Here is a 523,788-nt window from a genome sequence, read left to right on the forward strand (position 1 = left end):
GGGGGGGGAGCCAGTCTCCCGAGAGAACTATTTGTCTTGGGACTGGGAAAGGAAAAATAGAAAATGAACCTGAATCCTGGTTGGGGTAGATCAAACAGCTACAGGCATCGGCCTAGAGGAGTTTTAATAAGCCAAAATTAGGGCAAGTTAATCAACAAAATAAAACATGATAATATTGGATTGTCACCAACAACATATAACAGATGTCCACAAGTCCAAAGAACTAAATACATAAATAATAGGAGATAGGCAGTACATCTACAACTATTGATAACCTACTTAAAGAAAGCCTCAGCTGAGCCGTGGTGGCGCACACCTTTAATCCCAGCACTGGGAAGGCAGAGCCAGGCGGATCTCTGTGAGTTCGAGGCCAGCCTGGGCTACCAAGTGAGCTCCAGGAAAGGTGCAAAGCTACGCAGAGAAACCCTGTCTCGAAAAACCAAAAAAAAAAAAAAAAAAAAAAAAAAAAAAAAAAAAAGAAAGCCTCAAGTGCCCCGTGGATGTTGGCTGTTGGCTGCCTTGTCCTAATTTAAAACAGCAACAGAACCATAGAGGACTTTTTAATCTCTGATCTAAAACATTAACTTTTTAAAGGTAATACAGAATTGTCATCAAACAAATACCATAGTGATCACTTTTGCTGTCAAGGTGTGCTGATAGACACTAAAATCAGATTGTTGACGGACAACTCTTTAATCAAGTAATCGCCCATCACAAGACATAGCCACACCACGTGCCTCCCTGGTGGTGCACTGACATCATAGAACATCCATCACTTCTACAGAGTCACGCCCAAGCTGAGGGACCAACAACAAAACAGCTGGCCAGCACCCCCATCATACGTGCCAAGGTCCTGGAAACACGAAGAACACGCAGCTCGATGCAAAGTGCAATCTTGAGTAGAAAAGCATCAGTGGGAAAATGGATGAGATATGGATAAACTCTATGGTTTAGCCAGTAATAGTGTAGCAATGTTAATTTCCTGGTTTTGATTCTTTTTCTACAGTTTTACAAGCTTTTTGTTGTTGTTGTTGTTGTTGTTGTTGTTTTTCGAGACAGGGTTTCTCTGTGTAGCTTTGCACCTTTCCTGGAACTCACTTGGCAGCCCAGGCTGGCCTCGAACTCAGAGATCCTCCTGGCTCTGCCTCCCGAGTGCTGGGATTAAAGGCGTGCACCACCACCACCCAGCTGGTTTTACAAGTTTTAATATTAAGGAAAACTGGGTAAAAGGTATACATGAGCCCTCTGTTAGTTTTACAACTTTTCTGTAAGTTTAAAATTATTAATTATAAGTTTAGAGAAAACCTCAAGTGTTCTGTCAACAATCCTTATGTTGGCTACTTTTTTCTTAACTTAAAATAGCAACAGAACCTGCGAGAGTGTTTAAAAGGCTAGTCTAAATCTTCATTTACCTTTAAGTCAGAATAATGCTTCATTGTCTCAGTCTGTGAATGGGGAATCCAATGCCGTCCCTCCCTGAGGACAAAGCAAGAAGAGGTAACCGCCCAAGACATCTGAAGGCAGGGAGGAGTTCCCCACTTTCTCTGAGGAGGGAGTTTCATCTTGACCTCTAGCTCCTATTCATCTATTTAAAACAGTGCCCTTAGTCACTCTGGTTGGCAAGGGGAACCCTAAAACATCCTAAATCCTGTCCCTTAAGAAGGTTTGACCTCATGGTACCAACAGTGTGTGCCTCCATGTCCCCTTCCAGGAGATGATGGACATAGTCAAAGCCATCTATGACATGATGGGGAAATACACCTATCCTGTGCTCAAAGAAGACACTCCCAGGCAGCATGTGGATGTCTTCTTCCAGGTACGTATGCACCTGCACAAAAAGCTTATACTGATGGACCAGGAGATGCTCCTGTGAGACAGACTAGTGTATGTTACAGAAGACAGCAGACCGCATGTTATCATGGACTATAAATGGTAGATTCCATAAAAATTCTCACAGGACCTGAGTAGAGAAGACGTCATTCATCACCTCTGTGTATTTACTGAGCACATTTGTCTGGGCTGCAGAGGGGAATAAGACACTAGGGTAAGCCAGGCTGCAGGATCCTTAAGTGGAGGAGTTCAGCCTTGCTCTAGTAAGGATGGGTGCACACTGCTGATAACTGGGTGGAGAAGTGGCATCCTTAATTTAAAAAAAAGTCTTGCAATATAGAGTACTAAAAAAAATATCATATTGGGGCTGGAGAGATGGCTCAGTGGTTAAGAACACTGGCTGCTCTTCCAGAGGTCCTAAGTTCGATTCCCAGCAACCATGTGGTGGCTCACAACCATCTATAGTGGGATCTGATGCCCTCTGGTATACAGTCATACATGCAGAGCACTCATAAATAAAATAAATAAATCTTAAATTAAAAAAAGCTCACTCTAACCCAAGCCTCCCACTTTGCAGCTAGGAAAAGAGATATCTCTGATATCTTGAAAGTTTGCCCAGAAAAATCTGCAGAGAGGGACCAGAACCTTCTGTGCCCAGTGTTCTTTCTGCCAGATAGAGAGACCAATGAAAAGTGTGTGGGACACATGTGTTACGGCTTGGGTGTATGACCAAGGTTCATGGAAGCCTAGTCCTCAGCATGGCAGTGTTTAAGGTCATGGAATTCTTTTTTTTTTTTTTTTTTTTTTTTTTGGTTTTTCGAGACAGGGTTTCTCTGTGTAGCTTTGTGCCTTTCCTGGAACTCACTTGGTAGCCCAGGCTGGCCTCGAACTCACAGAGATCCGCCTGGCTCTGCCTCCCGAGTGCTGGGATTAAAGGTGTGCGCCACCACCGCCCGGCAAGGTCATGGAATTCTTAATGGGTGGGGCCTGATGGGAGGGGACTGGGTCCTTGGGAGCATTGCCTCAGAGATTGCTGTAGTTGCCACAAGCCTGAGTTGAATGAGCAAGTCAGGCCCCTCCTCATTCTCTGGCTTCGTGTTTTGTTGTGTGACCTCTTCCACATGTGCCCAATAAAATGATGGCATCCTTCATAGGGCTCTCACCAGACAGAAACTGGTGTCATGCTCTTAAACCTCTAGAACAGTAAGAAAAAGAATCCTCTTTACTTAATACAGCACCCAGCCTCAGTTATTTGGTTGTAATAACAGAAACAGACTACTACATATTGAGATGTCAGAATAATAACAATGTAGCAATGAGGTAAGTGTTGGGACCAATCTTTTGATGTAAGGAAGCTCATGAGGACCATAATACTATAATCAAGAACCAACTAGTTAGCAAAAGACCATCCTAATTCTGGAGTTAACAGAGAGAAAAGTCTGAAATGTGAAATTCCAGGTTCTTTAGAGACCTCTCTCTTGTGTCTTTCAGAAAATGGATAAAAATAAAGATGGCATCGTAACTTTAGATGAATTTCTTGAATCCTGTCAGGAGGTAAGAACAGATCTTGGAACACAATTGCTCTGGGATAGGGAATCTGGGATGTGGAGACTGTAGAGGAAGGATCTGAAATCTTCACACACCTGCAGTCCCTGGACTCAGAAGCCCAGCATCTCCACACCCCCAGCCTGGCCTGCTCAGCACAGGCCTGAGCAGATGGACGAAGCATAGGTCTGGGAGGTGAAGGCCCAGAAGGTCTTCATGGAATGAGATGTGCCAAATAGGTAGCCCCCTCCTTTCCACTGCCTCTGTGCCTATTCCTCAGACAGAGAGGACAGTTTGGAAGACCTTCAGCAAGATTCTCAATCCAGCAGACAGAATTGCCTGAAGTTCTTCCAAAAGTGTACTTGCAAACTACAATCCCAGATGCTCTGGAAGGGTCTAGAAACTGCCATCATAATTCAAATACTCAGTTCCAGGGCTGCTAGAGTGAATGTAAAGAACAGACTCCTTGAAACTTTTGTTAAAATATGGGTGGGGCCTGCACAGGTCTGAGGCTAGGCTGACCTTGTGCACACTCTTTAGGAAACACTACGGCACTGTTCCTTGGGCTGTGCTTTGGTTAAGTCTCAGGAATAACTTGACACCAATGTCGCTGCTGGGCACTGAACCAGTAACAGCTGCTTCATCTACTTAAAAAGTTTATAGTCTACCTCATTTCACAAAAGCACAGCCTAAGCTTGCCCTAACACAAAGAGCGCTAACCAAGCTTCAGCCACATGAAAACCCTCCAGGCAGATGTCCCACATGACGGTGTTCCAGATAGTTAGCAATTAGGACTGGTTCAACACTGACCTTTTCTTTTGCTTGTTTTTTGAGACGGGGTTTCTTTGTGTAACAGTGCTGGCTGTCCTGGAACTCACTCTGTAGATCAGGCTGGTCTCAAACTCACAGAGTGCTGGGATTAAAGACAAGCACCACCACCTCCCAGCTCAACACTGACCTCTTTTAACTGACCTTGACCATCGTCCTAGAATGTCCCCATTGAGCTTGGTATTTACCAGTTAGTTGTCTGGGGATCCCAAGGAACTAGGTAGCCAGAAGGAAGGATGCTGAGGTGGAGAATAGAATCGGGTCAGCCGCTTCACCTATAGAGTTAGAAATATTTTAATATTCAATCATTATGAACTGGCTAAGCATCTATGTCTGTCATACCCATTTCAAGTAGAGAAAACTGGGGCACTACAAGGTGAAGAGGTGTGGCTAATGCTACAGTGAGTGACAGAGATGGGTTTTAAACTCCGTCCTGCCGATGGCAAACACCATGCCTGAGAAGTGCTCTTTCTTTACTTTGCTTTCCAGGTGAGAGAAGTGTTCGAACCTTGTTCCTCACACAAGCACCTTCCACAGTCATTCTTTATATAATTCATGTTTTTCACCACCTCACAATAGGTGGATATTATACTCAAGCCCGATTTACACCCAGGGGAACTAAGACACAGGCAGGTTAAGTAAGTACCACAGGCAGGAAGTAAGAGCTGCCGGGCTTGAACACAAGCTGCCTGACTCCAGAACCCACAGCAACTTACAAAGACTCGGATCCTCACAACCAACGTTGTCACTCTTGATTTTTCTCTATCACAAGTCTGCTTTCTCAGCCTTAAACTCCGTGACACACGCACACACTCACACACATACACAGTCAATTTCCTTGAATACTACGTTAGCTAAGTATTGCTTTACATCTCACAAAGTTTAATATTTTGTATTTTCACTATATTTTAACTCAAAATATAGAAGTGTAGTACTTAGTATGCAAAGATTTAAAAACTTCATACCTTCAATATTTATACCTTAGAAAGCTGGGCATGGTAGTGCACGCCTTTAATCCCAGCACTCGGGAGGCAGGGCGGGCAGATCTCTGTGAGTTCAAGGACAGCCTGGTCTACGGAGTGAGTTCCAGGACAGCCATGCTACACAGAGAAACCTTGTTTCAAAAACAAAACAAACTGAAAATTGCTTACCAAGACTGAGTAAAAAGAGAAATATTTTTAAATCCTCAAATTGCTGATATTAGAAGTAAAAAGTAATAACATCTACTACCAGTTTTACTGATTTCAAAAGATAATTATTTATTCTTCAATAAATTCAACAATTTGCATAAGATGTATGAATTCCTTACAAAGCACAGCTTATCAAAACTTAACAAAAAGAAAACAAAAATGTAAATAACCCTGTCTCAAAGACATTGAATCTGTAATTTAAAACTTTACCCCAGGGAAAATAACAGCTTAAATAGCTTGTATGGTGCATTCCTGCAAACATTTAAGGAAGAAAGGATACTAATCTCAAGGAATAGGGAATAAAAGAGGACCGCCTCAGCGTGATTGATGAGGCTATCATAACCCTAAGATGAGAAGTTGCAAGGTTGGTTTAACATTCAAGAATTAGTCAATATAATTAATCACGATAATGGAATAAACAGGAAAAGCTGTGATCACCTCCACAGATGTGGAAAATCATTTCATACACCACATTGACAGAGCATCTTTAAAAAAAAAAACAACAACACATTGATCCACTGGATCATTTTTCTCTCCTGAATGCCGAAGTGTGAGCTAAATCTTCGCCTCTTGTGCCTTGTTTGTGAGGCTGCCGCGGATTTCCCTTAACACAGGAGCCCACTCGTGAGATTTGCTCGAGTCCTGAGCTCCCAGGCAGGAGCCTCCGACAGCTCTAACCATCTCTTCTCTCCCACCGCTCTCTTCCCAGGATGACAACATCATGAGATCTCTACAGCTGTTCCAAAACGTCATGTGATTAAGGACTCTCGCCATCCTGCCCTCAGAGACACTGAACAAACACCTCGATGCCCTGATCTGCCCTCGTTCTGACTTTACACACCAACTCTTGGGACAGATATACCTTTTACACTTTGGAAGACTTCTCTGCTGAAGACTTTCTACAAAACCTGGAATCGTGTGGCTCAGTCTCTGATTGCCAACTCTTTTCTCCTCACTCCTCTTGAGAGAGACGAGATGAAACCTGAGTTTGTTTCGGAAGCATGCCCATCTCTTCATGCTGCTGCCCTGTGGAAGGCCCCTCTGCTTGAGCTTAAACAGTAGTGCACAATTTTATGCTTACATGTCCCCAACTCACTGCCTCCAAGGCAGGCAGACCCCAATGAATCTGGAAGCCAGAGGACCTGAGCCAAATGTCCACCATCCTCTGATGGCCTCCCAAGCCAATGTGCCTGTTTCTCTTCCTCTGGGGGAAGAAAGATTGTTCTACAGAACAATTAGAGTTTATCGAAGTAAGATTGGGAGAGGCAGCACCTAACACATGTAGAATAGGACCGAATTAATAAGCATGGTGTCGTCAGATGACCCAAACTGTCCATGTCTTTTGTTTCCAGAGGTAGGAACTAATAATTCTCCCACACTAGCATCTGTGCTCATAGAGCAAGTCTCTTCACATATCCAGGAGGAGGACCGCTGCCCAGTGGTCTCTCCCTCCTCTCCATCCCCTGCTCAAGCCCGGCACTGCATGTCCCTCCCAGAAAGTCCAGAATGCCTGCGAAATGCTGTACTTTTATACCCTGTTCTAATCAATAAACAGAACTATTTCGTACACTCTCAATCTTTTCTTCCATGACTCCATTGCTCAGGAGAGGTAAGTTATGACAAGGGATGGATGATTAGTCCATCCATTTGGCCTTGGGGTGCTAATAGTCTCTTGGGGCCACAGTACCAGCACCCTAAGACCATCCTCAGTAGCATTCCATTCAAATGCAGATACTGTGATCATACACAACTGCAACTTGAAGACAAAGCCTTTCAGAACACCTCCTGTTCTAACAAGATTGCCCCTCCCAAGACTCCAGGATGGAGAGCCCAGAGCCCTGTGTGGTGCAGATGAGGATACAGAGCTGAAAAGAAGGACCAGGTCTCTCTGCTGATGGTGTGGAGTCCAAAGACTGATCAGGGGTTTCATCTTATACCATAAAATGATTACTTGGGTTCAGCATCATGTATCTTAGTTTTCCCAGTGATATCACACTAAAAATTTTCTAACAAGAACATCCTTGAAAAGATTTAATGAAGCATTTTTATCTGTCAAGGGCTGCATTGCAAGTGTTATAGGCATTCTCTTATTTCATGCTCATGGTAGAACATTCCAGAAGTAAATTCTTGGTTTTATTTTTGAGGACCCCGAAGCTCAGAGAGGTAAGGGGACCTTCCTCATATGGCACTCCCAGTCTGTGAGAGGATTCCTCTTGATCCAAGAAACTGGGAGCATTTCCCAGAAATCTCAGTCATTTGTAATCAGCTAAGGGAGATATAGTGTCAAAGTTTATTCTCTGTTACAGTGAGGAACACCATGACCAAAAGCAACCTGGGAAGAAAAGGGGTTCTTTCATCTTACACTTCACAGTCTATCATCGGGAGATGCCCAAGCAGACGCCATGAAGGAGTGTTGCTTACTGGTTCGTTTGCTAGCTCACCGAGGAGCTCAGGCTCAGCTGCCTCTCTTCAACAGTCCAGGCCCGCTTGTCTAAGGATGGTATCGTCCGCAATGGGCTAGCCCCTCCCACATCAGTCAGAGATCAAGGAAATGTCCCAGGGGCATGCCATAGGCCAATCAAGTGGAGGCAGTTCTTCAACAGAGATTGCCTTTGCCCAAGTATGTCTAGGTTTGTGTCAAATTGACAAAACCATGACACATAGATACTCTTCAGAGTCACTTATCAAACGAGGAAGCTGTCAGACAGGGTACATTGAGCAGCTGTGGACCTACCGCAGGGACAGGCCACCACAGCACCTGTGCGCGTGAGTTACTCCCAGTGTGGTGGGCTGCTGTGGGATGTTCTGTATGTCCTGTGGGAGCCGTTCTCGGGTTCCTCGTGGCTTTACCCAGCAGGTCCACATAGAGGATGATTAGGACCATGGGCCTGAGTGCAGGTGTCTGAGATGGTCTGCACTTGGCTGTGCTGGAGGATGGTCTGTATGGCAAATGTGTTGCTCTGATTGGTTAGTAAATAAAACACTGATTGGCCCGTGACTAGGCGGGAAGTATAGGCGGGACTAACAGAGAGGAGAAAAGAAAGAATAGGAAGGCAGAAGGAGTCACTGCCAGCCGCCACCCTGACAAGCAGCATGAAAAGATTCTGGTAAGCCACGAGCCACGTGGCAAGGTATAGATTTGTGGAAATGGATTAATTTAAGCTATAAGAACAGTTAGCAAGAAGCCTGCCACAGCCATACAGTTTGTAAGCAATATAAGTCTCTGTGTTTACTTGGTTGGGTCTGAGCAGCTGTGGAACTGGCGGGTGACAAAGATTTGTCCTGACTGTGGGCAAGGCAGGAAAACTCTAGCTACAGTGGCCACTGGCTATCTCCTTTACAGTTGGGCACTGTTTGGTCCACAGCTTTGTTCCTCTATTTGAGTGTCTTAAGTGTAGTCACACGACCCTATAAGACTGCTAGACATGTGACTTGTCGCCCATCAGGCATCCTCCTGGACCCAAGCTAAGCATCTACACTCATGACCCTTCTTATGTGGTCCACGCTGCGTCACTGAGCTGTGTGAAGTCTGGGCCAGTGGTTCTGTGCCCTAGCTGCACCTCAGAGCCACCTGGGGAGCTTATAAAAACTACCAATGCCTGTGCCCCACCCAATGTCAAAGAATAATCTCTGAAGATGAGACCTGGACGTCAGCATATCTAGACACTACCCAGAAAGTAGTGTGCATACTCTACTAAGGTGAGAAACTGACCATATCTATTGCTAGAGTGGAACTTATGACCTGAGTCACTCATGGCCATAATAACTGAGTCATGGTGGAATGAGACCTAGGTTAGCTCAAACAGTATGAATCTCAAAACTTGTGCTGGGAATAACAGGACAAGGATATTCTCTCTTCTGGGTATGAAAAGGAAAGAACATGACCTAGGATGTGCTGGTAACTATTTGAGAATTTCAAATATTTTTCTGCCAACCAAAGGGCTAATGAAGCTAATACCAATCATACAAGGCAAGGTAGAAGTATAGTAATAAAATAAATTGAGCCCCTAATGACATCATAAACCACCAAATCAAGCTGGGCATGAAGCTAGATAATTTGACCTTCAAAGATGCTTGCATTAGATGCTGGTGTAGTGAGCATTTCATACTATATCATACTCTCCTAGGGAGCAGAGAAGGGGGCGCTTTTTGAAATGCTAAATGCGGAATCATTATCCCAGATGAACTGGGCCGGGATCTCTAATGGTGCCCCGAGCATCAGGCTACTTTACAACTCTCCAGGCTACACCACTGTGCACCTGAGGTTGAAGCTCCACTCCAGGCTAAAGGAAGGGTTGGTACCTTTATCCCTGTGTTAACCAGGCCACACATCAGAAGCTAGAGTGAGTCCTGAGCATCCTCAGGATGTTCAGATAAAAACTACAGTGGAGAGATTCAAAACATTCTTCGGATTACTAATCAGACAGAAGGAAAAGGCTGTCCTGGGCTGGCAGCATATCGTGACACTGAGAGCGCAAGGTCTGTCTCAAGCGTGTCTTCCTGAGCCACCCCAAAATGGTCACCATTTGCCAGTCAGCTGTGTAATAGATATGATGATTGCCTCATCCATATTCCCATTCCCTCAGCACTCACCATCACTGTGCAGGTGGGCTCAACTGCTACCAACTGCAAGTGCCAAGACTTAGTGCTGTCACAGACACACTCTGGCCATGAGAGTCCCACTCTGCCTGTGGGCAGGGCAGGGCAGAATAAATAGGTCATCGGTGTCTGTAATGAGAGGTCCTAACCCCATGACCATTGGGAGTTGGTGGATTAATACCTCACATCCTTCCCCCCTCAGTAGGGGATCTTGGAGGTCTCTTCTCTCTCCTAGCATCCTCAGTAACACTGCCCTCAATTTCCCACAGTAGTAACCTACAATCAATCAGATAGATATGTGTCTTGCTTTCATGAGCCTTATATTCTAGTGGGAGGAAATGTAACAAAATGATTTTCAATGAAGAGAGTAAGACTGTATCATGATAGAGGTAAGAGTGGATACTTTATACAGGGTAGGAAATGATATGCCTCTGAAGAGCAGATAGCTCGGCTTGACATTACCTCCAGCTAAGAAATCCTCTTTTGCACATATTTTGAGTCTTGCTATGGCTTGGATATGTCTTGAATGTGCCCCAACACACACCCAAATTGTATGTTGGGACTGTGGTCTTACTACGGAAATATCAGGTGGCGTTAGAGCATTTAAGATGGGGAAGGGTGGTTCACGATAACTAGGTCACCAGCTAGCTGTGCTGCTCTTGGAAAGAGTTTGTGTACTTCTCACGGGACTTTACTTAGTTCTTGAGACAGATTTGTTAGAGAAGAGCAAGCCTGACTGCTCTCCACACTCTGCCTTCTGGTCTTATTATGTGATCTTTCCCACCATGATGCCATCTGCCACTGGAGCTCGCTATAGAAAGTGAACCAAAGAGGCTCCCCAACTTGGGACTTTCAGCCTTCAAAACTATAATCTAAACAAATCTCTTTTCTCTAGGAAGGACTCAGCCTACAAAATTTTGTTACAGGACCAGAAAGTGAACCAGCACAAGCTCCATAGCAGCCCTGTGAGCCAGGTATCCCAGGAATCTGTTTTGCAGATGAAAAGATGATTCCTGGAAACACTCACATAGCTGGAAGTGGATTTAGCCAACCTCTAAAATCCACACCAGTTTTATTTCCGAGAGAGGCTGGAGCTCAGTCCTGGCTTTAATGGCACACAAACACCAGAAGGTGTTGGAAAGCAACTGCCGTGAAAGCTACAAGTACAAATAGCCACAAAAAAAGTCCAGAAATCCAAACCAAATCACTTCTCCTCTACAGGAAAAGAAGCCAAGAAGCCAAGAACACATGCAAAGACGGTCATGTGTTTCTCAGAGAAGCTAAAACTAAGCGTCCTTCCACGTCAAAACTAGGATCAGCTCAACTGCCAGATTGCAACAAGCTTTGTGCTCTCTAAGCCTAAAACTTGGAGCTGGGGACACCCTGAAGTCAGCCAACTCCAGTGGGTGGGACTTTGAGGACCCAAGAAATGCTGGGGCGATAGCTATGCTCCTGTTCTAAGAAGCTACATGCATGTTCTTTCATGAAGCACATGCAAGTAGACTAAACCAACTGTTGCCTCCCATACCCATGGCAGCAAGGATTGGTTTGGGAATAGACTGAAAAGAGAAACCAATTTCATTGTCAACTTTTGAGCAGAACAGTGCAATAACGTTGTTCATTTTTCAGCTGAACAATGTAAAATACACAATCTACAACTGACCATTTTGTAATCTGAAGGGAAGCCAACACATAGGTCAACATGTGTCACAGAAATAAAGGCAGAGGGGGCTGGAGAGATGGCTCAGAGATTAAGAGCACTGACTGCTCTTCCAGAGGTCCTGAGTTCAATTCCCAGCAACCACATGATGGCTCACAACCATCTACAATGAGATCTGGTGCCCTCTTCTGGTGTGTAGACATACATACAAACAGAACACTGTATACTTAATACATAAACATACAAATAAATAAATAAATCTTTAAAAAAAAAAAGAAATAAAGGCAGAGAGATGAGGAGAAGTGGACTCTTTCTTGTTTGTTTATTTTTTGAGACAGGGTCTCACTGTGTTCTCTGGCTAACCTGGAGTTTGCTATGTAGTCCAAGATGGCCTCAAACTTACAGAGATCCACTTGTCTCTGCCTCTGAGTGCAGGGATTAAAGGTGTGTGTAACCATGCCCTGTGAGGAATGGACTCTTGATCATGTCACTAAATTACTAGCACAAGCTTCATGTTACCTACATGCACCCCTAGTGCTTTGGGGAATATGCATCAACAAATACCAACAAATTTCTTTTTCACTGCTTTAGAAATTTTACTTGGGCTGGCTTTTTGGAACACATTCCCTATGGAATTTGAATTGATGCAGGGGGTGGAGCTTGGACCTGCCTGGACTGAATGTACCAGATTTTGCTGACTCTCCATGGGAGGCCTTACCTTTTTGGAGGAGAGGATGGAGGGTGGGTTAGGGGAAGGCTGGAGTGGGGAGGGGGAGGAGGGATGAGAGGGTGATCTGTGGTTGGTATGTAAAATGAATAAAGAATTTCTTAATAAAGAAATAAAGAAGAAAGTTTACTTGGATCTTCTGTAACCTACATCTTGGCATATGCTGTCTGTAATGGTTAGTTTTAATTGTCAATGAGAGAAAACCTAGAATCACCTGAGAAAGAATCTCCATGAGTCATTGTGTAGATCAGGTTGGCCTATGGGCATGTCTATGGGGGGATTATCTTGGTGACATTAATTGAGGTGGAAACACCCACTTACTATGAGTGGCATCATTCCCGAAGCAGGCAATCTTGAACCACATAAAAGCAGAGTCAGAAAGCTGAGCACAAGCCTACCCGCATTCTTTGCTCTCTGATTATGAATGTGAGGTGACCAGCTTGCTCCAGCTTCCACTGCCCCTGCCATGATGGACTATGACCTGGACCTGCAGGCTAAAATAAACTCTTTTCTTCCTACATTTCTTTGTTCATGGCATCTTGTCATAGCAGCTGGAATGAAGAAGCTAGGATACCGCTCTGCTGTGTCCTACGACACCTGAGACGACACAAACTCACAGCGACACAGTGAGGTGGGAGTAGAGCTGGACAGGAGAGCTCAGCTTCACATCTACCACACCGCTCTGCTGTCTGTTTCGAGCTCAGAATATAAAAGGACAACTTACTCGCTGCACACTTACTACATGCTAAATAGTTCACCTCCTAAGTTCACACCACTCCATCCTCATCCCCCTGAGCACAGTTGTATCATTATCCCTGTTTACTAATAAGGAAACCATGGCACAGAGGTTATATAGCCTGTGTGATCTAATAACTGTAAGTGGGAAAGGGGGGATTTTAATTCAGAACTTTCTCTCATTCTTAATAACTAGCCCAGGAAGTATCAAGTGCAGTGTGTACCTGAAGTCAGGTAGATTAACCGAGTGCCAAAGCACAGGACACAAGGCTCAGGTAAAGGAAGCAACTAAGACACACACCTAGGGGTTGCTACCACCTTGGATTGTGGATACAGTGCTATTGGACCTGACCAGTTTCAAAAGAAAACTGGAATTCTGGACTTGTAAATAAAATCTCCCCATTGGATGCCAAGCAGGTATAAAGATACTATGCAGAGCAAACGAAACCAGTGTAAAAGTTGAACTTGGCCTACAGGCTCCCAAACTCTGCTCTTCTCCACTAGCAAAGGACCGTAATGTGTCATGATGCTATGCTATTATTGTCAGCAACTAAAAAATAGTAACTCACGCTGGTAATTTTATAACTTATTGACGTGTTGTGGTGGGTAATCTTTGTTGTCAACTCAACTGTATTATCTAAGAGATAAACCCCTGGGAGTGTCTCTGAGGGCATTTCCAGAAAGGTTTAACTGGAGAGTGAGTGAATGCTGTGTGTGTTTATTTGGGTCTGAGTGGCTGTGGGACTGGGCAGGACACAGGAAAACTTCTAGTGAAGTCCTACCCTAAATGTGGGTACACCTTCCCACGGGATGGGCTCCTAGACTTATTCATCACTTTTTATTTCCTGAATGCAAATGCGGCAGCGGCATGGCTGACATTCTCGTCCTGTGCTGCCTCACTGTCCCAGCCGTAGTGGACTGCGATCCCTTTTAACCTCTCTGTCCCCTTTTAACCCCTTGTGTCCCCTTTTAACCTCTGCATCCCCTTTTATCCTCTGCATCCCCTTTTAACCCCTGCATCCCCTTTTAACCTGTGAGGTAAAATAAATGATTCCTCGAGCTGCTTTTGTCAGATCCCAGCAACAAGAAGAATAACTAATGTAAAAAGTTGGTGCCCATGAGTGAGGCTGTTGCTATGACGACCTGACCATGTGGTTCTTAGGCCACTGAAACTGGTTTCTGGAAGGAATGGGGAAAGATTTGGAGATGAGAGCTAGAGATGCCAAGAATCCTCCATGTAAGCAGAGCTCATGGGACAATCTTGTGAGGATGTGGAAAACCAGAATGCTGATGGAAATGCAGAGAGTGGAGGCCCAGCTCCTGAGGTTTCAAAGGGAACAGCGACTCTGTCGAGAGCTCTGCCAGGGGCCTTTCATCTTCTAATCTGGCTGAGTGCTGCTTGTGTTCTGAGAACTTCAGTGAGGCTGAATTCAAAAGTAATGCACAGAATTCTTTTGGCAGAAATTTCAAGACAACTAGCACTCAGGATGTATCATGAGATAATGTACTTTTCATTGATAAATTGTCACATGCTATTTAAGTTCACTAAGGAGTGGACTCTTAGACTAAGGAGGTCCTCCACCCTGTTTCTGGGGACAGGGGAGGGAGGGGACTGGCCCTGGTCATGCTGGTCCTCTGGTTGTCTAACAGGGAGAAGGGAAAAGAGACAGTAACTAAGTGCATTAAAAAACATTGTACCCTTCGGAACTGTTTGTCATCAAAGAAAGTAAAACCAATCCCAAAGACGTTTACTATTGTTTATTCCATGGTAAAAAGATGCATTCAATAGGAACTGGAAGCTGGAACCTCAATCATGGAGAGGAAACTCAAGTGGGAACTCCAGCTAACTCCATCAGTTCCCCCTGTTGAATTCTGCCGGATGTTTGTAAGCCCTCAAATTGATGATGTCACCTTTATTTGCTCTCCCAGTTAGGCTACTACTCTCCCTTCTGTTGGCTGTTGTAAATGCCGGATTTGATGATTTCCTGACTGTGGGCTGCTTCTGTCTACCTACTGTTCCCTGTTTGTCCTTTTGTGTTTATTAGCTACGAGAAGTACAGTGATCACAGACTGAATTCCAGACTGCGCAGAGTGTGCATGTTAATGCTCACCACTTATCCTCAGGTCCATGCTGAGAGACGAGCAAGCAGAGAGGAACACGCAACTTCACGGTTTGCTGAGGGAAGGGTATAGATGAGCGCCCTCGTTGGTTTTAATTGTCAACTTGACACAGCCTAAAGTCATCTGAGAGGAGAAAACTCAGATGAGGAATCGCCTCAATCAAGTGATCTATGAGCACGTCTGTGAGGGTTTGCCGTGACTATTAATTGATATAAGAAGGTCCAACTATGTATACATATATGTGCATATATATGTATATACACAGGTATACACACACACACACACACATACACACACACACACACACACACACACACACACGCATGAGTCATAACACTAGCTAGCTAGCAATGTTGCTCCATGGTTTCTGCCTCCATTTCCTTCCTTGAGTTCCATTCCTAACTTGCCTCAGAGATGAACTGGGATCTAGGAGTATAAGAAACCCTTTTCTCTCTGAATTGCTTTTTGCGGGTGTTTTCTCACAGCAACAGAAATAAAATGGGAGCAGCGAGCTTTAAAATGCAGATGAGCTAAGTATGAAAGTAGTGACAAGTGGAGAAAGTAGTGACAAGTGGAGCTTACCTCTGGGCCTGAGAAGGGACAGGTGCTGAGGGCAAGACCCTAGCTGGGAAAGCTTTTGAAGATGCAAATTCATTTTAAAGGAGAGCACCAAAGCTGAGAATGCTACAGAAGGGCTTTTCATGATGTCAGCGGCTACCCAGGCAAGTGTTTTCTCAGACTGGGCTCCGGAAGCCCACGGAGGTCTCTGAAACAGCGGTGCAGGGGGGCGGGCCACACGTCACTCTGACCACACGTCACGCTGACGGCAGACTGTAACAACAGTCCACGTTCTGCACTAGCTTTGCAGACCTCAAGAAACAAAAGTGAGATGGTCTCAAAGACTTATACCAAAGGGCTAGAAAACTGCCTTGAAAGGAGCGGAGCCCTGACACGCAACGGAGAGTACAAAATGCTGAGGATGGCAGACCATGAGACATCCATGGAGGAAAGAGGCGGCGTAAAGGGGAACTCGCCCACGAGAGAGGCTACGTTTGCTGCAAGGGCAGGGCTACCCAAAGCTCTTGGAACCCAGGTGATTCCATCTTGAGCTGACTGCCCTGCTGGATTTGGACCTGGCTTTAATCTCAATTCTCCTCTTATTCCCCCATTCCTTCCTTTTGGAATGGAAATGTCAAATGGGAATATTTATTCTGTCCCAGTCTAACCTGAAAGAATGTAACTTACCTTTTGATTCTTACAGAGGCTTATAGCTGAGAGTTTTGTCTCAAAAGAGACTTTGGACACTTGAACAATGTTAATAATGTTAAATAATAATGTTAAAGAGCATAGAGACTTTGGATTGAATGGATTTTTCATTGTTAGATGAAAATGAAACTTCAAGCTTCAGGGGCAAAATGTTAGCATTTAAAGTAATGTGTTTAGAGTAGAGATGTGATGGCCAGTCTTCACCATCAACTTGACTGAACTTAGATTTACCTGGGAAACAAACAAATGTACAGACTATGTGGGCACTTCTAGAAATATTGAACTGTGTAGAGAAGCCCCCACCCTGAATGTGAGTGGTGTCTCATGGATTGAGGTCCCAGTCTGAATAGAAGGAAAAGTTAACAGAAAAAGTCCCAGAACTCATGGTGATTCTGAAAAAGTCCCGGCATTGCTTGTGTTTGCCTCCTGACTGCAGACACAATGTAGCCAGCCTCTTCATACCCCTGCAGACACAATGTAGGCAGCCTCTTCGCACCCCTGCAGACACAATGTAGCCAGCCTCTTCACACCCCTGCCACCATGCCTTTTCCATCATAACCAAATGTTTCCTTTCTTAAAACATGAATGAAATAAACCCTCCCTTGGGTTGTTTTTGTCAAGTTTTAAGTCACAGCAACAAAAGACAAGTATAAACATAACTAGAGTAGTTGCCTGGAATCAGAAGATACAAATAAATTGTAGTTAGGGATAATGATGGCGGCGGTCAAAATACAATGCAGATGGGTAGGTAATACAGGCCCTTTGGCCCATAAAGCTGTGCTCACTGAGAAGTCTAGGGCTTCTCTGTTCACATCTTCAAACCTTTCCAGGTTGCTCCTGTGCTGTGATTTGATCCTTCTGTACGCTGTGACTATGTATTATTCTCATTGGTTAATAATAAAGCTGTTTGGCCTATAGCAAGGCAGGATAAAGTTAGGCGGGGCAATCAAACTGAGGACTGGAGTAAAGAAGGGCAGATTCAGGGAGACACGAGCTAGCCACCCCAAAAAGGAAGATGCCAGAGGACTGGTAAAGCCACGTGTCACCTGGCAATACATAGATGAATAGAAATGGGTTAGTTTAAATGTGAAAGCTAGTGAGTAATAAGCCTGGGCTGTTGGCTGAGCATTTATAATTAATATAAGCCTCTGTGTGTTTATTTGGGACCAGGTAGTTGTGACAGGAAACATCTGTTTAGACTCCTGGAATCCAGTTCCAGTTCCAAGGCATAAGACCCTCATGTTAGGATAACTGCAGGAGCAACCCCATTTACCAATGTTACTCTTCTGTAGTAGTTAATTTTCTCGTGGCTGTGACCAGACACCTGACAAAAATCAATGTAAAGAAGAGAGAACTATTGGGAGTTTATTAATAATTACTAATTAAAAGATCATTGCTGGGATACAGTCCATCATAGTGAGGGAGGTTATGACAATGGGCAGATCGCTAGCACCTTGGTGGATCAAGAAGAGAGGAAGGAGAATGCGGGAGCCTGGCACATCCTCCTTTTTTTCCCATTTTATTCAGGCCAGGATCCCAAGCCATGGAATGGTGTTTTCCATATTCAGGGTGTCTCTTCCCCCCTCAGTGAAGCCTCTCTGGCAACACCCTCATAGAAACAACTGGAAGTATGCCTTCAGGGTAATTCAAAATCCAACCAAGCTGAAAATAAAGGCTAATTATCATGACATAAGTGGATCATGCTGGTTTCTTTTGGTGCCTTGCTTATTTGTTAATGTTCTTCATATTCATCTAGTAGTATATTTTCATAAATGACAAGACTTCTCTCTTTTTGAGACTTTGTATCATTGCTCTGTGTGTGTGCATATGTGTATGTGTCTGTGCATATATGCATGTGTGTATATATTGTGCATAATGCATTATCTTCAGCCATTCATCACTGACAGATACGTAGAGTGATTCTGTGTCAACTATTGTGAATACCACTTCAGTGAGCATGGTAGTACAAGGGTCTCCTCAAATATTAATCCCATTTCCTATGTAAATACACTGTCTTAGTTAGGATTTCTATTGCTGTGAAGAGACACCATGACCACAGCAACTCTTATAAAGGACAACATTTAAATGTGGCATCTTGTTTACAGTTCAGAGGTTCAGTCCATTATCATCATGGTGGGACATGGCAGGGTGCAGGCAGACATGGATGGAGAGGTAGCTGAGCATTCTACATCTGTGCAGGCAACAGGAAGTGTTCTCAGACCCTGGGTGGTATCTTGAGCATATATGAGACTTCAAAGCCCACCCTCATAGTAACACACTTCCTCTAAACAAGACCACACCTACACCAACAAGGCCTTACCTCCTAATAGTACCACTCCCTTTGGGGGCCATTTTCTTTCAAACCACCATATAGACCAATAAGTAAAATTGTTGAATCTTATGATGGCTTCATTTTTACATCTTTGAGAAAACTCTACACTGTTTGCTACAGTGATTGTAGTACATAAGGGCTCCCCTTTCTCTACATTTCCCCAATATTTTTTGTTATGGCCATTCTAACAGGTTTAACATAATGTCTCATTGTGATTTTGATTTGAATTTCCCTTATGAATGATGATGAATACTTTTAAGATGCCTATTAATCATTTGTATATTTTTAAAAAATAATATCTACTCATGTTCTCTGTCCATTTGTAAGTTTGGGGTTGTTTATTTTCTTCCTTTGGGGTTGCTTGGATTTCTTATATATTTTATACATCCACTTCTTATCAGATATATAGTTTTCAATTTTTCCCCAATTCTGTAGGCTGTCTTTTCGCTCTGTTGATCATTTCCTTTGTTATATAAATGAATGGAGCTTGATGAGATCCTTTTACATAGTTCTGATTTTGCTCACTGGGCTTTGGGTTATATCCAAACAATAATTTCCAACCAAAAAACTTCTCTCTTCTAATAGCTTAAATTTTAGGTTTTACATTTTACATTTAAATTTTGATCAATTATAAATTGATTTTGTATGTTGGAAATAAGGATTGGATTTGATTATTTTGCATGACTACATTTTCCCAATGTCTTTTCCTGGACATATGAGAAACCACTTATGATTTCTTGGAACCTTTGTTGAAGACCAACTAGCCATAAACTCAGTCAATACAGGAAGAAGAAATTAGCCTTGTTTTATAATGCATAGAGAGTTTCAGTCTTCAAGGTGCAGAGAATTCTGGAAGATGGTGGCATGCCAATGTGAATATACTTAACACTATTGAACTATGCCCTTGAAAATAGTTAAGAGAATAAGAGCCCAGGGTAGTAGCACATACCTGTGTTGGGGACTTCGTAGGAAGGTGAGGCAGGAGGATAACTTAAACCTAAGAATACAAAGCCAGTCAGCATAACAAGACTCTATGTCAAGCAAGATAAATGGGTAACATGATGAATGTGTATTTCATCACACTCAAAAATGTTAAAACAATAGAACAAATTGACCAAAGTGGGAAAAAAATCCCTCCCAGGTCCATATGACTTCACTGATGAATTCCATCCAATATTTAAAGAAAAATAAGATGAATGCATCATAAATTGTTTCCTGAAATAGAAGATGAAAGAATATAGTCCAAACTATTTCAGAAGGCCAGTATTTACCTGCTGCAAACATACAACAATAAGGCTATTTTAATTGAAGACTAATATCTCTCATACGCATAGACAAAATTACTACAGATCAAATACAGTGATGTTAAAAATATAATGACATGTCATATAACTAAGTGGAGTTTGTCTCAAGAACATAAAACTAGTTTAACATCTTTTTAAAACTATGTGTTTTAGCACATTAACAGAATAAAGGAAAAATAATATAATCACTCCAATAGATACAGAAGATACACTTGAAATTATTCTTCAGTGATCAGAGCTGACCACAATTGAGATATGTAAGAGATTCCCCATAATATAATAAAATGAACCTATCAAAACAATCTAGAGTCAATATCATGCTTACAAGTTAAAGGCTGGATTCTTTCTGGGAACAGTAGTTCTCAACTTGTGGGTCATGACCCCTTTGGAGTCAAAGGATCCTTTCACAGGAGTCACATATCAGATACTTACATTGTGATTCATAACAGCAGCAAAATCACAGTTATGAAGTAGCAACAAATTAATTTTTTTTTTTTTTTTTTTTTTTTTTTTTTGGTTTTTCGAGACAGGGTTTCTCTGTGTAGCTTTGCGCCTTTCCTGGAACTCACTTGGTAGCCCGGGCTGGCCTCGAACTCACAAAGATCCGCCTGCCTCTGCCTCCCAAGTGCTGGGATTAAAGGCATGCGCCACCACCGCCCGGCCATCAAATTAATTTTATGATTGGGGATCACCACAACCTGAGGGACTGCATTAAAGGGTCGCAGTATTAGGGGTTGAGAAGCACTGTCCTAGACTGAGGAGTTCTACGAGAACTGCTCTCAACACTTCTACTTACCATTGCCCTGGAGACCCTGGCTTGAGCACCAAGGCAAGAAAACAAAGGCTTTGAAGTACAAGTTCATTCTCTCAGGCGACATGAAGATCCTTTCAGAAAACCCAATGGAATCTCCAAAAAAGAAACAAACAAATCGTGCAGCTAAGAATTGTGTTTGGTAAGATAGTGGAATTCAAGATCTGTATGCAAAACTTAATTGTTGCATCTTTATGCTAGAAACAAACAATCAGAAATTAAAATTAGAAAAGCAATACCAATCCTAATACCATCACAAACAGGAAATTCTGAGAAACGTAGAAAAATCTGGAGAGAATAGTGTTCAAGGGCTGAAGGACTCAGTATTGGGGGTGTCTCCCAAAATCTATCTATAGAATCAATTCCAGCCAGAATCTCAGAGGGTTTTTTACTCTCAGAATTGATAAAAAAATTGTTCCATACCTTCAATGGAAGCTAAAGGAGTTACCTACGCTAGCCCAGACTATTTCTGAACAAAATCAAAATGAAATGACTAGCATTCCTTAATTCCAAACGTTGTTATTAAGCTGTAGTAATGGAGACACGGAGAAGAACAGCTGGGACAGAAACAGCACTGAGGAAACTGGAAGTCTATATATAAAGAAAAGATTCCGTATCTATGAGCTACTTCTCTGTTACCGGGATAAAACACCACAGCCAAGGCCACTGATGGAAGATAACGTTTAGTTTGTCTGACGGTTCCAGAGGGAGAGTCCATAATGGCAAGCCATACATGGCCATGGCGGCCTGTAGCCAAAGCAGGGAGCTGAGAGTTCACACCTTCAACTGTCAGCAGGAAGCAGAGAGTATGATCTGGAAGTGGAGCAAGACTATGAACTCTCAAAACCTGTCCCCAGTGAAGCATTTCCTCCAGCAAGGCTGCACCTCCCATAACCCCTCCAAATGGTACCAACACCAAGTGTTCAGGTCCCTGAGCCTACAGGGGACGTTCTCATTCAAACGACAGCACGGGATAGCTTACCATATACAGAAATTGGCTCAAATGAATGACAAACTTAAGCTTAAAACTCCAAGTGTGTGCATGTGTGTGTATAACATAAGTGTGTGTGTATGTACAAATGTATACATACACTTGAAAATATAGGAGAAATTCTCTATGATCTTTCATTACACAAACATTTCCTGTGCAGCACAATCCACAAAAGGGTGAGATGATGACGTGAACTTTATCAGAATGAAAATGCTTGCTCTTTGGTTTTTTGTTTTTTATTTTAATTTTTCTTTTTAATTGACATGTCACACTTGCATATATTTATGGAGTACAGGGTAATATTTCAATGCATGCATACAATGTATCCTGATTAAATTGGGGTAATTAGCATCTCTATCTCCCCTAATTTCTTCACTTTGGGAACTTTTTAGTTCCTCAGAACATCTGCTGTTTGAATGACTCTGAGAAGAGAATGAAAGGACAGGCTAAATATTGAGAAAAATATCTGCACAGCATGTATTTTATGTAGAGCTCATAGCCAGAATTTAGAAAGAAGTCTCACAGCTCAGGAAGAGAAAAACTCCTTTTAAAAGAGCGGAAGGGTTGAAAGGACACTTCATCGAAACAGGACAGTGGTTGAGTGTGGAGACTGTTCCGTATTACTCGGCATTAGAAGAAACAAGTTAGAGTGACCACCACCAGACACTAGCCAAACTGGCCGTGGTTAAGACTGAGCATCCGCAGCCGGGTGGTGGTGGCACACGCCTTTAATCCCAGCACTAGGGAGGCAGAGGCAGGCGGATCTCTGTGAGTTCAAGGCCAGCCTGAACTACCAAGTGAGTTCCAGGAAAAGGCGCAAAGCTACAAGGAGAAACCCTGTCTCAAAAAAAAAAAAAAAGACTGAGCATCCGCAGTGATGCCGAGGGCATGGATGAGCTCCAGCTTACCCTCTGCTGCTGGGGATGTGTAGTTCAACCTTTTAGGAAAATGGTGCCTCTTGCATTCAAGGTGGGCTTTCTCTCTTCAAATAATCTTTTTGCAAACACCCTCGTAGGCATATCCAGAGATGTGTTTCCATGGTGATTATTAAAACTCTCTAGATTACCATGTTTGTTTCTTTAAAAGCTTAATGTGTACCTACCCAATTATCAGCCATTTCACTCCTACATTTTAACTTGAGAAAAATGGAATATGTATTCACAAACATTCATAATAGCTTTTTTTTAACAGCAAGATAGCTAAAAATATCTCAAATGTCTAACACCAGGCGATACATAAACAAACCTGTGGCATATTCAATGTGATGGAATACTACTCAGTGGTGAAAATGGATTATTAATAAACAAAATAGATGACTCTCAAAATCAATAATGCTTCTGAAAAAATATTTTTGTTACCACCTGATAAAAAGGTCTTCATTCCCCGTCTCATGTGGAGACAGAAACTGGAGAAAACACAGGTTCTTGGAACTGGGGAATGGGCCATGGGTAAAGTGCTTACTGCACAAGAGTGGGACCCACGTTTGGATCCATGAAACAAAACAGGGGTGGCAGCATGTGCCAGTAACCTCAGAGCTGGGGAGGCAAAGACAGACTAGACAATCAGTGAGCCCTAGATTCAGTGAGAGACCCTGTCTTGATAATGACGATGATGACGATGACGACGACAATGACAACGATGACGATGATGATGATGTGCTGTGGAATAAGCCTTTTGTTCACTGTGAATATGCATTACTATAATTGGTCAATAAAGAACTGACTTGCCAGGGGTTGGGGATTTAGCTCAGTGGCAGAGTGCTTGCCTAGCAAGCGCAAGGCCCTGGGTTCGGTCCTCAGCTCTGGAAAAAAAAAAAAGAACTGACTTGCCGATGGCTAGGCAGGATTTTTGGGGCAGAGAGAACTCTGGATAGAAGGAGGGCAGAGTCGGAAGAGTAGCGAGCCAGGAGCCAGACAGACGAAGCAACATGGGATGTTCAAGGATGAGGTAAACGAGCCTTGGAGTAGCACATAGACTAATAGAAATGGGTTAATTTAAGTTATAAGAGCTAGCTAAGAACGAACTTAAGCTATTGGCCAAGCATTTATTATTAATATTATATATATTAATATAATAATTAATATTAAGTCTCTGCCTGGTTATTTGGGAGCGACTGCTGGGACACAGAAAAACTCCACCTACAATAATGATAATGATAAGTAAATCAGAGGAAGACAATTGACATTGACCTTCAGCCTTCACACACACACACACACACACACACACACACACACGACATAATATACAAAAAAATACTTTTATAATTACTGGTTCTTAAGAGCCTTCCAAGACATGCCTTCCTCTGGATCCTCGAAAATCAACCTTTCAGTGTAGTTAAGTGTAGAGGCTATGAATGCTACATGGTTTATTATTTATTTAAGATGTGAGACTGTCTGTGAAGGGTCATTTGCATCCAGACATTCATTCAATCATGTAGCAAATATTGTACAAGACAATAAAATGCAGCTTCCAAAATACTCGACTGGGCAGAACATGGACCGCAGCATACACTATGTGTCTGGGCTACAAGGAGACCACAGCAGGCTCTTTCAAAGGACAGAGAGTGGCATTGCCAGTTGGGCCTTCCCACATGCAGCACTACCTTGACAGAAACGAAAAGCACTTCCACCCCAGCATCACAGCAAGGGAACACTAAATGGCAAGGGTTTCCCAAGGGATCCAGCTTGACTTGGAGCTGCAGAGAGCAAATGACAGGCCACATCTACCTAAGATTTTCAAAATGGCAGGAAATGGGAGGAAGGGCCATCTGCTCTGTTGGGGTATCTCTAGACCCAGTGAGGGTCAGATTGTGGCCTTGCTCCTGAAATCATGGCGCTACGGAAGAGTGCCCCGTAGAACCCCCAGAAAAAACGCTTGGAATCTGTGGAATAATATGCCACTCCTCTGCCTAAGCAGCAAAAGCCAGAGGTGCAGAACAGCAGTCCCTACGCGACCCACCCAGAGAGGGTGAAGGTCACTCTGTCCACTGTGCAGGGAGGACCATGCTGACCAGGTGCTATCTGGTCACCTGAGAAAGTTGTTGGACTGCCAGAGTAGATTGGTCTACTACCCAAGGTGGAAGTGCCCCTCGGTGACATCAAAGATGTTGGCAAAGCTGCCAATGCAGGCAAAGAGGAAAAAGAAACCCAGAAAGAAACCCAGTATCTCCTTAAAACGCCCTGTGCAGAGTGGAGCCGCTCCCAACCTCAGCAGAACTCAAGCATCCTGGGTCATGCGTGGGAGACATTAGCGTAAATGAGAGAAGAAAACTTAAACTGATTTAATGATTAAGTTCCTCCATGAAGGAGATAAAAACAGGACAGTGCTGGGGCCTCCATGGGGCACTCTTCCATGGTGTCATGATTTCAGTGTCCAAGGTCACAATCTGATCCTCACCATGTCTAGTGACACCAACCTCGTACAGCAGGTGGCCCTGCCCTCCAATTCTTCCTATGTTTTTCCTAAGGAGATCCCATGAGCCATGTGAGGACTTTTGACCGGAGTGGCCTGTCCTCAGACCCATGGAAGTCAGTGCAGCCCACACAAGGGTCACTCTTCTTCCATGAAAGCATCCTCTGCACTCAGCAGAAGGGATTGCTACAGGCAGAAAGATACAAGTGATTTACAAGCACAGGATCTTTATTTTGAATAATTTTGTCTTCTGAGCATACAGGATTTTATGAAAGTCAAGGGATTGTCTGAAATATTTGTTTTAGTACTATAACTAGATAGGAATATCGCCATAACCTGTTTATCTTCAAACCTGGTAAAACATTACAAAGAAAAAAAATTACCTTCTAAAGAAGCCTGGGCATGGTATTGGGTCCAGCACTTCTCAACCTGTGGGTCACAACTCCTTTGGGGGCCACATATCAGATATCCTGCATATCAGATATTTACATTACAATTCATAACAGAAGCAAAAATTACAGTTAAGAAGTAGCAATGAAAACAATTTTATGGTTGGGGGTCAGCACAACATGAGGAACTGTATTAAAGGGTCACAGTGTTAGGAAGGTTGAGAACCACTGGGTTATACTGAGATAAAAACATCACCTTTTAGTGAAAGTTGCCTAGCTGTGTCTGCAAGAAAAAATGCTCCCAAGTGAAATTGTGCTTCTTGAAAAACAACCCTGCCTCCGTGTGTTACCACCACAGATGTTCCTCTCTCCCTTTTTAATTTTCCTGCACATCAATAGTACCCCCCCTTACAGAGGGGAGGGGGCCTCCATCAGCAGCTGACGGCCACAGATCACAGTGTGTGCTCTCTGCGCATGTGTTTAGGGGGTACACTTCATAACAATGGAGAGAATACACTTGTGAATTCATAATGTATTTTGAAAGATTGCATGATTTTTGTATTTGTAAAAATGGGTGCTTTGTTTAAGCAATCGTTCACATCTTGGCACACAAGTTTATAAAAGTCTGAATTCCTTCATTTGTTATTGCAACTTCAAAACCCAAGAAATTCTGAAAGCAAGGTTTTCATAAGCTTGATGGAAAAATTAATTTGCTTCCAAATTTCCTATGAGCATAAACGTAATTTGTTTATCCCATGTAGTGTGAATATTCATTTATTTTGTGGCATTTATTTGTTTGATTATGATGCTACCACAGACTTGCTGGTTAATGTTGTAGCATCTGCAGACTGAACTACGTTTCTAAAAATCTGGACAAAAAAAAGGTCAAAAATCTGAAATACTTGGTCGGAAGGTTTTTCAGGTAAAGGAACGTTGATCTCTATTGAAGATATGTGTTATTCGTTTAAAAATGTGAAATGTTTTTATATTCTAATTTTTCACTTGTGTATTGAATTATTTTTAATTAAAAATCAGGAAGAGACTGGGCCAAATAGGTGATGATGGGGAGGGACCTGGAGAGACCCTAGAGGACATTACAAAGGGTGTGGCGACTTCCGGGGGGTGAGAAGGGGAGGTAGGGGTGACTCTCAGCCCCAGCTTGATCACCTAGCGGTCCACCGAGAGGCGGGTGCTGTTCCCCCTGGCGCCGCTAGATGGAGCAAGCGCCCCGCCGAAAGCTCTTCAACCACCCCTGGCTCCCGTTGTCTGGCCAGGCTGCCAAAAGTAGGTTCAGAGCCACACCCAGCTCCTAGCCCGGTGCCAGCGCGGACTTTGCGTCCACAGAGTCCAGTGCGGACTGACACAGGCCCGAAGTTTGAGTTAAAGCTTATTCACGACCCGTTGACACTTAGAGAAACTTGTGAACAAAGGAACTATACTATTGTTGCACTTGGCCTGCAAATTCCAAAATCGGTCCTGTCCAGGACTTCCGGTTACCAGCACTTGCACGTGTTGGTGATTCACTTGTCCCTTCAACACCGCGGTGAGGTGAAGATGTGATCTTATCTTAGAGACCAAGAAGGGGAGACTCCAGCGGGTGGAAAAAAAAAAAAAAAAAACAACTATCCAGGACCAAATGCTGGTCCGGGTGGTGCTGGGCCCAAAGCCATACCTGCCCAGGAGGCTGCCCTGCACAGATGGCACCCAGAGTGCAGACCGAGGCCTCCTCCTCCTCCCAACCCCCCAGTCCTGAGCCTCCCCCAGGTCCTCCTGTGCTTGAGGTAGCTCAAGGTCGGGGAACTTGAATTTGTGCATGTGGGCTCCTGTCCCCTCGAGGATGGCCGGAAGCTGAGGCAGGTGGGCAGCTTCCTTCTGAGAATTGAAAAGTCCTGGAAAGCTTGGAGATAGAAAGCAACTCCAGGCCCACAGTCCCTGTCTGGAAAGACTCCCGGCCACAAATGGAGACCACAGACAGAGACCATCAGAAGGTGTCTGCAGGGCGGGGTTGGAGAATGGCCGTTTTCCCGGCACACCTTGCTGCCCAGCTGCGTGCCCTCCGACAGGCACCTGCCTGGGCCTGGCTTCCATCAAAAGTAAACAGAGGATCAAATTCTCGGGGTTGCTGCAAAGATTAAACACATACATTCCAGGACTTGCTTTTGGGTTTTATCACAGAAGTCAGCTCTGGAATGTCCCCTCAGGAGAGGAGACTTTGGGTGGGTGAAGAAGTCAGAGGTCTCCAGAGAGGGAGGGCTGGCTGCTGAGCTAGGGACCTGAGAGAAATGTGGTCCAGCAGGCCAGGCTAGCCATGGAGGTGCTGACCGCTGGTCTGGACGGGACTGGAGAAGAGCCACAGAGAAGAGACCGGCAGATAGATAGATAGATAGATAGATAGATAGATAGATAGATAGATAGATAGATAGATAGATGGATGAGAGATGAGAGAGAGAGAGAGAGAGAGAGAGAGAGAGAGAGAGAGAGAGAGAGAGAGAGAGAGAGAGAGACTACTTTTATCACCCCCACGGGTGGAGTAAGACAGTTCTGGGCTGGTCACACTGCCTCCTCTCCTAAGCATTCCCAGAGACTAGCAGAGCACACCATCCCACTTTATAAATAAGGAATTTTCTCAAGGTCAAGAGGATCACGCAAGAACTTAACCCAGCCTCCTATGTTTGTTTTGGCACCCACCCTGGCACTGTAGAGTGGGTTTTTATGCCCAGGGCATGGAAGATGGGGACAAGAAAAGCAGAACACACGCTCCTCATTTCTCCCTCTCCCTGACTCACAAGCTTCAAGGGGCGCTGGAAATCACAGGGCTGGATGACCACAGGTTTCCCTCACCTAGGGCCCTGCCCTCCTCAGAGGTGAACCAGGATGGAAGGTTGTCCCTGAGCCTTTGGAGGGAGAGAGGCCTGGATGCCAAGCCCAGTCCCTACGTGTATTTGCTGTGTGTCCCCAGGGAAGGGACTGTACTCACCTGAGCCTGTCATCTATAAAACAGGAATAATGGTAGAGAATTCAGCTCACAGAGGGAGGCTGGTGTGAAGAAAAGCCTGGCTTCTACAGTTACTCAGATGGGGCTCATATCTCTAATCTGCACACTTCGCTCTTTTTTTTATTCATTTTACCATGCTTTGCTCTTTATCTCTTTAGGCCTCAGTTTCCCCATCTGAAAAGGAGAGATATAAAGTTCTGTCTAAGGTAGCAATTCCATAAGATTCTTCCCTGGAGAGGAGGCTGGGGGTGGCTGCGTCTGTCTGTTGTTACAGAGGCCATCCTAGAACCAAGGCTGGCTTCTACCTGGACCCCAGAATCTCGAGCTCCACCCTAAACTGTAGGTGGATCTGGTCCACCCAGCCCCCAGTGGAGCACCCTGCTGCCTTCGGGAAGGAAAGGTGATGCTTGGAATGGAGAGTGGCATTAACCAGGTACATTCAAGGTGGGAAGACTCATTAACTTGAAATGTGGGTCTTCATGACAGAAACCTTGCATGGTGAGCTCAGAGCCTCCAAAGGGCTCATTTAACCCACACATACACACACACACACATACACACACACACATACACACACACACATACACACACACACACACATACACACACACACATACACACACATACACACACACATACACACACACACACATACACACACATACACATACACACACACATACACACATACACACACACATACACACACACACACACACACACACACACACACACACATACACACACACCCTGGCACCCTGCACAACAACCCACCCTAGGCAACCTCAGAGGCAACTTATTAGAGAACGGCTGAGATGAGGGACCCACCTGCCACCTCCCTGGGCTCCATGCCTTTGCTGCTCCCCATCAGGTGAAAGAGAGGCCTAAAAGCATGCCGCAGGACAACAGACCTTTGAGCAGGCAGCCCAGGTCCAAACCCAGCCACTTACTATCTTCCTGGGTCTCAGTTTCCCCATCTGTAAGGCCGAGCTAACAAGGGCACTAGTGGCATTGTGCCAGGAAAGAGAAGTCCCTGACCCACAGCCAGCACTCAGGGACAGAGCGACAGAGAAATATTATAATGCAGGTGCCAGCGCTGACAGTGAAGATACTGCCTGAGAAACGCGGCTGAAGGCCACTTAGAAGTCACATGAGGCTCATAGGTTGTCCTCTCATGACCCTGGATGATATCAGTTGACCACTATGTGTGGCGTCCTGAGGCAGTGGCTGCCCCCGGTCACCCTCGGGGCACTGTTTTACAATGATTTTTATGTAAGGTAAGGGAGCACACTTTAAAATGGTGATTAAATGTGTGAGGTAGCAAATGTGCATGGCAGTGGCAGACTGCATGGTCTTTATCAAGTGCTGTGTAGTGCACAGAGTGTATAAGAACCTGTTGACACCAGCTCCACAAAACACACAAGTACAGCACTGCACTAAGACATGACTAAGCGCTGGGCTCTTTCAGCACGGTGTACAGGGGAAGATCCCTATGCTCTGTGGAAGACTCTGAGGTCTTCACAATGGAACCTGTTCCTCCTTCCCGCCCATCTGCATCCACCACACACTTCTTTCCTTAGATTCTACACACAGCTGAACCAAACCAGAGGCAGCTCCCCTGGCCAGCATTCATGCCTGGCACCATTATGTCTCTTTAGAACAGACCTCAGCCTTTGTTGTGGATAAACCTCAGATCGGTCTTCAGGACCCTCACAATTGTCGCCGATCATGAGAAATGCTCACAACCTAACTTCTCCTACCATGGCATCCTTGTGTGCTGAACTTTCTCTCTCTGAGCACCTGTTCCACTGCTCTCCATGGCAAGAGCCCCTGGAGAGCTAGGCCCATCTTAGTCATCTCCCAGCACAAACACATCGATGTTCACAGCCTCTTCACACAGCAGGCACTTGGGAGTGTTTTGTTGAATGACCACCTCTTACCTAGTGTCTCCAGGCTCCCGGCTACATTGAAGAGCATGCTGACTTCAGCAATACTGTGGAGTGGACCTGTTGACACTTATTTATAACTTGGCACTTATTCCCCGAGGGTGATAACTAGAATTTGCTTAAAGCCAGGTTTCTCCCTGACCTTAGGTGCGTGCACACAGGGAACAGGACACAGGTCTTGCAAACTACCAAGAAGACCTTCAATTTCCCATGAGCTAGAGCCCCAAGTCATGTAAGAGGTTCTACAATGGGGTCCCTGGGTGACAGCTAGAAGTTGCTGGATGCTACTTGACGTTACTGTCCTCTCCCTAGAGATAGACCCCAAAGGTGGGCTTCCATTATTCAGCCAGGATCAAGAAGAAAGGCAAGGCCTCCATTATAACCAACCCATTTCCTGACTGATTCATGCTGGCTGAGAACTGGACAGATTAAGTTCCTCCCCCAACGTGTTTCCTCCAACGTGACGTGGAAGCAGCTGCCTGGCTCACACTTCTCCGCAGGATAAAGAATAAACACGGGGCAAGCACCTAGGAGGGAGGCCAGCACCCAGTGGCATCAAGAAATGTTCATTCTCTTCTTGTCTCTTCCCATCATCCATCTCCTATATCTACAAGGTGAGCGTGCTATCTTCCCCTCGGCCCACACCTCACTTGAGTCCAAATGGCCTCTAGACAAACCCAGAAGAGAAAGCTGAGGTCTTTGTGAGGACTCAGAGCGACGGAGCCCTTGCCCTCCCTCGGGAGCATTTCTCATGTGTGCTCTTCCTGAGTCCTCCTCATGGGCGTCCATTCACCAGCTTCCCCTGTGGCCCTGCGGGGCTGGGTAAGATGGCGGTATCCTTCATTCAGACGCGGAGAAACAAAGGCAGGAGTGGAAGAGATACCTACCCTGGATTACAATACCATGGGGTGGCAGGTGGTGAAGCCAGCACTGGAACCCAGGGCAGGTGGGGCATCTAAGGAGCTCCCGGCGAGGGTCGGGCTGGCTTTCCCAGCTGCAGGAGCAAAATGCAGCTTGCAGCCTTTAGTAAGACAACCCTACAGACTGAGGAGCCTGCTTCTCGGGGAGACAACTGAGGGTCCCAAGCATGAAGCTTGGGGTACCCTATGAGTCAGACACAAGAACCAGGGAGATACTGCAGAAGGCTGTCCCAGGAACGGGCTCCAGGACACTGAGCTCTGCATAAAGCTGTCCGTTCTGCTTGGTGGCTTGATTGTCTGGGATAGGGTTTTTGCCATATAGCCCTAGCTGGCCTCAAACATGGAATCCAGCCCCACTGGGTGCTGGGGTTATGGGTGTCTACACCACACCTGGCTCCACATCTGTCCATCCTTTCAGAAAATGGTGATGATATCAGAAGCGTCAAAGATTAAGGTAAGTATTACATTGGTTGTGTTTTATCTGGGCTCCTTTGTGAGCGTCTCTACAGTTAAGCCTCAACACAAGTGGCCAATACAGCTGGTAAAATTCCCCTATCCGAACAAGATGGAGATGCCTCCAAGCAAAAGGATTTGTTTGCCTAAGTTCACATGGCCCTTTGTGGCAAGATGGATTGCTCCCACCCTGCTCTCCAAGACCCTTCTTTGTCAGCAGTCAGACATCTCCCATACCCACCCTCCCCGCTTCATTCCCATTCACCCCAACCAGGAACTGGAAGGTCGCAGTCCTGACCCCAAGAAGGGGCAGGCTCACCCGTGAGGTCAGGTTACTGCTGGAAATTCCTTCTAGAGAGATGAAGTGTGGGGAAGGTAGACAGACATCTGCAGGGTCACATTCACAGACAGACATTGCCAGGAGGTAGCCACATGCCTTACCTCCCAGCTCATCCATCTGGTGGAAACAGACACAGACAGATGCTGTCATGTTTGAGTTCCAGAGGCCCTCGGGGGCTAGCAGAACCCTGTCAACAGCTGCTTCAGCACAGCCCATCTGGGGCACTTGCTGCAACCATAGCCCTTCTGAGGGCCCTCAGGGCCGAGGGGGGGCCATACCCTGAGTGAGAGCAATGCCCAAGAGAGGAGGGTCCCCTCCACAGAGGCTAAGCTGAGTCGCTCTGAACCCCACTTTCCCGACCCCTCCTTCTTCCCTGGGAAACAGGCTGGGTGGCAATCCTGGGAAATGAGAGGCCAACATTCTGAGAAAGAAACCGCAAGCCTCTAAGTTTTAGAAACAATAAAGAACACACCCAAACACCCACCACAAACCTACAAGAAAGACGAGAGGTGCTGCAAGTCTCTGTGGCCTAGGTGAAGGCCCAAAAAGCATCCCTTCATAGCTTACAGAAGGCTCTAAGAGGAGGCAAAACCCAAAGGCCCTGAGCCACAGTGGGCGCGCAGCACTCAGCCTGGCTTCTCAGCCATTCCCAGGAAGTGAACAAAAGGTTCTTACAGCTCTGTGGGGCCAGATACCTCTGACCCCAGGCCATTTGTGATTTCTCCCTCAGTCACTCAGCCCCCAGGCAACCTGAAGGAGTCAGCCACTGATTTGTAGATAGAGACAAGTCTGTTTCTCCAAGAGAAGTGGTCTGGGCAGCCTGCTTGTGGGGCCCCCTCAGAAAGCAAAGCTGTTGGGACTGGAATGAGGGGGTAGGTCGAGGCTGCTGCTCTAGAGGCCTCCCTGGGCTGGACTGCTGAGGCTTCCTGGTCTTCGACTAACCCAGACACCACTACAGCAAAGATAGCCTCCCATTGCTGGGGCCTGCCCCATTGCCAAGATGGCCTCCCCTTCTCTTTGGTTCAAAATGGGGGACCAGGATTATTACTCCCCCTCCTCAGTCCTGCCCTATCCTTTGAACATATCAACAGGGCTCCTGAGGCTCCTGAGGGCCCTGTGAATGAGAAACCTTCCTCCTTCTCCTCTTGCTCAGTACAGAAGTCATTACACTCACCACCTTCTGCCTCTGAGACCTTGAGCACATGGAGTTCTCTGAGCTGCAGCTTCCTTGTCTGTAAAATGGGAAGATGAAGAGTACTTATATCAAAGGATTATGATTTGTATCTATAACGCACACATCCACAGAGGCAGGAAGCAGATTTCAGTGGTTGTCAAGGGCAGGACAAAGGGAGCTGGAGAACAATTGCTAATAGGTGCAGGTTTGGGGTGATGAGAAAGTTCTAAAAGTAGATAGTAGTGATGGTGGCACAAGCCAGTACAGGAACATAGTGTCACTTTCAAATGTAAGGTGGTTTCCATAGTACATTTTATATCCTGCAGGTTTTAATACAATGAAAAGGGAAAGAGTTAGTCTATTAAATGAAGTAAGGATTATAGAACTACTGATCAGAGGCTTGTTCAAAAAGATCCTCCACGGATTCCCATTTCCTCCCTTCCCCCAGACGATCACACTGAATTGCAGGCAGCAGGTCTCCCACCCTGTTCCTGCCACTTGGGCATCCCAGGGTGACTTTCCTGCTAACGCGCCTGCTCTGAGACACAGTGTTCATCCTACTGGATGAAGCCAGGCTGTCATCTTTCCTCTTCTGCTCTTCTCTCCCCCTACCTACCCTCTGCCGTGTGTCACCAGCCTGGCTCAGGGTAACTGGCTCCCTAGATTGTATCCTTCATAACGCAGACAAAAGAATGCCTTGAAACAGGCTCAGTGGCACACGTCTGGGATCCTCAGCATTCAGGAGCCTGAGGCAGGAGGATCCCCAGTGCCAAGGCTATGTAGAGAGCCCGTGTATTGATGATGATGATGATGATGATGATGATGATGATGATGATGATGATAATGATGATGCCAGAGGGCTTCTCCTAGTATCTTTTCACTGTTTCCAAAAACATTGTCATCTCAAAAGATAAGCTGCTAACTGTTAGGGAGCATTTTTTCTATGCATTGGGGAGCAAAGGCACTTCTATTACTATTATTATTATTATTATTATTATTACTTATAAATGATCTTTTCAAGAATGTCTGTGGAGCAGATAACCTCAGGATAGGACCCACATGCGCGCGCGCGCACACACACACACACAATTGCCTCCCTCCAGAGGAAGAGGTAGGCAGCCTCACTGTTCACTATGAAATGGTTTCTCCAACTCAAGGCTTCTCTCCTGCAATGGAATCCACAAGATGTATAAATGACATCTGACCCTGTATAGATATAGAGGCTTGTTGGAGGTCACAAACAAAGAATTAGACAGCAAGACTCAATATCTGTAGCCATTACTATTTACTTGTCTTTTTCCCTTACCTGGCTCTATGCTCCATGAGGCTAGGAAGTCTTCCTTATTTACTTTTGTATTAAAAAAAAAAAGGAACTATTGCCAGTGCTACTGGTCACCCTACACAACCCGACGGTGAGATCCTCCGCTGAAGACACCACATACTTATGACATCAAACACGAGGAAATCAGTCTGGTGCTCAGTTAGAAGCTTTACCCCATTGACTAACATTCATGATGTTAGAAGGTACCACATACGAGAACAGAGGAAGAAAGACATCATCAATCTCACCCAGCTACAAACCCTGAGAGCTACAATAGCAACCTGCCTGAAAAATATACCCACTGATGCAATAGCAGCATAATCATTATGGAAATAACCAACTTTTTTTATTTGATTTAAGGTCCATGAGATGGAACCTATATCTGACACCATTAATGAAGTCAAGAACCTGAGGCTAGATAGATCATGGGCTGGAGTGGAAAACCTAGTATTGTTTTCTGCTAAATGAACATAGCAGTATAATGACACATGACTATACCCTGAGATCAGTATATCATCCAACTCTCATCTCGTCTTGCAGTAGACGGTAACTAACACAGAGATCCACGTTGGACAATGCACAGAGAGTGAAAGATTTGGGAGCACTCATTCCTAAATGGGATGTCTTCATCACAGCATCCTCTCAAGGCTCCAGGATATATGTGCAGGAGGAGGCAGGAAGAAAGTAAGAGTGAGAGGTGATGGAAGACTCCAAAGAAACAGCATTTTCCCAACACAACAGAGTGGATGCACATACGAACTCACAGAGACTATGACAGCATGTCTGAGATCTAAAAACATCCAAGCCAAACAGAGTCCCCGTACTAAGAGGGAGAAGAGGGCACAATGTCCCATCCCTAACCAAGAAACTAATTGATAGTTGTAATTGATAGTTGCTGGGAGAGAGGAAATCCATTTTCTTCTGTGGAGAAACACTGGATATATCAAGAACACTCCAGGGCAGGCCTCATGAGCATGAGTAATTAGCCAACACAAAATAGATTCTGTGTGTGTGTGTGTGTGTGTGTGTGTGTGTGTGTGTGTATGTGTGCCTGCATGTGTGCTCACCTGTGTGTGTGTGTTCTTTTCATTGTTGTTGTTTTGTTTTGTTTTTTAAGAGAGAAAAGGAACAAAGTTGAGCCATTAAGGAATAGAGGATGGAGGGGAAGAACTAAGGAAGAGTTGGGAGAAAGACTATGATCAAAATGCATTGCACAAATTTTTTTAAAACAAAGAAAGTATTAAAAAACGAGTACTAAAAATATTTGCTAGATGAATGAATCAGCAATGGATGAATGGAAAGAGAGACTTGGACATTTTTTATTGTTGTTGGACCAGGCATTGAACCCAGGGCTTTGCACATGTTAGGCCAGCAATATCCCCAGTCCTCTTTAACTTCTTATATTGAGATGACACTCACCGAGTTACCCAGGCTGGCACTGAACTGTGATTTTCCTGCCTAAGCCAATTGAGAACCTGGAATTACATCCTGGCTGTCTTATCCATCCCTACCCCTCCCATTCTTATGGCTTTGGTAGCTCCTGAAAATATTTTAATCACTTATTTTTACTGGCTCAGAGTAGTGAGTAATGTGACTCAAACACTCTGCTGCTGAGCCTGTGTTTACATGGGGGGGGCGGGGGGAGGGGAGACCCTGCATCCTCGTCTGGGTCTGGGCATCTCTTCCTCCTGTCCTCACAACTTTGCCTCACACCAGCTCCATCACCTTCTTCAAGACGTAGTGGTGGATTGCCACTGAACCATATCCAACAAGGTATTTGTTCTGGGTATCAAACCATACATTTCTAGTCAATGCTAAACTAGCCAAGCTAGGCATTCATTCCTGTTGGGCTAAATCAGGTATCAGGCATTTAGCAGGTTCTCAATTAGTATGTCCTTAATGAATGGATGAATGCTCAAATTAATAGCTCCCTTCTTTAAATCAGCAGTCCTGAGCAATTTAGTTAGGAAAAAATAATAAAAAAAAAAAAAAACTGAACTAATAGCCTAGACATTCCTTTTGTCTCAGCATCCCCATGGCAAACTCAATCTTCAGATTGGAGCAGTGACAGTATTTGGAGTGACAGGCAGCCCTTGCCTGTCTGCATGATCATACCCTATGTAGGATGGTTACAAAAGGGGCCCTGCTCCATAGCGCTGCTGGCTACAGACAGCCTCGGCTCTCCTCCCGGAGTGCAGAAGGTTAGTCAGTTGGCATTTTGCTGTGGGAAGCCAGCAAGGAACAACTGCAGAGTGCAAAAGCTTTAAGGTGCATTTTTCACACTGAAAAAAAAAGGGGGGAGCATGCAGCAGGCAACTGAAGAGGCAAATCCTTAGGGAAGAGGTCCTCATCTTTCAGCTACAGGACCAGTGCACTCAGTATTGCATTCATTTTTCCTCACCTTATTTCTCCTGAAGAGACAAGCCTTTTCTCAATGAAGAGTATGTATCTGGATGCTATCTGCTGTTGGTTGCCTAGTTAGCAAGAATGCTTTGTTTGTCTGTACACACTTCGTTTCAAGAGCTTCCTGGCAGTCTGTAAGAACTCACACACTACGGGCTAGACAAACAGCTCAGTGGTAACAATGTTTGCTGTGCAAGCCTGAATTCTGAGTGTAAATCCCCAACACTCACATAGAAAATAAAACCCTGATTGTGGCCATGTACACCTGTAACCCAGTGCTGTGGGGGTCGGGGACAGTGGTGTCACTGGGGCTAGCTGACTTTCTCAGAGGAATCATGTAGAGATGGAGAATGATGGAGCAGGACACCTGTTGTCCTGCTCTGGTCTCTATACACACACACACACACACACACACACACACACACACACACACACACACGGCTCTGAAAAATACAGACAGTGTTCACAGAAGTGTGCCCATATTTGGCCCAAGACACAGTGGTCACATTCTCGGGCTTAGCTCTCAGCATTCCAAGTCAGCAGCCTGGTTTGGCCAGTTCTCTGAGAGCTTTGAGAGAACTGACTCACACCACCAAGCCAAACTCACCGGAGGCTTTTGTGGGAACAAGGCTTAACTCTCCTTGACCGATTTATTCTGAGAAACAGAATAAAGTTACAACAAGAATAAGAACAAGGAAAAAGAGAAGGGGGGAGGGAGGGAAGGAGGGAGGGAAGGAGGGGGGAGGGAGGGGAGGAGGGGAAGAAGGGAAGCTCCAGCAGTTGGAGGAGGAACACAGGAAGGAAAGCTGTGTTACATGCGGTCTCTGCTCGTAGCTCTGTATTGCTCCCCGGGCCGAAGCCAAAGTCAAGGGGGATGTGTGTCTAGAGGAGAGGGCTGCCTCCTTGCTCCTCAGGGCTCTTAGAACCCTTCAGAGACCTACCCTTCTCCCACCTGAGAACACATCTGACCAATCCCAGCCTTGTCTCCCCTAGAAGGCCCTTATAAACACTCGCAAGTTCTCTTAAGTTTTTGTTTTTCTTTTCAGGGCTTCAGAGTGACTGTTCCCTCTGGAAAATGGCTGGCCCTCAGAGCCCACAGGATTCTAGAGCCTTCTTTAACTTTTCATTACAGGCCTCCCCACCCAACTCCTGGGTTGTCTCTATCCAGTCTGGGGCTTTCCAAAGACAGTCAGCCTCTTAGATTGTGTTGATAGGTGATTTCTTCTCCTTGCCTTGTTTAAATACTATTCTGCAACTCTTTAGGGGTTACTTTTTTCTAAATTATAGGGGTGAGTAGTGGCCCCTCTCTCTGGCAGGAATGGTTCATTTACTGGCTCAGTCAGCAAATTGCTGTTTATAGAGCAGAGCTGGCCCTGGCCTCCAGCAGGTATTTTCCAGTTTAATTACACATTAACCATAATGGTTACAAACACCAAAAGAGCATGCTGGAAAGTGGAGGTGTTGATGGTAAAGGCCGGGCACAGGCAAGTAGCCGGCCTGTGTTCTCCGGAACCTGACACATCTGTTCAAAAGGAGAGTGCGCACGCACCAAGGCAAACATCGCTCATGGTTAATCATCAAGAAATACCGATATTTGGATCCAATTTCTCACGTTCTTCGAGAAAGGCAGACATCAGAACTCCCCAGACACACGTATATTTTGATCCATTGTTTTAACCAACTCAAGCCGAGAGAGCAGCACAAACAAGTGTAAGTAATTGCTCTCTGGTCAGAGAAAACAGATGTGGGGCCATTTTCCCTCCGGCTTGTGCTAGGAGCCGAATGGTCATGGAAAACACAGGAAATGCAATTGAATTTAAATTTTGGACAAATGTCAAAGGATGTAATGTTTGGAATATGGCTCAAAATGCTGATCATTAATCTGAAGCTCAGGCTTACCTGGATGTTCTATGTTTGTATTTGCTAAGTCTAGCAGCCTCCATAGGAGTGAGAGAAAAACAGAAACTCATCCCTCGAGGTGAGTTACATATAATCTTACTGCAGCTCCATGAACCTCTGAATAAGAGCTTGTCAAGCTAAGGCCTCTGCTGGCTCCTGTTGCTCTACTGGATAAAGTGCATGCTACTGGGCCTTCCAGAAGCACACCCTGCCCATGTCCTTATCTTGTCCCCTTCACGCTCACATCAGTGTCTTCCTGGGACACACTCTTAGCCTCAGCCTCCGGCCTCCTGTATAGGCCATTCCCTCAGTCAATATGGCTGTCACTCACCCTTCAAGAACAAGTTTAGTTTTGGCTTACCTGAGCCTTCCCAGAGTCTTCAGGGAATACACACACACACACACACACACACACACACACACACACACGCCCCTCTCTCCTTGCCCCTTAACAACTCCTCCTTCTTCTATAGTGGCATGCTCTGTTTTAGATGTGGTTTTAGTGTGTCCCCATGGGATCATGTGCTGGGAGCTCATTTCCTATTGTGACATTGTCCAGGGGTGATGTGACCTTTTAAGAGCAGGGCCCAGAGGAACATCAGAAGATGGGCCTCTCCTCCAGTCTGGTCTCCTGTCCTGCCTGGTGTTCTCCCCTTCTGCCACTGTTCCTGCCAGTGGGCTGTCACCACTGTGAGGTGATCCAGATGGGCAGCTCTACAGATCCAGCATCGTGCTTCTTGTACTGCAGCCCCCCAACTTGGGAACTGAACTGATAAACCTCCTGAGTACCAAGCCTCTGGTGTTTTATTACAGTCACCAAAAAAAAAAAAAAAAAAAAAAAACTGAATTAGTAAGTGGCGCTCCGTCCCCTCAATCACAAGTTGCTCGTCTATAGCCTTTTCTCTTATTTGAGAACCCTTCAAGAGAGTTTCTTCATCACCATGATGTGTACATCTTTGGGTTCCCAGCACTGAGAGCATTAGGAGCAGGGGCCCAGAGTAGATGCCAGTACACATCTGCCTAATGAAGAAACTGCGTTTCACTCAAAGAGCACTTGGTGATTAAGAGAATTCACAGCCTGGGAAGAGTCCCCCACACACTGTCAGATGGGACAAGGCAGCCACTGTGGAGGGGTAAGTATGAAACAATGGTAACCTTCTCTCCACGGGAGCAAGTCTCAGGTAGACACCTGCTTCAGGGGGCATCCCAGACTTTCACCCTAAGACCTGGCTGCAGGCTGTCTGTGAGGTCCACAATGCCCAAGTCTTCCTAGTAGTGAAGGCTGGGAAGGGAATGAGGTCAGCCTGGGCCTCAGGTTGGAATTTCCCTGGCTCTAGAGCACAGTCAGGAGGTAGGAAGGAGGCAGCTGCCACTCTCTGCTCAGGGGACCAGCCCAGCTTCCTGGCCTCACGCCATCTCCCAGATGACTCACTTTCCCTAAAACCAGAGCTGAAACCCAAGCAGCCAAATAGAAGCCCCCGTGGGGTGGGGGATGTGGCCCAGATGATTGTACATACAGCACACGAGCCAGCAGAGGTGGGAGAAGGCTTACTCTGAATGACGGGTTGGGGACACTAGACCCAACAGCCTAGAGCAACACATTGAAGAGGGCTCCATTTACGCTCCTGAGAGTCACACAACACCCAGCCCCTACACACACACACACACACACACACACACACACACACACACACACACACACACCAATAGAGAGACTTCCTCTCTCTGACCTGGGGCTCTGGTTTCAGGGACCCTATAGATGGATTGTGCCAGATTCCCATCTGCCGTCACCATCCTAAGTGATGCCTTTAAGATGATTGATTCTCACCACCACCCCTGCCCACGACCCCGGGTGGAGTAACTGTCTGTCTACAGACATAAAGCAGAGAGAACTTTACCTACCATTGCCCGGGGTCGACACACCTTCCCCTGACCCTTCCCATCTCCTGGCCCATCTGTTTCCTGACCTCCTGACACAGACTCTTTGCTTGTCTAACTTTAGTCAGGCTCCTGAACCTTCCCTGAGGTCCTTCTGTGAAACTCCTTGTAAAACCCAGTTTCAACCCGAAACTCCCGCCCTTGAAGTCAGATCATCCTAGATAACTACAGATTCCTCTCCATCCCCCATGCCACAGGTGAGGTCTGCTCACCCTGGCTTGTCTTCAGCTAAAATCCTGTCCGGTCAGTTTTTCCAGAATCTTTCTTGCTCCTGATGTCATCTCTTAGTCATTTCACATTCACGACCCTTCATTCCGCCCCTTGGCTGTAGACAGCCCATTCGCCCGTGCAGTGTGGGGAGTTGAGCCCAATCTAGCTCCTTCATTACAAAAATCTCATTGCCTCGGCCTCTGAATAAAGTTCCCTTAATGTTCCTCTAGTGAGCAGCATCAAATAATTACGTCTTTAACATTAGCACCTTCTGCATGGAACTGGACTGAGTCTGGAGTCACTTGCGGCATCCCCAAATGTCTTTACACTCTCAGAGACCGCATTTCACACACAAGGCCACCCGCGTTCACCTCTGGATGCTACCCTCTCAGCCACAGATTGGACCTCAATGAGGGCTACTCACCTTAGTCACCTGTGTGAACCCAGATACATGAGCTGAACTTGGTGACGGCTGCCCCACCTTACCTGGGGATATTATCCCCTCACAGTAAGTCAGCCGGGCACTGGGAATATCATCAGCATGGATTCCTTTTCATTTCCTCTAAGCAAGTCACCTGGCTGCTTTTTGTTTTTCTCATTTCCTGACCCGGGGTCTGTGGGGGAATGGGAATAGGCAGAGTCGGGGAGAGGTAGCATAGGCACAGGTTTTTATAGCTATTGAATACCTATCAGCTAGAAGCCTCCAGTATTAAAGCAACACACCCTGAGCAGCAGAGGGGTGCCAGGCCTGGCGTTCAGCTTCCACCTTTAATAAGTCTCTCCATCCACACTTCCTCTACTAGGCCCCTTCCTGACTCAAGTACACCCAGAGGGTGGAAGAGGCCCACAATACTCAGCGAGGGTGACGGCCAATTAAAAATGCTTCCATTCATTCAATATCTATTGAGCCCAAGCTAGACATCAGACTAGACGCTGGGGACTCGGGGACGATATGAAGAACTCCTGACCCCTTGGTTGTCTCGCCTGGTGGCTTCCTCTACAGGAGAGGATTACATGAGGGAGGTGAGAGTGTGGGTACAGACATGAAGCATTGTGATATAATGTGGTCAGAGAACTACATGACCCAGAAAACAGATACAAGGAATGGTGGCAGGGTTCCCTGGGAGTACCAGGTTTGCAGTGTGAGTGGATGCTCACCAGGCTGGAGCACATAAACCCAAGCAGCACACCTGGGCTCAGTGAGCTGCTTCCACAGAAATGGTCACCCAACTTGGACCACAGTGCTGAGAATCAGGGGAAGTAACCGGGCAGACTCCAGAGAGGTGTGTGCTATGGTACAGGGCACACTGACCCAACACAGAGCAGGCCTTGAGCCTTGATTCACAGCCACCACTTATAGCAGTGACACCTAAGGCTTCTGAGCTTCAGTGACCAGAAATGCTTATAACATAAACGAGCAGATGGGCAAAGAGGCATTCACATTTATAACATGGAGGGAGAGTATTTACCCAAGCTCTCCTCTGGGATTGTGGGAAGGGTGAATTAAGGCCACAGAAATGGAAAGGCTCCACCAACTGTAGTGTAGTATGTTAAGATGTGGACTACTGTGCCAGCTAATACAGTTTGTGGCCAAGACGAAGGCCATCTGAGGAGGCAGCTGGTAATTGGACCATGGCGAAAATTCCGCATTAGAGAAGTCACATCAGCCCATGGTCACATTACTAGTGATGGTGGGGAAAGTCTGATATTATGGGGGCAACAAATGAACCAATATTTTTAGGTGATAAGAAACCACAACAGGGCTAGATAGACATAGTGTCAGCAAACTAAGAATTGTACAGTGGCATCCTTCCCTGTGAGTACCACTCTATTTTAGTGAGGGTCTGGTGTCAAGATGCTCACCTGAAAAAAGTAGTATCCCAGCAGCTGACATTACAGAGTGAGCCTCCATCTGATCCCCACAACCAGCCTATGAGACAGGTACCTCCATCATATCCACTTTACAGATTAGAAAAAGAGACACTCAAATAAGCCAAGCAGCTTGCCTGGGTTATGATTGACATTTCACTGTTGTCAAGGTAACCAGAAGTACTCAGCCTATCTTTGTAGGAAGACATAGGTTGTTTTGTTTATTTGAAGATAGGAAGGTGACTGAAATGAAGATGACCACTGATGTTGGACATGAAATATGAGAAACCAATAATGATGTCCCTCACCTAGAAGTGGAAGAATATTCAAGGACTCTCTCCGCTCAAGTCAGGCCCTGGAGAAAGGCATTCAGTTAGGTTGCCATGACTCCTGAGTACTCCCCTTCCTCTCCCATTAGTTGACACCATCAATTCAAGGTTAATGCATGCCAGGACCAGGAGCTAATTATTCTACCATTCAGACATAAATTTCCCCTGGAGAATGGCTGGAGATGAGAGCTGGAGAAAAGAGGGAGGGGTGAGGAGGGACAGAGGCCCCCTGGCTCTTACAAATGGGATAAAAATATGACAGCCTCTGGGGTGGGCTTCCCAGCATGCTCTCCAGGAAATTCATTGTCTTTCTAGAGAAGTCTCCAAGCTGACCAGCCCACCACACAGCGATTTGCCTGGATCTCAGCTATCAGACTTCCATCCCCATCTGTCAGTCATGGAAGTTTCTAGAAGAGTTTGCAGGAAAACTCTCCATTTCCACAATGTATTTACTCCCTAGTCTCTGCCAAGCACTTGCAGGCAAAGAAAGGGGAAACGTGAGTGAATAACTCACAGCCCCTGACTTCAAGGAGCTTTCCAGACTGGAGAAGACAAGCATGCATGCAATTGATTGGAGCACTCAGCTACGCAATGCAGAAGAAAGAATCATTTGAACTAGTAGGTTCTGGAATAAAAGGGGCATTTGAGGCTTCTCAGAGAATGAAGAGTCCAGACAGCTCTTCCTGTGCTCTGCCTTGGTGATGGGACAGCCTGCTTCAGAAGCAGCTTGAAAGGAAAATTCCAAGTTCCCAAGGAGAATCAGTAATTCCTGACTCAACCTGTCTATGAGCAAAGAACACACGATGAGAGCCTACATGGGGTATCACCCATCTCCTTCCTGTGGCTTTTGTGGAGTTCTCACTTTGGTTATTGTGGTAGTTTAAATGTAATTGGCCCCCATAAGCCTATAGTGAGTGGCACTCTTAGGAGGTGTGGCTTTGTTGGACTAGGTGTGGCCTTGTTGGAGGAAGTATGTCACTGTGGGGTGGGCTTTGAGGTCTCTTTTGCTCAAGCTTCCCTCAGTGTGACACTGAGTTTACTTCCTCTTGCCTGCAAGATGTAGGACTCTAAACTCCTGCTCAAGCACCATGTCGGCCTGCATGCCACCATGATGATAATGAACTGAACCTCTAAACTGTAAGTCACTCATTTAAATGTTTTCTTTATTAAGAGTTGCTGTGGTCATGGTGTCTCTTCACACAATAGAAACCCTCACTAAGGTAGTCATCTTCCATGCGCCCCTTCCATCACGTTGCTCCACAACCTGCTTTCTAAAATACAGATCGGCTCATGCCATTCTCTTCTTCAGAGGCCATCAACGGCTTCTCACAGCCTCTAACAGGACATCCACAGTTCTGTTTCATGCCATGGGGCTTCCATGGTCTCCCCTAACTTGCCTTCCCATGCTTTTATTCTCATGCAAGCTCCTTTCCAGCACGCTGCCCCGGATATCGCCCCTACGACCAGCAGGCTCTGCTGCCCCTGCCTCACTCTGCAGCTTAGTCTTGCTGCTTTCATCCCTCGGCTGCCCTCACCTTTCCATTTATTCCAGGTGCCCCAAGAGACCAGGGAGCAGAACACTATGGCAAGGACTGGGGTGTCAGCACCGGCGGCACTGGCATGCCCCGCAGCTGTAAAGGAATGTCGCCCCTGCAAGGTCTATGCGCACAGGCCTGGCTGCAGTCAGTGCTCAGCCAGGAGAAAGAAGGCAATGACTTCCTCTGCGCCTCTCCTCTGGACCTGTGCTTTGCAGCTGTCTGGTCCTTGCGGGTGTCCCAAGATGAGCAGAATAGTCCCTTTCTAGAGTTTCTTGACACTTTCCTGTTCAAACAGGGATGAAAGCTTCCCCCTGAGAGTTGTGACCAAAAGATGTGATCCTGAGGAGCATAAAGAAACTTTGGGTTATTTTCAGATCAGTACAGTGGGGCATGAAGACTGTGATCAGAAGCATCAAAATGAGGTAAGAAGCACACGCAGGAGGTGGGTGCAGACATGTTGAGAGATAGAGATGGGGCTCCAAAGGAGACAAACCAGTTCCATCTTCTTACTTTTAAACGAATCAGAGACGAGAACACAGGTGTGCTTGAATGCACACACACACACACACACACACACACACACACACACACACATATACATATGTATGTTTACACACATATATTCATGCATACCATGTCCTATATCCACTCTGAGCTTTGTGTCTATTCAAAATGCCAGGATGCAGTGTGGTTCATAGAGAGAAGCCCAGCAGAACGGGGACAGTTCTAAAGCCAGGGGGTCCAGGCAATCCTAAGTGGAAGGCTGGGAAGGTGGCTGTGGAGGAGGCAAGCATGTCTCTCTGGGGTCAATGGCTGGGGAAGGAGACCATTTTTTGAGCATCTTCCTTGACCCTGCTAACAGGTGTTTTGCATAGCACTTGCCTCACAATGTCCTTGTGATGTACGTTTAATCAATCCCCTTCTGAAAACTAGAAAACTGATGTCCAGAGGCAGGGTCACATGACTGGGAAGTAACAGAATTGCTATTCACATACCTCCCAGAGCCCAGCTCCCCTTTTCTGCATCGCGGGTCTCTAACAGTGGTGATGTCAGCATTCCTATGGATTATAGGGTGTGGCAACAACCCTGGGCTCTACCCGATAGCATCCACCCCTGACCATGGGACAATCAAGTATCTCCAGGTATTAATTGTAACATAGCTACTGGGAAAGGGAGGCTCCCCCATTAAGAACCACAGCTCCCCACCCTGCCATTTGAGATTCTACAGCCTGGAAGACTGACCCGATCTGCCCTCTTCTTGTCTGTTTAACTATGCTCCCATGAGTCTGCATGGTGCAGGAGCTCTGAGACTCAGGCTCAGTTAACACAGGGCTCAAGGGCTGACCCTGCTGTTTGCGTCCCTCTGGGTGGAGGCCCTGGCCAGCAGTGCCTGACCAAGAGTGTAAGTAGAATCACCTAGGGAATTGCTTAATTCCTTTGTTTCTTTCCCATTTGTTCCTTTGTGGTGTTCAAAGTAAAGCTACCTTTGCCCTCCCCCACTCCTGCTGAGGCCCAAGGAAGCACAGTCCCGGGTTAAAAGAAAAAAATCCATAGCCCAACATTACCAGGGCTCATTAGAACCCCTCCTTAAATTCATGAAGCCACATGCAATTACTCTTCAGGCCTGTCTGGGTACCAGACACCGTTCTAGGGACTGGGGTCCAGAAAGGAACTCTAGTGACTGGATGAATATCAGGAAGTAAATAGAGCATGACACAGAACAGGACCTACTTAAGGAGAGCTTTGTTCGTGTTCTTTGGAGCATGGAGAAAGGGTGACCAACTGCTGTGTGAGCAGAGAGGGCATGAAGAGGGCTGTGGAGGAGGAAATAGGTGTGGCCATAGAGGGCCGTGGTTTCCGTGTATGTGAGATGTGAGAGTTGAGAGGTCATGCAGGTATGTGTGCATGTATGGGCAAGACAGCCTAGTATATATATATTCACATACCTGTTACATGCAAACAGTATATGGGGTATACATGTTCAGCATACCTTCAAGCATACATCTGTGTGAAGAACCTTGTGGATGTAAGTGTGTCCAGACTACATATATCTCTGTGTGTAAGTGCATAGGCCAAATAGGGGGATAGAATATCTGTGTGTTTGTGTGTGTGTGCTTCTCCAAAAGAGGCCAGCTGAGTCATGATCTTAATTTAGAAGTCTTGGAGAAAGAAGGATGAGTCTTCCCAGAATAAGGAAGAGGTAGACTGTGCAAAGGCAGAGGTGTGGCTGGGCAGGGCATGGCCTGGGTGTGATAGCCTCAGAGCAGAAAGGAAAAGATGGAAATGAGGAGTCCATGAAGGGCTATGCTAGCACATCTTGGTTGGGAAGTGACCTCTTGTAGGATCTGAGGCAGGCATACCAACTATTCAGAGGTAAGATGGGTAGCCCCTAAGGCATGACATTGATCATATGTGAAGCAGCTGTTTATAGATGTTTATGAATGAACGCCGCTGGAGACGTCAGAACCTTATGCTCCCATACTGTGCATGGAATTGCATCTCTATGGCATGTAGGCAGGATCCTCTGGCAAAACCAGGCCCCATTCATTTCTCTAACCTCCTGGGACTAGCTGATCTGAGGCACCTCCTAAGTAACTCCATGGCTCAGGACAAGCCTCCATGCCTGAAAAACTCTGGTGTCTTTCACCCAGCCCTGACCCCACTACCTTCCCCACCCACTCGAAGCCAGGTACTTCTAACCCATTTATATCAGAACATAAGAAGTTTCTACACGACCCCAAATCAGCCACCAAGTCAGACTGCTTCTTCCTCTTAGCCCTCGGAGTCCACAAAACCCCAAGAAGAACCCCAGGCTGAAAGAGCTCAGTGTGGCAGCCCGAAGCTGGGCAGAGACACAGGCTTGGATGTCAGCCTCACTGGATCTGTGTCCTCAGGCAAGGATTTGTTCCTCCTAGTCCTCTGTTTCCTAAGACAGGAATTGCAAAAATCCCAACAGCACAGAGCTGTGGTGATTTGTTCAACAAAATATACATACAGGTTGAGTATTCTTAATTTGAAATGCTTGGGGCCAGAAGTGTTTTGAATTTCAGGTGTTTGTTTGTTTGTCTCCTTTTCAGATTTTGAAGCATCATGTATCTTAATGATGAGTCCCAACTCTAAACATTATAGTCATTTATATTTTAGACATAGCTTATACAGAAAAATTGTATTTTTTGCATGCCTATGTTTTTGCACACCTATGTTTTGGCAGTGACCCATCTCATGAAGCAAGGTGTAGAATCTTCTACATGTGACATCATGCCAGCACTCCAATGTGATTTTGGAGCAATTCAGATTGAGATGATTAGGAATGCCCTCCCCTCCCTGTACCTATTCTGCATCAGGCACTGAACACACCAGGGAGCAAAACAGATGCAGATCTTGCCTCCAAGTACTGTGATAAACAATAAACTTCATAAACAACTCAATCATGGAGGGTGATGAGATTGTAAGAAACAGGCATCAGGGCAAGGGGGACAAAATGACCAGGGTAGAGGATACTGGAATATATGATGTGACCTTTGGAGTAGGACTAAAGAGAAACGGACACAGATCTGTTGTATGCCACTTTTCCTGCTCACCCCAGACAGGAAATCAATGACAGAACAACAGTTTGGTGAACCAATGAGTTTTATTGGGGTCACTTATAGGAACATGGGTCAGGGGTCACTTTCAGGAGCAGAAATGACTCAAAGACAGCTGTATCACCCCGGCATGAGTGACAGCTCCTGAAAACTGGACACCTGGAGCACACCGCACAGCCTGCAGGTGACTCCACAAATGGGGGAGTGTCTTTCACACAGCTCAGGTGCCTCTTCTAGACAGCTCCTCTTCAGTTCGTACCGCTTCCATAACCCTGAGGAGGGTGAGGCCTAGTGAACCTGGTCAGTGACAGAGACTTCCTGCAGCTTCCGCGTGCTTCTTCACTGCATTTAACCACTTTCCCTGCCTTTAGGACATCCTGGGTCTTAATGAGCTTCCCTCTAAGATGGAATATTCTGTCTCAGAGAAAACTGCCACACAACAAGAGCAGGCAGAGACAGTTGTAGCTCGACCAGGAGGGGTGTCTGTTCACTCATGGGCAACTTTGTCTGGCACTCCAAGATTCAGTTGTATAGAACAGTCATCATCATTTGGCTCAGGCTGACAGCCTGGCTCAGTGTCTTAGGGACACATCCCAGATCCCTTGGGGTTCACTTCTCCCACTAGAGCCTGACCAAAATCTTCAGGCACCCTGCAGCCTTCCTGGTGACTACTGTCCCAGTCATTTCCTGGCACTACCCACTGAGGGCATAGCGGGTCAGAAACAGGTGCCTAGCATGAGGCAGCACTCTGTCCAGATCAGCAAGTCCAGGTACCACTTCCAGTTAGAACAGCAAAGAAATCATGCCCACCAGTGTCCTGGGCACCCAACACACCAGTAGTGTTTCAAAACTGCTGGGGATAGCAGTTAGCTTTGGGGGCTGTCCAGAATCTGAACTTTAGCCTGATACTAGCCACGGACTGTATGACCCCCTTCTTCCTGCAAACTGCACATGTTGAAGCCTAGCCCTAAGACAATGGTATTAGGAGATAAGGTCTTTAGAAAGCTTTTGATATAGATGAGGTCATGAAAGTGAGTCATGTGATGGTGTTTCTGCTATTACAAGAAAATGAAGAGAGACAAGTGTGTTCACCCTCCACCCTAAGGTGAGGACACAGAAGGAGGGCATGTATCTGCAAACAGGAAGGTCCTTCGTCAGGTACCACACCAACCAGCATCCTGATCATGGAATTCCCAGACTCAAGAAGTATGTCTATCAGTTAACCCACCCAGTCTGTAATATATTTTGTATTTTGTAGTAGCAGCCAAAGCTGACCCTACAGTGCTACCACATAAGACGATGGCTTGATATCACAAAGGCTTCACAAACAGAAAATATAAAGGACGGAGGAGACTGAGAAGCAACAGAACGAACATTGTGTGGGACTATGCAAAGCTAATAAAGAATAGGACCTTGGACATGTAAGCCGCCTTCTTAAAAGAACACTGCCATGGTCAGTGGTTTTTGAAGTCCTAAGGATACATGAGGTCGTCTGAGGGAGATATATGGGTCTCCCTACATCCCATTTCAGCCGAAGCCGGCTCTGTGCTTATCTTACTTACATGCTGGATTCCTTGACAAGATTTATTTTTGGAAATTAAAAAAATAAAGGAGAATGAAATGGTTTCATTCTGATATCTACCCAATAGAATTGGAACCAAAATGGAGTAGAACATGCTATTTAGCTTAAACCAATCAAGACTCATCCCTAAAAACCAATGAAGGAGCCAAACCCATTCACACTGGGCTGGAAAGAAGAGGGTCACACTCAACAAAGTCCAACTACAGATGTTCCAAGGATGAATGAGGCCTTCAGAATGCACAAATAGCCACAGTCGAGTGCACTCAAGACTGTAGATGCCCAAGACTGACTAGCAGTTAGATGTGCACAATGCACCCTGTGAAACCAACAAACTGTACATTAGGCTGCCCCTTCCCAGAGAGGGAAAACAAAAGACCAGAGAGCTAGGCTTGTGCCGGGAGCCTGGCTCTCTGACTCCTAGACCAGTACTCACCCTAATGAGTATCTAGACACCCAGTGATATTGCTTCCCATCTATGGGAAGCTTAAAGAAGACATATGGGCTGGTCTCAAAAGTTAATGAGCTTCTAGTATCTACATCATGGAATGTGAAGCAGAAGTTACAAAGATAACCATGTACTGGTGTTCAGAGAGTCATTATTCACAATAGCCAAAAGATAGAAGCAACCCAGGGGCCATCTGTATACAAATAGATAAACAGAATGTAGAGTACTGTACACACAAGGGAATATCATCAAGCCATAAAGAGGAAGGCCATTGGTGCAAGCTATAATGTAGAAAGAAATAAACCAGACACAAAGGGACAAATATGTGACCTTACTAATAGGATGCACTCACAATGATCAGATTCCTAGAGACAGGAAGTAGAATGGTAGTTGCCAAGAGTTGGACAGAGGGAGGAACAGGGAGCTGCTGTTTAAAAGGCGGAGTTTCAGATGAGAAGGCTCTGGGGGGAGGGGGGGTGCTGACTGTTACACAACGGAGTGTCCTTGATGATGCTGCATTTACACTTAAAATGGTTGGAGGCGGTAAATTTTATGTTGTGTATGTTTCCCCCTGTGCTAGCTAGTGTATCAACTGGGGGACACAAGCTAGAGTATCGAAGAGGAGGAAACTTCACTTAAGAAAATGCCTCCAGAAGACCAGGCTGTAAGCAGAAAAGCATAAGGGCATTTTCCCAATTAGTGATTGATAAGGGAGGGCCCAGCCCATTGTGGGCAGTGTCATCCCTAGGCTAGTGGTCCTAGATTCTATAAAAAAAGCAGGCTGAGCAAGCCATGGAGAGCAAGCCAGTAAGCAACACTTACTCCATGGCCTCTGCATTATCTCCCATCTCCGGGTTCCTGCCTTGCCTGAGTTCCTGCCCTGACTTCCCTCAGTGATGGACTGTGATGTAGAAGTGTAAGCAGAATAAATTCTTTCCTCCTCAAGTTTCTTTTGATCATGGTATTTTATCAAAACAATAGTAACCTACCTAAGATACTCCACCTCTCTGTGTCTCTGTCTCTGTCTCTGCCTCTCTCTCTCTCTCTCTCTCTCTCTCTCTCTCTCTCTCTCTCTCTCATACACACACACACACACACACACACACACACACACACACACACACACAATGATATATCATTGGCGAACATGAGCCTAGCTCAGCCAGACCAAGTGCCTGTTCAGTATGTGTGGATCCCAACAAGAGGGACCCTGAGAACAATGTGGTCTTAGCACATCAAACAAATCAATGAACAAAATGGTGGCCTTCATAATGGCATCTTGACTCAGTGTATCACATGCTTTGACCCTACTTTTCCATCATTGCCCTCTCCTTTCCTCCTCCACTCTCACTTGTCTCCTTCTCTTCCCAAGTATCCCCCTTTCCTTCACGTCATATACATATGGATACTCTGTCTATGTGTAACCTCACTTCTACTCATGATAGAAAACGTTTGATATTGTCTGAATCTGGTTTATCTCAACATAACAACCACCAGTTCTATTTATTTTCCCACAAATGGCAGAATTCCATGCTTCTTTATGACTAAATAAAACGCTATTGTATCTATATACCACACTTCCTGCATCCATTCACCTGCTGAAGGGCATCAAGGTTGATTCGACAACCCAGCTGTTGTGAATCACATGGATGTGCAGGAACTTCCTGTGGTGTGCTGACTCACAGTGCTTTGTGTATATTGCCAGCCGTGGTACAGCTGGGTCAGATGGTGGTTCCAACTTCAGATTTTTGAGGAATTTCCATCCTGATTTCCACAGTAGTTGTACAAGTTTGCATTCCCACCGACAGCGTATAAAAGCGTTCCCTCATACCATCCTTGCCAGCATGTGTGTTTAGTGTTGATTTGCATTTCTCTGGTGGCTAAGGATGTTGGACTGTTGTTGTTTTCCGTATATTTATTTGTCATTTCAACTTGCTGGGCGGTGGTGGTGCACACCTTTAATCCCAGCACTCGGGAGGCAGAAACAGGCAGATCTTTGTGAATTCAAGGCTAGCCTCATCTACAGAGTGAGTTCCAGGACAGCCAGGGCTACACAGAGAAACCCTGTCTCAGAAGAAAGAGGGAGAGAGAGAGAGAGAGAGAGAGAGAGAGAGAGAAGCACTTCCTCTACTTCATTCTTGAGAAGTGTCAGTTCATTTCATTTGCCCATTTCTTCATTGGATGGGGGTAGTTGATGTGTGGTTTTTTTAGTTGTTTAATATATTTTAGATACTAACCCCATCAGATATATAACTGTCTAAGATTTTTCTCCCATTCTATAAGCAATCTCTTCACTCTGATTTTCTTTGATGGTAAAGATTTGATGGATGTTAGAATTAGTCTCATGTGTTCAGAACTGAGCTGTAGGATCAGGATATATATATATATGGCAATATCAGAGCTGGTATCAAATTTGCTATGGTAGACAGAAGAGAAAGAGAGAACTTTTTTCTCTAGTGTGTGTTACATGCCAAACAAGAAAACACACCCAGCCGTGGAAACCAACACCCTAAAATTATCTGGCTGAGGTTTATGTACAATACCTTGATGAATAAGCACTGGTGGGAACTTGTGGGGCTCCTCTACCTTGACCGCTTCATGCTGTCCTCCCCAGAGTCTTTGACCTGAAGGGAAGGGGAACTCCACCTAGGACCCTGGGAAAGGCAAACAAGCTTTAGAGCCTTTCTAATTTTGTCCATAGAAGGGACACGTGGAGGAAGTGACTGGCTCAAGGCCACATCTCTTAGTTCAGGCCACATCAGAACTTGTCTGAACCAAGGTCCTAATTACCCAGCTGAACTTTCTTCTTTCCATTTCTCCAATTCAAATTGTTCTCTCAAGGATTCTGTCCCATCTAGAGAATTAAGTGACCCTTCCTTCTGTGTGTCCCAATGGTTTCAGTTCTATCACTCAAATTTCTAGATTTCTCTATTGTTAACCTAAGGGTGCAGAGGCCTCATTTTCTCACATCCTCCTTTCTCATGCGTTCATGTCCACAGAAGTGCAGTTTTTAAGCCCCAGAAGCATGAAGTGGTTGTGGATTTATAACCATCGCAGCTGACAAACTGTAGCCAATGGACCATGCCTGTCCACTGCCTGCTTTTGTAAATAAAGTGTGATTGGCATGTAGAGTTGCCCATGTGTGCCACCTATGACTGCTTTTACAGTTCAGTGGCAGAGTTGAGAAACTGTAAGGCTGTGTGACCCACAAAGTTAAAAATACCACCTAGCCCTTCACAGACAATGTTTGCTGATCTCGAGGCTCATAGGGATGAGGACCATATCTGCTCTATACTTGGACCTTAAGAGGTAACCATTAAGTATTTATGAATGAAGGAGAAGGGAGAGAGAGGAGGAAATGGGGATGGATAAATATTTCTCTTCAGAAAAGAGATTTAAAAACCAGGGCAAAAATGATGTGGAAGCAGAGCAGAGCTCTGGATGTGGGTTTCCAGGGATTGGAAGCACACACTGTCAGGATGGAGACCATCATCAGCCCCACAATACAGTTCAGTCTCTGATGCTTGCCTGGTGTGATAATTAATCTTCACTGTTAATGTGACTAAATTTGGAATCACCCAGGAGACACATGCCTGGGTATCTTTGAGGATGCTTCCGGGGAGGTTTAACTGAGGAAGGAAGACACACCCTGAACAGAGCAGCACCTTCTCAGGTGCTGGAGTCCTGAACTGAAAAGGTAGACAGGCTGCTGTGTGCCAGCATTCAGATGTGAACAAGCTCTTGTGACCACAGCCGCTACCCACTGCTGCCAACAAGCATATACACCATGATGGACTGTGCCCTCCAAAACCAACATCCCAAACACACCCTTCCTGTAAGTTCCTCTTTGTCAGATATCTGGCCAAAGGACAGTAGCTAACACATCTGGCCTCAAAAAGGAACTGTGTCTCCATCTAGTTAAGAAGGGAGTAACGCCTCCTGTTTCTGTAAAGCAGATTTGGGGAGACAATCTATTTGGGGTGGGAAAAGGAATAGAAGGTAACTTGTAGGGCCTAGAAACTCTTAGTTTTTCTCTTGTCCTGGCCAAGAAACAGAGCACCTGGACTCATCTGTAACCCAGCCAGGCACATGTTTATTTCCATAGGTTTGAACCCAAGCCAAGCCTTAAATATTCCCAGGCACTAAGAAAGCTGTTTAGGTTGCACCTTGAAAACACTGAAAGGTTAACCACATTGCTACACACATCACATCGAAACTAGCCCCCGCCCTGAGCCAAATTCCTGCCTCTCTCAGAATGGCATGTCCCGCCCCCTTGTTGCAGACATAGCAAAGTAGAAAAATCTCCTTTGTCTGTCTGTCCATCACAAGGACCACTGTAGGGCTCTAACTGTATGGTCCCCTTACAAGCACTTTGGGTTCATCTCCCTGGCCTTGGTGCACCTTTCTTTGGAATCCCAACTGATCCCTTTCAGAATTCCTCTGCCACCATTTTGGGGACAATAAACAGAACAAGTCAGTAGGAACTTATCTATCCATCAATCTCTATCACATGTAGTACAGCATATATATACATATGTATATGTATGCACTTTGTATTGTATATTATATGTGCTATGGAAATAAAATGAATAAATGGGTGTTTATTTGATGTGGAAAATTATAGAAACTCATCATATTCAAAACACTGAACTTGAAAATGCCAGAAGGCCACAATGGCTCTAGGCACATGCTCAGGTCTGTGAGTCATTAACAGTCTCCAGCAGAGGTCAGAAAACTACGGGTATGAGCCAAAGCTTGCTGAAGGCCTGGCTTTACAAATGAGATTTAATGAAACAATCTCACCTATTCAGTAGCATATTGTCTGTGCCTGTTTGCATGCTACCACAGAGGGACCATAAGGCCCCAAACCCTGAACCCTTCTGGCCCTTACTAGCAAGCATTACTGGAACTTGATTTAGAGCCACACAAGCAAAATCTGACCTAAGCTACATGATGAAAAGTACCTGAGTACATGGTCATTGGGTTCAGAGCATGACCAGAGACCAGACAGCCTGGCCTCCTCCAAGTTTCGGGCAATGTGGTAAATCAAACAAATACCAGTCAGAAAATTCAAGTTCAATAGATCCAAGTCATGTATTTAAGGCAACATCTAGGAAATCCCAAAGCCATGTCTGGACTCGAGGCAGTATGGTCAGGCGAAATGGCCCTCTAGGACCTGGGGTCACGTAAAGTGGCCTAACAAATCAGCCCTGCTGGCTTACTGGATATCTCTTAAGGTGTGGCCAACTGGAAGCTGCAGCCAGTTTCAAGTTGGGGACCTCAGAGAGAAGTCTAGGTTACTAGGAGAGAGATCTGAGTCAGCTGGGAGAGGTCTGAACAGGGCGGCAGCTGTGTGACCTCTGCTCTGAAGGAACGTTAGGAAGGATGACAGTAAGCACGTGCCAGAAAAAAAGAGAAACGACATCAAAAGAAACTCGAGAGCCGGGCGTTGGTGGCGCACGCCTTTAATCCCAGCACTCGGGAGGCAGAGCCAGGCGGATCTCTGTGAGTTAGAGGCCAGCCTGGGCTACCAAGTGAGCTCCAGGACAGGCGCAAAGCTACACAGAGAAACCCTGTCTCGAAAAACCAAAAAAAGAAAAAAGAAAGAAAGAAACTCGAAAAGGCAGTAAGGAGACGGAGCATTGAAAGAAGGGAGACAAATCTTCTATTCTCACTTGTAAGCTAAGCCATGCTGCACAGGGCTCAGCCAGGTGACAGAGAACAAACAGAATCCAGTTTTCCCTTTGTCCGTCAGCTCACTCAGCACTATGTATGTAGGTCTGTGCTGTGTGCTAAGGAGGGGTGAAATTTCCCAAAGAGGCTCTCAGTCTTGTATGGGGACTGGCAAGAATACAAGCAGTGCATGGTACCTACGACAGATGCTAAAAGATGTCAACACAGTGTGTGTGACTTGGACAACAGAGTAGAAGGGATCCTGGGAGTCCTGTTGGAGTTGGCCTGGCAGATGAGAGGAAGAAGACTAGAGTATTCCTGGCAGGAGAACAGTGGGTTAAAGGAGGCAGGCGGTAACAAAGAAGCAGAGGGGAGAGATGGGGGGCTTGGGAGAGCCATGCATTCAGCAAGTGTCTGTAGCTACACACACACACACACACACACACACACACACACACACACACACACACACACACACGACAAGGGAGACGAAAATGGCCCATTGAAGGATTTGTTAAGCAGGAAGGTTGTCTGCTACAAGAGTTTCGGAAAGCCGGCTGGCCAGAGGAGAAAGAGCCTGGAGGAAGCAGACAGAAGCAGGACCCTGCCCCTTCCCTGGGGACCTCTCGATAATGTCACATCTTCAAAGAGACTTTCTGGTTTCCACTCCTCTAACATAACCACCCCCCATCTCCTACCTTTCATTAGCTTAACACTTCTCCACAGCACGTATTTCTTCCCAACATTGCACCTATGGATTTACCATGTTTATATCTTGTTTGTCCGCACTCGTCAGAAAGCCTGCTTTGTTTCACCTGTGACCTCCACACCATGTGACCTTACCACCCAGAAGAACATCCGACACACAGGAGAATTTCAATTTTTGTTGAAAAGACAAAAAGATTAACGAAGCTCCTATCTTTTTAAGAAGTGGGAGCCTGGGGATGGAGAGAAGACTCAATGGTTTAGAGCACTGGTTACTCTTGCAGAGGACGGAGGTTCGATTCCCAGCACTCACATGGTGGATCATAATCATCTGTAACTCCAGTTCCAGGGGATCCAACACCCTCTTCTGGCCTCCGAAGACACCAGGCACACACATGGCACACAGACAGACATGCAGGCAAAGTTCTCATCTATAGAAAATAAAATATATTTAACCGAAAGACTGAAAGTAAATAAGAGGCTTGGTGCCGGACTGTCATCCTGAAGCAGGGGGCAGAATGGAACTGAGCTTCTGGTGGCAGGCACTCAGGAGACAGGCTTTCAAAGCCGGTTTAGCCTAGTATAGCAGCTGGACAGGGCAAAACTTCTCTGGGTTCACCCTCACAGGCTACCCAGTGTGCTCCCAGGTCAGCACCGTCCACCTTCCTTCCCCTGCCCTGCGGCTCACAGACTACGTTTGTGATTTCTGGATGATCTGTGAGGTCTGTCACTCAGAAGGAAATAAACATTTAACTGAGGAAAATGGGCACCTCTGGGCAGATCCCAGGGGAACCTGCGTGGTTTGCCCGCAGTGTGGTGACATTAGCATGAAAAGAGTTTTTACCCCTGCTGTTCCTTTTTCTCCAGTCCTTTAAGCATATAGATTTAAGATATAGATTCAGAATGTTTGTGCTTGGTACTGGAGGTATTTACAGAAAGGTATGTATATATGTATTACTATCATCATCATTATTATTAATTAGAATTAGTTGTAGCTATATAGCTTGGTGGTACCATCTTGAGATCTGAGTTCAATTAATTATCAAAAGGGAGAAGAAAAATAAGAAGGAGGAAGAGGGGGAGATGGAGGAGAGAGAGGGGGAAAGCAAAGAATAAAGAAATACACAAACAAATTAGAAAAATATAAACATCAAATAATACTCTACTATTGCCCAGGTTCACTTGTATGGCTTGACTGCATTCATTCATTGATTCACTGGCTCTGTAGGCTGGTTGGTTGGTTGGTTGGTTGGTTGGTTGGTTGGTTGGTTGGCTGGTCAGTGCTACTGGGGATTGAACCCAGTGCCTTGCCAGGCAAGTGTTCTACCCCCGAGATACATCCCCAGACTTAGCTTAATAACTCATATATGGCCAAGGGGTTGACCTCAGTATTAGAGATACCAGTTACTAGGATCTAACCTCAAACAGCACTCAGCCTGGTGATGGAGATGGGAAAGTGATAGAGATGGTCAAACCAGTGGCTGTTGAGTTCAACAAGTGTTGGCAGGAGCAACTGGTCTATTAATAATGCAGTTGACTCAACCCCTAAGACCAAGGTCCAGACTGTGCTGGCTGGCTCTACCAATCCTTAGCTGGGCAGCTGTGATCCACAAAATGAGAATAAAGAAATAAGCTGGGGCTGGTGAGAGGCTAAGTAGGTAAAGGCATTTGCCACCAAGTGTGATGGCCTGAGTTTAATCCCAGGAACCCACAGGGTGGAGAGAGGTTGCCCTCTAACTTTCACGAGCACACTGTAACACTCATGTCACCTCCCCGCCCCAGGTTGGGGGGGGAGCAAAACAGATTAAAATGTAATTTGAAAGAAGGAAACAAGACCCACTTGCCTCATAAAACTATTACATCACTCAAAAAGATGGTGTATGCACAGTAAAAGCCTTGAGAACAGCAGCATCCATCCAAATGCACAGTATTAGGGTGAGTTATCAGTGGCCTGAATGCATGTGAGGTACCAAGTTCACAAGATACAGGCTGATTCACTCTGTCCTTTGTTTTTCTGGGACACATTCTAGGAGGGTGTGTGGCCTCAAGGAATGGGAGGTAGGTACTGAGAGCTGGAACCTGTGAGCAGTCAGTCTGCATAGCTGGCCATCCTAAAATACCACTGACCTCAGGTATCCTGAGACTGGAAGTCACAGTTGGAACTAGGTGGCTGCCAGGAGTTCTAGAGAAGCAGGAACAAGGCTGCCTGGGACCACTGGAAATCAATGTACTTGTTCTGCAAGCTCTACCCATTTCTTCAGTCAATCTAAAGGAAATCCAAGGTGAAGCCAGCACTACACAGAAGTGTTTTTGAAACTGAAGATTAGATTTTATTTTATCATACCCACTTTATTAACTTCCAACCTGATTTTCCTTGACTCCCAGGTAGAATTAGTTCATTAATATACTTGCTGATTATTTGCATAAACACTACAAAAATTAAGCAATGACAGCATCAACAATCTGATTGGAAGATTGATCATTAGATAGATGATAAGCAGATAGTAAATGATTAGATAATAGATAGCAGGAGGATGCTAAAGATATTTATACAGATACATACATACATACACACACACAGCAACACACATGACACATGGGTAGATGTAAGCTTGAATAGGTAAGCACTAAGTAGGTTGGAGTTTATTGTCAATTTGATATAACATAAAGTCACCTGGAAAGAGAGAACATCAATTGAGGAATTGTCTAGATTGTGAGAAACTGTCATTATTATTAAGTGATGTGAGAGGACCCAGCCCACTGTGGGTGAATCTATTCCTTAGGCAGGTGGTCCTGGGCTATATATATGGAAGATAGATAGATAGATAGATAGATAGATAGATAGATAGATAGATAGATAGATAGATAGATAGATATAAAGCTAGGTAGGCTAGAGAGCAAGCTGGAAAACATTGTTCCTCCATAGCCTGTGCTCCAGGTTCCTGCTTTGGCTTCCCTCAATGATGGACTGTAATCTGTAAGCTGAAATAAACCTTCACCTCCCTGAGTTCATTATGGTCAGGGTGTTTATCACAGCAACAGAAAAACAAAATAGAACAAGCACAAACTGAGAAGACCATTAGAGAAGACCAGTTTATTGAGCACCTCATGTGGGGCGGGTGGCGGGGTGGGGAGGCTCCGGTGCTGGAGACTTTCAGATGTGGCACACCTGTCACTGCAGAGTTCTTCAGCATCCCTGAGGATGGACCCAACTTACCATGTTAGAGGCAGCTCCAGAGAGATTAAGCAACTTGCCCAAAGCTGTGCACTAACCCAACAGGTTATTTCATCAAAACCCTTGTTCCCAGTTACCAACCCCCTCCCACAGTGCCTCCCAGCTCTGAGCTGTCTTTGTGATTCTCAGGCCTCTGTTTGTGTGAGAACTTCTTAGAAATTCTGAGAATTAGCCCCAAACCATGGTCATTCAGGGAGAACTTGAAATCCCTGTTCGGCCATTCCTGTTCTGGCCTCCTTAAGGTTGCCAGGTGAAAGTGGGGTCACTGGGGAGATGTGAAAGGGCTTTCTCTACAGCATCCACTCCCTTCCCGCCAGCACAGAGATGGTTTGGGGGCTGGCCAGACTCCAGAGGAGCACTAAGCAAGTTGGTCTAGAGCCAGAGGCATCTGTGGTACATTGTACCCTAAGATCCTCCCCTCCTGCCCACTTCCTTCTGCTTCCTGCAGCTAGCTCCCATTCCCTGTGAATACTCCTCCCTCTCTCTGTTTATCTTACCTCTCAGCTCCAGGCTGGGCAGGGTCTGCAGAAGAACTTGGCCCAGGGTGGCCTTGACGTTGCCAAGAAGGAAGAAGGTGCCTCTGAACCTCCTGCTACAACCCTGGCCTCCCTCTGCCCCTCCCTCTGGCTCCCAGCCCTCTCAGGGTAGAGACCAACCTCCAGAGGCTTCTCCCTTGAGAACAGATCCAAAAGCGATGTCCCTGATCATTGGCTACAATATGGAGAGAGACTGGGGGAACCGTGTGAAAGCATGCATGTCAGCAAGCTCAGCCGGCCTTGGAAGAGGAAAGCCTCACTTGGCCCCTGGAAGTTCCCTAAAGGAATGCTGGAGACTTACAGGATACTCCATAAGGATTTGGGAGGCAAGAAACCACCAGAATCCCTCCTACCTCTTATGAGCTCCACTTTCCCAATCTTCTGTAGTTTTTGTGTCTTTGCAACTGGACAGTTTGGATAGAGCCAGGCTAAGGCTTTCAGAATTGAACTGAGTTGTTTTGCGGATGTGATCTGATGATCAGAATCAAGTGAAATGCCCAAGTCATAACTTTAACTCCCATCTCTTTGCAGCATGTTAGAGGGCTGTCCTCTAAAAGCAGAGCTTGTCATGGGGGTTGGGGCCACCCACTAATCTCTCCAGGTGTCTTTGCTCTCAGAAATCTTTCTTGGCTGAGGTTTGGGAGCATGGCTGAAACTCGAAATCAGAATCAAACCTCTGGTATCCAGTAGCCATAGCAAGAGCTGGCTGATTCTCACAAACAACACAGTCAGCCTTCCACCAAGGGAGGAGCTGGAGAAGTCCCCGCCCACCTATACCTGGTTCAGCAGCTCTACCTTCTCCAGAGAGAGAGAGCCACTCCATCAGAGAGTGGATGCATTCCTACATCCAAGGGGTCAGGGTTGAGATGGAAAGGAACCTGGGGACCCAAAAGAGTATGCCTTGCCTGAGAGTGCTGCCTGGGGGCCTGAAGCACCTGCCGTAACAGAGCCTCAACAGCTGTCCGGTAAGGGAACTGCTGCCACCCTGGTACTTGGAGAGAGGGCAGGAAGGAGCTCCAGATGTGAGCCCTGCTGGGATGGATGAGGGTGGGAGTGGGGGTGGAGAGGGAGGCAGGCTTGGAATTTTCTGGGCCCTAATTCTGCCTCAGGTCTTACAGTATAGCATGATACTCCCTGTTGGAACACAGAAAGTTAGCATTAGGGAGGAATAAAACCACCCAAGAACAGATGAAGGGCCCAGATTAGAGCTCCCCATGTCTAGTACTGGAGCTGACATTGTTTGTCTCTCTGCTGCCAGGAGACACCAACAGGCACGAGGATTGTCTTGGGGAGGACCCAGGGCACCGTGACCTCATGCCTGCCTCCCCACACATGACTCTGAACATGCTGAAGTGACTGGGGGCGAGGGAACAGTGATGAGTATGAAGGGGGCTGAGGTGTGACACACTCGGGCTTCACCGTGTTTATGGGATGGAATGGAGGCGGGAATCCCCATGGGACTCACCTCTGCTTCTCAGAGCCAGTCCAGAAAAAAATGCCATTGGCCTCCTAAGTGACACTCCTGTCCTGAGTGAGTGGTGCCAACCAGGTCACAGTCAGGTATGGGAGCAAGAGCTTCAGTGCGGCCTTGTTTTCATCCGAGTGAGGTTACTGAATCCCCAGTGGGAGACATAGAACACAGAGGGGAATGGAAAGCCGTGTTTATTGTTTGTGTCTATGCCCCTTTGTCAGGTGGGAAAACTGAGGCTGAGAGCTTAAATATGACTAATTTTCCTCTAACTCCAAAGCCCAGACTCTCCTCTGCAAATAAAGATGAGGTTTCAGCCAGAGAGGCCCAGCTAGTGCAAGAGTGCACAGGCTGCCCCAGCTCAAGAAATTCCCACCCACTTCTTGGGTGCAACTGCTGAAGGCTGGGGGGTGAGGGGGTGGGACTGCTCAGAATCTCCAGCTGCCCTCTAGTGGTCCATGACCACCTCTCAGTGCAGACTTCAGTGTCCATATCCAAGAGAGGGGCCTGAGCCTCCACCAAGGCAAGTAGACACAGAGTGATTTGGAGAGAGGCTCGCCAGCTGCGTGGGCTAGGGGCTCCCACTGGGCTTTCAGCACCCCATCCCCACAGCGAGTTTGACACAAGGAGCAGAGTCACATGTGATCCCATTGAGTCTGGGGAACTGGGGACTTTCTTCATCACAAAGTGTGCCCAAGCATGTCACACCCTAGCCTCTTTCCAACTCACTGCTATTTTCTTGTGCTCAGTTCTTTCAGTGTGTTCTGAGTTCTCTGTGTCAGGCTGAAGCCAAGGAAGGTGTTAGTGGTGTGGGTTCCCCTCATGAAGACTGTGATAGTAAAGTGATGCCAGGTTTGACCTTGATAAAGATCAAGGACTCGAGAAATGCTGGTTCAAAGAGTGGCTGCTTAATTGCAGTGTGATCCAAGGCAAATTCCACCACAAATCTAAGATGCCTCTCCTAAATCAGATATCTAAGATGGTTAAATGGCTGAATGACACATGTGGCGTCCCATTGCTCTTCCATTTACAAGGAGGTGTGCTCATCCCCCTGCAGAGCCAGCAGAGAGAATGCAGCCACACTCAAGAGTCTGGGATTCCTTGGAGGAGATTCTGAGGCCTATGTTGCAAATACTATCTTCCTAATGCAGGACTGGTCACCAGGAGATCCCTATTTCAAAGCAAGCTTGAAGATAAAGACCGAATGGTTCCCAGATGTACTTGATCAAAGGCAGTTTCTTAGAGAAGGTGAAAGGAATGAAGCATCTCCCTAAACGAGAACGGGGCCAGTTCAAGTCACACTAGGAAGAAGCTGCAGATACCAAAGGCTTGGGGAAAAGGCTGAGTCTGAGTGGTTTCCAGTGGCCAGGGGCAAGCTTCCATTTCTTTATCAGTTTCTAGAGGCCCCAGCCTCCCAAGTTCACGCTCTGCCAGAATCAAATGAACGCCTGCAATCCCCACCCTGGCCCTGTAGCATCCTCCTGAGGGGAGTTGGTGACTCGCTTTCTTGTTACACCAACCATCCTGCTGCCTGGGCTTCTGATGTAGGGAAGGAACAGGACGTGTGACTTACGGCTTGCACCCTTCTGATGGAGCATACACTTTTTCTGCTTGCACACCTCTGTTCCCATCAGACAGGACCTCTGCTGGTCATGTGTTTGGCTTCTAAGAGGAGCTCATTCAACCTTTAAAATGTTAAATAAAGAGATGGAGGGTGTGCAAGCCATTCCCATGGATCATCTTAAATTTGATGCTGGGGGCACAGAGAGGAATAGGGACCAGGGATAAACACTAAAGAAATTATGAATATAGTCACAGAAATTTAATAACATTGGTTTTATAGCTGGTAATTTTGATGAGCGAGTGGGTTCCAATGGCCATGAGCAAGCCTCCATTTCTTTATCAGCCTTTAGAGCCCCTGCCCCAGCCTCCTTTATTCCACTGTGAACAGGAACAGGATAGAGTATATAAGAACTTATATGCCAAGAGAGTGCTGACTTTATAACAGTAAAAACTTCAGAAATAACTTGGTATTCACAGGTAGGACACATGGCACGCAAATGTTTATGCATTCATGGTATGAGCTATGTCGTGTCTTAAGAACTGGGGAGGCAGAGCTACAGAAGCTGACATGGAAGGGTGTGGCCGACATAGGGAAGAGCGCATTTCATGTTGCTGGGGTTAAGGGAAGGACTGGGGTCATCTACTGACATTCAAGTTGACCCTTATTTGCTGTGTCACCCTGGGACTTGTCTCTGCCTCTCAAAGCTGCAGATCTCTCCTTCATAAGTGAGAATAGTCTTAATTACTTCAAAGACCTGTGAAGACTGCAGAGGTTTAGTTATCTCAGGCAAATGAGTATGAAGTAGTCAAGAGATAGCAGCCATTTACACTTACTAGCAAAAGGAAGAAAGCACCCCAATTTTCCTTCTTAATTTTTTATGCAAAGATGCATGTAATTGTACATATAGGTGTATGTGGGGATAAGAACAAAGGTTAGCAATGGAAACATCTGAGGTATGAGGCCAACAAGAAGAAACAACAAAGGGACTAAACACGTCCCTATTTTTTTTATGGCTCTTTTCAGTTTATTGCATGAAGGAGTTACACTAGTCCAAGTTAAAAGCAGACCCCAAATGATTACATTATACAAGCTGTGAGGTTTTTAAACTCGTGACAAGGGACAGAAGGGAAATTCTACTCATTGCAAGGAAATCCTCACTTAAGCTTCAGAGAGTCACAAGCACTTAAAACCCATGGACCTTCAGCTGGTCGTCCTTAGCCAGTCCAGTCTCTATCAGGAACTGGCATATGTTCTTGCGCTGGTCACCCTGTAGCTGAATTACTTCTCCATATTCTGGATGCTCAATTACAGTACCATTGCAGGCAATTTCTTCTTAAACGCCTTCACTAGTTTCTTTTTATGGTAATCATCAGCGATCCCTTGGACAGCAGTAAGGGTCTTCCTGCCGTTTCTCTGTTGAATTCTTATATGGATACAATCCTCAGTGCCAGCAGGAAGCAGGTCATCACCCTTACTTGCATCAACAAAGGGGTCGAAAAAGTGGAGGTTCTGGATAGCAGACATATGATACGATTCCTTTTCCTCGGTGGAAACGGCCTGCGGAAGGCGGCTGCGGGGGGGGGGGGGGGGGCATCGGAAAGCAAGGGGGCTCGATGGGGAGGCAGCTGAGTCCTCAGCGGCGGCTCAGTGACTGGCACGTCCTTATTTTTGAGATAGATCTTTTTAAATCAACTTCATTTTTTTAAAGCAGTTCTAGGATTATAGTATGATTGAGCCCTCTACACATGTACAACTGCCCTGACTCTCAACACCCCACACCAGAGGGACGTGTCTGTTCCCATCTGTAAATCTACACTAAGGCAGGAGCGATGGATGGCTCAGTGGCTAAGAGCACTGACTGCTCTTCCAGAGAACCTGGGTTCCATTCCCAGCACCCACATGCAAGTAACAGCCATCTGTAACTCCAGTTCCAAAATGATTCTATGTCTTCTTCTGGCCTCCATGGGCACTGTGTGTACATGGTGCACATGCAGGCAAAACACCCGTACACATAAAATAAATAAAATTATAAAACTAGCATAGGCTATAATATACACTTCTGACTTAATGAACTTCTGAACATTTTCATTTCTCTAATAAGCAGATACTGGCTTTGTGAACAGCATATTATTTAATAAATAGATGGCTGAATCTGACCCATAGCTCTAGATGGCTTAGATTCTGCAAAGTGGGAAGACTCACCAGGGTTAGCATGAAGAAGTAGATGCCCAGAGTGGGCTACCTGGGAAGGGTCCTGAACTTGAGGTCACCACCCTGCCATGCCACCAGCCTAGCAGGCCCAAGGCTGTTTTGCTAGCTGTCCCTGCTCTCTGAGAGATGTGTGACTGCAGCTGAGGAAGCCAGGCCTGAGGAGCATGCTGTTCAATAGTCCTCTTGTACACACTGGCACACAGAAGCTGAATGGCTTCAGAGTTCTGTCGATCGGGTGTGGGAGGTTATGAGGGTGGGGAGCATCTTCAGGCCAAAGAAAGCATAAGCTGTTGCTGGTCCCGGAGGCAAGGGACAAGGCAGCCAGCTCCAGATGAAAGCTCACCTCTGGCATTCACAGGTATTGTGTGCATTCCCACACACCTGTTTCCTCATTATAATGAGACAGGGATAAGCCCACCCGTTATACACAGGAAAGATTAGGTAAGAACACAATCTGCCTGGAAAGCCTGGACCCTGAACTAAATAAGACAGTGTCTGGTTTGGTCAACATGAATGTAGAGCTGGAGGTGTGGGGACAAGGACATAGTAAGGACAGTCTGGGGCTCCTCAGATATAGACAAATGTGAGCCCCAGACTGGCTACGGGTGCTAGTTCTGATGGACCATTGTATAGACAAGGACTCCACCTATATCTGGGGTGGGTTAAAAATATCAGCTCCCAAATGACGGTGTACCTGGATGATGGGCAAGGAGCAGGTGCTATATGAAAAGATGTACAAAGAGGCTGCTCCCCATGCATGTTGGGAAAATACCGTGCCTGAATACTCATAAAGACAGCGGGACTGGAGGTAGGTGAACCTTTGGACTGTCCCTTTCACCTTGCTCCATCTGTCTCCCCAGGTGATTTCTCCTTCAATCTGTGTGTGTGTGTGTGGATAGCTCCGTCAACATGAGCTACAACCTCTACCTGGCCTTTGTGTGTCTGAGTCTCCTCTCTCAAAGGTGAGTGGTGCTACCCCAGAATGGCCCAGTGAGAACCACTCTGGTACGGCCATGATGGAAGGACTTATAGCATTTTCCATATAACTTATGGCAAGCCAAAACCCAGTCCCTTCATTTCCCTGAAACACCAGAACAATATAATTTCTGTGGTTCATTCTATTTTAGAGAACAAAAGTTTCTAAAGTGGCCACAGACAGATTGACTTGTGTTTTTCTATAAGACACTTGGTGTAAGGAGGCTGGGGAGATGTCTCAGTGGTTAAGAATGCTTACTGTGTAATCATGAGGACCAGAGTCCAGATCCACACAAATGCCAGTTAATTTTGGAGCTGCCAAGTAGGGAGGAGATAAGAGGATCTCAGGGGATTTCTGTCTTCCAGCCTAGCCAAGAAAACTTGAGCCCCAGGTTAAGGGAGAGACCCTACCTCAAAGGAATAGGCAGAGAGAAATAGAGGAAGACATCTGATGTGAGTGTGCAGGAACACATGCCTGTGCATGTACTCACACAACAACACAATAAATAAATAAATAAATAAATAAATAAATAAATAAATAAATAAATAATATACTTGGAGGCTTGCCAAATTATCATGAGAGTTTCATCTATAGTAAGTGGGTAAGAAAACAGAAATGCTAACTCACTAGCTAGAAAGTAAGAGATTTCTCCTTAGGAAAGGCACTGTGTGTGTGTGTGTGTGTGTGTGTGTGTGTGTGTGTGTGTGTGTGTGTGTGTACATGCACACACACACATTCAGGGGAGGGTGTCTGTCAAGTTCATGTCTATCTATGTTTATCAATATTTGAACAACATAGCAACAAAAGCAATTCTGCTTTCCAGGACGTGCATCGAGGGGAACCAGTTCAGTGTGGAGGTCAGCAGAAGTGACAAGCTTTCCTTGCCTGGCTTTGAGAACCTCACTGCAGGATATAACAAATTTCTCAGGCCCAATTTTGGTGGTAGGTTATCCTTTGTGACCAGATCATCAGTTCAAAAGGACAGGCACAGAGACAAAATGCAGCAGAGGGCTTCAGGAGGCCTTGCTGACACCACCCCCTGATCGGCAGTTGTTTTAGGGAGTGGGAAGGATGGACAGGAACACACACCGGTGATTTTTCATGCTACCTTAAAGAAAGCACTCTACCTCTCCACTTGCAAGATACAGGTGTTCCCTCCACCACTGTGGTGGGTGCAGGGGCCTCTGGCAACCTCTGCCACACACGTTTCCTTCTCCCTATCTCGATGGTCACTGTTCCAGGAATTCACTATGTGCTATCAGCATTACTCCATCTGGCCTTCCTGCCTGTAGCCTGCCACCTACAGTGCTCGCCCCTCATTTCCACCTGGATTGCCTCCTGGATCATTTGCCAGCTCAGAACATAGGTCTATGACCAGCAACCTACCAGGCATTCCAGGCCCTTCTCAGTCCAGCCTCTGTCTGCCTGTCATCCTCCCTCTTCCACAGTGTTCCACATTATGGCCCCCAAACGCCCGGCAGCATCCTTAGCCTCTGGCTTTTGTGCCAATGCAGAGGCTGCTCATCCTTCTTGAATTACTCCTCCAACTTGCCTCTCTAGAAACATAATTTTCCATCGTGTCTCAGAGAAAGGCTGTCCCCCTCTGAAAGGCTCTCCCTGATTCCTCCACAGCCCACCCACTTCTTTTGAACACACACCCCCTCCCCGAATCACTGCATTTCCTGTTATACCGTACCTAGCTTTACGTCCCTGTCCCTCCTGCTTCTCTCTTCCGATGGTGGCAGTCTCTAGTCAGATCAAGGACAATGTGCAAGTCCAGGTCCACTGGTGGTCAGATGCCAGGGGGCATTGCCTCTCCGAGGTATCTGTTGGACTGTAAAGAGTGAGAGTGGGAGAGAGGCTGGAAGAGCCCTCAGGCCACAAGGTGAGGAGAGAAAGGCAAGGAAGCCTAGACAGAGGTGTCTTGGACAGAAGTACTGATGGAAATGCACTAGGGAAGGCCACTGAGGAGTTCCAGAGAAAAGCTGCCCCGCAGAGGAGGCCTCTGCCTCTGGGCATCTTGGATCACCCCCGCCTCCGTGTGCTCTTATGCTTGGGTTTCTGGGTGGCTGACGTCCACACTACCACTTATCTCTACAGTGTTAGATAGAACAAGGTTGCTGACAGGTCCTGAGTGCAGTCACCAGGATCCTTGGGCAATCTCACCAGCTCCGCTAGAGATCTGGGCAATGTCTGGTCCCACAGTTTGGACCTAGAGAGCCACCACAAGCTCTGGGTTCCCGGGCCTGACTACACACTAACAATAAGCTCATGAGTCTAAGGAGCTTGCTTAGATCAAATTCTCTTGCCTCCCAAACCCCAAACAACTAAGTCAGTACATCACTCTTCAGGTATGCACAATGACAGGCCACCCAGAAGCAGGGATGTTGGGTAGGGAGGCTGTTCTGAAAACAGGGCACCTAGGGTGGGCCTGAGGGAATGCGAGGCCCAGTTCCATCTGAGGTGAATGGGCAGAGGCACCTCACTTAAAAGGAGAGGAAGCACACCACCACGCAAGGTGACTTTGTGCACGCCATCTCCTAAAGGAGCCTGTCCTGCTGGTCAGCCTATGGGTCAATGGCTGTGCCCTTGCTTCCTGTCATGTTTGTGTACCCAACTTCTTGGCCGTCGAGGTCCCTGAAAGACAAAAACCTCCAGTATTTTCCTCCATAGTATTTACTAAGCTGGGTAAAGCAAAAGCTTTCTCAAGTGGGCACCACACGCACTGCCCAGGACTTTTACCTTTTCCTAGGAGAAAGGTGCCCTCTGGTGGCACAGCTTACTTGTATGGTTCCCAGGGATGAAAACAAACTCTGGTCCATAAAACAGCCGAGTGTAACTGGACTATACGATGTATGGGGAAACTAAGCAAAAAACACAGTGGGACTAGAGCTCCTGTGTGCTTTCAACTCTGCACTCCCCAGAGAGGTCAACCAATGGGACCCACCATTTTTCACACTCTCCCACGCAGTCCTCTATGCTAGGCGTTCGTCTCAGCCTGCTTTGTGCAGCTATGACATAATGCCTGGATCTGGGCAATGTGTAACAAACCCAAATCCGTGGGCTTGTAGTTCAGCACTAAAATGCTGGCCTTTTGCCATGTCATCACACGGACGAAGGGGAGAGGCTGAAGACAAGGGAGGGCTGGACTGGCCCCTTCCCAATAGCACCAACCCCACTCATGAGGCTGGAACCCTCATGGCCTAATCATTCTGAAAGCTCCCACATCTTAACACTGTTAGGTCAATTCAGTTTCCACATGAGTTTGGAAGGGGATAAACATTGGGAATTTGTAGCAGCGGGTTACATTTAACACTGGGGAAAGCAGCACAGAGAGGTTTAGCAATGTGCGTGAGGTCACACTGTGGCATGACATGGAACCATCTCTCTCTGACTCCAGACTCATCGCGATGCCGTGCTTTGCTCCTCTGAGTGGCAGGAAGCCACCTAGCACCACACTCTTCCACTCTGTCCTCAAAGGTTTCCCACTAACCATTAACTCCTTCCTTTCAATTGCATTGTATCTAAAACTCCATTTCCAAATTCCTGCCTGCGTTCTGTAGCTTGGTTTTCCTGGATTACTAATCCTTTGATTATTGGGTTCCTTTAACTAATTCTGACCAATGAGATGATTAGATGTGTCTCTGGTGTCTTTAGAATCCCACCCCCTCTCTTCCTGGTTCATTGCCACAGTTCCCTGAGGCTAGCTCAGCTATCTAATGCCCGTGAGACCTGCTTTATCCATTAACTGGGTGAGACAAGTTGTCCCTTCCCCCAACATCAGCTGGGGTTACAGAGACAGTGAGAAGGAGTGGGGACACCACTGATGGGGCATGTGTCAAAGCGTGGCAGGAACGATACCGGAAGCTGTGCGCAGGGAACCACTCTGAGATTCCTGGAAGGACTAGGCGGACACTTCGCATGCATTCCCTCTTGCTCTCACTGGCTAAATCACTGCCATGCCTCGTATGTCATTGGCCCTCCATCACCCTTTGGCAGGTGAAAAAGAAAATGCTCTAGAAGACTCAGTAACTTACCCCTGATGGCAGAGCTAGGAGAGTTCAGAGCTGAGATCTGCTTCTTCCACATCTCCAGTCTAAAGAGATGGACTGGCCTGGCCTGACCGGCTTCTGAAACTAATGGCCCCTGCACTCCAGTCTTCAGAACAAAACATGATTCTCAGTGGAGTCTTTCAGAGTCCCTAAACGCCAGGACTGAGGCTTTCCAAAGTCTGTGCAGAAGATCGACCATGGTGACGTGGTTCTGGCATTCTCAAACACTAGGATGCCAAAGAGTAAAGGAAGAAAGTGTCCATGGTCAGCAGGAGCTTAGCTGACACTAGTCTTCGATGCCATCTTTTGGTAAATTTCCTTAAGCAGAGGAAAGGAAAGTCGTTTGTGTGCAATCACATGAGCAAATCTCGGCCCCACTCTACACAATTAGCCAGCCCCCTGCAGGCACCACAGGAAACATCTTCCACATAAGAAGGAATGGATGCTTTACCACCAGCCTCTTTCAAATACCCATGAATGGGCCAGGGAGACGGCCCAGCAGGTGAAAGTGCTTGCCGCGCACACGCGCACGCACGCACGCACGCAGCCTGACTACCTGAGTTCTGCTCCCTGACTCCATGTAAAAGCTGGGTACAGTGACATGCTTCTGTAATCCTGGCATTACTACAGCAAGATGGGAGGTGGAGATAGACGAAGTGTTCGGTAGCTCTCAGACCAGATAGCCTTGGGTTTCCTGTGCATTGCCAAAATAAGGAGAGACCCTGCCTTAAAAGCAGAGTAGAGGTGAGAACCAACTCCCACAGAGGGGATGGCACACATTTCTCTCTCTCTCTCTCTCTCTCTCTCTCTCTCTCTCTCTCTCTCTCTCTCCTCTCTCTCCTCTCTCTCTCTCTCTCACCAAAATAAGTAAATTAATCTTAAAATATTTTAAATACCCATTAATTAATGATCGTGTGGCCTCTCCTATGAATCATGATGTCCCTGTGTATTTGTGTATATTTTTCATACTGAATGGTTGCTCCTGGGAAGAGAAAATTAATTTTCTTATTCTTATAGTTCATATTATTTAAATAATTCTAATACATGAATATTGCTTTTATAATTTTTAATAGTTTTGTTTCCGACCCCCGAAGTAGGGTAGGAGATGGAAACGGGTGGTTGGAAGGAGGACTTGTGTTTGTGCTTCTATGTACGTTTCTCTGGTTTTTCTTCGTTCTCAGGTGACCCAGTTCGGATAGCACTGACTCTGGACATCGCAAGCATCTCTAGCATTTCAGAGAGTAACATGGTAATTGTTACCCAGTGGCATTCTACCACGGGCCCTCCCCTTGCTTTCGATGGTGATGTCCTTTCAAATTACTCAGAAACAGGATGGCAGATGCCAGAGTTCTGTCTCCTAGGTGAAGACAGTTACACAATAGGCTTCCCAGGTATCACTCAAAGGCCTAGAAGAGGGAAAACAGAAAAAGAAGTGAGGAATATAATGTACTGAGAAATAAAAAATGAGGAAAAGAAGAAAAAAACACAGTCCAGAGGTCTGGACTTCACATGGTCTTTCAGAGAAAGGGACCCATATGAAAACTAACAAACTAATGACCAACTTGAGAGGCCACACAAAAGACGAAGCCGGGAGGAAGGCAGTTTGCCAAGAGGGCCCTTGAGGCATGATGGGTAAATCCTGGGGAACCAGGCATTTTGCCCACCAAAACCTCCATCAGTTTAATGGAAACTGTGTTCTCAGGCAGTGTGAGCTTTTATGTCAAGTAAGCCAAGGAAGGTCTTGAAAGTGGGCCTTGGCAGTAGGAGTTATTATCTAAAACACATAATGCACTTGGTTCTTGCATTGCTGCAGATAAGTGCCACACCAATAACTTAATTATATATATATATATATATATATATATATATATATATATATATATATAATAAGTACATATAAAGCGAGGGAGGGGAGTGAAACTTAACTCCCTTTCTTCTGTTTTTGGCGTCTTCCTACTCCTGCGTACCATTTCCATTTCTGACTTTCCTCTTAGGACTACACAGCCACTATATACCTCCGGCAGCGCTGGACAGACCCACGGCTGGTGTTCGAAGGCAACAAGAGCTTCACTCTAGACGCCCGTCTCGTGGAGTTCCTCTGGGTACCAGACACTTACATTGTGGAGTCCAAGAAGTCCTTCCTCCATGAAGTCACGGTAGGAAACAGGCTCATCCGCCTCTTCTCCAACGGCACAGTCCTGTACGCACTCAGGTGAGCAGGCGTCTGGGACTCTGGGATTGGAGGAAAAAACACATATAAGAGGAAAGACACAAATATCCTGGGTACTCTGACCAGTACCAAAGGGCCAGTCTGAACCCCCATTCCTCACAAGTTCTTCTGTTTTACACCCCAGCACCACTCATAAGGACTTCTCTCAGTACAGCCTGGCTACAGTCGCATCTTCTGAGCAACTGCTCTGTGTCAGGCCCCATGCAGTATACGAAGGAAAAGCTGAGTAAGACATGCCTGCTCCTGAGAGTACAGGATGTAAACAAGAGAAGTATTGGGTGCCAGGACCCAAGCTGGGGCATAGGTTAATGGTTAGGGATGGTGTTAGAATATGCTTTCATAGGACTAAGAACTGGACCTTTTTTTTTTTTTTTTTTTTTTTTTTTTTTTTTTTTTTTTTTTTTGGTTTTTCGAGACAGGGTTTCTCTATGTAGCTTTGCGCCTTTCCTGGAACTCGCTCGGTAGTCCAGGCTGGCCTCGAACTCACAGAGATCCGCCTGCCTCTGCCTCCCGAGTGCTGGGATTAAAGGCGTGCGCCACCACCGCCCGGCTAAGAACTGGACCTTTAAGGGTGAAGAAAGTTAGCAGAAAAAGAAGAAACGGTGCAAGAGAGATAGCATGGGGACCTGAGGGCAGAGTCCCAACGTCAGTGTAACAGTCTAGCGGCCTGCATCTAAAATCCCAGTGCTGAGGGATAGAGACAGGCAGATCTTGGGACTTACTAACCATCCTGTCTAGCCCTAGCTGCAAGCTCCCAGGTTCTATGAGAGACCAAATCTCAAAAGAACAGGATAATAAGGTGAGGACCACTGGCTTCGTGAGTAAAATGCTTGCTGCCCAAGCATGAGGATTAGAGTTCTAAGCCCTACCACTCACTAAAATGCAGGGCAGACATGCAGTCCACCTGTGGGTTCGGCCTCTGAGAGACAGAGATCTCTAGGAAAGATGTCTGGCTAAACTACCCAAATCTGTGAGATCCAGGTTCACTAAGAGCCCCTGCCTCAGTGTATAAGGTGGAGAGTGACTAGGGAAGACACTCAACCTCTGGCCTCCATGTATACACACACCCTCTCTCTCTCACATGTGCACCCACAGATGTGAAAATATACACAAACAAATATACAGATACATATACACAAATAAATAAGGTGGAAAAGTCTTTGAGGAAGATATCCCAACACCAGCCCTTGGTCTCCACACTAACCCACATGGACAAGTACTCCCAACATGCACACACATACACACACACACACACACACACACACACACACACACACACACACACAGGAAGGGAGAGAAAGAGGGAGATGGAGAGGAGAAAAAGATGACAAGGGTAAATACCTGAGCAAACAGAGAAGTCTATGTAAGGAATTTGTCTTTCATGAGGCTCTGTGGAGCAGGGTATCTCTACATCTCTGCTTGTCTGAGACATGTTTATACAAAGAAGCAAGGCACGTGTCCCAAAGCCTACCTACTTGCAGCTACAGGCCACCTCCACGAATTGCCAAGGCCTAAAGTTCCTTCCATTGCATAGACTCCCATCAATGGCTGGCTAGAAAGAGGCTCCCTGAGTGCTGCCTAAGGCAGCCTACACAGATGATTTATCCTATGCACGAGCTGTCCACACTTGGGCTCCCTGAGTCCTTGGGGAGCAGATCAAGTAGTAAATACGAACAGACTAACCTTTAATAACAAGGAAGACCTAAAATTACAAAGAAAAGACTGAGCTAACCAATAAATAGCATTTCTGGGCATGCCTCAGCAACACTGAGTTTTACAGAGGCCAGTACAAACCCCAACTCCTCTTTCAAGAGACCTAACTCTCCTTTGATTCCCAATCTACATATTTCAATGCTTCCGTGGGAACCTGTTCACACAGGTGTGTTCATATACACTTGTGTACCTTGGGGGAGGGGGGGTGTGCATCTATTCTGTGTTACAGCCTGGGTAAGAATGTAAAAATTGCCAGGCTGCAGTGGCGCACGCCTTTAATCCCAGCACTCAAAAGGCCCAGCCAGGTGGATCTCTGTGAGTTTGAGGCCAGCCTGGTCTACAGAGTGAGTTCCAGGACAGGCACCAAAACTACATGGAGGAACCCTCTCTCAAAAAACAAACAAACAAACAAAACCAAATAAACAAACAAACAAGAATGTAAGAATTACCAATGAATCATAGTTGACAAACAACTTACCACTAGACTCCTTCTTGCTGTTGTTTTGGTTTTTGAGACAGGGTTTCTCTGTGTAGCCCTGGCTGTCCTGGAATGTAGTCTGTAGACCAGGCTAGCCTCAAACTCACAGAGATCCACCTGCCTCTGCCTCCCGAGTGCTGGGATTAGTGCTGCCACTAAACACCTCTGTGAACTTGAACAAATTACTAGGCCCTCTGAGCCTCAGTTTCCTCAAAAACAAAATAAAAATAATAGCAGTTCTTATATCATAGAGCTATTCAAAGGGTTAATGCAAGTGACATCCTCAGCACAGACACTGGCTTGCAGTAAGCAACCAGTAGCCAGTGGTTGCTTTTCTCTGTCTCCCTTAAGTGGATGCAGAGCTCATCAAGTTGGATACCATGCCATGAACAAACACATCTGCCTCCTAGATGTACCCAGCACTGTACTTAATAAATCAGGAACCTAGTAAAAAAATGTATGAATGTAAGAAAGGAAGATTAAGGCCTGGCTTTTAAAATCTCCACTGTGCGGACTTCACTGATGACTTATTGCACATCCTTGGGTGAATCCAAGAGCTGTGAGCTGTAGTACCTGGTGCCCTCTGGGTTCTCCACATCCTGATCCCATCAAGGAGCAAAGAGATCAGGACTCTTGTCCCAGCTGTGCTGCTCAGAGCCTTGTGAGCCTAAACAATTCCAGTGATCACTGTTCCAGACCTACAAGGGGTTGTCATTGAAAGCCTAAACGCAAAAACATCTCCAGAAAGAGGAAGTGGGCACGAAGTCCCACCCTTGACCATCTGTAAATGACAGCTGCTGGGAAGGGGAAAATCATTTTTCTCTAATGGAGTGACATTATACCAACCATACTTCAGAGTAGGCTTCACGTTCAGGAGTTGTTGGCCCATAAAAAAACAGGTGACATGGGTTTTTGTTTTGTTTTGTTCTGTGTACTTTGTGGTTGTCATTTTGGTTTGGGGTTAGGTGTTTGTTTGTTGGGGAGGTTTGAGAAAGAGAATGGGAAGTTGGGTGAGTAGGAAGTGAGGATCATCTGGGAATGGTTGGGGTAAAGGAAAGAATATGATCAAAATAGATTTTATGAAAAATATGAATTAGAATTTTTAAAAAAGCCTCTCCAGAGGCTGGAGAGATGACTCAGCCCACATTTGCTGCTCTTGCAGAGGACCTGGTTCGGTTCCCGGCTCCCATATGGTGTGGCTCACAACCATTCCTAACTCCAGTTCCAAAGGACCCAATGCCCTTAAACACTTAAACTGAATAAAGTTAAAACAATGTTTTGAAGACATCTTCAACACACTGGAGAATGAGCCTGTTCTGTAATATTGTGGGTGTTTGCCTCTGAGTTGCCAGCATTCCAGCTTCTTCCAGTCTGGATCCAGCTTGAACTGGATCTGACGAGTGTTGTTGAGCACAGAAAACCTCAGGAATGCTTGGACGCAGGCTCCAAGCCACATGTCCCCGTAAGAGTCTGAGAAAAAGTCCTCTTGGAGCAGCCCTCGGGAAGAAACAGGAACTTACAATCTCTTCCTCACAGCACTCTTTCTGAGTCTATTTCTTTTCTTTCTTTTTTTAGAATCACAACAACTGTTACATGTAACATGGATCTGTCTAAATATCCTATGGACACGCAGACCTGCAAGTTGCAGCTAGAGAGCTGTGAGTATACATGCTGAAGGCCCCAGGTGACTTTTCTGGGTGGCTTCCATCTCTGTTTTTGCAGAGTACCCCATACCCTGTGACCCTCCTTTCTTTGTGTTGATCCACAATGGATTGATCCATTCCGCCTCTACTTCCGGATAGATTCCGATTCTCCTCAAAGGCAAACTGTGTAGCATTGCATCTTTTGGGGAGGACCACTCTGTACTAGTACCAAGTATCTTGAGCCATGAGTGAGAGAGATGACTGAAGAAAATGCTTTAATATAGCTGATGTGTAGATCATGGCCAGCCAACCGCATTCCTCTGACAAATCTGGCCCATCATGTATTTCTGGAAGTAGTTGTATTATAGCAAAGTGACGGCCACTCATTTGCAGATCGTCTATGGTTGCTGTCTGTAATAACAGAACTGAATATTTGTGATAAAGACTGTATTGCCCACAAAGCCTAAAATAAAAGCATTCTTCATCACTACAGAACTTCTAGGAGCCTCCAAGATCTAATTTCATGTGAAATTCCAAGGAGTGTATCCTTTCCCAGACTTACATAACCATAGAATCTTGTTTCATGTGTATTTCTATTTCATAAAAAACATCTTGATGAAAGTAGGTCTAAGCTAGCTCCTAATACTTAGAACTTAGAGTACTTTATTTATGCCATCTCTCAGGCTACTCATCCTCAGAGGGCCTGGGATTCCAAGTGAGTCCTTCGTAATCGTTCTATGGCTATGACCTTTATCCACACATCCACTATTGCTCTACCAAAACCAAGTCAACTCCAGATGCAGACGTCCTGGGCCTCATCAAACCCATTTCCATTTGTTACTAAATGTGCCTCAGCCTATTCTTTGAAGCCCAGAAGGCCTCAGAAGTTTTCTTTTCCTTATGCAGAGGCAGTAGGGAAGCTAGTTGGAAAATGACTGTAGGAGGGACAGCTAATGTTATGACCTCAATCTGCCTTTGCCCTGGTCACCTTGACCAAACCATTTTTCCATTGGCAACCATGAAAATAGTAATTAATAATAGGACTCTTTTCCTGATAAATAGTGCTGCATCCATGTGCCAAGCACTCTCATAGATACCTTCCAAACAAATCTTACCTTATGATTATAGAAATTGAGGCTCACCACAATTTAGCATTTTTCTAAATGAACCTGGGAAGCAGGAACCGTGGGTGGGGCTGGAGCCCAGGAAGAGAGTCTGACAGTTCCAAGAGCTTTTCTACTGGCCAGAAGGCCCAAGGGGATATCGCTCCAGTAGCTTGCTTGGATGTGATCTGGGCTATATATTTCTCTCAAGTACACCCTAATGTAGTTTGAAGCAATTGTATGGGATTTCTAGGTTCTCTAGCACCGACTGATAATCACCGTTTTCCCCGACCAAGAGAGCATGTAATGCTTGTTTGGGCTTCCCCAATCCTGCCAAATGTGAAGCTGAAATACAGTATGACTATCAGATGGCAGTCTGAAGCTTCTTCCATGCCAGTTCCTTTCGGTTACTTAGGACCAAGGCCAGTGTTTCTCCTTTCCCCCATGTCTTAAGGAAAATATTTTGACTCAGTCTAATACTTCAGTTCTACATATTTTCCCACTACAGTTTCCAGCTAGTCTGGATGGCTGGTTGAGTTCCATCTGCCTACCTACAGTTAATTCACCCATTCAACAACTACATGCCTGTTCTGTGCTAAATGCTGTGGTGAATGTTTTTGATACAAAGATAAAAGATTCACCAGTCTTCAAGAAGTGCACCACCTTACAGAGAAAACGGGACTTAAAATAATTATGAAAGAATAATGGTAATAATAAAAAGTAATGGCAACATGAAAACCTGGTAGGGGGTCAGAGATGCCCAGAGGGAATTGCCACCTGAAATCAGAGGAGGGATCAGTTCTAGCTGGCTAAGTGGACAAAAAAAGTGAGGCACAGTACCAAACAAGGAGCACAGCAAAGGTTAAAGGTTAGGAAGGAGCAAACAGGAGTTGGAGCATGTGGTGGGTGGGAGGCGCAGAGGGCTTGCCGAGCATGTGAAAGGCCCTGGGGGAGAAAAACCGAATACTGATGTGTATCGTGCAGTTGCCTCCAACACGTAAAGGACCTTACTTGGTATATGTAAAGCTTTGTGTAGTGCTGTAAGTAATGAGCATCTAAATTATAACCTGGGAATTTCCTAGAGTGGAAAATGAAGGATGTAGTTCAAATCAATCCCTTTGGATTGTTAAACAATCGCCATTGTTCCTTAGTATGCATCTCTGAATATTCCCCAAACTTGGGCACCTGTGATAGGGAAATAATTCCACAGATATGACTCATTAGGGCATCAAAGTGGAAAATAACTATAGACAGGCCCTGAGGACCACTGGATACTCTATATGTAAGGGCACAAGTGGGCAATGCCAGGAGAGAAGAACCATTATGAGAAGAAGTCATTTTTTCGGAAGTACACATTTAATTAAAGACTTAGGCAGATTAATTATCCTATTGATTGATTCAGTGCATGCAAACCCTTCTTGAAGCAATGTGGCCGTTTGGTGGCAGAATGCAACTTGGGGTTATTAAGAAGGGAAGTCATTCGAGTGTAGCACAATAGAAATAATTGCCCTCCATGTGTCATGGCTGGGCTTACCCCAAATCCCAGGAGCAAGATTCTCCAAGAAACTTCAGCACTCTGTGTGCACAGACAGCATCCCCAAGGAGCAGAGGAGGCTTCCACAGAATGCTTATTAGGAGGCATTTAGGTATTAAAAACCTCACTAAGGTTTGCTCTTTTTTTCTTATATACTACCAGTAAAAAAGAATTGATATCATCTTAATTTCCTAAATTCACCCAGGAACAGAGGACAGTAGCAAATAATAACTGTGAGCCTCTCCTAGGGGTGAAACCAAGTACCCAGGTAGAAACTTGCTCTCCTCCTTTTCATAGAGATGTCTTCATTACTTTGGGATTCCGATCTAATTTCTGTGGCTAGCTTCCGTTCATTTTCGGATGATTCCAAAGAAAACCCCACAACTTTATCTGGAGCTCAAGGAGCTCAGGCATCATAACATAAAGCCTACTAAATATTGACTTCTATAATGATGCTTTGTAGCACAATATTGGTCCCAGTAACCTTTGAAGAAATGGCAAAAGGTGTCTATGTTTACGATCACAGGTCTGGAATCATGTGGCAACATCACTACCTGTATGACTTTGGCTAACAAGCCTCTCCGAGTCTCAGTTTCCTACACCTTGAAATGGAAAAAGTAACAGTACCTGGCTCAATGAGCTGCCTTCTGTATAAGTCAGATTTATTGAGCTATAATGTATGCACCATAAAATTCACCCATTTTTAAGTATGTGATTCAACGTTTTTGTTAAGCTTACCAGGGTGTGTAGCCATTGGCAGGTTGCATTGTTGGAACATTCCCGTCACCCCCAAAGAGATCCCTTGTGCCTATTGTGATCACCCCAGTTTCCTGCCACCAACTCCCAAGTATCACTAACTTGCATTCTGCTGCTATAAATTTGTCTCTGATGAACGTTTGATATAAGTAAGATCAATATGATCTGTTCCCTTTGCATCTGGCTTTTCCCACAGAATGCTGTGGCATGTTATCGGTACTTCATTCCTTTTGATTGTTCAGTACTATTTCTTTCCAGTTTTTCAGCTGGTGGGCTTTTGGTTTATTCTCATCTGGTCACTGCACATCATGCTGCTGTGAGCATTTCTATACAAGTCTTCTGTAACTAGCGCTTCATTCCTCTTAAGTAAATACCTTGGAATAGAATTCTGATTCAAAGGATACATTTATTATTTAGGTTTTTAATTAATCATTTTGTTTCCAAAAGTGGTTGTATATCTTACATTCCCACCAGTGAAGTTCAGCTTGTCAATATCATTATCATTTTTCTCATCTCTTCCTTCTTATTGCTGTTTTAACAAGTATGAAGTAGTGTGTGGTTTTGCTTTGCATTTTCCTAGTGATGGATGAAATTGGGTCTGTTTTTTTTTGTGCTTATTAACTATGAACACATCTTCTCAACAAGGATTAGAGGAGATGAAAATGTTGCAAGGAAGGCACTTAGAAATCGCTTACTAAGTAATAGATGCTACATTATATCACCACCATCCACTGGCTTTGAGATTAAGCTTTCCAGAGTGAGGCACAGTGCTGGCTTTTGTCTCTTACTTGCCTTTACCCTGAGAAAGTTAAGAAATCCCTTAAAATCTGAGAGTTTTCACATATAATGAGCAAATGATTCCTCAAGTCTAAGGTACGACAGGAGAAAGTGCTACTTCACACACATAAATTGATGGTGAGATCCATCACAGTTTCAGAAATGTAAAAACAAAAGTTCGTCTTAAAATTAAAGAAACACAGAAATTTCTACTTTACGGGACTGTGAGAACATTAGAGATGTGTTGTGTGTTGTGTGTTGTGTAAGGGACAACATAAATGGTTCATAAAAGGTAACTGTTATTACTACCACTAACCGATATTAGTAAAACTAACATTTACCAAAAGCACATATTGACAGATATTCACAAAGTGGCCGGTTACAGGATTTTTTATATTTGCATTTATACCAATGAGAAATATGAACAGACCCCTTCCAAAGTCCCAGACAACATTATCTAAGCTTAGACTGCTCTGAAAGACAGACTCTAATGTGGGTCTCTTTGTGATAACATGCTTAATAAGGGTCATTCGGTAGTGAAGGAAGCCATTTCTATCATCTCCCAGGCTTGGACAATGCTTAGTACAGAACTACTTCTCAACCAGTCAAAAATGGCCCTAGCAAAAGATCTCATCCTGCTGTGCTTGAGAACCCTAGCCAACGTCTGCATGGCATGCTCTTTTAGACCTAGTACCATCAGAACAGAGAGCTCTTGCTGTGTCTGCTCTTTAGCATTTCCCAAACTGGCTAAGTCTGCAGCATCCTTGTACTGACCTTGTACTGACTCACTTTCGTTTGCCAGGGGGATACGATGGCAATGATGTGGAGTTCACCTGGCTAAGAGGGAACGATTCTGTGCGTGGGCTTGAAAGCCTACGCCTTGCTCAGTACACCATCCAACAGTATTTCACCTTGGTCACCGTATCTCAGCAGGAGACAGGTAACTCTTGTGACCCATCACATGGAATAAAAATACTTAAAGAAAAGGTTGCAACCTGAATCATAAGTATCATGACCTCCACCTCTACTGCTGTGGAGCGCAAGCATTCTGTAGTGGTGTGGAATAGGGAAGGGAGACGGGCATGGAACCTGGGCTTCTGTGGACTCTACACTCTGGGTGGACATGGTCTGCTAGAGACCATGGGCCAACACTGAATCTTAGCTGGTACCTTCTGGGATTTTCCAATGACTGTTCAAATGCAGCACTCCCCTGTGCACAAAAAGCCACTCATGTTTCTAATGAGTACACTGGTCACTGAAGATTGAAGTTAAGAAAGTATTCACAGGTAAAGAAGACAGTGGCAATACCACATGATCACCTCATTCATGAAATTATCAATTCATCATGTAGAGAGCTGGATCTTTGGGAGTTGGTGGTTTTAAATAGATTTTGGGTTTTGTTGTTGTTTTGGTTTTGGTTTTGGTGTTTCAAGACAGGGTTTCTCTGTTCAGTCCTGGCTGTCCTGGAACTTGCTCTATAGATGAGGCTGGCCTCGAACTCATGTAGATCTGTCTGCTTCTGCCTCCCTAGTGCTGGGACTAAAGGCATGTGCCACCATACCTGGCTTAAACAGGTATTTTCTGAATGGCATGATTTTGTATATAAACAATGGCATTTTCTTCTCAGTTTCTCATCCAAGTCAGGAATGCTTCAGCTTCTCAATATTTATACTCTTTAGAACATTATCATGCACTTTAGTTGAATCTAGATGACTTCAAAAGCTAAATGTATGCCAAAACTGTGCCTAGAAGAAAGGCAGGAAGGAGAGGTGACGGCTCCCTGGTGTCTATATTCCCCCACAGGCAGCATGTGTGCATAGGTCATTTCCTAAGCACTATCCTCTGAAATCAACAAAAAATAAATTATTGGGGATGGATGGCTAGCTCAGTCAATAGAGTGCTTACCTTGTGAAAAGAAGGACTTGACTTCAATCCCCAGAGCCCACTGTGGGAAAAAAAAAGTTGGGCACACCACTTATAATTCCAGTACCAGAGAGGCAAAGCCAGTAGAAGTCTGAGGCTCACTGGCCAGCACCTAGTCTACTCAACCAGCTCCAGGCCAGTAAGAAATCCTGTCTCAAACAAAAAGGTAGATGATGCCTGGCAACAACATCCAAGATTGCACTCTGGTCTCCACAAACACACACGAAGCACGCATGCACACACATATACACAAAAATTAAATTACATTTAATAGGCCTATTCTACAGTAATCTTGAAGGCAATAGACTGTCTTAAGTAATCTTCATCAAACAGGTATTTATTAACAACTTACCATGTGAATGCAAGACTGAAAGACACAGGGTTTGCCCCCTTGGGGTTCGCAGTCTAGTGAGCTGGAAGTTGAGAAAATTGGTGCTCACAATACTGAAGGAATGCTTTGATAAAGGAAGGCATAAGAAGAAAAACACAGGTGTGAGGGTTAGGTGACAGCACCCTGTAAATCCCATGCCAGGCAACACTGACGTCCTTTTTGGTACCCAGAGTTCAGAGTTGGTGGCAGTTCATAGCTGACTAGATTTTGGTAACAGAAGACTTAATGTGACTGTGTTTTGGGTAACTCCTCTCCTGTGTGAACAGACACAATTTCTTACCTCTTGTTTGAACTCTCAGGAAACTATACACGATTGGTTTTACAATTCGAGCTTCGGAGGAACGTCCTGTATTTCATTCTGGAAACCTATGTCCCTTCCACTTTCCTGGTGGTGTTATCCTGGGTTTCGTTTTGGATCTCTCTTGATTCGGTTCCTGCTAGAACCTGCATTGGTAAGAAGCTCCCATGAACAAGTTCCTAGAACTAGGTGAATCAGGTGCTTTTTAAAATTCTATCATTATTTTCACTGATGGTTGCAGGGCCATTGTAAGGGCTGATATCCTGAGAAAGTCCTTCACACAGAGAGAAAAATAGATGCAGAGATAGAAAGATAACATCAGGAGGACTGTATTTTTTTATTTGTTTTATAGTGACAGATGAGGTGAGCTTGTGTAAACAGTCCACTGTCAGTTACTTTATTACTGACTGTCCATCTCTGAAAGAAGACAGAAGATGACATATTTAGAAAACTATGTTGCCCGGCAGTGGTGGCACACGCCTTTAATCCCAGCATTCGGGAGGCAGAAGCAGGCGGATCTCTGTGAGTTCGAGGCCAGCCTGGTCTACAAAGTGAGTTCCAGGAAAGGCGCAAAGCTACACAGAGAAACCCTATCTCAAAATAAATAAATAGATAGATAGATAGATAGATAGATAGATAGATAGATAGATGATAGATAGATAGATAAATTGAAATGAAATGAAATAAAGAAAACTATGTCACTTACATGCATTCGAGATGAATAAAACAACTCTATTCCAGAGGGTCACAGACTCTTTGAAATGAGATCTGTACTGTTCGTGAGTCCTGTCCCCATCTTTCCAGCTCCTGAGTGGAGCCACCCAGCCAGATGACAGAGGATGATGGGGGTGGGGTGAGGGGTCAATGGGACACCAGCATGGAACAGCTTCTGCTTTTTCCCCCAGGAGTGACAACTGTGTTATCCATGACCACACTGATGATCGGCTCCCGTACATCCCTACCCAACACCAACTGCTTCATAAAGGCCATTGATGTGTACCTGGGAATCTGCTTCAGCTTTGTGTTCGGGGCCTTACTGGAGTACGCAGTTGCTCACTACAGCTCCTTACAGCAGATGGCAGTCAAAGATAGGGTAAGGATTTAGAGGGTGTTGTCTACGCTCCATCACCTGGACCATGCACTGCTCTGAAGAGGTGATCAGGGCTTGGTTCCCATCCCCAGATTCACTTTGTTCTAATGAATCTTATCCCTACTAAGATGGGCATATTTGGAAGTCATGGTGTCCCTTAACCAAGGTTGCTCTTTTCACCAGATAAAATAGGAGTCAAAATTAAATTTTCTAGCAAAAAATTATCATTCATATGCAACATGAAAGTATAATCATAAGAACACATATCAAAGAAAAAGCCCAGTGTCAAGCTAGACATGCTTAGCTTTCACACATTTCAGATTAATATGTGATTACTACTTAATTCTTTTGATGCAGTTTTATATTCTTAAACTATACAAGTAGCAGTTTATCAAAAGAAAATGTATGGAAGAAATTAACGTGTAACAAAATCCTTGGGATTCTAACCCAAAACTTCATTGCCCCAGTGTGGTGCACTGTTTTCTCTTTACAACCCCCTTGAACCTCAAGGTTATTTGAAAACTAAATTTGATAGACATTAGCACAATGAAGCTCAAACTAACATAAAACAAACAAATGATAGGGATCTGATTCAGAAGAGTGCCACCCTAAGCAGTGTGCTCTTAGACCTCAGGGGCCTAATAGTGAGCATATGGGCAACCAGAAGAGCTGGGGGCTTTGTCATTGTATTTGGTTGTTGTGATCAATCCAAGTACCAAAGACAAAAGAGCATGTGCAGCGACCAGAGGAGAATATGGATTTCATGTGTTTTCTTCCATGTAGGCTTCCCTAATAACACACATGAATTCAGATTTGTTAGAATGATAAATGAGGGTTGGAGAATTCCCAAGATCTTCTACTGGAGATACCAGTATGTGCCCCCATGCTGGTGCACTATGGAGTATATGCTGTATCCTTTACATCTCTCTGGGTATCCTAAAACTCAGTGAAATTGAACCATCATTCTCCTTATTTTATTACTGAGAAATTTGTCCTCCAAGTGGTGAGGCAACTCAGCCAAGACCCCACATTCTGTGTCATGGGCACCTTGTTGGACAGTGGAAATTCCCTAGACTTGCAGGGAACATAGCGCCCTGTTTCTATGTGTGTAGCAAAGATCACATGACACAATGGTTTTATATTATCTCTCATAATCTCTTCTCCCTGGAACAGACTAGACCTTTACCAAATACCTACTAGGTGCTTTACACAATTTATGTCACCTAATCCTCCCCTTAGTCTCATGAAGGAGCAATTAATATCATTATCATGCTCCAGACAAGGAAACCATGTCTTAAAGGGATTTAAGTAACTGAAGTTTCCAGGAGTAACAGACCGATTGAGATTTAAGCCCAGATCCACTACCTTTACAGCACCCTGCTCTTCACAGTATCATCCATGTACATTACTGTGTCCTGTCTTCTAAGCTAACTATTTTCTATGAACCAGGGGACAGTGAAAGAATCAGAAGATGTCAATATTACCAACATCATCAACAGCTCCATCTCCAGCTTTAAACGAAAGATCAGCTTTGCCAGCATTGAAATTTCTGGTGACAATGTCAACTATAGTGACTTGACAATGAAAGCCAGTGACAAGTTCAAGTTTGTCTTCCGAGAAAAGATCAGCAGAATTGTTGATTATTTCACAATTCAAAATCCCAGCAATGTGGATCGGTATTCTAAACTACTATTTCCTTTGATTTTTATGTTAGCCAATGTATTTTACTGGGCATACTATATGTATTTTTGAGATGTCATCAAACTTTTGCATGCCATGTCTTTAAAAGAATAACATAATAATGTTAAAGATAATCTAGGACATGTGTACACCCTCTAGCCCAGAAAGCTACAAATGGGCTAAAATAATGATTATTTTAAGTTGGGTAGAAGTCCTAGAATAACAGGGTTCTATAATGGAATCATTACAAAGCAACCTTTTTCTTCTTCAGTTTTGGACAGACATCCCCACAGAACTCAAGATCACAAACCTACTCAGGGCTCTTTGCTCTCTGGGTCCCTGGTCTGCATTCACTGCATAAAAATATATATTAAAGGGTTTATTTTCTACAGAATTCACAATGGCATTTACTAAATCTCTGAAATGCTTATAAGATGAATACTTGCCAATTTAGGGAACAACATTTTCTAATTTTTGTTTTTCCTTGAAATGAAATGTGGGTTCATGTCAATTCACTAGTGGTCACCATACTGCATCAACTCAATAACAGGTGAGTTCTCAGTATTACTTAATAACACAGAAGAATTGTCCCCAAATTCCAGTAAGTCCTACCATTAAGAAATCAAATGTTGATGAATAAAATTACTGGACCAATAAGCTAAAACATAAATCCTTTAATATGGTTCCCCAGACTTGAGGGACTCCTAGAATTTACACCCCTGTTACACATATTGCATTATTTTATTGTTATACACCTGTAGTCCTAAACTGTGTAAAACACTCTTTTGCCACACCAGGGAAACAGGAGGAGGTTTTGGAACTTCCTTTAGGATTCTTAATACAGAATACTTCCATGAAGACTTGCTGGGTCAAGTCTATTTTCTAATCACTTTTACTCACATACTGGCTAAGTATCCAGTAGACTAGAGTGCTCTGTCAACCTGTCATTTGTGTTGACCACACTGGGGAACACTTTGCCAGTAGTAGATCCCCTGCATCCTTCCAAGAGGAGCTTTCATCCCCATGTTCCAGTGACCAGGCAGGAGTGATACCTATTAGATAAGGACTCCTATTTCCCAGATACAAGTAGCTTGTCTTGTACAGATTCTTTTCCCCAATCCTTCTAACTGGACAACTTTTTTTTCATATATCTTTACTTGCAAGTATTCATTGCAAAGAATCATTAGTCTGGTTCCAGGCCTCCAGTTTCTGCTACATTATCAATGCTGGGCCCTCTCTTGGACTCCCCTTGGATATCCTGTTGTTGCTCAGTGTCGTGGAGATCCTGCAGCTTTGGGTCTGCAGGACCGGTCCCTTCACGTGCTCCAGCAGATCGCAGATGGGGTGGATGCTGGGGTGCGTCAACCCATAACCCTGGTTCTGGGCCTGGCTAGTTGCAGGGTTGGTTATCCTGCCAGCTCCTCATCCCTGATCCCTATCCTTAACACCAGGATGAGCTATCCAGTAGCTGGACTACTTTAAATGGCTTATCCTACATGCTCAGGAGACCACTGGCCCTCAGTCTTGAATGCTCTGAGCAATTGTAAGACATGCTGCACAATCCACTTGAGTTGTCTTTTCTGAGTTCAGCCAATGTTACCTTGACCTAGGAACTTGTGAGTGCCTCTCCCTCTGCTCCTTGGGACTCAGCTATACCTGGTTCCAACTCAGTCTCAATTATTTCAAAGACTCACCATCTTCAGCCCTTTAGCCTCCTTTGCTAATGAATGTGCAGCTTCAACTGCCCTTTCTCAAACAAACCAGACCTACAGATGGTCTTTCTTTTCACTTGCTGCATCCATGGGCTCTCCTTTTTATCATCATGATACTTCTCATGATTCAGTTTCTATGACTTGATTGCCTGGCGCTTAACCACTGTTTCTACTTCAGAACTCTCTGTGTTCACTGGAATATACTCTGAAGCTAGCTGTAGTTGCACCATTAGAGTTCTTAGTAAAACCTCTTCATACTTTATGTCTGTCATACACATCTTTAAGGGGAGGGGTTAGGAGACGGGAAATGCGGTTGAAGGATTCAATCATATTTGTGATATTTTTATAAAAAATGTTTAAAATATATATAACTTCACTGAGGACTCATGTAAGCTATTGAATAACAACAATTTTAAATATGTGAAACTATAAAATAAATACATCATATGAGCTACAGAGTGGTCATTGTAGTGTTGACACGTCCCACGTACAAAGGATGTACATTATAGTGCTAACTTCGGAGCCTCACACTCCTCCATGCTCGTGTTCCTCTCCCACCTCAAACAGCACATATACACATTCACACAAGAGGAGAAGAAATGTAGTTTTATAGTGTGAGGGTATACTTTGAGAGAAAAACAACCTTTCAATTTTAGAACCACAGTGCCCTTTGGGTGGTAGGCAACAGCATTGAAATTCCTAATAAAAACTTCTAATTCTTTATATCTGTCCCAAACATTCTGCCTATCCTGGGAATTACCTATACAGACTTTATCAAAATACTTAGTTTTAGATGAAAACATTAAGAAGAACTTCATCACATATTCAGATGAATATAACTAGATGGGATAAGAGATATTCTAAGTTATGGAAGTACAATCCTTGGCTCTCTTGTTATTGAGAATACCAAAAGTCTCCAAGAAGGGAGTTGTGTAAATACAGGAAGGCATTCAATAGCAAGTAAATGTCATAAGGTTTATTTCAAATGGGGGTGGGGGGACAAAGATGAGCACAGCAGAAAAGAGCTGGAGAGTGCTGCAGACCACAAGCTGAAAAGGAGTAGCCATGCAGGGCCGTCCCACAGGAGGAAAACAGTAGTGTGGACCTTCAGTACCGGGCGAGGACAGTGACCCAGCATCAGGACAGTTGGATGTCTAGGGTTGAGATATAGCCTTTCTTCAATGCTGGGCATTACTCTTTCAGGTGGAGGGCTGTTCTCAGCTGCTGGTCCGTAGTGAATTTTCATTAGTCCATGGTACATTTTGCTGCAAAAGAGCCTTAATTCTTAAAACATATTTTTTTAAATTGACTTTTAATGTATAGGTAACATGATTGTCTTAGTTAGGGTTTCTACTGCTGTGACCTAATACCATGATCAAAAAGCAAGTTGGGAGGAAAGGTTTTATTTGGCTTACAGGTCCATATTGCTATTCATCACTGAAGGAAGTCAGGACAGGAACTCAAGCAGGGCAGGAACCTGGAGGCAGAGGCTGATGCAGAGGCCGTGGAGGGGAGCTGCTTATTGTTTTGCTCCCCGTGGCTTGCTCAGCCTGCTTTCGTATAGAACCCAGAACCAGTAGCCCAGGGATGGTACCACCCACCATGGCCTGGGCCCTCCCTCATGGATCAATAAATGAGAAAATGCCTTACAGCTGGATCTCATGGAGGCATTTCCTAAGCTGAGACTCCTTCCTCTGATGACACTAGCTTGTGTCAAGTTGACACAGAAAACCAGCCAGTACAGTGATCTACATATTGTTGATATGATTTCTGTACCAGACCAAGGATGTAAAAAGAAAATTTTAAAATGACTAATTTTCATCAATCTTTAATTTAAAAATCTAAATAATAAGGGGGTGGAGAGATGGCTTCTCAGATAATAGCACTTGCTGTTCTTGCAGAGGATTCAATTTCCACCATCCACACCGTGGCTCACAACTGGCTGTAAATCCCAGTCTCAGGGCAGCTGATGCCTTTTCCTGGCCTCCACAAGCACTACAGAAATGTGATGCACACTTACATGCAGGCAAACACCCATATCATCAAATAAAAATAATTTTAAAGCCAGAAGTAGTGACACATGCCTTTAATCCCAGCACTCACGAGGCTGAGGCAAGCAGATCTTTGAGTTTGAAGCTAGCCTGATCTACAGAGCAAACCGCAGGACAGCCAGGGATACACAGAGAAACCCTGTCTCAATAATAATAATAATTTTTTTGAGACAAGGGTTCTCTATGTTGCCTTGGCTGTCCTGGAACTTGTCTGTAGACCAGGCTGGCCTCAAATTCACAGAGATCTGCCTGCCTCTGCCTCCTGAGTGCTGGGATTAAAGGTGTGCACTACCACCACCACCTGGAAATAATAATAATTTTTTAAGAATATCTATATTAGGGGCTGGAGAAATGGCTCAATAGTTTAGAGCACTTGCTACTCTTGCAGAGGACCCAGGGTTGGTTCCCAGCACCAACATGGTGCCTTATAACTGTCTGTAACTCCAATTTCAGAGGATCTGATGCTCTCTTATGCCCCTGGAAGCACCAGGCACCACATTCTACACATGAACACATGCAGGCAAAAAATCTCATTCACGTTAAATAAAAATAAATCTTAATAAAAACATGTATATTAAGCCAAGCATGGTGGTGCATGCTGGAACTTAGTAAGTTGGAAGCCAACCTGGTCTGCATAGCAAGTTCCAGGTCAGCCAGGGCTACATAATGAGACCCTGTCTCAAAAAATGTGTAACAATCTATTTGTAAAGAATAAATATAAACATGTAAAGATAATATATATCAGGTGTGTGTGTGTGTGTGTGTGTGTGTGTGTGTGTGTGTGTGTGTCAGTGTATTTGGTTTAAAAATCATTGAGTCTAATTCTGGTCTATATTTTTAAAAACAATGTATAGAAGTAGTAAAAGAGAAAAATGTCAAAAGAGATTAAAATTATAAAAAACAAGTTCAGGAGCTTTGCACCTTGAAATGCAAGGCTGAGTGGCTGTGACTGTCATTATTAGGTTTTCTAGAGTGGTTTTGTAGGGGACAGGCTTCTCTACTGTTCACCTGAGTCAGTGAAAATAGGCATAAGTGAACATACAAAGAAGTCTAATTGTTTAGAAGGAAGAAAACTTGCTAGTTGAATAACAAAATACTCAGATTTGCCATCTGGAAACTTCCTTTGGGAATAAATAATAATAGACAACCATCTCTTCCCTTTGATTTTACCATCAGCCTGCCATAAGCAGATGGCTTATTCTACCAGGTAATCTTGGGAGGTTTGTAGATGCAGAGAGATGCTTCTCAGTGATGAAAATTAAAGTCTCATACAAAGCACTGCTAACACAGAAGCAAATGCTTATGAATATTCCTGGCAGCCCAAGAGGTTGAACGTCACAATTGTGATTTATTTGGGCAGACTTAGAGTGGGGTGGTGTGGCTCACAGCTTTCAATCTAGTCTATTTATAATAGCACCTTTCCAGAAACTAGAGAAAGGACTATTCTGTTTGGAATTGAACAGAAATTTAAAAATATCTGCATAGCTGCATGTTCGTCTGCATCCGTATGACCATTGAGGGCATATGAGTTTATAAGCATCCTTTCTATTCTTCTACAGGTGAAGACAAGCCAATAGCCAAGAGGCCTTGGAGGTTGGGTGGTTCATATCATTGTTCCATGGCCTGCTTCCTTTTCAAATACAGGCAGTTGGATGTTGTTACTAAGATCCTCAAGAATGTCTAGGGATATGTCTTACCATGCAAGCATAAAGATATGTATTTAATCCTCAGAACCTACACAAAAAGTCTGACATGGCCACATGCTCTTATAACCCCACATCTGTGAAGAGTGATGCAGAAATAGAAGGATTTCTAGGACTTCCTGGCTACCACCCAGCTCCTGGTTAAGTGAAAGACCGTGTTTTAAGGGACTAAGACAGAATGACAGAGCAGGACAACACACACACACACACACACACACACACACACACACACACACACACACAAGCCAAGTGTGATGGCTGTAATCCTAGCACTGGGCAAGGGGAGACAGAGCCAGTCTAGCTGAATTAGCAAACTCTGGGTTCAGTGAGAGACCCTGTCTCAAAAAAGAAAGGTCTTGGCACACAATTGAGAAAGATACCCAATACTGAACCTCTCTGGTCTGCACATGCACACGCACAAATGTACATATACTCCCACACAAATGCATGCATATACACACATGAACATGTACACACACATACACATACGAACCAAAAAAATTCCCAAAGAAATAAGAGTTCATATTTCATTGCTAGACTCTCCTTCTTTACCCATCAGTCTCCCTACTTTTTAAGGTCTGAATCTGAAATGTTCCCCCAAAGGCTCATGTTTTAAATGGTTTTTTCCCTAGTTGGTGACACTACTTTGAAAGGCTGGAAAACCTTTAGAAAGTAGGACTTATCTGAAAGAAGTAGGTCCCTAGGAGTAGCCTTTTAAAGGTTATACTTGCCACCAGTTACAACCTGGTATCTACTTTTTGTTTGTTTGTTTTTTAATGTGTTTGGATGTTTTTCTTGAGAGAGAGAGAGAGAGAGAGAGAGAGAGAGAGAGAGAGAGAGAGAGAGAGAGAGAGAGAGAGAACACTATGGAGGCCAAAAGAGGCCACCATATCTCCCAGAACTGGAGTTAGAGCAGTTGTGAGCTACCACAAGGATGCTGAGAATTGAACCCAGGTCCTCTTGAAGAGCAGCCAGTGTTCTCTCCTGCTAAGCCATCCCCCATCCCTCTGCTCTCTTCTGCTTGGTACACTGTCGAGTATGAAACCGGCACATGCACTGACCACCACCAACTCTGTCTTGCCTTCTCCACCATGAAACCCTCTAAAACCATGAAGAAAAAGAAATCCTTTCCCTCCTCCATGGTTTCTGTTAGGTATTGTGATCACAGCCACACGAAAGTAATTAATATACTACATTAGTTAACATACTTTGGAACTTCCTTTTATCTCTTTTCTATACAATTGTGTATTAAAAAGAGAGAGCAGTACGTCTGGAGCTGCTATCCTTAGCATGCTGTTTGTAGGGTGAGCCCTTGGCTGACATTGGGGAATCTGGGTTTAGGGAAGGTTCCGTCATCCTCTAGCTGATGAAAGCAGCTTAGCTTAAGGTACCTAAATCATCTGCCAAAGCCATGAGTTCCTCTCAGGAGTCTAGAATGTTGGTGCAAGGTAGGCAGAGGTACTATGTGACTGACAGCTGGCATAAGTCAGGGGCACGGAGTCTAACGAGCATCATAGGGCACACCATCTCCTAGCTGCCAGAATTCTACACCAGAGTAATTAAGCAGGCACTGGCTGATTCTACTGGGGGGAGGGGAGCTCTTGTTTCCTCTGAATTGTGCTCCACAGTCCTATTCCCTTTGTTGACTTTCCTGTGAATCCTCTTGCTTAAAAAAAAATTATACCCATGCATGCACCCATATGCTGAGTCTTGCGAGTTCTCCTAGAAAATTATCCCCCCCCAGGTGGTGTTGAGGACTTGGACACACATGCTTTGAAGCCATGCTTCCCGAACCTGGCTAATCATAAGACCCACCAGTGCAGCTTTGTATGCAACAGATCCCAGAGTCTTAGCTTAAGACCTATATGATTCACAGCTTTTAGTGCGTGTGCGTGTGGGTGTGCGTGTGCGTGTGCGTGTGCGTGTGCGTGTGTGTGTGTGTGTGTGTGTGTGTGTGTGTGTGTAGATGCCAAATGCCTCTGTATGAAAGGAAAACAGTTGGAAGAGAACTATTTCCAGAGAACTTTTCAGGGAAGGATCATACAATGTGTCGCCACATAGAAGAGTCTAGCTGAATATATGAATAATGTATGGAGCAGGTGGAAAGCAGAGTTTTTTTTTCCCCCTTTGTCTCACTGAATCTTTTATGTCAGTGTCAAGAAGGAACAGGTAAATGTCTATTTCTGAAAAGGCTATAATATGACAAAATGGCATCCATTGATAAGACTGTGATTGAAGAGTGAGGCAGGTATACAGGGTGGAGTTGCTCTTCATTACAATCCCCAGTGTTTGAGATACCGAGTTGTAAATCAAGTGAAGGAACAGCCAGCCAGCCCAGGTGAGCCATGCAGCCAGAGTTTGGCTTTTACAGTGGATAGGAACAGCAGTTAGCTAGAATGGCTTGTAGATACCTCGTGAGGAGGGCAAGTGTGCAACTCCAAAGCTTCTTTTAGAAAATGACAGGGAGGCTATTAAATGTGAATGAGGAGTATAACTGAGAAACACGTGTCCTTCAGATCTGTGACCAAAGAGGCAATCTCCAAACACTGATTCCTTTCTCGTTCTTATGGCTTCTGGTCGTCTGACCTCAGTTCATTCTGTACTTCACCAAAGGCAAAGGCCTCACAATCTGGATTGTATTGTGCAGGTCACCTCATGAATTCAACATTTGTTTAATTCTTCAAATATTACAGGATGCTTTGAAGCTCATCTTTTGGGTTGAACACTTTCACAGACATCTTTAACAAACAAAAAATATGGATATGTCCTCATAAAATCCATGGCTGAGGCACTGATGATGAATAAAGAATTTCTAAGAGGGAGTTCTTAGAGAAGTAGGCAGATCTATCCCTGATGGATTTTGCTTTTCAATAACAAGTTATTGAACCAATTCACCAAAATGTATCTTGAAGAATCAAAAAAGCTCTCATTCATAAATCAAATCGTGTCTATGGAGCCGAACAAAGGAAACAGAGAGGATGACAGTGGAAACTGATAACCACAGGTGTCACCAATAAAAGTTAGACTCAGATGCCGTGGCATTTAAAGCCACAATTTAGAATGCAATAATAAAGTGAATTTTCAGAATGTAAAGAAGTCCCAGGAGAAATTATCCATTTAGAAGGATATGAGATGTGTACCTTTTCTGGATTTGTACATTGCTTACATCCTAACAAAATGTTCTAATCCATTTCACAGTGGGATTCAAAGGCAAATTCTCCACAAGGGAAATAGAAGTTTGTTTTTTATCTACTGTAGTAATTTAATATAATTTATCAAGTTATTTTTTTTCCACAAAGAATTCAGCTGCATACCCTTTCACACTTATCCCAAAAGACTAATCCAAGCTTAATTTAGTGTAGAAGCCCAGAAATGAGAGTCAGGAGACCAGGTCTCTGTCATTAACTTAATCTCTATTTGCCTAAGTTCCCTAATATGTCAAATGAAAGAAAAGCATTCCCCTGTACTATTTCACAGGTTTGTGGTAGGGTTAAAAGTGAGATAAAAAATATGAATGTGTTTTGGAAACATGACATATAATATAAACAATCATATAAATTGTTCCTAATTAATTGGTCATGTGATCTCACACACACATTATACATCTCTAGAAAGTTAGACTTCAGAGATAGGTTGGACACCATTAAGTTCAATCAGTTTATTGGCCATACAAATAAATGAGCGTCAGAGATCACAAGTTACATCCCAGATCAAACACTGCACAACCAGGTCTAGAAGCCATGTCACCTAAACCCAGTATTCTTTCCATTAACTCCCATCACCTCCCCCAAAAGATTCCATGCATGCAACTCATGCTGTCTACAAAGAACCAATGCTGTAAGACTGCAATATATCAGTGTGAGGAAAAGCCACAACCCCATGGAGACACAGTGCAATTATGCTTTCCCTGTGGCTCCCCAGTCCCTCTCAATCTGCCAGAGCTATTCTACCTCAGAAGCCAGAGGTATCTCTGGACTCTTTGCCATCAAACACACCATTCTTCTCCCCAAAGAAATTTTTAAAGACTTTTTTTTTAGCATAGAGGAGCCAGCTTTTCACCCCTTGCCTCTAAAACAACCTGCACAGAGATCACAAAAATATCTTCAGCCTGGCGTAGCAGCTCCAAAAATACAGTTTGCAAGAACATCCTATTTCATTACTACAGAGGGAAAAGCCTAAGAATGTTCAGTGCCATGCAGGTGATTGTTTTAAAAATGTGTTTGTTGTCTACACAACACCAGCAATGAATCGTCTGCATTCTTAAAGGTAAGCTGCACGTTCTGACACTGCAAATGGTGGTTAGAGGTATTTCAAATTATCTCCCATTTGCTTAGTGTATTAAACAAGAGAGTACATAAAGGGCAATAAAGTTACATCTTTATCAGAAAAAGCATATGGTGCTTTGGCAAGCACTGTACCAACGTGCCATTGTCTGCTCAAAGTTTTATAATGTTTTCCGGATAGAACACAGGCATAAAACAACCCAGATGCAGTTTGCTGAGGGACTATATTAAGAACGATCACCATAATACAGTCCATCAGCGGTTTCTCATTTTGCTTCTTCTCCAGTCTTTTAGATAGACTTGATGTTATGAGTTACATAAAACAACAGTCCAGGGTGCAGGGGCTCTAGTCAACAACAATTTATTAAAAACCAACCACATACCGGGTACCTCCTCTGCCCTATCTCTTGTTCTGACTCTAACCCTCTAAGACAGACACTATTAACGCATTTTACAAACAGGGAAGCAGTACCCAAAGGTTATAGAAATGGAAAATGGCAGAGCTGGGATTTGAACCTCGTCTGTTGGGACTAGGATTCTATCCAGCATGTTTATTTACCTAATTCTTACAAGTTGTTAGAAGCCTCCCAAATATGCATCTGAGTTAGACAATAATAAGAATGAAAAGAAGGCAAACAATAGGAGCACATCTCCTTCTCTTCCTTCTCCTTCCTTAGACATGCTCGCTGAACTTACCATCCCAAAGCAGTAGCTCATCAGGTTGATATGGAAAAACAAAGCGACTCTGTGGGGAACTCAACTGTGGACCGAAGCCATTGACCTGAGTCCACATGGGTTTAAGTCCGGGTCCTGCCCTCCATCACAAAGTTGCGTAGCCTGATTTAACCTCTTTCAGCTTTATTTCCTTCTCTGTAAAGAAGGGGGTACACTCTCAAGGGCTTCAGTGATACAACATGTCTGATGCACACAAAGATGAGCAGTGTGCTGAACGCTCGCCGCCGCCACCGCCGCTCCCAGATGCTGCTGGGTGGGCAGTAAATGATGGCTCTTTTATTGTGACTTTTGCTGTATAAAAATAAAAGACACATTATCGGCAAAACAAAACAAAGCTCACAGGTTCCGGTTTAACTGGTTTTTGTTGGCATCTAACGGCTCCACTCCTTTTGATTTAAGAGCATCTTAAAAACAAAAAGTGGGTATCAAGCACCAGGTTTCTATTTTCAAAAACAGATGCTCTCTTTTTTTGAGGCTCAGCAAACACTAAAGTCAATCTGACAGCTTAAAATAAAACCCATTTGCTCTTTCTTGACAGCTGAAGTAGAAAATGAGTGCCACCAGCAGTGAGAAGAGTTCCTAGAATTTCTAATTAGTACGTCAGTCTCTGAACTGCACATCCCACACTTTCGTATTTTCATATACTAATCTTTCAACCCTCATTTACAGCATTCCCAAACTCTTCTAAAATAAACAGATGACGACAACAACAAATACGTACAAGGTCTCCTGAAAATAAAACAGCAGCCTGGCCACATGCAAAGTTGAAATGGGGACCAATTTGCATGACTTTTCTGCCCAAGGAAAATCTAGAAGACTTGTAACCCTTTTTTTTTGTTTGTTTGATTTTTGGTTTTTGAGACAGGGTCTCTCTATATAGTCCTGACTGTCCTGGAACTTGCTAGTAGGCCAGTCTGGGCTTGAACTCATAGAAATAAATCCTCCTGCCTCTGCCACCCAAGCGATGGGATTAAAGGCATGCACCACCATCCCTGTCCAATCTTTTTGCTTATGCCTTGCTGTAGGAGAAAATGTACATGTCCTGAGAAAGAAATACTTAAAGCAGGCTAACATTCTGAAGAAATGAGGTTTATAATCAAGGGTGCCGGAAGTCCAAACAGCAAGGTAGGGCTCTGGCACAGTCCCCACCTTGGATGGCATCATCTTATGGTAGATGACTATGGTGGGAGCATCTTAAAGAAATCGATCACACCAGAAAGCAGGAAATACCAGACATGATGGCGGCGCACACCTTTAATCCCAGCACTCAGGAGGCAGAGGCAGGTGGATCTCTGTGAGTTTGAGGCCAGCCTGGTATACGGAGTGAGTTCCAGGACAGCCAAGGCTACACAAATCCTTGTCTCAAAAAACAGAAAACAAACAAAAAAGAAGGAAACAAGAGGGTGACCTTGCTTGGTCTTACTCTTATTAAAACTCGCTCTCACTTGAGCATAAGATTCCTTAATACTTTTGAAGAGCAGTTTCCCCAGTTCATCCAAGGACTTCCTATCAGGCTCTGCTGCTCAAAGATCCCACCTCCCAACACAGCCACACTGACAACTTGCTTCCAATGCATGGTCTTTAGTGGCCACACTTAACCCATATACAAACCCTAACACTTTAAAATACCTTGGGGTAAGTGAAGAAGGGATAACATTTGGACGGGAAAGTAGGAAAAGGAAATGAGGCTACTGACTGACAAGAGCCAGTGTAAAGTTTTGCACTGAAAGTTAAAACCCATAGTTTAGAGTAAGTCAAACAGAAGTCATTTTGAAAGGTTTTGTTAAATATCACCCACTAATCTGGGTCCTGAGAGGGTTAGTTTTTGTTTAATTTTCAGTTCCCAGGGAGGCCTTTTTATCTGTCCTTTGCAGTTCAAGTCTGTTTCATAAACTACAGTGATATTGATGCAAGAGATAGTTCTATTAGAACCACATTGATACTGTATGAAACATGCTTTGGAAAATACTGAGATACAGTCTTTGCTAAAAACGTGCTGAGAGCTGCTGGTAGCAATGGCTTTACCAGAGGCGATAAGAAAATACAGTAGATGGTGAGTGATAGTTCAGGTGTCAACCCACCAGATGAATAGTTCTCTGATAATCCTGTCAAGCAAGGCTTATGGGACCACAGACTCTGAAAACTGGTTGCTTCTGTCTGTAATTTTTCTCATGTGCCACTACATTTCTTTCCTAAAAACAACTATGGATATTTTTTCCACTGCTTGTGTTTTTATCTCATGAAAATATTCTATCTTTGGGCACACATGTAGCTGTGGATGGTCAGGAAGATGATTTTTGCTTAAGCTGTATAATTCTGAATGAATAGAAATAATACAAGGATATTTTTCATAATTGACATAAGAAAGTATCAGTATCCTCAGTCACAAAGACAACTAATTTTAGACTTCAGAACAAATTCAAAACAGACTAGCTACCCCTGCAGAGAATACACAAGAGCAAGTTCTCAAGTATCTGTTAAAGCAAGGTCAGGCATGAAGTAACTCTTATAACCTCCTGCAGCAATTGACTTTCTGCAGGTACTTCCTAACACTCAAGATTTAGCCAACTGTTTATTGTTTAAGTCCTGAATTTCAATGTCACTTTCTTAATAGCCAGTCAGTGTGACCTCCCTAGCCTGAGAGAAACTGTGTGACTTATCATGTGTTATGAGAATGGGTCAGACCCTGTATATGTAACTTATAATTGTCCAGAGTTTGACTGTTGAAGTGTGTGTGTGTGTGTGTGTGTGTGTGTGTGTGTGTGTGTGTGTGTGTGCGCGCGCGCGCATGCGCGCGCGCGCTGAAAGGGAGATGCTGCTGAGTATGTAGAGAGAGAATGTGTGGAGATTGTGTGGAGATACATGCTGTGTAGAGGTAGATGGAAGAGAGCTATGTAAATGACATGTATAGCTATGTAAAAGAAATATATGGCTATGTGGTGTTGTTGGTTGTTTTTGCTCTTTTGGGGGGCCCACCACTCAGCTCCTAAATAAATCACACAGAGGCTTATTCTTAATTATAAATGCCCAGCCCTAGCCAGCTTTTCTTAAATTATCCTGTCTGTCTTTATCTCAGAGCTTGTATCTTTTTCTCTATTACTGTATACCTTTTCTTTCCTTCTTACTCTGTATCTGGCTGTGTAGCTGGGTGCATGGTCCGTGAAGTCCTCCTCCTTCCTCTCTTGTTCCTTGAACTCCCTCTCCAAGATTTCTCCTTGCATATATTCTCTCTACCTGCCAGCCCTTCCTATCCTTTCTCCTGCCTTGTTATTGGCCATTCAGTTCTTTATTAGATGATCAGGTGTTTTAGACAGGCGCAGTAACACAGCTTCACAGAGTTAAACAAATGTAACATAAACAAAAGTAACACACCTTAAAATAATATTCTACCCAGTGTGGAGAATGTAACTGTGTGGAATGTAACTGTGCAAAGACCAAGAGACTTTCAGAGAGGATTTTTCAAGATGAAATAAAAAAGAAAGTAACCATTAGAAAGTGTGTTTCCTTATTTATCCCTCACATAGAAAAGTCTAGCCCTCACTGCATTCATGGCTTTTTTTTCTTGCTTTATTTATTTATTTATTTATTTATTTATTTATTTATTTATTTATTTATTTATTTATTTATTTGCATACCCTGGTGCTGCCTGGAGGCTGGCTCCTCACAGGCATTGGTAAAAACATATTTGGGACCAGATGTTTTTTTTAAATGTTTAGATACTAAAGAAATACTCACATGTAACTCTTTCTTAAAATGTAACAAGACAAAAGATACATGAAAGTCACAGCTTTCTGGCTTTAAATCTTTGAACCCTAACCTCTACCTGGGGTGAGGTACTGGAGCTTGTAGGTGACCCTGATACAGCCTGTGGAAGAATCTAAGCACAAGACATGGTGGTGCTGAACACTTGGTACTTCATGTTTTGAAAAGTGGTACCAGAGAATGGAGAGATGCTCAGCAGGTCAGAGCATGCACTGTTTTTCCAGAGGACCTACTCTGAGTTCCCAGCACCAACACTGGACTGCTCAGAAGCCACCTATAACTCCAGTTCTGAGGAGGTCTAACACTTCTGGCCTCCATAGGCACCCATACTCAAATGCACATGGTGCCTCTGTTGGCACACACATACACATTATTTAAAATAAATCTTCCTTTAAGTGGGACCACCTGTATTTGGTGGTTTGCACAGTTGTAAATTAGACTTCTCTTCTCCCCTTCTTCCTTCAAATGATTTAGGAGTTTGCTAGCACTGCCATAACAAAGTTCCAAAGATGGGGTGGCTTGAAGAATGGAAATTTGTTGTCCCACAATTCAGTTCATTAGTTATGATGGTTAATGATTGTCAACTTGATAGGATCCAGGATTGCCTAGGAGACAAGCCTCTGGGTATCTAGGTACCTAGTTATCTAGGCTAGGCTAGTCTCTGGGTCTGTGTGAGTGAGGGATTATCTAGATGAGGTTAATTGACGTGAGAACACTTGTCCTGAATGTGGGCACCGCAGCATCTTGTGGTCTAGGGTCCTAGACTAAATAAAAAGGAGAAACTCGGGAGTCTCCTCACCACAGATGCGCTACAACCAGCCACCTCAAACTCCAGTTGCCTCAGGTGTGAGGCAAAACAAACCCTTCCTTCCTTAACTTGGCTTTGTCAGACATTTTGCTACATCAACAAAACAACTGTCTGATACTGTAAGGATGAATGAAGTCCATGATCCAAGGTGTTGGCAGGGTAGGTTTCTTCTGAAACCTCTGTCCTTGGCCTGTAGGTGACGGCCTGTGGTAGTTTGAATGTAATTGGTCCCCATAAGCTCATAGGGAGTGGCACTATTGGGAGGTGTGGCCTTGTTGAAGAAAGTGTGTCACTGTGGGGGTGGTCTTTCAAGTCTCTTTTGCTTAAGCTTTACTCAGTGACACAGTCCACTTCCTGTTGCCTTGTGATCAAGATGTAGCCAGCACCATGTCTGCCTGCATGCTACCATGGTCCATGCCATGATGATAATGGACTGAACCTCTGAACTGTAAGCTGTCCCACTGAAATGTTATCCTTTATAAGAGTTGCCATGGTCATGGTGTTTCTTTACAGCAATAGAAACCCTAAGACACCCGTCCTTCTCCTGTGTCTTCACCCAACTCTTGGGGAATATTATTTTAAGGTGTGTTACTTTTGTTTATGTTGTATTTGTTTAACTCTGTGAAGCTGTGTTACTTTGCCTGTCTAAAATACCTGACGGTCTAATAAATAATTGAACAGGCAATAGCAAGGCAGGAGAAAGGATAGGCAGAGTTAGCAGGCGGAGAGAATAAATAGAAGAAATCTAGGAGTAGGAAGAAGAAAAAAGATGGAGGAGTGAAAAAAAAAGTAGACAGAGAAGGAGCAGGACCCTGGGGCCAGATAGCCAGCTACACAGCAAGCCATGGAGAAAGAAACAAAGAAAGCTATACAGGAGTAGAGAAAGATAAAAGCCCAGAGTCAAAAAATAGAATAATTTAAGTGAAGGATAGCGAGCAAGAAACAAGCCAAGCAAAGGCCAGACATTTATAAATAAGAATAAGCCTCTGGCCAGGTGGTGGTGGTGGTGGTGGCGGCGGCGGCGGCGGCGGCGGCGGCGGCGGCGGCGGCGGCGGCGGCGGCGGCGGCGGCGGCGGCGGCGGCAGCGGCAGCGGCAGCGGCAGCGGCAGCGGCAGCGGCAGCAGCAGCAGCAGCAGCAGCAGCAGCAGCAGCAGCAGCGGCGCACGCCTTTAATCCCAGCACTTGGGAGGCAGAGCCAGGTGGATCTCTGTGAGTTCGGGGCCAGCCTGGACTACCAAGTGAGTTCCAGGAGAGGCGCAAAGCTACACAGAGAAACCCTGTCTCGAAAAAACAAAACAAAACAAAACAAAACAAAACAAAAAAAAAAAAAAAGAATAAGCCTCTGTGTGATTTATTTGGGAGCTGGATGGCAGGCTCCCCCCAAAAGAGAAAAAAAAACAAACCACACCCAAGATCTTCCTTATAAATTTATTCTATGTCTAAATTGTTTTTTCTTACAAGAACACTGGGCATTGTGGATTTGGACCCACTTGAATGTCCTTGTTTCCATTTAAACATCCTTCTACAGGCCTGATCTCTGAACATGGTCAGAATCTTAGGTAGGAATGGTTAGGACTTCAGCACCAACTCTGAATATAGCTTCTCTCATTAATCTCTCAAAAAGCTGAGCAGTTGCCTCTGGGTCCTGTTTAATTTTCTGTGTTATAAAAACAAGAAGGAAAAAACTTAGGCACTCTGCTAAGTTATCCGCTCCCCTCCTTCAAGCCCAGTTTGGGTTTGTTTTTGTTGTTTTTAGTCTAACCATTTAGCTCTTGCTGTTTCCCCAACTCAGAATACCTCTGTTCCTTGGCCTTTCACACCACCCCCTTCCTTTCCAGAGAGCTGCAGAGCAACATGGTACTTCTCTGCAGACTCCCAGGATCCATTTTGAAGGATCTTTATAATGCCTACTGAGGAACATGCCTGACTCCATTTTGAAGGCAGTAGCCATTATGCTATATTGTTAAAAATAAGTTTCTGTGTCTGTTTCTAGGAACCTGACCTACCCAACTCATGACTTTGATTTGTTTTAGGGAACACTCAGCCCTGTAACTCTCTGTAATCATATGGCAACCACATAGTGTTGTGCTGGCTGTTTTGTTGTTGGTTTTTTCATTGTTTGGTTTTTGATTTTTTTGAAACAGAGTTTATCTATCTATCCCTGGATGTCCTGGAATTTGCTTTGTAGACCAGGCTGGCCTCGAACTCATAGAAATCCACCTACCTTTGCCTCCCAAATTCTGGGGTTAAAGGTACAGGCCACCACATTCAGCTGGCTGTTTTTATTTGGTTGGTTGGTTTGGTTTGGGGGGCATGTTTTTTGTCTTGTTTTTATTTTTTTTCTTACTTCCTCATTGCTCCATTGTCTTCTATAAACCTGTGTGCAATTACTCGTGATTTTACTCCTTTAAAGGGCCCTAAGAAATGGGTTCATAGCTGCTCTCTTTAACCCAATTTAGGAGGCAGTCACTAGCCAGCTCTCGGGTACACCCCAATAAAAGTCAAGGTTGCTTCAAACTTGGCTCAAAATTGTGGTAGTGGTTGTATTCTCCCCAGTGGGATTAACACCACCTAATCTTTCTTTCCCAGACCCAGCAATTCCTTCTCCCATCATATTGCAGAGATTTAAGACCTACAGAACCCCAAGGATCGCCCCAATACTGTTGAATAGGATAAGCTCTCAGAGCTGGAATGAAGAAGGCCATCCAAAGTGAGATGGTTGTTGTGATAATTTGTATGTAACTGGCCACCATAATCTCATAGGGAGTGGCACTATTAGGAGGTGTGGCCTTGTTGGAGTGAGTATGGAGGAAGTGTGTCACTATGGGGGCAGGCTATGACGTTTTCCTCTTCTCAGGACACCACTCAATTTTTCAATCAGCTTCCTGTTGCCAGTGTATGACTTTCAACTACTCCAGCACCACATCTGCCTGCACACCACCATGCTCCCCACCAGGATGATAGTGGACTGAACCTCTGAAACTGTAAGAGAGCCACCCCAATTAAATGTTTTCTTTATAAGAGTTGCTGTGGTCCTGGAGTCTTTTTTCACAGCAATAAAAACCCTAACTAAGACAGCTGTCTTCAGAGGTGGGGCAGTATTTGTCAGCAGAGGCCTCATACCTAACACAGCCAGGGCTATTGTCCTTCAACTATGAATAATGGACTTTGGCAGCAGCTTTCCTCAGAACTGGAACCTAGCTGGAGGACATGGCAAGGTACTGGATTTCTATAAGGGAAAGCAAGAGACTTTCCCCACCTTTTAAATTACCTGATGATGGGATAGGAATCATAAGGTAAAAGGAAGCATGGGAAATTGCTCTTTTATGGATCTGACCTTCTTGGAACTATGTTTTAGGGACAGATAACTTCCCAATGAGACCTTTTATAATAAAGCTTTCATTGCTTTCAAAAATATTAACTTTTGCAGTTCTTCCAGGTAGATCAAAAGGACCCTGCAGTTACAGTTACAATATCCTAAAGATTTAGCTTCTCCATAATAATAGGTAAGAGCCTTAGCATTGCCACGGGCCAAAACTATATTATTTGAAATGAAAGCTCTCATAAATATCCAACTATGAAGTCACTATCTATCAACTGCTGTTATATAAACAGGATGGAGCTAAGTCTCCCACATGTCAATACTGGAGCTGCCACAAAGAATGATTTTGTGTCCAAAACTCACAAGTGAAACAAGCCCTTGCTCTGTCAGCCAATTTGGGGAAGTCAACTTTGGTTTGGATAGTCAGAGAGTAGGAAGATCCAAGTAAGGAGGTCTGGTAGGATTTCCCTTTTGCCAAAATGGTGGTCCTTCAACTTGGCCTGGATAGCTTCCCCAGGGCCGTAGACTAAACCCTTTGTAAGAGCACTGCAGGATCCAGCTGCCCACTGCTTCCTTCTACTTTCCGAGTTTTTTTCTATACGCCTGGGCAGAGAAAAGTCTGGGATTTCCAGAGCCAAATACCCTTGCCTCTCCCAAACAGCTTTTTTGGAGCGGCCCTCACGGAACAGACTGACTTACTTCTCTGCAGACTCTAGCACCTGGTTTAACAGTTATGTTCAGGGCAGAAATGCCAACTGGAGATAGGTGGATTGTTCTTCAGGGAATAATGATACAAGCAGTGTGAAAACATCAACAGATACACTTGTAAGAACAACAGTTACTTATTAATAATAATAGCTTCTCACATTTCCTGTTCCAAGTCCCGAAACACGACAGCCATGTGTGTTTGATAATCTGTGCTTCGAAACGGAATTCCTTTTTTCGAGTCTGAGATTTTTAAGTAGAGAGGGACCAAGATTTTGACTTTAAAAAGTGAATGCAGCAGTCACTTTCTCTGTGAATGAAAAAAAAAAAGTGAAAAGGAAGAACATGACTGCTCCTAGGCTGCTAGGTATGCTGGAGGAAAAGGTTTACTGTTGATAAAAAGGGAGATCATAACTAGAGGCAAGGACATCTGGGAGAGTCCAGAGTCAGTATGACCCTTGGTAGGGCCATGTGAGGAGACGGGAGGGGGGGGGGAGAGCCAGGGGAATAAAGGGTAAACAAAAAGGGCCGGGTAACCAAAATGGCTAGTATGTAATAGTGAAGGGCAACTCTAGCAAGAGCAGTCCAGCCCCAGGACTGGAGAAGTTTATGGTAGGGAGTAGGCTATGCCAGCTATATCCTGTAACTGTTACAGTGTAACAGGTAGAGACTGAGGAATGCTGGGAGAACCTAGCCCCAGGTCCACTTTGATATGTTAAATCGATACTTCAGCTGTTTGCCCTGGGTTTGAGACCTAACACTCTGTTAGGCTCACAGAGGCTTCCTAGTGAGAGAGACCTTACTCAGGGTCAGAGAATCTGAGCTTGCTTTACCCAGCAGGGCCACATAAGGGGATGATTTGGCCACGGGCATATTTACCAAGTGTTTGGAAGTGTCTACACTTGGCTTTGATCTTGCAAGGGGGAGGTCTTTTGCCTCTCGCCTTGGCATATTATAAAATCCCTTATGAATAAACCTCTGGGTGGCCGGATATTGATCCAGGGCCCTCCTGAAGCTATCCTGTGTCTCTTTCTTGTTTCTTTTTAGCTACTATTTTCTTATTCCTCTCTTCTCCACCCAAGAACCCTTCGAAAGGAGGGAGCAGGTTAGAGCTGGTCTCCCACAGACTCACACACACATGTTACAAGACTTGCAGAAGAAGCCTGGAATCATGGTTAATACTAAACCTACATAAACTATTTTCTTCCAATACATACCTGTGATAAAATTGATTTTACAAATTAAGCTTAAGAATAACAATAATACAATGGAACAATTATTGTAAGCATTGCAGCTCGGATGGAAAGGTATCCTGGCAGTCGGGAGCCAAGGCTAACCACAAAGTCACTATAAGTGCTCTGGCAGAAGTGTTAAGGTTCTGCTGGAGGAACTGGGGGTGGGTTTCCTCAATTTCCTCAATGCAAGTGTAACAACTCTGCTCTGGCCTGTTCCTGAGAAGGGTGGGTTTCCCCAGTGAAAGTGAAGAGACAGACAACTCATATAAAGGCAAAGGTGTGATTTGTCTTGAAAGTGGCTGGGCTGAGTGTACAAGGGGTGGGGGAAGGGATGGACACATGGTGGAGTCTGGAAGGGGTGGGTCATTGTTCTTTTGCTATAGTCATCTTTATTTCCTTCAATGGATGTATTAGAATCTGCCATTATTCATCTACATGTTTATTTTTCTATAGTCTGCCTTCTCCTTGACGGCAAAGCCTGCTCAGAGAGTCTCCAAACAAAGAAAAGGTGCCAAAAAGCCCAGTCCTGCATTCTTGGTGAATACTGCAACTTCCTCCCCTGATGCCGCCAGTCGCCCAAGTCCCCTGCCTAAGCGCTCAACTCTTGACATTACTTGAGCACGAACCCAGCTTGTAGCAGACACATCATCACCACTCACCTACAGTCTGTAAAACCTTCCTGCCCTGCCTCACACAACTTCTCTGGCCTCATTCTCTGAGACTGGTGAACCTGCCTGCGAGTTGCTTTGCTCAATAAACCGGCTGTTATACTTTTTCAATTCGGCTTGATCCGGCTTACAGCATGGGCAGAAAAACTTACTGGGTTGGGGGGAGGTGCAGAAAAACCTGTAACACATGTGAAGAGAAGATCTAGACACAGACCCACACAGTGGAAAGACCAAAAGAAGACACAAAGGAAGGTAGCCATCCGAAAGCTAGGAGGAAGCCTCAGGAGAGCCTTGGCCTTGGACTCTTAGCCTCCAGAGTTGTGAAAAGGATTTCCTGTCAAGTCACCCCACCTGTACTACATTGTTACAGCAAGCCTGGCAGACTAATATACTTATCATCCAACATAAGCCTTGGTGATGGACTTATCCCTCAGCCCAAGTCAAATAACACCATTCTCCTTTGCATCTCCGTACCTCTAATGTTGAGCTCAAGGCTGAGCATCTGGTATAGTCCGCTGTGTTTGCTGAATGACTGGAGGGATGGATGAGCATTTACTCTCCTCATGCAGAGGGCATCTTCTGTGGACATCACTTCTAGAAACTGGAAAGCAGGCTGGGACAGAGTAACCATGCCAGGGGGGGTTTAGCTCTATCCAAAGGGAAAGAAGGGGAACCCACAGTACAGTTCCCTCTGCAGCAGTCAGGATTTAGAAAAACTGAAGCAATTCCCCTTAGCACAGATCTGTGGTATTTCCTGGTTCTTTCAAATACATTTAATTCTGCACATGGAAAATAATGGCATCATTATTTAATCCAGAATACAATAACAACAATAGATTGCTCATGTGGGTGCACAAGTTCCCTGCAGAGAATTTAATGTGCGTGTTGCCTTTACCCACATGTACAGCCGAGGCAGTGTGAATGGGGACCAGTCCGTTTGTGTGGCCTGCAAAGAGAATGTGGATGCCTATGGTTGCTATAACAGCAAAAGGAGGGAAACAAAGGAAGCCCAAGGGTATGGCTGTGACTCCACTGAAAACTAATGCATACCTTTATTTCAGTCCTCTGCAATAGTCCAAAGAAATATCTGATGCTGCTGAAAGACTGCTGTCATCCCTGGTAGATACTCATCAATTATTATTAAGTATTGCATGGTTCAGGTCAAGATATAATATGTCTGAGAAAAACCATGGCACCTCCTTTTAATCTTGCGTAGAAAACAATTAAAGTATATAAAGCACATTATTAAAATATGTAAAATTTATAATTTAATTATAAGATTGCATGGCTTTATGATCTAATAGTTCTGCTGTATTTTGCATATTAGTGAACAATTGCTTTCTTAAAGCACACAGTAGAATCATTTACTTGATGCTGGAGAATAAGTTAATTATGGATTCCCAGTATATGACTAATGGATTTAATAATCACTTTACTGTAGAATTAACTTATACTTCCCTGTGCTTATAGCACTAATGATGATATTCATAAAAGTTATATTTTTTTAAAATGTAAGATTGGCACAAAAAGGGAACCCAGTGTATAACTTGGCTTTAGATCGAGCAGTTCTAAATAGGTAGTTCTGAGGCATCAAGGCCCCCTCCTAGCCCTGACATAAATCATTCCTGTCCTCTTTACCCCTCACCCCCGCCACCAACTCTGCCTCCATTGGCTTTATTAAGGGAATTTATTTTATTTAAGGGAAGACGAAATGCTTGCCAGATGCATTCAGTGAAACTCCTGTGTGTTTTTGTAACCTCGGCTGTGGGTTGCAATGAGGATTCTTTGCTTCTATTCTCCTTATGGCACATTGAGAAGACCCAAAGAGGCCAAGAGCACATTGGGATGACCCGGGTCCTCTCTTTGTCATAGTTTTACTGGTTGAAGCCACTCAGTCTTCTCTTTCCTCCAGAACAAATGATACTAGTAAAAAAGATGGCACGCAGTGTGTGTGTGTGTGTGTGTGTGTGTGTGTGTGTGTGTGTGTCTTTGTTTAAGGAAGAAAATCCCTACTTTGTCTTCCCATCTTTTATCCTTCATTACCATAACTACCAGCACCTCCAGTGCCACCATCACCCTCAGGACCACCCTTATCGCCACCGCCATCATAGTACCATCACCACTACCTGTGTTATTCTCCCTCATGGAACTTAGCTGATTTAATGTCTAGCTCTGCCAGCTTACTAGCTGGGTTACTTGGGTGTGTCACCAAACCTCTCCAACCCATTCCCATACTTCTAAAATAAGAAAATGATTCTCCTCCCACCCCCAGCTCTGAATAGAAGTGTCCCTGTCAGGTTCTCATCGCAGGCAGTGAATTACCATGATGCTTTCTCCTATCCCAGCTATGGAGAAGCCTCACAGCTCCTCCATAGAAAAATCCTACTGTTCCTGGCATTCAGATTCCCCGCAGATTTTAAAAACCCTGAAAGCAATGTGATGAAGGCTTATATTTTGCTATATTGCACAGAACTATTTACAAGGCGCATACTTACTAAACACATGCTGATAGGTTGATTGAAAAGTGTAGATTCTTAATTTTACAGCAGAAGTATATGTTCTTGCTGTGGGATGACTCGGGATCAGACAGGCTTTACTGAGCAAGGAGCTTGCAGGAAATGCACAATGGAGGCTCACCTGAGCCAGGATGGGCTTTGACGGTGGCTCTATGGGTGATGTGCATATATGCTCTGTCTCACCTGGCTGTAGGCTGTTAATAAAAAAGCTAAAGGTTGCAGATAAAGAGAAAAGGGCACAGAGTTGTGTTGTCATGGTAAAAGCTAAGGCCATATCCAAGACACTTAGTTTGAAACTAAGAAAAAAAAAATCACACTATACTCATACAATTTTGTAATGCAGAAAACAAATGCTTAAACCCAGCGATTTCTAGTACCAAGAAATACTATTACTAGTATGCTTTTCTCTTGAAATACTAAAACTGGCCACCTTCCATTTGTCTCCACTTCTCTCCATTTCAGCCCCATATTCACTTTGTCTTTCCAACCTGTCCCACCAGCAAAAAGCAAAATAAATGCATTTAGTGTTGCTTGACTTTCACAGCTCCTCTGACTTTTAGGTGTCTTTTGGTTTTCAAATGTGAAATAATACCTAAAATGCCTTAGATTTATACACTCCATTATGCCTTACAAAAGATTGCATGCACTTATTTCATAAAGATGAATCATGTCCTGGAAAAGAGAGAGAGAAAGAATAGGAAAAGGAGATGGGCTTAGAAGTGAGATGCACCTGGGCACAAATCTTGGCTCTGCTAAGATTTCAACCCTGGGCAAATTATTATTTAGCCTCTCTTCTTGTATTTCCTCATTTGTCAAATGAGGTGTTTATATAGCTACGTCACAGCTAGCTTAGGGTAGGGTAGGAGTTGGGAGGTATTAAAGGAAGCTGACTAGCCCAGCTCAGATGCCAGTGTGTGTCCCCAGCTGCTCACATCTAGCCTCCCTCACCTCCTAATTCATTCCACACCCTGTTATGTCAGAGCTGTTCTTCTCCGGGCTGGCATCTGGTGGCAAGCACAACCTCTCCCTTTCCTCCCCATTGCCAAAACTTCCACATCCCTCTGTAAAACCTGTACTTTTATGAAGCATGCAGTGGTATTTGATTTAACAAGACATGATGCCACATCTGAGAAAAATGACACAAACCCTCTGAAGAAAACCAAAGTCAATTGCCCTCCCTCCCTCTTTCTTGGGCATCCCTCTTTTCTCTCTATTATCTTACCTCATCTATCACACTTAGGCAGAAATCCATATGTCTAGCTGAAATCACTGTTTCTCCGGCAACAGCTAGGCCACTTAACAAGAGTCTAAAGCAAGCCAATATAATATTCTCAGAGTAATATTCGACCAAAGGTTACTGGGCCAGAGTAACTTCATTATTCCAAGAGGACTCACTTTTACTATAATTATCAATTGCCATGAACTAACGAGAGAAAAAAAGATGCTATTTATTAAGTGTCTCTAGCTCCCTTAGAAGCTTTTACATAGGGATTTCATTTCATCTTCATCACAATTCTACAATGAGTTTTCTAATTTAAAGGAAATTTCAAGATCAGGTTGGTGAGATTACCTGAGGTCACCTGCTGGTGACGTCAGAGTCAAGCTTCAAACAAAGCCACCAATGAATCTTGCTGTCATCTGTAATGTAAAATTTATGTTGAGCTAAGTGATGTATGTGTTATCTGAAGGTTGTAGGTTCCAGATAGGTCAGTGTTCCCACAGAAGGACCCCACACACACACTTTGTCACTCAGGAGATGAAACTTGACCACCTGCCTCCTGGCATTCTAGGAAGAAAACAAGGCTGAGGCGGTCCTGTTCCAGACTCCCAGACTTTTGACATATTCTGCTGAAATGGCGTATTATCCCAGAACACCTCCAACTTTTTTGTTTTTCCTCCTTTTCATCTTGTGATGAGCTACCTGCAAAGGGCTCTTACTTTTCTGTATTGTCATTTTCAAAACATCTCATTCTCATATCATAATCCTGGCTCTAGATGGTCACATCATTTTCAAGTCTTTTTATTCAAGTAAAATAATTAATCCAAATGTCTGGTGTATTTATTTCTCTGTCCCTTTAACAAATTGTGTGTGTGTGTGTGTGTGTGTGTGTGTGTGTGTGTGTGTGTAGTCATCTACATTGCAGCTTTTAGATTTCTACGGTACAGTGTGGCTGGCCTCACTACATACCGGTACCTCCCGAGATCTCTGCATCCTTGTGCCCACATCCTTCCTTCACAGTTGCCGTTCGGTTTGTTGGTGCTTCCCTGTTCCCGAACTGTGTGAGTTCTCCCATTGCAGTGGAATGGAGCTGTCACCTCTTTTCTTTGTCCCCGTTAGTTCTTATAATTCCTTCAGTGTCATTTTAGTGGGGTTGGAGGAGAGAATAGGAATACATGTGAGGATGCTTTTTACCCAAATCCTTATGTTTTATTGTGGTTTAGCGGTTCTCTCAGAACCATACATGTTCAATAATGACCCAGGCCCTCACTTGCTCCTCAGATGAACAGAGGCCAATTGGGCAGGACCATAGATATACCCTGGTATTTCATAAAACATATTTTATACGTTAGTCTTTTAGCTAAGACAGAGGGAAGGAGGGAGGGAGGGAGGAAAAATGGAAATTCATTCCCTAAAATAATTTTTTTAATCACATATGATAATAAACTTTATACTTTAAGTAATTTTTCTTCATTAATACGTCCCAGGCTTCACTATTAGGTGGTAAAGCAATTCTATTCTCATATAATAATTGTCTTGGGATTTGGCTTCCAAAGCCACCCAGGAGGCAAAATTCACAATTGCACTGTCAAGAGCATAGTCTGTTTTAAACCCAAAAGCTGTCCCTATAAAACGCGCATCCCAGAAGAGCATTTGCAAATTTTTAAGTCTCCTATTTATCTTCTCTAGACTTGGAATCTGATGCCGACGCTGGCTTCGACGTGTCTGCGTCAGATTTGTAAACGTGTTAGAGGGGAAGGGCTGGGCGAAGAGCAGACAGGAGCATTTTTCTGAAAAGCAGATGTTCCGGGCTGTCCTCCATTGCCTTGGAAAGGAAGGCTGTGAGAAGTCAACAATGCTCAAAGCCCGGACATGTGCTTCGTGAAGTCTCCCCACTCTGTGTTGTGATCACTGGCTGAAATTATTTGTGTGTGTGTGTGTGTGTGTGTGTGTGTGTGTGTGTGTGTGTGTGTGTCGGGGGGTATGGGGGGTGTGATGGCTTGTAAAGTATGATTTAGAAATCTTTTCCAGCCTCCAAACTCTCTGTCTGGAGCTGTGTTGATTGTGTGATCATAAAACATCTGTGTCTATCCTACCCCCAACAAAACAGCAACGTAAAAATCTGTGACAACATCTGTTCGATCAAGGAGCCAAACTTGCAGGTGAGCACTAGTAGCAAAATGGAACACAAAGACTCTGGGACTCAACTATACACAGCACTCTCATCATTAAATGCAAGTTTGAAAGACAAATACAGAGATCTTTCATATGCTTCTCTGCTCCTAACATAAATCATGAGTGTTGGAGAGGTAAAAGCTTACTATCAGCTGGGCATTGGTGAGGCTCACCTTTAATCCCAGCACTCAGAAGACAGAGGCAGGAGGATCTCTGTGAGTTCGACACCAGCCTAGTCTACAGAGTGAGTTCCAGGACAGCCAGGACTACACAGAGAAACCCTGTCTCAAAAACCAAAACCAACCACACCCCCTCCTCCACTCCCCCTGCAGACATGGTACATAATTAATTGGGTGAAAGTTGGCTTTGGTGTTGATAGTTGGAAATGTATATCCTTTGAAATAAGCACATGTGTGTAGGTTGTAAATACTCATTGCTTGATAAGTGAGTAGAAGAGAGTTCATTCGTCAATGAGAAATCATTTGCCTTAATTTGGGCACACTAAAAAACCATAAGAAGACAAAATAACATTCTCCATATGACTGGATTTTCCCTAAAAGGATAAAGAAGCCAAAGCAATTATAAACTTCGAAACTCATCAGCAAGGATGAAGAAAAACAAAGCAATTACAGCAGCAAATTTCACAGAGTGGGTTTTACAGCCCTGTTTTAGAATAATTCATTCTTCAGGATCAAGGCACTCCAATCTCCTACAGGTTTTCCTGTATCCTAGCCTATACCCTGTGCCGTTCTAGAGTGCTCACCACACACTACAACATGGAGTTCCGGAGACAACTGAGCAAATGGGTAAGCTCAACCCGGGAACCCTTGGGTTCTCTCTCTCTCTCTTTCTATCTCTCTCTTTCTCTGTCTCTCTCTCTCTTCCTCCCTCTCTTTCCCCTCACTCCCCAGCCCCAAGCTCTGGTTGGTATCTCTTTTTCATTGTTATTCTGTCTCTCTCACAAACACACATATGCTGTTATTGTGGCATTCAAATCCACTGAAGGAAACCAAAGACTTGGGCTCAATTTGAATTTAGAGGAAATGAATTTATTCTTACTGTTACCAGTTTAGCAGTCTTAGAGCCAACGAGCATGGCCTGCAGTAGGAGGTTTAAGGTTAGGTGTTTTTGCTCTTGGTTTTTGTTTTTGTTTTGTTTTGAGAAAGGGTTTCTCTGGGTAGCCTTGGCTGTCCTGGAACTCACTCTGTACATCAGGCTGGCCTCGAAAACTCACAGAGATCTGTGGTGATATTTTGTTTGTGCTGAAATGTGGTGATATTTTATTTGTGCTTTGATAAATAAAGCTTGCCTGTGTTGTACTCATTTCATGAAACCCCCAGAGACCACCAAGGAGCCAGTTTCCAGTGCAAGCACATAAGGGTCCTTTTATTCAGGTTCAACCTGGGCCACTGCAGGGCAGGTGGAAGGAAATGTGGTGGCGGTCATGAGCCCAGGTGTAGAGGGCTTTTATAGGGAAAAACCACAAGCCAGGAACTGGCAACTTGGGATTGGGTAGAAAGGATGTGGCTTAAGGTGATTTTTTTTTTTTAAACTATTGGTCTAGACTTTGGGTGCAAAACCACATTTGAAACCATTGGGTTAGACTTTTGGTGGGAAACCACAACCCGCTGAACAGGATTATCTGGACTGCTCAGCACCATTATCTAGGTATCTTCAAAGTCCATAAAATGCAGACAGGATGTCTACAGGAGGATACTGCTCTGTATCAGTTCGAGTTGTCATGGCACATTCCTGAGGTCCTTCCTGAAACTGAGTACAGCAGGTGATCTGAGATGGTGGCCTTTTCCTAAGATGGAGCCTGTAAAGTCAAGTCTAGGCCTTCACAGCTGGAGATCAGGGGGAAATGGTCAGCCATTTTAAGTAAGCAAAGTCAGGTAGCACATGCCCTTAGCAGGCAGGGTCTCTGTGTTCAAGGCCATACTAGGGAACAGAACCAAGCATGGTGACACACGTCTTTAATCCCAGTACCAACCGTAGAGACCTGGAGGTCAGTATAGACAGATAGTGACAAGAAGTGAGCTAGCTGGGCTAAGAGCCAATGAGAGGGCAGAAAAGCAAGGCATATAAAGGCGTGGGTAGACAGGAAGTAGCTCACATTTGGAAGCTGCAGAGTTGATGAGGTAAGGTTGGCTGGTGGCTTTCCCTTTTCCCCTGATCTCTCTAAGGCTTTCACCCTATATTTAGCTCTGTGTATTTTATTTAATAAGGCCATTTAGAAATTCGTCTACAGAGATCCTCCAGCCTCTGCCTCCCCATTGCTGGGGTTAAAGGCATGCGCCACCACAGCCCAGCTCAAGAAGTAGGTTTTACAGAAGCAAAGGCAACTGTTGATAGTTCACAGTCCATTATCCTATTCTTATCTCACCGGCAGGCCTCCCGGGAATTCCAGAGCAAAAGGTCAACAGTCCTTAAGGGATGGCTGGCTCAGTATTAAGTCTCTCTAGTCATCGTAGGAGACCTTCATAAATTATTACTCAGGTAGGAGCACTCTAACGACTGGGATGGGATTTCTGAGAGGGCAAAAACACAGTGGCATGAGGTTAGGGCTGGCTGTCACATCCTCACACTATAACATACACATATCTTATGACATGGTCATTTCACTTAGTTTTCAAAAGTTAACTTCACACGCCATTTCCCCTCCTACATTTATTTCTGACAAGGGAATATTCAAAGATACACAAAGTGGATTCTCATGCAGTGCGAATTCTTATTGGTCTTAATAATAAAAATCTGTAGTTAAATATCGGGGAAAATGCTGAAAGGTCAGAGAAGTCAAGGAGTCAGCAACTAGAGAGACTTCTTAGCTCTACTGAATCCTCAGACTGAAAGTCTGAGCTCCTGTCTCTACCCTGCCTTATCACTTCCTCTCTCTGCCCATCCATGTCACTGCCTGTTTCCTCCTCCCAAGTGCTGGGATTAAAGGTGTATGCCTCCCAAATACTGGGATCATCAGGGCAGTGGTGGCGCATACCTTTAATCCCAGCAATGGGGAGGCAGAGCCAGGTGGATCTCTGTGAGTCAAACCAGTCTGGAGTACAAAGCAAGATCCAGAACAGGCACCAAAACAACACAGAGGAAATTCTGTCTTGAAAAATCCAAAAAAGAAAAACAAAACAAAACAAACAAACAAACAAACAAAAAGGACTGGGATCAAAGGCATGAGATCCCAAGTGCTGGAATTAAAGTATGTGCCACCACTGCCTGGCCTCTAGTGGCTAGCTCTGCACTCTGATCGCCAGTCAAGCTTTATTTGTTAGAGTACAAACAAAATATCACCACATTCTCAGAATGAAATAAGGCTTCATCAGCAACCCTTCCATCCTAATACAACCTCAGGACTGTATACACAGTTGAGCAGGGCTTGCAGCTCATCACAGAGAAGAATGTGCTAAAATCAAAGCCTCCAGAGAGTTAAATGATTTGCATAGTTTGGGTGGGGAGAATTATAGGCAGAGTTTTCCTGTCCCGACCACCTGGTCCCAAATGAACAAACACAGAGGCTTATGCTGTGGGATGGTCTGTATGTCAAATTATTCTGATTGGTCAATAAATAAAACACTGATTGGCCAGTGGCTAGGCAGAAAGTATAGGCGGGACTAACAGAGAAGAGAATTAAGGGAACAGGAAGGGAAAGGGAGTCACTGCCAGCCAACGCCATGACAAAGAGCATGTGAAGATGCCGGTAAGCCATGAGCCACGTGGCAAGGTATAGATTTATAGAAATGGATTAATTTAAGCTATAAGAACAGTTAGCAAGAAGCCTGCCACGGCCATACAGTCCATCATGGCAGGAGTAGGGGCTTGAGGAAGCTGCACACTTCATGGGAGAGGAAGGATAGAGAAATGGGGAAGAGAGAGGAAGGGTCAGAGTCCCAGTGTCTCCTTCAAGAGGATGCTCTCATAGGACTGAAAGACTTTCAATTGGCTTCATTTAATAGTTCCACCCCTACCTCCAATCATGCTGAAGGTCAAATATTTAACACACAGACCTTTGGGTGTGTTTATCGAAATAGCACTCCAGTGTATAACCAATTTACCAATTCCACGGTCAAGTCGTTCCATATATAGATATCTTACCCTCCTTGTACCCTGAAACCCATTGCTAGAGCTTCCTCCACACAAACACCTCCCTCCATGCTTCAGTCTCTGAAGCCCTAGGACCAGTAGCTCCTTTGCACTTTGGCATAGATGCTCTTCTCACACCTATTGGGCTTCAGAATTCAATTCTACACTTTTATCCAAGTTCCTGGGCTCTGCAGACACACTGGGTTTATACCTTGACAAGAATACCAACGCTATAGGCCAAAACACTCATAGGCACTCTCCTCCCTCACTTAGCCTCTGACACCCCAACAAGGACTACTCTCGTGTGTAGGTGAATTCCTTGCTCTGTTAAAACTTTTTTTTGGTGACCCAGCCCTCATATAGACATTTCTTCCATGATTGGGCCACAGCTAAGCTTTTGCTAAAACTGGTGTGGACCTTGCTTCCTCGTATCTTGGAGCTATAAGCAGGCCAAGTTAGGTGTTCACAACCCAACAACTTTGCCATCAAAAGCGTTCTTGGTTAACAAGAAACTGTGTGCTCAACCCATGTATAAGCCAAACTTGGCGAGCCTTTTAGAAATAGTTTTCAGCCAGGCAGTCCATCTTGTGAGGGGAAAGCTGGGGAACAGAAGAAGAAAAGAGAAAGAAATGCTGAGAATTTGGCTTTCTTGGGCTCTATCTTAATTAGGGTTTCCATTGCTGTGAAGGGACACCATGACCACAGCAACTCTTTTTTTTTTCTTTTATTTATTTTATTTTACAATACTATTCAGTTCTACATAACAGCCACAGATTCCCTTGTTCTCCCCCTTCCTCCCCCCCTCCCCTTCCCCCCAGCCCACCCCCCATTTCCACCACCTCCAAACCAAGGCCACCCCCGAGGACTGAGATCGACCTGATAGACTCAGTCCAGGCAGGTCCAGTCCCCTCCTCCCAGACTGAGCCAAGCATCCCTGTATAAGTCCCAGGTTTCAAACAGCTATCTCATGCAGCGAGCCCAGGACCTGGTACCACTGCCTAGATGCCTCCCAAACAGATCAAGCCAATCAACTGTCTCACCTATTCAGAGGACCTGATCCAGTTGGGGGCCCCTCAGCCTTTGGTTCATAGTTCATGTGTTTCCATTCGTTTGGCTATTTGTCCCTGTGCTTTATCCAACCTTGGTTTCAACAATTCTCGCTCATATAAACCCTCCTCTTTCTCACAAATTAGACTCCCAGTGCTCCACCCGGGGCCTAGCCATGAATGTCTGCATCCAGATTCCTCAGTCCTTGGATGGGGTTTCTGGCACAACTATTAGGGTGTTTGGCCATCCCATCACCAGAGTAGGTCAGTCCTGGCTGTCTCTCGGCCATTGCCAGCCGTCTTTTGTGGGGGTATCTTTGTGGATTTCTGTGGGCCTCTTTAGCACTTTGTTTCTTCCTTTCCTCATGTGGTCTTCATTTACCATGGTCTCCTATTCCTTGTTCTCCCTCTCTGTTCTTGATCCAGGTGGGATCTCCCACTCTCTTTCCCTCGACTCTCGCCGTTCATTGCTCCCACTCATGTCCAGGCTGTTCATGTAGATCTCATCCATTTCTCCGTTATTGGGTGATCCCCGTGTCTTTCTTGGGGTCCTGTTTTCCAGGTAGCCTCACTGGTGATGTGAGTAGCAGTCCAGTCATCCTTGTTCCACATCTAGTATCCTCCTATGAGTGAGTACATACCATATTTGCCTTTCTGAGTCTGGGTTACCTCACTCAGGATGATTTTTTCTAGATCCATCCATTTGCTTGCAAACCTCATGATGTCATTGTTTTTCTCTGCTGAGTAGTATTCCATTGTGTATATGTGCCACAATTTATTTATCCATTCTTCAGTTGAAGGGCATCTAGATTGTTTCCAGGTTTTGGCTATTACAAACAATGCTGATATAAACATAGCTGAGCAAGTGCTCTTGTGGTATGATTGAGCATTTTTTGGGTATATGCCCAAGAGGACCACAGCAACTCTTATAAAGGAAAACATTTAATTGGGGTGGCTTATCGTTCAGAAGTTTAGTCATTATCACCATGGTGGGACACAGTGGTGTGCAGGCAGACATGGTACTGAAGAAAGGAGCTGAAAGTTCTACATCTTGAACTGCAAGCAACAGGAAGTGGTCTGAACTAGACATTGCTTGAGCATAGGAGACCTCAAAGCCCACCCCATAATGACACACTTCCTCCAACAAGGCCACTCCTTCTTCAATAAGGCCACAACTGCTAATAGTGCCACTCTTTATGAGTTTATGGGGGCAATTACATTCAAACTACCACAGGCTCCTTTGTTTTCCTTATCATAAGAGACTTTCCTGGTTAGTTGGGTATTCTCACAGAAGATTTGAGACATCACTGCAGCGGCAGAAAGTGTCAGCCTTAGTTTCTAAGAAATGATATGTTTTTGCCTATTCAAGGATTATTATGCAGAGTAATATATTTTATATAATACATAATATAAAAATATACCCATTATGCCGGGCGGTGGTAGCACACGCCTTTAAACCCAGCACTTGAAAGGCAGAGCCAGGAGGATCTCTGTGAGTTTGAGCCCAGCCTGGTCTACAGAGCAAGATCCAGGACAGGCACCAAAGCTACACAGAGAAACCCTGTCTGGAAAAACAAACAAACAAACAAACAAACAAACAAATATATATATATGTATATATATATGTATATATACATATACACATATATACCTATTACTACATTTACATATTACTACATTATTACATACATTTAGGTATGTTTTACTACATACCTAAATTTATGTTTTACTCCAAATTAATTTTACTTTGAAAACAATTATTGTCATTATGTAGTGATATAATCTAAATTAATCTCATAACAACCTTTTAAAATAAGGCTCTTGAAAAACTAGTATGTCTATTCCTGGGAGTAAACATTTGTGCATAATATAGATTTTTGCAATAATAACTCTTTTTCTAACCTGTTCTCTCCTAGAATTTATACATTTTACGTACTCCATTTCACTTTAAAGACACATTATTTTTTTAAAGGTGTGTGTGCATGTGTACTATGGCTTAGTCAAAATCACTGTGCAGTAACAATAAGGAGTTTTGTTCATCTTTTCTGTTCAGCCTTTCATTCAGAGTCACATAGTTCCTGTCTTTAATAAGATCATGAATGAGACATAATCACATCACATGGGAATTTTTCATTACAATATGCATTTTTCTCATTATAAAAATGAATGACACTGTGCAGCCTTCATCACTTAGCTGGTTAAATTGCCTGTCTTGTAAAAATGAATGACACACATTTACGGATTTTTGTTTTATGCCGTACTTAGGAATTGCACCTAGGGCCTTGTGTGTGACAGGCGAATGTTATGTATTAAGTCCCTCTCCCCTCTTTTTGATTTTGACACAGTGTATCACTAGGTTATCAGGTATTTAGCTACAGTTATAAGTAATTAATACATTCAGTCAGCATTCGGATCTATCCATATTAGTTGACTCTACAGTTTGTTTTCCTAAACACTGTCCTCTATTGCTTCAACTCATGTCCTCACCTACAGCAATATGATATTGCTTATAAAATTCTTTGTGTTATAGACTTGTCAGTTTGATCTCAGAAATAACAAATCAGAACTTAGAGACACCGGGTGACTTTCCTAAAGGGCCAGAAGTATGCTACTCTGACAAAGTATGTTCCCTGACAGAGCACAAAGATGAAATCCCACCTGGAAGACTAGTTTGCATAATAGAAGAGAATCCTGTAATTACCAAGGGCTTTAATGTTTTTCCTTTCATTGGATTCTGTGGTAGAAGTAGATTATCTGACATCCTGGAGCATCTTCTGTACTAATTCTAATAGCTATAGTGACACAATTCTACCTTCAATTTTATTGGCTGATGAAAGACATGGAGCTAATTGCATAGTTTGCTGACTGACAATCACAGAAGGGAGGGTTTGTTGGAACAGTAATCTTAAGCAGCCTCTCATATTTAAAGGTAAAAAGTAATCTGGTTTCTGTTTCTAGACTTTCTGGTGAACTCACAAGATAACCAGCGTTCTCTGCTGTTTGTTTTACACGTCTATATTTATGCCATCTCTCCTCTGGAGATGAGAAAAAAACAGGAAATACCCAAAGTTCACATAATCATTTCTCCTTCCAGAGCCTAAAACTGAAGCTAAAATTTCTAAAACATTAAATAAATAGTTTTGGGTGGGTGGTGGTGGCACATGCCTTTAATCCCAGCACTTGGAAGGCAGAGGCAGGCGGATCTCTGTGAGTTCGAGGCCAGCCTGGTCTACAGAGTGAGATCCAGGACAGGCACCAAAGCTACACAGAGAAACCCTGTCTCGAAAAACAAACAAACAAACAAACAAACAAAAAATAGTTTTAAAAGGTGTTTAGGATCAAGAAGTTAGGCAAAGGCAGTAGGCAATTATAATGGGATATTATATAGCATACGTGATAGAGACGTAAGATTGTGTCTGGGATATGAAGCTAAGTGTTAGAAATGTGGGAATCATAGTTGAGATTGAACATCAAAAAACCTCAGACATGGAAATGGAACTTAGGAAATAGCAGTAAGAGACTTGGAGAAACAAGGATGAAAACTAGAAAAAGAAAGGATAATCCCTAGGAAGATCACATGCTGAGTCCAGCAACAGAAACTATAAGAGAGGGCCTGCTTCAAAAGAAAAATAAGGTAAGATGTGACTCCTGAAAAGATGACCTCTGACCTCCACATGTGAATGCTCTCCCCACCACCAATAAATAAGTCTTAAAAAAAAAAAAAAAAGGAAAAAAAAAAAACCAGAAGGATGAGCACACTAAAAAACATCAAGGTTTAGAAGTTGAGTGGCAGGTATAAGGATTCATGGACTATAGGAAAAATATGAAGACCCAGAGTCAAGAGTGGAAATTGCAACAATCTAGTAATAATGATGCACCTTGGATTAGATCTGTCACTGAAAACAACTATAGAAATGTGACAATTATAAATTGGGACAAATTGTGTACATATTTTGTTTTATATGCTAAAAAGACAATATACATTTAACAACAACTATAACACCTTTACACGTACACATGCTATGCCAGACAAGTAAAAAGATTATATTTAACTACTTAAGAACAGAGCTTTATTGGCCACAGTCATTGAGAGAATAAACACACTGTTCCTGCCTCCTCGTGAGCATTTTCTAAGTGGTAGCAAGAAACAACAGAGACAAATAGCAAGTAGTCATGTCAATACGCTAAGAGTTGATAGATGTTGGAGGTGGGGAACAAAGGCTTCTGGGATTTGAGGCACAAAATTCTAGAGAGGAAAAAAAGTACAGAGATGTGAGCTTCAAAATCTATTTACAAAGTCCCTGCCAATCATCAGTTAACTCCTAAGACACATGTGCAAAGGAAGAGATTTCAGGAAAGCCACTGTTGCTGTAGCACCTGAAAAGTGGAAGCTTTTAGCAGCCTCACAGTGCTGTTTCCTGAAGAATGGAAGGAAGCTTTTAGCAGCTGCACAGTCCTGTTTCCTGAAGAGTGGAAGGAAGCTTTTAGCAGATGTACAATTCTGGGAGATTGCCTCTAGGCTCTACAAGGTAAACACCGCAGAACATAAATTATAAGACCTGGCAAAGATCATAGCCTAAGAGTAAGGACAAGTTGAAGTAAACCTGCATCAGACTGCCTTAAAAACAAGCAGTACTAGGATGAAGGTGAGATCTGCTCTTATTTGCCTAGTAAAATAAAGATGGAGAATGTTGCTATAGCTCCAAGCCTCTATAATTTTTCTTTCATACTCTCTGATTTAGACAAGACATTAGGCTAGGGGAATAGCTAACACATAGAACAGAGCCAGACACCAAAAATGGGATGACTCAGATGGTTGAGATTGGAGTTACTGTATAAGAACTTTAATATGATCAAAACATTAAGAAATAGAGGGTGGTGGTATGCACCCTTTAATCCCAGCACTGGGGAGGCAGAGGCAGGAGGATCTCTTGTGTGTTCAAGGCCATCCCAGTCTACAGAGCAAGTTCCAGGACAACCAGGGCTACACAGAGAAACCCTGTCTCAAAACACCAAAAATCAGCTGAGTGGTGGTGGCACATGCCTTTAATCCCAGCACATAGAAGGCAGAGGCAGGCAGATCTCTGAGTTTGAGGCCAGCCTGGTCTACAGTGATTTCCAGGACAGACAAGACTACACAGAGAAACCCTGTCTTGAAAAACCAAAATCAAAATTAAAATAAAATAGTGAAAAGAAAAAGAATTTGATCAGAGACTTGGAACTTTAAAAAGTACAAGGAGCCAAATAAAAAATTTGGAATTGAAACTGTTATAAGTGATTAATTTAAAAGGGGCTATACAGCAGTTTAGACATAGCAGAATTGAATTTCTACCAAGAAGGCAACAGGCCAGTAGAAAATATTCAGTTTTAAGCTTGTGTGTATAAGTACACACAAGAAATACAGACAAGAGTGCAGGAGGCATGAAGAATACATCAGAAAGTTTTAACATACATGGACTTGGAGTTACAGAATGAAAGGAGGGAGGACAGAAGAGTATTTAAGAGAAATACTGGTCAATATTTTTCAAAGGCTGATGAAAAAATGTCACATAAGAGAAACTGTGAATTTCGAGCAGAATGAATATAACCCATGGACAAACGCAAAGTGGTCGAGCAAAGAGAAAGAAAAAAACTTCAAGTGTTAGAGCATATTATCTTCAAAGATGCAATAATCAGATTGGTGGCTGGCTCCTGAACTGGAATAATGACAACCAGAAGACATTGGAAGGTCTTCTTTAAAATGTCAAAAGCTTTAAAAAAAAATAAATAAAAGACTAATATGGAATTTTATACCCAGCAGACTACCTTTAAAATTGATGAGATAAAAATGCTTTCAAATTAGCAAAAGCTGAGCAAACTTGTCAATATAAACAAACTGTAAGAAATATTTAAGAAAAATTTCCCTTTAAATACAAAAGACAATGTCCCACAATGCAAGTGTTGAACTCTGGAGAAATAGTGACCAGGAATGAGTGACTCTGATCCCATCTCTGTTCTAATAACTTATCCCAGTGGAATAATTTGGTGTAAAATACAAGTTCATATAAAACTGTAGACAAGGAGTTACAGGCAAGCCAGAATTTAACAATTTAATGCCATATACACTGTCAGTTTAATTTTAACTCAGTAAAGTTTACAAATTTTAAAGAAACAATGGGAGCTGGGCACTGGGGGACAGGAGTTGAATATGAGGGTCAAAGGCTGTCAGTGTACTAGAGGACAAGAACATCTGTGGAGATGTGGGACTTGGGACCCGTGGGTGATGCATGTTTCAGAGTCCTGTCAGGAATCAAGACAGTCTGTGGCAGATTTAAGATTTACTTATTTTATGTATACAAGTGATGCAGAAATCCGCTAAGGCAGCTGGAGCTCCACAAGCCGGAGCTGCAGGCAGCTGTGAGCTTGTGGGTACTCTCCACTGCTGAGAGGTCGCTTTGGCCCGTCTATGGTAGATTTCAGAGTTAGCCAGGGCAAGCCTGCAAGTTCGAGGCCAGCCTGGACCACATAGTTACAGGCCGGGCTGGTGAGACCGGGTCTTAAAAAAAAAAAAGTCGGCGGCCATGGTGGGCAGTTGGGTCGCGGTGGTGGGTTAAAGGGCAGAGGTCAGAGGCTCAGACCTGAGGAGGCAGCGGTTGCAACAGGAGCGCACCGGCAGTTGGGCGTGGGCGCCCTTGAGGGCACGCCCCTCCGCCCCGCCAGCCCCGCCCACTCCCGCTCCCGGCTCCAGGCGGAGCGCGCCGAGCACAGGGAGCGAGCTGCGTGGGGATCCCGCGGCGGTCGGGCTCGCGCGGCGCCCTCGCTCCCCCTCCCCTCGGCCCTAGGGCCGCGCGGCCCGCGCCGCTCCGGGAAGATGGCGCTGCACTTTCAGGTCAGTGTGCCGGGCCGCGGGCCTGGAGCGCCGGCGGCGGGCTGTGGTGGTGGTGGTGGTGGGATCCCAGGCCGCGACCCCGAGCACAGCCCCTGGCCCGGGGACGGTGGGGCGGCGGGCTCAGAAGAGCGGGCTGCGCTCGGGCCGCCGAGTCCGCCCTCGTCGGCACGGCTGCAGCAGCGTCCGGGCAGGAGGGAGCCGGGACCGAGGGGCAGCCATCCGGCCCTCACCCTCAGCCCGCGGTCCGCGCCCTCCCGGGGAGCCTGAACTCGGAGGCCGGGGCGGCGGGAGCGCGGGAGCGCGGCTAGAGGGCTGTCATTGGCCGGAGGCGGGCGGGCGGGTCGGGGCGCGGCGCGGCCGGGAGCGCGCAGCCTCATTGGAGGAGCCTCGGGGCAGGGCGCGGGCTGCGCCGGAGGGATGCGGCGGCTTCTGCCCAGTGGCTCCCGCACTCTGCGGGTCTTGGTCCCACTGACGTCTGCTGAGCCTCCCCCACTGTGTCTGTTCTGAGGCGGAACGTTCTGGGGGTGCAGGGCGACATCCACTACCACCCTTGTCCTTTTGGAGCGCGCGGTAATTACCGCACACGTGAAAACTGTTATGGTAGAATTAGTCACGGGATATCGCGGGAGCACAGACAGGCAGTCCAGCGCGTGTGCCGAGGGGAACCTCCACTTGTTACTTGGTTCCTACTGCTGGTGGTACATACGCCTCTGAGCGAACAACTGCCTTTTAGTCTCTGGAACGTGGGACTTGTAGGAACTGTAGCTGCCCAGGTAAAGAGGAAAGGAAGGCTGCAGAGGCGTAAAGACGGTGTGGGCAAAGCAAAGAATTGTGGAAGACCTTGATACACTGCGAAAGCCCTTTCCTGGATCCTAAGACTGATTTGAAAAGAAAGTGCTCCGGGGAGGTTGTGGATGACAGATGACCTTAGTAGCAGAGTCTTAACTTGATGACAGTGTGTCTAAGTGTCACATTCCCCTTGTAGACTTATAAGAATCCTCTGGTCACATGAACTTACTGCTTTATTACTTCTTCTAGGGTATTTCCATCTAGGAAATAGACCCACACTTGGTGTTTTGACTTAACCCCCTTTTTGTTGTTGTGTGTTTGTTTAAGGGTTCCTAGGTCAGAATTATTATCACTTTAGTAAATATGACCTGTGGGGAATTTTTACAGCGAGAACTTACTGTGAATCATAAATAGATAATCATATACATAGTGCAGGTATGTCTTGGGTAAATTAGAAGGTATGGAAGAACTTTGGAACTTTTTTGGACTTGGAAAGATGGTGCCTGATAAATTGCCAAGTCCTGGAAGCCCTCTTCATAACCAAGTTCAGTATTAAAAAAAATTAGATGTTGATGTCCAAACTGGTCAAATCATTCTCAGAAATGTACATTAAAGTGCTATTTTTAGGGCATTGCTTCAGTGTCTTTTTCACACTTGGTAGTTAATTATGTGGCTCATTGACATAAATGTCCACAGTGTGGACTGGCCATCTGTGCTTTTATCCTTGAATCCATGCCCTGGCTTCCTGGAAGGCAGAGGAAGGCATCATTCCCGCGGTCGGTTCAATCACAAGCACGCTAGTTAGGAGCCAGTGAGTTAGGGTGTGCTCTGTCTCCAAAGAAGAAATGGACCCTGGTCATCTCTAGGATGTGGAGGAGCACAACGAGGAAAGGCAGAATGGGATAGGGAGCCTGACGATGATACTGGAAAAAGCTTAGTGGACTCTGAGTGATTTGCTCTCTGAATGGTTCTGGAGTCAAAGACTGTCAGCTATTCTTTCTAATCTCCATTTAGGCTGGATGTTCTAGTTGTGACTGAGAAATAAACAACGTTAGTGTGATGAAAAGTGATTCGGGAAAGTTAGTTGTTAGGCTGAAGTGTGGCAGTCACTGGAATACTTTCCCTTTCTCTCTTAATCATCATAGTTGCTTCATGTTTTCTGTCTGTAGTTCTACTAGTGAGACTTAGGAAAGCTTTGGTCACTCAGTAAATGCGTGCCAGATTCTAAAGCTTGTGCCCACTCCACGGGACCAGTGACTTATCCTGTACTACTTACTTTCCACTCATTCCTAAGCAGCCTCTGGAGAAATCCAGGGCATTGGAGGCCACATTAGAGGATTTTTACTTAATTGCACTATGTTTGAGTATTAGTGGAATCTTTACAGAGAAACAGTTGGTAGAACTTGATGAGTGTAAGTAAATTGGTATGCACCTGGAGTTGTCCAGACTGTGGTTTAAGACACAGTCCATAAAACTCCTTTTGGCACCAACGGCAAATTCAGGGATTTCCCATGGTGGGGGGTGCCCCTCCCCAAGGTATGACGGTTCATCAGTAGGGCTCACTGAGTTCATCAAAAGCTATCAAATTCATAATTGTGATTCATTTTAGGGAAAGAATACTGATTAAAATTGGCTAAAGGGAGGATATAGAGGATATTCTATGAAGGTTCTAAAATACATCTTTTGTTCTCAGGATAGGATGTTCTCCTGGCATTCATATTGTGTGTACCACTGCAAGGTGGGAAGGCTCACCTACTCTTTAGTTTCCACAGTATTTAATCAAGCTTCATTAATTAGACTTGACAGATAATTTCTAGTTCCATTGGTAACCTGTGACCCAAAAATCATCACCCTAAACCAAAACCCTGAAATTGTGACTACCAAGTATGGTCAGTGCTTGTCCTAAAAAAATAACTCCTGTTAACTATGACATAGATTATCTACTAGAAACTGAGGGCAAAGGTCAGGCCTCTTTTTGGGCAAGACTTCTGTCCTAGTTAGGGTTTTTATTGCTGTGAAGAGACACCATGGCCATGGCAACTCTTATAAAGGAAAAACATTTAATTGGGGTGGCTTACATTTTTAGAGGGTTAATCCATTATCATCATGGTGTGATGTGGTGGGGTGCAGGCATGGTGCTGGAGAAGGAGCTGAGGGTCCTACTTGTTGGCTTGCAGGCAACAGGAAGTGGTCTGTGACACTAGGCGGTATCTTGAGCATATATGAGACCTCAAACCCTACCTCCACAGTGACACACTTCCTCCAACAGGACCACACATACTCCGAAAAGGCCTTACTTACCTCCTAATAGTGCCACTCCCTTTGGGGTGCATTTTCTTTCAAACCACCACCATATCTTACTCCCTGGCCCCTCTCAAAGACTTATAACCATATCATAATGCAAAAATGCATTTAGTCCAGCTTCAAAAGTCCCCATAGTCTATTATATAGTCTCAACAATGTTAAAAAGTCCAAAGTATAAAGTTGCTTCTGAGATATATGCAATCTCTTAACTGTAATCTCCCATAAAATCAAAATAAAAAAACCAAATCATATACTTCCAACATATAATGGCACAGAATATACATTACCATTCCAAAATGTAGGGAAGGGAGTATAGTGAGGAAATACTGGACCAAAGCAAGACAGAAAACCAGGTGGGCAAACTCCAAATTCTGCATCTCCATGTCTGATGTCAAAATACTCTTCAGATCTCCAGCTCATTTCAGCTTTGTTGACTACAATACACTTCTTTCTTGGACTGGTTTCACCCCTTGTTAGCAGCTTTCCTCAGCAGGTATCCCATGCCTCTCGCTTCTCTAACATCTTGGGGTCTCCAGGGCAGTCCAGGATTCAACTTCATAGCTTCACTCAATAGTCTCTCTAGGCCTTCAGGGATACCCCTACATGTTCCTGACCTTGGTGGCTTTCCTTAGTCGCAGTCGGAGATTCCATAATGCCTTTCTTCTGTCCTTGACTCTAAAGCCAGAACCAAGTGGCTGAAGCTGCCAAATTCTGCTGCTTGCTGGGGCTGGAATATGGATGCCCCCTCATTCAATTACATCTTCCCCAGCTTTCTGTTTTCAGTAATTTCCTTCACTACCTAAGCTTGGCTGTTCTGAATTTCCTCTGTAGACCAGGCTGGCCTCAAACTCAGATAGCCACCATCCTCTACCTTCTGAGTGCTGGGATTGAAGGCCTGCACTACCACACCTGGCTCTAAACTTCTCTTTAATTTGTTCACACATTTGGAAATTTAGCTGGTGGGATCTTGCCCTGAGGTCACCACTCCCTTTATTCCATTTCTTAAGCTGTTTATCTCCTTGAACACAGGACTTAGCTCCATTTCATTTTTTGGGTGCTCATTTTCTCCTTAAATTTTACATTTTATAATTTACCTTGCTCAGCTTGCTCCTTTGAGTTATAAATCTTCACTAGAGTTACCACTAATAACCACACGACAGAGTCTATATTAGGCTGTTTTGAGATTTCTTCTGCCAATGGAATTAATCCAAGACTTTTCAGTTTAACCTCAGGCAGACTCTTTGGACAAGGGCAAAAAGCAGCCACTTTCCTCATCAAAGTACCACAAGAGTGATCTGTAGACAGCATAATAAAATTCTTCTCTGAAATCTCCTGAGCCAGTACCCTACAGTTCAATTCACTCTTAGCACCCTGTTTTCCATGTTCCTACTAGTATGGCCCATTAAGCAGCACTTAAAATGTTCAACTGCTTTTCTAATCCATACTCCCATGGTCCATATTCCTTCAAACAAAAGCATGGTCAGGCCTATCACAGCAATACTCTAGTCAAAGTTAGGGTTTCTATTGCTGTGAAGAGACACCATGACCACGGCAACTCTTACAAAGGAAAAACATTTAATTGGGGTGGCTTACAGTCAGAGGTTTAGTCCATTATCATCATGGTATGACGTGGTGTGCAGGTGTTATACCAGAGTCATGAGCCCCGCCCAGAGATCACCAGGAGTCCAAGTTCATATGCAAAAGCAAAGAGCCTTTATTGCAAGCTCAAGCTTGGGCTCTCTGTCTGTTCGAATAGCAGTTGGATCAGGGAAGCATTGAGCTCAGTTGAGGCAGGGTTTTTAAGGAGTAAAGGATGGAGGGATCAGGGAATTGCAGATTCAGATGGGTGTTGAACTCCTGATTGGGCAGGAGTGAGGTAACAGAAGTTTTGTCAAACAGGGATTGGTACTGGTGTTGCTGCAAGGAAATTGGCAACCTATATACAAGTGATGTAAGCTATCCTTTATGTTCCATATCATTTAGTAGTATTTGTTTGTCTCAATTCTGGTTGGTCTCCCACAGGGTTCAGTTTGTTGCTTTTCCTGGTTGTTGTAATAGTGAGGCCTAGTCCCGGTATTGTTAGTTTGCAGCCTGTCATGGCAGCACTAATGTTACATTTGGCCTCTTCACAGACAGACATGGTGCTGGAGAAGTAGCTGAGGGTTCTACATCTTGGCTTGCAGGCAACAGGAAGTGGTCTGTGATACTGGGTGGTATCTTGAGCATATATGAGCCCTCAAAGCCTACCTCCACAGTGACACACTTCTTCCAACAAGAACTCACCTAGTCCAATGAGGCCATACCTCCTAATAGTACCACTCCCTTTGGGTGATATTTTCTTTCAAACCACCGCAACCACTTTTTTTTTTTTTTTATTCTCTCATATATTACATCCCAACTGCAGTTTCCCCTTCATTCTCTCCTCCCAGTCCCCTCCCACCCATCCACTCCTCATCCATTTCCCCAGAAAAGGGCAGGCCTCCCAGGGATATCATCAAAACATGGCATATCAAGTTGTAATAAGACTAGGCATGTCTCCTCATCTTAAGGCTGGATGAGGCAAGCCAGGAGGAGGAAAAGGGTCCTCAAAGCAATCAAAATAGTCAGAAACAGCCCCTGCTCCCACTGTTAGGAATTCCACAAGAACTCCAAGCTCCACAACCATAACATATATGGGAGGGTCTAGGTCAGTCCCATGTAGACTTTCTGGTTGTTGGAGTCTCTGTGAGCCCTGATGAGCCTTAGTTAGTTGATTTTGTGTTTTTTTTTTTTTTTTTTGTGTGTGTGTGTGTGTGTGTGTGTGTGTAGTCCTTGGCCCCCTATAATCCTTCTTACCCCTCTTCTGCAGGAATCCCTGAGCTCCACATAATGTTTGGCTGTGGGTGTCTGTATCTGCTCTCATCAGTTGCTGGATGAAGCTTCTTCGATGATGAATATGCTAGGCTCTGGTCTACAAGTATAGCAGAATATCATTAGGAATCATTTCATTGACTTTTTTTTTTTTTTTTTGGCCAGTTGTGTTTGGTTCTTTCCTAGGTCTCTGGGCTGTCCAGCCTCTGGGTCCTGGCCCTCCAGACAGTGTCAGGCATGGGCTCCCTCTTGTGGCATGGATTTTAAGCTGCACCAGTCATTGGTTGCTTGGCCACTTGCCCAAGGACTGTGCCACCTTCACCCCAGCACATCTTGCAGGCAGAACAAATTGTAGGTTTTGTATCTAGGTTGGTGTCCCAGACCCTCCACTTGAGGCCTTACCTGGTTACAGAAGATGGCCAGGCTCTGAGTCACCCATTACTAAGAGTCTTAGCTAGGGTCACCCTCATAGATTCCTGGAAGCTCCCATTGCTCTACTGAAATGCTCCCCAATTGCAAGAGGAACTAAGGATAGGGGAAGCAGAAGATAGCATGAAGCTTGTGAGTGTAGGTCCTGGTCTGGAACTCTAGCACCACTGGAAAGGGACACTTGGACTGGAAATCTGCTGGAGTGATGTCTAATTCGGTTTCTGCTGGTTGGGTGTTATTTTTAGTACCTTTCTGGAAAGCTTTTGTAGACATACGTCAGGGTAGGTTAAAAGTAGGAATTAGACACTGTTGAAGGTAGACGGTAGCTGAGGAATAGAGTGGCAGGATGGCAGAGGGTGAGGGAGGTGCCTGCTGCATATATAGACTTGTCATTGGCTCAGCTTTGTCTGTTTACTCTATGACTCTTGTGCAACTTACATATATGTGCCCTGTCAATTTCAGTTTTTCTACCTGTGAAATGGGCACACTAAAATTATGTAGTTTGCAGGATTCTGGTTTTCAGAATTAGCTTAAGATGAGACTACTATAAACTGTGAGGCACCTAAAGAACTATTTGGTTGTTGCAAAAGTACTGTAGTTTTGCATTGTGGAAATTTGTCATTTGATATGCTTAACACATGGTTATGTTGTGAATCATTTTAATATGCATTTCTCACTGTATGCTTTTTGCTAGTGACATTAGTGTTTATTTTAGATTTCTATTACGGAAATGTTGAAAACAAAAAGCAAATTGGAGTGATTTTTAAAATTTTAGTTGTTTATGTCTGTCTTAGGATTACTATTGCTGTGAAGAGACACCATGACCACAGCAACTCTTACAAAGGAAAACATTTAACTGGAGCTGGCTTACAGTTCAGAGGTTTAGTCCATTATTATCATGGTGGGAAACATGGCAGCATGCAGGTAGACATGGTGCTGGAACGGTAGCTGAGAGTTGTACATCTTGATCAACAGGCAACAAGAAGTGAACTGAGACACTGGTGTGACTTGAGCATACATGAGACCTCAAAGCCTGCCTCCAGTGGCACACTTCCTCCAAAACGGCCACACCTACTCCAACAAAGCCACACCTTCTAATATCGCCACTCCCTGTGAGCTTATGGAGGCAATTACATTCAGACTACCACAGTTACTGTGTATGTGCTGTGGTGCATGTGTGGAGGTTAAACTACAGCTTTGTGTAGTAGGTTCTCTTTTTACATGGGTTCCAGCTACCTGTTAAGCCATCTGTAGACATTTTTTTTTGTTCAAGTATAAAATGGGTCAATGGCAGCAGAGACAATTTCAACAGAGCATTTGGCCCATGAACTGCTAATGAATATATAGTGCAGTGGTGGTTCAGTAAAGTTTGCAAAGGGATTGAGAGCCCTGAAATTGAGGAGCAGTGTGCCTGGCCATCAGAAGTTGACAATGATTCATGGAAAGCAATCATTGAAACTGATCCTCTTACAACTGTGGAGAAGTTGCCAGAGAACTCAGTGTGGACCATTCATGGTCATTTGACATTCGAAGCAAATTGGAAAGGCAGAGAAGCTTGGTAAATAGATTCCTCATGAGCCGATCAAACATTTTTTAGAAAAAATGTTTTGAATTGGTGTCTCTCTTATTCTTTACAACAATGATGAACCATTTCTTGATCAGATTGTGACATCTGACAGAAAAATGGATTATATATGACAATTGCTGATGACTAGCTCAGTGGTTGGACTAAGGAGAATCCAAAGTACTTCCCAGAGCCAAACTTGTACCATAAGAAGGTCGTGGTCACAGTTGGGTGGTCTGCTGCTAGTCTGATCCACTACCAACTGAATTCTGGTCAAACCACTACATCTGAGAAGCATGCTCAGCAATCCATGACATGTGCACCAGAAGCTGTAGCACCCATAGTTGGCATTGGTCAGTGTTCAGAAAAGGCCTTCTCCAGGACAAACCTAGACTGCAAGCTGCACGATGGATGCATGCTTCAGTCGTTGACTTTTGCCTCATCCACTATGTTTACTTGACCTCTTGCCAACTGACTACCACTTCAAGTACCTTGACAGTGTTTTACAATGAAAAATCACTTTTTAACCCGTAGGATGAGGAAATTGCTTTCTAAGAATTTGTCTTAATTTCAAAGCATGGGTCTAAAGGAGTAAATAAAATTATTTCTTATTGGCAAAAATATATTAGTTTGTAATGGTTCATATTTTGATTAATAATGTTGTTTTAAACCTAGTTATAATTATTTGAAATTCACAGTCCAAACCTGCAATTCCTTTTGCACCAATGTAATATCCAGTTCATTGTTGAAGGAAGAGTTAGTTCCAAGAGGCCCAGGAATAATCCTTCAGGGATGCTCAACTAACAGAAGAAGAACAGTATGTAGGAGACAAGTAACCTCAAACTGAAGGCAGTGTATATGAGTGGCAGTCAACGAAGCTTGATTCCAGAAGGCAGGAAAGATACAGGGAAGTAATTGAAAAGAACTTTAGAGTCTATTGTAGTGGGATATTTGAGGTTTATGTTTTTATTTTTTTATTTTATTTTATTTTATTATTATTATTTTTTTTTGGTTTTTCGAGACAGGGTTTCTCTGTGTAGCTTTGCGCCTTTCCTGGAACTCACTTGGTAGCCCAGGCTGGCCTCGAACTCACAGAGATCTGCCTGGCTCTGCCTCCCGAGTGCTGAGATTAAAGGCATGCACCACCACTGCCCGGCGAGGTTTATGTTTTTAAAGATTATTAGCAATTTTTGTTGTGTTTTCTGGAACAGAAGCTTTTTTATTGAAATATAATGGTACATAATAAAATACACATGTTTAAACTGCAATAGCATGAGTTTTGGCATATGTGTACATCTATGAAATTGTCACTAAAATATGAAAATAGCCATTGCTCACATATGTTTCCCTGTGCTCTTAGACTTCTTTGCTGCCCTCCTGACTGCCTTCTCCTCCCCTCCTCCCTCCCTTCTTTGCTGTCCTCCTGACTGCCTTCTCCTCCCGTCCTCCCTCCCTTCTTTGCTGTCCTCCTGACTGCCTTCTCCTCCCTCCCCTCCTCCCTTCTTTGCTGTCCTCCTGACTGCCTTCTCCTCCCTCCCCTCCTCCCTTCTTTGCTGTCCTCCTGACTGCCTTCTCCTCCCGTCCTCCCTCCCTTCTTTGCTGTCCTCCTGACTGCCTTCTCCTCCCTCCCCTCCTCCCTTCTTTGCTGTCCTCCTGACTGCCTTCTCCTCCCTTCCTCCCTTCTTTGCTGTCCCTTCCACCTAGTCAAGGAGCCAGTAACCTGCTTCCTAGTAACAAAGCACCATGTGAGCATATTTTTGTTGCATGGTTTTGCCTTAGTATTCATCTGTTGATGGAGATTAATGCAAGACTTTTTGTATAGAAAGAAATCATATTTGGGGGCCAATAATTGTATGTCAGATATAAAGAAATACATCCATAAAATTGGGAAGATCTTGGGTTTTTTCTTTGCGTTTGGCTTTTTTTGAGACAAGGCCTCACTGTTTAGCCCTGTCTGACCTGGAATTCACGGTGTAGACCAGTAGGCTTCAAGTTCAGTGCCTTTTGAGTGCTGGGATTAAAGAATGGTGCCACCATGCCTGGCTAAGAAGATCTGTATTTAATCTGAAGGCAAGATCGTATCATTGTCTACTAGGGTATTACAGTGGGTGCTTTCTGTTCATATTTGATAGTTACTCTTGGAGGTTTTCCAGGGCCAGTTCTTCTCATTGTACTTATCATTTATGTATGCTTCTAATGTTGGCACTAGACCCGAATGTTGATACCGTATAGCGGTTTTAACAATCCAGACATGTCAGCAGATTGGGCAGGATGCATTTCTGAGACATTCTCACCACATTCTCAGACATCGGCTTATAAAACTAAGTTGAAAAATTACCAGTCTACCGAGAAAGATAAAATGACTATCGATAGGTTCTCTGGAAAAACCAAGTGCTAATCAGAAGATTGCTTGGTTAGCAATGTCTGGATAATACTTTTCTACAAGGGCAAGAATCTATCTGTTTGGAAAGGTTTAACGTTTAACATACCAGATTTTTTTTTTTTTAAACCATTACAAAACTTGGTGCCCCTTCAAATCTTTTATAAAAGTTTGAACTTTCCCCTTTCAATTTTGTACCACTTTGCATTTGTTAATTTTAGATATTGGGCCTGAAGAGATGACTCAGTGGTTAAGAACACTGGATGCTCTTCCAGAGGATCTGGGCTTGATTCCCAGCACCCAGAATATGGCTAACAGTTCCAGGGGATCCAAAGCCCCCTTCTGAAGGCAGTACATGCATGTAGTGCACAGACGTACATGCAAATAAAACACCCATATACATACAAATAAATGCTAAAACACTCATATATATGCACACACACACACACACACACACAAAACAAAACAATTTTAAAGTAATTTGAAACATCTTTGGAGAAAAAGGGTGATTGGTAATGTCGACTGAACACTAACTATATACCTGTCTTTCTGTCTTAAAGTTTATTAAATCAATATAGCAAAGCAAATAACATCCAGACCTTTCCACAGTATTTCTTAATAGGATTACATAGGTAATTAGATATCATTGACTTGATTAATATTAACATTTATATATTTTTAAATGCTAGTTTCCTAGGTCTTTTGTAACAAATGCTACAAATGGGGTGACTTACAACTCAACTTTATTCTCAGTTCTGAACACCAGAGGACTGACAAAGGGCAAATGGGGTTGGTTTCTTCTGGAGGCTTCTGCCCTAGTGTCTCACCGCTTTGGCAGCTTTGGTGCTTCTTGGTTTTACATGTGACTCTCCAGTCTCTGCCTGTCTTGCTGTGGCCTTTTCCTCTATATCTCTGCATCTGAAATGTCTCCCTTCCTCTCCTTTCCTCTCTCCAGAAAATGACTCTCTCTCTTTTTTTTTTTTTTCAGAGAGAGTGGTGATAATGACCATTAAAAGTATGACCAACTTCCATGTTCATGAAAGTTACCTTTGCAAGGAGTTTTATGAGGGTGCAAATGATACTTTAGGGAAGTGAACATTAGGAAGTGAACTTTAGGAAGTACCTACAAGAACATTCTGTGTTTGGGGCTCTGTGTCTCACTGTCAAATTTCATAATGCTTTAAGAGTCCCAGCCAGGCACTCACATGTCCCAGCTGTATTGGTGCACTGAGAGAAGGCATGTCCCAGCTTTCTGATCAGTCTTTGTCATATTTGCATCCAGTTCTGGGGAAAGTTCCACTGGACAGGGAAGGGAGCCAGTGCCTACTCCCCCCTTCAGAAAAGACTTCTTTACTTTGTTTAGAAATTTCCTATGAAGCCCAGGATAGCCTTGAATTCTCAGTCTTCTTGACTCAGCCTCCTGAATGCTGGGATTATAGAAATATGCAATGATGCCCTTCCTTATAAGGATGCCAGTAATTGGGTTTAGAGTTAGATTTAGTGCCCACTGCAGATCTAGGATGATTTCTTCTAAATTCCTTAACTAAGGGTTTATAAAGACCCAATTTCTAATGAAGATTTTATTCATAGACTCTGAGGGTTAGGAATTAGACCTGTCTTTTAGGGGTATAGTTCTTTACAGTATTATAAAATATGCTCTGTGCATACCACTCAGCCTCACTAACTCTTAGTGAATTGATGAACATAGGACAGTACTCCTGCATCTTCGCAGATGGTGGGGTTACAGGTATGTGCCACTATGCCTGGTGAGATCCTTTAATGAATCAATTTGAAACTGTAGTTTTGGACTCTTATCTGAAAATGGTCTAGTCTTCACTACTGGGTTGTGTCACAGATAGGGAAGTGGGAAATGTGAAGGAGATAAAAAGAGAGAAGTGGAAACAAGGATGGGAGTCATGGTGTCTCCTGTTTTAATGGTTGCTTGGGTATCTGAGGGGTGTGAAGCCTACTGCAGCTATAAGCTGTGCCTAAAAATTCAGGCCAGAACGGAACAAAATTGGCATTTCTTTTGCAATAACCCATTATGTTCATTTGGCTACCTGTTTTTAAAATCTCTGCCAAGTAAAATAATTTGTTTCAGTGAATGGCTTTAACAAGATTCTTTTAAGCTGATCTCACTTGGTAGTTCATTGTTTCCATGTATTCTATATCATCAGATGGCATTGTATGTGTAGACAGAATGAGTTAGTCTTTGTGCTTATAAAAAGTTGTGCAATAATTAGTTAGAATGTTGTTAGAAATATTGCAGGATCAAAAATCATTACCTGAAGCACTCTGAGTTCAGAAGACCCAGATCAGTGTACATATAATTATCATTAGTTCTTTTGTTACGGGTGCTAGGATTGGAAACAACAGAAGAGTATAAGCTGAGCTATTGACAGCTTGTTTGTGGTCATTCTCCCTACCCCACTCTAGCTTTGTTGGGCATCTCCTGGCTGTGTACTGGCCAATGTTTAATGCCTTGAAATGAATACATTGGTTTTATTTCAAGCCCTTGTAAATGCTATTCCTTTGCCTACACTACCCTCTAGTCTTTTCTTCATCTGGTTTACCCCTAGGTTTGAGGTACTCTTGGCTTTGAACATTTTAGCATATATGTCAATTTTTTTTCAGGCATAACTTTGCTAATTCCTTAAGGAGAGAGTCGTCCCCGTTTAATTAAGTTACATTGCATAAGTCAGATAAGTAATTGGGGAACTAGGAGATGTTCTTGTTTTGTTACTGTAGCTAAGTGAGTCATTGCTGCTTAATAACTATGTATTGAATGAATGTATAAGCATCCTTTCTGCATCTCGTTTTCTGTGTTTAATATATTTATTTCTTCATTTAAGTCAAATGTCTTTTTTTCTCCCTCTGAAGAGTTTGGCTGAATTGGAAACATTGTGCACTCATCTTTACGTAGGGACTGATCTCACAGAAAGAATAGAGGCTGAGAAAGCACTCTTGGAACTGATTGACAGCCCAGAATGTCTCAGCAAGTGTCAACTTTTATTAGAACAAGGAACAGTAAGTATGTGATGAATACCATGAAAGGCCAGTGTTAATGATGATAGCAGTGGTTAGCAGTGATACTTATAGCTTTTGCCATGTCTATTTATTATAATTTCCTGTCAAGGGGGTTAAGCGGGAAAGAACTAGAAAGCCAAGGAAACAAACATAGCAAACAGCCACACAGTAGAAATAGGAATGTGTTGAATAGTTTCTTGGTTCTTCTTGGCCTACTTTTATGTCACATTTTATATGTTTATTTTAGCAGTGCTAGGGAATGAACCAGTGCCTTGCTAGGCAAGCTTTCTATTGCCAAGTTACATCCCCAGCCCTAACAATTATATTTCAGAAATAACTTAAAAAAAAAAATCCAAATGTTGTAGGTAGGTAATGATTAACTCTAGAAAATCAAAAGATTGTTCAGAAGAGTGCTCACTGCCTCTTCATACCTCCATTCTAGACATTCATAGCTATATCTGTATGTATGTATGTATGTATGTATGGAGAGAGAGAGAGAGAGAGAGAGAGAGAGAGAGAAAATAGAGTGCTGACTCAGCAGTCAGCACATATTAAAACATAACCAAATACTGTACTGCTTATTTGGCCTATGTACATGAATTAAAGTAGTTCACTGTGTAGTTAGACACAGATGTATAAATAAAAAGGTGTGAAATGATATGGAGAATACTACAGAAAGAGACATGTTTTACAGAAAAGTGACAAGCTTTCCATAAAGGGCCAAGTATTTTATTTAGGCTTTGTGAGCCAAAATTGATATTTCATAAGTATACATATAATATTAGAGAAAACAAATACTGAAAGTTTTGTTGGTAAAATTCAAATTTTAATTATTGAATGTAGTTTTTTAAGTCATACAGGTTGGCTGATAAAAAGTTAGGGATTAATTGGAGTTTAAAGTTGGTGTTTCCTGTTATTAAACTTGATTGCAGATGTTCATAGTTCATATATTCATGCAGTTTTGTAATGAAATGATACATTTTTTTTTCTTTCATGAGACGAGATCTCACTATGTGAGAACCTTGGCTGACCTGTGACTCCCTGTGTAGACCAGGCCGGCCTTGAATTTACAGTAGTCTACCTGCCTTTGCCTTTAAAGTGCTGGTATTCAAGGTATACACTGTCATCCTGGCTAAAATTTTATATCTTTGAAAATATCTTCACAAACCTAGATGCTGCCAAACATTATACCAGTGGCGTCTGCTCTGCATTGTGCATGCTTTCACTTAGAAGGCATTTCTGTGCTTTTTAAAAATCCTCTTGATAGTTGCCATTTTGCCTGTCATTGTGTTGCAAATTAATAATTTTCAATTAAGAATTAGGTAGAAGGGCCTCAGTTGCACAGCAAAATGGATTTTCAAATATGGAAATTTCATGGCTCTTGTATCAGTATCTACACATGCTGCCGGGACTGTAGCTGGAGCCCAGCAAACGTGTTTGGGGCGGAGCTTTACTACTTGTTTTAGCTTTTCTCAGTGCAGGAACGTGTGGAATGGCCTGCAGTCCTGTGACGCAGCCAGTGTGACCCGAGTGACTGGGCTGTCACTCACCCTGCCCTCCCCTGTTTAGGTGTTCCCTGTACAAGTGCTATCCCTTCACATGAGGCACTAGGCTGGACTCGTTGAGAGAACAAGTTTGTTGTAGAAAGTAATTTCTAAACCCATTTAATAGTGAAAAATAGTGACTTTGTTTTGTCTATGAAATTTTACTCTCAGACCTGAGCTTAAAAAAAAAAAAGAGCCGGGCGGTGGTGGCGCACGCCTTTAATCCCAGCACTAGGGAGGCAGAGCCAGGCGGATCTCTGTGAGTTCGAGGCCAGCCTGGGCTACCAAGTGAGTTCCAGGAAAGGCGCAAAGCTATACAGAGAAACCCTGTCTCGAAAAACCAAAAAAAAAAAAAAGAAATCCAATTTGTCTCTGACAAGCTATTAGTTTACTTCGTTAGGGGCAAGTCAGTGGAAGATGAGCTCACAAAAGTAAAGGAACACTCCTGGTTCATTCAGTTAGGAGAGATTCAGATACAACTCCAGAATAAATGCTAATATAAAGTGAATAGTACAGGCTTCAAAAATTACTATTATTATTATTACTTACAAGCTTTGTGGATTTGACCAGCTAAGCCCTTTTCTGTTCATATACTGTTGTCACAGGTGTGTAGCAGAGTCTACCTAAGGTTTATATTTAATTAATGCTTCCTCAGCTCCTTTGAGAATATTCTGGCCTGTAGTTCCACAGATGCTTCATGAAAGATAGCTGCTCTTTACTTGCTTCCCATTCTTCCTTGACTTCTGGAGTAAGTAGATGCAAGTGTCAGGAGCATTAATAGCATGAACAGTTAGTAGTAACCTCAACCCATTCATTGAAAGCCAATGATAACCTTTGCAGTTCCCTTGCCTTGCCTTTAAGTTATTCTCATGTTGCTGTAGTGCCTTCTCACTGAAAGGTAGTGAAGTCTATTTTCTCTACACCTAACTTCTCTATTTTCTCTACACCTAGCTGCTGCAGTAAAACATGGTGATTTAAGTCATCATTAGTAAGTTGCTTCCTTTACTTGACTGAAGCAATAGCCCCTTGTAAACCTTTTTTTTTGAGAAACTGCTGTTCTGACATAGTCTGTTTTAAATTTCAGAAAGACTATTGACTTTAATTTGGAAATATCGTAATGACTGCTTAATTTGAAAAGGTCAATGTATATTCTTTTAGGACAAGGTAACTGTAGCACCATTGGAGAAAAGCTCACTGATCTACCACTAATTTATTACTGTGCTATGAAATTTAGACATTTAAAGTCCACTTTTCCTTCTTTGACATGGTGGATATACATTGATATAATGAAAGGTATGTCTCATGTTGGCTCAGTTCCTGTGACACTCTAGAAACTGGAGTTGTATCACTGCTGTTTGTGGCACATGAGCAGCAGCTGGATTTGAGCATACACAGGGTCAGTTTTAGCTGCTAAGGTCTGCCATTACACATGCAGGCAGCCATGGACAACAGGTAAACACTGGGCAAGGCTTTGTGTGTCATAAATTTCATCACACTAAAGTTGAGATTGTACCTACTTTTTATATGTTACAAAATACTATTTTTAAATTGTTTTCATTGGTTTAAAACTGAAAACCATTTTTAGCTCACAGGCTATGCAAAAATAGAATCTGGTTTGTGGATTTTTTTTCCAACTTGAAGTCTAGAGAAAAAATACAATTTTGGTAAGAAATTTGTGGGAGGAGAATGAGTTTATGAAGTGAATTTTGAAGGATGAACATGAATTTATTAGAGTTTGAACACACTGTGGAGTATTTAAAAATTGGTGGTGAGGCTAGAAAGATGATCAGAGGTTACAAGCACTTGCTTTTCTTTGTGAGACCCAGGGTCAGTTCACAGCACTCACATCAGGTGCTTCACAACTAACTGCCTGTAACTCCATTCCAGGAATTTGACAACCTCTGACCTCTGAGAACACCTGCACACATGTGGTGCACATAAACTCATGTGAGCACACATACATAAACACAAATTAAAAATACAAATCTTTAAACAAAAATGAAAAATGATGGCCAGACATAAATCTGAAGGAACACAGAAATCATGGTGGGGGAGGCACTGGAAAGCTGTTGTGGCCACAGCCTTCTGAAGTGTGGCTCCAGGGGCATTTGGTGGTAGCATGAGCGCAGAGTGTGCAGAACTACAGGCCATATTAAGAGTGTTTTATTTGAACTTACTTAGACATTGATTTTTCCCATTTACCTGGTGCTGTTGAGATGGCTCTGTACACTTCATTCAGCTGATGGTCTTTTATGAGAGATTGTGCATGTTCATAGGTCTACAGAGTGTATTTCAAGTACATGTATTTTATTCATTATAAATCTGTTACTTTAAAGAACTCAAAAAAATTATTCTTTTTGCTTAGAAAAATTTCTTATATTTTGACTATTCTATTTTTGTGATAACAAAAATTACTGTTTTTTACAGACATCCTATGCTCAGCTCCTTGCAGCAACATGTCTTTCAAAACTTGTTACCCGAATGAATCCTTTACCTGTAGAACAGAGGATAGACATCAGTAAGTGATTCATTAATTTTTTAACAAATTATATTTTAAAAATAAAAATTTTCTTTTAAATTTGCTGAGTTTTTATTAGGCTTGTAATTTAGTTTTATTATTATTTTAAGATGGATAATTAAACCATCTTCATGCAGTGATGGTGACATGATAGATAAGGCAATATGTAATTATAAAATTTTGTTAATTTAATAATTGTATCTTGTGTATGTGGTATTTGTTAAGATTTTCACCATCATATTTTATCCTCTAAAAAAAATTGATGCGTTATCCTCATTTTACAAATGGGTAAATTGGAGATGATGGGTTCTGACCAGCTCAGGATCACATAACTGGGAAGAGAGCTGTCATTCACATTCCTTAAATCTCCATAGAGTCCATGCTCTTCATTGATAGGCAACTGAATGCCCAGAAAGAAACCAGCTCTGCAATATTGCTCAGGTTGCTATACCAGCGCCAGTTTGGATACATTTAAAACCAATAGTTGATTCCTACCTATAGTCAGAACAGGATTGATACTATAGAGTAGCTCTTTATGTGTTTTGGGAGCAATACACTTCACATTTTTATATATGTGTAAGTTTGTATTTCATATGGACAAACCTAATAATTGGGGTACGAGATTACTTTTTCTTTGTAATAGAAACAAATTATTGTCTCATTTCTGTTCTTCAGACTCAGTTAATATTATTTATATTTCTATATTAGAAAAATGAAGATATCTGATGTGTTATGAATCTTTAAGATCAAAATTCACTAGTCAGAACCATGCAGTGATATAGTTTGTCTCGTTTCCTAACAGTCTTCAGAAAGTTCTTCAGTCTGCAGAAAGTGCTACACTTAAGAGAGCAAGAGATACATTTGCATCTAAAAAAACAGTGGTTCAAACAATGTCAGCCTGAGTCATGAAACTTAGGACATATTTTAATTAGACTGATTTTTTTTGTTTTTGTTTTTCGAGACAGGGTTTCTCTGTGTAGCTTTGCACCTTTCCTGGAACTCACTTGGTAGCCCAGGCTGGCCTAGAACTCACTGAGATCTGCTTGGCTCTGCCTCCCGAGTGCTGGGATTAAAGGCGTGCGCCATCACCGCCCGGCTAGACTGAATTTTTTAGAGAACTTCTGGGTTCTTAGCAAAACTGAACAGAAACTAGAGTGCCCTTATACTCCCTGCTTCCCCTCGTGGGCAGCCTCCCCTGTTACCAACATCAGTGTAGTGTGTTCATACAGTGGCATGTGTCTGCTGTTGGAATAGTGTACAGCAGCTGTGCCACCCTAAATCCTGTGCTCTGCCAGATCTTCCCTCCTGACCTCAACCCCCAGGTCTGACTAGCCTCCACTGACTCCCTTTTCCAGATTAGCATGTTGTGAGAAGCATGTAGTATGTAGTTTTCTCAGATTTCCTTCTTTCATTTATGATAGTAATGTGTGCTTAAGGTTCTTCATGTCTTCTCATGACAACTCAATGATCTCATTTCTTTTTAGTTATGAATAATAATTCCTCATTGTCTGAATATATCTAAGTAATGGTCATTTCTAAGTTTTGAGAAATTGTGAGTAAAGTTGCTCTAGACACCCATAAGCAAGTATACATGGTGGCTTATAATCCTAAGACATGGGAGACTGAGGTAGGCGGTTCCCACATTTGAGGCCAGCCTTGGCTAAATTGTGAGTTTAAGGTTACCCTGTGCTACACAGGAAGGCCCTGTTTGGGGCTGGGGTGGGGTGGGAGAGGAGCACACAGAATAAATGAAACCTGGAGTGATGGAGAGGAGTTTTGTTTCTGATCTTGGTGGGAAGCTTTTTTAAATTTCTCATCAAACATGATGTCATTGTAGTTTTTATTTTCCAGGAATATTCTAGATCAAGTTGAGAAAGTTTCTCTTTATTCTTGGTTGAGGTTTTTTGTTTTTTTTTTTTCTTCTGAGAGAGGGTTTCTCTGTGTAGCATGGCCATCCATGAACTTGCTCTGTAGACCAGGCTGTCCTTGAACTCAGAGATCCTCCTGCTCTGCCTTGTGAGTGTTGGGATTAAAGCCGGGCAATGGTGGCGCACACCTTTAAACCCAGCACTCGGGAGGCAGAGGCAGATGGATCTCTGTGAGTTCAAGGTCAGCCTGGTCTACTAGTGAGTTCCAGGACAGGCTCAAAGCTACACAGAGAAACCCTGTCTCAAAAAAAAACAACAACAGAAAAAGAAGGGCAACACCACTGCCTGCCTCTTGGCTGAGTTTTGTTTTTTTTAAAAAAATCATAAGTGGATATTATGTTTGTTAAATACTTTTCTTATATTTATTGATATTATCATATGTTTTTCATTCTGTAGGCTGTTGATGATTTTATATGTTGAGCCAGCCTTGCATACCTAAGATAAATCCTACTTTATCCTGCTTTTTAATTCTTTATACATTGTTGGATTCCATTTGCTGAAATGTTGAGAATTTTCACAACTTTTTCAAGAGAGTTAATTGATTTCTAGTTTTGTGTTCTTGTAATGTTTTCATTAAGATAATTTAGGGGGCAGGGGTTATAGTCAAAGGTGGAATGCTTGCCTAGCATGCATGAGGGCCTGGGATTCATTCCTGGATGTGCAATAAAGTAAAATAAAGAAAAGAAGATAACTTTGGATTAAAATAAGTTAGGTAGATTTCTCTCTATCTCCCCCCCCCCCCCCCCCCGAGACAGAGTTTCTGTGTAGATTTGTTTGGAGCCTGTCCTGGAACTCACTCTATAAACCAAGGTGGCTTCCAACTCAGAGATCCCTCTGCCTCTGCCTGCTGGAATAAAGGTGTGCACTACCACCCCACCCTCACCCTGGCTGTTTGCTGTGCTCTCTACTTTCATTTGTTGGCAGTTATTTCCTAAATGCTCGAGGTATTCACTGGTAGACTTGTCTGGGTCTGGTGCTTTTGCTTTGGAAGATCATTGTATTGATAACTATTGTGTTCCTATGACCAGAACCATGAAAGGATGACTTAAAAGAGGGTGGCTTCGTTTGGCTCATGGTTGCAGGGTCTGCATTTTATGGTTATTTCGCCCCATGTGCCTCAGCATAGTTGGCAGTGGGGCTGGGGCAAAGTTGGTGGTCTGTCTGTCTTTGTTTGTGGATGGGGAGAGGGCAGAAGAATAAAGCCAGCACTCACCTGGCTTTCTTCTCCCAACCCTTTTATTCTAAGGTCTCAAGTCCATAGGATGGTGTTGCCCATATTCACAGTAGTTCTTCCTGCCTTGGCTAATCCCCTGGAAACCGTTACAAATACATCCAGAGGTGTGTTTCACCAGTGTGAGGTGATTCCAAATCAGTCTAGTTGACAATCAAAATTGTCAATTGTACTTAGTAATTACTGAACAGATTTTTTAAATAGTTACAAGCATTCTGATTGTCTATTTGACTTATATTTTAAAAATAGAAACTTTTTTAGAGTAAGGAATGCAGATATTAATTTACAGTGATTTTTCTGATTTTTTAAGTAATACTTTGATTCTGTGTAAATGATACTTGTGTTGGTGACTCGAGGTCCCACACTCTGGTGATACTGGGCAGTGACAGTAAGCTGTAGCTTTTGTCATCTGCAGGGTCAACAATTGGTGCTCTGCACGGTGTTACTACACTGTGATGTTTGTAGTTAGATGTAGTAAGTACACTTTCAGCTTCCAGTGGTTTATAGGGATTTGACTTTGTTAAAAGTTGAGCAAGGCTGGGATGTAGTTCAGTTGGTAGAGTTCCTGTCTAGCGTACACAGACTCTATGTTCAGTCACCACCACCGTGCAAACTGGGCATGGTGATGTAAGGCTGTAATCCCAGGACTTGGACAGTAGAAAGGCAGGAGAATCAGGAATTCAGGGTCATCTTTGACTGCATAGGAAGTACAAGACCAGCCTGGGATACTTGAGACCCTGTCTCTCTCACATACATACAAAAAGTGGTGAATGAAGTTTGGAGAGAAAAGAAAGTAGAAATGTATAAGAAAATTTCACATAAGAAATGGTGAGTTTTCTTTTAGTTTCTTTCGTTTGACTGAAGAACTCTTGTTTCTGTTAGATTAGAATTTTTGTTATGTCTAATGGGCATGTATAATAACAGACATGTGAGTTAAAATGAAAAAAATGTGTAGCATGGCCTCACCAGTCACGTTGTTTTTTCAGATCAATGTAAATCTTCAGTCTTGGAAGATCCACTTCTGGTAACCTCGTTATTTTCTCATAAACACCATTGCCAGGTTCTGTGCCCGCCACACTGTTTTCTACCGTTACTAGTGTAATTAACAACGGCTTTCTGTTGATTATCAGTCATATATCATTCGCCTAGCTTAGTACTGAAGTACCTTCATGAGCTTGTCACTGAAGAGCCATCCTTGTTAGGTGACCTTGTAGTTCTGTCAGTACCATCCAGTGTCGTGTGTCAGAAGGGTTTCCTCTTATACGAACTTTCTGCCTCAGTGCCTGTTCTTATATGGTTTCCCTGGACTGGAATGCTATCCTTTTCTTCTTCAGACAATTATGTAGTTTAGGTTTGCTTGCTCTTAGAAATCAGTCTCCTTTTCTTCCTTCCCTTCTTTCTTCTTTTCAACTTTCCAAAGCATATGCACATTACATCATAAAACACAGTTCAGTGCTGGCAAAAAGTCACTCAGTTACAAGCCTTTAGTAAGAAGCTTAATTTTAGTAAATTTATGGTTGTATGAACATTCTCTAACATTTGGTGTTAGAACATTTTCATCACCCTAGAAAGCTCATTTGGAGGCTGTCTCTGCCCTCAACCCCTAATATACTTTCTGCTTCCCATAGATTGACTTCTTTGTAGATGTTTCCTAGAAATCAGATCATAGCATATGTAGTTCTTTTGCACATATGTTGTGGTACCTCTCACTAAGCAAGATGGGAGTCTCATCATGTTGTCACATCATATGTCATTCCTCTTTGTTATGTCCCCTTGTGTATAGATGGCTTCTAAAACATGTTTACTACTAGTTGATGAGCTTGTTGGCCATTGGAGTTTCACTTCTTTGTTACCACAAGCAGTTATACTTGGAACATTCACTGAGGAACCTTTGAATGGTTCAGTTTTCCCCATTTTTCCGTTTAAAACCTAGGAATGAAGTTGCTCAGTTATAAGGTCAATTTGTGCAAACTTCTAAGAAATTCTCCAACTGTTTTTCCACATTCTGTTTGTCCTCACCTCCGCCTTCTAATTATTTTTCCCTTTTGCATGTGCGTGTATGCAAGTGCTTTACTCCAGAACCACCCTCTGGCCTCTATAATTCCTGGTCTTTTTGTTCTTGTATTTTCACCCACAGTAGATCCCAAACTCCTCCAGGCAGAGATGATCACTGATTTCTTTTTCTTTTTCCCCTCCACCCCCAGCTGAGACAGGATTTCTCTGTGTAACAGTCCTGGCTGTGCTGGAACTCACTCTGTAGCCTAGGCTGGCCTCGAACTCACAGAGATCCGCCTGCCTCTGCTCCCGAGTGCTGGGATTAAAGGCGTGCGCCACCGCTGCTCGACAGTCGCTCACTTCTGAAGGTGTTGGGTTGGGAGTTGTTTCCACTGAAGCATTTTTAGTTGGGTAGCTTATAGTTGACTTTGCTATGTTAACTCTTTTGTAAGCATTACTTTATTTTCATGCTTTAAAGAAATACTTTGTGTACCAACTATCAATATCGTAAGGTACTATGTTTTTAAGTCATTTAACTAAGATCAAGTTTTTAAAAAATGTGTTTAGACTTTTAGCCTCACAATAAGCATTTGTTTATTTATTTAATTGTTTCATGCTGCTAAGGATTAAGCACCCTGCCTCCTGCATCTGAGGCAAACACTCTACCACTGAGCCATGTCCCCATCCTGGCCTACTCAGTTCCTGTGTAACATGATTTATGTGTTTCTAAAAGTGACTTGCTACACAATGCTACATGGGACTTATGAGACAAGGGAGATTATGAGAACAATTTTGTCAGACAAGTGTTTTATCTTTTTTGATAGAATTCTAAGAAATGTTTGGTAGAGTTGTGCAGATGAAGTGATTTAGAAACACTTGTGGGATATAGCAAATGTGCTTGAAAAGGTGTTTGTAGGACTCATTAAAGTTGTATTTGTGAGGTCCCATAAAGTGATGATAGGATGGAAAATTATAGTGCCCTGATAAGGATGGGTGCGGTGGATAACACAGATAATGAAATCCAGTGGTTAGTAGACATCTGAGGCATATGCATTCTTGTGTTTTATTATACTGTTCTACTTAGGTATTTTTGTGCCACTTGAACAGCTTGCTTTATTTGGCTTGCAGTTGTCTGCATTTACCTTTCAAGTTTTTGCGTGTGACAGCTACAAATAGAAAAAACAACAATTATAGCATACTTAAATTACCCCAAGATTTATCAGAATATAGAGGATCAAGTTGATGTTTTTCCAGTAAATTTTATAGGATCTACTGTATAGTAAGTACACAGTTTGAAGACAGGGTCAGCTCATTTATCAGAGAGCATGTCATTACCTCCCTTGCCTTTTCTTGACAAGAGTCTCAAGTCCAAGTGGTCACTGCTATTGTCTTTGTAGGAAACTACATTCTGAATTATGTGGCGTCACAACCTAAGCTGGCTCCCTTTGCCATTCAAGCTCTTATTCAAGTCATTGCTAAGCTCACTAAGCTGGGGTGGTTTGAAGTTCAGAAAGACGAGTTTGTTTTCAGAGACATTATTGCTGACGTGAAGAAATTCCTTCAGGTAAGAAGGCACTGGTTATCACTGTGTTACAGTGTCACCACTTGCTTGGTTGTTTAAAATACTGCTTCGAGCCACTTGGTTCTCTTTGTAGTACCATTGTTGTCATTTTATTATTTGTCGTTTGGAACCTTTATTATTTATTGTCAGTTAAAAACTACGCTATACCAGAATAATAAAAATAATCATTGTTTCTAAATCTAAAATGTACTACTTATGACATGTTTGTATATACATATACAAGCAACTTAATATATATATGTATGTATGTATATAATGCTTTTTTGGTTTTTTTGTGACAGGGTTTCTCTGTGTAGCCCTGGCTGTCCTGGAACTCACTCAGTAGACCAGGCTGGCCCTGAATTCAGAGATCCACCTGCCTCTGCCTCTTGAGTGCTGGTATTAAAGGCGTGTGCTACCACCACCCGGCTTATGATGCTTATAATGATAATTACCTAGTTCTCATAAGAGTCCTAAGAAATGGGTTTCATAGTACAAATGAAAAAAAACCCTGTGATTTAGTAAAGCATAACTGGTACTCTGACAAGTCTTTTGACAGCTTTTTTTTTAATCCCATACCACATCAACTATAATATTTTCCTGAGGAATGTTTTCAAGTGAATCACTAAATCATAGCACATGATGTAAATATAAATAATAGGTAAAGCATACATTTCATACCTGATTTACACCAGTTCAGATATTTAGAGTACAAGAAAGAAAGAACAGAAACTACCAGGAGATTGTTCACTTCCTATTCCACATGGTAATTACAGATTTTGAGATAATAAAGGAATCAGGACTCTATCCTTTTGCCTCGTTCCTATTTTCCTCATTCTTTTTTTTAAATTTTATTTTATTTTACAATACTATTCAGTTCTACATAACAGCCACAGATTCCCTTGTTCTCCCCCTTCCTGCCCCCCTCCCCTTCCCCCCAGCCCACCCCCCATTCCCACCTCCTCCAGATCAAGGTCTCCCCCGAGGAATGGGATCGACCTGGTAGACTCAGTCCAGGCAGGTCCAGTCCCCTCCTCCCAGACTGAGCCAAGCGTCCCTGCATAAGCTCCAGGTTTCAAACAGCCAACTCATGCAATGAGCACAGGACTTGGTTCCACTGCCTAGATGCCTCCCAAACAGATCAAGCCAATCAACTGTCTCACCTATTCAGAGGGCCTGATCCAGCTGGGGGCCCCTCAGCCTTTAGTACATAGTTCTATTTTCCTCATTCTTAAAATAATTAAGTATTTAGTGATAAATGTTTTTTATACTTGTGTCATTTCTAATCATGGCAATTACTTTTGTTGGTGTCAAGTTTAAGAGTTCTTGGGCTGAAGAGATGGTTCAGTGGGTAAAACTGCTTTCTGTAGCCCAAGCCTCTGTGATCTTAGGTGTTTAAAATAAAAAAAGAAAGAACAGTTTTCAGAGTGTCAGTTAGAGAGCCATGCTCTGCAACTTTATTGAGCTAATATACACAGAGTAGCCATAATTCAGTGAATAGGAAATTAGGAGGTCCACGAAGAATTAAAATGCATTGTTTGATGCTCCCAGAGTTGGTCTTTGGTGGTTCTGAGATAATATGAACTTAATTATACCTAGAATTCAGTGTTGCTGAGTTTCTGTGCAAGTCAGAGGGATGACCAACTGTGCAATGAAGATGTAGAAAGCGCATCTGTGCATACTTTTGTATTACTGCACTGTAATTTGATGCTACATTATTTCCATGTGTGCCAGTATGATTTTGTAATAGGGTAATTTGTTAGTAATGTGCACATGAAGTCTGAATTGAAGGAAGTTTTGGAATTAAATTGGAAGCTAATTAGAAACATCATGGCAACTATACCATATTGATAGTCATATTTACTTTGCTACATTGGATACTCTAGATGTCTTCATTAAGGCACCTAACGACTCCATACACGTGCACTGTTCAGTAATATTAAAAGAGCCTAAGTGATCTTTTCTGATATTAGATCAAGAGATTTAAATTAGTTTCTAAGCTACTTATTAATTATTGAGTGCAGCTATCACAGTAGGCTTCAAGCAAATTTCTAGAACAAAAACCATTTCCCCCCATTCTTAAGATTGTAGAAAAGGTACAAAATTAAATGTTATTTTGAAGCTTCATTATTATGAATTGTAAATGTTGGGAAACATTGTATAGAGTGGTATGCATTTCTAAGGTAGGTGTTCATTTTCTCTAACTCTATGTACCAAAATTTGTCCTTCAAAAATGAATTCAAAATTCTTTTAGTTGTAGAAATAACAATACTTTTTAAAAAAGCATACTTTTAAGGACTATTATTAGGCCAATGTGATGCTTTGTTATTTAATTTTTAAAAGTTAAGAACTAATTATGTTTTCACTTGGTTATTTTTCCAAAGGGTACTGTGGAACACTGCATAATAGGAGTGATAATCCTTTCTGAATTGACTCAGGAGATGAACCTGGTAAGCTTTTCCATGGAATATGTGGGATTTGCTTGGGTAATATTCTTTGGTACTTTTATTTGTTGCAAAATGTATAGTTGTTCTGTGGCATGAAACTCCTCACTAATCATCTCTTTGTGTATTTGTTTTAATAATTCAAAAATTAAATTAAAATGCTTTCACTGAAAATTACAGCCATAGTAAAAAAACACAGAATAAAAATAGTGGGAAATAGGACATAGTACCGGAGAATTGTCTTGTTATTCTCATAGATATAATGTATTAACCATAAAAAATGAATTGTATGGAAAAGAAAAGTAAACTTTTATGTGTTTACAAATAAAGGACAAATGATTTAGAAGATTGATTCATGGGTTAATGGCAGGACTCCTCCAGGCACAGACCTTGGCACTCAGTCGCTGTCTGACTTGAATTCTCACCAGCGTAAGGAGCATTTTCAGAAGGTACACCTCCCTCACCAGGGCTTTTCCAGCCCAGCACCTGAGGAGGCTCTGGTCACCTGTTCCTGTTCTCCTTTGCTGTCAGCACGGCTTCCAACAGGACAGAAACAGAAGCTGTGTTCTACATGGGATCACTTTACAGAGGGGATTGTAGAGTTTGAGTTGAGAAACTGGCATCCTCCAGAGTGGTGGTGTGTGTATGAAATGTGAACGTGCTCCTAAGGAGAGCTAGCGTCTCCACTTCCAACTCCCTTTGTAGTCACAGTAAGTCACAGGATTTTAGAATTGCTGCTCAGTGATGAATCAGCACATTTTATAGGACTTCCACGTTTTAAAGTAACCCTCGTTTCCATGTGTGCCCATCCATGTTGGCTTCTCTCAGACTATGTGGAGACTATCTCCTGTGCCATGGCTGCTCTCCATTTCAAGAACAGCTGTTTTGTTGGCAGGGATATGATGACTTGATTAATCATAATGGGACTCTGAATGAGTTTAAAGAACTGAAGCTCTCTTTAATAATTTAATAAATAATTTTATATGTTTTGTAAATTTTCTTTAAGAAAGTGAGAGACTGGTATAGTATCCACAGCACCCAGCTTTTGTACTTACTGAACTTAGAACTGATTGGTTCATTGCCCACTTGACAACAAGTAGCAATATAGGCTTCCCTGGAAGGGAGGGTTCTGAGAGCCTTAGTTCCTGTTAGTTTCTAATTTCTTACTTAGTTACTTCTCAGTAACTGGTAATGTGGATTTTTTTTTTTTCCTGGTGTACTTTTTTTTTTTTTTTGGTTTTTTGAGATAGGGTTTCTCTGTGTAGCTCTGGTGCTGGGATTTAAAGGTATGTGCCACCACCGCCCGAATTGGTATACTTTTGAGGCAGGATTTCTTTGTGTAACAGCCCTGGCTGTCCTGGAACTCTGTAAACCAGGCCAACCTCAAACTCACAGAGATCTATCTATCCGCCAGCCTCTGTGTCCTGCGCCACTGTGCCCTACTGGTAATGTGGATTCTAATAAAAGTGTATCTTGGAGAGCAACTAAGTATCTTTTAAAATACACAAACAAACTTTGAGTAATGTTTGGCCGGCAGGAGAAAGTTCTTTCTTGACCACTTGATGATAAGTTGACAACATGATGCCCTACCCCCACATTCCTGCAGCCTAGGGAATACTTTACCTTTCTTTCTAAAAGGACATTCTTTCTTCTACATGGTCATGATAGCCCATTGGATTTTTTTTTCCTTTTATTTTATTTTACAATACCATTCTGTTCTACATATCAGCCATGGGTTCCCCTGTTCTGCCCCCTCCCACCTGGATTTTTTAAGAGTGAACTAAAAGCTGTTAGTTCTGTTTCGTTAGTTAGTCCCAGCATGTCCTCAGATCAGATGCCTGCTCAGAGTATGCCACATGTTTGCTTCTCACATTGTATTAGTATTCTTCAGTCTGGGAGAATTAGCTAATCTTCTCTCTACTTCACAACCTGTTTTAGTTAGGGTTGTGTTGCTGTGATGAAACAGCATGACCAAAAGCAACTTGGGGAAAAAAGGGTTTATTTTACTCACAGTTCCATAGAACAGTTTATTATCAAATGCAGCACCAGCAGGAACTCAAGCAGAGGAGGAACCTGGAGGCAGGAGCTGATACAGAGGCCCTGGATGGGTGCTACTTACTGGCTAACTCCTCGTGGCCTGCTCAACTTGCTTTTTCTTATGGAACCCAGGACCACTAGCCCAGGAACAGTACTTATCACAATGGGCTGGGCTGGTGGTCCCTCATCAATCACTAATTAGAAAATGCCTTACAGTCAGATCTTATGGAGGCATTTTCTCAATTTAAGGTTCCCTCATTTTAGATAACTCTAGTTTGTGTCAAGTTGACATAAAACTATCCAGCATACAATCTGAAACGTGAAGAGTACAAACTAGTTGTTTTGTAAAACATAGTTTAAGATTGTCCAGTGTTTCCTCATTATTAAATTCAGATTGCATTTATTTATTAGGAGTATCATGAATGATGCTATGGCCTTATTGTCTCTTGCCAGGAAGCATATGGTTTGAGTTGTCTAATAATGGATGATGGCTCACTTTAATTTCTTAATTAAACATGTTCACTACCCAACTTCCTTATACTTTTTGTAATTTATAAATATTTTGTGGAGAGGTACTTTACACCTCTGAAAATACCCTATTCCTCACCAAGCTTAAGTTGTTAATATAGGTTCCTAATTCTTTTTAATAGATTATAATTCACCAGTAAGAAATCTTTCAAGTTGGCTTTAGCATCCATTTAACATTTCTCACCGTTCTTTGAATTTTTTTTTTTTGTTTTTTTTTTTTGTTTTTTTTTTTAAGACAGGGTTTCTCTGTGTAGCCCTGGCTGTTCTGGAACTCGCTCTGTAGACAACGTTGGCCTCAAACTCACGAGATCCACTTGCCTCTGAGTACTGGGATTAAAGGTGTTCACCCAGCTTTTTTTTTTTCTTTTTTGAGATAGTTTCCAGTAGCTCAGGCTGACCTCACATTTGCTTTGTAGCAGGGAATGACCTTGAACTTTTGATCTTTCTGTCTCCCCTTGGAAGTACTGGTATTTTTGGAGTATTCCACTATACTTGCCCTTTTTTGTTCTTCTGGTACAAGCTGTTCTAGGTTATCCACATACAATAAAGCCAAGCTCCTTTTTAGCAGAGTTCCACTCCAGACATATAGCACATGCTGTGATCCTAAAGCTGGGAGGCTGAGGCAGTATCCCCAGAACAACACTACCTCCCTCCAAGCTTTAAAGTTGGAATTTTGGCTTTATAAGTTGAAAAAATACATTTTCTATGGAGAAAAACTTGACTGAGCTTAATTTTGGGGTGGGGGAGTCATTTTCCATTTCAACCAGCATTTCTGGGGGTGATTAGATTCACGTGAGGAAAGTCCAGTGTTACAAAATGGTCAGAAGTGTCCTGAATAAATCAGTGTGGTGGTTGGTTGGATCTTTTTTCTTCCTTGTTTTTGGGTGTAGGGGAGACAGGGGTTTCACAGTGTAGTAGCCCCGGCTGGCCTGGAACTCACTGTATAGATAGACCAGACTGGCCTTGAACTTAAAGAGCTCTGCCTGCCTGTGCCTCCTGAGTGCTGGGATTAAAGGAATGCACCACCGCACCCTGTCTAAGTATAGTTGTATTTTTTAAGAAAAACATGTAAACTAGATTTTCCTAAAAGTTAAAAGAGGATTGTAAACATTGTCCCACATTTTTAGGAGCCAAATCTGCTGTTCCTTGATTGTATTTGTTATATAGTCATCAAAGTGAAATACATAAGTCTTTATAATAGGGGCATACATGTACAATATGAAATACCTGCGCCTATATAGTAAGGGTATGTATGTGCAATATCAGATACATATGCCTCTATATTGGGGGCATACATATGCAGTGTGAAATGGTTATACAGTCTCTCTCAAAACATGGTATCTATGCGAGTACCCAGATTGGAGTAAGCATGCAAGCCTGGAGGAAAGCACAGGTGAAGGCAGATTTGTCTTTAGATCTGTGACCAATTGCTTTGTACAAATTTTTTTTTCAGAGTTGAGAGTTTCTTACAATATGTTTTGATCATGTTCATTCTTCTTCCTTCAGCTCTTCCCAGATCTACTCCTCTTTTTTACCTACCCATAAATTTATTTATTTTTAATCCTGCATATTTTTCTTTGAAGAGAGATAATGACACCCCTACATAGATCTTACTTACTAAGAGCAGATAAACTAGCTGGGAGGTCGTGGCTTACACCTTTAATCCTATCCCTTGAGAGGCAGAGGCAGGTAGATCTCTGAGTTCGAGGCCAGCCTGGTCTACAGAGCAAGTTTCTAGGGCTACTTAGAAAATCCCTGTCTCAAAAAACAAAACAACAAAACAACAACAACAAAAGAGCAGATAAACTGTTGGCATAGCGCTGGTGTGTGGAAGGCACTCCATAAACCTAAGTTTCTTCTGTTGGTGTTCTGAATGTGGTAAAGGACACTGTGCATTTTAAAGTGGAATAATATGTTAAGAATCCTTTCTAAACAGGACTTGAGATGCTGTCTGCTCTTACTGATTTTTATGGAAAGAAAGATTTTGGTGTTATTGTTTTCAGCATGTGAGAAGAACTTTGAAGTCTGATGTAGTAAAAGAGGGTTGGGGAGATGACTGAGCAGGTCAAGCGCTTGGCATGAAAACGTGAACACCAGTTTGCATCCCCAGAACTCGTGTCAGAGCTTCCTGGGTGTGGCAGTCTGCCTGTAATTTCAGTGCATGGATGCAGAAACAAGAACCCCCCTGAGCTAGCTGTCTAGCTAGATGAACCAAAATGGTGTACTCCAGATTCATCAGGAGACCACACCTTACATTCATGCACACCATACAGACATACACACAAAGAGAGTTTGATTTAGAGCAGAATGCTGCAAATGCTAATTAATTCCAACCACACATTGGCTCTATCTTTCAGTAACTACTTTCTGTAGTACCTCGGGACATTTATGTTTACTATTTTATAAGTAAATATAGCACTTAGGGATAGTCTAAATTGTACTCTGGAGTTTAGGAAGTATCAGATAATCAGTTCTTAGCTCATTTTTTAAAAAGTTCTTTAAATAGTAGCAGGACAAATTATTTCTTTTTGTCTTCCAATAGCAAAAGAGATAAATAGTAAATCTATAATAATTTTAGGCCACAGTGTTAATGATCATTGAGCTGTCAGAACTCATATTGTTAATTTCCTGTTGATAATGGAAATATATAGTATATATGTTATATATATATATATATATATATATATATATATATATATATGTGTGTGTGTGTGTGTGTGTGTGTGTGTGTGTGTGTGTATATTTGTTGGGGGAGAGGAGCCAGTGTTGGAGATGTGCTAAGCATTTCCAGCACTAATACCACTGTGTAAAACCATTTTTACATTTTAGGTTAGGGACCCAAGAGCTAGTCTTAGTAATTTATTTTTAAAAAATTAATTTCTATTAGCTAATAAGATATTCAGAGATGACATGTTGTGTACATAATCAAATTCTTGAGTATCATTTCTACTTTTGTTTTCAGAATTCCAGTGGCATAAATCAATGACATATGAAAATACTTTCATATAAAATTTTTCTGTAACTGATTCATTTAGCTGGTTTACATATTAGAATTTGAAGAGTGTTTTAGAGAGTTCTCCTTTTGTAGGTAGCATTTGAGAGTTAAGGAAATTATTTACATTATATACACTATAGGGCAGAGTTCAAAAGCCCATGATCTCAAGTGTCCTTTACTTTTATTATCTATTATTATTTCGGCACTGAAAGTATGATTGACGGCTTGATAGTTTTGGGGTGGGTTCTAACCCTGTCTCTGTTAGTGAGTAATCTCAAGATTCCTTCAAAATCTTTTACAAGCTCTGTATTTATGATTCTTTGATTACTAGTACCATTATGTTACATAGTAAATGTTTGCCTTATTTTTCTATAGGTTGGTTAAGCTAATTCATCTTGACCTTTTTAGGTTGATTATTCCAGACCTTCAGCAAAACACAGGAAAGTAGCTACCTCATTTCGTGATACTTCTCTGAAAGACATTCTAGTGTTAGCATGTTCACTCCTGAAGCAGGTAAGTCAGTTGGTAACTCAGCTTCCTAGATAGAGTACTATGGGAATCTTAATTTTGAATTAAATGCTTTGTGTAACTGGAGTTTTCTTATGTCCACTCGGCTCCTGCAGCTGCTCAGACCCAAGTAAACACAAAGACTTACATTACTTATAAACTGTATGACCGTGGCAGGCTTCTTGCTAGTTCTTACATCTTAAATTAACCCATTTCTATAAATCTGTACCTTGCCACATGGCTCGTGGCTTACTGGTATCCTTACATCTTGCTTCTTAGCTGCGGCTGGCAGTGTCTCCTGACTCAGCCTTCCACTTCCCAGCATTCTCCTCTCTGCTTATCCCGCCTATAATATACTTCCTGCCTGGCTACTGGCCAATCAGTATTTTATTTATCAATCAATCAGAGCAACACATTTATAGCACACAGAAAGACATCCCCAGAAGCTTTGAATGAATTTTAAGAGGACTGTTTCCTTCTGATTTTGCCTTTAAAAGACTTGTTGTGGTCAGTCTTAAATATAGTAAATCTATATCAATTTTACTCCCTGGGCATGGAAGGAGAAATCCATAGAGAATTCAGTTTTTCTGTTTAAGCAATAGTATTTTTTAAACCTTCCTACTATAGATTTTTTAATTGGACAGGCTCGTTGAGTTTTAATAATTTCTTTTTTTTTGTTGTTGTTGTTGTCTTTTGAGAAAGGGTTTCTCTGTGTAGTTTTGGTGCCTGTCCTGGATCTTGCTCTGTAGACCAGGCTGGCCTTGAACTCACAGAAGTCCTCCTGGCTCTGCTTCCCAAGTGCTGTGATTAAAGGCGTGTGCCACCACCACCTGGCAGTTTTAATTTCTTTATCTGCCTGTCCATGTTTTGATGGAGATAGAATTTTCCATTTTTTCATAATTTTCCCAGAATTAATTTAATAGTTCCTTTGGGAAATAGGAATTTCCTACTTGTTTCTTAGTGCACAGTGGAGCATGCATAACTTTTATAATTATATTAGGCTCTGTTGTATAATGAAGGATTCCATCATACTACTCAAGCTTGTTTATTTATGTTGTAAAGCATTTTCCAGAACATCTCATTAAGTTCTGCTTCCTGTTCAGTTCTCTATTATAGGCTGAGTGTTCTTTATAAATATTGAGGACCAGAAGTGTTTCAGATTTTGGAGTGTTTTGAATTTTAGGATATTTGTATAGACTTTACCAGTTAAAAATTTTCACAATCTGAAATTTGAAATTTACCAAAATTCAAACCTTGAGTGCTTTAGATTTGCAGGTTATTTCAGATTCTAATTTTTGGATTAGAATTGTTAACTTGTATGTTAGCATTGATAATCACTGTAGTGGGTCTGATTTAATGGCTATTATTTTAAAAATATTCTTGTGGTGTGGAAAAATATCATTTACAAAGGTAAATAAAATAGTATAATTAATGGTCTTGAACTCATCAACTGACTTAGTAACGACTCATGGTTAATCTTGTTTCATGTATATTCTATTCTCCCTATCTGATTTCTCTTTGTATTATTCTTGGAGAAGTCTAGACTGCTCTACAAATACTTTATAAGGACCAGGATATACTTTTCAAAAGGCTGTATGAGAATGGACCTTACAAAAGACATCAGGATTGGACTCCAGAAGCTGGTGTCCTATACCCAACTAGGATACACCCTATCCCTAACACTCACATGGCCTTTGTTAGTTGAGTGCCTCTCTTTTATATAAGAAGTTGTCCTAGATTTTCTTGAAGAAAATTAAGTCTCAGCACTGTTTAAGCTAGTGAATTCTATGCTTTCTTCATATAGTTGTGCTATATAAAGTATTTGTTTTAAAACCTCATTAAATTTTTTTTTCTTTTGAGACAGGGAATTACTATGTAGCCCTGGCTCTCACCTGAACTCACCATGTACACCAGGCTAGCCTTGAACTCACAGAATCCTGCCTGCCTCTGCTTGTACATACTAGGATTAACCATGTGTGCCACTATACCTGGCCTAGGTTTCCTCTTAGAACTTTAGAAGGTGATCTGTAATATGTAGTTAAGTATATTTCTTTTCTCATTTTACAAGGTGAAATTTGAATGTAGTTTACTATTATAGAAATTTGTGGACAAAGATTTTTCCTATTTTTTAAAACTAATTTTCATTTCACATTGTAAATTTATGAAGTTGAAATTCACTTAGTCATATGTTTTATTTCTAATTTTGAAGGTGTTGGCCAAACCTTTAAATCTTCAGGATCAAGATCAACAAAATCTGGTGATGCAAGTCTTAAAACTGGTCCTCAGCTGCCTGAGTTTTGACTTCATTGGAAGTTCAGCCGATGAATCTGCAGATGATCTTTGCTCAGTGCAGATTCCAACAACCTGGAGAACAAGTAAGAAAAGAGAAGTGTGCAACATGAGAGATGCTCAGAATAGATGGTGCAGAATTAAGCAGTACAGTTGACCTGATCGTATGTTGTTAGCTCTGTGCTTGTGAAGTTGCCTAATAGCTACATGGGAGGATTGTAATACAGAATAGCTGCTAAAACTCAATATTGAAATGCTTTGTCTGGTTCATAACTGCTGTATTTTTATTTAAACAGTAGAAAATAGACTTGTGGGGAAATGTTAAGATTTTTGTTTGGAGACTTCCACATAAGTAGTGAGGAAGGATCTAACAGTTATCCAGAGGTATTTTTCAGAATTAAAGGTGAATAAATCAGAGTAGGTGGCTGAGCAGAGCAGAGTTGTGGCAGGTGCGATGCCCAGAACAAATCAAGGTCTCCCTCACGTTGCAGACAGTATCACTAGGGTGCCTCGGCAGAGGCTGGGAGGCTGGAGAGCCTTTGTGAAGGAAGCCTTATTTCTCGTGGACCCTTCCCACCTGTGCAGCGGGGAGACTGAGTGCTTTTGCCTCTGGAGTTGAACCTCCCTCCCTTAGCTGTTTGCTTGAAGAGTTAAACTAGAAAAGCTTCAGATTTGGGGATATCAGATAGAGGATCAACATATAAAGTTGTTTTTTTTTTTTTTAATGACTTCCAATTTAGGAATCAAAGATTAATAAACAAGAGATTTAACATTCCACATCTTGGTTGCAGTGACAAATTCATCAACTAGCACATGTAATAAAAATGCACCGACTAAAAATATGTATGCACACCTGAGTGCACATAAAACTGGACTCAATATAATTGGAGGTTGTGTTGGGCTCCTTGGCTGTGGTGTTGTAGAGTCAGTTTTTATAAGAGTTCACCGGTATGGGAGAGTGGGGAAAATAAGGCCTAGGTCTGTATTACATATGTGAATCTATAAATTAGTATCTTAGAAAGTTTAATTGTTTAAAAAGTTGGAGAATTAATATACAAGGTGAAGAATAGAAATAAACTTTAAGAGGGTATGATTAATATCCCTAGAGATATAAAAAAGGTAAAGCATTCCTGAGACAAGAATGAACATTTGCCACATAATTTAAAAATTTAATAAACAGCCGGGCGTTGGTGGCGCACGCCTTTAATCCCAGCACTCGGGAGGCAGAGCCAGGCGGATCTCTGTGAGTTCGAGGCCAGCCTGGGCTACCAAGTGAGCTCCAGGAAAGGCGCAAAGCTACACAGAGAAACCCTGTCTCGAAAAACCAAAAAAAAAAAAAAAAAAATTTAATAAACAACTAAAGAGAAAGTTAATGAAATTTACTAAGTCAAATAAAACAAGATGTTTTGATAGGAGAAAAAAAAAGTCTGTAAGGAAATGAGAAGGTGAAACCAGGAGCTTGGGATTTGACTATTGGAAGTTCTAGAAAGAGAGAATAGGGAAAAACAGAAGGAAGTTTGAAAACCTAGAAATGTTTTCAGCATTAAAGGACAAGTTTATGAATTGAAAGTTATACCAAGTATCCAGAATGATGAGAGAAAAGATAGGTACTAGGCTTCGTATTCATGATGTCCCAGAAAAAAGGCTTGTTGTACACGAGAAAGAAAATTAAGTCACCGCTGGCTGGTGGTGGTGCACACCTTTTTTTTTTTTTTTTAAATCCATAGAATTTATTTATTTTTATTTTATTTTACAATACAATTCAGTTCTACATATCAGCCACGGATTCCCTTGTTCTCCACCCCCCCACCCGTCCCCCCTTCCCCCCAGCCCATCCCCCATTCCCACCTCCTCCAGGGCAAAGCCTCCCCCAAGGACTGAGATCAACCTGGTAGACTCAGGTCCAGTTCCCTCCTCCCAGGCCGAGCCTAGTGACCCTGCATAAGTCCCAGGTTTCAAACAGCCAACTTATGCAATGAGCACAGGACCTGGTCCCACTGCCTGGATGCCTCCCAAACAGATCAAGCCAATCACCTGTCTCACCCATTCAGAGGGCCTGATCCAGTTGGGGGACCCTCAGCCATTGGTTCATAGTTCATGTGTTTCCATTCGTTTGGCTATTTGTCCCTGTGCTTTATCCAACCTTGGTTTCAACAATTCTCTCTCATATAAACCCTCCTCTTTCTCGCTAATTAGACTCCAGGAGCTCCACCCGGGGCCTAGCCGTGGATCTCTGCATCCAGATCCTTCAGTAGTTGGATGGGGTTTCTAGCACGACAGTTAGGGTGTTTGGGTGGTGCACACCTTTAATCCTGACACTCAGTAGGCAGAGGCAGGCAGATCTCTGAGGCCAGCTTAGTTTATAAAACAAGTTCCAGGACAGCCAGGGCCACACAGAGAAACCTTGTCTTGAAAAGTCAAGAATAAATTAAAGGGAAAAAAAGCCCAGCTACAGCGAGTGGCCATACCGTATATAGAAGTCTTGACATTCTTACTTGTATGGTGTTTTAATCCAAGTATTGGTGTTAGAAAAATCATTTTTTTCCCCCAGTTTTCCTGGAACCAGAAACATTGGAACTTTTCTTCAATTTGTATCACTCGCTTCCACCACTACTGTCTCAGTTAGTAAGTACAAGTTATTCCTTATTTCTTAAAGATAAAATGCTCATGATAGTTTGTTGTTGTTTTGTACTACTGGGGAATTGAACCTACAACACCACATGTAACCAGGCTGCATGTCTAGATTCTGTTTTGTTTTTTGAACAGGGTCATCCCGTGTAGCCCATGATGCCTTCAAACTTGACTTCTATCCTCAGCCTCCTCAATGCCAAGCCCAGCCTTGTACCTGTGATTCTTTTCTGATCTGAAGTGTAAGGGTAATGTATATTCACTTCAACAATTCTTATGCACTTAATTGAGTTATATTTCTCCAGTAGTTCTTTCATTTTTGAATGTATGTTATATTCATTGGAATTTGTTAACAGTCCATTCTGCTTTGTGATTAAGCTCAGAACCAGTAACTCATCTTGTTCCTGCCACAATGAAGACAGTCTTCCAACTTCTTCCTGTATCTCACTCCCTAATCTGTACTCACCTCACTCAAGTCCCACACCACTAGGACCTTACTTTTAACCTTCTCCAACTCTTCTTCAGCCTGGTTGGCTACATGTCTTAGGTCTGATGGGCAGTCTCCATCAGAAGTCTCTGACAGAGAAACAAAGGTGATCCACTCACTTGATTTTGTGCTCATCACTCTTGCATGCTCAACTTTATTTTGAAATTCTCTTCCTTACATAGAATTTCGAGACTATGAGCACCATCTTTGTTGAATCTTAAGATCTAACAATGTTGGAAAAAAATGTAAGTTTAATAAAAATAAGTTACTAGAAATTGGAGAATTGTGTCTGTGGAGAAGTGTTCAAGATTTAAAGTGTATTTATTTGAATATCACGAAAAAGGAAGAATGTATTGCCAAGTGCTCTACTATTGAGCTCCATCTCTAACCTAACAAATCTATTCTTGAATCTCCAATTTAAGGTATTAATCTGAGTTTCATAGGGTGCTTATCTGTGGCTGTGCTTCATCCTTTCGTTTTTCAACCAGGAAAATTGCTTGTAGTTGTTAAAAAAGCATGAAGTTATATGATTGTTTTAGTATAAAGCAGAAAGGTACTCGTGATTAAAAAATATAGACGAAAACATCTGCTTTGAGATAAGTAGCATGATGCCCTGTTACATTATCTTGCTTCATCTTCACAATGACCCTGCAAGATGAATAACACTGGCCTTGCTAGGTTAACCTGAAAAACAGAAAACAGACCCAGAGTGGCTAATTGACTTTCCCCAGGGCAGCAGAATAGATACTGGCATTGAGATTAAAGCTCAGGTTTTTTTCTCAAACTATGCACTGGTGTTTGCTCTTACGACACTGATGGTTCCCAGCGATGTGCATCAGGGTTGCCTAAGGAGGGAAGGTTTGTTTGATAACAATAGAGCAGTGAGAAACTAGACCATGGCCCAAACAGAAAGATTCCATGTTTGTGCTTATTCTCACCCCTATCACGAGAGCCAGGCATTTGGTATGAAATCTTCTATTAGAAATACAAGTAAATATGTGAACCTAGATAAAACATGCAGAGACCAGTTTGTCCTTTAAGTTAATATGAGGACAGACTGCAGTAAGTGCTGTTGGATTTAGGAACCTAAGTAATGAAATGGCCTGGAAACTTAGGAAGATAACTAGGTGACAGATAACTCCTTCAGAACTTTGAGAAGTTACTAACTCTTCTAGCAGCATTTTTCAACCCTGTAAGATACTCATGAATGGTGAAGGATATAATTCATAACCAAATAATTTTGCTATATGCCTGTTAAGGGTTTTTTCTCCTTTGCAGGATCCATAATATATAATTTATAATACTCTAACTTTTACTTCAAGATCATTTGTTGCTGATAGAACACCTAGTTTATTGGTTTACAGACAGAATGGGTATCTTAAGCAGTTGGGAACCTTCTGAATGTATCCAAGTGTAGTGCCTGTTTTGGCAGATTTGGCATATAAAAAAATACAAGAGAGGATATAGATTATATATCTCACAAAATCAGAATGAGGAATCCAGGTGTCCAGCAAGAGGAAGAAGGGGGATATACATAAGAACACTGGTATATTGACATCTTCCCCCAGGAGAATGACAGAATGAAACCAACCCTCCTTTTTCTCCTTAAAATTTCTTTTGTGTTTATGTAGAGTACATGCTTGTGTGCACATGTGTGTGTGTCTGTGCAACCATGGACCAGCATGTGGAAGCCAGAAGAGGATGTTAATTGTCTTTCTCCATAGCTATTAATCTTAGTTTCTTAGGGCAGGATCCTGAACCTAAACTCTCCTCTTTTGGCTAGAATGGCCAGCCAGCTAGCTGCTGGCGTCTGTCTGTCTTCTAACACTGATGTTACAGGCATGTGTGGCTGTGTCCAGCTTCGTAGTCAGGTGTTCATGAAAGTGCCGTCACCCACAGAGCCATCTCCGCAGCTCATGAGGCCCTTCCTTTGTAAAATTCAAATAAAAAAACGAAACCAAAAATGTCGGTTTTAAAGGCAGAGGAAAATGCAGTCTCTGAGCAGAGGAGACTGAGGAGAGATTTTAGAAATAACTGGAGGAATACCTACAAGTGCTATTTTAGTATGCGGCAGAGCCTTGTGAGTGGTGTTAGTGGATCTAGCTACATTTAAAATTGAAATGAAAAAAGAATTTTTCTTGTTTTTTAGGCACTTTCATGCTTAGTTCAGTTTGCTTCTACAAGAAGATCCTTATTTAGCAGTCCTGAACGTGCCAAGTACCTTGGTAATTTAATTAAAGGAGTGAAAAGGATACTTGAAAACCCCCAGGTATTTATGAAGTAATTTAATTAATATTTAGCATGTAGAAATTGTATTTTTGCTCATTGGTACATAATAATTTTTTTAATTTAATTTATTGTGTTTCCGGAAGAAAATAGTATTATATTCATCTTCCAGAGGTCTTATTTGCTATTGTTTTTAAAAAGAATACTTTCAATGTAGAGTTGGTCCCCCCCCCTCGTTTGAAGTGAATAAGATTCATGTATTGTTATCATTGTACTTTATTTCTTTGCTTGTACTAGTTAAACTGGTAAAGTGATTGAGGATTATGTCTGCTTTTTGAAGTAGGAGATAACTTAAATTTAATTGTTAATATTGAAGTGAGTTGCCTTCAATTATGAAATAGTGTCTTTTGCCCTCTTGTGGACACTCAGTTTGTAGCTTTAGAAGTAGACTGCGTTAGCTCTAGAGCTTTGGTGTCAGCACACACTTGCAGAGCTGTTCATGAGAGGTTTGGAGTGTCTAACAAGTAATTATATTACTTTTAATTTGGTTTTTCTGGCTTAAAGCATTTGTAATTAAACCACAGACTGTAAAAGCATTAAGTGGTAGCTTACAGAGCTTTATCTATGCTTCTCGGTTACTGGCAATTTGGGGAACATCAGATATCTTTGTATAGAAATAAAGTATTATCATTCTATAGAGGCATTTGTTTTTGTTTTTGTTTTTTCAGTTGTTGAAGAGATTTTATTTGTTTGTTTTTGTTTTTTTGAGACAGTTTCTCTGTGTAGCCCTGGCTGTCCTGGACCTCACTCTGTAGACCAGGCTGGTCTCAAACTCACAGAGACCTGCCTGCCTCTGCTTCTCGAGTGCTGGGATCAAAGGGCTGCACCACCAAGCCCTGTGAGATTTTTTTTTTTAAGTTTTTATAACATTTTTTATTTAACAATTTCATTTGTGTATATAACATATCTTGATCATGTGCAAACCAAGCACCCGTGCCCCTATCTTCTACACCCCAGACTTCCCAGGTGGAATATCTATAATAGATACAGTTGTTTCTATCTTTTCAATGTTAGTTCAGGTCTCATATTTACTCTTTTTGCTGATAGGTGGGATTTTACTTTAAAATCATAAGTTATCTGTGCAGCTTACTGTCATGAGCTGTATTATGGGAGATAGTTGGCCAATGTCGGCTATCTCTCCTAAGCTAATTTCCTTCTCATGGTGATATGTCACTGTAAAAGTCAATCTGGAGTTTTGGTATACAATGGTATATTTAATACACAAGTGTGTAGTAAAAGACCTTGTTGTAAGATGTATTTTTGGAATTTGTCCTAGATAATAGATACTATTTTTCTTTCCTAGAGCTCCCATTTGTAAAAGTCCTTAGATTCTTTTAAGTATTAGTATTTAAGCAATTCATTTTTAAATTTGATTATATTCCAGCTATACTGCAAAATGTTTAAATATAGAGGTAACATTTGTCCTGTAGTGAAGCCACTCACAGTTGCCTGGAAAGGCCTTTTTTGGTCTATTCCTTTAACTTTCCTTCGGAAAGTCCCCTGCATGCCATGGAGGGGTTTTGTTAAATTTGGTTCCCTTTGTGGTAATTTGAATGCCTTATCATTTAGAGGCAGGAAGTTAACTTAGAGCCATAGAATCTATAGATATGGAATAAGTGTTGAATTAAAAGAATTGTCTGTGATTTGTGCACTTACATCACACACACACACACACACACACACACACACACACACACACACACACACATCACCTAGGCTTTTTGTGTCGTAAGTTCCCACACATTAGTCATCTTGGTGTGGGGCTGCTTCTACAAACTCTTTTTTAGATTCCTTACTGTTACTGGACACCAACACTGCACTTAGCAGGCCTCACTTGTTTTCTGATAGTGTTATCTGTCTACTCACCTGCCACAAAGTCAGTACCTGTGAAAACCAGGGGAATTAATACAAATACTTGGGAAAAAGACAGTTTCTTTAAGGGCCTTTCTTTTGTATCTTCATTTAGGGATTGTCTGATCCTGGTAATTATCACGAATTTTGTCGATTTTTGGCTCGTTTAAAGACAAACTATCAGCTGGGAGAATTAGTTTTGGTGAAGGAGTATGCTGAAGTTATCGGATTGATTGCTAATTTTACTATTACTAGCCTACAGGTAAGTACAAGTGTGTAATTGAGCTTAAACTATTTTTTTAAACCAGTTTTCTTGGTAAAGGTTTGGTAGAGGTGATTTCTTTTTAAATACTTATTTGAGTACTTGAGAATTATTCTTTACAAAGTTTTTAGGTAAAATAGTCATTGCAACACATAAAATAATAAAAATTGGTATTCTGCTTAATGTCTAGTAATTGAAGAGTGATGAGAATCTGTGGTTAAATCTATGTAAAGAAACAAGAGATTATGTGAAAATTATAGATTGTATTTTGGGAAAATTTCTTTGTAAGTTGTTGGAAAGCTTTGTTTCCACTTGATTTCAGCTCTTGCAAAATATTTATGGAATAGATTCTAAGGAAATGTGGTAACATTTTAGTAGTCATTATTGTAAGTGGCATAGTGAGAGATACTAGTTTTTGAATACTTCTTGATTCATAAAATTTGTGTGATCCTTAGTTATATAATCAGAATAAAAGTTAATTTTATCAGGGCTGGGAATGTAGTTTACCTGATAGAATGCTTTCTTAACACTCACAAAGCCCCAGGTTCTAGCCCTAGCACCATGTCACCTGGGTATGGTAGTATATGCCTGTAGTAGCAGCTCTCACGGTGTGGAGACAGGAGAATCAGAAGTTAAAGTCCTTCTCAGGTAGAATTCAAGGCTAGTCTTGGTTACACCAGTTCCCTGTTCAAAACAAACCAAAAACAACAAACTAAAACAAGAACAACAAAAGCCAGTTAATTTTATCTGTAGTAATTTTGCTCTATGACTTTTAGTCTAGAAAGCTATAATGGCATTTAAAATAACAATTTGCTGTGTTTCTTTGTAGCATTGGGAGTTTGCCCCCAACAGCGTTCATTACTTATTAACTCTGTGGCAGAGGATGGTAGCATCTGTTCCTTTTGTGAAGTCAGCTGAACCTCACTTATTAGACACTTACGCACCTGAAATCACCAAGGCTTTTATCACTTCCCGATTGGAATCTGTTGCCATTGTTGTGAGGTATTAAAATATTAAATGTTTTATTTTTAGTCTGTCTTGAAATTTTTAAAGATTGAAGTGAAAACTTCATTCCATTGTTGGTGTACAGTTTTATGAGTTCTGACAAACATGTACAGTTGTATAATACAGTTGTATAACCACCACCGTACTCATGATAGTGAACATAGTACCATCACCCTGGAGATACTTTGGGTCCCTTTTTAGTTAGCACACAGCTATGGCAATAACTAATCTGTTTTCCTATTATTTTTGCCATTTCTAGAATATTGTACAGTTGGAACCCCCAGTATTAGTTTTTGAAGTCTGGTGTTTTTAACTTGGCATTTGGAATCCCTCATGTTGTATCAGGGGTTCCTTCCTTTTTATTACAGAGTAGAGCCCATCTGTGAATGGTTCAGTGCACCCATTGACTGATCATGGGTAGCTGGCTTGTTCTTCTTTAGCAATGGGAATAAACTGCTGACTTATTCCTATGTACAATTTCATATGAATATCAATTTCCATTTCCCTTGTGTATTTTACATACACAAGAGGGTTTCCTGGTGGCACGGTAAGTATATATTTTCTTTATAAAAAGCTGCATAACCATTTTCCAATGTGGCTGTAACATCTGTACTTACACCTACATTATATGAAAATTTGAATTGTTCTGCACTTGATTGCTGACTGTTGATGATTTTTTTTTTAGTTTTATAGTAAGTCTAGTAGGTGTGTAGTGGTAACTCATTGTGGTTTTAATTTGTATTTTGTATTTATTCTTTGGCAAAATGTCTGTCAAATCTATTGCCATGGGGCTGGAGAGATAGCTCATTGGCTAAGAGCACTGGCTTCTTTTTTAGAGGGCTTTGGTTCAATTCCCAGCACCCACCTGGCAGCTCACAGCCACCTGTCTAAACTCCAGCCCTGAGAATCTGAAGCCCTCTTCTGGCCTCCATGGCCACCAGGCACACACACAGTGCACAGACATACACACAGGCAGACACCAACACCTATAAAATAAAATGAAAACGGTTTGTAAAAATCTGTTGCCAGCCCCTTTTACAAACTGGGTTATTTCCTTAGATTAGGATTTTAGAAGTTTGTGTGTCCGTTCACAGTTCTTTTGTTAAAGTCCTGGAGACTGTTTTCCTCTCTCACTTCCCGTTACTTGTCTTTCTATTTTCTGAGTCTAGAAGATTGTACGTTTTACATTCGCTGAGCTCCTGCCTATTATTTTGTTTTATGTATCATCCTTAGTGCCCTGTCTAAGGCATTTTTACCTCATTCCAAGTCAGAGCTTTTCTTTACTTTTTTATAGTTTTTAAGATTTTGCACACCTTTAATTCTAGCACTCAGTAGACAGAGGCAGATGGATCTCTGCGTTCAAGGCCAGCCTGATCTACAGAGTGAGTTCCAGGACAGCCAGGAATACACAGAGAAACACAAAAAACACCAAACCAAGCCACACCAAACAAAATTTACACTTAATGTGTGTGATCCATTTGAAGTTAATTTTTGTTCTGAGTGTGGAAACACGTCTGTACTCCCAGCACTTGGGATGCTGAGATGGGAAAATCACAAGCTCTGTGTAATACATGGAAGGCCCCTTGGTTACAAAGGGAGACTGTCTCAGAAACAAAAACTGAACAAAGAAGCCAGGTTTTGTATATTATATTATATGTATATTATCTGTATATATGTATATTTGTTAATATTGCATAAAGTTCAGGTTCTTCTTGTCTCCATTTTGCTTTGGAGGATCAGTTCCTTACCCCAGTGCCATTTGTGGATACAGACTATCCTTTGTAATTGAAGTTCATTCACATTGTTAAAAATTAATCCACCACATGTTTATGGTTTCATTTTGAGATTCTGTTCTTACTAATCCACATAGATTTCCACCAGTGCCCTCTTTTAGTTACTATAGGTGAAATAAACTTTGAAATCAGGCAGTATGAGCATATTTCATTTCTCTCTTCATGTAAAACTTAGCATCAGCTTGCCAGTCTCTATTTCATTTAAATATTATTATTATGATGATGATGATGTATGGGAGAATATATGCCAAGCACCTGTGTGCAGGTCAGAGGACAGCTTCATGGAGTTGTCTCTGTCCTCCATCTTGATATACATGGTTCCAGGAATCGAGGTCAGGTCCACAGACTTTGCAGTAAGCATTGTGCTGGCTGAGCTCTCTGTGAGTCTGGCCCTGTCTGTGACTTTCTACAAGAGCTTCCTGTTTGGATGGACTTGGATTGAATCCCATATGTTATTTGGGAGAGGGTCTGAGACTGCAGCCATGTCCAGTCTTTGGGCAGCAGACATGGTGCATCTGCCCTTCTTTGTTTAGCTCTTTAGTTTCTCCTATCAGTGCTTTGTAATTTCAGCTTTTAGATTTTGAGCATACTTAGTTAGATTTAGTTAGTACCTTTGTATTATACTGTTACTTAGTTTTGAGAACAGTGTCTGGTGGGCACCAAGCCTTAAATTCACGTCTAACTGAGGCTGGCCTTAAACTCCTAATCCTTCTGTCCTCAGTTCCTGAGTGCTTGAATTGTAGCCACATGCCCTCTCCCGCAGCTTACCATGCTTTTTAAATCGTGTGACACAGTTGTTCAATATTCCAGTTTCATTTCCTCTTTGCCATTGTAGAGCAGCACAGCTGGATTTGTATTTTGAGCCTGCTTGTTATGATCTTGGTATTCACTTCTTAGTTCTAGTGGTTTTTTGTGTGTGTGTATGTGGGGTCTTTTGATCATTTCTATGTGCAAAATCATGTCAACTTCATATATGTGGTTTTATTTTTTACCTTCCAATCTATTTGTCTTTTATTTCTTGGCTCATCATAGCATTTTTACATTGCAGAGTTTCAGTGCTGTGATTAAGATGTACCACATTGTAAGGGAATGTCTTCTGTGTTTCAGAGATAATTTAGATGACCCCCTGGATGACACTGCTACCGTGTTCCAGCAGCTGGAGCAGCTGTGCACAGTCAGCAGATGTGAATATGAAAAGACGTGTACTCTTCTTGTACAGCTGTTTGACCAAAATGCGCAGAATTATCAAAAGCTCCTGCATTCAGCTTCTGGGCTAGCTGTTGATATGGCAATTCAAGAAGGTCAGTTTGTGTCACACAGTTGTGAGCAGTGTGCCATAGTGAGTAGAGCCATCAGTCACTGTCAGAACCTTGCTTTGAGCCAGGTGTAATGGCACACCTCTTTATTCCGAGTGCTAGGTTAGGGAGGCAGAGGCAGGAGGATCTCTGAGTTCAAGGCCAGTTTGTCCTGCTGTAAACGAATTCTATAAGTTTCTCCCAATGTCCCCAGTAAACAAACCACTGATCTTGCTAAGCTGTTGGGTATTTTGGTGACTTGACTGTTGATCTTTAATATTTTTCTGAGACACAGAGGAAACAACTCCATGTGGACTCTATGGAACAACTGTTAATGATCCTCAAGTAGACAGTGTGATGTCATTGTCTTTACTAGTCTTCTTTTCTATAGTAAATTTTAGACATAGCCAAAGTCAGCCAGTAAAAGACACCTCATCAGATTTTACTTTTATTTGTGTATCAGTCTTCACTATGCTTTTTCTTTTTATTTCTCACTTTCTTTATTATTGTCTTTAACCTTACTGAACAGGACATACTTATTTCTTTATTTCTCATTAAATACTTTCAGATAGATAGCATGGAATAAGTTTTTTTTTCCTCCAAATTTTTAAAATGCAATAGAAGGATGAAAGAATTCATAGTTTTTGTTATTTGTTAGGTTAGTATACAAAGTAATGGGTTTCATGGGCATAGCCACCTGTTTGTGTTACTATACTTTGTTCCTATTCATTCCCTTTCTTCTCTTCCCCCACACACCCTCTGCTCCTCGCTGGATATCTCTGCTCCCTTCCTTCCTCAAGAGAATCACTCCTGTTTCTATGTCTCATACATTCTATTACCTCCTTACCCCTTCCTCCCCTTTGATGACCCTGTGTCTAGTTTCATGACTTATACACACCCACAGATATGAATATACCCTTTTATTCTATATTCATATATATTATATATATGAGTTTAAATCTAGAGTTCTGTATGGGACAAAATAGGCAATATTTGTTTTTTGGAGTCTCTCTCAAAATAATGATTTCCAGTTCCATCTATTTCCATCAAATGTCGTGATTTCATTTTTTTCATGGCTAGATAAGATGCCGTTGTAAATACGTATGTATTATGTTTTCCTTATCTGTTTGTTTGTTGAAGGACATCTAGGATGATTTCATTTCCTAGTCCCGGCCAATAGCACAGCACTAAGTGTGGAAGAACAAGTATCTCTGTGGTCCTTCAGCAATATACCCAGGAGTACTGTATCTGGGTCAAGTGTAGATCTGTTTTTACTTAAAAAAAAAAAAAAAAAAAAAAAAGAAAAAAAAAGTAGCTATACTTATTTCCATATTGGTTGCACAAGTTTACATCCCAACAGCAGCAAATATATGTTCTTCTTTCTCCATTCATGTTGTCATTTGTTTTTGCCATGCAAATCATTCTGAAAATGGTGAGTGATTTCTCCAAGCGATTTTACACTTCCCTGACTGCAAGGATGCTCAACACCTTCTCATGTGTTTATTGGCTGATTGTGTTTTTCCTTCTGACAGCTGTATGTCAGTTCATCTGCCCACGTATTGACAGAATGTTTTTTTTCCCTTTTATTTTATTTTACAATACCATTCAGTTCTACATATCAGCCACGGGTTCCCCTGTTCTCCCCCTCCCACTCCCTCCCCTTCCCCCCAGCCCACCCCCCATTCCCACCTCCTCCAGAGCAAAGCTTTCCCCGAGGACTGAGATCAACCTGATAGACTCAGTCCAGGAAAGTCCAGTCCCCTCCTCCCAGACTGAACCAAGCGTCCCTGCATAAGCTCCAGGTTTCAAACAGCCAACTCATGCAATGAGCACAGGACTCGGTCCCACTGCCTAGTTGCCTCCCAAACAGATCAAGCCAATCAACTGTCTCACGTATTCAGAGGGCCTGATCCATCTGGGGGCCCTCAGCCTTTGGTTCATAGTTCATGTGTTTCCATTCATTTGGCTATTTTTTTTTTCAATAATTGAGTAAAACCAAAATTTATTATAAGCCACAGTCATCCCAGGGACCTCCATGCTATATATATAGCCTCCATGGTTCTATGTGTTGTGGTCTGATTGTTCTTTATTTTATATCTAGAATCCACTTATGAGTGAGTACATACCATGACTGTCTTTCTGGGTTTGGGTTACCTCACTCAGGATGATTTTTTTCTAGTTCCATCCATTTGCCTGCAAATTTCATGCTTTCATTGTTTTTCTCTGCTGAGTAGTACTCCATTGTGTATATGTACCACATTTTTTTCATCCATTCTTCCATTGACAGGCAACTAGGTTGTTTCCAGGTTCTGGCTATTACAAATAGTGCTGCTATGAACATAGCTGAGCATGTATCTTTATGGTATGAATCAGCATTCCTTGGGTATATGCCCAAGAGTGGGATGGCTGGGTCTTGAGGTAGTTCGATTCCTAATTTTCTGAGAAACCACCATACTGATTTCCACAGTGGTTGTACAAGTTTACATTTCCACCAACAGTGGAGGAGTGTTCCCTTTGCTCCACATCCTCTCCAACTTTGACTGTCATTGGTGTTTTTGATCGTAGCCATTCTGACAGGTGTAAGGTGGTATCTCAGAGTCGTTTTGATTTGCATTTTTCTGATGATTAAGGATGTTGAACATTTCTTTAAATATCTTTCAGCCATTTGTGATTCTTGTTTTGTGAATTCAGAATTTTTTTTTAATGTTTAAGATTTGAGGATCTTTCTGTATTCTAGAAATTACTTCCTTGTCCACTGTGTAGTTTTCAAATATTTCCCCCGTATTGTAGACTATCTTGACTCTACTGAATATTTCTGTCCCCCTTCAGAAGCCTTCTAATTTTATGTAATTTCATATGACATTTAAGATTAGTTCTTGTGCTATTGGAATCCTTTTCAGAAAGTTATTGCTTATATCTATAGCTTGAATCCTTTCTATGTTTTCCTCTAGCAGTTTCAGAATTTCAAGTATCACAGAAAGTTCTTTGATCCATTCTGAGGTTAATTTTGTGCACAGTGAGATACATGGACCTGATGCACGCATGTGTGCTTGCTTGCTTCCTACCTTTCTTTTTTTTCTTTTTTTTTTTTTTTTATCCTGAGATGGAGTGTTGCTCAGGCTGTTCTGGAATTCACTCTGTAGACCAGGCTGAACTCAAACTCACAGAGATCTGCCTGCCTGCCTCTGCCTCCCAAGTGCTGAAATTAAAGGCATGTGCTACCACCTCCTGGCTCTTTTCTTCTTACACTGAGATCTTGATAGGGAGTGCCTTCCTCAATCACTCTCCACTTAAAAAAAAAATTTTTTTTTTTGTTATTTTGTATGTATGAGTGTCTTGCCTACATGTATGTCTGTGCATGCACCATGGGCAGAAGCTGGCAGAGGGCATCAGATCCCCTGGAACTGGAGTTACAGATGGTTTTTAGCCACCTTGTGGGAGTCAGAGTCAAGCCCAGGTCCTCTGGAAGAGCAACCAGTGTTCTTAAACCTCTGAGCCATCTCTTCAGCCCCTCCACTTTATTGAACATGGAGTTCATTGATTCGGCTAGGCTAATTGGCCAGTGAGTTCCAGGAATCCACCTATCTCTGTTCCCTACCCACTCTCATCCCACCTCTGTTCCCAGCAGTGAGATTACAGATGTGTGCTACAGTGCCCAGCTTTTACATCATGCTAGGGAGCGTGCATGGCTGTCGCTTTACAACTGGACTGTCTCCTAAAGTACCTGTTGGAGGGAAGAGTTTGAAGAGCACAAACTGCCTTAACCTTCAGATAGTGTTCAGTGGGGAAGCCATTTGGTTCTAGTTTTTGTTGTTGTTGTTGTTGAAGCTTTTGATTATTGCTTCAGTCTCACTGATGTTCAAAATCAGCATATGTATATGTGTCTAAAAATTTATTTCTCCTAGAATTTTTGTGGTTTTGGAATAAGTTTTCAAATTTTGTTCCCTTTTGGTCTTCACTAATTTATATCTTCTTTCTCTTTGTGCTTGTTGGCTAAGGGTTTGTCAGTCTTTTTTTCAAAGAACCAAGTCTATTGTTTAGATTCTAGTGGTGTTCTTTTTGCAATATTTTAGCATACAGTTTATTAGTTTCTTCCCGTTTACTGCTGTGGGCTTGTCATTTTTGGGACTTTCTGATGTGATGTGTCATTAGGTTGACACTGGAAAATGTAAACACAGCTGTAAACCTTTTTATTTGGAATTGCCTTATATGTGTTCCTGGTTATTTGATTCTAGGAAATCTGAAATTTTCATCTTCAATTACTTAGTGATGATTTAAGAGTTATTATTTAGTCTGATCTGGGCGGTGGTGGCCATGCCTTTTATCCAGCACTTGGGCGGCAGAGGCAGGTGGATCTCTGTGAGTTCGAGGCCAACCTGGTCTAGAGTTCCAGTACAGGCTCCAAAGCTACACAGAGAAACCCTGTCTCAAAAAAAGAAAAAAAAAAAAGTTGTGTTATTTTTGTGCTTTTTCTTGTTACTGATTTTTAGTTTTATTGCACTATGATCTGATAATTCACAAGAAATTATTTTGATTCTTTGAATATTTGAGATGTGTTTTGTGACTATATATGTTAAGTTCATTTGATGAGTATTGTATTTAACTGAGAAGTACTTATTTGAACTTTTATGTTCTTTGGTGTTTGTTTTATGATATTGGGAGCTCCAATATTGTTGTATCTATATTTCCAATTGTTACAGTTTTTGATGAATTGGTCTCTTTATTACTGTGTATCAGTCTCCTTATCTCTTCTAGCAGAGAGTCTACTTCATCAGCTCTTGGCCTAAATATGCCAGATGGTTTTCAGCTTGTATTTGCTGGTATATTGTTTTCTACACTTGATTCTGTGGCTGTCTTTACTATTGAGGTATGTTTCTTGGAGACACAGATAATTGGATTTGATTTATTAATCCAGTCAGCTGGTCTGCATCTCTTGAATAGTAAGTTTAGTCCATTTACACTTAAGGTCACACAGATCACACAGGGATCTGATGTTTCTGCCAGTTGTATAACTTTAACTGAGGCAACATAAACAAATACCTAGTTACCCCAGATAGGGAACCAACAACAGGCCAAACAATTCCAACTTGGCAACTGGAGTTATTTATGGAAGTACAAATGAGTACAGGAAGAGGGTCAACTCAAAGACACATCACATAAAAGCCTATTCTTGCATGAGTGATAAAGAATGGCAGTGTTGGAGCTCTCGGCCTGACTTGCATGTGGCTGGGCTGGCCAGGCTCCTAGAAGTTATTTACTGCTTCTGTGACCTACGTTCCTTAGAGGGGGTCTTGTAAATCTTACGTGGTTCAACTTCTTGGACTTGGAAAGTTCTTCTTTCCTAAGTCTCCTGAGCCTCCTTACTGTTAGGCAGCACTGCTGAGAGCAGTGAGTTGGCCCCACCCCCCTGCACCTTTTCAGACCGTATCTGCATTATGTCTGTTTGGAGTTCTCAATGCCTCTTGTATTTGGATGTCTGTTTTCTTTCTCTAGATTTGGTGAGTTTTCTGCATCCGATGGATCCTCTGCCTTAGGTGTTTGTTTCAGTTCCTCCTTCTATTCTATGGCTTCTAAGATTTGATTTCTTGATCTTCCTGGAATTCTGGGACCTTGTGGTCATGCTTGCTCCCACCCCCCTTTTGATATTTTGGTGTTGTATTTCATCATCCTTGTCCTCAAGGCCCAATAACTTTTTTCTTTGACTTGGTTGAGTTTTGGTAATATTTTGCACTGTTTCTATTTATTTATTTTTAAATTTTATTTCATTCAATGAGTTTTATTTTATTTTTGGTTTTTTGAGACAGGGTTTCTCTGTGTAGCTCTGGCTGTCTTGAATTTGCTATTTAGACCAGGCTGTAGAGCAGGCTGGTCTTGAACTCACAGAGAACAGCCTGCTTCTACTTCCAGAATGCTGGAATTAAAGGTGTGTGCCACCACCGCTTGGCTAAGACCTAAAGTTTTCAGCTTTGATAGTTTACTTTTTTATTCCTATATGGCATGTGTTTTCTGTATTTAAGAAAACCTATGTAGCAACATCACAGAGATTTTTCTCCTGTAAGTTTAATAGTTTGAGCTGTTATGTTTAGGTCTGTGATCCATTTTAGATAAATCTATATGACTGTTGTGAGTTGTCAAGATTTTCTCTTTTACAGTCAATCTAGTTCTAGTATCAGTTGGTGACAAAATTATCTTTCCTTCATTGAATTACCATGATATTTTTTGCCAAAGTAATTTCCCTTACGAGGCTAAAGTTGCTTACCAGACTATTCTTCTGTACCATTAGTCTGTACATCTGTTCTTAGGCCAGTACAGTATGTTTGGTTAGTGTGGGTTACAGTTGATCCTTGAAGTCAGGTGATATGAATCCTCTAACTTTATTCTTTTTCATAATAGGTTTGTCTGGTGTGTGGTGCCATCAGCTTGCCGTTTTTCTTTAAAGGGTACCTTATGAAATTTAGTTGGTATTGCCTCAATGTCTATTGCAGATAGGAACAATTAATACTGTTGTGTCTTCCACTTAATGAACTTCACATTGTCTTTGTAGTGCTTTGTTGATTTTGGTGTATAGTAATTAAAAATTATCCTAAATCTGTTATATAGTTTGATATATTCCATAACTGATCATTTATGAATAAAATTCTGTTCTGCTTCTCTATAAAGTCAGAGTTGGTTTGTTTGTTTGTTGTATAGCTTTGCAGTGGGTTTGTGTGGACTCGCTCTGGTAACTACACGATTGTGCTGTCTGCAGACAGCCACAGTCCTGTCTCTTCTCCTTGTCTTTGCCCAGCAGAGCTTCCGCTGCAGTGTGCTGATGGCGGGGAGTTGGTAGACTTACCTTGTTGCTGTCAGAACAGAGAAAGGATTCAGCATTTATTGTTGAGTATGATCTGACCTGTGAGTCTTTGGAAGTTGTTCATAATATAATAAACTGAGGAAATTTTTGTTTATTCATTGAGACATTTATAGTGAATACTCTTGTATTTTTTAAGTAGGTGGTTTTGGGTTTTTTTTAAACATACTTTTTCAAATGACTTTTTCTTTTGCTGGTATAGTGAATTACATTAATTGATTTTTTTTTAATTTATGTTAAACCACCTTTGCATTCCCAGGATAGTTTTTACTTGGTCATATTAATATAGTGGTTTTTTTATACATACATCATCTGGTATACAGTATACAAAAAGACTATTACAGTGTTTGTGAAAGATACTAGTTTATAGCTCCCCTCCACTGTGTGACTTTCTCTGTCCTCAGGGCAAAGAATTCTAGTCAAACTAAAAAATTTTTTTTGGTTCTTTGTTTTGTTTTTTATGTGAAATTTGTACTGTATTAAAGTGTACTGGCAGAAAATTATTCCTAATATTCTGTTATTGCTTTTCATATCTATAGGATTTGAAGTGATACACTTTATTTCATTTTTGATCCTGATATATTTTTTCACTTTTTTCTTTCCTTGAATTGATCCAGATAATTTTGTTGATTATTTTAGAGAACCAATTTATGGTTTGATGACTTTTTTTTATTGTTGCTTTATTTTCTCTGAACTTTAGGGTCTACTATTTTCTTGTTTTGGATTTTTTTGGATACTTTTCTAATTTTGTTGCAGACTCTAGAGCTTTCATTTCTATTTTTTTTCTATTAAGCATTGCTTTTATTACATAGATCTTGATGTTTTATTTTCCTTTCTGTTCAAAAACATTTCCTAATCAAGTTATGTCTTTGTTAACTGGTGCATTAGAATGAAAGCTTTTCATTTACAGGTATTTGAGGTTTTCCTGGCTCAGCTTACTGCTTTCTAATTCCTGCCTTGGTCAAGAATCATGTTGTCTGACCTCACCCTTCTGAATTTACTGAGACTTTTTATATGATTCAGCATGTGATCTGTCCAGGTTAACATAACATGTGTATCTGGAAAGATTGCCTAGTTTACCATTATTTTACTTCAGAGTTCTGTCTTTGATTATTATTTATTTTCAGAAATAAGATTATAAAGTTAACTATACTACTTTATTTCTTTCAATTTTTGTTTCATGTAGACATTGGTAATGATAGGTCTTATTAGCTGATTAGATTCCTGTTGAAATCTGTTGTATCAATGTGCTAGCACCCTCTCCACTGTCTTCTTATATTTCCACTCTCCTCCAGTCTATTTATGGTTTTTTTTTTCCTTTTTTCTTTTTCTTTTCTTTTCTTATCTTTTTTTTTTTTTTTTTTAAGACAGTGTTTCTCTGTGTAGTTTTGGTGCCTGTCCTGGATCTTGCTCTGTAGACCAGGCTGGCCTTGAACTCATAGAGATCTGCCTGGCTCTGCCTCCCAAGTGGTGGGATTAAAGGCGTGCGCCAACACAGCCTGACCCGTTTGTGTTTTTATTCTTAAAGCATCTCTTGTAAACCAGGCAGTGGTGGCACGCGCCTTTATTCGGGAGGCAGAGGCAGGCAGATCTCTGTGAGTTCCAGGACAGCCTAGTCTACAGAGTAAGTTCTGGGACAGCCATGGCTACATAAAGAAACCCTGTCTCAAAAAACAAAACAAACAAAAAACCGAATGAAGCATCTCTTGTAGATAGTATATAGTTCTTTTCTACAAGTCTACCTCTACACCATCTCTCATTTTAACTGGAATGTTTTCCCATACTAAAAGGGGGGTGAAGGTATTGTCAGCTGAATGTTATTAGAGCAGTTTCCTTAGAGCAAGGCTTCCTCACATGCTGGGCAAGCACTATACCATTGAACCATGCCCTGGGGATTGGAAGGAGGGTTTTCCTGCCACTGGTGATACGTTCCTGGCTTGGGAGTTGTTGCACTGTCTCCACCTAGCAGCTTCCTGCACTGCTTTCTCTGTCGGGCAGAGTCCCCCTTAGTTTCACTGACATCTCACTCGGTGTCTGTTTTCTGCACAGAATTCTTACTTTACTTCTCTGGCCTTAAGCTTGTTAGGCGCCTGCTGTCTCTGAACCTGTGCCTGTGATGTCCAGGCATATCTGCAATGTCGGGCCCATAAGTTATTCCTGGCTATTGAGGATCTGCTTTACCTTCTTGCACTCAGTGGAAATTGAGTGCTCTGTGACTGACAGGAAAGGCCCTTCTTCCGGATGCCCCAGTGCCAGGTTAGGTGTATTGTGCTGAGTGCAGAGTGGACTTTAGTTCCTCCTTAACTCTGGCTGTTTCTCCTTATAGATAAGTGATCGCCCTGGAATGTGGTGTACTTTTGTTTTGTCTGGTGACAAACAGATGGCATTTTTAGTATGTTTTTCTAGGTGTACATTTTGTGTATAAATAGTTTGGATTATGTTATAATTTGGATCCTTTTTAGCCAGCTAACTGTAAAACTTGTTTGTGTTTTTTCCCCTTTTTAAATCTTGCAGTGTTTGCATTAGTAAAGAGTTAATAGTTCCTTTCATTTTGGTATGGCCACCAGATGCTGAACTCACTTATGCATTGACTATTATTTGGTCTTGTATTCATTCTTGCTATCTAAAGAATTATTATTATTATTGGTGATTTAAAGTTTTGGGCTGTTCAATAGTAAATTGAAGAAATAATCTTTAAACGGCCAGTTCTGAAGAAATATTGAAGAATGCTGTAGAATACTGGAAATGAAAATACTACAAGGGAAATTGAAAGCTCATTTGGGAATGCCATGTATGTCAGAAAGACACAGTAGAACGAATAGAATGGAGGTAGCAAGTGAAGAAATTGTGAGAGTGAATTCATCATCTGTATTGTTATTCCAGCAAGCCTGGCATCTACCGTCATAAACAGTCAGCCCTGCTCCTCTCAGACTGTCACCTCTAAACAGAAAGCCTTGGAGGTAGCCAGAGAGGAAGAATTGAGAGAGCAAATGTACTCAGCTGATAATACTGTAAGGCACCCATCTTATCACTGTGTCTCAGCAGGTGTGTCCTGAGGTTGTCAGCTGTTGTGTGTTGAGTCAGGGTCTGTGTGTTTAGTCCAGTGTAACTCAGGCTGGCCTAGAACTCATGAGAGTCTTCCTACTTCAGCCTCCTAAGAGCATAGGAATTGGCCACCATGTCTGCCTAGCAAATGTTTCTTTAAAGAACCAGGTAAACCAAGGGTGTTTTTCCGACAGATAAAGCAGAATGTCCACTGCCTTGAGATCCTAACAGTGATGTTAAAACACTTGTAAATAATTTAGAGATTAGAGAAGAACAAAGTTTAAAGTCACTATAGAAGTAGAGTGAATAGAATGAGAGGCTGAGAAGTTGAAGCCGTATCTCAGAAAGTTTCAGCACTGTGGCCTTGGACGATTGAAGCACAGGTTATAGAACTCAGAATGCCCTCATCACTATTTGAGAGCAGTGGTGGATCCACCACAGCAGGGACTGTATGGAGCCCTTGGGAAGAGACCTGCAGCCATAGTCACATGACATGATTGGTGAGCTTGATGGTGGGAGTGGAACAGTTGACTTTCCTGAGTCTGGTGACAGTGGCCAAAAAGCTAAGAAAAGGCAGAGATAAAGAAGGAGGTAGAGAAGAGTTTCATGTATTCAGGGAAGGATGGCAGTTGCTGTGTTAGTGCAGCAGATATTTGACGGGGTGGCAGCTGGAGTGAAGTGAGCAGATAAAGACTTGATGAAATGGTTGGCCGCTGAGTCCAGCAGACACAGCAACACGGAGAAGTCTATACGAATGATGACGGCAAGGGGAGATAGGGAATGGGTTCGATTTCTTGTATAAAGTTGTCCTCTCTTGTCATCTGTAAAAGGTTCCCTACTGTCAGAAAATGTGTGTGCGTAGTAAATAGAAATGTACCCTTCCATGTTTTCTTCCTTTTTGTCTTAATTTACTGTATTTAAACTTTATTTTAGAAAAATTATCCAAGTAACATGCATACAGCTTCCTGTGGTTTTATCTACAGCCTTTTATGCATCTGAACTTAGGTGGAGTTTGTCAGATATGGGAAGATTTCGGTTATGCCCCCTTAAAAGTTGTTTTCTTTCGCAACTGTCAGCAGGTTGTAAAGTATGGAGATCTTACTCTGTATGGACTATGGATAGTCAACAGTTTGTGTTCAAAACACCATTGCAAAAGCAGTGCATTGTCCGGTTATCTGTAAGTTGGATATAGCATGCATTCCCGTCATCTTGGAGATGGATAATATAGTTAAGTAATACAAATCATAGTAAAGTTACATAGTAGGATATTATAGAGTGATAAAAATAAACTACAGGCATACTTAATGATGATGAATGTCAGATATTTGGTGAAGAAAACATCTCAGGAAGCTACATATAGCATGAAATCTTTAATAAAACTTTTAAACAAGTGTGACAAGGAGAAATTCATTGTCTAGGAATATGTGCAAAAGTGGTAAAACAAGTGCCACCAGTTATAGGATCAAGGTCACCTCTAGAGTGATCCATACCTGACAAGCATAGGAAGGGTGTGGAAGCAGACACAACAGTGTTAATCTGAGGCTTCCTAAATTTGTACAGGCCTTTTATGTAGTTAACATGTTACATATATGATTTTGTATGAATAACAAATATTACATTAAAATGTAGCAAGTTGAGGGTAGCAAGATGGCTCAGTGGATAAAGATGCTTGCCACCAAGCCTCATGACCTGGGTTTGATCCTTAAAACTGACATGGGGAGAGGAGAGAATTGACCTCTGCAAGTTTCCTTTTACTTCCACACATGTTCTGTGGTATGTGCTTGTGTGTGTGCGCGCGCGCGCGTGTGTGTGTGTGTGTGTGTGTGTGTGTGTGTTTTCCAGAAGGAAATTTAATGAAACTATAGATATTCAAAGACATGGCTAGGATTAACTAAAAATGAACAATTCGTAGTGAGAGATATATATTGAATATATTAAGTCACACCCAATTTGTGATGTATACGAGTAGAACTTCTTATAGTTGGATTCTTATAATAATGTTTGAAGATCTGTCTCTCTGGTACATAGAAAAATTTTAATAATTTAATAAAAGTCAATGAAGAAATTTATCTGCCTTTTAAAGATATCTATAGTATGTTCAAAAGTAATTGTTACTATATTACAAAGAATGCCCAGCATTGCTCTAGCTTGTACATTGTGTGCAGTAGTATTCAATTTCTTTTGTGCAGACTCAACAGTTCAGTTAATGTTGAACAAAGAAAATTATATGCTTTAGTTATGTGTGCTTTAATTTAGATGCTTAATGGCTTTTAATGTTACAAAATAAGTTTATTATTATATTATGATCTCATTTGTATTATATTGTCTTGCTCTCTCATATCTGTGATGATATGGTCATGGTTTACAAAAACAATAATCCCTAAGAAATAGGTCATTAACAGTAGTTAACGATTACTTGTGATCTATGGTAATGACTGATTTCTTTGGGATTATTGCAGTTATAAACCATAATTACAGATTATTACAGCAATAATTATTTTGTTAAGGAAAAAATGTTCTATGCTTGAACAGCTGCTAAAACAAGTGCCTTGAATATTTCAGAATAAAGAGAAAAATGGGAAAGTATAATGAAAATTTAGTCTTATAAAATGAGATTCTAAGAGATTTATAGATATGAAACTTGTGTATCAGATATTTTCTTCTAAATTCAGTTTAGGTGTATGTGTTGACATGGTTCTTTGAACTTCCTGGATGCAGTTTTGTGATGAAGATATAATCTTTGGTATGTCCTTAAGATGTTTAGCATGATGCTTTGAAGGACATTGACATAATGCAGTGAATGCTGTCGTCAGGATTGTTACCCTGTTTACCACCGCCTTCCATAGTGTGTGTGTGCTTGTGAGAAAGAGCTGAGGCTACCTGAAGGCCCCTCGGAGCACGTGCTGTTACGCTGTGTGATGTTCTTCACTGTAGTCCCCATGGGTCTTCAGTCTTGAGGTGTAACTGTCCTATAACTGCACGTTTGTACCCTTTGGCCTACTTCTTCCCCTTCCAGCCTTTGATGGCTATCCACTTTTCTCTATGTATAGCAAACTGTTTTTGTTTAGATTCTGCTTATAAGTGAGAGCATGCATTATTTTTCCTTTCATGTCTAGTTGATTTCTCAGTGTGGCTTTTCAGTGTGTTTTTTGTTGAAGACTGCATTTGAAATAGAAGTTTTGGAGAATGGTCTGATACTTATAAGAATTACAACTTCACCTTTAGCTGAATGCCAAACTGTAGGTGATAGCTTTTGATAGCACTTCATTGTTTCTTGCTAACGTTACCTGTAACTCATCAGCCTAAGTCCATCGTGAAGAAGCTTCTGCTTTTCAGTTCACCACACCTTAGAGACGGAGACCTTCTCAGTCAAGGATAGGGCACATGTACACCCCATTTCTCAAAAGAAATCGGTGAACTTCCATTTAAATGTACTGTTATTTTAGAAAAATGCTTATAATGTTGTCATACGATACTTATGTATGTATGATTTGATATTCAAGGTGCCATTTTGAGGTTGTAGTGGAACATTGTGTGAATGTTGAGACGTCTTGTGTATAGCTTCTTTAGTATACTGTAGACAGTAGTGCTCTTCTTTATCTAGCATTGCAGAAGTCATTCTGACTTGGGAAGCTATGCCAGTGGGTTCAGCTCTCAAGCGTGGAGTCTTTCTGTGCTCTCTCACACCTTCCCACATTGAGTTAGACCTGCCACAAACAGGGCGGGAATTCAGGCGGCCCTTCTGAATGTCTTCTTGGAGAATTTTTGTTCAGTCTGGAGTTTTGTTTTGTTTATCATGTAGTCAACATTGAAGAAGTATATGTGATAAGTTATATCTAACTTTTATGGTAGCAAAACTCTTTGGCAAAGTAGAAGCAATTTAAAATTCTTAAGTAATATATGATTTCATTTTCTAGTACAGCTTCTGAAGGAAGACAATAAAAATGTAAATGTTAGTATATTTTTATGGGTTTTTTTGTGGCTCTGAAACAGAACCACTGTTAAAGGGGTATTATTTAACAATAATAGTAATAATAGCCAAAACAGGTAGAGAGAACACTTCCAGTGGTGACTCGTATGCATTATGGAAGCAGTTAAGTCACTAGTGTAATCAACGCCAGACATAAGACTTGAAGCTAGCCTTTGCTTTTGGCGGCTGACTGTATTGCTTAGTGTGCTGGTTTCACCCTCCCTGCCTGTCTCTCTGGAGACAGTCTCCCTATGTAGTTAATAGACCTGCTGATCACCATTCCTAGCAACCTCTGCTTTTTTTTTTGTTTGTTTGTTTGTTTTGGTTTTTCGAGACAAGGTGTTTCTCTGTGTAGCCCTGGCTGGCCTGAAACTAGCTCTATAGACCAGGCTGGCCTCAAACTCACAGATCCGCCTGTCTCTGCCTTCCAAATACTGGGAATAAAGGCATGCGCCACTACCGCCTGGCAACTTCTGTTTTCTAAAGTAAATACCATCCAATGGAGAAATATGACAATTATATACATGGAACAACTTTTGTCTGCTTTAATTAGGTTTCTTTTTTTTTTTTTTTTTTTTTTTTTTTGGTTTTTCGAGACAGGGTTTCTCTGTGTAGCTTTGCGCCTTTCCTGGAACTCACTCGGTAGCCCAGGCTGGCCTCGAACTCACAGAGATCCTCCTGGCTCTGCCTCCCGAGTGCTGGGATTAAAGGCGTGCGCCACCACCGCCCGGCTAATTAGGTTTCTTAAATAAGAGCTAAGTAGCATATGGTTCAGTTCACATTAATGAAAGCCTCCATATTAAGTTTTAAAGCAGTACTAGTATATGGTGTGATATTTAGTCCTGCAGTCTCAGCACTAAGGAGGTTGAGGCAGAAGATTGTGAATTTGAGGCCAGCTTGGGCTACGTACATAATGCATTCAAAGACTGCCTACGTTACTAATAAGACCGTATCTCACACAACATCAACAGCACCACACCTCCAAGGCATCAGGGACATAGCTCAGTAGCAGAGTGGTTGCCTAGCATATTTTTAAAAAGAACAACAGCAGTAACTATTATCTAAATAGTATCTAAATATCTAAAGTGATAAAGTGTAAGGGAAGTAATTGGTCGTTATTTACTCGTAAATTTATGTTTTGCTTTGAGAAATAGTGTTATTTGGAGTGGGTATGGGGCACATAGGCTCTTGTTGTATAGCCTGATCTGGCTCCTAAACTCAAGGCAGTATTTCAGCCTAAGTTTTCTCAGGTCATGGGACTGTAGGCAAGTGCACTGTGCCTGACTTATAGTAGAATAGTTAAAAAAGAGTAACTCTCTTAGGGCAGGGAAAATGTTACATTCAATAAAAATTACACTTGTAGTATTTCAGAATACATTTATTTTAGAAATGACACAGTGCAACTGTTAGTCTATTCACAGGTTGGAGTCACTGTTAAGAGCCTTACGATTGCTAGGATTCTAAGAGATATAGCTGATTCTTATTATTTGGTGATAATGGCCTATATAATCAGAACACCACTTTCACAAATATCAAATCATTGTTCTTATTGTTACTATTAGGCTGTAGCGTTTCCATCAGACACAACCATTTTTCATGTATAAGTAGTTATAAGAGCTCTTATTTAAACGTATTGTTGGTTCATTAACATTGAACTCAGAACCAATAGCATTATTGACTCGTACCTGAACACAGCATAACTAACACATATGTTATATAGAAGGCACATGTCTTAGTTACTTTTCTATTGCCATGAAAAAAAAATTCCATGACCAATGCCACTTAGAGTAGGAAGCGTTTAATTGGATCTTACAGTTCCAGGGGACTAGGAGTTCATCACCATCATGGACATAGCATGGTAGCAGGCATGGTGTTGGAGTGGCAGTTGAGAGCTTATATTCCTATTCACAAACAAAGCAAAGAAAGAACTAGGAATGGCAGGAGGCTTTTGAAACCTTAAGCCCACCCCCAGCGGCACACTTCCTCATCATCCCCAAATGGCCACCAACTACCACTTAGCATACATAATACCCGCCTGCCCGCCCTCCACCCCCGTTCAGGAACACTACATAGCACTTCAGTATTCTACCTGGGCTATCTCAAAGATTGAGATCACTAATGGTGTGAAAGTGGGGAAAAACAATAGAAATACAGAGGCTGAAAAGAATGCCGGTTAGAGCTGAAATAAGGCAAGAGGGTCACAGTGCTCAATAGGAGCTGGAATCGTGTACACCAGACACCAGCCTTTAAGGTTAGGCACATATATGTGAATTATTTGAGTACCAATTTAGGGTTACAAATAAGTTTTAACAAAAAGATAAATTTATAAAGTCAGGGAATTCACTGGGCGGTGGTGCGGGGTGGGGGTGTGGTTTGAGAGTCAGGGAATTACAGTCTATGTTTATTTTTAGTGAGTGTGTATTTCAGTGTTCAATAAATTGCTAATGTTAAACCAATAATACATGCCAGTCTGTGAATTAGATTGTGGAGTTGATTAGAAAACCGAACAGACCAAAGTGCCTGTTGTCATGCAGTTTACAGTCTGCTGGAGTTGACAGGCAGGAATTAAGAGCAGTTATATAAGATATGTAATGTTAGAAGTCCTTATGTGCTAAAATAGAAAGCAGTGAAGCAGAGGGGACTGTGTTCTGCTTCTTTGTTGCCAAAGCTTAGTGATTTGTCAATTAACAATTGCTTTTTTTAATCTTAATTTCATGGGCTTTTTGAGGTGGTGTAGTTAGCTGATAGCCAGGGCTCAAGTTGCCTGTGTTCATCTTTCACATTAGTCTGTTGTCTGTGCTAGAATTCTCGGACCTAAACATAAGAGGTCAAGCAATGCTCGGAAGGATACATAGGTGTAAATGTTTATGACTTTGAGGTAGGCGTATCTTTTTTAGCAAGCATCCCCAAACAGACAACAATAGGTAGTTAGAGTATATCAGAAGTAAAAATTTTGTTCACTGAAGAACACCATCAAGAAAGTGAAAATAAAACCTACAAACAATGCAATGAAGAATGTTTACAATTCAGTAATAGTGACAAATCTTGAAAATAGCTTAAGGATTTAAATAGACTTTTCTCCATAGAAGGCATAAAAGTAGCCAGTAAACACATGAAAATATGCTAAAAACCATTGGTCATAAGGGAAGGCATCTCAAGATGACACTAAGATACCATCTCACACCACTAGGATAGATGTAAAGAGAAAAAAAACATAATTACAAGTGTTAGTAACAATATTTGTAGAACATAGGACTTCACACTTCATTTTCAGGATTGCCAAATGGTGCAGCTTGATGGAAACAATGTGAGAGTTTCTTTGTACCATAGAGGCTCCATATGACACAGTAGTCCATTCTTAGATGTGTGGAGATTTGAGGGCATGCACTTATACAGTATATACAGTGTCCATCACAGTATGCTATTGTAGCCAGGAGATGAAAATAATCCCAACATCCAGCAATTGAAGGAGTATGTAAAATGTTATCTCTCCAAACAATGACACACTTTTTGTTCCTTCAGAGAGGACCCATCACCACCATGCCTAGCTCTATCAAGTTTAATTTTAGTACACTTAATCATTGTGAGATTTGATTTTGGAAATGGGGAAACACTTAAAAAATTTGTAGTGTTGGTTGCCCAGTCCTGTGACTTTACTCATAAGATTGAGTTGTATGGTATATGAGTTTTTATTTCAGCAGACCTGTTCAAATATAGTAGATCTTTGGGTTAGGTTAGGTGGTCCCCAGTAGAACATAGGACTATCATGGTTGTAAGATTTCAGTATTGAAATTGGCAACTACTATGATAAAATATTGGAAAAACTGACAGTGAGACATGTCCAGTTTTTAAAATGAGAAATACTCTACAGGAAAGTATATAAGTACATCAACAAAGAGTATTCATAATTTGTTGATGTAAGATATAAGGATGAATACTTTTATGATTAAGAGAGTATTCTAGAAGTAAAAATAAGGATCATAAATACTCCATATTCAAGTTGCAAGATTCAAGAGGCTTGATAGAAAAAGGCACTCTGTTAGCATACTTACCAGGAGAACTATATGTTGCCTAGACTTTTCTTTTGAGCTTCTTGAAACACTTTTGAAGCACAAACGTGAACTCAGCTTCTCACATGGACTTTGTGCTAGTATCTTTCTTATACATGCAGTGAAACTTGTTCTGTGATGTGCTCCTTTTCTTCGGCTTTAACTGTCTCGTACTGTTAGTGGATATGCCATAACATTGGCAGTTTCTGATTTGTTTAAGGTTTTGTGATGGACAAAATGTGTATCTTCTTTATAGGGTGTTTGTCTTGAAGCAGGCTGAGGATCCCCTACTGTCCCAAGGGAGTGGTTTGTTGATTGCTGCTGTGTAATCATGGATCCTAACATCTGCAGGAAAAGCATTGTTGAAAATGGATTTGTTTTTCCCAAGTCCTTTAACAAGCACAAGCTTTTTCTTAACTATTCAACATATTTAAACAAGTACAAAGGTCACATGAATATTCTTTTTTTAAAAAATTTGCCTTTATGTGTATGAGTATTTTGCCTGCATGCATGTATTTGCACTATGTGTATGCATGGTGTCTACAGAGATCAGAAGTGGGCATTGCATCCTCTGGAACTAGAGTTATAGGCAGTTGTGAGCCACAGTGTGGGTGCCTCAACCGCTGAGCCATCACTCTAGCCTCCAAGATTTCTTAATAAAATAAACGTGATTAATTTGGAATTGTGGAATTGTTTGCTTATCTTTGAAAAATCAGTTTTCAAAAATGATGCAAAATTTCTTTATGAAATGACATTTTTATGTTTTTAAATATTCCTACAGGTCTCAAAAGTTTTTAGAGAATCTAGCACTTGGATTGATAAATCTTGAGACCTAATATAATGCTGCTTAAAATTCATTTAGCTAATAATTCCATTCCTAAAGTTATTAATTTTGGCTTCTCTAAAGTAAAATTTGTGAAAGCTATAGATACTTCCCCTTTGGTGGGATGGTGTGTGTGTGTGTGTGTATATGTGTGTGTGTGTGTGTGTGTGTGTGTGTGTGTGTTCATTCATTTGTGAACATGCACATGTGTACATTTATGTGGAAACCATAGACCAGATATTGCTCCTTCTGTGTTCTTTGCTGTTTTTTGAGTCAGAGTCTCTCACTAACTAGCCAGCAACCTTAGCACATGGGCTAGACTGCTGACTGGCCAGCGAGCCCAGTAGTCTGCCTGTCTCTGCTTCCTGGTACTGGGCTTACAAATGGGTGCAACCACACCCAGCTTGTTTTATGTGGGTTCTGAAGACCAAACTCAGGTGCTTCTGAAGCAGATGCTTCACTAAGTTAACTCCCTAGCTCTTTGTTCCATTACTTAAAGCTGTGTCATCGTTGGTATTTTTAACCATTAAGGTAACTCAGTAATCAGTGAAGCGCATAGAAAAAAATCTGTATTTTAAAATATGAAAAAAAGTCTGAAAAGACAGTAAATTTATTATTATCTGTAATGTTACAAGCAGAGTAGTTTAAAAATGAAAATGGGTAGACAGACACCCTCATAAAATTGACCATTGAGAACAGAGATGGTTATTGGTGAAGAAGATTTGTTGTTGTGGGTAGTCTTGATATGTACCCCCAGAGTGGCCTGGAAGTCCCTGTGGAGTACAATCTAACCTCAGATTTGCCTTCCTTATGCCTCACACTTCCAAGTCCTGTCATTGCTGTGTATGCTATCATACCCAGCCAACAATAATACTTTTTGAGAGGTCCAGGGGATGGGGATGGGGGCAGAATGTCATTATTCAGCCCAGGCTAGCCTGGAATTCATGGAGCTCCTACTGTCTTCCTTTTCTAGCCCCTCACCTCTCCTCAGTGCTGGATCACCTTCATGCACCATTGTGACTACAATTATAGTGCTTTTGGCTGGATAACAGTAATGGTTATACACAGTACATTTAAGGTCTTATCAAGTTTAATTTTTTTTGCTTTTTGAGACTGTAACTCTGCTGGAACTCACTAAATAGACCAGGCTGGCCTCAACTCAGAGATCCACCTGCCTTTACTTCTCTACTGCTGGGATTAAAGGTGTGGATCACCATGGCCAGATCTATAAAGTTTAATAAATTCAGTCACATCTTACTTTTCCCCATTTGCAAATGAAAATCTTAAGACTTTAAGAGGTAGGTAAGTAACTCATAAAATTGAAACAGATTGGCAGAACTGAGATTCATACCTATTTTTTCCCCTTTGCTGGAAGACTTGCTATTATCACCGCCTTGATAAACATGAGACCCAGTGCTCTGCTGTCTATTGAAAACTGACTTTATAATAGTTAATTATTTGTTTAGAAGAATGTATGTTTTTGCTCATTTAGGGATTTCTGAAAAATAAGCTTGTTTATATCAGTGCTTCTCATCTTTTTTCTTTCTTGTTGTAAGGACGTCTCGCATGGCTGATATACTTCGTTGGCACAGTTGTAGGAGGGAGATTAACGTACACCAGCACAGATGAGCATGATGCTATGGATGGAGAACTGTCCTGCCGGTGAGTAGCCATTCTTACTACACAGGTAAGAAGTTTAGCCTTTGCGTTAGCTTTATATGGCCTAGAGAAAATGATGCCATTGGTTCCCTTTTGACTCGTGAGAAAATGAGTGCACAGATCATTTGATTCTTCAACAAATAGGCTCAAATTTACTTGATTTTTTTTAACCCCTTGGTGCTAGCGATCACAGTCTTAATAAGCTATTGGATGACTCATAACACTTTCCTAAACTGAGGGAAATTCCTGTGAATAATTTCTGTGAATAAATTCCTGTGAACAGCTTACTTTTCCACAGATTTTGATCAAATACCATATTTCCTGCACACTCATGTAGTTTTTGTTTCAGCGAAGGCTTAAAATTCCAATGAAAATCAATATCATACGAATTTTCAGAGTACTATTGCCAGTTTTGTACGGACCCTGCATGAGTATTTTCAACCTTCTTAAAAACAGAAATTGTTACAACATTGTTTTATAACGAGAAAAATGGAAATAGTATCTAATTTGGGGCTGTTAAAAGATTCAAATGAATTTAATTCTTTTTAGTGCTTAGAACAATGCCTGGTAAATATTGATGTATTATACACACATACCTGTTTAAATTAAACACAATTTATGAACATTTAACTTAAAAGTTAAGTAACCTGGACTATGCCATAATTTAAAGTTGATTTTGAAATTTCATGTTGCTTTTCAATTTTTCTTGATTATTATAAATTGCCTCCAAGTAAACATTGGTTTTTATAGATTGAAAGAATTTCATTAGTTAATTTCATAAAGTTGAATAGCTCATCAAAGTGTCTATAGCATGTTAAAGACTCATAATAAGTATTACCAGTTGGCCTCTGGAAGAGCTATACTTGTTCAGTGTCTTTAATCTGAAAACCTAAAATCCACAGTGCTTTAAAATCTGAAACTGAATTCCAACATAACTAGCAAATAATCTAAAATCTAAAAAGCCCTGAAATCTGACATAGCATCTCAAATACTTGATATGATACTCAAATATACCATTTTATCTTCCAAAGCCTGTAGATGCCAACATTATTATAGTTGATAGCTTAGTGTAACAAATGACTTGTGTTAATTTGTATTCTTTAGTTCTATATGATATTTAGCATTCTTTTTCATTTTTTAATTTTAATTTTTTATTATTGGTATTTATATGTATCATCTACCCTTTTTTTTGCATGTGTAGTATATGTGTGTATGTATGCTTATTCCTGTGAGTGGATACAGATGTGTGTGAGTACATGTGCTGATGTGTGCATGTGGAGGCCTAAAAAGACATCAGGTGCTGCCCTCCATCACTCTCCAGTTATTTACTGCAGTAAGATTTTACTGTCATTGATTTTAGCCAGTCTGCCTAAGCAGTTTGCCCCAGGGATCACCTATTTCTACCTCCTGAGGGTGGAGATTACAACTGGCCACTATAGTTGCCCACCTTTTTTGTGGGTTCTGGGGATTCCAACTCCTGTCTTCTTACTTGCACAATAAGCTTTGTCCACTAAGTCATCTCCTTGGTCCATACCTCACTTTCTTTTGTGCTTATCTTTGTAAACTTACTTATAATAATTCAGTTTATATTAAAGTTCTCAATATTTTGCTATTCAAACTATTAACTAAGGCCAACTCTGTCTTTTAATGGTTTGTAATGCCACTTATATCTTATACAGAATTCGTTTGTCTTTTCTTAGGTCTTTCATGTTTCCATTGATCTAGAAATCAGTTGTTACAATACCATTACTCCAGTAAAATCTTGAAAAATAATACTTAGTTGTTACATTATTCTTAAATATATTCTGTGTGTCTGTGTGCTGGGATGCGTGAATAATGTATGGGTGTATTAGGGTTTCTATTGCTGTGACAAGACACCATGATCACAGCAACTCTCATAAAGAAATACATTTAATTGGGGTGGCTTGCTTACGGTTCTTAGGTTCATCATGGTCGGACATGGCAGCATGCAGGCAGACATGGTACTGAAGAAGTAACTGAGAATCCTACATCTTGCAGTGATCTGAGATACTGTATGATATCTTGATCGTCTGAGACCTCAAAGCCTGCCTCCACAATGACACACTTCTCCAAGGCCACACCTCCTAATATTGCCACTCCCTTTGGGGGCTATTTTCTTTCAAACCACCACAATGGGCAAATGTGTATGAGAGTGTGCAATGCATATCAGGCCGGACAAGGAGGGTGGGAGTCTTCTACTACTATATTCCATGTTAGTTTTGACACAGTCTCTCATTGAACCTGAGACTCATGATTATCCTAGCTGATTAACAAGTATCTGGGATTTGCCTATTTTTGCCTTGCAATATTGGAGTTAACAGGCACACGTGGCCATACCTGGCTTTTATGTGTTTGCTGGGGATTTGAACTCGAGTCCTCTTGCTTGCATGCCAACCATTCTTATCCCACTGAGCCATATCATTAGCCTTAAGTATACTCTTAAGGTCTTGGTAAATGTGTTGTAATTGTGAGTAGAATTTTTTTCATTGCATATCCTTTCATCCTGTGTACTATCCTTTTAATAGGATTTGAACCTCTAATTGTATTTTAATTAAGATACATATTTTGGTTTCTTGAGACAGGGTTTCTCTGTGTAGTTTTGGAGCCTGTTCTGGAGCTCACTTTGTAGACCAGGCTGACCTAGAGCTCACAGAGATCTACCTGCCTCTGCCTCCTGAGTGCTGGGATTAAAGGTGTATGCCACCACTGCCCAGCAAAATATTATTTTTAAAAAAGATAAAACTTGAACCTGAATATATAAAAACATATTTACTTTTACCAAGACTTAACTATTTCTTACACCAATTTAAGTTGCTTAAAAATGTAATGAATATCAACTGTTTAGGGCCTTTGTAAAATGCTTTTGTAATTTTTAAGTACATGAAAAATAAGCCCTGTATCATTTTTTAAGTAATATTGCATATTTTGTAAATTGGAAATGAGGTGCTTCTGTTATTGTTGGTTTGCTATTTTAAAGATTTTCATCATTAAGCAAAACTGGCACTTTCTAGAAAAATAATATGTAATAAGACATAAAGCAGATAGCTACCTGTTCATTAGAGGAAAACTCATTTTTTCTTTAAACAACAAAACTATTTAACTTTAATGATTTGTCTTTTTACTAGCTTGCATTCCCTAGAAAATAGGGTTAAGTGGAACTTATGAGCTGATCTTTTATTTAGTTGTTGTGATAAATTGTATTTTTCAGAGAATTAAGGATAGGAAAAAATAAAGAGAAGATAATTGTCAGCTCTTATTGCTCTGGTTACTGTTTTGGGGACTTGTCTTTGTGATAAATTTGCTTATAAACATTAAATCATTTCTCATAGTGCTTTTGCTGTCATTTGCAAATGTATGTAAGGATTAAAAATCAAAAACAACAAAAAATCCGGATTTTCTTGTTGCTCAGTTTCTCAGCTGAGTGTGAGACAGGTTCCAACTTTCAGGTCTGCCACTCACAGTATAAATCAGTGTGCCTTTGCAGGCTCCTCATTGCCACATCAGTCATGTTTTTATTCTTTCTTTCACTGCTTAAAATGGTCCGACTAGAGTGTTGACGTATTGGTTAGTGTTCCTACACAAGAAGGCTGTCATGAGTCTCAGAGAAAACATGTAGGAAACTTTGTTCCAGACAGTCTTACTACTGGAGTTCTGTGCTAACAAATTAACATGTATGCTACGTACTGTGTCCTTGACTAAAAGTAGACGGAAGAAGTCAGTGCATTCACAGGTTGTGACCAGAGGCTTACAAGAGCTAACCCTGTATTTCCAGTGTTCTCAATGACTGTAGAAGAACATTGCGGTGAAGAATGAGAACCAACATGCACAGTAATGTATATGAGAAACTGCTACAGCAATTTCCCCTAGGCTACATGCAGCCACTCTTCTCACAACAGCTGTGGTAGGGTTTACTAAGAGCAAGCAACTTGATGTTGTCTTCTTTCTGAGTCCTGCTTCTTACTGGTTGAGGTCTGTACCTGGGGTCTTTAACTTCTCTCTCTTCCTTAGTGTACTTAGGGGGAACTGGAGATGTTAGAGCTTTCTGTTGATCTGATCCTGTTGAGTTGCCTGAAGATACAATGAGTTTTGAATTTTGTTTCCCTGGTGTGAAGTTGTAACTTTAGGAATTATGTGAATCCCTTCTGGGGCTTCGAGACAAGTGGAGAATATCAGAGGCCAAGTGATCAAGTGCTCAGGTTGATGGGTTGTGCAAGCAGGGGAATACATATTCAAAGTGGATATATGCTAAGATTTGCTTGCATCTTGTTTGTGAACAACATAGATATTGTATGTGTTTTAGAATATTGGGATTCTAAACTTAAAATGTCATCTTACGTCCAATTGCAAAATAACACATATGTGGAAGTTGCTGTAATTGGAAACAGAACACTGTTGTCTCTCTAGTAGGGATTTGGATATCTACTCTTCCTCTCTAACCACCCTATCCAAATAGTCCATATCCTACTTTAGCTTTCCTGGTAGTGCTTACTACCGCTACATGGTTTGTGCATTGTACTAAAGTAACAGGAAGAGTAAGTGTTAACGCTTTCGTTCATTGTATTTTCTCTTCTGCTTTGCAACCCAAGAGAGTGTAGGATTGTCTCTAACTCACCGATAAAAGACACTGTACATTTGTGGCTTGTTGCCAATGCCAGCTGACGTACCTTCAGTTCCAGTGAACTCCCAACATTGCTCACAGTTTCTCATTTCAGTAATTCTTGTCTTCCAACTTTCAAAGATCTACTGAAAACTGTTTCACAAGAATGTTTCACCCTGCATGTATCTGCAAGTGGATGACTTCTTCTGCCTTCTTTAGCCCTTAGTCTTCCTATGTCTAATCTCTGACCACCGAGTTGCCCAAGCCTGTGTCTGAAGGGTCAGTCTCATCTTTCCCTTCATTTTTCTTTCTAGTTTCCACATACTCGAGTGCTAAGCCACTTTGTAGTTATTCCAGAAAATCTACCTTTTTCTTTTGTGCTTTCATCTTTTACCTAGACTAGTGGTATAACTTTAGAATGGACTCTGCTTCCTCTCTGCAGCCAAGCAATCATTCTAAAAATCCAGATCTCATTATTTCATTGCTTTGTTTATGTTCAGGAATAGTGTTCCATTGGTATTTTCCCAAGGTTTAAAGTGTGTTTTAATAAGTTGATGCTGCATAACGGCTCCATTTCTCAGGGGGGAAAAACCTTCATATTTAAGGTATCAGGGACAAGTAAACCATAGTACCTGTGGTGGTTTGAATGTAATCGGCCCTCATAAACTCATAGGGAGTGGCACTATTAGGAGGTGTGGCGTTTTGGAAGAGGTGTGGCCTTGTTGGAGGAATTGTGCCACTTTTCGGGTGGGCTTTAAGGTTTCCTATGCTCAAGATACACCCAGTGTCTCATATCACTTCCTGTTGCCTTTGGATCATGATGCGTAGGACTCTCAGCTCCTTCTCCAGCACCATGTCTGCCTGCATGCTACCATGTCCCACAGGATGGTAATGGACTAAACCTCTGAAACTGTAAGCCACCCAAGTAAATGTTTTCCTTTATAAGAGTTGCTGTGGTCATGGTGTCTCTTCTCAGCAATAGAAACCCTAACTAAGACAGTATCCAAATAACAAATACACTATGAAACTATATAAGGTAAGGGTAAGAGGTACATTTAGTATAGCATCTCTGTTTCCAAAATTGTGGAAGCCTATCATGGAAAGTTGAGAAAGGCCACCATTATAGACATAAAAGGTTATTCTAAGTTGTTCTTAACCAAGAAAAATAATGGAAGCAAGTTAACACAAGACATTTAAAAGGTATACTAAAGTAACATTCTAAAAAATGTCTTTCTTAAGACATGAATGGGTAATAGTCTGGGATATAGCAGAATTATATCTGCACTTATCTATGACCTCATGGACATTTCTTGAATTTTGATCTGAAAGTCAATGTAAGAATAAGTTTGGGTCATGAGGGGGGGGGTGTTTAAGTTGTGTGGTATTTATGGTTTGTCTCTGGTATTGAGGGGTATAAGAATAAGAAAACAAAATATGATGGACAAAAATGATCAAGAGTAATACGATAAACTGAGCTTGTTTTGTTGTTGTGTCTCAGCCCCTTAACCCCATTAAGACTGGAGGAAAGTTCTTCCTCCCCCAGATTATTCTAACAATACACCCAGAGACCGAATTGTTAAGTTTGACTCTTCCCTTTGTTTCCTAGAGCAGTAGAATTCTGGCTAGTTCCAAAAGAGTCCTTCTTTTAAGGGTTTTGGGGAACTAGTCACTGTAGTTTTATTACTGGCAATGTTTGTAGCAAATTTAGCTCTTGCACATTCCATACAGGAGGAGTTCCACCTGCTGCAACTCCTTCCATTGCAGCAACATGACCATTCCTTCACGTGATGGCACCAAATCCCAAAGTTCCATCTGGCATTATATTGGTAGAGTCTAGGCTGAATGGCACTTCTGTTTATGCCTGTAGCATCTCCTGTAGCTATATGTCCCATTCATAGGTCTTGATCTCACGTGTCAGAGATTTCCTTAAATCTATCCTGCTCTCCACTACAAAAGGTCTTCTTGTTCATGTCACATTTCTCTCGAACTCTCCACTTGGCCTAAACTCCAATTGTTTGAGGTTTGTACCACTTTGTTGTACATCTATTCTCTGCCATTCTTGGAGCCAAACTCTGTGTCATTCGTTTGATCTGGTGCTCCTGATCAGCGGTCCCCATAACCACTTTAGCTTTTCTTGAGCCTCTGATGTTGATCTGGTCTTCCTATTGCTTCTCTGTGCAGAGTGTCTTTCCGAACACAGCACACTCAAATTCAGAAGAGCCAGATGGTAGATGTTGGAGTGGACACTCACTCAGTGGTTAGCAGGACTGGGCCTTCACGATGTCTTTCCAGAGCTTCTGGAGCAGCTGGCTTCCCTGAGAACTCAGCAGTGTCTTTCTGAGGGCCTTTAGTCTTCTGCAGTGACTATAGTCTGTCTACACACACACACACACACACACACACACACACACACACACACACACACACACACACACACAAAATGCTTCCCCAGATTGAGGTAGTTTGGGCTACCTCATGTGCCTCTAGGCAAATAAGAATAAGGAATGCACTAGCATTCAGAGCACATAGGCAGCTGCTTTCCCCAAAGTGGCATGTTGTCCAGTTCCTCTTTGGCAGTCTGCATCTATTCGTGAAAACGTTTCCAGCTTTCCTGTATCTCTCTTAGTTTTGTCTTTTTCTCCCTGCCTGATGTCAGGAGATTATTTGCTACGGGCCGCAGGAATATATTATAAGAACTCAGCTGGTTATGGCAAAACCACTACCTGAAGGGATGAAGGAATTCCTTCAGAGGAAGCCAAATTCCAAGGAGCTTTTGGTGTTATTTGGCTTGTTATATATCAGCTGTCTTCTGTTATGAAAATCATGTGTGCCTTCATAGTTTTCTCAATTGACTTTTCCCTAAGAATTGCTAACAGTGTGGACTGATCACTCTTTGGACATAATAAATTCAAGGTATTTGGAGAACAGCCTCAGGAAAGGCTTCCTTCTCCTCAAACCATCCATTTTTCCCCTTTCAGCACTGGAATCAGCTATCTCCCTTAGCCACATTCAAGGACTAACAGAAATAACAGTCCAGACCACCATATGCTAGTCTCCTGATTTAAGGTAAATACCACACAGAGACACCGCCTAGGTCAGGTGGACCTTAAGTAATAGCTTCGCACAATTTAGCTCGGCCCTCCTTTTCTTATAGCCTTACTAACTTTATAGACTTCTAACTCTTCACGTAACCACTTCTAAGAATATTTAGATAACTTTCTGCACTGATAGCTAAGCATAGCCAGAACCCCAGTTCAAGCCTCCCTGTAATTATCATCATTGGCAGCATCCGGCCAGGTCCATCCCCAGACAGAGGAAATTACCTTATCATAGATACCTCTGTACTCTTCTAAGAACAGACTTACGCGTCCAGACTACCTGAGAAGGCCTGGCGGATGTGCCAATTAAGCTTAACTTCCTCCTTCCCCAAATCTTACCTCTAGTTCCAGATCTCCCTTTAACTATCACCAGTGGCATCTAGCTTTACACAGGCTGCCTAGCGACTGAGCACACCTTCCCCTACCCTGCAGAAAAATGGCAGATAGCTTGGACAGATAGGAGCCACAGGAAAAAAGAAGGCAGTTTTATTTTCTCCCATTGACCTAGCAACTTACAGATTCTTAACATTTTCTACCAATCACGCTTAAGATTATAGTTGAGCACATAAGATCCCACTTCTTAGATATTACCCAAATTTAGCTTTTATTCAATTCCCCATTAGTCACTTCCCTTTTGGGTTGCAAATAATAATTAACAATTACTGTCCCTCTATGTGATTCTTATCACCCCTCTGTTTGACCCTGGAAGCCTGGCTTTACACTGCCAAGGAATTACTGCTTGTAAGTGTATATATACCGGGACTCCCAGAGCACGGGAAGACAGAGAAGAAGATTTGGAAGAATAAATGATTGGACTAAGAGCTTGGTGTGCTGAGATTCTATTTCCCAAAAATAGTCTTCGCCGTTCATGGTTTTATCTCCTGAGCCCCTGGGAAGCATACTATTAAGGCTGGTCCTCAAATATTATTCAAGAATTGTTCACAGAGGTGACTGTGCAGAGGGAAGGCCTTCTCTCCAAGTTTTCTAAGTTTTCTGTCAGGAGCTGACATCACCGGCGACTGTCCACTGGCGCATTTGCAGTTATTGGCAGGCTGCTGCTGACAGTGCTTCTTTGGACTGTAGTTCTCGGGGCTACAGGCTTCCGTGCTCTGCACTTTAACACCCTTCTGCTGACAGTTCTCTCCTCAGAAGGAAGGTGACCTCTGTTGCATTCATGCTTTGTTTTTTTTTTTTTTAAATGGCTTTTTGTTGTTGTTGTTGTTGTTGTTTTTTTTTTATCAACATGACTTATCAGGCTCTACCTTACTTAATTTTGGTCCTCTTCCTTCCTTCCTTCCTTCCTTCCTTCCTTCCTTCCTTCCTTCCTTCCTTCCTTCCTTCCTTCCTTCCTTCCTTCCTTCCTTCCTTCCTTTCTTTCTCTCTCTCTTTCCCTCCCTCCCTCTCTCTCTCTTTCCCTCTCTTCCTCCCACCTCCCCATTTCTCTATATCTCCGTGTCTGTCTCCTTCTCTCTCTCCCTCCCTCATTCCCTCTTTCTTTCTTTCTTTCTTTCTTTTCTTTCTTTCTTTCTTTCTTCTTTCTTTCTTCCTTTCTTCCTTCCTTCCTTCCTTCCTCCTCCTCTCTCTCTCTCTCTCTCTCTCTCTCTCTCTCTCTCTCTCTCTCTCTCTCTCTCCTTTCTCTCTCTCTCTTTCTCTCTCTCTCTTTCTTTCTTTCTTCTCTCTTCTCTCTTCTCTCTTCTCTCTTCTTCTCTCTTCTCTCTTCTCTCTTCTCCTCTTCTCTCTTCTCTCTTCTCTCTTCTCTCTTCTCTCTTCTCTCTTCTCTCTTCTCTCTTCTCTCTTCTCTCTTCTCTCTTCTCTCTTCTCTCTTCTCTCTTCTCTCTTCTCTCTTCTCTCTTCTCTCTCTCTCTCTTCTCTCTTCTCTCTTCTCTCTTCTCTCTTCTCTCTCTCTCTCTCTCTCTCTCTCTCTCTCTCTCTCTCTCTCTCTCTCTCTCTCTCTCTTTCTGGAGACAGGATTTCTCTATGTAACTCTAGACCAGGCTAGAACTCACAAAGATCTGTCTGCCTCTGCCTCCCAAGTGCTGAGATTAAAGGTGTGAGCCACCATACCCAACTTCCTGCCTTTCTTATTACTTTGTCTCTTGTCACTGGTTGTTGAATCCCTATATTGAACATTTTAAAAAAAAATTTAAACTTTTATTTTGCATATGGGTGTTTTGCCTGCAAATATGTCTGTTCATCGCGTGGATGCCCAGAAGGTGACTGACTCCCCTAGAACTGGACTTACAGACAGTTGCTGCCATGTGGGTGCTAGAAATAGCTCCTCTGGAAGAGAAGTTATTGTTTTTAACTACGGAGCTATCTCTCCAGCCTCCATTTAAAAATTCTTGAACAACCCAGGCAGTGGTGGTGCATGCCTTTAATCCCAGCACTCGGGAGGCAGAGGCAGGCGGATTTCTGTGAGTTCGAGGCCAGCCTGGTCCACAAAGCGAGTTCCAGGAAAGGTGCAAAGCTACACAAAGAAACCCTGTCTCGGAACACCCCCCCCCCCCAAAAAAAAAAATTTTTTTTTAAACAAGCAATTTTTTGTTGTTCTCTTTATAAATTGCTTGTTTAAAAAAAAATTTTTTTTTTGGGGGGGGGGGGTGTTCCGAGACAGGGTTTCTTTGTGTAGCTCCTTGCACCTTTCCTGGAACTTCTTGCTCTTGAGGACCAGGCTGGCCTCCGAACTCACAGAGATCCACCTGGCTCTGCCTCCCAAGTGCTGGAATTAAAGGTGTGGGCCACTGCCGCCCAGCTCCTTGTTAATTTTTTATAGCATTTCTTACGTTATCCAACTTGGCATTCATTTTTCTATATGTTAATTGTATTCTATATGTTAAATGTATTATTTGTGAATTTCTGTAGGATGGGGCTATATCTGTATCTTTCTCATTTTTGTATTTTGATTACCTAATATATACTTAACATAGTTTTTTTTATTGGTTTAATGGATACTTATTAAATTGGATTTCCAAGGTTATCCAAAACAATTTTCCAGAATCCATTTCTTTGTACTTGGTACTATGTATTTATAACTTGGATTTTAATTTTTTAATGAAGACCTAGTGTGATGGCGTATACCTTTAATCCCAGCACTTACGAGGCAGAACCAGGTGGATCTCTGTGAGTTCGAAACCATTCTATATAGTAAGTTCCACGCCAGCCAGGGCTACAGAGTGAGACCCTATCTCCATAAAACCAACAACTAAAAATTACTTAATGAGGTAACTTAGTTAATGAAGTTATTTGAACTTATTTAAGTTCTTCCATACTTTTTATAAAATTAATTTAAAACATAAGATTGAATCTGGTGATGAATATTACATGTATCTGTGTAATGTATATGTATAAAATGTATTTTTACATAGTCAAGTATGTTGCATACATAGAATGAACAAGATGGATCAGGGCTAGGCAAGGCATCAATATTTCATCTTGTAAGAAAAAAGTCATATATTTTACTAGGTTGGGCTTGGTGGTGAACATCTATAGTCCTGTCACTTGGGAGGCTGAGGTAGGATTTCTGTGTATACAAAGCCAGCTTAGGTTATACAGTGGAACACTGCCTCAACCACACCAAACCAAGTACTACCCCCTCCTCCACTGACATCATGTATTGATTGTGTTAATGCAAGGTACTTAACAATGTCCCACTAGGAAATTTTCATAAAAGTATGCAATGTTCAAGGATGTCTTCATTGAAAATGCAATGGTATATTATAAAGAAGTAAGAGTTAAGAAATTTGCCCTAATTTCCCATTCACTTACAATTTGCTGATGATAATGTTTTTAAATAATAATAATAATCAGTTGAAAATTCATCATTGTGTGACAGCTAATAATAGTTAATAATAGTTTGGTATTGAAAATGATTGAAATGAGTCTGGTAATGCACTTCTGTATATAGTCCCAGCTACTCAGGAATGTCACAAGTTGGAGGCCTGCTTAGGCTACAGAGTGAATTCAAACCAGCTTAGGCAACTTAATGAGACTGTGTTTCAAATGAAAAGCAAAAAAGGGGATATAAATTGTGGAATGCTTGTCTAGTATGTACATGAGCCTAAAGTTCAACCTCCAGTACCACATCTTGTACACACACAGAGCTTGATTTTCTTAAAATATTTTGGCAATATTTTCATGTTTTAGGTAAAATTTTAATCATTTATAGAATACTGAATATAACTTCATAGATATGATCTTAATTTTAAAGAATTGAGTCATGATTTTTTTTTAATCTGGTCTTGAATTAATTTTGGTATGTGGTATTTATCCAGAAAATTGTCCATTTCTTCCTGGTTTTCCATTTTTGTGGACTACAGGTTTTTGAAGTATGATCTGATGATTCTCTAGATTTCCTCATTGTCTGTTGTTATGTCTCCCTTTTCATTTCTGATTTTGTTAATTTGGGTGCTCTCTCTTTGCCTTTTGGTTAATTTCGCTAGGGGTTTGTCTATCTTGTTGATTTTTTCAAAGAACCAACTCTTTGTTTCATTGATTTTTTTGTATTGTTCTCTTTTCTATTTCATTGATTTCAGCCCTCAATTTGATTATTTTTTTTCTTTTTTTTTTGTGATACATATTTTTTATTTTACAATACCATTCAGTTCTACATATCAGCCATGGGTTCCCCTATTCTCCCCGCTCCCATGCCCTCCCCTTACCCCCAGCCCACCCTCCATTCCCACCTCCTCCAGGACAAGTCCTCCCCTGAGGACTGTGATCAACTTGGTAGACTCAGTCCAGGGAGGTCCAGTCCCTTCCTCCCAGACTAAGCCAAGTGTCCCTGCATAAGTTCCAGGTTTCAAACAGCCAACTCATGCAATGAGCACAGGACTTAGTCCCACTGCCTAGGTGCCTCCCAAACTGATCAAGCCAATCAACTGTCTCACCTATTCAGAGGGCCTGATCCAGCTGGGAGCCCCTCAGCCTTTGGTTCATAGTTCATGTGTTTCCATTCATTTGGCTATTTTTTTTTAATAATTGAGTAAAACTGAAATTTATTATATGCCACAGTCGTCCTAGGGACCTCCATGCTATATATATATATATATATATATATATATATACATATATATATATATATATATATATATATATATAGCCTCTATGGTTCTATGGGTTGTGGTCTGATTGTTCTTTATTTTATATCTAGAGTCCACCAGTGAGTGAGTACATACCATAACTGTCTTTCTGGGTTTGGGTTACCTCACTCAGGATGATTTTTTCTAGTTCCATCCATTTGCCTGCAAATTTCATGCTTTCATTGTTTTTCTCTGCTGAGTAGTACTCCATTGTGTATATGGACCACATTTTTTTCATCCATTCTTCCGTTGATGGGCATCTAGGTTGTTTCCAGGTTCTGGCTATTACAAATAGTGCTGCTATGAACATAGCTGAGCATGTATCTTTATGGTATGAATCAGCATTCCTTGGGTATATGCCCAAGAGTGGGATGGCTGGGTCTTGAGGTAGTTTGATTCCTAATTTTCTGAGAAACCGACATACTGATTTCCACAGTGGCTGTACAAGTTTACATTCCCACCAACAGTGGAGGAGTGTTCCCTTTGCTCCACATCCTCTCCAACATTGCTTGTCATTGGTGTTTTTGATCATAGCCATTCTAACAGGTGTAAGGTGGTATCTCAGAGTCGTTTTGATTTGCATTTCTCTGATGATTAAGGATGTTGAGCATTTCTTTAAATGTCTTTCAGCCATTTGTAGTTCTTGTTTTGTGAATTCTCTGTTTAGCTCTTTAGCCCATTTTTAAATTGGACTGTTCAGTGCTTTGATGTCTAGTTTCTTGAGTTCTTTATATATTGTGGAGATCAATCCTCTGTCAGATGTGGGGTTGGTGAAGATCTTTTCCCAATCTGTTGGCTGTCTTTTTGTCTTATTGACTGTGTCTTTTGCCCTGCAAAAGCTTCTCAGTTTCGAGAGGTCCCATTTATTAATGGTTGTGCTCAGGGTCTGTGCTGTCGGTGTTTTATTTAGGAAATGGTCTCCGGTGCCAATGCGTTCAAGAGTGCTTCCTATTTTCTTTTCTATTAAGTTTAGTGTAACTGGATTTATGTTCAGGTCTTTGATCCACTTGGACTTGAGTTTTGTGCATGGTGACAGATATGGATCTATTTGTAATCTTTTACATATTGACATCCAGTTATGCCAGCACCATTTGTTGAAGATACTTCCTTTTTTCCATTGTATAGTTTTGGCTCCTTTGTCAAAAACCAGGTGTTCATATGTGCATGGATTAATGTCAGGGTCTTCAATTCGATTCCATTGGTCCGTATGTTGGTTTTTATACCAGTACCAAGCTGTTTTTATTACTATAGCTCTATAGTAGAGTTTGAGGTCCGGGATGGTGATGCCTCCAAGGGTTGCTTTATCGTATAGGATTCTTTTAGCTATCCTGGGTCTTTTGTTTTTCCATATAAAATTGAGTATTTTTCTCTCCAAGTCTGTGAAGAATTGTTTGGGATTTTGATGGGGATTGCATTGAATCTGTAGATTGCTTTTGGTAAGATTGCCATTTTTACTATGTTAATCCTACCTATCCATGAGCATGGGAGATCCTTCCATTTTCTGATATCTTCTTCAATTTCTTTCTTTAGAGATTTAAAGTTCTTTTTTTTTTTTTTTTTTTTTGGTTTTTTGAGACAGGGTTTCTCTGTGTAGCTTTGCGCCTTTCCTGGAACTCACTTGGTAGCCCAAGCTGGCCTCGAACTCACAGAGATCCGCCTGGCTCTGCCTCCCAAGTGCTGGGATTAAAGGCGTGCGCCACCACCGCCCGGCTGAGATTTAAAGTTCTTATCAAAAAGGTCTTTCACTTGTTTAGTTAGTGTTATCCCAAGGTATTTTATATTATTTGTGGCTATTGTAAAGGGTGATGTTTCTCTGACTTCTTTCTCAGCCCTTTTATCATTTGTGTATAGGAGGGCTACTGATTTTTTTGAGTTGATCTTGTATCCTGCCACTTTACTGAAGGAGTTTATCAGCTGTAGAAGTTCCCTGGTAGAGTTTTTGGGGTCACTTATGTATACTATCATATCATCTGCAAATAGTGAAAGTTTGACTTCTTCCTTGCCAATTTGTATCCCTTTGATCTCCTTTTGTTGTCTTATTGCTCTAGCTAGAACTTCTAGTACTATATTGAATAAATATGGGGAGAGTGGACAGCCTTGTCTTGTTCCTGAATTTAGTGGTATCGCTTTGAGTTTCTCTCCATTTAATTTGATGTTTGCTGTTGGCTTGCTATAAATTGCTTTTATTGAGTCATGATTTTGAAATATTTAGAAATACAAAGTACATAACTGTACATTTAATATCCTTTAAAAATACAAGAATACTTACTTTTATCTCTCTCTATATGTATATGTCATGCATCTATATATAACCTTTAGTGGAATAGTTTGTATATGCTCACCTGTAGGAGATTTATATTTATATATAAAGACTAGGAGGATATAGATCAGTTGTGTCTTACAGAGGTTTCAGGTGATTAAAATAACAGTTTCTGGACATGCTTTTGTATTTTCTCACTTTTTAGAGTGATTATATGTTTATAATAAATACCTTAATATTGTTTCTTTGAGAATTTGTATTAAAGCTTTTTTTTTTCCTTCATGGAAAGCGTTTTTCAGCTTATATCTTTAATGGATACCAGATTGCCTCGCTGCACCAATGAAAAAATAGAACTTGCAATTCTGTGGTTTTTGGATCAGTTTCGTAAAACATATGTTGGTGATCAACTTCAAAGAACCTCAAAGGTAGGTTTTTACTGTCCTAAAGCTTTAATGTATTACTGGGGATGATCATGGGTATATACACATACCAGGTGGGAGGTGAGTGATAGAGATATTGTGTAACTCTACCACAGACATGTAATTGATAGCTGAATTCATCTGTTGAATTGATATTGAAGCACAATGTAAAATTAATTTACTTGTTTTATACATACATTTATCATTTTCTCTAAAGGAATAATGAATATTTTTATGTGGATAGTTATTAAATACTTTGGATTACAAATACACCTTAATAGATAACATCTTTCATACTTCAAGGTTAGAAACAAGATTTGCTGTTTTAAAAGTTCTGAAGTTGGGGAGGTTCTGACATTTAAGTGATTTCCTATTCTAGTCATTCCTTGGCATTTTTACATGCTAAATCGTATGGGCTAGAGAATTTAGATGTATACCAAACAGACAGCATTTAAATCACCATAATGTTGGGAGACTTGTAATGTGATAATTGAAAGGTTAGCATCAGCAAGTTTTAAATAAATTCATTTAGAAACATAATAAAAGATTATTGAGTTTGTTTATGTGAGTCCTAAGGGAATACTTAGGAGTATACATGTCCTTCTGTATTTATGGATTCTGTATCCATGGGTTCAACCAACTGTGCATTGAAAATAACATTACATTTGTATTAAACATGTTTTGACTATTTTTCTTGTCAACCTTTCCTAAAATCATGTTGAGATTACTATAACTCTTGTACATACACTAGGTCTTCATTAAAAAATTAAAATCCAAGTTATAAATACATAGTACCAAGTACAAAGAAATAGATTGTACATACTGTATGTGATCTAGAGAAGATTTAAAATATCAGGGAAGATCTGTGTAGGTTATATGCAAATACCACAAAATATTATTTACTAGTTGCAAAACATTATTTTACTCTAAGACTGTTTTATGGTGCTAGGAACATAGTATGAGGGTAAAGCACTTGCTTAGCATAAGGCCCTGGGTTTAAATGGTACTGAAAAGGGGGTGGGGGACAAAAGGGCAGGAAAAGAAAAAAAGACTGATTATCCTTTATGATAACATTTCAGGTAAAATTTTCTTTACCTTTTAAGGAAGTGTTACAATTTGATGTTTTCTTTCTTGAATATATATGACATTTTATTTACATTTAGAATTTTATTGGAATTTAACTACCATCAAATGACATAGTTAGGAAGAAAAAAGAGTAAGAATAGCTGTTTAAGGTAGTTACTAAGACAAAATATATACAGGATTACTACTACCAGGTTTATTTGGCTTAAATCCTCAGTCAGAACCATATAATGTGGAAGGGAAAGCTTTCTTATTGTTCTCCTTAAAGTGCTTGGGGAAAAATATAAAAGAGACTGATTGTTTTAGATAGGTGAGATTTGAGTTTTCTTCAAAGTTTTTGTTTACAAAACTTACACATATATACATACATACACATATGTGAGCTTTTAATGTAAGGTCCTTATGAAAAAAGTGAGTGATAGATTAATTTCCTTTACATATTAGGAAAAGATCTACATGTCATCAGACTGGTAAGAGAAATCACTGCTTCTTTTAATTTAATATTTTTGGTGCCTGCACTTTATCCTGTTTATCAGAACTATTTAATCCTAGATGATTTTAAGGTATTTGTAAATACCTTAAAAACTGATTTGTAAGTCAGTTTCCAAGAAAAACAACTTCAAGAATATTTGGGCTTTTAGTTGCAGAAGTTTCCGTTCTGTGCACTGAGCCACTTTTTTGGGTCTGTGGTGAGGACAATTGTGACAACAAGAAGGCCTAGTAGACAGAGCTATTCATCTTAGGAAAAGCCCAGCACAAGTTCCTTTTGAGAATCACCACCTCCAAAAATACTTCTTCCAACCAGGCCTTATTTCTGATAGTGTATTCAGCTATGAATTAATAATATATCAATCCATTGTAAAGTTAGAGGCCTTTATGATCCAGTCACCTCTCAAACAGCTCTCAGCTATCAATCAAGCCCCCTTATGGAAGCCTTAGAAAAACAGTTTTAGACGCAAACCATTAAATTCCTCTTGACTAATACCAGTGTGAGGCCGAGCTTCCCGTTTCTTGTGTCTGGCTTGTCTGTTGATGGGTCTTGGTGGAGTTCTCAGTTTGCTGTTTGTTCTTCTTTCCAGAGTTGTTTGCACTGCCACTAGCAGACCAGGAAGGCTGGTGTTGTTGCTACTGCAACAGAGCTTAGGACATTTAATAAGTACTGTATGTGACCAGCCCTCAATGTCCTGGCTTTTGCAGCTGAATTCAGCCAATCGTAGATCAGAAATATTCAGAACAGAGCTGGGGAAACAGCTCAAAGGTAAAAGTGCTTGGTGAGCAAGCATAATGACCTGATTTGTGATCCCCAACACCTCTGTAAAAGCTGAGTATGGCAGCATATACCTATAACCTTAAAAATGCAGAAAGCTTCTAAGACAGAGACGGGTGGGTAGTTCTTGGCTTGCTGGCCAGCCATTCAAGTTTTCAAAATGGGTAGGCAGCTCCAGGTTCACTGAGACCCCGTCTCAGAAAAGTAAGTGGATAGATAGTACCTTGTTTTTAAGAAGTCCCTACCAATACATTATGTATACTTTTGTGTGTCCAATTAAATAAGTAAAAAGTAAAGCAGAATTAAAAGACTGTTAAAAAAGAAAGTCCCTACATGTCATATCAATGTCTTAGGCTTCTTATCAATATTTCTCCTTCTTAGTGCCCAAATTGTAAGTTTGTTTGTGTATGTCTCCTATTTTACCATTATGTTGCATTATACTTGTTAGCAAAATGTAAACTATAATTTGGGTTAGTTCTATTTCTACCTTAATTATTGTCAGAACCCCTATTGTCCTGGCGTATAGCTTATATACTTTCTACTAACTTAAATATATGCTTTTTGTAGAGTTAGACAGAAGATGGGCCTATAACTCAAGCTTAGTACTCCCAGGTGATAGGTTTGATATTGGGAAATGATACTGACTTATGTGAAATTTGTCAGCCATATTTTTAGGTAAGGTATGGTTTTAAGAATCTTGATAATTTTCCTAAAAGATAGGTTTAATTTTTTGAAATTACATGTATATTTTTGTGGACATGAAATACTAATGTAGGTGGTCATGGAAGCCAGCAGTGCCAGCTCCTCCTCCAGCTGGAGTTAGAAGTGATTGTGAATCACCTGATGTGGGTGCCAGGCCGAACACAGGTCCTGTGGGAGAGCAGCAAGTGATGCTAACCACTGAGCGATTTCTCTAAAAACTTATAGAAAACATATAAATAAATAGTTCGGATACCAAGGTGGGTTCACCCACCAAAGAGTCATAAATGATATATGTGTTAGAACTGTGGGCTGTGCTGGGACGTGGTGGCGCACGCCTTTAATTTCAGCTCTCAGGAGGCAGAGGCAGGCAGATCTCTGAGTTTGAGGCCAGCCTGGTCTACAGAACGAGTTCCAGGATGCCAGGGGTTACACAGAGAAACCCTGTCTCAAACAAAGCAAATAAACAAAAAGAACCACGTCTTGTGAGTGAAAAAGAAGCCGTAAATCAAGCTGGTCATTTATTGAACAGTTAGTCTCTCAGATTCTTTGTTCAGAACCTAACAAGAATTGTTTCTCATAAAACCAGTATGGAAATAGTTATTTTGTTAACAGTTTTCATTTTATAAACATGGGAAGTGAGGCTTTGAATGTTTGAATAAATCTGTTTGTGTATTTTGGATCCGTATTTGATTGGATGCCTTATCTAAAGCCTGTGCTGCCATCGACTTTGCCTCGCCTGTCCATTGGGACCTTGAACAAGCTCTTCCACACAGGAACTCTGTTGTAAAAACCTCTTTTGCTTTCTGATATTCCGGAAGAATTACACTGAGCTCAGAATGTTGCCATTGTACTTCTTGTATCTGCTCCGCCTCCCGCTTTTGCTGGTTTTCTCTTCTGTGTATGTGACATCCACCCTTTCCTCCTGCCTCCCCCTCCCATCTGCACTGTCACTGCTCCCACTGACGGGAAAGCGTCTTCATTGTTCTCCTCCTTGCTGCTCTCCCACCCGCCCCCACCATGTTCCATTATCCACACGGCTACTGTGGAATCTTCACGGAAAATGAGAGGGAAGTGTATCGAACTTCCCCATGCCTGGTATCCATCTTGGTCAGGTCTCAATGCTTTGTTTTCTCTGCTTCATACCTATATACTTTACATTAAACATTGACCCTGTTGCTGTTTTCATTGTTATTTTTAATCACATTTTGCTCAAAAGTAACAACTGTCATAAATTTTGTGTTATTGCCGTCTGTGAGTCGTTTGTTCATGTTTCTGTGTATTTGTATACAAAATACAATGTGATTAACTTTATATAGAAGTAATCTGCCAGTGGGACCTGCAGGAACTTGCCTGCTTTGATAAGTTCTGTTTTTGAGATTTATTCATGAGGCATACAGATGTATTTATTGCACTTGAATGGTATACAGTGCATTACTGTGACATTATATACTCATTTATTCCTGTTGATAATGTGTGCTATTTCCAGTTTTTCAATTCTGCAAAACATCTTTTAGTAAATATACTTGTTCTTATCTCTTACTGCATTTATACAAGCTTTAAAAAAAAACCACAGAAGCAAATGCTCGATTGTAGAATGCATATGTCTCTAGCTTTATTAGATTGTGCAGTTGTCTTCATAAGTATTATAACAATTTATTTTCCTTTCTGAACAAGTTAGGTATGTTTTTATCATTCCTCTTGCAGGCTTCACAGTTTGCCAGTCTTTGGGAAACACATTCTTTCCCCTATGCGTATTTCTTTAGTAGTTCTCATTATTTACAGGATGAGCTTCTCTAGTGGTCGACCGTTGTCCACTTTACAACCTCTCCTTTGGACACTTGATTCCACTCTGACATGTTTGGTGCTGGAAATGTTGCTGTTTCTTTTTTTCTTGCCTGTTTATACTCAATATGCAGTGACTGCAAATCTCTGCCTACTGTGTATTAAGACCAAGTATATGAGGCCCACCTCAGGTGTCATTTCTCATTTGCTGCCCACCTTGCTTTTTGGAGACAAAGTCTGTCACATATCCTGGAACTCACTTATTAGGTTAGATTGGCTGGCTTACGAGGCCCAGCTATCGTCCTGGCTCCACCCCTCCATTGTTAGGATTACATATAAATGCACACCTTGCTTGTATATGGGGTTCTGGGCATCAAAGTCAGGTCCTTGTGTTTATGAGGCAAATACTTTACTGAGTGAACTGTCTCACCAGTCCTTCGGTAAGTTTTTAATTGAAAGAAGGTACAGGAAAGAAAGTAAAATAATTATAAAATATCCACTTATGAATTGAAGTAGAACATAAGCAGTGAACTTTCTTTTATATATTTCTGACTACTGGTGAATCCAACATCAAGGACATAATAGCACATTCAGTAATAGAACAAAGTAATTCACTTGAATACCAGTATAAACTAGATATACCAGAAGACATCTATAGATTATTCTACTCCTAAATACCAGAACATACATTCTTCTCAAGTGACCACATTACTATACAATTTAACAAAAAACTTAACACATTTGAAGTGACTGAAATAAGCAAAGAATGTTCACTAAACACAAAGGAATCAATCACTCTATCCATCTGTCTATCTATCTATCTATCTATCTATCTATCTATCTATCTATCTATCTATCTATCATCTTTGTTGCTAAGGTTCAAACTCAAGGCCCCACTGGGTTTCAGCCATCAGAGAGAAATCTAAAATACTTACAGATGAATTAAAATGAAAATATAACAAAATGTATAAAAATGCAATTAAAGTAGTAATGAAGACCAGTTTATAGCTATAAATACCTATGTTAAAAAGAGCTAGGGCTGTGGGTTTTGGAGCACACTTTTAATCCCAGTAATTGGGAGATAGAGCCAAGCAGCTAGCTGTGCTTTTCAGACAAACCTTATCTACAAAGCAAGTTCCAGGTCAGCCAAAGCTACATAGTGAGACCCTATCTCTAAAAATAAGTAAATAAATGAAATAAATAAAAAGAAAAGAGCTGGACATGGTGGTGAAGGAGCCTGAGGATACATGGTTCCAGTATCTTGGAAAGAAAAGAGATCTCAAATCAGCTGCCCTATCACATTTGAAAAAAAATAAAAGAAATTAAATTGAAAGAAGAAAGGAAGTAATGAAGGCAAAGATAGAAATAAATGAAATGGAGATTTTTTTTGATTGTTTGTTTTTGGGTTTCTTTGAGACAGAATTTTTCTGTGTAGCTTTGGAGCCTGTCCTGGAACTTATTCTGTAGACCAGGCTGGCCTCGAACTCACAGAGATTCACCTGCCTCTGCCTACTGAATTCTGGGATTAAAGGCATGTGCCACCACCGCCTGGCTGAAATGATTTTAAAACAAGAGAATCAAAGCCCCACATAATTGTAGTAACAAAGTGAATAAAATATTCAAAGCCCCGGGGGGCTGGAGAGATAGCTCAGCGGTTAAGAGCACTGGCTGTTCTTCCAAAGGTCCTGAGTTCAATTCCCAGCAACCACATGGTGGCTCACAGTCATCTGTAATGAGATCTGATGCCCTCTTCTGGCCTGCAGACAAAACATGCAGGCAGAACACTGTATACATAATAAATAAATAAATCTTAAAAAAAAAAATATTCAAAGCCCCAAGTAGTAGTCGTAGCAGCAGTAGTTGCTTTTAGGGCCAACAAACTTTGAGGTGGTTTGTCAAGAGGAAGAGAGGAAGGAGGGGACTCAGAACTCGGAAATGAAGAATGAAATAGTTGCTGTTACTGCTGATCTTAAAGAAGAAATGAGTTTATAATGGAATACTGTGAGCAGCTGATGGCAAATGAATTAGAGAACTTGGGTGACATGGCCCAGTTCCTTAAAGACAGATTCCTGAAAGTGACTCATTAAGATACAGAACCTTGAGTAGACATGTAATAACAGCTCATGAGGATGTGTCAGGAATCAAAGGTTGCCTACAGAGAATGCAGACTCACATCATCCCCTAGTGAATTCTACTAAACAGTGGACAACCAAAGCAACTTTGGAAAAGAACAATCTTGAAAAGCTCACATTCCTATATAAATGTGGAAAAAAGACTAAAATTTAAAAAAAAAAAAATTGGCAAAAGAATCCAACACCTTGTAAGGTCAAGAAGAAGACCATGATGGCTACTATTTGGACTTCTCTTAAATGGGATGCAGATTCTGGCCAGGGAAATTAAGAAATAAATAGAAATAAAAGGCATGTGGGCTAGGGAGAAGAAACGAAACTATCCCTGTTAGTAAATAACATGTCCTTATATATTAAAAAATTCATAAGGACCCATTGGAACTAATTACATTAGTAAGTGTTCAGTATATAATAATATCAGTAACTATATAAAAAGAGAATTCAAAAAATATTTGAGCCCATCATGGTGTGGTTTATGCCTTTAAGAGTCTGAGGCAGGAGGATCACAAATTTGAGGCCAGCATGGATTTCATAGCAAATTCTGGGTTGAATTGTGCCCACCCAGCAAAATACTACTACCTCAGAAAGACAGACAGACAGACAGACAGACAGACAGACAGAGAGAGAGAGAGACAGAGAGAGAGAGAGAGAGAGAGAGAGAGAGAGAGAGAGAGAGAGAGAGAGAGAGAGAGGAAAAAGAAAAAAACTGTTCAATTTACATATACTTGAATCAACCAAAAAAAAGCAAACATCCTATTTTTTTTTTTTTTTCGAGACAGGGTTTCTCTGTGTAGCTTTGCGCCTTTCCTGGAGCTCACTTGGTAGCCCAGGCTGGCCTCGAACTCACAGAGATCCGCCTGGCTCTGCCTCCCGAGTGCTGGGATTAAAGGCATGCGCCACCACGCCCGGCTCGCAAACATCCTATTTTTAAGATGATATCAAAACTATAATAAATATGTAACAAAAGAAGTATAAAGTTTATAATCTGAAAACTAAAAAACCATTGTTGAAATAAATTAAAGGATCCCTTACAATGGGAAAGAAGATCCATTGATCTTGTATTAGGAAACAATGTTGGTGAGAAGGAGCTTTTTACAAGTTGATCTATGCATTGAGCATATTGTCTGCCAAAGTCTTGGTTTTCTTGTTGGCAGGAATTGGCACACATATCCTAGCATTCACTAGATTAAAAGGACCCAGAATAACTAAGACACTTGTGGAACAGAATAACCCAGAAAGGGCCATGCTTTAATTTGAAACTTTCTATACAGCAACAATGAAGACAGTGTGGCACACGCTCAGGAATAGCATATATGTAAAGTGGGTGTTCATGTATAGCTCCTGAGTTTTGACAAGAATGCCGATGACAATTAAATGAGAAGAGAGCTATTCAGTGAATGGGGCTGGACAGCTACACCACCTATGAAGAATTTCACTTTGCTTTTTTAGAAGGTTGTCAAGGCACTGGGCAGATTCTGGTTACAGAGGGAGGGAAGTCAAGTTACTGATTTCTAAGTTGGGGGGTGCCATACACTCAAAATTCATCAAAGATTTACATTCTGGCACTTGTTAATGTTATTAATAGTCTCATTTTCTGTTCTCAGAAGTCATCCCTATTTGGAGGATAAATTATATGATCACTTTTTGTGTAGATCATAGTCATAGACAGGTTATCAGAGCTTATAAGTAAGAAATAACACTTTAAGACTAGGCAAGCATTCTGCCCTTTTGGACCTTTGTTTCTCAGTATTTAAGTAAAAACTATTTTTGTAAACATGAAGTAGTGATTTATCAGTATATTATATCCTTATAAATCTGTGGAATAACTTAGGATTTGCATTAACAAAGTAGTGCTTGTTGATACCTTTTCAAATTGCCTGCAATAAATCCAGGAATCCTATTTTTCTGTGTATGGCTGTCTAAAGGGTTTGGGGCAATGGTTCTTTTCATTGTCCGGAGTTAGTTTTTCCTGCTGTTGAGTACACAGGCAGAGCAGCAGATGGCATTCTCTCCCTGCAGTTGTCAGGCCCTCCTACCTTACACTGCTAACAGTCACTGTTAAATCGAGTAGGAAAGCGCTTGACTAATGAAGGAGAAAAGCATACTAGTAACTTAGAGACTGTTACACACATGTGTGAGCCAGTATGGAAATAGTAAATTAACTGCTGTTTGTAGATATTTCTATATATTTGGCTTGTTAGTAAAATTTATGTTTGTGTTTGACACATAATTTTTATGAAAAATAGAATTAAGTAGCAATTTTACAACATTTTAAACAGTATTTTAAACATCCTAGTGAAACAAGCATATTGTGCACATTGTAGGGCAAAGTACCTGTGACAATTAAAATGACATTTTGAAGCTTGATTATTAGCAAATAATGCTGAATGACTTTGGAGAACTTTTAAGTGTTTTAAAACTTTTCAAAGTTGATTTCTGGTATGTTGTCAGATTGCTTCAATTTTATTATTTTTTTTTGTATATTACTTGACCTATTTTTTCTTTCTTGGTAGATAGTAGTACTTATAATTCATTGGTTTACAGAATTGTGTTATTACTCAGAGATTTGTTCTTTCAGTAGTCATGTATTCATTCCATAACCTTCAAAAATGTTTAGGAAGCAAGCTAAAGGCCTACATTGTTTGTTTTTAAAATATCTTTACTATATGAATGGAATAACTGAGTTACTTTGAAGTATTAACTCCTTAAGTGCATATAGATGTTGATGGAAGAACATTAAGCATTAAGCAGGAAAGTGTAGGGAATCAGCCCGAGTTGAAGTTTTAGCAGCATGGGTAACTGAGATTATGATATGCATTGGAGAAATATAAGATGCAAATTGGAAAAACAGATACTGGATTCTTTTATGAGTTGACTTTACTATTTGTCATGCCATTAAATATGCTATCATTTGATACCCATTCCTATGTGAATCATACAGTCATATCTCTCTGGAAACACACTTTCACCTAAACGGATGTTGGTAAAATTTTGACTATTCACAATGTTTTAATCTATGCTTTGTTCTCATTTAAAATTTATTTTTAATGATTAAAATGTTAAATATTCATAAGTTGTTGAGAACTATGGATAAATTATAAAGAAGTTAGCTCTCTCTCTCTCTCTCTCTCTCTCTCTCTCTCTATATATATATATATATATATATATATATATACACATACACATATACACACACACACACAATCTTATATTACAAATGTCTTTTTGTATTCTTTCTGGTATTTATACTTTGCTGATAGTTAATTTTTCTAAGTAAGGTAGAAATGACAATTTCTTCTGCAGCGGACCCCTAAGTGTCCTGTTTTCTATTTATTTATCATAACTTAAGATGTTAGAATTTCTTAAATAGGTCTCAGAAATTGAAGTAGTAAAATATAATAAATGAATTGTCAGGTATTGTATTAACTGAGATGTATCCTTAAATCATTTTCAGCACTAAAAATCATGTATTATAAAAGAGATAGTTAATAAATTTTATATTCCTTATTATTCCCATACATTGGTTGTAATTTGATCTTATAGAAATTATGCAGAGGAGAGCCTTTCCTCACAGTCAGAAGATGGGGTGCATGGTATATGATCTTTTCCCTCAGAAAAAATCCATCATTGAAATTATACCCACAGTTCATGATCTTTCCATTTATTTGATAATCTTTTCTTCTGAGGCAATAATAGGTATTGTTTAAAATTCAGAGACTGCTAAATACATTGTGGACCAGCTGATAAGATGGAAATAGGAAACTTTCAGTTTTGAAATTTTGGGTAGGATTCTGCTTTTAAAAATATTCCAGTTGCTTAAAGGAAAGTCAAATGTGAATTTATCTCTAACTTTTTTTTTTCCATGATAGAGCCATAGGCAGATCTGAATACCTACTAGAAATGTATCAGAGTATGAGTGTTGCATCTCTGAATGTAGTTGTTTTCTCTTGCTTATAATCCTTTCGAGTAGGCTGCTGAAGGGAATCCAGGTAAGAATGAATCTTGTGTGTGCTACAGAAACCCTGAAGCCGCCATCTGTAAGAATCATGTCACAGCTTTGTTTACTCTTCTTTGAATCTTGAGTACCTAATACTAATAATATTATGATGAATTGATTCTTACTTAACCGGCAAAATAAAGAAAGTCAGATTAACTATTAATTTGCAAGTAAGATTCTCCAAAAGGAATCTATGCTTCAAGACAGCAATCATATAGTGTCAAATATTCCCTACATACCTCAGTGAGGAATATTATGCATTATCTAACTTTAATTATATTTTCTTAAAAATTAGAAGCTCTGGTATTAGTTACTAAACATTTATGTACTACTGCCTGGTCATTTGGGCCATGGTAGATAGAGCAGGTGTTTGCATGGGATACTAGTCTGAGTCATTACTCTGAATGATGAGCATGCTTAGTACAACAGTTTGATATTATATAAACATTTTAATGCCATATTTGCGTGGCTTGTCTTTATTTCTTCCTCAACTACATGTGATGTTTATTTCTAGTCCGTGCTTTTGTTTAGTATACAAGAAGAAAGGCTAACAAATCCAGCTTCTTGAGAACTGTGGGAAGATTGAGCCAAGTTGCAGGCGATTAACATACATATATTTAGTAGTGTTACAGTGCTACAAATGACAAAAGCTCAAGTGTTAGCAAAAAGACAGACAGTCAAGGTGATCATGCTGTTTCCCGGGTTAGAGCAGTGAGTTCTTCTAACACCACCTTTCTGTTCTGTTGTTTTTTAAAGTTCACCTTCTACTTACATATTCCTAGGAAATTCAGTAACGTCCAACTAGAAGTGCTGAAGATGATTGTCTAAGTCTGAAGAGTTCTGGCTTTGTTCAGCTGACACAATTTAATTTGCAATATGATGGTCAGGTATTAAATACATTAAAAAATATTGTCAGTAATTATTCCCCACATATTCTGTATTCAAAGTCTTATAAATGTAGCTTCTACATCACATAAACGGCTACAATGTGCAGTTATTCCTACTCATTTCAGGAAAATGTGCTTTTTTTAATTTCTGCTTATTTCATCATACTAGCTATCTCTAACTTATGAGAGACTTCTTACTACTGTGGTAAATAAATACAAACTTCAGTAGAGTGAAATAGAATACTTTAAGTCTGTTACATTTAATTTTCTTTCTTTCCTGTGAATAGACTAAATTTTTGTTTTGCTTAAACAAAGGTTAGATGAGCATTCTGAAAATGATTTTTACTGTCCTAATGATTAATGATCACTGAACACTTTTGAAAGATTAGCATTTTTCAAAGCTGCTAAAAAATATACTGTTTTATTTAATTACAAGAAAGTAAAGGCTTTTCACACTGACAGGTGGTGGAAATTAGCAGGCAGTTTTGAAATTGTGCTGTGCACGAGAAATTAGATCTCATTTTAATTCTGCTTTTCTCAACTAGCAAATGAGGTTAATGCCATACATATTCAGCTGATATGGATGAAGAAATTGATATAAAGTAGATCAACATAGCTACAGGGCTAGATTAATTTATAGGTAAAGAGGCAGTGATAAATGAAAGTAATGTAGTAGTGGTCACTAAACTCCTCTGCCATGAGGGATTCAATAGCGTTAGTTCCTCATTAAAGCCTTTGTCGAGTGCATCAAATAGAAATGTGAAAAGGAATAGCCAACTAACCCCTAATTATCAAAATACAGAAAATACTAATTATACCTTAATTAGCTTTTCTTTTAATGTACTGAAATTTGTTACTTTTTGTGTGGCACAAATGGATAGTTATATCAACAATAAATAGGTTGTTTTAATAACTTTCTTTTACCTCTGGGAAAACTACACTCCAATTTTTAATATGCAATAATGCTTCTCTCTAGCCTGTAGGAGATGAAAATTATTAAGTAGCTTTATTTTTTTGAAGATTTTACAGCAGCTTTGGGAAGAATTATTTCACCATGCATCAATTACTTTTAATTGAACTGAATATTTTTCAGATTGCACCAAATGCCTCTCATTTAAGTTTAGCAGTTAGAGTTTAGGAAAGCAGCATAATGAGGACTGCAGATAACCTCTGTCATATATTGTAATAAATAAGGATGATTATTTGTTTTGCTTGGGTTTAGAAAGAACTCAATGTTGCAATTGTAAAACCTAGTCAGTCACCTTATCTAGTGCTAGTCAGTGTGGAGGACTAAAAGCTATGTATTCTAGAAACTTCACTTATGAGTCTTTCTCTTACCCCAAATAAGGTTGTTTTCAACAGTCTAGTTAAGAAAGGATTTGCCTATTTAGAATACAGATACAGTATTACTGTGGGGGAAGCAGCTTGGGTTTTAGTGTAATAGACCTCAAGGCAGCTTTAGGCCCTTAGTAGCTTTTGCTATTCTGGGGAAATTCATTACTTTGCCTGCGTATACACTGCCTTGCCCATCAGTTGCAGTGATACTTGGTGTTATGATGATTAAGTAAAATAGGGCAGGTCCCTAGCATAACATTTAGTGTGGTGTAGAAGCTCCAAAATCAAAAGTTGCTGTTATTGGTAATAAGAAAGGACTTAAAGAAATTCTGTCCCTGAACATTTCAATTATCATAGGATTGTCTTTCAAGGGATTGCATGTAATCTAATCTTCAGGACATTTAAAGTAATTTTCAAACTATGCTAAAGACTATCTAATTTATCATAAAGTTATTTTCCCCTTTGTTTGGCAAACAATTTGGAATAGTATGTCTTTGGGTAAGGGGTGGTAGTGAGGTTATCAGTTGATCTGAGTTCATGTTGTCTCTGTCCCAGTACAACCTAGAATTGTGAATTAAAGCCAGATAATCTTAAGTGTTTCCTAGGACCTCATTAAATTTATTGTTATTTCAGATCTGTACATTTTCTCTCTCTTTGTGGTTTTTTTTTTTTTTTTTTTTTTTTTGAGACAGAGTTTCTTTGTATAATAGCCCTGGCTGTCCTAGAACTTGCTCTGTAGACCAAGCCGGCCTCAAACTCACAGGGATCCGTCTCCCTCTGCCTCTGCTAGGACCAAAGGTGTGCACTGCCACACCCAGTTCATCTTCTCATTTTTGGTGCTTACATTTAATTTGTGTTTCTCTTGTTCATCCTTTTTGCTTTTCTAATTATCTATTGATGAGCAGTAATCATGAATTACACTTTTCATCAACAGTATCTGTCAAGCTAACCCTCTCTACCTTTGTTTTCCTTATCAGTAAAATAACACTACTATGTGTTGCTCTTTTGGGTGATTGCATTGAGTTACGCCACTTCCTTTCATCAGTTTTACAACAAAACAAACTAATAATTTGGAAGAAAAGAAAGAAATGAGACACTCAAAGAAGAAAGCAGGAAAGCATTTTATAATCATTGAAAATGTTACTCTACTGTCTTTCAAAATAATCACTGCCCAGTGTTTTAAATAAATAAATACATGTGAAAAAAGGTTGACAACCAAAGTGTTACGTACATCTCCATACTGCCTTTTACCTGTTTACAAAGTTAAAGATTAGCCAGGTCCCTTGTTGAAACTTGTTGAACACATATTCTAGTGCTCTACTGCAGATAGATGTAGTGGCTCAGAGGATCTGAGTATGTGTGTTGATCATGCAAGCCACTTGGGTACTTTGAGTCTCGCTAAAGTTTCAGAACCTTTGACTCCCTTGCTTGAAGATTGATCACTTGGGAGTTAGGGCTGGATAACTGGAGTAACTGCCTCTAGCTCCTTTTGGTTAGAATGCTGTAATCTTCTATCCTAAAATTTAGAGAAAGGAAGTAGAGGAAAAGGCCACTTGACTATTATATGTAAAAACCCTAAGGGAATGTTTAGGTCAATAGATTTGCGTTTTGCTGGCCAAGAAACTAAAATGTGTATGATTATATAAGTTGTATACTGTAAAAGCAAAATTATTTTAAAGTAAATTTTCTTATATTTTTTTTAGAAAATTACAATATGAACCATTGCCTAAATTCTCAAATGTTGTGACTCTTTCCTGTTCTTGTCAGTTTATGTATACTTCACTATACTTCAGATTCTATAGCAAGAATCAGATTGTGTATTGTTAGTCATCTCATTAGCCTGGTAATCCCAGGCTAGCGTGTAAATTTCTCTAGCCACTTTTTTTTTAAATGTAGCAAATGGAAACATAGTGATAGGAAGGTTTGAGAGTCAATGGCCATATATTTAAGGTAATTGGCATAGTGCCTGTCACGCCAATGTTAAGGACACTAGCTGTGCGGATGCTGATGACGTGGCTTTCGCTTTTGTACTTCAGTTTAACCAGTGTCAGCACCAGTTTTAGGGTTTCACCATGTTAGACTATCTTTAAATTAGCATGAGCAAAGCTCATATGAACTCACAGGAACTGAGGCAGCATGCACAGGCCGTGCAGAGATCTGCACCAGGTTCTCTGCACATACATTATGGCTTTCAGTGTAGTGTTTTTATGGGATTCCTGAGTGTGCAAATGAGTTGGTGTCTGATTTTTGTGCCTTCTCTTAGACTCTTTTCCTCCTATTGATTTGTCTTGCTCAACTTCAACATGATAGTTTTTGTTTTATTATATTTTATTTATTTTTAATCGTTTCTCAGCCTTTTGGCTAAGATCAAGTGTATATTTTATTTGTTTGTTTGTTTTCTGAGGCAGGGTTTCTCTGTTGTAACCCTGGCTGTCCTGGAACTCACTCTATGTAGCCCAGGCTGGCTTTGAACTCAGAGATCTACCTGTCTCTGCCTCCCAAGTGCTGGGAATAAAGGTGTGCACTGCCGTTTTACTTGATTTTTTTTTAAATGAATGAATGAATGAAAGCTTAGCCATTAGGGTAAAGGTTAACAACTGAACTGTCACTTATACCTGCTGCGAGAGGGAAAGTCAGTTTTCTCCAATAGACTGGGCATATCAACCACTCCAGGACAGGCCTCACGTTCAGAAGTTGTTTACCAACATATAATTGTATTCCACAGTTGTGTGTGTGTGTGTGTGTGTGTGTGTGTGTGTGTGTGTGTGTGTGTGTGTGTGTGTGTGTGTATTTACTTGGTTATAGTTTGATGTTTTTTATTTTGTTTTTGTTTTCTCTTTTTGGATGTTTTATTTTGTTTTCTTGGGTTTTTTTGGGGGGGGGTTGTATTGGTGGCTTTTGTTTCTTTTTTGAGAAAGAACTTAAAGTTGAGTAGGGAGGGAGGGGGAGAGGCTCTGGAGGGACTTGAGGGAGGGGAAGAATATGATAAAATAATTTGAATTTGAAAATTGTTTTAAATCATGAAAAATATAATATACACACATACACAAAACCCCAAAAATGTTAGCCTAGAAGAGACTATGGATAGAATATAAATGAGCATTTTCAAAGTCTTTATTACAGACAAGGCCTTAGGAATAGAATTTAATGAATTTATAGTACTTTTAAAAACTTGTTTTAAATTTACTTGTTCTACTTTATGAATATGTTTTGCCTGCATGTATGTGTGTGCACCACATTGTGTGCCTGTTGCATCCCTTGGAACTGAAATTCCAGATGGTTGTGAGTCACTGAGAGTTGGGACTCAATCCCAAGTTTTCTGCACGAGCAGCAAGTGCTCTTAACTGGGCCAGCCATCTCTCTGGTCCCTGTCTATGATTTTTTTTTCTCACTGAAATAAAGTTGAAAAATTTAGCACTAATGTTTAGTGTGTTTTTCTTTTGGAAATTTATAGTGAGTTTTGAGGAATTCCTGCTTGAAATATTCCATGTCATTTTAAGAAATAAATGGATAAGATGCCAATAATTTAAACTTAAATCTAGATATTCTTACATCAAAAAGCATGTAAGAATTTATAATTGGAAACTTATGATAGTATTTGTTAAGAATCACATACCTTTGTCACTGGTACCTATATAAGTCATATCAGCAGATGGAGGCATGCTTACCTAACCCAGACAAGACCGTTGATTCCATCCCCATCATAGGGGACAAATTGAAAAGATGGTAAAAATTTCCAATGAAATAATAATTATGTCTGGTATATGTGAAGGTATCTATTTTAAAATAAACATTCTTAAAGCATTCAATTACAAAGCACCATTTGGGAGAAGTAAATGTATTTATGTTTATTGTCATGAAGATTGTTTTTAAATCTGATTTTTAAATTTGTTACCTTTATAATTCAAACATTTCCAAAATATTTTATGCAAAACTTTAAGTCCTTGGAATTTATGGCTAAGCTACCATTAGCCTAAAAAGGAACTCAGATAGTCTCTCCAAAGAAAGGTTTATTGGGGAGTATTAAAAGATTATCGTGGAGAACCATGATTGAGGGCCAAAAGGCATACTTTGGGAAATAAAATTGGGATTTGGGAATAAAAAGGAGAATTGTGAAAGTTATTCTGAAATAACATGACAATTGTTTCCAATGGCTACTAGAAGAGCTGATGCCAGTTCATCAGAGGAGCTGCTGTCTGTGGGTGTTCCCCACACTGTGGGGTGTCCTGCTTGAGTTTCCATTAGCACCTAAATTGTGCCTAAAGAGCATCGTTTCATGGCCTCCTGGCTGTTTTTGATTAGAGATTACAAAGAGGAGTCTATTTTAATGTTGGTCACTTTGATGATACACATGTATTGTTACACGTTTTCCGGTAGAATGGGTTCTGTAAGAATCAGGCTGAAGTTATGTTGACATAGTTTTGATTTTCAAAGTACTATATTTTTGTTCTCCAACTTATTTTCTTATCCTACTTTCCTGTATGTCTTAACTGCAAAGAAATCAAATTGAGTCAGGGTGAAATGATCTCTCCTCAATGATTTATTGTTTCTTTGTGGGAATAACATTAATAATAAGCCTTTCTTAATAGTTTTTCTGAAATATAAAAGATTATCTGTAGTCACCCTACTATGCAGTGTAACCTCAGAACTTAGGTGGTAAGTTCTAACTATATGTCTAACTATACCATAGTGTTGTTAGCCAGTCTTGCCCCATTCCTTCCTCCCCTGTCTACACTCCTAGCCTGTTGTGACCTATGTCTACTGTCAGCTTCTGAGAGATCACTTTCTTTTTTTTTTATTTTAAGATTTATTTATTTATTAATGTATACAGTATTTTGTCTGCCTGTATGTCTGCAGGCCAGAAGAGGGCACCAGATCTCATTACAGATGGTTGTGAGCCACCATGTGGTTGCTGGGAATTGAACTCAGGACCTCTGGAAGAGGAGTCAGTGCTCTTAACCTCCAAGCCATCTCTCCCACCCGAGAGATCACTTTCTAAGGAAAATTGCCCATCTGAATCAGATTGTGCATGGCTGAATTTCACTGACCGAGTAGTTTTGTTTTAAGTAGTTTTGTTCATTAAGTGTGGCCTCTGCTAGCAACCTAAAGGTCTGGAAGACTGCTTGCACCAAGACCCTTTGCATCACTCAGTTGTTACTAAATCTTAATCATGGTGAGATTATGTTTTCCTAAGAGAAAAATGATAGCAAATGAAATAGTAAGGGCATTAGTTAATAGCAGTATTAATGAAATACATGGTCAAAGGAGTGTAAAACTGTTTATGGAAATCTGAGATGGATGGAGTACTTGTAACAATACTAGAATTGTTACAAATGTACTGGAGGCATCAGAAGTGCTCTTTCTTCATAAACTTGGTTAATTTAGTTATTTGAAAAGGGAAATTTGGTTCGTTCAAACTCTGGCTAGGAACTTTACATCCATTAGTCTGTGAAAAAAGCTTTCTAGAGAATTAGTTCGTCGTTACAACATGCCAAGAAGTTTTCACACGTCAATAGTAGTGAAGACAGAATTTGAGAGGGTTAGTCACATTGAAGAACACATGCTCTGTATGTGCAACATATTTAGGTTTCTAGTCTTTGCCTAAGGTCTACTGTTTTGATTATGAAGATTAAAAATATGTCTAAAGTTAAATTGCAGTCATGGCTTCTTTTTAACAAAGGACAATTCTCTAATTTTAAAAAAGGAGCAAGACTTTTGTAGTTGTATAGCCATTTCTTTGAATATTGAAGTGGATTACTAACCAAAAATGAAGGAGGAAAACATTTACAGAATACTAGGGTGAGGGAGAAATTGTGGAATGTTAGTTTCTGTAACTCAGAAATTCTTAGAGATATGGGAAATGACCTGAAAGGCTATATCAAAAACCATTACTGGTAGTTTTCTGTAGGTGACTGTTGAAATAGACTTGAATCACTAATTCAGAAGTTCTGTCATCCAGTCCACACAGTGAACATCAACCAAGGACAGCTCTGTGTCTTACAAATGTATTTCTAGTTAATTGGTTTAAGTTTCTGTTTACTTATTTAGCTATGTACCCATTCTTTTGTTAACCAAGTACCACTTAATTAAATAGTTATTTGGCATCCATGTTATTGTACCTTTTATTCCAAGCAAACAACATATGATATACAAAAATATTAGCCATAATAGTGTGTACATTCAAGCATGATGTGTTACTTGTAGCACTGTGGATATGGAGGCAGGATAACTAGGAGTCCAAGGCCAACCTCTGCTACATAGCATGTTCAAAACCAGCCTGTCTTACTTGGGACCTTGTCTTTAAAAAATGTTTATATTCTTGGATTCAGTAATAACACATATAGGAATTTCTTACTAGGAAATTGTCACTCCTTCTTGCATTATATTTGTTAGTGGTGAATTTAGTATAAATAGACTCTTAGCTATCATTATGGGAATTCAGGAAATTACTTGCGAGAAATGTTTTGATATGTTGTAAATAGAAAGTAGTATACAATATTAAATGTGTAGTAAGATTTCAATTATATGAAAAAAGAACAAAGGAATCTAAAGAAATGAACCCAAATCTTCATTTTCTTTTTCTCTCAAGACAGTTACAGTTTCCCTCCTGTATTCTTTAGTATTATTTTTCATAAAAAAACATTAATTTAAAAAAACTGCCTTTTTGCCTTTGCAGTTTGATTATATAGATGAAACTCTAAAGATTTCACATGAACCTTGATAATCACCCTTGGTTTGGTAGTGTGTGATGACATCTGTCACATGTGTGCATTTCTCATTGATGTGGTGAATTTTACTTTTATGTGCATACCTTTTCAGTTATAACATTTTGGGTTATAATGGTTTATGTTGCATTATAATAGTTATGTTGGGGAAATTGCTATTTCAAATAACTAGAAACAGGTTGTTTTTGGAGTTGAGATCTTTGTAAAAAACATAGAAGCTCGTCTATGTAATCTTGTTTTTTTTGAATATTTTATTAAACATGTGTAGTACATATGAATTATTACCTTAATAATTGTCACATTATTTAAATGTATACAATATATAATCACATAAAAGTAGTACAGTAAAAATACCAGTACTCAGGAGACTGAGGCAGGAGAATCCCAAGTTTAGGACCTGCCTGGGCTGCAGAGTGAGTTTAAGGCCAGAATGGACACCAAAGTGAGACCCTATCTAAAACTAAAAAGAGGCCTGGAGGTAGAGCTTAGTGGTAGAGCACTTCCTTAGTATGCACAGAGGCCTGGGTTTAACTCCCAGTACTGCAAAGATAAAATAATAACAAAAAGATACTCCAATGAGAGAGTTTTGATAGCATAGATCCAGTGTTGAGTCTGATTCAACGAATGACCTACCAGTCTTGCTGTGTGAGATTCCTGGGGTATTTTAGCCACTACTGATTAAAACCAGCCCTAGTGATTCATCTGTGACTAACCCTTTCAAATTCTGTCTTCACTGGGTCATTGGGTGGAACCTTGCTGATTAGAAATGAAATCAACTATTGCAATCGCAAAGGAAAACATGTTAGAGGGTTGCAGGTTCAAGTCTGGAGTTTTAAATTTGTATAAAATAGTTTTATTTTCTAAGTTAGGTCTCAGATTTTTAAAATCATTTCTATTTTTTCTAGACAGAAAGCTAATGATCATAAATCTAGATAAATTGGCATTTAGGTGATTGCTTTCAGCCTTTTTTTTTTTTTAATGTTTATAGGCTATAATGGCATTATAAAGTTTAGAAAGCATGTTAAGAAATCATCAGGCTTTCTGTCCCAGGCTTGGTGGCTGACCTGCTGAAGCCAGTCTCCAGTCCCCAGTCATGCAATTGTCTTGGACCCACATGCAGGTTGGAAACTGCAAATAAGAAACTAGTGAACAGAAGGCCTTGAATTTGGTTCCAAGTGGGGAAATGTCTCCAAGGTGAAGTAGTCTCGCATGTAGTGACCAGGTTTCTGTGTATGTTGTTTAGGATTAGAGCAGCAGGGTGGGGTGTCAGACTCATTGTTACTCACTTTGTTGCTGAGATAGCTGCTGACCTCCCATTTTACAGATGAAGAAATGAGGACCACATAAATTACCACCACATGAGAGAGTATCCATGAATAAGCCTTTGTAGTAATTGATGGCATTGAAGGTAGTCTCCCAAAATTTCTGTCAGCATGTTAGGGGTTTTTTTTTTTTTTTTTGGTTTTTCGAGACAGGGTTTCTCTGCGTAGCTTTGCGCCTTTCCTGGAGCTCACTTGGTAGCCCAGGCTGGCCTCGAACTCACAGAGATCCGCCTGGCTCTGCCTCCCGAGTGCTGGGATTAAAGGCGTGCGCCACCACCGCCCGGCATGTTAGGGGTTTTTTTAAGGTGCGAGCAAAAGGGATGTAAAGGACATTCATGCTAGATCACTAGAATATGTTCATCTCAGGGTTCGTCAGAAAAGTTCTGATGTAAGAAATACAGCAGGTGCTTGTGGCCATCCCCATGCTAGGACAGGCTCTTTACTAGCACCTCATCCTGGACCTGGCAGTCAAGATAACATTAACCTATATGCCAGTTGCATAGAACTAATTTTCCAGAATCTTAAAGGCTTTTCCTGTGTTGATTTCAAAAAGAAAAAGGAAAGAAATCATCAGCTACCAAAAGACAGTTTAAAAAGTTTTAGATAAATATGAATGTAGTTCACTTAGCAGAGTGCATATCCAGAATGGGAAAGGCTCAGGTTTGATTCCCAGCTCTGCAAGTATTGCATACTTATAACAATAACAACACCAGCAACAGAAATCTGCCAAGAGCCTCATAGCTATTAACTTTTAAAGAGAAAAGCAGAACACCCACCTCTCCTTTCCTAGTACAATTATTTTTACCTAGCTATTATTTATTAAACCATTGCATTAATACATTTTTCACAGGCAGAGTATATTATCACAGATAGAGCATAATTAGCCTTCTAAAGAATATTCTGTTTGTAAATAGAACCCTGGTGCAAGCATCCAGCGATTTTTTTTTTTTGGCCACTTTATCATTTTTTTGCAGTGAAAATTAAGCAATTGTAAAAAAAATAAATAGCTAAGTTTTTCAGTTGTTGTAAGTTGGCTTTATTTCATGCTGCTAATAAAGTCATATTGTGTTCAAGCATTGCAATTAGCACTGAAGTGCACATCCATTAACTAAAACGTTAGGCTGAGTGTAATTACTGTCTAGAGCTAGTATCTCTGAAGCTACATCTACAGTGCTATTAAACTATGAACAATATTGTAAACCAATATTTAAATGACTCAGAATTTATACCATCTTTTTCAACCATAAAAAATAGTATATACATTGATTTGATTAGTTTTTATGTGCTTACATAAATACAAAAGTTTTTTAGTATGATTGAAATATGCACCTTGAGATAGAGAAACTGGAATGTAGTTGCTATGATCTAATACTTGTTAATCTTTATGAAACATTTTATTGTGGTAAAATATACATCACATAAAATTGACTGCCAAGTTTTTTTATTTTATTTTCGAGATAGGGTCTCACTTTGTAGCTCTGGCTGTCCTAGAACTCATTCTGTAAACCAGGCTGGCCTTGAACTCACAGAGATCTGCTTGCCTCTGCCTCCCGAGTGCTGGAATAAAATCTGTGTGCCACCACCACCCAGGCTGTATGTTCAAGGTTTTGGATACAATATGCCCATTTATGAGTTAGAGTGCAACATTTCAGTATGTGTATGTAGTGTCTAATGAACAAATCAGGCTATTAGGCATATCCATCACTTCAAACATTTGTTATTTCTTCATGCTGGGAGTATTTAAAATCCTCCCTACTGACAGTTTTGAAATATACAATTAATTGTTGTCAAAATGAGGTAACCTCCTGTGCTGTAGAACAGAGTTTATTCCTCCGGTGCCTGTGAGGACTCTCTTGCCATCGCCCTTTCTCAGCTATCTCTCATCTGTAAGAACCACTGTTCTCCTCAGCTTCTACCAGATTAGTGTTCTTGTTTTCACATCTGTCTCTCTCTGGCTGACTTTATTTCACTTATGCATCTTCAGGAAAATGACAGGAATCCATGTATTTTGTGGGTAAATGACATTTTGTATGTGGACTATCACAGTCCAGATTGGTATTTGTACAACTGTATTGCTTGTCTCGATGGTAGCCACATTGTGTTTTGATAGCTTCTGCATGGAGATGCCTTGAGGGTCCTACTGGGCTTCTTTCTAACCTGTAAAAGTCATGGTGCACCATGTGTTGTCATTACTTTACTTCTTTGGCATTGCTAACAGTGTGTCTTATGTGTGGCCTGGCAGACATGTGCATAGCTTCAATGATGAAGATATTCCTAGACTTACTGCCTCTCTGCTCCTCATAAGAATACTGAATTTTGTTCGGGAAATATTTTACATTTACAGTCAAATGGGCATGATATCGATAAGTAGGACTAGCACCTTAGGCAATTTATCTAACCTCTCTTTTTCCAACTACAACCACTTTGCCAACTATTAGAAGAACTGGGAGTACTAAGAATAAAGAGCTTTATATGGAATTAGCATACTCTAAATCTTATTCGATTGTAGTAGTTATATAACCTTGGGTAAGTTAAGTATTGATTTATCTCATATAAGTTGAAAGGACTCAACTGGATTAGGAGAAATAAGTCTTTGGATCATTGAAATAATATGCAGATATTTTTATTTTTTGTACATCTTGGAGAAAATATGTTGTGTTTAACAGATTTGTAAAATGACTTACTAATCTCCAAAAAGGATATTCTTAGGATGGTGGAATCCAAGTTCTTTGTTAATGATAAAAGGCCATAATTATTATACTGCATCTCAATGTAGCCAGAGTTAGGAAAATTCTTTATGAAAAAAAAATAATTTTCAATATAAATGCTTACTAGTCTTAAAGGTAATCATAGTTTTTTGGTTAATGACAGTGATGGAATAGTTTGTAATCATGTCAAATGACCGTCTTGCTGAAAAAATTATAGCCTTTAGATAAAAACATTAACAAAACAGCTTGTGTCAGTCTAGAGATTGGTCCAAAAAATATGGAAACTACAGGGTAGATAAGCCTTCAAAGCATGGAAAAATTGTGTTTGGATTCCACACTTACTTGGCTTTTCCTTTGAGGAGTACGTAGGAATATGGCTCAGTGTATTTGGCTATCTCTTTACTAGCTTAGAAAATGATACTTTGAGAAATCACTGTTCTTGAAAAATGAGTGGAATCTTGAAAATGAAAATCCACAGATTGAGGAGAAGTCAAGACAGTATATACAGAATTCTCTGACATCCTGTACCAGATTCTAAGAAACCCAGGGGAACTAAGCAGAGATCGTAGCCATTGAAATAGCAGTTTATAAAATTTGAGTCCTGCCAGGCTAGAGGGACTTGAACACTTGAGATTGACTGATGAAAACCCAGAATAGCTGTATTGAGCTTATTGCAAACAAAACCAGAACCTTTATGGTTTTGTGTTTTCTTCCATTGGGCTGAATGTGTTGTTTATGTTAATGTGGCTCACTGTATAATTAGAAATAAGGAATCGTGGTGTCTCCAGCATTGCTATTTGTGTTTAGGACTGCTCTGGCTAGTACAGTCTTTTGTGCTTCCCCATGAATATTAGAATATTTTTTCCAGTTGTGTGAAGAATGTTATTAGAATTCTGATGGGAATTCCATTGACTCTTCCCATGACTTTCAGGAATGAATTGTTTTCTACGCATGAGTTAGTGCTGTGCCTTCTTGAATGTCTTCCTCCAGGGTTTCCAGGTCTTCATTGTAGAAGTAGGTCACTGCATTGCTTAGGTTTAGTCCCAGAGGGTTTTTGTTATTGTGGTGAGTTTTTGGATTTTTTTTTTGTTGTTGTTGTTGCTGTTGTTTTCCTATTGTAATGGAATTTTTTCCACCTTGATTTCTTTTTTAACAAGTTTGTTATTAGTATATAGGAAACAAGTTAATTTTGTAAACGGCTACAGTGCTAAAAGTGTTTATCAGATCTAAGTTTTTTTCTGGTGGAGTCTTTAGGATCTATTAAGAATTGATCGTGTCTCCATTTAGGAATGATTTGACTTCTTGGTTTACTATTTATATTCCTCTTATGTCTCTCTTGCCTTGCTACCCAAGCACTGTTTTATAAGTGTGGAGAGAGTAGACACCTTTATTATTTTGTGCTGTTTCTTGTTTGAAAGGAAATGTTTTTGTAATTTCTTCATTTGTTATAGTGTTGAGAATGTATTTGTTGTATATATATTTGTTGAGATATATGTTCATATATATATATATGTTTGTGTGTGTATATATGTATGTATATATATTTCTTGAAATATAGTCCTTCTCTTCCTGGTTTCTTTCAGGGTATTCTTGTTTATAGATCTATTGGAATGATTATATCCCATTCCTGATTGTATTCATGTGCTGTATTGTTTTTATTAATTTTCTGTGTTGAACCATCCTTGCATTCCTAGAATGAAAACAGCTTGCTCATGGTCTGTGGTCTCATTAATATAGTGTTAAATTTTTGTCTGTGTGTTTCATTAGGAATATATATATATATATATATATATATATATATATATATATATATATATATACACACACACACACACACACACAAATAAACAATTTCTTTGTCATTCTCCATTTAAAGAAACTGCACTTCAAAGGAGCTTGCTGGTCTAAAAAGGGAATGTGCTGAATGAACCTGGAACATCTTAACATACCCAACAGTAAAGAAACTATCAGGAAAATTCCTCAGTGCAATCATGTCAAAAACATGTGTCATTAGGGAGAAGAAGGAATAGGAGACCATGGTAAATGAAGACCACATGAGAAAAGGAAGAAACAAAGTGCTAAAGAGGCCCACAGAAATCCACAAAGATAGCTCCACAAAAGACTGCTGGCAATGGCTGAGAGACAGCCGGGACTGACCTACTCTGGTGATGGGATGGCCAAACACCCTAATAGTTATGCCAGAGACCCCATCCAAGGACTGAGGAATCTGGATGCAGACATTCACGGCTAGGCCCCGGGTGGAGCGCTGGGAGTCTAATTAGCGAGAAAGAGGAGGGTTTATATGAGCGAGAATTGTTGAAACCAAGGTTGGATAAAGCACAGGGACAAATAGCCAAACGAATGGAAACACATGAACTATGAACCAAAGGCTGAGGGGCCCCCACCTGGATCAGGCCCTCTGAATAGGTGAGACAGTTGATTGGCTTGATCTGTTTGGGAGGCATCTAGGCAGTGGTACCAGGTCCTGGGCTCGCTGCATGAGATAGCTGTTTGAAACCTGGGACTTATACAGGGACACTTGGCTCAATCTGGGAGGAGGGGACTGGACCTGCCTGGACTGAGTCTATCAGGTCGATCTCAGTCCTCGGGGGTGGCATTGATCGAGGTAGTGGGAATGGGGGGTGGGCTGGGGGGAAGGGGAGGGGGGCAGGAAGTGGGAGAACAAGGGAATCTGTGGCTGTTATGTAAAACTGAATAGTATTGTAAAATAAAAATAAAGCCGGGCGGTGGTGGCGCACGCCTTTAATCCCAGCACTCGGGAGGCAGAGGCAGGCGGATCTCTGCGAGTTCGAGGCCAGCCTGGGCTACCAAGTGAGTTCCAGGAAAGGCGCAAAACTACACAGAGAAACCCTGTCTCGAAAAAACCAAAAAAAAAAAATAAAAAATAAAAAAAAATAAAAAAATAAAAAATAAAAAAAGTGTCATTAAATTATAATGATTATTTATAAGGAACACTAAATAGTCACTTTCTACTTTCTAATGTTGGCATGGGACCAGTTCATTGAAAACTAGGGAACTGAGAATTATGTGCTTGCCCTGCATTTCCTAAGTACAGTAAGCAACTAACTAGAGAGCGTGAAACTGGTGTTTCCTTATATAATTAGTTTAGACAGTGTCTGGGAAACAGAAATTATTACTATTTCTTGATTCAGTAAATTAATAGCTGTGTAAGATCAATGGCTAAGAACATCAAGCAGGGTGAACATGAACACATGATGATGGGGGCGGGGCAAGAAAGTTTTGCTAACGCTACTTATTGAGAGTTTCTGCATCTCCTATGTTCATGAATGAAATTGTATATGGCTTTTTTTTCTGGGTTGTTTATTGGTTGTTTGGTTGTTTGGGCACTAGATTAATACTGGCTTTATATAATGAATGAATTTGGCTTTGTTTTTTTTCCTTTCTACCTTATAGAACACTTTGAGGAGTACTGATGTTGGCTCCTCTTTAAAGGGTTGGTAGAGATGAGCAATGAATCCATCTAGTCCTGGACTTGTGCTCACAGACTGTTGCTGCTAAATCACATTGCTTGTTCTTTATCTAGTTGAGTTATTTATATTCGCTTGATTTCATTTTGTTAAGTTACTTGTTTCTTGGACTTTATCCATTTCTCCTACGTTTTAAAATCTTTTAATTCTTCAAATCCTCAGAATTTCACTGGTTAATGTTTTAATATTAACCCTTTTCATGTTTGGTTTTATTAACTTTGTGGGGTTTTTTTTGTTTGTTTCATTTTTAAGTTGCCTAAGGTTTTGTTTATCTTGTATGTTTTTTCAAGAGCCAACTTTTTGTTAAATTGATTCTTTATATTTTTCCTTTCAGTCTCCATTTCATTAATTCCTGCTCTGACTTTTACTTCTTTTCATCTACTGCTTTGGAGTTTGATTTGTTCTCATTTCCCTAAGATCTTGAGGTGCCTTAAGCAATTTTCTGAGCTCATTCCATTTTTATCTTAAGACCTGACAGCAATACATTTCCAAAAGTGGAACTGCTTTTGTCCCATTCCTAAAATACTCAGTTTTGCTTTCAATTTACTGGATCTTTTTTTTTTTTCCAAAGGAATATGTTGTTCAATTTCCAAATACTTGTCTAGTTTTTCTTATTGATTTATAACTTTATTGTACTGTAATTGGATAAAGTACAAGAAAAAAATTTTCCACAGCTGTCAGAGAATATTGTCTGTATTTATCTGCTGTGTCCAGTTGGTCTATGGTTCAGATTAATTCTGAGTTTCTTTGCTGATTTTTAGTCTGAATGTCCTATCCATTGATGAGTAGGGTATTGAATAACCCAGTATTATTATATCTGGACCTGTCTGCATATGCCCATTAGTGTTTGTTTTATGAAAACATATATTAACACATGTACATATATGTATGTATTCTTGTTGGATTCCTCCCTTTATTAATTTATAGTGATATTTATTACTTGTAATTGTGGTTTGAAGTTTATTTTATCCATTATCAGAATAGCTTATGCCCATGACTTTTTGGCTTCCAATTACTTGGTAAATTAACTTCTGTCTTTTCCCAGTCTTTGAGTGTCTTTCTCAGTGAGGTGTATTCCTTGAAGTCAGCAAGTAGTTGGATCTTATGTTTTAATCTAATCACCTGCTCGGTTGGTTTTTTTGAGAGAGTTAAAACTTGGCTACACTTGGGTTGTTATTGAGAGCTTTACTAGTTCCTGTAATTGTGTTGGCTATTTCTGCTTGGTTAGATTATCACTCAGTTTGCTTTTGTTTTTGTTTTCTCCCCCACTAGCATTAGGGGTTTGTGGGTTTACTATACTGTACATCATGGCTTCTTCTTAATTCTCCTTTGTCTTTTCCTCTGTTGAAATGAATGGGGCCTCTTTATTGAGACTCTTTTATCCCTCAGAAGGATTCCTTTGTCTTCTGAAATGATGGCTTTGTGGCAATGAGTTACTTTCATTTATGCTTATCTTGGCATTTCTCTGTCAATTTTAAAGAATAAGGTTTGTAGATATAGGTATTGAAGGGGACTCTGGCAGAACAAGGGCTCCCTCCTGAACCCCATGGTTAGGCACAAACCACACCCAAAGGCTTGTTTTCACCAAGAGATCTTTATCTTTCTGACTCAAGTAGAAAAGCAGCAGCAAATGACCTTTTTAAGAGGAAGAAAAAGGGAGGTCTGTGTAGAATGGGCTAGGATGAGTGATGAAGGAGACGGAGAATGAGGAAGAAGGGACAAGAAAAATGGGGAAGGAGGGTACTTGTCCCAGAGGAACAAAGGACTTCCTCTGGATAGAGAGGAGACAGACATGGCACATAGGCAAATGGCAGTTTATAAAGGTGGGGGGGGATCCTGTGTTAGGATGAGGCGGTGTTTTTTTTAAATGGGCATGTTAATTAGGTGAGCCAAAAGGGGCTTCTGATTACTGGACCTAGGTAGTCAGCCTCAGGAGAAGGAAGTGGCCAAATAAGGGAACAGACCTTGATGGCTAGCTTTAGGAATGTAATCTAATGGTTTTTAGCAAGGCAGAGGGAATGGGGGAGAAGGACAATGCCTGCTAGAGCCACATGCTCAGTGGGCTGGTGTACCTTTAGGTATAACTATTTTTTTTTTTTTTTTTTTTTTTTTGGTTTTTCGAGACAGGGTTTCTCTGTGTAGCTTTGCGCCTTTTCCTGGAACTCACTTGGTAGCCCAGGCTGGCCTCGAACTCACAGAGATCCGCCTGGCTCTGCCTCCCGAGTGCTGGGATTAAAGGCGTGCGCCACCACCGCCCGGCTTTTTTTTTTTTTTTTTTTTTTGGTATAACTATTTTTGACAGTGCTAGAAATTTACTCTCAGTGCTAGAAATACATCCTACTTTCCTGTCTTTTGGTTTTCTGTTTAGAGGTTTAATATTCTGCTGATGTGTTTCCTTTTGTATGTGAGCTAGCATTTTTGTCTTCTAATAACTGTTTTGTTGTTAGATCATTTAGGTGTAAGTGCTTTCTTAGTTGGGCCTGTGTCATATTTTGGATGTCCCTGTGCTTAGATGTCCATTGCTTTCTGTAGACTTGGGGGGTTTCCTAAAGTCATTCTATTAAATAGATTTCCTGGGCCTTTAGTATTTTATCTCAGCACTTCTAGCGCACAGATTCTTAGATTTGAACTCTTGATCATATCCCAGAGTTGTTGCAAGTTATGATTGTATTTATTTATTATTCTTTATTGATGTTTGAGTGCAGTATTTCCAACCTCATCCTCCATACCTGATATCCTTTTTCTGCTTGGTCTAGTCTCTTTACACTTTCCACTGGGATTTTTTATTCATTCATTGCAGTTTTTCATTTCTGACATTCTCAGTAACTTTCCTGATGGATTTTCTCATTCTTGTTGCTGGTTTTCTCACGTTGTTACTGGCTTTCTTCTCTGGGTCCTGAATTGACTTCTTTACTTGTACTAATCTACTTTTTTGTGTCCTCTTTGAAGCTGTCCCTTTTACAACAAAGTGTTTCAATTCTCTATTCAACATTTTGCTCATTTTAGTTTTTTTGGATTCAGTAGTTGAGGAATTAAAATTGTTTGGAGGAGTTATAAATTGTCTTAATTTGTGTTTTTAGTTTGTCAGTTTTGAAAGATAATAAACTGCTGGGTATAGCATTCTTGTTTCACTGTTGGTTTTTGTTTTGTAGTTGTTTTGCTTTTTATTCTGCTCATGAAAGGACTTGGTTATTCTGATACTACTCGCATTTATGTGAGTTGATGTCCCTGAAAACTAATTCTTCCATATGGTCTTGTTTATTGATGATGCTTTTTGATGTGGATTTTATTGACTACTTCATTCTCTCCAGATACTTGTTTGTTTCTTTTTCAGCATTTGAATCTCCTTGCTGAATATTTCCTTCATATATTGGACTAGACTCCCTAATTTGCTAATTGTTTCTGTTTACTTTGGAGATGCCATTTCGAGTTCCTAGATAGATTTCCTTAGTCTGTGCATCTATTTGAATCTTCTTTGTGATCATTACTTCGTTTTAAAAGTAAAACTCTGAAATTTTCTCAGACTTTCCTCCTATCTCTGATTTTGGATTCCTGTATAGGGGAATTTGTGGGTTGGGGATGGGGCAGGGACTGTGGCTGGAGCACATTCTCTGTCATGGTTGCTCATCTGTGCAGGTGGCTTTGGCTTTCAGTTATGTCTTTCCTTCTATTGGTTTGGATGGTCTTTTGTTTTTGCGAATCTTCTTAGAGGGATGTCTGCATGAAGTTCAGCTGTGTAGACTGGTGAAACTTGGTGATGATCTTAAAGTATGGTAGTTGAGGTAATCCTCTCTGGGATAAATCCCAACAGGACCAAAGGTATATCCCTGACTGGCCAGGAACTCACTATGTGTAACAGAGTGGCCTTGAACTCATAGAGATCCTCTTGCCTCTGCCTCCCAAGTACTGGAACTAAAGGCATGTGGCAGCACACCCAGCCAAGGGGAATGTTTTTTACATTTATAAATATGTACTATTTAACAGTATTCTTTGTGTATATCTACATTTCTCTGTAGTGTTCTTTACTGTCGTTTGAAAAGCTTTCTTTGACTTACTTTGTATTGCAGATCTTAGGAAATGGATTCTGTCAGCCATTTTCCTTCTAGTTAAAGAGTTATTTTGTTCTTAGCTTTTAAATGTTTGTATACTGGCTATAAAATTCTTGCTTTGTACTTTTTCCTTTCATCTATCGAAAAGACATTCTGTTGTCTTTGGGCTGTCAAAATTAGTGAAAGAAAACCTGTGAGAGTTCTGGAATTTGTTCAGAAAGTTCGAGTCTCCTAAGATTGTTGTGTGTGTTCTCGAGCAGGTGAGGAGAGGACTGTGCCTTACATTGTTGTGTGTGTTCTCAAGCAGGTGAGGAGAGAACTGTGCTTTACATTGTTGTACTGTGCTGTACGTGCTTCACATCTGCTTCCCCCTCTACAGTTTAAAATGCTTCTTTCCTGTTTCACAGGAGTCCATTGCTGTACCCCTGTTGTCCATTGTCTCAAAACTATAGATTCATACATTTAATTGATTTTCTTGTTAAGTAACAGGACAAATCTGGGCTTATTACTCGTGATTGTAAGAGCAATGTATTCTTTCGGGAATGAATGTTCATTGGATGTACTGAAATCTGTAGCCCTACCTTTGAGCCTGGGGGTTAAAAATGAGCATTTGTACAGCCTGCACCTCTGTTTTTGTGAACGTTACATTTCAGAGGCAGAAGAAATTTAATAATTAAACAAATCAAAAAGGTAATTTAAGAGATGAAATGTGAAGATAGTGCTATGAAATGGAAATGACGGAGCAATAGGGCAAATACAGTTTAAAGGAGCACATAGGCCTCACTGAGGTACTAACAGTTGGTCTGAAACTTGATTGTCATGAAACAGTAATCACCAGTCTCTGCCTGATGCAGCCTCCCTCATTGTTTGACAGATTACCTACAGCTGTTTTTTCCAGAATTGAGTCTTTGGCTTACAAATGTAATAGAATTATCATTTGGTCTTTTTAAAGAAACCTTTGCCAATATCAGGCATAAAGGAAGCTCATGTTGCTTACTGTGTGTGCTGAGGTCACCACTAATGACAGTACCTATAAAGCTGGTGCTTGCTTGACCTTAGTAGCACAATTGACCTCTTCTTTTAATCTGTTTCTTCTTGCTCTAGGCTTCTCTGACTGTGTTTTTGTGGTTGGTTGTGGTTTTGTTTTGTTTATTTTCCCAATCTCCTTTGGTAATTCTTCTGTGCTAATTTTCCCAGTCTGGTCTTTAATGTTTGAATTTCTTGGGTGTAGGTCTTTTCCTTAAACAGCCTCATAGTGTCTTCGATTACCATCTGTTTGCTCAAGATTTCCAAACATTTGTTAACTTAGGCATGTCTTCTGAACTTTAAATTTACTTGGCATTCAGTTGGCTTTTGTAAAAGAACTCATGTCTTGCAAAAGCTTCTTCAATATCTGGTTACTGTTTAAGTGAAAATGGCACCTATAGCTCATGTTTATAACCCATTTGGTTAATATTATCTTTTCATCCTCTCTCCTTAGTGTTTCATTGTTCATAGTTCTTTGATCCATGTTCCTAGTTCATTTCCCTCTCCGTGACCTCTTGGATTGCTTCCTGTTGATTATATATATATCCATTATTGCACCCCACAAAAGTTCATGATTATTTAAAAGCCATGATTATTGTGAGGTAAAAATCAGTAGCTTTCCATTGCTTTTCCTGATAGAGTGAAATCTTTTCTGTGGTTTTCGGAGTCTACTGAAGACTGTTCTCAGTCTACCTGCACACTTAGCCCATGCCCGTTTTGTTTCCTGTCTTATAGCATTTCTTCAGCTCTTAACTTCTCCAGATGTTTGTCAGAGCCTTTGCATGTGTTGTTCTTTGACGTGGTTGACTCTGCTCGCTCTTCTCCCTGATTCCTATGCTGATTCCTATTCCTAGGCTCCAGGCAGCCTGCCCATACTCTGTCTTCCCTAGTTCACGGGCTCCATCTATATGATGTCATGCCACTTTCCACATCTGTGATTAGTACAATAGTGTCTTTCACAGAATTATAACCTTCTTAAGGGAAGAAATTGTGTCTATTGTTCACCATGGTATTCCTGGCATCGAGCAGTTGATAAGTATTCATGAAATGAGGTACAGAGAGATTGTTTCATTTGCCCAGTAAGTGGCAGAGACATGATCTAAACACGGACTGGTCCTTGTGTTAAGGCCCTGCAGTCCTCCCACTGGTGTCACAGTTCTGTTTCATTAGATTACATGGAAAAGTCCAAGACTTAGAAGTGCATTCGTCCGTTCATCCCATTTAGCTGAATTGGGGTTGATCCCTGTGCATAGAACTTATGTGTTCATTAACTTCCACAGTCTTACCAGACACCTATGAACTAGTGAAGATTTGCTGATAGTTAGGGATTTGGCTTGATGTGCTCTAGTTTATATATATATATATATTACACACACACACACACACACAACTTTGAAAAATCACTCCTGGCTTACAAATGAACTTAATCCATTTGATATTCAATCTTAAAGGAAAGACTGAATATCAAATGAAACATACTTTAGAACATCAATAAAAAGAATGGAATTTTGGCCGGGTGGTGGTGGCACACGCCTTTAATCCCAGCACTCGGGAGGCAGAGCCAGGCGGATCTCTGTGAGTTCAAGGCCAGCCTGGTCTACCAAGTGAGTTCCAGGAAAGGCGCAAAGCTACACAGAGAAACCATGTCTCAAAACAACAACAACAACAACAACAAAGAATGGAATTTTAAAAGTTCATTTTTGAAGTAGGTTTATCACATGAAATAAGATGGACACTGCTTTGAAAACATGTTTTTGTATTCATTCTGTCAACACTGCACTCTTAAGTCATCAGCTCCTTTAAATTAGTGCCACAGAGAATTATCCTTTGTCTTTTCACTCCACAGTGATAAGTTTAGTTTTGTCACAGGTCCTGAAACACAGATAGAATTACTGCTCACCTTTTGTAGCAACAGCATGGCACCCCCGTGTGAACTCTGCAGTGTTTCATCTCAGTTTTTAATTCTGTGTCTCACAACTTGCTTTGTGTGTACCCTCGGGGTCTATGAGTCCTTTGAGCTAATCTCAGTTAATGTTAATGATCTTTTGTCATCAGGGTTTCCTTCACAGTAATGACACTACACTTTGGTGTTTTGTGTGTGGCAGTTTTCATTACAGAGATCACCTTCTTTCTGTATTTTACCCTTGAACTGAGTTGAAAAAAGCCAACAGGCAGAACTAGTAGTTCCTAATTATTATGTAGAACGGGGAGGGAGAGGTAAACTGTGGGAGTGTTCCTGTGAGTTGGTTAATTGGTCACCTGTGAAGTTTATATGGCAGCTCTTGGACTTTTGCAGCCAGCACTTACTGAAGTACTAGTTAGCTTGCCATGTCTTCTTACCATGTGATCGTGCTCATGTGATGGGCAAGATTCTGCTTCTTGATTTCTAAACGAATACTGATACCCCCAAATTAAATGATACTCATAAACACAGATCATTGACATTCCCAGACTTTCATATGAGGAGTATAAATTAGGATTTATTATACCATATTTATAGACCTATGTGCAAGGGATAAAAAGCTTAATAATGTCTTATTAAAAATGCTAAAATGTAGTATTAAGGAAGGACCAAAGGAGACATTGCTGAAACATTGAAGCTTACAAATTCTATAAAATAATAATACTTAAGAATATAAAATTCAGTGTTAAAGAAGCCAGTCATCAGTTTTGGAGACAGCATAATTTTAGAAATTGTAGATGGTAGTCTGTATCCACAGACATTAGCTAGAAGGATATATTCTTCAAAATTACCACTAGAGCGACCATAGCATGTGAAGGCTATTTAATCATTTGGGCTGATGCTAGATTGCAGATATCGAAATCCAGACTTACACATTCAAAAATACTGAAGGGCAAACTGTTGCCCATGAAAATAATACCTTGATCACTGATCTTAGAAAAATTGACATTTAAGGAGTTTTGACAGTGGTTCTAATTAGCATCTTGATTGCTGTACTCTCACTCAAAAGTGATTTTGGGCTCTGATACCTTTATGACTCCCAGCATTTACAGCAACTTTTCTTAGCCTGTGTACACAAGAGAGCTCGTAGCTAATGGGGAATATGATATCTGGCTTTTTCCTCTCCTAAAAGAGGAGACTTCATCCACTGCCACTGTACCTTTTTCTGTTCTTTTTGTCTTGCACAGAAGACTGGCATCTTCCTGTGGCAAACCTATCCAACTCGGGGTTCTTCCTCCTTGAGAACGATCTGATCCATCATCACCTGAACCAGGGATCACAGTCTAAGGGTCCAGGTGAAGGCAAGGCAGTCTATGTGTTAAGCCAGTTTCTTTTCTGGTCAGGTAAGTCTCACTCAGGCATAGTCTCTTGCTTCAGTCAGCCTTAGCTTTTTAGTGACTTCCAGGAAAAGAGACCCAATTTCCCACCCACCCACCCTCACCACCACAATCATTCTGAAATCTACCTCAACTCCTCAGAATTTATTGTCATTTGAAAACCTTTTCTGCATAATGTGCTCATTTTCAGAATCTTAATTCTAGAAATTAAAAAAAAGTGATTAAAGACAAGTATTATATGTAGGATTTTAGTGCTGATCCTTGTCTTCATTGTTAATGAGCTTGAAGGGGTTTTAAGTTAAAACCAGTGTAGCAGACATGATCTTGTGCCTTTATGATTTTAATTTCTTTTACTATTTACTTACAAATGGATTGAAACCAGAAGAGGTCCAGAATATTATGGCCGTTTGTACCATCATGATCAGGATCATCTTTGTTGTAGATTCTCTTATTTAATCAAAATGGTTAAGAGGCAAGATTTCTCTGCTGCAACCCAGATAAGAAGGAAAACCAGGATTGCTTCCTACAAGTGATCTCAGCTAGTTGAAGTCTGGGTTTGTTATCTTGATGCTCTCTTATAACTTTGGAGGTGAATTGTGGTTTATTTTTTAAAGGTGAATTGTTTGTTTGTTTGCTTGCTTACTTGCTTGTTTTTAAGGGGAAAATCTACTTTTGGTCTCAGAGTCCTTCAGAATATTCAGTTTGCTTTTATAAATGCTGAATTGCATATCATAGCAAGTTTTCAGTTTGTTTCATCATGATGGTGTGTGGATTTAATTGTGGAGGGGGAGCATCTCTCCAGTGTACTGTGTTTTTGCAAGTTGACTACATATAAAGAAATGTAGTTTCATTTTCTTGTATTGACTAATTCTCCAGATGCTTCCTCCGTAACCCCAGCCACTGGAAAAAGAGGTTGTCTTCCTGTAAGTGTCCTTATGTCACCCTCTGTTGCTGACTTCATTGCTGAGTTTTTAGTATTCAAAAATCGCTAAGTTTTTAGCAAGAGCACTTACTTTTCTAGGCTGGTAAAGTGAAATCTGTTTGCTTACTTGGTCCTGTCTCAATCCCAGCAGGTTAGTATGGACAGACAGGTTTGTTTTTGTTTTTGAGACAGGGTTTCTCTGTGTATCTTTGGAGCCTGTCTTGGAACTTGCTCGAACTCACAGAGATCTGCCTGCCTCTGCCTCCTGAGTGCTGGGTTTAAAGGTGTGTGCCACAGAGCCCGGCTAGACAGATTTTTTTTTTAAAAAAAATACAAATCATGGGTTTCTCCACCCACCCACAGCACTAGCTATCAGTTAACTCCCCCGTTCCTGTCTCCTTGGGCTTAGTGTAATGTTTACAGATGAATAGAAAACATTTACTAGATATTTAAAATCTTTGAACAGTATCTCTCTTGAACAGAAGAGGTTCTATGCTTCAGATTCTAATGGAAAGTTATTTCCCACTAGATAACTCTTTTAAGATGATTAGATTCCTATATGTGTATTGTATTGAGTATGTAAACATAGTCTAACCCAATCATGTAAATATATAAAGTAATTTAAGTGCTTAGGAATTTGAGTCATGTTACTAAGCGGGAGTGTTGCGCATATTTTATTGAATATTAGAACTGTGTTATGACAAACTTACCGGGCATGTTTTAGAGGCTGCACGGCAGCAACACAGATGTCCCTGGTGTGCTTGGGCTAGATAAATTGAATACATTGTTGAAAAATTATAATTTTTGAAGAAACTTGAAAACTCTTAATGAATGTGGATTATATTAGACTGGCTTGAGAGTGTTTACACTTGAAGTGGAAAGTTGATAGTGACCTTTCCCATTTTTGTTTTCTTTTGAGTAGTTACATATGTAAACTTTGGACATTTTCCTATTTCTTTCATGAAGCCTCTGAAATATCCATCTAATTAAGAATGAACTAACATTTAGAGACTTTAAAGATTGTTTTATCCAGGTGTGGTGATAATGTCTGCAGGCCCTACTGGGTAGAGCTGACTGTGAGCACACATTTGAGAGACTTTGGCTCAACAACATAAGATTTAAAAAAAGCAGTTTTAAGTCTTTAAAATGGTAGAACCAGATGAGGTTACCATTCACTTCTTCCATGCTGTCACAGTGTACATATGTTAGAGAGAGGCAGCCGCTGTCCATTGTGAGGCCAATAGACAAAACAACAAGAATGCCAAATTGGCTAAGAAAAACAAGTAAGTAATTAGTTATAAATACAGTCGTTGACTATGGAAGTCTTTAATTTAATACACATTCAAAGGATTCATTGCCCTTCCTCATCAAGAGCCGTTTTGGTGATACACCCTCAGCCTGATGTTCCTTTAAGTGTAATAAGTTGTATATAAACTGAAGTTACCAGAAAAAAGTCATCTATACTAAAGGTTCTACAAGCCCTGAACTTGTAATTATTAAGAATTAAACTGCTGCAGGCCAGAGCCAAATTATCTTGGGTGTTTTTAGTCCTTTTGAGAAACATTATTGTCTATGCTGTGTTTGACCTAACATCCTTATGACTGTCAAAGCCTTTGCTGTATTTTTAGAAGACAATTAGCTTCTACCATTCACAAACTAGGGATGTCATCTGAAACCACTGAAACGTGTAATAGAAATTCCTTACTTTGCTGTAACGCACCTACCTGTGGTTCCCACCAGTCTACCTAGCAAATGCTTCATTTCTGAATGTCTTTCTTCTGAAACTAATAAAAATCTCACACAGCTGCTTCCACATGATAACATGTCTTTTGGGGCAATTTGAAATTATGTTACTGGGCCATGGTCACTCATTTAGCCTAAGAATAAACTCCCTTCTGTTCCCTTTGAGATGAGAGCTGTATGTATTTTTGCAGCAACATGTATTCCACATAAGGCAGAGCCTGCACCCAGGCATTACAAAGATGACTTCTTGATGGACATAAATATTGTATTTACATTTCTTTGAGTCTATTTTCTTCATCTGTAAAATTAAAAGAAAAAAGAGAGAGAGACCAGGGAATGCTATTACTTCTTCAAAGAAGCTCTATAAATGAGTAGTGCTGAGTTGGGGCTCTGCGTTCTTGCTTTTGTTTGAACTGGGTCTTCTATTAACTCAAAGTGATGTCTATGTTGCTATTATTTCTAACATAATTTCCTCCTGTTGGTTGGTCTGCTTGATGGCCACTAATGTCTCAAGTTAATAACCACAGAATACTTCAAAAATTTGCTGTGTGCTTCATAAAATGTATCTGTGGTTGCTAAAATACTTTTTTGCTTAGAACAACCAAATATAGTTGGCTGTAAAATTATATATTGTAAGAAAATGCTGCTTAAAACAAACAAACTGATTTACTTTCTGTTCTGAAAATATTCAGAAGGATTTGTTATCTCTTGCAGACCTTTCTGCAAACTACTAATGGGATGAACACAATATATCACTTTTATAATAGTGAGCTATTAAAGGCAAGCATAAAGCAGTCTGAAGCCCATAAGTGCTGCCAACAGCTCCTGCTTTAATGAATTCCCTTTTAGATGTCCATTAAATGCTCGTGGCAAATGTACTCATAATGGAAATGGCAAATCTAAATGGGTAGATATGAATAATCCATGGAGTTTAAATTCTGTTTATGATCATCTTCACATTTAGTTTTCAAGACAACGCAGTTTAGTTTTCATTACAGTTTGGAATAAAGAGGACAGGGAGTAATTGATTGCTTCAAGCAGATTAAAATCAATGGTTTTCTTTTCAAAGAACCAGTTCAATGCAGTAATTCCAACTTTAAACATTGATTTAGGGTACTCAACACAAAATGTTTTGTGCTGTGTGAACTTTTATATAGAAAGACTAATATTAATTTTATTTCCCTATATATCTATATAGTGAAATATAGAGCTTGTTAGGAGCATGTGCATGACTTAATAGTGATCTATATTAAGTCATTTTTATATTATTGCAGTCATATAATGAATCAATGAGATTCCCGTCATCACTGTAATACTGTTTGTAACCCATTAGCACAGAGAAATTACAACCCATCATACATCATTACTGTGATTGAGGCTTTATTACCATATTCTTAAATTGCTTGCTTGCTATAAAACTAAACAGACACAAGGCAACTATAGGTGGGATATAGACAGCACATTATTGTGCTGCAGCAATCGGGGTAACCTTAGGAGGAAAACACTGCTGGCAGCAATAGAAATTCAGACTTTATTACTGTAAAGGTGGCATATGCGTTATGTTCAGGTTATTATTTTTGTATTGCATGAATCATGTTTTAATGTTTTCTTAAGATCTTTGTCTTCTTACTGTATCCTTTCAAAGACAGGTTTAAAGTACTTGAATGTTTTAGACTGGTGTTGGAATCTACCTTTTGCCATTTGTAAGATTAGACATTTTACCATCAGCCTGGCATAGGGTTAAGGTTAAGGGGGTCAGGATTCTCTTGGGGCCTGGTTGATATGAAAGATAAATGCAGTGCTGTCCTAAAAGTGAAGAGGAGTGAAGGTGGAAGCACCTAGGCCCGGATGTAAGGGGCTTCTAGTGTTCCAGTGAGGTATTGTGTCCTCTTGAGTTTGTTGTTCGTCCTCTACTGAGTCTACTGTGTGGCACTGACAGCATTGCTTGGAGCCACTGGAGTCCACTTCTGAGATGGCTCACTTCTCTGATGGACTCAGAACTGCTTTCTGTGGAACTGCATCCTAATCTATATGTTCCTACAGTTTAGAGCCTAGCAACATAAAACATCAGACAATATATAAATTAGACACTAGGATTAGCATAAAATTTATTCATGATTATAAAGCATTTTACAAATATATTCTGAGCCAGAGAAACCATAACTACCTGGAAAATTTAAAAAGGCAGCAGTCCAAAAAGGAACTTAATTCTCAAATGATAATGCCCTTAGAAGCCATTTACACACTACTCTTGGGCTTATTGGAATGTAATTGCTGCACTTTGTGTAAAACATATTTTTTAGTTTGCAACATAGTGGTTGTGGATAGAAAACCTGAATGCTTGTAAGACTCTGTCTTGATTGTAAAGAGGGTACTGCATGATAGGATAGCTTAGGACTGTTCTTGCCAAGTGGACTAAGCCTGATTCCATCTAGTACATTCCTGGGTGTGCCCAGCTATACAAATGGCCCTTACAACCAACAGAATTCTATGTTTGCCCAAGTACGTATTCTGAATTACTTGAATGCATTTTTAACTTTCTCTTGGATTATTTCATCACTTCTTGGCAGCCCCTCCGTTCCATTTTAAAATATGGTGAGCACTGCAAAGGCAGAGTGCAGGAATGATGGGAGCCATGCTGAGACAGAGCAGACCATACCTGAAGGTCCTAACGCTGTTAGGATTCGCTGGGCTCTGCACACAGTGCAAGTGTTTCACCGTGAAAATCATCTCTGTCCTTTAATTTCCTCAAGACTGTTTTTGGCAAGGAGGAGAATTTGAATAAATAACTTTAAAAAAAATAGATTAGTTGGGTAGATAGTAAATCAATAATTTAGAAAGTACAATAAGAAATTCAGAGTAAGTACTAACAGGAAAAAATAAAATGGGATAAAGAGTAGAGTGATTGCTGTGTGGTGTATTATTATAGATTATTTATGGAAGGCCTTTCTAATGAATAACAGTTAAGCAAAACTCCAAATAAAGCATAAAGCAGATCACAATGGTTATCTGTGACACACATGTCCCAGAAAGAACAAATATGGAGGTTGTGACATAGAAGGGTCTTTTGTAAAATAACAAAGTTACTGGATTGGGAAAGTGTATGACAGGTGCATAATAAATTTAAAGTATATTAATTATGTACAATTTATAGTGAATCCAATAGCATGGAGTATTTTTTGTTGGTTTAATAATTTTTGCTGTCAGATAATTAATTCAAAGTCAAACAAATAATGATTCCAGTAGTTCTCTTTATGGTATGTGTGTGACTGGGGGTGTTTTCATGAAAATGACATGGCACTCCTGTCGAGGGCTGAGGATGACTTACTGGAGTTGGTTCTCTCCTTCAGCCATGTGGATCCCATGAATTGAACTCGTTTCATCAGGCTTGTTGGCAATTACCTTCACCTACTGAGCCGTCTCACTGGGCTCCAGCAGCCCTCTTCAAAAACTTGTAATTGCATGTTGTTATTGTTACATTAAAATATATCTTAAATATACTAACCCAGTGTTATAACATTTGTGGGGATCATTTTGTTTTGATAAGTTGTGGCACAGTGTCTTCACTATAAACCATGGACCTTACTGTAAACTTTGAGTGGTTGTTAGTTCTGTCTGTGATAAGCACCATGACCAAAAGCAACTTGAGGAGGAAAGGGTTTACTTCTATCTTATAACTCTTAGGTCACATTACATCACTGATAGAAGTCAAAGCAGGGGCCATGGAGGAATGCTGCCTACTAGCTTGCTCAGCCTGCTTTCTCAGGATCAACTGCCCATAGTGAGCTTGGCCCTCCAATATCAATCATTAATCAAGAAAATCAACCAGGACATAGTTAAATGTGTTTGTTGCTACTGCTGGCGTAAATAGGTTTTCAACTTATTTCATCACTTAATAAAAATAAGTGTCCTTTCATTTGGTTGCCCTTACAGAGTAGTTAATAGCTCTGTTAAAGCTTATAGAGTCTGGTTTTATTTATTTAGGGTACTGAAAAATGAAAATAAGTGGCATGTGAAATTTGGGGGGATGTCTATTGAATATGTCCTTCAGTTGTAAAATGTTTTGAGAATTTGGGGTGTCTGTGTGTATTATATGCATGGATGTGCAAATTCACTTATCCATGCATGAAGGCCCAGAGGGCAATGTCTGGTATCTTTCTCTTTCCCTCTTCATTTTTTTGGGGGGAGGGGCAGTGAGGGGTGGAATTCAAGATAGGGTTTCTTTGTGTACCTCTTGCTGTCCTGGAATTTGTTTGTAGACCAGGCTGACCTTGAACTTGCAGAGATCTACCTCCCTCTGCCTCTGTTGGGACTAAAGGCATGTACCACCATTTCCGGCTCCTCTCTGTTTTCTTCAGTCATAGTCTCTGGCTGTGGAACTTGTTGTTTTGGCTAGACTGGCTAACCACTGAGCCCTCAGCATCTTCCTGTGTCTGCCCCCTGGCTCTGGGCTTACAGATAGGCATCACTAGATCCCAATTTTTATATGGGTGCTGGGCCTTTCTGTGAGTTCAAGGCCAACCTCTACAAAGACAGGCACCAAAACTACTTGGAGAAACCCTGTCTCGAAAAACAACAACAACAACAACAAAAAAAAAAAAAAAAAAGAGATATGAGAAAAAAGTAGAGATGCTATTAAGTATTCTCCTATACTCCAGTTTTTAGTGTTCAAAAATGATCTTTAGCTTGTGACTGTACTTTCATGAAGATGTTCTTTGGTAGTATTTTCTTTTAAGATTTCTTCTTTTTTATTATTAAGAATTTTTTGTATTCATTTTACATATCAACCACAGATCCCTCCTCTCTTCCCTCGGCCCGTCTCCCCAGCCTTCCCCCCTCCAACTCATCCCCCATTCCTCCCTCTGACAAGGTAAGGCCTCCCATGGGGAGTGAGAAGAGCCTGGTACATTCAGTTGAGGCAGGTCCAAGCCCCTCCCTCTGCATCAAGGCTGTGCAATGTGTCCCACCATATGTAGTAGACTCCAAAAAGCCTGCTCATGTACCAGGGATGTATCCTGATCCTACTTTTAGGGGTCCCTTAAAAACAGATCAAGCTACACAACTGTCGATTATGCAGAGGGCCTAGTCCAGTTCTGTGGAGGCTCTACAGCTGTTGATCTAAAGTTGTGAGTTCTCGCTAGTTTGGTTTGGTTGTCTCTGTAGGTTTCCCCATCATAATCTTGATGCACCTTGCTCACAGAATCCCTCTTCTCTCTCTTCATGATAGAGAGAGATATCATGAGGATAGGGAGAAACCAGGTGCTAGGGAAGTTCCCAGAAATCTACAAGGATGACCCCAGCTTAGATTACTAGCAGTAGTGGAGAGGGTGCCTGTAGCTAGAGTTTTCCTGCCTTGCCCACAGTCAGGACAAATCTCTGTCACCCGCCAGTCCCACAGCTGCTCAGACCCAACCAAGTAATCACAGAGACTTATATTGCTTATAAACTGTATGGCCGTGGCAGGCTTCTTGCTAACTGTTCTTATAGCTTAAATTAATCCATTTCCATAAATCTATACCTTGCCACGTGGCATGTGGCTTACCGGTGTCTTCACATGAGGCTTGTCATAGTGGCGGCTAGCAGTTTCTCTGCCTCAGCCTTCCACTTCCCAGAATTATTCTCCTCCTTGTCCCGCCTGTACTTCCTCCTGCCTGGCCACTGGCCAATCAGTGTTTTATTTATTGACCAATCAGAGCAACAGATTTGACATATAGACCATCCCACAGCAGGTGCCTGAACTGGCTTACCCCAGTAATCAGATTGGTGAATACCCTGTCATCATAGAGCCTTCATCCAGTAACTGATGGAAGCACGTGCAGAGATCCACAGCCAAGCACCAGGCAAGAGTCTAGTCGAAGAGAAGAGATTCTATGAGCAAGGGGCATGACAATTCTTCTTCTTAATTATTTGTACATGTGGAGGTCAGAGGCATCAGGTCCTCTGGAGCTCAAGTTGTGGGCAGTTGGGAATTGTCTGACATGAATGTTGGGAACCAAACTCTGGTTCTGGAAGAGCAGTATGTACTCTTAACCCCTGAGCCATTTCTCCAACCCCTAATGGTAATTCTTCTGAAGTAAATGTGGAAACTGAAACACTCTTTGCCATCTAAAGATCACTGTTGTTGTTTTTGTTTTAACCTAAACTATTTTCTTGTGAAAGTTCCAATAATACCCACAATATAAGATTGTGGTTTAGTCAGGCATTGGTGGCACACTCCTTTAATCGCAGGATTTGGGAGGCAGAAGCAGATGGATCACTGAGTTCCAGGCCAGCCTGGTCTACAGAGAGAGTTCCAGAGAAACCCTGTTTGGAGGGTGAGGGGCGGGGAGAGTTGTGGTTGTCACGTGACCAAGAACCAGTAGAGCTGCTCTTTGTACCAAGAGATCTGACAGAAACAGATTGCTTCTGTGGGAATGTAGATGTGAGCCTGGCACATCAGCTTAGGCCCTGGGGACTCCACTGTGAGAACTGTAGACATCTGTAGGAGTGTGTAATTCATGGGCCATGGGCCCTTCTTTGGCTATTAGATGACACAGCTTCAATATCACGGTTAGGTGACTACATCAGCCTCCATAAACTATTGTTCGACTGGAGTGTGTCTAGTCGACGTGCCTGTAATCAGTGCAGACAACTAGCTCTGTCATTGTCAGCAGATGCTTCTGATTTATGGGTGTGGTGTAATAAGAGCATTTGGCTGGGCCAAATTTTAAGCCTCTGTCATTCTGAATGGTGACTATTTATTGAGCATTAGTGAAGTTTTATTCTTCTGAGACAGAGAAGTCTTAAACTTGGTCCACAGCTATGAGGGATTTAAACCCGTTGAAGAGAGACTAGCACATAGAGGCTGTTAGAACAGTCTTTTAATAAATTATTAATGAAGAATTTTGAACTCTTTGGGTTCTTTGTTTTGTTGTTTTTTTTTTTTTTTTTTTTTTTTTTGATTTTTCGAAACAGGGTTTCTCTGTGTAGCTTTGCGCCTTTCCTGGAACTCACTTGGTACCCCAGGCTGGCCTCGAACTCACAGAGATCTGCCTGCCTCTGCCTCCCGAGTGCTGGGATTAAAGGCGTGCGCCACCATCGCCTGGCTTGTTGTTGTTGTTGTTGTTTTTCAAGACAGGGTTTCTCTGTGTAATTTTGGTGCTTGTCCTGGATCTCGCTCTGTAGACCAGGCTGGCCTCGAACTCACAGAGATCTGCCTGGCTCTGCCTCCCAAGTGCTAGGATTAAAGGCGTGTACCACCACCCGGCTATAATTTTGGACTCTTAAGACACTTATAAAAGGCAACTAAATATAGAAAGGGTCTATTTAAACAATACAAAGTCCATGTTTGAAATTAGGTTTTGGGTAAGCAAATTGTACATGTATGCACTCACAGCAGAGAGCAAAAAATCAGGGTGGGCTGCACTGCTCTGGCCTTCTGTGTGCTCACTGAGCAGACATGAAAGGTGGTATTTTGTTTTTCATGCTGTCTGTGACTACTGATGTATATGACATTTTAATTTTAATGTATTTTGTGAACTATGTATTCTTAGAAAAAGAACCCAGTATGTGAATTCTTAGGCTTTAACAGGATGCATGAATCCAGCTGATGTGTGATTTAAACATTAAGATTAAAGTGACAAATATATGAAAATTATTTATAAACAAAATAATTTTTTCTACATAATTCTTAGAATGAAGTTTTCAGATAATTTTAAGGTTCCTTAAGTATAATTTCAGCATATTAAAATATATTAGCATTAATTTTTATATTAAAATTTTATTTTACTTCGTTAGCAGCTCTTTAATTCATTACCTTATTTTTCCTTTTATGAAACACTATGTTTTCTAACCATCATAGAGAATTTTTATATTTATTTGATCTCTCAGTATAATACTTGAATTTGTTTTACTCACAAAGGTAAAAAGAATTTCAAATTTACTCATAATAAAAGTATTAGAGAAACTGTCAATAAATTTACTGTTCTAATTGAATCATATGATATCTAAATTGTTGATAATATGATCAGCTCGTTAAACAATAGTGTCTGGAGAAAATGATGGATTAATTGACTGATGGCTAAAGTTTCCCTCAAATATAATGGTTTACCCAGTTTGATTTGATTTGTGTAAAATAACTTTCTCTAATAAACAATTTGCTCAGAGGCAATAGAAGAAATGAATGGTTATCAAACCAAACTTAATTAGTCTATCCTAGATTGATATTACTTGGGGAGTCTTCATTTTAATTGTGGAGTGCTGGATACAAAGAGTTTGGTTCATTATTTTTTCCTGTATAAACACTATTGTGTAACTACCTATGGAATAATAACATGTGAATTCATTTTAATAAATGCTTGTAAAGTGGATTAGCTAATTATGCCAAGCTAAAAATGATTCCTTTAATTATTTTGGATATTTAACTGGTACTTCAATTTTATTATTGTTAGTCTGTAAATGTGATTTGTATTAGCTCTGCCAAGCTAATTATAATGTATAACCTAACAGTTTGAACAGTTTTGTAAAGCTCACAGTGCTCTCCTCTCCTGTGCAAGAGAAAACATTGCTATGTTACTTGAAGATACATGACACCATTTCAGACCAAAGGGATGGCAAAATATTTGTAAAGAGAGAAACATCTTTCAATATCTAGCTGAATGCTTTTTTTTATAATCATATATATGAGAGGAATAAACAGCTGCCATTCAGTGAGCTAAAACTATTAGCTCATTAATGTGTCTTAAGATAGGGTACCGCAAAGGCCAAGTACTCATTACTTTAAGTCTAGGAAGGTTTGTGGTCTTCATTCCTTGCCTTTGTCCTCACTCTCAAGTAGAACGATTCTTAAAAATAACATTCTGGGTGTGACAAACAATGTTCCCCTTCATCACTTTTACTTAGCAGACTAACAGTAATTGTATTTGAATCCGAAATCAATGAAAACAAAAGCTTTAGTAGTAAATAAATAGCATCCAAATTTAGTCTTGGAAGAAAAGCAAATAACCTTGATGAAAATATGCAGCCTAAAACTTTTTTTTTTTTTTTTGGTAAAGTGGCATATAATAAAGTTAACTTTTTCTCTTTGTTTTTTCTGTTTTAAGCTATAGCCATCAAGACCATGCCCGGCCTTTGTGTCTTTTCTCCCCATAGCAACCACTGATAGTCCTCACTGCTATCCTTGGGCCTTTTTCTAGAATGTAATATAAGTGTGATTGTAAATTATTTGACCCTTCTTTCCCTCTTCAAATTCAATTTAGCAACATTAGTATCAGTTTTTAAGTTAATATAAGTGCTCTACTCTATATGGACGTTAATGTGTCTGAACTAGATGCCACAGATGTTATGTTAGAACTGGATTTTTATCATTATTTACTGCATGTTCTACTTTTTTCTCCTTGAGATGGGGTCTCCCTGTGTTACCCCGGCTAGCATTGAACTGATGATCCTTCTGTCTCATCCTCCTGCCTTGCTGGAGTTATAGACAAGCGCCAGTGTTCTGGCAGTTCTACCCTTAGTGACTAAATAGTAGTTGTATATTTCAGTCATACGTAGTTTAACCTACCTGCAACATAACAAGGTTAAGGCTTTTTGAAAATGCTGCATTCAGACCTGCAGTGAGCGTATGTGTGTATACCTGTTCTGCATGTAATTTCTACCCTGTGGTTCCTGGAAATGAATTTATTAGGTGAAAGATGATGCACAAAAACTGTATGGGTAGCCATTCTCCTTACAAAAAGCTTGAACCAGTTTGGACTTCATTGTATTACTTTGCCTTCAGTGTCCTTTATAATCTTGGCAAATCTAGGTATCCACCTTTTTTGCTTTTAATTTATATTGCATTAAAGATTATGATGTTTGCAGTAATACTGCTATATCACTTCTCTATGTGATATGTATTTACACACCATCTTAGTTTTATGAATACCAGACACTTTTTTAAAAGATTTGTTTATTTATACTTGATGTGCATTTGGTGATTTGCCTGCATGTATGTCTGTATGAGTGCGCCAGATCCCCTGGAACTGGAATTACAAACAGCTGTGTGCTGCTATGTGGGTGCTAAGAATTGAACCCAAGTCCTCTGGAAGAGCAACCAGAGTGCTCTTACCTGCTGAGCCATTTCTACAGTCCTCCCAGACACTTCTTGTTTGTTTGAATTAGTTTGAGAGTGAGTTTGTTTGTTTGTTTGCTTGTTTGTTTGTTTTTGATATTCAATAGAGTTGTGGAAGAAAAACCTCAGTTTTATTTTGCCTTTTCTTAATTGGTTAATGATATTGAACATCTTTTCATATACTCAGCTCTTCCCCTATATGTGCTGGACAAGTATCAGTTCAAATATTATGCCTGTTTCTAAGTTAGGTCATTTCTTTTGCTGCTCTTAAAACTTTAGGTGCAAATTGTTTCTCAGATGGGCGGCTTGCAGATGCTTTCCCTTTATATTTGGTTTGTCTATAATTTAACAATGGTCATCAAACACCAAAGGTTGTTCATTTGGATGAAGTTTAATTCACTAGCCTTTCTTTTATGCATTATACTTTTTCTGTCCCATTTTCTCCTGGAGTTAAATAATTGCTGCATGTCTTTTGGAGCATTCATTTCCCATTATTTTGCTTTAAACTCTTTCTCTACATTTTGTGGGTTTCTGATAGCACCATCGGGTCTTTATTTTTTAATCTATTTATTCAATCTATCTTTGAATGTATTTCTACAATTACAATTGATTATTATTGGTGTTTCATTTTAGTCTACCTTCATTCATTTGCTATTTGATCCCTCTTAGATTTAATTTTCTTTAGACTTACTTTTCAAGACTAGCAAAGATTGTGTATACACATTTGACTGATTTGTGCGGTATTGGGGTATATTTTGAAATTTTATCAGTCTACTTATAAATATCTTTGCTAAGTATATTAAAATCTTTTATAATGTTATAATCTGTGCCTTTAACCATTATACAAATTTCAAAAACATTTCATGTTTTAAAAAGCTAAGAGAGAAGGGAGTTCATTACTAGTAGGCCTTTCCTAAAAACCCGCTGTGTGACTCAGCCATACAAAGAAAGTGAGTTGGGTTTACTACTACTCAATTCTGCTGATTTGTCCTTTAATGGTGAGTTTATAGTATTTCAAGTTATTAGTAATAATTAAGGCTTAGTTCTGTCATTTTGTTATTTTTATGTATTTACATCTTTTGTTGCTCAGCTTCTCCCATGCTACTTTGATTGATATTCCTAGTTTCAATTTTTATTAGCACTTTAATCCCTTTTCTGTAATTTTAAAAGCTATTTTCTTTTTTTTCTTTATTAAGAAATTTTCTCTTCACTCCACATGCTATCCACAGACCCCCCTCTTCCCACCCCGCAGCCCTCTTTCCCAAGCCACCCCACATCCCCCAAATCGAGGTGTCCCATGGAGAGTCAGCAAAGCCCAGCACACTGAGCCTAGTCAGGTCAAAGCCCCTTCCCACTGCACCAAGGCCGTGCAAGGTGTCACACCACAGGCACCGGATTCCAGAAGTTTACCCATAGACCAGGGACAAATCCTGATCCCCCTGCCTGGGTGCCCCCCAAATAGTTTGAGCCAATCAACCATCTTTTGTATCCAGAGGGCCTGGTCCAGTTCTATGGGGGCTCCACAGCCACCAGGCCACAGTTCATGGGCTTCCACTAGTGTGGCCAGTCATCTTGCACGTCCTCCCATCGTGATCTCGACATCCCTCGCCTGCAGGCTATTTTCTTAATGGCTGCCATGGAGATTAACAGTTAGCATCTGGAATTTATAACAATCTATTTTGAATTGATACCAAGTTCACTTCTGTGGCATCTGTATACTCTTATCTTATACCCCACACTTTGTTGTTGTTGTTGTAGATTATATCAGTAGACATTATGTTCTCAGCAACAAAGATTTAGAATGTTTTTGGTGTTACAAAGCAAAGCGTACTCTGCACAGGTTGTTGTTCAGGGTTTGTTCAGGTTCTTTGTGTATGTATGTTTCACATACAATGCTGTGTTCTTTCTTTGCATCTCAAGGATTTCTATGAGCACTACCTGTAGGGCATGTCCACTAGTCACTGACTCCCAGAGCTTGCTTTCATTGTGATTTTTCTTTTGTAGTTGTTGTTATTGCCATTAATAAATAGTGGTAGGTCAGATTTTTTTTTTCACTCTCAGTTTTGCAAGATATCAAATTCTCTTTGTTCATCTTTTTCTTTCAGCATTTTCAATGTCTTACTCTACTTTCTTCTGACCACCATGGTTTCTGATGAGAAGTCTGATATTAGTCTTATTAAGAGGATTTTGTATATGATCAGCCACTCATCTCTTGCTGCTTTCAAGATTTTCTGTCTTTTGAAGGTCTTACTATGTTTCCTATTCAGCCTTTACCCACATTTATACTCAGACAGATCTGTATGTTTTGCAAGTAGAACCTAGGATCCATGTATGCGATAACACATTCAGTCTTTGTCTTTCTGAGCCCTAGTTACCACACTTAATGTAATGTTTTCCAGGTCCATTCATTTTCTTGCAAATGTGTAATTTGTTTTCTTTATGGCCCATTGGGCATATGTATACATTTTCATTATTCTTTTATCTTCTTATGGCCATCTAGCTATACTGGTCCCCTTTCCTATTTGTCATGAAAAGATTGGTAATCAGCATGGATGTGCTAGTAACTGTGCAGTAGGGTGCTGTGGCACGTGGGCACCTGCATAGGATTGGTGTAGCTAAATCGTATGGTAATTGTATTTTTAGTTTTCTCAGAAGCCTGCACACCAGTGGGTGGTACCACAAGCGGTGAATAAGGTTTCTCTCTCTCCCGAATGTGCATTTTTGATGGCTAGGGATGTTAGAAACTTGAAAAGTATTTATTGATCATTTGTATTATAATAAATATGCATACACAGAGAGAGATACAAAAATATGCACCCCATGTCTGAAATATAGCTAGTAAAGATTTTTCACTCATTCTCTAGGCTGTCTGACACTGTGTTGATGATTTCATTTGCTGTCCAGAAGCTTTTTAATGTCATATAATCATGTTTGTCAATTGATGGGGCTGTTTCCTGTGCTACTGGAAAATTGTTTTGAGAAATTTCTTATCTATATCTATATCCTGAAGGCTTTACCCTTAATAGTTTTCAGTGTTTCTGGTTTTACATTAAGTTTTTGATCCAGTTTGAGTTGCTTGTTCAGAGTGAGAGATAAGGGCCTAATTTCATTCTTCTGTAGATGGACATCCACTTTGACTAGCACCCTTTATTGAAAAGTTTATCTTTGTTTTGATCATAATTTTGACACTTTTATTAAACAATTAGGTATCTATGCTATCTGGGTTTGCCTTTGAATTGTTTCATTGATCTATGTGTCTGGTTTTGTGCCAGGATCATGTTTTCTTCGGCACTATTGCTCTGTAGTGTAGTTTGAGGGCAGATGATAGGCTTCTGATACTGTTTTTCCTACTTAGAATTGCTTTAGGTTATCTGGTCTTTGTGTTTCCAGTGAATGTAACAATTGTTTTGTTTTGTTTCTAGCTATGTGAAGAATGTGTGTAGAATTTCTTTATGGGGATGTCATTGAGTCTGTAGATTACTTTGGTAATATAGTCAGCTTCCTAATATTGATTCTACTGGTCCAGGAGCATAGAGGTTCTTTCTGTTGTCCAGTGTCTTTGATTTCTTTTTTTGGTGTCTTACTTTTTGTTTATAGAAGTCTTTTACTTCCTTGGCTAGGGTGCATCCTGTATTTTTTGTTACATTTATCTATTTATTATATGTGTTCATATGCACACATTCCACAGCTTGCATATTGTGGTTTTTGTGTGTTGATTTTATATTCTGCAACTTTACTAAAAGTGTTTACCAGTTCCCAAAGTTCTCTGACTTTGTCCACAGAGTCTAGAATCATGTTCTCTCTAAATAGGGATAGTTAACTTCTTCCTGTCCAGTTTTAGCCCTTTTACATTTTTCTCTTGTCTTACTACTCTAGCTAAGACTTACAGATAGAAGTTTCTGTCCCACCTGGTCTCACAGCCATTCAGTCCCAAATAAACACACAGAGACTTATATTAATTACAGACTGTTTGGTCTGTAGCTCAGATGTATCACTAACTAGCTCTTACAACCTAGTTCAACTCCTTGCTATTAATCTATGTTTTGCCATGTGGCTTCATGACATTACCTGTGTTGCATTACATCTTGCTCCAATTGGCAGGTCTCAGCATCTCCTTTGACTCTGCCTTCCTTCTGCTTGGGTCTTTGCCTGGATTTCCCACCTGGCTGTATTCTGCCCTGCCATAGGCCATAGCAGCTTCTTTATTAACCATTGGTAGCAACACATATTCACAGTGTACCAGAAAGATCATCCCACAGCACTCCCCTTTTTTGTCTAATCAAAAAGTAAGGTTTTCATTTTAATATTGTAAAATTACATATAACAAGTTGGGGATTTAGCTCAGTGGTAGAGCACTTGCCTAGCAAGTACAGAGTCCTGGGTTCAGTCCTCAGCTCAAAAAAAAAAAAAAAAAAAAGCCATGTAACAAAACAGTTATCAAGCAAGAATTATAGTTACAATATCAAGTCTATTGTATTTAGCAAAATTAAAGAAAATACTCTATCTGCCGGGCGGTGGTGGCGCACGCCTTTAATCCCAGCACTCAGGAGGCAGAGCCAGGTGGATCTCTGTGAGTTCGAGGCCAGCCTGGGCTACCAAGTAAGTTCCAGGAAAGGCGCAATGCTACACAGAGAAACCCTGTCTCGAAAAACCAAAAAAAAAAAGAAAAGAAAAGAAAAGAAAATACTGTATCATCTACTCTATTTTTGTGACGCTAAAGTTTCATATCTAATTTACCTTTTATCATGATTAAGGAAAGCTATAATTATAACTGTCTAGTCTTCAACTCCATCAAAGACCCCAGAAGGATGTAAAACTACCTAAGCAAACAGGAAGTACATTTTAAGCAACTTCTAAAATTCTAGAAATGATAATGGCATCTGACTGCCTGGACAGTCACCCAAAGTTTCTCTGTAACATTGGGGCATCTAACTTCAGCCTATAGGCCTAGAGTCTCTGGCATACTTTTCAGTGAAGCAGGAAATTTAAAGGACAGTTCAGCCTAATGGCAAAGTTCGTAAGTTGCTTTCCTCTGTTTACTGCAGAATGTCTGACAGTTTCTTCTGTGAAACAGGAACCTGAAGGACTATCTCGCCTTGTTTTGGCAAAGTTCAGTGGTCACTTTCCTATGATTCCTACATGTCCAGTTTATACAACATACTGTCAAGCAGTCCATGCAAGAGCAGTTTCTTGCCCAAATGACTAATTTTTGCCATAAAGAAAGCAAGCTCCATATGGTGTTTCTTCGATGTCCATTATCTTTGAAGTAGATTGGTGCTGCCAGGAGCAGACCTGTCTCACTGTCCAGAAAGTTTTAAGTTATTAAAACATTTTAAATGCCATATTCTGTAGGTCTTTGAAGTGTTTGAAGATTGTCTACCTAATTAAAATATATTTTGTATACCTATAAAATTTAACTAACATGACTATAAATTTGATTATCATAGATGACTAATTATTAATCTGTATTTCTTAATTATACAGTACAATTTTAAATGAGTTGCCTAAACATAATACCTTAAACAAGAGTAGAAATATGGACACAGTATAACACAATTGACCTTAAATTTGTATCAATACAAAACCAAATCCATATCAATGTAAAGTATTTTGAGATTAGGAGTTGTTTTTTTTTTTTGATCAAAGTATATTCAATAATCTTTTTTTCTCATCATTTCTGTATCATATCCCCCTTTATTTTTTTTTAAGAAGGAAATCTCTGAATTTAACTCCTTGTTTAGCTTTTTTCCTGACCATTATCCATAACAACTTGTAACCACCACTTTAAACAAAGCCAAAATCTATAATCCATTTTTTGGGGGGGGGAATGTGGGCATAGTTTTCTAGGCTACTTCCTGCTGAATGGCGATGTTGGTACACTCTTGCCCCATTCCAGACTTGATAGATAATTGTGTCACTTTTCTCCAATTTCCAGACTTGATAGGAAATTGTACCAGTTCTTCCCATTTAGTATAATGTCGGCTATAGGTTTGTTATATAATAGCCTTTATTATTTTGATGTATAATCTTTATATTCCTAATGTTTTCAAGACTTTGCCATAAAGTTCTGTTGAACTTTATCAAATGTCTTTTCTGAACCTGTTGAGATGATAATGTGATTTCTGACTTAAATCTATTAATATGGTGTATTATTTATTGATTTGTGTTCCAAATCAACCTTGCATTCCTAGGTTGAAACCAAGTTGTGACATACGTTCTACTTAATGTGATCTTGAATTTGGTTTTTATTTTCTTAAGGACTTTTTTTTTTTTTTTTTCAAGACAGGGTTTCTCTGTATAGCTTTGTGCCTTTCCTGGATCTCACTCTGTAGACCAGGCTGGCCTCGAACTCACAAATATCCGCCTGCCTCTGCTTTCCGAGTGCTGGGATTAAAGGCATGTGCCACCACTGCCCGGCTTCTTAAGGACTTTTATATCTTCATTATGAAGATTGGTCTGTAGCTAGCTAGCTTGATTTCTTGTGTTCCTTTGTTCTTTCTTGTTTTCTTTTGTCTTTTCCTAGTTTTTGTGTAAAGCTTCCAAGAATGAGTTTATTAATTGTCTTTGTTAACTATCAACTTGACACAGTCTTATAGTACCAGAGTCTCAATTAAGGAATTTCCTAGATTAGATTGGCCTATGGGCATGTCTTTGGAGGGGATTGTTGCCCATCCACTGTGGGCAGCACTATTCCCTGGGCAGATTGTTCTGTGATTCTGGCCTTTCCTATGATTGTCTGGAGAGAAAGTCACAGATTTAGCTATGCCATTTAGTTTTTCCATTCTATGCCTTCATCCAGGAATAAAAAGAAACATACACAACCAAACCAAACAAAAACCCTGGAAACAAGAAAGAAAGAAACTGCCATGGTATGATAAAATTCTTTAAAGCAGCCTGCTGTGCCTCCTTGGGTTGTCTAGACATTCAGATGGGGGAAAATGAATGAAAAGTAAGAGTGTCTCCCCAACTCTTGCACCTGATTGGTAGCAGATCCACTTCTTGACCCAACTGCAAGGGCTTCTTTAGATTTTTTTTCCCCCTTTTTATACACAGTACTTGTTACCCGTGGCCAATACTGGATAGTAAAAGGAAAAACTCTTCACTCTTAATGAATTGGGGCTTTTCCCTGTCTTAGTTACTTTTCCTGTGACTGTGATAAAAATACCCTGACAAAAGCAATGGAAGAGAGAACAAATATGTTTCGACTCACATTTCAAGGGTATTTCCCACTAAAAACCGGTGTTATATTAATATTGAGTTTTCCCCTTTGCAGTGGGTCTCATTAGTCTAAATATATATGTAAGTATTTCTTTGTATCTTTGTAATGTTATGTGATATAAGGCTGTTAATTTTAATACTATCCATTTATTTATCCTAAAAAAAGAAAAAGAAGTCTTAAATATTTTATAAGTGATAAATAATGGCAAAATCATTTATTAATTAATAAAAATGAATATTTCAAAATTTATATGTTCAAAATAAGTGTGATCGCTGAAGCTGTTTCCTGTGACAAAACAGTTTAAAAGTCTAATCTGAGAATCCCTTAATTAAACAACCCTATGTAGACGTATCCTAAGTTTGCACAATACTATACTATAAAGAGGAGTACTGATGAGCTCTGAAAAATGTAATCACAACATTTGTAGGAAAATGAATGGACTTAGAATGAATGAGTCAAGGTCTCAATCTCAGAAAGAAAGAAAAAACACATATGCTTCTTCATGCAAAATCAAGCCAAAAGTATCTATGTATGTATACATAAACAAATGTACATGTAGGCACATCGTACAGTGTAGAAAAGACAACAAGGAAGGTTCTATGTTAGGGAATGAGGAAGATTGAATGCAGGTGATGAATGTGAGTTATGATAGAGGATATGAAGCTAATTGTTTTTCTTGTTCTAACTGTTGTGCAATTTTCTATTTTTGGTGGTGGATAAGTGCATAAAAATATATTCAATAGCAAAAATGTAAACTCTGTTTGAAAGGTTTTCTTACCCTAATATTGGGTTTCTCCACCGATACAATAAGTCAGATAAGGCCAAATTAATCTGAGCAAAGCATTCTTGGGTGGTCCCATGAGAAGAGGAGAAACCATGAGGGGAACCACATGGCCATTCTCTAGGGGGCAGTTTAAATACCCTGTAGGTGTAGTCTTGAGCCTCTCTAGGGGAAGAACTGACTCGTAGCAGGCTTTCTGAGATGTCGGGTCTGGAATGGAAGGAGTGGAGGCAGAACAGATTCCCAACACCATTGTCAAGACCCACAGATTCAGAGTGATTGTTCTAACTGTATAGAAGTTAATTGAGATGTATAGAGTTTGGGTGTGGCTAGTTGTTGTTGTTGTTTTTTTTTTTTTTTTTTTGGTGTGTAATGTTTTTAATTTGCAAGTATTTTTTATAATAAAACTGATTTTTTTAAATTTACTTGTTAAGAATGTAAGTACATGCTAAATATTGAGAAAACCAAGTAGATAAAGCTAAGAGTGTATTATTAAGTTACATATTTAGGCATTAGTGACCATAGTGAAAACACAGAAATTCTATAATCAAAAGAGAAAAATATTCTAGTGTTTGCCTGAGAAATGGGATGCAATTTATGCAGTGTTATTCTAATGGTGTCATGGTTTTTAAAATTAGTTTGATCTTCAGGGTGAATTATCATACAGAAATAATTCAGATATAACAAAATGAGCTGGAGATTTACTAATGAGTCCTTCAGAATATGATGCTAAATGTAGGCTAGTCTTTTAATCTCTAGTTTACTAATGTGTGGGATTTATTTTGTTGAGCTTTTTGTCTTGTTGTTGTTTTGTATTTTGTTTTGTTTTCTTATAATTTGGGTTTTGCCCCCAACTCCTGCCTTTGGTACTGCAGATTGAACATAGGCCCTCAACCACCTAGACAAGCAGTCTAGTGAAATCCCAACCTTTGATCTTTTAAATGCTAAAGCTTCTTTAACTTCTCTAGGAGACTCTAGAATTGAATGTATTTTTGTGGTACCAAGTTTTGTATAATAACTCAGATTTTGATTATGTACATAAAAGATTGATTTAGCCTTTTGTTTTTTTCTCCTCTGTCTATGGGATTATTTTAAGATGGGATATTTTATGTAGAGGTATAATTTAAGTCACTTCAGTTCAGAAATTCTTTCTGTATGGCTGAATGCTCCATCAAGCACTAATTTTGAGCTAAGCTTTGTGCTTTAGATACCAATGAATGGTTTTAGTGTGGTTCCACACTAGAACCTGAGGCAAAGACAGCATGCAGATGCCACAGACCAGCTGTCAGCCACAAAGACAGGACGATGTAGACTGTGTGCTTTGTTCTCATTGTGTCAATGATGAGAGTGAGGTTGTTACTTCAATTCTGAAAAGCCATGGAGGAAAATGAACATTACAGCCATAATGTGAAGCAGTGTTGAAAAAAATACTATGTTGTCCTGGTTCAGAAAAAGAGACAACCCCAAGTGCATTTGCCATCACACTGTTGATGAATGACCTTCAGAAAGGGGCTTCCAAGTGTTAACATGGAACAGTGTTATTATAGGTAGGCAGACTTGATGAAGGCTAAGCAAGGCATCATTTATTTAAAACAAAATGGAACCATACAAGGAAATGCTGCTTCTTAGGGAAACAGACAAAAACTCTATAGGCTTTTTTGAGAGTGTTATTTGCTGTGATGTAAGTTTGACTGGATCTTGAAGTCTATTTTACTATTTTTTGCAGAAGGCAATGTGGCTGTTCTGTGGTTTTTATATTACTGTGTTTAGCTGCCCTCCCACCTGAATACTTACAAAGAACCTTGTAGCAGACAGTAGTTTTTTGTTTTTATCCTTAGAAATACTTTCTGTCTATAATGCAACTAAGTATAGCATTGAAACCTTCATAAAGACCAGCTGATTTTGTTTTTTGGGTTTTTGTTGTTTTTGAGACAGGGTCCCACTTTGGAGCACTTGCTGGCCTGAAACTTGATGTGTGAACCAGGCTGGCCTCAAACTCATAGAAATCTTCCTATCTCTGCCGTCCAAGTGTTGGGATTAAAGTCAGCTGTTTTGCTTGTTTGTTTGTTTTTCAAATTAAAACATAATTACATCATTTCCCCTTGCCATCCCATCCCACAACCCCCATTCCCTCTCAAATTCATGCCCTCTTTTTTCTGTAACTATTATTGTTACAGGTAGGTATGTATGTAGTTGGCATTGTCTTTGGGCTGCCAACTATCTCCCAAATAAAGACACAGAGACTTAATTATGAATGCTTGGCCTTAGCTTAGGCTTGTCCCACTAGCTCTTTTAACTTAATTTAACCTGTTTCTATTTATCTATGTTTTGCCTCAGGGCTTTTTACCTTTCTCTCACTCTGTATGTCCTGCTTTTCCATTTCCTCCATGTCTGGCTAGCCCCTGGCGTCTCCCTGATGTCTCTTTTTCTTTCTTCCTCCAAGCCTAATTTCCTCCTCCTATATTACTTTCCCTGTCCAGAAGTCTCACCTATACCTCCTCCCTTGCAATTGACTGTTCAGCTTTTTATTAGACCAATCAGGTGGCTTAGGCAGACAAGGTAAAACAGCAACCTATCTTTACATAGTTAAACAAATAGTCTACAACATAAACAAATGCAACACATATTTACATAGTTAAACAAATATTCCAAAACATAAACAAATGCAACACATCATTGCATAGTTAAAGAAATATTCTGCAATGTGTATGCACATGGACCTAGATATATAAATATAACTTACTGAGTCCATTTAGTCTTGATTGTATGTATATGATTTCAGGGATGATCACTTGGTTTTAGATAACCAGTCAGAGATCTCATCCTGGGGAAGACATAATTCTTACTTTCTAAGCATTCCTTAGTTGCCTGCAGTTCTTTGTCTGGGGGATGGGGAGCATAAGATTACTACCTTCTGCATTAGAGTATCTATTTGTATTATTTTGTTCTGGTCCTATTAAGGTAGCCATATTGTTGAGGTGTCATAGGTGAAGCTAGGAGACAGACTCGCACAGCAGACTTTCTGATCCTCTGGCCCCTAACACTCTGTCTCCTTTTCAGTAATGTTCCTTGAGCCTTAGGAGTGGAGGTGGTGTTAGAGATGTAACTGTTTTGGCCGAGCACTCCCGTTGTTCTCTGTATTATGACTAGTTGTTTTCTGTAAGGGTCTCTTTCTGCTGTAAGGAGAAGCTTGTTTGATGAGGGGTGAGCACTTACCTGTGGCTGTAACAGTAAGAATGCAGTTAGGAATTATGTTGGTCTGGCAAAGTGACAGTAGATTCTCTTGGAAGATCCAGACCTCACTAGCCTGAGTAGTTGACTACGTTTTCAGTATCAGGCATGATTTTCCTCCTCAAAAGTGGAACTTAAGTCCAGTTAGATAGTTGTTGACTCTCTCCAAGAAAAAAGTGCCATTGTTGTATGTTTAGAGAAAGTTTGCCATGTTGGTCCTCATTGTGGTTCATAGGCATCATAAATGGTTAGAACTTTTGATTGCCAGAGAGGGGGACAGCAGAATATAGTGATATGAAGAGAAAAGGGGGAGGGTTGGAGTCAACTGCGGAGGGAAAGGTACATCAATACAGAAGAGAAGGAGAGGGGATAAATAACACTTAGGGTCTTTGAAAAAGCCATGAGAAATCATATTATTTTATATTTTCCTACTATTACAAGTGCAATACATGTAAGTATATGTGATAATGCTCCCTCCAAGAACCATATATTATCCTGCAAAATCCTTGGTACCAGGCATGAGAAACCTCCTTTCTAGTTGTTGTTCAGTAAAGTCCGAGTGAGCTCCCCAAGCAATACAGTCTGTTGTTGTTTCCTTTGGATGTCCCCCAGAGAATGAGAATGAGTCCATATTTCTGAAGACACCATGCACTGTGGACACAACACTGACAATTCAAGCTACATCTGATCTGAAAGCCTCCTCCCTGTGGATTAGCTTTCATAGGGTCAGAATTGCTGGGCATCTGCCAAGGGAGGGAAGCAGTCAAAAGCAGCTTGTCTTAAAGATCAAAGATCACGTTTCACATAGGATAAAACGTGTTCCCATGTCCCAATCAGGATTGCTGGCAAAGTGAATAATTTCTGACAAATGGAAACTCACTGCTAAGGGAAACATAAGTTATTTTTTTAATGCAAATGGAGGTCACAGAAGGAGAGGTCAGGATGGTTTGATACATTATTCCTAATACTAAAGTTCCTGGAGTGACATATTTCTAAAATAGATGTTTTTCTGATGTCTCCCAACTCTCAACAGGAACATACCAAATAGCAGGAACTGTTTGCTGTAGTAGACATGATATTTTCTAATGAAAACTCAGTTTCTCCTTCAGAGGATTACTGCCTCAAGACCTCATTTTTAGTCTTAACTTATATGTGTTGGGAACCAGAGTGATGGTTGAGCTGCTCTTCCAATGGACTCATGTTTGATTCTCAGCACCTAAATAGCAGCTCATACCATTCTTAGGGGCTCCAACACCTTCTTCTGGCCTATGAGAGCACCAGGGACATGTAGCCACAGGCATACATACATCGAAAACACCCATATACATAAAATAAGCAGATTTAATTTTTTTTTCCATTTGTGATTTTTTACCTTCTTAATAACTGCATTCTTTAAATTTTATTTTTTTATTTTATTTTATTTTACAATACCATTCAGTTCTACATATCAGCCACGGTTTCCCCTGTTCTCCCCCCTCCCACCCCCTCCCCTTACCCCCAGTCCACCCCCATTCCCACCTCCTCCAGGGCAAAGCCTCCCCCGAGGACTGCGATCAACCTGGTAGACTCAGTCCAGGCAGGTCCAGTCCCCTCCTCCCAGACTGAGCCAAATGTCTCTGCATAAGCTCCAGGTTTCAAACAGCCAACTCATGCAATGAGCACAGGACTCAGGTCCCACTGCCTAGTTGCCTCCCAAACAGATCAAGCCAATCAACTGTCTCACCTATTCAGAGGGCCTGATCCAGGTGGGGGCCCCTCAGCCTTTGGTTCATAGTTCATGTGTTTCCATTCGTTTGGCTATTTGTCCCTGTGCTTTATCCAACCTTGGTTTCAACAATTCTCGCTCATATAAACCCTCCTCTTTCTTACTAATTATACTCCCAGCGCTCCACCCGGGGCCTAGCTGTGGATGTCTGCATCCAGATTCCTCAGTCCTTGGATGGGGTTTCTGGCACAACTATTAGGGTGTTTGGCCATCCCATACCAGAGTAGGTCAGTCCTGGCTGTCTCTCGGCCATTGCCAGCAATCTCCCCCAAGATCCAGCTATACCACTCTTGGGCATATACCCAAGAAATGCTCAATCATACCACAAGAGCACTTGCTCAGCTATGTTTATATCAGCATTGTTTGTAATAGCCAAAACCTGGAAACAACCTAGATGCCCTTCAACTGAAGAATGGATAAATAAATTGTGGCACATATACACAATGGAATACTACTCAGCAGAGAAAAACAATGACATCATGAGGTTTGTAGGCAAATGGATGGATCTAGAAAAAATCATCCTGAGTGAGGTAACCCAGACTCAGAAAGACAAATTTTATAAGACTTGCACTTAATACCACAATAAAGAATCAGAGACATTTCTTTCCTAATAATTCCTAGAAATTAACTCTCTGGGTAAAAGAAAAAATGTAAACTATTTCATATGTATTATTGATTGCCTTGCAAAATGATAGAACTGGTTTGAACCTTACCACCAAACCACATGTATGTAGTGTTTTCCTAGACTTTGGATATTTTTTATCATCTTTATATTCTATATGTCTAGTAATTGAGACAATCTTACTTTTGTGTTTCACTAAACATGAGTACAATTTTCTGTTTTTGTCAATTCACCTCAGTCTGACCTGTATATTCAGTGCAGTCATACTAAAAATCTCAGCAGTTTTTTTTAGTAATTGACAATTTCATTCTGAAAAGCAAATGTTTGAAAGGCAAACATGAAAATTCAGAAAAATATTTAACTTTTTAAAAGAGGAACAGGCTGAGAAGTCACATTGTCTTGTTGAGGCTCACCATAGAGCTACATGTCAACCAGAGCAGCACGGGCTAGAAGGAAGACACATGCAGAGACACAAAGAGTCTGTTGGGGTTGGGAAGGTGGCCCATTGACTAACAGTACACACTGATCTCTTACAAAGGCCTTTTGTGCAGTTCCCAGAACGCACATTATGTATCTCACAGCCACCTGTAACTCCAGCTTCAGAGGGATCTCTCGCCTCCTCAGGCACCTGAACTCACACACACACACAATACAAATTAAAAAACACATTTAGCAATAGTGTTTAGCAGTTATTTTTTAAAAGTTCAATAGAAAAAGAATTATCTTTTCAATAAACATTTGAATAAAAAGGCGAAAAAGAACTTTGATATGTGTCAGACAACATCTGGAACAGTTAACTCATAGTGGATCACAGGTCTGGAATGTACAACATAAACCTATAATGTTGCCAGAAGAGAATGGAGGAGAAATATACCCAAAGTTTCGGCTAGGTGATCCATGTTTAAAATAGACACTTTAGCATAGTCCACTAAAAGCAACTAGAAATTAGACTTACTTTAAACTTTAAACTATTGCTATGAACAAGACAATGTTATAAGAATGCCAAGACAGTTACAGAATGGGAGAGAGTAATCTAACAAAGAACTTATGTCGAGAATATCCAAAGACCTCTTAGGAACTGACAGTAAATACGATGATGGACAGAATAATGTCTATTTCCAAACACATCTACCTCCTTATTGCTTTACCCTGTGAATGTGTTACTTCATCTACATTTCAGATGGAATTAAAGATTGAAAAATGAACTATGGACTAGAGGGATTACCTGTGTGCCCCCAGTATAACCATGTGGGTTCTTACAAGTGGATTGGTGCTATAGAAGAGGAAGGCAGATGGAAGCAGCATTGGGACCACTCAGTCTCTGTGTTGCTAGCTTTAAGACAAATGGAGAGAACTGTGAGTCATCAATCACCATAGTTTCTAGAAGCAAAATAAATAAATAGAGATAAATAAATAAATAAATAAAATAAAAACAAAAAAACAGACTTACTGTAGAACTCCCATTCTGTAGGTTTCTTCTTCACTCAGTTGATAGCTATACAGAAGTGTTTTTAGTTCATTAGGTACCAGTAGCTAACTCAGCTTTAATTCCTGGGCAGATGGAGTCCTATTCACAAAGTCCTTTTTTACACTGATATCTTATAGGGTGCTGCCTGTGTTTTTTTTTTTTTCTAGCAGTTTTAGCATTTCAGGTTTCACATTGAGGTTTGGTCCACTTGGAGCTAATTTTTGTGCTAGCCAACTCCCTGGGCATTGTGAAGTCATGGATCTTAGAAGAGAATCTACTACTGCCAGTTTTCTAGACCAGCATAATTCTTATCTACATTCTTAATTCTTACCCTTATACCCACAGATAAGTGTAGCTATAACCTTTGTCAAAGAAGTGTCTCATTATTGTAACTGGAGACCGTTACAGAAAGCCACAACTGGATGCAATGCAAAGATCAATGAATTGTGGGAAGCCTAGCCCCAATGGATACATGTACATCATAGCTCCTGCATCTGTGGCTCAGGAAACATCATGGAAGAGGGGGTGGAAAGATTTTAAGAGCCAGAATATCAGCTGGGTGATGGTGGTGCACACCTTTAATCCCACCACTCAGGAGTCAGAGGCAAGCGGATCTCTGTGATTTCAAGGCCAGCCTGGTCTATAGAGCGAGTTCCAGGACAGCCAGGATTGTTATATAGAGAAACTTTGTATCAGAAACAAAGACAAAGGCCAGAATATCAGAAAGTCTGCCTCTCTTAGAAATGGCTGTATAACAAGACCTGAATAATGATAACAGCAATACAGACGCTAAAATGGAAAGAGAAAAGTTTCACAGGTCCTATCCCTTGACAAAGAACTACAGACAACTAATGATTTCTGAGAGAGGGAGAATTAGCCTCTTCCAGGTATAAACCTCTGACTGATTATCCAATGTGAATGATCAGCTCTGAAACCATATATACACAAAAATAAAAACAGACTCAGCAAGTTGTATTTATATATTTGTGTGTATATACATATATATATGTAGCAATAAAGGAAAAAAACTCAATTTGAGAGTGGGAGGGGACGGGCTAGAGGGAGGAAAAGGAGGGAAGGTAGTGATGTGATAATATTTTAATTAAAAATGTAAAAAAAAAGGACTGGAGAGATGGCTCAGGGGTTAAAAGCACTGACTCTCATTCAGAGGACCCAGGTTCAATTCCCAATACCTACATGGCAGCTCCTACCTATCTGTAACTCCAGTTTCAGGGGACCTGACACCCAACACAAAACACCAATGTGCATTAAATAAATAAATAAATAAATAAATAAATAAATAAATAAATAATAAATGAATGAATGAATAAATAAATAATTTTTTAATGAAAAAATAAATAAATAAATGATGAATGAATGAATGAATGAATGAATGAATGAATGAATGAATGAATAAATAAATAAATTTTTTAATGAAAAAATAAGCCGGGCGGTGGTGGCGCATGTCTTTAATCCCAGCACTCAGGAGGCAGAGCCAGGCGGATCTCTGTGAGTTCAAGGCCAGCCTGGGCTACCAAGTGAGTCCCAGGAAAGGCACAAAGCTACACAGAGAAACCCTGTCTCAAAAAAAAACAAAAACAAAAACAAACAAAAAAAAGAAAAAAGAAATACTATTAAAAATGATCAAATTAAAGTAGCATCAAAAGATCTTAACAGAAACTTCAACCAAGAAAGTACATGCATGACAGAGATATGGAGAGATTGACATCATGCATAATTAAAGGATGAAGGGCTTATTGAGCTGGCACAACCAATAAAAATGCTTGCCACACAAGCCTGATGACTGAAGTCAATTCTAGGAACCCACAAAAAACCTGAAGTAGTGTCTCTCATCTTTAATTATACCACTCCTGATGGTGCAGGGGGAAGCAGAGAACTATCCAGAAGCTCATGAGCCACCTCGCCTGATGTCCCAAAGTTGCAGAAGCCACCTGAGAAAACTTGCCTCAATAAGGTGGAAGGAGAGCCTGACTCCTGACTGCTGCATGCAGACTGCCCCCCCCACACACATGATGATTATAACGATGAGAGAGTAAAAACTAAAGCCATATTGAGGTATTGCTATATATCTATTAGGTTTACTAAAAATTAAAGCATTAACAGTACCAGATGCCAAGATTTCAGTCAACAGAGACACTTACTTCTTTATAGTGGGAATATAAAATGGTGTAACTGTTGGAAGACAATTTGTTGGAATCATATGGATCATACTGGTATTTAACCAAGTGAATTAGCAACTTGTATTCCCACAAAAACCTACCCTATTTATAGCAATTCCATTTGCAATCATCAGAAACTAGAAAAAAAGCCCAGTGTGGTGACACGTGCCTTTAATCCTAGTACTCTAGAGGCAGAGGCAAGCAGATCTCTGTAAGTTCAAGGCCACCTTGGTCTCCATAGCCAGTTCCAGGCCAGCCAAGGCTACATAGTAAGACTCCCCTCTCCCCAATTCTGTCTCTCCTATGGGGGCGGAGGGAACCGAACATACATAAGTCAGTAAATAAGATCATTTAATGCTATCATAGTCAAACTAAAATGACATCATCAACTTCCTCATGCAAATGTGTGCAGTACAGTACCCACATTTCTGCTGAGTAAAACTAACCAGAAGGAAGCCTATTGAATAGTACCATCTATATGACACGGGAGGAAAAGCAGAGCTCTTGAGGAGAGTTAACACTTGAGGAGATGAATACCCTAAGATCAGGGGGAGAGGAATGGGTGACTGCAGAAGGATGAAATGGAAGGTTGCACTCAGTACTGGCAGAGTCGGTAAATATATGCATTTGTGAAAATTCATTCCAGAATGGACTTTACTGCTATAAATTTTTTATTTTTCTTGAAAATATTCTTCTCACATACAATATACTGAATGAGTTTCCCCTATCTCCACTACTCTCCATCTCTCCTCTTCACCAGTTCCACCCCTCCTTGACTCCTTTCAGAAAAGAGCAAGCCTCCAAGAGACAACAACCAAAGACTACAAAACAAAATACAGCAAGACAAGGTAAAAACCCTCATACCAAAGCTAGACAAAGCAGCCCAGCAGGAGGAAGAGAGTCCCAAGAGCAGACAGAAGAGTCAGAGACACACTTGCTCCCACAGTCAGGAGCTCCACACAAACACCAAGCTAACAGCCATAGCATACGTGCAGAGGACCTCGTGCAGACCACTGCAGGCTCCGTGCTTGCTGCTTCAGTCTCTGAGACAAATGCAGCCTGCGTAGTTGACTCAGCCAGCCATGTACTCCTGGCATCCCTCCATCCCCTCTGGTTCCTACAATCTTTCCATCTCCTCTTCCTTGGGACTCCCCATGCTCTGAGGAGAGGGACCTAATAGAGGCTCCCAATTTAGACTCCACATGTCTGGTTGTGGCTCTCTGTATCTGTTCCCATTTGCTGCCAGAGGAAGTCTCTCTGACGATGACTGGACAAGGCAACAAACGTATTTGTCTTTCTGGGTTATCTCAGCATGTTTTGTTTTGTTTCTTTCTAGTTCATCCATTTGCCTGCAAATTTGTTGATGTCACTTTTTCTTAACCACTGAATAAATACTCCATTGTGTAATGTACCACATTTTCTTTATCCATTCTTTAGTTGAGACATCTAGGTTTTTTTCCAGTTTCTGTCTATTACGAATAAAATTGTAATGGACATATTTGAGCAAATGTCCTTGTAGTTGAGCAAGTGTCTTTGTAGTAGGATCAAATATCCTATGGGTATATGCCCAAGAGAGATATAGCTGTGTCTTGAGGTAGATCGATTCCCAATTTTCTGAGGAACCAACATACTGATTTCCATAGTGGCTGTGCAAGTTTGCATTCCCACCAGCAATGGAGGAGTGTTCTGCTTGACCCACATCCTCGATAGCATGAGGTATCACTTCTGTTATTGATCTTAGTCATTCTGATAGGTGTAAGATGGAATCTGATTTACATTTCCCTCATGGCTAAGGATGTTGAACATTTCTTTGTTTCTCAGCCATTTGAGATTATTCGTAGAGAATTCTGTTTAGATGTATACCCCATTTTTAATTGGATTATTTGGTTTTTTGATATCTAGTTTCTTGAGTTCTTTATATATTTTGGATATTAGTCCTATCAGATGTGCAGTTACTAAAAATCATTTCCTACTCTTTAGGTTACTGTTTTGTCAGATTGATGGTGACTTTTGCTTTACAGAAGCTTATCAGTTTCATGAGGTCCCATTTATTAATTGTTGATCTTAGTGCCTGCACTATTGCTGTTATGTTCAGAAAGTCGTGTCCTATGCCAAGGCATTCCAGGCTAATTCTCACTTTCTCTTCTATCAGGTTCAGAGTATCTAGTTTTATGTTGAGGTCTTTGATTTACTTGGACTTGAGTTTTGTGCAGGGTGATAGATATGAATCTATTTGGATTCTTCTACATGCAGATATCCAGTTTGACCAGCACCATTTGATGAAAATGATGTTTTTTCCCCAGTGTGTATTTCTGACGTCTTTATCAAAATTCAGGTATCCATAGATATTTGAGTTTGTCTTCAATTGGATTCCATTGATCATTGTGTCTGTTTTTATGACAATACCATGTGGTTTTTATTACTATAGCTCTGTAGTACAACTTGACATCAGGGATGGTGATACCTCCAGCAGTTCTTTTATTGTTCAGGATTGTTTTAGCTATCCAGGATTTTTTAGTTTTTCCAGATGAAGTTGAGAATTGTCCTTTCAGGGTCTGTAGAGAATTGTATGCACTGAATCTGTAAATTGCTTTTGGTAGGATGACCTTTTGTACTATGTTAAAAAAAAATCTTCAGAGATTTTAAGTTTTTGTCATACAAGTCTTTTCCTTGCTTGATATATTTTATATTATTTAAGGCTATTGTTTCTCTGATTTCTTTCTCAGTCCACTTGTCCTTTGTAAATAGGAGGGCTACTGATTTTTGTGGGTTTTTGTATCCAGCTACTTTGCTGAAAGTGTTTATCAGCTGTTGCAGGCATACTGCCTAGACATACTGCCTCCCAACCCCCAACACACACACCTCACATAACATGGGTTGCATGTCATTTGAACTGATTGGAGAGTAATTTGATATGACCTTAGCTGGATGGGTAATGTATGCATGTATGCCAGTGAACATAAACTTTAAACCAGTTCTGTACCTTGATGCTGGTCTCTGTCTCCTTCCAGCTCATCGTGACTCCACCTCCCTGGCCCCTCCTCAACCGAGCTGGCCAGTGAGAGGGAACTATAGGAGTTCCCTGGTGTAATTTTTAAGGTCTTGTATGTGTACTGTCATTATCATCTGCAAATAATGATACTTTGACTTCTTCCTTTCCAAGTTGTATCCCCTTGTTCTCCCTCAGTTTTCTTATTGCTCTAGCTAAAGCTTCAAGTACTATATTAAATAGATATGATTTGAGTGGACAACCTTGTCTTGTTCCTGATTGTGGTGGAATTGTTTTGAGTTTCTCTCCATTTAATTTGATGTTGGCTATAGGCTTGCTGTAAATTGACTTTATTATGTTTAGGTATGTCCCTTGTATCCCTGATCTCTCTTAAGACTTTTATCATGAAGAGGGTGTTGGATTTTGTCAAAGGCCTTTTCTGAAACTAATGAGATGATGCTGTGTTTTTTTTTTCTTTCTATTTGTTTATTGGTGGATTACATTTACTGATTTTCGTATATTGAACCATCCCTGCGTCTCTGGTTTAAAGCCTACTAGAGCATGGTGGATGATCTTTTTGATGTGTACTTGAATTCAGTTTGCAAGTATTTTATGGAGTATTTTTGCATCTATGTTCATAAAGGGAATTTGGTCTATAATTCTGTTTCTTTATTGAGTCTCTCTGTGGTTTGGGTATCAGAGTCAACTGTGGCCTTATAAAAATGAATTGTGTGTAGCACACATCCTAATTGGTCTTAATAATAAAAACCCAGAGCCAGATATCAGGGTAAATGCTAAAAGATCAAAGAAAAAAAGGGGATATAGATATGATAGGATATAAGAACCAACTCTTAGTTTCATTGATTGTTCCTGTTGTTATTTGTTTCTATTTTATTGGCTTTACCTCAGTTTATTTCTTGCCATCTACTCTTCTCAGGTGTGCTGTTAAGTTGCTAATATAGAATTTCCTTCCTTCCTTCCTTCCTTCCTTCCTTTCCTCCCCTCCCCTCCCCTCCCCTCCCCTCCCCTCCCCTCCCCTCCCCTCCCCTCCCCTTCTCCCTCCCCCCTCTTTCTTATCAATGTAGGCACTTGGTGCTATGAACTTTCCTCTTAGCACAGTTTTCATTGTGTCCTGTAAGTTTGGGTGTGTTGTACATTCATTTTCCTTGAACTTTAGAAAGTCTTTCATTTCTTTATATCTGTCTGGACCCATTTTTCACTCAGTAGAGAATTGCTCAGTTTCTATGAGTTTGTAAGCTTTCTGTTGCTGATATCCAGCTTTAATCCTTGGTGGTCTGATAGGGTGCAGGGAGTTATTTCACTTTTCTTGTATCTGTTGAGACTTGTTTTGTGTCACTTTTGTATGTGGTCAGTTTTGGAGAAAGTTTCAAGGGGTGCTGAGAGGAAGGTATATTATTTTGTGTTTGGGTAAAATATTCTGTAATTTCTGTTAGGGCTGTCTGTTAAGCTCCAATATTTTTCTGTTTAGTTTTTTTCTGGATGACTTGTATGTTTAGTGATTATGGAATATTGAAGTCCCCCACTATTAGTGTGTGAGGGTCAATATGTGATTTAAGCTGTACTAGTGTCTCTTTTACAGTAGTGGGTGCCCCTCTGAGGCATAGATACTAAGAATTGCAATGTTTTCTTCGTGGATTTTTCCTTTGATGGATGTGTAACATCCTTCCCCATCTCTTTTTATTAGTTTTTGTTTGACCTCTATTTTGTTAGATATTAAAATCACTACACCAGCTTGCTTCTTAGGTTCATTTGCTTGGAATACCTTTTTATTCTTTTACCCTGAGATAGACATTATCTCAGGGTAAAAGAATAAAATTGATGTTGATGTGGTTGGTTACTTTGTTGTTTTGTTTGTTTGTTTGTTTGTATGAAGCAGAAGCATGGATCCTGTTTTCACATCCATTCTTAGTCCCTGTCTTTTTATTGAGGAATTGAGACCATTGATATTGAGAGATATCAATGACCAGTGGTTGTTGATTCCTGTATTTTGTTGCTGTTCTTGTTGTTGTTGTTGTTGTTGTTGGTGGTGGTGGTGGTGGTGGTGGTGGTGTGTGTGTGGGTGTGTGTGTGTGTGTGTGTGAGAGAGAGAGAGAGAGAGAGAGAGAGAGAGAGAGAGAGAGAGAGAGAGAGAGAGAGAGATTATTTATTTCCTGTGTTTTCATGGGTGTAGTTAACCTCCTTAGGTTGGATTTTTCTTTCTAGCACCTTCTATAGGGCCAGATTTATAGATAGTGTTTAAATTTGACTTTATTATGGAATATCTTATTTTCTCTACCTATGGCAATAGTTCTCAATATGTGGGTCATGAACCCTTTGAGGGTTGCATATCAGATACTTATGCGTTATGATTCATAGCAGTAGCAAAATCACAGTTATGAAGTAGCAACAAAAATTATTTTATGTTTGGGAGTCACTGCCTCAAAGGTTGAGCACCATTAATACACGGTGATTGAAAGTTTTGCTGGGTGGACTGGCATCTGTGGTATCTTAGAGTTCGTAGCACATCTGTCTAGGCTCGTCTAGATTTAGAGTTGCCATTGAGAAGTCAGGTGTGATCCTAATAGGTTTGCTTTTTATATGTTATTTTATCTTTTCCCACTATAACTTTTAATATTTATTTTCTTTCTGTATATTTGGTATTTCAGTGAGGGGACTTTCTTTTCTGATCCAATATATTTGTTGTTCTGTTTGCTTACTTTTATAGGCATCTCTTTGTTTAGGTCAGGAAATTTTTCTTCTATGATTTTGTTGAAAATATTTTCTGGGTCTGTTAGCTCGGATTTTTCTTCCTTCCTCTATTCCTATTATTACTGGGTTTGGTTTTGTTTTGTTTTGTTTTGTTTTTCCATAGTGTCCCAAATTTCATGGATGTTTTATGTCAGGAATTCTTTAGATTTAACATTTTCTTTGACCCACACTATATATGTTATACATACATATATATATATATATATATGTATATATATATATATATATATTTCTGTCGTATCTTCAATGCCTGAGATTCTCTTCCATCTCTTATATTCTGTTGGTGAAGCTTACCTCTATAGTTCCTGTAGATGTAACCGTCTTGTTAAATAAGAAACACAGAGCCAAATACAGAGTTAAAAGCCAAGAGGTCAGAGCAATAGCTAAGAGCTGAGATTAAAAACCTTACCTTTCACTGCCGCTGCTGTCCTACCTCTCTGCAAGAGACCTACTTCCTGTGTGTTTCTCCTTTTTATTGACTTTCTATTCTGCCTTCTCATTGGTTGTAAACCCAACCACATGACCACCTCTTCACTGCCAGGTCTTCTATGGTTGGTATTGAGATTAAGGCATGTGTCTCCATGCTGGTGATATCCTTGAACACACAGAGATCTGCCTGTCATGTGATCGGGATTAAGGGCGTGTGCTACCACTGCCAGACTTCTGCTATGGCTTGCTATTAGCTCTGACCCCCAGGCAACTTTATTTATTAACATACAAATAAAATAACATTTCAGTATAAATAAAATATCACCATAAGTTCCTGTTCAAATTCCTAAATTTCTCATTTCCAGAATTCCCTCAGTTTATGTTTCTTATTGCTTCTATTGCCATTTTTCAGGTCTTGAACAGTTTTATTCGTTTTGGTCAGCTGTTTGTTTTTTCTTGGCTTTCTTTAAGGGATTTATTCCTTTTGTCTTAATTGTTTGTATTTTCCTGGCTTTAAGGGATTTATTCATTTCTTCCAGTTGTTTGTTTATGTTATCCTGGATTTCTTTATGGGATTTTTTTTTTCATTTCCTCTTTAAGAACCTGTATCATCTTCATGTAGTTGGTTTTAAGGTCTTTTTCTTATGCTTCAGCTATTTTGGAATATTCAGGGCTTGCTGGGGTTAAGATAGCTGGGTTCTAGTGGAGTCACATGGCTCTGGTTGTTACTGTGTTCTTATTCTGGCATCTAGGCATCTGGATTTGGAGTGATTATAGGTCTAGGTGCTGACTTCTTGGTCTGTCTTTTTTGGGTGGGTGTTGTGTTTCTTGGTTTCCATTTCCTGTCTGAGTTTTCAAAGTGTGGATGACTGTATGTAACCTGTTTTGCTGCCTGCTTGGCTGGTGTGTCCACAGGGAATGCCTGCTGATGTTGGATGCTGGGATGCAGCTGTTGATAATGTTGAAGGGCTAGCTAGGGAGGAGCCTGAGGGATTGGGTCTGGTCCTCTGGCAGTCATAGCCTGTTGTTGAGTAAGGGGTCTGGTATAAATTCTTAAATCAATCAAAATATGTATGAATATCCCAGGCTGTAACAGAGGCTGTAAGACGTAACTCTAAAGATGTTACAAATATTACACAACCTCAGTAATGCAGGTGGAGTTAGGGGAGGGGCTATATCCTAAAGAAGGTTGGAAAGTGACATTTCAGTCTGTTAGCATAGTACTAAACACAAAAGTTACGTACACCTTGCACCCTAGTTGATAAATTTGCTTCTCAAAGTACAGGTTAGCAATTTGAAAACTTCTTTACACTTATTTGAGTGTTGCACACATAAGCATAGTGTTTAGCCAGGTTTCTCATATCAGAGTCAAAAGCTACAAATAAAAAAAGGGAAAACCAGTAGGAACTATGCATGCTTGAGAAACCTGAGCTGAGACTCGTGTTAATGTTTATATGCATATAAAGATAAAATTGTCTGGCTGTGTGTGTGTGTCCATTCAGGTAATGCATATATGTCTAATTCCAAGCTGTGTGTGCTGATAGGCCAGAAGCAATAATGCCCCAGGAGCAGCTAACACACTCACCTGAATTGTGGTTTACATATATCAGTTTCCAATAAAAGAATCTAAGGCTTCTTGGATAAGTAGCCAATTAATAAAAAGAAGCAGTTGAGGTGGTTTCAGTAATAAAGTTAGATAATATAACTCTCAATAACCTTGTCTGTAATGATGTAACAAATGAACAGATTCATTTCTAGGGAAAAGGACAAACCATCATAGAAGAGTTCACAGGACTCTATAGATACTGTTGGAGATGGAGCTTGACCTCATCCCTGAGTGTGAGCTGAACTTGCTAACTTGCTGGAGAGTAGACTATATAAAGGCCTAAGTAGGTAGCTTTACAGGCAAGAAAAATGGCAGGTACCCCTGCTCAAGTGACCTTTATTAATCATGTGGTAGCACATGTATAGTTTTCTTGCTTATTAGGAAAAACTTCCAGCACAACCAAATTAAAAGACCATTCTACAAATACCTGACTATTGCTCTCCAAAGTGTCAAGGATACGAAAACCAGTCTGAATAGCTGAGGAAAACTGGAAACCAAGGAGACTTGACATTTAAATGAGTGCCAAACGTAGAATGTGAGAAAGACATGAGTGCGCAGACAGGTGAGAGTCAACTAAAGTCTGTCAAATACTAATGCTAATGTTTTCATTTTGACATGCTTTGGTTTAAAAAGCTGCTGACATTAAAGAAACTGTGGGACTGGAGAGCTGGCCCAGCGGTTAAAAGCACAGTCCGTTCTTGCAGAGGAGTTGAGTTCATTCCCAGCACTCACATAGCAATGCACAAACATCTCTAACTCCAGTTCCAGGGGATCCAATACCATCTTCTCGTTTCCACAGACCATGCATAGAATAATACATGAAAACACCCAAATGTGTAAAATACACCAAAAAGAAGCTGGGTAAAGAACATACAGAAACTCTATCTTTGCAACATTCTCATAAGTCTAAATTTATGCCAAACTAAAATACAGATGCATTTTTTCAAAGTATATGTCTATGCAAGTGAGCATTCTTTGTTTACACCTCATTCTTTTATGAATTGCCTCTCATAACTTGGTGTTATTTGGGTAGCTACACTGTTGCATGTTGTTGCTTCCTGTGCTTTACCCCTGCACTGTCTTGTTTTGGAGTCTTTAGAAGTTGTATCTGTAATTGGAGAGACTTGTCTGTATTTCTTTGTGTGGTATTTTTGAGACATTGGTATGCTAAAAGGAAAGATTTTCTTTTCACTGCTTTAAATGCTGTGAGCTTTTACATACTGTCTCACTTAATCCTTTGTAAGTACCTGGTATTTACCTATTTAACAGATAAGAAAATTGATGGTTGGAAATTAGTGACTGCTGAAATTAAATCCAGCAGCCCAGCTTTATACTCAAGCTTTGCTTTAATTTCTTGCTTCTAGAATGGTAAATTGCTTTCCTGCATTGCAGTAGAATATGAGAAATTACTTTTTACTATTTATAATCACATGGTACTAAAAGTATGTTCATTAAAAACTGCCTCCTCTTTACCACCTAGGAAAAGCTTACTTGCTTTTTTCATTTTTTGTTTTAGAGAAGGCATGGATTAGGAAAACTTTGATTTGGTTAGTCAAGTAAGTAAAGAAGCGCATTTCACTGAACTAGCTGTCTCTAGAGGACAAGGGTTTGGGGACACTGTGCTTTTGACTTTTGGCATCAGTGTACCGAAGTCACAATTGAATTTCGAGGATCTGAAGGTGCTTTTATGTTCATGTTCGACTTGGTGTTTTCTTTACTCTGACTAGCCTGGAACTCACATTGTAGTAGTCCAGGCCAGTCTGGACCTAGAAACAACCCTTCCACCTCAGACTGGCAGAATTGAAGTTAATAGCAGCATGATCAGACATAGTCATTGTGGCATAAGCCTATAATCTCAGTACTGAGGATGTGGAGGCAGGAGGATCAGGCCAAGGTCATCATTACATATATAGTGAATTAAAGGCCATCCTGGGTTACAGGAGAGGCTACCTCAAAGACACTTCTCTGAGACTCCAGGGAAAGATGTTAAGCCTCAATGAGTTATGATGTAGCCAAATGAGCTCTAATTCTATCTCCATGTAATAAAAGAAATGGTCTTTATAGAAAATTTAAAACCTCTATTCTGAAAAAAGAATTTCATGGAAGAGGAACTGCATCTAGTATAAAAGATATTAACAACTAACATGAGCACATTTTAAAATTCAGTGAACATGGAAGTGCTTGGTACAGAGATTACTTATACAGCAATATTTTTCTATTTTGGTATGGACAAAAATTCTCTTAGGTGTCTTCGATCTTAAATATCTTCTGTGGGCAGAAATGAAGCCTGCCTTCTGTAGGATTTAGTACCTGATTCTTTTCATTAATTATGAAGAACTGACTAAAGTAATGGCTTCAACTAACTTGGATAATCTGGCATCCATGACATCAAAGAAAACTTAAAAGAAGAGGATTTGTATGTGTTGAGGATGGGAGTATCTGGTAACCTTAATTTTGAAGATAACAATGAAGTATAGTGGGTTCCAGCTACCCACTACAATGAAGCCTGAAAATGAGGTTAGTGAATCTTTCTGTGATGAGATATTTGAATCAAGTGGTGTTACAGTACATTCTTTTATGGTCTCTTACGAGATGGACAGACAGGTATAGCCATAAAAGGAGGCATTGTGGGGATTTATACTCCGCACACCCTAGAGAGTCAGTATCATTGTGTACCAAAAGAGGGATCACTTTATGAGCAGGGGGGCAAGGTCAGAATCCTTGCCAAAGTGCCTTTTTTAAGGGTCTATATGAAATACACAAGAAAGGACAATAGAGGATTTTATTAGTGGTTTAAGTTTCTTTCAGTCTCTTTCAGAAGGTGGGCACAAGAAAAACTTATCATAGGACTACCCTGTTACACTGGCGCCTATGACGGCCTGGGCAGGATGCTCACAGCCTGATGAGCAGATGTTGAGGCAACAGAAAAATAAAAAGTTTTAAAATACACAGGATACATATTCATATCCATCCTTCCAGAATGAGTTCCAGCATGACTTTGTTTCTTATAAACCTCCATTGGTAGGACCTACTTTGAGGCCTTGGGTTGAGTAATAGAGTACTTTTTGAGAAGGCAAAGGATGGAGAGAAAGGATGAAACTAAACTCAGCCAAGAAGATGTTTGTATTTGTAGTGAGTGACAGATAAGTTAGAGAAGGCAGAAGTGAGAAAAACTTACCCCAATTATAGTCCTCCACTGAGAAGAAAGGACACTGGGCTAAAACTAGAGCATTGAGGAAAATGGGGCTTTCGAAATACAAGCTTGCAGTCTTAGGAAGATGGATCAGTAGTTAAAGTGATTGCTGTACAAGCATGAAGACCTAAGTAAGACCCTGGCACCTATGTAAAAGCTAGGCATGGCAATACATATCCGTACCCCCAGTGCTATGGGGGAGACAGATGGATCCCTGGAGGTCGGTAGCCAGCTGACCTATCTAATCTATAAGCTCCAGGTACAGTGAAAAACCCAGTCTCAGAAAATAAGTTAGCAATAGAGCAAGACACCCAGCGTTGGCCTCTGCTATCTAGATATACTTATGTGCACACACGTGAGCACGCACACACATACACACATATACACACATGCATACTAGAAAAAAAGCTTGAAATTATAAAATATTTTTAAAAGATTGCACGTAGTAAAGAAAGAGTAGCTAAGACTTGATTGTCCTAACACTGTATGTCATAAACATGAATCTTCAGTAGTAGATGTAAATTACCCTATTTGTATCATCAAGTAGTATATATACATACCTGCATGCACAAGTGCTGCATCTATATCCTGTTATATTGATATAGTATAATTCTTTAGCCAGAAATAGTTATGTAATTGATGACCAAGTTATTTCATATCTGTTTCTTTAGTTTCACAAGTATTTCTGCAGTAAACATCTTTGTATGTATGAATTTGTGCTGTTTGCTCTATTAAAGTACTAGAAGGTAACTTTTATATCCAAAGAATTTCTGTGGCACAGAATACATATGGTTAAAATTTTGAATGAGCAAATTAAATTCTTATTCCAGCATAAAGTTGTTTCACATATGTGATTTCAGAGACTTGGATCTGTTTCTACCTTTTCATTCAACAGTTTCTGAAGGTCAGAGATGGTGTCTGAGAGGTTTTATTTCTGTACAAGCTGACCAGTATTGCATCATTGTCATCCTGCGAGTCTTAAGTTAAAATAGTATCTCATTTCTATAATACAAAGACCATCTTTTCATGATGTTATTTTCCATTTGGTTTTCTTTTCTATACACTTCCTGGTTGTATTCTTTGCTCATTCATTATCTAGTTCTGTCATTTTTCATATTGACTTATATGAACTCTGTCGTGTATTTCAGCTTACTCTAATTTATTATTTGCATCATAACTTTTTATGGTATGCTTTTTTTATAAAGAAAATTTACTCTGTTTCCCTGGGGATGTGTAAAGTGTTTGTTTAGCCCAAGAGAGTTACTGCCTAAGTAAAATTTCAGATATCCAGACATGGAGCAGGAAAAGCATTTGGTTTGTTAGAATTACTAAGAAATGTTCTGGAAGTTTCTTTCTGTTTGTTTGATTGATTGTTTTTCTTTTAGACTTGTTTTTCATTTAGCCCACATTCACCATCAAATCCATTATTATTATTCTACCTCCCAAATGCTAGAATTACCATGCCTGTGTTTAGAAAATTTATCTAAGATGAACATTTCCATCAAAGATCTGTCTTTGCAAAAGAAGATACTTAATATGCCCATCAACTGTATACTATGTGAATAAAATGTATCTTCATTATAGTCCTTAAACTACATAGCTATATGTTACATGTAAATACAAGCATAAATGTTTTTTTATAATGATACGAAGAGTTACTTTATTGTCTACAGCTCTGTATTGATATTATTCTCTGTAAAACTGTATTAGGAGATCCCATCTTCTAGCCTCTGGAAAATGAAAATATGCACAGACTTGACCAATCAGATTACTCTATTTTAACCACAATGATTGCTTTAATACAGGCATATGAACCAAAGCAAAGTCCATGTTAATGGTTCTTCACTTCTGAAGCATGCTGAAACTGGTTGGAAAGAGAAGCTGTCTTCTCACTGAATTTGTGCTTGGGGAATGTCAGCAGTTTAGGGCCTTCTGTGTTGAGAGGGAATAAAAAAAATGAAAAGAAACACTGAAAGATGGGCTACTAGGTCTTGATAACATGTTTTTGCTCTGTGGACTTTTTTCATACCTACAAGATCTAACAATGTTTATTAGTTAGTTCAGATACTGGGTGAATGGCACTCCATCTACCCATACCATCTTTAAAATAAGACTTTGCTGTCTCTGCTTATGATTTAGACACAACTGACAATTGTGTTAGACACAATTGATATTGTCTACCCAACCCCTGTGTGTGTGTTTGTGTGTGTGTGTGTGTGTGTGTGTGTGTGTGTGTGAGAGAGAGAGAGAGAGAGAGAGAGAGAGAGAGAGAGAGAGAGAGAGAGAGAGAGAGAGAGAGAGAGAGAGAGTGTGTGTCTTGAATTTAGCATGGTATTCTAATTCTATAATAGAAAATGACAATGAAGATTTTAAAAGGAAGGAAGGAGTGTTTTAACCTGTTGCCAAACTTTTCCCCACATCTCTAATGAACCTCTATTTTATAATGGTCATGGCACCCCCCATTTCCAGTGTACCCAATGTTTCTATAATGGTCACTGCACTCCCACACACCCCCTCATATTTCCAATGTATCTGTATTCTGTAATGGTCACTGTAGCTCTTCTTTTTGTGTGAACTGTTTACATGTCTGACTTCTTGTTTGGATTTTACTTGGTGATTTGATATGAAATTTTAATGTGAAAGCACTTAGCATTAGGAGTTTGACATTTTGTCTGACCTTAATCACCAAGAGGATCATGAGAGGTTTATTCAGTGGGAAGAGAACTGTTACAGCCCTGACAGGAATGATGGGAAATAAGTAAACAGCCTTTTAAATCTTCACCAGAAATCAATAGGGTTTAAAGATGATGGACGTTGGTGTTTTTTGCTGCTTAAGGACTTCAACCTTTTACGGGAAAATATCTTCTCTACGTGTCAGCAGTTTTTCCATGCATGCAATGAATCGCTGCTGAAAATAGACCGTTCTGCATAGAACACTCTTTATCACTATTATAAGGGAGAAATTGTATATGACTGGCTACGCTAATATGGAGCCTTTTGGGGCATTTTTGTAAGAAAAAGGAAGGCTATATCTCAGAGTTTTGCTCTAGTCCTAAGTATAATTTATACAACAAACTTTTCCCTCAACAAAACAGTGCTAGTTTTCCTGTGCTGAGAACCTCTACTGTGCTTGACATTGACTGTAAAGTGGTAATTTAGATGCTACAGCTCCATTTTAGATGGTGAAACTGAGGTCCACAGGCTCTTCTACATTCATCTAATTAATGGCAGAAGTGATGTTTAAAATCAAGCAAGTCTATCTGACTTTGAAGCTGATCCTTTTGCTATTATCCAAACTCTATCTCCTAGGCCATGTACTCAGCTGTTCTCACACTGACTGTATTTCTTGACCCACAGTGTCTTTTAATGTTCTACTTTCTTCTGTTCTAGTCAGTAAAACTAACTGAAGTGACAGGTCTCCACTTCATTTAATGAGAATGAGACTATGCCATAGCCATTGAATAAAGGAGTATGGGCTGAGAATGTTTCTCAATATACTCTGTAGATTTGTTTTTTTATGAATGATTTATGAGATATTAGATTGATGTAGCATTTTGCAGTAAATTTACAATCAGCTGCAGTCTGATACGTGTTCAAATATTAACTGAGTGTGTCATGCACTGTCCTTTGTTTTAAAGTACAAAATTAAAGACTTCACTGTGAAAAATATTCCTAGTAGCCAGATGTGGTAGTGCATGCCTGTAATCTAACTCTTGGGAAGTAATGGTAAGAGAATCAAGAGTTCAAGCCTAGCCCTAGCTACATGGTAAATTCAAGGCTGTGAAAGCAGTTGAGACCCTATCTAAAACAAAACAGCCTTACCCAACAGGTCTGTATAAAGAGGATGATTGGACCATGGGCCTGAGTACCAGGTGTCTGAGTTGGTCTGCATTTGAGTGTGCTGGGGGAAGGTCTTTTGCTCTACCCTTTGCCATTTGAAGACCACATGAGAAAAGGAAGAAACAAAGAGCTAAAGAGGCCCACAGAAATCCACAAAGATACCCCCACAAAAGACTGCTGGCAATGGTCGAGAGACAGCTGGGACTGACCTACTCTGGTGATGGGATGGCCAAACACCCTAATGGTTGTGCCAGAAACCCCATCCAAGGACTGAGGAATCTGGATGCAGACATCCACGGCTAGGCCCCGGGTGGAGCGCTGGGAGTCTAATTAGTAAGAAAGAGGAGGGTTTATATGAGCGAGAATTGTTGAAACCAAGGTTGGATAAAGCACAGGCACAAATAACCAAATGAATGGAAACACATGAACTATGAACCAAAGGCTGAGGGGCCCCCAGCTGGATTAGGCCCTCTGAATAGGTGAGACAGTTGATTGGCTTGATCTGTTTGGGAGGCATCTAGGCAGTGGTACCAGGTCCTGGACTCGTTGCATGAGTTGGCTGTTTGAAACCTGGGACTTATGCAGGGACGCTTGGCTCAATATGGGAGGAGGGGACTGGACCTGCCTGGACTGAGTCTATCAGGTTGATCCCAGTCCTGGGGGGGGGGACCTTGATCTGGAGGAGGTGGGAATGGGGGGTGGACTGGGGGGAAGGGGAGGGAGGCAGGAAGGGAGAGAACAAGGGAATCTGTGGCTATTATGTAGAACTGAATAGTATTGTAAAATAAAAAAAAAAAAAAAAAGCCCTTTGGCAGAGACAGTCAGGGCCCGATGGATTAGTGTCCAGGCCCTCCTGAGGCTCTCCTGTATTTTCTATCTGTTTCTCTCCCCTCTTTACTTCTATCTAATATTTCCTGCTGCTCTGGGTACCCTGGGGAAAAATGGGGGTGGGATGGCCCCCCACACTCTAGTGGTAAATAAACTATAAAACTGCTTCTAAATACTTTAAAGCTTAGTAACTTTACCATTACTTGACTTTTCAGTTATTCATCTTATACTTAGAAATCAGTTTATATAGAAAATAAGTTTTTAATTTGTGACTTGGAAATATTCATTGTAATTCACATTAAGAATATCAACTCAATCTTGAGATAATAAATATTATAGAACATGTCCAGGTAGAGAAAGAACTTCTTATAAAGTCTATGTGTTTGGTTTTTGGTGTAAGAGTGCATTATAATTCAGTTAATTCATTGGAAAACTGATAAAGGAAATGAGCTCTTTACTAATTCGTGTCACATAAATTTTGTCACCCTCCATTTCTGTTTAAAACTAAAGTAAACCAATTGATCAGAGACCTTTTAATTCTGAAGTTCTGTAGCTCTTTAACTTTGTAATTTAGGTTGAAGCCATTTTCTCTTGTATTAAATGAACACATTTATAGACATGAGCTGTGGCTCAGTGGTGGAGTACTTGCCTGGTATATGCAAAACCCCTTGTTCAGCGTTTGGCACTACAAAAAAAATGAGTAAAATAAAGACTGTATTTATTATAGCATTCCTAAATGTGCCTCCCTGACCCCTGAATGTGGGTCCTTCCAAATTTCTGTTCATCTCCCTGGGTTTTAGACCGTGTTGTCTACTAGCTTGTTCTCACCTTCCCAAACAGATTGGCTTTTTCCCATTTAAAGATGCAGGGTGGAGATGGGGTGGACAAGATTAGTCAGTGAACTCTAGGTACCTAAAGGTTTCAGATACCTAAAGATTTATTCTGAATTTGTCTAAAGGGCTAAATTGATGGATATGAGCAGGTAATATTTCTATGTGTTGGAAGGACTATGAGAAATGGATTATTTCTAATAAAATTTTGACACACACACACCGCCTTAGTTCAACATTTACACTGAACCTCAACCTTTGAAAAGAATGTGTAGAACTCGAGCTCTCTGCTCTAGCCTTATTCGCCTCCTGATTTCAAGTGTTGTCGATTAGAAAGTCATAAAACCTTTGAGATTTCAGATATTTTATATGCAAAATGGTAATGGTATTGTAGAGCTTCATACAAATTGATGTATGTGAAAGAATTTGAATTCATTTATATGATTTTGTTAGTCGGTAATTTAAGTATGTTATTATGCTAGTACAGATTCTGTATATAATCTCATATTCTTACACTGTAACTTTGAGGGTAGAACTTTTTTTTTTAAGGAGGGAAAAGAGGCACTGAGGAGATGGTTGAGCTGGCAAAGAGCTTGGCCCATAGCATGAAGAGTTTAGATCCTCTGTATCCATGTAAATGCTGTGTGAATGTGGGAGCACATCTGTGATCCTAGCCCTGAGGGAGGAGAGACAGCGTTCTCAGTGAGCTGGCTAGCAATTGTAGCTGAAGATGTGATCTCGGTTCAAGTGAGAGCCCCTGACTGAATTTATGAGGTGGAGAGCAATCGAGGAAGATAGCCAGCATCACCACCTGGCCTCCTCAAGTACTCACACTTTCTCATCTGCGCACATACATCGTTTCTTCAACATGAGAAAGATTACAAAATGAACAAATAAAGAGAGGGCTTTTTAATATAGACTGTTCCCTTAGTACAGATCCATTTCTTATTTGTCTTTGGACTTTTAATTCCTGTCAACAAAGAAATCCCCTACTATGCAAATATTTTTCACATTGGTTACTCATGGATTGTGAGCTTGTATTTCCCCCAGATTTGTATGTTCAAGTATAATCCTCGGTGTGATAGTATTTGGAAGGGGTCTTTAGGAGGCAGTGCTATCAGGAGAGAGGAGCCTGCCTTCATGAATAACCTATGTGTCATTGAAGGAAAAGGTCAGAGAGCTAGGTTGCTTTCTCAACTGTAGATGGATGCCATGAAAACTTGGCAATCAGCCACCTAGAGGATCTTCACTAAGTCTTGTGATGCTAACATCACTTGAAAGTCTAGTTTCCACAACTGAGAGGTAACTATATGTTGTTTTATAAACCACCTGATCAGTGTGTTGTGTTACAGCAGCTTGGAACTACCTGTGGCAGATACTATAGGCTTTTATGTTTTATGTTGATGAGCTATGCCTTAATGATTCCTTTGAATTACATCAGTTTAAGAAACCTGGAAGTTTTCCTAAAAACATGTTCTAATAATAATTAAAGTCACTGGAAAATGGCAGTTTATACTGTAAAAAAGTAATAAAGGGAATATTTATAGTGATATTGTACCTAATGTTAATTACTTCTACCCTATCAGTTTCTGCACTGTTCTCACCTGTGTCTGTATGTCACTTCAAAAGAAATAGCTCCTTTTCTTGTAAAATCTACATTTGAATTTTAAAACAATTTTCATTAAATAGTAAGTGTCATAAATCCCTAGCAAGACAGAAATTCTTGCCCCCCAAGTTGACATTATCTTCCTCAGGCCTTCTTTGATATAGCAATTACACTACCTTTCCCTAACTCTACTGTCCACTAAGTGAAGGTTTCTGGCTCTGATACTTATTTACTCATGTTTCTGTGTCTTAGACTTAGCCTTTGATATTTCCCAACAATATTTTGAGTAATGCTTCAGATTATGTTTAATACCAAAAAATAGTTGCCAAATTAATTTGTGGCTCTATAGACAAATCATGTTGCAATGACTCTTACAGCAAAAATATTACTAATTTGAGACTGATGGTCTCTGTCACATTTACTTCTATAATAGTCACTTTTTCAAATAGTGGCAGAATAATAAACTGAAATAAAAGGAACTTCCTGAGACTCTCCCCAGCCTTCAGAATAAACTGTGTATGAGACTATACCTCCAGTTACCTATGTGACTCTGCTTCATTCAGATCTTATTTATAAAATGAGAGCTGACACTGGATTATTGCAGTAGTTCTAGCTGGCTGGAAAAATTCTCAAATAAGCAAGTTGAACAGTATCTGTCACCTGTATTTATTTTTCCTAAAAGATCTTTCTCCTATCATAGTGATGTGATCATTCTGAAACCCTACTAACTTCTATCAAAGCACAGGAAGGCTCGCTTCTATCAAAGCATTTGCCCGCCAGCCCGAGGCATCAAGGAACCTGTCCTGCTCCCTCCAAGAGCTTCCCATGTCTTGAGGAGAGTTGTTCAGCTTTGATCTCTAGTTCTTCAGCTCAGTAATTGGTCTTTTATATTGACCACTGATATATAACTGGGTTTGAAAAGTCTTTGTTTGCATATAAAAAGATGGTCATAAAGCTTGCTGCCCTCCAGATTTGCTCCCAGTTGTATCTTAGTAGAGTACACTCTACAGAAATGTTCCTGCCTTAAGACTTAGGAATTTGAATGAACCAGGTGTCAAAAAACCAGCTACCTCTGAAGCAAGCCCTTATGATTTCATGGAAGATAGTAGTCATTATCCTGGGCACAGTATTGATGGTAGCAGATGGTGTGTATAATTTTTAATTGTGTGTTAGATGACAAGAAATGTAGTGCCTTAGCAGGTTGCTGAGGACTAGATGAAACATGCTAAGATTACGTTGTCTCTAGGGAAAATGGGAGAAACGAGACGGGTTGTGAAGCTGTTGTGAGAGGTGGTCATGTCTGCAATGTGCCCAGGGTCCAGCATTTTGAAAATGCTTCAAAAAATTGAATCTTTTTTTTTTTTATTGTCAGCATCATTTCTGTTGTTGTCTTCATTTTTATGTATTGATTGGCATTTGAAGTTGAGTTTCTCCATTGTGGATCTTCCCAGTGTTTGTGTTTCTTACAATCAGAACCTTTTAATGACTATAGAAGTTCTTGGGTACCTAGAAGAAAAAAGGTGTCATCAAACTCTGTAGTCATGTGACTTTTGGCTGTTGTCATCTAAACCTGTCTTCCAACATTGATTCTTTAAATTTTCGGAACTAACTTCATGTAAAGTAACTATGGAAGAATTGATTGTGGAGTAGTATCTTTAATTTGCCCAAGAGAAATGCGTTCATTTTGTGCACTCTTTCCATGATTGTCAGTCCTAATTTCTACATATGGGCAAGTTCTCAGCTTTTTGTCCACACTTTTTTCTTGTCCTATAATAATTTCATTTTGTTTTACTTCCCCTATTTTTGTCAGGTCCAGTTGCCCCATTATGGTCAGCTATGAGTTCCAAACTCATTCTCACTGAATAGTTCATAATGGTGTACAAGTTTTATTTTAGTCTTATGGAAACTTTGTGTTAGGTCAGTTGATGGAAATGAGAATGTTGTGACAGGAACAGAAATGTGCTGTAGGATTTATGTGGTTGTATGACTTTCCTTCACTTCACAATCTTAAAGTTAACTCTCAGAGCCCTTACTGGCTACTATTTTTAAAAAGGGTTTTTTGTTTGCTTGTTTTGTTTTTAAGAAGGCTTGTTTCTTCCCATTCCATAATAGATTTAGAGCCTCCAGATAGAACTCGGGAAGATTTTGAGTGTTCTGATGAGCTTTAGCAGACCCTAAAGCTTCGAGCCTCACTGTGCTGCTGAACAAGATGTTCATATGAATAGTCCTTGAGAAGACCTGAAGAAATGATATGAAACACATATAAAAGTTCTGTTGCTCTTTCATGTCTATTAACTAATTTATGCCTCTAGCCAGGGAAGATAAAGCATGGGTCATTAGTGAAGTCATTCAATGAAAGATGTTATTCATTGGCAATATGAGGAAGAAATTGTTTTGTAAGGATGCTGAATTGGTGTGTTAGGTAGGCCGTAAATACGTGGCAAATCCTTGGTAGGATAGATGGTGTTCGTGTTGGTTCTAATTGGCAGGCTGATTTTTAGAATACTCTGATAATACAGGAAGAAATGTTTTATGATAGAGTGCAATTTTAAGAAGTAAAGATTAGGTAAGAAAGTATATATTATTTCTACTTTGTAATACTTTTAACTTTGGGTACTTAAGAGAATCTATAACTTACTGAAAGAGAAAACATTTAAGAAAATAATGATGTAACTAAGAAAGGGCCTGAACTTCACACCTGTAAAGAAGATGCTAACCACTGATTATCCTTTCTACAGATCATCCTCCTTGAAGGCTAGTTATTAGTGCAGAGCTGGAGGGAGAAGGTGGTGCCTGACTGTTCCTGGGAGTCTAGTGAGAATTTCAAGAAGTGATGGAAATTTTGGAAATGGGCTAGCACAAACAAATAGGACCTTTAATAGTTCTGGTAATCATAAAAAGTTGCTCATGGAACTTTCAAGTTTAGTGATTACTGACTTCATATTTTATGAACTTAGAATTTATAAAGTACTTTATTTCTATAGACATTTTAAGGAAATCTCCCACCATGATTTATCAACTTTAACGCTGAGATTGTAGCAAGCCATGAAGAAGATATGCAGAAAATTTCAAAGTGGGAAGGGAAAAAAAGAAGAAATCTGAGTCACTTTGGCCTTTCTTTAAAAGTATTTCTTGTTAGGTTTTTCAGTTCTTCTAAACTGGTTAGCTTTGAGTTCAGCGTGTCCTTATAATATTTCATTCTGTGTAACTGCACTCAGACAGTGTAAGAGAAGAAGGAAGTGGGAGTCACTGTGTGCTTCTTTTCTATCAGAAACTAACCTTCCAAACACCTACCAGGCCAGGACTTGTGAACACTTGCCACTTGCTGCCTGTAGGCGTATAAGTACACATAGTGGGCTAGAGAGCTGGCTCGGCAGTTAAGAGCACCCGTCACTTTTACAGAGAACTCGTTTCAGTTCCCAGCATGGCTCACAACAGGCTCTAACTCCAGTTCCAGGAACTTGGACACCCTCCTCTCCTCCACAGATACTGCATGCAGATGCTCTACATATATAGAGGACAAACAATTGTATACGTAAAGTAAAAGTCAAGAAATCTTTCAGTTTTTTAAAAAATAGACTCAAATAGGCATAACAATCAAGTGTTTTTTATTATATTTTTGTAGACATTATTTTGCCACTTATGAAAAATAAGTAAATTTGCATTCTAATGAAATGAATGTGATTATTTTTACATGAAGTCTTGGCTGATATTTGATACTGCAAGATTTAGAGTATCTTCATCCTTCAGAATAAATTAGCTGGGCGGTGGTGGCGCACGCCTTTAATCCCAGCACTTGGGAGGCAGAGGCAGGCAGATCTCTGTGAGTTCGAAGCCAGCCTGGGCTGCCAAATGAGTTCCAGGAAAGGCGCAAAGCTACATAGAGAAACCCTGTCTCGAAAAACCAAAAAAAAAAAAAAAGAAGAAGAAGAAGAAATTGATATTCTGATTTTAAAATTGTTAATTCTACGAGTGCCACTCACATAGTAAAAAATAGCAGAAGAATGTATAGAGTCATTTCAGAAATTCTGTCCTGGTACTAACCTAAAAATCATTTGACAATTTTTTAAATAGTAAAACTCATGTTAACAATTCATAGAGCAATTTTTTTAAAATCAGTACAGCCCAAAGATAACTGATTTAATATTTGCATGCAAAGGAATGGTGATAGGAAAGTATTAAGTGTATAATTTCCATCATTAAACTGTTAGTCTCTGTAACTATAGAAAACATTTATGTACAGTAAAAAATGCTGCTATTCCTGACACACTGTGTAGTCTTGAGTCTGAGCCAAGATATTTTAAGCAGCATTTATTGGCGTAGTATGCTTTGATAGCATGATGTGTGTTCAGAGCCGAGACCGCAGTGAAATTTCACAATACAGTATGGGTGAGAACTGCCTTGGATTCATGTTTGATTTTGAGTTAATTCATTCAGATATTGCTAGGATCAGCTACTTTTTCTGTTGCCAGAGTTTTTGCAACCCCTACATTCAGTACCACAGTGGCATATGGAGCCAGGACCCACAGTCTAAGAAGTTCAAGTGTTGAGGGTATCATTTGCTTAGAGCACAGCTTTGTGTGTACACCATTAACATGCTGTCAATACATGTGTACAGTTAAGTGAGTAAGTGGATGAGTTAGTCAATGAATTGTTCTTAACTCTAGAGTAAAAGAAACAGTTTATCAATAGTCTCATTTCTACTAATAGTACCTTTAATCTCTTTGCACTTGTTAGTTATGTTACCTCCATAAACTCTGAGCTTAATTACAGCACTTAGGAGTCATTCAGAAACACAAAATTGAATATAAGTAGTTTTGTATTTTCATTGATTATTTGTTTAGTTGGGGAGCAGTGCACATGTACATATGTAGATCAGAGGACATGTCTCTCCTTACAGCATTTGGGTCTCAGGAGTCATACTCAGGTCAGGTAGCAAGTTCCTTTACCTACTGAGCCATCTTGCCAGTCCATGCAATTAGTTTTGATGTTGAGGAAAACATAGCTTCTACTGCCTTTTAATTTCTACTTCCTGGCCATATTACATCAATGATGAGTTAAAACCATGACTGTTACTTCTTTCCCATTAACAACCAGATGGCCTATTCATAGTAGTATCATTGCCTTGAAAGACAGCAGCTGAGAACCTGACCTTAGAATCGGACAAATTCTGCTCCTTACTACCTGTGGGTAGTTTTGTTTGTTTAGTGGTTAGCTTTTGGCTTTGGATTTTTGTTTACTTGCTTGTTTGTTTTGTTTTGAGACAAGAGTATCACCATGTAGCCCTGGCTGGCATGGAACTTACTATGTAAAACAAACTTCCCTGGAATGTAGGATAACCTTTCCAGCTGATGCCTGAGAGTTGGGGTTACCAGTGTTTTGCTAGTGATGTTCAGCTACTTCTTTTTCTTTATGCATGTTTGTTAACTTCTCTCAACTAATCATCAGCCTTATAACTGGATTCAGGTAATTGGATTAACATGGTGACTAGTACCAGGAAAGTGCTTCTTGAGGATTAGTTAAGAATTTGATACTGGGATAGAGAGATGGCTCAGTGGTAAAGTGCACTGGCTGCTCTTCCAGAGGTTCTGAGTTCAATTCCCAGCAACCACATTTTGGCTTACAACCATCTATAATGAGATTTGGTGCCCTCTTCTGGCCTGCAGGCATACATGCAGGCAGGACACTGTATACATAATAAATAAATAAATCTTAAAAAAAAAAAAAGAACCTGATGCTTCTTCTACTGTCATTGTTACTATTATAGGAATATCATGGTCATCTTTGAAAATAGTAATTTTCGCCGGGCGGTGGTGGCGCACGCCTTTAATCCCAGCACTCGGGAGGCAGAGGCAGGCGTGTAGATGTAACCAACCGTCTTATTAAATAAGAAACACAGAAACAATGTAAAAGAGAAAGCCGAGAAGTCAGAGCTCAGAGCTAAAATCTCACCCTTCCTCCTGCTGTCCCAGCTTCGCGAAAAGAGACCTACTTCCTGTCCGTTCGTATTTTTAAAGTATGTTGTTCTGCCTTCTCATTGGTTGTAAACCCAAACACATGACTGCCTCGTCACTGTCTGAATGTACAGCCCCCTAGGTCTTAAAGGCATATGTCTCCAATGCTGGCTGTATCCCTGAACACACAGAGATCTTATGGGATTAAAGGCGTGTGCCGCCACCGCCACACTCTTGCTATGGCTCTAATAGCTCTGACCCTGAACACACAGATATCTATGGGATTAAAGGCGTGTGCCACCACCGCCACACTCTTGCTATGGCTCTAATAGCTCTGACCCCCAGACAACTTTATTTATTAACATACAATCAAATTAATATTTCAGTACAAATCAGAATAATATTTCAATACAATTAGATTACCACCACATTTCCCCTTTTCTATTTTAATAAAAAGAAAAAAAGCAAAAGGTTATGACTAACAAAAGAAAAACTATATACAAAAGTACAATAACTATATACAATATATACAAGTAATGAATACCTAAACAGGTATTTGACGAATCAGAGAAAATAATTCCATTATCTATCCTATTTTGATAATTCCAAGATGTATCTAATGTACTTTCTATCCTAATTAATTTTCAACTATAACTAACTAATCTTCAACCATAACTAACTAATCTTCAACTCCCTCAGAGACCCAAGAAGGGAATAATATTAGCTAACAAAAATAAAAACAGGAAGTGCATGCAAGCAACTTCCAAAAAAATTTTGTGAGTTGACAGAAACAGCCAGCTGCCTGGGCAGTCACCTGAGGTTTCTCCGCAGTGTTGGGGCATCATCTTCAGCCTATAGGCTTAGTGTATCTGACAGACTCATTTGTGAAGTAGGATGTACACAAGGTCAACAGTTCAACCTCACATTGGGTGAGAGCAGTCCACGTACCAGAAACACCTGAATTCCACTAGTGTCCTGTCATGATTCAAGATTTTAAATTCTGGAAATTGTTGACAGTTTTTTAATTCAGCTGTCCATTCTTCTTGGCTGTGTATATATGGCTTCATCTCAGCATCCCCTTCTTCTCCACATCCCTCTATTAAATGCCGGTCTACTTTTGAGAGGCATGAGCTTTCAGCTGCTGTTCCATTGTACAACAGAATCCATCGGCCCTCTGCCTGTTAAGCTGCCTTCGAAGAAAAGGGCACCGTACCTTTTCCGGATGCGAAGGCCACTTCAGGGATGGGGCCATATTGTCCTGGCCTCAGAAGATGCCTTTTGATAAAGCCATAACCACACTTGTTTTGGCAAGAATCAGTAGTCCCTTGTTTCGTGATCTGTCTGTCCATTTTGTCCTGTTGATTCGAGGATACTTTGTTGTCCAGTGGCTAACTTTTGCCAGAATGAAAGTTGACTCCATATGCAGTTTCTTCAATGCCCATATTTTCTCTAAAGTAGATTGGTACTGCCAGGAGCCGACATGTCTCAAAAAAGAAAAATTTTCTAAGTTATTAAAACATTTTAAATGCCATATTCTGTAGATCTCTGAAGGGTTTGAAGATGACCTGTCTAAAACATCTCTGCTCAATTTTTAAAACATATCTAATATGACTACAAGTTCTATGATAATGTCTAACTACTAGCTTTCATTTCTTTATATCCTAATAGTTGATAATAATAACATTCAAGGATCAGAAATTTGCATTACATTGTTAAATGGATGGAATAAATACAATTAGAAATATACATATAGCATTTTCTAACAATATCAGTTTCAAATTTGTGTACAATATAAAACAATTCAATCCAATGTAAAGTATTTAAAACTAGTAATTGTCTTTCTCTTTTCTTTTTTTTTCTTTCTTTCTTTCCTTCTTTCTTTCTTTCTTTTTTTTTTTTAAACAAGAACCTTAAATCTAATCTCCTTTGCTTAGCCTTTTTCCTAACCCTTGACAATAACTTGTAACCAACCCCCCTAAATACTGAAAATTATCCCAGACCCAAAACCCATTAAAAAGACCAAAAAACCACCCGCCCCACACCACCTCTTTGGGAATGTGGGCGTCGTATTCTTAAAATTGCTTCCTGCTGGGTATGGGCGAAGTTTTCTTTATCCTGAAAGAAAAATTTTAGGTTAATTGTCAAATTCTAGGAGAGGTAACTATATCCTTCATTATCCAGTCTGTGTATAATGCCAAAGTTGAGGGTTTATCTCAAGTCCTTATTCAAGTAGTCTTTGAGACTGGATCATCTCAGCTAGTCATCTCAAATTTGCTCTGAGCATCTTGTAGTTCAAAGCTGATCTGTGGATGATGTTTGTCAGCTTAATGATATTATTATTGTCTACGTGGAATTGTTGTTGTTGTGGGGCCCCATCTTCTTTCTGGAGACTTCAGTTGATGTTAGGCCAGGCCGTGATTTCCTGCAGAAAACTGATAAGAGACTCGAACACAAAAACATATATATGCAGCTAGCCTTTTTTCTAGAATTAGTTAGTACTCTATGTGACCATTCATATCTTAACAAAGTTTAAAATGTATATATATATATTAATCTTGTAAATTTTGATATAAAATTTATACTTTGAGAAAAAGTTTAAAGAATCAGAATAGAATCAAAGAGTTGAGATTAGTAATAGAATAGTCCCTTAATTAATTTTGCTTTTGTCCTGTACCATAGCAGAAGATGGCTCTTATTCTGGCATGATACAGGGAGTTTGCATTTTCCTTTTAACAACATGCTTGATTTTAAAGAAGGAGAGAGCCATTCTCCAACTCCAAAGTCAGCTTTAAATTTTAATTGAACTGGGACTATTAGAAAACCAAGAGTGTTAAATCTTTAGAGAAAAGCAGAAACAAACATTTAGGAAGACATAAAATTTTTTTAGATAATATATACCCATACACTGTTTCACTCTGTTTCTTGGGATAGATGATTTGTCCCTTTTCTTCAGTTGTCTCATTTGTCCAGTGTTCTTCAGATTCCTTAACCTTCATTCTCCTAAAAGACAAAAACAAAAACCTTTCCCCAAGACTAATTTTGGGGATGTTCCTTTTTGGCAAGTTATTATCTGATGAAATGAAAAGGCATGTTTTATTGATACAAGTTAGTTTAAATTGGATGTTCATGCTGGTTGATGAACTATCACCTCCTCTAATTAAGAGGTCTCTCTTGTTCAAATCGAACCTTTATCAATTTTGATGGTACCCACAGCTTATCTTCTCCTGTAGAAACAAAAGCAAAACCACGTCCCCAATGTAATACATACCCTGGTTTCCATTCTGAGGTCAGCACATCCTTAAAGTATATAGGCTGATTTAATTCTGTAGTTTTTTCTATTATCCAATGTCTCTCTGCAGCTGTTGTTCCTTTCTCATTGGCATTCAGAAAATTCAAAGTTAGAAGAGCATTATGCAGTCTATTTCTGGGGGTTTTTGTTACCCATTTCTGTTTATTTAACATATCCTTTAGAGTTCTGTTTGATCTTTCTATAACTGCTTGACCTGTAGGATTATGTGGTATGCCTGTAATATGCTTTATATTGTAATAAGCAAAAAACTGTTTCATTTTAACAGAGACATATGATGGAGCATTGTCAGTTTTGATTTGTGCAGGTATACCCATGATGGCCATAACTTCTAGCAAATGAGTGATTACAGAATCAGCTTTTTCAGAACTCAAAGCAGTTGCCCATTGAAATCCTGAATAAGTATCGATAGTGTGGTGTACATATTTCAATTTTCCAAATTCTGCAAAGTGAAACACGTCCATCTGCCAGATTTCATTTCTCTGAGTACCCTTTGGGTTACATCCTGCTGGTAATGGCGTCTGATTGTAGAAGGAACAAGTAGGACATTTCTTTATTATTTCTTTGGCTTGTTGCCAGGTTATGGAAAAATCCTTTTTTAAACCTTTACTATTAACGTGATGTTTTTTATGAAATTCTGAGGCCTCCAGCACATTTCCTATCAATAATTTATCAATCTCATCATTGCCTTGTGCTAGAGGGCCTGGCAGACCAGTATGGGATCGAATGTGAGTTATATATAAAGGATGATTCCTTTTCCTGATTGTATCTTGTAATTGAATAAATAGTGAAGTTAATTCTGAAGCATCAGGGATAAATTCTGCAGTCTCAATATGTAACACCACTCTTTCAGCATACTGAGAGTCAGTTACTATGTTGAGAGGTTCTGAAAAATCCATTAATACCAACAGAATAGCATACAATTCTGATTTTTGAACTGAATTATACGGACTTTGAACCACTTTACTTAAATTTTCTGATTTGTAACCTGCCTTTCCTTCTTTGTTGGCATCTGTATAAAATGTACGAACTCCAGATATGGGTTTTTGCCGTACAATTCGAGGCAAGATCCAATCAGCTCTCTTTATAAGATCAATTCTATTGCTTTTGGGATATTTGCTGTTAATTTCTCCCAAAAAATTACTGCAAGCTCTTTGCCAAGGTTCACTTTCTGTCCATAATTTTTCAATGTCCTCCTTAGTTAATGGTACGACAATTTCTGCTGGGTCTATGCCTGCTAATTGACGAAGTCTCATTTTTCCTTTGTAAATCAAGTCAGAGATTTTTTCCACATAAGTTTTTAATTTTTTATTTGGTTTATTTGGTAAAAATATCCATTCCAATATAATATCTTCCCTCTGCATTAATATTCCAGTAGGAGAACGCCTAGAAGGTAAGATAACCAAAATGCAATCCAGCTTTGGATCAATACGATTCACGTGTCCTTCATGCACTTTCTTTTCTACCAAGGCTAATTCTTTCTCAGCTTCAGGTGATAATTCTCTTGGACTATTTAAGTCCTTGTCACCTTCTAAGGTTTTGAACAAATTAGTCAGTTCATCATTTTTTACCCCAACAATAGTTCGTAGATGAGAAATATCTCCAAATAATCTTTGAAAGTCATTAAGAGTCTGTAGTCTATCTCTCCGAATTTGCACCTTTTGGGGTCTAATTTTTTGTAGCTCTATTTTATATCCTAAATAATTAATAGAATCTCCTCTTTGTATCTTTTCAGGAGCAATTTGTAATCCCCAGCGAGGCAAAATTTTCTTTACTTCTTCAAACATTATTTCTAAAGTATCTGCATTTGAGTCAGCTAGTAAAATATCGTCCATATAATGATAAATTATAGATTTAGGAAATTTTTTACGTATCACTTCCAATGGCTGTTGTACAAAATATTGGCACAGAGTTGGGCTATTCAACATTCCCTGTGGGAGGACCCTCCATTGAAATCTTTTAACCGGTTGAGAATTATTATAAGTAGGCACTGTAAAAGCAAATCTTTCTCTGTCTTTTTCTTGTAAGGGTATTGAAAAGAAACAGTCTTTTAAATCAATAACTATGAGAGGCCATCCTTTTGGTAACAGAGTAGGCAAAGGCATCCCAGATTGTAGAGAACCCATTGGCTGAATTACTTTGTTAATTGCCCTAAGGTCTGTTACCATTCTCCATTTACCAGATTTCTTTTTAATAACAAATACAGGAGAATTCCAAGGGCTGGTTGATTCTTCAATATGCTGAGCATTTAACTGTTCTTCTACCAGCTCTTCTAAAGCCTGGAGTTTCTCTGTTGTTAAAGGCCATTGCTGGACCCATACAGGCTTGTCTGTTAACCATTTTAAAGGTAGAGCTGTTGGTGTCTTTGGAAGATCATCAGTTATTGTGCCCTGTTCTTGTATAATATGGATGGCTGGTGACCACTCATTAGAACAATATCTTCTAATATTTCTCTCAGTAACATGTGCTAGTTTATGATTTGTTTCTGAGATTGGAGGGATGTTAATCTGAGTATTCCATTGTTGCAACAAGTCTCGACCCCACAGGTTCATAGTTATGTTAGCCACATATGGTTTTAATTTTCCTCTCTGTCCTTCTGGACCTATACATTCGAGCCATCTTGCACTCTGTTTCACCTGAGATAATGTCCCAATTCCTAACAGTTGAACGTTTACCTCCTGAAGAGGCCAAGTTGGATGCCAAAATTCTGGTGCAATTATGGTAACGTCCGCACCTGTGTCTACCAGACCAGACAACAAAACACCATTTATTTTTATCGTTAATTTTGGTCTTTGTTCATTAATAGAAGTTTGCCAAAAAATTTTCTTTATGTTTTCTCCTGAATTTTCTATTCTCTCTGTTTCATCATTCTGACCAGCATGATTTATTCCAATAGGCATTTGGTTATTTAATCGCTCTCCAGAGCAGGCATTTCCTCTATGGCTGCCGGAAAGGTTTGAACTGGATTTGCACTGGGGGCCTGCCTGAGGCCCCTCTGGGAGTTTCCCGAAGACTGAGGCAAAGGATTACCCTGTCTGTCCTTTGTTGATCTACATTCGTTGGTCCAGTGTTTTCCCTTACCACACCTTCTGCATACTCCAGAAGGAAGGGGCATTCTGTTGCCATTGTTCCTTGAAGAAACATTGTTTCTGGAAATGACCTGTCTACAGTCCCTTTTCAAATGTCCTTGCTTTCCACATCCAAAACATCTAACACTCCTCAAACCTTTTGAAATTACTTCTCCTACCCATGTATCATCATGCTCATCAGCTTCAACATTAATTGTTTCTCTAATCCAATCTTCCATAGGTGCAGATCTTGCCCTTAATGGCCTGATTATTCTTTTGCATGCTGCATTCGCATTCTCAAAGGCCAAAGATTCAATTATTGCCTTACCAGCTTCTGAATCCGAGACCGTTCTCTTTACTGCTGAAGCCAGTCTTTGTAAAAAATCTGTAAAAGACTCTTTTGGGCCTTGCTTCACCTTTGTAAATGACTCAGATTTTTTTCCTGGTTCCTCAACTTTGTCCCATGCATTCAAGGCTGCCGTTCGACATAGAATTAGGGTTTGGACATCATATAAACATTGTGCTTGTGCTGAAGCATATTGGCCTTCGCCCATAAGCTGATCCTGGCAAACTTGTACTCCTTTATCCCTCCATTGTTTTTCTATGTTTTTAGCCTCCTCCTTAAACCAAGTCAGAAATTGAAGTCTCTGGCTGGGTTCCAGAACACCTTGTGCGAGGTCCCGCCAGTCCTGTGGTACTATCCTATTATATGTTGACCAAGTGTTTAACATTTGCTTTACATATGGGGAATGCATGCCATAAGATACTATTGCCTCCTTAAACCTTTTTAAATCCAACATTTCAATTGGAGCCCAAGTATTTTGTGTAGCCATTTGATCAGGCATCTGCTGTACTGTTACAGGATAAATTAAGGGTGACTCTGTGAAAACAGGCTTTCTTTCTGCAACCTTATGATCCCGACTTGAAACAACTTCACTGTTAATTTCTTCTGTCTGAATTTTTACAGGTTTAACAAGTTCTTCTAACGCTGTTATCCTGGCACTTAAATTGACTATCTTTTTAAATATTAAAATGTGGATTATTATAGTGATGAGGTGCATAATTCCACCAATACTAATATTATATAGTTGTTCCATTGCCAGACTGCCTAAAATTTCGAACAAAAACCAATTTTCTTCCAATGTACACATAAAACCCATTTGTTTTTTAATGTGGAAAAAAATTCTCTTTTAGATAGTTTCCTTTAAAATATCTGATATATTATGACTTACCAAATCTGCGTAGAACAGTAGAAATCCGAGGGGATTTTCAAAGCAGCCACCTAGTGTCCCAGGTGTAAATCCAGAGAGAGAGAGAGAGAGAGAGAGAGAGAGAGAGAGAGAGAGGAAAGAGAGAACGCACAAGAAAGCGTAGCCGGCTAAAGCTTAAATGCAGCCACGTGTTCCCTCTTGTGCCGAGTCAAGGCTTGGGTCTGGCTTCCTTAAGCTCCGACCACGTGCGTTGGCTTTACAGACAGGGCCCTGTTCGGCAGGGCAGGTCTGAGTTGTTTGTAGCACCGGCTTTAGGCAAGCTGCTCACAGACCTAGGCCCGGGCTAGAAGTTGCTACCCGGACTAGGACGCCAGCAGCTCGGACTAAGAAGCCGATCGCCGCCGGCCGCCGTGTGCCGCTGCTGCCGCCGCCGCCGCCGCCACCGCCGCGGGCCGCCTGCCGCCCTTGCGGGAAAGCGGACCTGCCGCCAAGCCAAGCAGTTTTTAATGGATTCTTGTCACGTTGGGCGCCAGATGTAGATGTAACCAACCGTCTTATTAAATAAGAAACACAGAAACAATGTAAAAGAGAAAGCCGAGAAGTCAGAGCTCAGAGCTAAAATCTCACCCTTCCTCCTGCTGTCCCAGCTTCGCGAAAAGAGACCTACTTCCTGTCCGTTCGTATTTTTAAAGTATGTTGTTCTGCCTTCTCATTGGTTGTAAACCCAAACACATGACTGCCTCGTCACTGTCTGAATGTACAGCCCCCTAGGTCTTAAAGGCATATGTCTCCAATGCTGGCTGTATCCCTGAACACACAGAGATCTTATGGGATTAAAGGCGTGTGCCGCCACCGCCACACTCTTGCTATGGCTCTAATAGCTCTGACCCTGAACACACAGATATCTATGGGATTAAAGGCGTGTGCCACCACCGCCACACTCTTGCTATGGCTCTAATAGCTCTGACTCCCAGACAACTTTATTTATTAACATACAATCAAATTAATATTTCAGTACAAATCAGAATAATATTTCAATACAATTAGATTACCACCACACAGGCGGATCTCTGTGAGTTCGAGGCCAGCCTGGGCTACCAAGTGAGTTCCAGGAAAAAGGCGCAAAGCTACACAGAGAAACCCTGTCTCGAAAAACCAAAAAAAAAAAAGAAAATAGTAATTTTCCCAATGGTCTCCTGCATCAAAGAAAATTCATAGGAAAATAATACATAGGTTGTGAGGTTGTGGTTTTATAAATAATTGTGTTGAATATCATACACTATATTATACACTAATAATCTTGCTTTGTAGCATGTTACATCTTTTAACTAAATTTTTTGTGTGTATATGTGTGTGTACATGTTAGCAGGTGTGTTACATGCTGTGTGTATGCATCTAGAAACCAGAGGTTCATATTTGTCTATTATTCTCTCTCCCCCTTAACTTTTGAGACCAGTTCTCTGGGTTTGGTGCTTGCCAGTCTGGCTGGCCTACCTAGACAAGCTTTCTTTTCCTCCCCAGAGCTGGGTTATCTATGTGTACCACTGCCCCTGGTTTTTACAAGAATGATAATGAGGGGCTGGAGAGATGGCTGAGTGGTTAAGAGTGCAAAATGCTTTTGCAGAGTGACTTGAGTTTGGTCCCAGCCCCCACATCAGGCAGCTCACGACTTCCTATAACAATAGCTGCAAGGAATCTGACACCCTTTTCTGGCATGCACAGGCACCCACATGCACACGCTGACACACATATAAATATAAAATTACAACTTAGATTGATGTGAGACTGTAAGAGACAGTACAGGGGAAATGCTGAAAGTCACTAGGACGCAGGATGTGGGTCCCTTAAAAAGTGTGCTTTCAGTGGCTTGTGGAAGGCAGGATGGACAGGAGAGTAGTGAGACAGCTCCATGGCAGTGACGAAGGGAGAGTTGGCAGGTGGCTAAGGCTGCAGGGATTGGGACTACATTTTTCTGCTTTGGGAGAGCAACACATTCTGGGAACTATGAGATGGGGCTATGTGGATAAAACTTAGAAAGGAATGAGGTTTTCTGGTTGTCAACTTTGTGCACCATAAACTAGAAGAACTGTTTTGTGGGGTGAAGCGAGAACAGTGAATTTAGATAGAGGAGGCGATGGAAATAGTATTCATTATACTGGATGGTTTGGTTGTTTTGGTTGGTTTTTTTGTTTGGTTGTTTTTGTTTTTGTTTTTTTGACTTGGCTATTTGGTTTCAGTATTAAATGATCATGATACTGATTTGTTTACACATAGGTTTTGTTTGTCCCTAGCAGTTTGGAAAAGTGTTTTCTAAGCCTGTGTAGCTCTCATTACTGACTACAATGGAATCACATGAGAAGATTCTTTTTTATCTTTGCAGGAATTTTTTATTAGCTTTCAAAGAATTAGTTTTCATTATAGCATTTTTCAGACAAAGTTTGTTTTTGTTGCTTCTTACCATTTGAATTAAGTATGAATTGCTCTAAAATACTCTTGTGTGTTTTTATGAGTTCCTTGGGGAATCAGGGAATAGAATTGATGATATATAACTAGTAAAATACTGATCATTGATATTTGGTAGTTTATTTATATGTGTTTTGAGTATTAGTAACAAGTTAAAAAGAAAAAAAAACAACCACCAAAAAGTACTCATTCATAGGCTCCATCACACACTAACGATATGAAATGGGGAGGAGGGTAAGACCCATATTTTTTCTTTAGAGTTCAGTGTGTGACATGGTTGAAAAGTCTCTGCTTTATTAAAAAAAAAAAATTAAATGAAGTGGTAGTTGTTACTTTATGTGGAAAAAAACAGACTCGGAAAGGTTAAATGTCAAAAGGCATGCAGTCAGGGCTCTGTTAGCTTCACAGTCTAGTCTCATTGGTGTTATGCCATGCTGCTTCTCTGCTCACCATCAAAGGAGTGGTTGTCTTGCTTGTTACTGTCACATGATTTGTTCAGGATGCTTCTTGACTGAATTTAATCATCATTTGTGTAGTTCAGTTCTAGAACATTGCTAGTTCTAGTTGGAAATGCTTGCTACAGACCTGAGGCCCAAAATTGGTTCTGTGAATGGATACTCATAATCGAGTCTAACTTTCTCTGCTTTTTCACACCTTGTTTTTGTTGGTGTCATGGCCTATGAATAAGCGAGAGAAGTGGCTTTCATAGAGAAAAGAGGCCGGTATTCATCTAATGCCCTGTGCACCAAAGCAGTAAATCTACATGCAAATTAAAGATTTGGGTGACAAATGATAATGCTTGTCATCAGTCTAATGTCTTCTTAAGTTTCCTGGGTATTGTTAATTCAAAACATAGTTTGAATTGACTTACTGTTATTGATTCCTGTACTCATTACACCTTAAAAGAAAACCTTGCCTTTGCAAGGGAAATATGGTTATCAGATGCTTTAGTTATTATAGAATAAAAAGACCTGGTGGGATATAAACGGGGAGAGTGACAGTTAAATGGACATGATGAAGGTTAATGCTTGCTTCCTGCATTGATAGCGGAGGTCCCAATCACCTGTCAGTATACTCTTGTAATACATGCAGTACATCTTCATTAGGAAGGCAGATAGCAATCAGTTTCAGGTTTCCAGATGAGCCTGTGGCCAGGCCATAATTAACCTTTTGAACTTGGAATTGTAACAGAATGTACTATTGGCTTAGGTTATCAATTATGGTCAGAATCAATTGATACTCACTCAAAGAGGTTTATTGTTGATTGATATTATAATTTACTCATCTTCCCATTGTGATTAAAAAGTAAAGGTGACATGACATGCTATTCCAATTTCTGTTCTTGGAAAGAGAAGATTTTATAAGCCTGACACCTTGCCAAACTGTTATTTAAGTAAAAGAGTTTCTTGTTGTTGCTGAAGTTCTTTTGGTCTCAAATTTTAATGTTCTTTTTGTGAACTTATACAACTGCTAAGAGAACTTTTGAAATTATATGATATGTCCAGTATGTAGCAGAACACTCTCATACCCTCTCAGGCTACTTTAAATGTCAGTTTTTAAAAATTAAAGTTTAGACAAACCATTTAGTTGTTCTATTTTGTATGTCTTTCTAATGCATTTTATCCAACATTTCATTCACATCAAATACTATGAGAAAAATAGCTAATATAATTTTTCTGTTTTGGAAAAACAATAGAAAATGTGCTAATGTGAAAAATATTAGCACTTGAAATGAAGGCAGCATTGTTTTAATGTATGGCCAATGAACCAGTAGTCTTTAAGACAGTTGCTTAAATTAAGCAGCTATTTATTCTCAATTTTTTTTTGTTAATTTTAGCTTTAATAATTTTAGGAATAATTTTGTTGACATTAAATAATGGATCATGAAAGTTATTTCTTGAAAAGACTTGCACTTAGGATTTTTTTGTTTTTTGTTTTGCTTTGTTTTTGTTTAAGATAGGATCATGCTGTGTAGCCCAGGCTATCCTCACTTATGAATGAATGACTATATTATTTGAAATTATCATCAATGAATCTTTCTTCAATGAATTTTCTTTAAATTACTTATGAATAGAAAGGACATTGTTTTCAAATGTGTTTGTTGAAATATTTTTATAATGATGATATAAGGAAGTCTAAAAATTATCAACTTAGAGGTGAGAGGAAGGAAATAAATTAAAAGTGGAATTGAACGTGCATATAATGTCGTGGATGCTGGCATCTTACATTCTCTTCTGGTAATGTAACATAGTGCCTAACCTCTTGACTTACTCCTTGGTACTCACTAGCTAGCCCTTGGCCCTTACATCTCTCTTCCCACTGACTACCTCTGCCTCTGTATCTCATCAGCGATCTAGGGGAGGGGAAAATTTTACTTTTCCCCTCTTGGATCTTCCAGTTCTGGACTCATAAATTAGACTTCTCAAAACAGATTGACTTCTAGAAGACAGACAGAGAAACTTTATTCAGTAATTTTTATCTATACATAAGAGCCTTTATAAGTAAAGGCCCAAAGAAACAGTTAGGATAAAAGCAAAGTTGGGTGTGGTATTCTAAATAGTGAAAACATATAGGACAGATGAATTTGAGCCACCTACAGATAATTATAGCAGGTAACTAGGAAGGGCTGGTTGAATGAGATTTGTTTGTTGATTTCTTTCTACTTACACTCTCCCTGTCTTGGTGGTAATTTCGTCCTTTGACTGGTATTGAGAGAAAACCTTCCACTCGATATTCTACTTTGAAGAAGAAAACGAAGGTTAAGAGTGCTCTTCTTGCATCTGCTGTTTGTATAGTGCCTTTACCTCAAGACAGTTGTGTTCCAAAGTGTTGATTTTGTGTATCACTCTGCTACCTGTTTTCAAACTCAGTCATTTCTAAGATGCAGCCATTTAGCTGCTCCCCAGACTTCTCCCTTTCGCTGTGTTAAGTATGGAAATCATGTAGACTCACCATCTTCCTAAATTGTTTTTGAAAGGTCCTGTAATTTCTTTCTCTCCTCTCTTTTCCTCCTCCTCCCTCTCCTTTCTCTGTCCAGCAATGGGGATTAAACCCAGGACCTCCTGCATGCTAGGCAAGCACTCCACCACTAAACTGCCCTGAAAACTCCCTATATTTATTTTTCATCTACCACTTAATGGAAGCCCCGAATTTCAGTCTTGGCTCCCTACTCCCCAGTTTCCTAAAAAGCTGATAACTATAAGTTCTTTAGTGAGTCCTCGGGCTCTCCTAGGAGATCTGACCTCCATAAATGGGCTCTAAGATACTCATCTGCTCAGATTGGCTCCTTCCACATTTGTTATGCTCCCAACCTGCTGTCGTCCTTTACTACTCTGGAATGCCATCTTTCTGTAATTTCTCTTTGCATTCTTTATTTTTCCAACACAAGAAATCCTCACCCTTACAGGCTATAGGTCTGTCTGTTTTACTCTAAATTTGAATAGCAGAGTCACCTTTTCTCCCATCACAGCCATTCTTCTTCTAAGGTCTTTGAACAAAGTCCTTCGCACCTCTTTGATCACAAGTGTGATCTACCGTGTACATAGCAAATGAGAAACTTAGATACTAGTAGCTAAGCTGTGTTGATGATGATCTACAATGTTCACACTTCTCTCATGTTATGTGCTGCTGTTTCTCTTCCAGACCTGGCACTCTGTGTTTTTCATGAGTCTATATAACTCTTCCTAAAGAGGTCATGTAGTACAGTAGTTTTCTGTTTCCATGGTAACAGTCACCTATTTACTATAGATTCTTTGTTTACATGATACTACTTTGCTTTGCTTTTAAGTAAACACCTCCCTTGAGTTGATTAGTATCTTCTGTCTTCATCCTGTAAATACTGATTAAAGATATAAATTGCCAAGAATTAAACAAAACTCTGAAAAAAAATTGGAGATAGTACAGGAAACACTAATATAGAAAAATCCAGGCCATTCTTGGTTTTGTTAATCCTGTGCCCATAGATAAAGCTTATATCCTTCCTGAGCCTTAATTTCCCACTTGTAATTTGTGCATAAAATCCTTGCTTCAGCACCATGCCTGCCATAGAGCAGATATTTAATAATTCTTTCTTTCCTTCTTGCTTTTCCTTGTGATGTATGTACAGCATAATTCTAATAAGAGTCCAACAGAACTTCAAGTTGCAGCTGGATCTCTAATAGTCAGACTCCTCACTTCAACAGTCCCTGCCACATCATCTGCCCTTCATATGATTACATGTCTCTTTTCTTGGCTAGAAAACTACCAGTGATTAATTTCTTAAATTTGAGCATACTTGCCAGTCATTTACCCAAGGTACTGCTGTTTAGAAATGGAAGAACGTCACTATTGGGATATTAATTCACCATTGTGTATGGATAGCCATTCATCCATTCACTTATTCACTAAAGTGTGAGCACCCCCTGTGCTTGCATAGTCCAGATTGTGCTAGACATTAGCTGTGCATTGATAAATAAACAGTGGGTAAGCCAGGTAGTAAGCAGAAGAATGTTCACTTTTCAAACAATAGGTATCTTCATCTTAGCTTTTTTTGTTCTATACTAGGCCAAGCTTTAGATTCAGTTACTTCACTTAATTCATAGAACAGTTCCTCCAAGCTATAATTACTGTTCTTTTCACAGGAGGAAATTAAGTCTCTGATAAGTTGAATGTTGTCTTCTGAGTTATAGCTAATAGGAGGATCTGGGATTCAGCCTAGCCTTTCCAAATATAGAAACTGTGCTTTTAATTTCTGTGCCAACAGGTTTCAAAGTGAGTTCTAAGAACTCTTTGGTCTCCACGACCCTTTCAGGGGCTCAATAATGCCAAAACTATTTTCAAAGGAATTCTATGACAATTATTTACTTTTAAAATCTCACACCTAATTATGTATTGATGCTCTTGAAAGGCGGTATGCCATGTTATATCACAAAAGATTGAATGTAGAGGCAGGTATATAAAAATCTACCTTCTGCATCTCTTAAGCAAGATATTAAGGTATAAAAAGGTACATGAACCAAAAAAATTTGGAAACTAGTATTGTGTACATTTATCTCATTTCACAGCCTTCCTTTTTTTGTATATGTTTTGGGTATTTAAATTAAGCCCTTAGTTGCAGAAAGTCTGACCACTCAGTTTAGAATAGCATTTTTCTTTGTTAATGGTTGTCCAAGTTGTTGCAGTAATACTTGAGAGTGTGTGACTATGAACGTTTGTTAACTGATCCGATGGCCTGAGAACAGCTGCAGCTTTGCAGCTCTGAGGTTCAAAACTAGAAAATCAGTGATAGAAACTGCCCTAAGCTCAGATGGCAGCAAGGGGACCTGCACACCCTTTGTTAGAGGTCCTGATAGTTTATAGTGCATATCAAAGTCAACATGTTAGTTTTGACCATGCTGTCAGTAATTTTAGGATGAAATTGAAGAAATTCAGTTTTTCTTTCAGTGGATGAAGTCATGAAAGATAGGCAGTGTGCTGTGGGTGGGTGTGATGTGTGCTTTCCCTTTCTCCCTTGTTTTCACCCTGCTAACTCCTTTCTCTAACAGAAAGCTTTCCCTGGGTCTTTAAATCTTTAACCTCCTGATGGAGGAGGAATGGGTAGAGAATTATAATGCAGCAAGCTTTGCAGTCTGTATTTCTGAAAACCAATCAAAACGAAAATACTTTGCTGACCTGTACTGGAGCATGCCTTTAATCCCAGCACTTGGGAAACAGAGGCAGGTGAAGCTCTATGAATTTGACGCTAACTTTGAACCACAGAGCTAGTTCCAGGACAGATAAGGCCACACAAAGAAATCCAGTCTCAACAAAAACAAAACCATACAAAAGTAGTTTTATCAATTGTCTCTGGAATTACAATGTAGGCCAGTATGAATCAAATCTCGATAATTCTATTGATATATATTTATTATAGAAATGAAATATATAGCCTTACTGGCCTGAGTGAAATGGTATGTTTTGATAGCTGGGTCGTGAATAAGCTAAGGTCTTAGAGATTTTTAACTTAAAGGGATGTTCTCTACTTTCTACTCACTGCATGCACCATTATGTCCCTCTGCTTTCTATTTATTTGCTTTAATTGAGCCCACAACACCATCTCAGGCTCAGGGGACAGTGATAGAAGCTTATTCCTATGCTAGTACATGGATCTCTACCTAATGTGTGTGCAGTAGCTTAGTTCAGGTCTTTCCTGTGGCCTTCACGTTGAGTAGACATATCATCGGCCGTCAGAAGTGATCTTTTTTTTCTCACAATCACATCAATAGAGTTAGATAGGCCCGCAAATAAGATCAGAAGTGTAAAAAAAAAAAAATGAGAAAACTAGTATGTGCAACGTAAAGAAATAAAAGAAACATTTAATGAATGTATTTGGCCTGGAGACTTTACTTTTAGAAAAACAGTTCTGAGGTATGGATAAAAATCAACAGGATTCACATTCAGGTTGATTAGTATTCTGGATATGGCATGGTAGAACTTTATCATTGTTGAAGTAGAACTGACTTGGGTTTTAACATTTTAGATAAAACTTGCTTTGCATAAGATTATAAAAGCTCTTGGAACATTTTCCTCGCTCATCAACACCCACCAAAACCCAACAGACTGATACTGAGTGCCATATTTACCTTAGAGTGAACATAGAATAAACACCACACAGATTATAAAAGCATCTCATCTCATTCATCTTTATTTCTTATTAGTTGTGCTTTTATTCTTGTGAAGGTATCATCATATAGCCTTGTTCTTACCTTTTTAATAAAAACCTGTTCAATAAAAATACTTTAAAAATAATTTTGTGTATAGAAATACTATTTTACTTTTTAATTATATATTTTTAGTAAGAATGACTTAGAAAATTCAGGAACACATCATCAAAGAGATAGTTGGTAGCCTTTGCAGAAGTCCTTGTGTGGTAGAGATAGAAAGCTACTTCTGATTTTTTTTTTTTTTTGGTGTGCAGAAATTAAAAGTTTGATGCAATTTTATTTATGCTGGAAATACATATCTTATTAATGACATTCATTTGAGTAGTCTGTCATATTTCATATCTACTTAGACTTTTGTCTCCAGAATTATTTTGCTAATTACCAGTGATAATGGCGTGAGTATTTCAGTTGTAAAGAATTGGGTTCAAACATGGTTATATCATTTGGCATTCTTTGGTAAGATTATTGACACTTAGATCTTCACCTTGTTTTCTGTAAAGTTAGAATAAACAAGGCCATCTAAGAACAAAGGGGATTGCATATTATAAATTCAAAATATTCATTGTCTCTGTAAAATATAAATTTCCCCGTAAAAAATAAGATTATGTCTCAAAGGTTTCTAGTCAGTGGGAATTGTATTTATTTATAGCTGCTATTGTTTTCTCAAGATCTGACACCAGCTTCCAAATAATGATATTCCTTTAAATGGGCCAATGTTAATTTATCTAGCTCAGTGCTACATATTGTACAGCTTGAAAAGATATGCTGTTTTTGCAGTCTTTTCATTCAGATGGTTTATGAATTAAGAGCAAGGGCCTATCATATTCTAAGATCCTGTAGTTCATTATTGCAAAACAAAGTATCCATTTATTAGGCAAGGATTGCCTACGATGTCTCCAAGAGTAAACAGACCCACTCATAAGAATAAGTGTTGCCTTCAAATTTGTACTGAAGTGTGCTGAAAAACATGTATGCTGTGGCTGTGATAATGAGCAGTACAGTAGAGAGAGGTGATTTATGATACCTGTTTCTGACAGCTATAGTGCCGAGATTCCCAGGGTATCCGATCATGGCATTAGCATGCTGACAGCTCAGCATTTAGAACATTATGGTAATTTATCCTGCCTATGCTGTCACCTGCACTGTCAGAGTTTCTTTTTAATGATGGTATAACTATTTTGTTTGTTTGTACTGCATTCTTTTCATTTGGCTAATGCTTTCTCATTAGATTGAACCTAGTAAATGAGAGTAATTAAGTGCTTCCTATAGCTCAGATGTAATGATTAAGCTGCAGAGCTGCTACTGATTATGTTTTGTCATTTATCTCTATTAATCTGAGAATAATCCAGATGATAAACACATGTAATTTTTTGCTAATGTTCAATAGATGAAATTTATAGTTCCTCAGTGGAACCAAGCATTAAGTATATATTCATATATAATAATAAGTTGCTACATGTGGACCTGCTTTAAGTAAACATACAAGTTACAACTAAAGTTAATGAAAAATATTGTCTTAATTGGCACACTGAATTTACTCTTTCCTGAAATGTCCTTTCCTCCCAACCAGAGAGAAAGAGAACGAATGCAGGCTTCTGTTCCTTATGTAATGGGTTGCTTCTCCACCTTAAGTCCAAGGGCAAGGCTGGCTTGTTTGAATACATGTATTTGAAGCAATTTGGATCACTATACTCTGAATCCTTCAATTTTCACATACTCTGATTTTCTATTTATACTAATTTATCATTACTCCAGAAAAAAATTAGCTGTATTATGTCATTAATAGGGTTACTCTTTTAGTAAATAAGTTAAACTGTAGAAATAATAATGTAGAGTTACATGTATGGTTTTTGAAAAATACTTACCTTTTATTTACTTATATATCACATTTGTTCTAAAAATAATAGTGCCTTTAGGATTTTGATATGAATAGTATAGCTTATGAATAGTCAGCCAGTTTTTTTTAATATGTTTGTAAAAGGTATAACCAACTGGTACATTTTATATAGAATTAGAAAGTAATATATGCCAAGTTCATGTGTTTTAAACTGTCAGTATGCAAAGATTTGTTCCACTTTGTGATTTATCAAGGTACAATTCCAACAGTTTTTCAAAAATATTGAAAAGGTGGGGTTATTTTTAGATTACAATAGTGCAATAGTATTTTTATAAATGTTTTATCACAGATTTACTTAGTATCTCTTTGGGTAGGCTACTCTCAATTTCCATTTCCTATACAGATGATAGGAAACTTGAAGGGAACCTAGTTATTGCATTAGTTACAATCCCTCTAAGTAATTATGACTGCAAGAGAGCTGTACTTAATCTTTGTATAGCTTGCTCTCAGATGTTGTACTGCATTAAGAACTGCTTTCACATTTCATATAACAAAAAGGTCTTTTGAGTATTTATACATGCAGTATTGTTGCACATAATTGGGTTGTTTGCTGAATTTTGCTCTATTAACAAATGATACCACCTAAATTAAATGCTTGAAATATTGATGCTAAGCCTACCTCACTTAATTTTAATGGAATATTAATTTTTAAAGTTGAAGACATTTTATAAACCTTGAGTGAAATTTGATGATTCATTTATTTTTTGAATTTCTTTATGAAAGAATAAATTGCTGTTAAAAAGGTGGTTTAGACTATACAGTGAACTTTTCCCTCTTTGGCTATAGGAATGTCTTCATGTAGACTTACTGGAAATTGAAGCGGTCATGAAATTGATTGATTTTTGAGTTCTCTGAAGGTCTTTTCAAATTGTTTATCATACAGCTTATAAGATTTAAAGTTTGACATGATGTATTTTTTCATCTTTTTTAGAAATCAAAATTTTAATTCTGTACTTAAGGCTAGGTTGGAATGTGTGTTGAAACTATCAGATTGCATATGAAGAGACCGTTTCTTGGTATTAACATAATAGAAGACTCTACCTTTGCAATTGTGTAATCACTCTGGAGAGCACTGTCCACTAACTACAGAAACAAAAGTAGAGTGTCCTAAGTTCCTATTCAGAGATTGTTCTCTAGTGATTTCTTCATAAAAATGTTCCCCTTCCTTTTGCATTCCAAGGTATTAGCATGTGTAGGACTAATGTAATGTGTTAAACTAATGTAATGCTACTCAAACGTTAAACTGTGAAATGAGAGACCAAAAAAAAAAAGTTTTTAGAACTCATGAATATTTCCTAGCACCATGTGCTGATTTTTTAAGTAAAAATTGAATAATACTTGGGAGGGAATATTCACTAATTAAGACTTTCTTTTCGATGGCTTAAAAGATGAAAGCATTGGTTTTGATAGCCTGGGAGATTTTGACACCATGTCTGGTGGAATATTTTCACTATTAAAAATCATTGTCCTTTCTGTTTCCTGCATAGTTCTTAAATGCCCTTTCTTAAACAGTAGTACTCTTTACCGTTGTTATTACCCTAAGCCCACACTCCCCTTTAAACAAAGAGCAAGTGTGAGCCGTTAATGTTGAAATCACAATATACAAGTGTTTCTTTGTTCTTAGCTTTAAAAATAATTATAAAATAAAGAAAATGTTTTCTCCTTGTTGGTCAGTTCTGTAGAAGTAATTTAAAATACTGTATATTGAATTCTTTGATCATTTCTCTTGGGTGGATTGGGAGAGAAGTCATAGCCGAGGCAATTGCTTCTGGGCTCTCTTTCTGTGTGCCTGGTAAATGAAACACGAGGATCCTCACCAAACCACATGACTAATGGCCACCTCCAGTGCCGCCTGCAATCAAAGATTAATTTGCTTTATCAAGTTTAAAGAATACTGGGTGATAAATCATGTCAAAAAGAAATAATCAGTCAAAGGCTGATTCTTCTCTACTTGTGAGGACAGGTGCTATGAGGCATACGCTTGCCATTCACAGTTAATTTCAGTTTTATGCATTTATTATGTTCATCTTAATTTGTATTTAGTTGATATTTGAATCAAATAATTTCTGGCATTAAGACCAACTAGCATCTCAACTGAATGGCAGCAGTGTCCTAGATATAAAGTGACATTCCCCCTTTATGTCGTGCTAAGCATATTCTCATGAGTATCACTAGTAGCTCTGTCTTTTATAAGGGAAGAGTCAGCTGGTGTCAAATGGGAAGGGAAGTTATGGTTTTTGCATGTAGGGATGCCCAGCCTGAACTGTATTCATATGTGGATAGAAGTCTGTCTGTTTGTATGTGCTTATATAAAATATTCTTTATGCTCACATCTCACCTTTTTTTTTTTCTTTTGAAGTAAAAGAGAAAGAACTAGAGTCCCATTCAAGATCTTTCTTGGACTCATTGCCAGTGCTGGAGCAACAGGCACATTTTGAGTAGTGTTGTCTAGTAGTAGGCTTGTGTTCTGTTAGCAGTAGTACTGTAGCATCCTTTGGGGGAACAAAAAGGACTCCATGTTGTTTTCAGCAGAGCTACTTGCTGCTGGTTACAGCCTGTGAACTTTAGGACACCCTTGGAATATGTAGCTGTGTGCGCGCCTAGATCTTTACTAGCTCACTTTAACATTGTTATTATTTTCTTCTATTCCTTCTCATGTGTAGAATTAAGTAAACGTTCGTCATGTACTCAAAACTTGGAACTGTAAAGGTATCTATGTGTGAACTGAGTTGTCGAAAATCTTATTTCTAGAATGGCTCATTCTCTTTACAGTTTTGGCCAATCTTTCTGCTTAGACTCTCAGCCCAGTTTCCTCCAGTAACTTGTTAGCTGTGCAAGGAGGTTTGTGGGTGGCTTTTGTTTCTCTCTTCTGCTTCTGATTTCTGCGAATTATCTTAAAATATTTATAAAGGTCCATTATTGATCTCACTAGCATCCTAAAGAGAAAGTGCCTTGTCAGATTTTGCTAGGATTTAAGGCTTCTTTTTAACTACACAGGAATCTAACTCGCCTGTGCACTGTGGTTAGAGTGTGAAATGTCCTCATGGGCTCATATGTTTGAACTTTTAGGGAAGGTTGTAGACCCTTGAGGAGACAGAGTCTCACTGAGGATAGATCTGAGGTGTTATATATAGTCCAGCCTCACTTCTCGTTGGCTCTCTGCTTCCTGACTACAGAGGCAATGTAAGCAGCTGCTTCACACTTCTGCTACCATGCCTGCCCACCATAATGGACTGTATGCCCTCAAACTGCAAGACGCTTTGTGTTGGTTATTTGGTCACAATAAGAAAACTAATGTACTATATTCATATATTGTTTCAAGTGAAAGTATTTGATGTGGTATCTTTCAATTCTAAGTTTATGGGACAGGATGATATGGTTCCTTATGTTTTGAATTTTTTAACTGTGATAAAACAGTGAGTCACTGGCACTCATTGGCAGTTGGCATAATAGCATTCTATGCTAGGGAATTGCTAAGGTATAGACTATATAATAAAGTAAAAATAGGGTTATATTTGAAGAGTCAGCACTTTTGCCCAAGATCTAAGTCCAGTGTTTGTATAAATAATGATTTTATTAGTGTCAAGGGTGTTGAAGTCTTACTAGTGGGCCCTACTATAGTCATTTCTTAGTATTACCATTAGGATATGCTTCTGTGTAATTAAATGTGTTTATCTTTCCCTGCATAGATAAGTATAAAATAATCTTTCCCTTATCACTTTGTCTACATGTTGGCACTAATGTATGACTCACCTATACAATTATGTGCAATCTTTATACATTTTTTATGACATTTTATCATTCTTTCCTTATTCAACTTTATATTATACCTGTTCTTCATTTAATTCATTCTTTGGCTTTTTGGTATCAAGATATTCTCTGTACCATTTCAGATACTCCAGTGAGTCACTACATGAATACATAGAATTTTCTGCACATTAGTATTCTCGTTTGTAAAATGAGGAATGCGCTAGAAATCTCTGAGATCTTACGAGTCACATTCACAGGTTTTCATATTTCCATTTAGTACTGTAGAAAGTTGTAAGGGGCATCAGTCCCATCTCACAGCAGCAAGGATACTGGACAGATTGCAAGCTTATGACCCTGACAGAAAACTGAGATTCCAGCATAACCAAATAGTCAGAAATTGAAAGACAGTAGCCACTAGAAAACAAGAAACAGAGTACTTTCTTAGCTGCAGACACTCAGGACACTGGGAAGAATAACTGGCAAGAACTGTTAATGCAGTGGTGAGGCCAAGGACAGATTGACAATAGCAAGGCAATTTCCATGCAGCCTCAAGTATGTGGGGGATGTTATAGCCACTTGCAGGCTTTTCCCGCAGACCCCAAAAAACATTTCCTCAGACTAAGGAAGGAGGATTGATTAGAAGATCTAGACTCCTTGCCATTAAAGAAGAGAATCGCAGATAAGGAAATTAGAAGGTTAGAATGAACTCTGATAGTAAACCAGATTAATACTGGTATTTATTCCTGGTGGTTTTTTCCCCTGCAAAAATGACAGAAATAAATACAAGTATATATTATGTATATGTGGTTTAATAAACATACTTATTTTCCTGCTTTGACACTGAAAGAGCCTGGAAGCAATGAAACTACAAGTAGCAATGAAATCACTTAGATCTCAGATCTTGATTTGTAAGTTCAGTTTTCCAATAAAGGGAACCAAAGCTTGTTAAAAGTGGGTTCTTAACAGGACTGGATCACAGAAAATCTATGTGATGCCAGCAAGTAGGTGAGAGGACAGAAAGAAGAAGTGGGAGTAAGAGCTGAGTTAGAGCTCCTCTAGGAAGGGGAGCTTGGTTTTGACTGAAGTGCATATGGATTAATTAAGTTACAACATGCAGCAAATTTTACTTGTGGATGATTTCAAAAACATAAATGCCTCTAAAATAGCATTTCGTAGGATACTGTGGGGGATGATCTGCTGAATCTTTAAACATGTCAAGTGGATGCAATCTCTATGTTGCTAAGAAATAATTTAAAGTTAGGGATACACTGAGTCAGTATGACAAAAGGGGAGTCAGTATTGCTGGGTGATAATTATTCCCAGCTGAGGGAAAGGAATACACAAAGCTATGAAGATGTGAAAGAGCCTAAGATGATCAGCCCATGGGGGAGCACCATACTGATAGAGCATGGAGACCATGGTCAGGGAAGGATGATTGCTGTAGTTGGGAAGAGATACATCAAACAAGATGAGGAAAGATTTTTGATTTCATGGGGAAATATTATTTATGTGTTATTATGTGTTAACATACGTATGTGTATATAATATATACATATATATTATACAGAGAGAGAGTTGAGTAAAAGCACTTATTGCCAGATCTGACAACCTGAATTCAATCCCTAACATAGTAGAAGGAGAGACCCAATAATTCCCACAAGTTTATCTCTGATCTACACACATGCCATGGTGTGTGCATATCATCATATATGCATGCACACCCACATTTAAAAAAGATATTGTGGTGGCAATAACCTAGTCCTGGGAGGGAAAGGAAAATTAAAAACGAAACTACAAGTTGCCCGTCAGCCATCTTGCCTCTTTACTTTCTGGTGTCTGTAGAGAGTTCCCTGGTCACCTTTCATCTGTTACACAGATCAGATTTGGAGGGCCTCTTAAAATCGTATTGCAATCCCAGTGAAATCCCTTTTTGTCTTGTCATTACTTGGAAAGGCATTAACTCGGTGGTGGACTAGAAATATGTAGTTTCTTTTGTCATGTTTTAGATAGCATAAACTGTGGAGTGCTCTGCTTTGGTTCAGAGGAACTGAAAATGGAAAGAACATGAGGTTGTTTCTCTTGAGTATTCTCTCCTCGTATGGTTATGAATTCAGGCATACAAATGTATGAAGAAACAGCTGGTTGGGAGAGCATTTTGTGTTTTACTTGGATTTTCCTGTGACTAAATATAGTATTAGGTGGCCTGTACAGCACTTGAATAGTATCAAATTGGAAGGGCTGTTGTTTTATCAAAAAACAAACAAGAAAGCTTTCATATACTGTGGTATCTGTACATACAGAATAGCAGGCTAGACTTTTTAGCTTAAACTATTTAGTTGGTAGCTTTAACATGAGCTTGTGGAAAACCAGAGGGTTACTTACATTCTCATCAGAAGCACCAACAGGTCATCTTCGGAGGCCATTTTTCTGGACTGTACTCTGGACTCAGTAAGCAGTCTGAGTGAGCCACTGCCTTAGCATCCCCTCTTTGCAAAGCCTGTATTCATCCCTCAGTCTACCTGTCTTTCAAAGTAAAATCTATTATTCCACCTGATCTAAACAGCAGTCCTTTTTGTCTAATAAAGCACATTATTCCTAGCAATAATTTATATACTGAAAGTTCAACAAATTGACTTCCCTTGCTTTTATCCAGTTTTGTGCATTTCTTGAACCTCTACACTTTCTTCAGCTGTCCTTTTAAGGATCACTTAATGTTTTGATACTAGCAAAAGTAAGTAAATGTCCCTTTAAAAATAATTATTATATTTCTTGAGAATTTCTTACATGAGTACAGCATTACATTCCCATCCCACATTTTCCCCCTTCCAACTCCTTCCATGTCCCCCACTTTCTCTCAAATCTGTAATCTCATTCTCTCTAATTTTGTGTTTATGTGCACGCACACACACATATGTATGTACATACATATGTACAACCTACTGAGTCCATTTAACGTTGCTCATGTGTATATGTGTTTACAGCTGACCACTTGGGATTGGATAGCATATCAGGGCTTGTCTCGGCCCCCTTTTTTATTGTAGCAATGGAGATTGCATAATAAACAAAAATCAGTTATACAATCTTAAAAAATCTTGCTTCTGACAGTAATAAGATTATAAAGTGGAATAGGCCTAAAGTATGTTATATCCATTCAAAAAGCCACATATTTAGTTGTATACATGATTTCAGAGAAATTAATGTTTCAATGATTTTATATAGTACTTTGCCTCTCCTTTAGGAACTAACAAAACATAGGGGGAAATAGAATTCCTTTAATTATTTTATTAGTGAAGTGGGCATTAGATGCCTATAGGACAGCATTTTGGAGGAAAATCTCTATTGTGTGTAATAGGTCACAGGAGAAAGAGTCAACATTTTTTAATCACCTATAACACACAATGCCAAACGTTTTATGTTCATTTTCCCTGCTCCTTGCAACAATCCCATGAAATCATACCTCTAATGATGCATCCTAAATCCGCCTTCTCTTTCTCCCCTTTTTTCTTTCATCTTAGGCATTTGGGTGAATTAAACAAACAGTAATTACAGTTAACAAATACAGGTACACATCTAGTTTATACAGCATGCATAAGATAGCTGAAAGACATAGATAATAAGCAGTGTGTACAAAACATCAAAGGCAATATTGACAAGCGGGGTGTGGTGGTTTGAAAGAAAATGGCCCCCAGAGGGAGTGGCACTGTTAGGATATGTGGCCTTGTTGGAGTAGATGTGGTCTATGAGTATTTTGCCAGCATATATGACTGTACACTGTGTGCTTCTGGTGTCCACAGAGGTCAGAGGAGAACGTTGGCTTTCCTGGAACTTGTATTAGGGAATTGGAATTGTGAACCACCATGTGGGTGCTGGCAGCCACACCAGGGTGCTCTGTGAGAGCAGCCAGTGCTCTTAACTGCTGAGCCGTTTCCCCACCCTCTGGGTAGTTCTTTCCAGGGGTGATTTTTCACTTCCCAGAAGACATTGGAGTATCTTGGAAGACATTTTTGGTTGTCATTTCGCAGAGAAAGAACTACTGCCTATACCAGGCAATTTAAACAAACTCACCAATTCCACATTCATACCTGTCAAAAATGAGTGCCATTGTTATCCCAGCTGCACAGTGAGGAAATGAAAGCGTAACCAGGGGTGGTGCTGAGGCAGCAGAAGTAGTGGAGTCACAAACAGGTCCGCTCCAGATCTGCACTTCTACCCAGTCCACCCTCTTCCTCCCTCACAAAATCAAAGTTGGCCTTCCTAGTTCAAAGGACTAACTAGTTTGACCTGGTATTATTAACCAATAAAAGTTAAAAAATGGAGGGCAGGGGAAACGGCTCAGCAGTTAAGAGATAGAGGCCAGGGATCAACACAGGTTCTATCACCACCAGTTACCTGGCTCCAAATGTCAGTCATACTGTCTGAAAAACTCTGTCTTAGCACAGTTCCTGGCATATGCATTGCAGAATATTTGCTGTTATTTTCTAATAATATGTAAGAAAAACATGGATAATTAACAACTGTACACTCTTCTAAGGAGCTAAAAAAAAGTATAAATTGATCTCACGTAAGAAATTAATTACTAGGATATCAATATGGGGACCCTATTTAAAGAACATGAATTTTTGATATATGAAATCATATCGGGATGGCCCTTGTAGGCAGTTTTAGTATCTAATTCTATCTAGTGCAGATGTACCTGTATATATGTACTTTTCAGAGCATTCATGTTCATTTATATATATATATAAATGAGTCATTGGTTAAGAATATGGTCTTTGGAGCTGTTCAAAATTATTCTGACTTGGCTCCTGGGTGTCATTGCAGACCTTAAATACATATAACAGTTTCTCTGAAACACAGTTCTTCAGTAGTAAAATTGTGATATGTCTACACCTGCATCATAAAATTCTCATATTGTTAACTGAGATACAGTGTTGAAAGTGCTGAGCATAATGCTTCAACTCCATGAGCACTCAGTAAACAACAGCTACTCATGATTCTTCATTGCTACCATCCATGATCCGGTCCTTGTACACACAGTGGTTAAAAACTAAAGGGCTGCTCATTACTAGCTGATTGCTAGTAGAGTAGCTCTGGCCATGGGTTCTTTGCTTACCATATCAAGTCTATACAGCTTTACTTGCTGGTATTACTAGTTGTAGAAAGTCACTGTTCTCTGGGGGCTCTAACAAGGTCTCCTTCCTTGATCGATAACTACCAGTGCCCACTCTCAGCATCCCTGACACTTTGGAGACACACTGGGTCTTTTTATTGAAGTGCAAGTTATGCTTATTTTTTGCAAGTGTCCATTAAAGTGCCAAGTCACACACACCCTATATATGTTTTTACATATGGAATTTCACCCCGTCTCCAAATCCCATATCACACCAAGAAGGGAATCTAAAACAGGAAAACAGCATTTTCTGGTTTCCTATCATGTGACTATGCACTGTATTCTTTTTGATTCTATGTTTTCAACTTTCTTTCATTTATAGTATGAGTAGCTCCTCTGAAATTGTCAATGTGGTTTGTTCAGAGATAAACTGTAAGCATGAGGTTTTTTGTTTGTTTTCCTTTTAGAATAATATGTACTTTGATTTTTGCATGTTGTAGGAAACACTGGTTACTATTGTGTTTCTGAAAACTAATTTGTTGTAATTTCTTCTTCCATTACGCTTGAATAATACAGTCTATATTGTGCAGACTTGGCTTAAACTTTGAGCTAATTTGCATCTGTCTATATTAATGTTTTCCTTGAACAAGGCCTTAATATGTTCTTTTGTTCTTTTTAAAATAATTATGTTAAATATAAGAATGTATCCTAATTTTGGAGAAAGATTTTTTTCACTCTTCTACAATTAAAATAGTGGTAAAGAGTTGCTGTTATAAAATGGTAACAGCTTCCTTAGTGGTTACTAGTCTTCTGCATCAGTTGACTATGTCATGTGATCACCAGCAAGCAGATGCAGAGACTGCAGGGGAGATGGCCGGATGTGGAAGCTGGAACCAGCAGTGTTGGCAAGTGCTTCTGTTTTGCTAAGCACCTGCTTTTCTGTATTCAGCTGGCCTAAACCATCTGCTTTTAGATTCTCCCTACCTACTTCAGCCATTTTAGAACTTGAAATACCTTTAAAAGTAGTCCAAAATTGAAGAAAAAAATTGTTTTTAAGTGTTCTGGTATCATAGTAAGCTAGGAATCCATGCCACTCTTTCATGGCCTGTGCTTTGGGACATTCCAGTTTAATCCTTGAAAGAATAATTACTTTTTAATTTAAGTGTAGTGTGTTTATTATGTGGGATTAAAATGTTTTTCTCCCCTTTTGACTGCTTGTTCTCAGATATCACAGTGTATTTGCCTGAGTAGATACTTGGTCACAGTGTAATACACTAAAAACAGTTATTGAATGTGAGTGATTTACATGTTCCTTCTCATTGACAAGGGGGAAGGGACAAAGAAAAGCATCACACAAGATTTGACCAAAGATCCTAATTCTTTATAAACTTAATTACTTTCTAGATAGACCACTTTTATTCTCAATTTTAAAACTAGCATTTATAAAGTGTCTATTGTGTAATTGCTCCCATAGTGGGCATTTTGTTCACAGTAATGGAATGCCTGCTTCAGCCTTCTGAAGATAGACATTATTGACTTCATCTTGTAGATGATAAAATGATTTTCAGACAAGTTGTAGAAATTGTTCCTGGGTCACATGTGAGACTAGAACTCTGTGGTTTCTCTGGCTTTTCTATACTGCTTGTCAAGATGTTTTCAAGTCCAAGACATGAGCTGGTATGTGGTAGAGAGTTTCTGTTCATGGTGTCAACGACAGTGTATTTTACTTAGATGGGAATGAGCTCATTTCATTGGTTTGTGAAGCTCCTGGTTCCTTCCTGTCCTTTTGTAGTCTGTGGACATTTTAGATTTCTCACTGATGCTGAGAAATGGTTGGTACTTCGTCTTCCATGCTGCTTCTCTTTTGTTTAATTACTTAAGGAAGGAAAGGAACAAAGTGAGGCCTATTTCTAAACGTTTACAGAACTTAACTTTCTTTGAATATGTATGCGTCACATATGTGTGTACTCATGCACAAGTGCTCATGGAAATCAGAGGTCAGGGTAGGGTGTCTTCCACAATTAAGTACCACCTTGTATTTTGAGTTAGGTTCTCTGACTGAACTTGGAGCTCACAGACAGCAAACTCGGGGATCCTCCTGTCTCTACCTCTCCAGTGCTGCTCTGCTCAGTTGGGAGCAAACTCAGGTCCTCTTGCCTGAGCCCTCCCCTGCTCCTGACCTTAAGAGTGCGTCTACCACTGTTACCTGAGCCCCTTCCAACGAGAAGGAGCGTGTAAACCACCTGTGGGCAATAGGTATCTGTTTTAGTTAGTGTACTTTCAAAACTACAGTTTGAGTCAAATGACTGTATGGTTACATGCTTTCAGACCTTTGTTGCTGCCTAGAAATTTAACCTGTGCAAACCAGTCCCACAGATACCACAGAGAAAGATTCAGTTTGACTTATTTCAAAGCAGTGCTAATAGATGTAGTCCATACTTACCTACAGCAAAGCACACATGGAAGTCAACATCATGATTGCCTTAGGTCTTTCTAGCCTGGAAAGCTGAATTCTTAAGAAGAGGAAGGTGTTTCATTATTGTATTTTTTTTTTCCTTTGTTCAGGGACATTGGTAAGATGTGAGAATTTGGGGTTGGGGATTTAGCTCAGTGGTAGAGCACTGAGCTCAGTCCTCAGCTCCAAAAAAAAAAAAAAATTAAAATAAAAAAAAATGTGAGAATTTTTCTGGAATTTAAATTTGAGTCCTTAAATCTACATTAACTTAAAAAAAAATCTACTTTAACTTTAGGAAAAAAATACAAAGTTCTGTTTCCTGTAGTGGACAATAAAGTTTATGGAGATAACTTTTTTTCCAAAATAGTGGCACAAAACTGAAAAAACAGGTTAGTAGTCTGTACACTAAAGACTCCTCAACTGTTTGAGAAAATATACAAATAAACGGGCCACCTCTTTAACCTTTTGAAATTAAGAATTGTTGGTAGAGACCGGTTCATTGGCACTTTAACAAGGGAGTATTGACTAGGTGAGCCATTGAACTGATGTGTCCTTAAGTAGTTAATGTACTGACTGCTACTTCTTGGCCTTTTACCGCTTAGCCTGTCTTGTATTTGCCCTGATTCTGGGAAAGAGACAAAATTGTCACAGTTTTCTCACTATGGTATTTCTTAACCCTATTCTTCTTAAGTACTACAACAAAGGAATTAAGAGTCCCATTTTTAGGCTGGGCGGCGGTGGTGCACACCTTTAATCTCAGCACTCAGGAGGCAGAGCCAGGAGGATCACTGTGAGTTTGAGGCCAGCCTGGTCTACGGAGTAAGATCCAGGACAGGCACACAGGCACCAAAACTACACAGAGAAACCCTGTCTCCAAAAAAAAAAAAGTCCCATTTTCACAATCAGTACCTGCTTTCAAAGCTTTGGACTTAGACTTAATTTGGTGCATATTTAATTGAACTCTTTTGAGTAGATGAACTGCCCCAAGGATTGAGTAATGAAATGGAAGATACCCACAGTTCCAAAATGTGGAAAGTAGAAACTTAAATTGAAAATAAAAAGTTTAAAAAAAATTTCTTTATGTCTGGAAAGGCCAGAATATCAAGGAAAAGGAGCACATGATTCACAGACAGCAGAGAGTCCCAGAATTAAAATGATTGGCCTCTGTCTATTATGTGCACTGTAGATAGATAAAACCACATTTTGATTTTAATTTTTCCCATTTAGAGAATTCCCTACTACATACTCCCATAACAGGAAAAAAAAAAGCAATACTCTCTGTGAGTAATACGTTCCATAATCTAGTCCACTCACTATGCAATTTTAGTCCCCAGTCTCACTTTTGTTAATCTGGTTTTTTCCATTTTGAGCTTGGACTACATTGTTCTCTACACATACCATGCCCATTCAAGCATTCACACTTAACAGTTCTTCCTGAGTCATATCTATTAAAGCTCATTTAAATGATGATAAGTGCTAGCATTTGTTTATAGTTCATCACATGCCAAACACATCAATAACCTTTTACATCCACTAAATCACCCAAAGTGTTATTAACCCCAAATCTACAGAAAAGTACTTCGCTAAGAATACACAGGTAGGAAATGGCATCACAAGATTTGACCTCAGTTGCCATCAGTACGGCTCAGCAAGTTAAGGGCTCTCCGTGCAAGCCTGGCAACATGAGTTTGATTCCCTGAACCCATGTAAAGGTGAATGGAAAGAACAGACTCGAATTGCCCACTGACCTCTACACACACACACACACACACACACACACACACACACACACACACAACCACAACCACACAACACACCATGGCACGATGCCCACATACAACACAAACACACAAGCACAGTAAAAATAATAAGAGATTTGACCTTAGCTCTCTCTGGCTCTCTAAATTCATTAGATGATGAGCTATCCTGGTCTTGTACCTTGAATATTTATACCGTGTGTCTTCATTTTTTTTTTTTATTATGTTGAGGATTCTTGAGGACAAGAGCATAACTTGTGTATATCACTACAACTAGGACAAGGCTACATTATCAGCTCCTTTCTTTGTGAGTGATTGAATCCAGATCAGGAAGGATGTGGTGTTCAGCATTTGAGTGGCGAGAAATTTTGTTTTGATCCTACTTGATTTTCTGAAATGGGCATTGCTGATTCTTCAGTGTTGTGTTAGCAGCTGACAGGTTACACCAGCTAGTATTTAGTTTTTAAGAATTGTAACGTAGGGCTGAAGAGGTGGCTCAGAGGTTAAGAGCACTGGCTGTTCTTCCAGAGGTCCTGAGTTCAGTTCCCAGCAACCACATGGTGGCTCCCAACCATCAATAATGAGATCTGGTGCCCTCTTCTGGCGTACAGGCATATTGTATACTTAATAAATCTTTAAAGAAAAAAAAGAATTGTAGCCTAGAAAAAGATTGTTATATTGGCTGACAGTGTTATTCTGGACAAGAAACCCGTTGCTTTTTGTCTTTCATTATACATATACTTATATATTTAATTGCTTATATTTAGTGTGCTAAGGAGCAGCCATGATTTTGACTAGAGAGAGTTCGTCCTGCCATCACAGACAGGTACAGAACTTAAAACAAATAGGTAATTGTTACTCAGTGTGATATGTTTCATAAGTGATGTGCAAAGCAGTGGGAACCTGTTGGAATACTCATAGATGTCGGGGAGGATTCCCTGAAGATGGCTGAAGTTTTTTGTGGTGTTGTCACTCACCTGCACAATATAGACATGTAAGAAAGGGTCAGGAGCTGCATGCTGGAGCAGGTGAGACACTGCAGCTTCACACTTTCCACTTTGCCATTCACAGATGCAAATCCTAATGTCCACTCAGTTCATATTGTTTATCAAATTAAGGAGGTTGACAGCAACTAGCATCCATCTAAGAAGATTAGCTAAAGCAAGTGAATTTTTCCTCCTTCTCTCAATTGACACCAGAAGCATACACTGCTTCTGTTCTGTCACATAGGTGCTAAGTATAACTTAAGGTTGTTTTCCATGCACTGAATGAAATGGCACCCAATAGAAAGTTTACTTAGAATTTATGGTACTACAATAAGTGTAAGTGAACCTGATAAGTATTTTGTTCTTTTCCTTTGTCACTGAGAATATTAGTATTTATGATCAACTATAGTATAGGGAGTGATCATGATTTCAGCAAACACAAGCATTTCCTATTAAAAAGAAGCAACAAAAAGGGTTAATATACCAGGGTTTCTTTTGTGTGTCTCTGTGTGTACACACACACAGAGAAGTGTAGATGTAGTAGAATATCATTAGTAATGAGAATAATGATTATCTTATAAATAACATGATGAAATAAACTTCCTCCATTGAACTCTTTAAAAACACTTACCAAGCCAGTAAGATGGCTCAGTGGCTAAAAGAGCTTAATGCAAGCCTGATGATGTGAATTTCCAACCTCTGGAAGGTGCCCATACCAGTTGCACACCTGTTCTCACACATATTACATGCACATACACAGTAATAAATAAAATTAAAAATTTACAAATCTTCCGCAAGGTCCTAATTATTAATTATAATAATTAGGCTGATTCAAAAGACAGAAAAAAGCCACAGCTATTATAGCTATTACAGGAAATAGAGTGGATTAATAATAAAAAACAGTACATTACCTCATAACCATATTCTTATCATGAGATTAGAGGAGGAAAGCATTAAGCAAATACCCTGATTATTTTAACTCCTGGAATTGGAGATAGATATTCCCAAACTGATTTGTACACAGAAGAGCCGGGGGTGGGGGGATGACTTATTTTTCACAAAATAAAGTTTTAATGGCAGTTTCTGTGGATATGTGAACATAATTCAAGATATATATGTGTGTGAGAGAGGACAAAATGCACTTGATATGAACACTAAGTAACTACATGTCTATCTTTTTATAGATACAGTGTGTGTGAACCGAGTGGGCATTTTGTCTTAAATCCAGTAATCTCACTATTTTAAATTTATTTTAGGTAACTGCTGGGAGCTATAATTTTTAAAAGACTGCATTATCCTAGGAACAAAAATTAGAAAAAGATACCTTCTTGGCTCTCAGTAACTCAGCAAAGTTTAAATTAATCCTAGTTAGAAAGCCTTAAATACCTTTGGTGAAAAACAATAATGTTTTTAAGTTAATTTGGATATGGTTTTAGAAATTCCAAATAGCATGCATGTATGGGTTTCATGGACAGCTTTTACTGCATGTTGTAGACATTTTTGGATCACATTTTTCCTATCAGCTATTTGGTAAAAGTACACAATTTGCTAAGATGGTTAATAGGACACAAATATAGACATTTCATGTGCTGTACCATGTAAATGTAAACCTTTGTAGTTACATGTTTTTGTAGCAAGAGAATTGTTTTAAAAGGCATGTAATTTATTAGCTATCGGTAGCTGCTTTATTGCCTTGCCGCGCTGCAGTAATAAATAAAAGAAAGTGAACTGATTTTACAAATGGCACACAAGGTGCACATTTTGTGGGGGAAAAGTCTTTTTTTAAAGAATTGGCATTAAATCCTTTTTTTGTGATGACAAAGAGGCTAAGAGTGCAAACTGTATTTTCTGTTTATCGAAAACAGTCTTTTTTTCTCCGGGGCATTTTTTCCTATGATCATCAAGGGATTTCAAAAGCAATAAAGTGTGGAATCATTGTTCGACTTGAGCAGTATTAAAACTTAGGTTTTAATTTCAGTGAAGTAATAAGATTTGAACCTGTCTCACATTACAGCACTGTAAGGCATTTAGCAATTGTATTTTAAAGGAGGATTTTAAAATGCAGCTCACTTGTAAGCTAACTGTCTTTCTATAATTAATAGTTTTTCTTCAGTCTAGGCTGTTGCAATCAGACCAAGAAATATCTGAGTTTTTAGTAACACATGGTAATTGTAAGTCTTAACTCCTAATTAGCCTAAATGTCTAATAATTTTCTGTTTGCTTCCAAAACTACTTTTTTAAAAAAGAGTCATGTTTAAAGCTATAGTGTGTCTTTGGGATTTCAAAAATATGAATGTGTGTATGTATATTTCTATGAGCTTTTATAACAGAGCAAAATTATATGTTAGTTGATTCATTAATCAAGTATTTTATCCTTCAATATAATTTATTAGTTTTTGGTACCACATTCCCCCCCCACACACACACAACACACACACACACAAATTAAGTGCCAAATAAGGGTCTGTTTGTAAAGCTAAATCCCAAGTAACAGTCTGGATTCTTCCATACATAACATTGAAACTCACAGTTATGTCTCAAAAAATGCTTTAAAATATGAGCATTTCTATTAGATCAGTGTGAGAACATACTTGCTGATAAAAGATTGTATTTACCATTTTGAATTGCTATTGAAAATAATTGCCTCTACAAAAGGAAACATCTGTATGATGGCACATGGTTAAAGCTGCCATCAATTTTTAACATTTGAGGGTTGAGCTATGACCTTTTATGATGACTGTGAACAGTAACTGCCTCCATTAGCCATAAGTTTTGTTTCTTTATTTTAGTAGATGGCCTAGACTGTAAATATTAGAGAATCTAAAATAAATCAACATATTATCCTAAGGATACAAAATGTAAGAGCTATTTGTGGTTGGGAACCTTTGACAGATAGTTTGGATGAAGCAGATGATTGCCTGCCTAGCGTATCTGGTCTCCATTGCTATGCCTGCGGGCAGTTTAGTGCTATGGTTGTATATTGATGTCAGGGTTAGTACTGAGTGGCTAGCAGTGACAGATGTCTATAATTACAGGCAATGCTTCCAGTATTTCTGAAAAGCCAGCCTATGTTGAACAATTATCTTATTTCTGCCTTGCCAAAGAGCATGTTCCAATTGCTAGTATTAGCAGTGGTGGATATAGAGCTTCATCTGCTGCCTTGGGACAAATGTGGGGAAAGCACTTGGTTATAAAACATAAATGCAAAATATTTTTTCAACATTTTAAATTAGTTAAGTTCAGTGTTCCCTAATTTTTATCTTCCCATAATGTTTCTGTTGAAGGAGTCTTGAAATATAAAAACACATTTGGCATACTTATTGGGATTTTGTTTTCCCCTAGGCCTGTGTGGCTCCCCAGTGCCAGTATCCCTTGCTTTACTGAATAGATGTTAAGCAAGTTGGCTTTGAAACAAGTTCTCTGGTGTAGATTGTGTGTTCTGATTGATTGCCATTACAAAATTGGAAATGCATTTCCATGGAAAATTTCTGAATCCCAGTAAGTTTAGTTGGAAACTTAATGACAAAATTATAAAATGATAGAAAATGCTAAACTCTCAGGCTTGAGTGGTGGCTCAGTGCTTAAGAGTGCTTGCTGTTGTTGCAGAAAGTCTGGTTCATTGCTCAGAACCCACGTGGTGGCTCTCAATTGTCTGTACCTCCACTTCCAGGGGATCCAGTACCCTCTCTGCCTCATGAGATCTTGCATGCAGGTGGTGTCCATAAAGTCACACAATCACTGACATGTACAAATAAAAAAATGAAATAAAAATATGCTAAGTACCTTAGTATACTGGTGGCTTTACATTTGCTAAGAATTGCAATTCTTTTTTGTTTGTTTTGTATTTGTTGGTGGTCATGTTTTTTGAGACAGGTTCTCTCTGTAGCCCTGGATGTCCTGGAACTCACTCTGTAGACCACACTGCCCCACCACTACCCAACACGAATTGTGATTCTTAAATTTTGTTTTAATCTCCTATCCTCAAAGATTTTAGTCTCTTGAACACTTACTGTCATTTCCTATCTCCAAGTTTTTATGACTGCTTCCTTCCATTGCTCCTTGGCCCACTTGGCTGATCATTAGAAATGTTTTCGTTCTTTGTGTTACAAATGTGAGGGTGTTCATTTTATCTGGGTATTAGCATTTATATGCATGGACCATAATGCCACATCTGCCAGGAGGTACAGCCATCCAACACATTTCAAACTTCTTAAAGTTAGGCACTGTATAGTAACACAGTATTCTTGGTATAGGTTTTAAATTCTGGATTTTTAGTTATTATACAATGAGAAATGCCTAGGAAAAGTTTGAGAATATAGATTTGTTTTGGTTTGGGTTTTGGTTTTTCAAGGCAGTGTTTCTCTGTAGCTTTGGAGTCTGTCCTGGAACTCACTCTGTAAACCAGGTTGGTGTCGAACTCACAGAGATCCTCCTGTCTCTGCCACCCAAGTGCTGGGATTAAAGGCATGTGCCACCACCGCCCAGTGAGAATATAGTTTGATCTTAAGTCATATTCTAACCTGTACAGAGTTTCTGCTTGAAACTGAAACACTTGGCTGAAGTATTCATTTTTTTTATGTAGTTTTTTTTTTAACTAAATGTGATTGTCATCACTTTACAGAACTAAAATTTCACAAAATCATCCTACTCTAAACCAATACAGTTTGTTTTCTTTTCTGTCACATTGCCTATCTGTAGAGATGGGGTTTAGGCATGATCCATTTCAAAGTGTCCTAACAAAACCAACTTTGTGACTTTCATCCCCATGTTAACCATTTCCCAAGGGAATTTTATTTCTCCAACAACAGATTGAAGCAGTGGTCCTAGCTGGCCAGCAGTGACAAGAAAATCAAACTGGATCCAGATGTTTATATAATCCATCCCAAAACAGGAAGCCTGACTCAGAACCCAGAGTGTGGCATAGAGATCACTATAATCTTATATGTAAGGCCATTCTTACTGTAGTGACTACTCCTTGGGCACCCTCACAAACTTCTTAAGATAATTACAAACTTCTCGTTTTATTTTGGAATCCTTTGTGTGAATGTACTGAAAAAAAATTGACAATTAGATGCATTCATTGATCTGAATTGGAAAGACTTCAGTAATTTATTGAATGTGGAAATATAAATCATTTACTTATCTGGTGTGTTGAAAATTTATGGTTGAAGTAGGAAGTAGAAGTCTACAGTGTCTCATAAAATGAGGATGAGGACCAGAACTGAGCACTCAGACCCTTCAGATAGACGTCATGGGCTGACATTCTGCTTTCTTCCCTTCTCCTCCCCATTACTCTTCTTGCCAATCCTACTAGTGCCCCATTTTTCGTTAGGTGTTATTCTACCTTTCACCAGGCCCTTCTCCCCTGTAGCCATCCTTGTTTAACTTTTCCTAAAACTCTACACATAGAACTTAGAACATGCATCTGTTTTCCAGCATTTGATTCAGATACTCGATCAAGAGCAGTCATTACAGTAAGAATGGATAAGGACTACCTGACATAGAAGATTACAAGGAAAACGTTCTGTCCTCTCAGCACATGCCAGCAGCTTATGCAGATGGGGGTGCTACTGTGTCAGGACTGTCCTGAATACTCTGTATTAATTTACCACTTTAGTCAGTCCTTTCACAGAGTCCAAGAATATTAGGTCCTACATACATCCTCATCCTATAGTTTTTTTAAGCAACCAGGTTTTAAAGGTTAATCAACTTACTTATTATAATCACTTTGTAGTTGGCTGAATCCCACAGGTCTTGAGCTTCAGAACCTATGCCCCAACCAGCCCTCTAGACTCCTACCTGATTAGTGAGTGATATTATTTTTAATTGTTTTAGATTTATTTATGTGTAGGGATGTTTTGCTTGTATGTATATTTGTGCATCCCATGCATGGCTGGTGCCCTCAGAGGTCAGAAGAGTGGCTGAGATCCCCCACAACCAGTGTTAGGTGGTTTTTAGCTACCATGTATCCTGGGAACCAAAACCAGGTCCTCTGCAAAGAACAACAAGTGCTCTTAACCACTGAGCCATCTCTCCAACCTCACTTATTATTATTCATTACATTATTCTTTGTATTCTTATATAGGTGAGGAACAGAGACTGTCAAAGAATAATTTAAAGTTATAGAATTAATTCATTAAATAAAAATGTTTTTGAGTGATTATCTGCAAAGCTAATAAGTAGTGAATTCTCAATCAAAAGCTCATGTGTTACATTGTACATTATTTCTGTTTCCTCCTGGTTGAAATTACCTTAAAAAAATATGTAGTCAGCAAATGTTGTCATTGTTGTTTTCTTATTGATGGAAGAGTATATTTCCTGAGCACCTGTGTACTGTCTTGCTCCACCAATCAGGCTCTTGTGTGTTTATGACTAAATTACAAGATAGAAAACTTGGATAGAAACAGGATTTAGGCTGTTGCTGCAAATATTGCCTCCTCTGATTTAAAACCAGATATTAATATTTCAGGGAGTTGCTTTGAAGATAAAAGTTTTCATCAATTAGGCCAGTATATGAAAGCAATTGAAAATGGGACAAAGAAACTTCTTAACTATGTGAAAAGAGCTAGCTAGAAATGTAGCTGAGTTCATATAGTACTTGCCTAGCATGATAAAGTCTTAGATTTGATCTCCTGGCACCACATAACACCAGCCATGATAGTATATGTCTATAATCCCAGCACGCTAGAAGTGGAGGCAGAAAGATCTGTTCATGTCTACTACATAGCAAGTTCAAGACCAGCTTTGGCCCATGAAACTCCATCTAAAAATAAAAAGAGCATACTTGACACAGTAGAAAACTATGAATGTCACTGACAGTTTTCATTCCAGGATTATTTTTTTCATTCCTTACCATGTTACAGATTCCCTCCCATCCAGAAAGGATAAAGAATTAACTATCTCTTAGAAGGTCAGAAGCTATAGAGGCTGGTTTTGGTTTCCAGACAGAGTCTCTCTGTGTAGGTTTGGAGCCTGTCCTGAAACTACTTTGTAGACCAGGCTGGCCTCAAACTCACAGAGATTCACCTAACTCTGCCTCTGCCTCCCAAGTGCTGGGATTAAAGGTGTGCATCACCACACCCAGCAAAGTTATTTATTTATTTCTGTTTTTATGTATATTGGTGTTTTTTGCCTGCATGTATGTCTGTGTGAGGGTGTTGGACCCTGGAGTTCCAGACAGTTGTGAACTGCCATGTGGGTGCTGGGAATTGAACCCAGATCCTCTGGAAGAGCAATCCATGAGTGCTTTTAACCACTGAGCCATCTCTCCAGCCCATCAGCAATTTCTTTTTTGTTTGTTTGTTTGTTTGTTTTGGTTTTTTGAGACAGAGTTTCTCTGTGTAGCTTTTGGAGCCTTTCCTGGAACTCACTCTGTAGCCCAGGCTAGCCTCGAACTCACAGAGATCGACCTGCCTCTGCCTCCCAAGTGCTGGAATTAAAGGCGTGCACCACCACCGCCCGGCCATCAGCAGTTTCTTGAGGCTGTTTTTTAATATAGGAAATGGAACATGGTTTCAGAAAGAGACTCCAGAAAGAAAAGCAGAAATACAATCATGTAAATAAAACAAAAATGCTAAAAGTAGAGATTGCTTCTAAGTAATTGTCTGACACCCACTACAAGTAGACATGCTTTTTATAGAGGGTTGGATAGTTGTATGTATACAAGAATTGGACTAAGTGCAAAAAACTCACCATCATTTCCTTTCTTCTACATGACTACACAACTGAGTTTGTTGGTTTAAATGTGGTTTTGGCCATCAATTGATGACTTTGCTACTGACATCATTAGCTCCACGTGTTTGCCTAGTATAACTAAATGCCTCCTGGAAACTGACAGTATTAAATGATTCTCTAAATAGTTCTGCCATCATCATTTATTTGTTTCTTTTTTGGAGCTAGCCTTAAATAATTGGCTTTTGAATTCTTTTTTAATTATTATACAGCAGCAAACCCATTGTAATTCATATAGCCACATTCAGAGTTTGCAAATGACTTCACCATGCCACTAAAGTTTCAGAATGAAAATCAGTGTCACAAGAATATTTTAAGTGACAGCAACAAAGATTCTGAGCCATTTTCTTCCTGTACCTGAAATTAGGAAGGCTTAGTGCTCTTCTCTTATCTCTTGACATTAGGTGGCAGGTCCATAAACTCTGTGCTTTTTAGGTTGTACGCCCGAAGAATGATGTTTCCAGAGCTCCAGAGAAGGCTTGGAAAATAGTTAAGGTGAGTTGAGCACCTGGTTACGGTGATGGTATCACCAGTCTTCATGCTTGTCTCACCGCAATCCCTGAGATGGACACGTGCACCCAGGGATAAGGGCATGGGTGTGTTGCCTTGACTCCCTTCTTACATCCTATGTAACCCTAGGGTATGAGGCATAGAGCCACGTGGTGTTCAGTAGTTAACTAATTAGTAGGACTAACTAAAGACTAGCTAATGTGATCTCAGTCTAGTTTCTTGATTATAACATTTTTGATCCCTGAAAGGGTAAGTTTTACTTACTACATTAAATGGTATCTGTTACTGGACAGTAACTAGCACACACCTGTGCCAAAATATGTTTCTGGCTGACACCTTTAAGAAGCATGCAGAGTAAACAAAATTCTTAGCTTCCTAGTTCCTCACCTCTGCCTTTATCCTCTCACAAACTTTATACAGCAACTTTTTTGTTTTAAACCCTAATCATACCATCCTGTGCACTTGGTACAAGGCTTTGTTATAACACAAAATTATAAATAAACCCTTAAATATTTGTTCATAATGCTCTCTTCAATCCATTGTCTCAAACTTTCCAGTCAAGCCTTCTTCCTTTGCCATAACCTTGTTTGCATCTTTTTTCAGTGGGTTTGGAAAAATAATACCTAGGATTTTAGTGTGGTATTATCCACAGAAGACTAGTGTAACAGAAGCTTGGCTCCAGACATGGAGTGAGTTGGCAGCCAGCAAGAGCAAAGCTGTGTCAGGACAAATGTCCACTCTTCATCTTCTCTCGTTGGCTTTCAGCTGGTTGCACCACAGGAGTCTCTATGAGCTGTGTATCCTGTGACCAATAACTGGTGCACTCGACCCGGGTCCCTCTTGGCTAGGGACAGCCTGTCGGGAGGCATTAGGTTCATGCTGCTGAAGATCCTTAGTCAGTGGCTCCCTGAAGGAAAGTGAGGCAAATAGCCAGATTCTGTTGAACAGGTGGTAGTTAGACCTTAGCTCTGCTTGTGGGGGTGGGAAGGAAAGAGTCTCCAAAATTACCAGTCTTGCTGGTTTTCACACTACCTGTGTACTTCTCTGTCCAATAAACGGTTGTTTAGAAACGTGTCCAGAATTATCTCTGGCAGCATCTGGAGTTCTCTAACTTTTCTACCTTCCTTTAGCAGTCTGGATTTGGGCCCATGTCAGGAATGGAAACCCCACTGGGATGCAAGCAAAAGAGGAAACATGTTCTTAGCCATGCATCAGTGGAGGCCCCTACTGGGAGAGGGGATTATCACAAGCAGCAGGCAGCCCTGCACCCCAGCCTGCCGAGCTCCTGCTCTGCCACAGGATGTGGAGCAAAGGAAATGGGAGGCCAGAGTGGTTGCTCCAAGTTTCTTTACACAATAGGTTATTCAAGCAGATTGGGAATGCTTCTTAAGAGATTTGTTAGGTCCGTGTCCCCTTAACAAGATGGCCACCACAGATGGTGAGTTCAGATACTGTTTTTACAGTACAAATTGAAGATTCATATTTGACTGAGATTCTGCTGATTTGGGCAAGCATATTGCTCAGCTATTTCCACTTAGTTTCCAACTTAAATTAAATTCTGCCAAAGGATTTTTTTGTCTTAATTTCATTCCTATATTTAGTAATTTTATTTTTTACTTTAAATGCTATGGAAAGGTTGGCTAAGATTAATAAAGATCTATTCAACATCACTAAGCTTGCATATTTAATATGCAGCAATGACGTTTGTACCAATAATTCTCTTGCTATAATGTTAACTTTATTACAGTGTTCCTGTTTTATTGTGCTTCAAATGTCAATGAAAGAACTCAGTGTCCTTCCTTCCAAATGGTTCAGTTAAGTAATGAAATGTTGCATTAGTTCATTCTTCTCTACCTCAGTGTGCTACCAACACCTTCCATTTTTAACAGCATCCTCATATAGACAGCACTGGACTGACCACAAGACAAAAATAATGAAAATTGCTTGCTTACTCACACATAATGCACAGTTGCATGTCCAGGTCCCAAATTCTTTCCTGAGTAACATTAGCACCTTTGTCATAAGGCAACTGTCCTGTGTGGGGCACTGTCTCCATGTGGGTGCTTTTTGAGCCAGATTTTTTCAAGTTACAAGTCAAAGCCTTAACTGACAAGTCACTACAGTAAATTAAAATAGTGCTTTAAAATTCAACTGGAGATGGGTTATGTTACCAATTTTATATTCTTTGATGTAAGTTTGTAAGAATAAGGTGGTTTGAAGAAGGTCTGTCACCTGATGACAGAAGTCTTTGCTGTTGATTTCCACTGCACTGCCAATTTTATGCATTGAGCCTCTGCACAGTGTGCTAAAGCCTTTGAGAAGTTTAAACATCTATAGAGAGCCTACGGGTATTAACTTGCTGTAATTTTCTGAAAATTCATTATCCAGAAATCTTAATTCATTATAACGGCTCTTATGAAAACCTACAGAACTGGGTTTCTCTTATTCTCATATTTGCACACAATGAGAGATTCGTTGTTTCTAATTTGTTTCATGTGGTGCTTCTGAGTACATCTCACAGAGGGCTGTTATTGAATCTCTGTGACTGTCATTATATCCATCAACCTCTAGGAACTAACATTCTGGGTTTCCCAGTTCTGTAATCTACTTCAGATGTAAGAATTGACATAATTAGCTTCTCACAAGTTATAACCAGAATGCAGCAGATACCTAATGCCAAGTATTGGCTTGGGGGTGGGGGGCAGTTTAAAAATTAGCACAGGATTTACTTTCATTCTTTATTAAATTTACAGCCAAATATTTTGTTGCTATTTTTATGTTAATTCCTTCTGTTTTATTTGACTCCTTTTAAAAACTGTACATAAGAACATTGAGGAAATGAGAAAAATGAAAAGATAGTTGAAGCTGTCTACCTATAAATGCACAGGCAACATCTGTCATTAGATGAGTTCAGAAGATGGAGAGTACATTGTACCACTGATGCTGTCTATTCACATACAAACACTCTTTCCTGAAACTGAAAAGAGCCTTCTTCATAGTAAAATAACAAGGATTTATTAAGATGATTATTTTAGAAACATGTATTCTCAAACTGTAATGACACTTTCTGATATTTATTGAAATTCCATATATTTCATGAGCTGTTTTAATGTGTCAGAGTTAAAATGGGTACCTTGTAGCTTCTAAGGCAGCAACTGTTTAGAAGTAGAAAGAGTTGGTATGCAGGAGGCTGTGCCCGTAGAGGTGGTAGAGGCCAGCCTAACCTGCATGAGGCAGTAGGTTCAGTTCCCAGTACCACAAAAAGAAAGGAAAGGAAGAAGAGAGAGTTGATGGTTCTGGGTAACTCAAGTGTTAAATGGTCTTTAAATACAAAACCCGGAACTAGATATTGGGGTAAATGCTGAATGATCGGAGAAACAAGCCACAGCCACCACCTCTTACCACAGCAACTCCTCAGCCTGAAAAAGCCCCAGCCGAAAGGACTTCAGCCAAAAAAGCCTGAGGTTCCTGTCTCCTCACACTTTGTATACCTTTCTCCACCCAGCCAGTGTGCTTGCCAGCACTGGGGTTAAAGGTGTGTGCCACCACTGCCTGGCTTGTTTTCTCCTAGACTGAGTCAATCTCATATAGTCCAGGGTGGCTTTGAACTCAGAGATCCAGACAGATCTCTGCCTCCTGAGTGCTAGGATTTAAAGGTGTGTGCCTCCACTGCCTGGCATGTATGTTTAATCTAGTGGCTTATTCTGTTCTCTGATCTTCAGGCAAATTTTACCAGGGTACACAATATATCACCACAGTTCTATGTCATGAAATATTGACATAGTTATTTTACCCCCTTAACAAAGGCTATGACTAGAATGTGTTAATTGGTTCAACACATACATAAAGATTTCAAAATTACTAATTAAAATTTCAAAGGTTTATGGTCTTGATGGTTATCTTTATTCTGTTAAAATCTCCATGAAGGGTTTGGATCCCCAAAACTCACATAAAAGCAGGCAGGCAGAATAATTCCAGTGCTCCAGATTAGGAGATAGTCAATCCCCAGGACAAGCTGGCTAGCAAAAATGGGCACACTCCAGGTTCAGCAAGAGACCCTTTCTCAATAAATGAAGTAAAGTATGATCAAGGAAGACAAATGATGTCACTTTCCAGTCTCTGCACAATCTTAGTTATGCAATTATGTGTATGCGTGTGCATGCGCAGACACACACACACACACACACACACACACACACACACACACACACACACCAAGTCTCCAAGAGAAATACATCTTCCCTTTCTGTTACTTTTGATGTGTAAGGCCTTCTTTTGCAAAGAGTATTATTAGCTGAGCATTCCAGAGTCTGCTAAGCAGAAAGGCCTATGAAAAGGGATAGTGGGAAGTAACTGCCAAGTGCCAAGGTGTTTGATAGAGGATTATCATTCAGTCATCCCTAAAACCTATTAAATAATGTTTGTTATGAATTACTCTTGATTATTATTTTTGTTTTACCAATAAGGAACCAAGATTCAAAGGATTTGAGGAACACCTAGTTAGTGGCTGAGTAAGAATTCAGATCTAGGGCTAGATGGATGGCTCGGTGGTTAGGAGCACTGGCTGCTCTTCCAGAGGACCTGGGTTCAGTTCCCGACACCCACAAGGCAGCTCACAGCTGTCTATGGCTCCAGTTCTGAGGGAGAGGGGCAGTCCAACACCCTCACACTGACAAATGTGCACATGAAATAAAAATAAAGTATTTTTTTAAGTGCCTCATCAAAAAAAAGAAGAATTCAGATCCAAATGTCTTTGGAACCAAAGCCTATTCTTTCTTTTGCTACGTTCAAGACCATGTTCTAAGCACTGTTGTGCTATTGGTTTTTTTTTTTTTTTACTCTTTACTTTTTGAGGGGCCCACTACCCAGCTCCCAAATAGATACACAGAGGCTTATTCTTACTTATAAATGTCCAGCCTTAGCTTGGCTTGTTTCTTGCCAGCTTTGCTTAACCTAATTATCCCATCTACCTTTTGCCTCTGAGCTTTTTCCTTTTCTTACTTCTGTATATCTTACTTTCACTCTTACTCTGTGGCTGGCTGAGTGCCTGGCCCCTTCTTTTCTCATTCCTTGGATCTCTCTTGCTTTTCTTCTATTTATTCTCTGTGCCTACCAGGCCTTCCTATCCTTTCTCTTGCCTTGTTGTTGGACATTCAGCTCCTTATTGGGCCAATCAGGTGTTTTAGACAGGCAAAATATCACAGCTTCACAGAGTTAAACAAATGCAACGTAAAAAAATGTAACACATCTTTACATCATTAAAACAAATGTCCCATAGAATAAACAAATGTAACACATCTTAAAATAAAATTCTACAACACTGCTGAACAGACATTTCCCCTCCCCTCGAATTACACAAGCTTAAATACTGGGTGAAACTTTTATTCACATGAAAAGCTGACACTACTAGATCATACTTAGTATATGATATTATAAGTATCTATAATAGACTTGAAACATTGGATGCTCCCAAATTTCCAAAGAAGAAAGTTCTTCTTACCTAATCTTGGAGAAAACTTTCTCCAGGAAATAGTTTTGCTGTTTACAACACAGCAAAAGTTTGCCAGTTCCCACATGCTTAGTGAATGGGGTTTTAAATACAAGATCCTGTTTCAAAAAAATAAAGTAGAATTGGCAAAACTATACATTTGACCATTAAAAAGCACGAGTAAAGTGGTGGGCATAGTGGACATAAAAGATAGTGTTAGCTCTGCTCTCAAGTGGAAAACAGGAGGGCTGAAGCAGGCAAATACTTGTTTTCAGTGTATATGTCCCTGACGGCATAAAACACAAAACCAAAGGCATGACTGTGTGTTCATTGTCATTGTATTATCCAGCCTTGGAAGAGCAACTGGTGACTTGGTAGCAGTGGTGGAGTTTTGAAGTAGGCTTTCTATGTAATCCTAGTTAGCCTCCAACTCAAAATCTATTTCTTGACAGCTGGGATTAGAGGCATTCACTACTTTGCCTGACCTTAATCTCTTTTTATTTGATATTAGAACCAAATTATCTTACTAGCTTCTGAAATCAAGGTAAGTCTTCTGTGTGCTGAAGGCAGCCTTTTTCTCTTCCAACTCCATTCTTCCTGGAAAGGAATTTTATGATGTGGTTCCTTCTTGCTATCATAAAATGTTTTGGTAAAATTAATTTTTAAAATTATTTTGAAATGATAAAAGTTGCAGAAAGTGTTCAGAACTCTGAATATTGTGTTAGAATTGTTTTCAGTAGAAATCTTTTATTGACTTGTGCTTTGTGATAAATAGCTTTGTAGAAATTCCCCAGTGGGCAAGTTATCTCTTACCTCTTAAATAGTCTGTATCTATCACATTATTAAATTCTAAATGTTAGAGGATATTTTTATATTATCTCCATGTTTTCCAAATGGCACAAGACCTTGAAAAATGTGGAACAGTCTTTTAAAAGAAATGCTGTAATCATACATTGATTTTAAATGACCCTGTCACACGTGAAAACAAATCAGATTGTTGCTCTTAATGAGCTTTTCAATTTACTATTCAGTAGATCAGATAAGTGGATTTAAGAGGTAATGATCCCGCTTAGTACTCAAGCTTGACTGTCAGATCCTGGTAGTGGAGAGCAGTCCCCGAGGACAGAAGCGTTGACACAGCTCTAGACGGGATAATGGGGATCAGAGCTAATGGATGCTAAAAGGAGGAGGACTGTGGGTTAGAGCGCTGCCTGTGCCAGTGTGGACTGTTTGCTCCTGCCTATGATTGCTTCAGAGCTGAGGCTTTGAGAAACTGTTTTGACAGCAGAGCACAACAGACCTGCCTGCCTGCCTAGCAAACTCACAACAGGAAGACTCCTGGCGGGACCCTCAGTTTTCAAAGATACAGTTCAATTGCTAGGTTTTCACCATGGCATAGTGAAAATAAAAGTTAGGTTAGTTCTCGGTTTTGCCAATTTATAAAGTCTTGGAATGTAAAATTTCCTTTTACAGAAATACAGAGTAGTCATCTTATGTTCAAAACAAGAAAATTAACTAGGAGTTAACAGAAAGGAGGAGGATGTGATGAAAATACACCAAGAATGGGCTGCTTGAGATAACACCATATCCCTTCCAAAAACCCATGTGTCACTCAGCTACATCTTCCAGCAGTGTCCAGTGCATTTATGGCATATTTTCTTTATTTGAAGATGATTGTGAACTCAAGAGGGAAAATGAGAGCTTTGGCCTAGAGTAGAGCTCATTTATAAATAGCTTCATTCATGTTTTCATCCTTGGTAAGCACTGGTGCCTTTAAGATTCCAGTCAAGGTGAAGAACACAGGAGCGGCTCTGCAAGAGTGGTGAGCAGAAAGCGCAGAGAGCAGGGACTTGGGGCCACTGTGGTCTGCTTTCACAAATTAGTCTTACATACAGGAGCGCACTGGATAATCACAGTCAAGTAACAGACCAGCTGCTCTCTAGAATATTTTTCTCTCTTCTTTTTTGCCCACAGAATTCAATATATCTTAAAAGGAAGGAAGCATATTTCATTGTTTGATTATTCACATTGTAATCCAGTCTCCATAGGTCCACCCATTGCTTTTTCTATTATATATTAAATACACTTGTCTTAGTTGCTGAGACAAAGAATAAGGTATGATAAAGCATAATATCAGCCCTCAAGGATATTCCAGCATTATAGGAGACCTGGACAACTAAACACTACGATGTGAAAGGACCATGATGGAAGAACAGAGCAGATTCGGGGGAATATACAGGAAAATGCAGCTCACCCTGCCTGGTAGGGCTAACAAGGCCTTTGGGAAGGTGGCTTTTGAATGATGGGATGGGGAAAGGCTGATACTGAGCCAAAGAAATCCTACGGATTACTCAGATCTTCAGTGCTTAGGCTTGAGAGAAATGGTGGAAAATGGGGAGTACTGGGGTCCAAGGTATGAAAGAGTTGAACACCAAAAGTCATTTATGTCAGATTTTCAAGAGGACTGATTTGAATCTTCCTGGCTGTGATATGTAAATTCTACATACTGCTCTTCCTTTGAGCCTTCTTTGTGGTTATAGCATTCTGATTGAGACCATTGTGATTACTAAGATTTTTAGGCTCTCTTTCTCTCCTGCCACAAGTATCTTAGGACCCTTAGTGATCATAGCAGCCTTTGCATAATCATTAGAATACTGTCCTGGGGACTCTGTAGTCAACAGAAGAGACAGTGGAAAATTGAGTAGTAGTTTTCTTTTCTCCCTCTCTGCCCTCCCTCTCCTTCCCACCATTCTGCTCCTTTCCTACTCTCTCCCTCTACAGCCACCCCTTCCTTTTCTCCCTGTACACTTGTCAGGGAGAACTGCTAGCCTGTGGAAGAGGCTTCCAGACTAGAACTCAGGTTGAAAATCTGTAACACAAGGTTCTGATTAGTATAATCTTCAAAACTCAAATACAGTACTTCTGCACTCCTCTCCTGTGTGACCCCTTTAACTCTGAATGATTTGTCTTATTGTGACCTCTGGCAATATATAAGCTAGTGTGTAAATAAAGCTAAGTTGCCATACTTAGTAAATAAACAAATTACAGAAGGTGATAAAATGACAGAAGAGAGATCCCAGGCAGCTGGTGTCTGGCAGGGACAACCTGGAATCCCATCAGAGCATAGTGGCTGTAGAGGTGTTAACTACTCTCAGCTTTGCCAGGCTACCAGGGAATGTTCCATTGGCTGCTGGTGGTATTTCTCCACTCGAAGTGGGATTGTGTGTTCAAAAGCACAGTGTGCCTGAGTTTGAGACAGAAATGTCATACCCAAACTCTGCAACCAGCTCGGCCCACTTAGAAGCTCTGTGGATTCTCATGTGCTGATGTTCAGTCCTACAGTCAACAGTAAGACCTGTCTCTGTGTCTCTCTAAGCTAGAGAGTATTACAGGGGGTGTTTATAGCTGGTATACAGTCTCATGGTTTTCTAAAAATACTTTTATAATCACCTTGCATTATCTTGAATTTTATTGATACTTTGCTGAAATCTAGAATAGGTAGAAAGTTTAGATTGTTTTTGAACATTGTTTTTTAGTCTTTTGCATGCCTATTCCCACCTTCAAGAAAAAAGGTGGCTCCCAACTTTGAGGACAAAGTATGTGGTGTGATCGATGAAGAATGAGTGTGGGTCTGTTTGTGTAAGTATATACACATCCCAAAGGAGAAGTGCTTCCTGTGTGGAAAGTTAATGCAGTCTAGGGTGGTAATGTTTTAATTTCATTAGCTCTGTGTTCGCTCCCTGTTTTCAGTGTGGATGAAGCAGATCTTTAAATTTTAGACTTGTTAACTTGAGTAGTCTTTTGAAATTGCCTATGAATGATGAAGCTTTTAACACTTTTTTGCAGGTGTACGCCCGTATGTCGGAAGTCTTAGGAATAACAGATGACAACCATATTTTAGAAACATTCATGACAAAAATGTGAGTGTCTGTTTTGGTTTTTAATTTTCTTCTGTTGTTTTGAGTCACATATCATCTTACTGTATTTGAATCTCTTAACAATACTAATTTCTAAACAAAATTTTGGCATTAAATTTTAGTGTGTACATTGTTCTTCATTGAAGCTTACTTCAAATACTTAAAACTCACAATCTAAAGGTCATTATCATTTGTCAGGAAGTCCCCGTGGTTATAGTGAACAATATCAGAACATTGTCCTAAAAAGATTTACAGATATTGACTCTATAGTTCAGTTGGGCAGAATTTTGTTTTTAACTTAAAACTAAAAACAAAACACCCTACCTCAAAGACCAATGACCAAAGACCAATTGCAAACTATAGTTATAATCACCTTAAAATAGAACATCCATTGGCTCCAGCAGAGATGTGTTTATAGAGCTGAATGGTTTGTCTCACAAACACACTGTTACATGTTGAACCGACATTGGTATGCTTCCAATTGCATACTGTGTGTCTCATAGATCACACTGTCTTGCTTGCAGGACAAAGCTGGGTCAACACCAGGACCATAAGTCAGTTTTGGAGCCGCCAGATGATGATTCATTTGGGGCAAGAACTGGTTCACTTTCATTTGACTTCCTTTGTGATAATAATTCCTCTTTTCATTCTGTTTGGCTTGATTCTAAATTTAATGTTTCTCCTCTGAAACACTTAACATTATAGGCTGACTAACTTAGAGAATTATTTATAGAACTATTTTAAACTTAAAAGAATTCTATGCCAATGTGCACTGTAGATTGACCATATAAAAGTTTAAATGTGCTATAAAAATTTTTTAAAAGTTCTGTTGAAATTTGAACATGCCTTTCATTTTGTCATTGAGGTCATCTGACTTACATCAAATGTTTGTGTTTCTGTGGTTCTCCATATGCAGGCAGCTATCTAACAATTTAAAACATTGTTTTTTCATATTTAGTGTTACAAACCTCAAGTATTGGGGAAGATGTGAGCCTGTAATTTCAAGGACTCTTCAGTTCCTAAATGACCTTTCGGTTGGATATCCTTTTCATTGTATATGTGATATACTAACCCAGCAGGTGCATTTACATGGCCAAATATTTTTCCCTGCTTCTAATTTTCCAAAATTTTACAATAAAAAGTCTAATTTGTTTAGCCTTATCTATAAAATGTGTGTTTATAATAACTGTGCTATGAAGCATTTTCAATCATAACTGAGCTTATATGAATGTATATACATATATATATTCTTAACTGGCTAGTTTTGTTTATATTAATCTAGGCTAATAATGCTTACATAATAAAGTATGCAACGCTCATGTATTTCAGCTCAAAGTTGTTCATAATTTTCAGAAATTCTTTTTCTGAAAGAAAGCATGTAACTGGCTTGAAGAAGGTCAGATGTTCCTGGGTCCCTCAGGAAGAGCCTCGTGAGCATCAGCCCGTATGGCTTGCACAAGTTGAGACACACAAAAGAGTAATAGAAAGAGGGTCACTGGCTTTTAGCCACTCTTTGATTGTTGGCCTCCTCACCAGGTCATAGTCACACCTACTCATGTTAAGAGTTCCTGTTACACATTAAATAGTTACATATTTGTCTCTAGAAATCTTTTAAAATTTGAAGCCAGAAATCATTTTTACTAGACATCTATAATATTTTATCAATGAGAGCTGGATTGTAGATTGTTGCTTATATGTTGTTAGCTGTAAGATACATAGATATTGTGAAAAATAAATAAACGTTGGTTTAGTTAACCCATAAGATTAGCTGATATTTTAATATAAGAACAAATTCTGAAAATGGTTGGCTTTGGATGAAAACCTTTAATGCAGTTTCATTCCAAGAATATGCTTGTATTAGTTAAGTTTAAGATTGTGTTCCTCCGTAAACCATAAAAGATTTCCAAAGTATTAGACACCCACTTTTGTGCTGGAATTTAATATGCAACTTTTTATTGGAAAATAATCGTCCTTGTCTGGCAAAATCCACCATGCAATATTTCTGTTAGTAGGTATAATGCAATAAAGACAGGGAGGGCTATTTATCACTACAAATTTTGAGGATTTCAGGATTCTTTTTATTATTTTAATATATTTCTTTGATATTAAATCAGAAAAATGATAAATTACACCTGTCCAGGCTGTTTTTCCTCTTTACTGAAAAGTGATGTACAACCCAATTCCAGTGGTCATTTTGGCTTTTTAAGATATGTATTTTTTCTTATTAAAAAAACTCAACCTGTATTTTTTTCTAATAATGGTGCTGAAATACTCTTTATCTCTAACATATGAAGTGGTTGATAAGTACTTCATAGTATTGCAACCTCTCCAGCTTTTCACAGTGAATTACTGTGAAAGTGTGTTATCTGGAAGAAGGCCTCTGATTGTAGAACACAGACCTATTGTTTAGATTCACTCTGGTTTCAGTTTGAAATTGATATTTAATATAAAATTAATTTGATTTGTATTTTAGTATAATTTGCATAATGCCTAATTTATTGGTATCTATTAAGATACTTTTTCTGTTATCTATTTTAAGTATAACTATTATAATCTTTTCTAAACAGTTTATTTCTTTTGAATACCTCTTAAAATTAATTTTAAAAAGTCTTATTTTCAAAACATTTATTAGATAAAGGTTAAAGGTTATAACAGATATGAATTATTTCCATGAAGGTACATTGATTTATATTTTTTAACAATTATTTCAAGTTTGCATATTTAGAAATACATATTAGCTCAATTTGATTTTGGTGCTCAGTTATTTGAATTATAAATCATTATGTCCCTTCTAGCTGATCAGTCATGAAATATCTTTGAATTCATTTACATAATGGAATATGTGCTTGGTGTATCCATTTCAATGCAGTCTCTGGCTACCTAATGTGTGTTTTGTTGTTCTATCCAATTTCATTATTATATGTGTTTTTTAATCATGATCTCAAAATAATACCTTATTTTTTGTTAAAAATACAATGGCATTCTTCAGCTGTAGGTAAGTATCATCTGCCTTAATGAAAAGCCTTATGTTGATTCTCAAAATAATTTAAAATATTATTAACCAGTCAATGAAAACCATGTTGTGAAATTTTTTCACTTTTCTTTATAATGCATGTCCTTGTTTTGTTTTTGTTTTCTGTTTTGTGTGCTTCAGGTGGCTGTCATTCAGTGTTCAGAACACTCAAAACCAATCTGTAAGCTTTGGTTATTTTTCCTTAATCTGACTACTTTTTTGGAAACAAATTACCAAGGTTTTTGTTTTTTTTTTTGTTGTTGTTTGTTTCTTTTTTTTAAGTAATTACATAAAAGCCTGAAGTTCCCTTAAAGCAGTGGTCAAGCTTGTTTGAGTATTTGAACATGATGTCTGTTATCACGTCATTAGCCCTCCTCCCCACCCCCAACAACCAGCACTTCTCTCTGTAAGGCTCTGAGCAGAACCTGAGAATCTGCCTCTTTACTGAGTCTCTGTGCTGCTGACTGGGGACATGTTTGCGAACTTCTTTCTCCCTTGAAGAGTTAGAAAATAGGGCTGAATCGTATGTCCTGCTTAAAAAGCCAGGCATTTCTCCTGAGGCACGTCTTCATTCAGCATTGTTTGAATTAAATAAGGCAGCTGTGACAGATTAGAGATCATCTGGCTCGCTAAGTAATGATGTGGAAACTGAGTGTTCATGAGTAGATAACCTCTTACCTTTCCAATAAGGTATTGTTGGCCTACTCTGAACCCTCTGAATTGATGAGAGTTTGTAATGTTTAACTCCAAAGACCCTTTTGAAAGAACTTTTATATTTTCCCATCAGATTCATTGCCCAGGATGGATATATATTATATCTAGCAAGTATATTTGAATAACTTTTAGTATAGTCTTAGAATTTCCACAAGTAAAATTCAAGATTCTTTGTAGCTTGAGCTAACCTGCTCCAACTGGGTCCAGCCTTCCACAGTAGGTCAGTGCCTGAGATCCTCCCTCTCTGAATTGTTTACACATCTGAAATCTAGTTTCTATCTGGATGGAAGATGGTGAGATTGTCCAAATGACTGCAGTAGGGAAGCTGCTGGGAAAATCAGAGAGTAAGGGTCAACAAAGTGCTCAAATGTAACTGACCTTGCAAGCCAAAAGGGACGTGGGGAGTCTCTCTCTCCAAAGTCCTGATGTTTGTCAACTGTCCCTTGAAGCTTCTTCCCTTCTTTTGGAGGCTAGCTGGTCAATATTTCTAATGCAGTTCATCATTTCCTCAAATTGATAGCAGTCACACCTCTCACTGTGGGTTCACAGGTAGAATAATGAGAAAGGAAGTTCTATTCTTTACCAGGCTACTGTTGGTATTCACCCCTTTTTACATAATCTTTAAAGGTTTGGGAAAGGCCAGACTGTCTTTCACTTTTAAAAACAGATCCCTGGGTATGGGGGCAGAGGAGGGAAGGCTGGAGATGGCTCAGTGAGGACCTGCTGCTTGCTGCTCTTCATGGGAGGAGCAGGATTGGATTCCTGGCAGCTATGTCAGGTGGCTCTGGTGCTGATAACTCCAGCACCAAGGAATCCAGCATCTTCTTGTGGTCTCCTATGTATCCATACATATAGGGCATATAACTAAACACACACACACACACACACACACACACACACACTCACACTCACACTCACACTCACACACAAATAAAATTAGACCCGCATAAGAAAAGGTTCTATGTTAATTTTTTAACTTTATTTTCAACAGGCTATGGCACCAGTGATTTCTTTATTATCGCAAAAACACCTATAAATTCTGAGGGCCTAGCTCAAAAATGAAAACTGGAAGGTCCCTTCTTTAAAATTATTGATAATGTCAAGACCTCCAACAATAAAGCTTTAAACCACATGAGGCATTTCTAAGTCTGGAGCCCTGTGTGAATGTGTAGCTCATACACCCAGGGAACTGCCCTGGTTATCTGTGATATAAAGAAATCATTCCTTTTCTTTGGCTTCAGACTATCTCCCTGAAGATAATATTTACTCCAAGTTATTAAAGATAAATAGTGATTTTTAGATTTGATTCTACACTCACCTTAATTTGCCGTAGCCTCTTGTTCCCTGTCAATTCAGTTAATAGTAGTCATTTGCCAAGTGCAGGACGAAAGAGCAGATTCTAGACCCTGCCCTCAGCTCTCAGTTCTACGAAATTACCCTGATTTTGGACCTCTTTCCATATTTCTCCTCTAAGATCCCAAAATCAACTGCTTTACTAACATACATTTTTAATCTAACTCAAATTATATACTAATTTTTTGGAAATTTATGTGTTAAAAAATAATGTGGGCATGTGACAATGATAGGACTGGATTTTTACACACATATTATGTGTACGTGTGAGTGATGTGTGCAGTACTAGTTTTTCAGCTAGGGTGGCAGCCAGCCATTGCCAATGATCCTCCTGTCTTCACCACTTCAGTGCTGGAGTTACAAGTGTGCTCAAGGCTACCCCAGCCTTTAGCTGCATGTTGGAATCTGAACTCTGAGCCTCATGATCACACTGCAAGCCCTCTTAACCACTCAGCCATCTCTCCAGCCCATGGTATTTTGAGGAGCCATTTTTATTAGATAAAGCTAACATACTATATGAAATATATTTTTTAAATTACCAGATACTGTGCAGAGTAGACATAACCAATGAGGTGTGATTCATGAAAGAGATGGGAGTCAGAAGAAAATACAGGATGAGCGATGAAACAACAATATAGAATAAAACAAGTGAAACATGCAAATAAAGCTGTGTGTTGTAGGAAATATTTAGAAATAAGGAATAGTAATTCTACTTTTGTGAAGGTATTAAGTTTAATACATTGTTTTCTTTCCCTGAATACGCCTCTCTCAAAATGGTGTGAGAGAATGTTAAATAAAATTAGTTTTCAGAAGCGTCCCTCAAGCACACTTTTATTAACATCTCTCATCAAGTGTTTTTTTTTTTTTTCTTTGTCTATCTGACATGAGGAAAGTCATGATAATTTAGCTCCTGTCTGATAGTTTTATACTAGAGTCAAGTATGGGAGTCTTCTCTACTCTTGCATACCTCATTCAGGCCTTCACCAACTTTATATTGCTTCTTCAAAAGATCACTTTCCACAGATATTATTTGAATCTGATCATTTCTCTTGGCAAAGCCCCAAATCACTTCCACTTGCTTCTTGTATCAAAGTAACATCATTGATTACACTTGAGTTACGACCCGACTTGCTGAGTTCCTAACTAGTCTGCTGACCACCCACTCAGCAACTATTTTCTCCTCGACACTGGGATCAAGGACATTCATTTTTCTTTCTGCTTGATGCCTTCCTTGTCCCTCACTGACTCACCAAAAATGTCATTCCCTCTCTTTTGACAGGGTGGCTCAACTCAGAGTTTTGGTTCTTCATAAAGACTTAGGAAAACAATACTGAAATGGTTGAAATCCTTAATCCTTTAGTGCTTACTGAACACTTAATCCTTTTCATTTTTTTCTCATGTTTTTTCTCTAATGTTCTTTTTTTCTTCCCCCTTCCTGCTTTTGGTTTTTTGAGGCAGGGTTTGTCTATGTGTAGCCCTGGCTGTTCTGGAACTCTCTCTGTAGATCAGGCTAGCCTCAGACTTATTTCTTAATGTTATTAAACATAATGTTCTTACGAATACATCTTAGGTATGAGTGTAATGTCGTTTACTATGCATTAGTCTTTTTTTCTACTAGATTGTAAAGTAATAGAGATTAAAACTTTTAGAACATATTGTCTCTTATTGAGTGACTGAAATTTAATTCCCACTCCTTACTGTTTGTTTGTTTGTTTGCTCTGTAGACCAGGCTGGCCTTGAACTCACAGAGATCCGCCTGGCTCTGCCTCCCTAGTGCTGGGATTAAAGGCGTGCGCCACCACCCGGCTATGCTGGATAGTTTTATGTCAACATGATACAAGCTAAAGTTATCTGAGAGAAGGGAATCTCAGTTAAGACAATGCCTTCATAAGATCAGTAGGCAAGCCTGTAGGGCATTTTCTTAATTGGTGATTGATGGTGGAAGGCCCAGGCCATTGTGGGCAGTGCCATCCCTGGGCTGGTGGTCCTAGGTTCTCTAAGAAAACAGACTGAGCAAGCCATCGGGAGAAAGCCAGTGAGCAGCCCCCTCCATGGCCTCTGCATTAGCTCCTGCGACCAGGTTCCTGCCCTGTGTGAATTCATATCTTGACTTCCTGCAGTGTTGACCAGTGCTGTGGAAATTTAAGTCAAATAAAACCCTTTCTTTTTTGGTCATGGTGTTTCATCACAGCAATAGAACCCTAAACTAAGACAAGTTCGTACCCAGATTGTGGGGTATTGCTGCTGTGACAGATCTGACCGTGTTGTTTTGGGGAGGATTATGGAAGTACTTGGGAACTTTATACAAGAAAGGCCATTGAATTTTCAGTGTTTGGTGACTATGGGAGCTTGGAAGATAAGAATGTTGAGAGCACTGCAGAAGATGGAGGCCTGGCTTGTGAAGTTTGAGAGGGAAGTATTGGAGAAATTATTTTGGCCACTCCACGTAGTTAAAAGGATATTTATTTAACGGCCTAACTCACAAATTAAGTGAAAGGTAGGTCGCAGGGTCTGGGGAAGGTGTATCGCAGTCCAGCGGTGTTCTCCAGAGCTCTGCACAGTCCACCTTCACCGTTCAGCGTCCCAGCACAGAGAGAGCGCTGGCCCATCCAGCTCTCGGGTCTCCTGGCCCCGCCTCGTAGGCATGACAGTTGCCAGAGTCTCAATGGGGGTTGGAACTTCCAGATCCAAGCTGGAATGGCTACCCACTACAGGAAGTTTAAAGACTCTATCAAGGCCTTCGTTAGTTTGAATCAAGATTCTGTGGTCCTGCTTAAGTGGGGCTGAAGTGAAACATTTGCTTTGCTGGGATACTTGATACTGATCAGCTGTAGCTGAGGAATTAGTGGTGATTAAGAAGAGACCAGAATCATTGAGGTGAAATTTTTTGGGAAGTGTTTCCTGAGAGTCAACACACTGAAGCTGTGTCCCAGAGGTAACCAAGGTTGTACCTCGCACTGGCAACCAAACTTGGTAGTGTAAGAGTCACCCAGGTGGTACTGGTATTAAAGACATGAAGGGGTCGTGGAGGTCAGGAGAGGCCTTTGGCGGAGGTGCAACCTCAGTGACAGGTGAAGGCCCAGGACTGAAGGGGTCATGCAGAGAAGTTGAGGCTTGGCACCGATAAGAGAGCGTAGGAGAGGCTGTTGGTGAAAGTGGAGCCCAGTTGCAGCAGAAGACCCCAGCATTTTGGAGATGTCAGTACCATGGCATGACCTCCAAGAACAGCAGCAGCAGTGGAATGGAGCCAGCTAGAGCCTAGAAGACAAGTTGTGTGCACTGCAGGAGGCTAAGCCAGAGAAGTGACCCAAGCCACTGGAGATGCCCAGAAGATCGTGAGTGAATCCCAGGCGTTGGACGTGGAGACATTAACACTAGTGGAGTTTGGTTTTGCTTTGATTTGATTGAGACTGTGCCCTCGTTCTTCCCTCTGGAAGTCAGAAAGTATTTTATTTATTTTTTATTTTACAGGAGCCCACAGTTGAAAGACTTGGGATTTTAAATGGGATTGGCTATTTTAAAGAGACTGGGTTTTTTATGTGTTTGAATTTGTAATGACTGTGGAACTTTGAAAGTTATTTATGTTTTTTAATATGAGATCTTGTGGGATGAATGATATAGGAAAGATGGTCTAACAGTAGTGTGTTTGTATGTCAAGTTGACAAGGGGTCAACTGTGCTGCATAGTTTTTATGTCAACTTGACAGGAGGGAATCTCAATTAAGAAAATGCCTCCATAACATCGGGCTATAGGCAAGCCTGTAAGACATTTCCTTAATTAGTGATTGATGGGGGAGGGCCCATCCCATTATGGGTGGTGTCATCCCTGGGCTGGTGGTCCTGGGTTCTGCAAGAAAGTGGGCTAGGCAAGCCAGTAAGCAGCACCCTTCCATGACCTCAACTCCTGCCTCCAGGCTCCTGCCCTGTTTGAGGTTTTGCCCTGAGCTCCTTGATGACAAAGTGTAAGCCAAATAAACCCTTTCCTCCTCCACTTGCTCTTTGGTCATAGTGTTTCATTACAGCAATGTTTGTCATGGTTACTAACTTCATGACCATCTTCACCTGTCTCAGTGGTTGTTTTTTTTTTTAACTACACAGATGCAGAAGAATTTTCTGGAAATTTTACTCAGTCAGATGTAGCAGTTGGCCATTAACAAATTGGCCAAAAGATAAGATCCCCCTGTCATGCCTGGGGCCCAGTTCCAGTTCCAGTTGTATTTCAGTTTGGGTGGAATAAATACAGCCTTTAAAGTCGAGTGGGTGTGTATCACATAGTGGAAAGAGGGCAGGATGCTGTAGTGTCAAGCAGACCTGGATTTGAACCTTGGCTCTTCCTTGTATTAACTTATTCCCAGTGTAGCCTGTGCTAACTCATGCTACTGCTCAGGAAGGAGTCCTAGCACTGTTGCTGTTCCTGTTAGCATGCTGTACTCCCCACTGTGAGCTTCAGGCCTCCAAACCTAACCCAGTACTGCCCTAAGCCATTCAGCCCTCTGCCCAAAATAGAGCAACTTAAAAGAACACTAGTCTGCTAGAGAAGAATAAAAATAAAAGATCATAAAGATATGCCCTCTTGCCTTTTCCTTTTAACATTACAAATCTTAAGACCATTAGCTAGCTTTGAGCTGAATTCCTGTAAAGGAATGTAAACATTCAGATGAATTCTCATTATTGTATTTTTTCAAATTTTTAATCATTTTTCTGGAGAATTAATTGAAAGACAGTGGGGGCTGACCTTGGTATAAAGTGCACAGATGCGGTTCTGCGGAAAATGTCTTTGGCAGATGATGTTTTTCCTGTGGATGTTCTGTTTATTGCTTCCATAAATATTCTGTTGTCAGAACATGACTAACCGTTTGTTAGCGGTGCTGACAGGAGGGCTCCTCTTAATGGCAGCATCCATATCACCCATGTACCCTGTCACTTTGAACTTAGCAATTTTAAGAGAATTGTCTTTGGTAATTACTTAAGATATTTCTAAGTTTATTGATCCCCACCCTTGTTTAACTGAGTGAAGTTTGAATGGCAGTTCATCTGCTCAGAGATTGATGATTTTGAAGTCATCAAACCTGCATCTTTAAATCTAAGGAAAAGCTTGCTGCTTATCAGCGCTGATCTTGTCCTGTGGTTGCCAGAAAACGCCGTGCACTGAGGGAAATGTGTGGCTGCCAGGCCTGTCCTGGGGGTACACATGCACAGCATGCCATTCTAGTGGTCACCTGGAAGTTGGACAAACTTAAATCTAAGTCATATAATTCACTTGTCGTTGGGAAAGTTATTTAATTTTGTTTAATTCATTTGGTCACTGAACAACTGGAAGTGATACTATGCTGCTAGTTAGAGTGGTAAGAACTGGCCTTGTAACTTAGAACTGTCCGTTTCTAAGTTTTCTTCATCTTCGTGTCTTTTCCCTGGTTTATAGTCAGTAAAGATGTGTGCATCGCCTGATCCTCAGAACACCCCATGCAGTCACTTGGCTCCAGACTCCATTCTCACTTGCTGGAGAGGAGCTAAACTGCAGTCGTGCGTGCTGCATGTAGTGCTTAGGCTCGTCCAGATAACTGAACCCACATTTTCCTGACTTGTGCCCTAGTGTGCTTCCCACTCCGTGGCTAAAATGATAATTGGGCTTTTCAGTGTCATTATACATGGGAAATTTACAAAGCCCCGTGTTTGGAAATAATATGAAAGGAAGGAGCTGATGTTTCCATTACGATGTGAATGGAACCAAGGAAGATTGCTGTAGCCTGCAAGACAGGAGGAAATATAGAGAATAACCAAGATGTGCTATGGCAGAAAGCACATAAATATGGTGAAGGAAGAGCAGAGGGTGCATCCTGAGTATGCATCCCTAAAACCCAAACAGACTAGAAGTTAGCTGTGCTTTGTGTTCATGTTTATGATCCCTCAGTTTGATTCTCATTCATGGTTTGCCTGTTCAGATTATTGATGTGGTCCAGGAAAAAAAAAAGTCTTTGAATCGAGCCTTAATTCAAATGTCAGCAAAGTCAATCATATCTGTGCAATCTTAGGATGGACAACTTCATTGCTTTAAGCTTCTGTTTTCATACCTACAGAGTAGAAATAACAACACTGTAATTGTGAAGACTGGATAAAATAACATGAAAAAATGTCTTCTACTTAAACACTTGAGAAATATTAGTCACATTAAGCTGTCTTTCAACACTTAATGACGTGAATTTTTGCTATATCTTTCTAACTAGATATTGGTTTTAAACTTCTGAGTTCATTGTTTCTTAAAATTGAATAATTTTTTTCTTTCTTGATAGTCTATTATGGGTCTTTATAATAATTTTATTATGAAATAGCATTAAGTAAAAAGAAATTCTCCAGCTATACCCAAATGTAAAAAGGGTCAGTTTCAATTTTCTCCTATCAAGGCTTTAATAGTGAGGGGTTCTTGTCTTAATTATAGGATTCATTCTTTCTTTCCATAACTAGAATATGTATAAGATGGAAAAGTAATTGCCCTAGTTAATAATGGATTATCATTCTTAGCAAAATGAAAGACATTTCTATAGGAGTAATCCTAGAAATATTTATTCTTCTTGCATACTAAAATGCCATTTTAGTTATGTTTTATGATTTATTATGTATATTTCTCCAGATTCCTTAACATTACTACCTATATCCTTTTAAAAAAACTTGTGAAAATAGATGCTGTGAAATTCATGCTAAAAAACCACACGGTACGTGTTAATTCTTTAATGACCCAAGTTTTCTGGATAGTTAAGTCAAACGTGGTAACTTTCCATGTCTTTTGCTTTTGTTAGAGTGAGCACTTCCCATTTCTTGGCATCAGTGATACTTACAGTCTCAGTGATTTGAGGTGCCGAACAACCTTCTACACAGCCCTCACTCGCCTTCTGATGGTTGATCTGGGTAAGTTGACAAGGCTTAACCAGCAGGAGGAGAGCCGCACTGGTGTGGAAGGAGTGGGAGAGTAAGCGCAGCACCTCACTTATTGGAAGTTGCTGTCTTTGACCATTTTTGTGACTTTCTAAGCATTATTTGTCCTGATTCTTTAACTCAGAATGTCCTTCCTTTGTGTCCTTTGATCCATGAATCTTACATTGCTAGTCTAGAAAGTAGGCCTGGCGTGTCAGGTGAGACAGGAGGATAACAAGTCAAGGCTTGCCTGGACCACAGAGTAAGTTCAAGGTCAGCGATTTGGAAGACCTGTCTCATCTCAGAATTGTCTTAAAAAGTCAGGAATAGAGCTCAACAGTAGAACACTTGTCTCACATGTATAAGGCCCAAGTTTCAGTCCACACCACTGCAAAGTCAAGGGAAGGAAGCCCAGGAAGTCTTAGGGACACCTGTAAATGTTTACCCTTATTTTCATATATTTCTTGCACTTTATTTTATTTTTCACTTTTTAAATTTTATTTATTATGAGAGAGAGAGAGAGAGAGAGAGAGAGAGAGAGAGAGAGAGAGAGAGAGAGAGAGAGAGAGTTAGTTAGTTGAGGTTAGAGGACAACTTCAGAAGTCAGTCTATTTCTCTACCATGTGGGTTCTAGTGATCAAACTCAGGTAATCAGTCTTAGCTGATCATCTTAGCAGACCACTGAACCATCTTGCCAGCCCAACAAGAATGATCTTTCCCTTTGTTGTTCTGAGACAAAGGCTAATGTACTAGTACGGGTGGGCCTCAAGCTGAGGTTGAGAATGAGCTTAAAATCCTGAACCTCTAACTTCCCCTTCCGCAGTGACTGGGATGGTGTTACAGGCCTGTGTATGTCCACTCCATTTTAGACCATGCTGAGGACCAAACCCATGATGTCTGGTGTACTAGACCAGCACTCTTACATTGTCTAAGGTCAGGGGCAGAGGTTGTTCTTTTGTTTTATTTTTGTTTGAGAAGGACTCAGGAAACCCAAGGTGGTTTTGAACTGCTCTGTAGCTGAGAATGACCTCATACTCAGGTCCTCTTCTCTCTAAACCCCAAGAGGTGAGATTACAGGTGTCTGCAACCATGTCCAGTTTATGCAGTACAAGGAATCAAATCCAGGGCTTTGTGCATGCTGAAGAAATGCTCTACTGCTATCCCATTGCTTGCCCTGCACTGTTGATGTTGTTTGTGTGTAGTAACAGTTAAGCTCAAGGGAAAAAATGGAAACTATGTGAATGTCCAATGATAGAATCAAAATTATAGTGTCTTTACTTACTCATAAAATGATCTGTGATCACAAATATTGATGATTGAAAACAATACAGCACATGAAGTTTAATGTTCTTTAAGTGAAAGGATAAGGTATCACTGAGATAATTGGACAGTTGTGTACAGTGGAGAAAAATATATCAAAAGGAGCTAAATAAAGTGTGGGGTTTTGGGGTTTTTTGTATGCTAAATAATTAACTGTTACCATTGTGGGAAACCATATGGAAATGCCTTAAATAATTAAAAGTAAAACCACAGCAGGCTTTGGAAATCCTCCTAGTGGGATGTACACCCAGAGGGAGTGAAGTCCGCATGCAGGAGACGAGACACCTGCACTAACGTATTCGTTATAGCCGCAGTCACCATAGCCAAGAGATAGAAACAACCTAAATATCCACTGGTGCATGAATGTACAAAGAAAATACCACATACAAAATAGAATACTCTTTAGCTGTGCAAATAAGAAAATGAACCAATTTACAGCTGTATGGATGAACCTAAGGGATATTGTGTTAAGTGAAATAAGCCAGGCATAGACAGACAACTACTACGTGATCTCGCTCATTCACAGACTTTAAAAAAGGTGATATTGTAAAATTGAAGAATGGTAGTTACCAAGGACTGTTGAAGTTGCAGGCAGTGTAAAATGATGCCCTGGCTTTGATGTGCCTTTTCAACTAGTTATGGGAATAAATAAGTTTCAAGAAATATGACATATAATTGTGCCTGCAGGTGATACTGGAGAACAAGCCTAAGGTCTCATGCATGCTAAAACTATATTCCCAGCTTATTCTTGTAAAGTACTTTTTAAAGGGAAATCAGAAGTACTCTGACCACAAAAATAACTGCATAAGGTAATGTGTATGCTAATTAAAATGCTAGATTTAATTATGTATTGGTGTATTTTATAATGTTAAAAAAATACCGCCAGGCAGCGGTGGCGCATGCCTTTAATCCCAGCACTCGGGAGGCAGAGGCAAGTGAATCTCTGTGAGTTCAAGGCCAGCCTGGTCTACAGAGTGAGATCCAGGACAGGTACCAAAACTACACAGAGAAACCCTGTCTCGAAAAACAAAACAAAAACAAAAAAAACTATTTCTGATTTTTAAGAATTTTATTTTATTTTGATTTTTCAAGACAGGGTTTCTCTATGTAGCTTTGCACCTTTCCTGGATCTCCTTCTGTAGACCAGGCTGGTCTCGAACTCAAAAAGATCCACCTGCCTTTGCCTCCCAAGTGCTGGGATTAAAGGCGTGCGCCACCATCGCCTGGCCGAGAATTTTATTTTTAACTGATAAATAAAAACAGGGAAATTGTGTATATTATCAGGGCAACATGCAATGTTTTGATATTTATAGGCTTTGTACAATGTTTATTCATGTTAAACAGACCTTGTTTTCTTAGTTTCTATTGTTTTTGGTTTGGTTTTGGTAATACTGAGGGTCAAATCCAAGGGTCCTGTACATGGTAGGCAGGCAGTTTACAAATGAGCCACACTCCCAGCTCAGCATTAAATACCTATCTCTTTGTACATTTCTAATATCCTCATGTAGCTTTTTGAATGTGCAGTACATCATTATTGCCTCTAATAATCCTATTATCCATTAGCACATCGGGACTTCTTAACTCCTAACTATAACTAAAGGCCTCTTGATAGGCCTCTCCCCATTCCTTCCCCTCTTCCTCCCACCTCAGCCTCTGGTAACCACTATTATTACAACTTTCATGAAGTTCTTTCAGATAGGAGAGAGTAGTCTTTGTGTCCTTATTTATTTCACTTAACATAAGGTTCGATCTGTGTTGTCTCAAATGACAAATTTCATTCTTTTTATGGCCAGACATATGCCATGTATAAGTGCCATACTTCCCCACTATTCCCTGACGACATTTAGGTTGGTTCTGTTTCTTGGCTGTTCTGAGTAGTGCTATGGTGATCATGGCAGTGCAGGTGTCTCTCCCTTTCCTTTGGATGTGCACCCGATAGTGGAATTGGTGGCTCCTGTTAGCTCATTTTCACATTTGTGAGTGCCCTCCATATTGACTGGTTTTCAGAATGGCTGTGCTCACTTTCCCACTTACCCACTTTGTCTTCAGCATTCCTTGTCTTTCGTCTTTTCTGATAGCCATTCTTAAGATGATGAAATGATGTGTCGGTGCAGTTTTTAGTTTGATGCCATCCCATTTGCCTCCCTTTGGTTCCTGGGCTTATAGTGTTAGAGTCTCGTTTTTTAAAAGAAATCTTTATCCAATTTAATTTTTTTATTGAAAAGCTGTATTTAGTAAAGACACATCTACAAACAGCTGGAATCTTGGAACAGACGCTTTTCTGTGTGGCTGTGTTCCTCTAGGCTCCTACATTCTCTCACATTGAAACACTCCAGGACACCAGTCAGCTGTAGACAGAGATTTTGGCCAGTGACACCGTTATCCTTAGAAAATGTAATACTGATAATATTTTTTTGGAATATTGATTGATACATCAACATAAATAGAATTTTTAAGATGTAATCATATAAAAGAAAAGTTTTATTTTGCACATAAAATACATTGAACCTTGAAATAGTTTAAATGGAAAAGCAACTAACCCTCTCCCATGTTCATAGCCATATCACTTTCATATACTACAGCAGAATAAGTCACCAGAAAGACAAATAGCTAAAAGTTGAGAAAATGCAGCTAGAATGATTAAGGAGCTGAGTGGAATTGATTTCTAAGGAAAGATTAAAAGAACCATGTATGTATAACTTGGCTAAGTGACAACCAGAGCTGGAGGCAAAGAAAACTGTCTATAAATATTTGAAGAGTATAAACCAGGCATGCAAAACCCAATCTAGCATGAGTTCCTAGTAACAGCTTTCTATACTGTTTACCTCTTGGCTGCTGCTGTAGAGAAAAGAGAAGCCCTAGACCCTTTTGCTGTTCTGGGCAATCATTTAGCAAGCACACTGCTGAACTAAGGGGAAGACACATGTCAGGCTTTATGGACCCTGCCTGGTCTCGAGGAACTTCCTTCATTCTTGTTTTCCATATGTCCAAGCATTAAAATGCTTAAAACACTATATACACTTCATTCTTTTAATAACCTTGTTACATAGTGAATGAACTGGAAAGACCAATATTAAAGAGTAATATATGTAGAGTTCCTGGAAATGGGTTTTGTCTCCTATTCCTTCAGAACCTGATAATGGAAATGGGTCAAGATTTTCTTTTTTTGTTTTTTGTTTTTTGTTTTGTTTTGTTTTTCGAGACAGGGTTTCTCTGTGTAGCTTTGCGCCTTTTCCTGGAACACACGTGGTAGCCCAGGCTGGCCTCGAACTCACAGAGATCCGCCAGCCTCTGCCTCCCGAGTGCTGGGATTAAAGGCATGCGCCACCACCGCCTGGCAAGATTTTCTTTTTCAAAGAGTCATCACATACAGTTCATCCTCATCTATCTGTTGTAAACAACAGAAGAGCATATCAGAGCCTGAATACAGTATAGACTCTACCCCATAACACTTGCATACTTGGCCAGTGTGTTGATAATTAATATTCATGTTGATGCCAGAAAGACTCTGCAGTGCACACTTTTTTTTTTTCTTTTGTTTCGTTTTTTAAGACAGGGTTTCTCTGTGTAACAGCCCTGGCTGTTCTGGAACTCCTTTGTAAACCAAGCTGGCCTGGAACTCACAAAGATCCTCCTGCCTCTGACTCCTCAGTGCTAGGATTAAAGGCATGGACCACCACACCCAGCTTACATTGCACACTTTTGAAGGCAGATTTACTTTTACTTAATATTGCTTATTGTAAACTGTGAGAAGAAACTTAAGTAAACATTTATAATTTGAATAAGAGAATTTCATTTTTCCCAAATTAGATTTCTTTTAAATATCTAACCTATAACATTATAAATTGTGAATTTATATTTTTCAGTTCTAAGTTTAGGGAAAAAATATAATTGTTTCATTCTAATGTTTTTTGGTATACATTTCGTGAAACAGAAAGAGGTTATAATAGAAGTGTACCTGGTACATAAAAGGTACTCAGTCAGTATAGGTCAGTTGTATCTGAGTTATAGTAAATTTAAAATTATAACAGCTATCCTCATGGAACTTTACATTGCTTGAAAAATAATACTCCTCCCCTACTTACCAGTGATTTTGTAAAATAATTGAATATGTAAGCATCAAGTAATTATTTGTGATGTAACTAGGATTTTTTTGTTTTGTTTTGTTTTTGTTTTGTTTTGTTTTGTTTTTTGCCTTGTTAAGAACCAGAGTTGTTTTTTCCAGAGTAGGTTGCAATTCTTCAGAGTACTGGCTTTGCCTTTTACATTTTTTTTTTTTTTTTTTTTTAGCACCAAGCTCACTGTAGTTATTTAACTGGGTGCTTGTTGAATACAGCAACCAGGAAACCATTACTGTGGCTTCTGGAATCAACCTGCCTAACAGGGTCTCCCTGGAAATAAAATACCTTTGATGGTTGGCCTCTCCAGAACAAAATCTATCAAGTGGCTGGTGCTTCCACGGCTGACCGGCTACACACAGCCATTCTTGTGCTGGAGTAGTTGTCTCTTGCTCCCTTTTCATAGTGTTACTGCTTTGTTTTTTGTTGAATGATGTTGAACATAGTTTTGATTATTTGAGGCCTTGTCTCACAACCTAGATTAAGGATGCCGTTGCTGTCAGAATTTCATATCTATAGTTTCGTTGTTTTCTATTTGTGTTCACTGCCAGGGAAACAAGGAAGATGATAGTACTACAGTCAAGAGTAGCACAGAGCATGTGTTAAATGAAAGAAACAAAGATAATGATGAGAACCATCCTCAAATTAAAAAATAATAATGATAAATTGTATAACACGGATTGGGGGAGAGAAGAATCAAGTGGAAAAAAATGTCTAACCAACCTGCTTGCAGGAAAGCTGGACGTGATTCTTGGCTTCAAATACAAAACATTCTAATTGAATCCTACAAAATGAATTGAATATTTTTATATAAGCTGTGCACATTGGAGTAATTAGAAAGGGGGAAAGAAATTGGGTGTCACATTAATTGGTATTTACTTTGAAATGCATTTTGGGTTATATTCAATAATTTGCACTTTGTATGAATTTAATTAGATGCTATGTGCCCCAGGTTGTATTCCAGATGAAAATGGGGGAGTTTTTGGCAATAAGCAGTTGTACTATGTTATCAAATTGTTTTAAATAAACTAGACACAATGCTCACTTCTATGAAGGACAGAATTGGAAACATTTCATCATTACGACGATAATGTTTCAGTGTGGAAAAGATGTTAGCTATGGTGTTATTTAAGTCCCCAGAAATTACCAGAGGAATACAGGAAGTCCCCTTGCAAGAAAATACGCATGAAGGAAGAAATGGGTGGCTGGCCTCGGTGCTTGCATGCTACCCTTCGGGGAACCACTTCAAAGCTCCCTGGCTTATTTTACAATTAACTTGTTGATTTAATACGCCAAGGGAAAGAGTAAATGGAGAACCTCCAACAAGCTGTTCAGTGTAAGATATTTGAATAAACAAAAAACCTCTGTGTTGTTTAAATAGAGGTAAATTAGCTTGACAAACACTGAAGAGGGGAAATGTAGAAAAAACTTGTAAGCTCTTCGTTTTGTGAAGAACCAAGTATTAGTTGCAAATGTTCTTCCCACTAATAAATCTGGGATTGTTAAGTGTCAACAGTCATATCAAGCCATGTGTGCAGAAATTCTGACACTGAACCACTTAGAAGTATTTAGGTAGGATTTGAGTGAGCAGTATGTACCTCAGGTATTTTAAACTGTAAAAACCAATATTTTTTAAAATGGTGTTTATGGATGTTAAGATAGTTCTGTCTTTAGGAGTGAGGGTAACACAGTATGTGTTTTCATGACTTGTAACAGTAATTGCACTTGAAGATATTGCTGACCTAAAATTGAGGAATTTTATGTAAGAAGTTAACTACTTGAGTAACAGGGAAAGAATATTCTACAAATAGCAACTAAAGGTAGAATTTTAAAATACACAGAAAGGAGCTTCCTCTTTTTACATTACATTTTATTTGCATGTGTGCATGTCTGTGCACACGCACTCACCTTGTGATAAGCTTGTGGAAGTCAGAGGACAGCTTGGGAAAGGCGGTTCTCTCCCTCTGCCATGTGTGCTCCGAGAAACGTAAGGGCTTGCCAGCAGGTTCTTTGATCTGCTCAACGTTCTCACCTGCCCTCCTTTATTAAAACTAGCAAACATTTATTTACAGATTTGTAGTTTGCAAACTGCTAATCATGAATACGATACCAATTTCTTTACCCTTTTCTAATCATTCTAATGTGCCTACCTTATATAAAAACAGTCACTTTGAATGTGCTTTATATTTCAATTCAGAATCACATTCAGTAAACTGCTATCATATAAACCTGTTATCCTATTTAAACCTCACAACAGACTGCATTAAGTAGCCATCATTCCATTCTTTATTAATAAACTGAGGTTCAGAGGTACACTGACTTGCCCAAGGTAGCCATCAGACTACATATTTTTTACTCACTTCCACCAAATCATTCCTTCGCCCTTCACCTTCTCAATCAAGTAAGAAACAACATTTTCTTCTTTTTCATTTGAACTGTTTGGACCAAATGATTGGTTCTTGGCTTGTGAACAGTGAGAGATTACTTTCTAGGAGTCTATGAAGTAAACAAATTCATTCATGTCTATGGTTTTTCCTGTGTAGACGAATATGACAATCCAGTGAAGGTCAGATGAAATTTTTAGATGATGTCCAATGTCTAAGAATTGGGCAAAGCATTTCTTTTCATGGATTAAGGAATAGAAAGGTAGGCTGCTGAGGAAGACTTAGCAGGTGAGGGGCTTGATCAGAAATAACTAATGTTCTAATAGATGAAGAATACATCATCATTTCACCTGTGCCCATGACTTGGCAGAGACTACCTGGAAAGTAGACGTGAGAGAAGGGTGGGAGAGTGGGCAGTGGGGGTAAAAAAGCAGCTGGAAATACTTAGAATCCATAATGAGATAATTAAGACTAATTAGCCGGCCCTGTAGGCAGAAAGCAGCCCATTAAGTCCAGATCCAGTTTTAATAATGTACCTGGTTTTGAGGGTCGAGTCCAGCGCACCCCAGGGAATAAAATGCTCAGGGTAAAACTTTGAGGTTAGATTTCTTACCAAAGGAACAGCAACTCTGCACTGAACAATGTGTTTTTCTCCTAAAAACTCAGGTGAGTGTTGTGGTTTTCTCGTCTATTAAATGGAGATGCTTATAGGATCACCGTGTGAACTGGGTGCCGAACTGCAAGTGCTTAGTAACTGTGAACTCAGAAACCCTGCCTGAAAGTCGGCGACCACTGTGGGCCTCACAGTGAGGCAGCTTCACTCCTTTTCCCCTGCTGATGACACTTCCTTGCGATTTTAAAATACCCTGCCCTGCCTGAAGCCCTCTGCTAAGCCAAACTTGAGAAGTGCCGTCTTCTTACAGCATTGGACTTAGCAGGAGCTGTGGATATAGACATACAAGGAACACGGACTCTGCTGAGGTCACCCACAGCTCCTTGCCTTTAGTGGCCTATTTTCTCCACCCACTCCTGTGTCTCCTTGTGATATCCTTAATTTACCTTAGTTTGGACTAATTTAACAGGCAAGTCTTGACTTACTGTGTTAAATTTCTTTTACTTATGCAGTGAGTTGCCACAACTCAATTTTAAACAGTATAAGTATTATTTCATAGTTCTGGATGGCAGATGTCCAAAGTGGGTCTCAGTGAGTTAAACTAAGGTATTGGCAGGGCTGTGGTCTAGAAAGGCTGCCTTCCTGCCTCACAGCTTCTAGAGGTCCTTTTTTTCAAGAACATTGAGCCAGGCTCATGCTGCCATCCTTAGGGTTCTCTCCTGCTTTTAAGGACCCGTAGATCCCAGTTGTACTCATTTTGAAGAGCACAAAATAGTTTTCTTTTTTTCCTTCAGTTTTTTGAGAGGGTCTCACACTCTAGAACAGATTGCTCAACTGGGCTGGAACTCATAGCAGTCCTCCTGTTTCAGCCTCCTAAGAGCTAGCATTAAAAGTGTGTATCACCCTGCCTGGCAGAATTTCTATTTTAAAGACAGTTTATCAGTGGCCTTAATTTGACTTTATTATATAACTCAAAATAGTCCCATGTTCCCATGTTAGAGTTTTATCTATCATGCTGACATCACAAATGCCAAAGCATTTCATAGTGTTTATCATGCAGTATATGCTTAGCAGCTGTTGGTTACCATCATTTATAATTACTGTAATTACTTGTTGTTTATCTCTCCTTGCCCACTTTACCAAGTCCCCAGTGATCCAGCCACTGTCCGATTTCAAATCTGAGGAACTCAGGATTCACTGTGCGTTTGTATATATTTCAAGGAGAGGAAGGTAAACTCAGCTTTCTGTCATAGCAGAAAGGTTTTTTTTTTTTTTAGGCTCTGGTGCCATAAAATTGACATTTTTAAATGTACGATCCAAGGGTATTCGTCATATTTAGAGTATTTACAAGGCTGTATAACCACTACCATTATGTAAGTCCAAAATGTCTTCATCCCAACCTACCCCTTCTCCTGGCAAGCACTTACTTAACTGCTTTCTGTCTGGATTTGTCCTAGAGTGACTTTTGAATAGAAATGGAATCATGGCTTCTGTGTCTGTCTTTAACTTAGTATAATCATTTTGAGGCTTATCCCATGTTTTAGCATATATTGATACTTTTCCCCTTTTGATGGCTGGATATTTCTATGTATATACACACATACATAGACCTCATCTACTCTTCAACTTCAATAAGCGGTTGGGATATGAAATGTTTCTACCGTTTGGCTATTATGAAATAATGCTGCTATGAATGTTAAATATAGACTGTTTGGTTTTGTTTGAGACAGGGTATCCCTCTGTGGCCCAGACCTTCCTGGACCTGGAGTCCTCTGCCTCTGCCTATTGTGTGCTCTGTTTATAAGTGCACACAGTGTCTGTCAGCTTACTGGTTTTTCTGTGGTGACATGGAGTCAGGTGGCAGTTCTGCAGCTCACCAGTAACTGTGAAACTCATCCACAGTGCCTGTCTCACCATACTGCCCTGGCTGTGCCACGTCACACCCTGGGCTTCAGTTCTTAGCTCTTGGAGCAGGAATCAACTGTTTTAAACTCACCACCCTTCAGATTTGTTTTGGTGTGAGGTTGATTGCTTTGGGTGAGGTTTTGTTGGTTTAGTTTGGATTTTTGAGGCGGGGTCTTATAGAACCCAGTCTAACTGCACACTCACTATGTAGCTGAGAGTCCCCTCAAACTCTTGATCTTCCTCTTACCATCCCTCAAGTGTCCAAGGTTTGAAACTGTGCACAACAATAAATGAAATGTACTAAAACTCAAATATTTGGCAACTAACATATTAAGAAAACCCCTATTCTGAATGTTTTCTCTGAAGGAAAAAATTTTTACAACATATAAAAACAATAACTTTTCTGTTCAACCTCATCCCCAGAAACCTAGGAAGGTGATTTGTTTGGGGGTGTCCTAAAATCAAAAAAAAAAAAAATCTTTTTTTTAATGGGTGATGAAGAACTTAAAATGTGTATTAATATACTAACTTACCTTTCAGAGTTGGTGGTAGTTTGTTAATGAATATTTTACCTATAAATCATATTTGTTTTGAGACCTCTGACTTACTAGAAAAAAGTCAGCTTTAGTCATAAGATCCTGACATGTACATTTTGCACAGTAAATACATCACTACATCCTTGAGTTTTCCACTATAAGACATCTCATGTTTCTTCTTTTGCATCAGAACCAGTAAATGGTACCTCTGTAGACAATGTGATCGAGGAAGGGAGAAATCCTTAATGGATGATGTTTAAAGTAGCCAGTTTTCCAGCTTAGGCCATAAGACCTAACCCTGCAGTCACACAGGAAGAGCACTAAGTGCAGTGGAGACACTGCTCATGACCTCCCTCCTCCACCGGCCTCTTGAAACTCGCTGCTGCCTAGGGATCCTGTTTTCCTCACCAGCACCACGCTTCCTTTTACTCTCTTCTGTCTTTTGCAACTCCAAATTCAAGAGTCTGTGTCAGACTTCGCTCCATAATTTTGATGTCTTCCACTCCATCAGAGATACTGGGGAAGAGAATGAACTTAAGAACAAAACAGATGATCAGCATCTCAGATCATCACTAGCATTTATCAGCTGGAAGATATTTGGCAAGCTACTTAATTCTTTTGGGCTTCTCTGTTCCCATAAAAAATTGAGATTGTAGGATTTCATGGGATTGTGAGTTCCAACAGTTTGTTGAATATAGTAAGAGCCATGAGTGTGTTCTTTCACTAAATTCAGTACTGAATTCGTCCAGACCCTATTCTAAATAATGGAGAGAGAGCTGTGATCAATGTAGATCACGTCCCTCCCCAAAAAGGTTGTATTCTAACAAAGAAAACAAATGACAACGTCTGTAAGAGGTCCTGGCCAGTCATTTAACTCCAGTAAGAACAGGAAAGCAGGTTGGAACTGACGGTGGAGGGAGTCACTGGAGATCCAGTGGGCAGAGAAGGCCTGTGAACGCGCTGCTGCATAGAGGAGCACTGCTGCTCACCTCCCTAGTCACTGGATTGGTTTTTCACGTGAGGAAATCGTTGGGGTTTTGTTTGTTGTTTTCCAAGACAGGGTTTCTCTGTGTAGCCCTGGCTGCCCTGGAGTTCGCTCTGTAGATTAGGATAACCTCAAACTCAGAGATCCATGTGCCTCTGCCTCCTAAGTGCTGGGATTAAAGGCTTGCGCTACCACTACCCATCTGAAATCTTTATTTTTTTTTTAATTTTTATTAAAATTTAATTGAAATACAGTTGTGTCACTTCCCATTTTCCTTTCCTCTATCTTCATCCCCTCTCATGTCTCCTCTCCCAGCCTTCTCATGTCACTTCCCACGCCCTCTCAAACTGATGACCTCTTTTTCTTTGACTGTTATTGTTAGACACACACATATATAACTTGCTGAGTCCATTTAGTGTGCCTTATGTGTATATGGTTAAAGAATCTTAGGGCTGACCACTTAAGGATCTCATCCCTGTAAAAGCTAGTTCTCCCTTTCTCAGTAGTCAATAGTTGTTATTTGTTATTTACCAGGCTAAATTGAGCCCTACCCCATTATCATGTCTGTTAATATTGTCATTATTCAGATCTTGTTTGGGCAGCCATATTATTGATGTTGTTTAGGAACATCAGTGTGCCTTCCCTGTTATTTCTGAGATTCATTCTCCATGGTCCTCTGGCTCTTTACCTCTCTATGCCTCCTGTCCTTCCATGTTTCCTGAGCCTTCAGTATAGGAGTTGTATTACAGATATTTAACTGAGTTCCCCACGTTCTGTTGATCTCTGCATTATGACCAGTTGTGATTTTTCTGTAATGGTCTCCATTTTCTGTAAAGAGAAGCTTCTTGAGAGGTGAGAGCTGCACTTACCTGTGAGTATAAGGAAAAGTTTTAGAATGCAGTTAGGAATTGTGCTGGTCTGGTAATAGCAGTAGTAAGTTCTCTTGTAATATCCATGACCTTAGATTTCTAAGACCAGGCGTGGTTTCCTGCCTATTGAGTGGGCCTCAAGAATTTGGATTCGTGAAATTGATGGAATCTGGAAGATTGGTTTATCTGTAGTTCAAAATATAAAGTTGAAATGCAGAAGCTCTGAATTGTGTTTGTTATGAATAAACATCTCTTTGCATTGGAAAAGTCGAAGCTTTGTTGCAGAAGCTTCATTCCCAAAGGAAGGATATTTATTGGGCTGGCAGTCGTGTGGTCACACTTTATTTAATTATCATAATCACCTCTCTAAGTCCATGTTGAACTCAAGACAACGAAAATGCTAATGGCTGTCATTTATGAAGTGCCAGCAAGGGGAGGTACAGATGCTTTGTCATTTAATCCTCACAGCTAACTTTATGAAGTAAATATTGTGTCTCTTAATTACAAATGAGGACACTAAAGCTTAGATGGCAGACAGCTAACAGTAGCAGAGCCAGGACTGAAGCTTAGTTTCGGAGCTTCTGCTCTTCCCAGCACTCTTCTGTCTGCAGGAATAACTCTCACTGTTCTTGTTAATAATCATTTTTAGAAAATACTTTATCATAGAGTAAGATTGTGTTTTTAAATTCAATGTGCATGTGTAGTCTATACCTAGGATTTGACAATAGTCACTTCTACTATTTATTAGAGTAAGCTTTTGTTTTTTCCTAGAATCTTTTTTGTGTTTCCTTTGTGGTGGTAATGTTTGAACCCAGGTCTTTCACAGATGCTAGGCACTGTTACTACTCTACCATTGACCTACCCCCCAAGGCCCTTTTTTAAAATATCAAGAGTTTTTAAAATAATAATAATAATAATAATAATGTAAAAGGTTTTCAAGTAGCTGAGCCTGGCTTTGAACTCCTGATCCCCCTGCTTCTACTTCCAAGTACTGATATTATAGGCTTGGACTTCAATCATACCAGACCCAAGACTTTGGAAACTTGTTGAACAACTGTTTTTCATTCAAACATAGTACCTTCCTAGTAACAAAAAGCACTATTTTTGGAGCTAATACTGCAATACTAGTACATATATACTATAAGTCATAGTATATATGAAACATCTATTTTTTCATGTATTTTAGCATTTAATCTTTACAGAAACCTTAAAGATAGATAGTTTTACCTTTATTTTATAGATGAAGAAGCTGAGATTCAGTGATTAATAAAATACCCAAGGTTAAATAATTTGTGGTAAAAGTCAGATTCCTGAATCTGTGTACTGTAGAGCCCTGCATAATCACCCATCACAGGAAAACAGTAGCATACTATGGCAGCACACTGAGGCTAAGCCCAAGATAGTAGCTAGTATAGGTTAGTAGTTAAAAATTTACATATGCACATTATAAATTTCCTCTCCATCAGTACACAGAGGCCTTGATCAAATGGTGATGGTATTATGTAAGTGGCTACAGTATTGCTGGTATTATTAAATGTGTGATTAAAAATAAGGGGGACATACAACAGACATAGGAAGGAGATGAAGTACTTGTATGTAATGTCTGAGAAGGGAGTAGCCATCTTTAGATGACATCTTTGGATGCGAGCCTTGAAAATAACTTCTGTGGCAAACGGTGCTGGATATGAAGAATGATATGGTCACATAACCACTTGACAGAGCTGAGATTATAAATTGGCCTGCCTTAGTCTTTACCTAAGATCTTAACCTATGACTAGAACACCAGGAAAGATTGATTGACTTTTGGCATCTTTTTGTGTTCTCCATTCTGTTGGACTCTAAAGACAAATTATATAGGTTTTAAGGGGAGAGGGAAATCTTAAAAGATAAGGGTCAACCAAATCAGCCACCACTGAAGAGTCAAAAGCTCCACTATCGAGTGGTGTGTGTGTGTGTGTGTGTGTGTGTGTGTGTGTGTGTGTGGCACCTTGGACTTCATCATCTGTATAAGGATGAGTACGTCAGTTTCTCTAAAGTTGACAGGCATCTAAATCATCTGGAAAGCTTGCTAAAACAGTTGCTGTTCTCTGCCCCCAAAGATTCTGATGCAGTAGAGTAGGTCTGGATTGGAACCTAGAAGTTGGCATGTCATAAGCCCCAGGTAATGGTCCTGCTTCTAGGGCAAGTATCAACCATTGAGGACCACTAGTCTCTTCTCTGAAGTTGTTTACTATCAGATGCTGCATTTTAAAACCACTAATAGCTCAGAAATCAGAAGGTCTGAACTATATAGTTCTCTTCTAAGTGGCACTTTCAGCAAGACATATAAGCTTTTTCTGTTGTTTCATTAGTAAATGGTTCCCTGTGGCATAGGATGAACCAGAGTCCAATCTAATTTCAGAGAAACCAATTTTGAAAAGAATAGTATGTGTATTATTAGTGTGTGAGGATTCTGTTTTGACAGAATTCTTAAGGAAAATATAGGTCTACCTTTATATGAAAAATTAATAGGTAATACCTCTTTTTACTCTTGTCCGTTATGAACAGGAAGTGTTCTGTGGAGAACAATTGAAATACAAATGAACCATGAGGGGACCTCATCCTTCTGTCATTTGTTAATAAGTTAATTTTTAAAGATTTGTTTGTATTTATGTATATGTGTGTATTTGAGAGTGTGTGCCCCCAGAAGAGGGTGTTGGATCCCATGGAGTTAGAGTTAGAGGCAGTTGTGAGCTGCCTGAGGTCAGTGTTGGGAGCAGAGCTCAGATCCTCTGTAAGAGCAGCAAGTGCTCTTAATTACTGAGGCAGTTATATCTCCAGCCCCCATAAGCTAATATTTTAAAGAATACAAATAAAAGAAAATAATAACTTAGAACTATCTGAGCACTTGAGTCTGTGAGCCCTTTGGGGCCTTGGCACCAAAAGAGAAAAAAGGAAAAGGAGAGAATGTTGTCTGTGAAGCTTTGGAAGTAAGGAAACTCTGAGGGCCCCAGGAAGTAAAGATGGGTGGCAATGCCTGGGCATGAGTCAGTTAAGAGCCAGTAAAAAGATAGGGGTGAAATGGCTGTTGAGTAATGTTGCTGTTTGATTTGGTGTCAAGGACAGAGAGAAACTAGAGTGTTCAGTGAGCCAAAGCACCAGTTGTTGCATAGATGGGATGCCGCTGACCTCTTCACAGGAACATTTCTAAACCTGAGTGAAGCGCTCAGTGCTGAGCTGATGTACATTACATTAGCATGCGTTTTAAACCATAGCAACCCTTTTGTTTTCTGTAGGTGAAGATGAGGATGAATTTGAGAATTTTATGCTACCTCTCACAGTCTCTTTTGAAACAGTTTTGCAAATATTCAACAACAACTTTAAACAAGAAGAAGTGAAGGTGAGTTTGTTTCCAGACATAACATGAGGAGGGACAAGTATTCTTTCTCAGTGCCTAACACCAGAGAAGTTCCTTGTATATGTGTATATGTGTGTCTCGGGCCCACATTTCTAAGTAATATGCTTGTGAGACGTGCCTTAATGTAGGCACTTGTCTAGTTTCGGATGCAAATGAACTGTGAGGTCAGTGACTGGCTTAGGACAGTCAGTTCATGGTTAGATGGTGCAGATTTGTCTCCAGTGATGCACACTGTGATAGCACAGTTCTCGTTGACAGACCACTTTAAACATTGCTCCCTCCCGTTCACCCTGCTCTGTGTGTTTCAGCATATCCATATAGAGACATGCACACATGCTAAAACCCTACATCTCTGAAGATTTTTTAAACAAGAATTTATATAAATCAAGACTTTATTAAATGGCTAGGCATATGTGTATAAATAGGATCCAGTCTTGAAGTGTTGCATTCTTAAACTGAACAAAGTGATTAGGATAACTGATAGCTAAATAAGGCTTTATGTGCCTGTGGGAGCCATATTAGGATTGATTTGACAAGTCAGTTCAGCTGTGGCAACAGTCATAATATCTAAGACAACATTATGTTTTATTAGTAAAATCCTTAAGTGTAGCAAGCTGTTTGTGACAGAACAGCCCCATATTTTAACGTGGGGGATGGGAAGCAGGAGCTTTGCCAAACAGGAATAGTGTCTCCTGAAATTACACTGTATTGGAGCTATAGTAAATAGATTGGCACTGATTATTTCTTTTTAAGAATAATAAATACACTCCAGAGAAGTAGGTACCCTTGTTGGTGATGCCCTAGTCACGTGTTATTGTTATTTGAAATAGGTTGAAATATGAACCATCTTTTCATGGCGTCTCTTCTCCTCGTTTCCTCCCTCCCTCCCTTATTCTTTCTCTCATACACATGCACACAAATACCATGAAACCAATTAGAAAAGGGTGGCCGTTACTGGTATTTAGACAGTTCTTCTGTGAACAAAATAATTACCTACGTGCTATACCTTTTAGTTTAAAATAAAGTTCTTGAACTATCTGCTTATCAGGATAACATAGAAATTTTAAAAAGTAAGTGAGATCTTAATTTTTCTTTGTTTATATGGTGTTCCTGAATTCTTTGTCAGTTCCTAGCCAAACTAACTATATTTTTTAGATGTCTCCAAATGCTTCTGACCAACAGAATCTTTGCAGCTTTTAAGTAGCCCTTGCTGCCCCTTACCAAAAAGATTTGGTGAGGTTAAAAACTGCCATCTTTATAAAAATTACATTTGTCTCATTTGAGGATTTCATTATATTCCAAGCCTGTTTGGATGTAATTCCATCTAGTTTGATAGAAACCATCTTCCTAGAGTCATTTTTAATGGAGTTCCAGTGATATATCCCTAAACTAGCAAGTTCTTAACGACCCTGGAAAGTGACTGCTTGATTACACTTTAACGGTATTTGCAAATAAAATCACAAGTAATTAAGGGGAAATCTCCAGGCTTTTGAGCAAGTTTGATGCATGATAACTGCCTGATTCAGCTTCATCTAGAGTAATGCTGTGTAGGCAACAGCTACTGAGATCAATAGCAACGTAATGATAGTAGCAGAATTAAGTGAGTAACCTGAGAACTGTGCCTCAGAATGCATGCAGCTGCCACGAACCAAGGCCACACAGTGCACTCCGTGCTTCCGTCCTAAATGTTCATCAAAAGACGCCCTGCAGGAAAATGGAGTTAGATGCTCTTTATTGCTGATCGTGTCTCTTGCCACATTTATCAGGGAAATTGGATTAGCAGTTGGCAGCTGCAGGTAGACAAGATTCTGCAGTGATTAAATATGCAGCTTGGCTGCATTTGTTGTGACAGACCTTTAGTAAATTCTACTGTAAGCACCATCTGTCTAATTTGTATGAAGAAAACTTGGTGCTTAAAGCTACCAATAAGGAACGAAATCTGTTGCTTTATCGTAAACAAAACTTTTGCATTAATGCTCTTAAATGTAATTTATTAGGTTAAGGCTATTTTTCTATCATGGTGAATAAATAAAACATGCAGAGGTGCTCTCAGGTATTTCATTTTGCAAGTACTAAAGATAAAAACAGTTCTGTTTTGTCCTCCAATAAAGTATTTAGTATTCCAATCCACAGGAGGTGATGTTGTTAAAATATCTTTATGAAAATGCTGCAGGACTGCCAAATTCATTTAATTTGCAGCCCTTACCGGATCGTCTAAATCCCTATTTATAGATACTTTTCAAATGCAGAGTTTAGGACCTATGGTGCCAAACTGAGATACTGTGAGGGAAAGAAATGCTGAAAAGCCCTTATTTATGACTTTGTTTTCCTTACTTAGTCCTAATAAAATTGAAGAGAATGTTGAATTTTTGTCTTGAGATTTTGTTTTGTTTTCAGTTTTTCTTTCTCCAAAGTCAAGGGCAAAGAAAGAAACAAACAAAACAAAACAACAACAAACAAAAAAAAAAAATCCTGATTCCGGAGTATTATTTCAAAATGTTTCATGCTTCCCACCCCCCATCCTTTTATCCATATTAAAATATAGTGTGCTGTTACCCTAGCCCATGCATATTTTTCAGTTCAGCCATGACGTCACGGGTTTTAAGGAAAATGAATGAAAAACTTCTCAGAGGAAGAGGAGCAGTTAAATAGGAACCTGCTATCTTTAGTCCCTTCGTAAAAACTCCCCGATGTTAAATTATTTAAAATCCTTGATTTTCAGCATGCGCACATTAAAAGTTTTCGCACTAAGTGCCAAATGTTGCAAACAGCACTTTAACAGAATGATTTTGCTTTGATCCCTGTAGCAGTTCCTGAATAATTTATCACAGGTTATTGCCTTAATTCTGGAGAGGGATAGAGCAATAAAGGCAGATGAAAACACTCCAGTTGAAACACCTTGGGGCCTGCTCATTCCTCTGACACGGCTCTTTTGTTGGAACTATTTAGAGGTTATTAAGATGTGTCTCCAGAATTAAGAGTATGCTGTAAGGATGAAGACAGCCATCTTAATTCTAAAGACAAAGCACAATGACCCTTCACCTTCTTTTTCTTTGTTGTTATTATATAGTAGAATTATGAGGATAATATTATAGCTGCCCCAGTAGTACCACTACAGTAAAGGGTCTGTCAGACTTCCCATTAGAAACCCTGTTTGGGGGTCAGGGTGGAAGGAGCTGCGTTTCAGCTGTTTCCCAGCCCATCCGTCTCACACTTGGCACACAGACAACTGTTCACCATGCCGCGGACTGAAGCCCTCAGCAGGTTCTTCTTGAACTCTCCAAAAAGGAGTCCATAGGAGCAGATCCCCAGACCTACCCCACTCCTCAAATGTGCCTCAAGAAAATTATTAGAACTCATCACCTTTTAGATCTGTCCCCCACCCGCAAGATTCTGGGTTATTTGCTAGCTAGTGTGAGCTTCTGGTTAAGGCTGTCTGTTTCATACCAGAGCTGAGTATTGAGGAAATTCTCCTGTAGAGTTGTTTATGTATGTGTGTAGACTCTATGCTGCCCTGAGAGGACTGCTATTTTTTTAATATAATGAATCTGTTTCTTACATTAAGATTACACTTTACAACTAGAGTGAATCTATCTAAAACTTACGCTTAGTTTGTTATATGCTGTCTCTGCTCTGAAGTAACACTTTCCAAAAGTAAAACATTAGTAAATTTTATGGCCACATTTTACTGTATTAAAAAGACCATAGGTTTGCTTAATTAGAGCATTTATATCAACTTGGTACCTTCAAGGAAGGAAGTCTGACCAAATAAAAATTAACCTTTTGTATGATGACATTTTATGAAAAACCCTTTGTACAAGGAATAAAGTAAAATTCATGGTTCTTATTTACTAATTTAGAATTGAATAATGGATATCTTATATATATATATATATATGGAAACTCAAATTACCTGAAGAGTAGCCTGTATAAGTGTACATAAAAATAGAATTTTTAAAAAGTGCTATAATAGATGGCAAAGCCAAGTAGAATCCATAGGACAGCATAGACAGCAGCCAGAACGCCAGTGTTCAGAGGGCGCTTCTTAGACGACAGATTTTGTTCTGGAGGCTGCAAAGAAGGAAGGAAGCTGAGAAAGAGACTAGTTCTAACTGGTAAGAAAAAACTGAATAATAAGCAATTTTAAAAAGTAGCAGTAACATGAGGTAATTGTGAGGAGGCCTGGTGACTATAGAAGAGCAGAAGCTGATGATGTTATGGGAGAACGCTAAATGAGTCATTTTAAGCAGAAAAAATTGAAATTAGAAGTTTTCAGATTCAGAACTTTGGGTTCCCATCATTCTGTAAACAGTTAGAAACAGAAATTGAGTAGTCCCCTGGACAATATCCAGGTACACTGAGTTGCCTGTTAGGTAGGAGGAGCCGAATGTCTGACTGCTTGCTATAATTTGTTCCTTTAAAATGTCCTCTGTAATTAAGATGGTCAAAATTCATTGCCTACTTGATAACTTAGGCATCTTACTAGACAGATTTCTCTTCATTACCTAAGTCAATCTGTAGAGATCCTGAGACTTTTTTCTGGCTTAGCATTTCTACTGAAGCAGTATATTCAGAAATCACAGTTGCATATCTCTGCTATCCCACCTCCTTGTTGGGCAATTATGTTTATTCGTGCTCTTTGTTCTAACATTCTAGCATCTGTTCACGGGTTTTCTTTTCTCTTCCTAATCATCATCCTAAGGACAGCTTAATTAAGAGTCCAGAGTATGAGTCAGATCTTTTTTATTCATGTCAAGGAGGTTTGGTTTGGCTTCCCCCTCTCCCTTCTAAAACCATTTGTGAACCACACTTACTATTTGTCAAGCTATTGCTAGGCATTTTTGCACACAAATGGATTTCTCGTAGCAGGTCTATAGAATGGCCATAATTATAATTAGCCCCTTTGATGAGGAAACTAATGGATAAGCGGCCTTGCCTTTAAGAATTAAACAAAGAGTTCAATTTCAGAGTCTTATGACATTAAATACAGAACTTTTTTCCTTACATCATTCACTAACTTGAACAATATGGCTTCCTTTCTGAGTATATCAAAATGCAGTAGGTCACCTCTTGTCCTGAGTTATTGCAACTTTTCTTTGGGGTCTTTAAATGCCAGTGCATTTCTAGGGCAGACTAAATTGTATAGTGAGATTGATTTTAGTCAAGCCAGTTGGTTGAGATTTGTTATTAAATAATGTCTAGACTATATATCTCTTGTGAAATTATGAGTCCTGTTTTATTTTGTTTTTTTTTTTAATTTGGCAGTATTCAGATAAAACATATATTGCATCTCAATGTTTCTGTGCTCCTGGAATTAAGAATTAGCTCAATTTATAAGAAGCAAAGTGAAGTTGGTCAGCAGATTGATGGTCTGTTTATTAAAGAGTCTATGGTTTTCTATGGAAAGGGATCTGAGCGAGACATTTTAGCTAATGAATCAGAATCAGATATGTGGTCATTATTGCCTGATTATTACTCCATCTGCTCTGCGCTAACGTGAAAATCAATTACTGTGTCTCTTTCCCACTGACAGCGTATGTTGATCGGGCTGGCAAGAGATCTTCGAGGGATTGCCTTTGCACTGAACACAAAGACCAGCTACACCATGCTGTTTGACTGGATGTATCCTTATTACACTGTGACAATACCAGCTCTGTGCACAGAGGGATGCCAGGCCCCTCTCTTTCGTTTAATAGTGTGGCACAGTAGGGAAGAGGAAACAAAGCTAAATGAACTAATGTGTAATCAGCTAAAAATTACAGCACAGTGCAGCAGTGCAGATAACTGAGCACAGCATTTGGAGACCCAGCTCAAAGAGGTCACTTTTTTGATAGATACCATTAAATATTGACAACTTAAAAATCACTTCCCTCAAATGATTGTTTATGTTGGGGCTGCAGGCATCATGTAGCTAATATCTGTACTTGTGACCAGTGATTTGTACCATGTGGTATTTTCTGAGGAGACTTTGAAGTCTCTGTTCCATCTCAATTAGCAGGGCTGAGAAGGTTAGTTTATCTTTTCAAGATTTTACTCATAATGCTACAGTTGGCCATCTGATGAGGATGTTAACAGTCATGAAGGTGGCAGGGATAAATGACCAGGATTTGTCATTTGCTATAAAATTTGAATTTACCGTTACTAAACCATGGTATAGATGGGAGGAGGGGAATCCCTATATAGAAATGCTTCATCACATAAGAATAAAAAGAGACAGATGAGGTTTGAAATCCTAGCTCTTCAATTACTGTGTAAACCTCAGCAAATCATTCTATTTCTCGGAGACTTGATGTCATCAACCGGCAAAGGAGACAGTCTAGTATCCTGGCTTACTGTGTCCACTAAGATAACTAAACATTCTGTCTGATGTCTGACACACACACAATGACCATAAACATTTTTAACATGTTAATAGTACTCTGAGTCATCTTTGATCCTAACAGGAGATGACTGTTTATACAAGTCATTGAAGTATGATAGCTTCATGCCCTTTATATTTGAAACCAGCAGCACCTAAGAAAATTCTACTTTAAAGCAAACTGACTTGTTTTATTTCATGGCTTTCTTTCTTGAAACAGTGTTTTGTGTAGCCCAGGTTGACCTCAGACTTGACATGGAACCAAGGATGAACTTAATCTCCTTGTCTTCCTGCCTCAGCCACCTAAGTATTGAGATTACAGACCTGTAACATGCCCAGCTTAATTTACATTTGAGGGGTACTACTTCTCTCTTGCTTTATTTAAGTCTTTCTTATACTAACTTTCTTTATATTTTGTAAAGGAAACATCTTAAAAGCAATGTACAGTGACTGTGCCATAGTTATGGCCCGAAACATAACAGATCTGAGCATATTTTAGAGCACCACACATTATGAAAATTTGTAAACATTAATGTTAGTAGAGTATTAGTGACTTATGGTTTTAGTTGCTAGGGAAACCTACTTCCTCATTTATTTTCTTATAGATCATACAGATAAGATTTTTTCATGGCCCTGAAGACTCAACTACATGACTTATTCATATAATGTATGTGTCCAGAGGTTATAAATTTAATCATTAGAAAGTCTTAATTTAATCTACTAAGGATAGACCAGATACATATGACCGTTTTATTTTTCTATACACCCATTTCCAAAATCAAAACTTTCATTTATTTAGAAAATCATAAAAGCCTAATTTTGGTATGAAAAATTGCTAATTCACTTGAAACCAGGCTCTAAAGCCAGCCTGTCCAACAGTTAATGGGGTTTTTTCCTGTTCACCAGTTCTAAGAAGAGCCAAGGTCAGAAACTCCCTCCTGTGTCAATAAATATAATCTGGTTTCCATTTCAGCATTTGTCCAGCAGATGGCAGAAACAGAAAATCTTGGGACATGGTGTTTTATTTTGAACTAGAAACCAGTATCTCCTCCATTTGACCATAGATGTTGAAGTTATTGGGGTCAGGAGCAAAGGGCGAGATGTCACTTAAGCGGCAAGCTGTGCTACACTGCAAGACGCAGTGGCTTGCTACTGGCCTTGCTTATAATAATTGAGTTTCAGTAGCAAATCAGCTTCCTTGGGAAAAGGCCAAAGGCTTTTCATAATTGTATTGACAACAAAATGAATATGATAAATGGTGTTCATTCAGTTGAGACAAGATTTATAGTTTTCCTTTGGGCAAGGGATGAAGAGCAAATATTTATAATAATAGTAAAATTTGTTTAAAAGTTACATTATTTGATCATTCAAAAAGCTTTATTAAAATATTTTGAAATACTTTTAACAGTTTCAGGTGATAAAGTACAGATTCTTTCCAAAGTATTCAAGTAATGCAAAAATGAATAAGTATATGATTTTTTAAAAATGCGGATATGAAAGTCATTTATTCTTCCTGAAATATTGATATGTCAAACCGTCAGTGATGATTCCCACATTACTGCTGGGGAAAGTTTATTTGCCTCTTATCCACATAGATGTGTGTTCTTAATTTGTTATGCAATCCTTAGCTTGCAGAAGAAACATTCCTGTAAGAGCACATGTCATCGTAAAGTCAAAATACATTTTATTTATGATGATTGTTTGATAAAATGCTATTTTAGTGTTTAGCTATTTAATTCAGAAGCATCTCTATGAACACTGACTGCATTAGCTGGTACACAAACTGCGTTGCTTATCACTCCATCCTTCCGAAACTAAATGGCCTGAAACCACACAGCAACCATCTTGGTAATTTTCCCTTGACTAGAGGATTCAGCAAGAAATCATTCGTTTATACTTTTGCCCCTAAAGTAAGAATGCAACAATAAGAAAACTACCTTAGAGTGCATTGAAAGACATTATTTAAACCTTTCCCAGGCTATACTTAGATTAAGGTGTCAAGAGTCCCGAGGGAAACTGAAAAAATAAGCAACTGTGAATATCATTTCCATGCACTCTGACTTTCATGATGTGGTTGTAAGCTCACACAGGCAGTCAGTGCTGTTTATTAACATCATAAGCATACACAAACCAAGCAAGACTATGGGGTGCAGAAGAGCACAAGCTCCGTAGTCATTCTGAAACTCTACCTTCGTGTTACCATCTCACGACCTGTGGGCCTTGGGTACATTACTTTGAGTCTCAGAGTCACAGCTCCATGAGACAGGGCGAATAATCTCCATCTCGTAGTTCCCTTGTAAGAATTGTTGTGATGGTGTGGTTATGAAAAGGTCCTACTGAAATGTCTGGTACAAATAACTGTCTCCACTGTCACTTCTTTTCCTAAAACAATTAACAAAGGACTCATACTTGCTTGCTTAATCAGCAAAGTGGGATTCCGTGGCACAGTGTGCTTGGTTCTAAGTAACAGTAGGTTACTGACACAAAATTCTTACCTCTGATGAACATTTTAGTTCAAACAGGTCCTGTGTGTGACTGACTTACAACAACATAGGAAGCTGTAGATGCCATAACAAGAACACAGACAGAGAAGAGATGTCATTTATCTGGGCGTCAGGAAGGCCCTGTAAAGGTGACCCTGTCATCTAACTCTTGCTAGGTCAAATAAGACTGGACCCTAGAAAGTTAAGAAGAGACCGTTTCAGGTGATCATCACTTGAGGAGGGGTAATAAAGATGCTTTATTAGGACATGGCTTACCTCATGGTTAGAGAAACAGGTTGTCTGGGACCCTTGACTGTCAGACTCCAGAATGTATACCCATTTTGTACAGGCAGCGTGGAACCTGTAGAATAAGTTCTGATGACTTTGATTGATCAACATAATCAGAAGTATATCTCTATTAGAAAGTAATTGGCATTGTATGTGAAACAAGTTAAACAGGAGAAGAAACAAAACCTAAACAAGCCACCAGTGAGCCAGCATTCTTTGGAATGTGTGGTTTGTTTTTTTGTTTGTTTGTTTTTGGTTTTTTTTTGGGGGGGGTTGGTTTGGTTTTGTTTTGTTTTTTTTTTTTTTGGTTTTTTTGTTTTGTTTTGTTTTTTGTTTTTTGTTTTTTTTGTTTTTCGAGACAGGGTTTCTCTGTGTAGCTTTGCTCCTTTCCTGGAACTCACTTGGTAGCCCAGGCTGGCCTAGAACTCACAGAGATCCACCTGCCTCTGCCTCCTGAGTGCTGGGATTAAAGGCGTGCGCTACCACCGCCCGGCTCTGGAATGTCTGTTTTATGCATAAGAAATGCAAGAATAAATTTCTGCTCTTTAGAAGTTTGTGATTAAGTAAGCATGCAAGAGGAACCCTTGTTGACCAACTAAGTGCACATGTGTTATAAAGAGACATGTGTAAAGGATCATATGAACATTTTTGAAAAGTTGACAATTATTTTAGGCAAAATGGGAGAGGTTTCCCAGGAAACCAAAAGTCACAATAAGCTTGAAAAGATGGGTTACCGGCCAGGAGAGAGGAAAGGTGTCACACAGCACATGTCTCTCATGGACACAGCAAAGACATTGGCATGTTCCTGGAGTGCCTTAAGATAGCCTCTGAACTGCTAGACTCTTTCTAGTCCAGACCACAGCCTCAAACCCTGATTCCCTAACAGTTTAATGAAAAAAAAACTCACATTGTTTTATGTATTACAATGCTTTCTCATCTTTCCTAATTATGTTCATTTTATTTGTGTGTGTGTGTTTGTGTGCACGTGCGTGCGTGCGTGCGTGCGTGCACGCGCACCACGGCACACACATGGAAGTTAGAGGACAGCCTGTGGGAATTAGTTCTTTCCTATACCACAAGGGTCCTGAGTATTAAGTTCAAGTCATCAGATGCAGCAGAAGCACCTTTACCCAGTGAGTGATCATGCTGGCCCTTTTTATTTTCTTCCACGCTTTTTTAAAATTACATAGATCACATTTTCTACTATTAAATCTACAAAGAAAACAGTTGTGGTTTTTCTCCTTACTACTTTTCTGTGTGGTACAGCCCCTAGAAACTAATGATGACTGGGTGGTTTACTGGAAGGACACATGGGTGGAGGTAAAGCTGATGCTCACTGCTTTCTCATACTCAGCACCCTGTCTGCTGATGTCACCATTAGTGCCTCGGATTCTTTTCATTTGTCTAATGCAGACCTTTGGTGTTCATTGAGAAGATCTAGGTGAAAGAAATTAGATCCAGGCCCCTTCTACCTAAGGGCTCCTCTTCTCTTCCTCCTGCCCACATATATGTAGTCCTCACCAGGCCACTGGAAAATTAAACTTGGGTTTTGATTCTCACTCTGTAATCTGAGCCTGGCACTCTCACTCCGAAGCCCTTTTAACCTCCCTGCTTAGTAGACCTCTGCTCTGCTTTCCAATAATCACTCATTTTCTCTGTGGCAGTCACCTCTGTCAGAAGCATATTAGAATTGTCACTGCTCTCATTCCACAAAGAAAAGAGAGCATCCCCTCATATCCCCTGGTCTTATCCCAGTGTGAATACAGCATGCTCTAAAAAACCATGGTGCTCTATCTTTAGAGTAGTTTGCAAGGTGGCCTATGTGGGCCTCCAGTGCTCTTAGATTTGGAAGTTTGTGTCTGTTTCCTGATGGTCCCAGAGTTTGTGCCTAGGCTATCTCTTTCCCAAACTGGAAGAGCATCCTTTACACACCCGCCACTCTGATGAAGTATGATAAAAACTATGTCTTCTTATTTCTAGATCCCTGGTCCTTAACACAGTTCATAGTATGTAGTATCTAGTGTCTATTAAACAATAACAGCTTTCCTAGTACTTAGAGAGAAACAGTAAACTATCTGACAGTTCAGATCAAATTTCTGGTCAAGTTAGTGTTTTTTTTTGTTTTTTTTTTTTTTGTTTTTGGTGTGTGTGTGCGCGTACACGCGCACACACATCACAGTACATATATAGACATCAGAATGCAACTCACTCTTTCCATCATATAGGTTCTGAGGATCAAACACTAGTTTTTGTTTTTATCATTTTCATCCAACTGACTCTTCACTTAAACTCCCTGCCCTTTTCCTTTGTGGTATTTTCTAGCATGTATATTTACTTTACTTCCTGATTATTAAGATATAAATCCCATAAGGGAAGACATTTTCCTACTGTTTTTGTTCACTGGTATCTCTGGAGACTCTAAAACAGTACACTTGAGGAGGGCTGCGCAAATACTTGTTATGGAAATTGTTTTGGGGATGCAGCCTGAGTATACTGTCTCTCCTGGGAAACTGCTGCTGTCCCACTGGTAGGGGCCCAACACTCTCCAGGCTGTGGAGGGCTGATTTTCACTATTGTAGAAGTGACTTCTTAAAGCTCAGCACGAAGTGCTGTTTAAACAGTGAAGACACACTTCTATGCACGTAGGCTCTAGCTCCTTTGTAGGTTTACAACGGCAAATACTGAGACCTGCATTGTACTGAGCCTGTACATAGGAGACAACCCTGGTTTCTGCACTCGCAGTGCTTGGAATGGAGAGATAGGTTCTGTGGTAGGGCCAGCAGAGTCATACCTAGGCCTTCTCCCGCCCAGTAGGCTAGCAGGTAGAGTGATGCTGGGAAAGGCTTTCAGGAGTCATTGGCAGCTGTCTTGGAATATGAGGGAAGAGATGGTTGGGGAGCATGGATCTCAGCTCTTTCAAAGCTAATGGAACAGGCAAGTTGTGCAAACAGCCAGCCCTGATTCTCAGAGAGATGTGATTAGGAGTGCCCATTGAGCATAGGTAAAGAAGAGATTGGTGCCTTTTGACAAAAATAGAGAAGACAACCCAGAGACGTAGAACATGAGCTGGTTATTGGAAGACGGGATGAGGCCGAGGGAAGCAGCATATAGGAAAATGGGCACAAGTGGTGGAGCCCCATGCTGTGCAGGGAGTTGGGGCAAGCCCAGTTGTACATAGGGCAGAACAGCCTTTATGCCTTGATGAGGAACTTGAGTGGGTGGGTGGGTGACAGGGCAGGTGGGTGTTGTTAGGTTGAGGTTTTTCACCATAGAACTCTGTCCAAACCACACAGAAAGAACTGGTGATCCAGTTCAGCACTTTCATCTTAAACAAACACACACGTGACTTGGAAAGAGACTTGGGACCTAGCAAAACAGGAAGTGAAGGCAGTGCCATCAAGCTTTTCTGCTCTAATCTGAGGCTTTAATCCTATGTGGTCCATTTGCCAAGAAGAAGGCCAAGTGAAGCCAGCAGAGATGTCAGGTTTTCATACTGTGCATCCCTGGCTAGGTGCATCAGAGGTATATTATTATATATATTAATAAGAGTGCTTAGCAGCGCACACCTTTAATCTCTGCACTCAGGAAGCAGAGGCAGGTGGATCTCTGTGAGTTCAGGGCCACCTTGGTCTAACTGATGAGTTCTAGGACAGCCAGAGCTATGTTATAGAAAGATCCTGGAGAGAGAAAGAATGCCTGCATGGACGTTGAGCTTACTCTTAGCAACAGTGGCATTGAGCAGGTTGGAACCACCACCATCTACAGAGCTAACGAGTGATGTGGTGCCCAGAAGGTGGCACATTAATAGCAGGTCAGATCCTCTGTACAGGGTAACAAACAACCCAGATGTTTCTTAGAGCTCCAGTGGTACCAAAACAGAGACGTCAACAACTAAATTAAAAAGACAGATGTAGGTGATCTTGAAGCAGGGGTAGATCTGTAATATTTATTGTTATTATTCCTCTATGCTTTTATGTTTTTTAACTTTTCATAGTAAGAAGTCTTTTTCCCAGTATAATACTCAGAAGCCCCCCAAAAAATGACTCAAATATATTTTTATTCCTCTTAGCTAAATTTATTTTCCTTCCCTGTAACATTAAGCATAATTCTTTAGGCATATTACTTACATGCTATTTAAAAGTATATCTTTGACTTATACCTAATACCAGGAATAAAACAATTTAATTTATGGGGACAAATAGGTTCAAACTTTGTAAATACCCCAAAAGTATAGCTGTATAGTTAAAAAAGAGTAATTTATACAATGCCATTGTCCACGAAATGAAAGAAATGTGGATTTCTGTTTGTTTACTTGCTTGTTTTAAAATGCCACTAATTTACAGTAATAAGTTTTTTGTTTTGTTGTTACTTGGGGAGATGGTATCCAGGACTTTGTGCGTGTTAGTTGGGTTTTCTATCACTAAGCGACATTTCAGGTTCTTTGTCCCAAATTCTTTAACAGACTTTCTAGGTATCCAGCATATCTCCCAGTTCTTCAGAGAGCTGTTGAGCGATGGTATGGAGAACCAGCATGTACTACTCCTATCTTAAAACTTCTAGCAGAACTGATGCAAAACAGGTAAGCAGCTGTGCAGTCCGCAGACAGCTGTGCAGTTTGCAGAGCTCACAGCTGCCTGATGGGAATTGTCAGAGTCTCTCAAGAGTCCAAGACAGCGGTCTGTGATAGCAATAGACATGAGCTTTGAAAGGGAGAAAGTTACCATATACTGTAGGGGTGTGGGTCTGAAAACAACGAAGAATGAGTAGTATATTTCATAGACAGAAACTTTGGGAAATAGGGAAAGTTGAAAGACTATAGCCACTGTTATTTAAAATACTCAAAGTCACAAAATGGAGGGGGGGTATATTTTAACTACTTTGCTTAGCTAAAATTCTGTAGAATTTTAAATAAGGAAATGTGGTCTCTGAGTTGAGAGGTTGTAGCTGGAGTTTTCTCCAGTCCCACTCAGACCCAAGTAAACACACAGAGACTTATATTACTTACAAACTGTATGGTCATGGCAGGCTTCTTGCTAGCTAGATCTTACATCTTAAATTAACACATTTCTATTAATCTGTAAGTTGCCACATGGCTTGTGGCTTACTGGTACCTTACATCTTGTTTCTCATGGCAGTGGCAGCTGGCAGCTTCTCCTGACTCAGCCTTCCAACTCCCAGAATTCCCCTCTCTCCTTATCCTGCCTACACTATACTTCCTGGCTAGCTACTGGCCAATCAGCATTTTATTTATCAATCAGTCAGTGCAACACATTCACAGCATCCCCAGCAAGAGGTTTTACTTTATGAGTAAGGAAATTGAGTCTCGGGGCAGTTCACTGGCAGGTGGTTGTCTGCCCAGGAACTGTGAAGATGTCTCTGCTTACCTCTGAGCATCCTTCTGTGTTGGGTACATGTATTTGCAGCCACAACACTTCTCAGACCTTCTGATTGTGCAGAGCGCTGTGTTTATAAATACTAATGACGATCTGGCAAAGGGGTGGGGCACTGCAGCAACCTCCTGTGTTTGCCTCTTTTACATGTGCCATTGTGGATGTGGCCTGGCACCAGGTACCTGTCACCTGGCCATCCTGTTTCCTTAGTGCCTCTCTGCAGACAGCCAGGCAGGGAAGGAATATGGGTTACAGCTCAGCTTCACTCTGTTGCTAAGTTGTTCACAGCAATAATTCAGTTTTTTTTACTCTTAAATGAGAGATGGACAAAGATTTGTGAAAGAAATGTATTTTCTTTTTTTAAAAGCGCTTAATTTTTGTTTTGTTTTAGTTTTTTCTCAAGTACCTTAAATATTCAGAGAATATGGGCTTTATATTTAATATTAGAAATGTGGATTATTTATAATTAAAATTGTTAATTAGACATACATTACAAAATAGCATTTAATAGAAAAAATAATTTTCTGTGTTATAAAGCATTTTGTGTCTGCCATAGCAGGTAATAGCACAAATGACTCAACAATTGCCATATAAGAATATGTATTTCTCCAGCAGTGGTAGTGCACACCTTTAATCCCAGCACTTGTAAGGCAGAAGCAGTCAGATCTCTGTGAGTTCGAGGCCAGCCTAGGCTACAGAGCAAGCTCCAGGGCAGGCTCCAAAGCTACACAAAAAAACCTTGTCTTGAAAAAACAAAAACAAAAAAGGAATTTTTATTTCATGAAATACTATGTACAGATTTCTCTAGAATCTAGTGTGGATTACATGTTTGCATTTTCTAATCAGTTATTATGGTACTTAATAGTAACCTAATTTTGAAAAGCAGCAATTTGCTTAGCAAACAGAACATTAGCAATGCTTTGCCTGTGGTTTGGGAGGTAGTTTTGTTTTTGTTTTTGTTTTTTGGTTTGTTGGACATTTAGTTGGTGTTTTGTTTTATTTTGTTTCTTGCAACATTGTTTAAAGACATTCCATTGTCTATTGTATCTTGAAGGCATAGCAGCATGCCAGAGCCAAGTGAGGCCAGGGAGGGGCTAACAGCAGCTAGTACATGAGAAGGCTTATGGATCCCTTACTCTGTTCAAAGTGCTCTCCACCTGTGGGGAGCCAGGGAAACAAAGTTTTTCTCAGAACTTGTGGAATTTATTTCTTATTAGCTTAGCTGTGTACAGTGGAAACTATGGTCTATATTGTGTAGTATATTTGAAATGTGTTAACATTTGTGAGATGACCCAGTTTCCATTTGTGCATTACTAAAAGATCCTGCATCTCCTGTCACTCTAGAATTTTTTTAAAGATATGATTTACACTGTGGGAGATAGCAAGTTTGTAACTTAATAATAGTTTTTAAAAAATTATCCATCAGCCACTTTGCATGAAAGGAGAATAGATAGGAGGTCTGTGATATAAAATATTAGAATATTGTTTTGATAAATTAAAAAAATGAACCCTTTGAATCAACCAATAGTGAAGAAATTATTGTACATATTTTATCAGTAGCTGTTCCATTGGAGTGGCTCTTTATAGAATAATTGGTACTGAGCTGCTTCTTGTAAATGAAATTGCTAGACATGCTGATATTTGGTTTCTTTATCTGCAGGAGTAGTCTGATTTTTGCTATGTTTCTTAGGTCTCAACGTTTGAATTTTGATGTATCCTCTCCTAATGGAATTCTTCTCTTCAGAGAAGCGAGCAAAATGATTTGCACTTATGGTAAATACCTCTTTACACACTGCTCTCTGCAGGGTACCTTCACCTGCTCCTGGAGGGAAGCAGGCGCACTGCTTCATTCTTCCGAACCTCCGTATCTGTATGAATTTGTGGGGTGAGTAATAGTGCAGAAAGCATCACGCGGGAGAGGTAATGACATTCTGGCCAACTTGATGCATTTCTTTGGGATAAAATTCCAATGACAGTAGTAAAAAATACAGTAGACTTTTTAAAGTTATGGTGTATTCATAATTTCTCGATTTTATATCAAGGAATTTGCTGTCTTGGGTCTATGAATTCTTAGACAACTTTGTCAGGCAATACCCTGGCAAATGGCAGTCAGTGTTTTATTACAATATTACAAGAAATAGTACATTTTGGTTCTGTACTACTAGAAGTAGAGTTCTCGAGTCAAGATTGTTCTAGTCAATCACATTATAATTTTTTTACAATTTATTTAGCATTTTAAGCCTAAGAACTACCATTATCCCTAACACTTGCCAGTTAAGACAACTTCATTAATTTTCTTGTTGAGACTTTTTTTGGGTTATAAGCATTTGTTTCTTTTTTATTTAACAATTTCATACATGTATGTACTGTATTCTGGTCACTGTCTTTCCAGACCCTCCATATTCCCCTGATAGCCCCTTCCTTTTAGTACTCTTGCCCATGTTTGTTAGTTTTTATTTTGTTTTGTGTCCTGTAGAAGTGGTGTGACGCTGGGTTCAGAACTAAGCTTCAGAGCTTGTGGGCATTGTACCCACCAGTAGGGACACAGCTGAGCGCCGCCCTCCCCCAGAATCAGTTAATTCCCAGTAGACGTTCAGTAAGTAGAGGCTCCAGGAGTCCCTCCCCACCCATAGCTGACTGTTGAGGGTCGGGCTTTCGTGGGCCCAGCGCCAGCACACACCGCTGCAGGGAGTTCATGATATCCCGTGGTCGTGTCATGCTTCCAAGATGGGGTTTGCAGCCCTTCCCTCTCCTGTTCAGTTCTTTGGTTCTTTCTGCCTCCTCTTGGCAGTGTTCCCTGAGCCTTAGGGGTAGTGTCTTATTTAGGGTAGAGCCTTCAGCCACCCTTTATCTGCAGCATTTTTGAAGCCATGGATCTTTGCAGTCACTTCCATTCACTGTAGGAAGAGGCCGCTCGGATTAGTAAGTAGCTTTTGTCTGCAGGTATGAGCGTGGTGTCTAGATGACTTGATGTGGCTTGGTTCAGCAAAGCGGCAGTATAGATTCCACAGTGGGGCCTGAGACCTGTTCACTCATGGATTTGGGGCTGAGCATATAGTACTAGACATGGATTCCCTCCTATGGAGTGGACCACAAACCATTTTTTTTAACGTATTCAAACTTTTTTTTTTTAAACGTAATGAAATTCAACGTATTTCCATGAGGGAAATGCAGATAAAACTACTGAGATTCCATCTCAGCCCAGTCAGAAGGACCATCATCAAGGATGCAAATGACAACAAATGCTCTATGAAGTCATTTATCATCCATTCCTCAAGTCCTCAGGACAGGTATTGCTGGTTCCCTGACCTTGGGTAAGCTGGAGGTGGTTGTAAAGAATTGAGTCAGATACTGTCCTGAAAGGCCTTAGTAATTACTGTGGTAGTTTGAATAGGTGTGGCTCCTATAGACTCTGGCACCATTAGGAGGTGTGGCCTTGTTGGAGGAAGTGTGCTATTGTAGGGGTGAGCTTAGAGGTTTTATATGCTCAAGCAATGCCCAGTGTGGCACTCTCTTCTTGTGTCGCCTGTGAATCAAGTTGTAGAACTCTTGAGCACCATGTCTGCTCGCACCATGTTTCCTGCCATGAGGACAATGGACTAAACCTCTGAAACTAAACTGTAAGCCAGACCCTATTAAATGTTTTTCTTTGTAAGAGTTGCTGTGGTCATGGTGTCTCTTCCCAGCAATGGAAACCTGATGACGACAGTTACTATAACGACCATACTAGCCACTGTGATTACTGTAACACGAAACTGAAATTGAAGCTGTTGGCATTAAGAAGCTTGCCAGGTGTTGTGTAGCTGTCAGTTGGTCAGGTTGGAATTTCACTGGAAATCAGGGTGACTATAGACTATAGTCATTTTTCATATCCCTTCCTGCTCTTGAGAAGATTTAAGAAGTTTATGACAAGCTCGATGTATTTTAGTGATTTTCATCCTAAAACTTAAGGGAAACCAAAGGTCCAAGTGGGAAAATTTACCTCCAACTGTGTTACCATTGACTTTAACACACTCTTCACATAGAAGAATGTAAGACTGTCCCCCATCCTCCATGGAATCCCATGCTGACTTCCAGCCTTCTGAGGTCTGAACTATTTTCTTGCCATGTTTTTCCTCTGGAGAGTCTGGCATGCATGTTGGAGGGAGATCACGCGGTTGCCATCTCGGAGTCTGGAAGATGAATGGCAGCGCAGCTGAGCAGGGCGTGGAACACTTGTTGGGTATTCAAGGTGAAGGACAGGAACCTAAGGGCTCTGTCCCCATCCTCTTTGAGCTCCCTGGGAGCTTCATCTCTCCTGGATAATGTTTGGGTAGTTGGGGATGGGGCGGTACTAGAGAGGGCTCATTGCTTAATACACCTGATTTATTACACATTTTATGGACCATCTCTTCTTCACTGCTCTGTGAGACTGGCAGAAAAATAATACTTTTGATATGCTGTTTTATTTATCTACATTCTGTCATGATATACTTTGATGTAAGTTTTTAATTTTGCTTCAGCTCTCAGCTGCTCTTGCTGTTACAGCTCAGGGTCAGCACTGAGGTTAGCCACAGTAGCACAAAACAATTTCCTGTTTGTACAGCCCAGGTAACATTTGGATGAGGATTAAATTTTACCACATTTTCTACTAGCCCTAGCCTATTATTTCTAATGAGTTTTAAATTGCTTCAAGAACATGTATTTCAAAACTTAGTGCAATGATCCTTCAGCCTGAGCAACTTAATAAAAGAAATTTCTTTCTCTAAATTTTTGGTTAAAATGTTGCATGCAGTGTAATAAATGTTATTACTCTGGAAACCTACTTCTCAGTTTTAAGAAGTGGATGTTTTTATGCTCAATTTCCATTTGTTTAATCTTTCCTTCCCGTTGCCTCTGGGTACTGGTACCTTTAGTGACATCTGTTGGCTGAAGAGTGCACAGAGGGAGAAAGACTGCTCGTTTGCATGAGGCTGGCCAACATTTCTTCCTTTGGTAGCTGATTTTTAGGAAGCTTGACTTGTAAAAACAAAAAATTAAACTTTAAAAATAGCTGGAATAAACTATGATTATTCTCTTCACTGAAAAAAATTTACATCTTGAGCTGAAAGATGGCTCAGTAGAGGACCTGGATTCAATTCCCAGCACCTATAGCTCTAAATTGTTTGTAACTCCAGTCCCAGGTGATCCAGTGCCCTTTTTTTGGCCTCCATGGGCACCAGACACACAAGTGGTCCATAAACATACAGGTAGGCAAGATACCCATACACATACATGGATGGATGGACAGACAGACAGATAGAGAGAATCTCAAAAAAATTTAAAGAATCTTCATCTTGAAGCAACATATGCTTCTTTAACACTCATAAATTGAGTTTGTAAAGTTTTATACAAACCAGTGCTACTCCTTGTGACCAAGCTAACAAACCAGTGGTTTACTCAATGGGATTTACAGAGCCCTGGAAGTCTATAAAAGTACCACAGAAGCTCCTCAGGGGGAAAAAAAAACCAGAAGAGGGGACCTAGCCAGAAATACCCAGCTACATAGTTGCACAAACTGATTTATTTATAAAGATGTCTCCCATTAAGAGAATAATTACTGGCATACAGCATACAGAAGTGGTCATATATTTATATTAAAGTGATAACAAGAAGATAGATGAAGGCTACATTGGTCTTGAAATACTTAGAGATTTTGTAAAATGCCAGCAGGAAATAAGTTGTTGGAAACAGACTATCCAGGGCTATGGGCGATAGTCTTTGCTTTGTCTATAGCATGCAGATAGTAAAGCTCCCAAAAGTCTTGTGTAGGCAGTAGGATGATTATGCCTTGAGGACCCCAAAATCCAGCTAACTTACAAAAGAAAGGCCTTAAAGATTACTCCATGGTGAGTCAAAGAAACTACAAGTATTGGACTAAACCTCCTTTGCACACAAGAAAAACAAAATACTAATGACTTCCTTCATCCATGCAGCTAAAGTTTATTGAGCATGTACTGTGTGATACTGTAAGTTACAAGGGATGAGAAGATAAACATGGGATGGGGAGGGATGGACACAGATTCTTCCCTAAAAGACTTAAGGCTGAAAAGAGATTCAAACATAAATGAAGAATTACAGTACGCTGTGTTCTATGTTATGTTTGAAAAGTATTCAGAGTGCTCTAGAAGCCTGGAAGAGATTTTTTCCTTCAAATTCAAGGGTCAGGGAAGGCAGAATTTTTTGAAGAAATAAGAATAGAGCTCCATGGGACTAGAGAGATGGCTTAGTGATCAAGGACACTTGCTGCTCTTCCCAAAGACCAGACTTTGGTTCCCAGCACCCACACAACTACCTGTAACCCCAATTGAGAGAATCATGCACCCTCTCTGGCCTACACAGGCATGGGGCACTCATGTGTAATAGACCCACACAGACATATAATTTTGTTGTTGTTGTTCACAAATATGTGGGCTGCACAAATTGGATTTGATAGATGAAAATACAAGGACACAAAGTTGGGTCTGGAAGGAGTCTAAGGAGGAGATGAATGTGATCAAAACACATTGTATGAAATTTTCAAAATACTAATAAAAATTTTTAAAGAAAAAAACGTTTAATTAAAAAATAGATATGTAACAGGAAAACTGCAGATTTCAAAATTGCTAGAGTCCTAAGTGAAAGTAAACATCCATTTCTATTATTTATGGATGTGCATGCACATATAATATCTTGTCTGTCTGTCTGTTTGTCTGTCTGTCTATGGAGGTTAAAGGACAACATTCAAGAGTTGTTTCTCTTCTACCATGTAAGCTCCAGGGATTAAACTCAGGTCATCAGGCAGCAGACACCCTATAAGTCATCTCACCAGTGAGAGAGACCAGCTCCCTCTTCTCCCCCAGGGTACTCTTGAGGAGGGAGAAGTGAGAAGTATGTAGATAGAAGTATAAAGGAAAGAGACAGTTAGAAACACAGGAGAGCTCAGGAGGGCCTGAGACAAAACCCACCAGCCCCTTCTGTCGCTACTAAAGGGCTTTTAAAGGAATGCTGAGGGGTGGAGCAAAGGGCCTCCCCCCAACACAGCCAAGTGCAGAGCATCCCAGACACCTGGCATGTGGTCAAGCCATCCCCTAATGCAGCCCTGCTGTGTAAAGCAAGCTCAGCTCTCACTAGGAAGTTTTTGCGGACTCCCACATACTAGCTCCAACTTAATCCTTTTAAAATAAATTTGATTGGGTATATTTAAGGAGTATAACATAATGTTATGTGATGGCTACAGACAATAGAAAAGATTTCTGTATGAAAGAAGCAAATCAACATGTTAACCCTCTCCTTTTGTTTCCTCTGCTTACATGGCAAGAGTAGCTAAGAGCTACTCATTTAGCATGAAACCCAAATGCAGGCTTTGCTATTATTCCACATGCAAGTTGGGTCATGCAGGATTATTCTTTCTACACTTGGCTTGTTTCACTTAACATAATACAATACCCTCCAGACTCTCCAACCTATGGCAAAAGGCAAGCTCTCTGGCTATTTAAGGTTGAATGATGTTGTAGTGTGTATATATGTGCTGCTCCTCTCTCCGTTTGTCCATCGACAGACAGTTCCATTGTACCGTACTCCGGCTGTTGATTGTGCCCGTGTCATTAGATGTTATTAGCATATGATAGTTCTGTGTTTGATTTCATCAGAAACCTCATCCTGGTTCTCATGTCTGTACCGGTGCTGTACAAGGGTTCTCTGTCCTCCCCATCTCTGCCTGCAGTTGTCATCTCCTGACTTGTGGGTGAAGCAACATTCTAGAAGGTCTAAGACATTTCTGACAGCGGATTTGAATTTCTTTTCTCCTGAGATTGATGATGCTGAGCATGACCCTGTGGGCTGTTTTCCATCAGACTGATTTTTCCATAGTGGAGTTCCATGAGTTTTCCAGGAATCCTTGTCAGACACAGGCTTGCAAGTATTTCTCACTATGGAAGCCACCTTTTCGTTCTGTTTTCTTAGCTATGAAGAAGCTTTTTAGATTAGTATAGTCCCATTTGTTTTTGCTTTTATGACCTAAGATTTTGGTGTGACACCCAAAATTTCTGTGAGAAAGTGTACCAGTGTCCATGTTGTCCTCTCAGAATGGCAGTTTCTTCTCTGAATTTAGGTCCTTTTTTTTTTTCTATATATCTTTCTCGAGACAGGGTTTCTCTGTGTAGCTTTGCGCCTTTCCTGGAACCCACTCTGTAGACCAGGCTGGCCTCGAACTCACAGAGATCCACCTACCTCTGCCTCCCTGAGGGCTGGGATTAAAAGCGTGCACCACCACCACCACCACCACCACCACCACCACCGGCTCTCCTTGATTTTTAAGATAGGATCTGTCATTGAATGTGGAGCTCATCAATTCAGCAAGGCTGGTTGGCTAGTGAGTTTAAGAGATCCTCCTGTCTGCCCTTCCTCAGTCCCAGCTCTGAGATTACACTGTATCATGCCTGACATTTTATTTGGGTGCTGGGTAGCCAGATCCTCATATCCACTGTTTATGTGGTGGGCTGTCCTGACTGAGCCATTTCTCTAGGTCTCTGAATGATTCTCAGTGGAAGAGCATGATTGTACTTACACTTTTTTTGTTTTTTAAGATATATTTATTTTGTATACAGTGCTCTGTCTGCATGTATGCCTTCATGTCAGAAGAGGGCGCCAGATCTCCTTACAGATGGTTGTGAGCCACCATGTGGTTACTGCTTTATGAAAAATATTTATGTATAATATATAATGTAAAAGTATAATTCAGACTTTATGCTGTGAGCAGTATGAAATTTCTACACTTTTGTGCCAATTAAAAGAAAATACAGACAAAAATAATTTTGACTTAATTTTTTATTTATTTATTTATTTGATGTGCATTGGTGATTTGCCAGCATGTGTGTCTGGAGTTACAGACAGCTGTGAGCTGCCATGTGGGTGCTGGGAATTGAACCCGGGTCCTCAGGAAAAGCAGCCAGTACTCTTAACCACTGGGCCACCTCTCTAGCCCTTTTTTTTTTTTTTTTGGTTTTTTGGTTTTTTGAGACAGGGCTTCTCTGTAATTTTGGTGCCTGTCCTGAATCTCGCTCTGTAGACCTTGAACTCACAGAGAGCCACTTGGCTCTACCTCTCTAGTGCCAGGATTAAAGGCATGCGCCACCACCACCTGGCTTTGACTTAAACTTTTTTGTTTGTTTGGGTTTGTGGGGGGTTGTTTTTTTGTTTGTTTGTTTGTTTTGGAGACAAGGTTTCTTTGTGTAGCTTTGCGCCTTTCTTGGAACTCACTTTGTAGACCAGATTGGCCTCGAACTCACAGATTCACCTGCCTCTGCCTCCCAAGTGCTGGGATTAAAGGCGTGTGCCACTGCCACCCAGCAACTTAATCTTTTTTAATAATTGTATTTCCACCTATGTGGTTGTAAAATAATTGGTGTAAAATCTTTTATTACTTGTTTCTTTGGGTTTGTTTTGTTTTTACACTAATTTAGTTTTGTTATGGTAGGAAGAACAAGCAACTACCATGGCGTACCTCTAGAAGTCGAGGATAACCTGTGGAATCGGTTCTCTCCTTCCACTATGTGGGTTTAGAGGATCAAACTCAAATCATTAGACTTCGTGACAAGTGCCCCTACCTACTGAGCCATGTCACCAAGCCAGCAAAAATTTTTACTCAGAAAAGAAATTAAAATAAGCTTCAATTCTAGACAGGAATGGTGGCACACACCTTTAATTCCAACACTTGGGAGGCGGAAGCAAGCGGATCTCATTGAGTTTGAGGCCAGTTTGGTCTACAGAGTGAGTTCCGGGACAGCCAGAGCCACACAGAGAAACCCTGTCTTTAAAAAAAAAAAAAAAAAAAAAAAAAACTAGACAGATAGAATATATTTCATTCCTAAATTTGTTATTAAATTATTAGGCAATAGTATACCAAAAATTATAAAAACAAATTACACCAATTCTGAACTCCATCTTCTGTGCCAATGATATGCAGTTAAGTGTATCAGGTCACCCAGTCTGAGGGAGCTACACTCAGCCTAAACAGGCAGCCTGTGTTCTCTTCCACTGCCATATCTTTTTCTATCACATTTTTCTGTATCACCTGCTTTTCCATATTTTCCCCAAAAATTGGCATATCTTTTTTTTTTTTTTTTATGAAGTAGCATACTCAGAGACCCAGTGTTAAGCTCGGTGTTTGTGTACTCACTAGGCATACAGGGAACATGAATTTGATTCCTAGCACCACAAAATAAATTAATTTAATTAAAATGCCATTCATAGAGGAGGAGGATCCAACAACATAGGCCTAGAAAGTAAAAGTCTCCACTTTGGGGTGATGAATATAATCAGAGCATCTTATACCTATGTAAAATGTCACAAAACATTTCATACCATTAATGCTCTAATAAAAATAATGCTCCATTATGGCATCACTGAGACAGCTGTTGTTAATGGTTTAGTGTGTGTCCTTCTTCAGCTTCTGTGTGCCCATATGCATGCTTTGTAACTGGCACAATATACTGAGGTTCCTTGTTTTTTACTTACGTTGTGTCTGTTGCTCTGTGTTAATATGCATAGATGAGCTTCATTTTTTTAAGCTGCAAAGTTTTTGTTTTGTACAGAGTTTTCCATCCAGTAGCTTGAGACAATCATCTCTGTGAGCTTTATTCATTCATCAGTCTGTATTAAGAACAGCAGGTACTGGTCCATGCTTCTTGGGTAAATCAGAGAGCGAATTGAAAAGTAATGTGAGCGATGGGAAGGAAAGTTGATGGTGAAAGGATAAGGGTTATCTAGACATCAGGGAATGGAGCTGCAGAACTCTTTGCTCATCACTTGTGGAACTCTCACTTCCCCGGCCATGAACTCTTGACCAAGCTTATGAATTGTCTATTTGGAGCAGGCCTTACAAGCAGAAAAATAGTTAAGAGTCATGCTATGGCACCAGTGAGCTCTTGACCAGCAGGTTAGTATCCAGTGCTGGGGAAGATCATTGAGGTCTTTTCTCCCCCAGTGGCCTCCATAGTACCGTTGAGCACTATGAAAGTTAGCCAGCAGGCCAGAAGTTTCCCAGTCAGTTCCAAGTTGACTTCCTTGTCCTGCAACCAACAGGTATGAAACCTTCAGGTAGGGTCTTACCATCTAGTTATGGTGAGCAGTCAAGAGTAATGTCAATAGCCTGTAACTGTGAGCTTTGAATGATGGTGGTATGCCGTGTGGATTCGTCAGATGATACAAATGTATCCCTCTAGTGGGGAATCGTAAAGCTGAGTGAAGTGATGCAAGCCTAAGGAACATGGAATGTATGGCAAACTTGTATCTTTCTGCTGACTTTCCTGGAATCCTAGAACTCTTTAAAAAATATATCTTTGGAAAAATAGCAGAGATTTGGCATTTGTTATATTGCTAGAGTTCATGAAGTAGGCCTGGCTGAAAAGATGACATTTACTAGGCTTCCTATAAATAAGAGCTAATCAGGAGGATGCCTTAGGGAAGAGTGTCCCAGGCTAAAGGAATAGACATAGGGTCCTGAGGCGAGAATGGATCAGACATGTCTCAAGAGCTGCAAAGGAGGTCAATAGCCAGAGCGGAATGAACAAAGGGGAGAGTGATGAGAGATGGATGAGTACTGAAGGCCTGCACCAGTCCCTGCTGGGACCTTAACTCCAGGTTAAACAGGCCTGTAGAATGTTTAGGGGGGGGGGGTTGGTTTGGGGTTTTGGTTTGGTTGGTTGGGGTTTTTTGTTGTTGTTTTAGGGTTTGGGTTTTTTTTTGTTGTTTTTTATTTTTGAGATGGGTTCTTACTTTATCTCTGGCTCTCCTGGAACTCACTGTTGTAGAGAAAGCTGGCCCCAAACTCAAAAAAGTCCTGGTAGTAAAGACATAGACCACCATGCCCAGCCCTGTATAGCTTTTTGAACAGAGAATGACATCCCTCTGGCTGCCTTATTAATTATAGAAAGCATAGGACTGCAAACGAGATGAGCTAAAACTATTGTGATGCAAGCAGTTTGATAGAGACTGACCAAGGTGATAATAGTGGGAAATGGTGGAGTACTAGTTATACTTTGAAGCTAGAGCAAATCAAATGTGTCAGTTAGTTGAATGAGCAGTATATGGAAAGAACATAGACAAGGGAATTGAGCAAGTCGCGAGAACAAGGGAGTTGCTGCTAACTGCGATGGAGACGCTGAAACAGTTGAGGCAGCTCAGTAGCTCCACATTGATTTAGTTTGCATTGTTGGTGCCATCCAAGTACAGATGCTGAATGTGAATTTGACATGTGTTTCTGGAGTTGGGAAGGTAGGTCCAAATTAGAGAAATGAGTGTGAGTGAGGTGTTTAAAGTTACAGTGCTCAGTCAGGTGGCTGGTAGGGGCAGGAGAAGGGCATATAAATATAGGAAACTTGGGGTTGTACCCCAGTGTAGCAGGGAAGGTGAAGAGCAGGGACGAATCGGCACAGACTAAGGGAAGTCAGACTGAGGATCTAAGGGTGGGAAAGCTGAGGGGAGTCACCGGTGTCAGGATCTCATTAGTTAGTAGGAATGAGAGGAGAGATGAAGGCTGTGAGTGCTACAGACCATTATTTTTTGAATTTTGTTGCAAAAGGAGCAAAATCTAGCAGCAGCAGCCAGAGAGGTTTTGTGTTGCTCCTTCTTTTGAAGTGGAATAAATCTTAGCCTGTTTTATAGTCTGATGATGATGATCTAATAGATCTTAGTGTGTTCTATAGTCTGATGATGATGATCTAATAGATCTTAGCCTGTTTTATAGTCTGATGATGATGATCTAATAGATCTTAGCGTGTTCCATAGTCTGATGATGATGATCTAATAGATCTTAGCGTGTTCTATAGTCTGATGATGATGATCTAATAGATCTTAGCGTGTTCTATAGTCTGGTGATGATGATCTAATAGATCTTAGCGTGTTCTATAGTCTGGTGATGATGATCTAATAGATCTTAGCCTGTTTTATAGTCTGATGATGATGATCTAATAGATCTTAGCGTGTTCTATAGTCTGATGATGATCTAATAGATCTTAGCGTGTTCTATAGTCTGATGATGATCTAATAGATCTTAGCGTGTTCTATAGTCTGATGATGATCTAATAGATCTTAGCGTGTTCTATAGTCTGATGATGATGATCTAATAGATCTTAGCGTGTTCTATAGTCTGATGATGATGATGATCTAATAGATCTTAGCGTGTTCTATAGTCTGATGATGATGATGATGATCTAATAGATCTTAGCGTGTTCTATAGTCTGATGATGATCTAATAGATCTTAGCGTGTTCTATAGTCTGATGATGATGATCTAATAGATCTTAGCGTGTTCTATAGTCTGGTGATGATGATCTAATAGATCTTAGCGTGTTCTATAGTCTGGTGATGATGATCTAATAGATCTTAGCGTGTTCTATAGTCTGGTGATGATGATCTAATAGATCTTAGCGTGTTCTATAGTCTGATGATGATGATCTAATAGATCTTAGCGTGTTCTATAGTCTGGTGATGATGATCTAATAGCACAAGAAGTGATTGCATGGGAGAGAAGGCGAGGCTGTTGCTGCTTCAGCCTCAAGCACAGAAGAGCTGGGGCTGGTCGAATTGGCCGAGGGACTGACTTGCTGAGGCAGGGTGCAGCGTGAGTTCAGGTGCTTGTAGAAGGGTAAGGATGATAGTGAAAGTTTAGAATTCAGGATGAATTTCCAGAAGATCACATATTTTCACCTTTTCACTAGGCATTAGTGAAAATCATCTCTAAAGATCATTCTACTAATCTTAGGGTCCTAACAGTTCGCTTAACTTTCCATACCCTTACCAATGCTGTGTTCATCTCTTGTCATTTGAAAGGGAAAGATTGTATTCCCCTCCAGTCTTCACAACTTAATTCCATTGCAGCCCACTTCTGTCTGGGGCTGCTGGCTGGTCTGCACTGCACCTGAGCACTGGGAATGAGCATCTTACAGTACTCCTCCCACAACTGCTCTGCTCCATCATCTTGAGTGCACTCTCTCTTCAGAGTGTTCATCCAAGCCACGAAGACAGACTTAAGCTTGTAGAGCTGTCTGCTAAATACCAAGTTCATTTTAAAAATGAAAGGAGAAAAAGAAAAGATGAATCAATATATTGGATTGTTTTCTAAGACAGGAAGCAAGATTGTACATACTGGTACAAAGTGTAGGTGTGATATATCTTACCCCTTGCACCTTCCTTACCCCACCCCCACTCTGCCGCACACTCCACTCCCAATCCTGGCATAGAGAACTGGCAGGACATGAGCAAACAGCTAAGCTGCCGACCCTTTGTTTGATTGTGTAGTGAAGGGCCGAGAGCAGGCAAATGATACAGCATTGGCTTTACCACGAATTATGTAAATAGGAGGGATTAGAGGGAAGTAACATTTTCTGTATCATGCACATCTAGCTTCATCTTCTCTTTCCCAAACCGAAGCTCCTCCATGGGCTCTTAGACTAGAGAACAAGTGAACTGTGTAATATCATACTTTACATTTATGGGGCACTGTTCCACTTACTGTTGGTAAGCACTTTGCATATGCTGTCTCCTTTACTCCACATAAGAGCTTTGGAAGTTATGGGTGTTCTTATCTTCATTTTATTGATAAGGAAACAGTGACTTACAGAGGTTAATAATGTGCCCAGATAGCCAGATAGTGAGCATTTAGGTGAGCTAGCCATTCAGTTCATGGCATTTTCTTATCCTGAGGCCGTACATAGCTTTGACATCCACCATATCCGGGCCCTGTGCTAAGGACAGGGGCTTTGCCTCTGCCGCTAATTATGACAGATGTAGTCAATGAGACAGTGTAGTTAAGGGGTTTTGCTTTGATTCTAGGCTTGGGAAGTCCTTCACTTAAGGAAAGTCTTCCTTTGGTGCTGCTGCAGAGACGGCAAAGGAGCAGCTGTCAGTGACCTGGCAGGCCATTGCCTCCACCACTCAGTGCTGTGGTGTAGGTCTCCCTCATAGGAGGAGTGCGGGGAACGAAGGATTGGAACGACACATGTTTGGGCCATAACAGGCAAGGGCAAAACAACATCTGAGAGACAGAAGAGTGTATAATAAAGTGAGTCGAATTGCTAGACTTTAAGCCTTTTGAAGGCACAGTCTCCAATTTTGGAAAATATTACTGAATAATACATAATGGAGAGAGCTAAATTCAGTGAAAAAATAATGGCTTAACCACGTCTTCTCTTTCATAGTCTCTAATAGCAACCATAGGACGCTGGGACACTTGAGTAACATGAGATAGTTTCCTAATTCAAACATATTAATCATTCTTTTGTAAAGCCATAATAGTAAATTAATGAATTCAGACATGTCTGACACAGTCCAAAAGGCAGGTGTGCCAACATTGTAACTTTAGCATAGCAGAAAAGATTAGGATCCTGAATAACCTGGATGATAGTCTACTCCATTACCTTCAAAACTGTCCCATCGAAGTTTCTAGGCTGTCTACTAAACCTTTGCTGCAAAGTGCATAGAGATGTTAGGAAAGTAAGAGACCAGTTCTGCTGAGGGAAGAGGAGAGCAGGGGAAGGCTCACAAAAGGACCCAGGTGGCCGTGAAGCCCACAGAGCTCTTGACTACCCCCTAAGGATAGCAGTATTCAATGAGCCCTTGGGCTTCTTTCCTTTGTCTCTGACCCTAGCAAACACAAAACGTGTGAGCACCTGCCTGTCTCCAGAATCACCCAGCTCTTCCCATCTTCTATCTATAGTGCTTTTCTTCTTCAGAAAAGGAAGGGTGGGGTTATGACCTTAATTTATATTTATTTGAGACAAGTACCCTACTGTCTTAGTTAGTTCTATTGCTGTGAATAGACACCATGACCACAGCAACTCTTATAAGGAAAACATTTAATTGAGGTGGCTTACAGTTTCAGAGGTTCAGTCCATTATGGCGGGGAACATGGCAGCGTGCAGGCAGACATGGTGTTGGAAAAGTAGCTGAGAGTTCTACATCTTGGCATGCAGGCAACAGGAAGTGAAGTGAGTGTCACACTGAGTGAAGCTAGAGTAAAGGAGACCTTAAAGCCCACCCCCACAGTGACACATTTCCTCTAACAAGGCCACACCTACTCCAGCAAAGCCACACCTAATAGTGCCACTCCCTATGAGCTTATGGAGCCAATCACATTCAGACTACCACACCTCCTTTTTTAGACTCCCAAGCCTTTGCACTTAGTCTGCCCAGAATACATCACATCTCCCAAGGCTATGTAGGAGACTGCAATTGGCCCTTCAAGCATAGCCTGTTCTGTGAAGCCTTTCCTACTGTCCTCTACCTCGCCATAGCATCATTATTTACTATGATAGTATTTGTCACATTTTATAGAGTTAATCACAAATCTCTTCACCCAGCCACAAGGAACTCCAGAGCAAAGATTGTTTTCGTTCATGTTTATCCCAGCACCTCACAGATAGTAGCTGTTAAATAAATACTGTCGTAGTGCATTCAGTCTTTGTGGAGATAAGGCATCTGTCTCTAAGGTGAGTTAGAATGAAGATGTGTTACTGAGTACATTCCAAGGTAGATTTCAGCTTTCTAGATAAAGCTTTTGTTTCTCAGATGTCTAAATTATAAGCAAAGTCACGTGGACATCCAAGGCCATAACAGAGCAATGGCAGTATTTTAGTAACAGATCAAGGAGAAACTTTCGCAGGGTAGTGGTGCACGCCTTTAATCCCAGCACTCAGGGAGGCAGAGGCAGGCAAATCTCTGTGAGTTCGAGGCCAGCCTGGTCTACAGAGCGAGATCCAGGAAAGGCATAAAGCTACACAGAGAAACCCTGTCTCGAAAAACCAAAAAAAAAAAGGGTAAACTTTCACCCCGACTAGTTCTAGTTCATGCTCTACTAGAAGTATTGGTCCTTTTTCATCTCTATGCGTGTGGTTACTATGATACACCTATCAAGTGTGAATTGGAAGCACCCCAGCATCTCATAAGCTGAATGTGGAGGTGCAGACCTGTGATCCCAGAATACAGAAGCTGGAGTCAGAAGAATTAGAAGTTAAAGAAAAGGAACACTGTAATATTTTTAGAATAGAATCTTTTTTCCCCGTTCATCTTTAAAACTTAAAATTTTAAGAAATAAAATAATAAAAATAATTTCATTCTGAAATTTTGTTCTAATTTAGTATAGATTAAGATGTATTAAAATTTAATTTAGGTATTATATCTTATACACCCATGGGTGGGTTGAGGGTGGGGAGACCACTGACTAGCCCTCTTGAAATAATGGCATATGTGAATGTGTTGGACCATCAAGGAAGTCTAAACATTAGGCACTAAGAAACTGAAGCAGGATCTACAAAGATGAGGCATAAGAAGGAAAGTGATGGCGTGGAATAGGAAGCTGTGGCCTCTGCCACACATTTGGTGTCAGGCTTGAGGTTATTAGCAGAGTTGGTGGTTATGAGCACAAAAACAGAAAAGACAAAAGACCAGCTGGAGCTAGCAGCAGTTGTATGCCATGGCTCTTACCGCTGCTGGTCCACCCTCAGAAAACCTTGCAGCTACCTCTACCGCCTTGTGCTCACAGATTGCTCCTGGGACCACTGCTACCAAAAAACATACCGGGTGATGGATTCTGGGAACTCTACTTCCTAGCCAGTTTGGCACAGACTAAAGTATACTATACTTCTAAATTTTAGAAATTGAATTTAGTTTCGATTTTATAAGCAGTGCTCATTTGAATAGGAAAAAGAAGAACTAAGAACATATCTATTGTTTAAAGAATTCCTGGATACTGATTAGCTACACACTTTCACAACACATTTCAGACACAAAAATTGTTGATTATAAATGCTAAGTACTACTGAAATGTTAAAGTGATTGTATACACAGTTCTTTGTCTTGCTAATGGCTAGCATATGTATTAAAGTTTTCTAAAGGAACAAAACTATGGGGCATAGTGGCACACACTTTGAAAGGCAGAGACAGGTGGATCTCTCTGAGTTCAAGACCAACGTAGTTGACATACCAGCATACCAAGTTCCAGTACAGCCATGGCTATAGAGAGACCCTGTCTCAAAACAGACTGCACGTGGTGGGGCACACTTTACTTCCAGCATTCAGGAGGCAGAGGCAGACGGATCTCTGAGTTTGAGGCCAGCCTGGTCTACAGAGCAAGTTCCAGGACATAGACCCGTCTCAAAACCTAAATAAATAAAAATAAGGAGCAGAACTGATAGACTAGTATAAATTAACCAGGGATTTATCAACGGTTTACAGGCTGGAGTCCAGTGGTCCAACAATAACTACTTCACCATGGGTTTATCAAGACTGGTAATTGTTCAGTCTACAAGACTGGATGTCTCAGCAGTCCTAGTCTGGTCCTGGGGTCCTAGAGGATTCCTAGAGAGCTGCTAGTAGTCTGTGTTGGAATCTTGAAGAAGGAGGTTCTAAAACCAGTGAAAGAATGGCAGGCAAGCAAAGAGCAAGAGCTTCCTTCTCCCATGGCCCTTTACACTGAGGCTGGGAGGTGTGGCCCAGACTTAGGGCGGGTCTTCCACCTTAAATGATCCAATCCAGAAAAACTCTCACTGGTATGCCTGGCTGCTTGGGTTTTAGTTGATTCCAGATGTGGTCGAATTTGTAGTGGCTAACCAAGGTTAGCCATCATAACCTAGAACTTTGGGAGAGATTTTAAACTAATCATCTCAGGATCTTCTAAGACCTGAAAAAAAAAATCAGAAACTGATTATTTTGTACAATGCCAGTAATTTCTGTGTCCCATCTAATTCCAAATCCATGAGGCTCCTAGAAATAAAGTAACTCAAAATTAATTAAGTCCACATAGGAAATTAAAACTTCACCCAGAGTTTAGAATCATTTACATCTTAGGCTTTCTTTTTTTTTTTCTGACTTAGCTGGTTATTTTAAGTAATATTTTTACTCATTCTTGGAGAATTTCATACAATATATTTTGAACATATTCACCCATCAACTCCCATTACCACTCTCCAATCTCTTCCCACTCAAGTTGAGATTTCTTCTTCCCTATCAAATACAGCTTGTGTTACCCAGGCACTCTTGGGTGCAGGACCTGTACTGGGGTGTGGTCAACCTACAGGGCTCTTCACGTTGAGAACACTTACCACTCCCTCCCAGGAGCTCTCCCATGCTGTAGCTCTTCAGCTAGTGCTGCGATTTGCTTCACTGGTGATCTTATCCTATCTCGTTTGTTTTTTATGTTTGCTAACTCAGTTTCTCTCTTTTCTCTTTAACATTTATTTGCATTTCTGTATATGTATATATTCATGTGTGTACACGAGCCACAGAGCATGTGTGGAAGTCCAGTTTCTCCCTCCACCATGCAGGGATGGATCTCAGGCCATCAGACTTGGCAACAGGTGTCCTTAACCACTGATATATCTCACCACCCCTTACCCTACCTCTTTTTTTTTTTTATTAAAATGTTTATTTAAGGGCTAATAGTTCATTTGTATTAAAGTACATAAACTAATCTGAAGAGTGTGTGTCTCTCGTGGTTTTCTTCATGTTTACATATATATCAGTATAATTGCCATCCAAATAAAACCACTAACCTTCCATAGTGCCCTTGAATGATTTTTTGACTTGGGCTCTTCATTCTTCCCAAGTAAATGATCTTGTATATTTATTTTTTGATTAATGGATGATTCAATTTGGGGAACAGTGTCTCACAACTGCTTTGAAGTACATCTCCTTATCACTTTCTCTCTGCTTTTACCCTACAACAGGAAATCAGATCTTGTCTCTTGGGAGTCTCTCAAAAGATCAGATTTATCCAATGAAACTCAAGGGCATCTCCATCTGCTATTCAGCTCTCAAATCTGCCTTATGTGGAAATTATGTCAGCTTTGGCGTCTTCAAGTTGTATGGGGACAACCATTTTGACAATGTACTCGAGGCCTTTGTGAAAATGCTGCTGTCAGTGTCCCACAGTGACTTGCTGGTAAGCACTGCTGTGCCCTGGGGGGTTCTTCATGTGAAAAGTGAAATACCAGCACCACAGCCTGGAATTGTTACAACAAAACCCGGGGAATCCAAACACCAGCACATTCTATGTTTCAAAACAGCATGATTGCTCCAGACTTAGCAGACCTGGACAGCTCTCGTAGTTATTTATGTAGTTCAACGCACAGGCCAACGCACAGGCTAAAAAACGTCTCAGCTGTCATTTCTAACTACTTGGTCATCCAAAGTGCTCTAGCCTCTTCATATGAAAATAGATTTAGTAATGTCAGTAAATTGCTTTCAGCTATATTCATGATTCAAAAAAGAAGATACAGGATTAGATGCAGTTTCCCCTTCCTTTCATTCTACCCTTTAGCTTCTTGCTGCTTGAACTTCCTTTGTATTAAAATTTAGACATGGCAGACAGTGTTAAACTGAACGTTGAACAACCTGATATATAGAGTGTTGTTCATTAGTCATGTACCTTGAATTACTCACCTCTCTACTTCTCTAAGCCACACTGTTTAAATGAGTGCATTGAAGAATGTGATTTTTTGGCCCCTTTGTGCTATGACATTTAGCTTCTGTGATATATGTCAGTGATCTTTAAACTTTGAAACCTTTCAGAAATGTCTGGGATGCTTGTTGGAAATGCAAATTTCTAGACTTCTTTGGTTTATCTCATCAGCAGATTTCCTTTAAAACATTTCTGCCAATTTATATAGAAGCCATTGTGTGCTTGATGTGTTTTCAGTAAGTACTTGTTAAAATAATGAAATTCAGCATTGGGTTAATTGAGACTTTCCCATCTGCTCCCAGAAGTTTCATAAATGATCTGGAGAGCTTGTGTGAGAAATGTGCCTAGATCTTACAATGCTCTCATGCACAGCACACCTCATGCCAGGGTGTGAAACCTCCTTACAGTGGAGTGAAATGTTCATTGAACACAAAACCCATATGACAGAAATTACAAAGTAGAAACTGGAATCGTCAGTTACCATGTTCAGCAGTCTCATTGAAAGGACTTTGCACTACAGTTGTGGTCCACCAAGAAAACTGATTTCACTCCAGGCAAACCATCAATAATTCTCAAACCTGGGAAGGTACATAAGACTTATGTACCATGTATGAAAAATTGCTTATTTCAAGGCCATACTTCAAAGCTTTTTATTGAGTGAGTCTGGAGGGGGGGTTGGAAAACCATATCTTGAATAAGCATGCTTATAGAAATGTTATAATCTCACTAGGTGCCACGCGACTCTAGGTTATATTTGCCATGAGTGTTATACCTTGATACTGGTTTACATTGCATTTGAGATTTCCCAGGTATTTTCTCATATAATTGTCTCTTGTCTTTAGAATATGATAAATAATAAATCATTTACCAAATAATAATTTAGTTAGATGGGTTGCTATGTCCATGTGGCTTGACATTAACTCTATCTCTTTGTGTAGCAATATCGGAAACTGAGCCAGTCTTATTACCCACTCCTGGAATGTCTCACCCAGGACCACATGAGCTTCATCACCAACTTGGAGCCTCCTGTGCTTCTGTATGTTCTCACATCTCTCTCAGAGGGACTCACCACTCTTGGTAAGGGTCATGGAAAGACTTGACTTCGTTCTCCTAATGTATGTGTCCACTGAGATGGTTGTCCGATGAAGGGCAAAGAAATGTTACCAGCCCAACTGAAAGATTATTTTACAAGCTATTACTTGCAAATGGGAAAATACACTGTTACTATTTTGGCAATTTTATTTATCAGTTTTGAGATACAATTTAAATACCATCTAAGTCCAAAAAGTTCTAACAGATACATACACAATAATAAAAATATTTGCATCACTATACTCCGTTATGTCCCCATCAAGTCTATTCCCTACCCTTAACCCTACTCCAAGGAAACTACTGTCTTTCTAGATTTGTATATAAATGGACTCTTAAAACAGAACATTCATACACACGTCTTTATGTGACTCTGCTTTGTATTTCCCTCAGATCAATACCTAGGGTAGAACTTCTGGGTTGTAGCTGTCAGTTGCTATGCTGAGATGCCATTTCCCGATGTGGCTGTAGTGTTTGCTCCAACAGTGTAGAAAGGTTCGGACTGTTCCTCATCCTCACACTTGCAGTGACTCTTCTCAGGCTGAGCCATCATAGTGGAATGGAGTCTGTGGTTTTCATTTCCATATCACCAATGAATAATTTGAGGGTATTTCCATGCTTACTTGCTTTATCATGTATTGTGTTAGTATTCTATTGCTGTGGCAAAATACTTGAGAGAAGTCAACATAGAGCAAGGTAGGTTAATATTTTGGTTCACAGTTTCAGAGATTTTAGTTCATGGTCCCTTGTTCTCCTCATTTTAGGCCTGAGGCAAGGCTAAAGGTTATGGCAGGAAGCATTTGACAGAACAAAGTTTCTAACCTCATGGTGACCAAGAAGCAGAGAGAGCAAGAGAACAGATTTGAAGTCAAATGATATACTTCAAAGACACACCTCAGTAACCCACTCCTTCAGCCATCCCTACCCCATTATGTATTCAGTATGAACTCCTCAACGAGTAATCTATTAATGAAGTTAGCACCTCCATGATCCACTCAGTCACCTCTCTCCACCAGCAGCTGGGAAGGGAGCCACCTAGGAGACTTGGGGAACATTGTAGATCCAAACAGTAACCTACATTTTCTTGGTGAAGTGTTTGTTCATAGCTTTTACTCTGGTTTTTTGTAACTCTGTAGTTTATGTTGTTGGTGATTTGTAAGTTGTTATATATTCTGGGTACAGATTCTTTGGTTGTTCAAGACAGTGTTTCTCTGTGTAACCCTGCCTGTCTTGGAACTTGCTCTGTACACCAGACTGGCATTGAACTCACAGAGATCCGCCTGCCTCTGCCTCCTGAGTGCTGGGATTAAAGGTGTGTGCCACCACCTTCAGGTTTGGATACAGATTTTGTTTGTTTATTTGGGGATTTGTTGTTGTTTTTCAAGACAGGGTTTCTCTGTGTAACAGCTCTGACTGTCCTAGAACTTTTGTACAATTTGTAGACCATGTTGGCCTTGAACTCACAGAGACCGCCTGTCCCTGACTTCCGACTGCTGGAATTAAAGATGTGCGCCACCACCTCCGGGTTTGGATACAAATTCTTACTCAGATATGGTTTGCAGGTAATTTGAGCCTATGACATGTCTTTGTGTTTTACTAACAGTATCGTGTGAAAAGGAAAAGTTTCTATTTTGAGGAAATCCAATACTTCTTTAGCCTGAAGTCATAAAGATTTCCCATTTTCTTCCAAAAGTATCATCAGTTTGGCTCTCGTGTTTAAATCTAGATGCATTTCAATTTAACTTTTACCTGTGTTCTAGGGATCAAACATAGATTCCTTTTAAAACATAAGTATTTGATTGTTCTAGAACCTTTTATCTTTTGCTTATTTACCTTTTACAAACTATATGGCCTAATTCTATACTTGGTCTTAAATGCTGTAGTACATACTTTTCTCTTACAAATTATTATAACATTAATTCTTTGCCTTTTCGTAGAAATTTTAGAATTAACCTGTCATTTTGTGTTTCCCCACCCCTGACCCCAAACAAAAGACTAGGGGAATTTTGCTTAGGAATGCATTGAGTCCTGCAGCTCCTTTTGGAGATAACAGGCACATTAGCTATATTCAAGACCAATTCTGGGAAATTCCTCCATTCTTCTGCTCACTAATGTCTTCCTTAATTATAGCTTTGAATCTGAGTTTTGTATGTATTTTGTTTGATTTATAACCAAACATTATAGATTTTGTGCCACTTACGCGGTATTCTTAAATTTCCTATCTTTCTTTGCTACCTATAGATATAATGTTTTTTTATATGTTGACCTTTCTAAACTTACTAATTGCTAATTTATCATAGATTTCTTAACTTTTTCTACATAAATATATCAACAACTAAAGCTTTAACTTATCTTTTACATTTATATACTAGCAAGAACCTATAAAACAGTTCGGGGTTAGGTTGGGGTTAGGAAAAAACAGTGTAGAGTAGAGGTGATCATACCAAATACCATTTTGTCATCTCCAGGATGGGAGAAAGCACTGAGTCTCATAACATTCATATAATGTTAGGGTTCTCATTAGATGGTTTTTTTCCTGTCTAGGAAACCTGAACAATTTCCCAATGTGACTGACAACATTTTGCTCCAGCCGTACAGAATGGTTCCAGGTCCTCATCCTAATAATTATGAGTCTTTAAAGTATAATTGTCTGATATTATTATCATGAATAGTATTGAATTGACCTTATCAAATATTTTTTTCTATGTACTTGTGCTAGTTAGTTTCTTGTCAATTTGACATAAGCTAGGGTCACCTGGGAAGAGAGAGCCACAACTGAGAAAATGCCTCTATCAGATTGTAGATAGCAAGCCTGTGGGGTATTTTCTTGATTAGTGGTTGGTTTGGGGGGGACCTAGCCCATGTGGGTGATGTCACCTCTGGGCAGGTGGTCCTGGAAGGTGTAAGAAAGATATCTGAATGTGAGCTGAAGAACAAGCCGGTAATCAGCATCCCTTCCATGGTCTCTACATGCCCTGACTTCCTTCGGTGATGGAGTGTATGTAGCCTAAGATTTATAAGATAACATAAACTCCAAGTTGCTTTTTGGTCATGGAGTTTTATCACAGTAATAGAACAACACTAGAGAGTAGGGGAGCAAGAGAAGGGGAGGGCGGGGGAACAGGGGTTGGTATATAAAATGAAAAAATAAATAAATAAAAAAATTTTAAAAGAATATATAGGGTTTTTAATGCTAATGTATTGCTTTAATATTAATGATCATGCTCAGAGGTCAAACAAACCATGCATTCCTGGATTCAGGGTGATAAGATTTTTCTTTTTCTTTTTTTTTTTTTTTTTTTTTTTTTCTTTCTGAGACACGGTTTCTCTGTGTAGCTTTGCACCTTTCCTGGAACTCGCTTTGGAGACCAGGCTGGCCTCGAACTCACAGAGATCCGCCTGCCTCTGCCTCCCAAGGCGTGCTGGGATTAAAGGCGTGCACCACCACCGCCCGGCGAGGATAAGATTTTGATACAGATTTTTACATCTTTATTTGTATCATCAGATATTGGTGTGTTCTTCTATATTAATATATTCTCCTATAGTTTTTATATACTATTCTGTTTTCATAACCCTGACATATGTTAGTGTTAGTCTTGTGCCTTCATAATATGAGCTCAAAAGTGTTTCCTCCTCTGCTGTCTCAGATTTGCATAGACTTGTATAGGGGTTGTTTAATGTTGACTAGAATTCTCCAGTTCAACCATCTGACTTAGATTTGTCTTTGGGCAGTTTTCAACCACAAACTAAATTTCTTCATGCCCATTGGTCCATCTATAACCTCTGCCTGCTATCCAGTGTGTCTGTATCGTCTGTAATCATCTGCCCATTGGTCCATCTATAACCTCTGCCTGCTATCCAGTGTGTCTGTATCGTCTGTAATCATCTGCCCATTGGTCCATCTATAACCTCTGCCTGCTATCCAGTGTGTCTGTATCGTCTGTCTATAGTCTCTACAGTGATACCCTGGTGCTGGTCATTGTGCCCTCTCTTTTCATCATTCTAGCTATAGTTACCAGTTTTGTTAGTAAAGCTTTCATTTTGATGATTTTTCTGTTTTCTGATATTTATTTTACTAAGTACAATTTTTTATTTTCTTCAGTTCACTTTGCTCTGTCTTTTCTAGTCTCATTTTCAGATGAACATATAGTTTATTGATTTTAAACCTTTAGACCTTCTTTTGTAATGTATACATATACTACATCAGCATTACTATGAGCATATCTCAAAGATTACATGTATTCTGATTTTCTGTTATTCATTTTTTAAAAAAAAAAATTTTTTTGAGATAAGGTTTTTCTGTGTAGTTTTGTTTGTCCTAGAACGCACTCTGTAGACCAGACTAGCCTCGAACTCACAAAGCTATGCCTGTCTTTGCCTTCCAAGTGCTGGTACCACCACCACCCAGCAATTAAAAAATATTTTAGCCGGGCAGTGATGGCGCACACCTTTAGTCCTAGCACTTAGGAGGCAGAGCCAGGCGGATCTCTGTGAGTTCAAGGCCAGCCAGGTCTACAGAGCAAGATCCAGGACAGATACCAAAACTATACAGAGAAACACAGTCTTGAAAAAACCAAAAAAGATATATATTTTTTAATAATATTTCATTTATTCTTTGAGGATCTCATAACATGTATATACAGTGTATTTCTGTGTTCACCTTCTGCTCACCCACAGCTTTCCTCAGACCCCACTCAGCATACATGTCTTCTTCCCACTTCCTGTCCTCTTTTTCTTACTCTCTTGAGTAACCCGCTAAGCCCAGTGAGTGCTGCCTGTCCACATGCTCATTGCTGAGGCCCATCTACTGGAGCTTGAAAACTACCAAAAGAATAACCACTCTCTTTTCCGCGGCAGCGGCAGCCGTCAACTGCTAATAGCTCATTGGCTAGGTGGGTCTTTTGAGTCTCACCCAATCTTTGCTTGAGTTCATGAGTCCATTAGTCAGGTCATATCCAGGAGACAGCATTTCACAGGGTTCCTCCATAGCCTCCAGCTCTCAATTCTTCCTGCCCCCTCCTCTGAGATGTCCCTGGGTCTTGGGGGTTGGGGACTTGATAAGGATGTCCCATAAAGGGATAAGCACTCAGTCACTTATTCTCAGCACTTTGATCAGTTTGGGGCCTCTCACTGCTTCCCATGGCAAAAAGAAGCTTCTTTAACCAAAGTTACAATAGTTCAGATTTGTGGGTAGAAACATGAGTGCCTGGAAGGTAGACAGTTTGACCCCGAAAATGTCTTTATTGTCCTGCTGATTTTCATTTGAGCAATAGGTGATTCCTTTGAAGCATATTGCTTAGTTTTCAATTATTTGAAGATGTTCTTCACTCTGTAATTAAGTATAGTTTGTTGGTTTTTGTTTTTTGAGACAGGGTTTCTCTGTATGGCCCTATTTATCCTGGAACTCACTCTGTAGACCAAGCTGGCCTCAGAGATCCATGTCCCTCTGCTTTGAGGACTGGGTTTTTTAAAGGAATGCGCCACTACACTCAGCAATTCATTGATTTTTTTTTAACCTTTTAAATTCATTAAGACTGTTTTATGGTTCAAACTACCATGAACTTGACACGGGTACTTGTGTGAATTTGTGTTCCACTGTTGTGAAAAACATTCTAAGTGTCAGGTCAGGGCTAAGTGACTGATGGCATTCCAATAATCTATATTCTTACTGTTAGGTTGTATAATTCTTTTTATCTCCTTGTTCTGTGAATTGACAAGAGAAAACTACTATAGTCTAGCTATAGTTAGAGCTTAGCCCTGGTCTCCATCTCTGTTCAGTCCTATCAGTGTGTGTATTAAATATTTCAAAGTTCCTGTCAAGTGTGTGAATATTTTAAATTATGGTATTCCTTTTTTTTTTCTTTTTTTTTTTTTCCTTTTATTTTATTTTACAATACCATTCAGTTCTACATATCAGCCACGGATTCCCTTGTTCTCCCCCTTCCTGCCCCCCTCCCCTTCCCCCCAGCCCACCCCCAATTCCCACCTCCTCCAGGGCAAAGCCTCCCCTGAGGACTGAGATCAACCTGGTAGACCCAGTCCAGGCAGGTCCAGTCCCCTCCTCCCAGACTGAGCCAAGCGTCCCTGCATAAGCTCCAGGTTTCAAACAGCCAACTCATGCAATGAGCATAGGACATGGTACCACTGCCTAGATGCCTCCCAAACAGATCAAGCCAATCAACTGTCTCACCTATTCAGAGGGCCTGATCCAGGTGGGGGCCCCTCAGCCTTTGGTTCATAGTTCATGTGTTTCCATTCATTTGGCTATTTGTCCCTGTGCTTTATCCAACCTTGGTTTCAACAATTCTCGCTCATATAAACCCTCCTCTTTCTCACTAATTATACTCCCGGCGCTCCACCGTGGATCTCTGCATCCAGATTCCTCAGTCCTTGGATGGGGTTTCTGGCACAACTATTAGGGTGTTTGGCCATCCCATGACCAGAGTAGGTCAGTTCTGGCTGTTTCTTGACCATTGCCAGCAGTCTTCTGTGGGGGTATCTTTGTGGATTTTTGTGGGCCTCTTTAGCACTTTGTTTCTTCCTTTTCTCATGTGGTCTTCATTTACCATGGTCTCCTATTCCTTGTTCTCCCTCTCTGTTCTTGATCCAACTGGGATCTCCCGCTCTCCTTCCCTCGACCCTCGCCCTTCATTACTCCCACTCATGTCCAGGTTGTTCATGTAGATCTCAGCCATTTCTCTGTCATTGGGCGATCCTCGTGTCTTTTTTGGGGTCCTGTTTTCCAGGTAGCCTCACTGGTGATGTGAGTAGCAGTCCAGTCATCCTTGTTCCACATCTAGTATCCTCCTGTGAGTGAGTACATACCATATTTGTCTTTCTGAGTCTGGGTTACCTCACTCAGGATGATTTTTTCTAGATCCATCCATTTGCCTGCACACCTCATGATATCATTGTTTTTCTCTGCTGAGTAGTATTCCATTGTGTATATGTGCCACAATTTATTTATCCATTCTTCAGTTGAAGGGCATCTAGGTTGTTTCCAGGTTTTGGCTATTACAAACAATGCTGCTATGAACATAGCTGAGCAAGTGCTCTTGTGGTATGATTGAGCATTTCTTGGGTTTATATCCAAGAGTAGTATAGCTAGATCTTGGGGGAGATTGATTCCCAATTTTCCAAGAAAGTGCCATATTGATTTCCAAAGTGGTTGTACAAGCTTGCATTCCCACCAGCAGTGGAGGAGAGTTCCCCTAGTTCCATATCTTCTCCAGCATAAAGTGTCTTCAGTGTTTTTTATCTTAGCCATTCTGACAGGCGTAAGGTGGTTTTGATTTACATTTCCCTGATGATTAGGGATGTTGAGCAATTCCTTAAATGTCTTTCAGCCATTTGAGTTTCCTCTGTTGAGAATTCTGTTTAGTTCTATAGCCCATTTCTTAATTGGACTGTTGATCGTTTTGATGTCTGATTTCTTGAGTTCGTTATATATTCTGGATATCAGTCCTCTGTCAGATGTGGGGTTGGTGAAGATGTTTTCCCATTCTGTAGGCTGTCGCTTTGCCTTGTTGGCCGTATTCTTTGCTCTACAAAAGCTTCTCAGTTTCAAGTGGTCCCATTGATTGATTGTTTCTTTCAGTGTCTGTGCTACTGGTGTTATATTTAGGAAATGATCTCCTATGCCAATGCGTTCAAGACTACTTCCTACTTTCTCTTCTAGCAGGTTCAGAGTAGCTGGATTTATGTTGAGGTCCTTGATCTACTTGGACTTAAGTTTTGTGCACGGTGACAGATATGGATCTATTTGCAGCCTTCTACATGTTGATATCCAGTTATGCCAGCACCATTTGTTGAAGATGCTTTCTTTTTTCCATTGTACACTTTTGGCTTCTTTGTCAAAAATTATATGTTCATAGGTGTTCGAGTTAATGTCAGGGTCTTCAATTTGATTCCATTGGTCCATATGTCGGTTTTTATGCCAATATCAAGCTGTTTTTATTACTGTAGCTCTATAGTAGAGCTTGAAGTCAGGGATCGTGATGCCTCCAGAGGTTGTTTTATTGTACAGGATTCTTTTGGCTATCCTGGGTTTTTGTTTTTCCATATGAAGTTGAGTATTATTCTTTCCAGGTCTGTGAAGAATTGTGTTGGTATTTTGATGGAGATTGCATTGAATCTGTAGATTGCTTTTGGTAAAATTGCCATTTTTACTATGTTGGTCCTGCCTATCCATGAGCATGGGAGATCTTTCCATTTTCTGACATCTTCTTCAATTTCTTTTTTCAGGGACTTAAAGTTCTTGTCATATAGGTCCTTCACTTGCTTGGTTAGTATTACCCCAAGGTATTTTATGTCATTTGTGACTATTGTAAAGGGTGATGTATCTCTGATTTCCTTCTCAGCTTCTTTGTCCATTGTATATAGGAGGGCTACTGATTTTTTTGAGTGGATCTTGTATCCTGCTATGTTGCTGAAGGTGTTTATAAGCTTTATCAATTCCTGGGTGGAATCTTTGGAGTCACTCAAGTATACTATCATGTCATCTGCAAATAGGGAAAGCTTGACTTCTTCCTTTCCAATTTGTATCCCCTTAATCTCCTTATGTTGTCTTATTGCTCTGGCTAGAACTTCAAGTACTATATTGAATAAGTATGGGCAGAGTGGACAGCCTTGCCTCGTTCCTGATTTTAGTGGAATTGCTTTGAGTTTCTCTCCATTTAATTTGATGTTGGCTGTTGGCTTGCTATAAATTGCCTTTATTATGTTTAGGTATGTTCCCTGTATTCCTGATCGCTCCAAGACTTTTATCATGAAGGGGTGTTGGATTTTGTCAAATGCCTTTTCTGCATCCAGTGAGATGATCATATGGTTTTTTTCTTTGAGTTTGTTTATATGGTGTATTACATTGACGGACTTTCGTATGTTGAACCACCCTTGCATCCCTGGGATGAAGCCTACTTGATCATGGTGGATAATTGTTTTGATGTGTTCTTGGAGTCTGTTTGCCAGTATTTTATTGAGTATTTTTGCATCAATGTTCATGAGGGAGATCGGTCTGTAGTTCTTTTTCTTTGCTGTATCCTTGTTTGGTTTAGGAATCAGGGTAATTGTAGCCTCATAGAAGGAGTTGGGTAATGTTCCTTCTGTTTCTATTGTGTGGAACAATTTAGAGAGTATTGGTATTAACTCTGCTTTGAAGATCTGGTAGAATTCTGCACTGAAACCATCTGGTCCTGGGCTTTTTTTGGTTGGGAGACTTTTAATGACTGTTTCTATTTCCTTAGGGGTTATTAGACTATTTAAATAGTTTATCTAGTCTTGATTTAACTTAGGTATGTGGTTCCTATCCAGAAAATTGTCCATTTCTTTTAGGTTTTCCAGTTTTGTGGAATAGAGGTTTTTGAAATATGACCTGATAATTCTCTGGATTTCCTCAATGTCTATTGTTATGTCCCCATTTTCATTTCTGATTTTGTTGATTTGGATTCTCTCTCTCTCTCTCTCTCTCTCTCTCTCTCTCTCTCTCTCTCTCTCTCTCTCTCTCTCTGTCTGTCTGTCTGTCTGTCTTTTGGTTAGTTTGGATAAGGGCTTGTCTATCTTGTTGATTTTCTCAAAGAACCAACTCTTTGTTTCATTAATTTTTTGTATTGTTCTCTTAGTTTCTATTTTATTGATTTCACCTCTCACTTTGATAATTTCCTGGTGTCTGTTCTTCCTGGGAGACTTTGCTTCTTCTTATTCTAGAGCTTTCAGGTGTGCTGTTAAGTCACTAGTGTGAGATTTCTCCAACTTCTTTATGTGGGCATTTAGTGCTATGAATTTCCCTCTTATCACTGCTTCATAGTGTCCCATAAGTTTGGGTATGTGGTGTCTTCATTTTCGTTGATCTCTAGGAAGTCGTTAATTTATTTATTTATTTCTTCCTTAACCCATTGGTGATTCAATTGAGCATTATTCAGTTTCCATGAGATTGTAGGTTTTCTGTAGTTTTTGTTGTTGTTGTTGAAATCTAACTTTAAACCATGGTGGTCTGATAGAACACAGGTGGTTATTCCATTTGTTTTGTATCTGTTGAGATTTGCTTTGTGGCCAAGTATGTGGTCAATTTTAGAGAAAGTTCCATGGGGTGCTGAGAAGAAGGTATATTCTTTTTTGTTAGGATGGAATGTGCTGTAGATATCTATTAGGTCCATTTGGGTCATGACATCAGTTAAGTCCTTTATTTCTCTGTTAAATTTCAATTTGGAAGATCTGTCCAGTGGTGAAAGTGGGGTGTTGAGATCTCCCACTATTAATGTGTGGAGTTTTATATGTGGTTTAAGCTTTAGTAATGTTTCTTTTACATATGTGGGTGCCCTTGTGTTTGGGGCATAAATGTTCAGAATTGAAACTTCATATTGGTAGATCTTTCCTGTGATGAGTATGTAATGCCCTTCTTGATCTCTTTTGATTGATTTTAGTTTGAAGTCTATTTTGTTGGATATCAGGATGGCTACACCCACTTGTTTCTTAAGACCATTTGATTGGAAAGTCTTTTCCCAGCCTTTTATTCTTAGGTAGTGTCTGTCTTTGAATTTGAGATGTGTTTCTTATATGCAGCAGAAAGATGGGTCCTGCTTTCGTATCCATTCTGTAAGCCTATGTCTTTTTATAGGTGAATTAAGTCCATTGATATTAAGGGATATTAATGACCAGTGATTGTTCATCCCTGTTATTTTTGGTGGTAGTGTGTGTGTACTTCTCTTTTTTGGGGTTTACTGCTGTGGCTTTATCTATTGCCTGTGTTTTCGAGGGTGTATCTGACTTCCTTCGGTTGGAATTTTCCTTCTAGTGCTTTCGGTAGGGCTAGGTTTGTGGATAAGTATTGTTTAAATCTGGCTTTGTCTTGGAATGTCTTGTTCATTCCGTCTATGATGATTGAAAGTTTTGCTGGGTATATTAGTCTGGGCTGACGTCCATGGTCTCTTAGTGTTTGCATTACATCTGTCCAGGTCCTTCTGTCTTTCAAAGTCTCCATTGAGAAACTGGGTGTTATTCTGATGGGTTTGCCTTTATAGGTCACTTGGCCTTTTTCCTTTGCTGCTCTTAATATTCTTTCTTTATTCTGTACGTTTAGTTGCTTAATTATTATGTGGCGAGGGGACTTTTTTGGGGGGTCTAGTCTGTTTGGTGTTCTATAGGCTTCTTGTATCTTCATAGGCATTTCCTTCTTTAAGTTGGGAAAGTTTTCTTCTATGATTTTGTTGAATATATTTTCTGTGCCTTTGAGTTTGTATTCTTCTCCTTCTTCTATCCCTATTATTCATAGGTTTGGTCTTTTCATGGTGTCCCAATTTTTTTGGACATTTTGGTTCATGACTTTGTTGGCTGTAGTGTTTTCTTTGACTGATGAATCTATTTCTTCTACTGTATCTTCAATGCCAGAAATCCTCTCTTCCATATCTTGCATTCTGTTGGTTATACTTGCATCTGAAGTTCCCGATCTTTTACTCAGGTTTTCTATTTCCAGCATTCCCTCTGTTTGTGTCATCTTCATTTTTTCTATTTCCCTTTTCAGGTCTTGGACTGTTTCCTTTATTTGTTTCATTGCTTTTTCATGATTTTCTTTCAGTACTTTATTGTTTTCTTCCAGGACTTTATTGTTTTCTTCTAATTTGTTTGCCCTTTCCTCTAGTTAGTTGTTTATAGCATTCTTCCCATTTTTTTGTCTTTTCCTCTACACAAGCCTCTACCTTCTTCATGATGTTATTCATAAGGCTGTTTTCTTCTGCTTCTTCCAATTTTTGATGTTCAGGTCTAGATGTTGGAGGAGGCCTAGGTTCTGGTGATGCTGTATTGCTCTTTATTTTGTTGTATGTACTTCTGCCTTGACGTCTGCCCATCTCCTTGTGGTTCGTTCTTGGTCTTATCAGCTCATTTGGTTCAGACAGAACTGACAGATTCAGGAAGTCTCTATCTCTTGTCAAGATGGGAGCTCTCTTGTCCAAATGGGAACTCCAGGGCAGGATGGAAGGTCTTATCTAGACGGGAAGTCTGTTTGTTTGTTTGTTTGTTGGTTGGTTGGTTGGTTGGTTGGTTGGTTGGTTGGTTGGTTGGTTGGTTGGTTTTTCGAGACAGAGTTTCTCTGTGTAGCTTTGTGCCTTTCCTGGGACTCACTTGGTAGCCCAGGCTGGCCTCGAACTCACAGAGATCCGCCTGGCTCTCCCTCCCAAGTGCTGGGATTAAAGGCGTGCGCCACCACTGCCTGGCTAGATGGGAAGTCTGGGGCAGGGTGGGAGCTTTTGTCCAAACAGGAAGTCCAGGGCAGGATGGGCGCTCTTGTCCAGAAGGGAAGTCCAGGGCAGGATGGGCGCTCTCTGGTCCGGAAGGGAAGTCAGGGGGCAGGATGAAATTATGGTATTCCTTTGAATTTACCTTTTTTATTACCATAAAATGACCCTCATGATCTGTGGTAATATTTTTTTTTCTCTGAAAGTTCTGTATGATAATATCTAGGGTTTTCTAATTACATGTATTTATTTGGGAGTGAGGTACGTGTGCCATAGTGTTTATGTGGAAGTCAGAGGACAACATTCAGGGATCAGTTCTCTCTTTTGCCTGAGGAGGTCTCAGGAATCAAACTCAGGTCATCAAGCTTGGCAGCAAGCACCTTTACCCACTGAGCCATCTCACCACCCCAGAATCTTTTCATCATTTTATAAAAAATGTCTTTATATTTAAAATTGATTATTTCTAGAGCACATGCACTTATTTCTGCTCTGTCAGAAACTTGATACCTTAAAACATAATGTATTCCCTTACCCTTTTTAGACCTTACATGTCTGGCCTGGGTCCGAGTTAAAATCAGGATGTCAGCACGGATTCGTGTCTTGAGAGAGATAGGTGTCTATAGTCCTAGTCTGTGGCCCAGTGTCCCCATCATCAAAAGCAGCAGCGTTGTGCCTCTAAGAATTCTATAAAGACATCTTTTGGCTGACATCTTTTCTTCTCTTCCAGTTCTAAGGACCCTTGGGCTTACACTGGGCCTCCCATGAATAATAGCAGCCTTAATTCCCCACTGTGAAGCCTCTCTGTTCACAGTTTCTGGGGATGAGGCCATAGAGGTTCTCCAACATGCAGAGATAGCAGGGATTAGATTGTGTAGCAAAGCTGACTTTTTCTGCCCTTTCAATAGAGTTCCAGGTGTGTGGTGTAACTCCCCATGTATTTTGGGTCTGAGTCTGCACTGCTCATGTGTGTTTTCCCACCTGATCTTTGTTCTTACTTGCCTTTTTCTTCCATCTTGTTTAGATTGAAGCCTATACTTGTTTTAATTTGTTGGGTTTAGATCAGTAGAGGGGGTTTTTGGTTGATCTGTTGTTTGGTTAGTTGTTTTGAAAAGACAACAATGTATAATCCATTCTGGCCTTGAACTTACCCTCTTCCTGCCCTTGCCTCTGAGTAGCTGGGATTGTAGGCATGCTACAACTTGCTCAGCTCTAATTAAATATTTCAAATGAGCCGTCTTCTATCCCCCATGCATTTATCAGCATGCCTTTATTTTTTATTGGTGTTCTATGTGTTTAAAATGGGCATCTTTAAATAATCTTATCAAAGTTTACTTTTTGTTTGTTTTGGTTTTTGAGACAGTCTCCTCTGTAACTCTGGCTGGCTTCAACTCACAGAGCTCTGCCTGCTTCTGCCTCCCTAGCACTGGATTAAAGGCCTGCGCCATCACGCCGCACCTACTGCATACTTTGAAAGAGCCACAGTCTGTGTGTCCGTTTACAGCCCTAACTCCAGTCATGCATGTGCTTGAAGCCTCTCAGTAGCCTGCAGCTCAGCTGTGCCCTCTCTCCCTTCTTCTTCGTTCTCAGTCATTTCTATAGTGCTATATAGTGTCAAGTTCACAGATTTGTTTCTACAGTGTTTAATCTATCAATGTACTTTTTATTCAGATATTATAGTTTTATTCTCTAGAAATCCCATTTCTTTACATGTATGTATACACGATAGGGTATCACTTTGTTGCCTGCACTGACCATGAGCTCTTGGTCTCCAGCAATCCCCCTGCCTCAGCCTCCTGAATAGCTAATACTACAAGCTGAATCGTTGCACCAACCTCTGGTCTTCTCTGTATCTTCCACTCTCTCCTCGAGCGCCTGCTTTCCTTTACTTGGATGTTATTATAAGAACTCATTTTAGATCTTTGTCTCCTAAAGTCATGTCTACATTGTTTTCTAATGATTTATTTTTAAGAATCAGATATTTTCCTTATGTATGCCTTGATTTTTTTACTGGATATCAGATATTGTGAACTTTATTTTGTATAGTGTTTGATTAAAATTTTGGATTTTGTTCTTTTAGTTGAGTGACTTTGGGGTTAATTTCATTCATTTCAGCTGAGGAAGAGCATTGATTTTGAGTTGTTGAGTCCCATACTAAGGGATAGCACTTTGGGGACACTGCAGTGTGTTAGAAGTGTCTTCAGGAGCTATTCCAGCCCTTTGTGATAATTAGGAATCTTTTGGCCTCCAGCTTTCAGCTTTGGTGAGTTTCTTCTCATGTTTGCAAGGAAGACACCAGAGAGACTCCCTGACAGATCTCTCTAATTGTCCCCTTTGTGATTCCACTCTCTGGTACTTCATACACAATTGTAGCTGCCTCAGTCTTCTTCCATAGCTCAGTCTGTTACTCTCAACTCAACGAGACCCCTTGGCTGTATTTGGGTCGCCCTTGCTGTCCTGCTGTCGACTGCTTTGGGCAGTGTGCTCCAGCAATGGTAGGTATTACCCCGTTCATTTCCCTCTTCTCTGGTTTAATAGTCCTATACTTCTTGTTGTGCAGTAATTGAAAACTGTGTTTCATATATTTTGTCCTGTTTCTGGTTGTTTATGGCAAGAGGGGAAATCCTCATAGCAGTTAATCCTTCGTGGGAAGAAGCAGGAGTCTTGTCTTATGTTATTACAGTTTAGCTTGACATTCTGTTATCTTACATCATAGTAACATTATGGGTTTTGAATCAGTTGCAAGCAGACGTTAGTCTCAAAGTCTAATATTCGTCAGGCCTGTGATCTGCATTTCAGCAAGGCTCCCAAGAGGCTCAACAAAACAGCATTATAAAGGGTGCCGAACATCAAGTCCCAAACATCAGTCAACTCCATATCACTAATACACTGTGTATACAGTGACAGTGGACACACACTCTGTGCCTGATTCTGTCATAGGGGCTCTTGTGTTCACTCATCTCATTCTCATGAACATCTTTTATACCAAAAGTGGGCAAAGTGTTCTAGAAGCACTGTTTGTCCTCATTTCCTGCTGGAGCATAAGCTTCTCAGGGGCAGGAGTAGTGTTTTGTTTTTTATGTTTTCTTTATTCTTTGAAAATCTCATACAATATGTTTTGATCATATTCTTATACTTCCCCCCAAGTCTTCTCAGATCCTCCACCCCTCCCTACCCACCCAACTTCATGTTCTTTCTCTTTTACAAAATCACACCACACACACACACACACACACACACACACACACACACACACACACACACACACGTCTGTTTTGTGTTGGCCAGCTACTCCTGACATGAGGGCTGCACTGGAGTGTGGTTGATGTACCAATATCACTCCATTGAAGAAAACCAATTTTCCCTCTCCAGCAGCTGCCAGTTGTGAATAGCTTCTTGGTGAGCAAGGGACTTTGTGCCATTTCCCTCCTCCACGCTGTGAGTTTCGTCTGCCTTCATTCAGCTTGTGCCGCCCCTGTGCATGCTGTCATGAGTTCATATGTGTATCTGTTGTTCCCAGACACCATCTCCCCTTCTCCCCTTCTCCCCTTCTTCTGCATAGATCTCTGAGCTTTGAGGAGGTTGTGTGATAATGACATCCCGTTTAGGACTGAGCAGTCCAAAGTCTCTCACTCTCGGCACACTGTACAGTTGTGGGTCCCTGTATTAATTACCATCTACAGCAAGAACAAGCTTCTCTGATGAGGACTGAGTGCTACACTGATCTGTGGATATAGAAATGTGTCGTTAGGTGTCATTTTATTGCTATGTTCATTTCCCAGACTAATAGTAGATTTTCCCCTTAGCCCATGACCATCTCAGGTTCTCCCTCATTAACTATTTCAGGTCTAAATTCCATCTCATGGAGCAGTCCTTAAATGCAGTTTTTAGAAGTAGTTGAATATTCTTACAGCATTCATACCACATTGCACCGGTGGGCCTTTCTTACAAGCAGATCATTATTGTAGTTCAAAGAGTTCATAGATGGGTGAGCTTGGGGATTACTTTTCTCCTCTGATAGCATGCACAAAGCTTCCAATACCATGAACACTAGCCAGTAGAGAGAAAGCTTCCAGTTGAGCACCAGCTAGATTTCTAACAAGGATTTCAGAATTCCCATAACAGATGTCTCTTTGTTCTATGCCATAAGTATGTGGTATCTTCAATAATGTGAAGTGTCTTACCGTCAAGCTGTGGAATGTAGCCAATAGCATTAGGAATACCCAACAATATTTGGGGAAGGGTATCTGCTGGACCCCTTTGGCCAATAAGGGAGCAGGGTCTTGATCACTACTTTATTTCCAGGTCCTGTATAGCAAGTGCTTGCTAAATACTTACTGAAAGAATTAATTAGGTAATATTTTCAGTATGTAGATGAGTATAGTATTGCTCAGAAAGTTACATTTAGAGTCTTTCCTGTTTCTCGTCATACACCTCCCTGCTACATCTACCTGATAAAGGTTGCAGCTTTGACAGCTGGGTACCTGGTAGAAGAGGTTATCCTTGTATTTAGGTTTTGCCTTCAACCTCTTATATTGTTGCAGCTTAGCTGGCTGACCAGTGAGTTAGACCCTGTGTCTTCAATAAAGATTGAATGTTGAAAGTAGCCACTTGGATTTTTTCTCTCTTGGTATGATACACAAGCAAAGATCTTTTACAAGTATGGAGCAAGCGCCAGGCTTACAAAAAGCAGCTCTTAATGATTCTCAACTCATTTCTTCAATAATGAGCGCTCATACAAATGCTACATACCTCGGCAGTACTGAGAGAAATAAGACATGAAGCTTGTATTTTAATGGTGAGTGATAAACAGTAAGTGAAGAAACACTCAGACAAGAAAATGAGGTAGTAATTCCTGAAGCAGTGATGAGAGAAGGTCGTGGAGACAAGCTGTGTGGTGGGGACACAGTCCAGGCAGGAGTAGAGGACAGCACACAGTGCTAAACAGAGAACGGCCGGGCTGCTTGGCCGAGGGTGGCTGAGCAGCATGAGTACTTGCCTAGGGAAAGTGAGGGCAAACAAAATGTTAAGTCAGCAACACATGACCAGACCTGTTTATTATCAATAAAATGTATGCGAATGCCAAGTTATGTATGTCGCCATTTGTAACATTCTTGAATGGAACGTTCAGTATTGATAGACTATTACTAGTGAAACATTGAAGAAATGCTTTAGAGTTCTTTCCCACCACAAATAGTGCTAAAGGGAGAAGACAACTGGGAACTAGTTTAATAGATAGGGCTTTGTGTTGAAGGGATTGAAAGTTTGGGAAATGCTTAGAAAATGAAGGAAATACCCTATGGAGAGGGAGCACTGTCACAGTCTGTCATGCTGCGTGTCCTAGTGAAGCTTCACATAGTGAAGCATGCATGGACTGCATGCTGTGGAGGTGAAATCAGTCTGCTTGCCTGTTTCTACAGCCCGTCCTCCCCAGTGATCCTTTTCTTGGAAATTGCCTTTCAGATTTATGTCTTCCCACTACCTTCATCCTTGCTTGTGCTATGATGAGTTTTGAGCTGAAGCCAGATTTCAACTGGGCCCCATTATCATCTTCCTGACTCTATTGTGCTCCTCTTGTACACAGTTAACTTTTCAGAGCAGCTTTCCATAGTGGGTCTTAGTAAACAGGACAGCTATTAATGATGTGTGTGCTTCCTGTGGTGAGCACTTGGCTATCTCAGTGCCAAACAGTGAGTTGCTGGAGAGGACAGAGTGCCCAATGGTGTCACAACACTTGTCTGACTCACAGATGGAATCCTTTCCAAATTACCCTAAAAACCAAGAAGTGGCATAAAAGTTAAAAAGCCATGGTGTCTGCGCATTCTTCGGAAGTCATTCTTTGAGCCTCACATAATGGCCTCCTCTACAGATAAAAAGAGGTAATGCTAATTAATGTGCTGTCTTCAGCCCTAGTCATCCTGTTTTGACCAAATGCCCACAATCCTTAGGATTCCACACACTTAAAATTACCTGGAAATAACATTTATCCTTTTCAAAGCCCCAACCATAAATCAACCATAATGGAAACCCTCACTTTTATTGCAAAGCTGTGTGCTCCAACCTTTGAGTCTAAAGTGTTTACCTGGCTTTTCTGCAGCTGACTCAGTGGATTAGACCCTTTTAATGCAACTTGCATGGCAGTGTGGTCACCAAATTATATGAAGACTTTAAATTTTGTGCATGATTGATAGCATATTGCTCTCTACTTAAATCTGTTTACTTTCGTGATCAAGGCTTCAAATGTAGAAAAATGAAGGTGAAAAAGCAAGGAAAACAACTCAAGAAGTGAGTATTTGGTTCCTGGGCTGCCTCCCCAAGTTAGCAGGGAACAGGGTTTCTTCCTGCAGAGCAGCCTTGGGTGTGGGGCGTAATGAGGAGTGAGTTAACCAGGTCATATGTTCCATAGTTTTGAGAAGCCAGGGAATGCTCCTTTCTTAAAATATTCCTTCCAGTGGTGGTGGCACACACCTTTAATCCCAGCACTTGGGAGGCAGAGGCAGGCGGATCTTTGTGAGTTCGAGGCCAGCCTGGTCTACAAAGTAAGTTCCAGAACAGCCAGGGCTACACAGAGAAACTCCGTCTCCAAAAACAGAAACAAACAACAAAAGGTGTCTTATCCCAGTGTTCTCCAAAACTACTTACTGTCCATACCTGTCTTTGGACCTGTCTTTCAACCTCTCATTGCTCAGGATCCTGTATGGGCTTCCATCACTCTGTCTGTGTCTCAGAAGCCCACAGACCTCCTCCTTTCTGCTTCCAGGGCTTTTTCAAGCTAGAGTGTTATTTCACTGCTAAGTATTACTAAGCATGGGTCATACCTGCTCTTGAATATTCTCTCAGGTTAGTTTAGCTCCCCATTCTTGAAGTCACTGTTTCGCCTCTGATCTATCAGATGTTCGTGTCTCAAACATAAGATGGATAAGAAGCTGTTTCTCAGTTCACCCCACCCCACCCACCCCACTGCCTTTCTTTTTGCTTGTTTTGTTTAGTTTGACTTGGGTTTTGGTTTTTCGAGAAAAGAGCTCATATAGCCTAGGTCGGTCAAACTGCTGATCCTCCTGCCTCCACTGCCCAAGTATAGGCTATTTTAGTTGCCATTTTCATTTCTCTTAGTAGTCAAAAATGGCCAGGGGTGTGTCAACATGTCATCATTAACCAAAAAAATATGGGTGGTATCATTCTAACCAAATTATGATTCTAAATAACTGAAATGGGATCAACTAGGGAATTTCCCCTCCCCCCTCCCTTTCATTCTTGGCTGCACAACAAGTCAGAAGACAGCCAGGGGTATTGCAAGACCCTGCCTCCATCGAAAACAAAGAACTTAAAGAGTTGATCATTTTAGTGTACAAAGGAAATTAGAAATGGTTGCATAGCGATTACTTGCTTAGAAAACTTTCAATAACATCTGTTGACTTTCAAATTAAATGTATCTCCACCCATTTTTGGATGCTCTCATGTAGGAACCCATCCTACTTTGTTAACCTTCTTTCATGAATCCCCTATACATTCTTGCATGCAAGCCAAAGTCTGATCCTCCAAAATGCATCGTCCTGTTACTGTGAGTGACAGCCCAGGAGTAATGGCGTTTGAGTTCCGACTGTGGGGTTGTTGGTTGGTTTGGTTTGGTTTGGTTTCATGGGTGCCAAGGATCAAACCTCCAGGGTCTCATGTAATATAGAAGTACTCTGCCACAGAGCCAGCACCACCCCCATTATTTTAAAAACATTTTGATGCTTGTATATATTTTTACTTAATACTTGGTTTTAACATAGTTATTGACAGTGCACATTCATGGTTCAATTCTTTATTTACTGTCCAACCTGATCTTAGAGTGCCCTTGAACAGGTCACTTAAATCTCTAAGCTTCACCTATAAAATGAGAATAACTATTACAGGACTGATAAAGGTTAAAAACAAGGGCAGTGATGGCGCCACTGTGGTGATATTATGTTCCCCCAAAATATTGTGCACCCTAATAAACTTAACTGGGGTCAAAAAACAGAACAGCCACTAGATACAGAGACCAGAAAATGGTGGCACTCACACCTTTAATCCTAGCCTTCTGGAGGCAAAGATCCATCCGGATCTCTGTGAGGTCAAAGCTACACTGGAAACAGCCAGGCATGGTGACTCACGCCTTTAATCCCAGGAAGTGATGGCAGAAAGCAGAAAGGTATTTAAGGTGTGAGGACCAGGAACTAGAGCTGGTTAAGCTTTTAGGCTTCTAGCAACAGTTTAGCTGAGATCCATTTGGATGAGGACTCAGAGGCTTCCATTCTGAGGAAACAGGATCAGCTGAGGAATTGGAGAGGTGAGGTGGCTGTGGCTTGTTCTGCTTCTCTGATCTTCCAGCGTTTACCCCAATATCTGGCATCAGGCTTGTTTTTATTAATAAGAACTTTTAAGATTCGTGCTACAGCACCACACACCTTTAATCCCAGCACTCAGGAGGCAGAGGCAGGCAGATCTCCATGTGTTCAAGGCTAGCCTGGTCTACAGAGCGAGTTCCAGGACAGCTAAGACTGTTACACAGAGAAACCCTGTCTTAAAAAAATAAAAAAAGGTTAAAAACAATAATCCATATAAGACATTTAATGCTGTCACTAACATGTGATAAGCCCTTCGTACATTTCAGCTATTTACTGATGAAGTCCTTTTTCTCATTCAACTCTGCAGAATAGTTTACAAATGATGAGGGAAGTAAAATAGCACTTCCAAAGTAACAGTACAAGGGGGAAAGATGGGATTTGAAACCAGAGCTGTCCAGCTCCAGAATCCAGGGTTCCCTCCATGTTCTCAACTCTTGTTATTCTCTACCTGAAAATCTTCCTCCTTGTATCACACAGAAATAACCTTTCCAAGCTAGCTCAGGCCATGTCCTTCACCAACTCATTTTGACCACCATTAAAACATGATCTTTCCCTCAAAACGCAGCGGTTAGGGCTGGCTCGGTTGATGAAGTCCTGCTGAGTGCAGGTCCCAGCTCCCCTCTGAGAAGCCAGGCATGGTACACATCACTGAAATCCATCTTGGGAAGGTGGGTGTAGAGAGATCCCTGGGCTTTGCTAACAGTAAGCTTCAGGTTCAGTGGAAGATCTTGCCCCGAAAACGAGTTAGCATATGATTGAGTAAGACATTGGACATCAACCTCAGACTCCATGCGTGCGCGAGTGCGCACGCGCACACACACACACATACACCACCAGCAGCAGCAGCAGCAGCAGTATGTGACTGTGTGACTTCTTCATATATCGTTTTATACTGCGGTGACCTCTGTGGAAAGCCATGAGCTCTTTGACACCAGGGCAGGCTTTGCACCTGTCTCCCCTTTGGAGCCATTTCCCCTGAAGTACTTTTCACTAAGTAGATGCTTAATAACCAAAGTGAACAGAGGTTGTTCAAGTCCCAAATGGGGAATTCTGTCCAGTTCAGACCAGGAGTCATTTTCTTGATAGTGTTTCTCTATGCCAGGCCCTCTAATAGACACAGGGCTTAAAGAAAAAAGCCAAACCCCTTCTCTCAAGGATTTAGAGTTTCACTGAAGTGCTTTGAAATCCCAACTTTTTAATGGAGACAATAATCAAATGAACAAACAGATCAGTAATGGGAATGAATTGTTATTGTTTGTCCAGATACAGTCGTCTCCTCCAGCTGCTGTACGAGTTTAGACTACATGGTCACCTACCTCTTCAAGCACCTAGCAAAAGAGGGCAAGAAGCCACTTCAATGCAGGGAGTCTGTGCAGGCTGGTCAGAGACTGTTACACTTTATGCAACGAAACCCGGATGTGCTGCAGCAGGTAACTTGTTTCCCAGGAGCTGTTCTGGCCCCTGAACTTACATAAATGTTTGTCAAGATGTTCAGCAGTGACTCCCTTTGATACTTTCCCTGACAGTGCAGAGTACACTGGCTTCAGTGTTACCCGTCCATAAAAATCCCAATGCTGTTCATGGCACTGCAGAATGCAGGATAGTTCTCCTGAGGCCTGAGGAAAGTGGATCAGAACTCAGACTTCCTCTGGGGACCCTTGGGCAGCTCTCAAGTGTGCAGTAAGGACATGGCTGCTGGGGCAGTCGTGTCCGAGCTCCTGCTCCGTGCAGACACCTTGCCAGGAGCTGTCAATTCATGAAAGTGTGATTAGCAGTTGTTCCAGCGTAAGGTTACGAGTCACACGGTTCAGACCGTAGCCAGTGTTCCAAACAGTCAATTAATACGTGAGAATGCAGTAATTTGTTTTCAGTTGTGTTTTTAAAAAAAGATTTATTTTTTCATGTATTTTATGTATATGAGTGCCCTGTCTGCATGTACACCTGCATGCCAGAAGTGGGAATTGGATCTCATCATAAATGGTTGTGAGCCACCATGTGATTGCTGGGAATTGAACTCAGGACCTCTAGAAGAACAACCAGTGCTCTTAAGTGCTGAGCCATCTCTCCAGTCCCTAGTTGTGTTTTCTAACTGGCCAACACAGGCTAAGTCCAAGTTTATAATTGTTTTAAATAACTCACTTCTGCCAATCTGAGAAACAACATACATAAGAAATGAAGATATATGCCAGGAATATTCCAAAGAGATTAAAGCCATTTTACCGATAGACCATCACTATGATTGATGTTTGTACTTCCACAAAATTTGGGAAATATATGTATACCCTTTTTGGTTTTCTTTTGCTCAGGTATATCCATAATAGTCTGACATGCAAAAGTCAATACCTCACTGACTGTATTGTCATTAGTGAACAATGTCATCTGAGTCAGTAGACTGTCTCATTGCACATGAACATGATCAGAATGGAATGGGAAGTCAGTGGAAGAGGTTTCCTTCCTGAATATAATGGTTTTACTAGGATCAAAATGAAATTATAAAAGTCTTATTTGTAGTGACATTTCAGTGTACTAGTTGCATTCCAAGAACAAATGGCATGAGTGTAATTCGTTCATATTTTGAGTAACTAGCAAAGGACTAATTACTACAGACCGATAACTATTTGCTGTGATCCTGAAACTACTCACTAGTTGGTAATGTTAAAAATAAAATAAAACAAAATAAGAGAACTCATTGAGGATCTGGTCAGTGTGATTTCTAGCTCATCCATGAGTATCTGTTACCTTCAGTGATGGCATGCTCCAAGTCAGTGAGCCTCAGTCTTCTCCATGCATAGAAAGAACATGAGGGTTGTAGCATACTTGAACCTGTACCAGTAGTGACTGGCTTTTGGTGGGGCTAGAGATATAGAGCTTTTAAAGATCTGAATGGTCTGTTTCATTTATTGTGTGCAAAATGCAAGAACAACTTAATATTTGTAAAGATATAATTAATCAGTTATGTGACAGTTCTATTAACATAGTAATAATAGAGACTGATGCAGAGGGGAGGACTATTAAAGAAGTCTTATTTGGACTCCACAACAGCCTAGAAATGAGGTAGGCATCATTCCCAGTTTTACAGATCAATATTCTAGGTGCCTCAAGATTCACTAGAAAGTAATAGAATTGGAATTTGAACCAAGGTCTCTTTAGCTCCAAAGCCCACGTCCTTAAAACTCAAGCCACTGTTTCTCAAGGTATCTCAGAGTCACCTGGATGCCTGTGCAAAATACACATTCTGTCATGGTTAGGATGCACTTCTCTCAATCACTTCTTCCTGCAAGTCACTGCTGGACAGGTGGGAGTACACTGCAGCCCTGTGTGTTTTGCATGGAGAAGGCTAAGGACCACTGATGTATAGCATGTCATCATTGAAAATAACAAATATTCATGGCCCTGCCTACCATGACAAAGGACAAGTCTACCACCAAGTCATTCATGCTAGCAATCAGTCATCATCACAGTATTGTCCCATCAGCTTTGAGCAGTCACTTCTAAGTTGGTTGAAATTTTTAGTAAAAATTAGTAGGCTACAAGCTAGTAATAAGATCGTGCAGGAGATGAGCCAGTGTATCTTTACTCAGAACCAACATGAGTTTGTTGGTTTAAGTCATTTCTGTGTGTTAATAAGACTTGGTAATCTTTCACTTTACAGCATATGACTAAGTAGTGATATATCTTTATTAAGCAGTGGAATACATTCTATTTATTTGGGATGTAAGCTTTCAGATAACATTTTAAATATTAATGACTGGTCTCTGGTAGTCAGCATAAATATGATTTGCATTAGCACTAGGTTGTATCATCTTGAGTGCCTCTGATGTCAACTGTGGGGTATAGTAATATCTGACATCATCTCCTTAGGTCACTGACAACTTTGACCTCTATTCTTATGCACAGTTTCTGTCGTCTCAAAAGCTCTTTTGAATTGATTTGAAATTTTGACTCTTCCCTTTATGAGGCAGTAAAATTGATAATTATTCAGATGGGAACTGAGCACTGAGTGAAAAATCAATTCCACCCGCTCTCTGCTGCGTATAAAATTACTTCTGAGTCTGCTGGACTGAACGGATGGCCAGAGTAAAAGCAGCAGGCAGGAGCAGTGGGAAGAATTAGCCGGACAGAGCTAATAGCCTGAAGGGATGGACCTGGAAAAGAGGGAGTGGGCCAGTTGGGGGTTATTATGAGCAGGGATGGGCCATTGATCATCTGTTTACATCAGCTTTCCAGGACCTTATAAATCAGCCCTGAAAGAGTGGCAGAGCCAAGATTCAGACTCTTACCAGAGGGACTTGTATTAGATTATTCTCATTTTCACACTCAGATGAAAAGTGAGCCATTGATTATTCATTGGTTGCCCATTAAATGATGTTTTTATAGATGATTTGCCTATCACAGAAGGTAATGAACAAGGTTGCTGCTTCATAACTCGAGGTTTCAGTTTTCAAGGCATCTGTGTCGTTAAGTAATGCCTAACCCTATTAAGAGGAATGGGTTACAAATTGCTTAACAGTGCTGAAAAACTAGACCCTAATGACTAATTGTGCCTGGAGTTTAGAGAGGGCTTGTCAGCTCTTTAAACTAAACTGATGCAATGATACTGCAATTATTTACTGGTTTGAACTGTTTTCCTCCCACCCTGGACATATTTGGCTAGAAGCGTAATTGCATGGGGAGTGTCAGTTCCAAACTGCAAACGTGATCTCAAGCTTCCGCAGAAAAAGAATGACCCTGGGTGAAGGGTTCGCAGCACCTTCTCAGGCCTTGTCACTTGTGTGCCGCCTCTCACCTGGAAGTGCATTTATTATGACCTGTCATGTGACTATAGATCTTCCACAGTTTGTGAACAGATGTAACTATGCAAGGACTAAAATTTATCCCATGTGAAGAGTCGTTGAATTTCAGTGAGTCTGTTTGAGGTGAGAATTGCTGCCTCTCAAGTATTCCTTCAACTTAACATCTGAGAAAAACCCAGTTTGCATAAATTAAGGGAGAAGAATTCAAGTATTTTTATGTCACTAGGAGAATGAACTAAAAACTTAAAAAGAGATGATCAGCAGGAGCAGTGGTCGGATTGCTAATCACCACTGATTAGTAATGGGTGAGAGTGATCTGCTGCAGGAATTTGGAGACAATGTTTATATATGATTTTTTTTCCGGTTTCGTTACTGGACATGTTATATATTTACATTCATAACCAGGAGATCAGCATTCATTCAGATACATGAAAAGACAAAAGCTGTACCCAAATTAGGTGAAGGTTTGCAGAATCGAGGGGCCATTTTAGAGACATGATGAATTCTTTTTGTAATGATAAGGGTACTGATGCGAAACTGCATCAGAACCTCCTTGAATGTTCTAGAGAGAGTAGCACCTTGTGCAGAAAAAGAGCAGTACCTATGGACTGCCTCTGTCACTGAGTGGATTGAGCAGTTAGCGTGTTGATGAGGTGGTTGCAGTCTTAGTCATGTCCAAACACAGTGCATAGGAGAACTAGAGTGACTCTTACCTGGTTGAGTCTAGCTAGCTATTTGGCTCAAGTCAGCTCTACTAAAAATGCAGAGAAATTCTAATTAAGACTTTCTCTTCCTCTCTTCTTTTTTATTTTATTTATTTATTTGTTTGTTTGTTTGGTAGCATGCCATTTAACTAGAAATTGTAAAGAGCTGTCAGGAGCTATAAGAATCATACTTCAGTATGAACATAAGCTAAAAGAACATTCACCCTTTTCCTCAATCAGTCAGTCAATCAATGAAAATTGCTTTTGTATAGTGCTCTTCATGACATGCATCCCAAAGTGAATTACAGCAAAAGGGAAATCATCTGCTCTTTTTTCATCTCTGTGTTTAGACTGAAATGATATTGCTCAACATTTTGACATACTACACAAGACATCTTTCATACTTAAGATTCCATTCCTTAATACTAAATAGGAGAAAATGCCAACACATACTTAACTGACGTTGAAGCTTTGGCCTATGGAACCTTAGCAGAAACACTTAAGCAAATGAAATAGATTTCTTATTTAACTCTTTAAAAATGATTAGCCATATTTTTTTAATATTAATGACTGTAGATTTTCTCAGAGCTCATTCAGCTCCTCTCTGTGCCCACTTTTCCTGTCCTCGTAGTTTTAGTAAGCTCCTATGCTTTTGACCTCATCTTCATCCTCGCCTTCATCCTGCATCTTTCTTTCCTTGCTCCTGGCTCTGAGAAAACTCTACAAATGAAATAATTTCTCATGATCCTTACATTGAAAAGGGGACCCTCCATTTGACCAGCTAGTTTGGGATGGTTGATTTACAACTGTGTTACTGGAAACATGGCAGTAGACTGGTACCAGAACAGGCAGAAAGAACATTCATAACTGGCCAAATGACTCAGAGGAAGCTAAGGGTGTGTCATTAGACACAGAGAATGGGAAAGAGGCACTCAGATGTTGTGATAGTTGTTTCACATATGTTGCCATACTCTTAGTCCTCTTCACAGAAATCCATGCATACACTGTGTTCTTTCTGGTAAGATGTGAGACCTCACTGTATGCAGGTACTGCCTTCAGTTCATGTGTCCACAGTGTTGGACATAATCATCAGGTATCTCTGGGAGGGGAGTTAGCAGTATCATTTCATGGATGCAGAAACTGAGGCAGAAAAAAGGTCTAGTCTTTCCTAAGGCCGTGGTCTGAACACTGAAGAACTAAGCCATTCAGCCCTCTATTTTGTCTTTTTCCCCTTTTTGTATATATTGGTTATACCTAGTAATGGGTTTCATCATGACATTTTCATACACTTATATCATGTGTTTTCATCATGTTGCCCTCCATTACTCTCCTTTCCTCTCCCACACCCACTGCTCCCCTTTCTGAAGAACTAAAATTTTAATGCAAGCCTCTTTAACTCCAAAGTTCATGTACTCACCCACAAAGCTATCTGCTCCCTCATTTGGTGGCTTCTAATCTAGGGAAGTATGTTTTGAAAACTAATAATAATGCCGGGTGGTGGTGGTGGCGGCGGCGGCGGCGGCGGCGGCGGCGGCGGCGGCGGCGGCGGCGGCGCACGCCTTTAATCCCAGCACTCGGGAGGCAGAGGCAGGCGGATCTCTGTGAGTTCAAGGCCAGCCTGGGCTACCAAGTGAGTTCCAGGAAAAAGGCGCAAAGCTACACACAGAAACCCTGTCTCGAAAAACCAAAAAAAAAAAAAAGGAAAAAAAAAAAGAAAACTAATAATAAGGCAAGTTGAACATTGTGAGTTCCACTGGGTCATCGCAAGGTAGAATGATTTAGAATGCTCATCCTTTAAAAAAAATAATAAGTATACGTGTGTGTGTGTGTGTGTGTGTGTGTGTGTGTGTGTGTGTGTGTGTGCGCGCGCGCATGATGCAATGCCTGTGGAGGCCAAAAGAGTACATTGGATCCCTTAGAGCTGAATGATGGCTGGTCGTGAGCCGCCTGACATGGGTGCTAGGAACAGAATTCAGGTAGCCCCGTCTCATGTCTGAGACAGAGCTGAGCTTCCCCTCCCTTGTGTTGTACACCCAACCCTACTTACTAATTCTGTAGGGAGGTGATGAGGATGTAACATTTGGAAAGACAGTTCCTTGAGGAAATCAGAGTCTGATTACCTCATGATGTTCTTTGTGAGTTTTCCCTAGTCATCTTTGAAGTTATTTTTGAAGTTTCCTTTTTTTCCTTAATCTTTTTTATTTTTATGCATATAGGCATTTTTGCCTTCATATATGCCTGTGTACCACTTGCATGCTTGGTGCCCGTGGAGGCCAGAAGAAGGTATGAGATTCCCTGGAATTGGGGTTACAGAAGGTTGTAAGCTGCCAGGTGGATGTTGGGAATCAAACCTGGAACCTCTGAAAGAGCAGTCAATGATCTTGACCACTGAGCATCTCTCCAGCCCACTTTGTGGTGTTCCCTTTAACCTGGTGTCTCTAGGAGACTATCCAGACAGCAACTGCTCACAAAGGTAAATGTGCTATGTAACATTCCCTTACCCCATCACATCTCTGTCTCATCCTTAATCTCAAATTGATTCGATATGGAATGCCAGTTTCCACTTCTTACTGGTAAAGTCTTTCTTCTCAAGGAACCTTTTACCAGTGATACTACTAGCCATTTTTTTTATATATAATTTAATCTAATTTTACATATTAGCCACGGATTCCCCTGTCCTCCCTCCTCCCGCCCTTCCCCCAACCCATCCTTCATTCTCATCTCCTCCCAGGTGGAGCTCCGGGAGTCCAATCGGTGAGAAAGAGGAGGGATTGTATGAGCAAGAATTGTTGAGACCATGATTAGAAAAAGCACAGGGACAAATAGCCAAACTAGTGGAACCACTAGCCATTTTTAAGCTCTGGATCTAATACCTGGTTGCTTTGAGCCTCTATATGCCTTTCCTGACCATTACCAAGTGTATTAGTCAGATTTCTCTAGATCAGTGGTTCTCAACCTGTGGGTCACAACCTCTTTGGAGGTCCCCTAAAACCATTGGAAACCATGGATATTTACATACAGTTCATAACAGAAGCAAAATTACAATTATGAAGTAGCAACAAAAATAATTTTATGGTTGAATATCACCACAACATGAAGGATTATATTAAAGGGCAGCAGCATTAGGAAGGTTGAGAACTGTTGCTCTAGAGGAACAGGACTGATAGAATGAATCTATGTACATGAAAAGAGGATCTATTAGAATGGCTTCCAGACTATGGTCTGGCTGGCTCAACAATAGCTGTCTCCCTACAGAAAGGCCCAGAATCCAATAGTTCTTCAGTCTGTGAGGCTGAATATCTCAGCAGGTCTGTAACACATGTTGAAACCCCAAAGAAGGAATGTCACAGCAGTGAGAGAGATGAACATTCCAGTGAGAATGAGGGCAGGCAGGCAAAAAGCAAGTTTCCTTCTTCCATGTCCTTTTATACAAGCTGCCAGCAAAAGGTTGTTGCCCAGATCTCTGGCAGGTCTTCAGGCCTCAAATGATCCAGTCAAGAAAAATCCCTGAGAGATATGTCCAGCTGTTTGGGTTTTAGTTGATCCAGATGTGCTGTTTGACAAGGTTAGCCATCACTTCAAGTATCACAAGCTAGGGTACCTCTCAGCCCAAGCAGGAAATATTAATGAAGACAGGAAAGAAACCTACAGTTGAGAATACATCTGTCTAAAGGGGGTGGCCTCACCACATCTCCAAAACACAGCCACCATTGTCTTGCTAGACACATCAGAATTTTATTTTATTTATTTTTGGTTTTTCAAGACAAGGTTTCTCTGTTTAGCCCTGGCTAACCCTGGAACCCGCTCTGTAGACCAGGCTGGCCTTAAACTCATAAGAGATCCACCTGCCTCTGCCTCCCAGGTGCTGGGACTAAAGGCGTGTGCTACTACTGCCTGGCTCAGACACATTGAAATGTGTCCTAAAGTAATTCAGAATTTGAATTTTTTTTAATGTTGCCCACTGACTACAAATTAAAAACAAAACAACAACAACAAAAACCTCAGAACAGAAAGCGGGGCCATGTGTGTGAGTGTGGAGTATGTGACCCTCAGGAGTTCCAGGGCTGAGAGCTCCAGTGTGGGGCTCCCTGTTGCTCATAGCTCCAACCTGTAGCACTACTTTTGCTGGCATTTTTATTAGATTTTTGAAGTATATTTTGTTTGTTGTTTTTTAATATAGTTATTTTGGTTTTCTTTATCTTCTTATTTTGCTTTTTTGTTATTTTAAAAATAACCAGGTTTGTTTGTTTGAGGCAAAAGTCAAGAATCTCTCTCTCTCTCTCTCTCTCTCTCTCTCTCTCTCTCTCTCTCTCTTTCTCTTCTGTGTGTGTGTGTGTGTGTGTGTGTGAGAGAGAGAGAGAGAGAGAGAGAGAGAGAGAGAGAGAGAGAGAGAGATCTAACTGCTAAGGATGAAGTAAAAATAAGTAAGGCCAGGTCTAAACCTGTCTAGGTAACAACAAGGTAATGAAAGTCCACAGGGCGGCTGGAGAGACGCTCTGAGTTTAAGAGCGCTGGCTGTTCTTCCAGAGGACCTAGGTTTAAGTCTTAGTAGGCACATGGCTGCTCACAACCATCAGGAACTCTGATTCCAGAGGCTCTTCTAGCCTCTGTGAACACTGAATGTACATGGCACACAGACACATATGTAGGCAAAACACCTGTGTACATAGACTAATAAAATAATTATTTCAGTCCAAGAGAGAGTAAACCTCTTAAGAGTGAAAAAGTCGGGCTGGGAGATGGCTCAGTCAGTAAAGTGCTTGTCTTGCCTCCTCCTTGTTACCCAGCACTGGAAGAGAAGGACAGGTAGGCCCCTGGGGCTCACTGTCCAGCCATCCTAGCCTGTTTGGCCGGTTCCAAGCCAGTGAAAGACCCTGTCTCAAAAGCAGGCTAGTTAACACCTCAGTAATAATACCCAAAGTTGACCTCTGGCTTATGACACAGATGCATGCATGCACACATACACAGAAAGCATTGTAACCAAAGACAAGCTTTTAAAGCCCATGTTTTTAATTTTGAAAATAGAAAAATAAGGGGCCCGTGAGATGGCTCGGGGGGGGGGGGGGGGGTAAAGGTGCTTATGATCATGACTGTTCTTTCATCCCTGGGACCCACGTGGTGGAGGAAAGAACCAGCTTCCACAGATTGTCTTCTGATCTTCACACATGTGCTATGGTGTGCATGGATGGATGGATGGATGGATGGATGGATGGATGGATGGATGGATGGATGGGTAGTTTTATTAAAGTGATATTTTAGAACAAATCATGTGTTCTTTTAGAAGAATGGCTATTGTCTTAATCTTTTTCTTAAGTGTGTCTGCTACTTTGATTTTTGTTGTAGGTAGATTTGTTGGATAACAATTGGAGCTGCGACATAGACATCATATTAATGTAACTTATATAATGCATTTTTATGGCGTACCTCATTTCCTCTCAAAGATCTCCTACATCTTGGCATTTGTCCAGGCTCTCAGCACAGCCTGATTCCTTGCAGTGGTCTGTGGATATCTCTAAAGTAAATACCCAAAATATTAATTTTCAAAATATTGTCTATAGACATGATTTTAGCTCTACATCTATTGTGGTCATACACTGCTATGATAGAATAAGCCAGATGGTAATGCTAAAATTATATCTCAATATAAAATAGCCCTTCTAAAACTCCAGGAAAAATGTCTAGTCTACACATGGATCAGAAGGAAAAAAAAAAAAAAAAAAAAAAAGCTCTGCCAGTATTGTTCAAGTTACCAGAACAGAAAGGATTTCCACCTCATGAGGACATGTGTTCTCACCTCTAAGCACAGTGGAAGGATACAATCCATTGATAGCATAACTTGCCTTATTAATTGAAAGGATGGAATCCACCAGATGTAGCCCAAGCCAGCAGAGAGTTGGGTGACTAAGCAACAGCAAAGAGACCATATTGAGCGAGCCAGAATCCAGTCTCCAAGTCATTTATTTCAGCCAGTGACAGTACATGTAAACTCCTGTGCCTCTGCAGTGATTGATGGTTTAATATCATATATAATTTTTTTAATGAAGGAAAACCATTTAAATATGTTACCATTTGCACTGGTATTCTCCTATGTACATAACTGCATTTAATCATTATGGGGATTGTTTTTATACTTGTGTAATTTGTATCCACGAAATAACTGTCAAAACCATCTCATGCTGTTGCTGGAAATGGTACAGTGTGCTTCATACTCAAATAGATTCATTCTTCCCTGCACATAATTAAGAGTGTTGGAGCTTTCACTGCACCACATAGGAATTCCGTGTTTACATTTCAGAGAATGAAAAATAAGCCACAATGTGTTTGCAGGTTCTTCTTTTCTGAGGCAATGATATTTAAGTGCCTTAGTTTTGTACCAGTATATGATTTGAAGAGTTTGATTTTAAGACTTTTAATATTAAAATACATAATAAAATTTTATTATCTAATTACAAGAGGGTTTAGCCTCTTATTAAAGTTGCTAAATCAGGCCTATATTAGCATTATAATGGCACAGTTTGACATGGAATACTCAAAAGTCAAGTTCAAAAGGGGGGTTGAGTTGTTGGGGAGGGGTCTTTTTGCCTTACCCCTCCTCACACAAAATAACAAGGATGAAATGCATGTGTGGAAGCAAACAAGGAGCAATTTGGGATGCTGGAGAAGGAGTAGAGGTGTCAGCCCAGGATGGTACCCTTAGGCAAGGCAGCTGGTATATGTAGCCTTTTGTTTATCTGCTACTGGTTTATGTAGCCTTTAGGCCGCCACCAGAAACAATCACTCCTACAGGGTCAGCTGCTGGTCAGAAGCAAAGTAAGAAAAGATTTTGCTTCCAAACACAGCAGCCATAATTTCTGTACAGCTGGCACCTGCTACTGGTGCACAGCGTGAAGGTGAAAGGTCAAAGAGGCAGTTGTTCAAAACTCAAGAATGGCTTAAAGGGACTTGTAGATTAATCTGCTTTATTAACTTCTGTATATTAGATAACTATTGCTGTGAATGACAGTACATCTTTTTGAATAAGTCACATCTCTTTCTCTTTTAAATTAGCTTTTGAGTAATGAATATTAAATAGAAAGCATTTCAAGAGTAATTAAATGAAAGCAGAATGATGTCATTTTACAGTTTTGTTTGTGTGTTTATAGAATAGGGGAATTATGCTTTCCAAGAATTAAGCTTCTTTTCAGTCCTTTTTAAAAAAGGAAGGAAGGAAAAAGAAAAACAGTCAGATTTCATAAAGAAGAATTGGAATAAACAGGACAGCCCCGTGTCCATTAGCCTTTGTCTTCAAACTGAGAAAAGATGATGTCTCTTGTGCCGTAGCATGAAGTCATTGGGTGCCGGTGGCTGGCTTTGACATTCCCAGGGGCTCCAAATGTTTTCTTTATGAATTAAAGTGACTGCAATCTGTCATCGTTCTTTTATCTACAGTTTAGCACAGTCAGTTCTGCTATCAGTCTACAGCAAATGTTCACAGAATAGTAAAGGAGTTGTGAAAAGTCAACAACAGACATTTCTTTTCTTTCACACTCATATAGAGCAGATAGAGAATGCTTTGTAAGGGGAAACATGTGGCTTTATACAGACTTAGCCCAGTAATAATTAGACAAGCTCTATAATAGTCTCTCACCCTATTCTGGCAAATGAGATGGTTTTTATCCTCTTCATTGGTTGTGATGTGCATAATTGGCTATCTGTAAACTAAAACAGAAAGAACTCGGTAACTGTATCCTTTTTTAAAACTCTGCAAAAAATAAGTCACTGTAGAGACTTTCCATAGGTTAAGTACTGATACAAACTCTGGAAAGGTTTTAAACAAACTCTTCAAAAGGGATAGCTTTGTCTGTTGACTGACAGTGATTTTTCATCTTTGTTGTTTGTTTTAAGGCTTCTCATAAAATGAAAGTACTGTGGAGAACAAGTGTGTTTTGTGATAAGAGAGCACAAATAGCAGCGTTCATATATATTTCACAAAGAAAACTGTGCACCAAGTTTTTATACGAGTGCGATCTTCCCGCTCTGAGCAATGTTTCTCTGAAATACAAAGGTTGCACCCAAAACCACCTTACTCCACGGTTCACTGCCCAAAGTAGAGCCTTCTGATCTCTGCTTGAGGACCTGGCCTTGTTATCACCCTACCAGAACCCGGTTGTTCTGTGTGCTTGTTGGGACTAAGAAGTCATTGTGAAAGGAGCATCTCAGACTCATCAGATTCTGTGCTGAGTGTGAGACAGACACACACAAATGCTGGGCGTGTGTTATGAAATGTGGGTTTGCAAACATGCTTCTGTTTAAACCTCTTAACACTGAAGTACTTGTATGACCATTTTATAGTCTAAATGTTGGTGTTGGAACTCTGTGAAGTGTCTGCAGCTAATAAACAGCAGAGCTTGTGCTCTCACCCTGGAAACACAGCACGGTCCCCAACTGTTTGTTTGTTTGTCTGGTGTTTTTGTTTTTTGAGACGGTTTATCTCTGTGGCTCTGACTGTTGTGGACCTCACTCTGTAGACCAAGCTTACCAGGAACTCACAGAGATCTGCCTGCCTCTGCCTCCTCAGTGCTGGAATTAAAGGTATGAGTCATAAAGTATCAATACTTGGCTCAATCTGTGTTACTTATCTTCTTTACTGGGTTTGGTGGTTTTGTTTGCATTGCTGGAATCAAACCCAGAGTGTAGCTGGAAGTTTTCCTGTGTCCCACCCAGTCCCACAGCCACTCGGCCCCAAGTAAACACACAGAGGCTTATATTAGTTACAAAATGTAGGGCCTAATGGCTCAGGCTTCTCGATAGCTAGCTCTTATAACTTAACTCAGTCCATTTCTATTTATCTGTGCATTGTCACGTGGCTTCGTGGCATTACCTGTTCTCTCACATCTTGCTTCTCCTGGTGGCAGCTCACGGTGTCTCCTGACCAGTTTGAATGTACGGCCTAACTTTATTCTGCCTTGCCATTAGCCAAACAACTTTATTTATTAACTAATGAGAGCCACGTGTATTTGCAGCATACAGAAAGACCTCCCAAGACCTCCCATAGCACCAGAGCCTCATAAATGCTAAGCAAGCTCTCTACTACTGAGCTCTATCCCCAGTTCTTCCTTCATAGATTTAAAATCCAGCACTTAGATGATAGTCAACCTTTAAGTCTCACATAGGTTGAACACTTAGGAAAAAGCCAAAGCACCCGTTCCTTGCCATGTGCTTAGAGCAGTAGCTGGTCTGCAAGGAGAGAAGGAAGCAGGTACTCTAAGAGGGTCTCAAATGAAAGGCCAAACAGTTGTGGTGGAAGGACAGCGATGGAGAGAAATCCCAGTGGATGCCTTGTCTTATCTAGAGAGGCCTGACTTTTTTACCTAGTTGGAAAGCAATACATTGTAGACCTGAGATCTTTTCAATCTCTCTCTATTCTCACATACTAAACTTTCTTGACTTAGATAGATACTAATGGAATACAAGAAATCCACAGAGTCTATTTAATGAGCAAGGGAGTTTATTAGGAGGTAACTCACTATAGGACAGGTATTTATTGTAGGATCCAGGAAAGCTGAGCTATGCCCCACACTGATCTTCTTCCAAGATGTGCCTGGTCAGTCCCAGCATCCAAAACCACGAGGGAGGGAAGAGAGCATGTGCACATCTGAGCATCCCAGGTCTTAAGGGTCCCAGGCGGCCACGCCCCAGGGGCGTGTACTTCAAGGTCATAGGCAGGTGTAACAGTTACAGCTGCCTCACTAGGAGCAGTGCTTCAAGGTCATAGCTAGAACAACTCCCCACTACACCTATGAGGACCCAATGAGCCAATGACTATAGACTCACGTAATACAAGATATTCAGCCAATAATGTGACTTCATATTTGATGCACAGCTACCACTAACCTTGGTTTGATGTTACTGCTTGCCCTTGAGAAAACACCTGCTATTTATAAACATCCTTTCTATGTGAGTCTAAGCCTGAGACTTCTTTGTTTTTTTTTTTTAAGATTTATTTATTTATTATGTATACAGAAGAGGGTGCCAGATCTCATTACAGATGGTTGTGAGCCACCATGTGGGTGCTGGGAATTGAACTCAGGACCTCTGGAAGAGCAGTCGGTGCTCTTAACCTCTGAGCCATCTCTCCAGCCCCAGCCTGAGACTTCTTTTATAAGACCGTTTTATTTTGAAGCCTATGACATCAGGCAGATTATCAAGGTCTGCAGGTGTATCTGTATGCTTTCTGTGATAAGCATTCTCAAAGTCACACTGGAATGAGTGAAGGGATAAGATGGTATAGGTTTGATTCTTGGCCCAACATGCTTCTTCTTTATTCCTCCTCCATATTTTAGGCATCTCTTTTTGGTTTTTCGAGACAGGGTTTCTCTTGTGTAGCTTTGCGCCTTTCCTGGAACTCACTTGGTAGTCCAGGCTGGCCTTGAACTCACAGAGATCCTCCTGCCTCTGCCTCCCGAGTGCTGGGATTAAAGGCGTGCGCCACCACCGCCCGGCTTAGGCATCTCTTTGTAGTAGCAAGAATTAATATAAAGACTGTAGCAACTCTTCTCACTAATACACTACTGTCGCATCTAAAATCTATTGGAATCTCATAGCAACAGTAATGGGTGTGGATTCTTTAAACCTGAAAGTATCGGCACACCAAAAGTAAACTTTGGGAGAAATGTGCAGAAACTTGGACTTGAAATAACTTGTTCAAAGTTGCACAGCCCTAGTGGTACCTGATGCCGTGGTGATGTATCTGTGTCTCCACACAGGTTTGTGTCATTAGAAACTTGGTTCCAGAGTGGTGATAATGAAAGAAGGCTTTAGATCATCTGACCCGTGAATCAGTTTGGGGGAAGTCTGGTCTTCCCTCTCTGCTTTCTGCTTGAGCTGTGATCCCTCTTCTGGGTGTGCCTGCTAAGTGGCACCATCCACCATTAGGCTTTCTTCAGAGGCAGGACCAGTAGAACCCAGTCTAGGGATAAAAACCTCTAAAACAAAAAGTTAAATAAGCCCCTTTTCTTTATAAGTAACTTTCCTTAAGTATTTTATTAAAATGATGGATATAAATCAGTGGTTCTCAACCTGTGGCCCTCAACTCCTCTTAGGGGTCAAACAACCCTTTCACAGGGTCACCTATAAGACCATCAGAAAACACAGAGATTTACATTACAATTCATAGCAATAGCAAAATTACAGTTATAAAGTAACAACGAAAATAGTTTTATGGTTGAGGGACTGTATTAAAGGGTCGAAGTATTAGGAAAGTTAAGGACCGCTGGCCTAGATAATAGGTAGAATTGCTTGTCCCTAGATCTCATCCAGTTTTGACCACACAAAAGCTTCCCAGGCCCTTAACCTACCATTCCTTCCCAGCATTTCTTCTTACCCTTGTCCAAAGGAGACAGATGAGATTTTTCCTGCCTTTATTTCTCTGGGTGGCAGTGTGAAAAGGAATGAGAAGCCTTGGAGTTTCTTGAAGGAAAGCAGAGTTGTGGGAATGTGAGGGTTGACCCAGTGGTGACATACTTGTTTTTCAAAGATTACTGATTTTCAGACACTTGCAAGTTTTTCTGTGATTCCCAAAGTATATCACTTCATAATCATTTGCTTGGTAACTCTGAGGCAGTTCAACCAGCAGCAGCCATTGATGGAGCCAAGTTCATAATAGTACATAAAGGAAGGCTTGTTTGTCTGCAGTCTGCCCACCTTTCATGAGTTAATCTCGTCCCATGTGCTCATGCAACCCATAAGAACTCTTGCCATGAATTCTGTATGCCTTGTCTTGCTTGGGGGATATACTGGGTGGTCTTGGGCTCCTGAAATTCCATCTTCATGTAATGCCTTTCTTTGAAAATGCTCTATTTAATGAGGACGTGCATACCATGTGTCGTTGCAATCATTTTCCTCTTTGAGAATCACACCACCCTACAGAGGAGAATCCCTAGGGTAATTGAACTGGCTTCTAGGATCGGTTGGCCAAGCCACTCATGGGCCCAAGACTCACAATCTTAGAGTCTTTCCCATCACATCATTCCCTCAGTGTCCTACATCACCTGGACATGGGTACCAAAGACAAGAAAAACACGTCAGTATATACCTCCTGATGGTCCTGTGAATCAGGAATGTGAAATAATACACCACCATGAAAGATAGCAATAGAAAGTGCCAGGCTTGAAGAGAAGTGACTTGGGCCTCAAGGCAGATCACCATAAGGAACACCCAGAGCAAGAGCTCTGTTAATGCCCATACTTAATGTGGCCTCTCAGTTCAGATGGACACAGCAGTTCCACTCAGCAGCAATTAGAGATAAGTGCATTCAGGATGATTTCTCCAAGATTAGAAGGAACAGCTTGATGGGTGGACGATAAGAGATTAATAAATACATGAGCTCCTCAAGGCCTGTTATGGTTGACTATGAAATGGCCTCCACAGGGCCATGTGCTCACTACTTATTCCCAAATGGCAGCACTATTTTAGGGGTTCTTGGAAATTTAGCAGGTAAGACCTAACTGCAGGAAATAGGTCACAAGCAGCTGTTTCTTGGGTGTGTCTTATTCCCGGCTGATCCCTGTCTCTCTGCTTCCTGACCACAGTAAGCTAGGAACCTCCTGAACCACATAGTCTTCTGCGTAGGCGCGAGACCAAGACACCATCACCTGAGCCCTCTGGAACCATGAGCCAAAATAAACCATTGCTCCTTTAAGTTGTGTGTGTCAAAGCAGTTTGATCACAGTGATAGGAAGCTAACTAACAGAACATCTTCTTCAGCTCTGACCAGAAGTGTTCGACACATAAGAGGCTAGTAATTCTTTGAGCAGTGATTAAGTATGGGAAACAAAACAGAAGGGAAAAAGAAGAAAAATTCTGTAAAACAGTGCCTGGTAGACAACGGGTATGCAGTGTGTGCAGCATGTTTTCATCGAGTGTTAAGAAGATAGTAATTAAATGGTGATAACATATGTGCTGCTGGTAGCCTTGTAGAGATAAGGAGCCATCATCCATCCCTACAGAGGCCCAGGCTGTTTTGGAAACTAGAAGTTCCATTCCAGGTACATAATGTGCTCTTATCCCACAGAGGAAGAAAGGCTTCCACTCCCCCCCCCCCCCCCGCCCCCGCCATTGCTCTACTCGGCTCCCCTGCATTAGAGAGAGGCAGGAGACAAATTGACAGAAATCTGGAGGGAAGTAACTCAAGTGATTTAGGAGAATGGAAGGGCTGGCTTATGGGGCCAGATTAAAGAAGCTAAATATGTATAGCTTGCCTAAGTGACAACTAAATGGGGCATTTGATAAGTCTATAAATACTTGGAAGATGTAAATGCCAGGAGGAAAGGGAATTACTTAGCATGGCACAATGGAGTATTGGCATAATGGGTAATATTAAGAAAGGAAAGATGAAGGTTGAACATCAATAAAAAGCTTCCTGACAAGAAGAACCATTCCTGACAGGGGACACGATTAGGTTATGTGCTGTGGGCCAAGGGAAATAATGTCAGTGCCCTTCCTCAGAGCACTGGCACCAGAGCCAGCAAGGCAGGAGATGATGAGCAGTGTCCTAACTAGGGCACAGAAGCCAAGCAAGTGACCTCTGGCTGTGGCCTCCCTGTCTCAGAACAGGAAGAAAGCAGCAACAGCAGCAGTGGTTATACCAGACTTCATACTACATCACTGCCAGAGAGATGACACTCATTGTCCTGCAGGATGGAAATCTGCTTTCTCTTGCAGGCACCACTAGGTCCTTCACCAGGTGCAGCTCCTGCCTCCTCGGTTGGCAGCCTCTCCTAACTCCCTGCACAGTCCACAGAGTGCGTTATTTCCCAGCACACGTTTGCTCCCTTCTCCCTTCTCTGTTGACAGCCTGTCAGAATGCTCGTTCTCTAGAGCAGATCAAATGGCCCCTTCTCTGAAGCCTTCCTCCCTGCCCCTGCCCCCGCCCCCGCCCCATCCCCACCCCCACCCCAGCAGAGTTGGGAATCCTCCTCTGTCCTCTCAAAGCCCTGAGTGAGCTTGTTTGCAGCACTTGATGTACTGTACTGTGAATCTCCTCTCTACTGGGCTGTAAGTCTGTGAGAACTGGCACTGGCTTGTTCACCTCCATCCCCAGGACCTGTTTCAGAGCCTGGTCAAGCTATGGTGTCAGCAAATGTTGGAGTAGATCATGAAGGAAGTTCTGTTACCCACTCTTGGTCTCTCATGCCTTGGGCTCATGTATTTATTGAGGGAAAAAGCTCCCAACTCTCAGCTTCTTTGAGCAGTCTCCAGGGGGTCTCTGGGCTGGTACAGTCAATTCCATTTAGACGACTATAGATAAAAGCCCTCCTTGTTCATGTTTTGTTTTGGAAGCCATGTTGTTGAGACTTCATGGATGTAACCTCCTTGACATTTCTAGGAAATGCAGGATGACGCCAGTACACATGCTAACATGGAAAACCAAAAATCTCACAGGGACAAAGAACAAGGAATGCTGAGAGCAGAAGAAATAATCTCCTCAGGGAAGAGCCCCCAGTTGGTTTTCTAGTACCACGTGGTCAGCCCTGAAAGCATATACATACAAGTAACACTATATGGACTGAGCAGGTTGTGTTTATGTATTTAGGTAGCGCTCGCGTGCGTGTGTGTGTGTGTGTGTGTGTGTGTGTGTGTGTGTGTGTGTGTGTACACAAAGAAAAAGTACCCATGAATTTGAGACAGAGAGACTACATGAGAGGGGTTGGAGGAAGGAAAGACAAGGGGGGAAGTTATATAATTGTATTTTAATTTCAAAATATAATTGGGGGGACCTCAAGTCTGAAAAAGCAGAATGCTCCACTATGGCTTCAATGTAAATACTAGGCTAACACTTAACAGGAAAATGCCTTAAACACATTTTCCCCATATGAAAACATTTTTAAAATAAGTGACATAATCCTTCACTGGTGAGTGAAAATTTGGGGCCATCTAACCCAATGTCTTCAGGAAATAGGGAGAATGTACCGTCAGATGAGATGCAATGAAATTTTGAGCCTCCTCCTGTAGGATGGTGACTACTAAGGAGGCCCTCATGCCATCATGCATATGTTGTTCTGTTGTGAAATATGATACTCATTGGGTAATGCTGTGGTGACTGATCAGCACAGTAGCATGCTTTTCTTCGCTCCCTTTGATTTTGAGTGACCCGAGTCAGCACTTATGTCCTCTTGGCCCTGTACGCTTGTGCCGATTGGCAGGCTGTTTCATGGCTGCTTGTTCCCAATTAGTGATTTGTGTGGTTGAACTAAACATCGCCCCCTCATAAGAAGCATCATTTCAGTCATTGTCTGGCAACCACTCCTCTCTATTGAGAGGCTTGAATCTGGGCACCTGTGTCTGGACACGTCTATCTGTGGTTTGGGGTTCCAGTTTTCTTTCTTAGGAGGAATGCTTTGACTGGGAAGAACATGAGTTGAGGATCCTGGCCGTCCTGGCTTCTGTTGCAGTCTTCCTCATCTTCACTGTTTCTCCAGGGCGTTCTCCAGAAGCTAAGCCTGCTGCCTGGCGTCTGCACCTGCCCCATCCCCCTCCCCACAGCCTTGTCACTACTGCTCTGAATGGCAGGCCCCATCCCACGGCTACTCTCGGGGTACTGGCCCAAACTCATATCTGTACTTAGCATGGCACAAAAGGTCGGAAATAGCTTGGGCTGGGCCAGGGTCTCTTCCTCACCCTCAGCTCTATTCCATGCCACCCTTGAGCCTTCTATACAAGGGCTAGTCGTTCTTCAAACATGCCAAGCACTTGCTGTGTCCTGGAGGCTTTCTCTTTTCGTTTCCTCTCCTGAATGTGTCCGTGCTTCTAGGGGAGGCTGCATGCAGGGTTAGGACTCAGCTGCCACCTGCCCTGGGCAGATAGGCTGGCCTTGGGAGCCAGGTGTGGCATATGGTCCTTCACTAGTCTCTCAAGCTGCCATTCGAGGTTCTCAAAGGTGCTTCCGTGTTAGTCACCCAAGTACTTCTATGAACTAGATATAAGTGTCACTTGAAGGAAAACTACGGGAAATGACACAGGTCTTCCCAGTATTCCCACCCACAGGACATTTAGACACTGTTTTTGACAGGTGATACTCAATTTAACATCAAATTGAAACAATTGGCAAGGGGTGTGTGTGGGTGTGTGGGTGTGTGTGTGTGTGTGTGTGTGTGTGTGTGTGTGTGTGTGTGTGTAAGAGAGAGAGAGAGACCCAAATAGTGCTGAGTGGCAAGCCTGCAGCCTCCAGTACCCCGGGTTTTCTGGTTTAATGTAGCAAGCTGCTTTATGAGATCTTCAGCCACTTGAAATATGATTTACTACATGTAAAAAGTTTCAGATGGATAATGAAGATTCAGGATTGAGACTCACAGTGTAGTGTAGTCAATTTTCTTGCTGTTGCTCTCCAGTACATCTCTGCCATTGAAATGAATAATTTATTATAATTTATTTCAACCCTGGAAAATAAAACTGTTTTCCTTGTGATGTGTGCTATAGCATTCAGAATAGACACATTGCATGCAGTACTCTCAATTAATTAATCCTGAAGTTTCATTCTTACTTGACCTTCTCATAAGCTAGGAGACTGGCAGGTAATTCTTTCCCCAATAAGCCATGATTAAAATGAATGTTTTGAGAAGTAGGGACAAAGTTGGTAATGGAGAAAATTGAAAGAACAGCAAAGCTGGGTTGTGTTTTTCCTTAGATTTTACATTCAATGCAAGAGTTTTTAAATATTCTAGACAATTCATCACTTAGAGCAAAAGCTTCCCTTAGCTTTCTGTGAGGGGCCTGTGGAGGGCACTGTCTGTTTCTGTGTGAGCAACTGCTGCTCATTTGTGACCGAAGCTAGCTGACCTCACTGGGCCTGAGGTGACTTGAAAGCACTTTCTCCCAATTTCAGATCCAAGCTAACGCTGTGTGAAGGCCAAGTAGAAAGGACTCCCGGATAGCCTCTGGGGAGCCGGGCCACCCATAATTGATTGAAGGCTTGTTCTTCAGAAGAGGAGGCTCACCTCATCTCGTATTTCATCCAATTGTTTTTCATTTTAAATGCTAAATACTTCAATTATGAGACTGCAAAAATAATATCAGCATGTAGAGATTGCTTGATACGTACAGATATTTTAAATTTAATGTAACTTAGGTGATGGGCCTCAGTTAATCTGGAGGGGCAGAAAAATATACCGAAATATGTGCGTATTTATCCACTGTTCATTTTTCATAACATCTACTAATATCACAAAGGAAGATGGCAGATGAAGGAACAATTGATTCTCCTTCCCTAAAGACGTCTAGTATCTAATTTGAGCAGGATCACATTTCAATATCTGCTGTGCATGTGGCCTCGGAACAGCACTCGGTAATGACAGAAATTCCCTTCCTCCAGCGCACTGAAAACCTGGAAGCATTTCCACCTTCAGCTGTGTTCTGTCTCCCTGACCCTGACCCCTGACTGGGGCAGGTGCTCTGGAGAACCTGCTGTGGAGACAGAGAGATGTCACTACTTTCTCAAATCCGATGCGTTACTCAGGCGGCTGGGTGGGGTGAGGTGCTTCGCTTTGTTTCGTTTTGTTTATTATTTGTGTTACTGGTAAGGTCCGTCTTCCTCTCCTCTCTCACTGGCCTTCTGAAAGGCTGGTGCATTCCCCAGGCGCAGGGTAGCTCTTAAGAGTTGGCTGCATTTATTATTAGTTGTTCCTCAGAACACCATTACCACAGTCAGGACAGTGTAGCTCGGCTGGGGTGTGGATTAACACACAGATCAGCCTGTCCGGCCGGCACTGGACCCTTGCTTGTCTTTTTCAGTCTCCCTTCAGCCATCGAGGGCTAGGGCACAGAGCTGTTCTCTGCTCCCTCACTCCGTGCCCTGGCCTCGTTAGCCCTCCTCTGTGTTAACCAGAGGATAAAGCCTGTTTCCCACCTGCCTCACTAGCAAGGGGCCAGGGGCAGGGAGGAAAGAGCTGGAGTTCCCTAAGTAGACTGAGAATCTCGTCCCTGCAGGGCCAGCACATATCCTCTCAGGACTGGTTTTCCTGTGGGATACAAATGGGGACAAAGTGGGAATCTTAGTTATGTTTTGTTTTGTCTATTTCTTACAACTTTACAGAATATGTTTCAGTTACAGTATTCAGCATGCTCAAGTGCTAGCCATGGAAACACTTACTTTATAGGAAATATTATAACCTAGAAAAAATTAGCCTAATGTACTGATTTCCATGGTGTTAATTTAAATTAAGATACTCTCAGTGGGAGGAGAACCATTATTTTCCATGAAATGTTCAGTGTATCAATTTCCAGAGATATTCCTAAGTTTGCTATTCATTCACTTTCACGGTCTGTGACTATAGTAACTAAATTTGTAAACATTTTGGCTGGGAAGCAGAAAGATTTGCTAAAGACATTTCAGGAGCCATGCCCTGGATTTTAATCATGGGACTTCAACATCTACATGACTCAGCAGCCAGAAGCCACCGGAGCAGACAAGGGTGGCATGTCCAGGAGGCCGCTGAGGGTGGGAGAGCGGGCCTTCCTGTCAGTCTTCTACAAGTCTGCAGGAAGAGCCAGTCACTGCCAGGTGCTTTGAGCCTCAGAACAGCCTGAGGCGTGGTGGCCACAGGCTGGCCCTGTGAATTCAAGCAGACCTTTGCATATGACCTGAATTAGCCTTTACACCCTAGCAGTGCCTTGACCAAGTGAATTCCCTGGGACCTCAGGCCCTTAGTGTATATAAGTGCAAGACAGATAATGCTCTCCCCAGGGTTAGTAGAGAATGGAGGCATACAAGTGCCTGGCAGTGTGCTGAGTACCCAGCAGACTCCATAAACGATGGCGAGAAGACTCATCAGGCACTGTGTACTACTGGGTAAAAATGGTGAGGCCTCAGACTTTGGCCTGTGTGACCTAAAAACCCCCAGCCACAGCCCTTCCTGGAATCTCCCAGCTTAGGGTTCAGTATGTTTTCGAAAACAAGATCCTTGGAAGTGAACTGTCTGTTACAGTTTAGATGTTTAACCATTTCATGTGCTGGCCATAAATTAAGGCCACAAGTTCAGTTTTCTGTGTAGTGCTCTTCACTTTAATTGTCACTCACTGTCTTAGCAGGACAGTGCCCAGTGTAAGCTAGCACTTGGCAAACAGTAGAGCGTCTCCTCAGTGACTGCTTCGTGGCCCAGAGGGATTGCGGGGGATCTGCTCTGCTCTGTACTTGTAACTCAGGCCCTTGTCAGGGTATGGACAGAGATCACACATCCTCACTTCTCCTTCTTGGCCATACATTTGTAATTTTGTGCTTAAATGTGTTTACATGATTACAACAGAGCACTCTGTTCAAATCCATGCTAATACCCCAGAGAAGCAAATGGGGTACTTTCTGGCCTTGCTCCTACTCAGGGTTATTTTTACAACTACAACCCTGCATGAAGTTAGATAACTTTGAGGAGACCATAGTAATCTCCTTCACCTCTCTAAGCAAGATGTGAGTTGGTATTCTTCCTTGAGCCATTCAATTCCATTGGCTTAGGCCAGAGGGAAGCTACAGTTTCAGTATGGGAACATTATGTTTAAAGCATAGTATGTGGCAAACACAATCCAGATGTTTGGTTGTACATAGGAAATCATTTCTCACAGCATCCCTTTCTCATCACCTGTCACAGTCCCTACTCTATATCTGAGGACGTCAAGGCAGATGCCATGGGTTAAACAGCAGGGCCAGACTTGGGCTCAGTTCTGAGTCTAATGCCTGTGCTACCACATCATTGAACAAATTTCCAGCCAAAATCTGTAAGGAGGAACCAAGTGAGGAATGAAGAATCAAATGAAGTCATGTAGAGTATGACTTTCCTAAGTAGACAGCTCCCCTTCCAAGGTAATCCCATCCCTGCTTTGGCAAAACAGCTACTTGGATAACATCAGTGGGTTATGTGTATAGTTTGGAGTATAGGCCCTGGCAAATGCAGCCAAAGTGCATTTAAAACGGCCTTCCACCTATCCCTGCAGCAATGTGGGGGTGAGTAGACCCTGGAGAACTAGATACCAGCTACTGTACCAAGTACTCATGGCTCCTGGTGACAGGATGTGGGCTGGGGGGTGCAGAGCCAAGACTGCTCCTTTCAGTGTTGACTCATTGTGTCCTTGGCCTCAGAGACCACCCATCTAAACCTCACACTCATTGTGTCCTTGGCCTCAGAGACCACCCATCTAAACCTCACACTCATAGTGTCCTTGGCCTCAGAGACCACCCATCTAAACCTCACTGCCTGTAAGGGAAAGGGGCTGTACTTCAGCATCGCACCCAGTATCCCCCCATTGGTGGGGAAGAGAACTCAGATGCCAGAGAAATTCACCCTAGTGGTTGGACTGTTTTACCACTACTCTAAGATTATTAGGAAATCTGGAAATTGACTGCCACATCAATGCCATTTAAGAAGATTACTAGGTACTTTATGTATTTCCAGAAAAGTAAAAAAGAAAAAAAATCATCCATTTTTGCCAACTTTATTTTTAGAAAAGTATTTTATTCAAGCCTCTCCTTACTTATTACAGACATAAATACATGCATTCAGACAAATGAATACACGAGAGGACCGTATAAAGTAATTGGCACATCACTCCAGGATGCTTTGTCAGTTACTGGAAGAATTTGGTGCCTCTAACTTTAATCTTCTCCATTAAAATATCCATTCTGCTTCAGATTGTGAAGCCCATAATATTTTAGACTGTCTCCGTGGATCTGTTAGTTTTGCTTGTCAATTTAATTTGTACTCTATGACTTTGGGTGGCTTGCTAGATTGTTCATGGGAACTTGTGATCTACAAAGGGTGCCGAGCATGGAGTTCTAGCCCCTCGGAGAGCCTGGGCATGCGGGGTTTGTGTTTGTGTATAGATTGGCAGATCTCGTTTGTAGCCAGCCTGATCACTGTGATGGTGGTGGAGGGCGTGGCGGCCGGCAGAGCTGCAGAGCTGCAGAGCTGCGCGTTACTGTCGGATGCTGTGCCTGCAGTGGCTGCAGGATGTGTGCTTTGCAACAGTCTTCAAACACCACCGCATTTAATTCTCAGCGCTTCCTTGGGCGGGATTATTTCCCTCTTCAGAGCTAATGAAAACAGACACAGCAAGAGCAGTTACTTGCCGGAGATCATAGGATAAATTAGATCACCAAAAACTTGTTTGCCAGGGGCAGGGAGATGGCCCAGTAGGTAAGCACTTGTGCAAGCATGAGGGCCAGAGCTCAGACCCCTGGCAGCTGCATGACTGTGTAGGTGCTGAGTGTGTGGCCCGCCCCCACCTCTTACTCCAGGACTTGGGAGGCAGGCAAGCTGACCAGCCAGACTGGCAGTACCTTCAAGCTGTGGGTTCAGTAATAATTAACTTACTGCTTCAACAAATGATATGGAGAGTTTGAGGAAGATACCCAACTTCACCCTCACATAGTACACATATAAGTACGCACACACGTACGCACACACATTACAAAAAAGAGAGGTTGCCAAATGATAGCACCAAATGCATTCAAAGCAAACCAAGTCATCAAAGCCTAGTTGGGGTGGTTTTTGTGGGGTCTTGCCGGGTAATTGTCCTTTCATCTGTCCTCCCTGGGCAGGAGAGCTTGAGCTATGGGAGCAGACAGGCTGCTGCAGTGGAAGAACTGAGCCCACTTCCGAGCATTTGCCTGGGCTGCTGTAGTGGCCTTACCCCTGGCCTGTTGTGTCTCCTGACCAGGGCACACTCCACATGTCTCCCCTTGGTCACAAGCCCGTCACTAGCCACCGGGCCTTCAGGATGAAGTCCAGATTCCTCAGCGTGGTCTTCCATTCTAGCCGCGGGGTCCCTTACTATTGCCGAGCCCACCGTGTTCGTTCCCACCTTCCTTTTACCCCTCTGTCTGCTTATGAGGAACTCCTTAGATGTTACCTGCCCCATGGCACTTCCCTGACTGCCCTTGAACAACTTAGAGGCATTCTTTCCCCCTCCACAGGCTGCTGCTCTTTTCCTAGATCTTTTTCCCACTGTTTCTCTCAATGACTTCCCTAGAAGCTTTGAGGCCCTAGATAAGAGACTGGTAGACGCCTATGTCCCATTACCTCTTCCATGTGCCTTACAAACTCGGAAGTGAAGAGCCTGGATAAGTATGTGCATGTAGCATTGAGTGAGTAATGAAGAATGGTTTTAAAAACAACATGTTTCCTGAGCTAGCAGGAAACATGCCATTCTGGGATCACATGGAAAGTGTTTTATTCCACCCAGTGATGAGCTACAGAGAGATGTCCCTTCATAGCATGAACTGTTCAATGAGGTGAGCAGCAGACAAGAAGGTGATCTGGGCATTTACGTGGTGCCTAGCGCAGAACAAAGCATATAAGACTTGAAAAGCAGAGACTGAACCCCCTGGCTCTGGCCTCTGACTTCTGCTCACCAAGAAGGTTCTCACCAAGCTTTTGGTGGTAGACTCTTCCTTGGGGGAAGAGGGGATTTGCCCAGAGTTTGGTAGCCTTCTCAGCTTCCGGTGTGAGAGCTGACTGGTCAGGAAAAGCCCTCTTGTCGTCAGGAAGGTGGAAGGGTGGGAGGAGCACATAGGAGGAGTCTGGATTCAATCTAGCTCTAAGCCAAGGGTCCCCATTTTCATGTGACTCTGTCTTCTAGATGATGTCTGTCCTTATGAACACCATTGTCTTTGAAGACTGTCGGAACCAGTGGTCAGTATCCAGGCCTCTCCTGGGGCTCATCCTGCTCAATGAGAAGGTGAGTGTGCTTTCAGGAAGGGCCGCAGGAGGAGGGAGAGGCTCTTAGACACTGAAGGCCACGGGGTAGAGAGCTGGGGCCTTGACAACCTGGAAGGCCTTTCCCCAAAGGCTTCAGGTCTTCTTGAGTTAGCAGAGGCCACAGAGGCCCACACTGCACTGGCTGTGTGGATTGCTTGGCAGTATTTCAAAGTCACTTCCCTTCCCTTGCCATTCCAGGGGAATTCTGAGCAACAGTCCTTTTGCCTTCTCCTCCAGCCTCCCTTTATACCTGGGGACCCCAGACACGATCCACAGGAGATGACAGCAGCAGCCCTTGAGGGACTGTGCATAGGGCCAGTATCCTTCATCCGGGGAGCATGCACCTCGGTCTCCTCGGTGCTCTGGCCACCCGACCGCCTCCCAAGCACCCTGGCTTCCTTTGGAACTCGCCCTGGCCTCTCAGCAGTCAGGAGGAAGAGTGCATTACTGCTTGGAAGAATGAATTGTCTATACAATAAGATAGTACTGGGAAAAAGACAGTGAGATTAGAGGCAGCCGCATACATTAAAATTCAAACTAAAATCCCAGCCTTGGAAGGAAACTAATAGAAGAAGAAAATACATCAAAAAGAGAAGAGCTGTCTCATCACTCACCTGTGCTGAAGTATCCAATTTTAGCCACATTCAATAGCACTGCCATTCATCTTCCCTCGGTGTTATTGGGATTTAAACCCAAGCTCTATGAAAGAGAGCAGTGCTTTTAAAATGATTGAGAGGGAATAAGGGCAAATTCGGTGTTTAGAAAAAGCTTATGACATCACAATATTATACTTTACTGATGGAGGCAATATTTCATGGTTTAGGATGAAAAACTAATAATTTTCTATTTGGTGTGAGTCACTGCATCATTATAAAAGGGAAAAATAAGTCGTTTTGTGCATTCCCAGTCTTGTTCAGGAAGACATTGTGGTTTAAGTATAATGCCTCTGATATATAGTATTTAAGTATTAGTCTGACTACATATTAATTATGTGTGTTTTTTGATGTGAGCTGTTTTAATGTATGATGGAAATTAAATATCATACAGCTTGCTTGAAGAGATAAACAAATGACTGGCAAGATGTTGTCTTTTGCCGAGAATCGGCTGTTTCCAGTGATTAGGACCTCTGCTCAACATCAGAGCTTATTTTTGTATACAAGACCACAGACCCCAGCAGAAAAAGGTGGGGGGCTGAGCAGTTATTTGTGACCAGGTATGACAGATACTATTCGTAATGCCAGGAAGTGCTCCCAGAACTAAGTAGGCCCCTCTAGTGCCTGCCTCAGCAGAGCAGACCCATGTAACCCAGAAGGACAAAGTTGGAACACAGCCCAGAGCTCTTTGAGAAGTGATTCACTGAAGCCAGGAAAGATGATGAGGCCGAAGGGGAGACCCATGGCTGGGCCTTCAGTCATCCCAAGTGTTCCCTGGGCATTAAGTTAAGTCCTCCTCAGCCTGGGGCCCTTCTTCTTTCAGCCTTCCTGGGACAAGTAGAATTGAGACCCCAGGAGGCCAAGTTCAGTCTCCCACAGAGGAGGCAAAGACTCTATCAGGCTAAGCAGGGCCAATACAGCAGTCACAGGCAAGAGACTCTAAGAGCAGGGGTGATACAAGGTACACCTAGAAATGCTTCTGCAGCTTAAGTTTTCTCTAAGGATAGAAAGTTCAGTGTGAACCTGGATGAAAACCCCTGAGCATCAGTGAGCGCAGGTAGACCCCAGCTGGACGGGTCTCTTGCAAAGGTTTGGAGTTGGAACCTGCACCTGACACTGTTCTGTCTCCCAACAGTATTTCAGTGAACTGAGAGCAAGTCTGATAAACAGCCAGCCTCTCCCCAAGCAGGAAGTCCTTGCCCAGTGCTTCAGGAACTTGATGGAAGGAGTGGAACAGAACCTGTCTGTCAAGAACAGAGACAGGTGAGCATTGCCCAGTGGGGCATCTCGAGGGGCATTCAGGCTTGCTGAAAACAATTGGACTGTAGTTAGCACAGCTCCAGATTGATGCACCTTTCCGTTACACCTTGTGATCCTAGACCCAGGTCAGTTCCAGTCACTACACTTTGCTGGGTATTTGCTCATAGATGCCAAGATTTTACAAATACAGCCTTTGCCCTTAAGCAGTTTATAATCCAACAGGAAAGAAGTGAAAAATAATTAATTGGAAAACAAATGAAGGGGAGCTCACATTATCCACGGAGTTGAGGAAAGACTTCTGGCCTTTGAACAAGCACAGGCCTCGAGGGTGGACAGACCTCAGTTAAATGTTACCCCTGCATAAGCTGTGTGACAGAAAAGCAGCCACCTCTCTGCTGGTCTCTTCACAGTAAGAAGGAGCCGGTGACAGCCTTGGCTGTGGTGCCTAAACAACAGACGGTCATAAAGCCAGCGAGCTGTTAAGTGTTGGTTTCCTCCTCTGCCTGTCCTTTAAGAGTACCGATGTCGGCCAGGCATGGTGGCACATGCCTTTAATCCCAGCACTCGGGAGGCAGAGCCAGGCGGATCTCTGTGAGTTGGAGGCCAGCCTGGGCTACCAAGTGAGTTCCAGGAAAGGTGCAAAGCTACGCAGAGAAACCCTGTCTCGGAAAAAAAAAAAAAAAGAGTACCGATGGCATTGGCCAGTGAGATCTAACCAAACTCATTACTATGAATGAATCATTTATTCAGTTTATAAAACTGTAGGCATTTGGAACCCATGGTAAACAAATTGTTCCAAGTTCCTGGCCTCATGGAACTTACATCTAGAGGATGAGACAGACAGTAGTCACTGATAAGGAAGAAAACGTGCTCAGGGAAAAACTACCCCCCTGACCTTTCATCAAACACTATAGCATTTGCAGGACAGACACACTGTCGGTGTGGCCAGGTCTGAGCTGTGGTAATAAAGCAAGGTCAGCTGGGGGTGCAGACACCTTCTCCTGGCCGTTCATCGAAGCCTCAAGTAATCCTCTCCCATCCAGAATGGGACGAGCTCAGACACTGGAAAGGAGAGGCGGCTGTTGAAGTAGCATTCCTGAGCTGCTCTGGGAGGTGGTACGGCCGTCCTCTCAGTCTCGTGAAGGAGAGGCCACACGGACTGGCTGTCGTCCTTATGCCAGCACTGTGTTGAGAGACTTGATCAGATTCACTCCTGCATTCCCTCAAGACAGTAGTTACTCACATTAGGTACCATAACAAGTGGTTATTCATTCAGGCTGCCTAACTGGTAGTGGTGAACCAAAATTTGGACCCAGTGCCTCTTGTTAGGTTTTTTAACAGTGTTATATAGCCTAGGCTGGTCTCAAACTCAGTATATAGAAAAGGATAATTTTTTATTATTGCATTTATTTGGGGTTGGAGGTATCAGAGAACAGCTTGGCAGGAGTTCGGTCTCAGAGACCTAACTCAGGTCATCAGGCTTGACAACACCTGTGTTAACCTGCTGGCCCTTCTCACCGGCTCCAAGGATAACTTTACATTTCTGATCCTCCATTTCCTAAGTGCTGGGATTACAGGCATGGGCCTGTGCCCAGTGTATGTAGTTCTGGGAATCAAACTGCCTAGTACACAAGTATTCCACCAAACTGAGTGCGTGCACACACACACCCACTGCACAACTGTACTCTTCTAAGAGGGTTGCACCACAGTAGTGCCAGCTCGCCTCAGACTGAAACTCAGGACCCTCTACCTCTGCTTTCTGACTGCTGGCTTCACAGACATGAGCAACCACTCTCCACTGCCTCCTCCTCATTTTCCATTCACTAAATTCTGTTTTAGTGAGGGTTCTAATACCCACCTTTGGGAAGATGAGTAATGATTAAAGTAGTCCTATGTAAGCTCAATCCAGTATTTGAGACATAGTGTAAAAATTGTTTTCATGATTTAGATAGTAGAGCTTCAGATGCTCCCTCTCCCTAAACTGTTGAGAATGGATTTGGTGGGGACTCTTGTTTCAGGGGGTGGGTGGCGCTGGTAGCAGGAGAGGGGGCAACGTGGACGCCCAGCCCTGAGGAGCCTCCCTGCAGGAGGGTCCTGGGTCCCGAGCTCCACGGCGCCCTTCCTCCAGCTCTCACGTGGCCTGCACCTTCACCGCTTCTCTTCCCACAGGTTCACACAGAACCTCTCTGTCTTCAGAAGAGATGTGGCAGAGGCCCTGCGTAGTGATGGCAGCCCTGAACTCGGCAGCTTGGACATGATGAGCTGACCCAGCTCCTGAGCATGTGCTGTGCTCCTTCGTCAAGAGACTCTGCAAGGCCTGGGGCCCAGACTGCGATGCTGGCCAGCCCCGAAGAGTGTATTTTCAGAACAAGCAACAAAAGCCCTACATTTTTATAAGTCTGACCTAATTATAAAAATTTATAATAGTGCACATACAATGTAAATTCAGTATTCAAAGCAGAACATGTTTTCAATCTTATCTGGGGTCCCACAATGCCGAAAGGTCCAGAAACTATATTTAACCAAAGAACATAATAAACCAGACTAGCACCTAGTTCGTGGCTCTGAAATCAAGGTTGTTGATTTGAAGATTCAGCCCTCAGTGTGGGTCCTGAATTGAGACAAATGCCATTTGAACCTGTTGGATTAGTAGTTTTTACATCTGGAAAATGCCACATTAGGGACTCTGGGCTGTGGGCATTGAGAAGGAGCCTGGGAGTGCTATAAAGCATCCCCCAGGACTGCACATAGGCCTCTCTGCCTCAGCAACATCTGATAAAGTTGAGAGACAGTAACACAATTAAACGACTTACAAACAATGTTTGCTTTCCACTGGCATAAATCTGAAGTGGTTCAGTCTGGAAGAATTAAGCTGTGCGGTTGCTGCCTGCAGAGAGATGTCCTTCGGATTCTGGAAGCCCCAGGAAGAAGTTCTGGGTGTACCAGTACCTAGCTAGTCCTTTTAACTCCATTTAATTGGAAGGAAGCTGGCGGTGGCATGTAGTGTTGGAAGCAGCCCTGCCTTCTTGGACCACCCCGAGCAGTTCAGGTGCTGGCTGTCAGGTTCCCAGAGGATGGAGTAGCCGCCCGCCCTCCATCCTCCACACTCTTAACCACTGTTGGATTGTGACTTCATCCAAACACAGGAAATGAAGGCCTTCAGTTTGTGACCCGTCATAACTAAGCTCTTCATTTGAAACTGCCACTGTCAAATGGGCTTCCTATCTCACTGCTGTCCTCGTGGTTCAGGCTTACAGTAAACACTGTGCCCATTATTTCTGATAAGACATGAAAGCTTGGCCTCCCTGTTGCAGGGAAGAAATCCACAGGCTCTTGTTGTAATCTTGTTTCTCAGACTAGTGTTTCTTCAAACGTTTCCTGATAGTTGAGTTTTGCAACAGGCTTGTCATATAAAATTGAGCCACCTAAGTTTATCTCAAAGTGATTGTCTTCCATGTGCAAAAGGGAGTCGGGGGAAATTATGGTCTGGATGAGACTGCTTGTGGTGTTTAATGGCAGATGGGCCTGAACCTTACCCCACCCCACTCCGTTAGGAAATATAACTTCCTAGAGAAGACAAATCCTATACTTTGAAACATCAGCTTTCAAAGGAGCTTGACAAGAATTTCACTTTGGTTTTTGTTGTTTTTAATTTGTTTAGTTTTGGTTTTCTTGAGACAGAACCTTGCTGTGTAGCCCAGGCTAGCCTGGAGCACACTGTGACTCTCCTGCTACAGCCTCCTCGGTGGAGTTGACCAGTACGGGCCACAATGCCCAGCATCTTGGATTTGGGGTGTTTGGGGCGGGGTGGTTATAACTGCACTCATTCTACAAAAACTACAAATGCTTATCCCATTCCAGCGCTGTTTCTTCACAGATGCCCAGGGTCTAGAAACACTAGACTGTCTGCATTAAAATGTTCACAAGAAGAGAATGGTGCGTCCCCCTTGGTTTGCCACACAGCCAGGTATCGCCTGGGAGTTCCAGCAGGTGGAGAGTCTCTTTCATGCTTGGCCTTAGAAAGCTGCTTTTTGAGAAGCAGGGCCCGCCTCTGCCCTTGTGCCTCAGGGGACTTGAATGCTGGACTCAGCACTCTGAGCAGCCCACTCAGAAGGGTCAGCAAGCGTGGACTGCCTACCTTACCCACACTGCCTCCCTTCTCACTGCACATTAGGAAGGAAGGCCCAGATGCCTGCAGCTACATCTACCCATCTACGACCAGAGTGAGACCCTGCACAGTGTAGTAATTTGAACAGCCCAGAAGAGCCCTCTTGGCTCCCTGGAGTCTCTTCCACTGGCATGACAGCCTACACATACCTTGGGATTGTGGTCATGGGAACCCCTTCCAAGATGCAAAGCTGGGCTGGCTTATAGCAGCTAACTGAGGTGACCAAATTATCCAAATGCCAGAGAAGCTAAGCATCGCACTAGAGCAGGCCGGTGAGGGAGACTGAAAAGAGTGGATGACCTGTCACACTGCCCAGGCGTAGCCAGGCTGGTACTGAGGAGGAAGCAGCTTGAGAGCCGCGAGCATTTATGCAGCCCATGGAGAGAGAAGTAGGACTTGGGGTGTGGCTCTGAGGGAGCAGGTACAGGGCCCTGGGTTTCATCCTGGCACCACAGTTAGCAGGGGCAGAGCGAGAGTAGGAAAGAGCCATTTCAAGAGAATTAGAACCACTGTACTATATTGAATCCACCTACTGGACCTAGCTTCCCATTAAGAATGTTTAGTATTGTTTTCCCTGTTTCAGAGATGAGAAAACAGACTGAGAAATAAGAAAAGGCCACATAGCCGGGCGGTGGTGGGACACCCCTTTAATCCCAGCACTTGGGAGGCAGAGGCAGATGGATCTCTGAGTGTGAGGCCAGCCTGATCTACAGAGTTCCAGGACAGTCAGGGATACACAGAGAAACCCTGTCTCCAACCCCCCCCCCAAAAAAAGGCCACATAGCTAGACACACACACACACACACACACACACACATACACACACACACACACACACACACACACACACACCGCTTAGTCCAAGAGTTCTGGTAAGAGGTGAAGGGAGATTGGGCCTCACAGTCCACACAGTCAAGGCACGTCCTAACTCTCTCCCTCCACGGCTGCATGTTGTTGGTCAAGGACCTCTTCCCTGAAGCAATTGCCCTTCAAGTCTCATGGCCTCGAGCAGAACCCATTGCCTGCGGCCATTTTTTTCTCCTCCACCTGGCATCCTAAGCCGGGAATCAAAGTTAGATTTCCTAACTGTACCTGTATTTTTTTTTCTACTTAATCCCAAATTGGGCCCTCTGTGGCTGGTACTGAAGAGGCTATCAAGGGACCCTTTGGGCTCCCCAACCAGTGGGACTAGATACCCCCAGGAGGAAAGCCAGTCCTAATGAGACACTTGGAGCTGTGTCGGTGAGCTCTGCCATCAACTCATCCTCCTGCTGTACTTCATAAAATCGTTCCTGAGACTTTTTAATGTTTTATTGAGGTGCAAGTTTACGAGGAAGCGAACCTTTCCAACTACAGCAAGAGTAACCTGCCTCCTTGGCATATTAAAAAATAATGTTAGTGTCGGGTTTTACGTCCCACAGTTTGGATTGCTGATAAGAGCGCTTCCCTTGACAAGATTCTTTTTGAGGTTTACAGAAAGCGTAATAAAATATGTAAGTTACATCTCCACAAACAAAAGCTATAACATAAGTTATTTATAAGCGTGAGATACAAACAGTATCACGATAAATAAGCCATAAAGGGTACCTACACCATCCATCTTAATGTAATTTGCCCAACAAAGGGGTTGAAACGAAGTCAAATTCAGTAGAGAAAATTTGTCAGGAAGGAAGCAAATTTGTAGAACACAAAATGGGGGAAATGGCAGGTGGGTGAGGGACAGAAATGGATGTGAGGTGAGGCTTGGAGGTCCCTGAATGAGTGCAGCATATGCTTGCCCAAAGGGACTGTCCCACCCCTCCCCACCATACAGCCTGCCATCTGCACCTAGTCCCAGCTCCAACGCCCTCCAGCAGCACACAGCCCCTGGGAACGGAATATCCTAGTCCCTTCCCTCTAGTCCTGTGGCCTCATGCTACTGCCGCTCCATGGTCTGAAACTGACCAAGCCCCAGGATCCTAGGAGCCCTTCATCTGCTCCAATGGTTGTCATCCTGTGGGTCGTGTAAACTTTGGCAAACCTCTATCTTAAAAAAAAAAAAAAAAAAAAAAAACCATTGTAATTCATAACAGTAGCAAACTAACAGTTAAGAAGTAGCAACGAGCCGGGTGGTGGTGGCCCACGCCTTTAATCCCAGCACTTGGGAGGCAGAGCCAGACGGATCTTTGTGAGTTCGAGGCCAGCCTGGTGTACAGAGCGAGATCCAGGAAAGGCGCAAAGCTACACAGAGAAACCCTGTCTCGAAAAACCAAAAAAAAAAAAAAAAAAAAAAAAGAAGTAGCAACGAAAGTAATTTTATGTTTGGGAGGTCACCACAGCATGGGGGAACTGTATTAAAGGGTCCCAGCGTTAGGAAGGTTGAGAACCGATGGTCTCCTTTACTCATCCACGAATGAGACCAAGTCTTTGCCCTCTCGGAGCTGGTGGCTGCATCACCAAGTCGGCTGCAGCCCAGTCCAGTGAGGACCGGAAACGGATAGAGAAAGAAGTCTGGGTCCAGGGGTGCTTTGGAGGATGAGAGAGCTGAGAGCTGGCCTGGATCTTGATGCAAAGGGTCCAGCCATGGATTGAGCTGGAAGAGAAGCCTGAACAGAATCTAGAAATTCCTGGGCCCCAGTTCCCATCCTTCCTTCTTTATTCCCTCATCTACCCTAAGGAGATGCCATGGTTTCCTACCACAAATTGAAAGACCCTCCAGGAAGCAAAGCCCTGCACTGAGCCCAGAACATGGACTTGGGTGCCCTAAAAGAGCTCCCAGGCCAGCAGGAGAGGCAGACAGCAGCCCCCCACAACAGCCCTCACCTCTACATCTGTCTCTTTTACCCAGACCACCCCAGGAGTAGAAGTAGTTAAGTCAAGGAAAAGTGGGCCTCATGGTCCACTTGGTCCAAAGATGGCCCAGCTCCAGGCCTCCCCAGCAGCAGGTGCTGAACAAGCACCTCTGTGGTGAGGCCTTGCATGCCCACCACCTAGGGCCCCTTTTCCTTCCTCCAGCTGGCAGCCTTGAGCCTTTTCCAATCCCCCAGGCACTTTCTTCCCAGACCCTCCCCACTGTGGCAAACTGATAAGGACTCAAATTTCACTGCTCCTACTATCAGAGAAAGTAAGTATGAAAGTCTGGATAGCTAGGAAATTTGAGTATGTGCTCAGTAAATACTTGTTGGATAAACTGGGGCAGTTGTCATTTTCTATTCTAAAGACTAGAAGGACCCTAGGGCTCCTACATAGGATGTGTAGTAAGCAGGTCAGCAACTTGTAACATGATGTGTGTGCCGAAGCATGTGCTTATGCCTTTTATGGAAGTAGACCGTAATATTTCCCTCAATCTTTCAAATAGGATAACTGGCCCAAATACACTTAAGGGCCTTGATTCAATCCCTACTCCATTTTAAAGACAGGAAAATTGAATCCCAAATCACACAGGAAGTCGATGGCTGAAGAATCTGAGCTGCCTGCATCCAGACTCATGGACCACTTGGAAACTGCAGCATCCTGCCACTCATTCCTGAAGCCCCAAACATTCTACAGGACTCTCAGCAAGACCACCTTTTCTCCCAGCTTCACTCCCTGGGGACCAGGAGAAGATGCATGCAGCCTGGAAGTCCCTAGATCCCCAAGGACCCCTGACCCCAGTTCCCTAGCTTTCAGAACCTCCATTTTTTGAACCTCTCTCTCTCTTCAGTGCTTGTACCCTCTCCCCCACTTCGGTGTTGAATTAATAGCAGGTACAAAAGAGCAGCAACTTCACCGTTTCTGGAACACCAAAAACAGATCAAAACATGCTTGGCCAAACCAGGCTCAAAGGAGACAATTGCCTTGAGTGTGTTTATGTAAAGAGGGGGGAGGAAGGAATTTTGACAAAGTAAACTTTAAGCACAACAAAGAAGAAATTAATTTTTAAAAAGTAAAAGCAAGACAAAACATTTATGGAAAAGATGACTCAAAGAAAAAATTAACAGATAACAAGGGGGTGGGCATGTAGCTCAATTGGTAGAGTGCTTTTCTAGCACTCACAAAGCCCTGGGTTCAATTCCTGGCCCCACATGAGCTGGGCATTCAAGAGGTAGAGGCCGGAAAGGTCTTTCTCAGCTACATTGACACCAGCATGGACTACATGAGACCCTATCTCAAAAACAAACAAGCAAAACCAGGGTAATGAGCCTGGCAGAGTGGAACATTCCTGTAATCCTAGCACTTGAGAAACTGAGAGTTAATGAGTTTGGGAGCCAGCCTGGGCTCAAAATAAAAGAAGATAATGAAATGAAGTTTGCTTGTCCACCAGTCCTGGAGATTGAGCCCAGGGCCTTCCCCATGTTAACTAAGGGTTTTACCACTTATCTATATCCCATCAAGGGCATTTTCCAAGACCAATAAAACAGACTTTTTTAAGCAAGTGTGACCCATAAACAAACACAAAAATGTAAGAGAGGGTAAGCAGGAGCTGCCAATCCCAACATTTATTTCCTGGTACCTTTGAAAGCTGAAAGAGATGGACAGGACTGGTTTCCACCAGACTCAGTAGGTGGCTTGTTAGCAGACTGCTGAACCCCACCCAGAGTTCCTGACACGGGGGCTCCCCAGGATCCAAGAATGCCATTTCTAACAAACTGCCCAGTGCTGCAGACCCGGCCGGCCGGCCGGTTCAGAACCACTGGCCATGACTTCGACTGACTTACTCCCCCTCCCTGGCTGCCAAAATGCCCTCCTTTGTCCAAGGAAGAATAGAAGGGGGTTGTGATCAGCAGCTCAGAGCTCTGGGTGACTGAGGACCCGGAGCCCTAGAGAGGTGAGACAGTCCTCACCCCTGCTGGGCGCCAGGCTAATGCTTTCCATGGGACCAGCTGGTACAAACGGTACCGCTGCTACACAAAGAAACTGAGGCACAAAGAGGCTCAAAGCTTCTGAGTAAACCGAGAGGTTCCTACACTTGCCCTGGAAGCAGTGCTGGCCATGCCAGCCATATCCTGGTCATCTTGTTCCGAGGACCTTTTGGCTACAGCCTGTTGGGCATTTTCCCAGCTCCTGGAAGTGTCCAGGCCTGGAACCCAAGGCTAGGCAGGCAGGAACGGAGATGCAGTGCAGTGCCAACACCAGCCCTCACATCTGGACCCAAGTGATCTGAGCATCACCTCAGTTAAGGCCCTGCCCTCCCTGGGTGAGTGGGTAATTAGTGCCATCCCTGACACATAGAGTTCTCAAGGACAAGAGAGTCACCTCTGTCCTTAAAGGTACTATTATATAATCCGGAGTGTGACTGTCGGGAGTGGCATTTCTTACAGCCGCTTCCAAATGTTATTTCATTTTGTTCTCATGGCTACCCTGGGGGTAGCTACTCCCCTCTCTGTTTTACAAATAAAGCAAATGAGGCTGGAGAAGGAAAGCAGGGAGCCCAGAAGTCCTCAGACCTCCAGCAGCGGTGCCTGCATTAGAAGTGAGAGGCCCCCAGAGTCAGCACAATAGTATCTCCTATCTAAAGGTCCTTGTCTCGGCCAGGGCATCCCACGCTCCTAAACTCTCACTGTTTCCGGGCCTCCCTACCACAACCCTGCACAGTGGTTCTGCCAGGGCCAGCAAAGCTGCCCAATGTCACACAGCTGGCGGCTGACCTAACTGCCCACTAAGGCCTAGAGGAGTTACAAAGCCTGAGTCGTCTGGTTTGTTGAGAGCAATGAGAATGAGAATTTAAAAGCTCACTGCCTCCTTCCTGTACTCTGACCCTATAGGTGAAGAAATACACTGATCCAAGACACCTTTACAAAATAAAAACTACCAACAAAACGAGCCATACCATAATAGAATACACCATCCATCACATTGGGCGTGGGACTGGAAAGGGTGCTGACCGATTGTGCTGCCCTACTAAGTGCAGGGCTCTATGCTCTTAGCACTCTCGATATCTCTCTCACCGTGCACGAACCCTCTGCATGCTTTACCCCATTTTACAAATGAAAATCCAAAGCCAAAAATGATGGAGTCACTAGCTCAAGCTTACTCGGCTAGGAAGTGGCCCGCCCAAATCTGCACACAACTTCTGACCAACTGCACAGAGACCGCTTGGGGTCTACACACTCTGGGAACGAGAGAAAGAGCCCTACCGGGAGGGAGTTCAGCGCTCAGAAATTACAGCCAACGACTTTACGACCTGCCGGCTAGGAAAAAGACTCTGGGTCTCACCTAGGCAGGGAGAAAGGTGACCGCGCCCCGTGTGGTGCTGGCCACGGTGCTGCCCTGCCGGGATGATGTGGACAGTCCCGGAGGCGACAGCAGAACTTGGGGTGGTCAGCGCCTGGGCTGATCTGGAGCTGGCAGGAGACATTTCCTTATGAAATGTCTCCATTTGCTCTAAATGGGAACTGCCCCCTCCTGTACCACTAGCGAACTGAGGTCCCCAAACCTGCTGACCCTCGGAGGGATCCCCAAGCTCTGGACCACAGCCTCGTCTATCCCGCAACGAATTTTGAGGGTCCGGATCCCAGCTCCCCACCAAATGACCTCAGGTCCCTAGTCCAGCTGCGCCCGGCACGCGTGGGCACCTGCGAGTCACTGCTCAGTCCTCCTGGCTGGGGCCAGGGAGCGTCTCCAAAGTGGCCGCGACGCCTCGTTGGAAGCCGGGGAGGGGGCGAATTCTCCCCACGCGGGTGTCCTCGGTGGCGTGGAGAACGCTCCGGTGCTCTCCTTGATCCACGCGTGGACAGCTCCAAGCTTGCACCCCACGAAGCGACGCTTTCGTTGCCTCGGCGGAGGGCGAGCAGCCCAGAGGCTTCCGCAGATTTCGTAGGACCGTTCTTGGGTTGCATCTCCATTGTAACTGAAGATTCATTTTGTTTGGGGTTTGCTCAGATGAAAAAATTTAGAAGACAACGAAAATCCCCGCGGCAAAAGCCATTTCCCTAGCAGCGCTCCTGCCGGCGGGTGAGGCGGCGGGAAGCAGCCGGGCCCGAAGTGGGGAGCGTCTGCTAATTGCAGCTTCGTTAGATTTCGGGTTTGAGAGGCTGCGGTTCGGGCGCTAATATCCGCCGCCCATTATCCCGGCTAATAAATTTGACCTATTGTTCGTTTGTTAAAATGATGTCACCTTGGAACAGTCCCTAAGCTCCTATTTCCATGAATTAGGCCTTTATTGAAAGCCGAGAGCCAATGAGAGGAGAGAGGCTTGTTGATCGCAGCCAATGGCTGCGGCGGGAGAGGAATTAGCAGCGGAAACTCCAGGTTCGGTTCAAGAAAGATGACACAGAGCCTGTCGGGCCCGCGCACTCTTGGCAAAGTTTCAGTGCGACTGGAGGCGCCGGGCGCTCCATGGCCGCGCCGTAACGGGGACCCAGCCGCCTCCCCGCCCAGCCCAGCCCAGCCCTTCCGCCCGCCCAGGATGGAGGCGCCCGCCAGCGCGCAGACCCCACACCCGCACGAGCCCATCAGCTTCGGCATCGACCAAATCCTCAACAGCCCGGACCAGGACAGCGCGCCCGCCCCGCGGGGCCCCGACGGCGCCAGCTACCTGGGAGGGCCCCCCGGGGGCCGTCCGGGCGCCGCATACCCATCTCTGCCCGCCTCCTTTGCGGGCCTCGGCGCGCCCTTCGAGGACGCGGGATCTTACAGTGTCAACCTAAGCCTGGCCCCCGCTGGCGTGATCCGGGTGCCAGCTCACAGGCCGCTACCCGGGGCCGTGCCGCCGCCACTGCCCAGCGCGCTGCCCGCCATGCCCTCCGTGCCCACGGTCTCCAGCCTGGGCGGCCTCAATTTCCCCTGGATGGAGAGCAGCCGCCGCTTTGTGAAGGACCGCTTCACAGGTGAGCAGAGCGGGCCACCAGGAGCCAGGCCTCGGCCCTCTGGGGGCCAGGGGCGCCGCGCCCTGTGCACTCCACTCCCAGGAACGATTTCAGAGGCCCAGGCATGGTGGAGGCCTCGGCTCCCAGGGCTCGGGGCGGCCGTGGAGGGGAGGGTAAATCGGAGAGTTGCGGGAAAAAGAAACCAGCGTCCCCGGGAAGGGAAGGGTGTCCCTGCCTGGCTTGGCGCCGCCGGGGACACGCGGGACGAGCGAAATAGCGGAGCACTGTGTCCCACGGGGCTCCACGTGCGGCCTGAACGGTGGTGGGGCTGGGCTTCAAGGGGCCTCATGTGTCTCTGCAGCGGCGGCCGCGCTCACGCCCTTCACCGTGACCCGGCGCATTGGCCACCCCTACCAGAACCGGACGCCGCCCAAGCGTAAGAAGCCGCGCACGTCCTTTTCCCGGGTGCAGATCTGTGAGCTGGAAAAGCGCTTCCATCGCCAAAAGTACCTGGCCTCGGCCGAGAGGGCGGCGCTCGCAAAGTCCCTCAAAATGACAGACGCGCAGGTCAAGACCTGGTTCCAAAATCGGAGGACCAAGTGGCGGTGAGAGAGGCCCGCCCGGCCCTGCCCTTCACCTGCCCCGCCCTACGCCTGCAGCCCAGCATCCTGCCCTCTCCTGTGCTACCCCCTGCCCGCGCTCCCTGGACCACACACCTCCCTTCTTTTCCAGATTTGTTGTCCTTCCTTCCTATCGACCTGTATTCCTCTCTCCATCATCTCCCATGCTTCGGCGTCTACATTTCCAGCCCCATGTCGCCAGTGTTTTGTCTCGCCTCTTTTGCTCGTTTGGGTTCCTCCCACCTGCCCCCCACCACACACATCCCAGGCCTCCCACACTCTCCTCCCTCTCCCGATCCAGCCCACCCACTCGGATTTCGGATTGATAGCCAAGGCGGTAGGGTCCTCACTCCAACTCTGTTTTTTTGGTTTTTTGCTTTTTGTTTTTATATACGATCCTTGCTTCCATCCAACCCGTAAACGACGAAGCGATGTGTCCTAGAGAGGGCTTCAGGACAGTGCCTGGGAGAATCTTATCAGACTGACCCCATCCGGGGCCGCCCAGCTGGTGGTGCACAGCCAGCCAGTCCACCCGTGGGCCCAAGTGACCCCACTGGCCGCAGGGCCGAGTCAGTTATCCATTGCCCTGCCGTTGTTATCCCGCAGGGGGTAACAAAACACACACAAAAAAAACAAGATTTATTGTTGGCGAAGCCACAAAATCCGAGTGTGCAGGTGGACGGCGGGCAGAGTGCCCTCCCAGCGCCCCCGGGGTGCACAAACAAAACCCAGCGGTCCCACCCGCTCTTTCGCCCCGCGGGCCTCGGGGAAAGTGTGTGCGGGCGGCGGGCGGCGCCTCGCCTCGAGGGGCTAAGCTGCCCCTTTCCCGGGAGGGCTGGGGCCCGCTGGTGGCCTAGCAATGCCCAATGCGTGACGGTGCTGTCCCTCTCCCTCCCTGGGTGCAGGCGGCAGACGGCAGAGGAGCGGGAGGCGGAGCGGCAGCAGGCGAGCCGGCTCATGCTGCAGCTGCAACACGACGCCTTCCAGAAGAGTCTCAACGACTCCATCCAGCCCGACCCACTCTGTCTGCACAACTCTTCGCTCTTTGCTCTGCAGAATCTGCAGCCCTGGGAGGAGGACAGTTCCAAGGTCCCTGCTGTCACCTCGCTGGTGTGAGCCGCCGGCGCGCACCGTAGCTACGGATCGCCGCCCCCACCAGGCGGGGCGCCCGGGTCCCCCAGCCGGGCTGGGGAGGGAAGCTGGGCCGAGAGGGGCAGGGCGGCCCGGCTCGCGTGGGCCCTGGGGCGCGCCGCACAGCGCCGGCCGCGGAGGGGGGCTGGGCCCGGGTCCGCGCGGCTGCACAATCCGAGCCCCCGCCCCGCGCCCCGTCCCGCCCCAGGCCCGGGCCTGACAAAGAAGCGCCTTACGTTACTCCGCCCCGCGCCCGCACCCCCGGGCTGGGCGCCTGTATTATACTTTGTACTTTTGCCCAAACGTGTAAATAATAAAAGTTTTGGCTTTTTTCTTTAGAAACCGGCCACCTGCTTCCCCTGCGGGGCCGCTGGAGGAGGGGCAGCCGGCCCGGCGACCGGGGAAGCGCCCGGGGGCCGGGGGCACCCTGCGTTTAGGCTGGGGTGTATGCCTCTCCTTTTCCGTTCCTTTTATTTAAGTCGTTTTATTTAATAAAAAGTTAGCTATTTCACTTAATGCCGCTTTTATTTCGTTTTCGTTCCTCGAACGCTCGGTGACCCCGGCCCTTGCGCCCCACCCCTATGGCGATCGCAGCCGGTGTGCGCGGGCGCGTCCAGGTCTGCGAGCTACACTGGCTTCGCCCCAGCCCGAACCCCGGCCCGGGGCCCTGCGGAGGATGCGCCGTGCAGGTCAGTTTCAGAAGCCGGTTGCGGCATGGGGAGTGGACCTGGGATCCAGCACCGCGCTGCTGGGAAGGCAAAGTTCCGGCCTGAGCGGGTTCTGAGTCGTCGCAGGTCGAATCCACCGAGTGGGTGGGAGTAAGAGGAAACGTTGGACACTCTCATACCCAGCTTTGGGCTCTTTCCATAGGCCGGGCGCCACTCGTAGACCCGGCTCTGAGGAATCTGGGCACCCTGCGAGCACAGGGCCCGGGCACAGTCCGAGCTTCTAATGCCTGGGATTTTCGCAAGATCCCAGGTGGAGCATGACGTTATACGACGTCACAACGATCTTTCACTGCATCACTTAACAAGAGGGACCCAGGGTGCCCCAGCTCCCAGAACCCTAAGCCTGAGTGTAGCAGCAGCCTGGCGTTGTCCTCTCAAATTTCCAATGGCTGAACTTTGGAAGTTTTTAGATTGCGAGATCCAGAGCGAAGGGCCCCTGCCAACCACGATAAACATGCACCGCGTCTCTTGATTTTTTGCCCCCTTTATAATTCTTGTGGTCTTTTAAAAACATTTTTTTTTATATTTTCCGGTCTCGCCATTCTTTCTCTACCATATTGTCCGTTCTCTCTGTTTATCCCCCGTGCTCTCCGTACTCTGTTGTGTGTGTATGCTGTTGTTGCCGTGATTTCTTTACGGTTTCACGCTTCTCTTTCCAGTTTGTCCTCTGTTGCCTTTAATTTCTCGGAGCGCATTTCTTGATCGTGGCCACTCTTCCGATTCTACTCGGATCCCTTCTCCGCCTTGTCTCTTGTCTGTGTGGTGTCCCTTCCTGCTTTCTCAGAATCTCTTCGCCTCCATTTCAGTCTTTGTCTCTTTTTCCTGTTTTATTCTTCTCTTCCTCCCTCCTCCAGACTTTAGCTCCCAGCAGCTAAACACTTTGGGGGGGGGGTGTCCTCCCCCTTCCCCAGCAGTCCCACCCCACCCCGGTGTGTCTCTTAGAGCCAAGCACCACCCTGCGGGCTGTGGCACTGGGGAATCTTCGTTATAAGCGGGCTGAGGAGTTGACAGCCCTTACGAGGCTAAGGGAGCGAAAACTGGACTAAGAGGACGCCCCTATCCCAGCTCCTGCCCTCGCTCGCACCTCCAAGCCCTTCTAACCCTAAGTCTGCGCCTCTTGGAACTTAACAGACGCGGGGGGGGGGGGAGGAATTAGGGTAGCTCAGACCCGAGACGTTTTCTTGAAATGCTCTCGTTTACTCTGCTGAAAAGCTTTTGAGGAGCGTGCTCGGGTGGTGGGAAAGGTTGGCCCTTCGGCTGGGGAGGTGGCCCTTCTTTGCCTTGGCCGTGGGCTCCTCCCTCAGGGCTGGCGTCTCTGTCTGGTTCCTCCAGGATTTCCTCTATCGCGCTGTAATAAGGCCTACCGTTTTTACTTTTCTAAATTATGTGTATTGTTTTGACAGGGTCAACCTCGATTCTTAAACCTCTGGGGGCACACACGTTGTCTTTTCCTTCCTTGCAAGCTCTCCGTCTTGCACAAAGGGCTCTGGCTAAGTAGCCCAAGGATCAGGTGGGGGACTGGGGTTCCCACACTCGTTGTCTGTGCCAGTTCGCGGCCTCTGAGTCATTTGCCCCAGCTAAGCCTTGCTGAACTAGATGTCGGCTACCAGTCTGATTGAGTTAGGAGACTAAGCCAGATCCCACGCGTGTGGGCTCGGGCGGCGACCATCTCTTGTCCAGCTCACCCAGAGCAGTGGGCGCCCCCAGCGGGTGGGGGCGATTGCTGAGCCGCAAGTGAGTGTTGCGCCTTCCACTCCTGACCTGCCAAGCCCTAAACCTTCCTTTCTACTATTGTTATGCGGGGCGAGAGGCGGGATGAGAGGCGGAGGCGCGCCGTTGAGGGACAATGCTCTCGGTCTCCCCACTGGGAGGACCGTGGGTTAGGGTCGGAACCACGACAAGGGTCAGGCAAGCTTAGAGGCTGGGCTGAAGGAACGAGGGCTCGTGCTTAGCGGGGCTCCCTCAGTCTTAGGCCGGGCGGAGGCTCCCGACGCCAACCGGTGAGTGCGGCACCAGGGGGCAGGCCCAGCGGCTGCACAGCGGGAAGCCGCCAACGGCTGCACCGCTGGACGCCTCTTGACCCTTTCTCAGTGACCTTCCTCGTTGCACCCATTTTGCAGATCTGAGGCTGGGTAGCGCAGGATCGCCCTGCGCGGGGTTTCGAGGCAGCACCTAGTGCCCACCTGGGGAAGGCCGCAACCAAAGCATCCAGGGCCAGGGCCAGGGCCTCCAGGACGCAGCCTGGAGCTAGGTTTCTCAGCTTGTGCAGTGTGGGATTGAGGGACGCCAGGCCACTCCGCCGCATCAGAGCCCTGCGGAGGCAGCAAGGAAAACGCCGGGTCAGTCGCCCGCGCCGGCCGGAGCAAAGGAGGCCCGGCAGGCCGAGCTTGGTCACGGTGGGCTTTACCAGGACGTGCACGCCCTCGGGGTGTGGATACTCCCCTCAGTTTGCTGATGAAAACACAGAGAAGTTCCGAGGTTAGCTCTAACCGGTGTAGCCCCGACGCCTGGACGTTCTTGCCCGGCAGCAACCGCTCTGCCCAGTGCTCGGCCTATGGAGACTGGAAAGGGCATGGAGCTTAACCGTAAGGGCGGGAAGGCGGTCTAGTGCAGCCACCCTGACCAGAGGTCCGCAGGTCTCAGTGAGGCCGAAGGGCCTAGCCACTCGCACTTGAGCGGTAGACAGGGTCTGGGAGTTGAAAGGGCGCCCAGTGTCTCCGGTCGCCCAGCTGTGCCTGCCCAGCCATTTTCGCCACGCATGCACAAGTGAGGAAGCCATCCCAGGGTGAGAGATCCAGCGACCTCCCCAAGCCGGGCAGAGCATGAGGCAGGCCAAGCACAGGCCGGTCCCCCCCCCCCGCGCCTAAGGCCCCCCCACCCCGGGAAGGCGACCGCACCCGCCTCAGGGACGGCCAGACCTGGAGCCCAGGTTTAGAAGTCACAGAGTATGACCTCCCAACTAGCCCTCTACCCCCACACGCGCAGAGACGGGCAAGCAGAGCAGGGCCTAAATTACAGCCATGTCACACGGAAGGTTCCTGGGAACCTTCCCCCCAAATCCTGATCTCAGCCTGGGCGCAACTAAAGCCGAGGCCGGAGGAGGCGAGCATTTGGTGGATGCGCCTGCATTCTGCATAGGGAGCGTTTCCGAAGGTCGCGGCCGGCCGTTTTCCTGGTGCGAAATCCACGCGCCCCCGCTTTTTCAAGCCGCGATCGGCGACCAAGGTCCCAGCCCGGGGCCTCGCTGTCTGAATGCAGTCAGTCATTCCTAGTGGAATCCATCTCCATTCGCAGCTTCCACTGAGACACACCCAGGCAAGGGGAAGCAGGGTTCTCCCGTCCCGTTCTGGGTGGCCCTGCGTGAGTGATTTCTACGCTCAGCGCCTGGTTTACTGATTTGGTTAAAAAACAGTCGGCGAAGACTGTTCAAGAAAAACAACCACAACCATAGCTTACGGTACGGTACAGCCGTTCATAAATTTATCGCAAAAATAGAGACGTTTAAAAATGCTTTCCGTACAAAACAATCTAACTGAACGTCCACGAATGGCACAGGGGCTTCATCACGGTGTTGCTTGTGGGGGAAAGGGCAGGCACGGAACAGCGTCCCCCCTGGCTGGCGACACTGGTGGGCATCTCTGACCTGGACCGGGGCAGGCTTGTCAGTCTCCTGACATTGCGCATGGCGCTGCCTCGGTGACTGTACTGGTCCTGCACTTCAGCTGAAATGTTCGCTTGTCAGACAGGCTTCCGGGTAGAGAAGTCGTTATTGAACCCCTTCTGTATGCTCCTGGTCAGTGTGGGGAGGAAGTAGAGAGGGAAAAGAAAAAACACGTATTTGAGCTTTTTTTTTTTCCTTCCCACCATCCACCCTCCCATCTCTAGAGCAGTCTTGGGTTCCAGTTCTACCAATGGGGAGCTGAGCTGATAGAGAAGGCAGGGGACCAGATCCCTTAACTCTCTGATTAACTCCCCTCGCTCTGATCCCTTAACTGTCTAGACTAGAGTGGCGCTTTGTGCCCCTCGGCCCCACCTCGCGCTGGCCTTGGAGTCTGAACCACTGCTGTGTCCCTATCCACCAGAGATCGTAGCTGGGAAAGCTCCTCCGCAGTGGGGCCACTAGACAGGTTTGTGCTGATACACACTCCCCTGATTTTGAGGAGCCAAGTTTCCACGTAGAGTGAAAGAAAGTCTTTAGTTGGCCTTAACAGCTTGCAGAGCAGGCCCAGCCCTGGATGCGCATGGCGGATCTCAAGCCCTGCTGAGGGTGTCGTTTCGATGCGCAGAAACTCTTGAGTGCCTGGGACCTAGGTGGACCCCGGCACACTCTTTGCCACCTTCATCCGCCATTCGGGGGGGGGCGGGGGCGGGCGGGAACCCTCCTTGCTTCTGCCAGCAAACAAGAAGAATGCTTGGGCTCCTGGGAAAGACAGCGAGAAGGTGGCCCGCGTGGCTCCCTGTGGGCTGAGTTCCGGGCGCAGCAGAGAGGGGTGCTGGCTTCAGACTGCCCGAGTGAATATGCTAAGCAGCCGCACGTTCGCATCTGCCGTTTGGGCACCACAGCTGGGGCACTTTTGTTCCTAGGACAGAGTGAAGCTAAGGAAGATGGGGGCGGGGAAAGTGAAAAAGGAAACCCAACCCCGGGAGGACCCGGGAGCCCCCCACCCCCACCCCCACCCCCCGGGCAGGGGTGGACTTTATTAACGCCTCCAGTTTCAGCTCGTTTGGGGCGGGGGAGAAAGGGGGGCTTTGAGCAAGGATGGCATAACGCCAGTCCTCAGCTCTGAGAGCCCCTTCAGGACGGCAGACACCTGTACCCTGGCGTGGTAGATCCGGAGGTGGACTGGGGATGGCCAGCAGTAGCTGCGTTGAGGGCGCCTGTGCGATCTGACTAGCCCTCAGACAGCCCTGGAGGTAGGTGCATACATATAACCCCCATTTTGCAGATGAGAAACTGAGGGGGGCATCACAGTATCTCAGGGCCCCGCTGGTGCCAGGGCATTAATGGAAGCCAAATAACCCCAGTTCACCAGCTTTACGCTGGAGGGGCCTCAGACCTCCTTGTTATTAAACCTGAAGTCTTTGTGTGCCTGCCAAAGGGAATTCTGGCCGCTTTGAATATCATTATCTTTAAGCAGCACAGGATATAAACCAGAAAGTGTGGGTCTGTTTATAAACATTATCCCGGGCTAGCTTTGCTCCAGCCTCCCTGTCCTTCTCTTTAGAGCCACTTGAAAGAAGTTGAAGGTGCACATTCTTCGTTTGAAGGACCTGAAGGGCCCCTGGTCCACTCCTCCTACCCCAGCTAAAACCAAGCTCTAGCAGACCCTTGTGGGTGTGGATGCCACAGGTGGAGGCCTCAACCCCAGACCTTTCCTTTCAGGTCAAAAGAAGAGCGGTGTGGAGTCGGGCTCTGAACTGCTCACAACACACGGGGCTCTTTACTGGCCAACTTTGAAAGGTCAGTTTTTCTGTTCAAGAGAGTAAGCGGTCTTGTTCTGAGCATCCGCCTCTTTGTCTGCAGCCAGGACAACTTCTCTGTGACTGTTGTTAACCAGCAGGTGAATTCTCATATACGGAGGAGACTTTCTGTTTACTCATACAGAGAAGCAGCAAAGCCAGGGACCCACAGGCAGATGGGTTAGCCCTGTGTATGCCCAAGGCCATCTCCCAGGAAGAGGACCTTTCCAGAATAGATTGTTGATTGACAGTTGAAAGTCCACGTTATTCTAAGGGAGAGAAAGTAGCTAGGTCCTGGAGCCTCTTGTGGCTCGTTCCGTTTGGTTGCTGATGTGTGGCACACTGTAGGTGCTTAGTACATGCTTACTAAGCAATAATAGTAATAGTAAATAGCATTTATAGATTACCTACTGTGGGCCAGACACCGGACTAAGCATTTTACCCAAGTATCTTACACATTTAACTCTTAGAGCTAGCCTAGGAACTCAGCAGACATTAACATTTCATTTTGGAGAACAGAAATGTGAGGTTTGGGGATATTCAGATCTATTCCTGATGCTGAATAGAGTAGAACATGGATTGGAATCCAGCTGCTTTGACTCCAGAAAAGAAAACTAATTTGTGCTAAGCACCTACTGTGTGCTGAGCTCTGGGCTCAAGATCTCACTTGGTCTTTAAACAATCTTACAAAGGTCTGAAGGCCGCTTTTCAGCTTTACTGTGTGTTTTCTCGGGTCTGATGCCTGCATCCGGCAGCGACCCGTCTAGATCCAGCTGCTGAGGCTCCAATCCGCTTCTAAGCCAGCTTTGAAGTCTTCAGTCCAGTCAGGCACTCTGGGAAGGAGCAGCTGCAGTGATGGGGGGGGGGGGTGCCACCAGACAAAGCACCCTGTCCCCTGCAAGCATTTCCTGGGCTCTGTCTGAGGGAGGGAATAGGAAGTGTCTGGAGGAATCAGGGTCAGGATGGGTAGGGGGCTGCCTGAGCCCGCACAGTGAGGGTCCTTGCAGCTGCCCCCTTTTCCCTCCCCTCGACATTTCCTCCCTCTCCTCTTCCTCATCTCCTTCCTCTCTGCTTCCTTTTTCTCTTCCTCGTCATTTCCTCTCCTCCTCTTCCCTCTCTCCTTCCTTTCCCCTCTCCTCCCTTCTCAACCCTCGCTGCTGCACTTTCGGGAATCTTCCCCGCCCACCTCCATCAGGGGCTTCTTTGATGAGGCCTTTCATACAAGTCATGTCCAAAGCAGAGGAAGTTGGCATCTGTGCTGCCCCGTACATCTGAGATTTTTAAGATCAAGTAAGATGGATTGCTTTGTGGGTCCTCAAATTCGTCAGGTGGAAGAGCCAAAGGCCTTGAACCTGGAGTTATTAAATCCTGGGGGGCAGAGACTGGGCTGATGTCTTGGATTTCTTTCTCCCACAAATACCAGTTTCTGCCAACCTGGCTGTGCACTGTTCCAGCCTATTATGGAGACTCTGTGATGTTCAGCCAAATGCTGTGCACTTAGTGGGTGGCTCTTGGAGTCTCAGTGACGTGCCACCCAGAGTGGGAGACCCACCTCGTGAGCTGGCTGCCTGCACTTGGTGAGTCGAGGTCAGGGTCTCTGGTTACCCTGCAAGAAGGTTCTGTGCGATTGCTCGAGAGGAAGTTGAACCTGCACTGCGTGTTGTTTAAAAGCAATTTGTCAGGGGCGACAATTTACAGAAATATATTCCTGTTGCAGCATCTCCCGATTGCTGGGATTTATGGCTTCATCTCTCAGCTTTGAAAGCACACTCGCATGCTCCAGCAAATGGAAAAATGTATGAACAATTTGTTGGCTTCTTTTTTTTATCAAGTTTCCCCAAATATGTAAACTCTGAGAGCGCCTTATTCTTTTTAAATGATCATTCATTTGTCTCCAGACTCTATCTTTTGGCACAATTTATTATTCTCTATTTCAAAAAACTTAAATGCATTTTGCATATTAGCACGTAACTCTTGCTCCTGTCTCCTCAGTTGTGGAAAGGGCTGGATTGCTTTTATAAAGAAAAAAATGGCTAATAAAATTGGCCTCAGCACCATTGCTCTGCAATTCTTATGAACAGTAAAGTGGTACTTACCGTCATTGATGTTAAAAGCTATTTCTAAATTATGGTGCCATTTATTATCTCTAGTGTCCAAAGTAAGTTTAAATGATGCTTATAATTCATGTTTTACCAAATTTCCTTTTCCCCCCGAGGATACCTCTGATTAACTTATGCACATTAAAGCGCTTTTTAAATTCTTCTTTTATTGCCATTATGCTCTGAAAATCTCAGCGATTCTCAAAAATGGGTAATAAACTTGAGATAAAATGCTGCAGTTTTAGATCAATGCTGACATATCACTGTGGTGATTTCTTCAGAGCTAAAGTGATAATGCCTCATATTTACGGGATATATACTAGGTTATTACTACAGTATTACCATTTTGTTCTAAGATGAAATGAGTAATTTGCCAATTTATTAAACAGTTACATTTAAGTATTGCTTAGGACATTACCACCCCAATCTGTTTACTTAGCTTGAAGAGTCACCATTAAGATACCCTGTTTATTTAGGTAAAATTTGTAATCATCTGCCTTCCATTAACCAACTTATTTTTCTGCAAGGCTAATTGTCTGGAAATGAGTTTCTTCTTATTTACTGTGCTACATTCTGCTTAGCTGGCTAAAAATGTCACCCCAGCAAGAAGTGCTAGGGAAATTAATAATACATACAGAGAACAGTTTTAATTAGTATAATACCAAATGTTAATAAAAGATTTATGACGCCTTAAGAAAGTTCTAACAGAACAGATCTTATCAGCTTCAGGCTCCGTTTGTCCAGAGGGTTCTGCAGCGGCTACACCCTCTAGAGGAGGTCAGATTTGGGTGAATCCCCCATTCTGCGGGGGCTCCCAGGAGCACAGGCTAGAGATGGAGAGCTCCCCTTGAAAGGACCTTTGCAGGGAGCTAGATAGGAAGCGCGTGCCAGGGGAGGAGTCCTCAGGGCCTGGAAGTGGGCTGTCAAGGTAGCTAGTCTTCTGCTGGAGAGGAACCACCCAGGCCAGCTGAATGGCCTTCTGGGCACTTCCTGGGGCACCAGTGATCTTTGGTCCAAATTGGAACCAGAACTTCGAGAAAGAAACCCGTCTGCTGTTAGTTCCAAAGCCAGAGGGAGCTAGGCAGATGGACACATGGTCGAAGGCTGAGTAATGGCTCCTGAGCTGCTGTCTGCACACACACACACACACACACACACACACACACACACACACACACACACAGCTGTTTTCATCCCAAGGCACGGACAGTGTCTCCAGCTACAGTGTGTTTTCCTCATCTGGCAGTAGGAGACGAAGTCTGAAGGGTCAGGTCCAGAGCTAAGGTTGTAAGCAGAGCAGTGGAAAGGGTTTGGACGGGGTGTGTGGTAACCTCCCGAGATGCAACCCTGCCGCCTGGCTGGTTGCCTGCAAGCCTTCCACATCACTCTGCCAAATGTGGGTCCAGATGGGGACACTGAGTCAAGCAATTGGTCTTCCTAATGGGTGAGCTGATGGACCCTTAGCTGCGCCCACACTTTTCTTGCTGTGGAATGATCCGGGAAGTCCACGGGCCATTTCTTGCCTTCATTAGAGCAGTGTCTGGCACATAGTAGGCAGTTTTAGAAGGAAATGGAAAGAAAAGTGGGTTCAGCTTTGCAGTGTGAGCAGGGAAAACCCCAACCCCCCGCAGCTGCAGGAACCTGGGGCCAGCACAGCACACACCCCACTGGGTGAGGAATAAGAGCTTATTACTGCTGCCAGTTTCCAACCCCCAAGGGCCAAGTCTCAGGAGCAGTGGGAATCTTGTGTACAGCGAGCTTTGTCGTTTTTTAGCACACATAATAAAAACTGACCAAGCGACCGACTTTCCTAAACTTCTCTCCAATTTAAGAAACTCCATCTCATGAGGCACTTGAGGGCTGATGCCTCTTTTATCTTACCCTTGATTAAAAAGAAACAACAAAACCAACCAAAGTTCTTGGAAAGAAGTCTTCCAGGCTATGTGACAAAACAGCATGGACCACTTCTAGGAAAAGAAAGACAATGGGGGCTGGAGAGACGGCTCAGCGGTTAAGAGCACTGGCTGTTCTTCCAGAGGTCCTGGGTTCAATCCCCAGCAACCATATGGTGATTCACAGCCATCTACAATGAGATCTGGTGCCCTCTTCTGGCATGCAGACAAAACACTGCATATGTAATAAATAAATAAATCTTGAAGGAGGAGGAAGAGGAGGAGGAGAAGGAGGAGAAAGAAACACAGTGTCTAAGACCTGAGCCACCCTGAGGAGGGTACAGGAGGCCCCCCTGTAGCTCCCTGCTTTTCAGGAATAAAAAAAAAATGAACTGTGAGGGGGCTGGAGAGATGGCTCAGCAGTTAAGAGCACTGGCTGTTCTTCCAGAGGTCCTGAGTTCAATTCCCAGCAACTACATGTGGCTCACAGCCATCTATAGTGGGATCTGATGCCCTCTTCTGGCATAAAGGCATACATGCAGAAGAGCACTTATATACATTAAAATAAATAAATAAATCTTTAAAAAAAATGACCTGTAATCTATTCATGCAATGGACTATTACTCAGCAATGAAAAGGAACATAGTCCTGAGACATGCCACAGCATGAGAGGACTTTGAAATCATGATGCCATGTGAAAGAAGGCACACACAGAAGGACGACTATGACACGATGCCACCTGTGTGAGATGTCCAGAAGAGGTAGATCCATAGATGCAGATGGGGGTCGGGGGTAGCCTCAACAGAGAGAAAGGAAATGGGGAAATCGGGGGTAATTAACTGCTGGGGAGGGACAGTTTCTAGATGATGAAGACTGTGAAACTTGACACCAGTGATGGCAGCACAGTGTTACAGAAGCACGAAGCCATGAACTGAAGCTTGTGTTGATTTATCAGTCAAGACTGGAACTCATAACCCTCCTGCCTCAGCTTCCTGAGTGCTGGGATTACAGGTGTGCATCTGGCCTGATGTGATGGGAATTTCACCTCATTTTAAAAAACAAAACAGCCGGGCGGTGGTGGTGCACGCCTTTAATCCCAGCACTCGGGAGGCAGAGCCAGGTGGATTTCTGTGAGTTCGAGGCCAGCCTGGTCTAGAGTGAGTTCCAGGAAAAGCGCAAAGCTACACAGAGAAACCCTGTCTCGAAAAACCAAACCAAAACAAAACAAAAAAAAAAAAAAAAAAAAAAACACTCATTAGGAACACCAGTGTCCTAAGTTCTTACAGGTTCATCTTAGCAGTGGCTGCTAGAGTGGGAAACCAGAAGTGACCATACGCCCATCATTTTGAGGTGAGTCATTCAAGATCAGTCATTCCATGGCAGCTATGAAAACACTGGGAAAATGGACAGAGGCACCAGACAGTGGAACAGTTTAGCTACAAAACAGCTTGCATGGTATATACCATTGAAATACACACACACACACACACACACACACACACACACACACACACACACACACACAAAGAGAAAGCCTGGTCTACAAAGTGAGTACCAGGTCAGCCAGGGATGTTACATAGAGAAACCCTGACACACACACACACACACACACACACACACACACACACACACACACACACACACAGGTTAAGAATACTGACTGCTCTTCCAGAGGACCTGGGTTCAATTCCCAGCACCCACATGGCAGCTAACAACATCTGTAATTCCAGTTCCAGGGGACCTAACACCCATGGCAAAACACCAATGCACATAAAATAATAATAATAATAAACATAGAGGTGCTCTGTGGGGGAAATGAGGATACACAGGACAAACATCTGCAAAGACAGACACCAAACTGATGTTCCACAAGGTCACAGTTGAGGAGAAAATGCTGGTACAGAAGACACTCACTTTGTGAACTGTGAAAAAGTTGAAGACTTTTTGAAAGCACTTGAATATATTTTTGGAGTAAATTTCAAAAGCATGTTTTTAATATTTTCAATTATATTTGTGTGTGCCTGTGTCTGTGTGTGAGTATATAAGCAGGAATACTGGTACCCTGTGTCAGAGCCCCCGGGGCTGAAGTTAAAGGTGACTGTGAGTCACTCCATGGGGATGCTGAACCCGGGACCTACCTCTGCAAGAGCAGCAAGCACTCTTAGCCGCCCAGCCGTTTCTCCTGTCCAATGTGAATATATTCTCATTACGTCATGAGTTACAGTAATGTGCATGATGCAGATGGGTAATCAGGACAAAAGAAAACAGCCACCATCCTGCCCCGAATGCTGCAGCTTCTGTAATTCCTGCCTTTGTTGGTGGTGCTTTTGGTGCAGAGACAAGGGCCTGGTACATGTTAGGCAGTGTGCCTCCACTGAGCTCCATCCCAGCCATGGTGAACTTTTTGGGACACCAAGGTTTGAAGGGTTTTGTTTGTTTGTTTGTTTGTTCGGGTTTTTTGTTGTTGTTGTTGTTGTTTGGTTGGTTGGTTGGTTGGGTTTTTAATAATAATAATAATAATAATAATAATAATAATAATAATAATTTAAAAAGTAAAAAAGAAAAGAAACAGCCAGGCCTTCCTGCATGGCCTCCGTGTCTTGTGTTGGTCCAAGGCTTGAGATTGGATGCTCAGGCCCAGCCATGGAGTTTTTAAATGACCTACATTTGCCTGCAATTTTCAGAATCCAGAATAGAGACTCAGAATGTGAAATCCTCCTGAGGGAGTGGCCGTGCCACTGATCACAGTACGAGGGAGGACTCGGCTAAGCACCCAAGCTGAGCACCTAGGGAAGTGCTTTGTTACCATGGGGAAGGTGTTTTTACCCTGAATGATTGGCAGGATTTCCTGTCTCTTTTGTCTTGCCCAGGTCTGCAGAGTGGCCAGGAGTTCAGAAAGGGGACCAATTACTTGAACTAAATGTTCTTCCAGGAGCCTAACACCAACTCCTGTGATTTTTCAGTTTGTTTTTCTATGGCTTGTTCTCAAATATGGTCAGCATTTTCATCTCCGTCATTCTTTAAATGACAGAGTTCTTGGACATAGAGGAACGGAATCAATGGGCCATGTGGGCTTCAGTGTTGGTGTGTTTCAGGTATGTATACTGTGCATATCTGTGTGCATATGCCGTGATGGCCTGGTGTCAAAATACTCAAGGAGAAGAGAGTCAATTTTTCTCTGCTGTTTTCAATGTATTATTTTCTCTTGGATCTAAATAATTAATAAGGAGGCCCTTTGCCATAATTAAAATGGATGTCCCTGCATGTCAACACCAATAGCTTTTCCAGTAATGAACACATTCAGATCCCCATTAAGTATGGCTGCTCCTCAGCCTTGGTGGCCACACTGCAGAGTGCTGGGGGATTGCAGTGGGTGAGGGAAGCCAGATGAGCTCGGTGGAGAGGAGGCAGAAGCCTGAGAACTGACTCCAGCTTGGGCCAGATGGTGAGCCAGGCACACAAAGGCCTTGCAGGGGCAGGCAGCTTGAGGACTCGGGGTCTCTGGGCTATGTCTGCTTCCCAGGGTCCTCTTTCTCAGCCAGAATCTGCAGTGAAACCTCACTGAAAGGGGGAAGGTAGAATCTGGAACCTTCTAGGCACAGTTAACCAGTTATAAATACCAAAACCAGATGGGTGGTGGTGGCGCACACCTTTTATCCCAGCACTCAGGAGGCAGAGGCAGGTGTATCTCTGTGAGTTCAAGGCCAGCCTGGTCTACAGAGTGAGTTCCAGGACAGCTAGGGCTCTTATACAGAGAAACCCTGTCTCAAAAAACATATATATATATAAAAGGCTGAGGGTCAAAACACAATCTTCTCCTAATCTGTGACCATAAAACACAGCCCTTCTTGGGGGTCAGGGCTTTAACTCAGTGGTAGAGAGCTTACCTCCAATACACAAGGGCCTGGTTCCATCCCTAGCCCCACAGTGAAGGGTGAGGGGAACCCATGGTCACTGCAGCACACTTCCCAGGAAGCAACTTAAATATTCATGAATGGAGGCATGATGAAGAAAATGTAATAGACAGATTCCTGTCTGGAAAAGAAGGCCCTCCTGTCTTTTGTGACAGCCTGGGTGCACCTGAAGGGTCGTCTGTGATGGCCTGGGTGAGTGCACCTGAAGGGCATTGTGTTAAGTGACTAAGCCAGACACAGGGAGACAGATGCTGGGTGATGCTGGCTGAACTCATGGAAATAGAGTGGACTGGTGGGTACCACAGCTGGGAATGTGGACTGGGTGCATCCTGTCAGTAAGACAGCCTGAAAACTTGGGTGCTAGACTCACAGTAGGAAGGCTGCTGTTGAGTCACCATGTTTACATTTCAAAATTAGGAAGGAAGAAATTTCAAATGCTTTGGTAGCTGAAATGGTAGACATGTAAATTCATTGGTTTATCATGCTTGCATATATTAAAATGTCAATTGTACCCCATAAATACACATAATTAGCATATTTCCGTTATAAAGATAGGGCTGGAAACATAGCAATAGAGTGCTTGCCTAGCACCCATAAAATCTTAGGTTAAGGGGCCAGAGGAGGGACACAGTGGGGCAGGAGAGATGGCTCAGCAGTAAACAGCACTTGCTGCGCTTACAGAGGACCCAGGTTCAGTTCCCAGCACCGACATGACAGCTCACAGCCATCTGTTCTAGACGAATGTCTAAACTGTCTTATTAAATAAGAAACACAGAGCCAAATACAGAAGTGAAAGCCGTAGAGATCAGAGAAATAGTGATAGCCACCAGCTGACCTTAGCTCACCACGCTGCTGTAGCTTCACAAGAGAACCAACTTCTTCCTGTCTAACCTGTGCCTTTGTTGCCTTGCTGTTCTGCCTTCTCATTGGCTCTTAGCCCAGCCACCTCACTTCCTCATCACTGTCTGTACAGACCTCCAGGTCTCTATGGTTGGTGCTGGGATGAAAGGCTCGTGTCACCACACTTGGCTGTGTCCTTGAACACGCAGAGACTCTGCCTGCCATGTGATCAGATGAAGGGCGTGTGCTACCACCACCTGACTTTTGTTTATGGCTGGCTATGACCTCTGATCTCCAGGCAAACTTTATTTATTAACATACAAATAAAATATCACCACAATCTGTAACTCCAGTTCCAGGGGATCCCATTCCCTCTTCTGACCTTTGCAGGCACCAGGCATACACACGGTACATACATATGCATACATGCAGGCAAAACACTCACACACACTGTGGTGGTCTGAGTGAGAATGGCCCCCATAGACTTATATAGTAGAACGCCTGGTCCCCAGTTGGCTGGAACTGTTTGGGAAGGGTTAGGAGGTGTGGCCTTGTTGGAGGCATGTCACTGGAGGTGAGCTTTGAGGTTTCAAAAGCCCATGCTCTTCTGAGTTAGCTCCCGCTGCCTTGGGTTTGTGGATCAGGATGTAAGCTCTCAGCGATTGTTCCCATGCCATGCTGCCTGCCTGCTGCCATGCTCCAGCCGGGATGGGCATGAACTCACCATCTGAATCTGTAAGCCCTATAAACTGTTTCTTCTATACGCTGCCTCGATCATGCATGGTGTCTTATAACAGTGGTAGAAAAGTAACTAAGACAGACATAAATTAGAAGAAGTAAAGCCTGAAAAAGGAAGAATGGCACACACATCGACACCTCTGCGGTGGAGAACTTGAAGCAGGTCCCAGCAGACACATGTTGATCAAGAAAACAGAATGTCCAAGGACTGGGCTCAAGAGAAATGATGGACAGAGTTTACAGGCCAACAATGCTGGTGCCCTGGGATGGGAAGAGAGAAAGGAATGGGGTGTGTGTGTGTAGAACCGAGTGAGAGTGCCATGGTCAGTGGTAAGAAAGAATGCCACCCTCAGTGAGGGCTGATTCCTGAGTCTAGGAACTAGGAGGGCTTCTTGTGTGCAATACTGCTGACTAATGGATTATAAGCCTGGAGTGTGGAAAGCTTTGAAATGCTCTAGGCAAGAGCCAGGCATGGCTGCACACACCTTTAATCTGCACTTGTGAGGCAGAGGCAGGTGGTCTCTGTGAGTTCAAGGCCAGCCTGATCTACACAGTGAGTTCCAGGCCAGCCAGGGCTGCATAGTGAGATCCTGTCTCAGAAAAAATGAAGGAGGGGGGGAGGGGGAAGAGAAGGAGAAGGAGAAGAAGGAGAAGAAGGAGAAGAAGAAGAAGAAGAAGGAGAAGAAGAAGGAGAAGAAGAAGAAGAAGAAGAAGAAGAAGAAGAAGAAGAAGAAGAAGAAGAAGAAGAAGAAGAAGAAGAAGAAGAAGAAGAGATGACAGACAGACAAACAGACATTCTCTAGGCAAGACTTTCTTGTGGCTACAAGGAACAGTCCCGAAAGCAGGAGCACAGGGCCCAGGCTGTACAGCAAGGGTTCCAGACAGGCTTCAGAAGCCTCTAAAGCAAGCCAGTCCAGGGCTTGAATGAAAGGAGGTAGCAGGTCTGCAGGACAGACAAAGGAACTGAAACAGAGTGAGCACAGCCCAGACCTCATGACACTCAAGTCACCCCTAACAGGGAGGCAGAGAGACTGGACCTGGTGCTCCCACCCGGTAATGCCATGACCTTGAGCTGGTCCCTTGCCCTGTGTGGAGCATAGCCTTTGCCTCTGTAACATGACCACATGTGTGTTATACGTTTCTGCCAGCTCTTACTCCATGCAGTTGGTAGTGGTGATAACTGTGATCTATCTGACAGCATAAGCCAGTGACCCACAATGCACCTGCCAAGGGACATGCACAGGGAGCCCTGCCTGGATCCCTGAGCATGGGAAGCGAATCCCAGACACCCTTCTGATGGAGAAGACTTTGAATACAGGAAAGAGGGAAGCAGGAACTCCAGTCTAGATACTTGTCTAGCAGACTCTTGTTGAAAAAGAGAAAAGGGGGCTGGAGAGAGGGCTCAGGGGTTAAGAGCACTGGCTGCTTCCAGAGGTTCTGGGTTCAATTCCCAGCAACCGCATGGTGGCTCACAACAACATAATGAGATCTGGTGCCCTCTTCTGGCACGCAGGGACACATGCAGACAGAATACTGTATACATAATAAATATATAAATAAATCTTTAAAAAGAAGAGATGAAAAGAAAAGGAAGTCGTGGTGCAGTGCGCTGGAAGAAGTCCTGGACGTCCCGCCTGCTCACCCGCCTGCCCGTCCTCCCCACTGTCTACCTCCCTGGACTTGTCCCCTGACTCCGGAGGAGGCAAGCGATGATGGAGCAGATGAAGCTATCATCTCGGAAGAGGACTGCTCCCTCTGCCATGCTGTCCTTCTCCAGCTCCTCAGAGCAAACAGGTGTGGTGCTGATGACACCTGTTCACAGCGTTTGAGGAGCAGACATGCTGAGACACTAGAGAAGCACATAGACTTGGTTTCTTCCACACGTTCAATGTTCCATGATTCCCGGGAACTCTTTCGTTTTATATTTTGTTTTTTGCCAGTCTGTATGTCTGCGGCACATGCATGCAGTGCCCTTGAAGTCCAGAAGAGGCTGTTGGATCCCCCAAGACTGGAGTTGGGAGCTGCCAGGTGGGTGTTGGGAGTCAAACCCAGGTCCTCTAGGAAAGCAGCCAATGCTGTTAAGTGCTGAGCCATCTCTCCAGCCCCCTGGGAACACATTTGGTTTGGTTTGGTTTTAGTTTTTTGAGACAGGGTTTCTCTGTGTATCCCTGGCTGTCCTGTAGACCAGGCTGGCCTCAAACTCAGAGACCTACCTGCCTCTGTCTCCTGAGTGTAGGGATTAAGGGAGTGCGCCACCACCGCTCGCCTGGAACGTTGTTTTTTGTCTTTGTTTTTGTTTAATCATTTATGGGGCAGGGAAGCTGGCTGAGCAGTTAAGAGGCCTTGCTGCTGTTCCAGAGGTCCAGAGTTAGTCAGTTCCCAGCACCAACCACCTCAGGTGGCTTACAAGCGTCTGTAACTCCAGCTCCACAGGACCCAATGCCCTCTTTTGGCCTCCTTTGGCATCCAGACACATGTACTCACACCCTCACACACAGAAACACTAACATAATTAAATATTAAAAAGCTGAATCTTAAAAATATTTACATTTCATCCCAGCACTCAGGAGGCAGAGGCAGGTGGATCTATGAGTTTGACCCAGAGAAACCCTGTCTAGAAAAACCACACACACACACACACACACACACACAGTAGATTTAATCCTAGTGTCTGTCTAGTGCTTTCTTTGAGGAAAAAGCTCAAAGATAACTTCCTCCCACAAAAGAGAGTTGTTGGGATGTGGGGGTGTGGTGGGGGAAGGGGATGGGGTGGGTGGGGTGGGGAACTGTAGGTCCTGGCTACAAAGGGCTTTTCTGGTGGAGCCTAGTGGCACTGCACCAGCCTTTGAGGTCCAGATGAGAGTGTCCAGCTGTCCTTGCCACTGCTTTTGCTCTGCTTGACTTTGGGGTTCGTCACACAGTCTCATTGCGTGGCCCATGATGGTCTAGAATTTGTGATCGCCAGTCATCTTGTCTCCAACCTCCTGAGTGCTGTACGTATAGTCTACAGATGTATGCTACTAGGCCTGGCTCAAAAAAAAAAAAAAAAAAAAAAGAGAGAGAGAGAGAGAGAGAGAGAGAGAGAGAGAAAAGTGCTTTGAGTCAGCAGGAGGCTACAAGTGTTTTGCCTCAAAAGAGAAACTGTAATTAAGGGGGAATCCCAGAGGCTGTACCTCCAAAGTTGTGTGTAATATATAGCCTATTTGCAAAATATTGCAAAAGAAATCTGGCAGATTGCTGGACGCCCAAGCCCTGGAGCTACCACACACCACACACACACACACACACACACACACACACACACCCCGAGTCTCCGTGGGGCTCTTCCGGTCAAAGTGCACATTGTGAAGTGTTGAGAAGGCTGAAACCTAATCCACCGTGGGTGGCTCTTAGAAGTGAGGATCTGGGAGGCAGCGAGACCCATTGATGCATGGTGTCCTTTTGTAAGGAAGACCAGAAGACACGGTGCCCTGTGGAACTTGGGACTCTGCCAGCAAGAAAGCCAAGACCAGATCCCACCCCCCTCCACCCCCATCTCCCCACACACCTTGGACCGAACATGTGAGCCAGTTGGAGCTTTCGAAGTTAACTCTGCAGGTCGGGTCAGGTCGGGGTAAGGCCTAGGCCCGCCCCCTGTGGCATCTTCTCTGGGCCTGCAGGATTCATGAATGAATCCTACCTGGGCCACACTGGGCAGCCATGAGAGCTGACTCAGCCTCCAAAGCAGCCCGAGCCAGGAGATTCGCTTGCAAGCCCTAGGACACAAGCCTGTACCCTGGGTCTGCGCTGAGGGTGCTGTCTGGAGGAATGACTAGTAGGCGCCAATCCTCTCAGTCACTGCAGGTCGGTGCAGTGTGCCTTGTCAGCCCTCCCTCCCTTCCCCGACCCAGACTTCTTGCCCGCTCAGGCCTCCCTCGCCCCCCTATGATCCAGAGCTTCTCGGGTTCCCCCACCCTTCTGGAGTCTGCTCTTGGCTATGGGAGCCCCACCTCCTTGGCCCAAACACAGCGGGCTGGGAGCTCCAGGGCTTTAGGGGCGGCTGCTCCTCACCCTCTACCAAGCTGGGCGGAGAGCTGGAGGATTAAACCCCACTGCCTGGCCCCGGTGACAGGCTGTCTAGAAGCCCGCAGGAGGTTAGCGACCCGACCGCCCCTCCGGAAGGAAGGCGCTTGCCCGGGTGCCTGGCTCCCGCATAGCCTGCAGCGCAGGCCTAACACAGTGCTTGCACCCAGAGTCCCCTGACCCGTCAGACTCGGCTTGGCCACACCGAGCCAAAAGCTCGCCATAGCGAATTCTTGGGGCCTGGCTAAAAATTCTGCGGGCACTAACTGGGCGTACCGCGCTGCCCAAACAGCACATCTGTTCCCCATGTTGTGAAGCGACAGGCTGTGAGCAAGAACGTCCTGACAGTCCTCCTTTCCGCGTGTTCCTGTCATGACAGAAGTCTCAGGCTTGTCATTTTTAATGATTCCCTGGCATTCCCTTGCTGGTTCCGCCCTGTGTGCAAGGCCAGCTCAGTGGCTGCCCCCAGTGCTCAGAGACCGGTTATCATCTTGAAATTCCTAATGGAGCAAGGGATTTCACGCTTTCATATTGCCGTGGGTTCTCCCTGGTACCAAGTCCAGAGGACCCTGGCTTTAAGCATTATAAATGGGGCAGTGACAACTCTCGAGAAAGGGATAAACAAAGATAACACAGCAATAACAAAGGACTATGCACTGTGTTGGCAAGGGGGACCACAACAGACACCCTCAAATCCTGTTGACAGGACAGTTAGTTGTTCAGCCTTCTGTAGTGCGGTTCAACAATGTCTTTACCGACTAAAAATGTTCATTCTCTTTAAAGATTCCACACTCAAGTTTTTAGTAAATAGATGCACGTCTCTGCTTATTCAAAGAAGTATGTACAAGGTAACTCATTACAGCATCATTTTAAAAAGCAATTGATTGTAAATGGCCTAAGTGAATCTCAATAGGGACTCATTTAATAACACAGATTACCTATGTCATGAAGTCCTTTGTTAACCGTTTAAGAAAGGGTCTGATAGGCACAATCTCTAGATCTGTGGCAAAGGGAAAGCCAGGTACAGGGTGGCACACTTACATAAAAGTGTGGGAGGGTCTCCATGCAGAGGTAAGGAATGCACAGATCAACTCTGGAAGCATGGACGAAGAGCTGGTATCCTGACCGTTCTTGGGCGGTCAGAGATCACTATTGTTTGTATTTTTTGTTTGTTTGTTTTTTGGTTGTGAGCCTATCTTTTAATAGCTGAGCCATCTTTCCAACCTGATAGCTACCCTTAAAAAATTTTTATGGGCTGGACATGGTGGTACAAGTCTTTAATCCCAGCACATGGGAGGCAGAGGCAAGTGGATCTCTGTGAATCACTGTGACTTCAAGGGCTGGTCTATATAGCAAGTTCCAGGACAGCCAGGGCTATGTAGAAAGACCCTGTCTCAAGGGGGAAAAAAAAGATTTCTTATCTATTTACGTGCATGGGGGTATATCTGTGTGTGTGCACAGGTGTGAGGATGACCAAGGAGTCCTCAAGAGGTGTCAGATGCCCAAGAGTTACAAGTGGCTGTGAACTCCCTGACCTGGGTGCTAGAAACTGAACTGTCCCCTGTAAGAGCAGCAAGGATGCTAACCACTGAGCCGTCTTCCCTGTCCAGGAGCCACCCTTTATCCGTGGTTTTACTTTCCAGAGTTTTAGTTACTTATAATCACCCATGGTTCAAAAATATAAAATAGGGAGGAGGACTGGAGAGATGGCTCAGTGGTTAGGGCACTGGCTGCTCTTCCAGAGGACCTGGGTTCAACTCCCAGCACCCACGTGGCAGCTCACATATGTCTATAACTCCAGTTCCAGGGCATCTGACACATGCAGGCAAAACACCAATGAACAAAAAGTAAGGATAATAAATTATTTAAAAAAAAAAAAAAAAAGCCGGGCAGTGGTGGCACACACCTTTAATCCCAGCACTCAGGAGGCAGAGGCAGGCAGATCTCTGTGAGTTCGAGGCCAACCTGGGCTACAGAGTGAGATCCAGGCCAGCCAGAGCTACACACAGAGCTGTCTTAAAAAACTAATATATATCATATATATTAATATTAATTAATTAATTAATGTTATATTAATATATTATTAAATGGAAAATTCTAGGGAAAAAAGTTTGTTTTTGTTTTTTATTTTTTGTTTTTTTGTTTTGTTTTGTTTTGTTTTGTTTTGTTTTTGGAGCTGAGGATAGATCCCAGGGCCTTGTGCTTGCTAGGCAAGCAATCTACCACTGAGCTAAATCCCCAACCCCGGGAGGAGGGGAGGGAGTTTTATAACTTTTTTTTTTTTCTTTTTTTGGTATTTCCAGACAGGGTTTCTCTTTATAGCATTGGCTGACCTCAAACTCACAGAGATCCACCTGCCTCAGCCTCCAGAATGCTGGGATTCAAGGTGTGCATCACCACCGTCAGGCACATTTCATAACTTTTAAACTGTGCACCTTTCTAAGCATGCCATCTCATTGCCTCCCACTTAAAATGTAATCTTTTCTTGCACATATCCACGCTGCATATGCTACTTGGTGGCCGCCATCTTGGTTGTCGAATATGGGTATGCGTATTTGATTTAGGATGGCCTTAAAGTGTAAGGGTGGTGATGCCGAGGTGACCCTTTACAGGAAGCAGAGAAAGACGGGGCACTGCGTGAAAATAATGCAGCAGATCTAGGGAAAAAAACTTAGGTCTAAGAGGTCGGTGCTGTGTAAGGTTTGGGACGTCTGCTGGTGAGAGCTCAGTTCTGGAGTTCGTATCACCACAGACAGGGGAGACTTCCGTACCTAAACCCTCCTCTACATTCACGTTCCTTTTTCTTTTCCTGTGTGTGCTTTTCCTAATTCCAAACATTTAATACTTAAAGATGTAAAATTAAAACAGAAAAACTGTGCAAGCAGACTATCAGGAAAGCAAGGCTTGCTAACAGCGCTGCCAGGAGCTCAGGCTTCAATGTGGCTTTGTGACCCAGACTCAAGCCACTTGAGCTCAGGTTTGGATTGCCATGACGACAGGTTGACATTTCCCTCTGGGGTTGCCGTGAGGTCACAAGGGGTGATTCTTGTTGAATTCAGGGCAAAAGAAAAACCTCTTCTTGAGTCCATGTGTTCTCTATGTTTTGCAAAGAAGAGCATAAGGTGACTGTCCCAACTCCCCCTGCCAGCAGGCAGGAAACCCAGAGACAAATCCAAGCATTACTGCTTAGTAATTGGTGTAGGATTTTCTGTTCCCTGGACTTGGTTCTCTGTTTCTAGTACGTGTTCTTTGTTCTGGCTTCCCTATTTTTATTTTACATTAGATTGATTTTATTGTGGGTGAGCTAAAATAATATTTAGGATTTTCAAAGGATTCATTTTCTTCCTTACATCTCCTTGTCTCTGCAGCACCCCCACCCCCCCAACCCCCATTCTCTCTCAGTTGTCAAGACCAGGTGGCCTTGCCTCAGGGAAAGGATGTCACTGTAGAAGGATGAGAAAAATCTCATGCATTTCAAAGTCCAAGCCCCAGGGATGAGGGGCTAGAGCAGCAGCTTTGAAAGAAGAGGTTCAGTTGGGCTGGAAGAGAAGGAGGAAAGGAGTTGGGAGCTAGGCAAGAGCAGAAACCCAAACAAAGCCTGTGGGACACAGCAGACCTAGGACAGAAATGGCTGTGCGGTTGGCCCAAAGCACTTGAGACCAACTCTCAGAGCTCGCTGCACCATGTGTGACACAGGAACTAAGTAGGATGGCTGCCATGAGCCAAGGTAGAGCATGGGGAATTGCTCAGAGCCTTCTGGTTGAGAATGAGGACCACCCGGCAGCATCCTTTGTGGTCCAAGGCTGAGGTGAAACAGTTAGTCATCACCAGATGCCAGCAACCATAGATAGTGGTGAGAACCAGTGAGTGTCTCAGGCCCCAGGACTTAGATCAACTCTGAGAAACCAGAGCTCAACTGAGACGAGGAGGCTACCATGCTAATCAGAGGAACTGAGTTGTCCTGCAGAGACATACAGATTTCACAAACCCGAGTGTTTCTACAGCAAAACCCTCAGTGGAGTGGAATGGACCAGAATGTGGAATTAGATCAAACAAAAGAGCCTTATCCTGAAAGGGATCATTCCTGGAACCTTCTGCAAAAGGATGCCCCAGGACAGATTGTCCCCTTGGGAGCCACATCAGTGGGGCTCTCTGCTGTGGATAGAATCTCTGTACTTGAGACAAATGCTTTCTGCATCAGCCAGGGGGACCTGGTCCTGCCTGGGGTGAGGCTTCACGCTTCAGGCAGAAATGACAGTAGGAGGGGGTTCTGTGGACTGCCTGGCTAGTGCCATTCGGATGGTGTTCGGAGTAACAGGTGACTGATGCTCTGGTCTGGAAGCTTCTGCTAGCTGGGCTCCCTGGCTTTCTGTCACTGCTGGAGACCGCTTTTGTCATCTGCCCGGGGTTGTCTTAGCAGTCTGACCGTTTGTTTACCTGTCTTTCAAATAAGCGTAAGAATAATTTCTTCGTGGGGACTGGCGCTGAACAGATGTTCGCAGAGCCCCCCTAGGATCGCCGTGACAGGTCCCTCAGTAGGAATGAGATCGTGGTTATGTAATAATTTCTCCTTCTAGTTTTGATTAAAAAATGATACATGCGCATCTATGTGCACAAATGTGTCAGTGCTAATGGGGACATGCGCACTGGAACCGGCTGCATACATATGGAGTAGAAGGACGGTGTCCCCAGAGCAATATCTCAGAAAAATCGCTTCGCATCAGGAAAATGGTCAGGAGAAATTGTCATTGTAAGAAGTTGAGATGTTTGCGACCTATGTGTACCAAACATTCGTGGTGACGGAGACCTGTGGCCAGGACAATCAGAGGCCGCTGAGCCTCCCGGAACCCTTGAGCATGGCCATGCGGCAGTCTCTAGTGCCCTCTGCTGTAATTCGGGGAAACAAACGCTTCTTCAGGGAGCGGTAAACATTGCTGCCGGGGAGGAAAGCCAATCGTTCTCTCTCCTCACGAGTTTCTGCCTGGCTTGTTTCACTTACCATAATATCGTCCTCTACAGCACAGCGGGGCGGCTAGAGTTTATAACTTATATATTTTGTGAAGAACAAGACGGAGGTATTTGATGGCTCCCAGTGCAAAGAAGGGGTGAAAATGCCAGAGACAACCATTACACGTTGTATGTGGGCATTGGATTATTCACTGAATTATATATTGTATATGTGAAATTACTATATGCCAATCTAAAAATGCCTCCACATGGACTTGACCTTACCTTACCACTGTTTTCAGTTATGTGGGTATGGGGCTGTTTTTCTTGTCGTCTCAAGGATGGAGCTGAATAGGAAATGGATCAAATACCAGCATCAAAAGGTTGGAGTCTTTTGGCATCATCTAAGAAGGGAATCAGGGTAATTTTGTATCATCCTACACTGTTGTGTTCTAAGGGTTCCTTCTAAAATTTCCTTTCATTTCATTTTTTTGCTCATCAAGCAGCAGAATGCTTGCATTTGGTCCTACATGGAGCATTCTTAGCTGTCTTGGTCCCTCTGCCTGTGACTTTCTGTCACACCTGGGTATGGCTCCAAGATGGAGTGCTCATTTAGTCTGTAAGTGAAAAGGATATTTGCCCATTAATTTCAACTCTGGCACTCCAAGCCCCATATAAGGCACAGTTAATATAATCTCACTTCAGATGACACTCGGAGGAGCAGGAAGACAATTTGTGGGGGGAGAGGAATCAGAGGCAGCGCACATTTACCAGGAATGTTAATATTTACTCCTGCACGCTTGGTATCTGGGAGACGGCATAGTCACTAAGTGGGGATTACATCTTCAATTAAGTAGTGGTGGCTGGGGACCTGGTGATGTTTCACAGAGGGAAACTGCCGAAATCATACTTTAAGGAGAATAATTTTTTTAAAAGCTACAAAAAAATTGAAAGAGAAGCCCTAGGGGGAAAAATAGAGGGAACATTTCTGTTTGGGGAATCCTAATATTTTGGCTGAACACATTATGTAAAATTAAATACTATTTTAAACCAAGGAGATATGATATCTAATTAAGTTTTTGTGGTTGATGAGCTTAGAGAGGGTTGTGAATGTTGCATCCATCGAACCACAAGAAGTAGAAAAATTAAATAACACAGTTCTATAGCGACTTCAGCCAGACATCCAGGCAGACTTCCGTGTTCTCCCTCCAGTAGGGCCCCTCCTTACAGCTCACCAAAGACAGGGAAGATGAGAATGTGTACAATGAGCTCATTAGATCCCAGGACAGCCCAAGGAGGGTGCATCCAGGTTGTCAACCTCATTTCCGAGCTGTGATATAGACTCTGGAGGCCAAGGGCTGCCATCCCAGGTCATGCCAGAGGAAGAATATAAAAGGAACCGAACCACAGGCTCCCAGGGCTGCTGCTGCTCCTGCCCAGAAGGTCGTTTGCAGGAAGGCACTATGGGAAACCCAGGCTGCTTCTGTGATGAATCAGGCACCAGACAGTGTGAAGGCTAAAGGCTCTTGGGAATTCTGGACTCTTAATAGGAGGCGTGCAAACATGAGAGGTATAGGATTAGGTTAAAAGACTGGCTTTTTAAAAATTATGTTTTGAACACCAACAGCACAGACCCTGAGCACAACAATTAATAAATGGGACCTCTCGAAACTGAGAAGCTTTTGCAGGGCAAAAGACACAGTCAATAAGACAAAAAGACAGCCAACAGAATGGGAAAAGATCTTCACCAACCCCACATCTGACAGAGGATTGATCTCCACAATATATTAAGAACTCAAGAAACTAGACATCAAAGTACTGAACAGTCCAATTAAAAAATGGGTTAAAGAGCTAAACAGAGAATTCACAAAACAAGAACTACAAATGGCTGAAAGACATTTAAAGAAATGCTCAACATCCTTAATCATCAGAGAAATGCAAATCAAAATGACTCTGAGATACCACCTTACACCTGTCAGAATGACTACGATCAAAAACACCAATGACAACCAATGTTGGAGAGGATGTGGAGCAAAGGGAACACTCCTCCACTGTTGGTGGGAATGTAAACTTGTACAACCACTGTGGAAATCAGTATGGCGGTTTCTCAGAAAATTAGGAATCGAACTACCTCAAGACCCAGCCATCCCACTCTGGGGCATATACCCAAGGAATGCTGATTCATACCATAAAGATACATGCTCAGCTATGTTCATAGCAGCACTATTTGTAATAGCCAGAACCTGGAAACAACCTAGATGCCCATCAACGGAAGAATGGATGGAAAAAATGTGCTACATATACACAATGGAGTACTACTCAGCAGAGAAAAACAATGAAAGCATGAAATTTGCAGGCAAATGGATGGAACTAGAAAAAAATCATCCTGAGTGAGGTAAGCCAAACCCAGAAAGACAGTCATGGTATGTACTCACTCATAGGTGGATTCTAGATATAAAATAAAGAACAATCAAACCACAACCCATTAAAAAAAATTATGTTTTGAGAAGTTGAGTTTTTTATTGTTGCTTGTTTGGGGTTATTTTTTGGTTTTGGTTGGTGGGTTTTTTTTTTTCTTCTTGCTTTCAGTTTTTTTTTTTTTTTGTTTTTGTTTTTGTTTTGTTTTGTTTTTGAGATAGGGTTTCTCTGTGTAACAGCCCTGGCTGGCCTGGAACTCGCTTTGTAGACCAGGCTGGCCTCAAACTCACTGAGATCTGCCTGTCTCTGCCTCCTGAGTGCTGGGATTAAAGGTGTGTGCCACCACACCTGTCTTGAGATGTTGAGTTTTAATGAATGACCACATGAATGCATGCTCAGTTACTTTATACAATAACTTTTTAAAGAGTAGGAATCAAGAAACTACCATGTAGGGCTGGAAAGATGGCTTAGAGGTTAAGAACTTTACTGTTCTTGCAGAAGACCGAGGTTCGGTTCCCAGGCACCCATATGGTGGCTCCTAGCATTCATAACTCCAGTTCCAAACAATCCAACCCTCTCTTCTGACTTCTTGGGCACCAGGCACATACATGTACATATACTTACATGGAGGCAAAACCTCATGCACATTAATATAAATAAATCTAAATAAAACAAAGACATCTTTAAGAAAAGAAACTACCACGTGCCAGTCCTGGTAGTATTTGCCTGTTCTCTCAGCTACTTAGAAGACTGAGGCAGGGGGATCTCCTAAGCCCAGAAGCTCAAGACTAGCCTGGGGCCCAGCATGGTGGTGCACTCCTTTAATCCCAGCATTTTGGAGGCAGAGGCAGGTGGAACTCTGTGAGTTCCGGGCTATACAGAACAATTCTGTCTCAAAACCAAACAACAGGAACAAAAAGACCAGAAAGCAAGGAAGAGAAGGAGGATGCGATGGAGAGAGAGAGAGAGAGAGAGAGAGAGAGAGAGAGAGAGAGAGAGAGAGAGAGAGAGGTGTCCTGGCTGGTTTTGTGTCAACTTAACATAAGCTAGTCATCAGAGAGGAAGGAGTGATCCATGGGGGAAAGCCCAGTTCATTGTGGGTGGTGTCATCCCTAGGCTGGTGGTCCTGGGTTCTATAAGAAAGCAGGCTGAGACTATTTGTAATAGCCAGAACCTGGAAACAACCTAGATGCCCATCAACGGAAGAATGGATGGAAAAAATGTGCTACATATACACAATGGAGTACTACTCAGCAGAGAAAAACAATGAAAGCATGAAATTTGCAGGCAAATGGATGGAACTAGAAAAAAATCATCCTGAGTGAGGTAACCCAAACCCAGAAAGACAGTCATGGTATGTACTCACTCATAGGTGGATTCTAGATATAAAATAAAGAACAATCAGACCACAACCCATAGAACCATGGTGGCTATATATATAGCATGGAGGTCCCTAGGACGACTGTGGCTTATAATAAATTTCGGTTTTACTCAATTATTGAAAAAAATAGCCAAATGAATGGAAACACATGAACTATGAACCAAAGGCTGAGGGGCCCCCACCTGGATCAGGCCCTCTGAATAGGTGAGACAGTCGATTGGTTTGATCTGTTTGGGAGGCAACTAGGCAGTGGGACCAAGTCCTGTGCTCATTGCATGAGTTGGCTGTTTGAAACCTGGAGCTTATGCAGGGACACTTGGCTCAGTCTGGGAGGAAGGGACTGGACCTGCCTGGACTGAGTCTACCAGGTTGATCGCAGTCCTCGGGGGAGGATTTGCCCTGGAGGAGGTGGGAATGGGGGGTGGACTGGGGGTAAGGGGAGGGGGTGGGAGGGGAAGAATAGGGGAACCCATGGCTGATATGTAGAACTGAATGGTATTGTAAAATAAAATAAAATTTAAAAAAAAGAAAAGAAAAAAGAAAAAATAAATAAAAATAAAAAATAAAAAATAAGCCGGGCGGTGGTGGCGCACGCCTTTAATCCCAGCACTCGGGAGGCAGAGCCAGGCGGATCTCTGTGAGTTCGAGGCCAGCCTGGGCTACCAAGTGAGTCCCAGGAAAGGCGCAAAGCTACACAGAGAAACCCTGTCTCGAAAAACCAAAAAAAAAAAAAAATAAAATAAAAAAATAAAAAAAAATAAAAAATAAAAGAAAGCAGGCTGAGCAAACCATGATGAGCAAGCCTATTGGTTAAAATATTAAGGCAACTCCATGTATGCTGTGGGATGTTCTGTATGGCAAATGTGTTGCTCTGATTGGTCAATAAATAGAACACTGATTGGCCAGTGGCTAGGCAGGAAGTATAGGTGGGACTAACAGGAGAAAAGAAAGAACAAGAAGGCAGAAGGAGTCACTGCCAGCCGCCGCCCTGACAAGCAGCATGTGAAGATGCTGGTAAGCCATGAGCCACGTGGCAAGGCATAGATTTATGGAAATGGATTAATTTAAGCTATAAGAACAGTTAGCAAGAAGCCTGCCATGGCCATACAGTTTGTAAGCAATATAAGTCTCTGTGTTTACTTGGTTGGGTCTGAGCGGCTGTGGAACTGGCGGGTGACAAAGATTTGTCCTAACTGTGGGCAAGGCAGGAAAACTCTAGCTACACATGTAGTTAAAAGGGAGGTTTATTTTGTGGGGTAACTTACAAGTGAAGGGATAGGTTACAGGGTCTGGGAAAGGTGTAGCGCAGTCTGGCGGTGTTCTCTGGAGAACTCTGCTCGGTCTACCTCCAGTGTCCAGGGTCCAGGAACCAAGAAAGCTTCCATCCAGATCCCAGGTCTTCAGGGGTCCTCTCTCGGCTCTGCCTTGTAGGCGTGACAGTTACCAAACCCTCAAAGGGGGTGGTATTTCCAGGTCAAACCTGGAACAGCTACCCACTTTATCTCCCCATTTTGTCTAAATAAGAAGGTTCTAACCTAATACAAGACTATAAACAATAGGAATGGTTATCAAATATTGTCCAGGAGTAAAGAGAGATAATGACCTAGATAAGATGGAACTACAACCAATTAGAACAATATCAAACAAGAGATGCATACTAAAATTCAGAGAAGTCTGGACCATAGATAAATGGCATGTTACAAAGATCATTCCAAAAGGTGTCCTATCCTAAAGAACCTAAATCTCATACTTAATAAGTTCTATCTAAGATAATATATATATATTGTAACTATAACTGCTAGTCTTCAATCCCATCAAAGACCTGAGAAGGAATATAATGATACCTGAGAAATGGAAGATGGATATAAGCAACTTTCAGGAGTCTTGCAAGAGTAGACAGAGACAGCTGGCAGCCTGGACAGTCACCTAATGTTTCTCAGCATTGTTGGTGCATTCAAATTGGCTACAGGCCTAGTATATCTGATAGACCATTTTCAGAAGCAGGAATTCTGAGAGACCATCTTACCCTGTCTTGGCAGAGTTCAGTAGTCACTTTTCCTTATGTCCTGCTTGTCCAGAAGGACAGCATTTGTACTGTCAGCAGTTGATGCAAGGGCAGTTCTTTGCCCAATAGGCCATTTTATGCCAAGAAGACAAACTTCCAAATGGAAATGTCTTAGAAACCCAACGTTCTCTCAGGATCAAATTGGTGCTGCCAGGAGCCATTGTGTCTCACGTCAACAAATGCCATATTCTCTAGGTCTATGAAGTGTTTGGAGATTACCTGTCCATCCGACTTATGTATCTGTAAGTCTGGACAACCTAACATAACTATAGAGATGACAAGCATAGGTGACTATAAATCTATAAGTCTTATCTACTTAAATAACCTAAGGACTAAGGCTTCATGTAAAGAAGGTAAACAGTCTATAAGCAAATGTATGGTAAAAGACAAGGACTTCAAAATTGTGACAATAAAATCTTGTCAACATTTTAGAAGACATGGAAGATTCGTGCTACACAAGCCAGTAAGCAGCACTCTTCCATGGCCTCTGCATCAGCTCCTGCCTCCAGGTTTCTGCCCTGCTTGACTTCCTGCCCTGACTTCCTTCAGTGATGGACAGCAATGTAGAAGTGTAAGCCAAGTAAACCCTTTCCTCCCAACTTACCTTTGGTCGTGGTGGGTGGTTTTATTTTGGGTTTTGTTTGTTTGTTTTTTGAGACAGGGTTTTTCTGTGTAGTTTTGGTGCCTGTCCTGGATCTCGCTCTGTAAACCAGCCTGGCCTCGAACTTACAGAGATCCTCCTGGCTCTGCCTCCCGAGTGCTGGGATTAAAGGCCTGTGTCACTGTTGCCCAGCTTGGTCATGGTGTTTTGTTGCAGCAATAGAAACCCTAACTAAGACAGAAGGGAAGAGGGGAAATGACTCCATGATTTTCAGTCATTTTTACCTTGAACAGGAAACTGAGTAACACTGAAATACCAATCTGCCAACAGAGCACACCGGTGACACAGCGCCATACGTATTTCACGATAGTTCATTGACTTTTCTTCCCTTTAAATCAACTGTACAGGAAGTGTAACAAAAGAAGCGACTCACCTTTTAAAAGTTAACTTGGGCCTGGAGAGTTAAGAGCAGTGGCTGTGCTTGCAGAGGACTTGGCTCGATTCCAAGAACCAACATGGCAGCTCACAATCATCTGTAACTCCAGTTCTAGGGGATCTGACTTCCTCTTCTGGCCTCCACAGGCACCAAACACACATGTAGTGCAATACACACCTGCAGGCACAGTGCCCACACGTGCAAAATGAAAACAGTTCTTTCATTTTTTTGAGACAGGGTTTCTCTGTGTAGCTTTGCGCCTTTCCTGGAACTCACTCTGTAGCCCAGGCTGGCCTCCAATGCACAGAGATCCACCTGTCTCTGCCTCCCAAGTGCTGGGATTAAAGGTATGTGCCACCAGCGCCCAGCCTTGTTAAAAAGTTTTAACTTCAGTATTATCTATTTGCTCCCTAGTTCCTGACATAAAAAAAAAGCAGGGCCACCTAGGCAGTGGTGGCACATGCCTTTAATCCCAGCACTTGGAGGCAGAGGCAGGAGGATCTCTGTGAGTTTGAGGCCAGCCTGGTCTACAAAGCAGTTCCAGGAAAGCCAGGACTGTTACACAGAGAAACCCTGTCTTGGGTGGGGGTGGGGTGGGGTGTTGGGTTGGGGGGTGGGAAGCAGGGCCATATTTAATATTTGAGGGAAAGGAGGAAAAGAAGAATTCTCAGGACATTATTCACATGGACTTGACAGAAATTTGGTCAGAGGGTTCTCTGAAATTAGGATACTCAAGTTATATCTTGAAAATGGGGAAGTTGTTTTGAGCAGTTACCGGAGTGAGCTCAAAAAGGCTGCTCTTCCCTGGTCTATCTTGTTCCAAAATTTGCTGTGACCAAAAGGGGTGTAAAAATAGATGGCCAGGGCAGGCAAGTGTCGCTGACAGGCACTTGGACACTCACAAGTAGGACTCTAGAAATGCCACTCATTGAACAAATTGCACCATTAAAAGTTATAATAGGCCTAAAAGCCATTCTTGAAAGAACTTACAAAGTAATTTGACCCCATAATCGCCTTGTTAAATTCATTTGATAGCATCAGACAGTTGGTGAAATATGCGTAGTGCATTATATTAAAGAGAAAAGTAGCCCTCAATTGGTATCTGATGTGCACTTGGCAAAAGTAGCTATTAGTTGCCTATAAAACTCCTGGACATGATTTGATTACCGTGAGGTCATTTTACTTTGTAACGTATAGGGGGAGGGCCATTGCAGGTCTGCCCCTGCTTACTAGGAAATATTTAACAAAGGATGTTTTATTTATTAGCATAAAGAGACGCTGTGGGTCACTGGGTGATTGAAGTGATGATGCAGCTGCCACACTCGTCAACAATACAGCTGTAATTCAATAGCGAGGCGACAGCCAGTCTCTGTCTTGATCTATGCTCCAGCGAACTGACTCTGAAAGCAGGACATTGCCTTCTTCAAATGATCTTCACAGATTTCGGTAATTGAGCATTATCAAAAACAAACAGCAACAGCACTAAACCCACAGAGCGACTTCTCGATTATGAATTCACTTTCTATCTGCGGGAGCCCCAGTATTTTGTCTTTTTATTTCCCACATTCCAAATCAATAACCAAGAGTGATAGTTAAAGTCTGATCTTTGTGGGCAACACAATTCTTTTTTGGAAGGGAGTCAGTCGATGTACACGAGAAGAAGAAAGATAAGTGAGATGTGAGGTGATGGACCGGGCTCCAGTGGCCTGAGTCCGTCCTGCAGCCCTGACGGGAGCTTTAGGTTCAAGTGAGGGAAGAACAGGGGTTAGAGGATCCTACAATAAGGAGCAAAAGGGAGGGGCTGAGGCAAGAGGACTGGGCATCTGAGGCCACACAGGACTACCCTGCATGACCTTGTCTCAAAAACAAAAGCAGAACAAAAAGTCAGAAGAAAATTCAATAAAGGGATCAAAGACCGAGAAGAATCAGCATGCCCCGTCCCTAAGTGCTGTGTTCTGTACCGCTCTCTACTTAACACAGAAAGCCGAAAAGCGAAAAAAGAAGAAGCTTGTTTTTTAAAAATGCCAAATTGAGCACGATTATTATTACTTGGTGCTTCGTGTCCCTTTGGCTTGTGCCGGTGTGAGAGTCCCTTCGTGTCCACATGGAGTTTACTGTTCTCGCTGCTTGTTAGGGAAAGCATTTAGTGCAGTTCCACTCTCCATACTTTAATCTGCTTCTAAGAATTTTATCCCTTTTTTTAGAAGAGAATATTTGATGAGAATTATACCTTGGACATGAAATATCCACCCCATAAAACACCAGGTTGTTGCTTGATCCTTTTTATAACAGGTTTATAATCACGAGCCACAAAGAAAATAGTCAGTTTGTTCTTTACTCTTCCATACTGTGTTCTTTGCCTTTCAGGATAAAGTTGGTGATATTTAAAGGTAAAACATTTAGATTCTGCTTTACTTTAAGTCCATGCCAGGGCCAGGCGGTGGTGGTGCACACCTTTAATCCCAGCACTTGAGAGGCAGAAGCAGGCGGATCTCTATGAGTTCGAGGCCAGCCTGGTCTACAAAGTGAGTTCCAGGACAGCCAGGGCTACACAAAGAAACCCTGTTTCGGAAAAAGAAAAAAGAAAACAAGTCCATGCCAGGATATGCCACAGACCCCTTCTGGAGGATGCAGGAAACCGGTCCCGCCGGTTAGCCCCACAGCGCCCTCTGCTGTGACTGCTGGGCTTTGCTCCTTCTAACGATGCAGCCAGACAAACCCGTCTTTCAACCAAGGGTCATTGCAGGCCAGGGGCAGGCTGTCAGCTTTTAGGACGCAGAACGCGAACGCTGACAGTGAGCTCAAATCCAAGCCAACTTGGATGTTCCCTGACTGAATCCCAGGATTTCCTCCTCCCTTCTGGCTGCCTGTGTCCAGCCTGTACCAGGCTTTCCTGCCCATTCCACCATTCCCTGCCCAGTCAGGATTTACCTCCTGGTTGTCTTGTCTCCATGACTCAATTGTTCAGCCCAGACCTCCGAGCTGTGATTTCTCTCTTTCACAGGGCATGGAGGAGACAGTTCACAAATAGGTATAGAGGACTAAAGAAGCAGGTATAGAAGGCAGAGTGTAGTTACTACAGAAAATGAGAAATGCTGTTGAAAAAGAGAGGTAGGTACCCTTTCCAGTGGGGTAGCCCTGTATATGGAGAGGGGCTAGGACAAGTCCCTGACTCTCTTTAGGGGGGGATAGATCATATTTTGACCCCCTCAACCTCTATCAGGAAGGGCAAAGAACAGAGGATCCTGTTTTAAATTTCTCCGATGCCTGGCTCTGATTTAAAAAAATATAAATGACATACATTTGAACAGCACGTGTACAATTCAAAAATTGAACAAGCTGGGGTGTGCTCAGGATAAGGATCTTCTGCCCTCCATGGGCACTGTACTCATATTGATATACCCACAGGCAAGACACCCATGCATACAAAAGAAATAAATGCAATTTATTTGATTAATTATATGTACATGTGCATGTGTGCATGTGTTCTCTCTCCCTCTCTCTTTCTGTCTCTCTCCCTCTGTGTGTGTGTGTGTGTGTGTGTGTGTGTGTGTGTGTGTGTGTGTGTGTGGTATTTGGGCAAAGAATGTGTTTGTTTTTTTGCCCTTGTCCTAAAAATCTGCCTGAGGCTAAATTGAAGATTTTTGGATTAATGGCATCAGCAGAAGAGATTTCAAGGCAGCCTAGTATTGACTGTGCTGTGTAGTTATTGGTAATCACCCTTATGCAGACCTATAATGGAAAGGAGCAAGCTGGACAAAGAGAAATACAAAACATGCAGTTTGAGGAGAAAAGGGACACCAGAGCTCACGGACATAAAAAGTTTCAAGAAAAGCCTGAAGCTAAATGGAATGGAGGGAGTGGTGACCTGGGGCCAAGCCCCCCCCTGGCTAAGCTTACGATTTGTGAAGTGGAAGGAAAGGCAAACTTAAGCAGTGAAGGGAGCCATCTACAACAGAGAGCTGATGCAGGAGGAATTGGAGGAGGAGAAGGAGCCCTAGCGAGCACCAGAACTGGGCAGCTTCCAAGCCGGGTGGTGGTGGCGGCGCACGAGTTTACTCCCAGCACTCAGGAGAGAGGCAGGCTGATCTCTGAAGTTCAAGGCCAGCCTGGGCTACAAAGTGAGTTCCAGGATAGCCAAGGCTGTTACACAGAGAAACTGTCCCGGAAAAACAAAACAAAGAAGATGAAAGTAAAGGGTTGTGAAATCTACCCCTATGCCCAAAGAAAGCCACCGAGGCCAGGCATGTGTCAGGAGTGTCCCTGCATGAAAGTCTAGGCAATCCATTACATGAAGTGAAGATGGAGCCTGGAGTGGGTTGGGGGCCCCATGATGTTGGAGATGCCAGAGTCATGAGATAGCCGCTAAGGAGAGCTGCAGACAGGGAGTGGAAGCCGCCCAACAGAGAGAAGTGTGCTTTGCAGTCAACAAGGCCGAAAGGAGTTGGAGATCTGAAGAGCATTTGGACATCAGACATGGAGATGCAGAGTTTAGAGCTGACCCTGCTGGTTTGAGGTCTTGGCTTTGGTTTGGCTTTTCCTCACTACACTCCCTTTACTTCTTTTGGAATGGTAATGTATATTGGGCCATCGTATATTGGAAGTATGTGATCTTTTTTTTTTAAATTTTGATTTGACAGGGGGTTACAGTTAAGGCTACCACAAGTCTCAAAAGAGACTTTGAACTTTGTACTTTTAAACAGGGTTGAGACTGTGATAGACTACGGGGACTTTTGAAGTTGGACTAAATGCATTTTGCATTACAATATGGCTAAGCCTGTGGGGGGACAGCAGGGAGTAGAATGTGGTAGTTTGAATAAGAATGACCCCTATAGCATCACATATCTGCATGCTTAGTCACCAGGGAGTGGTGCTATCTGAATAAATTAGAAGAATTAGGAGTTGTGCCCTTGTTAGATGAAGTGTGTCGCTGGAGAGTGCCGGCTTTGAGATGTCAGAAACCCACGTCAGGCCTACTTTCTCTCTCTTGGCCTGTCTATAGATCAGTATGTAGCTCTCAGCTACTGCTCCAGCACCGTGAATGCCACCATGCTCCCACCATGCTCATAATGGACCAACTCTTTGAAACTGAAAGCAAGCCCCCAGTTCCATGCTTTCTTTAATAAGAGTACCATGGTCATGGTGTCTCTTCACAGCAGCAGAACAGTGGCTAAGACAGTGTGCGTGTGTGTGCAGATTTGTGTGTTTGCATGTGGGTACGTGTCTGTGTGCACGTATGCCAGTGTGTGTTGCAGAAGGCTGTGAGCCACCCATCCTGGGTGCGAGCTGTGGCAGTGGGGGTGTCCTCATACTCTGCCTTAGAGTGCTAGGATTAAAGGTAAGTGCTGCCATGCCCTTGGCTGCCTTTGAATTCTCTGTGTAGCTGAATAACCTTGAATTCCAGAGCCTCTGGCCTCCATCTCCACCCTACCGCCAATCCAGCAAGTGCTGGGATTACAGGTGTACACCACCATGGCCAGCAGCAGTTTGATTTTTAACTTCCGAGGAACTTCCACAGTAGTCTACAATGGCTCTTCTACTTTACATTCCCACCAGCAGCATGTGAGGCTTCTTTTTCACATCTGCACAAGTGCTTGCTACATTTTGCCTTTTTGGATGCCCCAGACAGGGAGCTCATTGTGGTTTTGATCTGTGTTTCCCCGATAAGCTGTTGAACATCTTCTCAAATGTTCTCAGCTTTTAGAAAGTCTCTTTGAGAAATATTCATCAGGTCCTTTGCACATCTTTGAATAGGGCATATATATTTTTTCTATTGTTTAGTTTGTAACTATTGCAGTTTCTTATATACATATTAAATAAAAAATTGAAATTTGTGAGTTGTTTCTTGACTGATCTAAGTTTTTCTTTGCTGTGCAGAATGTTTTTAGTGTGCCCCAGTCCTTTTTGTTTACATTTGTTGTCTGTTTCTGGAATAATATCTCCCTCCATGAATGTTGCTGAGCTGCTTCCCGGCCCTCTGCAGGAACTAAGGGGTCAGACTTCTGAATAACATAGTTTTAGTTTAACCGGTTTAGAAAGTAGCAGATCTTGGCTGGGGAGATGACTCACTGACTGCTCTTCCAGAGGACCCAGGTTCAATTCCCAGCACTCACACGGCAGCACAGGACTGTCTGTAATCCTAGTTCTAGGGGGTCTGACACCCTCATACAGACATACTGTTGGTTTTTTGCGGCGCTCTTATGGAGAGGAAAGGTCATGAATCCACTAACAAGAGTTTTATTAGGATAAGGGAGAGGGACACAGGAGAGAAGGGGACCTCTGGAATCACGGCGCCGGCTTGTAAAGGCTGGCCTGCGCCTGCGCACACAGGCCCACGTTGCTATTCTACACATGCACATAGATCACGTGGTTGCATTGCGCACTTTACACAACCACGCAAAGCCACAGGGTCGTGGTCACGCGAGATGTCTGACCCGGAAGTGACTAGGCAGAAGTGACTAGATCCCACCGGGCATTCGTGACCATGCCCAACCGTGGGGGCGTGTTGTGAATTCATATCATCCTGGACTCTTTTTTTTTTTAAATGGCGGATGAGTGGGTATGGGGTGTTGCGTCTCTCAAAGACTGCTTCTGGCTGAAGTCCTGGGGTGATGGTGGGCCTTCTTTCTGTTGTCCGTCTGAAGTCCTGGGGTGATGGTGGGGGTCCTGTCGTCCGTCTGAAGTCCTGGGGTGATGGTGGGCCTTCTTTCTGTCGTCCGTCTGAAGTCCTGGGGTGATGGTGGGCCTCCTGTCATCTGTCTGAAGTCCTGGGGTGATGGCGGGCCTCCTGTCGTCCGTCTGAAGTCCTGGGGTGATGGTGGGCCTTCTTTCTGTCGTCCGTCTGAAGTCCTGGGGTGATGGTGGGCCTCCTGTCATCCGTCTGAAGTCCTGGGGTGATGGTGGGCCTCCTGTCGTCCGTCTGAAGTCCTGGGGTGATGGTGGGCTGTCTGTCATCCGTCTGAAGTCCTGGGGTGATGGCGGGCCTCCTGTCGTCCGTCTGAAGTCCTGGGGTGATGGTGGGCCTTCCTTCTGTCGTCCGTCTGAAGTCCTGGGGTGATGGCGGGCCTCCTGTCGTCCGTCTGAAGTCCTGGGGTGACGGTGGGCCTCCTGTCGTCCGTCTGAAGTCCTGGGGTGACGGTGGGCTGTCTGTCGTCTGTCGTGGCTCTGGAGCTGTCCATCCTTCGTGGTGTGCCTGGGAACCTTTTGTCTGACAAGATACTGGTGACACAGAAAAAGCTTAGAGAGAAAAGAATCATTATTATTTTATTTTGGGGGTGTTCCCAGACCAGGGGAGTTGGCGCTTATCTGAGGTAGATCCGGCCTGTCCAGGTGGAGTTAAGAAGTGGCTGACTGTGAGAAAATTTGTGATTATTGTGGTGTTTTAGTACTCTGTTTAATTCTTCACCTGAGACAAGCTTATTAGAGGTGGTTTATTCAAGGCACCTGGTCCCTTCACAAACTTTTAGGGCAAAAACACCAACACACATAGCACATGAAATTAAAAAAATTTTTTTATTATTAACCAGATCTACCTGGTTTCATCCCACCTCTGTTAACTGTGTATCAGCCTGGTTTACAAAGTAAGTTCCAGGATAGCCAGAGCTGTATCTTGAAAAAACAAAACAACAACAAAAACAAAACAAAGCAAGAAAACCTAGCTGATCTTCTCTGTTGGAAAAGGGCATGAACTGGCTGTGGTAGCTCAGACTGTAATCCAAGAACTGGGAGCTAGGGTGGAAGGGTTCTTTCTGAGTTAGAGGTTGTCTGGGTTACACTTTTTGGGGTTCCTCCTAGCTCAGTCAGTCCTATCTACCTTTGAGAGCCGCAATGCTCTGTGTTGTAGTTTCTCTTAAGTTTTTGTTTTTGTTTTTTTTTGTTTTTCGAGACAGGGTTTCTCTGCATAGTTTTGCGCCTTTCCTGGAGCTCACTTGGTAGCCCAGGCTGGCCTCGAACTCACAGCGATCCGCCTGCCTCTGCCTCCCGAGTGCTGGGATTGAAGGCGTGCGCCACCACCGCCTGGCAGTTTCTCTTAAGTTTTAACACAGGACATGGCAGAGCATGGCTGCCTAGCAGACACAGTCCTTACATCCACTGTGTACCAGCACCCCAGGTGTCAGTTGATCTCCACAGCCCGCACGGAAGTTCCCATTGTTCTGAGAAAAGCACAGGAGGAAGTTGGCAGCCACCACACAAGTATGCAAGCAGGATTCATGAAACCGGAAAAAATGCAAATAGGACCAGTGAAAGTAAGACGAGCCGCTTTGTGCTTCCTGTTGTCTCATGAACTGTTGCTGTGAATCTCGGGGAATCACTCCTGCCTCGGGATCCAAGAGCTCAGTACGGCCCAATGTTCAGAGGGTGGGAATCCTGGCTGTACGCTGGTCATTGCTCTGGGGACAATACTTCATCTTGAAGGGTGGTGCTCTAGCCCAAGAAGACACCATCATCCAGCTGGAAATGTAACGAATCTTTACAAGGCCCCCAAGTTCTATGAAGGCAGAAGCCTTTTTTTTTTTTTTTTTGAAACAGGTTTCTCTGTGTAGTCCTGGCTGTCTTGGAACTCTCTTTGTAGACCAGGCTGGCCTCAAATTCAAGAGATCCATCTGCCTCTGCCTCCTGAGTACTGGGGTTAAAGATTCGTGTTACTGCCGCCCAGTGAGGGCAAATGTTTTGATTGGTGAATTCTGTGGGCAGGAACCCATCTGCTATAAAATCAGAAGCTGATAGTGAAATCCACAGAGGGAAAGTTTTGGCAAAAATGAAGGAAGGAAGGAAGGAAGGAAACTCTAGTCACAAAGTCTCTATTGAAGTCAGGGCAGGTGACCATCCCTTCTGATCCGGAAGTGACCTGCTGCAAACAATCCCCTTTGGCCTGCTTGAGCTTCTGAGGAATGGGCTGCATGGAGGCCTGTGGTTGATCTTTGTGTTGGTCTATTCGAGTCCATATTGCTAAACTTTTGCAAATCTTCCATTTCTGCCACTGGCTCCCCCCCCCCAAGAGTTTTGAAGGCAAGGGTGGAAGTCACTGGGGAACGAGGCTGACTGAAGATGTCAGAGCGGGTCATCTTACCCACATGATGATTATGATTCTTCTCTGTTGATGCAACTCGGGTAAGCAGTCACACAATGCAAGGACCTTGCATATTCTGCATCTATCAGAAGGGTTTGTCACAGACATTTCCCAGAGTTCCTTAGCACTTATTCTTTAGTCCTGTGCGTTCCAGGTCCCTGCCCCATTGGTCAGCGAGTTACTACCCATGGATCACTGTAGATCTGTATATCCAGTCATCACTTTTTTTTTTTTTTTTTAAGATTTACTTATTATGCCGGGCGTGGTGGCGCACGCCTTTAATCCCAGCACTCGGGAGGCAGAGGCAGGCGGATCTCTGTGAGTTCAAGGCCAGCCTGGGCTACCAAGTGAGTCCCAGGAAAGGTGCAAAGCTACACAGAGAAACCCTGTCTCGAAAAAACCAAAAAAAAAAAAAAAAAAAAAGATTTACTTATTATGCATACGGTGTTCTGTCTGCACATATGCCCACAGGTCAGAAGAGGGCACCAGATCTCATTACAGATGGTTGTGAGCCACCATGTGGTTGCTGGGAATTGAACTCAGGACCTTTGGAAGAGCAAGCAGTGATCTTAACCTCTGAGCCATCTCTCCAGCCCCCAGTCATCACTTTTTGTAGGTAGAATGACTATCCATCATGCGGCTCAGGGTTCTGTCATGAGAGCGTGTCCCTTCCATGGTCCCTTGGGATGGTAGACAGAGGTAACAGTTACCTATCGCTAACTAGTCACTCTAAAATTAGTAGCTCAAAGTAGCAATGAGGCGGTTTACACCTGAGTTTGCTACTGGGACAAGGCTTGGCAGAGAGGGCTCATTTTTGTTCTAGGTGGTGGCAGCTGGGAAACTTGATCAGGATCTGAAGGATGGACTTTCACATAGTCTCAATTATTTGGCTCATGATTCGAAGGTAGAGTCTTTCACGATAGGAAAGGCATGCGGAAGACAGGCTCTTGGTCATGACCACAGAAGGGAGGCTGCTGCTCATGACTCAGCGGACCAGGGAACAAAGCTGGAACACATGTGAGGCTGGGAAAAGAAGCCTCAGCATCACCCCTGTAGCCCCAATGGGACTGGCCATAGCTGGCAATCCCACCGCCAGAATGGGCATGCCTCATCCCACCCAGTGCGAGAGCTCAGAAGGGTTCAACAGTAGAGGGTGGATTCATCTCTAGATCATTGGCTGCTTTAAATCTACCTTCAAAGCATAGCTCATAGAAAGTTAGACTCGCTCCAAAAGCTTATTTATGTGTTAGAACACAACTTAATAGCAGGAGATAGAAACATGGCTTAGCCCTTGCTGAGGACCAGGGTTCAGTTCCCAGCATCCACATGGACACGCACAATATTCTGTCACTCCAATTCCTGGGAACCCGACACCCTCTTCTGGTCTTCACAGGAACTGCAGGCACATGGTACACAGACATGCACAGCCTGCAAAACACACATACCCATAAAATATAAATACATATTTAAAAAATACTTACTAGCAGTTTTGAAATATATGACCATTAAGAACTAGTAATCGGGGTTGGGGATTTGGCTCAGTGGTAGAGCGCTTGCCTAGCAAGCTCAAGGCCCTGGGTTTGGTCCTCAGCTCCGCAAAAAAAAAAAAAAAAAAAAACAACAACAACAAAAAAAAAAACTAGTAATCTGTCATCCAACAACCAATCTCTCACTTTCTCTTTCTTTGTGGTACAGGGGATTGAACTCAGGGTCTCACACATGCTAAGTAAATGCATTACCTCTGAGCTACAAGCCCAGCTCAAGACCATCTCTGACCCTATCTCTCAAAAAAAAAAAAAAAAAAAAAAAAGAGAGAAAAAGGAAGCTGGGCAGTGGTGGCACATACATTTAATTCCAGCACTTAGTAGACAGAGGCAGGTGGATCTTTGTAAGTTCTAGGCCAGCTTGGTCTAGATAGTGAGTTCCAAGACAGCCAGGGCTACACAGAGAAACCCTGCCTGGCGGCAGGGGGCGGGGAATAAAAGAAGAAAAAGAAAAAGGAATCTCTAATGAGAGAAGACAAGAGAGAGGATAGAAACATATTTCAGATGACAATAGCTAAGTTTTTCTAAAATTGAGAAGTCCACATGTTCAAAGTCAAGGGTAAAGAGGAACTCTTTTTCTTCCCCCCTCTCTTCTTCCCCCGGCCCCACCTCTTTGGACAAGGTCTCATGTAGCCCAGGCTCATCCTGAACTCTGATCCCTCTGTCCGCATTTTCTCAAGTACTGAGATTATAGGCAGGCCACACTAGTCTGAGTGAAACATCTTACACTCAGCCAGGGACACCATACCTGATCCCAGCACTCAGGCTGAGGCAGGAGGACAGCAAGTTCAAGGCTTGTGTCATGTAAGGACACCTGTCTCAACTGCCTTGGGGGGCGGGGCAGGAAGGATGAACAAACACACAAATGCAAGCTGGGGATGTGGGTCAATGGCAGAGCAGGTGCTTGCCTGACATGCGGGGCCCTGGGTTCAATACCCAGTACGAAAAAACAAATCAAAACCAGACCAAAACACAAACAGAACTTCCAAACCTATAAATCAAAGCAGACTTTCTGCTTGAAGAAAACAAAAGCCAGGGATAAGAGAAAAAAGTTAGAGGGAGAGAAGGAGAGAGAGAGAGAGAGAGAGAGAGAGAGAGAGAGAGAGAGAGAGAGAGAGAGAATTTTTTTTTTTTGTTTTTTTGGATAAGCAAAGGTATTTTGATGTCATATTAAAAGCATAGTCCAGGTAGTAAAGACAAGATAAATAGGACCTTATGAAAATGATAAGCTTCCAAGACTAGGCATAGTGGCACAAATCTGCAGTCTCAACACCAGCAAGGCAGAGGCAGGAAGCTCCAGGCCGGTACAAGCCCAGCCTGGTCTACACAGAGAATTCCAGGTCAGTCAGGGCTACATACCTTGTCCCAAAGAGGACAAAAACAAAACAAACAAACAAACAAAAAAAAAAAACAAAACAAAACAGGACAAAAACAACAAAAAACTCAAAATGAAAAGCTTCCATCATTCAGAAGTTTTTGTTTGTCTTTGTTTGTTGTCCCCCCCCACACACACAGGGTTTCTCTGTGTAACTTTGCGCCTTTCCTGGAACTCACTTGGTAGCCCAGGCTGGCCTCGAACTCACAGAGATCCACCTGGCTCTGCCTCACGAGTGCTGGGATTAAAGGCGTGTACCACCACTGCCTGGCTGTTTGTTGTTCTTATACAGGATCTCTCTACATAGCCCTGGCTGACCAGGCTGGCCTCAAACACACAGAGATCTGCCTGGCTCTGCCTCCCGAGTGCTGGGATTAAAGGCACCCGCCACCATGCCTGGCTCTTCACAAGGCATTGTTAACAAAAACAAGAACACCAAAAGCTGTCCAGAGAATGAAATGGCAAGTTACAGGCTGGGAGAGTACTTGCAAACCACAGGAATGGGAAAAGATTGTGTCCCCAATAAGAAACTCCTCCCCTAAGTTAGTGTAAGATGAAAAATAAATCTTAGGGCTGTGGGGGCTGTAGCTCAGATGGAGAACACAGAGTCAATATTTTATTTTAAAATGACAAGAGAAGGGCAAAAGACGAGAGACGTCAGCAGATGTGTGGGAGGCCGGGGAGATGGCTGGCTGTCCAAGCAGGAGGACCTGTTTGAATCCCCGGTGTCCACACAAAAATCTTCACATGTACCTGTCACCCCAGCACTGTGGGGGCAGCTCCAGGTCAGTGAGAGACTCTTTCTCAAGAGAGTAAAGGAGAGGGTAACAGAGTAGGACACCAAAAGTCCTTTGGCCATATCTGTGCACATACCAGAACACACATACACACACACACTTTTTAGAAGAAGAATATGATATACATACAGGAAAAGGCATGGGAAAAGACACTCACCAGAATCGAGGATCAGGGAAATGGGAATTAGAAACCTAAGATGCACGCACACGCACACCAGCCTTTCTAGGCTGAGACTGTTGGTGGCAAGGATGTGCAGACTGCTCTCGGATGCTGCTGGGGGCAGGGCAAGGGGAACAACTTTTGACAATAGTTTGGTAGTTTCTTGAATTCTTTTCTTTTCTTATTTGAAACAGGGTTTCTCTGGATAGGCCTGGCTATCCTGGAACTCTATAGACCAGGCTGGCCTTGAACTCACAGAGATCCATGTGCCTCCACCTCCCTAGTGCTGGGATTAAAGGTGTGTGCCACCACTGCCTTAGCCTTTCTGTTGCTTTTTGTTTATCTAAGAGAAACTGTATGCTTCCATGACCACTGTCTGCTTATATACCCAGAAGCTTTGGGAAAAAACATTTCTCTTTTCAATTTATTTTTAATTGATGTAAAATGCATCTATTTATGATTTATGACATGCTTGGGAATATGTATACTGCATAGAATGGCCCATTCAATGTGAATCTGGGCATTTCTTCTCATATTTCTGTAGTCATGTGCTGTAATATGAAATACAGTTGTATAGTTGTCCCTTTGGTGTCCACAAGAGATCAACTAGTTCCCGAACTATCCTCATGCCAGTACCCAAATCTGCTGATGGAAAGATGTGTATTAAATAGCATGCTATATATATGATATATATGATAAAACTGTTGAAAGAGGGTTCTATTTTTATGTTTTAAAACATGCTCAAAACTACTAATAAAAACCTGGGATCGTAAAAAAAAAAAAAAAAAAAAAAAGAGTACATTTTCTGCCCTACAGGACTATTACACAAGTCCTGCTCATTGCTCCTCAGTATGTTGTGTCATGCAGAGACATCTAAGGCACAGGACGTGGGGGAAGGCAGGAAGAGCTCCAGGAAAACATGGCTCTCCTTTTGCAGAGTAAGAGGTTCTATGCTGACATATACTGAAGGTTTCTGCCCTTTTACTATGAAAGTCCATTTACATTTGTTTGTTTTTCAGGTCTCTGGGCTCCGAGTCCAAAGCAGGCCTTCAGGAAGCATTAAAAACATTTTCTTAGAACTATACCTATCAGCTGGGCAGTGGTCTTTAATCCCACCTTTAACCCCAGCACTCAGAAGGCAGAGGCAGGCAGATCTCTATGAGTTTGAGGCCAGCCTGCACCTGATCTACAAAGGAAGTTCCAGGACAGCTAGGGCTGTTACACAGAGAAACCTTGTCTAGAAAAACCAAAAAAACCCAACAAAACCCTACCCCCCCCACCCTACCCCCTACCCCCCCCCCACCCCGCAAAAAAAAAAAAAACAAAAACAAAACTATCCCTATGGGGCTTGGGAGATGGCTCAGTGGTTTCTTATGAGCACTGGCTGTTTTTGCAGAGGACTGGGTTTGGGTCACAGTACCCACATGGCAGCTCACAACAGCATGTAAACCCAATTCCAGGGGATCCAATGCCCTCTTCTGATCTCCAAGTGCATGCATATGGTGCACAGACATACACTCAGGCACATACACATATAATAAAATAAAATCATATTCAAGAAACTATATGAACAGATACCAATTATATGAGTTATTGGGACTCACTGTGCCATTCCCACATACGTACACCTTGTATGCATGTACCACATGCATACAATGTACCACATGTACTCACCATTCAACCTTTAGAAATCTTCTCCTTTGCCAATACTTCCCACAGCTCAATATGATGCAGTCTCAGAAATGGACTTATATAGAACTGATAGATGAGCTTGCATCAAATAAAAATTTTCTGCACAGCAAAGTGATAGCCGCATAACTAATTTCCTAAAGATTTCTTTTCAAGGGGCTGGAGAGATGGTTCAATGGTTAAGAGCACTGACTCCTTTTCCAGAGGACCCGGGTTCAATTCCCAGCACCCACATGGCAGCTCACAACTGTCTGTAATTCCAGTTTTAGGGGAACTGGCAAAACACCAATGCACATAAAACTTAAAAAAAAAAAAAAAGATTCCTTTTCATCTTTCAGGCTATCCCTTTCTTAAGTTCCTACATAGGAAAGAAAATGCAAACTACTTGCACAGAGTGTTTTCTAGTTCCACTCATTTTTCTACAAGTGCCAGGACTATATTCTTCTTGGTGGTTACATAATACTCCATGGTGTATATAGACGTCACATTTTCTGTATTTATTTACTTAATCCCATTGTCTTAGGTACACAATAAACATGAGCACACAGGCATCCTAGTGTATGCTGCTTTGGGCTCCTTCAAACATACACCCCAGAGTGGTGCAGATAAATCACTGTAAATTTATTTTCGAGGAATCTTCAGATTTCCTTAGTGGCTCTACTAATTTACAGCCCAAAAATATATATATAAATGTTCATTTTGCCCACATCTTCACCTACATTAATTTTTTTTTACAATAAATATTCTAACTGGAGT

General features: G+C 41.4%; 4 protein-coding genes, 1 long non-coding RNA gene and 1 pseudogene across 10 annotated transcripts in view; 4 read left to right on the forward strand and 2 right to left on the reverse strand.

The window, feature by feature from the left end:
- The window catches only part of Kcnip1 (potassium voltage-gated channel interacting protein 1), a 387,948-nt gene extending 380,979 nt beyond the window's left edge, over nt 1-6,969 (forward strand). For all 3 annotated transcript variants that reach the window (XM_006978890.4, XM_006978888.4, XM_006978891.4), the window contains 3 exons: nt 1,712-1,816; nt 3,322-3,384; nt 6,103-6,969. In XM_006978890.4, the coding sequence (XP_006978952.1) occupies nt 1,712-1,816; nt 3,322-3,384; nt 6,103-6,150 (216 nt within the window). In that variant the 3' untranslated portion in view covers nt 6,151-6,969. The remainder of the gene's footprint in view (nt 1-1,711; nt 1,817-3,321; nt 3,385-6,102) is intronic.
- Nucleotides 6,970-61,639: 54,670 nt separating this feature from the next.
- Gabrp (gamma-aminobutyric acid type A receptor subunit pi) lies at nt 61,640-88,887 on the forward strand. The gene is made up of 10 exons (XM_006978885.4): nt 61,640-61,799; nt 66,938-67,039; nt 67,877-67,995; nt 72,287-72,354; nt 73,100-73,317; nt 77,102-77,184; nt 82,142-82,279; nt 83,953-84,105; nt 84,857-85,044; nt 86,491-88,887. Exons 2-10 carry the CDS (start codon nt 66,987-66,989, stop codon nt 86,791-86,793), a joined length of 1,323 nt encoding a protein of 440 aa, XP_006978947.2. The 5' UTR covers nt 61,640-61,799; nt 66,938-66,986; the 3' UTR covers nt 86,794-88,887.
- LOC102915778 (eukaryotic translation initiation factor 1 pseudogene) lies at nt 64,868-65,422 on the reverse strand (annotated as a pseudogene).
- Nucleotides 88,888-125,380: 36,493 nt separating the features above from the next.
- Ranbp17 (RAN binding protein 17) lies at nt 125,381-465,685 on the forward strand. 4 transcript variants are annotated; one of them, XM_015997609.3, is made up of 29 exons: nt 125,381-125,618; nt 138,815-138,961; nt 142,933-143,023; nt 149,575-149,741; nt 152,123-152,188; nt 158,151-158,255; nt 160,459-160,624; nt 163,090-163,163; nt 165,803-165,922; nt 167,906-168,052; nt 168,882-169,054; nt 171,958-172,151; nt 192,439-192,544; nt 207,885-208,020; nt 338,751-338,810; nt 348,160-348,233; nt 349,189-349,269; nt 359,956-360,019; nt 360,104-360,212; nt 376,224-376,327; nt 381,879-381,967; nt 389,946-390,053; nt 392,555-392,637; nt 410,585-410,799; nt 412,257-412,395; nt 434,267-434,433; nt 461,100-461,198; nt 463,007-463,134; nt 465,301-465,685. In XM_015997609.3, the coding sequence occupies exons 1-29, from the start codon at nt 125,601-125,603 to the stop codon at nt 465,395-465,397; spliced, it is 3,327 nt and encodes a 1,108-aa protein (XP_015853095.2). In that variant the 5' UTR covers nt 125,381-125,600; the 3' UTR covers nt 465,398-465,685. The 4 variants fall into 4 exon arrangements, 2 of the variants coding, with proteins under 2 accessions (XP_015853095.2, XP_006978946.2); XR_006075264.2 differs by having other exon boundaries at nt 125,467-125,618; nt 392,555-392,749; nt 465,301-465,468; XM_006978884.3 differs by lacking the exon at nt 338,751-338,810 and having other exon boundaries at nt 125,387-125,618.
- Nucleotides 458,954-466,216, reverse strand: LOC121831724 (uncharacterized). Its single transcript, XR_006075265.2, has 3 exons — nt 465,945-466,216; nt 461,833-461,917; nt 458,954-459,552 (listed from the first exon to the last, which is right to left on the reverse strand). It is a non-coding gene; the product is annotated as an uncharacterized LOC121831724 (long non-coding RNA).
- An 8,449-nt stretch (nt 466,217-474,665) lies between these two features.
- Nucleotides 474,666-476,862, forward strand: Tlx3 (T cell leukemia homeobox 3). Its single transcript, XM_006978883.3, has 3 exons — nt 474,666-475,086; nt 475,427-475,670; nt 476,591-476,862. The coding sequence occupies exons 1-3, from the start codon at nt 474,666-474,668 to the stop codon at nt 476,799-476,801; spliced, it is 876 nt and encodes a 291-aa protein (XP_006978945.3). The 3' UTR covers nt 476,802-476,862.
- The last annotated feature ends 46,926 nt before the right edge of the window (nt 476,863-523,788 follow it).

The sequence above is a fragment of the Peromyscus maniculatus genome, chromosome 8 (genome assembly GCF_049852395.1).
Source record: "Peromyscus maniculatus bairdii isolate BWxNUB_F1_BW_parent chromosome 8, HU_Pman_BW_mat_3.1, whole genome shotgun sequence".
Lineage (NCBI taxonomy): Eukaryota > Metazoa > Chordata > Mammalia > Rodentia > Cricetidae > Peromyscus > Peromyscus maniculatus.

Bases quoted from the DNA above. Each gene is read 5' to 3' on its own strand.
- Gabrp (XM_006978885.4), top strand. From the start codon at position 66,987: ATGAGCTACAACCTCTACCTGGCCTTTGTGTGTCTGAGTCTCCTCTCT. The intron at 77,185-82,141 runs GTGAGTATACAT...TTCGTTTGCCAG, and splicing joins CAAGTTGCAGCTAGAGAGCT to GGGGATACGATGGCAATGAT. The intron at 84,106-84,856 runs GTAAGAAGCTCC...TTTTTCCCCCAG, and splicing joins TCCTGCTAGAACCTGCATTG to GAGTGACAACTGTGTTATCC.
- Ranbp17 (XM_015997609.3), top strand. The intron at 160,625-163,089 runs GTAAGAAAAGAG...TTTTTCCCCCAG, and splicing joins TCCAACAACCTGGAGAACAA to TTTTCCTGGAACCAGAAACA. The intron at 208,021-338,750 runs GTAGGTTTTTAC...TGTGCTTTTTAG, and splicing joins AACTTCAAAGAACCTCAAAG to GTTGTACGCCCGAAGAATGA.
- Tlx3 (XM_006978883.3), top strand. From the start codon at position 474,666: ATGGAGGCGCCCGCCAGCGCGCAGACCCCACACCCGCACGAGCCCATC. The intron at 475,087-475,426 runs GTGAGCAGAGCG...GTGTCTCTGCAG, and splicing joins TGTGAAGGACCGCTTCACAG to CGGCGGCCGCGCTCACGCCC. The intron at 475,671-476,590 runs GTGAGAGAGGCC...CCCTGGGTGCAG, and splicing joins AATCGGAGGACCAAGTGGCG to GCGGCAGACGGCAGAGGAGC.